Source organism: Macaca mulatta, chromosome 7 (assembly GCF_049350105.2).
Source record: "Macaca mulatta isolate MMU2019108-1 chromosome 7, T2T-MMU8v2.0, whole genome shotgun sequence".
Lineage (NCBI taxonomy): Eukaryota > Metazoa > Chordata > Mammalia > Primates > Cercopithecidae > Macaca > Macaca mulatta.
In genome coordinates, this window is record NC_133412.1 from 125,379,543 (window position 1) to 125,956,258 (window position 576,716).

Consider the following 576,716-nt stretch of genomic DNA (forward strand, 5'->3'; position numbering starts at 1 on the left):
GCCGAGGCATCACCTCACCTGGTAAGCTCAAGGGGTTGGGGAATTCCCTTTCCTAGCCAAGGGAAGCTGTGACAGACAGCACCTGAAAAATCAGGTCACACCCACCCTACTACTGCACTTTTCCAACAGTCTTAGCAAACGGCACACCAGGAGATTATATTCCATGCCTGGCTCGGAGGGACCCACGCCTACAGAGCCTCAGTCACTGCTAGCATGCAGTCTGAGATCAACTTGCAAGGTGGCAGCGAGGCTGGGAGAGGGGTGCCCACCATTGCTGAGGCTTGAGTAGGTAAACAAAGCTGCCAGGAAGCTCGAACTGGGTGGAGCCCACCACAGCTCAAGGAGACCTGCCTGCCTCTGTAGACTCCACCTCTAGGGGCAGGGCAGAGCTGAACAAAAGGCAGCAGAAACTTCTGCAGACTTAAACGTCCCTGTCTGACAGCTTTGAAGAGAGTAGTGGTTCTCCCAGCACAGAGTTTGAGATCTGAGAATGGACAGACTGCCTCCTCAAGTGGGTCCCTGACCCCCAAGTAGCCTAACTGGGAGGCACATCCCATAGGGGCCAACTGACACCTCATACAGCCAGGTGCCCCTCTGAGACAAAGCTTCCAGAGGAACCATCAGGCAGCAACATTTGCCGTTCTGCAATATTTGCGGTTCTGCAGCCTCCGCTGATGATACCCAGGCAAACAGGGTCTGGAGTGGACCTCCAGTAAACTCCAACAGACCTGCAGCTGAGGGTCCTGACTGTTAAAAGGAAAATTAACAAACAGAAAGGACATCCACACCAAAACCCCATCTGTACGTCACCATCAACAAAGACCAAAGGTAGATAAAACCACAAAGATGGGAAGAAACCAGAGCAGAAAAGCTAAAAATTCTAAAAATCAGAGTGCCTCTTCTCCTCCAAAGGAACCCAGCTCCTCACCAGCAATGGAACAAAGCTGGACGGAGAATGACTTTGACGAGTTGAGACAAGAAGGCTTCAGAAGATCAGTAATAATCAAACTTCTCCGAGCTAAAGGAGGATGTTTGAACCCATCACAAAGAAGCTAAACACCTTGACAAAGATTGGACGAATGGTTAACTAGAATAAACAGTGTAGAGAAGACCTTAAATGACATGATGGAGCTGAAAACCATGGCAGGAGAACTATGTGATGCATGTACAAGCTTCAGTAGCCAATTAAATCAACTGGAAGAAAGGGTATCAGTGATTAAAGATCAAATGAATGAAATGAAGTGAGAAGAGAAGTTTAGAGAAAAAGGAGTAAAAAGAAATGAACAAAGCCTCCAAGAAATATGGGACTATGTGAAAAGAACAAATCTCCATTTGATTGGTGTACCTGAAAGTGACAGGAAGAATGAAACCAAGTTGGAAAACACTCTTCAGCATATTATCCAGGAGAACTTTCCCAACCTAGTAAGGCAGGCCAACATTCAAATTCAGGAAATACAGAAAACTCCACATAGATACTCCTCGAGAAGAGCAACTCCAAGACACATAATTGTCAGATTCACCAAAGCTGAAATGAAGGAAAAAATGTTAAGGGCAGTCAGAGAGAAAGGTCATGTTACCCGCAAAGGGAAGCCCATCAGACTAACAGTGGATCTCTCGGCAGAAACTCTACAAGCCAGAAGAGAGTGGGAGCCAATATTCAACATTCTTAAAGAAACGAACTTTCAACCCAGAATTTCATATCCAGCCAAACTAAGCTTCATAAGTGAAAGAGAAATAAAATCCTTTAAAGACAAGCAAATGCTGAGAGATTTTGTCACCACCAGGCCTGCCTTACAAGAGCTCCTGAAGGAAGCACTAAATATGGAGAGGAACAACCGGTACGAGCCACTGCAAAATCATGCCAAATTGTAAAGACCGTTGATGTTAGGAAGGAACTGAATCAACTAAGGAGCAAAATAACCAGCTAACATCGTAATGACAGGATCAAATTCACACATAACAATATTAACCTTAAATGTAAATGGGCTAAATTGTCCAATTAAAAGACACAGACTGGCAAATTGGATAAAGAGTCAAGACCCATCAGTGTGCTGTATTCAGGAGACCCATCTCACCTGCAGAGACATGTATAGGCTAAAAATAAAGGGAGGGAGGAAGATCTACCAAGGAAATGGAAAACAAAACAAACAAACAAAAAAAGCAGGGGTTACAATCCTAGTCTCTGATAAAAGAGACTTTGAACCAACAAAGATCAAAAGAGACAAACAAGGCCATCACATAATGGTAAAGGGATCAATTCAACAAGAGGAGCTAACCATCCTAAATATATATGCACCCAACACAGGAGCACCCAGACTCATAAAGCAAGTCCTTAGAGACCTACAAAGACACTTAGACTCCCACACAATAATAATGGGAAACTTTAACACCCCACTGTCAACATTAGACAGATCCACGAAACAGAAAGTTCACAAGGATATCCAGGACTTGAACTCAGCTCTGCACCAAGCAGACCTAACAGACATTTACAGAACTCTCCACCCCAAATCAACAGAATATACATCCTCTTAGCACCACATCACACTTATTCCAAAATTGACCACATAGTTGGAAGTAAAGCACTCCTCAGCAAATGTAAAAGAACAGAAATTATAACAAACTGTCTCTCAGACCACAGTGCAATCAAACTAGAACTCAGGATTAAGAAAATCACTCAAAACCTCTCAACCACATGGAAACTGAACAACATGCTCCAAAATGACTACTGGGTACATAACAAAATGAAGGCGAAAATAAAGATGTTCTTTGAAACCAATGAGAACAAAGACCAGAATCTCTGGACACATTTAAAGCAGTGTGTAGAGGGAAATTTATAGCACTAAATGCCCACAAGGGAAAGCAGGAAAGATCTAAAATTGACACCCTAACATCACCATTAAAAGAACTAGAGAAGCAAGAGTAAACACATTAAAAAGCTAGCAGAAGGCAAGAAATAACTAAGATCAGAGCAAAACTGAAGGAGATAGAGACACAAAAATTCCTCCAAAAAATCAATGAATCCAGGAGCTGGTTTTTTGAAAAGATCACCAAACTGATAGACTGCTAGCAAGACTAATAAAGAAGAAAAGAGAGAAGAATCAAATAGATGCAATAAAAAAATGATAAAGGGGATATCACCACCGACCCCACAGAAATACAAACTACCATCAGAGAATACTATAAACACCTCTACGCAAATAAACTAGAAAACCTAGAAGGGCAATCAGGCAAGAGAAAGAAAGAAAGAAAGGGTATTCAATTAGGAAAAGAGGAAGTCAAACTGTCCCTGTTTGCAGATGACATGATTGTATATTTAGAAAACCCCATCGTCTCAGTCCAAAATCTCCTTAGGCTGATAAGCAACTTCAGCAAAGTCTCAGGATACAAAATCAATGTGCAAAAATCACAAGCATTCCTGTACACCAATAACAGACAGAGAGCCCAATCATGAGTGAACTCCCATTCACAATTGCTTCAAAGAGAATAAAATACCTAGGAATCCAACTTATAAGGGACGTTAAGGACCTCTCCAAGGAGAACTACAAACCACTGCTCAACAAAATAAGAGGACACAAACAAATGAAAGAACATACCATGCTCATGGATAGGAAGAATCAATATGGTGAAAATGGCCATACTGCCCAAGGTAATTTATAGATTCAATGCCATCCCCACCAAGCTACCAATGACTTTCTTCACAGAATTGGAAAGAACTACTTTAAAATTCATATGGAACCAAAAAAGATCCCACATTGCCACGACAATTCTAATCCAAAAGAACAAGCTGGAGGCATCACGCTACCTGACTTCAAACTATACTACAAGGCTACGGTAACCAAAACAGCATGGTACTGGTACCAAAACAGAGATATAGACCAATGGAACAGAACAGAGCCCTCAGAAATAATACCACACATCTACAGCCATCTGATCTTTGACAAACCTGACAAAAACAAGAAATGGGGAAAGGATTCCCTATTTATTAAATGGTGCTGGGAAAACTGGTTAGCCATACGTAGAAAGCTGAAACTGGATCCCTTCCTTACACCTTATACAAAAATTAATTCAAGGTGGATTAAAGACTTAAATGTCAGACCTAAAAGCATAAAAACCCTAGAAGAAAACCTAGGCAATACCATTCAGGACATAGGCCTGGGCAAGGACTTCATGTCTAAAACACCAAAAGCAATGGCAACAAAAACCAAATATGACAAATGGGATCTAATTAAACGAAAGAGTTTCTGCACAGCAAAAGAAACCACCATCAGAGTGAAAAAGCAACCTCCAGAATGGGAGAAAATTTTTGCAATCTACCCATCTGACAAAGGGCTAATATCCAGAATCTACAAAGAACTTAAACAAATTTACAAGAAAAAAATCAAACAATCCCATCAAAAAGTGGGTGAAGGATATGAACAGACACTTCTCAAAAGAATACATTTATGCAGCCAACAGACACACGAAAAAATGTTCATCATCACTGGTCATCAGAGAAATGCAAATCAAAACCACAATGAGATACCATCTCACACCAGTTAGACTAGCAATCAATAAAAAGTCAGGAAACAACAGATTCTGGAGAGGACATGGAGAAATAGGAACACTTTTACACTGTTGGTGGGACTGTAAACTAGTTCAACCATTGTGGAAGACAGTGTGGCAATTCCTCAAGGATCTAGAACTAGAAATACCATTTGTGCCAGCCATCCCATTACTGGGTATATACCCAAAGGATTATAAATCATGCTGCTATAAAGACACATGCACATGTATGTTTATTGTGGCACTATTCACAATAGCAAAGACTTGGAGCCAACCCAAATGTCCATCAATGATAGACTGGATTAAGAAAATGTGGCACATATACACCATGGAATACTATGCAGCCATAAAAAAGGATGAGTTCCTGTCCTTTGCAGGGACATGGATGAAGCTGGAAACCATCATTCTGAGCAAACTATTGCCAAGGACAGAAAACCAAACACCATGTGTTCTCACTCATAGGTGGGAACTGATCAATGAGAACAGGTGGACACAGGGTGGAGAACATCACACACCAGGGCCTGTCGTGGGGTGGGGGGAGGGGGGAAGGATAGCATTAGGAGATATACCTAATGTAAATGACGAGTTAATGGGTGCAGCACACCAACATGGCACATGCATACATATGTAACAAACCTGCACATTGTACACATGTACCCTAGAACTTAAAGCATAAAAAAAAAAAAAAAAAAGAAATGGAATGGAATTTGACAGCAGGGAATTGTAACTGGACAGCTTAGCTTCAAACCTTTTTAAAAAATCTTTTTTGCCTCTCTCTTGGGTTTCAAGACAGAACCTTGAAGCAAACTGCAGAAGCCTTTTACCCCAGCCTTAAAATAGACTGCACGTCCCTCCCCTTCCCACCCATAGACACTCTTTTCACATTTATTTAACTGTGTACTGGTATCTAATTGTGTGCCTTCTTAAAAGTTCCAGGGGCTAATCTTGAGACACACAGGCCAAGCCCGGAGACTCAGTGGCACAATTCCAAAGACTACGTCAAGCTGGCTAATCAGTAACTCAGCCGTTGCTGAGATGTCTCCAGATATCTCCAGCCCACAATCCAGGTGGACTGGGACCCAAGAGAGCCACCTGAACCAGACACACATTGTACTTAGCCCAATTCTTGCATGCCTTCCTCATCAAGTTTTCCCTTTTTAAACCCCTGCCTCCCCCCAACCCTAAAATCAAAACTTTGAACAGGAATCCAGTCACTTCCCCTTTCCTGGTTTCCGCTAATAGTCACTTTCTTTCTACCAGAGCTCCCTCTTGTTAATTGGACTCTGTAAGTGGTGAGCCTCTGCACCTGTGTTTGGTTACAAGCTGAAGCTGCAAACTTACAGTAAAAAACAGAGTAATTATATACTTAAGTTACATTTTATGGCAAGCCATATTGTAAATATTTACTCACCATCTGCCTTATGTATCTAAATAAAGGCTATTTGGTAATCCAGCAGTTTCAATGCTTTCAACTCTCAAAGACACTTATATCAACAACTTCCTGCAGTTTTCCTACAAGTTCCTGTTTAAAAGCAATTTGCACTCTGTGTGAAGTATAATTTTAATCAAGGCTGAATCAAAGATATTGGGGCATACAATAATTTATTTCCATATATACAGTCTTAAAACAGTTTACCCATACAATATTAATTTCACTAATTGTATCTCTAAATCAAAGAGTAGATTACACAAAATTGTGTATCTGCTGTCCTTTTTATTAAGCATATTTCATGTTATGGTTAAGAATACCTAAACATTGATATTGTAATTCTCTTTTTTCCTTGGGAGTCTGAAATTTGAATGTAAACCAAAGGAGATACAGAAGTATCAAAATGAGGAGAGAAAAAGCCCTAGAGTGCTGAATTTGAATCCAAAGTATCAATATAAATCCAGGAGATATTTTATCGTCACTTTATAAATATAGTGTCCCAAAAGTTTTAGGGCAATATTAAGTTTTAAAATGTCAGGAAAACAAATGTTAGGAATTTATAAAACATATCCTTTAAAACAGCAGTCCCCAACCTTTTTGGCACCAGGGACCGGTTTCATGGAAGACAATTTTCCCACAGACGAGGAGCCCAGAGGGATGGTTTCAGGATGAAACTGTTTCACCTCAGACTCAGATAATCAGGCATTAGATTCTCATAAGGAGCACCCAAACTAGATCCCTCGCATGCACAGTTCACAATAGGGGTCACGCTCCTATGAGAATCTAATGCTGCCCCTGATCTGATAGGAGATGGGTACACAATCTGGGGGTTGGGGACCTCTGCTTTAAAAGCTTAAGTATTTAAATTTGTTATACTTATTTAATTTTGTGAATTTTGAATAATAAATTTGCATTCTCAATTAGAAGGATTACTGATGAGAAAACAAAGTACCACCTGTGGCCTATCAAGGGGTTTGAATCTGTGTTGGATCAATCCTCTAAATCCAGCTGTCAGGGAAGGGAAGTACCAGAGGACAGAGGAACAGGCTAAGCTTCACTGTGAGTGTGCAATTGCAAAATCCAGACTGTGAGAAACTACATGTTAAAGCGCCTGGGTTCCTCAACAGATAAATTGTCAGGAAAAGAAAGGGACAGAGTGGAAATCTGTGGATTATGAGCTTAAAAGAAATAAACTTCAAAAATTAGCAAGTCTAAGTTACAGTAGCTAGGGATTCTGGTATGCGTTAAGCAATAGAGGCAATAGAAAGCAAGATATTACTCACAAGTAGACAGACCATTTCTGCTAACATTCTATTGATCAAAACTAGGTCACATGGCCACATCTGTCCAGCTCCAGCTGAGGCCTGTGAATGTCTCTAGCTAGGCAGCCATGTGCCTTGCTAAAATGTGGGGGTTTGATTATCAGAAGAAGAGAGAGTGGATATTGGTGAACAATTGTTAATCTCTGCCACTCCCTTAAAAATGGAATACACAAACTAGCACTGTGATTTCTAACTTACACTGTACAGCTTCTCTGAATTATTCTAGAACTTAAACTTGTGCTTGTCTTTACTTGTTATTTGGAAAGTATCTAGAGCCTCTCTTGATTTTCTTTATTTTCTCCCTGACAGCATCAAGAAAGTCAGAATCTCAATCAAGCCAGGGTCTAAATAGAAACTAAGACTCAAAGAAGTAATTTGCATTGAGAGGAGAAAGGAGATATGCAGAGATAGGAGACTACCAGAAAGGGAAGGAGAAGGAAGGAGAAGGTTGTGCCCTGAGGACTCTCCATTCCCATGAGGCCTGGGGTGCTTCCTGCTTTGCATTCTGTGCATATCCCTTAAACACCTTTTTTACTTAAGCATCCTCAGGTGCATTTCTGTGCCTTGCAAACAATCTTCAGGAAGTATATAGCAACCTGTTCTAACATACTTGATCCCAAGTAGAAACAGTTTTATTTCCAGCAGGATTACAGGAACATTGCCTTATTTTGTATAAAAGTCTCCCCCAGGGACCCCCGTTTATAGTGAAAGCTAATTGGCTTAGGTTTGGGTTATATCAAATAACATATTTTATGACTAAGTAAAAAATATTTTCATTGTGCTATTATAGTAATTATGGTTAAATTTCCTTTGTTGTACAGCACTTTACTTTTCTTGGAGTTAATTGCCTATTTTTTTTTCATTTTCTTTTTTTTCTATGTACCCATTAATTCATTGATCATTAAACCCTTCAGCAGGACTCAACTGTGAATCCTTTCTTTGCCTCTTGAGACGCTTTTCCCTGCAGCTTTTATCATCTTGCTGCGTTCAGGCGTAGTTGCCCTAGAGGATTTCTGGGTGTTCTTCCCCCATCATTCTGGGAATTCCATTACTGTTTTCTTGTGCCAGATCACCTCTTTCTTGTATCCTATGTCTTCTTTTTGCTTTTTAACCCCTTGTGTTTTTGAAACACATCCTCTACTATCTTCTTGTAAAGGGTGCATGGCAGGTAAAGTTTTTGAAATATTGGGTGTCTAAGATGTTTTATTCTGCATGCCTTCTTGATCAATAGTTTGGGCAGTATTTCCCTGAATGTTGAAGTCATTTCTTCATTTGCACCTAATTTTCAGTGTTGAAGTCAAGAAGTCAAAATCTGATATAATAAAGTTAACCCTTATACTTAGTGATCTAAAATTTCATAATGATATGCTCTGGTGTGGTCTTTTTTTAGCCATGTTGCTGAGTATTCAGTAGGCTCTTAAATTTGAAAACTTCTATCCTAAAGTTCTGCAGAATTGTCTTGTATTCTTTCTCTGACAGTTTTTTCCCCTCCATTTTTTCTGTTCTCTCTTACTTTCGTGCCTATAAGACTAATGTTAGACCTGCTGGATTGATCTTTAATTTGTTCTTTTCTCTCCTATTGTCCATCAAGTCTTCTTGCTCCACTTCCCATTTAAAGTTGATGTTATCCTCTTTCTTGCTATTTCTGAAAAGCCCCTCTTTACATAACATTTCAATTATTTTATTATAGATAGCATTGCTCTTCTAATCTAAAGTGTTCTTCTGTTGCATTGTCCCTGCTTTCTCTGGGAGGTTTCTTCTTGATTATTTTGTTCTCTATCTTCAATGTTGAAAGATTTTCTCAAATATCTGGATGTCCCATGGATGCTCGGTTATATTTAAGAGTGAAGCATTGAAAAAAAGAGAGATCGGAATCTCTACGTGCTTGGGCAGAGATTGTCTACAGGAGAGGGGCTGCTTCCCTAGAGGGTGACATGGGGGGACGCTGCTTTTATTTCAGGGGATCACTATGTGTCAGTGTTTACAGGTCTTTTCAACCTATGCAAGATGAGATTTTGTGTTGCATTTTAGACATGAATATTTTATAAACTCCGTCTCATATTTCACCTACACAACTACAAAGAGGAAATATCTAGGAAATTTACATGGTAAATACTTAAAACTTTGTAACAAGTATGGCAATAATTAGTGGCTTAATTATAACAAAAACAAGACAGAAAATTCAATTTCCCATGATTAATAAACTTTATAACACAAGTGAACAAAGAGCTATCTCTACCAAATAGAACTTTCTGCAGTATACAAAGTCTCAAGATTATAAATTACAATTGTTGTATTTAGATGTTGCTTGTCATGGAGATTCTCTGCCCTTAGTAAGCAAATATTTAAGAGTAAGTATAATTACATTTTCAAGGGTCAGAGCACATGTAAACAAAAAGCCAAACTACACAGAACTTCACCTGTCTGGCTTAGAATTTTTAACCATCGTGTCCTTGATATAATAAAATGTAAGAATCTTTAATTATCCATGTCTCATTAACACGAGGCATTTAACTCAACCCTGATTCTAAAGTACTTGTTTCAACCAAGTTCTTATTTCTCTGTGTGTTGTGTTTTGTTTGTTTGTTTGTTTGTTTGTTTGTTTTAGAGACGGAGTCTTGCTCTGTCGCCCAGGCTGGAGTGCAGTGGCGTGATCTCAGCTCACTGCAACCTCCACCTCCCGGGTTCAAGCAATACTCCTGCCTCAGCCTCCTGAGTAGCTGGGACTACTGGCGTACACCACCACGCCCAGCTAATTTTTTGTATTTTAGTAGAGACGGGGTTTCACCGTGTTGCCCAGGCTGGTCTTGAACTCCTGAGCTCAGGCAATCCACACGCCTCAGTCTTCCAAAGTGCTGGGCTTACAGGTGTGAGCCACTGCGCCCAGCCATCTATGTTTCTTTTTACATACATGTATGCCTTGTGATCTACTCATTTCCTTTCTTTTTAAGCTAGGCTAAAGTATTTTCAAGTTAATATACTTTTACAGGCCAGTCATCTTCTCCTGGCTGGTGGGATTATGGGAAAGTGGGGGCTAGAGGTGATAAATCTGGCAGTCAACTTTTTTTGTAGCCAAGAGGAGGAGACTGGGAAGGAATCTCACAATTCGATATACAGTCTTTCACTTCATCCGCCTGATCTCATATGGTACCTCACTCCCACTTGCTTGTTTAATTTATTCAGCATCATTATAGTGGAGTTTTGGGAGAGAGCAGATATAAATCTGTGTTCCATATAGTATGTTAAACTGGAAGTCTTGATGGATTTCTTTGGAAATAGCATCTTCACTAGATTATTTGTGGGAGTAAGAAAATGATTCTTGACCTTTCCATTTTTTGGAGATATCTCAAAAGTTCTATATATTGCTTCTGTTTACTTTTCATTGACAAGAATTTATTCAAATGGCTAGATATAGCTGTGAAGGAGGCTGAGAAATACCAGTCCGGTCTCAATTATACCATCTGTTGATTGGTAAATTAAACAGGATAAAGCCTGTAAAGTACTGAGAATATAACTATATAAGTAGATGTTAGGTAAATTGTAGTCATCATCTATACTTTTGTGCTTGATAATCAGCTAGATTTTCTTTTTTTAAGACGAAGTGTCCCTCTGTCACCCAGGCTGGAATGCAGTGGCATGATCTTGGCTCACTGCAACCTCCATGTCCTGGGTTCAAGCAATTCTCCTGCCTCAGCCTCCTGAGTAGCTGGGATTACAGGTACCACCACGCCTGGCTAATTTTTGTATTTTGAGTAGAGAGGGGATTTCACCATGTTGGCGAGGCTGGTCTCGATCTCCTGACCTCAAGTGATCTGCCCGCCTCGATAATCAGCTAGAATTTTATTTTGGCATATTAAAGGCCATGATTAGTAATAGTGTCACTAAAGTCCCACCTGGAGACAAACTGGTTTGATAAAACAAGTTCTACATATGCTGATCCTCTCTGGGAAGGTTAATATTCACCCAATATTGAAAAAGTCGATCTGTGAGAAAGGTCTGGGAAACCTTCATTCTATTCCAATTAGGGACCCATGCTATAAATTAATAATAGAAATTTTGCTTAATATGAATTCAAAGAAGGGAATTTTCCATAACGTTGAAGCAAAGCATCTCCCTCTAATTCTGATCCTTAGACAGACCAGGGTCAGCACCTGTTTACACCCTTTAACCAAACTCTCCCTAGACTAAGACAGAACAAGAGGGCCCTGAACTCAGTAAAACGCTGTGTCAGTGATGATTTAATGCTCTTCTAGAAATGCCTTTTGAGAGAGGTTCTCTCAATGTTTTATACCAACAGATTTTGACAGACTGAAATCAATCCTGTTTGTCCTTCCTTAGGCAAACATGGGCCTTGTCCTTGTAATTCCAGGGTGGATAAAAACTATTAAGGATAAACTATCATTCCATAATAAAACTTGGCAAATATGTCTGTAAAACAGCACCCAGAGAACATACTGCTCCATGCCATGCACAGAAGCCTAACTGGGTTCTCGTTTTGCAGAGCAGCAAAGAACACTTGGTCATCGTCTCATGAGCAGCGACCAAGAAAAGGCACATCAGCACATTTTAGAGCACTACTTCTGTCAGTCATGCCAAAATGCTAAGCAGCTTCCGTGGCTGTCTGTCCAGTGCCTAGAATACAGCTTGGCTCAGGATTGCACGTAATATTTTTTTGAATAATTTTAAGCGTAGAGAAACCAGGGTGCTATAATGCAGTTGTCACCCAGAAAAGGTGAACTCTAAGACCACAAGTTTTATTTTAAGGTAAATTGAATTTTACTATACTATTTCAAACTACTTTGTTTAAAAATTAGTTTACGCTATCCCATCTCCTGAAGAGAAAGACTTTTATTTAACTTTATTCATCTGTTTTATATGTTTTCATTTTCTGCAAATTAATTTTGTACAGCCACTGGAAAATGAACATCGTAGTTCATTTGTTAGTCATTTGCCTTACAAAACATAACAAACTCCTTTGACTTAATTTTTCTATTGAATTGGCCTGTTTGAGGTACCCAACAGAACTAACATGCAATCCACACTGTATTTGGTATTTTAAATCCAAAGCATTTAAAACCCTCCCATATCCTAGGAAAAGCATGGACCAAACAGAAAAGCTCTAGAAAGGGAGCCATTTAGCCAAGGCCAGAGAAGAGAGTCCTTTTCCACCCCTCTATGGGAGTGAAGGTCACAAAGGGACTGAGCAAGACGATGTTTCCGTCCTTCTAAGGCTGTTTTGACAATGGGACTTCATTGCATTTCAAGGGTCAGTTTCACAATATATAGGGATATTGTCCCACTTAATTGGGGCCCACTTTTGCAAGAAAAAAATACCCTGACACAGTGGCAGGAATCACCACTTCTCTGCCTGAGTTTCTGTTTCTCCTCCAGGATCCCTGAACAGGTGTAGAGGTGCAGTCAAAGCAGGGAACGATGAACTGGCCTATTGCCACATACAAGTCTGGGATGTGACGTTTTACTGACATCAACAGTGCCTACACAAACCCCATGGCTTTGCTGGTTGTGTTCTCATAACCAAGCCCAGCATTTGCAGTGTTAACTGCAGCAGAATGTGAAAAACTTAACCTTTCTTCCTTTGCTTTGTTAGAAATCTTTTGCTTCATCCTTGCGTGGATTTAAATATTTTTCTCAGCCCTCAGGGAAAGTAACTCTCTCAGGATTTTAGGGATTGTGAAGCATTTATGTGCTAAAAACTGGGACTCCTTTGGAGCTATCTTTTCTGAGGGGATGGTAGCATATGTGTTCCATTTGCTTCCCTTTACTTCCCTACCCCCTTGCAGTTCGGCATGGCCAAGTGACTTACTTTGGCTGATGAAATGTGAGTAGAATTGATGTGTCACTTCTGGAAGGAAGCATGTAATTGCCGGTACTCAAACTCCAGCCTGCTCTTCCTTTTCTTGGTCTTCAGGACAGCACGTACTGAGAAAAGTTTCCCCAAGCCTGTCATCCTAAGTCACTGTGATGAGCAGAACCCTCCTGCCAATCCATGTTAGACATGGAAAGGGCAAGACATAAACCTTTGTTACTTTAAATCACTGACACTAAAAAAAAAAAACCTCTATCATAACCTAATTCATTCTAATAGAGGGCTATTAAGGGTACATTAAGGGCTACTGTGTATTTGGAGAAGGAAGTGGAATGAGGGCTTTTGTGGATGAGGGAGTAAAGAGAGAAGTGGTTGCCCCAAGGGAGAGGCTGGGGAGCATGTTCAAGAGCGGGTCCAAGGGTCCTGGAATGGGCAGCTGGGCTCTGTCTCTGCAAGTGACTGCAAGTGACTTCCTCTGTCCCTACAGGTGACTCTCTTTGGTAGTCAGTGGCCAGAGAATGCTGAGGTCAAAAGCAGGATGCTTGCAAGGGAGAATCAGAGAATTGACCTAGTCCAAGAAGCCTGTGCCAAAGAAGCTTCCGGGTTCAGGGGAATGGTCACTGCTAACAATCCTAGGTGCTGGACACATTCACAGGAAGGTGAATTCATGGTCTGCATTAATCTGGGTCTCTAAGAAGCGATGCTATAAGGAGATTAAGATAAGCAAGAGATTTGTTAGCATAACACCAATGAGAAAAAATGGGGAGGGAGCCAGAGCCTGAGGAGGTGGGCAGAACAATCAGACCACAGTGAGTTCTGAGGCCTCTGAAGGAGAGAGGGAAGGAAGGGAGGGAGGGAGGCCTTCAACTGCTGTGCAGCTCTAGGAAAGTTTCAGCATGACTGATGAGTCCTCGAGCCAAAAATCACCCTTTAGAGGAATCCTGTGTTTCTCATGTCTTAGTATCCTTGCTACAGTTATGATTGGCTGGACTAAGACCCTAGAAAGCATGGCCTGGGGTTAATGCTGTGAGGAATTTCAGATGGCAGCACTGAGACCCTCAGTTAACAATGCTCCCGTGGTAGGAGATCTGAGAGGAGAATTTCCAAAGAAACCACACAGTTGCCTCACCATCCTTTATACCACTTACAAAAGTCTAATAGGAAGAAGATCGCTTATTACCCATAACATGTAGAACATTATCTTGGTGCTAACGATCCTACCATATATTTGTTTCAAGGTTTACAGCTTATCCTGGGCTTTCACATATCTCCTCTTATTTGAAATGGTCAGGGTGGCATTCCCTCCTTTATAAGGGTAGGAATTCTGAAGCTCCCTAGGGCACCTGACCATGCAGAGGGGAGTAGAGTCAAGCACTTGGCCCTTTCACCTTAGTCCAGGGCTCAGTCCACCTTATAATAGAAACACCTGCTGACAGCCAGTGCTCCCAACATGTTTGTCATGTCTTTAAATGAAAATTAACCTTGGCCAGGCACAGTGCCTCACACCTGTAATCCCAGCACTTTGGGAGGCCAAGGTGGGTGGATCACCTGAGGTCAGGAGTTTGAGACCAGCCTGGCCAACATGGTGAAACCCCGTCTCTACTAAATATACAAAAATTAGCCAGGTGTGGTGGCGCACACCTGTAATCCCAGCTACTTGGGAGGCTGAGGCAGGAAAATCGCTTGAACCCAGGAGGCAGAGGTTGTGGTGAGCCGAGCATGCACCATTGCACTCCAGCTTGGGCAACAAGAGCGAAACTCCATCTCAAAAAAAAAAAAAAAAAAAAGAAAAAGAAAATTAATATCAGGCCACTTCCTTAATAGACTGCTCCAGAAAGAAAATACACTTCAAGAACGCTCCCCCTCTGTTTGTTCTGTCAGTAGAGGTAGCATTTATAGGATGAGAACAAATCAAACATGAAACGGAGGGGTTAATTTGATAAGGTCTGCTTGCCCTACTTGCTTTTGGTTAATTGCTTTTTAGGTTGTTTCCTCCCCCACCTTTTCCACGAAGCTGAAGGCCACAGTAGCTGAAGTCCTCACTGCTAAATGCCAAACCTTTTTTTTTTTTTTTTTTTTTAACTCTGTCACCAGGGCTGGAGTGCAATGATGATCATAGTTCACTGCAGCCCTGAAATCCTGGGCTCAAGCAATCCTCCTGCCTCAGCCTCCTGACTAGCTGGGACCACAGGTGCACACCACCATGCCCAGCTAATTTTTAAAAATTATTTTTTGTAGAGATGAGGTCCCACTATGTTGCCCAGGCTGGTCTCAAGCGATCCTCCCACCATGGCCTCCCAAAATGCTGGGATTGCAGGTACGAGCTACCACCCCCTGCCTGAACACTGAAACTTAACCTTCACTGGCTACTTTACAGATAACACATTTATAGGTCACCATGGTAATGGTTGCTTCAGTTGTTGTTCAGGAACCTGAGCCAGCTCCTGTCCAGTTTAAACCAGTTGAGACCACCGACCCTTCAACTGGGTATGCCCAAGAGGTGGCCTTTGATGTCAGAGGTCCAAAAACTCCAACCTCAGATCATGCTAACACCATCATTGTCTGCACATATGTCTTATGAAATGCCATAAACCCCAACCACACTGTGCAGAACGAATCTGTTTCTTTGTTTTTTTCCCACTGCCAATCACATTTCCCCAAGGCTTAGATCATCCCACTTCCCTAACCCTAAGCCTTATCTTTGGGGAGGTGAATTTGAGAGCTGTTCTCCTGCCTCCTTGCTTGGTGCCCTTGTGAACAAATCCTTTCTCTTTTGCAAAACCTGTGTCACAGTGATTGATTTACTGCATGCAGGGAGAATGGACCTGGACGGTTGTAAGGTTTCTTATCTACCAGGAAACTCTTTTTTTTTTTCTTTTTGAGATGGAGTCTCACTCTGTCACCCAGGCTGGAGTGCAGTGGCACAATCTCGGCTCACTGCAACCTCTGCCGCCCGTGTTCAAGCGATTCTTCTGCCTCAGCCTCCCGAGTAGCTGGGACTACAGGCACCTGCCATTGTGCCCGGCTAATTTTTGTTTTTTTAATAGAGACGGGGTTTCACCCTGTTAGCCAGGATGGTCTTGATCTCCTGACCTCGTGATCTGCCTGCCTCGGCCTCCCAAAGTGCTGGGATTACAGGCATGAGCCACCACGCCCGGCCCCCAGGAAAGTCTTTATGAGAGGACTGTCCATGGACTAGAGTCTCTCATTGCCAGAGCAGCCCAGTGTGGCTGCAGGATGGGGGTGGAGAGGCTTCTGGGCTGAGACATCTTCCCTGTAAATGGAGAGAAGGTCTGGGTTAGAGATGCAGATTCTGCAGGAAACCCCTCCCAAAGCCATAATACCTTTCTCAGCCTTTCAACAGGCTTGTTTATGTGGGACTAGACCAGCATATACTTTTATTTAACATTAATGAAGGTTTTCTTCTTTCCATAAAGAAAGAACTAAAAACAGTGGAACAAGAACTACCCAGACCATGGGAAAAATCCAAATCATAGTTCCACTGCATGAATCGGCACAGCTCAGGAGGGAAGACGAAGATATAGACTTGGCGCAAAGTTTCAGTGTCAAAGAGACCAGGCAGCCAATAAATGAACCATGGCAAGTGAAATGAAAATAAATATGAACGCTTCAAGTACCAAGAAAAGAAGAATCAATATGTCAATTCAAGGATTGTTGATTATATAGAAACCATCTGAAAGCACTGATATTTTCATTGGTTATCAGAAAAACACCCAAGAACAAAGACCTTTTAAATTATGAAATTACCTCCCAGAGGAATAAAATGTGAGACATTTCCATTCCCATAGCACACTTCATCCAACTTCCTTTTAGAGTAGGATGGAAACAAATTGCACTTTAGATCTGTTCATGTTTGCGTCCAACAAGAGGAAAATGTTATGGGTCCATAAAACAGCACTGAACCTGACATTTATTTAATACTTAAGAATCACTTATTCAGGGGTAGGAAATTGCTTTCCTTTCATAGTGGAAGCAATTGCCCTGGGTAGTCAAATTGGAAACAACAGGATATTGGGCTGGAAAAGGGTCCCTAAGTTCTAGTACTGATGACCACAACTAGGTCACGTTGGGCAGGTCATGCAACCACCCTGTTTCCTTATTTATAAAATAAGAAAGATATTAATGGTTCAAAGTGTTTTTGCTCCTCCAATTGGCCTGGGAGCTTTGAATGAATACAGATGACTGGGACTTTCCCCAGAACTACTGAATCAGAATCTCTGGGAATCTAGATTTTTTAAAAAATATCTCCCTGGTGAAATCACCAGGTAGTCATTCTGTAGACCAGTGTTTTAGGAGCAACTAGACAAGAAGCTCAATTCCGCTCCCCCACCAACAGTTCTGAAATTCTGTGACGGGGAAGAGGTAGGAAGAGACGGTCAGGGAGAGGCCATTCTTCTGTACATAGAGCACCTATGCACACCTGTGTTAGAAATGCAGGGTGCAAAGTGTTGGGATGCAGGCATGAGCCTACTGCACCTTGGCCAAGTGCGGTAGCTCACACCTGTAACCCCAGCACTTTGGGAGGCTGAGGCAGGTGGATCACCTGAGGTCAGGAGTTAGAGACCAGCCTGGTCACCATGGTGAAACCCTGTCTCTACTAAAAATACAAAAATTAGCCGGGCATAGTGGCACGCACCTGTAATTCCAGCTACTTGGGAGGCTGAGGCAGGAGAATCGCTTGAACCTGGGAGGTGGAGGTTGCAATGAGCCACGATCGCACCACTGCACTCCAGCCTGGGCAACAGAGTGAGACTCCATCTCAAAAAAAGAAAAAAAAGAAGAAGAAGAAAAGAAAAAGAAAAGAATTGCAGAATCAGGAACCTACTGAGTTAGAAACTGTATTTTAACAAGATCCCCATGTGGTTCACAAGCACTTTAAAGTCAGACAGTCCTACTCTATTCCACATAATCAGGAGTGCGCCTATGTACCTGCGTGCCAACCAATCATTTTCCTACCCAATCTCTGTGGCTTGGCCAACCCAGGAACATATCACAAAGGAAACATTCCCAGGTTTCCTGGGAATTTCAGGTGATATCACTTACTGGCTGCCATTCTCCTGAAAGCATGAGAATTTGGGACATCACCAACTCACTGTAAGTCTCTTATTAAACTTGGCTTAAGTTCCCATGAAGGCAGAAGAACGAGGCCAAAGTGAGAGAGCTAGGCTGTGTGTGTGTGGGCGGGGTGTGTGTGTGTGTGCGTGTGTGTGTGTGTGTGTGATAGAGAGACAGAGATTATTATTAACGTTCGTGTATGTGTGTGTGTGTGTGTGTGTGTGTGTGTGTGAGAGAGAGAGAGAGAGAGAGAGATTAGTATCATTAACCAGGCAAAATTTTTCCAGAGGAATTCCAGAGGTGAGGATGACAGTCTCAGGGAGAAGGAAATTTTAAATTGTGTTTGACTATTGTTATTTGATTGGGGTAGAGAAAAATAAAATATATTGCAGCTCAAACTTCCTCAGGTGCTTGCTATCCTTACCCACATCCTGTCTTGAGAGTTCATTACCCAATAAAGAGAAAAAACATAACATCCCCACATGGAAAAATATTTATTTTTGCTTTTGGAGAAAAGAGAGCGGTCCAACTTACAAAAAGCCCCTATAGTTGGTCACTTTCTCACAGAAAGCCCTGCTGATCTACTTCCCAGTTTACGTAACTTCAGCGCTTTCACAAAGCAGGAGGTGGTCAAGGAATGTGTATCAAATAAGTTCATTTGATACCTGTCTTCATAGCACTTATAACAATGATGCCTACCTCCTCTGCCAGAGAGAAAGCTTCATCTAGTTTTTTGTCCAGTATACCCTCAGCATCTGTTGTGTGGCTCACAGTTGGCTCCCAATAAATACTTGATGGATGAATAACTAAATAAATACTTCTTCTGTATCTCACAAAACATCCAGGATACTGGCCGGGCGCGGTGGCTCAAGCCTGTAATCCCAGCACTTTGGGAGGCCGAGACGGGCGGATCACAAGGTCAGGAGATCGAGACCATCCTGGCTAACACGGCGAAACCCCGTCTCTACTAAAAACACAAAAAATTAGCCAGGCGAGGTGGCGGCGCCTGTGGTCCCAGCTACTCGGGAGGCTGAGGCAGGAGAATGGCGGGAACCCGGGAGGCGGAGCTTGCAGTGAGCTGAGATCTGGCCACTGCACTCCAGCCTGGGCGACAGAGCGAGACTCCGTCTCAAAAAAAAAAAAAAAAAAAACATCCAGGATACCACGAGAAAACATTTGATTGACCGGTATTTATTGAAAGCAATGTTTCTGGAAAGTAAAAGTTTTCTGGAAACTGCAGTGCTCCATTGTTTCCCTTTTCAGCTCACTGAGTGATATTTTGCCATTTTCTCAGGCATAAAGCAGCAATGTAATTCAATGTAATACACATCAGTAATGTGTATTACTATGGGAAGAACATTAATAAAATCAGTGAGAATGTGAATTTAAAAAAACAACAACCATGGAGCAAAAGAAACCACAGAGCACTAAATGACAATGGTCAGTGAAGGATCATTTCCTGCGGCTCCCCATCCCATGATATATGTGCCAAAATAAACAAGGGGAAAAGGCCATATTTTAAGATAGAATGTGAAAAAATAATGACTCAGTAGTATGATTCAAACATAATGCAAGAGGAACTGATTAAAACAAAGGAAACGAAGGTTTTCATTGGTGGACATTATTATACAAAACTGTGCTTAAGCAAGGCTGTCTGATGAGGATGGCAGTACATTGGTTCCGACATGTGGAAAGTCCCCAAAATGCAGGTTAGTCTGCATTAAAGGTTAACATTCATGCAATGATAAAAATCCCGCAAACAATCAGCTGGGTTTTGTTCTCTTGCCCTCATCAGGACAAGAGTCAAGCATGGGGTGAAGGTGGGGAAAACCAGATATTAAAAGGAATTGACTCTACAGAGGAAACCAGGAATTCAACAGACAGTGACAACACAGTATGAACATCTAGACCAGAGCTAATCTCAAAACAGGGTTTAATGTTTTTCTTTGGAAGCATTCTTCATTCTCTAGTCAGACTCAGATCGAATAAAACAAAACAAAAAACTTTTTGTCTGACTGGAACTCATTTTGCAATTTAAACAGATGTCCTAATTTGGTTCTCAGTAGCAACAGAAAATAAGTTAATTTCTTCTTCATGAGGAAATTCAAGCTAATCCAAATTACAACTAAACCATTCAACTTTTCTTTATTGAATCCATTTTCTGTAACTCTTTTGTAAATTCCTGAATTAAGGTTACATTCTGAATCCTATTTAAATCATAAATACCAAAACATATTTAAATGTTTGTATAACTAATGACTTAGGAAAGAAGAGTAAGGAAAAGCATTACAGCATACACAATTAAAAATCATTTACAAAATTTTAAAGTCCACAGAGGAGATTTTGTATTTGTAAGTATATTTTCCAACTAAAGATATTAACCCTTTGTTTTTCATATATATTGCAAGTATTTTTCTCTGTTTGTTTAACTTCCTTGTTTAACTTTCATTACATATTAAAATATTCTCTCAAACTATAAGAAGTTAAAGCACTATAGTCCTGACACAGATGTAGATGAATACATCAACAGAATAGAATAGAGTCCAAAAACATCCATTTATACTAAAACTACTAATAAATCATAATGGTACCCAACACCATGAAACTAGTCAATGCCCCTTGGTGCCAATGCCGTAAACTGTGTCCATGAACCTCACCAAGGCAGGCAGAGTTACTCAAACCCAGACCTCTCAGACCCCCCAATCTACACTCTTTATAAAAATATACTAGAGTCTTCGTTTTGTATCAGCACTATTTAAAACAATTACAGAAGGGGTATTGGAACAGTCTGCTAAAAATTTGAGGAAAAGTAAAGTTAGATTACTCTCTTGTATCACTAAACCTTTTTTAGGTGGACTAAAATCTGAAACATAAAAAAAATTAAGTACTATATTAAATATAGAACAGTTTTATAATCTTAAAGTAAATAAGGCCATTCTTAGAATGATATCAAGGTCAGACACCATAGAAGAAAACTGACCCGTTTGACAACTTAGATGAAGGAAGACACTATAAAGAAAGTTATACAAACCTAGAGAAACACTTGCAATGTATGTGAAAAGCAAAGGGTTAATATCCTCAGTTAGAAAATGCACTAACAAATAAATATGAAAAATATCAACATTTCAATCAAAACTGGAGAAAAGATATGAATAGACATTTCATAAAGAATGAAAATAAATTGCCAAGAAATACATAAAAATATGTCCACTTTCACTTATTAGTGTTATAAAACGCAGAAAATACCCAGAGCTAGTGAGAAACTGTGTGCAGGAACAGGCATTCTTGTACACTGCTGATAGATGCATAACTTGATACAAAGAAAGATACATTTCCTTATTCAGGAAATAAAGGAGGTAGATTAAGTCATCTCTAAGATTCTTTCAAGATCTAAACTTCCTAAGGCTCTATATTTCTCTGAGTTGTGTCAATGATGTATTAAAGGATGTAGGAATCAATAAAATATGTTTTTGTAGAAATAAGATATGTTTTCCTCTCCAGTGATTTAAATCTATTTTGAGAATTTATATGATTTATATCATAAACCTTATTGCACTCAACACAAATATGTATCAAGGCAAGCATATGGAAGCACCTGGTGTTTTAGTCTGTTCTCACCCTGCTATAAAGAACTTCCTGAGACTGGGTAATTTATAAAGGATAGAGGTTTAATTGACTCACAGTTCTGTATGGCTGGGGAGGCCACAGGAAACTTATGGATTGTGGTGGAAGGTGAAGGGGAAGCAGGTACCTTCTTCACAGGGTGTCTGCAGACAGAATGAATGCAGGAGGAACTACCAAACACTTAGAAAACCATCAAATTTTGGGTTGGGCTGGTGGCTCATGCCTGTAATCCCAGCACTTTAGGAGGCGGAGCCAGGCAGATCACCTGAGGTCAGGAGTTCAAGACCAGCCTGACCAACGTGGAGAAATCCGGACTCTACTAAAAATACAAAATTAGCCAGGCATGGTGGTGCATGCCTGTGATCCCAGCTACTTGGGGGCTGAGGCTGGGAATTGCTTGAGCCCAGGAGGCGGAGGTTGCGGTGAGCCAAGACCACACCATTGCACTCCAGCCTGGGCAACAAGAGCAAAACTCCGTCGCAAAAAAATAAAATTAAATTAAATTAAAATAAAAAATAAAACCATCAAATTTTGTGAGAACTCACTCACTATCACGAAAACAGCATGGGGGAAACTACCCTCATGAACCAGTTACCTCCACCTGGTCTCTCCCTTGACACATGGGGATTATGGGGGATTATAATTCAAGATGAGATTTGAGTGGGAACACAAAGCCTAACCATATCAAGAGTCAACCAGGAATTGACTCTGCAGAAGAAACCAGGAATTCAGCAGACAGTGACAATACAGTGTGAACATCTAGACTAGAGCTAAGCACGGGCTGTGGGGGCACATGAGACAGGCATTTAATCCAGGCTTGGTGATAAGGAGTGTCAGAAAGATTCTCCACATCAGCACCATGTGCAAAAGTGAGCCCCTGGAGGGGATGGGGAGTCCTAGGAGCTACTGGGTTCACCAAGGCTGGAGAGGTGAACAGCTAAGAGCCCAGACAGGAAAGAAAGGTTTTATATGTCATCTTAAGGAGCTTGGATGTTATTCTTACAGTAAATGTAAACCACCACAGAAATTGAAGTAGGAAAAAGACCAAATCAGATTTGCATTTGAGAAAAATCACTCTAGGAGATTCCCATTTCCAGTAAGACCATACACTGAGAGAGCCAGAAAAGGTTTCACATAAAAAATATGAAAAGGGTAAAAGTTTTAAAAATTAGTTCAAAACCATAATTGATACCACAGAAAAAGAAATTAAATCCTGAGATACCAAACATAGAGGGAACTGAAAATCAGAATGGTGAGTGCCTGAGCAGATGCGACACTCTCTGAATAACAGTAGGAAGTTTTGTCCTCCTTCAAGAGCTTAAACTTAACTGACACTCGATGAAGCTTGGGCCTCGGAGGAGCAGGGAGTTAGAGCAAAGACTCTGAAGAGTGACCCCTTCAGTATCTCTTTCCTTCTCAGCTCCTTCAGGACGTCACTCCAGAGGTGCTTCTGTCTCATGCTTACATCATCAATTTGTTTCTCCTACTGAATCATTCCTGACAGCATGCTAATAAGCTGTTATCTCCCCCATCTCAAGAATCCTTTCTTTGATCTCAGTTCCCCTGCCAGCTAACACCCCATTAGTCAGCTCTTCTTTGCAATGAAACTCCTCGAAAAGTTGCCTATACTTAGCACGTCCAATTTCCATCTATTGTCAAGTTTACCAGTGAGCTTCACAATACTATTGGCTAAACTGCAGACCTTATTCACATCTCACCCATTGTTCCATTCATTTTCTTTTTCTGTTCCAGAATTTTATCCAGTTCCCATATTGCATTTACTTGTTATTTTTTCTTACTCTTCTCCAGTGTGTGACAGTTCCTTAGTATTTACTTGTCTTTCATGACCTTGACACTGAGATCTGGTCAGCATATGTCAAGTGAAACTTGAAAGTTTCAGGTAGAAGGTTGAATGTGTGTGTGTCTGGAACACATAAGCATATTTGAGAGGTATCAGCATCTGGAGGAGGGTTGAAACCATGGGTCTGGATGGGTCATATTAGGAAAGATACCGAGAGCAAAATGAGAAAAGACGAGTTGCTAGAATGGACTACTGAAGGAATGAAGCTGAGAAAGGGTGGCTAGAGAAGTAGGAAAAAAGCTATGGTGGTGTCTTGACAGAATCCAGGAGATGAGAGAACATTAAGAAGAAAACTTGCAACAGTGACAAATACTAGCAAAGTGAAGTCCTCCCTGTTAAAGCCATACAGGCAAATAATCAAGATCAATCTATTCTCCTTGCATATAGTAACTTTAAGGCAGTAAGATTTTATCCTGACAAATCCATTTCTTGTTTGTACACTCATTGATATAGTACGGACATTTGTCTCCTCCAAATCTTGCGTTGAAATGTGATCCCCAACATTGCAGGTGGGGCCTAATGGGAGGTGTTTGGGTCATAGAGTCAGAGTCCTGATGAACGGTTTGATGCCATCCTCTCAGTAATTACTGAGTTCTCTATTAGTTTTCATGGGAGCTGACTGTTGAAAAGAACTTGGCATCTCCCTGCCCTCTCTCTTGCTCCCTCTCTCCCTTTGTGATACAGGGGCTCCCTTTTGTCTTCCATCATGAATAGAAGCGGTCTGAGACCCTCACAAGAAGCAGATGCTGGTGCCATGCGTCTTGTACAGCCTGCAGAACCGTGAGCCAAATAAACTTTTCTTTACAAATTACTCAGCCCCAGGTATTCCTTTATAGCAACACAAATGGACTAATACATTCATATTTAGTGAAGACTGACTGTGTGTAGGATCTGTCCCAGCGTCTCTCTTCCCTTCTTTTCTCCTATTGAGACAAATCCAAACTCTCTCTTGGTTGTTTCCTGAGCTTCCAGAAACAAGCATGGACTTGACATATAAACTTATCTTTTGTACTTGGTTAATTCCTAAATTCCCTGGGCTTCCCATTCCATTACGTGTATGTTAAAGTCAAATAGATTTTTGTGAGATTATAACCTTCGGTTTCCTATATATTATCCCCAGTGTTTTATAATCACTAAAAACATATTAAAAATCCATGTGCTCATTCTTTTGGTTTTCCCATATATAATCTTGTTTCACAATTCTCTAAGTCAACTTTATTCGGTACTCTCTTGGGATCATCTATATACTTTGTAAAGACATTTCCACTGAATCTCATCTAATGCTTTCCTCCCTGGATTAGCACACATGGTCCTAAAGCTCCTTCACTATATTCCTGCATTAATGGCCACCTACTATTAAACACCTACTAGTTGTTCTTTTTTCCATCAAGGAACTTAAATCTTGTAAGAAAGATAAATCATCAGATTAAACAATTGTAACACAATGCAAAATATGCCAAAAGAATGAGCAAAAGACTATGAGACTTTACTAGAGAAGAAATCACCTTTGGCTTGAGCGACCTGAGAGGGCTTGAGGGAAAAGGTGGCATTTAAGTGTGGTCTTAAGTGGAGAGGCCGAGTGCAGTGACTCATGCCAGCAATTCCAGCACGTTGGGAGGCCAAGGCAGGAGGACTGTTTGAGCCCAGGAGTTTGAGACCAGCCTAGGCAACATTAGTGAGATCCCGTCTCTACAAAAAGGAATTTTAAAAATTAGCTGGACATAGTGGCATGTGCCTGTGGTCCCAGCTACTTGGGAAACTGAGGTGCGAGGACTGCTTGAGTCCAGTATTTCAAGGCCACAGTGAGCTGTGATCACATCACTGTACTCCAGCCAGGGTAACAGAGCAAGACCCTGTCTCAAAAACAACAACAACAACAACAACAAAAAGATGTAGAGGGATTATGACAGGTGAGGTAGGTGAGGATGGAAGGATGGAAGAGTGATGGAGGGGCAATGGTGTGAGCAAGAGCAGCAAGGCAGGAAAGCACACACAAAGTCTAGGAAGTGATGTGTAGGTATACTTGGTGGAAGACAATGTATCAGAGCCAAGAAGAGGGAGAAAATACTGGTAGCTAACTCTGAGCTCTTATTACAAGCCTGGCAGCCTACAAAGTGCTTTGTATTCATTCATCATGCCATTGAATCGTCACAAAACCCAAAGGGCAGATATCATTCCATTTCCATTTAACAGGTGAGGAAACCAAGGTACAGCAGGATAAAGTGACTTGTCTAACATGGCCCAGATAGCAAGGGGCTGAACCAGGATTTGGACACAGTAAGTGATTTTAGAGCTGTACACTGTGCTGTGTGGCCAGAGAAGGCAGAGGGACTGAATGAACATGGGGCCCAGATCCAGGGAAGCACGGAGTAGTCACGGATATGAAGAGAGGAAAGAGTTTCAAGAAGGCAGAGGTTGTTTTTATTCATAAATCTCTCCAAGAATCCATGGCCCAGGACATAGAAAAACCTTTGAGGGATGAGTAGTTGGCTACTGGAGACCTTCTGGAGAGCACTTTCAGCAAAGCAGTGGTGAAGAAGCCCAACTCCAGAGGATTAAACAGGGAGAGGGTGGGAGAATGGGGTGTGGTGACCAGAAAACCACCTTATCAAAAAGAGAGAGGACAGTAGTGAGAAAAGAGGGATAAACTTATGATTCTTTTTCAGGTTAATGATACTTGGGCTCATTTATATGTACAGAATAAGTTAGTGGAAATTGTTAGAGAAGAAAGATAGCTGAAGTGACAAAGTACTTTTTGAGGTGGGAGGTAAAGTTATCAAAGATGTGAGAAAGGCTCAGAGCACCACAGAGAGGAAGGAAGACAAGGGGAAGGGAAGGGAGGGCCTGTGAAGATGTATTGTGAGGTCACGAGGCACAGGCTGAAGAAGTCTACTTTGGATGACCAAACGCTGTGGCTCAAGCCTGTAATCCCAGCACTTTGGGAGGCCGAGATGGGCGGATCACGAGGTCAGGAGATTGAGACCATCCTGGCTAACATGGTGAAACCCCGTCTGTACTAAAAGAAATACAAAAAACTAGCCAGGCGAGGTGGCGGGCGCCTGTAGTCCCAGCTACTCGGGAGGCTGAGGCAGGAGAATGGCATGAACCCGGGAGGCGGAGCTTGCAGTGAGCTGAGATCCGGCCGCTGCACTCCAGTCTGGGCGACAGAGCGAGACTCCGTCTCAAAAAAAAAAAAAAAGAAGGAAGCCATTGCCAGTGCTAAAAGTAGCAGGTTCAGCTGGAGGTGGAGATTTAAGGATTGTAGCACTCATTCACAACAACCTGTGGAAAGTCAACAAAAGTTGTGTTGGGTCTGGCCTGGTATAACGAATGGAGCAGGCTCACACCTCTCTTTATCTAGCTGTGATGCCAGTCCCTGGAGAGCACACCAAGCAACACACTCACCTTGCGTGTGCTGCTTTCCAGAACCAGCCACTTGCACCACAGACAAGGGGAATGAACATCCAGGTGAGATGGAGCAGGGCAGAGAACAAGAAATCTCAACAAGATATAGCACATCCATTAAGGAAGAACAAAACATTATGAGAGAGACAGTTTTCACAGTTAGATGCCCTTTCTCATTTATATGAAAATCTATATTTCATATTTCAGTATATCTAATTAAAAATGCATAATTAAGACCCAGGCATGGTGGCTCATGCCTGTAATCCCAGCACTTTGGGAGGCCAAGGCAGGTAGATCACTTGAGATCAGGAGTTTGAGACCCAGCCCAGACAATATGGTGAAACCCTGTCTCTACTAAAAATACAAAAAAATTAGCAGGGCATGGTGCTGCACACCTGTAGTCCCACCTACTCAGGAGGCTGAGGCACAAGAATCGCTTGAACCTGGGAAGTGGAGGTTGCAGAGAGCTGAGATCTCGCCACTGCACTCCAGCCTGAGTAAGAGTGAGACTCTGTCAAAAACAAAAGCATAATTAAGTGTTTGTATTGAATATTTAAAGTATATGTGATATTTAAGTATATCTAATTGAAAATTCCTAATTACGCTAAAAGGATATGAACTTTAACAAATGTGCAAGTATATGTGCTGTAAGCTACCTACAAATGTCTCCTGAAAATAAACAGTTGAAAAATGCAATGTAGGCATCAGCACTTTTCTCTTTTTCTTTCATATCATTTAACCTAATGTACTAATTCATGGTAAATATTATGTAATTGCAAAGTTGTTTGGGGTTAAATCAAGTTGTGCCCCTTTTAGCCAAAACCTACTGCAGGATTTATTTTTAATTTTTTTTGCTGTTATTTGGGGGCCTAAGTACCTATTTAAAAACATGATTTAAATAATTTAAAAAGTATTTTAAACAGGTTTATGTCTATTGTGGGTCCAGCTTAAAGGACCACATTAGATGACCAGTCTTAGTCTTATTTTTAGTTTTAGCAGGGGTTCTAATGATTTGCTAAATCTTCTACTCTCTTTGTTTTCATCATCTTGAAACCAAGAACCTTACTGAACATATATGTGGAACTTTGGAGAAAATTTGCCTGAATTACTCTTTGCCATTCAGTCCTGTTCCGAATTATTTAGATATCTAAACATCTTGGGACAGTGATTTTTTTTTACAAAATTATTAAACTAGACTTCATTCATCATGATGCCACTCCCATGTCTTTTTGATGGACTAATGCTGCTCTTTTCAATTACTTTGCCTTGTAGTTTCTCAGAGTTTCAAAACTGTAAGTTTTGGGAAGCCATAAGCAATGCTTGAGATTACCATAAGATGTCTACCCATTTCCATTTCCATTTTCCCTGAAAACAACAGTAAGGGGAAGACGTGAAAAACAGGCATCTGCTAGTCCATATATACAACTTTATGTGAGGTGAAAGCACACCCTTTTCTATGGGAAGATGCAGCTCACCGTGGGGATCATGGCTCAGGGAGCAGAGTTATTGGTGTGATTTCAGCCCCCACTAACTCCCTCAGACTATGATAGCTTCGTAGAGATTACAAGCCAGCCTCTAGTCAGCTCAGAGTCTGAATGGATTAACACAGATAACTGTTAAATAAAGGGTCCAAAACAAAATTCCTCAGGTTATAATGGGGTTCAGAAAGAAACTATGAACAAGTCCAACCATAACACCCAAAGGGAACTCATCCTTTGAAAAAACAACCAGACACAGGCAAAGAAAGCATGTCAGTCTCAAAGCAATCAGCTTCTCCTTCAATTCACTTACTAAGTTGTGTTTGAAACTCATGTTTTTAATTTCAGAAAATCTTTTTGAGTTACACTTGAATTGCCTTAAGTGCTTTTATTATTGACTTTTGTTAGTTCAAAGTACAACCAGTCCCATTCTGTGGCTCTGGTGTGTTAGAGCCTGTTTTAGTTGTTCTTCCTCTCCACTGATGCTTGGCTCTTTGGGTTTGTTATTTCTCTTGGTGCTGCTCATAGAGACTCAGTTTATCTATATTCCCTAGCAATCTGTGCTGTTTTATAGCAGGCAGCTTCCAGGAGGAACTCATTCTCTGTTCCCTGGTTTTCTCTTGCTCTCCCATGTTAGCAAGGTCTCATGCTTCTTCATTTCCTAAGAACCCAAAGAGCCTGGTGATGTTTCCCAGAGCTGATATTACTCATCCCTTAAGGGTCAAGGATTCCTTAAGCCAAGCAATCCCAGCCATAAACACTCATGGTTCCTTACTCAAGGCTCTCCTACTGTGGTCTTCAAGCTCTCATTTGGACCATAGAGAAGGGAGCCCAGCTACAACTTGGTTTTGAAAATGATGAACTATCATTGTCATTATTGCTTTTGTTGTTTCCATTTTACAATGAACTCATTTTAAACCACAGATCCATTATTTCAATGGCTCCATCTTTTTCACTGTGGACCCCAAAGTACACATTTAACAAAGAAGTCTTCACTGAGCTTTCATTATTACATTTACCACTGATAGACGTGGTGAAGTTGGTACACACAAGCATAAGATCTGGAAAATACATCTACTCAGAATATGAGTATGGAGTTAACTATTGCCTTGATGGTTTTATTGGATTCTGTGGGCCTACATCACTACAATATGCCATGCGGTAAAACAATTCTCCCACAGCTTTTCTTTGTTGGAACAAGGGTGAAACATTTCTTCTTACACTGTGCCATGACATAAGACCTTGGCACCAATGTGATTGTAAAGAGAAGCCCATGGGAACAGTAATAGGTCACACTGATTACATGAGCCAGAAGAGATTTATGTGCATGTTTAAAATTATTTAAATGAATAACATTAAAACTTCTTATGGAATTTGTTCATCTTTGGGGATATGGGGGTCAAGTTTGAGAAACTTGCAGTGAAGATTGCCCCTAAATGGTCTCTAGCCTAGAGACTCAGAGCCTACACTCAAAAGCCTTCCTAGTTGTAGAGTAGTTTGCATTCTTTAGAAGAAATATATATGTATTATACATTTTTTTTTTTTTTTTTTTGAGACAGAGTCTCGCTCTGTCACCTAGGCTGGAGTGCAGTGGCACAATCTCAGCTCACTGCAAGCTCCACCTCCCGGGTTCACGCCATTCTCCCATCTTAGCCTCCCCAGTAGCTGGGACTGCAGGAGCCCGCCAGCATGCCCGGCTAATTTTTTGTATTTTTAGTAGAGACAGGGTTTCACTGTGTTAGCCAGGATGGTCTCGATCTCCTGACCTCGTGATCTGCCCACTTCCGCCTCCCAAAGTGCTGGGATTACAGGCTTGAGCCACCGCGCCAGACCAAAAAAAATATTTTTTCATATACCCTTGTGACATGCTACCAGCTCCAGTTCTGTTTTTAGATGTTTGCAGTTCACTTTACGGGATTTTTTTCATCAGCATTTTTCCGGAGAAAAAAATTGAATTGATATGCTAACTTATAACTTTCTTTTCTCAGTATCTTGAAATATTAATTACCTATCTCCTATGCAAATGTTTAAGTACAAGCCTTCCCCAAAGGCTCTAGACTTCAATTTTTTAAAGAGTTGTAATTCTTTTCCTTTTCTTTGGTTTTGTTTCCTCCCATTCCCCCATCTCCTCACTGCTGATTGATGTTTCAAACCTTGGGAAACCTCATTTGGAAAGACAAAAGAGCAGGAGTGAGCTTGACTTACTTGTGGTTTGCAAAGAATACTTTGCTTTTAATCTCATTGTAAATGAACATAAATAGATTCCTAATGTTCTTAGTTTCACTGTACCTACTACGTGGTTGGTATGTGCTTCTATCCAGTGAGAAGCAGCTTAATTTTTTTTCAGATCAAAAATCTGTAATAACTTTAGTTCATTTACATTTAATGGTATTCATGATATGTTTGTATATATATCTACCATCTTCCTATTTTTATTGATCCCACTTGTTTTGTGTTTTTCCTTTTTTCCTTCTTTTGAATTTGCACATATGTTATTGCATTTTCTACTTTATTATTATGTATTCTTTTACTCTTACTTAGCAGTTACTCTACAGATGATGACACGCATTCTTTATTACTACATGGTGTATATTAATATTTTAATCACCTCCTAGACAATGCTAAAACCTCAAAACATCTTAACTCCGTTCGCTACCTATCCCCACCCAGTGCCTTTTGTGTTACTGTTGTTATACATTTTAGTTTAACATATTTTTAGGCTACACAAGACATGATTACTATCATTGTGTAGAGTGTACATTCATTTGGATTTATCCACATGTTTACTCTTTCTTTCCTGCATCTCTGTTTTTCTGTCTGGGATCATTTTCATTATGCCTGAGGAATTCCTGTTAGTATTCCTTTCAGTGTGAATCTTCTGGTAAAGAATTATTTTAGCTTTTATTTGCTGGAAAATGTCCTTGTGTTTTCTCTTACTGGAAGAATATTTTCACTAGGTATAGAATTCCAGGCTGGGCGCGGTGGCTCATGCCTGTAATACCACCACTTTGGGAGGCCGAGGCAGGCAGATCACATGAGGTCAGGAGCTCGAGGCCAGCCCAGCCAACATGGCGAAACCCCATCTCTACTAAAAATACAAAAATTAGCCTGGCATGGTGACACATGCTTATAATCCCAGCTGCTTGGGAGGCTGAGGCAGAATTGCTTGAACCCAGGAGGCGGAGGTTGCCGTGAGCCAAGATTGTGCCATTGCACTCCAACCTGGGCAGCAAGAGCAAAACTCTGCCTCAAAAAAAAAAAAAGAAGAAGAAGAAGAACTCCAGGTTGGCACCCTGGGGTATTTCTCAAACCCCTGTCCTCACTCCTAGGATTTAAAAAACTTGCATTCACTGGCAAATTTCTTTCCAGCAGACATCAGTACACTGCTGCTCAGGCAGCTCTGCTATTTCCCCGGTATGGTGTCAGAAATACAGGTGCAAGACCCAGGAAGACTTTGCTTCAGGTTCTCTTACTTTCCCCTGGCTGCATCCCAAAGGCTCTTCCCAGGCTCTCATATACTTCACCTCCCTTTTCTCTTCACTACTTTCCCATTAATCTTCAGTATTGGTGACTTGCAACCCACATATACATTATTCAACAGTTTCTAATTGTTGGAAAGGTATTGAGAAGTAAATGGGTATGTACTTAATTTTTGTGAAAAGAAATTCAAGGTTGAGAAGGGCTTGCTATATTTCAGACTAGATAACTGCATGAGTATTAAGTAATCTGACTTTCCGTCTGATTACTAACTTGATTAGTCAGGGGAAGAAATGCTAGCTAGCTGCTAAAACAAACAAACCATTTATCTCAGAAGCCTAGCGCAGTAGAATTTTACTTTGTACTCACAGAGTTCATGTGTTTCCAGTGGGCAGCCTTCCATGTGGAAACCAGGGATGCTGCCTTCTTTAATCTCTGTACCTCTGAGGCCTCCTCTGCATTCAGCCAGCAGGAGAAAGAAGAGAGTAACTGGAGGCTTATGCAAGGCTGCTTTTCACAGGCTGAGTATCTAAGCAGTGCACATCAGTTTCACCCACCTGCATGGGCCAGGACTCAGTCCATGGCCACACCCAACTTTAAGAGAGGCCAGGAAATGTCATCAAGCTATGTGCCCAGGAAAAGGAAGAAACTGGTCTGGCAAGGAGTTAGTCTCTACCATAGTAATTAATAAGAATTCAATTGAAAATAATTGACTTTTTCCAAACCCAGCTCAAGAAGAATTATTTAATGTACACTTAATTTGTCTTCAAATTAACTCAGATATAATAAAAATTAACATAAACTAAATACTACAGTGTTATTTATTCCTGTTAGTGTTTTTTTTTTCTCCTTAACATTCATAAAAATAATAAAACTAATGGCTTTTAAATAGTCCACCATAGACTAGAATTTTCACTACTGTGGATCATTATTCCAAAATCCACTACATATAGCATTAGGAGCAGCATAACCCCTGGTCTGTCCCAAGTTTTATTTTTCCATTCCTGCCCTGAGGTCATGAGAAATTAAAGGAACTGTGCTAAGGGACCCTCATACTCACTGCAGTTGTGCTGTCAGCTGTTCTTGGCCAACTGCCACCATCACAACCATCACCACTACTCTGTCACCTCCTAACAATGCCTAAGGGCCTTCCCCACATTGGCTGCTCCATTCTTCTCCTAATTCTTCATACCCCTGAGATTCCTTATTTTTAAGACAAACTCATCTCTTCCTATTTGCCATTTCTGTTCGATGACCATCTCTCCTCTTTTCACGAAGGTAGGGACCACATTTTCCATGTTCACAGCTCTATCTCCAGTGATATCTGGTAGATTAACAAATGAGGCTATTTGGGATCAGCCAAATAGGTACATCAGGTACTTCACTTTTGTATCTCACTTTTCACCTCAAAACATCTGTCTCTATATATAGCATTTTCACATTCATAACTCCTGTCATGGAGATATGGAGATGATCTTTCTATGGCTTAGCTTTTTTTTTTCCTTTCTTTTTCTTTTTTTTTTTCTTTTTGAGATGGAGTTTCGCTCTTGTCGCCCAGGCTAGAGTGCAATGGTACAATCTCGGCTCACTGTAACCTCCACCTCCCAGATTCAACCAATTCTTCTGTCTCAGCCTCCTGAGTAGCTGGGATTACAGGCACCCGCCACTATGCCCAGCTAGTTTTTGGTATTTTTAGTAGAGATGGGGTTTCAGCATGTTGGCCAGGCTGGTCTCGAACTTCTGACCTCGGGTGACCTGCCTGCCTCAGCCTCCCAAAGTGCTGGCATTACAGGCATGAGCCACTGTGCCCGGCCTTATCTCTTTAACATCATGTCCCATCCTAATATCTTTGAGCCTTCCTCCCTCAATCATTTCCTCTTTCTCTTTATGCTCTCCTTTTCCACTGGTTTTTCTTTTTTTTTCTCATCTAAAACAAGTCTATTTGAAAAGCAAAGTACTTTCACAATATACTGTCATTTCAGCATTTTTGCTTCTAGAACACGAAGGACATAAAGTGCACAAGTATCAAAAAAAGTGTCTGGCTCAGAAAGCATATCAGTAGGTCTTTCATTTCACAGATCAGAAAACTGAAGCTCAGAGATTACAACTATATCCCCATAATCAAAAAGCAGTAAATTATATATAGCCAAGTCTCTCTACCAAATCACAAGACTCGCCCAAGAAAAACTAAATGACACATTCATTGTTTAGTTTCTCAAACAAAAGTTGATGCACATGGTACAGCCACTTCTTTTAAAAACAGTGTGGCAGTTCTTTTGAGAGTTAAACATACACCTAACATGCGATCCAACCATTTCACTCCTAGCTTAGCCAAAAGAAATGAAAGCACATGTCTGTATATTTCTGTAAAGACTTGTACAAAAATGCTCACAGTAGCTTTCTTGTTAACAGCCAAAATTTATGAAGTTCAATATAGGTCAATAAAGTTGTCTTTTTAAAAGTTTGTGCACATACTTGATATTTGATAGAATTTCTTTCTCAACTGGTTTCAATCAAGTAAAAAGCTCTTCACTTTTACTCAGTAGAAGATGTTATAAAAACTTAACACATCTCCTTCAGTAAATGTCTTTAGGTCATTGAAGGTCATCCCAGGTGGCCCATTGGTGTTTCCTCGCAACATTCTGATAAAAACTTTGGCATGACTGGGAGACATCTGAAGAGTCTCCGCCTTGGTGATCATGGAGTCTGAGAAGTCCAATATGCGGACACACTGGAGGACAAGGAAAGCCACTGTTGTATTTCAATCCAAGTTCCAAGGCCTGAGAACCAGGGATAATGGGTGGGCGGGGGTGGGGGGGAATTGGAGAAAGGTCTGGAATTCAAAGGTCCAAGAACCAAGAGCTCCGATGTTGGATGTCCCATGGGAGCGATACTATTTTTTCCTTGTCAGCCCTCAAAATATGAAGTTTTTGACCTATTTTTAAAACATTCATTTTATCCCTCTGCTTCTCAAGCTTTTAATTTCTTTTACACTAAAGTTACATTGCTGCCTCCAGTGACACATAATCCATGCACTCCATCTTCTGTGATCTGATAATTACCCTACTCTGCGCTCGTAAAGGTCATCAGTGACTCCTTGTTGCCAAATTCAATGATCTTTTCTCAGTTCTCATTTTCCTTGATCACTCTGCAAAATCTGAACTATTGCATGCTGTAGCAGACTGCAGGTTGACCACCAAATATCCCATTCTCCCTTTCTTCCTTAACAACACAATTCCAATTTTATTCAAGATGGTAATCTGTCCAACTGAAGGACAACATTCCCCAGTCTCTCTTGCAGTAGAGATGGTCTTACGAAATGTAAGGTGACATGCTTATATTCATTAGGTTAATGCCCACTGCTACAATGAATTCTAAATTCTCATCAGTATAACACAATAGGATATTTTTGCTCGCCTATGTTCAAAATGCATATTCCTGGTCACCAGTAAACATTCCACATGGTCACTCTGGGGTCCAGGATCCTTTAATATATTTCTCCATCATTTTCTAAGACCTCAGAGTCCTCCACATCCAGCTGGCAGATGGGGAAAGAGGATGAACAGCAGCATGCGGGAGAAAAGAACTCAGCTATATGGTGATACATTACTGCAAGGGAGGCTGAAAAATGTAGCTTACGGGACTGCTCAAGAGCAGGAAATGGATTTTGTGAGAAACCAGCTGGTCTCTGCCAGATGGCTAAGGTCGTTCAACTAACGGATTCTAACCCGGCCAGATCTGCAGGCATGATTGGAACAGACCACAGTCACTGCTTCCTGACTGGGTGTATCCTAGGGCAGAAAACCTCACTTGATCAGTCCCTAAAGCCAAAGATCAGTGTTTCCTCTTCACTCTCCACCATAACAAGTGTATTATTCTTAACATCTTCTCTTCTTCTTACTGCTGTTAACCCACAAGTTAATTTTCACGTTTCCCTAACAAGAACTCTTCCCAATCACAATCAGACTCATGAGCTTTTACAGCTATGAAAAGTGAAGTTTGAGAAGTAAATACTGAGATAAAGGAATTAATAAGTTGTCCATAAATTTGTAATTTAAAATTCCCAAAGATAAGCAAAATTACAAAATTGGACTGATGTTGGTTATTGTCCACAATAATGTTTTTTACCAAGTACAAAAAAAGTACAGATGAAGTTGATAAACATGCAGAGATCACAGATCTGTCTCACTGCCCAGATCAACAACTCTCTTGTTAGTTTAAATCACTCTGTAGAATCTAAATCAAAGTCCTCCCCAGCATTTGCTTACCATGTTTACAGCCTTAGATGAAGTTTGCTGTCTATTCTTGATCCATTGGTTAAAAGTGTCACACCTATAAATTATCCTTCATCCAGTTCAGATTTCTGTCTAGTATGAAGACAATTTAATCTGTATTTAAATTCAAGCTTATCATAGAAACATTTGGACCAGGTAATTTGCTCCTCCTCTCTCTCCAGTTTTATTAACAGTAATGATAATCATTCTTAAAGTTGGACATGTCCAACTCTTCCAATTGTTTATTCTCAAAGCTTTTTTGCTTTTTTAAAAAAGTGTGTTTTTAAAATAATTTATCTTTCATAAAAATTTGTACCAGCTGATGTCATAGAGAAAAACAATCAATTTCAAAAGTCAATTTCAATTGTTTACTCTATGTCTTCCTCCAGAGCCACATCCAGGTATATAAAATAATTTTGAGTCCCAGACTTGTATTTGCATACAATTTGTGTTTATTTAACCTGGGCTCTCTGCTTGGTGGTTGAACAGAAGAATACTTTTGCTTCTTAGATAAGATACCAAATTGTTTAAGACTCAAAAATAGTCTTTCAGGACATGGACAAACAGTAGAAGGTATTATTGTTGTTCATTCATTCAGTAAACATTTATTGAGAATCTATTGTGTGTCTAGCAGTGTGTGCTGGGACAGAGGGGCACAAAGTTGAATAAGGAATCACCCCTGCCCTTGAGAGACTCACACCCAACATGCGAACAAACACACAACATTATACAGCAAATGTCTGGGGCATTTGAAGGAATCCAAGGGACTGGGTAATGTAGGTTTGGAATGAGGGTGAGGAATTTCTGGGAAGAATCTGAAGAAGATTGCTGAGTGATCAGAGAGATGAAATAAAAATTCAAGACTCTGCTGAGAAAAGGTAAATCAAAAACAGTGATACTGTTTGGATATCTGTGTGCACCAAACCTCATGTTGGAATGTAATCCCCGATGTTGGAGGTGGGGCCTGGTGGGAGGTGAATGGATCATGGGGGCGGATCCCTCATGAATGGTTTAGCACCATCTGCTTGGTGTTGTCCTCAAGATAGTGAATAATTTCTCATGAAGTCTGGTTGTTTAAACATGTGTGACACCCTCCCCCCCTCTCTTGCTCCCACTCTTACCATGTGACGTACCCGCTCCCCCTTCACCTTCCTCCATGAGTAAAAGCTCCTTGAGGCCTCCCCAGAAGCCAAGCAGATGTCGGCACCATACTTCCTGTATAGCCTGCAGAACTGTGAGCCAATTAAACCTCTGTTATTTATAAATTACTCAGACTCAGGCATTTTTTTTCTTTTTTTAAAATTGTTTAATGTTGTCTGTCACTGTGAAAGTTATTTCTTTATAGCAACATAAGAACAACCTAACACAAACAGTATGAGTAAAACACAAATTAGTATTGGAATGCTGTGGCCTAGGCAGTGGCTTCACTTCCCTGGCTCACCAAAAAGGTGTTCAGGGAGGGTCCTTTAAACCTGAGGTAGGTATAGTGGGCCTTAAGGGCCCACAGCCTCTGAGTCTCAGCTGAGATGCTCACCAGCACTGCCATCAGTACTGGACACTGTAATGTGCCACTCAGATCCCATTCAGGACTAAAAGGCTTATTCCCCACGCTGTGGCACAGTCCTCAGCCATCAGCCCCCTCCATGTATTGCCTTGGCTGAGAGAGCTGCAGCACCCAAGGCTCTATGCCCTTCCCCAGGGTAACATGTCCCCAGTCTCTGGCCCATTCAGGGATACAAAAGCCTAGTACCCTTACCTTCAACTCAGCACAACTTTGAGGGGCCTTGTCAGCTTCTGAGTTTCTAGTCAGGTTGGTTAAGGTCTTTCACTGGAACTATCACAACCCAATTTCTCAACTCCATCCTGTTTCTGTTCCTTCTTTTTCACAGGTGTTAATCTCAAAAGCACTTCCTAATAGGTATGCTACATATCCTATCCTCATCTCCATCTCAGAGTCTGCTTTTCTCAGGCAACCAAACCAGACACACCTGCCAACACCTTCTCTTGGAAGCTTATGCAAGCTGCTAGAAAAGCTCAGCAATGAATGAACCCTCACAACTTATGATCAGGTTACAAATGGATTATTCCACCACTTCTTTACTCTCAGGTCATCACCCAAAGACGTTTTCAAAAAATTCATGTTGATCTTTTGAAAGTATATTTTCTCAAATTCCTACACGTACAGAGATCCTGATCCTGATTTACACATGGACAGAAGTCCACACTGCTACGCTACCACTCCACGTCATGGACAGAAGTCCATGTGTAAATCTCAATTTAGCAGCCAAAGATCAAAATGGAAATTCTTGCTAGACAAAAGGTTGGGGAAGCCTGAAAAGCAGGAATAAGAATCAAACAAAAACGAAGATTTTATTAAACTACCTGCAAATAGCAAACAGATGTCAAAATATTTGGGCAGACCACCACAAGACATTGTATGACCACAGAAACACAGGGCACTGACATGTGGTCTGTCCCTGGTGGTAGTTCTACCTCTTGACTTCTGAGCAGATAGAGGAAGTTGCAGGGTCCCTCCTTTCTCTCTGACTCTCTGGTCTTCTCTGCAATTCTCTTTCTCCAAGGGAGAGGCTTGGGGAATCCAAAAGACCTGGATGCCATTTGAGACTCATCACATACCAGTTATGTGAACTTAAACAAGTTATTAACCTCTCTGAGTCTCACTTTCCTTATGCAAGAAAACTTCTGCAGTGCAGTCGGCAGGAATAAAAACATTAATGAACATCACTTACAGAGCCACGCAGAGCAGGCCACAGCACAGTGCTTAACATTCTCACCTTAGCTGCACACTGGGGAACTTCAAAAAAATACTGAAGCCTGGAGGGCACCCACAAAGAGTCTGATATCATCAGTTTGGGGTGCTGAAGCATCAGAAAGGTTTAAAGCTCTCCAGGGGATTCCAAAGTGCAGCCAAGATTGATAACTGTTGTTCTATGCAGATTATTTTATTTAAACCAGATACTACTCTAAGAGTTCAGTCCAATTATCCCCCTTCACCCTCCTTCCCTCATTTCTACAGACAAGGGGATTGAGGTTTAGAAAGGTTAGAAGATTATGCAAGGGTACAGAGCTAGCAAGGGGCAAAGCTGAGATTTAAGTTCACACAGCATGACTCCCAGGACCTAACACATTATGGCCACACTGCTACACTACCACTCCATGTCCTAAATGTGAAGAAATGTCTAGCATGGTCTCTAGCATGCAGAACATGCTCCAAATTTGAGAGCTAAGTTTGTTTGTTGTTTTTTAGCATCCTTCCTCTCCATTTCTTGCTCTTCACAATCCCCAGCCCAAAATATCACTTGGAGTTCAGTAGAAGTGAGCAATGGATAAGATTTAGAAGCATAGTTAGAATGGATCTAGAAAAAAAAAATGTTCTTTTTTCCTTTTTTCGCCTTCCTAAATCCCCACCGTAAGCACACACTTGTTTTATCAGTTTGTTCTCATGCTGCTAATAAAGACATACCTGAGACTGGGTAACTTATAAAGGAAAGAGGTCTAATTGACTCACAGTTCCACATGACTGGGGAGGCCTCACAATAATGGCAGAAGGTGGATGAGGAGCAGTCACATCTTACCTGGCGGCAGGCAAGAAAGAACTTGTGTAGGGGAACTTTATTAAAAACCGTTTATAAAACTATCAGTTGTTGTGAGACTTATTCACTATCACAGAACAGCACGGGAAAGACCTGCCCCAATGATTCAATAACATTTCACCAGTTCCCTCCCATGACCACGTGGGAATTATAGGAGCTACAATTCAAGATGAGATTTGGGTGGGGACAGAACCAAACCATATCACTTGTTTTACATTTAAAGTCTTTTAAAATAATTATTACAAATACAATATTGAAAATATCAGAATCTAAGGAGACATTTTTCTACCATCCCGTCTCAAGTGTAAGTGAATGCTTTCATTTGCCTATGTCAGCTTCTGAGCCTTGTCCATGAGCATCTATGATTTTTATGTTTACATTGCCATAATATAATTATATATTTAAAATAGTCATCCACATGATGTCATATATTTTCAGAAGATTTGTCCTATAACCCAATTAAGCAGCCTGGTACAGCTCTGTAGATAATGGAGGTAATTTTACCATTAACTTAGCCTAAGATATTTTCATTAAAGGTTTCCCTTTTAAGGAAAAAATGTACTTAACCTGGTTACTCTGAAAGCTAATATAAAAATGTATAAGCCTGTAGAGGTCACACAACATGATGTTTGTCTTTCCTTATCTGCTGTATGTCCCTCAGTGCCCACATGCTTCATCCCCCTCACCCCCATGCTTGGTACAGAGCAGGAGTTCAAAAAATATTTGACGCATGAACAAATGATACTTTTCTTGGTTGTACAGTGAAATTACAAAATAGGATTTCTCAGGAACTGGGGCAGAAGACTCCAAAGTTAGGCTTGAGAACAGGGTAGGATGGACAACAGCAAAGCAGGCAGGAAAGGCAACCGGAAACCCCATCATAAAGGCCAGCTACAGTGCCTGAGAGGAAATGCGTGGTTTCCTGAATTGCACTTGTTCAAAACCTTCAACCTTAAAGCATGACATATGTAAACCTTGTCAAGGACCCACAGCTGGCCCAATAGTCATACTTTGGGGTTGTTTTCTTTAAAAGTTATTTATAATCTTAGGGCTCCTAGGATAAATACAGAGTTGTAAGCCACTGTAACATGAAAATAAAGCTGCAAAGAATTGAAGTAGGTACGCTTCAGAAGAACAACCCATGCAATATTCCTAAAGGAAGGATTCTTAAGCTAGTGTCCATTGGGTCTCCTCTGGGTACCATAGAGGGACTTCAGGAAATGGTGAACAGCCTGAGATTGATGTAAAGTATATGTGTGTGTCTGTGTATGTGTGCCTGTGTGTGTGTGTGCATGTGTGTGTGTCTGTCTGCCTATGGAGGAGACCACAGCTTTCATCAAATTCTCATGTCTTTTGGTTATAGGGCCTGCTCTTCCTCTCACTTCATTAAGTCAAGTGGGGCTCTTCTAAACCCATTCTTATGTGCTAGGGGCTAGAGATGAGAATGAGAGACAGCAGGTAGAAGAGAGGGGAAGTAACTCTATAGAAGGCCTTCTATTGAGTCAGTATAAGTGAAAGGCTTAGAGAGTGTCCAACCTGCATCAGGACCAATAAAAATGAGCTCTTATTATTATTATTACACTTTGCCAAAGCACTTCATGTTTTCTCAACCTCACAACAACCCCACAAGTTCAGCATAAGTCCCGTATTCCATTAGGTTGAACAACTAACCCAGGGTCACATAGCGAGTGGTGGAGTTCAGAACTATCTAATTTCAAAGCTTAGATTCTTCTTCTCCACCCTGTGGCCTGAATTACTGGCCAGACTTTCAGTCTGGAGGCAGCCTCTCTTTCTACCCTTCAGGGTTTCACATCTAAAGCCCAAGGGTCTTGCTCTTTCCCTGAGTCTGTCCATCAGAACAGGCATGAGGCCTAAAACTGAGCCCCTTCAAGCCAAGGCATAATCTACTTGCTTACATAACAAAACCTTAGTCATCCCATTGAGATTCCACACTCAAAGCCAATTTCTCTCACAGGTCACTGAGTGCTAGTTACAGATATAAAATCACGCTTATCACAATTAACTCCCTTGCCTTTATGATGCAGCCAAGTCAAAGCCCAAACAGGAATAAATTTTTTCTAGTAGTCACAAATCAGAGGCATGAGAAAGCTCTATGCCAAATCCACCATTTTCTGATTTCAAAATCCATGCTAAAAACTGCAGTTAAACATTAGCTACCAAAACACCCTTCTATCAAATGAGAATCATGGTGATTGCATGTATTGAGCACTTTCTATGTGCTTGCTCTTTACGTGTTATTTCTATGCCTCAAAAGAGTCAGGCAGGTCAGATAGATGCTACTGATTGAGAGGATAAGCAAGTCCCATAGGGTCACACACACAGTGAGGAGCAGAACCTAAACTCGAATCCAGGCCTATCTGATGACAGTAACAGTGCTGCTAACCATGCCCTTCCCACCAACTCTCTACAGTCACTGTGATTCATGGTACCCAGGACCAACACTGGCTCTTGGCTTTCCCACAAACCACTTCCCTGAAATCTGGACAACTTCTTGGGAGGAGGAGCCATGGGAACAGGACAGATGAACTCCAAAATAGAAGACCTGGTGAGAGGTCCAGCTCTGCTGCTTCTCTAGCTCTGTCACCACGGGCAGATCACTTAACTTTCCAAGGCCTCAGTTTCCTCGCCTACGCAATGGAGATGAGCGTGAATGCCCCACATTGCACTGATTTAGAAGAGAGGAGGAGCTAAGGCTTAGGGGCTTTCCAGACACGAGTTACCTTTACCCTTCCTTAACTCGCTAATTCAAGACAACTAGGTGGAAGCCCTTTCTCAGCTTCCCCTCTTCGCTCATCTTCAGAGTTCTTGGCCACCCCATTTCCACCACCAGCACCCCTCGCACTGCCCTCCTCCCAGGTGGCTGCTGCTTAATTTCCCCTCCATTTCAGTAGTTCTTCTCTTGCCTCGCTAGAAGGGCTGGTGTTGGGTGCTTGGAATTCTGGCTATTTTCCTCCTGCCCTTCCGACTCGGCACCAGTCTGTCTCTACTGAGAACGCAGCGCATCCGGGCTGAGCTCTTCACTAGCCTGCTCCGCGCTCCTCAATGCCAGCACCAGGCGCTCACCCTGCAGAGCGTCCCGCCTCTCAAAGAGGGGTGTGACCCGCGAGTTCAGATAGGAGGTTCCAGCTGTGGGGAACACCCCGCCGCCCTCAGAGCTTTATCTGTGGCGCAGCCTCTCTGTCCGACCCACGCGCGGAGCTGCCGGGGGCTCCTTAGCACCCGGGCGCCGGGACCCTCGCCCTTCCGCAGCCTTCACTCCAGCCCTCTGCTCCCGCACGCCATGAGGTCGCCCTTCTACCGCTGCCAGAACACCACCTCGGTGGAAAAGGGCAATTCGGCGATGATGGGAGCGGTGCTCTTCAGCACCGGCCTCTTGGGCAACCTGCTGGCCCTGGGGCTGCTGGCGCGCTCAGGGCTGGGGTGGTGCTCCCCGCGTCCACTGCGCCCGCCGCCCTCGGTCTTCTACGTGCTGGTGTGTGGCCTGACGGTCACCGACTTGCTGGGCAAGTGCCTCCTAAGCCCCGTGGTGCTGGCTGCCTACGCTCAGAACCGGAGTCTACGGGTGCTTGCGCCCGCATTGGACAACTCGCTGTGCCAAGCATTCGCCTTCTTCATGTCCTTCTTTGGGCTCTCCTCGACACTGCAACTCCTGGCCATGGCACTGGAGTGCTGGCTCTCCCTAGGGCACCCCTTCTTCTACCGACGGCACATCACCCTGCGCCGGGGCGCACTGGTGGCCCCGGTGGTGAGCGCCTTCTGCCTGGCTTTCTGTGCGCTACCTTTCATGGGCTTCGGGAAGTTAGTGCAGTACTGCCCGGGCACCTGGTGCTTTATCCAGATGGTCCACGAGGAGGGCTCGCTGTCGGTGCTGGGGTACTCTGTGCTCTACTCCAGCCTCATGGCGCTGCTGGTCTTCGCCACCGTGCTGTGCAACCTCGGCGCCATGCGCAACCTCTACGCGATGCACCGGCGGCTGCAGCAGCAGCGGCGCTCCTGCACCAGGGACCGTGCCGAGCCGCGTGCGGACGGGAGGGAAGCGTCCCCGCAGCCCCTGGAGGAGCTGGATCACCTTCTGCTGCTGGCACTGATGACCGTGCTCTTCACTATGTGTTCTCTGCCCGTAATTGTGAGTTCCCGGGCCCCGAGGCAGCAGGGCACTGGGACTGTCCGGCCGCGGATGCGGGGCGGGAAGGGTGGAGCGGAGTGGGATGGGCGCGGCGCCAGGCGAGCTGCGCCCTGGGCAAGGAAGGTTTGTTGCTGAGTTCCCAAAATTGGATTCCCTCCACAGCCCCGAGATATAACTCAGTTTGCGGAGCGAAATGAGGGAAAGTTAGAGAAAGGAAGGGAAAGACTGAGCCTGGCTGTGTCTCCTTAGCCCAGCAAAACCTTCTCCATGTGGCAGAACTCCTTCCTCTCTGCTTCCTTCTGGGGAGATCTCGGGGTAATTTTTGCGCCTTAGGAGGAGCAGAACTTAGTTCCTCCTTGGCAATAGGAGTCCTCTACTTCCCGACGCCTGGGTGATGTTTTATTTTGTTAGACGTGCTCATGACTTCAGTGGTATCAGAAATGGGCGAATGGCATCTGGGAGGATCTCCCCGGTGTTGGCACAGATAGGGAAAAAGAAGTTTCATCCAGCCAGAGTGATTTGCAGATGCATAGTTTCAATTTTGAAAAACGTGTGCGTAAACTTTGAGGCGCCACGGCTGCTGTTTCTGGTGCTGCATCCGCCAGGGATTATGGCGATGGAGGCCGAGGCTCTTTGTATGTTTTAGCTGCTGGTGTCGTTTTCATAACCTGGCTTGACGGGTTTTGAGTGTATCTTGGCAAGTGAGGTGACACGAAAGCCATTATCTCTGGTTTCAATTTAGTAATGAGGATAGCGATGGAGATGAAATTACCTCCTCGTTTTGAAGGCATTTGTTCCTGGAGTCCCCGCCAAGACACCTGGGAGTAGGTGAGACTTGAGGAAACTTTTTCAGTGTTGCTTCTCTCCTTTCTCCCACCCCCAAGGTACCTGTTCAACAAAAACAACACTAAAAGAAATTCCATTGCCAATCCCATGTTCTCGAAATCCTGAGACTTCTGTGAATAGGAAAGTTGTTAAATTTCTTCTCAGAGTGTAGCAATTTTGGATATTACTTTCAATGGTGAATGAAAGGAAAATACAAAGCAATTTTCCTTTAACTGAAGCCTTATTGTGTGCGGGAAAAGAAGTCTGGGGCATGAGCATGCAGGGATGGGAACGGTATGCCTCCAGAATAAATAAACACATGAATCTATATCCGTCTAAATATAGACATAGGCACAGATGATATATAGCAGTGGTTTTCAAACTTTAACGTGCTCAAAATCACCAGCAGGGCTTCTAGAAAAAAGATGGCTGGACCCCATTCCCCGGAGTTTCTAATTCAGACATTTTTAAAGAACTTTCATTCTTAACAAGTTCCCAGGTGATATGCAAGCTCAGATTCAGGGTTCACATTTGTAGAATCACACTCTAAATCAGGAGTTGGCAAACCATAGCTCACAGGCCAAATCTATCCTGGCCACTGTTCTATATCTCCCTGGAGTTAAGAATAATTCTTACAAATGAATCTCTGCAATCAATTTGATAAGGCCCAAGAGCTTTGAGCTTCAATTGAGCCAAGTACTATTTCAAGAAAAGTACTGTTCCAAGAAAACATTTTATTCTTCTCCTTAGTAGAAGTATATTACAAAAAAATTGTATTCAGCCGGACATGGTGGCTCATGCCTGTAATCCCAGCACTTTGGGAGGCCAAAGCAGGCAGATCATGAGATCAAGAGATTGAGACCATCCTGGCCAACATGGTGAAACCCTGTCTCTAAAAATACAAAAATTTGCTGGGCATGGTGGCAGGCGCCTGTAATCCCAGCTACTCGGGAGGCTGAGGCAGGAGAATTGCTTGAACCTGGGAGGCAGAGGTTGCAGTGAGCTGAGATCGCACCAATGCACTCCAGCCTGGGTGACAGAGCAAGACTCCGTCTAAAAAAAAAAATTGTACTCAATTATTAATACATTTTGATTTCCATCAAAAAAAATGTGGAAATGTGTTTTCTCCCATGTTATATTAGTACCTATCAAATATTTATGATTTTGTCTCTTGGCTCATAAAACCTAAAATAGTTACTATCTGGCCCTTTAGAAAATCTTTTAGGAGCTCCTATTATAAAGTTAGGGCCTCACTTATCTATGCTGTGATAAAGCAGACAGTAGCCAAATGCATGGAAATTTTGACCTTAGTTTGAATGTTTTAGTTAGACCAATGCAGAAAGCAGCACCATACAGTGGAAAGAACACTGCATTTGGACATGTCTCTAAGGGGACTTGGATCACTCATAGGGTAATGTGAGAATTGAAGGAAATAATGGAGTTGAAAAAGATTTTCTAAAAAACTTGCAAAGTTCCAAATATATTTAATGTTGACAGCATTCTTCACAAGAACCACCATTTTCTAGAAAGGATAAGGGCTTTAGCATCAGACATGGGTTTGAATCAGGCTTCATCACTTACTAGCTATGGTAGCAGCTAATTTACCCTTTCTGACCTCAGTTTCCTCATCTGTAAAATGATTATAACCATACTTGTTCTGTAAGATAGTTCTGTAACATGTTCAAATCTATAAGATTTGAAATTATATACACAATATATACATTCATCACCTAGCCCAGTACCTTGCCTCAATAATTAGCATCATTATTATTACTATTTATAACTTCCATGTATTACTGTTGCCTGCTGGACAGAAAAAAAAAATCAAGAACTGCTATCTTCTCAAGAGATAGTGCTATATGCTAAGGTAGTGGCTCTGAAACTTTTTTTGGTCTAAGGGCCCCTTTATACTCTTAAAATTATTAATGACCCAGACAGCTTTTGCTTATGTGGATTAAATCATCAGTGTTTCTCATAATAGAAAATAAAACTAAGAAATTCTAAAAATATGGTTGCAAAACAAGATAAAATGTACCTCTTGTGTTTTCCATATGTACAAGTAAAATGTGGGGATTTCAAAATGATTGAATGATAGTAAAGTTACAGAGATTATAGCAAATAAAGTGGAAAAATCCTGTTAAGAGCACAAAAGTACTGAAAACATCTCTGAAAACTCACGTGTACCTTCAACCTACTACCTTAAAAAGTCTAGAAAACACAAGGATACACAACCACATATTCTATTATTTGTGAAAGTGACGTCATCATTTGTTATCTAGCCTTCATAAAATTCACCGTACACCTGTGAGAGAATGAAGGGGAAAAAGGCAAATCATGTTTTTAATGACAGTAGCTTTGACCTACTGGACACATTGAATAGGTATTGGAGATTTTACACTCTTCTAAGTAATGGACCTAGCAATTGTATCTTTATCTGAAGGGGGAGACATGGGTGACAATAAGCTATATGGTTGACTTAAAAAGAAAACACTTTACATAATTTGTTTTCCATTTGCCCCTTTCTCCTCAAAGTGGAGTGTGGCAAAATATAATTCCAACTATTTGAGAATGCTTGATTAGTTGGGATCTAGACAACTAAATGATACTAGCATAATTAAAACAAATTATTTTATTTTCTAGCCAGCATTTATCCACGTCAAATCCATTAGGTTATTTTGACTTTCAAGTCACTGGATTTGTATTCGAAATGTATTGTTCACTGGGGCGTGGTGGCTCACACTTGTAATCCCAGCACTTTGGGAGGCCAAATCAGGAGGATTGTTTGAGCCCAGCCTGGGCAACACAGTGAGACCCTGCCTCAAAAAATAAAAATAAAAATAGTTAGCCAGGTGTGGTGACACGTGTCTGTAGTCCCAGCTACTTGGCTGAGGTGGGAGGATTGCTTGGGCCCAGAAGGTCAAGGCTGCATTGAGCCTTGATCGTGCCACTGCACTCCAGCCTGGGTGACAAAGTGAGACTCTGTCTAAAAAAATAATAATAATAATACACAGGCATTTTTAAAAAGTGCTCAACATCCAGAAAGAATTGGTGTGAGAAGAACGCCCTCTGATGGACATGGGAGGCATTGAAATAATGTTGCTGCCAGCTCCTGGACATCCCTGCCCAGCAGCCCTCTCTGGCTTCTGATGCCCTCTTCTATCCAGTCCACGTACTGTAACACAACAGACCTTGCCCTTTGCTCTTTAAATCTACCTCAGACCCTTTCCCTGGGCCCATCCCTTGCCTGTTATCCCTTACAGGCCTCCAACAGCCTCCTTTGAAACTAGCATCGCACCCATTCTTTCTGCTTCCTAAAATAGCATACACCTAAGAGCTGTCTCAAGCACTCAGGGTGTCCTCTATCTCTTCTCTGACTTCATGGATTCTGACAAGTGATTAAATAGCTTGTACTTATCTTTACCTGGTTTATAGACCTCTCTCTTGTAACACCTAATATATACATGGACATCCTCTCTCATCCATCCCTGCTCCCCCACCAACCTCCAGAACATTGTGGTTTTCTAAGGTAAAAATAATTTGGGCAAAAACATGTTTTTTTGTTTTTTGAGAGAGTGTTTTGCTCTTGTCGCCCAGGCTGGAGTGCAATGGCACGATCTCGGCTCACTGCAACCTCGGCCTCCCGGGTTCAAGCAATTCTCCTGCCTCAGCCTCCCGAGTAGCTGGGATTACAGGCGCCCACCACCACGCCTGGCTGATTTTTGTATTTTTAGTAGGTGTTTCACCATGTTGGCCAGGCTGGTCTCAAACTCCTGACTTCAAATGATCCACCCGCCTCAGCCTCCCAGAGTGCTGGGATTACAGACATCAGCCACCGTGCCTGGCCTGAAAATATGTTACATGCCTTAGAGAATGCACTGCAAGCTGCCTTTAAAGCTCATGCCATATTATCTACACTTACACTTTCTTCCTATTATATCAAACTGGAAATTTGAAAATTCAATCGAGTTAAGTGTTCAGCATTAAAGTGAATTTTAAAAATCATATGCCTACAAACTTTGCATCAAGCTTAATGAAATACAATATTTATGTTATGGAGAAGTTGTTAAGATTCCCTCTGCCACCGCCCGACTTCAGATGGGCGAGGGCATCCAGATTAAACAGCTGAGTCCAATGTAGGGTGTCTTCCTAAGTGCAATAGATTGGAGTGGCTGAGCCCACTGAAATGCTCTATAGAGAAGAAAGTAGAACAGTAAGGAAATGATTATGGGAAAAATGCATCTTCTCCAGGAGATGCTCTCTGATTGCCTCGAATAGGTCCAGTCTCTTATCCATATCCCTTCTTACTAATGTTGAGTTTGCATGCTTCCTGTTCCATTAGAGTCCATTTATCCTAATATGTATTTAGAATCGTAGGCATAGATAATGCAATGGAAAAAAACAAAAACAAAAAGAAGTGGCCAGCCTTAGGCAGAGTGGAAAGCGATGGTTTTGCTAGGTCTAGAGATCAGTGGTGACTGAATAGGAGGAAAAGCTGTTGTTTGAGGCATTTTGCAAGGCTCCAAGGAGGCTACAGAGACCCCAGGGAAGATCAGACAATAGGAGTTAGTTGGACCTAGGAAGGGCAGTCTTATACTTTAGTGCATGCTTTTGCCTTCTAGATTGGAAAAAAAAAAAAAAAGGGATGTCACCCATGAAAAGGTTAACAATCTGTGCTAAGAAAAAGTAGAGCAATTTACATGAGTTGAACAGTATTTTTTTCCAAGTCATCTCAGGTCTTTTCATTGTCATATTTCCTGTTTCTTCACTTTGATTAAAAGCTTCCATTCTATTGGTGTCTGCATACATGTGACATTTCACAGGTGTGACTTATTTCTGAGAGAACTAATAGGAGACGACAGGAAGCAGGGAGAAGAAACGAGAATTGAAGAAAGTACGTGCAAGGACGCTAGCTAGAAGGAGACTCTATGAAAGCATGGTGACCCTGTTTGTAAAAGATTCAGCAAATCTTCTTGGCCTGGCAGGGACCTAGAAACTTGAGCCCAGCAGGTAGAATAGCCTTCAGGAACTTAATCAGACTGGGTCTCTGACAAGTTCTCAGCTTCTGCCCTACCTCCCAGGTCTGGCCACACCCCACCTTCCCAGCTCCCCGCTTGCACCCATCAGCTGCAGTGGCCTTAGCTACTTGTAAATGTACCAAAAACGAGTGTTCCAAGCTAAGCTGCCATGTTCTTACAGAAACTTAGGTGAAGTAAGTGAATCGATTGCTGCCATTAACCTTTCCACATCATAATGGAATGTTTTTCTTCAAAACAGTATCGCGCTTACTATGGAGCATTTAAGGATATCAAGGAGAAGATCAGGACCTCTGAAGAAGCAGAAGACCTCCGAGCCTTGAGATTTCTATCTGTGATTTCAATTGTGGACCCTTGGATTTTTATCATTTTCAGAACTCCGGTATTTCGGATGTTTTTTCACAAGATTTTCATAAGACCTCTTACGTACAGGAACTGGTGCAGCAGTTCCACTCACATGGAATCCAGTCTGTGATGGTGTTTTTCACTCTGTGGTGCCCTGAGGAATATGTCACATGTTCAGTCAAAGAACCATGATTTTAAAAAAAACTTACAATTTAAATCCTTAGAAGTTATCTTCCATAACAAAAGCATGTATATGTATTTTCAAAAGTATCTGATATCTTAACAATGTGTTACCATTCTATAGTCATGAACCCCTTCAGTGCATTTTCACTTTGTTGTTAACAGCAACTAAAATTTCATATATTGTCACCAATGTTAAAATTCTTAAAAAGCAATGGTATTGTCCCTACATTTGTACTTGGTGGCCCTGTTCTGTTTAGAGAGGCCTTGAGACATATGGGTCTTATAAAATATAGTGGAAACACCACCATTTATGATTATGTGATGGGCATTCTTAAAAAGCATAATTTCTTACCCTATTCATTTTTTGGTGAAACCTGATTCATTGATTTTATATCATCATTGCCCCTGTTTAGTTCATTTCTTTGCCAATTGATCTAAGCATAGCCTGAATTATGATATTCATAAAGAAGCGAGGTGGGAAATATGACCAGGTCAGGCGGTTGGAGGGGCTTCCCCAGCCACCATCGGGGAGTACTTGCTGCCTCATGTGGAGACCTGAAGCTATAACTAGACACAGAGCAAGATATAACTATAGCCCACAACCCAAAGAAGCAAAAATTCATTTTTATCTTTTGAAGTCCAGTTTCTTTTGTATTGAGTCAAGGGTGTCAGTAGGAATCAAAATTTGGGGGTGGGTTGCAAAATGTTCTTTCAGTTTTTAAAACCTCCGTTTTATAAAAGATTTATCCTATCAGTGGATTCTTTGGTGGAAGGATTTATGCTTCTTTGAAAACCAGTGTGTGACTTACTGTAGAGCCATGTTTACTGTTTGACTGTGTGGCACAGTGGGGCATCTGGCACAGCAAAAAGCCCACCCAGGACTTAGCCTCAGTTGACGATACTAACAATGGCCTTAACATCTACCTTAACGCTACCTATTACAGCCGTTTTCTGCTGTCTGTGGAGACAGTAAGATCTTAGGTTCACAAGATTTTACTTCAAATTACACCTTCAAAACTGGAGCAGAATATAGCTGAAAAGGAGCACAACTGAGCACTTTAACAGTCATTTAAACGTTTACAAGGGTCAGCAACATAATGACCGAAAGGGAAAAGTGGAGGAAACGCAGCTGCAACTGAAGCGGAGACTCTAAACCCAACTTGCAGGTTAGAGCTTTCACCTTTGGTAAAAGAACAGATCGGGGAGGTTAGAGGGGTTTCAGCATCTCTGGAGTTCCTTTGGATCGGACACTCTCAGGACTCCGAGATGCAAAGCCTGCTGCTACATTTGCGTAGACTCAAGACCTCCAGCCAGAAGTCCCTTCCAAAGACAAGAGTACTCATGTTTACTTATTTCCAACTTAGCAGCAACCTCATTTGTTTCACTTATGTTTTTTCCCGTATCTCAGAGATAATATAAAGCTGGGTAATTTTTTATGTAATTTTTTGGTATAGCAAAACTGTGAAAAAGCCAAATTAGGAATACAAGAATTATGATTTGACAGTATAACATGATGAAAAAAATGCAGTTGTTTTTGAAATTTAACTTCTGTTTGTATCTTCAATGTGTAAGTACATGTGTGTTTTATTGTCAGAGGAAGAATGTTTCTTGTATTCTTTTTTGGAGAGGTGTGTCATGATAATTGTCCAGTTAACTTGAAAAGGCCCCAGATGAATCAATAAATATAATTTTATAATATTTTGCAGAGGAAATTACTTTTCTTTAAATGAAAGAAAAAAGCTTGGTTTTCTTTTGAGCAAACTGTTGCCAGCAATATTTCATTGTCTAGCAGTTTCATAGTGTGAATTTTTATACACTGTCCAATTAACACTTACATTACTTTAAACAAGCTTTCATAGACTTACCTAAGGACTTAGTACTCCTTTTTGTTTTATACAAAATGTAGATATACCATCTGGATGAAGTCCATGTTGAGATAAAACCAACTCTTCCATAATCTTTGTAGATTTATTCATTAATTCGTTAAATAATTGACAGAGACCTTGTGCCAAGCAGCTGATTAGGTGCTGAAGAAAAGAATAAAAATAAGACTTAGTCATAGTTCTTGAGTTGCTCATTGTCCACTGCAGGAGAGAGGAGTGTAAACAGTTAGGATACAGCATAGAAATTCTCCAAGTATTGTGAGTACGCAATACTATTTATTACTATTAGAAGTAGTAATAAATTTACTATTAGAAGTAGTAATAAATTTACTATTAGAAGAGGAGGCCCAAACTAGGGACCACGTGTAGAGTTGTCAGGAGAACTTCACAGGAAGGAGATGCATTGAAAGTCAAGTATTGAAAACAAGTAGGAATTTTGACACTGATTGAAAACTGAAAAGAACACAAAGAGAAAGTTTACGTAAGATAAAATATATACGGTTAATAAATGTAGACAAATATTCAGCCTAATCAAAGAAATACAAAAATCAAATCAAATTGTATAACAACAACAAACAACAACAACAACAAAAAACCTATGACTCTCAATAACAGAGGTTATTCAGAGAAGAACATTCATGTTCCCCTGGCGAGTTCGTAAATGTGTATACCCTTTCTTGATAGCAACCCGACAGTGTATCAAGAACCTAAAGTGTTCTTTGCTGTTGTTCCAGTCATTCCACTGTAGCATTCTCTTGCAGAAAAAATACACATGAAAATTATGTATTTCTCAATATCTTTCCCTTTCCCCTTTAGATATTGAAACCCTCAAAATTGTCCTGGACAAGCAGCAGTGGCAACACCTGAAACTTACTACAAATGCAAATTCTCCAGCTCCACGTCAGACCTGTTGAATCAGAATCTCTTGGGTGGGGCCAGCAATCTGGGCTTTAACGTGCCCTCCAGGTGATTCTCATGCATGCTAATATTTGAGAACCACTGCTCTGCACAAAACAAAACAAAAAAAAAAGAAAAATACCAAAAAAAGATAAGAAAGTATGTGATAGACTGTATGTTTCTCTGACCTCTGATTCTCAGATCCTTTCAGTTGCAGATAATCTCTCAACACCTGAACTTCTACAGTGTTTTTATCTATAATGTTCTCAGCAAAGTTACAGCTTTTAAATATCTTTCAATATTGGAAGCCATTACTGATTATTTCCCAAGTTCAAAGTTCTTATAGCAGTGATGGGACCTGTCTTGCTCACTTGGAGGTAAAGATGCTACCTTCGGCAATGATATTTCTTTGGCCTCCTGCAGACACGTAATTGGGCACTAAGTCTGATGCTGTTCCCTTGTGAAAGAAGATAAACTAAAGAGCCTTTGTTTATGAAAATATTGTCAAAGATTATATCTAAAGTGAGCTTTCATTAGGGATTGAGTATTTTCTAGCTCTCTATAGGATAAAAATTTCCATTGAAATATGTAAAGCTATTTTCAAAATTTCATAATTTGACTTTCTTGTATATTTTCAGGAAAATATTATACATTTAATCTTTCTTTCCAGGCATTAAAATCCTTGAGGACTAGACAGTCACCTATTTTTTTCTCATTTCTCCTAGTAATTCACACATATACTGTAGAAGAGCTATAAATATACTATAAATATATTGAATAAAAGGTGTTCTCTCTCATGATAGTCCTAAAATGTACGTCTATTCAATAAGAGGCTGCTGTACGGCTTGGTTAAAGATTCCTCTGTATCTGATGAAGAATGTTCTCATATCACCATGTAAGGATTTTTCTCTTAGGCCAACCAAAGGTGAAAATAGTACACGTAGGAGAAAATATTTTTGCTCTATATTATTTCCCACTGTTATAGACATTATGTAAGTTAACATGTATGTTTCAATTTTTATCCAGGAAATAGCAACTCATACATGATGAAATTAACAACATAAAAAGTTTGTTAATTAGGCAATCTTAACGTTGTAAAAACAACTTTGTCTTATTAGAACAGTGTTGAGTGGCCTACTCTTTAATTATTTTCTTCAGTGAGGCTAGGATTGCTGGTCTGGGTGTTCCCAGACTCTAGGTGGAGGAAAGCTGAGCGCGTAGGATGGGTGGTACTATAATTAGGCTTCCTCTCCCTACCGTTTCACAATAGCCAAATTCAGTGGAATGAATTAGCAGATCTCACCTGATATCAGTGAGATGAACATTCTAGTCTTCCAGATATTTTTATACAAACTGCACGAACTCAGGAGTCAGTTCAATTTAAAAATATTTGCAACGAAGGTGTTTAGAACCTATCATGCTCTGGTTACAAATACAGGGAGAAGATACAAGCTTTTCTTTCCCCCAACTAAAATGCTTCAACCAGAGAAAACAATAAAAATACAGTCAAGTCAAAGCTCAAATGAAAGTACATTTTAGGTGAAGTATAGGGTCCTATGATGATCTTAAACCCAGTAAGCACTTGGAGTCTAATTGGAAACACAAGACAAACTAGAAGTTAAAAATCATGCAGTGTAGTGCGAATGTTACAAAGTACTAAAGTATGAGTTATAGATTTCAAAACAATAAAGCCCCAAATTGGCGATAATTGATGTTTAAGATTAGTCTAGCAATGCACTGTATAAACACCTGGGCAAACAAAGTTGGTAGCTTGCCAACATCAGTTTCTTATCACTACAAAATAGAATATGGAAACAATAACTGTCATGACACACAATTCATAATGAATTTAGAAAATACTGTTCATTCCCCCCAAATTAAAAAACACCCAGAGTTCCCAATTAGATGAAAAAGATAAAGTACAGTGATTTACTGATTATGATTGTGTGAAAGTAAAAAAAAATCTTGGGACCCCAAACTCACTAAGCCAAATGGAAACGTCAAGTTAGAAACTGGGTCATGCCAACCTGCATCTCATTTTGGTTCCTAAATAAGATGGCTAAAATACAAAAAGCTACATACCTCCATCACATTTTGCCCACAGGGAAATTCCTTGGAGGCCCCAAGACTTTTACCCTAAAGTGTTTCTGTTAAGATGCATCATGGCAATGTGAACCGATAGCTTTTCTCCACAGGTGTGGGGACATAGGCGCGAACTCAAAGTCATCCCTCTGCCCGCCTGAGACAAATGCATATCTGATTGTTTCCTCTGCTCTATCGTCTACATTATCTATATTATGTAAAAATGCAGATTCACTGAGTCAGACAAAGGCATGAATGACTGTTTTCCCCTACCCTCTTCTCACATGAAAATTATGTATTTCTCAATATCCTTCGCTTTCCCCTTTAGATATTGAAACCCTCAAAATCATCTTTGGGGAAAGGAATAGACCTATCTCCCAGGTGTGTATCCTTAACTTTGGCAAATAAACCTCAAAAAATGATTGAGATTTGCCTGGGTCATTTTCCTTGATTGACCACGGAGGGATCCTGAGTGAAGGTGGCCCCAGCCTGCAGCAGCTCTCCTATTGGTACCAGTTTGGGCTCTTTATAGCCCAAACCAATAGGACAATTTGTCGAGGTCTGGGACCTCCTCCCTGCAGGAAGTTGGGGCTCTGAGGTTTAATTTGATGTTTAAAAAAAAAAAACTTTTTTTTTTTGGTGGGAGTTTTTACTTGCTTCCGTCAAGGCAGGCAAGCTTGTCTGCTTCTTATCAGTGGAGAACAGTCTTCAGCTTGAGCCTCATCACTAGGTAAGGAGCTGAGTTGAGATTCTGTCTTGCAAATTCTCGTTAATAACTAAAGTTACTGTTAACAACCAGCTGGTCTTGATTTCTCCTTACATTTAGAGCACTCAGAAATTGTATAATTTGTGTGATTGCTGTTCGTTTTGCTTAGATGTCTTGTTTGTTTCTGTCTTGTTAGGTATTTTTGTATGTTTCAGTCCTTCTCTTATTGGATTTGGCCAACTCTAAACCCTCTAGCTTATGAGTATGGAATTTTCCTCCCCAAAGAAATAAGAGCACGCCCCTCTCAGATGTGCAATGGCTCTGAGTAGGATTTCCCATCAGAAGAACATACTTAGGGTCTAATCTCAGCTAGCAGGTGCAAACAAGGAGCTCATCTCCCACACCTTGAGCCCCTGACACACAGTGCCAGGTAGCCACCATACCAGTTCAGGGAGTAATGGCCCTGAAAAGCTAGGTCCCCAAGCAGCACACTTTGGATCCAACAAACCCTCCGACTTGGTCAAATCTGAAAGAAAACTCTAAATTATGTGGAAGGAGCCCTTTAAGTTGGCTAAAAGCCCCACAGCTGTGGAACACAAAGTTCCGCCCTTAGAAACTCCAGCCAGGTATGTGCAAAAACACTTAGAGTGAATTGTCATGCAAATATTTAATCAAGTGTACCACTATAACCAAGGCAGATTCTAACTTACAGTGGCCTTGATGGGGATCTTCTGAGATGCCCAACTTAGTGTACCTGTGAACTAGGATGCAAAACGCAGGCACAAAAACTAAACAACCAGAATGGGAGAGCTACTTTCAGTGGTACCTAGAGAGGAGCAAACAGGGGGAAGATCGCCTCATGTCCTTACAAGAAGCCAACAAACAACTTAGAGTCCTAACCAAGGACTCTCTAAAGTTCTGTCTCTCTTAAAGAAATCCTCAGAATCCCTTACTTCCCCGTGGCACCTCCCCATCTCTAATTACACCCCCACTTTACCCCTGACCTCTCTGAACTTCCCGGACCAGATCTGTTCCCTCCTTCTCCTGCATGTTTCAATCTAACATCTTCCCCTCCTTATATGCCACTCACTCAACAGAAGGCAGTAGGGAGTCTAACTTCCAAGATCCTACCTCCTGACAATTCCCTGACAGTGCCAGCAGCAGCCTCTCATTTGGAAGATGTGGAAAAGGGGGACCCCGCAGGGCCATCTCTCATGATCACCCTGTTTTGGGAACAACCGGCAACACGTAGGGGAACCCCAGTCATTGTCTACCAACCCTGGTCAAAGGCTGAGTTGCAGGGCATAAAGAATTTCTGGGTCTGCATAAGATCCAATTGGGTTTGCCCAAGAATTTGAATTCATTATCAGAACCTATGACCCAGGCCATTCAGACCTCTAACAGCTGGTACACATGTTGGTCTCGGAAGCTAAAGCTAAGGAATGACTGGAGAAAGTACAGTGGTCAGACCCTGTAGCAGACTTAACCCCTGAAGGCCCAATAGAGCTACAATAACCAGCCCCCAGAAATCGAGAGCACAGGCACAAAGATGTGTGGGAATGAGCAACTGCTCTGTTAAATATCATTTCTTCAATATTCCAAAGGGTTGTGGATTGGAATAAAATCCAGCAATGCCACCAGAACCCAAATGAATCAATTTTAGATTATTTTATACAGTTTGACTGAGATAATATGCTCCAAATAATTAACTTACACTCTCTTGCCTGGTTCTTCTGATGAAAACCCTCATGACTATGTTCTGATGACTGACCAACTTCTCGCTCCCAGGACAGCCCTACAAGAGATGCCACTGGATAATGCTGAGATAGAATGGTATACAGATGGGTCTTATTTAAGATGGGAGGATGGAAATTTTAGAGCAGGATATGCTGTGGTTTCTTTACTAGAGGTAATTGAAGTGGTCCTCTTCCTCAAGCCAAATCAGCTTAAGGGGCCAAATTGATTGCCCTGACTCAAGCTTGTCAATTAGCAAAAGACAAGACTGTGAACATACGCTGACAGCTGCTAAGCAGTTGGAGTTGCTCATGACTTTGGAATGTGAAAGGAGAGAGGATATTTAACCTCCTCAGGGCAACAACACATAAAAAATGGACAACCAAATATCAGAGCTGTTAGAAACTATTCTCAACCAAAACTTTTGACAATTGTGAAAATCCCAGGTCACTCTACATTGGACACCACTAAAAGTGGAGTTAATTAATTTGCTATTGCTACAGATAAAAAAGCAGCATTGAAGCCACCAGCCCCAATCCAAAAAATGATCATAAAGCCTGAAACACTTAAAAACATATCGAAGGAAACCTAGAATGTAGCCCCAACAAAAGAGAAATCCACTTGGAAACAGACAGGGAGACACCTGTCTCCTGAAACTAAAATATTGTATGGACTTAATAATAAACCATTATTCCAATGGGATGTCAGGTACCCCTTAAGGAATGTGTTAATAACTTGACACATTGGAATCCAGATAAAAGTATATCCTAGTGTAAACAATGTTACTGGAAACCATCCTCCACAGTGGCACAAAAAGATTTATTCCCAGTGTGTTATTTGTCCTAAGTATAATCCAGGGAAGCTCCTCCATGAGGCCCAAGGTCATTTTCCCCTTCCAGCTGGACCTTTTGAGATACGGTAGCTTGATTTTATCCAGCTGCCATCCTCTCAAGGTTACATGTCTTAGAATGGTCTGCATGTTCAAAATGAAAATGTAGATAATGAAGGATACCTGAAGTCACTGTAGGTCTATTCCTGCTGATTCTGACTGATGTTACCTTATTTTCTGGTGAGCTTGGGTATTATGAGAACACGTATTCTGGAGATTCTCTGATGCTTAAAATGATGGTGCCTTCCTCCAGAGGGGATTTGCACTCACCAGGCACCTAGGGTCGGTCCAGGACTTCTTTAACCCAGTTCGGGGCATAGGGTTTTTTGGACCATCCAGTTGAGGTGAATTGGAGTTACAAACTCACACAGACTTCCAGCACGTGCTTGTCACTTCACAGAGATTGCGTTTTTCTTTACTTTCCCTCCTCTGCACTGTTCAACACAAAAGAATTTTTTTTTCCCTTAAGATCTCCTGGGGGAGTGTTGGAGGGTTAGAGGGTAAAAGTGGGTTTAGGTTTACTTCTAGTTCATTCCTGACCTAAGGAAGGGTGAAGGAAGGTTTCCTATTAGACTCCCCACCTTTGCCGGAACATAAACTTTAATTTCTGAACTTGTGGACCCTGAAAGAATAAAAACAATAAAATCCAGCTTTCCTTCATTGACATATGTCCTCAGAGGCAAAAGCAACTTCTGTGTTCTGAGACAGGGTCTGGCTCTGTCTGCCAGACTGGAATGCAGTGGCACGATCTTGGCCTACAGTGACCTCCGCCTCCTGGGCTCAAGCTATCCTCCTCCATCAGCCTGCTGAGTAGCTGGGACCACAGGCTGTGCCACCACACCCAGGTAATTTTTTGTAGATATGGGGTTTCACCAGTTGCTCAAGCTGGTCTCGAACTCCTGAGCCCAAGTGATCTGCCTGCCTCAGCCTCCCAAAGTGCTGGGATTACAGGCATGAACCACCACCCAGCTGCAACTTCTGCATCCTGCTTTTCCCTCTAGATTCTCGTTGCCATTTGGATTTTGTCATGATAAATCCTATCTTATCACCTTTCTCATGCTTTTCAGACTTTTCAAATTTTTGCAGCATTTTTCCAACTGGTGGATTAGTCGGAATAGTTTACTGACTACATTACCCAAAACATAACTTCTTTAAGTTTGCAGACTGTCAAATAATTATGGAAATGGGCAGGGAATCTCTTAAATGAAATGACTAAAAGTATTTAGTAAAAAGTTGAAGCAAGATCAGTTCATATAAAACTGTACAAGATACAGTCAATCCTATAATTTAGAGGTAAATCATAGCAATAAGTACTTTTCTTGTTCTTGTTTTTGTTTGCTTCTTTGGAAACAGGGTCTCTCTCTGTCACCCAGGCTGGAGTGCAGTGGCACGATCATAGCTCACTACAGCCTCAAATTTCTGGCCTCTCATGATCCTCCTACCTCAGTCTCCTGAGTAGCTGGGACTACAGGCACATGCCACCATGCCCAGCTAAGTTTTTGTATTTCTTATAAAGACAGGGTTTCACCATGTTGCCCAGGCTGGTCTCAGACTCCTGGGCTCAAGCAGTTCACCAGCCTAGTGCTCCCAAAGTTGTGGGATTACAGGCACGAACCACTGTGCCTGGCTGGGACAAGCAATTTTCAAGGTCAGCTTCCCAGAGCCTCGCAAGAGTAGGGCACATGAAATGGGATGGCAGGGCATCACATCAGGAGGGGTCCAACCTTTCCCCATCTGGTCACCCACAGCAGCTCCATCTATACTGATACCTAGACTTGGCCAAAAATACCACACAGAACAGATAAGCATTACAAATTGCGTCAAGGATCCCCAAGACCACCCCTGGTTTCAAGGCTTCTCTAGACGGACTTGCAGGACTCAGCATACAGTTGCACTCATGGCTACGGTTGATTACAGGGAAAGGATACAAAGCAAAAAAACCAAAGGGAAGAATCACATGGAATGAAGTCAGGAGGAAGCCAGATGCAGACTTCCTAGAGGCTTCTCCCATCAGAGGCACAGGGATGTGCTTCCTTCTTCAGCAACAAGGTGACAATATGGGTGAAGTGTTACCTATCAGGGATGCTCACTAGAGACTCAGTGCCCGAGGTTTTTTGGGGAGTTGGTGGTATAGGCAGCCTATGCCTGGCACATACCACAATTTCAAATTCCTAGACAAATAGCAGCTGTTCAGCATACACTCTGTTATGTGCACAAAGCAATCCCAACACAGCAAACCACCCTTATCATGTAAGAAATGGTGGGAACCCTCCCAAAATCCAGGTTACCAGATGCCAACCATGGGCAACCTTGCAAGCAGGCCTTTCTAAAAATAGCAGTCTCAGGTCTGCTGTGGTGTCTCTTTACTATACACACAAGAAGAAATATATCATTTAAAACTGATCTTGTGTAACTATAAAACATAAAGGAATTATCTGATAAACTATTAAAATATATAAAAGCTTATAAATATGTCAATATAGAGTCAATAATATGTTTATATACTAGCAGTAACATATACAAACCAACAAACAGAAGGTCCTATATGCAATAGCAACTAAAACATATGTAATGCCTGGAAATAATCTTAACAAGACATGTAGTGACAACATGAAGTAAAAACACAATTATATGAAGAAATATAAAATAAAACTTGAAAAAGTAACCAGATGATTATTCCTGATTAGGAAGACTGGATATAAAAATGATGTTCAAAATTAATTTGTAGGTCTAATGGACACAATGAAAATCTCTGCTGCTTTGAGTTCTTTCTTTAAAAGAAAAACATAGGTTTTGGGGGGTTTTGCCTACTTTGACAAAATGATCTCAAAGTTCACTCAGAGAATAAAAAAGGAAGAAAATTCAGAAAAAAGAAAGTTGTTAGAAGGTGAGTCTCATTCTGTTTTAATCATCTTACAATGATATAATTAAAACAATGTGGTAATTGTACAAAGAATAGCCTAGATCAATGAAAAAGTTAAGTCCAAATATGGTCTTAGTATATGAATAACAAAGAATGCCTCACAAATCGATGAGGAAGACAAAAGTTAGTCAGTATGATTTAGGAATAACTGTTTAACAATTTGGAGCACATTCATCTAAACTCTAATTTTTTTTTAAAGAAAGCCAATCATGTCTGATCTTTTTATTACTGCAAATAGCCATTATGAAATATAATTAAAACCAAGTGTGTTTGGCTTTGGAAAGGTTATAGTTACATTAGTATTTGCTACTTCTATATGTCAAAAAAAGTAGGTAAAATAAAAGGGCAGACAGGCCTGGGAAAAATATTGCAGAGTTAATATATTTTATATTAATAAAATATACATTCACATATTGCTTAATGACGATATACATTCTGAGAAATGTGTAATTAAGCAGTTTGTAGTGAGAACATCATACCCTGTATTTACACAAACCTAGATGGTACAGCCTACTGCACACCTAGGCTACATGGTATGGCTTATTGCTCCCAGACTGCCAACCAGTACAGCATGTTACTATATTGAAAATTGTAGGCAATTGTAACACAGTGGTAAGCATTTGTGTATTTAACATATCTAAACATAGAAAAGGCACAGTAAAAATATAGTATTAAAGGAAAAAATGGTGTACCTGTGTGCGACACTTACCATGAATGGACCTTATTTAAAAATAGGGTTTTTTTCTTTGATAATAAATTAACTTTGGCTTACTGTATGGCCACCACCATATATGCAGTCCATTGTTGACAGAAATGGCTTTATGCAGGACATGGCTGTATTGTATCTTTATATGGAGCAGAGGTGATAGTAGAAAGTATTTTGTCCAGGCCATGTGGCCTTGGATAAGTCCTTTAGCTTCTCTAAACCTCAATTTCCTTCCTTCTTGCAGGTTGTGGCAAGGCATAAATATACATAAAGCTCTTGGCATATATTCTACTTATTATGGTTGACTGACAAATGATAGCTAATTAGTAGTGGTGGCAGTGGTAATATACTTGTAGTGATAGTAAGAGCTCACATAACTAAGAAAGCATTGTCCCCAAAGATAAATGCATTAAAAACATGAACAGAGAATTCTCAAAGGAGGAAATAAAACTCATAAACTCGGAAAAATGTTTGACCTCACCCACAAAGTTCAAATTAAAACCATGAAATGGCATTTTTTGGCCCACTAAATTATCAAAACATTTTTTAAAAAGCAGTACCCAGTGCTGGGAGGGTGTGTTGAAATCGGTATTTTCATACATTTCTGGCGATTTATAAATTAGCACAACTCTGTTAGGAAGTAATGTGGAAATATGTGCTGTCATTTCCCCAAAAGATCATATCCTCTGATTTAGTAGGCTGAGATTTACTCCTAGGAACAGACCCCAAACATAAAAGTGCTACATGCATACAAATGTTAAGTGTAGTTGTTCCTGAATAATTAAAAACAATCTAGCTGTCCAGCAGTAGGAGAAATTACTACAAATTACTCAGTAGATATGATAAATAGAATGTTACTCAGAAAATACAAGAAGTAAGGCCGGGTGCGGTGGTTCACACCTGTAATCCTAGCACTTTGGAAGGCTGAGGTGGGCAGATTGCTTGAGCTCAGGAGTTCAAGACCAGGCTGAGCAAAATGGTGAGACCCCATCTCTACTAAAATGCAAAAAAATTAGCAGTGCATGGCTAATTTTTTATGTCCGGGTGCCTGTAATCCCAGCTACTTGGGAGGCTGAGGTGGGAGAATCGCTTGAACCCAGGAGGCAGAGGTTGCAGTGAGCCGAGATCGTGTCACTGCACTCCAGCCTGGGCGACAGAGTGAGACTCTGTCTCAAAAACAAACAAACAAACAAGAAGTAGTCCAGGCGCGGTGGCTTATGCCTATAATCCCAGCACTTAGGGAGGCCGAGGTGGGCAGATTGTTTGAGGCCAGGAGTCAAGACCAGCCTGGGTAACATTAGCAAAACCCCGTCACTACCAAAAATACAAAAAATTAACTAGGCATGGTGGCAAGCACCTGTGGTCTCAGCTACTCAGGAGGCTGAGGTGGGAGGATCGGTTGAGCCCAGGAGGCAAAGGTTGCAGTGAGCCAAGATTGAACCACTGTACTCCAGCCTGGGTGACAGAATGAGACCCTGTCTCGAAAAACAGTTAAAAAATTAAAAAGAAAATGCAATGTGAGAAAATAAAACAGGAAGCAGGATTTTATGTGTATTGTGTAGCAGACAAAAGTGGAAAGACATATTTCAATTTAGAAACTAATATTAAAATGTATGCTTATAGAGAATTACTACTTTTATAATTTATAAATTATAGTTAATTAAAATTAGATTTTGATAATTATTTCCACATGATCTCTTTCTTCTTTAAATGACACCAAAATTTAACCTCAAAATCTTGGCACTGACAGCCCTGAGGTTTTTTATATTGCTCCTCTAGAGGGAGCACAAGTGCTTGAAATACTTCACAACCATAACGATCTGTTTCACAATAGTCAAGAATTTTAGAAGGGCAAGAAAACACAGTAATCTACTGCAGTTTATCAGTAGTGTAGTCTGGTGTAGATAATCTAGTCTTAGATACAGAAGACGACCTCTAGCTATAAATAATTTATTTTCTATTATTAGCGCTGCTTTTAAGTGACATCAATTTTCTTGCATTGAGTATATCATCTTTTTGAGTTGAAGTTCCCAGTAGAGATGAAAATGGTGAAAAGGAAAAGAAAATCAAGGATGCAAGCTATTCTCAAAGTCCTAATATTATTGACATGGAATTATGGTTTAATAACTTTTCCTTGAACTTCCAAAGAAAAGTGCTATCAGCCCATTTAATTTTTTGCTTGTTTGTTGTTTGTTTGTAGTTGGTATCCTATTAATGCTGAGTTCCACAGAGCACCAAGAAAAGGAAAGCGAAGAATTTGTATCTTTAATGCATTAGTTAATTTGACTAGGTGTCTACTCAGGCAGGGCAACTCTGATCAAGGATCCAATGTGTCTCTTGCTATGCCAATTGCAAAAGCAGATGGGGTTTCGCTTTGGACGGTCCTCAGGGTCAGCCACTTTCTAGCTCTGAGTCCACTCTAAATGTTCTCAAGTTTGTTCAATTTGAATTTCAAAAACCCTAATTAAGGTGCATAATTTCCTTCTCATAACCCAGTTTTGCCACAAAGCTACATGGAATCTAGAGCAACATGAACAACCATAGCTTCTTCACAAGTACTTATTCCTCCTTCCATCTTTATATACTCAGACAACAACAAAGGCAATAAAAGATGGGGATGATAGGAACCTGAGAACTCTTTTTTCTTCTGACCTGAACAATGACCATCTTTTCAAATAACATAACAAGTCCTAAGACAACAGCAGATGAACTATTTCTCATGGAAGCTAGAGGTAGAAATGCCCATAAAACTTTTCTATTTAGGGAAGGCTTGCTCAGGAATCTCATTTCCTCTATTGGGTGTAGTCTGACAGATGAGATAAAAGGCCAGGATCCTGCAGGACCATCCCCGCCGTGGAGCCCTTGCCCAAAATGAAGGTGCTGAGCTTCACTCCCTGCCTGTCGGGACATCTTCATCCATCTTCTTTGCACTTTCAAACTACTACTACTACTACTACTTAGTATTGTAATTATTTTTAATTATTTAAAAGGATGTGAGCATTGTAAAAAGTTACCCTCCAAAAGCCCAAAACCCCTGCTAATTTAACTTAAGGTTCTCCAGCTTTCCATGTCAATATATTTTCATCTTATCTAATATCTAGCCCATATTCAAATTTCCACAATTTGTTCCCAAAGTGTCCCTTATAGCTAATTTGTTCAACCCACAGCCCAATCCAGGAGCATGCATTGCTTCTGGGTGAAATGTCCTTTGAGTCTCTTAATCGAGCCCAGTTTCTCTTCTTCTTCCTCCTTTTTTTGTTTTGCGACAGAGTCTTGCTCTATCACGCAGGCTGGAGTGTTGTGGTACAATCACAGCTCACTGCAACCTCGATCTCCTGGACTCAATCGATCCTCCTGCTTCAGCTTCCCAAGTAGCTGGGACTATAGGTGGGCACCACCATGCCTGGCTATTTTTTTGTATTTTTAAATAGAGATAGGGTTTTTGCCATGTTGCCCAGGCTGGTCTCAAACTCCTGGGCTCAAGCAATCCACCCACCTGAGTCTCCCAAAGTACTGGGTTTACAGGCATGAGCCACTGCACCCAGTCCTGTCTTTCTTCTTTTTAATGACTCTGACTTGTTGAAGAGCCAACCAGGACAGTTTTCCTAATTCCTGACTTTGTCTGCTTGCCATTTACTATGGCATTCAACTTGTTTCTCAACTGCTGAAGTTTACATCTGAAGTTAAAACTAAATACGATGAATTCAAGTTAATTTTTAAATCTATCATAGATGGTGGTATACTTCACACTGCATCTTCATCATATTAGAGAAGATAAATATTAATTGCTTGCTAAGATTCATCCCTGGGTTAGGGTAATAGTCTAAGCCTTTTATTGAGTGACAGAATGTTGATTTTTTAATTCTGTCCTTCTACATTCTTGGCAAGCATTCTTCTGAAAATAGAACTTTCTCTTTCATTTGGAGCTATTTGGTTACTCTAAGATACATTCCTTACATAAAGGTTAGATAAATGCTTAATTCTTTCTTTAGTTACCAGTTGTCAAAGTAAGAAGTCAATTATCAAGCCATCTCAAATGATGGCTTATGAGTTCTCTCTTTGGCTTTCTCTTTTTTTAGTATCCCTATAGAAACATGGATTTTTAAAATTTAGTGTGATTCAATTGATTAAATCACTGTTCTTTTTGATGTTCAAATTGTTGCAAATTTGGGTAAGCATGGGCTCCCAATTTGGACATACTTTTTATTTTTATTTTCCATTAAAAATATTTTTAGCATTTCTTTTGTATTTATCTACTTATTTATTTTTGTGCATGAATGAGTTCTTTAGTGGTGATTTCTGAGATTTTGGTGCACCTATCACCCAAGCAGTGTACACTGTATCCAGTGTGTAGTCTTTTATCCCTCACCCCACTCCCACCCTTTCCCCCAGTCCCCAAAGTCCATTGTATCATTCTTAGGCCTTTGCATTGGACATATTTTTTAACTTAGATTTTACAGATAATTTTCCTTCCTCTGGCCATTATCTCAGTCCCCAATTTATGCTTAATATTTTTTGTTAATGTTCTTCTCTCATTGATTTAGAAATACTCTTAGACTATATATCTGTGTATGTTTTGTCTACTATAAAAAAGTTCCACTTTTTAATTTTCAGGTTTATAATTCACATGCATAAAAGTATCCTTATTTGCCAAGTCAGTGATTTGTTGTCCATTTTCTTATCAGTTTTCAAAACTTTATTGTTGTCTCTTCTCTGACAACAATATGGCCTCGTGGAGAGATAGGCAGGAGCCAGGGCATGAAGAGTCTTGTATGCCAAGTTGGAGAATTCGGACTTTCACCTGAAGGCGATCAAGAGACAATGAACAGGCATTGAAGGGGAGTATCATGATCAGATCTCCTTTTTGGAATGATCAGGTGATCAGGCTATAATATGGGGTATTTCACAGATGTGAACAGGACTAGAGGCTGGAAGTCCAGTGAGGGACCTAACCTGCAGTGATTCAAGTAACTAGATCTAAGAAAGTAGCAGTGGGTATACAGAGAAGTGAACAGCTCTCAATGTATTTGGAAGTAGTCAGAAGGGCCGGATGCCATGGCTCATGCCCATAATCCCAGCACTTTTGGAGGCCAAGGCAGGAGGACTGCTCAAGCCCAGGAGGTTGAGGCTGCAGTAAGCTGTGAACGTGCTACTGTACTCCAGCCTGAGTGACAGAGAGAGGCCCTGAATAAATAAACAAACAAACAAATAAATAATCACCAACAGGATTTGGTGATTATTTAGATGTAGAGGCCAAGGGAGAGGAAAGAGTCAAGGATGACTCCAGGTTTCTAGCTTGGGCAACTGCGTGGGCAATGATGCCATCCACTGAGATCTAGCACAATGGATGTGAAACCAGCTTCACAAGGAAGTGTAGCATGCTGCCTTTATAAATGCCAAGTTCCACTACGTTGTATCCTCATTGACATATTAATGAGCACATTTTCCCAGTGAATGCACTTTTCTATTCCAGGAAGTAATACACATCATTTCTACTGGAAATCGTCAACATTCCCTCTTTTTTCTTCCACAACCTCCTCATCCTGCGCTACCAGTTCCAGCAAACTCCCTGCACCTGTGCCCACATACACTGGCTTCCATCCTGCTTCAGTGGAAGAAAGGCACCTGCTGCTCTTCATGGCACTCCTCTACTTGTGCCCTACAGCCCTCTCATGTTCTCAAGGTGTCTGCACTGGCAAGTATACTTTTTCTCTTCTGTATCATCTTTTTCTCCCTCCCTTAAGGATGATTTCCATCTATATGCTATTATCCATTTTAAAAAGCAAACTTCTCTTGACCTCATGGCCCCTCCAGCTACCACTAAATTTTTCAACACTCTCAAAGCTCTTCAAACTCATTCATATTGTTGTTTTCATTCCTAGCTTTACTTTCTCACCTTTTATTTCTCCCCCGTTCTGTTCCTTAGCTTCTCTCTATTCAGGTTTTTATTCCCACCATTCTACAGAAAGAGCTCTCAGCAGGGTCCCCAATGTAGGTACATTCCACAAAAGTCAAGGCCAGATATCTGCACTCGTCTTATTAGACCTTCCAGCAGCTCTGGCCAAGTCTCCCATTCCCTCCTTCATTCATTCAACACATCTGTATTGAGCACTTACTCTATGCCAGGCACTGTTTTAATCCTTGTGGATACAACAATCAATTAAAAAGACAAAGATTCCTGCCCTCTGGAGACTTATATCCCAGCAGGGAGAAACAGTTCACAAGCAAAAAACAGTAAATAACTAAATTACATGGTATGTTAGAAGGCAATAAGGGCTATGGGAAGGAGAAAACATAGAACTCAGCAATAGGCTGGAAGAGTTTCCCTTTTAGCACATAATTATCCCTATAACGAAACATACCCTCTGTGACAATATTTGATATCAAGCCAAATTACAGAATATGTCTCTACAACCTCACATAATAAAAAGGAATCAGATTTTCATCTGCTATCTTTCTGAAGTGCTCTCCTCTCCCCTAATTCTCCTGGATTTGATGTGAGGACGCTGGAGAAAACACAGAAGAAACAGTTGAAACTCGAGAAGGGGGAATGGGGATTTAGTATTTCCCATTGTGATACTATGTATTGGATCCTGGGGGCAGGCAACAGAAATGGAAGTGGCAAACGTCCAGGGTATAAGCTGACTCCTTTTTTGCCCTTTTTCCAATTATGTCAAGTGATAGCTGTTTTCTCACAGTGGAGAGTGAGTCAGAAACTCAAAGTATGGTAAATGGTCCAGGAGGGAAATTCTCTGTGGGTTAATACTTTTTGTTTTCATGTGAAAGAAAATAAAGCTATTGTGTAAATATCATAATTATGGTAAGTATTGATTTTCTACTAGGAATGGCAGATTGTTTACAAAAACGACTGCAATCATTCCTTCGTCGCTGTACGCACACTGCTCCCATCAAGAGGTAGTCTGTTTCCCCCTCCTTTTATCCAATCAGGCCTTGGGACTTACGTTGATTAGCAGAATGTGGTGGAAGTGATGGTGTGAAACTTCCGCATCTGGGCCTTACAGCATTCACTTTCGCCCTTTTGGAACACTGTGCCACCATAGGAGCCGGCCCAAGCTAACATGCTAGGAAATGAGACAAGCCCTGCCGACTGAGGCCTCCCAGACAAACCAGTCCGCAGTCAAGCCACCAGAAGACTGCAGCCACAAGAATAAGTCCATACAAGACCAGCACAAGAACCTCCTAGCTGAGTCCAGCCCAGCATAATTGACCCACTGAACATAAAACCATAAAATGGACTGTTTCAAACCACTCAATTTTGAAGTGAGCCTGTTATACAGAAATGGGTAACTGATATACTAGGTATTAAATATTTATTATTTATTAAAATGATAATCGTTTTAACATTGAGCATTGATCTTTTAATAAGTAGAATTTGAATAAGTAATTTTAATGTTTATGAAAAGAGGTAACAGTGAAGAGTACATACTGGAACTTTTTTTTCAATAAAAAGTCCAGTAGTGGCCAGGCGTGGTGGCTCATGCCTATAATCCCAGCACTTTGGGAGGCCGAGGCGGGTGGATCACGAGGTCAGGAGATCCAGACCATCCTGGCTAACACAGTGAAACCCCATCTCTACTAAAAAATACAAAAAATTAGCCAGGCGTGGTGGCAGGCGCCTGTAGTCCCAGCTACTCGGGAGGCTAAGGCAGGAGAACGGCATGAACCCGGGAGGCAGAACTTGCAGTGAGCCGAGATCGCCCTGCAACACTCCAGCCTGGGCAACAGAGCAAGACTCCGTTTCAAAAAAAAAAAAAAAAGTGCACTAGCCCTATATCTTGAAATAAGTGTTTATTTTTATAAAAATTAACCACATTATCCATAGTGTTTCATGACTCACTTCATCCACTCAACATTGTAGATATCTACCCATGTCAATACATGCAGAGCTATATTTTTTAAAAGTTGCATAATATTCCATTGAACAGATACACATAATATATTTGTATAACTCCCTTTTGACTGACAGCTGGGCTAGTTCCCAATGTTAATGTATTATAGATAATACTGAAAGGAACTTCTTTATACTTACAACTTTGAATACTTACTCTTTCAGCCTTGGTTTTCTCATCTGTAAAATGGAGATATATCTGACCCCTCCTATAGAATTGTTATAAAGATTAATGACACTTTGGGACGCTGAAGCAGGAGGACTGCTTGAGGCCAGGAGTTTGAGACTAGCCTGGGCAACACAGTGAGACCCCATCTATACAGAACTAAAAAATTAGCGAGGCATGATAGTGCACATCTGTAGTCCCAGCTACTCAGGTGGTTGAGGTGGGAGGACGGCTTGAGCCCAGAAGTTCAAGGCTACAATGAGTTATGATTGTGCTACTTCACTCCAGCCTGGGTGACAAAATGAGACTCTATCTCTAAAAAAAGAAATAAATAAGATGAATGAAATAATGCATATGAAGCCCTTAGCAGTTTGGGGAATGTAACTAGCCCTTAATAAACTGTGGTTTTGTCATCATTATTATTATAAGCTTCTTTAGGGCCCAGACCATGTCAGCATGGTCCCTCAGGGCCTGGCACATAATAAGTGCTCAATATTAAAATAGCTAACACCTGCTAAATGCTTTCTATGGGCCAGGCCCTGGGTTCAACTGCAACCTATGAAGTATTACAGGTACTGCTATTATCCCCATATTACAGATAAGGAAATGGAGGCACATAGAAGTGAGGTAACTTGCTTAAGAACAGAGCTAAAATTTGATTTCATAGCAATCTGACTCCAAAGCCCATGCTCTTAAAACTATACCATGCTGCCTCAGTAAATATATCCCCAGTAAATATAGAAATCAATATGATAGATTTCTAGAAATGCAACTTTTGGGTCTCAGGACATACATATTTTTAAGACTTTTCAAACATATATGTAACGTAAGTTATTATAATGTTAAGTTTTTGAAAAGCAGTAAATAAAATTTTATATGCAATGTTATCATAACTATGAAAAACAATGCATAGAAGAAAAGTGAAAGGAAACCCATCAAAATGTTATAAGTTACCATTTCTGAAGGACAATTCATGGGTGACTTTTTTCCTTCTATTTTTTAAAATTTTTCTATAACGAGTTGTTACTTTATAAGAACAAACTAAATAACCATAGCCTTGCTTTTGGTGTTATATGTGTTGTTCTACCTCACAGTTCATTCTGTTCTTGAAAGCAAACCTCTCTAAGAAAAAGAATTTTCATGATTAAATGGCATTCTGTATCCTCTATCAATCTTAGAAAGGAAATTAGGGTCACAGGAAATCTGCCTTCCTAACATGAGCATGGTAACTTGTTTGATCTAACTCCTGGCACTAATAAGGAGTGTTGTAGATTTACCTGTCTGATATTTCCTGACTGAGGACAAGAGAACTGTTGTACTCTTGCATCCATTTGTAAAGCCCTTTTTATTGACTCAGGGTTTTGCAAAGACTTTATCAAATTGTTTCTCAAACAATCCTGTGAGGTTGTAGTGTGTTCCACTGAACCTTGGATACACATACACACCTACATGAAAGCAAATGTAGCCAGATAATAATTTGACATATTAACCTCTGTACTTTTTGCCCAGTACTTGCTGCTACTCCAGAGCTTTCCCCAGTTTTAGCAGCAGCTAGAGTGTTCTCTGCTTACTCCCTTGGAGAAAGAACAATATAACAGACCTTGAAGAACACAGGTATCAATTCTTGGCTTATGACTTTCAAAAGCCTAGGCTTAGAGGAGGCCCAGATGACAGAAAATGAAGAATAGCAAAGTTTCACCACGTCTCCCCCCATCTAATTCCTCAGCCAGTGAAGGAGAGAGGGTGAAGCTCAAGAGAACAAGGAGAGCTTAGATATTAATACAGAGATTTCTTGAAAAAGTGGCCCTGTACTCCCAAATCTCAGAGGAGTTTCAGGGATCTGACATCGTAGAAAACCTATGCCTCACTTGGGTATAAACAGGGAGAGCAGGAGGAAACAATAATTCTCTAAGCCTTACACGGTATGGAAATAGTGAGAATATTTCCCATGAGTGCAGAAGTAATGAGGACATGGAAAGAAATTACTAGTCGTCAAGTTCACTCTTCTGCCAACTCCAACCTGCTGTAAATTTTAATTCTGGGATTTCCTTTGCATTCTTTTTAGAGTTTCCATTTCTCTACTGAGATTCCCTACTTGTCCATTGACAATTTCTCTAATTCTTTGAACATATTTATTAAATTCAAAATCCAGGTTATCTGGAAGTCGGTTTCTATTGACTTTTTTTTTTTTTTTTTTTTTTTAATACATTTTGGTGGACTAGTTACCACCTTTAGGAAAGAGGAACTTCCTGGCAATGCTAGTGTCAAAACTGGATTAAGCAATGACATTCAGGGATGACAATAATCTAATGTCAAAGTAGTTGCTTGAGGTGAAGGAAGGTATTATTTTGATAGAAACGACGCATAATGTGTAATGATTTCCAATCTTCAAGTAAACATGACAGTTGTAAAACCCTTGTAAAAAGTATAAGGATAGCATCTCCAATCCTCTTGTTTGGCTTCAAACAACTGACATGACCTGCCCACTCTTTAAAGAGTAGAACTGGAAGAGAATTTAAATCATTAACATCTAAGTCCCTGCCTTCTACCAAGTATGAAGACCATGTCCTCCAATGATGACAATTTTTTTCTAAACAAAAATCAGCTTCCTTGCATTCTAATATATAGGTAATATATACTTACAGAAAAATCAACCAAAACAGACAGGTATAAGGAAGAAAGTACCATTTAATTACTATTAATATTTTGTTGAACATCCTTATAGATGCTGTTCTATGCAAATCCTTATGCATATAAATATTGCACTCACACTGTCACCAACAACGAACCCATTTCTCTATGTCTTTGATCATACTGGATGTGCGCAATCTTTCCAAACTTTACCATCAAACAAAAAGTAAGACTTAAATTTTGTTGAGTGATTTGGTTCTCGTGCTGAGGATAAGGATCTTGTCATGTACTTCTTTCTGGCTTTTAATGGGCAGTATGTGCAATATATAGTGGCCTGGAGCATAAATAAGATGGTTTGGCTACCATACTCCCAGATATATTGCACTAACTCTGTGTGTCCTTGAGTAAGCCACTTCATCTTTCAATGCCTCCATTTCTTCACATGCAAATGAGGGATTTGGAATAGGCATTCTTGAGCTTCTTCTCTGGCTATCAGTAGGGGAGTGATGGCGAATGCACCACGCAGATCTGCAGTAGGCCCCTTTGGATGACTAACTCGATAGCCATGCCCAGCTCCTCTCCCTTCCCTGCTTCTACTCTAGAAGAGGCTGGAAAAACTCAGCAGCCCTTCTGTAGGCCTTTTTTGGAGTTAAGGGATGACAATGTGACCAAATTCTGGCTAAAAAGACAGAGGGAAGTCTATCTGGATGCTTCTAGAAAGCCTTTTGCTTTCCTGATGGAAGAAACAGGCACGAGAGAGCAAGCTCACTGGCACTGTCTCTCCTTTGCCCCTGGCTTCCAGGTAGACTTGATGTCTAGACCTGTAGGACAGTGTGTTGGCTTTGCATTGTGTTGGTGTAAGCAGCATCTGTTATCCAGAATCCTCCCATAGTTCCAGCATTGGCCACAAGGGAAATATTGCATGAGATCTGAGAGGCAGCAGCCAAGCAGCAGCCATGGTTTTTATGCTGTAAAGGACAACACAAGGTGTAAGGAACATTGGCAGTTCTCACACATTGTCACTGACCTGCTGCCTCACCTTGCTGGCATGAGCAGGAGCAAGCCTCACAGTTCCTCCTGCTCCCGCCAGATCACCTCCTATGGCTTCTTAAAGTCCTAAGCCAAGTGCATCTGTAGCTCGGTAAAGGGTGCCAGCATGTTTTGCAGGACACCTGTATTATTGAGGCTGGAGGTAGTGAGAGACACCTGTAGATCCAGCCTGTCCTAAAGGACTTCAGTCGTTCATGAATTCCAGTTTGTTCTCACAGATTCCAGTCTGTTCCTGCTATCATCCACATCTAACTTTCTACTCTGACTGCAATCCTGGCTGACCTATAGTGACTTCAGACTCAACACTAGAACCAAAGATAACAAACAGCCATGCCAGGACTCCTCCACCAGGTCTCATCCTGCAACGTCTAGGGCAGCACTGTCCAGTAGAACTTTCTGTGATGATGGAAGTATTTTATACCTGAGCTGCCCAGTATGATAGCCACAAGTCACATGTGGCTATTGAGCATTTGAAATGTACCTAGTGCCACAGAGGAGCTAAGTTGTTACACTTATTTAATGTTAATTAATTTAAATTTAAGTAGCCAGATGTGGCTAGTAGCTACAATATTGGTCCAGGCAGGCCTAGTGCCTAATAATAAATTCCATGTTTTTTAAATCACTCGTAGTGGCTCTGTTTCTCTGGTTGAATCCTGACTGATACAGGCAGCAGCTGCTAGCTACATGGGAAAAGCATGGAGACACAAAGCCAGCATTACTAGGAATCACAGGGCTAGAGGAAGAAGCAGCCTGGCTCCTGGAAGTTCAACCAGCTTACAACCTTTGAACTTCTTAGTGAGAAAAAAAATAGACCCCCAGTGGGCAGTGAACTACAACTGTGTGCTTCCAATAAATCCTGCCTCTTTTCTTGGTGGCTTCTGCTTCCTGCCGTGAAGTGGTGTAGACCTTGTCTCGAATACTACAGGACACAGATGGTGTTCTTAGAACTCAATTTGAAAAAAAAAAAAGTATTCATGCATGCATAGGAATCATAAAATATAAATTTAAACTCATCTTTTGAACAAGGAAAGTAACATCAATAGAACTATGAACAAGAATTGTTAGCTTTCTGCCCAAGCAATTCTCCTTTCCTTCATGTTTATCTTTGCTTTCTCTTGAAGAATGACCTAGAGGAAGTAACTCACCTTCCACAGTCCTTTGAGTTCATGGATACACAAATGAACACTATGAACTTTAGACTTTAAGAAGTGTGTATTAGTCAGGGTTTTCCAGAGAAACAGAGCTAGTGGGATGGATATATAGAGAGATATTTATTATAAAGTATCGACTCATGCAATTATGGAGGCTGAGAAGTCCCACAATCTGTCATGTACAAGTTGGAGACCCAATAAAGCTGGTGACAAAGTTTGAAGGTCTGACAGTTGAAGAGCCAATAGTGTAGATTCCAGTCCTGGTCTGAAGGCCTGAAAATTATGAGTGCCAACAGCAGAAGATCAATGTCCCAACTCATGCAGTGAGGCAGAGAGTGAATTCCACCTTCCCCCACCTTTTTAGTTCTATTCAAGCCCTAATGGATTGGATGAAGCCCACCAACACTGAGGAGGGCATGTGCTTTACTCAGCCCATCAACTCAAACACTAATCTCCTCCAGAAACACTTTCACAGACATACCCTGCCATCAAGTTTAACCAGCTACCTGGGCAGCCCATGGCCTAGTCAAGTCCACACATAAAATTAACCATCACATAGTGTTCCCCACATACAATGGCCCCACAAACATGAACTAAACAATTAGCAAAGTTATATGGCTCAATTCTAGAACTGAGGGTGTTAATCTGTTTTCTGTTAAGAAACTCTAGGCTCTATGTAAACTGAAACTGTATCAAGATGTTGACATTAAAATTAGAAATGGGAAGAAGCAGCTTTTAAACCACAACATTAATTGAGGGTAACTGACAAGCAAGATTAGACTTGCACTTAAAGGAACAAATATGATGATCCAGTTGCTATGTAGCGACAGCAAACTTATCAACCCTCCTACTCAGCACTACTCAGCAATCTAGCAACATGGACCATACCAGAACTGCTAAACCAAACACACACACACACACACACACACACACACACACGTATGTATTCTGTCCAAACGCTGGAAGCAATTAAAAGGAGTAATTTGAACAAGTAATGCTGAGCAGCACAGCAATTAATAGGATACCGGCCCCCCAAGATTTATAGGGTCCACTCTAGTCTTCCTCTTGTTACATACCTTACCACAGGTGAGACACCCTCAGGGCACTACTCACCCAGACCCCATTCACCCTCCATTCTAGACCACCTTCCAGGTACCTGAGATCATGAAATTTCCTGCTCAAATATTGGTCCCATAACTTGCTTCCAGGGCTTGATCAGGCATCTTCCCTAGGTCCACCCAATCAAGGGTCAACTGCATGTTTGAGGTACGTATTCCCAAGACCGAGGTGGCTTTTGGGAGAGAGCTTGGTTATCAAGAAGTATACTGGCCACATATTTCTGTGCAAGACTCCTTGTGGTGCAACACTGAGTCAGGGGTTAGGAAGACAAGGGGGCAGGGGCCTGAGGGAGGATCTTCAATTGCACTCTTGCTCTGGTATTCATAAAAACCAGGGGCCGGCCTGCCACCAGGTACCCATCCAAAGAAAAGCTAGAGACAAATACATAGGAAAGGTTCAATAGTAGGTTTTTGTTGTGAGGGGCCTTATGAAAATTAAAAAGGTATAAAAATATTTGGAAATAAGCACTGTGCAAATTTAGTGAATCTAAAAATCCCTTATTTAATAGTAAAACTGCAGTGCAGAATGCTATAAACCAGACTCATAGTGTTTTCCTATTAAGAAATACTTCTAATTTAAGTTTGATGTTTCCCCATTGCTTGGGGTGAGATGGGGGGAAAGTTGGAGTAGGGGAATAGTCAGAGATGGAGGCAAAGATTAGTGGTAAGTTGTTACTGACCTGCAGAGTTTACAGCTTGAAAGAAAAACTGTAGGAGTTAAGATCCTCTTTCCTAGGAATCCATGCCATAAGAAGTTTAGGGATTGAGGCAGTGGCTGCTGATATGTGAAAACAGGCCTGTAAACTTTGCAAGCGATCCAGTAAATTATGCTTGTCCTAGTGGGACCCCCCACTCCACATTTCAATCCCCAGGCCAGAATCATCAAAGTTGGCAAAAAATATTCATGGAGAGTAAGCAGGCTATAGCAAGATAGGTTCTTCAGCAGGCAATTTGCTTCCTCCCACGTGATGACTGTCTTCTTGCCAGTTCCCTAGGCAGATCAGACCCTTCACTTCCCAGTTGGCCTCCCTTCCCCAAGTGAATGTGATTTCTTACAGAACACAATTACCCATGTTGTCTGCCAAACTGGATTTTGTTTTGTTTTAAGTATCAGCTCATTTTCACGACTATGCAATTATGACAATATGTGGTAGGAAACCATTACTGTCAGCTACAGTCTGAAACTGGCCACTTACCAATACACTTTGCCAGGAACGAGTCTTTCTGGAGGGATACTACGTGGTTAACAGAACACGTAAAGATAAACGGCTAAACAAAATATCAACATTTTCTTACAGAGCTGAGCTTAAGGACAGAACAGTGATGTGCAATGGTTTTCATGTATCCACAAACACAATTCTGTACAATTACAAGAAACATTCCTTTTTTTTTTTCTTTGATGGTTGCTTAACCAAGTGGTTGTTCTTTATGCTGTTGACATAGGAAAAGGTGAAATGCTAGTAACCGAATCAAAGGGGCAGTGCAACAGGCCGCTCGGTGGTGCTCATTGCGTGGTTTGGTTCCTTGGATGGACACACTTGCTTTACACTTCCTCCCAGTTTTTGTCCCAACCTCTTAGTGTATCTTCCTGGGAATGGTAAAAAACAAAGCAAAACATTTTGGTCTTACTTCAAGCTGCCTTTGGACTGTTATTCCCTTGTTTCGCTCTTTTCATGGGATTGGATTCTCCTAACTTCATTGTTTGGTGAGTCTCTTTGCTTTGCTCTTTGCCCCGATCTTCTGTGCATTCTGCGCCGACCCCGCAAGTGCTCCTGCACTCCCTCCCAGCTCGCTGCTGGGGCTTAACGCTTCCCAGCCGAGGTCAGACTGCCGTGCGAGAAATGCCTCTCCGGCCGGTTGAGGACAGTTCCAGTACGGCAACACGTGCGCTTCTGCCCAGTGCCGCGCCCCGCGGGTGTTCAGACGCCTTCTCTCCATCCCCGCCGGCGCGCCCCAGGGACTCGGAACGCCCCCGCCAGTGTGACGCGTCCTGCCTCCCCGGCAGCTCGCGGACACTCGCACTTACAAGGCCTGGCCAGCGCTCCTGGGCCCGCCCCCCGACGGTGTGGGGGCGGAGACGACGGCTCCCCTAGGCTCTGGCTCCCGGCCTTGGCCTGCGCGGGTAGGCGCGGGAGCCTCGAGCGCCGCTCGGATGCAGCAGCCGAGCCGCCACTCGGCGCGCGGCGGGAGACCCAGGGCAAGCCGCCGTCGGCGCGTTGGGTGCGGGAAGGAGGCTCTGGATTTCCGCCCCTCCCGTTTTTCCTCTGAGTCTCGGAACGCTCCGGCTCTCAGACTGTCTTCCTCCCAGGTAAAGACCGGGAGAGGAGGACACATCTCTTTTCCAGGCACCCCACCATGGGCAATGCCTCCAATGACTCCTGGCCTGAGGACTGCGAGACGCGACAGTGGCTTCCCCCGGGCGAAAGCCCAGCCATCAGCTCCGTGATGTTCTCGGCCGGGGTGCTGGGGAACCTCATAGCACTGGCGCTGCTGGCGCGCCGCTGGCGGGGGGACACGGGGTGCAGCGCCGGCCGCAGGAGCTCCCTCTCCTTGTTCCACGTGCTGGTGACCGAGCTGGTGTTCACCGACCTGCTCGGGACCTGCCTTATCAGCCCGGTGGTACTAGCTTCCTACGCGCGGAACCAGACCCTGGTGGCACTGGCGCCCGAGAGCCGCGCGTGCACCTACTTCGCTTTCGCCATGACCTTCTTCAGCCTGGCCACGATGCTCATGCTCTTCGCCATGGCCCTGGAGCGCTACCTCTCGATCGGGCACCCCTACTTCTACCAGCGCCGCGTCTCGCGCTCCGGGGGCCTGGCGGTGCTGCCCGCCATCTATGCCGTCTCCCTGCTCTTCTGCTCGCTGCCGCTGCTGGACTACGGGCAGTACGTCCAGTACTGCCCCGGGACCTGGTGCTTCATCCGGCACGGGCGGACCGCTTACCTGCAGCTGTACGCCACCCTGCTGCTGCTTCTCATCGTCGCGGTGCTCGCCTGCAACTTCAGTGTCATTCTCAACCTCATCCGCATGCACCGCCGAAGTCGGAGAAGCCGCTGCGGACCTTCCTTGGGCAGTGGCCGGGGCGGCCCCGGGGCCCGCAGGAGAGGGGAAAGGGTGTCCATGGCGGAGGAGACGGACCACCTCATTCTCCTGGCTATTATGACCATCACCTTCGCCGTCTGCTCTTTGCCTTTCACGGTAAGTCACTCCGTACGTTTCCACAGCCCAGCTCTGCTCAGCCTTCTCATGCTCTCCCCTGACGCCTCCACTCTTTCCACCACCCTACAAACTTTTTGCAACTTGTAAAAATATGTCCTAATTTGTAAAGATCTGTAGCCTTCCCCACTCACTTCCCCTCCTCTTTAACCCACTTCCTTCCTCCCTCAATCCTGGCTTATGGGCATTGCTAGGCTAGTTTCATATACAGTAATACAGACCGTCCGAAAGGGAGTCCTGGGCCTCAGCTAAGCCAGCCAATCTCCTCATCCTAGCCCTGTGCGGTGTCCCTTTCTCGCCGTTGCCTGTCTTGGCTTAGTAATTGAGAAAGAGGCAGCCCCTTCCACCTTAGGATGGCTGTCACTGTTCCAACCTGATGACCTGGAGCTGCAGTTTGCTGCCCTGTACCTCTCACCCACTGTTCTCCACTAGTTCTCCATGCTTGCCTTCTGTTCCTGCCAGGGCAAAATGTAGTACCCAACCCATAACATTTCAGCTGCCATTGAAAATGGTCCCAGATGAGAAAGGTCCCTGATGCAGAAATTTAGAGCATTTGTTATTTGTCCTAAAAGTCCAACAAACATCAGTTTATAGGTTTCCCAATTTATATATTTGAATGGAACTCTTTGTGGCCATGAAAGTTTATAAAACCATAATGATAACTAGAGGAAATACTTGGAGGAACACTTTGCTAAGCATTTGTAATATCTTGCAAAACACCCTCTTAATGTCACTGTCAGAAATACACACAGGTGTCCTTCAGCTTACAGTCATGCACTTGAGCACAAAGCTACATGCAGGAATGGCTGGTCCATCTCAGGAAGGGAAGAGTGGGGCTACCTGGGGGACTGAAGGACAAGAGATCAAGTCCTGGCATCATGCTGCCTTGATTTGGGGCAACTTTAGCAGTTAGTTTATGCTAACTAACTGCTAAATGATATGAGGCTGTGAGTTCAAGTCTCCTGAAGTGTAACCTTTTAGCTGAGCCTGGAATATGTCTGAGAATGTGCTGGCCTCTTACAGGGGCTAGGAATTGGGAGCTGTGGCAACTCCACTTCCTAATCTTCAGAAGAGCTAGACTGCTGCTGCAGCATCAAAGCAGTTAATAGTGACTTCCACCTGCCACAATCTTGGAGAAAATAAAAGAGATGGGCAGGGCCTACTATTAACAGGTCTGACCTGTAAAAGCTGGAGGAGAAGTAACTTTATCCTATCTCCTGCCTCCATTACTGCTTCTTATATCTTCATGTGCTCATCTTCAGGAATGGGAAGGGACACAGGGTCCCAAAAGCCTGAATATGATTCTCTCCTCCCCAGCCCAGTTAACTCCCTTTCTTAGCTACGTTCTCTTCTCCCTGGTCCCCACTGTCCTCACCCTTCTACCCCATCCTCTGTCAGGGCAGAAACTGTTCTGAATCGGTTGCTTTGAGGGAATGAGATGGAATATTCAAAGACGCCCTCTTATAAAATGAAGTCGGACTGTGGGAGGCTGCATCTCCCATACCACTCTGAGCACGGGAGTTTATGAAACAGAAACGCTGTGATGTAGAAACCCACATGGCTTACATGCTTTTGATTTATTTTACTATAGGAGCTTTTGATGATGTTAGGAGCTAAATCAGCTTTTGAAGGTCAGGACTAGGATGCAGAACATATATCTATGAAAGGAAGCATTTCAAGTTCCACTAAACAGCTTTGCATTCAGCTCGGGAATCAGAAACTATTCCTGAAAGACTGTCTTAGGGTGGTGGGAATTAAGATATCAGTTCTTAGGGTTTTATCTGTCATTTGTGAGTGTATTTATAAAAACATCCCCCACCATCAGCTACTTAAATAGCCTGGGAATGGGTTTGGGGTGATAACACACTTGTGAAAATGATTTTTAGTCTCTTTCCTACATGAGCAAGAGGAAAAAGGTCTCCTCTTTGACCATGACTGACCCATTGCCTAAACTGTATTTTTTTTTTAAATAAAGGCAGTGGTTTCCAACAGGTTGCCCTGTTTTCATGTAAATAGGCCTTTTACCATGAGAACTCCATCACTGCCATATGTTTCTGTAAATTCAAATACATGTGTGTGGATATAGATATAGATATAGATATAGAAATTGTTTTCCCTCCCTCCGTTAGTATTAGGCCAAGGGCTGCTCCAGAGTTGCCAGATAGAAGGGGCTTTGTGACAGAAGTCTGGCTAAAAGGTGTTGAGGGAGTAGGAGCTTTGCTTTGAAGCTGTGTTTTTATATCTATTTCCTGTTTATGGCTTAAGGGGGCCAGATGGAGACTATGAAGGGGCTTTTGCTCCCCCAAGCCACCCCTAAGCATTGACACTATCAGCAAATTCCTTTTGCTTCCGCATATATTCATGGCAAAGATTCCCAAAGAGCCGGAGAAAATCCTAGTGTGAAAGTAATCAGAAAGCCAGCCTCCCTGACTTCCGTTCTTGAAACTACCATGACACCATATCCAGATGAACTCGACACAAAATGGAAAGGTGAAGCATTGTCACCTCTTAATAAGAAAATTTATATTGACCACTGATGGCTTTTATTGTCAATAGATTATTGGGAATAATTGCTAGTATATTTCACTTACATAGCACTTTAAGCTTTACGAAATGCTGTACTATCTTGATTTTAAGTTATTTCTTGAAGGGCTTATCTGAAAATTCAAGCTTATGGCTACTGTTTGGTTCATACATTCCGCTGTTCAGAATCCTTGGCATGTGCCTCCAGGGGAAGTTGCTTTTTCCTCCAAGTCCTTTTCTTCTACTTGGCCTACACTAAAATTGTGGTCAGAAGTGGCCTATACCAATCTCACACCTGAAGCAGGAATCATTTCCACATGTCCTAACAGGGGGCTCTAGAAGCAAAGGTTTATGGTTGCCTTCAGAAGTGTTTCTGCTTCTCTAACGGAGTGCACGTGATCTGATAGAAATACAGTGTGAACCACAAATGCAAGCCACGAACGGAATTTTAAATTTTCTAGTAGTCATATAACAAAAAGTAAAAAGAAACAGAGAAAATTAATTGAATTATATACTTTATTTAACCCAATATATCTAAAATATTATCAATTCAAAATATTAGTTATGTAAAATAATTATTAATAAGCTGTTCCAAGTAAGTTTCTTCTTTGTATCCCAGAAAATAGTAGCAATCTACTTTATCTCTTCCCACTCCTTCCTCAGGATAACAAGCTGCTTTCTATGTCCCTCAAAAGTGGACCAAACCACTGGCAACAAGGAGGACAGCTATACCCAGTGGGACACCAGTCTATTCCACAGCACTCCAGTAGTGGACAGAGGAGGGGAATGGGGGAATTCAGAAACCTGGAACTACTAATGTCAAGCATTGTCCCAAAGTTTGGGCAGGTTGGAATTACTGCTTCCTCCGAAGATGCCAGTCTAGGGCTTCCAAAATTTTGGAAGTAAAACTGTAAATTTTTTTTAAAGGCCCAGTCCCTTCAAGTGAAGTCCAATTCAACCTCATATATCATTATTATCAACCACAAAATAAGACTTTTGAATGCTAACTTTTGCATTAACCCATTATCTTCACAACACCATAGGAAATAGTATGATGATTTCTATTGTACAGACGAGGCAAATGACTCACGCTGTGTCCCACAGCTAATGGGTGGTGGAATTGGGATTCAAAGCTAGTCAGTTTAAGCACTGAGCCAATTAACCTAACCACAACACTATCCAAGAGAAAGTACTCATTTCAGGGGTAACAGATGAGATTAACTAAGATTTCATAAAAGAGCTATGAGACTATTATAAATATCTGGACACTTTGCCTCTTAATTCCAACTAGTTAGCTTTAAAAATAAAATGGCAAGGACCTTTTTCTTCATGTCAGCTCAAGGGAGCTGAGCCGGGACCAACTATGTGGTTCCCTTTCTTTTCTCCACAGACCTATGAAACAAAAAGCTGAGACTCAGATTCTAGGAGATTGGCTAATGTAAATGCTGGTCTAAATTAAGAAATAATCAGATTATCCCTCACATAAAATCTTTCATCAGAACAAATAAAACCTCTCTTAAGTGATCAAAAACCATGTGGTGTTTGGGAAATGACATTGTTTTGGCTGCCCAATATGAAATTCTGCATGGAACCAACAACATATTCCAAACTGTTTATTCACTAAAGGGATATTGTATAAATTAATAAATTTCTCCTTATGTTAATCAGCTATTGCCATCATTTTACAGAGATAAATAGAAACTCTTTTCCTGAAATGGAACAGAACACAGGAAATATATGAGATCTCTATTCTTGCCTCAGATACTGGTTGTGTCTTCATATCCAACTCATATCACGCCCCTTTCTCACCACTTTTCTAATTGTGGATAGCTTCTGGCCATTTTAAACTGTTTTCCACATGCCATGAGGATAAAGTGCTTAGGCGTTTTTATTCAGTTCTAAAATTTCAAGAGTAAACCATTGACTCATACTAAAAGCTCTCCAATTTTAGAAGTTATTTAGGGTTATAACTTCTAGGTAAATCTGATTAGTGGAAATCTGATCTTGGCAATACAAAACAAACTCGAGTAAACGGTACTAGAGTTTCTTGTTCATTTGTGGTACTCATTATGTAAAATATAACGTGATTGGGGGTTGAAAAGCTGATATGACATTGGTAGATTACATACATGCAAAATATAACAATTCTGGTAGGAATGAAAAAGAACTCCAGACATCTCTACAGACATCTCTAAGTATAACCACAATGAACTTTGCCTGGTGATAGTTTAAGTTAATGTCCATAAACAACTGGAAGGCCCTTTATCATTTAAACATCATTAATGATGTGTTTGGGGATAGATGAGACAGTTTTAATACACATGATCTTTTAAGAGAAAGTTCCTCTATATGAGTGTTTTCACTTGACGTCTTTTCTCCTTTGCCATTTGATATTATGAATAGTGATTTGAATAAAGACACAATTACACTGGTTTTAAAAATGTAAACACAAGGAACCTTATTTCTTTCCCCAAAAGAGAATTTGTGCATCATGTCCACACCTTTGGTCAAGTGGGTCCTCACTGCTATCTCAGATGGTTTAGGCCAGGTTCTCAGCTTAAAGAGAAACAGCTTCTGGAGATGGTATATTTCTTCTTTGGCATATCAAAAACCAATCACAGTATTAAGTTTAAAAAAAGAATAGAAATGGTGAGACAGTGTTTCGAGAAGGCAATCAACAGGTCTCTTTCCAGCTAGAGGCTTAAGACCCAGTTAATCTGCAACTTGGTCTGCTCAGTTGGCTTCTCCTGACCTATTTTGAAGTTTCTGACCCTCTACTCCCTGTCCTTATCTTGAGCTCAAGTCCATTGTGCCTCAGTTTACATTATCAAGGTATACTAAGCTCCATTTTTCTGAGAATATTTTGCTACCTAAAACTGCCCCTAACAGAAAACTAAACCTATGAACCTTGCAGCTGGGACATATATGTGATGGGAAGGGCCAGGGATCTGGTAAGTACATTTAGAAAAGGCGGAAAGTTCCTCTAGAGCAGGGTCCATAACCTGTGCTGCATGGAAAGTGCATGGATTTTCTGCCTGAAATCATTTGCAAAAATGTTTATATGAGTTTATATGTTTGTATGAGTCGTGGGTAGATGGTTCATAGTGTCCATCAGTTTGTCAAAGAGTTAAGAGCCACCATCTTGGAATAAATAGGCCCAGAGGTCTAAACCTTAGCATTTGCTCTTTTTTTGTTTCCAGTTCTGAGAAGCACAGAGCAAAGGACACTCTAGTCCTGCAGCCACACGGATCTGGTTTTTCCTACTGAAAGAAAATAGGCTTCTGTTTCCCTCTACCACAAAGCACCTGTGATTCGGGCAAAGGAATTTCATTAAAGCATCATATACCTCAAAAATAATCTCCCCACAAAATGTTTTTTTTAAAGAATAAATTAGGCAAAGTCTATAGTCAGGACATCTTAGTGTCTTTCAGAAGGCAGATAACCATATAACAATCTATGCTTGCAATTTAACTGTGGAAAAGTGTGGAGGAAAAAGAAGTCCCAGTGAAAGCTAAGTAGCTACTTAGCAATAGCCATGGCTTTTCAGTCCATAAACAGGAACCATGATATCCATAAATCTTTGTGACATCTTTGAAGAGAAATCTCCTCCAAACCCATAATGTGGTCAGACATTTGTGAATTTCATGCGAAGCTTTACATTACAGGCTTTTTATATAGATGGCAGCAGAGTGTGTAGCGGCTAAAAGCAAAGTGTGGTGTCCCATGGATTCAGTTTGACTCCACATTTTCTCTACTTACCCAGACTGTAATTCTATGCAAAGTAATTGATCTTCTAAACCTTCATTTCCTTCTAACATGGGAATAATAATACTTTGTAGGTTTGTGTAAATATTAAACAAAATATGCCTTATAAATTGCTTGGCACCATGCCTAACACACAGTAGGTGTTTAATAAATGTTAGCTGCTATCTCTAGAGGATTCCATTTCCAAGGGAAAATCAGATTGTATATTAATGATCAGGAAATGAATTCTGAAAGCTCAAAGTCTTTTGTTTGATTGACCAGGCCTAAGTGGGCCTTTTGTTTTTAAGTGTGATAAATGAATAATTTTAAACTATTCCAGGTTTTAGATAAGGTTCTAAAGGGATGTCTCACACCCTGGCTGCACATTAAAATTACCTGGAGGAGTTTGCAAACCTTGATACCCATGGCTCAGCCTAGACTAATTAAGTCAGAGTCTCTGGGTTCTGGGGGAACCCACCCCTAGTATTTCAGCATAGGTTCTTTCTATTTTCCCTAAGTGTTGGCCGGCTGAGAAGTAAAGAGAAAGAGTACGAAGAGAGGAATTTTACAGCTGGGCCGCCGCGGGTGACATCACATATTGATAGGACCATGATGCCCACCTGAGCTGCAAAACCAGCAAATTTTTATTAAGGATTTCAAAAGGGGAGGGGGTGCAAGAACAGGGAGTAGGTCACAAAGATCACATGCTTCAAAGGGCAAAACGGAGAACAAAGATCACATGCTTCTGAGGAAACAGGACAAGGGCAAAATCAAAAACTCCTGATAAGGGTCCAAGAAAGATCACAAAGCAAAGGGCAAAAGCAGAATTACTGATAAGGGTCTATGTTCAGTGGTGCACATACTGTCTTGATAAACATCGTAAACAACAGAAAACAGAGTTTGAGAGCACAGAACCAGTCTGACCTCAAATTTACCAGGGTGGGGTTTTTTCCCCACCCTAATAAACCTGAGGGTACTGCAGGAGACCAGGGCGTATTGCAGTCTTTATCTCAACTGCATAAAACAGACACACCCAGCACGGCCGTTTATAGACCTCCCCCCTGGAATGCATTCCTTCCCCAGGGTATTAATTATTAATATTCCTTGCTAGGAAAAGAATTTAGCAATATCTTCCCTACTTGCATGTCCATTTATAGGCTCTCTGCAAGAAGAAAAAAATGGCTCTATTTTGCCTGACCCTGCAGGCAGTCAGACCTTATGGTTGTCTTCCCTTGTTCCCTGAAAATCACTGTTATTCTGTTCTTTTTCAGGATGCACTGATTTCATATTGTTCAAACACACATGTTTTACAATCAATTTGTACAGTTAACACAAATATCATAGTGGTCCTGAGGTGATGTACGTCCTCAACTTATGATGATAACAGGATTAAGAGATTAAAGTAAGACAGGTGTAAGAAATTATAAGAGTATTATTTGAGAACTGATGAATGTCCATGAAATATTCACAATTTATGTTCCTCTGCCGCGGCTCCAGCCAGTCCCTCTGTTCAGGGTCCCTGACTTCCCACAACATCTGGGGAAGGGAGAAAAGCCTCAGAATATTTTTATGTATGTATGTATGTAGGTATGTATGTATGTATGTATGTATTTATTTATTTATTTTGAGACAGAGTCTCACTCTGTCACCCAGGCTGAAGTGCAGTGGTGCGATCTCAGCTCACTGCAACCTCCGCCTCCTAGGTTCAAGCAATCCTTCCCCTCAGCCTCCCAAGTAGCTGCGATTATAGGTGCCCACCACCACGCCTGGGTAATTTTTGTATTTTTTAGTAGAGATGGAGTTTCACCATGTTGGCCAGGCTGGTCTCAAACTTCTGACCTCAGGTGACCTGCCTGCCTCAGCCTCCCAAAGTGCTGGGATTACAGGTGTGAGCCACTGTGCCCATCCTATTTTTAAAGCTCCTCAGGTGATTTAAATGATCAGCCAAATAAAAAGCCCTCATTTGCTCTAAAATTCTGAACCCATTTTGTAGTTGCATTAAAGATAGAAAAGTAGCTCAAAAGAATAGTACCTGGTCAGTGCCAAAATGAAGTTTTCTATGGGAGGCTGCTTCTATACATGACAATGCTAAAATAGCACTAATTCTCATCTGTGCCACTTTGTAAATGTCACAACAAGGCTCTACCTTCTTAACAAAGCCCTGTAGAGGGAGCCTGCCCTAAGGAATTAAAATTCACTGATTCATTGGGATTAGCACTTGGTACTTCTCTCATGTATTGGTAGTGCATACAAAAAGATGGATAACTTCTACCAACCTCTGAAACTGAATTGCTGAATATCACTGACATATTATTAATTATCTTATATCCTTTGTGACATCCTTTAATTCAAAACTCAAGACTGGCTGGAGGGAGAGGAGAATGGGCAGTTATTGTTTAATGGGTACAGAGTTTCAATTTGGGATGATTAAAATAATTCTGGAGATGGTAGTGATGGTTGCTGTTCCTTGTGCTTCTATGTGCATGCAGTCAAGTGCATCCACAAGAGGAGACACAGGAGACGTTCAGGAAAACACAGACATGGCAGATCGCTCAAAGCCACACGAAAAAACATCGGTTTCAGTTAGGAGGCAGAGGGGCAGGAGGGTGGGGAGGATCTGGGCCAAGACTTTATTGGGGTTTCCACAAGAAAGGCAGAGCAGGGTAAACAGTTTAGGGTTGGTTAGGTGGAATAATTTCAGCGGGCTCTAAGCTATAGGGTTGGTCCCTAGTTGCCTGATACCTGGCACTGGAATGATTAAAGCAGAAGAATAAATATTTCCTCTGGGTGTATGGGCTAGATAGAAGAGTTCTGGCCCTGGATAGGTTAGTCTGTGTATCACAGATATGCTCCCAGCCTAACTCTTTGCTGTCTCTACAAATTAGCTAGCCCCTAGAGGGGCAGTCTCTCCCGGCCAAGAGGAATTTAAGATATCAAAACATAATATGCAGAAAAGTGAAAATATAAAAAATATGATTGCACCACAATGTAAATGTATTTAATGTACAGCTGAAAATGGCAAAATGGTAAATTTTATGTTATATTTATTTTACCACAACTTTTTAAAATCCCAGTATCCATAAGATCAAAAATATAGTAATCTAGGCGAAAGACAAGAACCAAAAGAAAAAAATGGGGAGGTAGAAGACAAAACTTACATCAAGAATTTTGAGGGTCACTGAAATATGTCTCTTCTCCAAGTATAAAGAAGGAACTGGCTGGGTGCGGTGACTCACGCCTGTAATCCCAGCACTTCGGGAGGCCAAGGCAGGCAGATCTTGAGGTCAGGAGTTCGAGACCAGTCTGTCCAACAGGGTGAAACCCCGTCTCTACTGAAAATACAAAAATTAGCCAGGTGTGGTGGTGGGTGCCTGTAATCACAGCTACTCAGGAGGCTGAGGCAGGAGAATCACTTGAATCCAGGAGGCAAAGGTTGCAGTGAGCTGAGATCACACCACTGCACTCCAGCCTGGGTGACAGAGTGAGACTTCACCTCAAAAAAAAAAAGAAAAAAAAAAAAAGCTGTCTTCTACAAAATATTGGTCACCTCCCAAAATGCAAATTTTAAGCAATTCTCAAAATTACCCAGCATAGTAGATGAAAAGGAAAGGAAACAGTACAGAATTGCTTCATCCTCTACAACCGTTTTTCACTTCTCATTATTCTGTCACGCTCTAAAGACATTCAGGAACTCTGATGTGGGTTATTCTCCCCTGAAAACCTGACTTATCTTAATGTGTGAAGCTGCAACACCAGAGGCTATTCCTTTTCTGCACTTCTCTACTGGCCAATTCAGTGTGAGTATGTTCTCTGGCTAAACTAGATCATCAACTCAGCTGCAGGCCCTTTCTACAGGAGTGCTCAGTTATGCATCACGTGCACACATGTGTGTGCATATGTAATCACGAATGTGTTTTAATCTATAGACCTATGTGCATCATTATCCTGAATTTCTTACCTCCAAATCACTCCTTTCACACACCAGCCTGTATAGTTTTCATCCAAAATAGTTTAACTGACAGGAAAACTATTGCTCCATTGCATCTCCTCACCTAGTTTTCCCCTTCTCTCTGTAATCTGGGAAACCTATCATCAATTCTTTTTCCTCACTCATCTGCCAAATCTTTTCTCCACTCCCTATGCCAAGATTCTCCAGCATAAACACCTATGGCTGCCAAACCTTCCTGCCCTTGTCCTAACGTAAACAAACTGAAGATGACTACCCTTTGCCCTCTCTGCAATTTGCTTTGTATATCCAGTTGCCAGATGCCTGCGGAGTAAGTACGAGGAGAAAGGAAACAAACTGCTCCTTCTTCTGCAGAAAGGGAGCGAAGAAAAGAGGGGCTAGGTCTCTAAAGCCATTGGTAAGAAAGACCCTGGAGCCTTATAAAGCACTGGTTTTAAATGACTAGGTGTGATCTACCTTTGTTTTCCTCTTTTCTGTGAATTTTGTGGAAGTGTGATCTTTATCAAGATGTACTATTCCATTCCTTCCAACCTGCCCAAACATTTGTGTTGCTCCCTAAGTATCTAAGAAATTGTTTGAGAGCTGGTAGAGCAGTTTGGTCCACATGTAAAGACGTGTCAGCTTTCCAGTGTTCAGGACATTGTTCTGGGGCCTTTGCTAATACAGGCCTGCATGTAGCACACAGTGAGCACTGCACTGCCATCAGGAGAGTTGGAATTTGCATCCTGATTTGGCCACTAATCAGCTCTGGGTACTTAAGTAAATTATCTAATTTTCTATACCCCAGTGTCTGCATTTGTAAAATGGAGATAATAACAATGAACACTGTGGAGCACTTATGATGTGAGCACTGATGTAAGTAGCTTACACACATCACTTCCTATCATCCTTTCAGCAACTCTGTGAAGTGGGTGTGTTATTATTATCACCCATTTTAAAGATGTCAAAACTGAGGAAGAAAGGTGCATTATTAATATCTTGCCATTGGTCCCAAACTATATACAGAGCTAGGATTCAAACCCAGTCCAATGGCCAGAACTCATACTCCCCCTGAGGGTGTTCCATTGCAGACCCTGTCTCACTGAATTGCGATCATTCGATTTAGTATTTGGAAGTAAATGTAACATGTTATTAATTTTCCTGAAGTTCACTTCCCTATCTGTAAAAAAGAGACAATCTCTAAGTTTCAGAGTTTCTCTAAGGAGTAGAGATAAAGCAGGGTTAGTACCCAGAACAATTCATGACACATATATTAGGTTATTGATACATTGGAGCTACTAATATTATCATTATTATTTATATTATTAAAAGATTCTATTCTAGGTGACAAGAAAAGTTTATTTCTGTCCATTCCCAGTGACACCAGAACATTGTGCATAGTGTTAATGTTAATTGCATTCCACAGAAAACATGCTTTCATTGAGTTCAAAGGGAAAAAATACATTCATTATGTTACAGTTTACATGAGGAAGAAAGGTGAGATTCCCACAACCCACCTTTCGTTTCCCCCCACTACCACAGACAAAACATGGTTTTGCTTTTAAATCTCAAGACATAACATAGGATCTAAGCCTGTCTACTGCTACGATGTAAAACTAACATCATTTTTCCTCTTTGCGTCTTACAGATTTTTGCATATATGAATGAAACCTCTTCCAGAAAGGAAAAGTGGGACCTCCAAGCTCTTAGATTTTTATCAATTAATTCAATAATTGACCCTTGGGTCTTTGCCATCCTTAGGCCTCCTGTTCTGAGACTAATGCGTTCAGTCCTCTGTTGTCGGATTTCATTAAGAACACAAGATACGATACAAACTTCCTGTTCTACACAGTCAGATGCCAGTAAACAGGCTGACCCTTGAGGTCAGTAGTTTAAAAGTTCTTAGTTATATAGCATCTGGAAGATCATTTTGAAATTGTTCCTTGGAGAAATGAAAACTGTATGTAAACAAAATGAAGCTGCCCTAATAAAAAGGAGTAAACAGACATTTAAGCTGTGGTCAAGGCTACAGACCTGCTGACAAGGCACTTCATGTAAAGTGTCAGAAGGAGCTACAAAACCTACCCTCAATGAGCATGGTACTTGGCCTTTGGAGGAACAATCGGCTGCACTGAAGATCCAGTTGCCTTTTGATTTAAGCTTTCCTGTTGAATGACAAAGCATGTGGTTTTGTAATTTGTTTGAAACCCCAAATAGTGACTGTATTTTCCATTTTAATCTTGCTACTACCGTTATAAACGTATAGTGTACAGCCAGACCAGATTAAGCTTCATATGTATGTAGTCTCTAGGAAGTCGATATGTGGAAGCAATCAAGCCTGCTTTCTTGTGATCACTTAGTGAACACTTTATTTGAACAATGAAGTTGAAAATCATAGGCACCGTTTACAGTGATGTTTGTGTATGTGGGAGTCACTACAGTACTATTCTTACAAGAGTGGACTCAGTCAGTTAACATCAGTTTTGTTTACTCATCCTCCTGGAACTACAGGTCAAGTTGTCAGGTTATTTATTTTATAATGTCCATATGCTAATAGTGATCAAAAAGACTTTAGGAATGGTTCTCTCAACAAGAAATAATAGAAATGTCTCAAGACAGTTAATTCTCATTAATACTCTTTATTTATCCTATTTCTGGGGGAGGATATACATGGCCATGTAGGAAGCCAGATATTAGGATTAAAAACTGAAAATTTTGGTTCATTCTTCAGATATACTGGAACGCTTTTAATGTTGATATTGGGGCCATGAGTAAAATAGACTTTATAAGACGACTGTGTTGTACCAAAATTCATCTGTCTATATTTTATTTAGGGAACATGGTTTGACTCATCTTATATGGGAAACCATGTAGCAGTGAGTCATATCTTAATATATTTCTAAATGTTTGGCATGTAAATGTAAACTCAGCATCAAAATATTTCAGTGAATTTGCACTGTTTAATCATAGTTACTGTGTAAACTCATCTGAAATGTTACAAAAATAAACTATAAAACAAAAATTTGAAAATGGAATAGTATTTTATGAAGTCCCTCAAATAACATTTTGCAATTAATATAAACATAGTACCATTTAAATGAGATCAAAGTGGAAAAATTATATTTAATTTGGCAGATTCGTAAAGTGTGGTTGCCAGGTTTTAAAAGTGTGGTTGCAAATTAGAGTTTAAAATATTCATTATAATACTTGGTATTAGAAGATATTTTTTTCCTCCAGTTTTTACCCTTCCAGTATGATCCTTAAATTAGTAGAACCATCTTATTTTTTACATAGTGTTATTATTGGATAGCCACTCCTAAAAAAAAAAAAAAGAAGAAGAAGAAGAAGAAGAAGAGAGAGATGCTTGTTTTTTCCAAAGTCTCATTGAGTTGTTTACCAAAACTATTTCCTTTAAGCAGTTATAGAACTAGACGATCACTTAGAATGATTTCAAACCAATCTAGGCATCAGTGTATTTTGATACAAACAATCTACGTCAAATCAGCTCTTAAGAAGAATAAATAAGTGGTTTGCTTTTCTACAAATTTAAACAAGCCAGGCAAAATTTAACTAAAATCTCGACATATAAATAAATCTTCCCTGTCCACCAGGCATTCTAAAGTTAAGAAATTATTCTAAATGGGACTAATTAGGCCCATGGGTAATTCCTAAACATAAAATTCTGAAGTTGCTTTGAATCTAGAAGATTGATTCCTTTTATCAGATGACTTGTTTTTCTCCAGATGAAAATGTCAACTACAATTTTTCACCCCACCTTACCCCTCCCCCTAAAATCCCAGAATAATGCCTGAGAACTGAAAATAAAAGCACAAAATTGGACATAATATCACTAGCAGGAACAAAATGATTCACTCTGGAGGCCAAAGTATAAGAATTTAAGCCACTTATTTAAGCACTGGTATATCTCTAGAACTTTGTTTTCCTCATGTACTCCTGTTCCATGCACTGTGCTGGTATTTCATTTACACCAAAATATATGTAGAAGGAGTTGAAAGTAAAAATCCTCTGTAATGGTCATTACCTCCTATTAATGGCAATTTAAAGGTAACTTAGAAAAAAAATTACTAAAATTAGCTATGTAAATATTCCCTTTCTAAAAATCTTACCACATCAGACATACCTGTTTAAGTTACTGATTCATTATCAAGTTAAATAAAACAATAGAATTTACTTAGCCTGATATATTAAAGAACTGAACTGTGATAAAAGAAGATCTAGACTTTATTCTTTGCCCCCAGTAGTCAGAATGAAAAGGGAGAAAGAAACTATAGTTGGGATTCCCTGCAGCATGCCAGCCCTAAGTTTAGGTGTTTGGATATGGGATGGACCAAGCTGTCTGCTCTGAGCTGAGTTGTTCCTCAGTGGTTCAGTGTGGCCCTGGTCATCTTTTCCAAGAAAGAACTGAAAAATTCTGGTGCTAAATTGTGGCCTTGAATCTCCAAAAATCTGATTGGGATCTGAGTTTTCTTAGAAGGTATAAGATGACTCTGGAAGACCTGCATCACAAAGTGGGTTGGACCCGCGACAACCCAGAGCGAGACCAAAACTCTGGAAACCACTCCAACTCCAAATCATGATGCTTGCAGAGGCCTCGAACCCTGAGGAGGGAGGCAAAACTGATTCACATCACTACACGCCCATGTAATTCAGTTACACTTCGGCATCTCTGTCTCCTCAGCGTCAGTGCGCTTTGAGAGAGGGATTATCCTAATACTAATGGCAGGTCAGCTCTGATCTGAACCAAGAAATAACAACACATTCCAGTTTAGAATTTGGTGACTTTGAAAGGCAAGGGAAGACAATTAGCTCTCACTTAGGCAGAGTTTTGTTTATTTCACTTAGCTTAAGCCAAATCTAATGGTTTTTGGAACTTGGGAAGAGCCACTACTTGGAACTTGGGAAGAGCCACTACTTGAGCCATTTACAGAGAGAGATGCATTCCTCTCTATAAATGATTATTTCATTCATGTTGACTTGCAATGCCTACTCTTACTTGCTCTGTTACAACCTGAATATTTGAAGCCTCTCTTCTGCCTTCATCAAACACTCACTCCATTGGCTTTCCTCTCAATCACCTAACAGCACTATAATTGATTTTTAAATTTACAAGTCATTTTGATGACCTAAAATACATTCTATGGAAAGAAGTATTATTTTAGCAATTCACAAAAGCTACATTTTAATTTATACATGGGCCAAGGCCATGTATTGGGCATTACTTATTTCAGAAAATTACTTTTTTTCCCCCCTGGCAGCTTTTGTGTTACTATACAAAAAAATTAAGTGCATTTTCTCGAATATTTTTATTTCTTATGAAATGTATGTACTATGTAAGGTCAATTTTAGTGGTTTAATTCTGTGATCCATGTATTTCATGGCACATGATAAATCCTAATAAGGTTAGGTATTAGTATCATCTTAGATGCCCATTCAGTGGCCCCTCTGACCTCTTTACACACACCTGGCTCTTACTTCTGATTCTCAGTGGTGGTGGTGGGTGCTAGGGGTGATGCTATATATTTATTAACTCTGAGTAACTGTCAAGAAAAATGACAATACACAAATGGGATGAATTTGCATCTCATAGAATGCAGTGAAGATTGGTACACATGGGAGAATGTAGAGGACCGAGTAAGTATAAAAGAGAGAGGAGGCCAGGCGTGGTGGCTCACGCCTGTAATCCCAGCACTTTGGGAGGCCGAGGTGGATGGATCATAAGGTCAGGAGATCAAGACCATCCTGGCTAACACAGTGAAACCCCGTCTCTACTAAAAATACAAAAAATTAGCCGGGCGTGGTGGCGGATGCCTGTAGTCCCAGTTACTCAGGAGGCTGAGGTGGGAGAATGGCATGAACCCAGGAGGCAGAGCTTGCAGTGAACCAAGATCACACCACTGCACTCCAGCTTGGGCAACAGAGTGAGACTCCATCTCAAAAAAAAAAAAAAAAAAAAAAAAAAGGAACCAGACAGACAGAAAGACAACAGGGCATATGACACCTCACCATTTTGGTGCCCTCCTCCAGATCTTATCCAAGTTATCAATGCCCATCTAAAAACAGTGGGCCAGAACCAAACACCAGTAATTCTAAACCAGTCTTACCAATACTGAATGCTGATATTTCAGTTCCTGGCTTAATCTGGATATTATGTTTCTATTAATGCAACCTGGGATTACAAAGCTATCTAGAAACCAGGTCGTATCTTTGAAACCTCCGACAGATAGAAGAAGCAACAGCATTCCAGTTTACATAGAGGAAAACTGGGTGTGCAGGGGCCAAGTGAGTTGGTCACTAGAGACATCCTCATAAGATACCTTTATGATTATGGTGCTGATCTTGCCAACCTGAGACCACATAGCCATTTTGTTTCTCTCTTGTCTCTTATCTCTTGCTTTTGGATTGGCTGTGTACACTAGGGATGGGGAACTTTGGGCTTGTCCATTGAACCTGGTCTTTTGGGTTAATAATTTTGCCGCTGAGATTATGTGGAACTAGATGCCAGTGCCCTACCCCAGAGAACAGGAGTTCTCTTGAAGTGGAACTCACTGCTTTGAGTTACCAAACATTTTTACTAGAGTTAATTGGCAATACTCATCTCAGTCCTAACAGTGTGCCTGACAGATCATGATAAATAAAATGTTTAACAATTCAACAGTGGCACAAGCAAACCTTTGAAGACATAGTGGAGCCTTTTATAGCTCTTACAGAGCTCGTCAGTGCGGCCACATTGTGAAGTGTTCAGAGAACAAGCCAAAAAGCCCTAGGCTTTTGAAAATCCAATGTTAACTTTTTATGTTTTTAAAAATAAATGGCCTCATGTCCCCATGGATGAAAGGTATGATAACCAAAACACTGTGGGCTGCTTGTTGTGGTGTACTACTCTCTGACCTGTAAAAATAATTTTTTTCTGGTGTGAGTAGGCGTTCCGATAAAAGAAGAGCAAGCCTAATTGTAAACTAGAGACTTGACTCTCTTGACTACCTTTTATGGTGATGGGGGAGCTGGACACCCACTCTGAGAGGAAACACTTTCAGATGTTCACATCTTTCCATGACATGCCAGTCTGGAAAACTAAGGAGAGTGAAGAGTCAGATTCCTGTCTTCTACAAATTTCTTCTGTGTTTTCAATGAAGTTATAGTAAACTACAATGGCTGCAAAGAAATATTAAGTGGGGAAACAAAATTATCCTGTTATCAGTGTTAAAGGCTTTTTTGAATAATAAGGACTTTCTTTTGTTTCTCTATTTGAGCACATTAAAATGCTACTAACTGGAATCCTTCATAGCAGGAATTTTGGATTAAGAGACAAATCACATGGGGGGAAAAAGCCTGATAACTTTATTTTTAAACTAATACACTGAAAGGTTAAGTGAGAATCGTGACACTGGGATTAGAATGCAGACGTCTAATCAGGGAATCTTCCATCTAGATGAACTTTCCATTGCCCAGGCCACCCCTCTCTGCTCTCTCCCCCTGCTCATTGACTCCAACCACACCGGCCACCATGCTGGGCCAGGAGCACACCCAGCAAGCTCCCGTCTCAGGATCACTGCCCTGGCTGTTATCTCTGCCTGCAACAAATGCTCTTCCTCCAGGTAGCCCTGGCTCACTTTCCTCACCTTCTTGAACATTTTGCCCCAGAGATGCCTCCTCAGTAAGGCCATTACTGAACCCTCTTCCTAAAACTACACGCCCCTGCCCTACCCATTCGCTTTGCCCTCCTCTATCATTTCCCCATATGAGTGACCTTAGACATACCTCAAGATTGACTTTTTATATAATACTCATGGTCTGTCGCCCCCGAGTAGAATGTGAGTCCCAAACAGAGAATGCTGCCCATTTTGATGTCTAATGTTACGATATCTCACACTTGCCAAGTGTCCTATACATGTAGAATTTTATCTTATACATTTCAAGGCCTTTTTCTATTTTTTATTTACTCACTGTGTTAACAGCAGTGAGGGTGTGTGGGTCTGCAGCAACTCGACTTTTGCCTCCCAGGAGGAAAGAATTTGGCTGAGGGCAATAAAGCAGAGAGAGAGAATGAGGCAGTTTTAGAGCAGGAGTGAAAGTTTATTAAAAAGTTATAAAGCAGGAACGAAAGGAAGTCAAGCACACTTGGTTGAGGGCCAAGCAGGTGACTTGAGAGATCCAAGCATGCTGTTCGGCCCTTGACTTGGGGTTTTATACATTGACATAGTTTCAGGGTTTCTGTTTCTCCTCCCTTGATTTTTCCCTTGGGGTGGGCTGTGCGCTTGCACAGTGGCCTGCCAGCACTTGGGAGGGGCCCCATGCAAGGTGGGTACTGAAGTTGTGCGCATGATCATTTGAGGCACTTTTCCCTTATCAGTCATGTGTTCCAAAAGGAGGGTCATATGCCAGTTAAACTCCGCCATTTTGCCTCTTAGTGCACATGCTTGAGCCTGCTCACCCAACTCCCAAGATCTTATAGGGAAGGTGCTCATCACCACTTTCAGCTGTTTTCTATCTGTTGAGATGCAGCCTTTCCCTGGCACCAGCTGCAACCAATTACTATTTTAAAGAGGCAGTTTAACAACCAGCTATCACCTGATGGCTGCCTGACATTCCTGGGGTGGGGGACTCTCCTGTCCAGCTCATGTCTGCCTAGCTACCTACTCTAACAAGTATATTCTTCTAAAGATATTTTGAAAATGATCCCATACCATGTTTTGAATGTGGTAAATCTCATTTAGTCTTCAAAACAACACTGTAAGGCAGGCACTCTCCCTATTCTACAGATGACAAAACCTATTCAAAACTAAGCAAATAGCTCAAGATCACACAGCTTTTAAGGGAAAGTTAAAAAATTAAACTATTTTCTGGCCAGGCACAGTGGCTCACGCCTGTAATCCCAACATTTTGGGAGGCTGAGATGGGCGGATCACGAGGTCAGGAAATTGAGACCATCCTGGCTACCTTAGTGAAATCCTGTCTCAACTAAAAATACAAAAAATTAGCCAGGCATGGTGGCACACACCTGTGATCCCAGCTACTTGGTAGGCTGAGGCAGGAGAATCACTTGAACCCGGGAGGTGGAGGTTGCAGTGAGCTGAGATTGTGCCACTGCACTCCAGCCTGGGCAACAGAGCGACAGTCCATCTAAAAAAAAAAAAAAAAAAAAAAAAAAAAATTAAACTATTTTCTGATTTCAAGCCAGGGATCATTCTACTTACCCTACATAATGGAGATCTATAATGGCCCTCTATTTCCAACTCTATTCCCCTGGAAGGAAAATCCCATTGGCATGGCCCTGGCCTATCACCACCATATTTGCAGTATCTAGGATTATGTCCGGTATGTAGTAGGTGTTCATAAATATTTGTTGAATGAACGCATGGCTAATGTCGAGGATACAATCTCTGTCAACCTCTGAAAGACTTCATCTTCCTCCTGTTTTCTTTCCCTCCTGTCTGAACAACTCAATGTGAAGAGCTTTGAGTGGGGCAGACTAAGGCAGGCTTCTGCAGCTGGGGGTGTGAGAGCCCACACAGGGGCCTGGAGTGGAGTATCGAAGCTCAGACGGGGTGAGGATGGGGGTGCTGCTGTGCAGAGTGTGGACTGGGGAGAGTGTTCACACAGAAAGGCAGCCTACAGTGGGCATCTGAGTCCAAAGCGGATAAGGTTATTCACACAGGAGGTGTGATATGGTGTGGGGCACTGGAACCCAAAGAGGGAGGGAGTAGGTGCCCTGGTATTGGGTTGTGGGGCCTGAACAGATTGAGGCAGAGGAGGGTGTCCATTCAGAGGAGCAGCCTTGCTTGGACAAACAGAGCCCAGGGGCCTGGGGAGGCTGTCCACATGGGGTGAACTGCTGTAGGGAGGCAGAGCCTGACTGAGAGGATGGGGCACCCTTGCAAGGGGATGGCCTAGTGATGGGGTTTAGGAACCTGAGTGGGGTGAGACAGGCATGCACTTGTGGGATGGCCTGGCAGGAGCTGTCAGGACCCAGGCAGGGTGTGCATGGCCTCCACGTGGGGTGAGTCAGGGACTCAGATTGGGGACTAACAGCTTGAGCAGGAAGAGGGAGGTGTGGGGAGGGGAAGATGCTGGGGATGGGAGATTGGTTACATACAGAGGGATTTATCAAATAAACAAAGATATTAAAAATAACAAAAAACAGTTTAGTCAGTTAGAGAAAAATGAAAAGAGAGAAAACTGGAATGAATGCTGTGGTGTTGGATTGGAACTGGTATATTGTGTTAGCTCATATTTTTCAACATATAGAGAGAAATATGGAAATAAATTCATATGTAAATATGTGTGAGTGTGTGTGTGTGTGTGTCTGTGTGTATCCTCTAGCTCTGTCCACTGAGAATAGCTGGGATTAGCAACCTCTTCCCCATCCAATAGCAATGAGCACACCTAGCTCATAGGTCTTGATTTCTAAATACTATTTTCCTCTAAAAGGAACCAGGGCTCTTCTGAGAAATGGCTGACTTCAAAACTGGGGCACGGAAAGTATAAAGCAAGCCTGGAACATCTTAATTATAAGGAAGTGCTCAAGGAATGAGAGAGCCACTTCACAAGAACACAGAAGCCAGTTTGAAAGGGGATTCCCACTGACCAAACTGGGGACAATTTGAGCATCAACATATATAATGATAATAATAGATTATGACCCCTTGAAAAAAATAGGAAACAATGATTCTACACAGATAAAAACAAATTTAAAAATGAAAGTTTAATGAGAAACAGGCAACTTATAAAGTTTCAAAGTACCTGACCATAAAATAACCATTAATTAGGAAGGGAAAGAATAACTTTACAGTAAGAAATCCTGACAGACCCTAATGTAATCAGGAGACCAAAGTAAACTATCAGCAGTGACAGAACCAATTAAATTGTAAGCCAGAAGACAAACTGCAATAAGAATACAGTGTCACTTCTGGGATATTTCTTCTTGTCGAAGAAGTACCTGAAAGAAGTAGCCTAACCCTAATCATGGAGAAATACCAGACAAACCCATATTGAAGGATTTCTACAAAATGACTGGTTTGTAATCTTCAGAAGAGTCAAAGTCACGAAAGTTAAGACAAGAGTGATGAACTATTCCAGACTGAAAAAAACTAATGGGACAGGACAACCAACTGCAACAGGGGAATCAGAACTCTATTCTGTTGCCATAAAGAGCATTATTGGGACAACTGGCAACACTTACTAGGTCTTGAGGAATAGATGCAGTAATGCATCCAGGTTAACTCCCCGACTGTGGTTATTAAATTGTGATTATATAGGAAAATGTCCTTAGAAACACACCATGAGGTCCTGAGGAATGATGATGCACCATGTCCACAACCTAATCTCAAAGAATTCAGGGGAAAAAAGTTACGTGTACTGTGCTCCTAATGTTTCTGTGAGTTTATGATTGTTTTGATACTCAAAACAATTACAAAATAAAACAGTAGGCATAATCCCTTCAAAAGAAAGCAAACCAAAAAAGGGCCATACTGTTTGCACATAGACATACATTAACGATGTAAACTAAAATCAATCTAATTCCTATCACTCTAATCTTTCCTCATATATTTTGTTTTTGAGTTGTGAATGAAGATGCATATATGAAACGAATATCAAAACTAAATGCCAATGATAGCTATCTTGCTCGTTGGAGAATGAGGTGGTCCACAAAGCTGCCATCTATCTGTCTATCCATCTATCTATCTATCTACCTACCTACCTACCTACCTACCATCCATCTATTTATTTATTTATTTAGAGACAAAATGTCACTCTGTTGGCCAGGCTGGAGTGCAGTGGTGCAATCTTGGCTCACTGCAACCTCCGCCTCCTGGGTTCAAGAGATTTCTCCTGCCTCAGTTTCCCGAGTAGCTGGGACAACAGGTGCGCACCACCACACCCAGCTAATTTTTGTATTTTTAGTACAGACGGGGTTTCACCATGTTGGCCAAGATGGTCTCAATCTCTTGACCTCTTGATCAGCCCATCTCAGCCTCCAAAAGTGCTGGCATTATAAGCATGAGCCACTGGGCCCAGCCAAAGCTGCTCTTTATAAGACTGTTATCAACTTGCTCACCAACAAGTCAGGCTAAGCATTTATATGACACGAAAGGAATTTATATACTTATCACTCTGTTCCCATTAGCGAGAAATAAACCAAACACATTTACAACTGTGAACTGTTATTTAAATTTACATGACTTATTTTGGAAAAATAATGCAGTTATTTCAGCATTAAGTTAATGATAATTTTAGATATCATATGAAAAAATAATTCTGTGCAAAAGAAAACAGTAGTCTACCCACCAGAGGTCTAGCCCACACTGTGATTATTTGAATTTGTGGGCTTTTGCAGCTTCCTCAGAATAATGAGTTCATTCTTAACTACAGAATAGCTGCACTTCAACTTTCTTGTTCCTCACTTCAACCTACACAGATGCAACAAGGTTTTGAATCTCCCAAATGGAGATTTATTGTTCTTAAAGATGAATTTCCGTAAGTCCTTTCCCATAATGAAATTTCCATTGAACTTTCCATGCATTTCCATAAGAGCAATAAGGAAATCTGTTTGCTCACTTCTCCTGTCAATCATAAATCTGTACTCAAAAGCATGGAAGGATTGTGTTTACTCTGCAGACTGTGCACCAGGATACCCAGGGGAGGGAGCAGATTGTCAGGAAATTAGTCAGAAGTACTGCCTCATCTACTTAGTGCTAATCTCCTCCCCAGCCCATCCTCCACCCTGGTGTAGGGGCATTGCCCTTGGAAGCAGAATAGCACAGTAGTTGGTATAAAGTTTGAACTTTGATGTTGGACAGACCTCATTTCAAACCCTAACTCTGCCACTTGCTGTGTAACCTTGAATAAGTTACTTAGACTTTCTAAGCCCGTTTTTTCACCTTCATCATGAGGGTAGTAGCTGCCCACCTCATAGGATTTCTGCAAAAAGTCAAATGATAATAAAATCATACCAAAAAAGTCACAAGAGGTGTATGAAATACTTAATGTCTGGTACACGGTATGAGCTTTAAAAATGCCAGTTATTATTATCATTTATTGATATTTTAAAATGAGAATCTGATCATGTTTTCAGGATCCCATACTTCTAGTGTACTGATTTCCAATCCTCTGCTACTCAAACCTTTCTCATCATGAGGGACCTACACACACACACACCACCAACAACAACACTACCAAAACTAACAACAGCACCACCAACAACAACACAAGCAATATAACAACACTACCAATACTAACAACACTACCACTAACACCAACAACACTACCAATACTAACAACAGCACCAACGACAACACTAGACTTACTACCAATATAACAACACTACCAATACTAACAACAATACTAACACTAACACCACCAACAACACTACCAGTACAAACAAGAGCACCATCAACACTACCAATATAACAACACTACCAATACTAACAACAACAGCACCACCAACAACTACCAATACTAACCACAACAGCAACACCACCAATACTAACAACAACACTACCAATACTAACACTCACCAACACTACTAATACTAACAGTACCACCAACACACTACCAATACTAACAACAAAAAACTACCAATACCAACAACACTAACCCCAACACCAATACCAACACCAACACCACCAACAAAACTACTACCACCAGCACTACAAATAGCAACAACAACAACAATACCAACACCCTCACCCACCCACTACCCCTCCCAACATCACCATCACCATATTTGTGTTTGCCTGATGACTGTGACAGATGTTACCAACAAGTCTAAAGTTGACTGGAGAGCCTGAGGAGCCCACTGAAGCCAGAGGTGTTGCAGCTGCTTGAACCTATGTTGTGTTCACAGCAAGAAATCCCCAAAGAAGTAGTGACTGGAGTGACTGCCCCACCTGTCTCCATCCATCCAAAGACATTCGGAAGCATTCATGTATGTATTTTCCCCCAGGTAGTCTCACTGCTGGCTCTCTCATTTTGTTCAGGTCTCTGCTCAATGTCACCTCCACAGATAAGTCTTTCCTGGTCTATATAAATATAAAATCACTCAATAAAATATTTTTATTACTTTCCTTCCCCTTCCCCTCAGTCTTTATTTTTCTTTCTATCACCCTTCTCACTAGCTGGCAGTATATTATCCGTGTCATCATCTGTGAGTGTGTGTGTGTATATGTATTATCTTTCTTTAAACATAGAAAAAAAGTCTTTATCATGGCAAGGCCTTTGTCTGTTTTTTTTTTATTTTTTATGTTTTTGCTATTAGAACAATACCTCATCTAGTGGGTGCTTGATAAATATTTTTGAGTAAACAAATACATGAATCAACCAACCAATCAATCAAACTGTCAGCCAGCAGTTTAGGGACAAATAACAGTAACATTTAGTTGAGGTCAAAGGTCTTGCAAAAATGAAATATTCCCATGTTTGCTACAGGGAAATTTACAAAGAAAAGAAGATGACTTCAATACAGTTCATGCAAAAAAAAAAAAAAAAAATCCCCAAAGCAGCCTTCACTACAAAGCTCTTAACACACACTTATAAAAGCATATATTTCTGTGTTATTTCTTTCCTGTTTATTTTCATGACCGAGTTTTTTCTCATAAAATAGGTTTTCAGGAACAGAACCCCACTCTATAACACTGCACCTATAGGACTTTGCAGTCCAATGTGTGACTGTTGTCCAGGAACCAATTCATTCCTAAGTCATCAGTTTCCCCACATCATTGGATTTCCATCATCCCCAGAGTTAAGATCCAAGCTCCTTGGTGGTCAAACAACAGGGGGCTGGTTCCACTCACTTCCCCATCTCATTTCAGGCAACACCTGCTGCCTCCGCTCAGTGCTGAGATACTTCCAGTTTCCCCTCTCCATGCCTGGGTTCCTGCTGCCCCTCAGACTGCAGCACCTCCATTTCCCTGTCCTGCTATGCACTTAACCATTCTTAAGTCTCTGAGGAAGGTATTCCTGACCTGTACTTCCTACCATGACCATAATGAAAATCAAATGAATTCAACATTGTGATCAATAATATGTTTGCAACCCTTTGCTAAAACTGTTCAGAGCAAGTAAAACTAACATAATGGCCCTGCTTTTTCTCTGAAGCTGTGTATTCACTGAAGACATATCTTTAAAATGTTTTCTTCATAATATTCTCAAACAATTCACCCTATTCCATATCCACTGTAGATCCTGAGATTCTAATTGTGATAATATAATATGCATCTCTCCCAATACCTGTGGAAGTATACCATGATCCAAGCATGTAAAAGAAATTAAATACAGGTAGAAAAATAGCCTTAGACTAATTATTTTTCCCTCTGCAGATAATCTTACAAACAGTACCCAGCTTTTAAGAAATGGCAAAAAAAACAAAGCAAAACAAAACTTAACACTGATTTAGTCAGGCATATCTCTGTCAACTCATTCTATCAACTTTTAACTCAGCAAAAACTCGAAATAAGGAAGCCCAGTTTGGTCAGTCACAAAATTATATATTATTTCATGAAGATTTTCAGAGTATAAGTGATATCTCAGAAATAATGGTGTTATATTTAAATATATCATTTTACATGAAATTTTCTCAAGGCAAAACAAAATAAAATGGATATCTGATAAGCATTTGCATTTCTTATGCCAAAAAACAATACCCCAGGGGCCAAAACTAGAAGCTACAGTTTGAGTTTCCTAAGAAGTCAAGATAAAATCTCAAATAGTGACATAAATAATAAACTCAGCCAGATATGTTGGATTAATAAACTTTTTAGTAGGCTTCCACTTTAAATGTTGATCCCAAAGTCTTGTTTTACGTTCAGACATTTATTTCGAGTGAAGAATTTTGAACTAAGAATAATGACCAATGTTGGCATCTAGCTTTGGCTGAAAATTAAACACAAAAGAAAAATTAGCAAATACACACATAAGAGAACTTGTGCTTTGATTGTGAAGTGGTCATTATGACTATATATGGCATTTCCACTGAGAGGATTCTTCTCCGGAAATGAAAGTGTTGATTGAAAGGTTTCTTCTTCAGACCTATCTTTGGAAAGTCCTTTGAAAATCAAGTACACTTGCGGAAATATTTTGGTTTTTTTTTTTTTTTTCTTTTTTTCTGAGATGGAGTCTCGCCCTGTTGCCAAGGCTGGAGTGCAGTGGCATGACCTTGGCTCACTGCAACCTCCACCTCCCGGGTTCAAGTGATTCTTGCACCTCAGCCTCTGGAGTAGCTGGGATTACAGGCGCGCACCACCACACCCGGCCAATTTTTGTATTTTTAGTAGAGATGGGGTTTCTCCATGTTGGCCAGGCTGGTCTTGAACTCCTGGCCTCAAGTGATCCGCCCGCCTCGGCCTCTCAAAGTGCTGGGATTAGAGGCATGAGCCACTGCGCCTGGCCCAATTGTATTTTTTGTATCCTATGTACTTCCAGAAAGGATTTCAGGAAAGTTATAATGGTAAGTCACCTATGCAACACAATAATCATGTACAATTATGTATTTCTATTTATATATATGAACTAAATGAAAATAAACTACTGTTTCCTTAATACCGCATTGCCTATCTTTTGTGTTGATGATATGACAGACCTTTGTTATCTAATCTCAATAAGAAGAGAAAAAAGACTCAACTGCTAACTGTGAGGCATTCCAGAAAATGTAATGGACAATGTCCAATAGTGGAACAAAAGAAACAGTCTTCAAATGTAGCCTTAATCAATAGACCTTTATTAAAATTTTAAACTTGGCCCAGTTCAGGTATTCTGTATACACAGATGAGACAATATGATATATATAAGATACTTTCTGACTATCTAGCAAGACAACAATCATGGTGGCTTTTTATTGTGTCGATACCGTTAAGCTACAACTGTTTTCCAGTGCTTCCTTTTTTTCATGGTTTTGGGTTCAGGTTGGCCACAAGAAAAATTTTTGCCAGAATTAGAAGGCAGAAGTAAAGCCTCAGCCATGTTTAAGCTCTGAAGGGCGATGTTAGTTCAGGTAACACTGTGGCTCATACACATTGTTGTATTTGCTGGCTCATCTTGTTGGCATGGGAAGGCCATGGCTAGCCCCCAGATCCCAATCTCCTCCCAGATCTCCATGGGACAGCAGCCTGGCCCACTGTACTTCCAACAGGAGCTAGGCTGCTTTCTTCAGCTTTTTTGAATCCTGTGCCAGGTTCATGTGCTGTCCCAAGTGAGTGCACCAGGTCTTCTGAAGGTCACTCATATCATCAAGGGGGTGGTGGGAGCCCAAGAAAAGATATCCTAAATAACTATCCTAGATATCCTAGGCTGATAAAAGAGATCCTAGAAAAAGATCACCCTATCTTTGAGATTGATTTGGCTTCTGGCTTCCTTCAAAGATATTTTTAGTTTCATGCCATAAACAGGGCATGTAAGGGTGAGTCTACCCTCTTTCCCAAGAAGGCTGTCTTTTAGGCCAAGGAAAACAAATGGTAAAAAGGTTGGAGAACATTCTAGAAAGATCTTTATAGAACTGACAGAGTAAAAGAAGTGGTTAGGTTTCATGGTTTGGACAGGCTATCCCCAGAACAGTACACACTGTTTCTTTACTGACAATAGGAAAAAAAAAACAAAAAAAAAAAAACCCACACATATATACCTACAAAGCTAGTTGACCAGAACAAGAAGGAAATACCCTAGAAAATGCTTTATTCTATTGGCCTGGAAACCTAACTAATGAAGTGAGACAAGAAACAGAAACACATATGAGAGTTAGAAAGGAAGACACATTGTTTGTAAATAATGATTGTCTGCATGGAAAATCCACTGGGCACTTTAAGCAAACGATTGGAATAATTTTTTTTTAAGTTCAGCAAGTTTGCTGGAAAGATCAACTTGGAAAAACCTGTAGTGTTCCTACACACAATGACAAATGAGAAAATATAATTTTTTAAAAATTTTACCATAAACAGCAAAAATTACAAAGTAGCTTGGAATAAATATATCAAAATATGTGAAAGATCTTTATGGAGAAAATTACACTACTTTATTGAAAGGCATAGAAGACTGACCAAATGTACAGTTACATTACTTTCATGAATGGAAGACCCAATAATATACAAATATCAATTCCCACCAAATTTATCTACAACATCCATGCAATTCCAATCAAGATTTTTTGTGGATTTGTGTGTGTGCGTGTAACTTAAAGTTATTCTAAATCCACGCAGACAAGTAAAATGACCAAGTATATTAGTTTCCTATTGCTGCTGCAACAAATTTCCACAAACTTAGTGACTTAACATTTATCATCTCAGTGTTTCGAAGGGCAGGAGTTCACAATGAGACCTGCAGGGCTAACATCAAGGTGTTGGCCCAAGCTGTGCTCCTTCCAGAGGCTTAAGGTGAGAACTTCCCTTTGCCTTTTCCAGAACAGAATTAAAAACAAACATCATACGATTATCTCAATAGATGTAGAAAAAGCATTCAATAATATGCAGCATCCTTTTATGACAAAAATCCTCAAGAAACTAGGCATAGAAGGAGCATACCTGAAAACAATGAAAGCCATCTGTGACAGACCCACAGCCAATGTCATGCTGAATGGAGAAGAGTTAAAAGCATTACCCCTGAAAAGTGGAACAAGACAGAGATGCTCACTTATACCACTTCCATTCAACACAGTACTGGAAGTCCTAGCCAGAGCAATCAGGCAAGAGAAAGAAATAAAGGGCATGCAAATTGGAAAAGAGGAAATCAAACTATCACTGTTTCCCAATTATATGATAATATACATAGAAAATCCTAAAGACTCCTCCAAAAAAAACTCCTAGATTTGATAAATGAATTCAGTGAAGTCACAGGTTACAAAATCAATGTACGCAAATCAGTAGCAGTGCTATACACAACAATGACCAAGTTGAGAATCAAATCAAGAACTCAATCACTTTTACAAAAGCTTCAAAAAAGTAAAATACCTGGTAATATACTTAACCAAGGAGGTGAAGGAGAACTACAAAACACTATTGAAAGAAATCACAGATGACACAAATAAATGGAAATACATCCCATGCTCATAGACTGGAAGAATCAATATTGTGAAAATAACCATACTACCAATTCCTATCAAAATACCAATATCATTTCTTATAGAATTAGAAAAAAAAGCTCCAAACTTTCATATGGAACCAAAAAAGAGGCCAAATAGCCAAAGAAATCCTAAGCAAAAAGAGCAAAGCTGGAGTCTTTTCCAGCTTTTAGAGGCTGCTTGCATTCCTTGGCTCATGGCCACATCACTCTGACCTCTGATTCCATCATCTTATCTTCTTCTCTGATTCTGACACTTCTCCCTTTTTCTCATAAAGACCCTTCTGATTACATTGAGTCTGCCTGGATAAATCTAGGATTATCTCTGTATCTCAAGATCTTTAACTTAATTATATCTGAAAAGTCCTTTTTGCATGCAAAACAGAAAGGTTCTAGCAATTAGGATGGGACCTCTTTGAAAGAGGGTCATTACTCTGTCTGCCACACAAAGATAATTTTGAAGAAGAACCAGGAGAGGGTCCTTGCCATACTAGATACTAAGACTTATGATAAATTTCTAGTAATTAAAATCAGGTAGTATTGGAAGAGGCATAAGTAAACAGAACCCAGAAAAGGGCTATCATATATGGGAACTTGGTATATGACATAGGTAGTTTTACAAATTTGGAGGGAAAGCCAATAGACACTGTTAAGACAATTAGTTTTCCATGTAGGAAAAAAGAATGAGCTCCCTAACTCATCACATATATAAAAATCAATTCCAGATAAATTGTGTAGACATAAAGGTAAGGAAAATATTAAAATACTGACAAATAACTTTATGACCTTAAGTAGAGAAAAATTTCCTATATAGACCCCCAAAGCACAAATGATAAATTGTATACATAAAAATGTAATACTATTCCACAATAAAAGACACCATGCATAAAATAAAAAGACAAGCCACAAACTCTAAAACATGTTTGCCACCCATGTGACCAAAACCAAACCATTAATATTGAATACATAGAAACAATGTCTATAAATCTATAAGGCGGTCCAGTTATATAACAATTAAAATAGATCAGAGTCCTAAATCTAAGAGCTAAAACCATAAAAAATCTTAGGAATAAAATAGAGGTAAATCATCATGACCTTGGATTTGCCAGTGGTTTCTTAGATAAGACATCAAAAGTACAAGCAACGAAAGAAAAAAAAGATAAGTTGCACTTCATAGAAATTAGAAACTTTTAGGCATGAGAGAACACTATCAAGAAAATAAAATGGCAACCTATAGAATGGAAGAAATATTTGCAAATTATATATTTGATAAGGGTCTAAGATCTAGAATATATAAAGGGCACTTGTAACTCATCAATGGAAAAATGAATAACTCATTTAAAAATAGCAAGGACTTGAACAGACATTTCCCTAAAGAAGATATACAAATTGCTAACAGGTACATGAGAAGATGATCAATATCATAAGCCATTAGGGAAGTGCAAATCAAAACTGTGATGAGATACCACTTCACATTCAATTGCAATTGTGATAACACTTTTTTAAATGGAAAATTAGTGTTGGCAAAGTTATGGAGATATTGGAACTTTCATAAATTGCTGATAGAAATGCAAAATAGTGTAGCTGCTGTAGAAGACATTTTGGGTGTTTCTCTAAAAACTAAACATAGAATTACCACATGACTCAGCAATTCCATACCCCCCAAAATTGGACAGAGACTCAAACAGATACTTTTAAACCAATGTTTATCAGACTACTATGAAAGGTGGAAACAATCCAAATGTCATTAACTGATAAATGGATAAATAAAATGTGCTACATATATATTATATACACCCCAATATTATTCAGCCATAAAAAGGAATGAAGTACTGATACACACTACAATATGGATGAACCTTGAAAACATTATACTAAGTGAAAAAAGCCAGGCAAAAATAACCATATAGTGTATGGATCCATTTATATGAAATATAATGAGTCAGCAAATGTATAGAGCTAACAGCTTAGTGGTTTCCAGGATCAGAGGTGGGAAGAGAATGGGGAGTAACTGCTTAATGGATATAGGTTCCCTTTTTGAGTGATGAGAAGTTTGAGTGATGATGGTTGCACTGCCAAATATCACCAATGGTAAATTTTATGCTATCTATATTTTAACAATAAAAAAGCTCAGGTGATAAACTGGATACATCAAAATGTAATACTCCTACACATTAAAAGACATCATAAATGATGTAAAAAAGATAAACCACAAATTCTTAAAGACCACTGCCACCCATGTAGCCAAAAAAGCATACAAGATTATAAAGTGAGCGTCTATAGTTCTTTAAGAAAATACAAATCACACAATGAAAAAATGAGCCAAGGATAAGATCAGACAACTTATAGAAGAAAGAACCTAAATGTCCAAGAAAAACAAATATGAGAATATGTTCAACCTCATTAGTAATTGAGAAAATGCAAATGAAAACATCTTTTGCACCCTATTAGACAAGAATCACACATCAGATAAAAATGAATGGGTAAACTAGATCTAAATACTTTCTTATGGATAAGAAAGGTGAAAACAACCCAAATGTTCATTAACTGATGAATGCATAAATAAAATGTGCTACACATATATTACATATACACATAATATACACTCAAAAACAATGTCAAGCTTAAAAAGTTAAGTTTCAGCTCATTTGTAGAATAAACAGACATTTGTGTAAAGTTTAAAAACACATTAACAGAAGCAAATATTTTTTTGAATACAGACATCTATAGTAAAGGTACAAAAACTCAGGACAGATACCCAGTAACTTCCTGATGACAGCTGTCTCTGGGGATGGAGAGACAGGAACAGAGTAAGGGTGGCACAAAAGAGGAGTTGTCCCTTATTTTCATTTCTTAAAAACAAAGTAAAACAAACAAACAAACGTCTGCAATCCCAGCACTTTGTGAGGCCAAGGTGGGAGGATCACTTGAGCCCAGGGGATTGAGGCTGCAGTGAGCAATGATCACGTCACTGCACTCCAGCCTGGGCGACAGAGCAAGACTCCATACCATCAGAGTGAACAGGCAACCTACAGAATGGGAGAAAATTTTTGCAATCTACTCATCTGACAAAGGGCTAATATCCAGAACTTACAAAGAACTCAAACAAATTTACAAGAAAAAAACAACCCCATCAAAAAGTGGGCAAAGGATATGAACAGACATTTCTCAAAAGAAGACATGCATACAGCCAACAGACACATGAAAAAATGCTCATCATCACTGGCCATCAGAGAAATGCAAATCAAAACCACAATGAGATACCATCTCACACCTGTTAGAATGGCGATCATTAAAAAGTCAGGAAACAACAGGTGCTGGAGAGGATGTGGAGAAATAGAAACACTTTTACACTGTTGGTGAGATTGTAAACTAGTTCAACCATTATGGAAAACAGTATGGCGATTCCTCAAGGATCTAGAACTAGATGTACCATATGACCCAGCCATCCCATTACTGGGTATATACCCAAAGGATTATAAATTATGCTGCTATAAAGACACATGCACACGTATGTTTATTGCAGCACTATTCACAATAGCAAAGACTTGGAATCAACCCAAATGTCCATCAGTGACAGATTGGATTAAGAAAATGTGGCACATATACACCATGGAATACTATGCAGCCATCAAAAATGATGAGTTTGTGTCCTTTGTAGGGACATGGATGCAGCTGGAAACCATCATTCTTAGCAAACTATCACAAGAACAGAAAACCAAACACCGCATGTTCTCACTCATAGGTGGGAACTGAACAATGAGATCACTTGGACTCAGAAAGGGGAACATCACACACCGGGGCCTATCATGGGGAGGGGGGCGGGGGGAAGGATTGCATTGGGAGTTATACCTGATGTAAATGACGAGTTGATGGGTGCAGCACACCAACATGGCACAAGTATACATATGTAACAAACCTGCACGTTATGCACATGTACCCTACAACTTAAAGTATAATAATAATAAATAAATTAAAAAAAAAAAAAGAAAGAAAGAAAAAAAACCTGAAGCAAATAAAACACATTGTTGATATTTGTTAATTCTAAATAGTGGGCACCTATGCCTTTATTGTACACTTTCCATGCTTTCTGTGAGTCTGAATTTTCTTAGAGTTAAAAAACTAATAGTCTATTAATGTGGAAAAATAAAATAAGACACAAGTCTGCAAAGATGAAGTATATAAATGTGTAAATTTTGCTACGGTGAGAAAATTGACTAAACATGTGTATGTGTGAGAGAGAGAGAAGAAGAGAGAGAATGGAAGATATTTCATGCATCGAAAACTGCCAAGTTGGGTTTATTTGAAGAGACCTCTTAATGACAACTTTGGGGACACTCCCTAGTCAGGGATCTCTGGATAGGGCAGTGCTCAGAGACTTGGACATTTGCTCAGGACAGTGCATGCTGCAATCGACTCAGGGCACTTTCTGTTGCTTCTCTGTAGAAGCCAGCCAAGCAACAAAATTCAGAACAAAACTGCTACCCACTTCTGGCTCATCCAATATTTTTTACAGTCTATGGGTTCATGTTATGTGCTTATTGGCTTAAATCTGATATAAGCCATAATATTACAGGTTGGATCATCGTTTTTTAGACTATGTTTGCCATTCTAATCACAACTGGGAAAAAAGTGATCCCCGGCCCATTTGCTTTTGAGGCTCTTGCCTGACACCAGCTCATGTTTTCTGAAGAATACCAAAAGGAAAATGTTACCACCATTCACTCATTTAACAAATGATCTGCTGTTGATTTTCTGGGCTGCAGATTCTGTGTTAACATTTAAACAGCCACATGGAAATGACAACTTATTGACAAAGTTGGCTAAGAGGTTCCATGGTTCCACAGTTCAGATGTCTAAGTATGAGTCCACATTGCCTGCTTGCTCAGCACACAGGAATGCTTAATTTACGTGGTACTTTTTAAAGTAATAAACACTCCTTTCTAATGCAGGGCTAACTTGCAGAAGCCTGACTTAATATTCTTGGGTTTTTTAAACCATATCACAGGAGATAAAGCAGGGAATTCTTTTCCTAAGAATCACTGCAAATTTGTAAATATTGTATGTGAGTAAATATGGCATTAAGATGGAATTTCTGTTTGGTAAGATTCATGACTGTTATTTTCACAGCATTTTCTGACATAGGAAGAGCATACTTATTTTTTAAGCAGAGCACACAATAAAATGTATAATCCTTTCCAAATCTCATTATTCAAAATTTTCTAGAACACAGCCTACTTTGTTAGAATATAACCTTGTGGGCAGGGACTTTATCCTATTTATTTAGCATACAGGTTGTATCTAGTTAGCATCTGTTGTGAATAGTGCAAACACCAGATAATTACATGGATTATGGACTGCATTATCGAACCAAGAATCAAGATGTATGCCCTATCTTTTGCTCTTAAAAGATGGTATGAGAAAAACAAACAAAAAAAATGGAAGTAAAATATTAGGATTCTAATAACTCCCCAATCAAGAAAACTGTGTTTTTGCACATGAAGAAATAAGTGTGGTCATTGTAACTGTGGAAAAATATATAATCTCACACTAAGAACAGTAATGTAAACAGCACATGAACAATTACCTGTAAATCTCTAGAAAGCAAATCTTTATATTGAAGGACAAGAACCAAGATATTAACATTTAGGGGCACACACACACACAAAACAGGAAACATGATGTGGTATGGCCTTGCCCCTTGGGTTTGACTGGGCAGCCAAAGGGAAAACCCCTGACCCAAGCTGTCCTGGGCACATTCTCTTTCTGGTATTTGGAAATGAAGCCGAGAAAGCTGAGTCAGAATCTATGTGTGTGACAGTCCCTGCCGTGTGTAAGCTTGGGCATTCTGGGGAGGCCATGTTTTGCTCTGTTAACTAAAGGGCAGAAAAAGCCATTCAGTAAAGAGAAACAAAGGAGATGAATGTTGTATAATTTCCTGTTGCTGCTGTAACAAATTACCACAAACTTAATGGCTTAAAACATACAGATGTATGATCTTACAGTGCTGGAAGTCAGAAATCTAAAGTTGGCTGGCCGTTTGTATTCTTTCAGAGGTTATAGAGGAAATTCTACTTCCCTGCTTTTTCCATCTGAGGCTGCCTGAATTCCTTGGCTTATGGCTACATCACTCCACTCTGCTTCCATTGGTCACATCTCTGACTCTGACTTTCTTACCCACTTCTAAGGACTCTTGTAATTACACTGAGATCACCTGGATAATCCAAAATAAATTCTCCATCTCAAGATATTTAATTTAATTCCACCTGCAAGGTCCCTTTTGCTATGTAGAGTAGCATTTTACAAGTTCCAGGGATTAGGACACCTTATGTGTGGTGGGGGGTGGGGGGTCATTATTTGCCTACCATAAAAGTTCAAGGAGGAACGGTGATAACAGGTTCCAATAAAATAAAAAGTTCCAATAGCAAGCCATTCCTGCATTTCTGCTCTTGGATGCCATGACACACTCTTATACTCCTGTAAGAAGCCTTTTGGGCAACAGCTGCCTGAGTGCTCTATTGACATGAATTCTGAAGACTTATTGGAACGTCATGATGAGTGAATGAATGTCTGCCAGGGCACTAAACAAGGAGAGCTATCTCATATGTGTCACAAATTCACCATCCTTGCTCAGGATTAGAAGTTGTAGAATTAGTATGGCTGTGTAAAGAATCATTTTGTTCATTATAAAAAGGGGGCTTAAACTATGAACATTTAAATCCTTGTTAATAGTACCAGAACCTTAATTAAGGGCTATTTGCCTTAGGAGACTGTAATCTCAGGAGCTGAGAGTAGGTAGGCCACATTTTACCATGTACCAGATGCATAGCACTTAGAAAAAAAATCAACTTGATGATTTTGCTATGTAACACCTCTCCCATTGAACAGAACAGTTGCTGTTCGGGGTCCCTGATCACAAACCTTTGAACAAAACACTTGCTGTTCAGAATCACTGATCACGGACCTTAGGATCGCATCATATGGCTCCTCTTAAGTAGCATGGCCACAGCCAGGAGGCAATCTATCTCACTAGGCAAAACATTTTTCTTTGTCAGAGCATTTTCTCACAAGAGAAGGCCACTGGTTTCAGCAACCCAAAGTTTTCTTTCTGCCAGTTTTGTTTAGCGCCCTGTGCCAGGAGCTCACTTTTGCCTGTATCCTTGGCACAATTTAATAGGGAATTCTGCCCTGAGTGACACTTAATAACCTCAGTAACCGCTAGCTCCAGTGTTCTCAGTGACTTCAAAGTGCTGAAATTACATCACCACATTCACACCAGCCAGAAACAAAGATAAGCCCAAGATGGCACAGAATTCATGAGGATGAAGGGTGAGCTGGAGGGTACGGCTACATTTTTTAAGTGGCATCAAGAACTCAATCTGTCTCTCAGAATCAGTGACAGCACTTAAAAGGAGAGGAGCTAGACTAAATAACTCACCAGGCAGACCTCCTCCGTTTAACTGCCTTGAAGTTTTCCCTTCCTAAATAATTCTTTCCTCTCTGAAGATTTAAGGAGGCACATGTGATCTAATCCCCCGCACTGTAGCTTCTAAACCCTGTAGAATGAGTGTTTACAAAGTAGGATCTTTTACTAGATATTGTAAAAGAGATGTCTGTGTGTGTGTTTTGCCAAGAAATTAAAATCCAGTCTTTGCCAAGGAGCATAAATATACTTGGCAGAATCCAGAGGCTCAGTAGCAAAGATAAAAGTAATTGTTCCCTTCAGCCAATTGCTCATACTTATTACAAAACATTTATCTTCCCCCAGGGTGGATTTTCTCCCCTGATGCAGTCTGGCCCAGGAAGACATCATCCTCCGCCCTGGAGGGCCCATGAGATGCGCAGGGACACATCAGTACATTTCTATGCAATTCCAGATAGGTACAACCCACAGAGCACAATTATTGACCTAAAACATTTCATCTCTCAGGGATGTGATATTTTCCCCTCCAGTAATGATCAACTTTTAAGAAAGACATTTATATTTTAACTATGTCATTCTTTCCAGTGCTTTAAAATCTGATTTGATTTTCTTCAGCTCTCTGGGCTTTATATAAATGTCAGTAAACTGAATGGGCTGTCAACACTTAGATTAATGATTGGCTAACAGGAGATTTCTTAGTTTTACATTCAGTGAAGCAACTCAGGGACTGCAAGCACTGTGGTGCTTTTACGATTTTTCCCTTAACCCTTCTATGCCCCTAAAGATATATCACCCTGGGAGAAAAACAACCACAGTGGTCTGATTCTGAGTAAAACCCCTCTGTTCTTCCTTTTCCTGCGAGGTATGCCCCAAACCAACTAATTATCAGAAACCTAAAATGTTGAAACACTCAAATTTAAACTGGTTAAAACTTTTCAACACGATTTGAAGGTCAAAACAAGTCTAACATTTCAACAAAAACTTGTGCCATCATCAGTAACTAAAATTTAATAATACTTGGCAGTGAATTCACTTTACTCTGTGTACTTGACAGCACTATAGCTGTATTTCTTCTTAAAATAGCCTCTAAAACGTTTCAAATAACTCAATTACTCATTTGTTTAGAACTATAGTTGTTTGTGTACTTATCTTACTTTTCTCTTGAATTGTGTGTTCCTGGAAGGGAAACACTCCAAAGCATTGCACAAGGAAACCAAACACGCATCAGACATAATCCCTGTTGTTCAGGAGGTGAGGAAAACACAAGAGATGAGATCCTTACACAAACAGCCATCCCCATCTTCTAATGGTCCTCTTCTGTTTCTCCTTGCACCCCACTGCTACACTTGCAAAAAACATAAACATTGCTTATTATTTATTAAGTGGCTCTTTTCAAAAACTTCTACAAAAAAAGCTGTCCCTCCAGATCCTTTTGAAAAAGAGTAATTCACATTATAAATCATTCCTATAAATCATCATAATAACATATAATAAGGTTACTATTTGGGATTTTTTGAGCAGAGAGGTAGAGTAGAAAGAGGAAAGAAGGAAGTCTCTCTTCAGAGAATGACTAAAGTAAGCCATTTGGCAATGTTGTTAACATTGTAGCTCACATTTTATATAAAAGCTGGACACTACAGATTTTAGATTATAAATCATTTTTAAAAATCAAACATCCTGGGGAAATGTTTTTAATACATTAATAATATTATTGTCAAGGTATTTTCCCACAAAACCAGAAATAAAAAAGTATAAGAGTCGAGTGCGGTGGCTCATGCCTGTAATCCCAGCACTTTGGGAGGCTGAGATGGGTGGGATCACCTGAGGTCAGGAGTTCAAGACCAGCCTGACCAACATGGAGAAACCCTGTCTCTACTAAAAATATAAAAATTACCTGGGCGTGGTGGCACATGGCTGTAATCCCAGCTACTTGGGAGGCTGAAGCAGGAGAATCACTTGAACCCGGAAGGCAGAGATTGTGGTGAGACAAGATCACATCATTACACTACAACCTGGATAACAAGAGCGAAACTCTGTCTCAAAAAAAAAAAAAAAAAAAAAAAAAAGAGTATAAGATGCATGGTTTTGCACATTTCATGGCCTGACAAGTAGTTACACAAACCAGAATTTCTTTTAATAAACCAAGAAAGTCAAATTTATTCCAGGAAAAAAAGGAAGATGCAAACAAGTCAAAATCTATCACTAAGATTTTTAGATAATAAAGATACTTAACAGTAACCATCTTCCACCTTCTTTAGCAAACTTAGTAAAACAAAACTTGGATTTATACAAACAATAACCTATGAAGGGCCTTGATAGTATATGAAGTGAGTCTGGGTGCGGTGGCTTACACCTGTAATGCCAGCACTTTGGAAAGCCAAGGCAGAAGGATCGCTTCAGCCCAGGAGTTCGAGACCATACTGGGCAATGTGGTGAAACTCTGTCTCTATAAAAAAAATACAAAAATTAGCCAGGCATAGTGATGTGTGCCTATAGTCCTATAGTCCTAGCTACTTGGGAGGCTGAGGTGGGAGGATCGCTTAAGCTGGGAGGTTGAGGCTGCAGTGAGCCATGATTGTGCCACTGCACTCCAGCTTGGGTGACAAGGAGAGACCTCATCTCTCTTTCTTTCACTGTGTGTGTGTATATGTGTGTGTGTGTGTGTGTGTAGTGAAATTTAAGTATCTAACTTTTCTAGTTCTACTAAGCAGTTTATAAACGTAATTTTAGGATTACATGTGCTAAGTAAAGCAAAGTACATCATAACAGAAAAGAGCCTCCCTTATGAGTAAAACACAGATCTTCCAAGATTTTAGCAAAAAAGAAAAGTCCCCAGGAAGTCATTCCAGAATGGGAGTCTGCTAAGGTTTTCCTCATGTTGATTCCCACTGAAGCTCTGACTCAAGAATAAACACTCTTCCCTGTCCCCTCCCTGCCCCATCCCCTAGTTCCCTTTGACCCATTTAATATTTTCTTTTAGACTTATAAACGCATATACTTGTGTTGCTTTTCATTTGGTAGTGGTTTGTGCTTGATATTTTTTAAGACTTAACTAAATAAAAGAGAACATAAGAAATAATTATGGAAAATCAAAACTCTAAAAACAGGCACAATTCCAAAGTACATATTTCTGATCCTAAAATAATCTCCTCTAACCCTAAAGGACCAGTAATTCTTTGCAGTCACCTTACCCAGCTTCCATCTTTTCCAGTTCCCTGCATTTCTCAAGTTAGCTGAGAATTCTTGGAATCTATACTAATAAGAACCAATCTTAGCAAATAGTTCTTAGACACAAAATTTGACCCTTTCCTTTTGTTTCCTTTCTTTAAATTTCCTTCACCCGTAAGCCTCCACTGAAGCCCAGTTTCCCATTTGAGAAACACAACTGATTAATGGGGACATGGTGATTAGAATAATGAATTATCCACTTCTTTCTAACCCAAAAGTTACAAGTTCAGTCCACCTTCGGAAAAGGCTATGATTCAGTGGCAAGTCACTAAATATACAGCCAACTGTGTGATATCCCTAAACTGGACAACAGCCATTGCATACACACAATGTTTTGTCTTACTCCACACTACTGGCTTTGGAGGCCATGGAACTCAGGAGGACTCAGCCTGCTCAGGTCTTATCCACAAACCATCCCCAACAGCTGAATAAAAGGAAGACAAATCCCCTCAAGACTGCAGGAACAGAAGACATAAGCACTGGATGAGAAGAAAGTCATAGGGCTATTTGAACAGCAAAGGACTTATGGGAGGAAGTCATCGGGAAATGAAAGTCAGATTAACAGCCCAGAACAAACTGGAATTTGACTACTTGTTTATGACTCAACGTGGAATGCTACCAAGTTTTTTTCATGGACGTTTATTCATGTCTGAAACATAAACTAGTGAGAAAAAAATCCAACAACAAAAAAATAGCAACAGACTCCCAGTAATTAGAATAATTTCTAGATTTCTGCTTTTTGTAGAAAAACTACAGTTTGACAGTAATATTGTGAGGAAGACAGCAGAAGCCAAAGATTTGTGGGTGGTCTTTTTTTGTTTGTTTTTTTGTTTGTTTGTTTTTTTGAGACGGAGTCTCCCTCTGTCGCCCAGGCTGGAGTGCAGAGGCGCGATCTCGAGTCACTGCAAGCTCCGCCTCCCGGGTTCACGTCATTCTCCTGCCTCAGCCTCCCAAGTAGCTGGGGCTACAGGCACTGGGTGAGTGGTCATTTTTTCAGATGGGTTCTCTTTTCTCTTTTTTGTTAGTGTCCCATCCGTACTCCCTCAGCATTCACCTCATCGTAAACTCCCAGCACTTGTGGCTCTCCACTTTACAGCTTTCTTCCTCGTCGTGGAGTTAGCCACACTACAAGTCAAGCCACAAGTGTGAGAGTGCATCACCCTGAGTAATCCTCAGTCCAATGTGAGATGAGTAGTTGGTAGATAAATACTCTAACTTCTTCACTCCTCGATTGGTATAACTTTGAGGCCGGTTCTACACTGGATCCCAGGGTTCCCCAGGGAATTGAGCCCTGCCTGCCCTCAGTGGTAACCCGATAACACACCCTTCAGAGGCTGCCTTCCCCTTCCCATCTTACTTCTCCAGGTCCCCATTGGTATTTCCTGGGATCATTTCCCTCCCCAAATTACTCATATCCAAATCTTTAGAGTTTGTTTCTGGGGGGACCCAAATTAAGACAGGGTCTTAGCTGACCCTTGTCCCACTGAGCCAAACATGAATGTCATGGCAAATCCATGTAATACCATTAAACAAGTTCCTAGGTACAGCAGTCCAGATGTGCTTCTGTTCAATCATCTCACATCTGGCATCATGAAGGCTCAGTGGGATGGGTAAAGGTGGACTGGTGCCAATGTAACCAAAGAATCAAGTTATGAAGATTATGTAAACGTTGATTCTGAACAGCATTAGCGAGTGTGTGAGAAAACAGGCATTCTCACTCAACCTTCATTGAAGTGGGAAACGTTACAATTCTTTGAAGGCACTATCTATCAAAACTTTGAATGTGTGTATAGACTTTGGCCCCCAAACTCCTCTTTTAGGAATTTATTCTGTAGAAATACTTGTACATGTGTGTCTAGGAATTTTCATCATAGCATATTTAAAATAACAAAACAATGTCCACCAAAAGGAGACTGAATAAATTGTGGCGCATTCATATAATGGAATAATTCATAGCCTTTTAAAAAATGAGATAAACCTATATGTACTGAGGTAGAATATCTCTAAGATACATTATAGAAATGAAAAAGTAAACTATAAAACATAGTCTCTTTTTGTCTTAAAAAATTGTCTGTAAAGTAAATCGGAACATATAGAAAGACATACTGTGTTTTAGACAGGGAGACTCAACATGATAAAGATGTCAGTTTCAAGTTATTTCATAAATGCAATGCAATCTTAGTAATTAAAAAAATAACATCAGGTTTCTTTTCTGGAGCTAGACAAATTAATCCTAAACTTCATGCTAAAAATAAATAAATAAACATGCAAGAATAGCTAGGAGAGACCTGAAAAGAATGAGTAATTGTTGGGGGTGGGACAGGGATAAAGAGGAGAGGCTAGTCTCTATCTGTTATTTAAGTATGTAATAGAAGTCTCCGTAGTTCAGCTGTATGGTACTGGTTGAATAGACTATGGCATGAATGAGAGACAGACCAACAGAACAATAGAAATTACAAAAATAGAGCCAAATCGGGAAACTTAATAAAAGAGATAGGTGGCATTTTAAATCAGTGGGTAAAAGATGGGTTTTAACACATTCTTTTTAATTAACAAAATTTTTAATTAAAAACATTTGAAATGAATAGACATTTAAACAAAGATACAAGCAGATTCATACATTCCAAGTGAATCAGGTATCTGAATGTACAAAATGAGACCATTTTAGTATTAAAATAAATCATGGATTAATTTATTTAAAACCTGAGAGTGGAGAAACCCCCTACCTAGAACTCGATACCCAGGCTCCATAAAGTTAAAATGCTTTCACATGGCAAAAAGTCTCATAAGCAAAGACAAAAGACAAATTGGAAAAATATTTGCAGTGTTTATCATGGAGCTAAACTCTCTCACACATAAAGAGCTCCTAAAGATTGTGAAGAAAAAGACCAACAATCTGACAGAAAACTCAAAAAATGTCTAAATACTTTATAGAAAAGTAAAAGCAAATGGTCTTTAACATATAAAAAACTTCAACCTCATTCATACTAAGAAAAATGAAAATCAAAATTTAAGGAGCTATTATTTCTCTACCAACAGATGACAAAAAATCCAAAATCTACATCTGTTCCCAGGCTGTGGAGAAATAAGCACTCTTATGCACTGTTGGTGGGAATGTATAATTGTAAAACCCCAATGGAGGAGAATTTATCAATTCCACAAAAAATGTATGTTATATAAATATATACATAAATTACATATTTTTATATATAACTATATACATAAATTGTATATTGTGTATATATAAATATATACATAAATTATTTATTTATATATAAAAATATGGCCGGGCACAGTGGCTCATGCCTGTAATCCCAGCACTTTGGGAGGCTAAGGCGGGCGGATCATGAGGTCAGGAGATCGAGACCATCCTGGCTAACACGGTGAAACCCCGTCTCCACTAAAAACTACAAAAAAATTAGCCAGGCCTGGTGGTGGGCACCTGTAGTCCCAGCTACTGCAGAGGCTGAGGCAGGAGAATGGCATGAATCCAGGAGGCGGAGCTTGCAGTGAGCCGAGATTGCGCCTCTGCACTCCAGCCTGGGCAACAGAGGGAGACTCCGTCTCAGAAAAAAAAAGAATAAATAAATAAAATAAAAATATTAAAATATATACATAAATTATTTATATAAATATATACATAAATTATATATATAAATTATTTATATAAATATATACATAAATTATATATAAATATATAAATTATTTATATATAAATATATACATAAATTATATACTTTTTATATATACATAAATTATATACTTTATATATACATAAATTATATTTATATGTAAATAAATTATATTTATATGTAACTATATACATAAATTATTTCTTTATATGTAACTATATACATAAATTATTTCTTTATATGTAAATATATACATAAATTATTCCTTTATATATAAATATATACATAAATTTATATAGATACATAAATTTATATATATATTACCCCTTGACCTAGTCATCCCACTTTTAAAAATCTAGTCCAAACAAATATGTACATCTATATATATATACACACACACACCCCCACACACACACACAGAAGACTATTTATTGTGACAATATAACAGCAAAAGATTGGAATCAACCCATTTATAGTCTATCCATCAATAGCATACTGGTTAAAAAAAACTCTTATGCATCCACATAGTAGAATTTATGCAGCTATAAAAAATATTAAGGCAGTGCTCTATATATTGATATAGAATGATCTTCAGGATACATTATTAAATTACTTTTAAGGCAGTGTTGAATAATATGAATAGTATGCTTGTTTTTTAGGTAAGAAAGAGGAATACAAATATTTGTTCCTCATGACAACGTTGTGGTCAACAATGAACCCATATACAATAGTGGCCTCATACAGTTATAATGGAGCTGCCCTGAACAGCTATCATATTTTTGCTGTAACTTTTCCATTTAGATATGTTTAGATCGCAAATACTTGTCATTGTGTTAAAATTGCCTACAGTATTGAGTACAGTAACATGTAGTACAGGTTTATGGCCTTGGAGCAATAGGCTATACCATATTGCTGAAGTGTGTATCATCTAGGTTTGTGTGAATACACTCTATGATGTTCAAACTATGATGACATCTCCTAATAATACTTACATTTTCAAAATATAAACACTGGAAGGTTAAATAAAAAACTAATTAAAATGGTTATGTGGCCGGGTGCGGTGGCTCACGCCTGTAATCCCAGCACTTTGGGAGGTCAAGGCAGGCAGATCACGAGGTCAAGAGATCAAGACCATCCTGGCCAACATGGTGAAACCACATCTCTACTAAAAATACAAAAATTATCTGGGCGTAGGGCACACGCCTGTAGTCCCAGGTACTCAGGAGGCTGAGGCAAGAGAATCGCTTGAACCCAGGAGGTAAAGGTTACAGTGAGCCAAGATCATGCCACTGCACTCCAGCCGCCTGGCAACAGAGCGAGACTCCATCTCAAAAAAAATTTTGTTTTCATCTGACCACTGAATAGTTCAATAACAATGAGCACCTGCAACACACAGAACTTAGTCTCTAGATGCCATCCCCACCCTTGAAGGGAACAAAGACACTAAGGAGGATTCCTTGGAGGAATGACTAGTTCTAGGGTTGCAAAGAATAAAAGAAAATGTACGATATGAGCTTGAGAAATCTTTTTGTGCCAGAGAGTAATGAATGCTTTAAAGCACAGTTGTACATATAAAGGACAAAGAAGCTAGCTTGAATGAGCTCTCCACAATCAACTCAAGAATGGGAAGGAATTCAGACAGTAAGTGAAATCACATTACATATTTAAAAATCCAAGAGTTTATGATGATACTCAAAAAAGAGAAAGCCCTCCAAAAAATTCTGTGTCCACTGGAAATAGCTTGTTCAAAAGCTCTCTATTTCTATAATGGTAATTAAAGGGAAAGAATTAGGCATTTATTGTGCCTTTTCTATCTAAATTATAGTTCAAAGCATCCACACAGCTAGCCCTAATTGATGTCAGAGAGTGCCTCGTTACATAATCCTTTCAGATGATAAGTACTGAAGAAATTATAAAATTCAAAAACATCTATTTTACGATCTCTGATGAAATAATTGATTCAGGCCACAGTCATCAACAGATGCTAAAATCCTAGAAAAAAGGTTAATGGGGGAACTAGATATTTGCAGGATGCCAGGCACTGATTACTTGTTGTTTGTAAGGGGAAAAGGAAAACTCTGTATTGAAGAGACCGTGCTGTCACCCCTGAACACACTGATAATCCTGACCACACTAGCAGTGGGACAATGAGACACTGTGCCTCCTCAAGTGATACGATCTGAAGAACATGAGATCACCTATGAAGAATTCTTGCCAAAAAGTTAATCCTGAATCTAAGTGGCTATGAAACGGTACTTTCCACAGTTGTAAGAAAGCAACTAATCATGAAAAAGGAAACTGAAAATGGATTCTATATTAGGTGGGGAAATTATTGTCAATTTTGTTAGATGCAGTTAGAAAAATGAGCTTTTTTTCTTCTTGGAGCTGTGTACTGAAGTATTTGGGGGATGAAATGTCATGATATCCAGGAATTGCTTTAAATGTTTCAGAAAAAACAGATGAAATATGGCAAATATTAATCACTATTAAGTTCAGGGGATAGTTACTGTCTTAGAGAGCCCATTACAATAGTCCATCCTGTGAATATATGTTGAAAACTTTTAAAAAATAAAAATACCTTCTAAAAACTGTATTTTAATATATTCCATTTTTTATTCTTAAATAATGATATATGAGATATATGAGATTTGTCTGTGTATAGAGAAAGTTTTACTCATTCATTAATCAATACATATATGCTATGACTGGTGCTGCTTCTCATGACAGGAGCAGACACAGTCCAGGCTCTCATGAGCCCACATCAGAGCAGAGGAAGCAAACATTAAACTAGTTATGAAATTAATTGTTTAATTGCAGCTGTGATGAGACCTTACAGGAGAAGTCCAGGCTGTAAAGACAGCATCTAATAAGAGGAGATCTGGCCTGGCTGGGGAAGTGATGGACAAGCCAAATGCAAGGCATATATATTGTTCTCCCAAATGCAATGGAATCTTAGGATCTCACGAAGAGAAAGTGGCTGAATTATTGGTAGCAAGAGAGGACTTACAGGTTAGGGGCTGGAGCCAGCTTCCAGATGGTCCCAGAGGCCAGTCAGGTGAGAACAGGGCATGGTATCTGTAGGGACCTACACAGAGGACTTGCCATGTGTTAATCTAGCAGGAACACTGACTCCTTACCAAGCCCGACCAGATACAACAGGTGGGGCAGGGAGAGAAGCAGGTTAGGGACTTCCTGCCTGGAATCAGCTGAACTCCATTTGTAGAGGGAGAGAGCTGAAGTCCAGCTGGGGAAAGCTGCGGAAGAGCTGAGCCAGGGAAATCAGGCAGGGCTCATCCAAGCACGCAGAAACTTGGACGATAGGTCAGACTCCAGTTTATTTACAAACAACAGTACATTACTTGAATTCCCCAAAGTAATACTCTGGAGGAGTATTAACTCGAAGTCTCTCCAGATTGCAAACTTCTCTCAGAGGAATAACAACACATTTTGTCTCTTCCTTCCAAGGAGATACAGAATTGTCTCTAGAGTTTGGCTTGGTATCCTTCCTGAAATAGTCAAGGTAACATGACTTTCTATTTCCTTACCCTTTACAGATGGAACAAATGTGGTGAGTCTAAAGAGACTATACCGAGTGGTAATTTTTTTAAAAACATGAAATATTTTAAGTACATGGAGAAGTACAGAGAGTAATATGCAAAATACCTTGCCTACCACTCAGAATTGAAAATACATGTGTAGTATGGTTTTGTGCCTCTTTAAACAACTTTTACAATAAATTATCCAAGTCTTATCATACTATAAAGTATCAATTTACAAACTGTTTTGCCACTAAATACTGTTTTTTCAAGATTCATAAATGTAGATCTAGTTTATTTCACTTTAATTATTTGTTACACTCCATCATGAGAATATACTACAATCTGTTAATCCATTTTTCCTACTGGTAGGCATTTTAAAATTGTAAACTTTGAAATATTAGAGGTCACACATCCATGTGTGCTACTGTAGGTGAACATGTGCAAGCGTTTCTCTAACATTTATACCAGGAAGGGAATTCCTGTGTTCCTACATTTTTATCTAAATATGACTCTGGCCTCCTGAGGTGCAGAACATATCTTTAAACTGCTTTGAAGTTGGAGATGATGGAGAAATTCAGTGGGATTGGTGATGGACAATATCACCTTATGGAATAATTAATATACATTTATTTGTAGGGTATTTTGCTTTATATAATTACATTGCTTTATTTATTTATTATAATTTTGTTAATCAGTTAATGACCATATTGGATATTATAATTTACTAGCACAAATAACTTGCATTATAAGTTTCTTTTTTTTTTTTTTTAAGACAGAGTCTGGCTCTGTCGCACAGGCTGGAGTGCAGTGGCATGATCTCCGCTCACTGCAAGCTCCGCCTCCTGGGTTCATGCCATTCTCCTGCCTCAGCCTCCCAAGTAGCTGTGACTACAGGCGCCCGCCACCACGCCCAGCTAATTTTTTGTATTTTTAGTAGAGACGGGGTTTCACCATGTTAGCCAGGATGGTCTCAATCTCCTGACCTCGTGATCCGCCCGCCTTGGCCTCCCAAAGTGCTCAGATTACAGGCCTGAGCCACCGCGCCCAGCTATAAGTTTCTTTTTTGTTAGAATATACTCTCCTCATCCTAGACTATCTAGTAAAGCAAGTCTTAGATCTTCTGGAGAAATCCTAGAATCATACCTTCCTCTCATCTTTTATAACCCAAGGACTATTTTTCCATCAAACTGTATATACATTAATTAGTTTTCTCATCTTATTATAATAAGAACTGCTCAATCCAAGTTTTGGATCTTTAGAAAATAACCAGTGTTGCTACACTGTTTATCTAATTTTAGCTATAAACCAAAAATCTTAATATTTTAGCTATCCTATGATCTCTTCAAGGATATCTACTTAAATGGCACCACTAGTCTACCACCCAGCTCACCTGCAAAATCTAAACTTCTGAACCAATAAATATGACTTTATTAACATATTCAAATATTTTTAACTATTTCTACTTGTAAATCATACATCCTCAGAAAGACATGAGAGAAAAGAAAAGGAGCAAAGTAAATCCAAGATTTGTGCAAATTATGAATTGACGAAGTTCTCTAATGACTTTTCACGGCTAGATTTCCTTTTTTCCTCTCTGTCAGCATTTTATTTTCCATCCACAATGGAGATAATGCAATGACTTTCATTCACATTTGCTTAGGGGTGATGTGAAAGCTGGTATGTAGCTTTAGTCAACTTTAAAATGTCAAATTTATTGAGTTGATTTATTTCAGTTACTTACAACAAATCAGGTTATCTTGACTGAGACCACCATTAGATGGTATTATCTGGCAAAAAAAAAAAAAAAAAAGGGTAGAGCTAACCTTTAGCCAAACATAGCAGGAATCAATAGAGTCTGTTTTTCATCCCTGAACTCATAGGTATCCTGTAAACTTCAGCTGACCTGGTATCATTCCAGAATGGGCCAGAAATCCTGGGTTCTCCCCAAGTCTGAGTTGTACTGTTTAAGCTGCATCAGAAGGAAGCAACCCACAATTTGTACTTCAGGACCAATAACTATTAAATAGAAGGAATAAGTTCTGGAGGCTATAGTGATAAAAGAAGGGAAACTTGTTTAGCTTTATAGCAACTTTTCATTCCTGTGCAGATATGTGCATCTTGAACATTTCAAAAGTACAAAGGCACAGCTCCAAAAACAATAATATAAACCAGATGTTCATATTGTTAATCTCACCAGATGGAAACAAACATTTACTTTTTCTCAGAAGATAGTGTACATTTTGGAGCACTCCCTAAAGATGACACTTACATGTGGTCGGGTTTGAGGGGCAAGACTGTAGGTGGGAGAATATTGTATTGCTAATTTGCACTTCAATTGAATCCCACCAGGTAAGACCCACTGGCTTGGGCAAATGCTGTGGTACTCATCCACCATCTCCATTAACAGGGCAGCCTCAGAGATCTAAGTCCAGATCCAATAACAGCTAATGATTTTTAGCACTTACTGTGTGCCAGGCACTGTTCTACGTCCTTTCACTTGTATTTATTCATCTAATCCTCCATAACCTCATGAGGTAGATGCTATGTTTTTTTTTTCTTTTCTTTGAGACAGAGTCTCACTCTGTCACCCAGGCTGAAGTGCAGTGCCACAATCTCAGCTCACTGCAACCTCCCCTTCCTAGGTTCAAGCAATGCTCTTGCCTCAGCCTCCCCAGTAGCTGGGATTACAAGTATGTGCCACTGTGCCAGTCTTATTTTTGTATTTTTAGCAAAGACGGGGTTTCACCATGTTGGCCAGGCTGGTCTCAAACTCCTGACCTCTAGTGATCCATCCTCCTTGACCTCCCGAAGTGCTGGGATTACAGGCGTGAGCCACTGTGCCCAGTCGAGGTAGATGCTATTATATCCTCATTTTACAAATGAAGAAGTTGAGACACAGAGAGATTAAGTAACTTGTCCAAGTTACACAGCTCCAGAGCTTGTGCTCTGAAGCGGCTGGGTAGGAGTGTCCAATGGAGAGAATACAGTCATGGGTTCTTGGTTTCTGTTTCTGGTCAGGCCAATAAATCTCCTTCCTCATCCCATTTTACCACTATGACTAGAGACAGAAACTAAAAACCATCGCTTCAGGCTGCTAAAAGCCCCAAACAAAACAAAACAAAACAAAACAAAATAGCAACAAAATAAGGCAGGTTGGACAAGCTTGCTAGACCACAGCACATATTTTGCAAAGCTCCAAGACGGCCAGTCAGCTACAAGTTGACTGAGGTCTAAAACCCTCGGTGACTGGATCCCTTAGAGAATTATTCTAGGATTTGAGACCCCACTGCCAGACTCAAAATCCAGAGGGAAAGACAAAACCAAGAGTGGGACCTGCCATCCACTCTGAAGTGGCCATGAAAAAGTCCTGGCCTTTGGAGACTCTCAAAATCAAAGCTGTTTTGGAGCCAGATCAGGCTTCCTGGGTTTTTTTCCCGGCTATAATTTCATAAAATTCATTAATAGTTCTTCAAATGTTAATAGTTTCACTACAATTAAGGTTAGGGGAGATCTCCTGGTCAAGTCAATTTGAAAAAAAACAACATTCTGTTGAAGATACATAATGAATCATAATTAACGTGAATCTATTAAAGGTTTATAGATGTCCTACAGTAAAGAAACGTGTTTAATGTTGTTTAAGCTAGCATTTCCCAAACTTGCACCCCTTAACATATCATGGAATATCACTGGGACTAGCGCTCCAGAATGAAGTTGAACAGTGGCATCTCAAGACAGGGGTGGAAAGGTATAGATGCTCTCTGGTCTGCCATGTCTTAAAAACATTCCACAAAACCCGTTACAGCCCCTATATCCCCGCTTCCTGGGCCTGGCACCAGGAGGGCCTTCTCCTCTGAAAAATTTGGCAGGGTGAGGGCTCTGAGACTGGCATTGCATAATCCCAGGCCTAGGCTCAGCCTCCTAAGTCCCATTGGACTTTTCTATCCAACAGCTTGGTGTGTGGCCCTAAGCAACTTGAAAATGAGCCTTTCAGTTCTGATCCACAAACCAGGGGGCAAGACATTTTGTTTGGATTTTCAGATCTTTGGCAATCTTCCATATAAGTGGTTCCTCAATAAGCAATGAATCATGAACATCCATTATGGACAGGAGCAACTGGGTAATAATAGAACAGACACATGCTGTCCTTATGGCTTTTTCTTCAAAAGAGGGGGAGCTAAACTGAATTAAGTTCGTTCCCACAGTATGTTACTCAGTGTTTCTTAGGGTATGAGAAACCTGGAAATTACAAAGCAAGCCAAAAATGAATTGCTCTTTGGTTAAGTCACACAACTAATTGTTAAATTCCTCTGCTACCAAACACAGCATCTCATTCCCAGTCTATCAAAGATCACCAAACCAGGCAGTAGCCACCCTACAAATATATTATCTACTGTTCCATCCAACCAAGGATCTCAGAGCTTTTTAAAAGTGCAAACTGATTAGGACATTCGTCTTACTGGAAAAGAACTGTTCACAGGCTAGCGCTGTTGTCTTAGGACATCATTCTTTGCTAGGGAAGGTGGAAATTAGGACTGACTTTTATAGCTGCTATAGTGCTCATGAAGATCGTTAATGACACTTTGTGTTTGTTAAGGTGGAGTTATCAATACATGAAAACTTCTTATTAGATTGTGACAATAATGACCTAAACCTGTTATTATAACAAGTGAAAACCGTACAATGAAAGGGAGGATAGCTATGTGGCCTTGATGTGGTTTCTGTATTTCCATGGCTTTAGTTTCCTCATATAAAAAGAGGATTGAAGAAGAAACTCATTAAACTTCTTTTAAGCTCTGAATTTCTATGAATATATCATAGCCTGGTATAAAATTTGAAATATCCCATGATATAGAATTACATAATTTGTACTGAACTTTTCATGTGTGTTTGCCTTAACTCCTCAGAGGAATGGTAGGCTCCTCAAGGGCAGAGCTGGTACTGCCTTTTCCCATACCTCTTTGTTGAGTGGCTTGTACTAAGTCAGTTCTGTTCTCTACTAAGCCTCCAGGCATAGCACCATGGCTGGCCCATCACTGGTGCTCAATAAATACTTGTTGACCAGCTAACATAAGAAGAATCACAAATCTGCCTTCACTATGCCACTGAAACTTCTCACCCAGAATCCATTAACCTCCTAATATTCCAGCCAAACAGCCTCCTCTTGGTCCTCATTAATCTTGACCTGTCTGGAACTTGGGATACCATAGAATTCAATCTTCTGCTTTTTTCTTAGCCTTCTGTACATGTCTCAAGGGGCTTGACTACTGATAGCTCTTTTAAGGAAAACAGCCTTTTCTGAAGATGTGGGCTGGACTTCTTCCATCACATTTTATAGCCCCTGAACCCTCAACCACAGCATTGATCATCAGGTGGTTTCCTGATCCCAGGTGCCTGGCTTGGAGTTCAATTTCCTGAAGTCTTTGGTCGAGAGTTGCCTGCACTACAGGCATGAAAAAGTCTAGGCTTTTGGCTAGCAAGTGGAGAAATAGAGAGGAACTGGCCCAGGCATTCACCAACAATATCGACAGGTCAAACATGATATCAGGGTCAGCAGGAGGGCCACATTGGAGCAAAGTCAGGAAATCAGGAAACTCTTTGAACAACACCAGGTACCCTCCACATGCTTAGTCCTGCCAATCAAAAGTAGCAGGGAGACTAAAGGTAGTAGTGACAAGGTGGCTGCCAGGGCCTGCTATGTTGGCCTAGTCCATCTACTCAGTCTTCATGAACACAAGGCAGTGGGTGGGTAGACATGCAGTATTATCAGAACACTTTCTACTTCTACATCCCTGTGACTTGAAGATGAGATACAAACCAAGTATAATAAGAGAAGAGCAACTGTAATTCTTTCTTATCCTGTGGATTAGATGGGACATAAGGGAGAGGAAGGCAGCTGTTTATGCTTAGTGGGTACTTTAAATTTTACATTTTCATGTGATCAGGAAAGGGACAAAGTGGTCTGATGATTCATTTTACAATAATACTTATTAGGAGTTATTAGGTATTAAGTGCACGACAAGCATAATCACACTTAATTCTCACAGTAGTTATATGGGGTAAGCATCATTCTTCCAATTTTGCAGGAAACCAAGGCTTAGAGAAGTTTATTACTTTCTCAAGTTAGCTGGAATTTGGATCCAAGTCTTCCACGCCCCTAAACACTCTCTGACAGTGTGTCTCAACATTCGATAGACATGTGCTAGTCATCTACTCTGGAAAAAGCACCATTTTGGAGCTATGGAAATTAAAAATATGAACTAGACATAGTTCCTGTGCTCAAAGAGTAGTTCATGATTTGGTAAGATAATTAGAGTCCAGTCAAACTGGTGTAGTACAAAGGAGAATTGAGTGCCATAAGAAACTGAAACATCTATAGCAGTTGAAGACGGAGGTCAGAATGACTTGTGTAAGTACAGGTAATAGAGAAGAAAAGCACAAGATGGACATAAGAAACACTGAATGATCCAGAACTGCCAGAGATGAGAAAGTTTAAAATGAGGCAGGAGGAAGTGCCGTTAGAATGGTAGTTTGGGGCAGATGAAGGATTCTAAATTTCCAGCCTTGATTTAGTTATATTCGCTCTGGAGAACAGCTGATGTTTTCCAGCAGGAGGATGCTATAGAAGAAGTCTGAAAGTGGTCTGCTGTGAGGGTTGGAAGTGGATCAGCTTGAGTGAGGAAGGACATTAAAGAGGCTGGAATCCAGCCAAGGCTGAGAATCCAGCCAAGAGGTAGAGAGCTGATGAGGGAAGGAGCAGTGAGACCAGAGGAAAGAGGATGGGTGAGAGGTGAGAGCAACTAGGGTTGGCTAACAAACAACTGTGGGGCATAAGTGGGAAAAGAAGTAAATGGAATCCCACAGGTGATTCGAAAGATGATGGTATGATCGTCGGTAATGATCCTGAGAAAGGAACTGAGGAGGAAGAATGTTTAAAGGGAAGGTGATGAGTTCAAGATACTTTGAATATACCAACTGGGAAGTGTCCTCAACAAGCCCAAGGGCAAGCATCTGACAGGAATTGGAAGTGTAGGATAGGTGATAAGGAGATCGGTCATGACTGAATAGAGAAATGAATGTGTCACATGCATGAAGACTTGAAGCCATAGAGTACCAAAGGAGAGAAATCATTCATTGATCAATGAACCTGAATGAGCTCTTACTCTGTAGGCATGAAGGATGCAATGGTGATAGGAGCCCTGCTTTCATGAAATTTACCTTCAGGAATGTGGACCAAAAAGAACAAAGCCAAATGCAGAATTTTAGGGGACGTTTATTCTTAGAGGATGAATGGAGAGGAATAGCAAGACAGGTAACAGAGAGAATACCATGTCTTAAATGCCAAAGGGGATATGTTTCAATAAAAAAGGGTAAAATGTTGCAGAGGGAATTAGTTTGTTATAACTATTCCATATTTATGCCTTGAACCTTCTGAACGTGGAGATGCAGCAGAAGACCAGGAAGAGTTCATTATTGGGAAGCTTATGTTCCAATAGAAGGAAGCCAAGGTAAGCAAATTGAACACAAAAATTATACATTGTCATAACATAAAAAGTAAGTAAACAAAATGAAGCAATGAGAAGCTGAGGACTGGGGAAGGCCTCTTTCTCTAGGGCTGCCAGGTGAGACCTCTTAAGGAAGAGATATTGAACTGAGACCTGAGGATGGTCTAAGTTCTTGCAGAGCAGTGAAAGAGTGTTCCAGGAAAAAAGAACAAGTACAAAAGTACAGAAGTCACAAAAGGTTATTAGAGCAACAGAAGGAAGGCCAGTGTGGCTGTAGCCTACTGAGCAGGTAGAAGACTGGTATGAAATGAGACTGGAAAACGCTACTGCCAGTGGTTTAGCAGAGAGAGGCTATGTCTGGGCCTTGGTTTGTGACAGAAGACATAAGGAAAGGGCCAGATATGAAGTAGAAGTGATAGAATTTCTTGATAGATTAACTATGGGAGATGAAGGAAAAGGGGAACCAAAGTTAACTCTGAGATTCTTTGCTTGAGTCAGGTAGGAGGTGATGCCATTCATGTGGATGTGAAAGACTGAGGGAGAAAAACATTGGAGGGATAAAGAGGTCCATCTGATACATGTAAAATTTAAGATGCCTAAGTGAATATTATTTGGATTGCTAAATAAAAATAATGGTTTTTTGGCAATAAGGAGGCCACTGGTTTCCAGGCAGAGGTGTGGCTCATGGTAGTTCCGGAATCATATCCTTTTAGCCACTTCCCTGACAGCACCAACAGAAAGTCTCTCTGAAGGATTCCATTGGTTTGGCTTGGGCCCAGTACCCAGCCCTGGGGTATTCACCATGCCAGTGGACTTCCAAGACTGGATCTTACCTGTTACCTTCACATTCTAGTGGCTGGTGGGCAGTGGGGCCCAGGGAAGGCATGCAGGGTTCATTTTCAGAAAGAATGTAAAAGACATACCACAGAGATAATAAAAATAACCACAACAAGCAGGGAAGTTTGCCTGTGGGAATTGCCATGTGGCAACTTTTTTTCTGGTGTCCTCTCCACTAAAACCTTAGAACAATTTGTATTTTGTTTCATTAGAGACAAAAATTACAGTGAGAAATTGTAGTGGTATGTGGACATCTTTTGCCAAAATAGGCTCACTTTGATGATGCAGCCAATTGGCACTCCTAAGTTATTTCTGTTCAGAGTCCAGAAATGCTGAATAATAAATTGGCTGTTTGATCTAAGTGTTCATTCATTTCCTCGTTAAACAAGTATATCTTAGGTACTTAATATGTGCTAGGAGATGTGGGGTATATACAGATGTATAAGACAAATCCTTTAATCCTGTGGGAGAGATTAGACATCAATACAAACAGTAATATGAAAGAGAGTGAGTTAAGTGTCACTTAACTCAGTTGTAATATCTCCCATTTCATTTCTAATTGAGCTTAGTTGGATCTTCTCACTTCTTTTCTTGGTTAATCTCACTAATGGTCTATCAATTTTATTTATCTTTCCAAAGAGCCAGCTTTTTGTTTCATTTATCTTTTGTAGTTTTTGTTTGTTTGTTTGTTTCTATTTCATTTAGTTCTGCTCATAATTTAGTTCTGCTTCATAATTTATTTTCTTCTGCTGGGTTTGGGTTTGGATTGCTCTTGTTTCTTCAGTTCTATAAGGTATGACTTTAGATTGTCTATTTGTGCTCTTTCAGACTTTTCGATGTAGGCATTTAATGCTGTGAACCTTCCTCTTAGCACTGCTCTTGCTGTGTCCCAGAGGTTTTGATAGGTTGTATCACTGTTATCGTTCAGTTCAAAGAATTTTTAAATTTCCATCTTGATTTAATTGTTGACCCAACGATCATTCAGGAGCAGGTTATTTAATTTCAATGTCTTTGTACAGTTTTGATGGTTCCTTTTGGAATTGATTTCCAATTTTATTCCATTGTGATCTGAGAGAGTGCTTGATATAATTTTGATTTTCTTAAATGTACTGAGACTTGTTTTGTGGCCCATCATATGGTCTATCTTGGAGAATGTTCCATATGCTGATGAGAAGAATGTTCTGCAGTTGTTGGGTAGAATGTTCTGTAAATATCTGTTGAGTCCATTTGTTCTAGGGTATAGTTTAAGTTCATTGTTCCTTTGTTGATTTTCTGTCTTGATGACCTGTCTAGTGCTGTCAGTGGAGTATTAAAGTCCCCTACTATTACTGTGTTGTTGTCTATCTCATTTCTTAGGTCTAGTAGTAATTGTTTTACAAATTTCAGAGCTCTAATGTTAAGTGCATATATGTTTAGAATTGTGATATTTTTGTTTTGGACTAGTCCTTTTATCATTATATAATGTCTCTCTTTGTCTTTTTTAAACTGCTGTTGCTTTAAAGTTTGTTTTGTCTGATATGAGAATAGCTACTCATGCTTCCTTTTGGTGTCCATTTACATAGAATGTCTTTTTCCACCCCTTTATCTTAAGTGTATGTGAGTCCTTATGCATTAGGTGAGTTTCCTGAAGACAGCAGAAACTTGTTGGTGAATTCTTATCCGTTCTGCAATTCTGTATCTTTTAAGTGGGGCACTTACATTCAATGTTGGTATTGAGATATGAGGTACTGTTCTATTCATCATGCTATTTGTTGCCTGAATACCTTGGTTTTGTTTTTTGCTTTTTTTCATTTTGTTATTGTTATATAGGTCCTGTGAGATTTATGCTTTAAGGAGGTTCTATTTTGGTGTATTTCAAGGATTTGTTTCAAGATCTAGAGCTCCTTTTAGCAGTTCTTGTAGTGCTAACTTGGTAGTGGCAAATTCTTTCAGCATTTGTTTGCCTCGAAAAGACTGTATATTTCCTTCATTTATGAAGCTTAGTTTTGCTGGATACAAAATTCTTGGCCAATAATTGTTTTCTTTAGGGAGGCTAAAGAATAGGACCCCAGTCCCTTCTAGCTTGCAAGGTTTCTGCTGAGAAATCTGCTGTTAATCTGATAGGTTTTCCTTTATAGGTTACCTGATGCTTTTGCCTCATGGCTCTCAAGATTCTTTCCTTCGTCTTAACTTTAGATAACCTGATGACTATGTGCCTAGGTGATGATCTTTTTGTCATGAATTTCCCAGGTGTTCTTTGAGTTTCTCGTATTTGGATGTCTAGGTCTCTAGCAAGGCCAAGGAAGTTTTCCTCAATTATTCCCTCAAAAATGATTTCCCAACTTTTAAATTTTATTTCTCTTCTTCCTCAGGAATACCAGTTATTCTTAGGTTTGGATGTTTAACATAGTCCCAAACTTCTTGGAGGCTTTGTTCTTTTTTTATTATTCTTTTTTCTTTGTCTTTAATGGATTGGATTAACTCAAAAGCCTTGTCTTTGAGCTCTGAAGTTCTTTCTTCTGCTTGCTCAATGCTACTCCTGAGACTTTCCAGTGTATTTTGCACTTATCTAAGTGTCTCCTTGATTTCCAGAAGTTGTGATTGTTTTTTATTTATGCTATCTATTTCACTGGATAATTTTCCTTTCATGTACGATATCATCTTTTTAAAAAATTTCTTTAAGTTGGGCTTCACCTTTCTCTGGTGCCTCCTTGATTAGCTTAATATCAATCTTCTGAATTCTTTTTTCTGGTAATTCAGAGATTTCATCTTGCTTTGGATCCATTGCTGGTGAGCGGGTATGATCTTTTAGGGGTGTTAAAGAACCTTGTTTTGTCATACTACCAGAATTGTTTTCCTGGTTCCTTCTCATTTGGGTAGACTATGTTAGAGGGAAGATATGGGATTCAAGGGCTGCTGTTCAGATTCTTTTGTCCCACAGGGCACTCTCGTGATGTAGTGTTCTCCCCCTTCTCCTAGGAGTGGTATAAACCAAACTATAGTGATCGTTTTTGATCTTCTGGGTCTAGCCACCCAGCAGAGCTATGAGCTAGTACTGGGGAATGTCTGCAAAGAGTCCTGTGATGTGATCCGTCTTTAGGTCTTGCAGCTGTGGATACCAGCACTTGCTCTGGTGGAGGTAGCAGGGGGGTGAAGTGGACTCTGTGAGGGTCCTTGGTTCTGTTTTTGTTTAGTGCACTAGTTTAGTGTTGGTTGGCCTCCAGCCAGGAGGTGGCACTTTCAAGAGCACATCAGCTATGAGCCTATAAGGAGGATTCAAACTTGCCCTAGGGACACCTGGTTAAGTATTCAGGTTTCTTGGGCAATGGGTAAGGCAATAGAGCTCCCAAGAGATTATGACCTTTGTCTTCAGCTACCAGGGTGGGTAGAGAAAGACCACCAGATGGAGGCAGAGATAGGTATGTCTTAGCTCAGCCCTTCCTTGGGCAGGGCCTGCTGTGGCTGCTGTGGGGGATGGGGGTGTGGTTCCCAGTCCAAAGGGAGTTATATTCCCAGGGGGATTATGGCTGCCTCTGCTGAGTCATACAAGTCACCAGGGAAGTGGAGGAAAGCCAGCAGTCACAGGCTTCACCCCACTCACACACAGCCCACAGTCCGAAAGTCTGACCTCACTCCCACCATGCTCCCCCTCAACAGCACCGAGTCTATTTCTAGGTAGCTGGTAACCAGGGCTGAGAACTTGCCCCAGACCATGAAGGCTCTCCACTAAGAAAGCAAGCAAACTCAGTTTTTCAGCATTTCAGGGAACCTGCAGCAGTGACCCATTTCCTTCAGAGAGTCTTTGGATTCTCTTGGCTGTTCTGGTATGTTCCTGCAGTGGTTCTTGGAGCAAAAGTTCACAATGTGAGTCTTCACACACTGCTCTGTCCAAGCGGGAGTGCAAGGTAGATGCCTCCTATCTGCCATCTTGCCTTATCTCTGTATTTATATTTTATATGTAACATTTTAATCTGTGTGGATTTTACTTTTGTATTTTTGTATGTGAATAATTAACCAATTATCCTAACACAACATTTCACAAACTTTGTTTCAAGGTGTTTTTGTTCAGGGAGATGCAAATTGATGCTATGAAAAATGGATCCTAAGATCAAGTAATTTTGAATAGACTTGCATACTATGAGGCCTCTTTTAGGAATTAATGATAACCACTAATGGTCTAATAAGGAATAACAAACTCCAATTACCTTTGACTTAGGGCTTTACAAATGTATTTAAGCATGAAACACTCTTTGCAATGCAACTAGTAAATGCAAATATGTATTGCATGCCTGCTAAATAGGGATTTAAAGGTAAGATATAGTAGCCCTTATCCTCAAAGCTGACAACCAAAAGGGAATTATAGTCTAATAAGGACCATTTTAGAGGCAGAATATGATACTTCCCAAGAGAGTGAACAAAATCTTTAGGGCTTGTCAATTAAATATATCTAAGGGTGAGGAAAAGGGAAAAGTCAGACGAGTCTCGGTGATTTGTAGACAGAACCATGTTGTGTCTGAATGTGTTCAGCTTGCACTGAAAGCACAACACTTGAATGGAGGCAATGAAAAATCTAGAACAAAATTCAGGTGAGAAGAGCAGAGATATAGATTTGGAAGAAAACAGCATAGAGGAGATAGATAAAGGCCTCAAAGTAAATGAATACCATGAGACATGTCTTAGCACGGGCTGCTATTACAAGATACCATAGATTGGGTGGCTTAAATAACAAAATAACAAATTCATTTTTCAGTTTTGGAGGTTGGGAAGTCCAAGATCAAAGTACACCAGATTCTGTTCTTGGTAAGAGCCTCCTTCCTGTCCTACAATTTCACTGTGTGCTCATATGACCTCTTTTTTGTGTGTGCTCATGTGGAGCGAAAGGAAGCTTTAATGTCTCCTCCTCTTCTTATTAGAGGACTAATCCCATCATGGGGGATCCACCCTCATGACCTCACCTAAACCTAATTAACTCCCAAAGACCCCACCCCCATACACCATTACACTGGAGATTAGGACTTCAACATATGAATTTTAGGGGAGGAGAGGAGAGGGAGGAAACAAACATTCAGTCCATAATGAGAGAGATGAGCTGAGAGCCACAACTTGAGCCCTGGGATGTGGCCACATTGAGGAAGATGTAAGAAGAAGAGTTAGGGAAAGAAAAAAATATGGCAGCGTCAGAGAGGAAGGAGAAGAGTCTTAAATAGATTTAGAAGTCCTTGGGATATGTTTGTTTTACAGAATCATTCTCAGATATTTTATTAAAAATTAATTGGCAATTTCCTGGATAAAAAGCTTAGGACAGAGGGTCAAGTGACTTGGTCAGGGGACCATCATGAATCAGCAACTACATATCAGTTCACCACGTATTAAATGCAACTGAAAAGCAGAGCTGAGAAAGGAGAGAAAACTGAAATTCTACCAATTAAGCAACAAGGACGACATCATTTCAAAATGCAAAGAGTTCAAAATACATGGTTGTAATTTTGAAATCATCATGACTATACACAAAATTGGCCTTTCAGCTTTGGTGTGGCTCCAGGGCCCAGCTCCTAACCACTGTGCTAGAGACCTCCTTCTGCTTTGGGGAGGCAGAAGAAAACAGACTAGTTGCAGGAAGATGGGTAGTGCTTGTTATTGCATGAACTGGGGCTATCTGAAGTTAATGGCCAACTTTCTAGTTTTGAAGGGGATGAGTGGACAGCAGAGTTTGCTAATAATGAGTAAGACCACAAGAACCTTCTGAAAGAGTTGGCTGAGTCACAGACTCTTAGGGTTTGTTTGAAATGTTTAATAAACTATAGGTGGAAGATCCCAAGTTCTGATGTGGGGATCAAGTATTCAGTTGGATCACAAATCCCTTCTTCTGCTTACAATTTTTCTTATGGCTTACATAAGGGCACCTTCTCTGGTTTGTCTCCTTTCTCTTTGATTGCTTGTTCTTTGATTCTTCATTCTTCTCTCATTCCTTAAATTCCATGTTTATGGACACGGCTCCCTAATTCCAAGTCTTTTACGTATAAAATCAGTTTCTTAAACTATTTTGGAAGATGTTTTCATGTTATCACATCTCCATTCATATTTCTTATTTCACTATAAACAAAACCAACCTCCTTAGCCCTCCACTCCCAGGTATCACCACCTGTAGAAGTGTTCCAGAGTTAGTGGGGGCTCAGAGCAGTGCCAGTGTGGAGAGGTGTTGCTGTTACTGGCAGAGACTAGGTAGAGGTAGCATTCAGTTAAGCTACCATGTTCACTCTCAGCCTCTTCTATTCAGACCCTGGATTATTATTAGTGCCTCTAAAGATGGTTCACTGCTACAGTGTGCTTGTTTGTTCCCTCAAACCCCGTGTTTAAATTTGATTCCCAATATTGGAGGTAGGGCCTAATGGGAGGTGTTTGGGCCATGGGGGTGGATCTCTCATGGACAGATTAATCCCTACCCTGGCTATGGGGGGAGGGGAAATGAATGAGTTTCTACTTTATTAGTTTCTGTGAAAACTGATTGTTAAAAGGAGCCTGGCACTTCCTTCTCTTTCTCTTGCTTCTGCTCTCACCATGTGATCTCTGCATATGCCAGCTGCACTTCACCTTCTGCCATGAGTGGAAGCTGCCTGAAGCCCTCACCAGAAGCAGATTCTGGCGCCAGCTTCTTGTACAGCCTGTAGAACCGTGAGACACATAAACCTCTTTTCTTTATAAATTACCCAGCCTCAGATACTCCTTTATAGCGACATAAATGGACTAAGATAGTCCACCATATATCACTGGTTTAAATTTTGAGATGGGTCCTCAACACTGATAAAGGAATCACTAACATTATAGTTAACACACACTGATTGCTTACTATGTGCTAATCATTGTTCTAAGTACTTTATATTAATTCATTGATTTAATCATTATTAACTCTTTAAAGATGAGAAGGGTGGCTGGCAAGATGGCCGAATAGGAACAGCTCCAGTCTGCAGATCCCAAGATCAATGCAGAAGGTGGGTGATTTCTGCATTTCCAACTGGGGTACCTAGCTCATCTCATTGGGACTGCAGCCCACGGAAGGCGAACAGAAGCAGGGTGGGGCATCACCTCACCCGGGAAGTGCAAGGGGTTGGGGAACTCCCTTCCCTACCCAAAGGAAGCCATGAGGGACTGTGCCATGAGGAATGGTGCACTCCGGCCCAGATACTACACTTTTCCCCTGGTCTTTGCAACCCACAGACCAAGAGATTCCCTCGGGTGCCTACACCACCAGGGCCCTGGTTTTTAAGCACAAAACTGGGCAGCCATTTGGGCAGACACCGAGCTAGCTGGAGGAGTTTTGTTGTTTGTTTGTTTGTTTTCATACTCCAGTGACGCCTAGAATGCCAGTGAGACAGAACGATTCATTCTCCTGGAAAGGGGGCTGAAGCCAGGAAGTCTAGCTCAGTGGATCCCACCCCCACGGAACTGAGCAAGCTAAGATCCACTGACTTAAAATTCTCGCTCCCAGAACAGCAGTCTGAAGTCAACATGGGACACTCGAGCTTGGTGGGGTGAGGGGCATCTGCCATTACTGAGGCTTGAGTAGGTGGTTTTCCCCTCACAGTATAAACAAAGCCTCTGGGAAGTTCGAACTGGGCAGACCCCACCGCAGTGCCACAAAGGCACTGTAGCCAGACTGCCCTCTACATGCCTCCTCTCTGGGCAGGGCATCTCTGAAAGAAAGGCAGCAGCCCCAGTCAGGGGCTTATAGAGAAAACTCCCATCTCCCTGGGACAGAGCACCTGGGGGAAAGGGCGGCTGTGGGCACAACTGCAGCTGACTTAAATGTTCTGCCTGCCAGCTCTGAAGAGAGCAGTGGATCTTTCAGCACAGTGCTGAAGCTCTGCTAAGGGACAGACTGCCTCCTCAAGTGGGTCCCTGACCCCCATGACTCCTGACTGGGAGACACCTCCCAGAAGGGGTTGACAGACACCTCATACAGGAGAGCTCCAGCTGGCATCTGGTGGGTGCCCCTCTGGGATGAAGCTTCCAGAGGAAGGGACAGGCAGCAATCGTTGCTGTTCTACAGCCTCTGCTAGTGATACCCAGGCAAACAGCGTCTGGAGTGGACCTCCAGCAATCTCCAGCAGACCTGCAGCAGAGGGGCCTGTTAGAAGGAAAACTAACGAACAGAAAGGAATAGCATCAATACAACTAAAAGGATGTCCACACAGAAACTCCATCTGAAGGTCACCAACATCAAAGACCAAAGGTAGATAAAACCACAAAGATGAGGAAAAAACAGCACAAAAAACCTGAAAATTCCAAAAACCAGAATGCCTCTTCTCCTCCAAAGTATCACAACTCCTCGCCAGCAAGGGAACAAAATGGATGGAGAATGACTTTTATGAATTGACAGTAGGCTTCAGAAGGTGGGTAATAACAAACCCCTCTGAGCTAAAGGGGCATGTTCTAACCCAATGCAATGAAGCTAAGAACCTTGATAAAAGGTTAGAGGAATTGCTAACTAGAATAGCCAGTTAAAGGTGAACATAAATGACCTGATGGAGCTGAAAAACACAGCACAAAAACTTTGTGAAGCATACACAAGTATCAATAGCCAAATCGATCAAGCAGAAGAAAGGATATCAGAGATTGAAGATCAACTTAATGAAATAAAGCATGAAGAAAAGATTAGAGAAAACAAGAATAAAAAGGAATGAACAAAGCCTCCAAGAAACATGGGACTATGTGAAAAGACCAAACCTACGTTTGATTGGTGTACCTGAAAGTGACGGGAAGAATGGAACAAAGTTGGAAAACACTCTTCAGGATATTATCCAGGAGAACTTCCCTAACCTAGCAAGACAGGTCCATATTCAAATTCAGGAAATATAGAGAACACCACAAAGATATTCCTCAAGAAGAGCAACCCCAAGACACACAATTGTCAGATTCACCAAGGTGGACATGAAGGGAAAAAAAATGTTAAGGGCAGCCAGAGAGAAAAAGCAGGTTACCCACAAAGGGAAGCCCATCAGGCTAACAGTGGATCTCTCTGCAGAAACCCTACAAGCCAGAAGACAAAGACAGTGGCAGCCAATATTCAACATTCTTAACGAAAGGAATTTTTGACCTAGAATTTCATATCCAGCCAAACTAAGCTTCATAAGCAAAGGAGAAATAAAATCCTTTACAGACAAGCAAATGCTGAGAGATTTTGTCACCACCAGGCCTGACTTACGAGAGTTCCTGAAGGAAGCACTACATATGGAAAGGAAAAACCAGTACCAGCCACTGCAAAAACATACCAAATTGTAAAGACCATCAACACTATGAAGAAACTGCATCAACTAGTGGGCAAAATAACCAGCTAGCATCATAATGACAAGATCAAATTCACACATAACAATATTAACCTTAAATGTAAATAGGCTAAATGCCCCAGTTAAAAAAAAAACACAGACTGGCAAATTTGGCAAATTGGATAGTCAAGACCCATTGGTGTGCTGTATTCAGGAGACCCAGCTCACATGCAGAGACACACGTAGGCTCAAAATAAAGGGATGAAGTAATATTTAGCAAGCAAATGGAAAGCTAAAAAAAGCAGGGGTTGTAATCCTAGTCTTTGATGAAACAGACTTTAAACCAACAAAGATCAAAACAGGCAAAGAAGGGCAGTACATCATGGTAAAGGGGTCAATGCAACAAGAAGAGCTAACTCTCCTAAATATAGATGCAACCAATACAGGAGCACCCAGATTCATAAAGCAAGTTCTTAGAGACTCACAAACAGACTTACACTCCTACACAATAATAGTGGGAGACTTTAGCACATATTGGACAGATCAACAAGACAGAAAATTAACAAGGATATCCAGGACTTGAACTCAGTTGTGCACCAAGTAGACCTAATAGACATCTAGAGAACTCTCCACCCCAAGTCAACAGAACATACATTCTTCTCAGCACCACATTACACTTATTCTAAAATTGACCACATAATTAGAAGTAGAACACTCCTCAGCAAATGCAAAAGAACAGAAATCATAACAGTCTCTCAGACCACAGTGCCATCAAATTAGAACTCAGGATTAAGAAACTCACTCAAAACTGCACAACTACATCGAAACTGAACAATCTGCTCCTGAATGACTACTGAGTAAATAACAAAATTGAGGCAGAAATAAATAAGTTCTTTAAAACCAATAAGAACAAAGACACAAGGTACCAGAACCTCTGGGACAGCTAAAGCAGTGTTTAGAGGCAAATTTATAGCACTAAATGCCCATAGGAGAAAGCGGGAAAGATCTAAAATTGACACCCTAACATCACAATTAAAATAACTAGAGAAGCAAGAGCAAACAAATTCAAAAGCTAGCAAAAGAAAAGAAATAACTAAGATCAGAGCAGAACTGAAGGAGATAGAGACATGAAAAACCTTCAAAAAAATCAATGAATCCAGGAGCTGGGTTTTTGAAAAGATTAACAAAATAGATAGAATGCTAGCCAGACTAATAAAGAAGAAAAGAGAGAAGACTCAAATAGACACAATAAAAAATGATAAAGGGGATATCACGACTGATACCACAGAAATACAAACTACCATCAGAGAATACTATAAACACCTCTACACAAATAAACTAGAAAATCTAGAAGAAATGGATAAATTCCTGGACCCATACACCCTCCCAAGACTACACCAGGAAGAAGTTGAATCCCTGAATAGACCAATAACAAATTCTGAAACTGAGGCAGTAATTAATAGCCTACCAATCAGAAAAAGCCCAGGACCAGATGGATTCATAGTCAAATTCTATCAGAGGCACAAAGAGGAGCTGGTACCATTCCTTGAAACTATTCCAAACAATAGAAAAAGAGGGACTCGTCCCTAACTCATTTCATGATCCTGATACCAAAACCTGGCAGAGACACAACAAAAAAGGAAAATTTCAGGACAATATCCCTGGTGAACATCAATGCAAAAATACTCAATAAAATACTGGCAAACCGAATCCAGTAGCACATCAAAAAGCTTATCCACCACGATCAAGTCAGCTTCATCCCTGGGATGCAAGGCTGGTTCAACATATGCAAATCAATAAACCTAATCCATCACATAAACAGAACCAATGACAAAAACCACATGATTATCTCAATAGATGCAGAAAAGACCTTTGATAAAATTCAACACCCCTTCATGCTAAAAACTCCCAATAAACTAGGTATTGATGGAACGTATCTGAAAATAATAAGAGCTATTTATGGCAAATCCACAACCAATATCATACTGAATGGGCAAAACCTGGAAATATTCCCTTTGAAAACTGGTACAAGACAAGGATGTCCTCTCTCACCACTCCTATTCAACATAGTATCGGAAGTTCTGGCCAGGGCAGTCAGGCAAGAGAAAGAAATAAAGGGTATTCAAATGGGAAGAGAGGAAGTCAAATTGTCTCTGTTTGCAAATGATATAATTCTATATTTAGAAAACCCCATTATCTCAGCCCAAAATCGCCTTAAGCTGATAAGCAACTTCAGCAAAGTCTCAGGATACAAAATCAATGTGCAAAAATCAAAAGCATTCCTATACACCAATAATAGACAAACAGAGAGCCCAATCATGAATGAACTCCCATTAACAATTGCTACTAAGAGAATAAAATACCTAGGAATACAACTTACAGGGGATGTGAAGGACCTCTTCTAGGAGAACTACAAACCACTGCTCAATGAAACAAAAGAGGGCACAAACAAATGTAAGAACATTCCATGCTCATGGATAGGAAGAATAAATATTGTGAAAATGGTCATACTGCCCAAAGTAATGTATAGATTCAATGCTATCCCCATCAAGCTACCACTGACTTTCTTCCCAGAATTAGAAAAAACTACTTTAAATTTCATATGGAACCAAAGAAGAGCCTGCATAGCCAAGACAATCCTAAGCAAAAAGAACACAGCTGGAGGCATCACGCTACCTAACTTCAAACAATACTACAGGGTTACAGTAACCAAAACAGCATGGTACTGGTACCAAAACAGATATATAGACCAATAGAACAGGACAGAGGCCTCAGAAATAACACCACACATCCAAAACCATCTGATCTTTGACAAACCTGACAAAAACAAGCAATGGGGAAAGGATTCCCTATTTAATAAATAGTGTTGGGAAAACTGGCTCGCCATATGCAGAAAACTGAAACTGGACCCCTTCCTTACACCTTATACAAAAATTAACTCAAGATGGATTAGACTTAAACATAAGACCTAATACTGTAAAAACCCTGGAAGAAAACCTAGGCAATACCATTCAGAACATAGTCATGGGCAAAGACTTCATGACTAAAACACCAAAAGCAATGGCAAATTGACAAATGGGATCTAATTAAAGAGCTTCTGCACAGCAAAAGAAACTATCATCAGAGTGAACAGGCACCCTACAGAATGGGAGAAAAGTTTTGCAATCTACCCATCTGACAAAGGGCTAATATCCAGAATCTACAAAGAACTTAAACAAATTTACAAGAAAAAAATAATAATAACCCCATCAAAAAGCAGGCAAAGGATATGAACAGACATTTCTCAAAAGAAGACATTTATGTGGCCAACAAACATATGAAAAAAACCTCATCATCACTGGTCATTAGAAAAATGCAAATCAAAACCACAGTGAGATACCATCTCACACCAGTTAGAATGGCAATCATTAAAATGTCAGGAAACAACAGATGCTGGAGAGGACGTGGAGAAATAGGAATGCTTTTACACTGTTGGTGGGAGTGTAAATTAGTTCAACCATTGTGGAAGACAGTGTGGCTATTCCTCAAGGGTCTAGAACCAGAAATACCATTTGATCCAGCAATCCCATTACTGGCTATATACCCAAGGGATTATAAATCATGCTACTATAAAGACACATGCACCCATATGTTTATTGCAGCACTGTTCACAATAGCAAAGACTTGGAACCAACCCAAATCCCCATCAATGACAGACTGGATAAAGAAAATGTGGCACACATACACCATGGAATACTTACTCTGCAGCCATAAAAAGGAATGAGAGCATGTCTTTTGCAGGGACATGGGTGAAGCTGGAAACCACCATTTTCAGCAAACTAGCACAGGAACAGAAAACCAAACACCGCATGTTCTCACTCATAAGTGAGAGTTGAACAATGAGAACAATGTAATCCCAGCTACTCAGGAGGCTGAGGCAGAAGAATCACTTGAACCTGGGAGGCGGAGGTTGCAGTGAGCTGAGATCGCGCCATTGCACTCCAGCCTGGGCAACAGAGCAAGACTGGGGCCTGTAGGGGTAAAGGGGGACTAGCGGAGGGATAGCATTAGGCGAAATACTTAATATAGATAAGGGGTTGATGGGTGCAGCAAATCATCATGGCATGTGTATAACTATGTAACAAAACTGCATGTTCTGCACATGCATCCCAGAACTTAAAGTATAATAATTTAAAAACAATAATAAAAATAAAAAGTCTTTAAAACAAAAAAAATAAAATAAAGATGAGAAAACTAAGGCACAAAGAGGTTAAATAACTTACCCAACTGGTAAGTGTAGGAGCCAGGATTGTGCCCCAGCAGTGATAAATTTTTCCCCTCCTAGTTCAATTCTGTACATCCTGGGGATCATGCACAGCCTACCTAGGCAACTACAATAGAGATGGCAATAGCCTTGATTGCTCTGCAATGTTCTGAAGAAGAAGAAGAACAAGAAGAAGAAGAAAGAGAAGGAGAAGGAGAGGAGGGAGAAGGAGGAGGAGGGGGAGGGGGAGAGGGACATGGAGAGGGAAAAGGGCGGGGAGGGGGAGGGGGAGGAGGAGGGAAGAAGGGAAAGAAGAAGAGGAAAGAAGAGGGAGAAGAAGGAGGAGGAGGAGAAAAAGAAAGAAGAACGAAGAACCACAACAACAACCACAACCTAAAGGAATAGGGGTGATTCAAGAAGTAAGCTGGCTAAAGAAATTACACATAATTCACAGTGCAAGTGCTGTGGTGAAAGGTGGGTAAGGTATGCTTTTAAAGGCTAAAATTATCTCTGCCTTTTATTTTTCATTATAGAACCTACAGTTATATATAACAGTTAACTCCTTGAGAGGAAGAAAATATTCCAAATTGCTGAACAGATTTTTTTTTTTTTACACTGCCTATAACCCTCTCCAATGAAGTTGGAAACTCCCTTACTTAGGTCAAGGAGATGGTGTTTGGTTTTATTTTAAATTGTGGTAAAAGAGACATCACCATTACATGCATTTACCATTACATGCATTTTTCACTGTACGGTTTGGTGGCATGACATATGTTCACATCATTGTTGCACTCACTCTTGTAGTCTGATTTTTAAGACAAGCCTGGACCACAACCTAGAGTCACAATTTGTCAAATAACAGCCACTTTGTTCCTCACAAGGAGTTAGACCCAAGCTGTCTAACTCCTAATATAGTACAAAAACAAGTCTGGATGGAGAGAAGAGGAATACAGTGGTAAGAGGCAAATAGTTCAGGCAGTATTAAGAAATGGAGTTGAGTTCTGACCAGTCTGACCAACAATGGTGAAACCCCATCTCTACCAAAAATACAAAAAATAGCTGGGCCTGGTGGTGCATGCCTGTAATCACAGCTACTCAGGAGGCTGAGGCAGAAGAATCACTTGAACCTGGGAGGCAGAGGTTGCGGTGAGCTGAGATCACGCCATTGCACTCCAGCCTGGGCAACAGAGCAAGACTCCATCAAAAAAAAAAAAAAAGCAAAAGAAAGGAAAGAAGGAAGGAAGGGAGGGAGAGAGGGAAAGAAATGGAGTTGGGTGCAAAGCAAAGAGACAGATACGTAAAGTTAGTGTGAGGCACGGAAACAAACAAGACTTCCAAATGGCAGCAAATGACTCTGGTGCCATCCTACCTCCCTAAACTGCCGTCCTTCTTGCTTCCTGCTAAACCCTCCTGGAATGCCCTTTCTCTCTAATATCCTACTCCACACCTTCTCTAGCCCAGGAAAACTTGCTCCAATCCTCACTGCATTCATGACCACCCACCACATCTGCAGGTATTTCACTTCTTATTGAAATACATAATGTTAACATCGCACTGCTTTAGATTGTTGTTTAGCCCTTTCATGTGCTTCTGACTTGTTCCTCAAAATTAGCGAAGGCTCCCCCAAGTCAAGGACCATGTCTTAGGTATGATGCTTCATTAGTCCCACTTCCCATCCACCACCATCCCTCATAAAGCTGACCACATAATAGGCATTCAATGAATACTTGTTGACTCAAATCCCATTATTGTGGAAAACCCTCTAAGTGACCTTTGCATGAGTAAGTTCTCAATCTTTAACTTTCTATTTTTATGTGGCATGCTATGGAGATCCATTGTTTGAAACTGCTTCCAGAATTTCTGTTTACTAAGTATGGTTTGAGTTATTTCGTGCAGGCAAAAAAAAGAAAAAAAAATGACTGTTAGTTGCCGGAAAACATTTTTTATAACATTGTTATTGGCAACTCATGCTGACATGGAACTAGTTCTTTATTTTGACTGAACTTTGAACACAGATTCACATCCTCTAAGTTTCTTTTGGAGACAACTTTACTTTCATAATAATTTCCTAAGATTGCCAGCTAACTCTCTCGATATGAAGCAGAAATGGCCTGTATATAGAAGAATGATCAAGCTAAAAGTCCAAAGTCTGTGTTCATTTTGCTGCCTTTAGTTAAAACGTTCTGCTAGCAGCAAGGCTGTAATAACCAAATGTTCACCATATGCACAAGCCCAAGAAAATCAAACAATTTTCTGTTGTAATTGGGTAATAATATGGCCTACCTTCTGTCTTACCATTTGAGTTTGAATATGAGCAATAGCAAACAAATACCATTTCTCTCAAGGAAGAACAAAGATTTTCAGGTCAGTATTATTCAAGAATGCACAGCACACAACACCCAGAATTCTGTGATACCAATGACTGCCCCATCTTCCCAAGGTCTTTGAAACACCCATCATGGAGGTTTCTTTTCTTTTCTTTTTTCTTTTTTTTTTGAGAAACGGTCTGGTTTGTCATACAGGCTGGAGTGCAGCAATGTGATCTTGGCTCACTGCAACCTCCTCTGCCTCCTGGGCTCAAGTCATCCTCCCATCTCAGCGTCTCATGTAGCTGGGACTACAGGGGCACACCACCATGCCTGGCACGTATGTATGTATGTATGTATGTAGAGACAGGGTTCTGCCATGTTGCTCAGGCTGGTCTTGAACTCCTGAGTTCAAATGATCCTCCCACCTAGCCTCCAGGCGTGAGCCACCATGCCCAGCTGGTTTCTTAACGATGATAAATTAGCATATTATAATATTTTAAATGTATTAAACCTCCTTGTATTTAAATTCCATCTTCCAATTAGATTGCAAACTAGACGTGAATAAGACATTGTTTACATTTGTTTGTTTCACTTACGCTTTGAAACCAATAACTTAATAATTGAATTGACTCATGATTAAGTCAACAAAAGTTGAACTGGCTTTTTCCATCAGAGACTACTGATTTTTTTGGTATTCTGCATTCAGAGGATGTTACCATCTTTTATTTATAAATTTAACTTAAAATATTTATCCTTTTTTTAATCAGAGGGTTGCCTGGACTAAAAAGCATGGTTAATACAGAAACCTAGAAGGTGCCAACTTTCTACTGTCTGTTTGATTTTTCAAGTATTTTTTCAAATTTTTGGACTACTCTTTAGCTTTTTTCCCAGGCTAAATCCCATCTCAGATGGCTTTTCTTGAACCAACGCAAGACCAGCTGATAAACGGTACGGTTTACCAATAGGCTAGTACTTCTACTCCATGTTGAATAGCTAAGTCCCTAATGCTCAGCAACACAGGCAGTAGTCTGTAAGACTAATCACATAAAGGAGCTAGGACATCTCCTTATCCCTACCATCCAGATCTTTCATGGACCCTGGGTTCTTCCATCTCCCCAGGGTACTGGTAGCCAGTGGGATTCCATTCCATGCTGTGTACATCAGATAACTGGCTCAGTCCCACTCCCCACCTCTCTTTTCTTTTTTATTGTCTTCTCTTCTCTCCCCTTCGTCCCCTCACCAGCCTTTCCTTAAGAACCACAGTCCTATGAGACCCCGGGGAGACTATTCTGCTGTCTTCCCCTGCACTGACCTGGGCCTTTGCCTCACACTCCTGCTAGCTCTTCCTTCCCACCAACCCCACAGATGCTTCCTGAAGCCCCTGCGCCCTCCCTTCCCGCCCAGCCCACACCAGGAAGTCCCGTGCCCCATCCTTCCCAATCCGGGGAACATGTGAAAGTCAGGCCAGTGTAAGTGAGGGTTTGGGAGTGAGAGGCAGGGAGGGGGCACTTTTATTTCTGGGGTTGTGAGAAAATAAGTTCCTGTAATCCCAAGTTAGAATCTGGAACAAACATCAACAAAGTAATAAGGAACGATTTGTTTCTCTAGTGCTGAGAGTATTATTCTATGGCCATATTCAATGATGTTGTGAAGACTGGCCTGGAAAACTAAACCACCTCTTGATTTAAAAAAAAAAAAAAAAAAAAAAAGTATCTGGGGTGTGGGCTGCATTTTGAGCTCCACTAACCTGCAGTCTAACCCAAGATTCTCTCCATCCCCTTCCTCAATTCCACTACTACTTTCCCTGATTAAGCCCATTGATTCTCAGAGCTTCAATTCGTACCTCTAAAAAATGAATCAAAACCTAGAATTCAAGTGCAACTCACCCTCTGAGCATCAGACACAGACTTCATCTTGGAGATGTGCCCAGTCCAAGCTGTCCCCAAAGTTTCCCAACTCAATTAAGGTGCCCACTGAGCTCCACATCTTCCCCTCGTATCTGCCCATGGCCAGTGCAGAGAGACCTATGAAAATATTTAAAAGGCACTCCCCTGGGGGCAGTGGGGAGATATGAAAAATGAACTATGAAATGTGCCTGCCCCTTCCTTCGGGAAACTAGGAGCACAGCTTCCCAGGTCACAGGCTCCCGGTCAAGGCGCTGAGCTCCACTATGAGAGCACACGCTGAATTTCAACTCTGGGCTGTCATTCTTGTATAGAAGCTCCTCCTCCCGTCTTCCCTCTTTCTGTCACTATTTTCTCAGTCTCCGGGGTTGAACATCTACCAGTCAGCTTCGAAGGCAGTTCTTCCAGCAAGTCTTCCTGACCCTCGGAGTTAGAATGCGGTGCCCTCAGCGTCCCGTGCCCCACTCCCCCACCTGCTCCCGCCCCCTAGACTTAGCGCACTGCAGTGCAGCCCCCTGTGATTTCCCTGCAAATCACACTAGTGAGAGCTGGGAGTAATGAGAAACTCGGCTGTCTTAGTTATACGGCTTTTACGGCAATTCCCTTATTTCATTTTATATGTATGGTTTAGGCAGTTGGGCAAGTGTGTTAGTCCGTTTTCACGCTGCTGATAGAGCCTGAGACTGGGCAATTTACAAAGGAAAGAGGTTTAATTGGACTCACAGTTCCACATGGCTGAGAAGGCCTCACAATCATGGCAGAAGGCAAGGAGGAGCAAGTCATATCTTAAGCGAAGGGGGCAGGCAAAAAGACAGCTTGTGCAGGGAAATTCTCGTTTTTAAAACCATCAGATCTCGTGAGACTTATTCACTATCAAGAGAACAGTACAGGAAAGACCCGCCCCCATAATTAAATCACCTCACACCGGCTTCCTCCCGTGAGGTGTGCGAATTGTGGGAGTTTACAATTCAAGATGAGATTTGGGTGGAGACACAGCCAAACCATATCAGCAAGAAATACTGAATTTCCTGTTTTCTTCAAACCATTTTAGTTTTTATTTCTATTTTACTTATTTATTTATTTATTTTTTTATTTTTTATTTTATTTTTTTTTTTTGAGACAGAGTCTGGCTCTGTCGCCCAGGCTGGAGTGCAGTGGCGCGATCTCGGCTCACTGCAAGCTCCGCCTCCCGGGTTCACGCCATTTTCCTGCCTCAGCCTCCTGAGTAGCTGGGACTACAGGCGCCCGCCACCATGCCCGGCTAATTTTTGTGTGTGTGTATTTTTAGTAGAGAGGAGGTTTCACTGTGTTAGCCAGGATGGTCTCAATCTCCTGACCTTGTGATTCTCCTGCCTCAGCCTCCCAAAGTGCTAGGATTACAGGCATGAGCCACTGCACCCGGCCAAACCATTTTATTTTTATTCCAAATCCCTATCCCACCATAGTGGGATGTAATTCGTTCTCAGTCATCCTTAGCCTTCCCTGCAGGGCCAAGACCCCAGGGACCTGCCTCAGTCACCAGGACACCCCCATGGGATGTGGGTTTTAGCAGCTATGCTGATTCTAGGCTATGTGTGGGGACACTGAAATCTTGGAAAAGTCAAGATTTGAGGTCCCATCACTCCCCAGGGCACTTCCAGGGAGCAAGAGCTCCCACACCATTCCCAGTTTCACCCACCCACCCCCAAGGATGGGAACCGCCACCCCCACCCCACCTCCAGGCTTCCCTCTCCCCTCTCCCTCCAGGACACCCAGCCAACTTCCTCCATGCACTTTGGCTTTTAAAAACCAAAAATCAGAAAAGGAAGTGTCTTACCAGGAACTTCTGCCTTTTGCACGCTCTGAGGCAAGGTCAGAGCCTGTCTCCCTGCTTAAATGCGAGAAGATAAATAATAAAATACAGGAAGAAAAACATAAATTCATATCTCAGAAAATTTCCCCAGCCATGTATCTGTCATCCTTGTCCTCTCGCCTGGCACCCTTGCGGTGAATAATACTCCCTCCCTGCCCCACCAAAGGTGTCCACATGCTAATCCCCACGACCTGTGAATATGCCACCTTACATGGTAAAAGAGATTTTGCAGATGTAATTAAATTGAGAATCTTGATGTGGGGATATGATTCTGGATTAGCCAGGAAGGCTCAGTATAACCACAAAGGTTCTGTTTTTAAGTTTTAATTTGTTCTTTAGATTCACGGGGTACATGTGCAGGCTTATTACAAGGATATATTGTGTGATGCTGCAGTTTGGGCTTCTATTAATTCTGTCACACAGATAATGAACCATAGTACCCAATAGGAAGTTTTTCAGCCCTTTCATCCCTGCCTCCCTCCATCCTTTTGGAGTCGCCAGTATCTGTTGTTCCAGTCTTTATGTCTACGTGTATCCTGAGTTTAGCTCCCAATTCTAAATGAGAACATGCAATATTTGGTTGTCTGTGCATTAATTCACTTAGGATGATGGCCTTCAGCTGCATCCATGCTGCTACAAAGAACATGATTTTATTCTTTTTTATGACTGTACAGTATTCCATGGTGTATATGTCTATATTTTCTTTATCCAATCCACTGTTGATGGGCACCTAGGTTGACTCCATGTCTTTGCTATTGTGAATAGCATTGTGATAAACATGCAAGTGCAGATGTCTTTTGGGTAGAACCATTTGTTTTCCTTTGGGTATATACCCAGTAATGGGATTGCTGGATTGAATGGTAGTTCTATTTTTAGTTCTTTGAAAAGTCTCCAAACTGCTTTCCACAGGGACTGAACTAATTTACATTCCTACGAACAGTATATAAGTGTTCCCTTTTATCCACAGCCTTGCCAACATGTTATTTTTTGACTTTTGCATGTTAGCCATTCTGACTGGTGTGAGATGGTATCTTATCGTGGTTCTGATTTGCATTTCTCTGATCATTAGTGATGTTCAGCTTTTTTGCCATATGCTTGTGGACCACGTGTATGTCTTTGAGGAGTGTCTGTTCATGTCCTGTGCTCAGTTTTTAATAAAGTTGGGTTTTTTTTCTTATTAAGTTCCTTATAGATTCTGGATATTAGTCCTTTAACAGTGGTTTTTATAAGAGGGAGGCAGGTGGGCCAGAGAGAGGAGCTGTAAAGGTGGAAGCAGAGGCCAGAGAGGGGAGATGCTACACTGCTGACTTTGAACATGGAGGACGAGGCCATGAGCCAAGGAATGCATGCAGCTTCTAGAATCTGGAAAAGTCAAGAAAACAGATTCTTCCTCTAGAGCCTCCAGAAGAATCACAGGCTTGCCAACACTTTGATCTTAGCTCAGTGAGACTGATTTTGTACTTCTGATCTCTGGAACTGTTATGATAACACATCTGCATTGTTTTAAGACACTAAGTTTAGGGTAATTTATTACATCCTATTGAAAACTAATGTGCCACCTGTGGGCAGGGACCTTATGAAGTATCTTGCACAGAGTACTCAAATAAAGTTTATAGAATTGAATTCCCTGCCTCTCATATGTAGAAATTCAGCAACAGCATACTAGACCTAAAATATCGTTTAATTGGCAGGATTTGGGCAGGGTAGTTTTGGGTTTTTCAAATGTATTTTCCAGGTGTTTGCCCTTACTCTTCCCTCTACCATCCAAGTAGTATTGGGGGCTTTGTTTGTACCCAGGTCTTGGGGCATGGGTGATCCAGCCTGAAAGGAAGAAGCACCTTCAGCTCCTGGCTTTTGAGCCCTTGGGGAGACCTCATTCAGTTGTAAGATTTAGGCATTGGGAAGGAAAAAAAGTTTTTAAAATTTTCCAAATATGAATTTCTTTTAAATATCAGGAGCCACAACATGATACCAGATGATACCATGAATCGTAGAACAGAAGAAATGTGTGATTATGTAAGAACAATTCCTACCACAAGGACGGGCATTCCACCAACAGGAAGGCAAGAGAGATTCCTAAATGCTGAGACTGGAGGTCAGCTGCAGTGGGTCTCTGAGAAAGGCCTGTGCCTTGCACTCCCCTGGGCCAGGCATGAAGCCATGGAAAGAATGGAAGAACCCCCAAGTAAGTTTGGGAGATTCCGGAGCCAAAAAGACAGTTGAGACAAAGTGGATGCAGGTCACATGGACTTAAGAGCAGCAGGCTAAGCTGCAGACATGGGCAACAGACACCAGTTCTAGTGTAGTGTTAGGGACCAGACAAATGCCACTCAGCTAGTACATGGGACATTATGTGGCAGCTGTGCCTTGCCCCAGTGCAAAACACTACGGAAGCATCCTCACTATCCTCACCTTCACCCCTCAACAAGGAGGTGAACCCTAGTGTTTGCCTTAGCATTTAGTCCAAAAGAAATTGTTCATCAAGTGATCATAATTAGATAGTAGTAAGTCTTCCAGCACCACTGGCAGAATTTAGTGCTTGAGAGTAAAATAATTTCAGTTATGGAGAGATACAAACAATGACATCTTTTCACATCAAAAATTTGTACCCTGGTAAAAATTTCTACCAACAAATAACTCTAATACATATGAAATGGAAACTATCATTGGAATGAAACTCAATCTTTGTTATATAAAATTTGTTTTTATTCACTACAGTTCAAAGAAAATAATCCTATTGTATAGCTTCATATTTAAAGCACCATTTTTCTTTCTTAAAAATGTTTTCACGGCTGGGTGCAGTGGCTCATGCCCATAATCCCACCACTTTGGGAGGCCGAGGGGGGCGGATCATGAGGTCAGGAGATCAAGACCATCCTGGCCAACATGGTGAAACTCCGTCTCTATTAAAATACAAAAAATTAGCTGGGCATGGTGGTGGGCGCCTGTAGTCCCAACTACTCAGGAGGCTGAGGCAGGAGAATCGCTTGAACCCGGGAGGTTGCAGTGAGCCAAGATCATGCCATTGCACTCCTGCCTGGCAACAAAGCAAGACTCTGTCTCAAAAAAAAAAAAAAATGTTTTTACAGTAGTTCTATATTTTTCTCTTTTATGACAAGGTGAATTTAAATTTTATATATCAATTCTACTTTAAATGTGTACATTTTACAGTAGGAGTCTTTTCCCCTTTTATCAAACATGAGTTGATGATTTAAAGCTCCGTTTTTCATCCCATAGCCTGGAAAAATCTTGATGCGAAAGAGAGATAATCTTAATTCACTCAGGGAAAGACACTCACCATAATTTATTTTTATGACCTATCAGTGCAATGGAGTGGAAAGGTCCCAGGCCCTGGCATCAGCAGACATGGTCTCTAGGATCCCCGTGTTCTAGTGCAGTCTCGGTGGGAGTTCCATAATCTCGCTCATATCTTGTTTCTTCTTCTCCCATTTATAAAATGAGGGTGCTGAAAGAGATGATCTCCAAAGCAGTGCTTTGCACACTTGAATGTATAGATCTTCTTAAAATATAAACTCTGTTTCAGTAGACGGAGGGGGAGGGCCTGACATTCTGCATTGTCACCAGCTCCCAGCTGAAGCTGATAATGCAAATCTTTGGACCACACTTTGAAAAACAAGATTCCAAGGGACAGCCCATATCTAACCTGTCTTGTGTTTCAGCAGCTCATGTATGCATTCAGAGTCCTGCCATTCTGCACATGTTAAGAATATATTTCGGATAGTTAAAAAAAGACCTGTATTGTTCAGGTTTCAACTTAATTTGTGATTGGGATTACTATTAAGGATTGCAGATCACCATAAACAAATACATAAGCACAGCCCTTTCTTCTCTAGCCTAGTGGTTCTAACCCTAACTGCATATTAGTATCACCTAGGGTGCTTTCAAAAACTACCAGTGCCTGCCCACCCACCCCCGCTTACATACACACCAGAATACAATTTAACTGGTCTGGGGAGGGGCCCCGTCACGGGGTCTTACTCAAAAGCTCTACTTGTGATTTGTGCAGCCAACATAGAGAACCACTGCAGGCCAGTCTCTCCAACTATGAAGGCACTTCAGGTATGGCCAAGTTGGTTTTACTACTACCCACAGCTGTTATCCATTAACTCAGTGCATTCTCATGGAAAGCTTAAATTATACAACGCGCATAAACATTTCTCTTATTAACTCAGTAAGAGTTCTCGGCAAGAGAGATGATACAGAGCAACTCCCAGCTTTGTTTGGTCCTTTTTAGACAAAAACAGAAAATTATCAAATTACAATGCACACTGTGGCTGTAAGGAGCACAAAACCTCTAAGGGAGATTTTGTCCATTTTCTCTTTTGCAAGGCTCAAATTTAACCAGTAAAGTCTTGCAACGCTAGCAGAAGCCAGCAGAGGCAGTAAAAATTTCTGGAGGCTCAAATGTCAGCAGAACAATCCGTCTCCAGAGTACAGGTCTTTCCACAATGTCACAGTGCTCAAGAAGCCAGACTCTGTGTTGTAATACTGGCTACACCATTTTCTAACTGTATGACGTTGGGCAGTTTTCTCAACACCTGAATTTCTTTATAAGTAAAATTAGTAAAAGCGATTATGATTAGGTTAAAACAAGTTGATGTGTGTAAGATGTTTTTTTGCACAATGTTTGGTATATAGTAACTATTATTATCTACCCCATGAGATTAGAAGTGTATTATTGCCACCCCCCCCACACACACACACCTTAAAATTACATCTTAACATTGCCTTAGCAAGTCTACAGGATACGTATATTTGTTTAGAGAATGATGAAAAATGTAGTGTGGCTGCTGGCAAGGTCGGGGCAGTCATAAAGCCAGAATAGTAAATTGAGGCTGATTTGTGGCAGACCTTATTGACTAGGCTAAAAAGTCTAGCTTGATCCTACTGACAATGGACAGCCATTTGAAATTTTTGAGCCAGAGAATGATGTGATCATTTTCCTGCTTTAAAACAGATGAGTGCAGAGTTCAAACAGGGTTTGCAAGTATCTCACCTCTTAAGCCACCAGCATTTCTCTGCCCTACTTCTACAACTGATGTCACCACGAGATTGCAATTTGTGATTATCCTAAAGCAAAAAGGGACTCTCAAACTACTGACGTTTTCGTTTCTGTCCCAAGAGGACGACAGTTGAACAAAACCTTGAAGTCCCGATATACCTCTGACAACTCCCAGTCAGCCACATCCTTGGGATAATTTTATTTTTCCCTTAAATCTTATAACAGATATTTGTATCAACCTAAGTCACTTAGGTGATTTACATTCCAGTCCCCTAGCAAGACCCAAATCAAAGCAAGAGAGAAGGTAACTGAGAATAATGTCATGGATCATTCTGGAATAACTTAGGGCCTCCAGGTACTATGGAAATTTCTTCTTTATTTGAGAGAAATGGCTACCTTGCTAACAAGTAGCTCATAGGTTTAGGGTCAAGGAGTTTACAACTGAGAGTTGGGGCTTGGCAGATGTGATAAAGAATGTGAAAACTTATACAGGCAGTGAATTTTGCTCAAATTAACTCTCACATGTTAAAACCAGAGGATGTAAAATTAGGTAGCCTGACTCTGGGCTTCTACTTAAGGAATTAAGACCAAACACTCTTCCTTCCTTTCTCTCTCTCTTTCTCCCTCCCCTCCCCTCCCCTCCCCTCCCCTCTCCTCCCCTTTCCTCCTTTTTCTCTTGCTGTGTCACCCAGGCTGGAGTGCAGTGGTGCAATCTCAGCTCACTGCAACCTCCGCCTCCCAGGTTCAAGCAATTCTCCTGCCTCAGATTCCCGAGTAAGTGGGATTACAGGTGCCCACCACCATGCCCAGCTAATTTTTGTATTTTTAGTAGAAACGGGGTTTCACCATGTTGGCCAGGCTGGTCTTGAACTCCTGACCTCGTGATCCGCCTGCCTTTGCCTCTTAAAGTACTGGGATTGCCGGGCGCGGTGGCTCAAGCCTGTAATCCCAGCACTTTGGGAGGCCGAGACGGGCGGATCATGAGGTCAGGAGATCGAGACCATCCTGGCTAACCCAGTGAAACCCCGTCTCTACTAAAAAATACAAAAAATTAGCCGGGCGAGGTGGCGGGCGCCTGTAGTCCCAGCTACGCGGGAGGCTGAGGCAGGAGAATGGCGTGAACCCGGGAGGCGGAGCTTGCAGTGAGCTGAGATCCGGCCACTGTACTCCAGCCTGGGCGACAGAGCCAGACTCCGTCTCAAAAAAAAATAAATAAAGTACTGGGATTACAGGCATGAGCCACCACTCCTGGCCCAAACACGCTTAAATGAAACAAATAAATTTCTTCCAACACGTAAGTGAGAAGTATTTGGGAAGTGACGTGGAAGTGACGTTGAAATAACGTAACTTATAAACCTAGTTCTTTCTTGATTTGGGGAGAGTTATTTAACATTTAGATATCTGTTCTCCCCACAATAAACAGTAGTAGCAAATTGTCAGTCATCCAGATGTGCACATTTCAACAAATGCTCTTGCGTGCTTATTATGTGCTAGCCCTTGCGTTTTATTCACTAAATCCTCACCATAACCCCATTGATTAGGTAACACTATTAATCCCATTTTGCAGAAAAGAGGACTGAAACGTAGATCAAGTAGCTTGTCCACAGCCACAGAGCTTGAAAGTGGCAGAGCTAGGGGGCAAACACGGAAACTAGAGTCTGTGCAGCTGCAATAAAATGCAGTCACTGCCCTGAACAAACGTATAGCCTCGTGGAGGGAAACAGCATGTACAAACACCTTTACAACACAAAGTGCATCTGCAAGAAATCAAAAGGGAAATAAATGTTAAGGAAGAGAAGGAGGAAGAGGGAAAACATTGTTGCCAGGGTCAAAGGGCTTCTGGGAAAAGTTGTGTTGGAAATGGGGCCGAAAAGAATGAGTGCTTGGGATTTCACAGGGTGAGAGAGGGAAGACATTCTAGGTGGAGAAAACAACGTGAACAAAAGCATGAAAACAAATCCCAGGCACATTTGGAGTATATCATTACTGTGCTTTAGTAAAAGAGAGGCACAGTGGGTGGAAACAGACTGCACAAGAGCCTGGAGAAGTATTAAGGGTCTGAACCAGCTGGTGGAGGAAGAGAAAGTAGCAAAGAAATCTATGAGACATTAATTACTAAGGAAGAATGCTGAGAATTTGGCTACTCTTTAAGACTAATGCCTAATTCAACTTTGTATTTAGGGTGCGTAATCCTATATCTGGTACATAGTACACTCTAAGGTCATGTGTGTTGATTGAATGAAGGAGGAAAAGAACCAGAGATGGGTCAGGAAGTCAGCTGGGTATAAGTAATTCAATAAGTGTCATAAAAGAACTCTGAGGTTATACATATGAGTAAATGTTGGAGTCGTGAACTTAAATAGAGAAGTCAAGAAGGGAAACTGGTTTGGAGGACTGCCAGTCTACCTCACAAGGTTCTGGCAAAGATGAAATCAAATGAGGTTAATACAGTGCTTCTGTAACTCTATTTGAGGCATGTGTATTTACATTCATTTGTTCACTAAACATTCTTCCACATTCTCTGTGCCATGTATTCATTCAATGAATACTTCATGAATATCTGTAATCTGTGCTACAAAGATGAAGATAACACATTTGTCTGAGAAACTCGCTGCCTAGTGGTTGAGGTAGAAACAAAGCAGAGTAAAAATAGTAGCCAATGTTTATTGACTATTTGCTGCATGCCAAGCAAAATTACTTCGTGTATTGACTCATTTTATTCTCATAACAATCCTATGAGGTGTATATTATTGTGATCTGTGGTAGGCAGAATAATAGCCTCCAAAGAGGCCCATGTCCTAATCTCCAAAACCTGTGACCATGTTATATGACACCACAAAGGAGAATTAAGCTGCAGGTGGAATTAAGGTTGCAAATAAGCTAATATTGGGAAAGGGAGAGTATCCTGGGTTATCCAGGTGAGCTCCATGTAACCATAAGAGCCCTTAAAAGTAGAAGAGGAGTCAGAGTCCGAAGGAGATGTGACAATGGAAGCAACATGTTACAATGGAGTAGTATTATGTCTCAACCCTCCATTGCCAGCTTTGACGATGGGCTTGCTAACACATTGATGTTAGCCCAGTAAGAAAGGCCTAATTCCAACTTCTGAGCTATAGAAATGTAAGATCATACATTTTTTTTTTTTTTTTTGCTTAAAGCCACTAAGTTTGTGGTAATTTGTTACAGCAGCAATAAAAAACTAATAAACTGTTCTATTTCTAGAGATGAGGAAATGGAGGCACAGAAAGATTAAGTTACTTGTCCTAATTTTGAGTACTTAATGTTGTTTTTTCTTGGGAGCTTGTTGGTTTTTCTCACACCTCTCAGGTTCATTTTTTCTTTGGCTCCTTGCAAGATTGCTCATCCCAACCCAATCTCTAAATGTCAGTGTTTCTCAGAGATTTCTTCCAGAGATACACTTCTCTTTCTCTTTGAATTATTTTCTACATGATCTCATCTATGCCCAGAGTTTTAAATACTGCTCATGATGCTGTATTATACTAATGACTCCCAAAATGATATTTCTGACTGGGACCCTTTCCTCTGAGCTCTACACTAGTAAGCTTGGCATCTGACAACCTGATATCTTTATTTGAATAGATTACAAATATTTCAAACCTAACATGTTCAAAACAGAATTAATTTCTACCACAAACAACTTCCCAATCCCCATATGCAATTACACTTAAGTCAAAAAGTTTAGTCAAGCTTCATCCTCTCTTTCCTTCAAACTCCATGTTCATCCCACCAGCACTTATCCCAATCCATCCATTTTTGTCTGCCTTGACTACCAACCTGGCCTAAACGCCCATCATTTCTCACCTGCAAAATTGTAGTAACTTCCCAATGGCCTCTGCTTCTATCCTTGTTCCTTCATGGAAGTCTTTTCCTCACCAAGGTGACAGTATCCTTCTTTGACAGTAAATCAGATCTTGCCACTTCCCTGCTTAACAACCTTTAATGGGTTTTCATTGTCCTTAGAATAACATCCAAGCTTCTTTTCCATGACTCCTAAGGCCCTGTGCAATCCAGTCCCATCCACCTCATCAGCCTCACCTGATGCCATTGCCACTCACTCATTCACCTTTTTTCTTTTCTTTTTTTTTTTTTTTTCATTCACCTTTTTTCAATAACACTGGGCTTCTCTCATTGTCTCAACCCTCAAAGTTCTTTCCTGCCTCAAGGTTTCTATATCTGCTACTTCCCTTTTGTGGAGTGTACTTGCACACCTTTCACCTATCTATTCATTCTTTGATTTTCATGTGAAATGTCTCTCAGTAAAGCCAACACCAAACCATGTGAACTAAAGTATTTTCATTCTGTCATCTGACCTCTCCCAAACTTTATTGTTTATCTCAGGTCCATTACTGCCTTCATAGCACTGATTACACCCTGCAGTTTTTTTGTCATTTTGGTTGTTTTTTGTTTTGTTTTTGTCTTTCTAGAATGTTAGAAAATTTGCTCTCAATAAGAGCAAAAACTGTGTCTGTCTTAATACCACGGTAATCCAAGAGCTTATTACTATGCCTGACACAAAGTAGGTGCTCAATAAATGTGTTCAATGTTGAATAAATGTTAATGTACAAAGTGAGTTATGTTCAAAATGGCACAGGAGAGTGACGTCAGCCAGATGATGGAGTAGGAGATGCCAACCTCTATCTCCCCACGAAAACCAACAAGTAGGCAGATACCCATAAATGAAAATAGCTTTGAGAGGACTTAAGGGTCCAATTAAGAATCTGCAGAATGCAGTAGAGCAAAACGGAAAAGAATAACCCCACAGAAAGGACCACTGGGGAGATCAGCCTATCCAAGACATCTGGAGATGCCTAAGAACAAAGAAGAAGGGTGGGGGCTGCCAGTGTCAGTCACATAGTGGGTGTCACCACAGTCCTCTGTTCTCCAGAGGACACTGGCATATTTTTCACCACAAAGATAACCAACGCTACCCTGCTGCAGAAGCCTCCCAAGAGAAGGAGCTGCTGCTGTACTTCCTATTTCCTTCCAACCCTGCATGTTTCCCAGACCCTGGAGCTGCAGCTGCTTCATGTGTGAATGCACTCCAGACCTCAGCTCTGTGGGCACCCTGTGCGTGCCCTTGCCTCAAACACCAGAGCCACCACTACTATAGCTAGCTCTGCCACAGGCCTTGAGGACTTGATAGTATAATCCAGCAAGGGTCAAAACATGCATAAGATTGCTTTAAAATTTAGTGTTTCATCTTTAATGTGAATTTTACATTATTCTCCAAGATAGCTTTGTGTTTTATGTCAATAAAAAAGAATGCTATCTGTCTTCAGATAAAAGGTGATGCTTTATAAAGATGCTCTATTTTTCTGTCTGTGGCTGCATTTACCCCATTTTGAGATTTGCTCATGACCCTGAGAGAGCAGGAATTCATCACAGCAATTGAATGTAGAGGACTGAGATCAAGAGAATGTGCAGGTTAATGTGAAAAATGAACTTGGGGACAGAAGAGCTAGATATGAATCCTCGGTTATCCATTTGCTGGGTGACTTTAGCAAAGTCAATTCAATTCTTTGAATTTTAGTTTCCACACCTGAAAAATAGGCCTGCAGGTTATATCTCTCTAAGAGTTGTAGGCTGTAGTTTTTAATCTTTCCAAGCCCTTCTTCTTTTACCTACCTATTTTGAGGACCAGTCTAGTAGTGTGAGATAATGCCCATTCACCTTGAGAGGATTTAGAAATCAATGGGAACCAGCATGGACTAAGAACTCACCATAGTTCTGAAAAGTGAAAACTTGATTATTTAAAAAAATAGTCATTTGTAACCATATTTTAAAACAATTCATAAACTAATAGAATATCTTACATATACTGTGTCTTGATTTTTATAAAACATTTGACATAGTTTCTTGTGGTACTTTTATGGATAAAATGATGAAAGCTAACTTTTCTTACTGCTTAGCTGGCATTGCAACTGGTTGAATAATACATTGAAAGAGTATTGATTACTGATTCTGAGAAAAGTTCACTTAACAGTGTACCACCAGTCTCTGTAATAGGCCCTGTAAGATGCAGTATTTTCTATTAATAATATGAAAGAAATATTGTACCAACAAATTAGGTATAATTGATTAATACACCAGAGATTCAAAATGATCCTGACAAGCTAGAATATTATATATAAATTATAAAAATAATAATTTAAACAATATTAGCTGTAAAGTTGTACATTTAGCCTTAGGATAGAAAATTCTGGGTTGCAAAGCAATTCTGACTCAATAGATCTGAGTATATAGTTAGTTACAAGTGCAAAATTAGTTGGGGAAAAGTATGGTTGCTTTTTAGCTATCTTGGCTTTAGTTGATATTAATAGGAGTATTATACCCAGAACACAGGAAATAATAAGTCTAATATCATTCAGCAATGAGGAGATAAAATGTTAGATTCTGGAGAAGACTGTAGAAAAAACTAGACTATGTCCTGGAAGAAGTGACTAAATGGTGGGAGTGCTGTTTTATGATCATTTCAAATAAAAAAAGAAAAGTAAATAAAAACAAATGGTGGGAGATCTGGAAAACAGGAGGGTTGAAAGATGTTCTGGGGATGTGTAACCTGATGAGGAAAGTCTGGGGGATTGGGAGACATAATCTTCCCAGCCTTTCCAGCTACCTCCAAGCAGAGACAGTAGACGTACTCCCTCCCTGACATGGTTTGGCTGTGTCCCCGCCCAAATCTCACCTTGAATTGTAATAATCCCCCATGTCAAGGGCAGGGCCAGGTAAAGATAATTGAATCAGGCCGGGCACGGTGGCTCACGCCTGTAATCCCAGCACTTTGGGAGGCCGAGACGGGCAGATCACGAGGTCAGGAGATCGAGACTATCCTGGCTAACATGGTGAAACTCCGTCTCTACTAAAAATTACAAAAAACTAGCCAGGCAAGGTGGCGGGCCCCTGTAGTCCCAGTTACTTGGGAGGCTGAGGCAGGAGAATGGCGTGAACCCGGGAGGCGGAGCTTGAAGTGAGCTGAGATCTGGCCACTGCACTCCAGCCTGGGTGACAGAGCGAGACTCCGTCTCAAAAAAAATAATAATAATAATTGAATCATGGGGGTGGCCTTCCCCATACTGTTCTCATGGTGGTGAATAAGTCTCATGAGATCTGATGGTTTTATACATGGGAGTACCCCTTCATAAGCCCCCTTGCTAGCTGCCATGTAAGATGTGACTTTGCTCCTCATTCGTCTTCAGTCATGATTGTGAGGCCTCCCCAGCCATGTGGAACTGTGAGTCCATTAAACCTCTTTCCTTTATAAATTACCCAGTCTCTGGTATGTCTTTATTAGCAGCATGAGAACAGGCAAATACACTCCCCTTCAGGGGATAGGGTCAGGACCTAGGGAAAAGGGGCAGGTAAAGTGGGCTCTAATACCAGATGAAAAAGAACCAGAAACCACTGAGTAGACTGTCTCAAAAGGCAAATCCTCTATTCACTGGCTGTTCTCAAGAAGAAACTTCATCACTCTGCATCAGGGATTTTGAAGAGGGGAGGATTTGTTCATCTGGTAAAGCTGGATTAAATAAACAATCTGACTCCTTCCAAACCTAAGTTAACATAATTTATTTACAAATTACTAAGACAAGAAGCTAAATAACATAGCTACCAGTCCGTACAGTATACCTAGTTTTACAAATGTGAGGTAAGGCAGAAGTTGCCTACAGATGCCTTGTCTCACTATTTGCGTTTTGTAGCAACTGTTTTCCTCCAGTCACTATTGCAACCAGAGTGAATGTCTTCATGCTTTCACTCCATTAGTGTACTGGTTAAAAGAGCATGAGCTCTGGAGACAGACCGCCTCTGCTTTAATTTTGGTTTTACCAGTGTGGATTGAGGGCACATTACTTAGCCTTCAAGCCTGTTTCTAATCTGTAAGCTGGGAATAACAGACCCGTTCATAGAGTGGTTGTGAGGATCAAATGAGACAGTCCATGTAAAGCACCTAGTGTGGTTCCTGCAACATAGCAAATCCTCAACAAATGTTACCTGTGATTGTATTATTAGTAGTAATAGACTGTACGGTTCTTTGCAATGTGGATTTTACCCTTCAACTTTAACTCTCTCCTACTTTAGGGCATAAATTACTGAGTTTGTCTTATTAACTGTTCTGCTTCAGGAACAGTAGAATTGATGATACAAAGTGGGGCTTCTTAAACAGATGGTAAAAGGTAGCATGGTGCAGTGTTCAGGACAGGGCCCTGGAGTCTAATCCTCTGTTATAGACTAGCTCTGTGACCAGACAAATCATTTATCCTATGCATCAGGACTGAATTATCTTTATGCTCTTTCCTGGCTAAAATGTTTTATCCTAAAAGGAGCCATGCATGGAAAATAAAAAATGAGGACAGAAGGAATAAGAAAACCGAAAAGCCTAAACACTGATGATTTAAAGTAGTCTATGAATCAAAGTATCTCCTTTGCAAATTTTACTGTGCAATTAATTGTCCTTGTGGACTGCATATGCTAAGGCAATAATAACCATTTCATCCAATTATAAGTTACTAAAATTGCCCTAAATTTTAATGAGTGTATACCTTGTTCAACAGAGGGGAAGCTAAAGGTGAAACTTGGCAGAGATTGTGACAGTACTCATATGCAGCCCTCATTATAGGTCTGCATGCTAAAGAAATGATCATAGCTGAAAGAAATAGGAAGTTGACTGCTATATAACTCTAGTGTGTTGTTTATTTGATTTGCTCTGAGATTCTGTAGATTTCTTACAAAATCTTGGACAGATAGAATTAAAAGAATTCTTTTAATGACAGATGGCCACCTGAAGCTCTACTCTAAGCCAGAGCCACACATTTCCTGTGTATCAGAGATGGCCTCAGTAATCAGGGGCACAAGGTTCACTCTCCTCCTGTCTCCTGCTCCCCTCTACCCTTGTCTCCCAATTTTGCAAGCACCTCCAGAGTGAATGCATTGTACATGCAAAGAGTAAGATTTGCTCCTAGTGTCAAGGAATTCACAGTGTCATAGAAGGAATAGCCACATAAACAGATCACTCCAGTGCATCATCATAAGCGCAATGTAGAAATATGTTTGGAGCAGTATCTTGGTATTAGAGGAGGGCTAACTGACCCAGATGAGGAGCGGGGAATGAGACAATTAAACAAGAGAGTACTGGGCAACAATGCAAACCAAGTCTTTAAAGTTACATAGGAATTAGTAAAATAAATGGAATAGGCAGGGTGGCAAGAAACAGCATAGTGGCTGCAAGTGCACTATAAGCAGTTCCACATTGCTGAATCATAACATGCAAGACAGGAGGTAGGAAATATAGACTAAAGAGGTTGGCATGAAATGAACAGAAAATATCCATTTGTGTGATGGTAAAGTGCCTAGACCAGTAGTTCTAAAAGTGTGGCCCATGGACCAACAGTATCAACATCACTTGGGAACTTGGACATGCACATTCTCATGCCTTATCCTAGACCTGCTGATCAGAAACTCGGGAGGTAGGGTCCAGCAAATGATGTTTTCAAAGGTGATTTTTGTGCACACTATGGTCTGAAGAACACTGGCCTAGACTATCTTGTAGTGGGAAGGGAAATTTTGAAGAGTGACATGGTCAGATTTGCATCTTAAGCCTCTGCTCAGGTCCCTATTTGTCCACCAAATCCCCGTCCCCATCTGTAGCAAAGCCAACCTGGAGACCTTTAGCTCAGAGAAATATTCAAAACTTCATGGTCTCCTGAGCCAGGCAATATTGGATGGTAAGGGCCCAGTTTATCAGCCATTTGTGGAAGTCCATTTCCACTACAGCATGCAATCTCTCATATTAATCCTAACCAAACAGTGCCTCTAAATGGTGATGAAGATTCTGACAGAACCTGCTAGTTCTAGCTGCTAGATCAAATTCCTTTAGGCCCACCACTGAGTTCAGCTACCCCAATGCTGTCAATACTCCAGCCCACAACACCACAGGCTTTTACTCCACTTCGCACCTGTCACCAATACTTCAGAGTTTTATGAACCCGAGTCACATTTTTCTTCCTTCCTGCTACAGTTCCTGTTGTAGTTCCTGCTATAACAGCCAAAAGAGAGTCCATCTAGTCCCTGATCCTGTGTCCACATCTTGGTTTAGTCTTTTCATGAATCTTATAAAAACAAATCAGGAACATGACATCAAATACACATTTCCCTGCCTTTCATGATTTTAGAGATCACTGGCATAATTAAAGGCCACTTGAGAAGGTGGACTTGCATTTGGGAAACAAAGTAAATTATATTTTCCTACATATTTATAAAACTATAGAGCTGTGTAACATCAAGCTACTGGGATGAAATATGTCCTGAAAAAATCCTTATCACAGAAATATCTTATTGGCTACAAAAGATATAATTGGACCATTTTGAGATATGACCTCATCATCAATGAAAAATTATTTTGTCAAAAATTTCATGCAGATACCATACATATTTAAACTCTGAGATATTGGTCTATCTTAACCATAAATCTGTAAGTTTTATTTTTAGCACTGGAATTTCTCTACCGTTTATATACCACCCTCCAGTATATGAAATAAACAGAAGTGAAGCCACTCTGGTTGAAGCTCAGGAAGGGGGACAGAGTATCAGCTGTCAGCACTTTCCTTTTCCCCATTAGCAGTGCCTGATACACTTCCACAGGCTCATTGGTTTAGAATCATTGATCTAATTTGCTCCCAGCAGGCATGAATAATCCCATTCCACTAATAAGGCTGATTGAGGTTGTATCAGTCAGATTCTCCAGAGAAACAGAACCAATATGATTTGTGTGAGTGTATTCACTCTTTACATAAAAATATATAATATATCCCTTAAAATATCTTTATATATGAATATACTTACATATAATATTTATATATGTAAAATAAAGATTTTTTTTTTGTCTGGGTGTGGTGGCTCACACCTGTAATCCCAGCACTTTGGGAGGCTGAGGTGAGTGGATCATGAGGTCAGGAGATCAAGACCATCCTGGCCAACATGGTGAAAACCCATCTCTACTAAAATACGAAAAATTAGCCAGGCATGGTGGCATGTGCCTGTAGTCCCAGCTGCTTGGGAGGCTGAGGCAGAAGAATCGCTTGAACCCAGGAGGCAGAGGTTGCAGTGAGCCGAGATCATGCCATTGAACTCCAGCCTGGTGACAGAGCAAGACTCCATCTCAAAAAAAAAAAAAAAAAGAAAAGAAAAAGAAAATTAGCTGGGTGTGGTGGTGTGCACCTGTAATCCCAGTTACTCAGGAGGCTGAGGCAGCAGAATCACATGAACCCAGGAGGCAGAGCTTGCAGTGAGCCAACATCGTGCCACTGCACTCCAGCCCAGGTGACAGTGCGAGACTCCATCTCAAAAAAAAAAAAAAAAAAAGATATTTCATGTGATTGTGGGGCTGGCAAGTCTGAAATCTGTTAGAAATTCCGTCAGGAATTGATGCAGTCTTGAGTCCCAAGCTAGACTGGAGTCAGAACTTCCTTGAAGGACCTCAGTCTTTTTTCTTAAGGCCTTTAATTATATGAGACCCACTCACACTATAGTAGCTAATCTGCTTTACTTAGTATCTACTGATTTAAATGTTAGTTACATCTAAAAAGAATACCTTCACAGCAACATCTAGACTGGTGTTTGATCAAACAACTAGGCACAATAACCTAGAGAAGCTGGCGCATAGAATTAGCCAACTCAGCTTGGGCTGAGTTTTCTGGCTCATGTAGTAATAAAAAAGGCTCAAAAAATTTTTGACCAGAGGTGAAAAAAGCATCTTGTAGTGCCAATGTGATCAAAAGATTCTACTTTGAAATGATTAATGTCCAAAACTACAGGTCGAGCAAGGGCCACAAGCAGAGTAAAGAAGGCCTAATTTTGGTGAATTTGACTTATCTCAAAAGTAAATTCTAGAGGAGAAATTCATCATCAAAGTTCTGCCAAAAACGAAAAGCTTTTCATTAAAGATCTATTAATATTTGAGGTTGATAAATTGAGGTTGAAACTCCAGCAGATTGGAGTTTCATGCGTAACTGGGACCTGTTTCCTAGCAGCTGGTTCTTGTTACCAGGGGTGTAAATGATGAATATAAAACTTTTGCCCTTTGAAAGCTGAGCTCATGCTTCGTTTTCAAAAGACTATTAACTCTTTAACCTAAAAAAAAAAAAGTTCAGAAAGGAATGGCTGAATAACCAATACAGTATAGTTCACTCATGCATTATTTGATCACTCAAGAAGTTTTTGGAATGTAAGTTGTGTATGTTTACACTGCACAGCCCAAGTCTCAGAATGGTCCCCTCTAAACCCACCCCAAGGTGAACTACATATATTACTATGCTGGTACCACTCTTATTTTGGCCTCATCTGTTGGATCAGGACAGCCATTTAAAAAAATTGACAGATAACATTGTATGCTTTTATTGTATACATGATGTTTTGAATTATTTATACATTGTAGAATGGTTAACAACTCTAGCTAGTTTAAAAATACATTAACTCACATAGCTATCACTTTTCTAATGAGGGCACATAACGTCTACTCTGTTTACATTTTTCAATAATACAATATACCATCAACTACAGTCACCTTGCTGTACAACAGATCTCTTGAAATTTATTCCTCCTATCTAACTGTAATTACGTATCCTTTGACCAGCATCTTCCTATAACTTACCCCTCTAGCCACCCTAGTCTCTGGTAACTCCATTATACTCTCTACTTCTATGAAATCAGCTTGTTTAGCTCCCACATGTGAGTGAGACCAAGCAATATTTGTCTTTCTGGACCTGGCTTATTTTATCTATTTATTTATTTTTGAGACAGAGTCTCACTCTGTTACCCAGTCTGGAGTGCAGTGGCACGATCTCGGCTTACTGCAACCTCCACCGCCCAGGTTCAAGCGATTCTCGTGCCTCAGCCTCCCCGGTAGCTGGGATTATAGGTGCGCACCACCACGCCTGTCTAATTTTTGTATTTTTAGTAGAGGCAGGGTTTCGCCGTGTTGGCCAGGGTGGTCAAACTCCTGACCTCAAGTGATCCACCCACCTCAGCTTCCCAAAGTGCTGAGATTACAGGTGTGAGCCGCTGCACCCAGCCAGGCTTATTTCATTTAACATTATGTCCTCCAGGTTTATCCATGTCACAAATGTCGGGATTTCATCCTATTTTTATGGCTGAAGAGTATTCCATTGTGTATATTTACCGTATTTTCTTTCTCCACTTATTCATTGCTGGGCATTTAGATTGATTCTGTATCTTGCATATTGTGAATAGAGCTAAAATAAATATGGGAGTACAGATATCTCTTCACCATAGTGATTTCATCTCCTTTGGATATATACCCAGTAGTGTGTGTATGTGTGTGTTTAATTTTCATTTTGACTCAGTGTTCTGTGGAAAACTTTAATTCACTTGAAAAGGCTGAACTAAAAATATCAGTAAAGTTTCACTTTCAGCACAAAATTAGAAATGATGTAAATATAATTTTTTATCTTGAAGAATTATGATTTTAAGTTGGAGGATGGATGAGTGAATTAACAACTGTGTTTATGCTATTGGCATATGTCTTGGCCAGTTTTGCTAGTAAACATCTTTGTCAGTTCTATGGGAGCAATTAAACATGAAATATGCAAGTTTTGAATATTGCCAAGTCTTCAGGAACACGTCACTCTCATAAAATGAAACCGTATTGTACTTTCCCTGCTTTAGTCATATGCCTGTACCATTCATGTCAATAAAGTTTCTTTAATTTGTTGACTGGCATCTGGGTTTTAAGAGGCAGAGAAGAGAATCATGATAAATTTATGTTTCAGGCTATTAAGCGATATTTAGAAAAACTGAAATAAATAGTTCATTGTATACAGTCATCTTGTAAGCTTTAATAGTTTTTTTGCCTTTTTCACAGTCATGAAACTCTTTGACAACCTAAAGAAAGCTATGGGTCTAGGGCCTAGGCGCTTGGGAGGCCAAGGCGGGCAGATCACTTGAGGTCAGGAGTTCAAGACCAGCCTGGCCAACATGGTGAAACCCCATCTCTACTAAAAATACAAAAAATTAGTGGGGTGGGGTGTTGTGCGCCTGTAATACCAGCTGCTGGTGAGTCTGGGAAGGAGAATCACTTGAATCTGGGAGGCAGATGTTCCATTGAGCCAAGATTATGCCATTGCACTCCAGCCTGGGTGACAGAGCAAGACGCCACCCCCTCCAATCCCCCCCCCGCCCCCGTCGCCGAAAAAAGAAAAATGGGTCTAACCCCCAGAAGAATGCATACACGTTCATGTACACTCCACTTTACCTACGTGTATTACGGACCCCAAGTAAAAAAATCCTTTCTTAGATATAGGATATTTGTGGAGTGGAGCTCTGCATAAGCAAGCACAGGTCCTCTAACACAGTCACCTCTACCTGCAGTTTCAGCAGTCAGCCTCTATCTTACTAGGTGGATGTGTAGATAGAATGTAGTCCTGGGTTCCAATTACCCTTCCATCAATCTTCCTAAATGTTCTGGGACTTCTCTTTGTATTCAGGATCAAAGAATTTTAGACTATTAAACCAAAGGTGAAACAAGATTGATGTTACAAATATTTACAACTATTTTTTTGGTAACTATCAGAGAGTACTAATGACAACTAAAACAATTCGGAAACACGGAATAAAACAAACTATACCATGTGCTAAATTTCATATGATAAAATATGAGTTAGGTAATCAGGGATAGTTTTTTCTTCAAATAGTTTATTAAATCAATTTGTACCAGAAACATACGCACACACAGGCACACATATATACACATATACATATATGGGTATACATAGTGAAGCTCTGAAATTACATGAACATACATAGTATTTATGTTAATACTTTTTTGAATATTATTTATAAAGACTATGCCTTTCTTGAAAGGATATCAAGATTTGAAAATCCAAAAATATAAAACAAGAATCTGTGGATTTTCACTTAAAAAGTAATTCTTGGGCCAGGTGTAGTAGCTCACGCCTATAATCCCAGCACTTTGGGAGGCTGAGGCGGGTGGATCACAAGTTCAAGAGATCGAAACCATCCTGGCCAAAATGATGAAACCCCATCTCTACTAAAAATACAAAAAAAAAAAAAAAAATTAGCTGGGTGTGGTGGTGCGTGTCTGTAGTCCCAGCTCCTCAGGAGGCTGAGGCAGGAGAATCACTGAAACCTCAGAGGTCGAGGTTGCAGTGAGCTGAGATCGTGCCATTGCACTTCAGCCTGGGCGCAGAGCCAGACTCTGTCTCAAAAATAAATAAATAAATAAATAAATAAATAAATAAATAGTAATTCTTAATTTTAAAAAAGTATAGAATTATTTCTTCAACTAGAAGTTTTGTCTATTCAACTACTTGTCACACATATATAAAAGGGCATTTATCCACAGGATTATTTATTCAGAAAACATAAAAGGTGAGTTGAAAGATATCATCCAAAAAATCTCTATTTTAAAAAGACACTTTTGAGCCATAAAAATCATTATTTTTCTCTAGTAGACCAAAAACTAAAGATCATTTTCAGGGGAATGGACCAACAGCAATGGACAGAGCCTGAATTCTCAGATTTCCCATAGCATCAGCGGATAGAGAAAACTTCCACTTTATTAAGTTGGATTAGAGCAAGTGTTAACAAAATAAAGTCTTCTACACATTAAAAAAAAAATCCCATACTGGCTAATTAAGGGAGCAAGGGAATTACTAGAAATAACTCGGAAATTCTTTCCCACAAATACTGAACTCTCATTCTTTTTACAATGCGTGTCTGTCAACAATTATAAGAAGGAACAGTAAGACAAGGAAAACGAAGAAATTGCTGATTACAGGTTCTGTTAAATTTTATATTTTCAGTGGTAGACATGATTTCTTATATGTTTATAATAATTTCACTTGGGTTGATTCCTAGAAACTTGGGAAAGTATAATCACATAGTTTATAGGTTTTACATTTATTTTTAGAAAGGCAAACATCTCATGCATTCCTATAAGAAAAAATACCATTGTGAATTCTTGGGTTTATACTCCTAAAATACAAAAATGCTTTCTCAGGAAAAATGAATTATGATCAAAAATTTAATAATCAGAGATGCAGAACTCAATTGGAAATTCCCTTCATAGGCTAGGGGAAGTGACGAAGGATAAATGAGAACACTGAGGCTAAAAGTTTCAGGTACTGGTTGTGTCTTTAATGTTTTCCCTGAAGCCCAAATCAGATTTAAGTAAGATCTAAGAGGTATGAGAGGTCTGCCTTGAATCCTAGAGCTTGGAAAGTCTCTGGGAAAAGACATGGAAAAAAGAAACACCTTGACGAAAACCTAGACAACTATGGCCTAGTGACTGGGATATATTTGTAACAATGTAGAAAAAGCAAAAAACAACAAAATCTATGCACAGGAGATCGATGATTTAAAACATCGAAATAAACTTTATACCATTGAAAACATACACTTTACAAAAGCACTATACCATGTAATTCAGATTCTGAGAGCTGTACACACTTAAAAGCAGAAAGTGTTTGCAGTACTACTTACAACAGCATCACCTAAAACACAGATCTTCAACCAACAGGTGATAAATGGCAGCACAAAGAAATTATCTAAAATGTATTCTCCCCTAAATTTGTTTTATAAAAATCCTGCCTAGGGCTGAAATTCATCAACTTCTGAAAAATAAGAATTTGGAAAGTCTCAGTTTCAAATGTCCAAGAAGAAATCTTATAACCGTAGCTCAATGGCTTCCTTTGGTGAAAAAAACAGGGTAAATCAACATTACAGTTCATCAATATCACAAAATGGATTGTAGGTTGCATTTGCCAGGCCTTCTTTCACAGTGCCCTGAAGTTTATTTTCCTCTCTCTTATGGGCTCTTCTTTATTCTATCATTTATTATCATTTATTATAATCATGAGATTGATGGTTTCTCCCATATATTTTCAGAGCATCTTAGGCAAGCTCCTTTACTTCTCTGAGCCTTAGTTTCATCATTAGTAATATAAAAATGGAAACATCTACCACTCAGATCTTCCTTCTTGGGACTCGAGTGTAACTCGTCTTCTAAAACATGGAAGTGTCTCTTCCCCACGCACCTGGGAATTTACTACAGTTACATGGTAATTATTTTTTCATGATTTGTCTTCAAATTTACAGCTTATCATGGACTTTTGTTCGCCATGTCTCCTTGAAAGACACAAAGGATGAATCTACCATTTCCTCTGTCTTGTTCTCCTGCATTTCCTGCTTTTCATGCCTAGAAACCAAAAGATGACACTCACATCATGAATATCCATACTAACAACATTATCCCATAAAATGTTATCAATCTGAAAATTTCTGATCTTGACTATCACTCCATCTTCACTTTTAAAAAAGTTGTTTTTAAAGGAAAATTGCTATAAGATTTTAATTCACATCCATCAACATCCACCCCTCTACCCCTGCCCCTCGACTCCCATCAACTGCGCCTGCCTAACTTGTGGTCTATGGGAAACACCCTTGACTTGCAGTCTGCATACCTCATTCAAGTTCTGATTCTACTCCTTAAGAGCTTTAGAAATATCCCCCTAACTGGCTGGGCATGTTGGCTCACCCCTGTAATCCCAGCACTTTGAGGGGCCAAGGCAGGCACATCACAAGGTCAGGAGTTTGAGACCAGCCTGGCCAACATGGTGAAACCTTGACTCTACTAAAAATAAAAAAACTAGCCGGGAGTGGTGGTGGGCACCTGTAATCCCAGCTACTCAGGAGGCTGAGGCAGAAGAATTGCTTGAACCTGGGAGGGGAAGGTTGCAGTGAGCCAAGATCATGTCATTGCACTCCAGCCTAGGAGACAGAGTGAGACTCTGTCTCGAAAGAAAAGAAAGAAAGATCCTTTTAACCAGGGGTTCCCAAGCAGGTTCACTATCAGCATCATCTGGGCAGCTATTTAACTGTTAAAGCAGAATCTTGGAGCAGGTAGCGGAGGGCAGGAGAGTGAAGCACACAAAAAAATACAAGGGTCTGTTTTATGAAAAACTCTGTTAGATGATGCAAATGAAGACTCTCGTTTGGGACCTATGTGCTGTAACTTCTTTTTTATTCTTTATTTATTTATTTAGAGATAGAATCCTGCTCTGTCACCCAGGCTAGAGTACAGTGGCGTGATCTCGGCTCACTACAACCTCCACCTCCTAGGTTCAAGCAATTCTCCTGCCTCAGCCTCCTGAGTAGCTGGGATTACAGGCCCAAGCCATCATGTCTAGCTAATTTTGGTATTTTTAGTAGAGACAGGGTTTCGCCATGTTGGCCAGGCTGGTCTTGAACTCCTGACCTCAAGTAATCCTCTGCCTTGACCCCCAAAAGTGCTGGGATTATAGGTGTGAGCCACCGTGCCCAGCCCTATGTGCCATAACCTCTTGGTTTTGTTCCTAGCTTGTAAAATACTGAGTCTATTTTATAGTGATATTGTGAAAACTAAACAATGTATAGGAAAGAGCTTTATAAATGGGAAAACTGAATATAATACAAGGTAGTATGAATCAATATTTTTGTAAAGTTTAGAGTAAAATAAACTTATCAATCATTTCTGCAGCAACTATCACACACAGGATGTGATATAAACATATCAATACTGACTATCTTCTGAAATGCTCATAGTATAAACTCTCAGAGTGTACCAGAACACGATTTTAAAAACACATAAAGGAGTTTTGAAACTGAAAGACAAAATGTTTTCACAAGACTTTAGAATAACAAACATCGAAATAATTTCACTCTTTCTGACTTCTTGAATTACATTAAGACTTTACTGTGGGAATCTGCTTCTCAAAGTCCCAGTCTTCTAGGAAAGCAGAGAAACACTGGAAGACTTTGAAGCCAAACTAAAGAAAAGAAATGGATGTGCACATATTGGTATTGGTCTGCCTCCTTCCCATACCCAAGTTGTTTCCTGGAACCATAGTAATTGAGATGCTAAGGGAGGTTTACTAACTCGGTTCCCATTTTGTGCAATTTATATTGCAGGGGAATAAATTGTACTCTAATAGTCTGGAAAAATTATTTCAGGAAATGACTTTGGCCCTAGAGAGTATGTGATTCATTGTAATTTCCAGGGTAAAACATTCACCTACAATTTTTAATCCCTCAGAGGGCTTAACCTACTTACGTTAATGTAAGCAAAGGGGCTGGTAGAAAGGGATTCTTACTCTAAAATGATTGTAATTACCATTTTAGGGAGACCATGCGTTTAAGGTAATCTATCATAGATGTTTAATTTTCCTCTTTCATCAAAATAGAAACACTTGAAGTTTACTTTTTTACTCTTGGGAATGGGTGAGGAACAACTGAATAGGCTTGTAACCTGAATTCATAACCCACAGTCCAGAGTTCAAGCTCACTAGTTCAACAACACTTTGCTGTATCTGGCTCCTGTTCCTCTCTGGCCTCCTGGATGTCTTTTCTTCGAACACTCTTCACTCCGAATGGAACTAGTGCTCTTGTTTCCCCATGCGCCAGGCTGTTCGAGGTCTGCATGTCATCACCCAGGCTCTTTCCTCTCCCTGGAAATTCCTTCAGTAAATTCTACTCACACTCCAAAATTCAGCTTAAGCATCCTCTCCCCAGGAAGGTTTCCTGGCCCCAGACTAATTTAGCTGCTCCTCCTCCAGGATTCCCCACAATCCCGGGCCACCCTTTGCCTTAGCACTTATAACAACAGGCAAAAGTGATTTCCATGTCTCTCCCACACACTAGATGCTAAGGTCCTGCGGGTAATGGTCCATTCCTTATCTGACTTTATGTTCACAGCACTTAGCTCAGGGGCTGGCACTTAATAGGCATCACAGATGTTGGTTGGTTGAAGGAATGAATGTAAGTGAATGAATGATGTGATCTAAAGATGTGTGGCATGAAATCTCAGAGAATCAATTATGCCACTTGCCAATACTGCAATAACTGCACATTTTCTAATTTTTTGTGTAGCCAGATTTTTTTTCCTTTAAGTGGGAAAAGTTGAACTCAACTTCTCTGGTAACCAAGTAGGCAATAAAGGGAGTCACTTTGGGTGATTGTCCTTGTTCTTTGAAGAGTCATTTGAATTGTTTTTATATGTTAAGCAAATGTAAGCCAAGATTCTCTGCTTATAGCAAAGGTTATATACCCTTTTCTAATACCCTTGGGTATTCACAATTCTAAGAAGGGGTGAAGTGATTTGGACAAGGATCCCTGGGCTTTGGGACAACTTCTCAGTGGGCCAGAGTGTCCCCGAACAATGCTCAGGGGCAGGGAAGGACAAGGGGCTCCCTAAAATAAACCTTGAGGATAGAAAGGTACTAGAATTGTTAAATGGACCCAGCACTGAGCTATAGAGAAGAGCAACAGCAATCCCGAGTCAAGAGATGGCAGATGCTGGAACTGCTCAACCCAGATTCAGGGCACATTTGTACTCTGGGCAAGTGGCTATGGGTGAACCAAAGTTGCTGGTGACTAACAACTGTAACATTTGGGGACCCAGGCCTCCTTTTGGCATGGGGCTTCTCAATGCAGAACCTCTAGGTCATCCTTACTGCTATGCTATTCCTGGGGCATATCTTCAAACCAGCATCAAGAACACGGCAGCATAGTCATGACCCATCCCCTTATCTTTCATTTTCCCACTTGTGTCAGAGGCTGTGGATTTGTTACAGCATTTTCCATTGCTGTTTTCCAGTATAGAGGTTGGAAAACCAAATATAGGACTTACTTCCCAGCTCTTTTGCAGGTGGGAGTGGCTATATGGCCCAGCTCTGGCCCAAGTGTGATACACAAGCAGAATCTCCCAGGCGACTTTTGATTCAGCTTTTGTTCTTCTTATAAAATGGAGGTATCAGGCACTCACCTCTCTCTTTCTTCCTGCCTTAAATTCATGTTAGATGCTTGAGCTTCAACAAGCATCTTGCAGAAGAGAAGAAACAAGCCATTACATTATGGATAGCGAAGCAAAGAGACAGAACCTAGGACATTGTTACCACCATGAAGCTGCTATATCTGGTGACTTCTTATGTAAATAAAGTAAAATATTTCACTTAAGTAAAATAAAACCTGATAAGTTATTGTTAGATTATCTGTTACATGCAGTTAAAGGATTCTGAACTGACACAATTTTCACACCTGCAGTCATATGCATGCAGACACTAGTAGCCACAAGTGGTATTTAGACACATTGGACAGGGGTTATCCCTTAGCAGGAAATCTGGTGGATTGTTAGTACAGAATGGTATTCTCAAGTACTGCACTCCAGGACACCAAGGGGAGTTGTTCAGCCAAACAAAAAACAATCTAGGTACAATTATGTTAATTTTAAGTTCAGATTTGAAGAACAAAACTGCAGTCAAAAAAGCAACTATTGACTACATTAACGATCAAATGGGACAGATTTTTCTACAACCTCCCCCTTTTGATTTCAGCGTGAGCACTGAATATGGACGAAATATTTAATACCACAAAGTGAAAGAAAAAATGTTAATGCTAGATATGAAAATAAGTTTTAAAATGTATTCTAATGGTATCTTTACTTGATCCTAGTTGAAAAGACTGAGGGACAATTGACTAACCTAAGTATCTTTGAATCCTAAAAACAAGAAGTGAAATATTCAGGTCATATGGAAGCCAAATTGTTAATGGTAGTTACCACTTGTCTCCATAATTGGAGTTGGAGGGAAGTGGGACCAGGTATTTTGTTTTTGTTTGTTTATTTCTATATTGTCTAAATTTTATTATGAGAATGTATTACTTTATTTTATTAATAGGACAAAATTTCTAGTAAATGAACCAATCTTTAAGATGAGATATATCCAATGCTTACTATGCATACTCCCATTTAACCTTCAATACCATGTGGTAAGCAGCATTTTCACCACTGGGGAAACTAAGATGTAAGATTTTAAGTAACTTTACAATGTCACACAGCTAATAATTGGAAGAGTCAGGTCCAAAGATTCTTCAGCACAAATCTAAAGCCCATTCTCTCACCAATGTGCTATACTGGTTATGTCTCCCTGATGTTTCTGGATATGCAGGTTTCTCAATTCTGTCTACCGACATGAGAGGTTCTTTGAATGCTACTTTTGTTAGACTGTTTTTAAGAAAACTGTTCTCCAATAGCTTTTTCTCTCAGACTTTAAGTATCTTTAGAAACAGGAATAACCCTACCTTCTTATAATGTTTAAACAGCGACTTACTCAGTGTTCACATTTGTCAAGACCATCTGGGGCGGGTGTGACCTTAGAGTCCTCTCCTGGTAACTTTGGAGAAGTGATTTAGATGCAGCACTCTCAGCAAAATAAACCAGATATTCTGAAGGAGTTTCATGGCACAAAGAACTGGGTAGCTGGTTAGGTTGCATCTCTAACAAGAAAACAAGTTTAAACGTGAGGAAAATTAATTCTTCAAAAATAGCCTTCATAACTATATAAAATATCCACCTGAGAAACAGAAAATCCAGACTGCATTTAATGTCAGAGGAAATGAGTGCTTTATTTGATTAAAATACTGATGTGCAATTTTGCCCACTATAAGTCAAGAAGCCAGTCTGGAATATTTCACAAGACTCCAGATTCTGCATCTGTTTTTTTTATAGCTCTCAAGGCCTGTGTAAGGACTTGACCCTGGGTTATCCAAACTAAATCTTGGATAGGCTTCCACTAATAAATCTTAGTAAAAGAAAAAGGCTTATTTTAAGAGAATGTGAAATTACAGCCTACAACTATAAAGTGTTAAGAATATTAACTCTAAGGGGAGAGATTATTGAATTGTCTGATTATTCTATAATCTAGTCATGGGCCATTTTAATATTATTTAATGTATTTAAATATATTTTAAAATTTCAATGCCGAAGGATGTTATGGACAGGAAAGGCTTTACATGGTATTATCCCACTAAATGGATGTGAAGGAGACTCAGGTTCAATTCCAAATTTTTCCATTCATAAGCTATAGAATGCCTAGATTTTTATCTCAAGCTCAGGCTTGCAAACCCAACTCCTTAACTCTATATCTCTAGGCATCATTTTGTTATTGATTTCTAGATTAATTGCACTGTGTTCAGAGAACATGTTGTACATGATTTTAATCCTTTAACAATTATCAATACTTGCTTTATAGCCCAGTATATGTTCCTTTTTTTTTTTTTTTTTTTTTTTTTTTTGAGACGGAGTCTCGCTCTGTTGCCCGGGCTGGAGTGCAGTGGCCGGATCTCAGCTCACTGCAAGCTCCACCTCCCGGGTTCACGCCATTCTCCTGCCTCAGCCTCCCAAATGCCTTGTGTGTGTTTGGAAAGAATGTGTATTCTGCAATCACTGGGTGAAGTTAGGTCAAGTGTATTAATGACATTGTTTAACTCTTTAATAACTTCCCTTATTTTTTTTCTGCTGGCTCTATTAATTACTTCATATTTAAAAATCTAATATGATGGTGAATTTGTCTACTTCTATTAATTTTTGCTTCATGTAATTTGATACCATGTTATTAGGTGATCACAAATTTACAATGGTATAACTTACTGATGAATTGAACATTATCATTATAAAGAATCTATCTTTTTAATAATGCTTTTGACTTAATATCTATTTCTCTGACATTAAGGCTATCTGACCAGCTTTCTCTCACTTGCATGGTATGTATTTTTTTCCATTCTTTTTCTTTTAACCTTCCTGTATACTTTAGTTTGATATATATCTCTTATAAACTTCATATAGTTGATTTTTTAAATCCTGGCAGTCTTTTAATTGGAGCTTTTAGTCTGTTTGCATGTATTTACTGACATTTCAGATTAAATTGTTGTCCTATTTTGTGCTGTTTATCCCACCTGTTCTATGTTTCATTCATTTTCTTTTCCTGCCTTCTTTTGGCTGGTCATTTTTTTTTGTAGCGACACTTTTTTTTTTCTTCTCATAGTTTGAAAATTTTCAATTCTCTTAGTGTTTACCCTAGAAATTACAAAATTCATACTTATTGAAACACAAAATTAATCAGTAACTATCCTTTTCCCAAGGAATGTAGAATGCATTAACTCTATTGATTCCTTTTCCTGCTTATATATTGTCATTGTGTGTTATTTTCATTGATGACTTTTTAAAACTCCACAGGACATTGTTTTATGCACTCAATTCTCATTCAGATTTACCCATGTATTTGCCATTTTTTTCCTCATTCCTTTTTGCCTCTCTTCCCTTCCATCTGGGATCATTTTCCTTCCACATGAAGAATATATCCTGAATCTCCTATTTTGCAGATGGCAACTCTGTTTTTGCTACTCTGAAATGTCCTGATCTTACTTTCTTTTTTAAAGAAATATTTTCATGGATATAAAATTCTAGGTTAGCAATTATTTTTCTTTGTTTACTGAATATATCATTCTACTGGCTTCTGACTCAGTTGTTGTCTGACACTACTTTGAATGCAATATCTTTTTTTTCGTAGCACATTTTAAGGTTTCTCTGCTTTTGGTATTCTGTAGATTCACTGTGTATGTAGGATAAATTTGTTTTTATTTAATCTGTTTAAGAATTTATAAGCTTCTGAATTTGTGAATTGATGTCTTTCTTCATTCTGGAAAATTCTGTTAATTGTTCTTTCATTTGGCTTCTTTATCATCGTTTTCACCCTTCATCTCTCTGTGGTACATTCTGAGTGATTTTTTATGATCTTCCAACTACCTTTCTCTTTTCAGCTGTGTCTAGTTTAAATTTTTTAGTTATGGGTTTTTGTTTTGTTTTGTTTTTGAGATGGAGTCTCACTCTGTCGCCCAGGCTGGAGTACAGTGGTGCGATTTCGACTCACTGCAACCTCAGCTTCCCAGGTTCAAGCAATTCTCCTGCCTCAGCCTCCCGAGTAGCTGGGATTACAGGCATGTGCCACCACGCCTGGTAATTTTTTTGTATTTTTAGTAGAGATGGGGTTTCACCATATTGGCCAGGCTGTTCTCTAACTCCTGACCTTGTGATTCTCCCCACTCGGCCTTCCAAAGTGCTGGGATTACAGGCATGAGCCACTGCACCTGGCCAAGTTATGGTATTTTTTTTTATTTCTAGAAATTTTCTTTCTTTCTCAAATTGGTTCTGTTGTCTTTTGATTGCCTATTTCCTGAAGATATGTTTAAGCTTGCCTTTTATTTCTTGAAACATAGTAAGCACAATTAATATGTCGAATCATGTTCATATCTGAAGTCTTTGTTTGGCTTTTAATTCTTGCTAGTTTTCAGTATGCTTGGTTTTTCCTTGTGTGCTTACTTAATTTTGACTATATGTAAACCACTGCCCTTGAAAAAGTTATCTTGGTCAATACTTGGGGGCCTGCTATGAAGTGGGTAGCTTTCCCCAGAGAGAATGTGTTTGCTTTTGCCAAGTTTCTAGTTCAAGGACCTGTTTGGGACCATTTTAAACTAATAATCACTTGAGAGTTTTTGGACCACATAGGTTACGGCAATTTGGTTTGCAAATCTCAAGGGCTCCAAGTCTGATTATTCTATAATCTAGTCATGGGCCATTTTAATATTATTTAATGTATTTAAATATATTTTAAAATTTCAATGCCGAAGGATGTTATGGACAGGAAAGGCTTTACATGGTATTATCCCACTAAATGGATGTGAAGGAGACTCGGGTTTAATTCCAAATTTTTCCATTCATAAGCTATAGAATGCCTAGAGTTTTATCTCAAGCTCAGGCTTGCATACCCAACTCCTTAACTCTATATCTCTAGGCATCATTTGATATGATGTAGGCATCATATCAAAACTTGGATATAGTTCCAAGTTTTCAGAGAGGGTTTGGCTTTTTGCTTCTCAGTATCAAAACATCTTCTTTTGTAGTATTTGACTATGTGGAGATGGAGAAGATTTTTTTCTTTTAAGTTTACCTTTTCCTCACAGGCTCTATGGAGTTCCAGCCTTCCATGCTGGTTGGACTTTTAACTTTGGTTCCCACTGCAAAGCTGAAGTTTGGGGCTAGGGACATTTGCCAGGGTATGGGACAGGCAGTCACCCACGCCCACACTCCATGCACCTCCTGGGCCAGGCTGGACCAGTTCCGGCCCCGGGGTGAACTTGGAAATCTCACCACAGGCACCTTACAGAGGTGGGCGTGGGGAGACTACTCTTGCTCACTTGAGGCAGAAGCGGTTCATGGGCTCCTGGGAGGATTTAGAACTTTCTACACAACAAAATCCTTCCTTCGTCATCTTCAGGCCAACAGAGACACTTGGCAGTTAAAGAAACTTGACTGTGTTTTTATTTTTATATTTATTTTTTGTTTTTCATTTTAAACAAGAAGTTTATTTAAACAACCCCATGCTTGGCGTCCAGGGAGAACTCTCCAGGATGTTTTTAGAGTCTTTCATCCCTACTTAAAGACAGATTGCCCTACATGTTGACAGCTAGTATAAAGAAGTTATAAAATGTACTTGGATTTAAATGATAACTGAAAAAGGCCAGGCGCGGTAGCTCATGCCTGTAATCCCAGCACTTTGGGAGGCCGAGGCGGGTGGATCACGAGGTCAGGAGATCGAGACCATCCTGGCTAACACGGTGAAACCCCATCTTTACTAAAATTACAAAAAAATTAGCCAGGTGTGGTGGCAGGCGCCTGTAGTCCCAGCTACTCGGGAGGCTGAGGCAGGAGAATGGTGTGAACCCGAGAGGTTGAGGTTGCAGTGAGCCAAGATTGCACCACTGCACTCCAGCCTGGGTGACAGAGCGAGACTCCATCTCAAAAATAAAATAAAATTAGAATTAAAAAAAAAAAGTGAAAAAGATTAAAATTCTCCATCCTATCAATGTATTTAATAATGTTTCTGTTCTTTTTTTGTGTTTTTGGTAAAACAGAACAAAATGCCAGGCGCAGTGGCTCATGCCTGTAATCCCAGCACTTTGAGAGGCTGAGGTGGGCGGATCATGAGGTTAGGAATTCAAGACCAGCCTGGCCAACATGGTGAAACCCCATCTCCACTAAAAATACAAAAATTAGCCAGGCATGGTGGCAGGTGCCTGTAATCCCAGCTACTCAGGAGGCTGAGGCAGGAGAATTGCTTGAAACCAGAAGGTGGGGGTTGCAGTGAGCCAAGATTGCGCCATTGCGCTCCGGCCTGGGTGAAAGAGTGAAACTCCATCTCAAAAAAAAAACCAAAAAACAAAAAACTCCAGAGCAAAATAACTTACTAAAATATAAATATGAGAGCTGAGTAAGTTAGCTTACATGGACAAGTGCTTTAGGAAAAAATACTTAAAAGCGCGTCCTTTAATTCTCTGGTTTCCTGCTTTTACTTACATTTTGGCCCAGTAATTTTTTGGTCTCTTGTCAGTCAGCCCCTCAATCGTTTGAATAAAGATTTTAAAAAATTATCTAGCATTCTAAATTGTTTTAAGTAACAGGGTTGATCACAAATAACCTGAAAGCTTGCTCTCTCATTTCCTTTTTAGGTTTTATTTAAGTTTACCTTATTAGTGAGGCCTTCCTTATCCACACTTCATTTTTAGAATCTCCTATACCTCTCCTTACCCTCCTTTGTCTTATTTTTTTCACAGCCATTATCATCTGTGTATCAACTGTATGTTTACTTATTTTCCATCTCATCTGCACTAGAATATAAGTTCCATGAAGAAAGGGGCTGTTTCATTCACATTTCCAAAAGCAGTGCCTGGCAGACAATAAACAGTATTCGTTGAATCAATGAAGAACAGCTCTCCACTAAGCTCCAGCCCAAAGTATCCAACTGTCAACTTGAAATCAAACAGGTTTTTCACTCTTAATGTAGACAAAATAAAACTTTTGATTTTCTGTTCACCCTACCACCACACCAGCTTCCCTTTTCCTCATTTCAGTAAATAGCACCACATTCTTTCAGTTATTAATACCAGAAACTTGAGTCATTTGTAGTTTTTCCCTTTCCCTCAAAACCTAGATCCAATCCATCAGCAAGGGCTACAGGTCAAACCTCTAAAATACAGCTCAAATCCATCCTCATCTCTCCATCTCCATGGCCACTCCTTATGGCAACTGGAATCTTCTTCTGAAGTTTTGCATCCCATCATATTGCTCCCCTGCTTCTTGGTGCACTTAAATGCCTTACCATCCATGTCTTCCAAAACCCTGTGTAATGCTGCCTCTTCCTAGCTCTCCAGCCTTATCTCTTTACTGCCCCCCTTGCCCATTAGACTCCAGCCATATTGGTTCTATTCCATTCTTTAAATAAGCCAAAATCTTTCCTGAGTCTTCCAGATGCTATTCCTCTATCCTTAATGCTCTTTATTCTGATCTAGGGTGGCTATCTCATCCTTTAAGTCTTAGCTCAAATATCACTCCATTAGGGAGGACTCACCTCACCACTGTACTTAAGTAGGTGGTCCTCTGATCATAATCATTCTGTATCACTTCCCTTTATATATCCTTCATTGCATCATTGCAATTTGAATTATATACTCATCGGTTTGGGGAATTCTTGAACAGGAGAGATTTTCTGTACTTCTAGTGAGAGTGAATTTCTGCTTGGTTACTGGCACAGGATCCTGGGCCCACAAGATTTTCTGCCTTTCTCAAGGGCAAAAGATTTTTGCTTTTACATCTCCTTCAAGAGCAGTGGATCTCTGCCTGGGCCATAAGGGCAGGAAGGTTTGCCATCTCTCCCCCAGTGGCTTTGCTTTGTACAAGACAAAGGTCTGAGGAAGCGGGCAGTGTTTCACGCCTGTCAGCCCAGCATTTCATGCATGCCTGTGTCACTGAGGGGTCTCTTCTCACCAGTCTCTTGCCCCAGTCTTTCTCATCAGCATGCAGTGGAGGCTTGTGGAAAGTGATTGTGAACCTCTGTCATGTCAGGGGACCTATTTTAAACTGATATCGATTACACAGTTGGCCTTTAAAGAATTCCTTAACATTTAATGATTTCTGTCAGTAGACAATTCTCCACGGGTCTCTCACATTTCTGCATGATTGCATGGAAAGGTACTGCCTGCCTTTTTTCTGGACTACCTTTTCAAGGATATTTATATAAAGAACAGCCTGGAAAGACCGACAGAGATACCATCTCTCCAGACAGTATCTCCCTCTAGAAGAAGAACAAGTTTGATTACTGTCCAGTATAATAAAGACCTATTCCTCCAGAGCAAAGGGCAAGCATGCTAAATATCCATTATAACATGTTTGGTTCCCTAAACTCAGGGTTCCTTCTGTTATGCAATCCACTGTGGGTGCAGGTATCACCTGGGCCTCTTCTGATAACACTGTGGGGATGCTGACACTGACCAATGCTACTGGTGTAATAAAGTCATTTGTTTCCAATTCAGGAATCTGAGGCAAACTAACTTGCAAGGAGTGTAAGCACACAGACTCTTCTAAATTCTTTATAATTTATTCTCACTTGCTTTAATGGCAGCCTCCTATTCTCTGATGAAGGCAAAACAGTTCATATATCCTGTTTCTCTCTGAAGGGGGCTTGTCACTCTTTGAAAACCAGTTCCTTTGGCTACTTTCTCTGATGGATATAAGAAAATTTATCACTTTTTGTTGTTAGGATAGGAGTAACATTCTCTTGCAGCTTTCTACATCTTAGGTGGAAGTGAAAATCCCAAAGTGTATCTATTTGATTACTTTTTATTACTGAAATGGACACTGATTTGCAAACTCTTGTTGTTCACCTTACACATATTTAGTTTTTAAAAAAGCATAGGCATAAGTGAGGAACTCTAGGAATTTTGAAAAACAGCTCATGAAATATTTCATCACAAGGGCTGGAAACAATGGACCAGGATATTTACCTTCTAGCACAGGTGAGGCAGGAGAGGGTGAAATAATATGACTCATGAGAGATGAAATGTTATACAAAATGTATATATGCACTGGCAACCAACCCTACTAGAGGACCAGGAGAACATACAGAAAAGCTGTAACCACTCAGAGTAAAGAGAGGGCTTTTGGAGCTCTCAAAAATGGGTAAGAGGTAGCAGAAAGATCTGAAAAGGATACAGAGGATGGTAGAACAGCAAGCAGTGTCTTGAGGATTCATGGGTTTTCTATTTCTTCATTGTTTTTCCTCCTCTGCATTCATTCTCTTTTTCTGGTAAACAGAATTTGGATTTCTTTTGTGAGATTTACCCCTTCTGCATTTGAAAGTACTGTTAGGACCATCAATTAAAGTGACTAGTGGTCCCCAACCCAACTTTCCCAGGACTCCCTGAGTCATAAAAGATAGTATCTCTGTTGAAACTGATTCTTCACTGACTTGTTAGTTCCTATTACATAGAACAGACTTAGTTCCTATCCTTTGAAAGCCTAGTTTAATTTTTCTTCTCTGAATTATCCAATATTCTCATTTTGCTTAAGTGAGCCAAAGTTGAATTTCTGTTGCTTGTAACCAAAGAAACCCAACTGATAGAGGGAGAGTAGTCCAAGAGAGGGCACAGTAGAGACTCAAGAAGGCTTGTGAAGGTAGTCTGAAACCCAGATACTTTATTTAAAATTATTACAAACATTAATGACTGTCAAAATTGCTGACAAAGGTACAATGACTAAGCAATTTCATGCTTCTATGTGCTGGTACTTAATTAGCATTTTCTAATAATTAGGCTAATGATGTTTTATTACTACAAACCATATTTAGAGTTCACTCTCATAGATCCCATATTAGAAATAAAAGCAAATGAAAATGAGTTGAATTAATAAGGCATCACATGCTACTGGAAAAAAATTGAGGAGAGGGTGCTGAGAGTAGCAAAGGGTCTATGTTATAAGGAAATACATGCACTTACTGAATTTTAGCTGTTTGATTCCTTAAATTTCAGTTATAAAACTCAGTTGTATCAGGCAAACCATACATGAAGATAATTTAAAGAACAAGATACCAAGTAGATACTAAAATGAAAAATACAGTAGAGCACCAAATAGAATATTCTCAACAAATGTCTCAAAAAATGCACAGAGCAAAAATGAGACAAACAACTGCTACAAACAGATCAGTCTAACAGCTAAGTGATTTGGAATGAAAATTTACTCTTTGGCTAATCTTTCCCTCCCTCACAGATGAGGCCCTGTGGCTCAGGGAGACAAAATGGTTTGTCTGAAGCTTGCAAGGGTATATTTCAGAGACGCTTCAGATGAAGGAGCCTCTCTTTCCATGAGGAGATGGCAGAATGCTGAATTCCTGTTCAATCTGAAATTTAGCCATATAAGTTGTAGAAATAAGAGCAGGTTTTAAGCCTCCCTTAAAATATAAATATCATTCTGAGTCCTCTTCTAGGGTTATCCCATCACTTTCTGAAAATATTAGAAAAGATCAAGTTGTATCCAGGTAATCATCAGGATAAGACCATCTAATACATATCTTTAATAGCCAAAATTTTTTCAAACATGATACTTGAGCAGAACCAGGAAATTCTGGAAACCTAGTCTGCCACAGGTTACCTCACCCAAGGTTACTCAGCCTTGGCACTACTAATATTTTGGGAAGGGTAATTCTTTGTTGTGGGGCGGGGGGCTGTCCAATGTAGGTTATTTAGCAGCATCCCTGGCCTCTACTCACTAAATGCCAATAACTGCCCTAGTCATGACATCACAAATGTCTCCCAACATTGCTAAATATCCCCTGAGGAGCCAAACTGCCCCTGGGTTGACAAACACTGATTTCAATATCATGACTACAACAAAACAAATATAACTGCCAGCTGCATGAATGCACTGTGGAGTTAACTGTGATCAGAGTTACATTTTAATTTTAATCCAAGTATAAATCACGGCTAGAACTAAGTTAGTGATGCTAGTTTTTGTCTAACAGGCCACATATGGCTAATGAACACCTGAAATATGGCTACTCGGAAGTAAGAAATGCAGTAAGTATAAAATATGTACTGTATTTTGAAGACTTGGTATAAAAAAGGATGTAAAATACCTCATTAATAATTTTTATATTAATTTAGCTATTTTGGGCATACTACTGGGTGAAAAATAATATCAAAATTATTTTGCCCTGTTCACTTTTACTTTGCTTAGTTACTAGAAAATTTTAAATAAAACATGTGACTTGTATTATAATTCTATTGGACGGCACTAGTCTACAAACTTGAAATGATTTAGTATTATTCTTTAAGGAAATAAAAGTCTAGTATGCCAAAAAAATTTTGGAAACCACAGCCCTATAAAATTAGTTCACCTTTGAGCATCATAACTCTTTATCATGCCTAAATGATTTTTCTGCTTCTTTAAACCAATTACTTCTATTCCAATGCTTTATTCTCAGAGTTTCAATCGGTTCTTTTCTGACTGCCGATTTATCTTCATGTTGTTCCTTATCATTCTCCTGTACATCTGTTTCTTTCATACACTTGGGAATTTTCCTAGTGCTATGTTGAGATGTTGCAGCATCCATCATACTTAGAAAATCGTAAGCTGGAAGAGGAGGTTTCCATTCCTGAGCAGGTAAAATTGCTGGAAGGAAGAAACAATCAAAGGTTAAAGATTAACAGCTATAAAATTGTCACATCAACATACTAGAAAATGTTTTATTTTGAAAAACACATATGTAGAAGTGAAAGCTTTATTAGTTTTACTTATCTAAGCAAAGTTAGGAATTTTTTAATTGTCATCGTCAACAAGAAACTTGATACATTTGTCATTACTAGCCATTTTCATTTTTAGATTACATTTACAGACTATTATTTTCTTTCAAAAAGATAAGCATGAATACGGGGAAAAAGGTCCAGAATCTCAATGCCAATTAACCTCTGTTGAAGTTTTGAAAAATAGCAATATGTCTAACAAGATCACAAACACATATGTAAAACGTTGTATGTAAAATGTTAAATAAAAGAGTCACTTGCTTCCCTCTTTACTGCCAAAGAAATGTAACTATTTCTTATAAATCATTCAAGAAAAAAAATCTGGAACATATGTAATTATTTATTATATAGTTATTTATACAAGTGTTTCCTTACATTTTAAAGCATTTTCTGTTGTTGAAGCTTTTGATTAACATCTTTTCCACACACTTTATGAAAACAAGTTCATTTTATAAAAATAATTATAGACAAGAAATAATTAAAAATTGCTGTGGAATCAACTGTACTCTATACATAGTGATTAAATAATTTTTCTTAGATAAGCTTCATTACAATGAATCTTAACATTATTTTAAAATATTGGTTAGTAAAAGAGGAAAACTGATTAAAGCTGATAACATGAGATAAATTAGCTAACCGTCTTCCATTTACTAGACAGTTTACAAAACAGTTTCAAAATTTAGTTGTCCCATTTAGGATACTATTTTAAAAAATAAACTATATAAGGAAATGTACAAAGTAAACCTTTTAAATATAAATTCCAATGAAAAATCTATGCACTGTTACACGCTAAAAAATAAATGCTCATAAGATATAAACTTGAGCATCTCTCATAAATTGAGTATCTTTAAGAACTTAGAAAAATCATATAAATTGCAATTTCCTAAAGCTCAAACAAAAATCTGTATATTATACATGCAGTACAGCTGTACTTTGCTTATTGATATATAATTTCTTCACTCATACTCAACTATATGAAATCTTGGTGTTGCCAGGTTAGCAGGTTCAAAAGTGACAAACAGATGATATATTTTCTTGAATATAATGAATATAATGAACAGGTGAGAAGAAGTAGTTTGCAATATGCAGATAAATGTATATTAAAGTATCTGTAAGAGCCCAGTTTAGGCTGGGCATGGTGGCTCACATGTGTAATCCCACCACTTTGGGAAGCGAAGATGGGAGGATACCTTGACCCCAGGACTTCAAGACTAGCCTGGGCAACATAGTGGGAACCCTTCTTTACAAAAAATAAAAAAAATTATCTGGGCACGGTGGCACGCGCCTGTAGTTCCGGCTACTCGAGAGGTTGAGGTGGAAGATTCACTTGAGCCCAGATGGTTGAGGCTGCAATGAGCCGTGTTTACACCATTGCACTCAAACCTGGATGAGAGAGTGTGACACTGTCTCAACAACAACAAAGAGTCCAGTTTAAAGTGTAGCATGTAGCAAATATTATATTTAAGAATATTTATTTTTAAGGTCAACACTGCAGCCTAATGGTCTGAGACTATGATAAAATGCCTGAAACATCCCAATTCTGCTAATTACTTGCTGAAGGTACTCTACAAAGATCTTAAGGTTTTCAACTGCAAATAAAACAGTAACAACATAGGGTAACAAATACATTATTCATGAAATCAGTATTGACGATAAATAATACTAATTAACATTTATTGAGCCTTTACTATACACATGCATTATTCATTTAATCTTTACAATTTTATAGATGAGAAGACCAAAGCATACAAAGATCAGGGAACTGGGCCAAAGTTAAATGTAAATCTCAAATAAGAATTGCCAGAAAGAGCAAGATGGCTGAATAGGAACAGCTCAAGCCTCCAGCTCCCAGTGTGAGCAACACAGAAGACGGGTGATTTCTGCATTTTCAACTGAGGTACCGGGTTCATCTCACTGGGGAGAGCAGGACAATTGGTGCTGGTCAGCTGCCGCAGCCTGACCAGCAAGAGCTGAAGCAGAGCGAGGCATCGCCTCACCTGGGAAGCGCAAGGGGGAAGGGAATCCCTTTTCCTGGCCAAGGGAAACTGAGACACACAACACATGGAAAATTGGGTAACTCCCACCCTACTACGGCGCTTTACCAAGGGTCTTAGCAAATGGCATACCAGGTGATTATATCCCACACCTGGCCTGGAGGGTCCCACGCCCACAGAGCCTCCGTCATTGCTGGCAGAGCAGTCTGAGATCTAACTGCAAGGCGGCAGCGAGGCTCGGGGAGGGGCGCCCGCCATTGCTGAGGCTTAAGTAGGTAAACAAAGCCTCTGGGAAGCTCGAACTGGATGGAGTCCACCTCAGCTCAAGGAGGCCTGCCTGTCTCTGTAGACTCCACCTCTGGGTGGAGTCTGACAGCTGTCTGACAGCTTTGAAGAGAGCAATGGATCTCCCAGCACAAAGGTTGAGATCTGAGAACAGACAGACTGCCTGCTCAAGTGGGTTCCTGACCCCTGAGTAGCCTAACTGGGAGACATCCCCCACTAGGTGCAGACCGACACCTCACACCTCACACGGCGGGGTACACCCCTGAGACGAAATTTCCAGAGCAAGAATCAGAGAGCAGCACTCGCTGTTCAGCAATATTCTATCTTCTGCAGCCTCTGCTGCTGATACCCAGGCAAACAGGGTCTGGAGTGGACCTCAAGCAATCTCCGACAGACCTACAGCTGAGGGTCCTGACTGTTAGAAGGAAAACTAACAAACAGAAAGGACACCCACACCAAAACCCCATTAGTACGTCACCAGCATCAAAGACCAAAGGCAGATAAAACCACAAAGATGGGGAAAAAGCAGGCCAGAAAAGCGGGAAATTAAAAAAATCAGAGCGCATCTCCCCCTCCAAAGGAACACAGCTCATCACCAGCAACGGATCGAAGCTGGACGGAGAATGACTTTGACGAGTTGAGAGAAGGCTTTAGTTGATCAAACTTCTCAGAGCTAAAGGAGGAACTACGTACCCAGCGCAAAGAAACTAAAAATCTTGAAAAAAAGAATGGAAGAATGGATAACTAGAATAATCAATGCAGAGAAGGGCATAAACGAATTGACAGAGATAAAAACCATGACACAAGAAATACGTGACAAATGCACAAGCTTCAGTAACCGACTCAATCAACTGGAAGAAAGAGTATCAATGATTGAAGATCAAATGAATAAAATGAAGCGAGAAGAGAAATCTAGAGGAAAAAAAGGAAAAAGAAATGAACAAAGCCTCCAATAAGTATGGGATTATGTGAAAAGACCAAATCTACATCTGATTGATGTGCCTGAAAGTGAGGGGGAAAATGGAACCAAGTTGGAAAACACTCTTCAGGATATCATCCAGGAGAACTTCCCCAACCTAGTAACGCAGGCCAACATTCAAATTCAGGAAATATAAAGAATGCCACAAAGATACTCCTCAAGAAGAGCAATTGCAAGACACACAATTGTCAGATTCGCCAAAGTTGAAATGAAGGAAAAAATGTTAAGGGCAGCCAGAGAGAAAGGTCAGGTTACCCACAAAGGGAAGCTCATCAGACTAACAGCAGATCTCTCGGCAGACACTCTACAAGCCAGAAGAGAGTGGGGGCCAATATTCAATATTATTAAAGAAAAGAATTTTCAACCCAGAATTTCGTATCCAGCCAAACTAAGTTTCATCAGTGAAGAAGAAATAAAATCCTTTACAGACAAGCAAATGCTTAGAGATTTTGTCACCACCAGGCCTGCCCTACAAGAGATCCTGAAGGAAGCACTAAACATGGAAAGGAACAACTGGTACCAGCCATTGATAAAACATGCCAAAATGTAAAGACCATCGATGCTAGGAAGAAACTGCATAAACTAACGAGCAAAATAACCAGCTAATATCACAATGACAGGATCAAGTTCACACATAACAATATTAACCTTAAATGTAAATGGACTAAATGGTCCAATTAAAAGACACAGACTGGCAAATTGGATAAAGAGTCAAGACCCATCAGTTTGCTGTATTCAGAAGACCCATCTCACATGCAGAGACACCCATAGGCTCAAAATAAAGGGATGGAGGAAGATCTACCAAGCAAATGGAAAACAAAACAAAACAAAAAAGCAGGGGTTGAAATCCTAGTCACTGATAAAACAGACTTTAAACCATCAAAGATCAAAAGAGACAAACAAGGCCATTACATAATGGTAAAGGGATCAATTCAACAGGAAGAACTGACTATCCTAAATATATATGCGCCCAATACAGGAGCACCCAGATTCATAAAGCATGTCCTTAGAGACTTACAAAGACACTTAGACTCCCATACAATAATAATGGGAGACTTTAACACCCCATTGTCAACATTAGACAGATCAACAAGACAGAAAGTTAACAAGGATATCCAGGAATTGAACTCAACTCTGCATCAAGCGGACCTAATAGACATCTACAGAACTCTCCACCCCAAATCAACAGAATATACATTCTTCTCAGCACCACATCACACTTATTCCAAAATTGACCACATAGTTGGAAGTAAAGCACTCCTCAGCAAATGCAAAAGAACAGAAATTATAACAAACTGTCTCTCAGACCACAGTGCAATCAAACTAGAACTCAGGACTAAGAAAATAAATCAAAACCACTCACCTACATGGAAACTGAACAACCTGCTGCTGAATGACTACTGGGTACATAACGAAATGAAGGCAAAAATAAAGATGTTCTTTGAAACCAATGAGAACAAAGATACAACATACCAGAATCTCTGGGACACATTTAAAGCAGTGTGTAGAGGGAAATTTATAGCACTAAATGCCCAAAGAGAAAGCAGGAAAGATCTAAAATTGACACCCTAACATCACAATTAAAAGAACTACAGAAGCAAGAGCAAACACATTCAAAAGCTAGCAGAAGGCAAGAAATAACTAAGATCAGAGCAGAACTGAAGGAGATAGAGACACAAAAAACTCTCCAAAAAATCAATGAATCCAGGAGCTGGTTTTTTGAAAAGATCAACAAAATTGATAGACTGCTAGCAAGATTAATAAAGAAGAAAAGAGAGAAGAATCAAATAGACACAATAAAAAATGATAAAAGGGATATCACCACCGACCCCACAGAAATACAAACTACGATCAGAGAATACTGTAAACACCTCTATGCAATTAAACTAGAAAACCTAGAAGAAATGGATAATTTCCTGGACACTTACACCCTCCCAAGACTAAACCAGGAAGAAGTTGAATCCCTAAATAGACTCTGAATAGCAGGCTCTGAAACTGAGGCAATAATTAATAGCCTACCAATCAAAAAAAGTCCAGGACCAGACGGATTCACAGCCGAATTCCACTGAAGGTACAAGGAGGAGCTGGTACCATTCCTTCTGAAACTATTCCAATCAATAGAAAAAGAGGGAATTCTCCCTAACTCATTTTATGAGGCCAACATCATCCTGATACCAAAGCCTGGCAGAGACACAACAAAAAAAGAGAATTTTAGACCAATATCCCTGATGAACATGGATGCAAAAATCCTCAATAAAATACTGGCAAACTGAATCCAGCAGCACATCAAAAAGCTTATCCACCATGATCAAGTGGGCTTCATCCCTGGGATGCAAGGTTGGTTCAACATTCAGAAATCTATAAACATAATCCAGCATATAAACCGAACCAAAGACAAAAACCACATGATTATCTCAATAGATGCAGAAAAGGCCTTTGACAAAATTCAACAGCCCTTCATGCTAAAAACTCTCAATAAATTCAGTATTGATGGAACGTATCTCAAAATAATAAGAGCTATTTATGACAAACCCACAGCCAATATCATACTGAATGGGCAAAAACTGGAAGCATTCCCTTTGAAAACTGGCACAAGACAGGGATGCCCTCTCTCACCACTCCTGTTCAACACAGTGTTGGAAGTTCTGGCTAGGGCAATTAGGCAAGAGAAAGAAATAAAGGGTATTCAGTTAGGAAAAGAAGAAGTCAAATTGTCCCTGTTTGCAGATGACATGATTGTATATTTAGAAAACCCCATCATCTCAGCCCAAAATCTCCTTAAGCCTATAAGCAGCTTCAGCAAAGTCTCAGGATACAAAATTAATGCGCAAAAATCACAAGCATTCTTATACACCAGTAACAGACAAACAGAGAGCCAAATCATGAATGAACTTCTATTCACAACTGCTTCAAAGAGAATAAAATACCTAGGAATCCAACTTACAAGGGATGTGAAGGACCTCTTCAAGGAGAACTACAAACCACTGCTCAGTGAAATAAAAGAGGACACAAACAAATGGAAGAACATACCATGCTCATGGATAGGAAGAATCAATATCGTGAAAATGGCCATACTGCCCAAGGTAATTTATAGATTCAATGCCATTCCCATCTAGCTACCAATTAGTTTCTTCATAGAATTGGAAGATACTGCTTTAAAGTTCATATGGAACCAAAAAAGAGCTCGCATTGCCAAGACAATCCTAAGTCAAAAGAACAAAGCTGGAGGCATCACGCTACCTGACTTCAAACTATACTACAAGGCTACAGTAACCAAAACAGCATGGTACTGGTACCAAAACAGAGATACAGACCAATGGAACAGAACAGAGCCCTCAGAAATAATACCACACATCTACAGCCATCTGATCTTTGACAAACCTGACAAAAACAAGAAATGGGGAAAGGATTCCCTATTTAATAAATGGTGCTGGGAAAATTGGCTAGCCATAAGTAGAAAGCTGAAACTGGATCCTTTCCTTACTCCTTATACGAAAATTAATTCAAGATGGATTAGAGACTTAAATGTTAGACCTAAAACCATAAAAACCCTAGAAGAAAACCTAGGGAATACTATTCAGGACATAGGTATGGGCAAGGACTTCATATCTAAAACCCCAAAAGCAACGGCAACAAAAGCCAAAATTGACAAATGGGATCTAGTTAAACTAAAGAGCTTCTGCACAGCAAAAGAAACTACCATCAGAGTGAACAGGCAACCTACAGAATGGGAGAAAATTTTTGCAATCTACTCATCTGACAAAGGGCTAATATCCAGAACCTACAAAGAACTCAAATTTACGAGAAAAAAATAACCCCATCAAAAAGTGGGCAAAGGATATGAACAGACATTTCTCAAAAGAAGACATGCATACAGCCAACAGACACATGAAAAAATGCTCATCATCACTGGCCATCAGAGAAATGCAAATCAAAACCACAATGAGATACCATCTCACACCAGTTAGAATGGCAATCATTTAAAAGTCAGGAAACAACAGGTGCTGGAGAGGATGTGGAGAAATAGGAACACTTTTACACTGTTGGTGGGATTGTAAACTAGTTCAACCATTATGGAAAAGAGTATGGCGATTCGTCAAGGATCTAGAACTAGAAGTACCATATGACCCAGCCATCCCATTACTGGGGATATACCCAAAGGATTATAAATCATGCTGCTATAAAGACACATGCACACGTATGTTTATTGCAGCACTATTCACAATAGCAAAGACTTGGAATCAACCCAAATGTCCATCAGTGACAGACTGGATTAAGAAAATGTGGCACATATACACCATGGAATACTATGAAGCCATAAAAAAGGATGAGTTCGTGTCCTTTGTAGGGACATGGATGCAGCTGGAAACCATCATTCTCAGCAAACTATCACAAGAACAGAAAACCAAACACCGCATGTTCTCACTCATAGGTGGGAATTGAACAATCAGATTACTTGGACTCTGGAAGGGGAACATCACACACTGGGGCCTATTATGGGAAGGGGGGAGGCAGGAGGGATGGCATTGGGAGTTATACCTGATGTAAATGGCGAGTTGATGGGTGCTGACGAGTTGATGGGTGCAGCACACCAACATGGCACAAGTATACATATGTAACAAACCTGCACATTGTGCACATGTACCCTAGAACTTGAATAAAAAAGAAAAAAAATAAAAATTAAAAAACAAAAATTAAAAAAAAAAAAAGAATTGCCAGTGGCCACAGTTTCACAGAAATTAAGATATGGAACAAGTAAGGTGAGGTGGAAACCAGTGACACCATGTTACTGATTTAGACTATTTCCAGAATGTCCCTACAAGCCACCCCACCCCAACCCCATCTCAGAACACCACTGATGGCAAAGATCTATCTACAAGAGATGCCGACAGCAGACCCTGCTAACACAGAAAGCAGAATCCAATACACAGAGACTGTTTAGTTTTCTTCTTCCTGCTGCAGAGGCTACAGGATTAATTTAAGAATAGGAGCAGTGATGCACAGAAATGACGGAAACCCACAAAGAATGAGCTGGCAAAGACATTAACAGAATTGCAATCAAAGACGTGCCAGTCTCTCAGAAAACTCAGAATTATTACACTGATTCTTTCCTCTGGGTAATGGTTTGAGCTGAGGAATCAAAGCCCTCAGGTATGTTCCTTGCAGGAAAAGATCTTTACATAGGTGATGATAATACATTAGAGTTTACACTTTACAAAGTGCCTCCGCATACATCTTTTAAATAACTATGTGATGTATTCAGAGTGGAAACTATTAAACTCATTCTATAGTTGTACAGGAGGAAACCAAGAATGACTTGCCTAGAGCCACATAGTAATCAAGGAAGCTAGGTCAGGAGCTCAGGTTTCTATGTTTTGAACATGTCCGTTTTTTTTTGTTTTGTTTTTTTTAAGTAATTCTGTTTGAGAAGCATTCTAGCACTAGCTACACATACTCATGACTTAGAGTCCATGGTAACTCTGTCACTGCACCTGCAAAATTACAATACTCATTTGATTCTATAAAATAGCAATGCAGACAGTAAAGTGAACACAGACTTTCTGAGGAGTTTAACAGCTACAGCTGAAAAGATCCCTATACCATGTGGTGAGAATGAAGCAGTCAAAGATAAGTGATAACTACAGAAAGGTCTCCTTCCAGATCCACTTAAACAAAATATTGAATTGAATTTAATTAATTCTGTCCCATTTCCTAGGAAAATATTAAAACCAATAAATTACCTCAGAAAATTAAGACAAAAATACCATCTAAAGGAACCCAGAATAGCCAAAATCGTCTTGAAAATGAAGAACAGGGCCAGGTGCAGTGGCTCATGCCTGTAATCCCAACACTTTGCGGGGCTGAGGAGGGAGGGTTGCTTGAGGCCAGCAGTTCCAGACCAGCCTGGACAACACAGTGAGACCCTATCTCTACAAAAACAGAAACAAAGACAAAAACAAAAAAAACAAAGCCAGGCTTGGTGGTGCATGCATGTAGTGCTAGCTACTTGGAAGGCCGAGGTAGGAGAATCCCTTGAGCCCAGGAGTTCAGGGCTGTAGTGAGTAATGATTGCACCCCTGCACTCCAGCCTTGGGGACAGAGTGAGACCCTGCCTCAAAAAAAAAAAATAACAAAACACAAATAAAAGAAAATGAAAAACAAAGTTGGAGTAATCAAATTTCCCAATTTTAAAACCTACTACAAAGCTACAATAATCAAGACAGTGCAGTACTAGCATAAAGACAGGCACAAAACCATATACATGTATGCTCACAGCAGCATTATTCATAATCGCCATAAGTAAAGGCAACCCAATTGTCCATTAACTAAGGAATAAACAAAATGAAACATATCCATGTAGTGGAATATTCATCCATAAAAAGGAATGAACTACTGGTTCATGCTATAACGTGGTTGATCCTTGAAAACCTTATAAGTGAAAGAAGCCAGACCATAAGAAGCCACATATTATATGATACCATTTATATGAAATGTCTAGATTAGGCAAATCCATAGACCCATAAAATAGATGAGTGGGTGCCAAAGGGTGCACAGAGGAGAAAATTGAGAGTGACTGCTAATGGGTATGGGGTTTCTTTTTGGGGTGATGAAAATGTTCTGGAATTCAACAATGGTAGTAGTTGCATGGTCTTGGGAATGCATGAAAAAGTACTGAATCGTACACTCTAAAAGGGTGAATTTTATGGTATATGAATTATATTTCAATAATATGATTTTAATATAATCCATATTTTATTTAAGCATAATATGTTTGTTAAAACTGTTTAACTTGACAGAAATGAAGCAGATCACTTAGGAAGGATGGGTTTGGTGTAATGATTGACCCTAAAATAAATATCTGATGAAATACATACAAATATATAAACTATAATGGTAGATTCATACTATACCTGATGGTTGACATAATACTGAGAATTTGTATACCAGAATGTATATGTATATACATACAAAGAAACATACATACATATTTACACATATACACACACATACAAACCTTATTTCAGGACTCTGTCATGGAACAGTGTCAAAATATCATTTTAGGATAGATCATCTAGTGTCTAATAAAATCCTTATATAGTATCTAGGAGACTTTTCGTTACATCAAATTTCATACTATTTGTTCAATATACTATAATAATCTAGGTTACTACATGTTTACTTATTTAAACTATAGCTACCGGCCTATTGTTGCCACAACTATGTATAAATGGTTAAGATTCGAATATAAATTAATATATACACATCCAGACTACAAATATAAATTTTTCTATGTTTTCAGAAAAGTAGATATTATGGTATGTTACAAGCCAGGATCATAGATTCTGGGCCAAGATCTACTTTCTTGTGGTTCAAAATTCTGGCTCTGTCCAAATCAGAAAGGAAGTTAAATTGTTTCTGTTTGCAGATAGCATGATCTTATGTATAGAAAACACCTAAAGACTCCACAAAAAGACCTGTTAGAACTAATCAACAAATTTAGTAAAGTTGCAAGATACAAAACAAACAAACTGGACCCTTATCTCACTCTTAACTCAAAAGATATTAAAGACTTAAATGTAAGAACTTAAATTACTAAAATAAATTATTAGACAAAAACATTACAGAAACTCTCCAGGATACTGGACTGGGCAAAGATTTTTTTTTTTTTTTGAGATGGAGTCTCCCTCTGTCACCCAGGCTGGAGTGCAGTGGCATGATCTCCGCTCACTGCAAGCTCCGCCTCCCAGGTTCACGCCTTTCTCCTGCCTCAGCCTCCAGAGTAGCTGGGACTACAGGTGCCTGCCACCACACCTGGCTAATTTTTTTGTATTTTTAATAGAGATGGGATTTCACCGTGTTAGCCAGCAAAGATTTCTTAATACCCTACAAGCACAAGCAACCAAAGCAAAAATGGACAAATGGGATCACATCAAGTTAAAAAAAAGCTTTGTTCACAGCAAAGGAAACAATAAACAATCAGCAATGTAAAGAGATAACCCACAGAATGGAAGAAAGTATTAGCAAACTACCTGTCTGACAAGGGATTAATAGCCAGAGAATATAAGGAGCTCAAACTACTCTGGGGGGGGGGGGGGACACTAATAATCTGATTTAAAAATTGGCAAAAGATCTGAATAGACACTTCTGAAAAGAAGACATTCAAATGGAAAATAGGTCTATGAAAACAAGTATTTCTCTGATCATCAGAGAAAAGCAAATCAAACCTACAATGAGATATCACCTCACCCCAGTTAAAATGACTTTTATCTCAAACAAAGGAAATAACAAATGCTGACAAGAATGCAGAGGAAAAGGAAGCCTTGTACACTTTGTGGGGCTCGAGATTTCAGTGGAGAAAGTAGCTGCAGATGGGGTATAAACAGCAAGAGAACTAGAATTAGAAGTGGTGCCTGAAGGTGAAACTAAATTGCTGCAATATTACGATGAATCCTGAATGGATGCTTCTCATGAATATGCAAGGGAAGTGGTTTCTTGAGTTGGAAACTACTGAAAATGCTATGAACATTGTTGAAATGACAGCAATGGATTTAGAATATTCCATAAACTTAGTTGATAAAGCAGCAGCAGGGTTTCAAAGGATTGACTCCAATTTTGAAAGAGGTTCTACTGTGAATAAAATGCTATCAAACAGCATCATATACTACAGAGAGATCTTTTGTGAAAAGAAAGCTCAATCAATGCTGCAAACTTCATTGTTGTCTTATTGTAAGAAATTGCCACAGCCCAAACTTCAGCACTTCAGCAACTACCACCTGTCAGTTAGCAGCCATCAACACACAGACAAGACCCTCCAACAGCCAAAAGGTTACAATTCCCTGAAAGCTCAGATAACTGTTGGCATTTTCTAGCAATATTTTAAAATTAAGGTAAAAACATTTTTTTGGACATAATGCTATTACACATTTAATAGACTATAGTGTAAACATAACTTTTATAATATACTTAGAAACCAAAAAACTTGTATGATTTGCTTTATTTCAATATTTGCTTTATTGTGGTGGTCTCAAACTGAACCCACAATATCTCTGAGGTATGCCTGTACTTAGAACCAGAATTTTATATAACAATAATGTACTATTTGTAAAATATTCTCATTTTCTATAAAACCACATATTTGCTTACAGTTATAAAAAGAAAACAAGCTGGTATGCACATGGAAAAAGCTACACAAGAAATGTCCTCTGAAATTTACAATTTTAAATTTTATAAAAATAGATGAAAGACTTATGCTTTGGTAGGCCAAAGCTCCCACTGTAACAATTTTTTTAATGGCATAAATTACGAAAATCATGTTTGAATACACAGGTGATCTATACAAACAACATGGACTCAATGAATTAAAATCCAAGAAATAGGCCTTCATAGGGGAGCCGATCACTGACTGAAGTCTAGAACCTTTGGCCTCCCAGTCAGAGACTGTACACATGGATGATGCTACCAGCATTTTAGTAACTCATCCTACCATTCTTTTGCTATATTTAGAGTTTAACATTTATGGAACAAAATACAGAACTACATGTATTAAACAAAACAGAAAACTTACTGATATGATTTTCTAGTCCTGCTTCTAATTTCTTCAGCCACAATACAAGGTTTTCTTCAATTATAGCCTGGTCTGAAGGAAATGCAAATACTTGGCCACCTGAATGCAGATTCACCAAAACAAGAACAGGGAGGGGAGGCAGAGGATCAAAATATGCCCGCAAGATTCGTCTCCCCACTGGAGTATTCTTTCTGCAAAAAGGAACAATTGAACATATTAATGTTTCTTTCTACAACAAAATAATGAAAATAGTAATTTGTAGAACATTAAACTTTTAAGTAGTATCATGCCAGTAAGTTCACTTTATGAAAAGATGTACTAAAAACCAAGAGATCTATGACTATGTTATTAGTAATTGGATTCTTTAAAAGTTTCTTTTTAACATGGGGCACTTTGTTTGACTTAGGAGAAAAGCGGCAGCCAATGACAATTTTAATGAAAAGCAGGCATAGCCTAAAGGCTTGTCAATTTAGGCTTGACACAACCAATAGTTTCCTTCCAACATTTGGCCAAGTATCCGATCATATATCAGCTCAAAAATCAAATTATTACATAACTAGAAGATAACAAGATACTTATTTTTATAAATACTTCTTTTCCATAAAATTGTGCCTTTTCTCAGGAAAAAAAGAAGACATTAATTTCAAATTAAAGAAGTAGAAATAATTATGTTCATACAAGGAAACTCTAAGTTAAAGATACTTAGTTTTCCTAATGTAACACATTCCACATTTTATAACATAATATTTTACTCTGAGATACCCATAATGATAATTGCCTGGGAATGGGAAAATGTTGCCTCAAGCAGTAGAATGCACTGTGAAACTCTTCACAGCAAAAATGTACACTGCCCCATTTCTGTTATTTTTCAAATGAGTCTAAAGAATAAAATATGTCTTTCATCTGATGAATCTGAACAAGAAACAGTATATTATTTGTGAATTTTGTTCAGACATTAAATGTAACACAATCCATACATCAAGAAAACATACTAGGAAATATTGCTGATGAATGCACTGAAATCTGTCTAAACTTTAAAAATATAGAAGTACAGAAAAAGGAACTGAAGGAAAAGGTCAAAAATCACAATGTTTACATTCTGTATTTGCCAAATTTTCTCAATGGGCATCAATTCCTTTTAAAAATCAGAAGAATTATTGCTTTTAAAAATTTACTGTAGAATAAAATTCAATCTAAAATAAGGTAATCTTTGGACCCTGTTTGGGGGAGTTTAGTTACTAAAATATCATGATAACATATTTAATTCCATAAAATTAACTCCAAAGAGTTAGAGTTTCGTTTCCTAACGAAAATGTAATAATTATTAAACTTTCTTTACCTCTTACATATTAAAAAATAAAAACATACTTACAGATTTAACCAGCAAGGGGTAAGTGAATCCAAGTATTTCTGCTTTACCAGTGTCAATATTGCTTTTTTATACTGAGGATTTATGCTGCCATCACTGAACAAAATCAATAATGGTTTCTGAAGTCTGAAATAACTGGGAAGATTTTCCACAGTGATTTCTGGCTGTCAAAGAAAAGGAATAACAACAACAAAAAATTCATGGGGGATGATAACGAATACAATAGAAAACATTCAAATCGCTCAGTCAATTTTAGTTTGTAAAATGTAATTCAAATACATTTTCACTTAAGTAGAGATTTTACTATATTAATAACTATGAATCTCAATCTTCTCATTCAATCCCACCTCATCTGAGTTATTTTCAAAATAAAACTATTTAGAGAATTTGAGAATAAATTAATTTAAGGGAGTCCCCTGTTTTACAAGATGTAACACTTCTAATAATTTATTATGCTAAAGTTTGGACCAGACTAACCAATACACACATCACAATTGTTATATTTTTCCTCTAACATAAAAATTTTGAAGAAAACTGTAAGCTGAAAAAATATTTTAACATCTATCATTACTTAATAAATAAAAATAGATAAAATTTTACTTTTTCCAATATTATGGTTAAAATCGTAAAATAACCAAAAATATGCTAAAACAAATCCAAACACCAATCTCGTTTCTTTTGAGTTTAAAATAACTGAAAGAATTTAATACGAAATTAGAAATCTAATCCTTTTATCATTTTTATTATTAATTAAAAGATAGGCAGCTGGGAGCGATGGCTCATGCCTGTAATCCCAGCACTTTGGGAGGCCGAGGCAGGCAGATCGCCTGAGGTCAGGAGTTCGAGACCAGCCTCGCCAACATGGCAAAACCCCATCTCTATTAAAAATACAAATATTAGCTGGGAACGGTGGGGCATGCCTGTAATCCCAGCTACTCCAGAGGCTGAGGCAGGAGAATCACTTGAACCCAGAAGATGGAGGTGGCAGTGAGCTGAGATTGTTCCACAGCACTTCAGCCTGGGTAACAGGTGAGACTCTGTCTCAAAAACAAAAACAACAACAATAACAAGAAAAAAAACAAGATGGGGGGTAATCATTCTCCTGCAATTCGCCTATGCTATGCACATTAAAATAAAATTCTGTATGTCTTTTCTCGTATTAATCTGCCTTTTTAAAGTTATTTTCATGGAACCTTCGGAGGACAAAGAGGAAGCTTTCTTTTGGCCACTGCACTCTTTTTATTTTAGAAATACTTCCTTTCTTCACTCACCTCCCACTCAAGGAAGGGCCCGAAATTCTATTATATTAATATTAGCAGTAACGACTGTCTATCCTCTCTCTCTTTCTATTCTCTCTTTCACACCTTTCTGTAATGGGGTAGACTTAAACAGTCACTTGATTACAAGTCAGAATCCCAGGTTCTAGATTCAGGGAATTGTCACAGTAATAAAACTTTGAGCAAATCACTCTGCACCCCAGTTTTTAAATCTGTGAAATGAGGGAATTGAAGGAAAAAAAATAAAAGATAATAACCATTTTTAAATGTATTTGTAGAAGACAATTTGTCTAAGCTGTTAGTAACAACAATTGGAAAGTGCAACAACAATGCTAATACATTTAGGATTAAAAATAGCAATGACATAGAAAAATAAAGCCTTCTACCATTATCCATTTTTAGTTCCATGTTCATTATTTCATCCTCTGGATACACCTGTGATCTAGATACATCATCCTGTATCAGACAGATAACCCCCAGCTGACATATGGGGAAGCTGACACAGAGACTAACTTGCTTAAGTCACCACAGCTACACAGTGGGAAGGAGTGATGCTAGAATCCTGCCATTCTGCTCACCAGTTTCCCCTTTCTTTAGATTGCACTACAAATTCAGATGAGCTTGTTTTCAATGGTGTCAACCACCTCTACATACAGTCCTAGTTCATCCTGAAGTACCAAATTCTGGCATATAACTTTCCTTATTCAGTTACCATTGCTCAATTCAAACATTTATTGAGTACAAAGTTCAAGATGTTAAGCTGGGTGCTGAATCTATAAAGAAATAAGATCCTTTCCTTGCCTTCAAAGAATTCATACTTTACAAGAGGGGAGAGGTAAGTATACAGACTGCTATAATAAAAAATTTAATGTATGACAATAAAAAAAATATTGGTTCGAAATTAAGCTAAAATCACAAGGTAGGTGTGGTGGTTAATACTGAGTGTCAACTTGATTGGATTGAAGGATGCAAAGTATTGATCCTGGGTATATCTATGAGGGTGTTGTCAAAGATTAACATTTTTGAGTCAGTGGGCTTGAAAAGGCAGACCCACCCTAATCGGGGTGGGCACCATCTAATCAGCTGCCAGCACAAATAGAAAAAACACAAAACAAAAAGTAAAAAGACTAGACTGGCCTAGTCTCCCAGCCTACATCTTCTCCTGTGCTGTATGCTTCCTGCCCTCGAACATTGAACTCTAAGTTCTTCAGTTTTGGGACTCGGACTGCCTCTCCTTTCTCCTCAGCTTGCAGATGGCCTGTTGTGGGACCTTGTGATTTTATGAGTTAAAACTTAATAAACTCCCTTTTATATATAGCTATCCTATTAGTTCTGTCCCTCTAGAGAAACCTGACTAATACAGTAGGGGAGATCATGGATGATTTTAGGAATTGATATTTGAGCTGGACCCTGGATAAAGAAGGTCTCGTGTGTGCTTGAGCAGGGATTCCAGACATAGGGAACATCATGAGGATAGGCAGAGAACTATTAAAGTGTACATAATATTTGGGAATAGTGATAATGAAGGATGCCAGAGTTAGGCATGCAAGAGGCAAATATGACTGTGAGACCAGATGAGTAATGCCTTGATACGTATTCTAGCTCCTGGGAATACTGAGAAGATTTCTGTATCAGATTGGTGAAACAGTTAGGCCTGTTTTTCAAAAGATGACTAACTAGAATATAAATTTGTGAAAAGAAGGACCAGTGGAAGGACCCTACTCTTTCCTATGTCTGGTCAAAAGAGAAAGACCAAGAGATGTGTGAGTTTAGAAGGAAATTGAGTTCTAAAATTAAAAACTTGGATTTAGGAATCATCAGCTGGTAGTGATGGTAGAAGCTATGGGTATGGATAACATTTTCCAAAGAAAAAACACAGCAAAAGAAAAAAAAGAGTTGAAGATGTAATTCTAGTGAATAAATGAGACAGAGGATGGTCAGAGGGATCAAAGAGGACTGAATTACAAAAGCCAGAAGAAAAGAGAATTTTAAGGAGGAATGGTGTAGACAACAGTTTTGACTGCTACTGAGAGGCTAAGGGGAAACACAATTAAGAGGTCATCAAATATGGTACTTGGAAGGTGACCTTTGGCTCACTGAGTATATAACAGGCTATAACTGTGTGGGTCCTGGTGTTCTAAACTTGTCAATAATAAAAGCATAAAAAAGGAACTCAGTTTATCTGAGAAAAATACTAAACCTATTTCCTAACAGGAAATAGTCTTAAATATATCAATGCTTATGTAGTTAGTTATTGTGTATTTCGGATTTAAGCATTATTTATCTGGCCCAATTTGTCATCAGGTTCATTAAAATAAAAACTTCACACCATAATAAAAAAATTTTCACCCTCTGGTCATCAACTCTCTTTCCTCATCCAGATGAGGGCACTAAAGTCTCTCTAAAGCCTGTTTAATCTTTATTATAGCTGTTCAGTATTAAGTTGAACACCACAAATAAAAACATTGGAAACAAACACTGTCACAATGCATATTACATTTGCTGTAACTGTAAACAGATTTTGATACTAAGTTTCTCCTACGTTTCTAAGGTTTAACGAATATAACCTTTAAAAAATTAGAGATGAATTTTTATCCACTAGAGATGCCAAGATAAAAAGAGTAAAATGGTACAAATCTTCTGTAGGGCAATACAAAAATTATCAGAAGCCTCAAAAGTGGACCTACTCTTTGGACAACCAATTCAAATTCTAGAAATTTAACCTAAATCCATAATCATAGATACACCCAAAGATTACCTAAAAGGATGTTCCCTAAATTATAAATAAAACAAAAACTAAAGACAGCTTAAATAACCAACAAGAGGAAATGAGCCAAATAAATTTTGGTACATTAGTAAACAATATTATGCAGACGTTAAAATGTGTATCTATAGTACTTGATGGAAATACCATTAATATAAAAAGGCACATAGATACATACAGAATTTTAGGTTTGGGGAAATGTATTTCCTAACATAAACTTGGGTAGAAAAGTTATGGTTGATTATAATTTTCTTCTTTATACTTTTCTGTATTACCTGAAAAAGCCAAATAAAGGCTTACAGTAATTCCAAAAATACTACACTATGTATATTCTAAAGGAATTAATAACATGTCACTAATGACATAAATGTTACTTTAATAAGTGATTAAGAAAGATACATCATGAACATATCAACTCAATGATTTGATTACTTGTAACCTATAATTTTAACAGGAGGAGAGAAAGGACAAAACCAAGACCACAAAAAGACTTAATAAAGACTGCAGTCATTTAGTTGAGCCCAAAATGCAATGTCCTTTAGATCATCAAGACAAAAAACATAACAGGATATTCATTTAGCATCTATAGCTGATAAAAGTGCCCCTTGAGTCACTTTGGAAATGTAGAAAATATAAGTTCTAGCTATGTCTAAATATGAAAGCAAACAACTAAAATCAGGTAATACAGGTTACATTTGTAGTGCCCTTGAATCCATTATTATACAGTCATGTATCACATGATGTTTCAGTCAACAATGGAGTACATGTAAGATAGTGGTCCCATAAGATTATACCATGTTTTTACTGTACCTTTTCTATGTTTAGATACACAAATATTTACCATTGTTACAACTGCCTATAGTATTCAGTCCAGTAACATGCTGTACAGGTTTGTAGCCTAGGAGCAATATGCTATACCTTACAGCATAGGTACGTAGTAGGCTATACCATATAAGTACACTCTATAAAGTTCATATGACAAAATCGCCTATCGATGCAATTCTCAGAAGATATTCCTGTTAAGTGACACATGACTGTACAGGTAAAACATATGAAAAAGCCTTTCATAAGAGAGTATTTTGTTCTAAAACTGTACAAATAGGAGGGTGAAGCAAGATAGCAGACTACTCTACCAGTCATCCCCTCTTCCCCTGCAATGACAGCAATTTAACAACTATCTACACAAAAAAGCACCTTCATAAGAACCAAAAATCAGGTGAGTACTCACAGTACCTGGTTTTAACTTTATATTGCTCAAAGAGGCACTGAAGAGGTAGAAAAAAACAGTCTTGAATCATCAATGATACCCTTCCCCCATCCCCTGGCAGTGGCCACTCTCCATGAAGAGAGAATCTGTGTGTTTGGGAGAGGGAGAGTGCAGCAATTATGAGACTCTGCATTGAACTCAGTGCTGCCCTGTTATAACAGAAGGCAAAACCAGACTGAATTCAGTGGATGCTCGCCCACAGTGGGTGTATTTAAACCAACTCTAGCCAGAACAGAATTGCCCATCCTAGAAGTCAGAACTTGAATTACAGCAAGACTTGTCACCTCAGGCTGGAGTGTGCTAGGGCCCAAATAAACTTGAAATGCAGTCTAGGCAACAAAGGCTGCAACTCCTAGGTGAGTCCTAGGGCTGAAATGGGCTCAGAGCCAATAGGACTATAAGCACATATGACCTACTGAGATATCAGCCAGGACAGCTAGGGGGGTGCTGACGCCACCTCTCCCCTCATCCCAGGCTACACAGCTTGTAGCTCTAAAAGAGACCCCTTCCTTCTGCTTAAGGAGAGGAAAGGAAAGACTGGGGAAGACTTTGTCTTGCATCTTGGATACCAGCTCAGCCACAGGAGGACAGGACCCTGGTCAGAGTTGTGAAACCCCCTTTCCAGGTCCTAGCTCTCGGATGACATTTCTAGATATACCCTGGGCCAGAAGGGAAACTGATGCCTCTATGGGAAAGACCTAGTCCTGGCAGCATTTATCACCTGACAAGTGAAGAGCCCTTGGGTCCAGGTAGTACACTGTAGGACTTGAGTAAGACTCTGAGACTTGCTGACTTCTGAGACTGTGCAGACTCAGCACATTCTTAGCTGTGGTGGCGATGGGGTGAGACTCCTTCTGCTTGAGAAAAGTAGAGGCAAAAGTAAAGGGGCCTTTGTCTTGATCTTACACCATAGGTACCAGCTCTGCCACAGAAGGGTATAACACCAAGTGGGTTTTGGGGGGCTACAATTCTAGGCCTTGGCTCTTGTATGGCATTCCTGGACTTTCCCTGGGCCAGAGGCAAGCCCACTACCCTGAAGCATGAGTCCCAGGCCAGACAGCATTCACCACAAGCTGATGGAAGAGCCCTTGGGCCTTAAGGGAACATCAGCAGTAGCCTGCCAGTACTCCCTGTGGGCCTGTGGTAGCAGTGGCCATGGGGTGAGGCTCCTCTATCTTTCAAAATGGGATGGATGAGTGGGAAGGACTACATCTCATGGTTCTAGTGCTAGTTCAGCCACAGTACAATGAACACCAGGTAGATTTCTAAAGTTTTTTATTTTAGTCCCTGGTACCCAGACAGCAACTCTGGACCCACCCTGGTCCTGGAGGAACTCACCATCCTAAAGGGAAGGACACAGGCCCAGCTGGCTTAGCCACCTCTGATTTTAGAGCCCCAGGACCTTGAATGAACATAGGCAGTAGCCAGGGAGTGGTTACAGCAAGTCTTGGGAGAGACCCAGTACTGTGCTGGCTTCATGTCTGACACAGCACAGTGCCAGTGGTGGTGACCCACAAGGGTGCTTACATCACTCCACCCCCCAGCCCCAGGTGGCTCAGAACAGAGAGAGGGACTCCATTTGTTTGGGAGAAAGTAAGAGAAGAGAACAAGAGTCTCTGCCTGATAATTCTGGGAATTCTTCCAGATCCTGTCTAAGACCATCAAAAAGCAGTACCTCTATAAACCTGCAAGAACCACACTACTGCTGGGCTTGGGATGCCGACTAATGCAGATACAGTTTAGATCACAACACTGAAGTCCTTTCATACTAGAAAGCCTTCCCAAGAAGGACAGGTACAAACAAGCCCAGACTTGGAAGACTCCAATAAATACATAACTCTTTAATGCTCAGACACAGAAAAACATCCAACAGTACGAATAGTGTCCTGGAAAAGATGACCTCACCAAATGAACCAAATAAGACACCAGAGACCAATCCTAGAGAAACAGAGCTATGTGTCCCTTCAGACAGAGAAATCAAAATAGCTGTTTAGAGAAAACTCAAAGAAATTCACGATAACACAGGGAAGGAATTCAGAATTCTATCAGATAATTTTAAGAAACAAATAATTAAAAAGAATCCAGCAGAAATTCTGGAGCTCAAAAATGCAACTAACATATTGAAGAATACATCAGAGTCCTTTAAGAGCAGAAATGATCAAGCAGAAGCTAGAATTAGTGAGACTGAAGACAGGCTATTCATAAACAGTCAGAGGAAACAAAAGAAAAAAGAAAAAAAATACAATGAAGCAGGCCTACAGGATCTAGAAAATAGCCTCAAAAGGACAAATCTAAGAGTTATTGGCCTTAAAGAGGAGATAGAGAAAGAGATAGGGGTAGAGTGTATTCAAAAGATAGTCAACAGAGAATTTCCCAAACTTAGAGAAAGGTATCAATATCCAAGCACAAGAAGGTTATAAAACACTATGCAGATTTAACCCAAAGAAGATTACCTCAAGGCATAATCAAACTCCCAAAGGTCAAGGATTTAAAAAAAGGATCCTGAAAACAAGAGAAAAGAAATATAACACACAATGTAGCTCCAATACACCCAGCAGCAGACTTTTCAGTGGAAACCTTACAGGACAGTAACATGACATATTTAAAGTGCTAAAGGAAAAAAAAATTTTTACCCTAGAATGGTATATCTGATGAAAATATCCTTCAAACATGAAGGAGAAATAAAAACTTTCCCAGACAAACAAAATCTGAGGAATCTCATCAACACCAGACCTGTCCTACAAGAAATGCTAAAGAGAATGCTTCAATCAGGAATAGGACATTAACGAGCAATAAAAACTCATCTGAAAGCACAAAACTCATCGCTAATGGTAAGTACGCAGTAAAACACAGAATATAATGCTTAACGGTGCTGTGTAAACTACTCTTAAATAGAAAGACTAAACAATGAACCAATCAAAAATAATAACCACAACGACTTTTCAAGACACAGATGGTACAATAAGATATAAATAGAAACAATAAAAAGTTAAAAAGCAGGAGATGAAGTTAAACTAAAGGTTAACTTGATAGAGTGTAGAGTTTTTATTAGTTTTCCTTTGCTTGTTTGTTTATGCAAACAGTGTTGTTATCGGTTTAAAATAACAACTTATAAGGTAGTATTTACAAGCATCATGGTAACTTCAAATCAAAAAAAAAATAAATACACACACAAAAATTTCTTTAAATTAAATCATATCACCAAAGAAAATCACCTTCACTAAAAAGACGAAAGGAAGGAAGACTACAAAACAACCAAAGAACAAATAACAAAATGGCAGGAGTAAGTCCTTATTTATCAATAATAGCATTAAATATAAACAGACTAAACTCTCCAATCAAAAGGCACAGAATGGCTTAAGAGATTTAAAAAAATAGTAAGATCCCATGATCAGCTGCCTAAAAGAAACACACTTTACCTATAATGATACACAAAGACTGAAAATAAAAGGATGGAAAAAGATAATCCATGCCAATGGAAACCAAAAAGAGCAGGAGTCATTATACTAATATCAGACAAAATAGATTTCAAGACAAAAACTGTAAGAAGAGACAAATAAGGTTACTAATGATAAAGGGGTCGATATAGCAAGAAGATATAACAATTGTAAATATATATGCACCCAACACTGGAGTACCCAGGTATATAAAGCAAATATTAGTAGGGCCAAAAATAGAGATAAACTCCAACACAGTAACAGCTGAAGATTTCAACAACCCACTTTCAGCAATGGACAAATCTTCCTGACAGGAAATCAGCAAAGAAACATCAGACTTAATCTGCACTACAGACAAAATGGGCCTAATTTATAAAACATCTCATTCAATGGCTACAGATACACATTCTTCTCCCGAGCACATGAATCATTGTCAAGGATAGACTTTAGGTTAAGTCACAAAACAAGTCTTAAATCATTTAAAAAAAAAAAAAAAAAAAAAACCTGAAATAATATCAAGCATCTTTTCTGGCCACAATGGAATAAAACTAGAAATCAATAACAAGAGGAATTCTGGAAACTATACAAACACGTGGAAATTAAACAATATGCTCCTGAATGACCAGTGGGGTCAATGAAGAAATTAAAAAAGAAATTTTAAAATTTCTTGGAAAAAACCATACCCAAACCCATGGGATACACTGAAAGCAGTACTAAAAGGAAAGTTTATAGCAATAAGCATCTACATCAAAAAGTAGAAAAACTTCAAAGAAACAATCCAATGATACACTTAAAGAACTAGAAAAGCAAGAGCAAACCAAACCCAAAATTAGCAGAAGAAAAGAAATAATAAAGATCAGGGCAGATATAAATGAAATTGAAATGAAGAGAACAATACAAAACAACTAGGAAACAAGTTGGTTTTCTGAAAAGTTAAACAAAACTGACAAACCCTTAGTCAGACTAGCTAGGAAAAAAGAGAGAAGACCCAAATAAAATCAAAGATGAAAAAGGAGACATTACAATTGATACAGCAGAAATTCAAAAGGTCATTAGTAGCTACTATGAGCAACTCTATGCCAATAAATTGGAAAATTTAGAAGAAATGGACAAATTCTTAGACACATACAACCAACCAAGATTGAACCATGAAGAAATTCAAAATCTAAATGGACTAATAACAAACAAAGAGATTGGAGCTATAATACAAAGGCTTCCAGCAAAACAAAACAACAAAACAAAACAAAACAAAAAGCAAAAGCTCAGGACCCAGTGGCTTCACTGCTGAATTCTACCAAACATTTAAAGAACTAATACCAATTATCAGGGAAATGCAAATCAAAACCACAATGCAATTCCACCTTACTCCTGCAAGAATGGCCATAATTTAAAAAAATAATAGATGTTGGCGTGGATGTGGTGAAAGGGAACACTTTTACACTGCTGGTGGGAATGTAAACTAGTACAACCACTATGGAAAACAGCTGGAGATTCCTTAAAGAACTAAAAGTGTATCTACCATTTGATCGAGCAATCCCACTACTGGCACACACACGTTTATAGCAGCACAATTTGCGATTGCAAAAATAAAGAACAGTCCAAATGCCCATGAATCAACAAGTGGATAAGAAAATGTGTGTGTGTATATATATATATATGTATACATACACACACACTGTGGAATACTACTTAGCCATAAAAAGGAATGAAATAATGGCATTCGAACCAACCTGGATAGAACTGGAGACCATTATTCTATGCAAAGCAACTCAAGAATTGAAAACCAAACATCATATGTTTATAAGTGTAAGCTAAGCTATGAGGACGCAAAGGCATAAGAATGATACAATGGACATTGGGGACTTGTGGGGAAGGGTAAAAGGAGGGTGATAAAAGATATCTTTTGGATAAAAGCCTTTTTAACTGGAAATGGTGGGTAGGGTGGAAGTGGTGATGGTTACTGGGTACAAAAACTAATTTGAAAGAATAAAGAAGACCTAGTATTTGCCAGTACAACAGGGTGATATAGTAAAAAAAAATTTAATTGTTCATTTAAAAATAACTAAATGAGTAAATTGGATTGTTTGAAACACAAAGGGTAAACACTTGAGGTAATGGATACCCTATTTACCCTGATGCGACTACAATGCATTGCATGCTTGTATCAAAATACGTCATGTGGCCAGGTGTAGTGGCTCATGTCTATAATCTCAGCAGTTTGGGAGGCCAAGGCAGGAGGATCACTTGAGCTCACGAGTTCCAGACCAGCCTGGGCAACATGGTGAAACCCTGTCTCTACAAAAAAACTCCAAAATTATCCTGTGTGGTGGCATATGCCTGTAGTCCTGGCTACTTGGGAAGCTGAGGCAGGAGAATCACTTGACACCGGAAGGCAGAGGTTACAGTGAGCCGAGATCACGCCATTGCACTCCAGCCTGGGTGATGGAAGTGAAACTCCGTCTTTAAAAAAAAAAAAAGCTCATGTAACCCATAAATATATTCATCTACTATGTACCCAGAAAAATTAGAAATTAAATTTTTTTTAAAAACCAGGCTGGGCATGGTGGCTTATGCCTGTAATCCCAGTACTTTGGGAGGCTGAGGCAGGCAGATCACTTGAGGTCAGGCGTTCGAGACCAGCCTGACCAACATGGGGAAACCTTGTGTCTACTAAAAACACACACACAAAAAATAGCCAGGTGTGGTAGTGAGCACCTGTAATCCCAGCTACTCAGGAGGCTGAGGCAGGAGAATTACTCGAACCCAGGAGGCGGAGGTTGCCGAGAGCTGAGATCACAGCAACAGAGTGAGACCCATCTCAAAAACAAAACAAAAAAACCCATGTAAATAATAAGAATAGTAACTAACATTTGTTGAATGCTTACCAAGGGCTAAACATTGTACACAAAGCACTGTCAAATCATGTCTCATTCAGTCCTCACAGTAACTGTCTGCAGCAGATGCTACTATGAGCTACATTTTACGCATGCGGAAACTGAAGAACAGAGAAGTTAACCTACACTCAGTAAGAAATCAACCAACGATTTGAAGCTGGGCAGGCTGACCTTCCAGAATACACATGCTTTATAACACGTGTCACCCTGGATTAAGCATGTGAACTGAACTTCGGCCACACTAGTCACGGCAAGACGTAGACTTTTAGCAATGGACTCAAAATGCTGTATGCATAATGACTGAACAATAAAACAGAACAATCCAGTGAATCCTCAGCTCACAAATCACCAAGCCCTGTACCAGCAAAAAATGGAAAAATGTGTATTAACATATAGTATCTTTGATATAGATTTTATTTCAAGTATCATCCTTATTATAAAACATACTCACAAACATTTCCAGTAGTGCATCTGTTACTATTTGAACTATGTCTTCTGCACGGGTGTTAGCTAGTGGGATGCTCTCTATTTTGCCTTCTGTGTGTCTGGCAAGCAGAAGGGCTGGAAGACTTGCAGCATATTTGTTTGACCTATGGAGAAAGGTAGTATTAAAATTCATGATCAAAATCTAGCATGTCAAAAACATGAAAATCTAGGCTAGGAGATCACAGTGCAAGGCAGCAAATGGGAAGTCCTACTGCTAAGGAACAAAATGAACTCAATTTCCAAACAAACTTATCTTCTATGACAACCTACATTAAAAGAAAGCAACAGGTAATAATCTATAACAAACTAGATTTTTAAAAAGCAACAAGGCAGTAATCCAGCCAGATTTTTTTCTATACAACTTACTCATCAAGAAAATAAATCAGATTTGGAACACAGTGAATGGTTCTCGACCTTTCTGGACTTGCTCACCACACTGCTGAGTAAGAAAATGGGCATTTATGAGAAACTTACTATCTGCCAGGCACTATACTAGGTATTTCAATTATGTTTTTATTTAACTTTCAGAACTAAAATGGTCATTATGATCTCACTTTGCAGATGAGGAACTAGGACTTAGAGAGTGATAAACGGCAGACACAGACTTCAAATGAGGTGTCCCTGACACACAGTCTGTTCCTGACATAGTCTGTACTCTCTCCACTGAAGCAAGAGCCCAAATCCACCCTCCCACAATCCCTTTCACTAACTAAACCTAAAAGAAAATTATCTAAATAGGAAGAAAGCTTTGTGTAAAATTACTAGTGAAGTAGTCATGTATAATAACTTAATTCACGCCAGAACAAAGTATAGACATTATAATAACATAAGCATTAGTTGAGAGGCCAGTTTTCAGATCACTTAAAGGAACCTCTTAGTCGACCAGCTGGTTATAAACAAAACACTGAAAACTACTGGTCTAAGTTTTTGGACCACAGCTAAATGCACAATGACAGCAGAGTAGAAGATTGTGGGTGATTACCCATTGTCAGATGGACAGTCCTCGTATTTCCTTCTTCAATATATACTTTATGAAAATCAGTGATTTCACATATAGAACAAAAGCCTGATCACCAAGAGCATATGTCACTAGTGTTCAAGATGGAAGATTTAAGCTTAGATATCACAATTAGGAATTTGTAGTCAGAAGCTAAGACAGACCAACTACTGGGGCTTAGTATGTACACCTATACCTGAAAATGGGCCATAGAGAATGTGATGTGTATTAATAATAATCTCCAAATTTGCAGTTCAGTCCTTCATTCTATAGCAACTAAAATATTTTGGTAGTCTATAGAAGTCCCATCTTCTAAAGATAACGTAATTTAAGAGGCTAAAAAAGCACTGATTTTTATACATACACACACACACACACAGACACACACCCCCACTCACCCACCCAGGGGGTAAATAAAAACTCAGATGCTCAAAAAGTAAAATTTATCCCAAACTATGATAACTCCAAAGAACCACATTGTAGGTAACAGAACCCAAAGAGTAAAATTTTTAGAGGAGGATGGTGAAGTACGAATCCAAGATTGTCCCATGGGGGCTTTGGTCTAAGGTAAAATATCTAAAGAATCTATGGTACTTCCCAGGTACTTTATTTCCTAGAAGGAAATAAAAAAAAATTTCTTTAGATTGCTATCTTATTTTCCTCCATCAGCTGTGTAAATATAAGCAATTATTAGATAACATTATTTTGCATAATTTCTTCTTCCCTAAAATTAAAAGAACAATAAACTTACAGTAGCAAAACATCTTCTTCAGAATAAATTCCAGTGATAACATATCCTTTTAGGTAGTTTCCTGCTTCACTAAAATCTTCTTTTGCTATAAATACATAGAGAAGACAGAAATCTGAAACCTTTATAATTGTGTATGCTATTAAACTGATGAAGAGATTTATAGATGGTAGTATTCCATTATTAATTAATCACAAATATAAATATTTAAGTGCATAAGACTTATATAATTTAGTGGTTCCAAAATAAATCTGTATTCTCTTTATGGCATGGGATTACTAAAGAAATGTCAATTGATAGAATGCAACATGGTTTCCAAAACAAATGTACTTTAAATGCAATTCATAAGATTTATAGCACTCTAATCATAGTTACTGAATAAATACTTCTTGCCTTTTAATTTACTCCTATGGCAGAGTAAATGGAGACAGCTGTCTTATGTGTAGCCTGAAAAGAGAAGTAGGTATGTAAAATGATATGCAGATTATAACCATAAAATCTAAAAGTATCTATATGCATAAAAAAACAGAAGACTGAAAATTCTAGCCCTCTAACAGTGTCTGTGTTAGGGTTGTGCAATTATAAGGGATTCTGTGTCTTTTAAAAAAACAATTCCTACATTTTCTCTAATGTGTTTTCATTAGTTTTGAACTTTAATTTGTATTGTCTTTTCTCATTTGTTAGAATGTACATATTCAAAATACAAACTATTTCTATAAATTTCTGAATACATTTTCATAAATAATAGCATACTCTGGATCTTGTTAATAATGACTATCCTATAACCAAGAAGCAAGTCTGAATTAAATCATTGTAGACTAATGAGAAAAGCACAGAGGTGGACTTATAGGTCAAATTCTTGCCAAGTGAAGGCCAAATGATAGTTCAATTCATACATGAAAGATTCATAGCAGTCAAATAGAAAAATACCGATGGAAGAATGAGTCACACAGCACCTACTAGGCTAGGCATGCTGAACCCAAAGATCTGTACCTCAGCAGTCAGCACTACATTCATGATGTAAGCATTCAACATTGTCAACATCGGGTAACCACAAGATTATTTTCTTTAAAAAGGGTACATACTTTCCATAAGATTGAGCAATACTGTCTGTAGGAAAGCAAACTTACTAGAGTAGCTCAGTAGGCAGCACGGGGAACTCATTTACAATCACAGCTTTAATGAGAAAACAGGCCAGGTGCGGTAGCTCACACCTGTAATCCCAGCACTCGGGGAGGCAAGGTGGGTGGATCACTTGAGGACAGGAGTTTGAGATCAGCCCGGCCAACATGGTGAAACCCTGTCTCTACTAAAATACAAAAATTAGCTAGGCATGGTGGCATGTGCCTGTAGTCCCAGCTACTCAGGAGGCTGAGGCATGAGAATCGCTTGAATTTGGGAGAAGGAGAATGCAGTGAGCCGAGATCGTGCCACTCTACTCCAGCCTGGGCGACAGAGAGAGACTCCGTCTCAAAAAAATATATACATATATATTTTAGCCCATGCTACATCAAAGTAGAAAAGACTCATAAGATTATAAACTAGAAATGACTGGGTGTCTGTACTTTCATTTCTAAGAGAAAACAGAGTGAAATTCCAGTCAATAGATAAACTATATCTAAAGCAATGACATAACAGAATCTGTTTCAGCTTCATTTTAGGTAAGTAGCAGTAGAAAAGTACACCATTATTTCCATATAATTTCCTCATACAAAAGACTCTCTATTTATGAATATGTCTCTTGAAAAGTCTCTTCATAAATCCATGTGTTTGTAAATCCTAAGTGACTCACAGGATGGAAAAATCTATGACTGTAGATCTCAGATGCATATTCATTTCCACTAAACTAGAATACATATTTTCCTCTGAACATTAAAAACCAGGCATATTCTCCTCCTTGCTAAAAACTGCATATATGTCAAAATATATGGCAACCTCAAATACAAGAAAGTACTCAATTATCTAAATAAAAAGATGCATAAAAAGCTTTTCAGCTACTATAAATATATTTTAATTGCATAAAATAAACACATTTATTTAGCAATATTGATTTTTTTCTATCACATCTTATTGAATAATTATTTTTATAGACACACATATATACATACATCTGTTTTTTACCTCTGTCAGCAGGGAGAGTTGAGAACCAAGAAAACCTCAGTAACTAAAAGCACTCCTAACCCCTATATTATACAAACTAGATAAAAGAGATGGATAAACTCCTGGATACATACACCCTACCAAGACTGAACCAGGAAGAAATTGATTCCCTGAACAGACCAATAACAAGTTCCGAAATTGAATCAGTAATAAATAGCCTACCAACCAAAAAAAGCCCAGGACCTGATGGATTCACAGCCAAATTCTACCAGACCTACAAAGAAGAACTGATACCATTCCTACTGAAACTATTCCCAAAAATTAAGGAGGAGGGACTCCTCCCCAGCTCATTCTATGAGGCCAGCATCATCCTGATACCATAACCTGGCAGAGACACAACAAAAGAAGAAAACTTCAGGCCAGTATTCCTGATCAACATTGAAAGTCCTCAACAAAGTACATGCAAACTAAATCCAGTGGCACATCAAAAAGCTAATCTACCACAATCAAGTAGGCTTCATCCCTGGGATGCAAGGTTAGTTCAACATATGCAAATCAATAAATGTGATTTATCACATAAACAGAACTAAAGACAAAAATCACATGATTATCTCAATAGATGCAGAGAAGGCCTTCAATGAAATACCCCTTCATGTTAAAAACTCAATAATACTAGGCACTGAAGAAACACACCTCAATAAGAGCCATCAATGACAAACCCACAGTCAACATCATACTGAATGGGCAAACGTTGGAAGCAATCCCCTTCAAAACTGGCACAAGACAAGGACGCCCTCTTTCACCACTCTCATCCAACACAGTATTGGAAGTCCTAGCTGGAGAAATCAGGCAAGAGAAAGAAAAAAAGAGCATCCAGGCTGGGCGCAGTGGCTCACGCCTGTAACCTCAGCACTTTGGGAGGCCGAGATGGGAGGATAATGTGAGCTCAGGAGTTTGAGACCAGCCTGGGTAACATGGCGAAACCCTAGCTCTATTAACAATACAAAAATTAGATCTCTGAAAGGAGAATTATAAAACGCTGTTCAAAGAAATCAGAGAAAACACAAATAAACAGAAAAACATCCCAAGCTCATGAATGGGAAGAAACAGTATCATTAAAATGGCCATACTGCCCAAAGCAATCTACAGATTCAATGCTATTCCTATCAAACTACCAATGATATTTTTCACAGAACTAGAAAAAAATATTTTAAAAATCGTATGAAACTCAAAGAAGGTTAAACATTATTTTTTGACAGTGTTTTTCACGTAATTTTACATAATAAATAAACCTGTTCATTCTCTCTCTTTTGGATGCTGCAGGCGCCCTCTGTAACGTTTCGAAGTCAGTTTGAGTTCAAAAAGACTTAATTTTAAACTTGATTTTGGGAAGCCTATTAAATATGTCAAAAGTCTAAACCACTTATCAAAATAGATCACAGGTCGCTGTAAAATAAATCATTTGTTTAGCCAAAGTGATAATTAAAAGGTTTTAAAAAGCAAACAACTTTATTTGTTGATTAAAAAAGGACTCAGTTTTCAAAAACAATTAAAGGACCTAATAAAGATAGAATATGTCTCCTCTTTCTTTTTTGAGAGTTTATTCAAAAGGTGAATAAAAGTGTTTTATTCTCTTATTACATGAAATTTATGTGCAAAAGAGAAAACTAAATTTTTGTTCTTGTATTAGTGTATGATCAATTCTAAAGCTGATTTTAATAAAAACTTATAAACAAATCTCATTTCAGTCAGCTTTTAATAACACAAGATTTTAAAATAAACTTTTTGTAATCTCATAAAAATTTTGAAGTTTTCTTTAACTTTCTACAATTTATTTAATCTGTATCTTTTTTATTCTTTTAATTTGAAAAAATCTTTAAGTAACTTCTAAATTTTTTTCTCACATTTTTATGCCTTTATAACTTTCCTCACCAAAAATATATCTTGCTTTTTAAATAGACTCTTTATTTACAATTCTCTTACATTTAATAGTTTTAATTATATTAACTATAATTTTGACTCTTAGTAACCCAAAATCTAGCAAAAACCTAGAAATTAATTTTGAACTGTTTTATATCAATATTTATAGATGAAAACCATTTTATAATTTTTAGAAAGATATTTTAATTTTATTAACAAATCTATTTAGCTTTTTTATATCATGTAAAAATAAGATGTCAAAGTACATAAACAAACATATTTAATAATTAATGTTTTAGTATTTTAACTTATTTAGGAATGACTCAGACATTTCATTATTATTTAACATGACTTTAAGATTTTTGATTATTGGAAAATAAATAATGACACAGGTACCCTCCTAAATGTCTTTCTCAGCTGTACTGAGTACCCATGTGGCACCCAATGCTTACAAAAGGCAGGGCTCTTTTGGGTCCTAAATTTACACACCAGATGTCAGGACAGAAGACAGGGCTGTGAAAAGGATGTCTGGAGAATCTGACCACTCCCAGCATGGCCATGAGGCAAATCCGGGCCAAGCAAGCAGGAACAAGGGGCCCCGCAGCGGGTTACCTAAGCATTGACAACATGCCTCCAGGCCTCACCGTGGCCACCTGTCCAGACCCCAGAATCTCGAAGCTCAAAACCAAAGACCAGCTTATAATAAGATGTGTGCAAATCTCTGGGGAAGCCCAACAGCCAGCTTTAGCCCACAGACAAATCAAGTAAGTGCCAAAAATATCACAGAAAACATGTAAAGACAGCAGAAACCTGTCTGACCAGTAGACCCAGGCAAAAATGTCTGAATTATATTTAAGTTACACTCTTAAAGCCATTTTTATTTTACTTTGTTAACAACTTTAAAACTAGCTTTACCAAATATCATACAAACATAACACATATAGACATAGAGACATACAGACAGAAGCAGATTTTATGGCTCTTATAAAAAAAAATGTCATTTGCTGGCTTTTAAATGGTTTCTCTTTTTTTAAACGTGTAGTCACCAAGTTCTTTATATTTTTGTTTATATACATATATTTTTTAGAGACACGGTCTTCCTATGTAGCCTAGGCTGGTCTTGAACTCTTAGCCTCAAACATTCCTCCCACCTCAGCTTCCTGAGTAGCTGGGATTACAGGCAGCTTTTTTTTTTTTTTTTTTTTTTTTTTTTAGACAGACTCTCACCATCATCCAGGCTGGAGTGCAGTGGTGCAATCTTGGCTCACCACAATCTCTGCCTCCCAGGTTGAAGCAATTCTTGTGCCTCAGCCTCCCAAGTAGCCGGAATTACAGGCACACGCCACCATGCCTGGCTAATTTTTGTATTTTTAGTAGAGATAGGGTTTCACCATGTTGCCCAGCTTGGTCTTAAAAACTCCTAACCTCAAGTGATCTGCCTGCCTCAGCCTCCCAAAGTGCTGGGATTATAGGCATGAGCCACTTCGCCTGGACCTGGCTACCTGTTACAAAGAGTCTTTTAAAAGAGGCAATAAAAATACTGAAATATTTTCTGAAGCTTCTGCACACCAATAGGCATCCCTGAATAAGCCTAATGAGAGAGTCCTCATTTTTAAATGTACTTCTAAAGTGTAGCATTTTTCATTTGAAATGTTCTACTGTAACTTTAAATTACCTTTAGTAACATTTTGCCATTTTTATAAGTGTTTGTAGGTAGTTGTAGCCAGAAAGTGGAGTACTCAGTTCTTCAGAAATGAAGGATCTCATTTTTATGTTGAATCTTGGCTTTGGCTCTTAGATTTCCTTGATCAACTTAGTCACTGACTGTTTTCCTACCTATGAGTGCAAGAAAAAGAAACAAAGGGGATACAACACAAAAGTCCCTGCAAATTTCTGAAAGCTAAATTTCATACTACCTACAATATTGCCATTTACTGTCAGTTTCTGTCTGATTCGGAAATCTGAGGCCTTTAACTAGATCTAAGTCAATTAATTATCAGATCTAATTTGATCCTGGACCCAGTCCAATTTCTGTAGCAACTTCCAAACCCAGTTCAGATAAAAAACAAATCTGCTCAAACAAACTCAGATAGCTCAGAACACAAAGTCATGGAGCTTCAAAGTCTGAAAGAGAACTTACCCACGATCCCCAGTGGCTGCGAGAGCAATGGACACAATGGGCCCAGCGGGTACACCACTTGGTCACTCGATGCTGCTGGGGGTCGCTGGAAGCTCTACTACAGGTCCTATTTCTGACTCTATCTGTTAAAAGAAAAACTTCAGACTAAATTTAATAGAGTTTAACTGATCAAAGAAACATTTGCCGGTTGGGCAGCCCCCCGAAACCAGAATAGGTTCACGGCAACCCCGGTGCCAACATGGAGTCAGAAAGGATTTACAGACCGTAAGAGGAAGTGAGGTGCAGAAATAGCTGGATTGGTTACAGTTTGGCTTTTGTCTCATTTGAACAGGATTTGAACAGTTGGCCACCTTTGATTGACCAAAACTTGGTGAGTGGTATAAGAGTAGGTTATAGTCTGTTTATACATCTAGTTAGGTTACAGTTCACTACTTATGGAGAAACCTTTAGTCTGAACTTAAAATATATACAGAGGCAGCGTTAGGCTAAATTTAACAAAAGTTAGCTTTTATTAGCAAACTACAAATTTATATAGAAATGTTAATAAATTCATATGACTTTTATCATTATTTATTCTCTCTTCAACAGATGTTGATGGTCCAGCTACTAACACATCAATGTGGCCGGGTGCGATGGCTCACACCTATAATCCCAGCACTTTGGGAGGCCGAGGTGGGCGGATCACAAGGTCAGGAGATCGAGACCATCCCGGCTAACACAGCAAAACCCCATATCTACTAAAAATACAAAAAATCAGCTGGGCGTGGTGGCGGGCGCCTGTAGTCCCAGCTACTAGGGAGGCTGAGGCAGGAGAATGGCATGAACCTGGAGGCAGAGCTTGTCCAGCCTGGGCGACAGAGCAAGACCCCGTCTCAAACAAAACAAAACACAACAAAAAAACATATCAATGTTTGCAAAAAAACAAAAACAAAAACAAACTAAAAGAAATAAAAAGGAATGAATATCTAACTGACAATATTGGGAACAATCACTCCAGTCAAATAATGAAATATCATATCCAGACTACATCATTTTGGTACACCAGAACTACCTTTAAATAACATTATGTTTTTGACTTGTGAGATGATATGTACATTTCATCATTTGTGTAAAAATATGATGAAGCACACCATTTCTTATGTCGATTCCCAATGTAAAAAACAATATGAAAAATTCTTTTCAGTATTTGAATTAGGAAAAAGTTTTCTCTGTGGATTAATCAGCACCCTAACTTGTCTGCTGCAATTTATTACCTATGATGATAGATGGAAAAACTTCCACCTTTTTGTTTCTAGTTGCTACCAGATTGCTTAGGGCTAAGTTTTATGACAAACAACAGTGTTTTCTAGACTTTCTACATAATTACCCCCCACTGTTTTATTGCTGAGTTTTTACATTGTTTTCAATGATTTTATCATATTTGTGCTTTTTATTATCTGAAGACTTAAATTCTTCTTGGAAGGAGGCCTAGTGTGAATAATAAATGAGAAGGTTAGGGAAACAGGCACCTGAGGTACAGAGAGGACAATGTCAATCGTGGGAGCAAAAACATTCAAAAGGGAAGGAAGGTGGAAGGGTAAAACACAGACTTACTTCCCAATTTTTCATAAAAATATTTTTTTATTAGGTTATGATCTCTATAAAGCCAGGTGCGGTGGCTCATGCCTATAATCTCAGCACTTTGGGAGGCTAAGGTGGGCAGATCACTACAGATCAGGAGTTTGAGACCAGCCTGGCTAGCATAGTGAAACCCTGTCTCTACTAAAAAGACAAAAAATTAGCTGGGCATGCTGCTGCATGGCACACGTCTGTGGTCTCAGTACTTGGGGAGGCTGAGGCATGAGAACTATGTGAACCTGGGAGGTGGAGGTTGCAGTGAGCCAACATCATGCCACTGAACCCCAGTCTGGGTGACAGAGCAAGACTCTGTCTCAAAAAAAAAAAAAAAAAAAAAAATAGAAAGATATGCTCTCTAGGATTTTGCCTTCAAAGATGATAAGCCGCAGGGTACACATTAATACTTATTATTTATTTTTTGTAAGTTCCTTTGGCTTTTACTTTTTACAATTCTGAAAACAAAGTAGAAAAAAATTGCTAGATGTAAATTTGTAGAAAGCAAAATTTAATATGTAATCAATAGTATCTACTATGTGCAAATATAATGCTAGACCAGTGGGGTCCTCTTCTCAGACAAATATTCTTAAAATCTTTCATTCAGAATTTGAAATCCATCTCAAGAAAAGAAAAACAAGGAGGAGGGAAGTTTCCTAGATCATTGGTAAGAGTTAGCATAGTGAAGAAAACATTGGCCAGGCGTGGTGGCTCATGCCTGCAATCCCAGCACTTTGGGAGGCCAAGAAGGGTGGATCACGAGGTCAGGAGATCGAAACCCATCTCTACTAAAAATACAAAAAATCAGTCAGGTGTGGTTGCGGGCACCTGTAGTCCCAGCTACTCGGGAGGCTGAAGCAGGAGAATGGCATGATCCCAGGAGGCAGAGCTTGCAGTGAGCCAAGATTGTGCCCTGCACTCCAGCCTGGGTGACAGAGCAAGACTCCGTCTCAAAAAAACAAAAAAAGAAAAAGAAAAGAAAAACAAAACATTGAGGGTTTTGTTACCGACTCAAGAGTCCATCTAGATGCAAAAGCAACAAATAACATTCCCAGAAATACCATCGGTCAGAAAAAACACCCTATGTGTACCCTTCCTTAAAAACTTATTAAAAGACACATTCCTGTGAAGCAAGAGATAAAGAGTAAGGGTATAAGAAAAGAGAAGTTGTGATATTTAAAAAATACTATAGTTTATGCTGCCACGTAAAACTATCAAAGTAAAAATAATTGTTATAAGCATATCAAAGTTGAATGCAAAAACATTAATTTGAATTGCATCAAAAATAAGATGAATTAATAAATGGAAAGATATACAGGTAGGTACTAAAGCAAATATTAAATGTTAATGGTGGAATCTAGGTGGTGAGTATATGGGTGTTTACTGTACAATTCTTCCAACTTTGCTGTATGCTTGAAAAAGTTCATAATAAAATGTTGGAAAAGTGAATGCAAGGATTTTCTTTAAAAGATTTCCAACATTTTATTATGTATGATGCAATAAATAAATAAATTGTTCAGCAATAAAGCTAATGTGAGTCCATTACATGAAACCATGGCATACAAACAAAAAAAATCATAGAACCCAATCTCTACTAAAAATACAAAAATTAGCCAGGCATGGTGGCACATGCCTGTAGTCCCAGCAACTTGGGAGGCTGAGACAGGAGAATCGCATGAACCTGGGAGGCAGAGGTTGCAGTGAGCTGAGATCACGCCATTGCACTCCAACCTGGATGACAGAACAAGACTCTGTCTTTTAAAAAAAAAAAAAAAAAAAAGGCAAGACTTAAAAAAAAAAAAGAAATTAAAAGAATCTTCCACAAGAGGGAGTCAAAATCATTGAAATGATCTTTAACTTTATAGGTTCAAATATGTTTTTGGGGAACATTTTCTCTAGTCCTGGAGAAAATACAAGCAAAAGAAGTAGACACCATATTTTAAAAAATAAAGAAAAACTAAAGAAACAGCAATGAAGCATAAAACAAGCAGCAGATATCCAAATCAGTTAAGAGAATAAGTATAAATTACTAATGCTCACCTAGAAGAGTCAACAGAAAAAAAACAAGAAAATATTTAAAAATACATATCAGAGACTTGATTATATATTCAACGTGCATTATAAAACTAATAGATTATAGTATCAATAGGTAAAGTGAATAAAATAGAAAACAATTAGACATATATATTACACACACACACACATATAGATAAGGACTTAATACGGTGATGGTGAAATCACATATAGAGGAGGAAAAAAATGATAAATGTTACTATTAGAAAAAAAATCAAGTTGGCACCTATGCTCATCCCATGCACTAAAATATCTAAAGGGTTAAAAACTTTTAAAAAAGGGAAAAAAATCACAATCAACAGAGTAAAAAGGCAACCTATGAAATGAGAGAAAATATTTATGAGTCAAAACTTTGATAAACGATAATATCCAAAATATATAATTTCTGCAACAACAAAAAAAATAAATAACCCAATTAAAAAATAGGCAAAGGAGTTACAGACATTTCTCCAAAGAATATATACAAATGACCAACAAGCATAATGAAAAGATGCTCAACATCACTAATCGTTTGGGAAATGCAAATCAAAGCCACAACAAGATATCACTTCATGCCCATTAGGATGGCTATCATAAAAAATAAAGTAAAATAACGAATATTGGCAAGGATGTTAAAGTCATTGGAACCCTTGTACACCGTTGGTAGGAATGTAAAATGATGCAGCCAGGGTGGAAAATAGTACTGCGGTTCCTCAAAAATTAAAAACAGAATTACCATATGACCCAGCAATTCCACTTCTTGGTATATACCCAAAATAATTGAAAGCAGAGTCCCAGAGAGATATTTCCATACCAATGTTCACAACAGCATTATTCACAACAGCCAAGAGGTAGAAGTAACCCAAAAATTCATTAATGGATAAACGCATAAACAAAATAAGATATATACATACAATGGAATAGTATTCAGCCTAAAATTGGAAGGAAACTCTGACACATACTACAATATAGATGAACCCTGAAGACATTATGCTAAGTGAAATAAGCCAGTCAGAAAAAGACAAATACTGTATGATTCCATCTGTATGAGGTACATAGAGTAGCCAGACTCATATAAACAGAAAGTAGAGCGGTGGTTACCAGGGCCTGGGAGGAGGATGAAATGAAAAGCTGTTGTTTAATGGGTATAGAGTTTCAGTTTTGCAAGATGAAAATATTCTGGAGATTAGTTGTACAACAATGTGAATATACTTAATACTTGTAAAATAGACACTTAAAAACAGGTAAGATGGTAAATTTTATGTTATGTGTATTTTATTAAAAATTTTTTTTAAAAAATAGACAAAGCAAGACAAATTAAAATAAGAAAATACTGTAAATTAAAGCAAGAAAAAATACAAGTGAATATTAGGTGACAAAAATGATAGGCTTTTTTTATAGGTAAAAGCAATGGAAAAAATCTTAAAGTCAATAGATTAAAAAAATTTTAAATGTGATACATAAAATTATCATTAAACAAAGCTAAAGAACAAATAACAAACTGAGGGAAAATAACTGGAACAAAATGACAAAAGCTTAATATCCTTAATGTACAAAGGTCTCACACCAATTCATTAGACAAACAGTAAAATCCCATTTAAAAAAATGAGTGGGCAAGCACAGTGGCTCATGCCTTACTACCAGCACTTCGGAAGGCCAAGGCAGGAAGACTGCTTGAGCCCAGGAGTTTGAGAGCAGCCTGGGCAACACAGGGAGACCTCGTCTTTACAAAAAATTAAAAAATTAGTGAGCATGGTGGCACATGTCTATAATCCTAGCTACTCAGGAGGCTGAGGTGGGAGGATCGCTTAAGCCCAGGAGGTTGAGGCTGCAGTGAGCTGTGATTGTGCCACTGCACCCCAACTTGGGCAATAGGGAGAGACCCTGTCTCAAAAAAAAAACCAATGAGTAATATATACAACTTACAATTTACAGAAGGCATAGTTATTCCACTGGGAATCTAAACTCATTATATAGTCTAAAATCCACACAAAGACTCAAAAATATTCTTCACATACGGAAGGAAAAAAAAAAAGAAAACAGTACAAATACAGTTTGTAAACAGTTAAGAAAGGCCAGGTATGGTGGCTCACATCTGTAATCCCAACACTTTGGCAGGCCAAGGTGCATGGATAGTTTGAGCTCAGAAGTTAAAGACCAGCCTGGGCAACATGGTGAAATCCCGTCTCTACAAAAACACAAAAAATTAGCCAGGCATGGTGGCACATGTCTGCGGTCCCAGTTACTCAGGAGGTTGAGGTAGGAGGATTGCTTGAGCCCCGGAAGTGGAGGGTGCAGTGAGCTGAGATCACGCCATTGCACTCCAGCCTAGGTGACAGAGCAAGACCTTGTCTCAAAAAAAAAAAAAAAAAAAAAAAATTTAAATACGTTTTGATATATATATATATTCACCAAATATTATGCAGCCGTAACGTTCATGAAGAATATCAATACATCACTGTAATGTTAAATAAAAACAAGATTCTGGCTGGGCACGGTGGCTCATGCCTGTACTTCCACCACTTTGGGAGGCCAAGGCAGGCGGATGACGAGGTCAAGAAATCGAGACCATCCTGGCCAACATGGTGAAACCTCGTCTCTACTAAAAACACAAAAATTAGCTGGGCATAGTGGTGCACAACTGTAGTCCCAGCTACTCGGGAGGCTGAGGCAGGAAAATCACTTGAACCCAGAAGGCAGAGGTCGCAGTGAGCCAAGATCACGCCACTGCACACCAGCTTGGTGACAGAGCAAGACTCCGTTTCAAAAAAAAAAAACAAGATTCTAACCTAGATACACAGCTTTAGCCCAATTATGTTAAAACATACATAAATATGCAATATGTAGGTACACAGAAAAAAGATGGAAGAAATTACATCAAAATTTAACATTGTGTCTGAATAATTAGCTTACAGTATTTTATTTTTCTTCAAACTTCTCCATAATTTTGAAATTCTCTATAATTTAAAAAGATATTCTTAAAAAATAAAACTAGCAAGCAATGATATACTGTACTATATAATTTAAAAGCTCAGCTCTACTTACCTGTTGTCATGGTTGGACTAAATAGTCCCAGTACTGACACACTAGAATAGGAGATCAGGTCTTTATATAATTCCCCACTTAAATATTCTTCTGCTTCTTGAATCGATGTTATATTCACTGGATATGAAATCCTATTGCTGGATAAATATATAGCTATATTAAAAATTAATTTTTAAAGATATTTACAGTTTGTTTAAAAAAAGCATACTAAACATAGCAAACAATATATTACATAGGATAAATATCTTACAAAATATAGAAAATTAAATATTATTCTTAAAGAAAATCAGACTCATTAAACAAAATTACTGTCTCCCCAAAAGTGACGAAATGTACATAGACTCTCATGAATATTTATTTTGTGATCTCAATTCTAGTATCCTCCTTAACCTATTTAAAGTGTTAGCAAAGTCTGAGAATTAGAACTTCGAAAGACCTAAACATTTAAAGATCTTATAATGAAGCTGAATACTTACAGCTGGATAAATTTTAGGAGATCTTTGGTACCTAACATTCCAGCGTAAGATACTGGGTTCTCCCCTTTCTTGTACATCTTTACAACAGGAAATTCAGTAACATTTTGCTTAGTACATACATCAGACCAATCTGCACAGTTTATTCTAGTAAGAAGCATAGTAGATGTGCCTAAATAAAAGGAAAATGCACATTTGTAATTACTAATTGTAGAAAATGCATTTGCTTAGGATTTTCAATATTTTTCTATCCCATTCTTATTTTAACCTCTCAGCATGAAACACTCCTGCTTAAACACTCTCTTGCCTTGATCTTTGCAACACCATCCCCTATTGGCCTTTTCCCTTCCTTTCTAGTTTCTCCTCTTTGTTCCCTTTTGTTGGCTCTTCAGCCAGTAGAGTTGGGAGTCCTTCAAGGCTCAGCTTAAGCTGCCTTCTCTTGTTTTTCTTCACTCTCTTCCTACACAACCTCAATAACCACAGATAATCTAATGAATACTGTATTTATGTCTTTGGCCCAAACTCCTTGTAGTTCCAAAAGACCCATGTATCCTTACTATATTCTGTTTTCCTTTGAATGGAAACCTCCTCAAACTCAACAAGTCTAAAACCATATATGGTTTCTTTTCTGTGTTTGTTGGTAAATGTTGCTGCTCTTGTGCAACTCAAAAAAACAAAGCTTCATCTTTCATACCTCCCCATTCCCAAGCCCTTCATGCCTATTAATTAATCAGCATGTTCTTTCAATTTTACCACCTAAATTTTTAGTATCTCTAATTACTGTCCATTTCTCTTCACTGCCACTACTCAAGTTGTTATTTCTCCTGGATAACTACAATAGGCTTCTAATTCATCTCCTTGAATTCAGTGTCTCTACACTAATACTAGAGATATCTTTTCAAAACTCAAATCTGTTTTGGTACCAGCTTACCCCCACCAACCTTTGCAGAGTTTAAATCTTTCTCACCATGTACAACTTCAAGGAAGCCTTCTCTGACACACTGATCTACATCAGGTTCCCTTGACATATGCTATTATAGAACCATGCTCCTTTCCTTATCTCCTTATGTAATTATATACTATTCATTATCTGATTAATGTGTCTCTACCAAGACAACTCTGTGAGAGCAGGGACTGTGTCTGTTTATTTATCACTGATTTTCCAGCACCTGCAGCACCTTAAATATGCATGTGAATAAATGACATATGTGAAACTCACATAGGACTTCAGACACCTAACCTGTCTAAATATTATAATTTCTTTTCAGCCTAAGAAAACACATAGTAGAATCTCAAACAGAAATTCCTACTTGCTCTATAATAAAACGTGTAAAGTTATCTAAAATATTATAAATCGCTATGTGGAAAGAGATCAAATGCTAAATAAAATAAGCACCATACAACTCAAAAGAATAAATTCTAATAAAAAATAAAATTTAGTATCATACTAGATCAAAGAAGGAATCTTTGTGTGTCAATTTAGAATATAGTCTAAATGTAACTTAATCATATGATTAAAATTGTGAATGTGATATTTTAATATTTTATCACCAAATTTTTTAAATTTTAATTTTAATTTTTTTTTTTTGAGACGGAGTCTCACTCTGTAGCCCAGGCTGGAGCAATCTCGGCTCACTGCAAGCTCTGCCTCCCGGGTTCACGCCATTCTCCTGCCTCAGCCTCCCGAGTAGCTGACACTACAGGTGCCCAGCACCATGCCCGGCTAATTTTTTCTATTTTTTAGTAGAGATGGGATTTCACCTAGGATGGTCCTGGCCTCGTGATCTGCCTGCCTCAGCCTTCCAAAGTGCTGGGATTACAGGCACGAGCCATGGCGCCCGGCCTTTGTCTTATTCACCACTATATACCCACTGCCTAGCACAGTGTCTGTTACACAGTATGTACCCAGTAAAAATGTGTAAAATGTACATTGGTATTTCTTCATAAATTTTAAATTCTTACATTAAAGGATATTAATACTTGAATTTTGTATGAGCATATAAACAAATATAAATCCTTATATCTTCCCAAATCAGACCTGCTAAGTTACTTCCTATCAAAGTTCTCTTATCCTTGTTTTAATCATTTTGATACAGGAGTTAAGAAGAAATCACTTAGGCAGATAGCAAGGGTATGGGAGTCCTCGGTAAGGTTTTTCTTTTTAATGAAAAGCAGCCCCAGATCTTTTTCTAACAAAGAGCAGCCTGCAAGCTGGAAGTCTGCACGTACTGGCAGGAACTAAGGATTAGACTTTTTCAACATGGCCGCTCGGTCTTCCCTTCACTGCCAGGCATGTGTTCCATAAGGAGCAGACAAGATGGCCCCAGACAACTGGAAAGCCCATTTGTATAAGATTAAGGTGGGTCGACCAGACTTTCCTGTGCCACTGTGTAAACATCATACCTGACTGAATCAATCTATGAGCCCTGTGTAAATCAGACACCACCTTCTAAAACTGGACTATAAAACTCGACACATTCGCTGCCAGCCAGTCCTTTCCGCTTGGAGACCCATTCCTCTATAGAGGAAGCTGTTTCTCTTTCTCTTCTCTCTATTAAACTGCTCCTAAACTCCTTGTGTGTGTCCGTTTCCTAAATTTTCCTTGTGCATGACAACAAACCCCAGGGTATATACCCCAGACAACGCAGCTGCTTCAATTTCATCAATAAACATCTGGTGATGCTTGTTTATACAAAGTGCCATGTTATATATTTTGCCACCCAAGTACGGAATATAGTGCTCTTCCAGCTGCAGTGCTTTCCTTTCAATAAGCATCCTCAGTATGTCTACTACTGCTAAAAATGTGATTATTTCTTTGTCCCTACAGTTGAAATGGAAAATTTTGATGTTATTTTTAAAACCAGAAAAGTAATACTGATACATATCATTAAAAGTTATACTGAAGTTATCAATTTAAAAGTTTTATTTTTATTCCTGTAAAATGGTTCCAATATTTATTCATGTTTCAATTAAAATAGTCTAATATTCTAAGATGCCTATAGTATTACATCCCATATACTTTATCAATGCAGTAATTTCAAATAGGTTCCTAATTTAAAGGAAAAAACAGATTATTTTAGATACAGGTATTATGTAAGTATAAAATTTTGACATTTGCTGCCACCTTGTGACAGAGTAAAAAACATTCTTCATTGTCTTGGACTAAGAGATACAAATGGCTTTTTCCCACAAAGTCAGATCTGTCAGAAAGACAGATGATAGAACTAAATGCCCAAGGTATTATTATAGTTTCCTAATTTATAAAGTTATAGTGTAGGCTTCAACATAAACACAAAACATTGTAATTACCTATGCAATGCATTTCTACATTAAGTTCCCTGAACTTCCAAAATAATCCATTCTGATATCTGATTACCAAAAAAAGTTGTTATTCATAAAGAACATAGTGAATGAAAAGGAAAACAAGTCCCGGATTGCTTATCTACTTTTTTATTCTACAAACACATACAACTCTGAGCCCTTGCATTAAGGAGACAGGTAGTCTCTTTATTTGGTCATTAATAGAAAAGAATGCAAGAAAATCTTTTTCCATTTTCATCTTGTGTCTAATTAAATGGGGTGGAGAGAGGGATAATTAATCGTATTCTTGAGGAATATTATCCAATCACTACTTCATTATGATTTATATTTTCTCCTTCATTGCTTTTCTTCTAAGTATTTGCCAGTAAGGCTAGAGAATCTAAAAGAAGAAAACTTAAATTTGTCTGTAGATTGCAACTTGCCTTGCATAAAGGAAAATATGAAAGCAAGTAAGAGGATTTGCTTCTTTAAAAAATGATTAGAGGCTGGGCGCAGTGGCTCATGCCTATAATCCCAGCACTCTGGGAGGCCAAGGCAGGTAGGTTACTTGAGGTCAGCAGTTTGAGACCAGCCTGGACCCTGTTGCTACTAAAAATATAAAAATTAGCCAAGCATGGTGGTGCACACCTGTAATCCCAGCTACTTGGGAGGCTGAGGCAGAAGAATCACTTGAACCCAGGAGGTGGAGGTTGCAGTGAGCTGAGATCACACCATTGTACTCCAGCTTGGGCAACAAGAGCAAAACTCCATCTCAAAAAAAAGGTTACAGATCGTTGTGTCTACAGACTTAATTATCCCTTCACTCAGTAATAATCAAAAGTTGGATCAAATGTGGTTGGGTAATAAAAGGAATGGGGACAGACAGAACAGCGTGTGGAGGCTCGCATCATGAACTTTTGCTCCAAAACTGCAGCAATACATAAGGAGAGCCAAGAGAACTGACAGACCCTCTGAAGGAAGCGATTGCACCTGCAGGACTTGGGAGACACCCCAAATACTGTGAGTACTCAAACTGTGGAAGTGGGAAAGGCAGATCGTCCACCCCGAACACACACCCCCATGGGGGAACCTAAAGGTCTAGATTACGGGAGAAGATTCTGACCTTACCTGGAGCTGAGTCAATTTAGAGAGTAGAACAAAAGCGAAATACACGGATAGAGGAAGCAGCAGGAAAATCCCTGTGGGCTCGCTGGGTACCCTACCAAGCCATCTGTGCCTCACCTCACAAGGGGTCCTTGAGGGCTACTGGAGGCACTCAGAAAGGCCACAGGCAAAAAGAACCTCCAGCTGAACTTTGTAACAATTTGAACCAATCGAAAAGTCTACTGGCCAGAACTCAGGGGAGGGTATGAATCCAGTGTGCAGACGCCACAGGTTGGGGAAGAAAGAAAGCCGTACTTATTTTCGCAGCTGGAAGGCAGGTAGCCTAGGGCAGGTTCTCAGCCCTGTTCACCCACTACCTGCAAACAGACTTGGTGCTTTTGAGTGGGGGCACAGTGGAAGTGAGACTGGCCCTTTGCGTTGTATGGGAGCTGGGTGAGGCCTGTGACTGCTTTCCTCCACTTCCCTGACAACCTGCATGACACAGCAAAGACAGCCATAATCCTCCGAAGAACATAACTCCATTGACCTGGGAACTTCACCCTCATCCCCCACAGCAGACGCAGCAAGACCTGCCCAAGTAGAGTCTGAGCTCAGGCACGCCTAGCCCTGCCCCCACCTAATGGTCCCCTACCCACCCTGGTAACTGAAGACAAAGGGCATATACTCTTGGGAGTTATAGGGCCCTGCTCACTGCCTGTTCCTCCCGACACCAATGCACTTTCGAGCCAATGCTCTCTTGAAAGTGCCACCTCCCAGCAGGAGGTAAATCGGCACAAAAATAGTGCATTAATCAACCAAAGCTAAGAACCCTTGCAGAGTCCATTTTGCCCTTCTGACACCTCCACTGGAACAGGTGCCAGTATCCATGGCTGAGAGACCCACAGATGGTTCACATCACAGGACTCGGTGTAGACAACCCCAAGTACCAGCCTGGAGTCTGGCAGACTTGCTGGGTGGCTAGATCCAGAAGACAGATAACAATGACTATAGCTTGGCTCTCAGGAAGCCATATCCCTAGGAAAAGGGAAAGAGTACTGCATCAAGGGAACACCCTATGGGACAAAAGGAACTGAACAACAGCTTTGAGCCCTAGACCTTCCCTCTGACAGAGCCTACCCAAATGAGAAGGAACCAGAAAACCAACTCTGGTAATATGACAAAACAAGATTCTTCACCTCATCCCCAAAAAAATCACACTAGCTCTCCATCAAGGGATCCAAACCAAGAAGAAATCCCTGATCTACCTGAAAGAGAATTCAGAAGCTTAGTTACTCAGCTAATCAGGGAGGTGCCAGAGAAAGGCAAAGCCCAATGTAAGGACATTGAAAAAAATTATACAAGAAGGAAGAAATATTCAATGAAATAGATAGCATAAATAAAAATCAATCAAACCTTCAGGGAACAATAGACGCACTTACAGTAATGCAAAATGCTCTGGAAAGTCTCAGCAATAGAATCAAACAAGCAGAAGAAAGAACTTCAGAGCTCGAAGACAAGGTTTTCGAATTAACCCAATGCAACAAAGACAAAAAAATAAGAAAATATGAAAAAGCCTCCAAGAAGTTTGGGATTATGTTAAACAACCAAACCTGAATAATCAGCGTTTTTGAGAAAGAAGAGAAATCTATTTGGAAAATATATTTGGGGGAATAATCAAGGAAAACTTCCCCAGCCTTGCTAGAGAACTAGGTATCCAAGTACAAGAAGCCCAAAAAACACCTGGGAAATTCATCACAAAAAGATCAATGCCTGGGCACACTGTCATCAGGTTATCTAAAGTTAAGACAAATGAAAGAATCTTAAGAGCTGTGACGCAAAACACCAGGTAACATATAAAGGAAAACCTATCAGATTAAGAGCAGATTTCTCAGCAGAAACTCTACAAGCTAGAAGGGATTGGGATCCTATCTTCAGCCTCTTCAAACAAAACAATTATCAGCCAAGAATTTTGTACCCACCAAAACTAAGCTTCCTAAGTGAAGGAAAGATACAGTATTTTTCAGACAAACACGAGAGAATTCGTCACTACCAAGCCAGCACTACAAGAACTGCTAAAAGGAGCTCTAGATCTTGAAACAAACCCTGGAAACACATCAAAAAAGAACCTCTTCAAAGCATAAATCTCACATGACCTACAAAACAAACACAATTTTAAAAAAAGGTATATAGGCAACAAATAGCATGATGAATGGAATGGTATCTCACATCTCAATACTAACATTGAATGTAAATGGCCTAAAGTAGCTCCACTTAAAACACACAGAATTGCAGAATGGATAAGAATTCACCAACCAACAATCTGCTACCTTCAAGAGACACACCTAACACATAAAGACTCACATAAACTTAAGGTAAAGGGATGGAAAAAGACCTTCCATGCAAATGGACACCAAAAGCGAGCAGGGGTAGCTATTCTTATATCAGACAAAACAAACTTTAAAGCAACAGCAGTTATAAAAAAGACAAAGAGGGTCATTATGTAATGATAAAAGGCCTTGTCCAACAGGAAAATATCACAATCCTAAATATATATGCACTTAACATTGGAGCACCTAAATTTATAAAACAATTACTAATAAACCTATGAAATGAGATAGGTAGCAACATAATAATAGTGGGAGACTACAATAGTCCACTGACAGCACTAGACAGGTCATCAAGACAGAAGGTCAACAAAGAAACAATGGCTTTAAAGTATACCCTGGTACAAATGGACTTAACAGGTATTTACAGAACATTCTACCCAACAACCACAGAATACACTTTCTATTCAACAGTGCATGGAACTTTCTCCAAGATAGACTATATGATAGAGGCCACAAAATGAGCCTCAATAAATTCAAGAAAATTGAAATCATATCAAGTACTCTTTCAGACCACAGTGGAATAAAACTGGAAATCAACTCCAGAAGGAACCTTCAAAAACATGCAAATACATGGAAATTAAATAACTTGTTCCTGAATGATCACTGGGTCAAAAATGAAATCATGATGGAAATTTTAAAATTCTTCAAACTGAATGACAATAGTGACACAACCTATCAAAACTTCTGGGATATAGTAAAGGCAGTGCTAAGAGGAAAGTTCATAGCCCTAACTGCTTACATCAAAGTCTGAAAGAGCACAGACAGACAATCTAAGGTCACACCTCAAGGAATTAGAGAAACAAGAACAAACCAAGTCTGAACCCAGCAGAAGAAAGGAAATAACCAAGATCAGGGCAGAACTAAATGAAATTGAAATAACAACAACAAAAATACAAAAGATAAATGAAACAAAAAGCTGGTTCTTTGCAAAGAAAAATAAAACTGATAGACCATTAGCAGGATTAACCAAGAAAAGAAAAGAGGAAATCCGAATAAGCTCTATTAGAAACGAAATGGGAGATATCACACTGACACCACAGAAATACAAAAGATAATTCAGAACACCTTTATGGGCATAAACTGGAAAACCTAGAGGAGATGGATAAATTCCTGGAAAGATACAACCTTCCTAGCTTAAATCAGGAAGAATTAGCTACTCTGAACAGTCCAATAACAACCAGTGAAATTGAAATGGTAACAAAATTACCAACAAAAAAAGTCCAGGACAAGACAGATTCACAGCAGAATCCTACCAGACATTCAAAGAAGAATTGGTACCAATCCTACTGACACTATTCCACAAGATAGAGGAAAAGGGAACCCTCGCGAAATCATTCTATGACACCAGTATCACCCTAATACCGAAACCAGGAAAAGACATAACCAAAAAAGAAAACTACAGACCAATATCCCTGATGAACATAGATGCTATAATCCTCAACAACGCACTAGATAACTGAATCCAACAACATATCAAAAAGATAATCCACCATGATCAAGTGGGTTTCATACCAGGGATGCAGGGATAACTAAAATACACAAGTCAATAAATGCAATACACCACATAAACAGAATCAAAAACAAAAATCACATGATCATCTCAATAGATGCAGAAAAAGCATTTGATAAAATCCAGCATTCCTCTATGATTAAAACTCTCAGCAAAACTGGCATACGAGACACATGCCTCAATGTAATAAAAGCCATCTATAACAAACCCACAGCCAACATATACTGAATAGGGAAAAATTGAAAGCATTCCCTCTGAGAACTGGAACAAGACAAGGATGCCCACTCTCACCACTCCTCTTCACCACAGTACTGGAAGTCCTAGCCATAGCACTCAAACAAGAGAAAGAAAGAAAGGCATCCAGACTGGTGAAGAAGTAGTCAAACTGCCGATGTTCGGTGATGATATGACTGTTTATCTAGAAAACCCTAAAGACTCATCCAGAAAGTTCCTAGAAGTGATAAAATAATTCAGCAAAGTTTCCAGATACGGAATCAATGTACACAAATCAATAGCTCTTCTATACACCAACAGCAACCAAGCTGAGCATCAAGTCTAGAATTCAACCTCTTTTACAATAGCTGCAAAAAAAAGAAAAAATACTTAGGAATATACCTAACCAAGGAGATGAAAGACTTCTACAGAGAAAACTACAAAACACTGCTGAAAGAAATCACAGATGACACAAACAAATGGAAACACATCTCATGTTCATGGATGGGTAGAATCAGTATTGTGAAAATGACCATACTGTCAAAAGCAATCTACAAATTCAACACAATTCCCATCAAAATACCACCATCATTCTTCACAGAACTAGAAAAAACAATCCTGAAATTCATATGGAACCAAAAAAGAGCCCACATACCCAAAGTAAGACTAAGCAAAAAGAACAGATCTGGAGGCATCACATTACCTGTTTCAAACTATAAGGCCAGAGTCACCAAAACAGCATGGTACTGGCGTAAAAATTGGCATATAGACCAATGGAACAAAACAGAGAACTAAGAAATAAACCCTAATACTTACAGCCAACTGATCTTCAACAAAGCAAACAAAAATATAAAGTGGGGAAAGACACCCTCTTCAACAAATGGTGCGGAGACAACTGGCAAGCCACATGTAGGAGAAACAGGATCCTCACCTCTCACCTTATACAAAATCAACTCAAGATAGATCAAAGACTTAAATCTAAGACCTGAAACTATAAAAATTCTATTAAAAAAAGAAGACAACATTGGAAAAACCCTTCCAGACGTTGGCTTAGACAAGAATTTCATGACCAAGGACCCAAAAACAAACGCAATAAAAACAAAGATAAATAGCTGAGACTTAATTAAATGAAAGAGCTTTTGCACAGCAAAAGGAACGGTCAGCAGAGTAACAGACAACTCACAGAATGGGAGAAGATCTTCACAATCTATACGTCTGACAAAAAACTAATATCCAGAATCTACAATGAACTCAAACAAATTAGCAAGAAGAAAAAAAAAAATCCCATCAAAAAGTGGGCTAAGGACATGAACAGAAACAGTTACAAAAGAAGATATGCAAATGGCCAATAAACATGAAAAAATGCTCAACATCACCAAGGATCAGGGAAATGCAATTCAAAACCACAACTCAATACCACCTTATTCCTGCAAGAATGGCCATAATCAAAAAAATTTTTAAAAAATAGATGTTGGCATGGATGTGATGAACAGGGAACTCTTCAACACTGCTGGTGGGAATGTAAACTAATACAACCACTATGGAAAATAGTGTAGAGATTCCTTAAAGAACTAAAAGGAACTTGATCCAGCAATCCCACTACTGGTTACCCAGAGGAAAATAAGTCACTATGTGAAAAAGATACTGGCACACATATTTATAGCAGCACAATTTGCAACTGTACAAACATGGAACCAACCCAAATGCTCATCAATCAACGAGTGGACAAAGAAACTGTGGTGTATATGTATACAATGGAATACTACTCAGCCATAAAAAGGAATGAATTAACGGCATTTGCAGCAACTGGGATGAGACTGGAGACGATTATTCTAACTCAGGAATGGAAAACCAAACATCACATGTTCTCACTCATATTTGGGAGCTAAGCTATGAGGATGCAAAGGCCTAAGAAAGACAAAATGGACTGTGGGGACTCAAGGGGAAAGGGTGGGAAGGGGGTAAGGAATAAAAGGTCACAAACTGGGTGCAGCACAGTGTATACTGCTCAGGTGATGAGTGCACCAATCTCTCACAAATCACCACCAAAGAACTTACTCATGTAACCAAACACCACCTGTTCCCCAATAACCTATGCAAATAAAAAAATAATAATTTTTAAAAAGGAATGATACACTTAGGTTTGAGTATCTGGAATCAATTTCTTGAGTTTTCAAAAGTGTCAATGTATAAATAAGTTGTACATCAGTACACAGTTTCCATTAAATGAAACAAATTTATGAAACTCTATTATTCATTTATTCAACTGTTAAAAACCAGATGTTCTGCAATGTAAGGCAATATGCCAAGCCCAGTAGGCTGATATAAGGCACACTACCTAACCATAAGGAACTTACATTAAGCACACCTAATCCATTATTACCTCTCTAACAGGCCTCCCTCTTTTTCCCTATGTCTTTGCTGAGATGGTAGCACGGATATTTTCAGTTAAAGTCCATTCCTTGGATCTTTATTTGCCCACTATTAAATCAGGTTTCATAGGATAGTTAACATAAAGAGATCCTGGATATTAAAAAGCATTCCATCCATGAGGAGTAAACTATACAGTTTCAAGAACACAGGGATCTTTGATCTCTCATTAGACCATGAGACTGGGTCTTGAATCTGCCAAATTTGTATCTCCAGTATTTAACTGCAGTAACTGGCACAGAATAGGCACTCATAAATGCTTGCTGAATGACTGACTTAAACCAAAAAGATTGTTGGATTAACTGTGTAGCCACAAGTACTTAATACATAGGCTCTCTACGTTCTACTAAAGACAGTCCTATGAAGACAAATCAAAGTGAATGCTCCTAAGTACTCTTGAAACTCCTGGTTCATTAACTTAACCCTGGAGACACAAACATAGTAACCTGAAATTTTATGTGGTTTTCTACATTTTTTGCATGACATAGTTTTACAAATAGCTACAGTTCAGAATCAGAAAAATAAGCATGCATAGCACAGTACAATACCTTTCAGTTTAACTGCCACATCAACATAGGATTGCAAAAATGCCATGGATACTGCTTGCCCTACATGAAAATGAAAAATTCAACAGATATTACTGTGTATCTCCAAAGCATCCACACTGATACGTAACAAATACACAGATTTATGAGGTTTCCCAAAATTATTGTTAAGCAGAAATATTCTACTATACATTTCTTAACACAGTCCAACCACTTAAGAGTTTCAAAAGCAACTGATTTTCCACACTTGTACTGCAAGGAATATAGCTAAATAGCTATGATTTGAAGATAAAAGCAATATACTCACTATAAATCTATAATAACAATATGTTAAAATCATTAGCGTGAGTCACAATTTTTCAAAATTAATGAACATCTAGTTTAATCATTAACCTTTAATTTGTAAATCAGATATAAATAAATTGCACAATCCCAGAATCAGAAGTAAATGCTTCCATGCACACAGTCTACTTGAGACATACGAAAGCAATTTCATTTTACAACGTGCAATACATGAAATGCCAAAAATTAAATCTGTGTGTTTAAATGTCCTAATATGTAATAGTCCCCTCTAAAGAGTCATACTCACAACCAGCATAGAAGAGTACTATGCTGTCAGAAGCCGTCACTGTTGCATTAAATGTTTCTTCTGTTAGTTCCACTGTGAGTTCCAAAGGTAATTTTCTCTTCCTATCTCTGAAAACAGTTTCTGCCACTTCATCATCCTGAACATCTGAAATGTTGGAAAAGAAATTAATTTAAATATTGATGTATAATGAAAACTATTTAAGCTCTTCTCATAGGAAGCATGTAAGAATTCAGTACTTTATACAAACTTTTGAATTCATCCTATCTTAATAGTTAGGATGCATGATATTTAAAAAACTTTCCAGTTGCTTAACTGACGCTGAGATGCTTCCTGACCTAGAAGTTGTAAAGTTTTAGTCAATTTCAAAATTAAAACTTGTTCTACAAAGAATATTAATAGTGCTGTTTTGTTTATGTTGCCTCTACTATATGCCAAGCATTGTGACAGGCACTAGGAAAACTGGTAAACAAAACAGACATAGTCCTGACCACATGGAACTTCTATCTATGGAAAAGTCAGATAAACTGATCACCGAATAAACATATAATTACAAATTATGACCAATTTGTGAAGAAAGGTAAAGGATACACTGAGAGATTATATAACAGGGCTATTTAGATTGGGAAGCCCAAAATCTGCCAGGTAGAGAATCAAGAAAAGAATGTTTTAGACAAAGAGAATTACATACGCAAAAGCTCTGAGACATACAAGAGTTTAGCACATACAAGGCTGAGAGAAGGCAAATTTGACTAAGACAAGATGGGGCTGCAGGAATAAACAGCATGAGAAAACTCTAGGCTAGGCAGTGGCTAGGTCATAAGAGGTCACACGAGACAAGAAGTCTGGATTTTATCCCAAAAGCATCAAGTTATGAGTGGATTCTGAATATGTGAAAACTCTTCCTTAATTTAGACAGACCAATCAATAGACTGATAGATCCATCCATCCATCCATCCATCCATCCATCCATGTATCTTCAAAAATACATTTGGATTCATAAATATTCTGTTGGAAGTTTGTAGAGATTGTATGGTAACACAGATGGAGCATATAACTTGACTAAAGGATAAAGCTTCTTAGAAGAGTTGATACTAGCTGAATATGAAAAGAAAAAGAAAATTCAGGTAGGCAGAGAAGAAAGGCAGTGGTGGCATAAAGAGCAAAGAGAACGGCATGAGCAAAGGCACAGTGGCATGTAAGAGCATGGTGCAATCGGAAGTTCAAACACTGACTGGCTATATGATGATAGTAAGAATTGTTAATTTTTTAGATGTAATAATAGTATTAATTATGTTAGTGTTAAAAATGAAAATCTTGTATTTCTGAAACCCAGGGAAATACTTATAGATGAAATCTTATGTTTGGGATTTGCTACAAAACAATAAGAGGTAGGGGGTGACTGGAGCAGGATTAGCCATGGTTTGATAATGTGAGGCCAAGTAATGGATAACAAGAATTTGTTCTATTATTCTATCTCCTTTACGGTATGTTCATAATTCTCTGTAACAACACATTAAAAAGAAAGAAGGGAGAAAGAAGACAATACATTCATAGAACTAAAGTATTGTTTTATACATAATTTCTAATACAGTCACACACCACATAATGATATTTCAGTCAACAATGGACCACATATACAACTGTAGTCCCTTAAGATCATAATGGAGCTGAGAAATTCCTATCATCTGGTGATGTAGTGGCCACTGTAGTGTCGTAGCACAACACATTACTCACATGTTTGTGGTGACACGGGTGTAAACAAACCTACAGTGAGTCATATAGCACATAAGGCCAGGCATGGTGGCTCACACCTGTAATCCCAGCACTTTGGGAGGCCGAGGTGGGTGGATCACTTGAGGTCAGGAGTTCAAGGCCAGCCTGGCCAACATGGTGAAACCCTGTCTCTACTAAAAATATAAAACATCAGCCGGGCATGTTGGCGCATGCTTGTAATCCCAGCTACTTGGGAGGCTGAGGCGGAAGAATCACTTGAACCCAGGAGGTGGAGGTTACAGTGAGCCGAGATTGCACCACTGTACTCCAGCCTGAGCGACAAGAGCAAAGCTCTGTCTCAAAAAAAAAAAAAAAAGTATAGCACATACAATTACGTACAGTAAATAATACTTGATAATGATAATAAAGGACTAGATTATTGGTTTATATATTTACTATACTCTTATCATTAGAGTGTACTCCTTTCACTTATAAAATAAAAAGTTCACTGTAAAACAGCCTCAGGTAGGTCCTTCAGGAGGCATTCTAAAAGAAGGCATTATTATCATAGGAAATGACAGCTCCATGCTTGTTACTGTCCCCGAAGACCTTCCAAAGGGACACAATGTGGAAGTGGAAGCGGGTAATATGGATGATCTTGACCCTGTATAAGCCTAGGCTGATGTGTGTTTGTGTTTTTGTTTTTAGAGAAAAGTTTAAAACGTAAAACATAAAAGTTTTAAATGGAAAAAAAATCTTACAGAATAAGGATATAAAAAAAGAAAATATTTTTGTACAGCTGTATGATGTGTTTGTGCTTTAAGTTAAATGTTATTACAAAACAGTCAAAATGTTTTTAAACATTGTAAAAATGTATAAAGTAAAAAAGTTACAGTAAGCTAAGACAAATTTATTATTGAAAAAAATTCATAAATTTAGTACAGCCTAAGTGTACAGTATTTATGAAGTCTACAATCATGTAATGTTCTAGGCCTTTACATTCACTCACTGACTTACCCAGAGCAACTTCCAGTCCTGTAAGCTCCATACATGGTATGTACCCTATACAAATGTACCATTTTTTATCTTTTATACCGTGTTTTTATTGTACCTCTTCTATGTTTACACAGGTTTAGATACATAAATATCTACCACTGTGTTACAGGTACCTACAGTATTCAGTACAGTAACATGCCTAGGTTTGTGGCCTAGGAGCAATAGGCTAGACCATACACCCTAGGTGTGTAATAGGCTACACCATGTACGTTTGTGTAAGTGAACTTTATGATGTATGCTCAATGAAATCACCTAATAATGCATTTCTCAGAAAGTATCCTCATTGTTAAGAGACACATGACCATACTATAAATTAAAATTCTAGATCTGGATTTCAACACAACCTCAGCCATTTTCTAACTGTACGACTCTAGTCAATCACATAACTCTCTGGGCCTCAATGTTCAACTCTTGTGAAGCATGAGAGTTGCACTATATAACTTTAAGGTACTTATAAGCACCAAATTCCATGACACTAAAAAATTACATTCTCAATACCAAAATTAGCAAAGACCTATTTTCTTATTTACCATATTTTTTCTTGTTATTCATATATTTTCATTTTCCTGTCAGTCTTCTCTGTTTCTTTTTCCTCCTTTCCCTCTTTTCTTATATTCTAATAAGCTACCATCACTTGTAAATTTAGTCACTCCTCAGCTCTACCTTCCACCTATTCATTAATAATATACACACTATTTTCAGTCTTTTTTTTTTTTTTTTTTTTTTTTGAGACAGGATCTCACTCTGTTGTCCAGGTTGGAGTGCACTGGCATGATCTCAGCTCACTGCAATCTCCATCTCCTGGGCTCAAGCGATCCTCCCACCTCAGCCTCCCAAGGAGCTGGGATTACAGGCACATACCACCATGCTTGGCTAATTTTTGTATTTTTTGTAGAGATAGGGTTTTGTCATGTTGCCCAGGCTGGAACACAGGCTTCTTTTCTTTTGCCCTTTTGTGGAACCAGTGTTTTTCATTCTGATTCCATTTTGCCGATTTCTCTGGGGTACACCTGTCTCTGATTTACATTCAAAGACGGTAATAAATTCTTTCCTAACCCTCATCTAGTTTTCCTTTGTAAACGGGAGTGATACAAAGGGAGGGGGAAGAATTATATATGGGCACAACACCATACAACATTCTGGGCCAATATGGATTACTGATAATAGGAAGTTAAGATGAAAAATAAACAAAAAAGGCAAAGCTGCAAAAGAAATACTAGAAACAGGCTGGAGGTTATTGAACGTTTCCAACACAAAGAAATGAAAAATGCTTGAAATGATGGATACGCTAATTATCCTGACCTGATCACTATACATTATATGTATTGAAACATCACTATGTACCTCACAAATATATACAATTATTATTGGTCAAATGAAAAAATAAAAATAAAAACCAGAAAGATAAGGCAGCATCAGAGGGTAAATAAGGCCATAGAGTCAGGAAACAATATAAAGGCTGTGGCCACAAAGAAATCTTCAAACAGGCGACTCCCACTGAAGACAGGAATCAAATAAACTGAGATTGCGGACAAGTCCTCTAACTCTGAAGGTTCAAATACACGAACCATTACAGGAATAAGCGAGGAAACAGACCAGAACACAGGTCTGCTTATGTAATGACAAGCCCACTGAGAACTCCAGAGAGGAACACAAGCAATTCTAACCCCTGCATATCGGAAAAGAAACCAGAGCTCCACTCAAACCAAGAAACTGGTCATTGTAACAGTGAAAGCTCTTATTAAATTTATAATATAGATTTTTATCACAATGTATGGAGCTCATGAAAATGATATGTAAATTGCTTCCTTCTTAGAGCTTATAATGGTACTATATAAAACACTCAAGTATTTACTATATGGTATACAAAAATGAACAAGACATAATCCTTGATTTAGAAATATTTATAGACTAGTGGAGAAGAGAAAAAATAAATGAATAATTACAGAAGAGGATTAACGTTATGAAAGATGTATCAGGAATAGTTATTTCACTATTGCCCAATTGTTGCTTTAAAAATATGAAATTTTAGGCCACTAGATTATTTTAGTGAAGTATTCTTGACTGTCATTAATAAATAAGATTTTATTTCAGGATGCTTGAGTTCTAGCCCAGGCCCCACCATCTGCCACTTGTGGGACTTTGGGCGGATCACTGAACTCAAGAAATGCAGACTCATTGCGTACAAAATGAAGGTGGTATCAGCTAACTCAGAGCATAACAATCGAAGTAAATAATATGTGGGAAAAAGCCTTAAAAACCATACAATACTTCATAAATGTAAGCAATAAATTTTTTTAAAAGCTGAAATAACTGTTTAAAAAAAGTGCTAAAATGTTACTGAAATTTACTCCTTATACCATTAACAACTGGATTTATTTACAAGTACAAATATAACAATATTTATTAGAACTCCATTTCCTAATAAAAATAGTAACAGTGAATTATCATGTTGTAGTTTCTAAGTAGAGTTTTTTAACACGGACTAGTCCAGAATGGCTGAAAGAACTGATATGAAAGATGAAGGCACAGATGTGGGAAGTTTGAAGCCTGATATGTAACAATAAATGCTAATACACTAAACAAAATATGGCATCCTTACATCTTTCAACAAATCAACTTGACAAAATGTGATTCAAAATAAATTCCGCCAGGTTTCTTTACAGAGTCTTAATCTGAATACATTCTTCGAGAAAGTTAATTCATTAGAAATTTCACTGACTTTATGGGTGCTAGGCAGGATAGGGAAGGGATGAGAATCATAACACATTACCTATATCTGGACCTTCCATGTCATCGTCTTCATCTTCTTGTATTTCCTCAATGTGCGTATTATGTTCCACATGAGATATTATTGAATCAACATCATGTAATACCAAAAATTCCACTGGAACTCCCTAGAAATACATTAATTTTTAAAAAATGAATATAGCGAAGTATTTTGGCATAAAAATGTTTTACTTGGACCAGGTGTGGTGGCTCACACCTGTAATCCCAGCACTTTGGGAGGTCAAGGTGGGTGGATCACCTGAGGTCAGGAGTTCGAGACCAGCCTGGCCAACATGGTGAAACCTCATCTCTACTAAAAATACAAAAATTAGCCAGGCGTGGTGGCACATGCCTGTAATCCCAGCTACTTGGGAGGCTGAAACAGGAAAATCGTCTGAACCCAGGAGGAGGTTCAGTGAGGCGAGATTGTGCCACTGCACTCCAGCCTGGGTGACAGGGTAAGACTCTGAAAAAAAACAAGTTTTACTTGTTTGACACTAAAATAAAACTAAGCCTTTGAACTTCAATTCTAAAACTTAGCAAAACGTAAAAGGAAAGGTAACTCCAAAATTACTATGAAAAGAAAAGCATCCAAAGCACACCTTCTATAAAGACAATGGCTACACTGAAAAAGGTGGCAAAAAAGGTGCTGAAAGCTTCACTTGCTTCTTGTCACAACCACATTATATTGAAGTCTGTAAAACATTTCACATATAACAGCAAGTTCTACCTCTTTATAAAATGGAAATATATATAATTTTACTGCAAATAGAGCAAATCAAAATTGATTATTCCAACATTCCACGGAAATATTCAAAACAATATTCATCTAAATTAATTCCACTAATAAGTTCAATTTCCTGTTTAGCTATAAACAACATTAAATTACTATGTGCTCCCAGTTATTTTAAGAATACCAAATTCTACTGAGATCAATATTACTTAATATTAAAAATATTACTTAAGATTTATTTTACTATTGCCCAAGTGTTACGCTTTTTAAAATATGAAATTTTAAGCCAAGAGATTATTTTAGCAAAGTATTCTTGACTGTAACTCTATATTGGAATAAAGCTATGAGCTCTAAGTATGTTTGTTCTTTGCTATCACATATCTTCATTTTTTAACATTATATTCAAAACAAGCAATTTTGATTTCTACAGAAATATAATAAACTTAAAAAGTAGAGGAATCAAAATTAAACTTAATTTGTTCCAAAGATTCACAGAAATTTTTGTAGTAAGAGTAAGCCTTTTAATTAAAGTATAACATTAACACAGAAAAGAACAAAAATTTTAAGTATAGAGTTTGAGGGATTTTTACAAAGTGGACATATTTGTATCACCACCACACAGATTAAGATACAGAACATCATCAGCACACCCAGTGGCCATCTTCTTGCTCTTCCTGTCATTAACATCCCCCAAAAGCAATCACTATTCTGTCTTTCATCACTGCTATGGTTTGAATTCTGTTTTATCTTGTTTATTTTTTTGAGACAGGGTCTCTCTCTCTCTGTCACCCAGGGTGGATGTGCAGTGGCACAATCACGGCTCACTGCAGTTTCAACCTCTGGGGCTCAAGTGATTCTCCCACCTCAGCCTCCTGAGTAACTGGGACTATAGGCATGCACGACCATACCCAGCCAATTTTTTGTAGAGATGGGGTCTCCCGATGTTGCCTAGGCTGGTCTTGCACTCCTGGGCTCAAGTGATCCACCTGCCTCAGCCTCCCAAAGTGCTAGATTATAGGCATGAGCCACCATGCCCAGCCCAATATTATTTTAAACAAAACGCAGGATATCTAGCATAATCCTGATTTTGTTTTATTTAAAAAATACATATAAATATGTGAACATAGGATAAAAACCAGACTGACACATGATAAAAGCATCAAAATGTTAATAGCAATCTTCTTTGAATAGGAGCAATTTATAATTTACAGATTTTTCTATAATAAAATATATTACTTTAAGACCACATATATTAGCTTTCTTTAAATAAACAGATATTGTAGAACAATACATAAAACAACTAACCTTTTCTGCTCTTTTGAAGACCACATTAGCATGCTGAGGAATGTTCACTTCCAAAGAGTCCCTTTTTCAAAATGGAAATAAATGTTTTATGTTGCTAATGTGAAGACTAATAGTCACCCAGGACGTCAGTAGAAAACATAACTATATTCTTATACTAAAAATTATGAAAAAATATTACAATTTAGTGACTGAAAAATTTTACACATAAATATAGACCAGATTTTCTAGTCTCCATCTTAATCTCCATCTTCATTTATAACAAGGTTTTAAGTTCTAAGTTTTCATCAACCATAAATGAATGTACAGATTTTAGCACAGCAACTAGTTCTAACTATATTGGAATCCATTAAAGATTTGAGTTTACTTATAAGTGATTAAATTATCAAATTTTAAAACATGGAAACTATTAGTGTTTTGCTAAACATAATAAATATTTGATGTTTAAGATACCTTAACAAGAGCAGAACTCCTGCTTTTCCCAGAAGACGCCAAGCAACCCATTCTGCAGTTCTTCTATCAGCTTCATAAGTAGCCTGTTGGCTAACAATAAAAACCAGTGGCAAGCCTAGCTGGAGATGAACAGTTGAAACTTGTTGAGGATCTTCAGCAACTTCAGTCTTCATTTAAAAAAAAAAGAAAAAGAAAAAAAGTGATAATAATATTCCAACATTTGGATTCAAATTCTCCTAATTCTTATTAATAAAGTCACAACTAAAAAAAGTCTGTAAAATAATCCAACACTAACAGAAATGATCTCCTAATTTCCTGAATTTAATGCTCCCAATATACCTATATAGTTTTGTTTGTTTGTTTTTTGAGACAGAATCTTGCTCTCTCATCAGGCTGGAGTGCAATGGCACAATCACAGCGCATTGTAGCCTTAGCCTTCTGGGCTCAAACAATCCTCCCACTTCAGCCTCCCGAGTAGCTGGGACCACAGATGTACACCACCGTGCCTAGTTTTTTTTTTTTTTTTTTTTTTTTTTTAATTTTTTGTAGAGACAAGGTCTCCCTATGTTGCCCAGGCTGGTCTTGAACTCCTGGGCTCAAGTGATCCTCCCGCCTTGGCCTTCCAAAGTGATGGGATTACAGGCATGAGCCATCATGTCTAGACCTCTATAAGTTTAGGCATTATAAAACTAATAGATTTCATAAGAAGTTAAACCAAAAATTATAATCATAAAGAATAAACATATTACAAACAAAAACAATCAATAAAACTGTGGGACTAATTGATAAATATTTCAAGGGAAACAGAACAGATAACTAAGGAATAAACTTTTTCATATAAGAATTTAACATATAATGACATATTACAAAACAATGAGGAATATCTGAGTTAAAGCAGCAAATTAAATACACACATCTAATTTCACTCCCTTCAGAACTCCCAGGAAAACTACAGCAGTGGGATTTTTAAAAGAGATAAACACACATATGTCAAGAATGGAAGAGAAGAAATGGTAGCACAATTTTAGACGTCAGAATAATAACTGACTTAGGAGATCCTACAAGGCAAAACCCTAAGTCATCAGAGGGAAAACTGCATTTTAACTACAGGATCCTAAAATTGCTCAGGAACTGTCGGTGTCAGGCATATCTGGACCTGGGAAGGAAATATTGGAAGGGAAGTGGCAGGAAGGCTCTAAAATAAGGAGGAATGTGTCAAAGCTTTTGAGAGGTAGTTAGATCCCTAGATTCCCCTCCCCAACTCTATGAGCTTAAACAACTGTCACTTCCCCACACCAGCAGAAATCTAGGAACAGCTGACAGTGTGGACACCATGCTGAAATCAGGGAGATTAAGTAACCAAATGTTGAGACGTTCACCTCACCCCAGCTCTCTTTCCACTCAGTTCCCAGAATGCCAGCAGCCAGGCCTTTGTCCTCAATTGGAATTTGTATCCTTTTTGGGGGACTGAGTAACCCCCAAAAGCCTAAAGATACTGACATTGGGATTCGCCAAAAAGCAGGCCAGGCCCAATTACTCTATGGAGCTCTAGGCTCGGCCTTGCTCACCATTTCAGTCTGCTTACTGCCTAAGAGACGTGGACTTCTGCCACTGCTACCTGCACCTTCTCCACCTTCCACCATAGATGTCTCCCAGACGAGACTCAACCACACTCCTTGAATTCTCACACAGAGAATGTGTGAGAATCTGGAACAGTGTTGCCTGCCTCTGCCCCTCCTCCACTCTCCTCTCTTGCTGCCACCCAGCACAGCTGGCTTCAGGGTCCATCTTAGCACTGCTTGGCATTCCCAGGACATTTGAACTAGGCAGGGAGATGGGGTGTCATGTGGCCAGGTGGCCAGAAGGCACTGGGAAATCCCATGGGATGGTCTGTGAAGATCAGACATGTATCAGTCATGGGGCAGAAATGTCGAATACAGCTTACAATGGTGCCACCTTCTCACCATTCCACCTTCCCAACCCTCCTCGGCCCAGTCAGCCAAAGAGGGTCAGTACTATTTTGGCCACATCTCTCAAGTCTCCCCCAACCCCAACTGCCTTGAAGTCTCTGCTCTTTGTCAGAGACTTGCAAAGACTGATGTTTTTGTTCTATTTTCTCATCATTCCATTGTGATAGTAAGAAACTAAGAAGATTAATGAAAAGGTCAGGCACAATGGCCCATGCCTGTAATCCCAGCACGCTGGGAGGCCAAGACGGAAGACCACTTGAGCTCAGGAGTTCAAGACCAGCCTGGGCTACAAAGCGTGACGCTGTCTCTATTTTTTTTAAAGAAAAAATTAAATAAAAATTTAAAAAGAAGATTAATGAAGAAATAAGATGTGAACACATCACTGTTACATATGTATACATACATATTTAAAAGTCACCAAATCCCACCAATGTTAGAATTTCCAATCAGCTTTTAGTTTCAAATTCTAAATTGTGAATAGACATCCAAGGATTAACAAACACCTGAGGAAAGCCTCCAACATGAAAGACAGAAACTAGAACACATAGAAAAATAAATAACATAGAGAAAATACAGACTATATGGGAAGAAGAAAGGTTCAGAAACCACCATAGACAACCTCAAGGAGATGGGAAGAAACTGGATCCATAAAGAAATGAAAAATAAAGTTAAATAAATCTCCCAGAAAGCACAACAGAAATAGATGGAAGACAGAGAAAAAAAGGTAATAAAATTGAAGGACTAGTTCAAGAGGTCTAATATTTAAATAATGCAAGTCACAGAAGAAGAGAAGGGAGAAAATAGAAGAAATCATCACTAAAATAAACACAAAATTTTCCCACAACTGAAGGACACGAGTTGTCAGATTGAAAGAGCCCACTGAATAACCAATAGAGTGGATAAAAGCAGATACAAAGGAAGTTCTCCCAAACTTTCTAATAATTGAACCTTTTTTTTTTTTAGATAGAGTCTCGTTCTCTCACCCAGGCTGGAGTGCAGTGACAGGGTCTCAGCTCACTGTAACCTCTGTCTCCCAGGCTCAAGCAATCCTCCCATCTCAGCCTCCACCAAGTAGCTGGGACTACAGGCATGTATCACCACGCCCAGCTAATTTTTATATATTTTGTAGAGATGGGGTTTTGCCCGGGCTGGTCTCGAACTCCTGGACTCAGTCAATCCACCCACCTTGGCCTCTCAAAGTGATTCCTATCACCAGGGCATAGGAATCTTGGGAGCTATCTTAGAAGTCTGTCTACCATAGGTAAGTATAGATATGTAGATAGATAGATATATCTATAGAGATATATATATAGAGAGAGAGAGAGAGTACTCAATAACTTGAGTTATTAAGTACTCTTAAGTTATTTTGTCTACCATAAGTAGTCCTGTTCCCTGAACTTTGTGTAGCATAGGTAGACAAAATGCTAAGATGGCCCCCAAGATTCCTACCCCCTAGTGAACAAATCTTGTATAATCCCCTCCCCTGAGTGTCAGTAGGACCAGTGGGTAGCCATTCCTTTGGTTAGGTGACATTACATAGGAGTCTGTTGTAGCACACTCAAGTAAGATTCTCCCACTGGCTTTGAAGGAGCAAGCTGCAATGTTGTGAGAGGGCCATGTGGCAAGGGCTTGAGATTAGCCTGTAGGAAATGAGAACAACCCCTGTCCAACAGCCAGCAAGAAAACAGGAACCTGGGTCTTACAACCACAAGCAACCAATTTCTGCCAAAAACCTAGATGAGGGGAATACCCTGAAGGAGTAAAAATGACTGTTTGTTTTTCCTTGTGTATTCGGAGAACTATTAGTAATTCAGTGTTATAAAGCAAAAAGGAGGAAGAGTCAGCAAGGCTAGAAATCTGGCAAGGGGCCAGATCATTGAAAGCCACAAATATCCTGCCAAGAAAATGGGGTTTTATTGTGTAAGTAAAGTGAAGCCATTTACGAATTGCATGAAGTTATGATCACATTTTAAAATATCACTCTGTCAGCTTTCAAATGAGATTTCAGATGTAAAATTACATGCAGGAAGATGTAGGAATTAAGAATGTTTTCCCAGATGTCTGCCATCAATGAATGGAAAGTAAGATAACCAAAATAATAGAGAAAGAACCAGTGGTGGTAAAGGACAATACCTTAATGTCACATGTGTTAGTGCTTAAGGAGGGATACATCCAATTAACAGTTAGATATATGGGTGGGAGCTCCAAATAAATATGTGACCTGAAAATTCAGATTTGAGAATCCATGTAGTTAATACCACAGAAACAAATGAGATCACTTGAGGGGTGTGCTTTGAGCAACTATCACTGTGTAGCAAAGTACCCTAAAACCTGGTACCTTAAAATGTCAAGAATCATTTCTTTTGCTCAAATATGTGTAAGCTAATCTCTGCTTCATGTGGCATCAGTAGGCTATTTCAACTGGAGGGAAGATTCTACTTTACAGATGGCTCATACACATGGCTAACAAGCTGTTGCTGACTATCAGGAGCTCAGCCAGGGCTGTGGTCTAAGGGCCTTGATTCTCCTCTTCGTGGGCTTCTCCTCAGGCTGCTTAGTCTAACAATAAGATGGGGGTTTTCAAGAATGAGCAAATAAAGAGAGCAAGGCAGAAGCACATGACATTTTGTGAAATATAGCCATTAATGATATATGAAGTCATATATCATCACCTTAGCCTCATTCTGTTGGTCAAGGCAGTTACAAAAGCCCAACCAGGTTCAGGTAGAGGAGTCACAGACTCCACCATTCCACAGGCACAGGGATAGGGTGACATGATAAGGGGAGCTTATGGGATGGGAGGTACTGTTGGACTTCATGAGTCTTGGAGAAAGGAGGGAACCTATTCTGCATGTGGGAGGGATTACTGCAGCTGTAGTCTGCCCCCTGGCTACAACAACTCATATCCCTTCCATGTATAAAATACACACCTCTCTCCAAGCCTCCTAAAGCCTCATCCCATCAAGCTTTGATTGAGATCTGTGCAAAATGTAATACATCATCTACATTTAGTTCCAGGTACAGGTAAGTCCTTTGCATACAGCTCCTGGAAAACTATTCCTCTCAATCTGAAGACCTGTGAACTAAAGAGACAGATCAGCTGGGCACGGTGGCTCAAGCCTGTAATCCCAGCATTTTGGGAGGCCAAGGTGGGCAGATTACGAGGTCAGGAGATCAAGACCATCCTGGCTAACATGGTGAAACCCAGTCTCTACTGAAAATACAAAAAAATTAGCTGGGCGTGGTAGCAGGCACCTGTAGTCCCAGCTACTCAGGAGGCTGAGGCAGGAGAATGGCGTGAATGAAGCCAGGAGGCAGAGCCTGCAGTGAGCCAAGATTGCGCTGCTGCACTCCAGCCTAGGTGACAGAGAGAAACTCTGTCTCCAAAAAAAAAAAGAGACAGATCATTTTCCTCAATACATACACAACAGACAATGATGGGACAGGCATAGTATAACCACTATATACACTCCTAGTTGAAGCAGGGAAAAATGGAGGCACACGATAGTCACTGGTCTATAACAACTCTGAGGTTTGTTCAGGCATATGTTGCCAGTTCCTTGACTAGGGCTCAGTCCTGTTCCCTGAACTTGAGACTCTTGGTTACAAAGTCTGGGCCTTGGTCTGCCCTCCAACTCGTCATTTTTTTAAAACAAAACAAAACAAAAAACAAAAAAAGGAGCCTGTGATTGCAGCTGAGTAGATTTCTTAGCCTTTTCCTGCCCCTAAAAATTTGGAGGTATAAAGTACATATATCATTTTGTGCTATTTCTGTGTCTTACCATACAAGTTGGTATAATTCTTTTAAAATCTTGTGAGTTTCCTAATTATGAATTTTTTTTTTTGAGACAGAGTCTCACTCTGTTGCCCGGCTGCAGTACAGTGGCACGATTATAGCTCACTACAGCCTTGACTTCCCCAGGTTCAGGGGATCCTTCCACCACCTCAGCCTCCCAAGTAGCTGGGAATACAGGTGCACATCATCATACCCAGCTAATTTTTTATGTTTTTGTAGAGATGGGGTCTTCCTATTTTGCTCAGGCTGGTCTCAAACTCCTGGCCTCAAGTGATCCACTCACCTCAGCCTCCCAAAGTGCTGGGATTATACGCGGGAGCCACTGCACCCGGCCTAACTATGAAGTTATAATCCATTCCATTTGACAAAAAACAAAATCACAAACATCCTTGATAGGCAGAGAAAGTCACAGGGTAGAAGTATAAAAATTATAACTAAATAAAATATGTAATATAAATAGAAATTAGTGTTAGATATAAAAGTGACAGAAACACTCCTGCATTGGGGTGCAACTACCAATATTTTTCTACAATTCATGTATTACTATCAAATAACTAAAATTACTTAAAAATTAACTTTCAAAAATGATATAATCAGGATTATAGAAGACTATGATGAACAATTATATGCCAATAAATTTGATAACTTACAAGAAATAAATTCTTAGAAACATATAACCTACCAAGACTGAATCATTAAGAAACAGAAAATCTGAACAGATCTAGAACTAGTAAGAAAATTAAATCAGTAATCAAAAACCTCCCAAAAAAGAAAAGTCCAGGACCAGATGCCTTCACTGGAAAATCCAACTAAACATTTAAAGAATTAATGCCAATCCTTCTTAACTTCTTCCAAAAATTTGAAGAGGTGAGAATATTTCCAAACTCATTTTATGAGGCCAGCATTACCCTAATACTAAAGTCAAAGATACTTCTAGAAAAGGAAACTACAGAGCAGTATGAGCAATATCCCTAATGAACATTAAGGCAAAAATCCTCATCAAAAACTACCAAACTGGGCCAGGAGCGGTGGCTCATGCCTGTAATCCCAGCACTTTGGGAGGCTGAGGCTGGTGGATTGCCTGAGCTCAGGAGTTCAAGACCAGCTGGGCAACACGGTGAAACCCCATCTCTACTAAAATACAAATAGTTAGCCAGGGCATGGCAGCGTGTGCCTGTAATCCCAGCTACTCAGGAGGCTAAGACAGGAGAATAACTTGAACCCGGGAGGCAGAGGTTGCAGTGAGCCGAGATTGCACCACTGCACTCCAGCCTACGTGACAGAGCAAGACTCTGTCTCAAAATAAGAAAAAAAAAAGAAAACCTACCAAACTGAAGTCAGCAGCACATTAAAAGGATCACTCATCATGAGCAAGTGGGATTTATGCTTGCGATGCCAGGATGGTTTGACATAGAGAAACTAATTAATGTAATACTGTATACCAAATTGACAGAACAAAGGACAAAAATCACATGGTCATTTCAATTGATGCAGGAAAAGCATTTGAAAATATTCAACACCATTTCATGATAAAAACTCTCAAAAAACTAGGAATAGAAAGAAATTACTTCAAGATATTAAAGATCATAAATGAAAAGCCCAGCCAATATCATATTCAATGGTAAAAAAAACTGAGAACTTTCCCTCTAAGACCATGAACAAGTCAAGGATACCCACTCTTGACACTTTTATTCAATGTAGAACTAAAAGTCCTAGCCACAGCAACTAGGTAAGGAAAACAAATAAATGCGTCAAAATTGGAAAAGAAGAAGTAAAATTATCTCTGTTCACAGGTAACAGGATCTTATATGTGGGAAACCCTAAAGATCACACACACACACACACACACACACACACACACACACACTCTCACGCACACGCCAGAAAACCATGAGAACCATTTTGCAGGATAGAAAATCAGCACACAAAAATCAGTTGCATTTCTATACACTAATAATGAACAATCCAAAAAGAAAATTAAGAAAATAATCCCATTTACAATAGCATTGAAAAAGAATAAAATACTTTGGAATAAATTTTCAAAAGGAGGCAAAATATCTTTATACTGAAAACTACAAAACATTGCTGAAAGAAAATTTAAAAGACATAAATAAATGGAAAGACATTGTGTGTTCATAGATTAGAAGACTTAATAATATTATTAAAATGTCTATACTACCCAAAGCAATCTACAGATTCAATGCAATCCCTATTAAACTCCCAACAGTACTTTTTGCAGAAATAGAAAAAAAAATCCTAACAGTCATATGGAATCTCAAGGGATTTCAAATAGCCCAGACAATATTGAGACGGAAGTACAATGCTAGAGGCCTCACACTTTCTGATTTCAAAATATATTACAAAGCTACAGTAATCAAAATAGCCTAGTACTGGCATAAAAACAGACACATAGACCAATGGAACAAAACAGAGAGCCCAGAAATAAACCTCGTATATATGGTCAAATGATCTTTGACAAGGATGTCAAAATCACTCAGTAAAGAAAGGACAGTCTCTCTTCAATAGACGGTGTTGGGAAAACTGGGTATCCACATGCAAAAGAATGAAAATGGACCTTTATCTTACACCATATACAAAAATTAACTCATAATGGATTAAATACTTAAATAAGACCTGAAAGTAAAACTCCTAAAAGAAAACATAGGGGGAAAAGTTTTATGACATTGAAATAGGCAACGATTTCTTGGATATGACAACAAAAGCACAAACCACAAAAGCAAAAATAGACAAACTGAAACTTCTAACAGAGTAAAAAGACAACTGAAAGAATGAGAGAAAAGGTCTGCAAACCATATATGAGATAAAGAGTTAATATACAGAACACTTAGAGAACTCCCGCAATTCAACAACAAAACAAATAACTCAATTTTTTAAATGGGCAAAAGACTTGAATAAGCATTTTTCCAAAGAAGATATACAAATGGCCAAGCATATGAAATAATGCTCAACATCACTAATCATCAGGAGAATAAAACTTGAAACTACAATGAGGTATCATCTCATACCCTTTAGAATGGCCACTATCAAAAAAAAAAAAAAAGAAAAGAAAGAAGAAAAGAATGACAAATGTTGGTGAAGATATGAAGAACTGAACCCTTGTGCACTGTTGGTGAGACTGTAAAACGGTACAGACACTATGAAAACAGTACAGTCATCCCTGGGTATCCATAAGGAATCAGTTTCTGTATGCCCCTTAAATACCAAAACCTACAAATGTTCAAGTCCTTTATATAAACTGTCATAGTATTTGCATGTAACCTACACACTCTATCCTGTATATCTTAAAATCATCTCTAGATTATTTATAACATCAAATACAATGTAAATGCTATGTAAATAGTTGTTATACCATAATTTAATTTTGAATTATTTTATTGTTTTATTTTTATTTTGTATTGGGTTTTAATTATTTTTTTATCTGCAGTTAGTTTAATCCAAGGATGCAGAATCCACAGATACAGAGGGCTGAGTATATGGAGGTTCTTCAAAAATTAAAAATGAAACTACCATTTGATGTAGCAATCCCACTTATGGGTATATTTCCAAAAGAATGAGAAACAAGATCTCAGAGAACACCCATGTCCACTGCAGCATTACTCACCGTAGCCAAGAGGTGGAAGCAACCTAAATGTCTATCAATGGATGAATGGATAAATAAAATGTGATATATACATCCAATGGAATATTATTCAGCCTTAAAAAAGAATAAAATCCTAACATACACTACAACATGGATGAACCGTGAGGACATTATTCTAAGTCAAATAAGCCAACTGCAAAAACAAATATGGCATAACTCAGTGTATATGTGGTATCTAAAGTAATCAAACTCATACAAATGGAAAGTAGACTGGTGGTGTCAAGGACTGGGGTCAGGTAGAGGGGAGATGTGAAGTTGTGTGTTCAATGAGTATAGTTTCAGTCATGCAATATTAAAAAGTTCCAGAGATCTGCTGTACAACAACGTACATCAGCTAATACTGTATTACACACTTTAACACTGTTATGAGGGTAATCTTATATGGTTTTTACAACAATGAAAAAAAGGCTCTAAAACAACCATGTTAGGAAACACTATGCTGTACAATATTGCACACTGCCACACAAGTTTTCTAGAAATACGAGCTAAATGAATAAATCATAACAGCATCTTTCTAATTTCCTACATAAAAGAGTAGGTTTAATTTAATCCAAGTGTCTTGAATCTGTCTGAGACAGACAGCTAGATGAACAAACAAAAATAACGTAAAAATTTCAGAAATTATTATTAAAAATGTATACACTTACCGATCTTTTAACATTTTATCAGATATTTACACTTGAGAATTCTTCTTGGAATTCAGATAAAAGCTTTCTTCTATCTACAAATATAAGCTGAATCTATCATGGAGAAAATCATCAGCATTCTAAAATGTCCTTGGTATTTGCCAACAGGACAATAATTGAACCATTTTCCCATCTGTGCTCACTGTTGGGAACCTTAATAATACATCTAAAACAACTCCGTATCTGGCAGAATCTTACTTAACCTATTTAAGATTGAAATTCACTTAAAAATTCTACGCTCAAGATTTATTTTCAGTTTGACATGATCAAAATGACATACCTCCCATCATGAATATAAGACATAGTTGTGTTATATATCTACAATTAGGTGTCCAAGTACCCTGGTTTACCTAAAAGAAAAAAAAGCAATAAACACACACACAAAAGCAATCTGCATCTATTTTCATATGCTTAGAAGTGAACTAATAATACATATAATTGCAATGATCAGATACAATGCAGTTTACAAAAAAGCCTGAATCCTACTTTCCATTTTTATTAGTTTATAAAAAGACTTTGTAAACATACCAAATTATTTCAGATCCTGAACCCAGAAACCCAGGCTAATTTGCAAAGCATCTTACTAAACACACAAACCCCAACCATGATTAAACCCTAAGGGCTTGTATATAGAATAATGTCTAAGATAAGGGGCGGGGGGAGGTAGGGAAATGAGCTTCAGTGGTACTATGAGAGAATAAGAATAAAGCAAGAAACATGAATTCAAAGTCAACTATGAAGTCAGCTACTATACTAACAAGAACCTGTAAGAAGTCAACAAATTTAGGTATGAACTTTCGGGACCTCTCTATCTCATTCCAGTTAACTATACCATCAAAGGATATAACCCAGTTAGAACAAATTTTGGTCTAAGAGGTGTTTCCTATAAAAGGGTTTGGCGTTACTCAGTTTTTTTAACCTCAAATGTATTATTTAAGAACAAAAAACAACCTCAAACACTGATATGGTCAAATGTTTAAAGTACTAAAACATAAAAGTGACCAAACCAGCTGAGGATTCTAACATCTTCCTAATTCCGCTGGGGTAAGACCTTAGCCACCCTCCAATAGTCTCAAGGAATCTTTCGAGGCTTTGTCTCCTTCTCTGTACTCTGCATTCATTTTCTCTGTTCTGGTCTATGAAAGTCCACGAATCTGTGCTTCTAGGCCTCACTCTGCCAGGTATTTCTAGGCTGACATCAAGGTTTGAGTTCTCAGCTTAGCTTTCCAATTAGGCACTGATCTTCAGTTCAGCCTTTCACATCTTTCTTGGCTTCATGCTACTGGTCATTCCTACCTATTTCAGTGTCTACCAGGGCTTCTGGAGCCTCTGCCTGAATCTTATATCCCAGTTCCCTAGTTGTCTAGGAAAAAAAAGTTCAAACAAATAAAACGCTTATGTTATTCTGTGAAAGTGTTGAAGCAAACCCTACTTCAGACTTTGACAATTTAATATTCCTTTTAGGTGAACAGCAGTTAGAACAGGGTCACCTGCATGGCACAATTCTAGGTAGTACCATTCACATTGTATTTTATAAAATGTGTATTTCAAGGGACTGTTGTTCCTACAGAATGCAATATAAATGATGCCCTAAATTTTTTGCCATGTTATGCTTTCAGGTAAAACCACACTTAATTTAAGTCAATAAAAAGTTTCCAAAGTTTTGGTTTTTTAATTTCAAAAGTAATGCTACATAATTCCTAGTAAGCATCATAAAGTGAAATAAGATCAGAGAATCTTCCTCCTTATTATCTATCTACAAAAACAAAAAAGTTTTGAAATACAGCCAAAAAAAAAAAAAAAAATTCATGAGCAGAAACTTTAGGAAAGGGCACAACTTCAAGCCAGAACGTTGTAGCAAAATAAAAACAGATTTTTAGTAAAGCTAGGTATGAGTCCTAATCTTACCCCCAATGCTGAAAGACAAAATCCTGAGAATTCATAATAATACTCCACTAGTCCAAGAGAAGGAAGTGAACCTGGAGGGAAATAGTGAAGAACCATACAGTGAACTGTCCTTTCTCTTTATGTCTGCTCTATGCTAGGATGGAAGCTTAAAAGACAGACAGACCTTTAAATCGCTTTCTTAAAAAAAAAAAAAAAAGCTTGTAGTCAAAATCCAACCACAGAAAAAAGTCACTTAAAGAACTAAGGAATGGCCAGGCATGGTGGCTCATGCATGTAATCCCAGCACTTTGGGAAGTTGAGGCGGGCAGATCACAAGGTCAGGAGATCGAGACCATCCTGGCTAACATGGTAAAACCCCGTCTCTACTAAAAAATACAAAAAAAATTAGCCAGGTGTGGTGGCGAGTGCCTGTAGTCCCAGCTACTCCGGAGGCTGAGGCAGGAGAATGGTGTGAACCCAGGAGGTGGAGCTTGAAGTGAGCCAAGATCGCGCCACTGTACTCTAGCCTGGGCAACAGAGTGAGACTCCGTCTCAAAAAAATAAGAACTAAGGAATAAAGCCCATAAAACTGTGGTGGCGAGCTCTGAATCTATTTAAGTGCAGAAGCAATGCTTTTTAGGAAGAGGGTATTATGGTTACAAAACAGAATATACTGAATATAAATATCATAGACCTTGATAATGTTCAAAGAACAAAACAAACACAAATCAGAAGGGCAAGGGAGCTGAGATGGAAATAAACATATGAGGCTAATTTTCTCATCTTTCACAGGTAGGAAAAAGTCAATACTATCTAAAATGGAAACAAAGTTTTAAAATATAATGATTTCAATTTCTTAATGTCTTTCATAACCATTTTAAACACTTGAGACAATATTCCTTAAAGAGCCCTCTACTGATGAAAAACACTTATCAAAAGTTCCATAATCCCTCTAGTTTCACATCAATTTCATTTTCTTCTATTGAACTCAAGATTAGACATCTTACTATAAAGTAGTACACACGATATGACATGTCCATTAATCCATTAATTCCCCTATCTCTATGCATCCATATGGGTGCAAAGATGACAGGTGTGGGGGTCATCTAAAGTTAACTTCTGAGTGAAGGGATTAAGTGACTTCTTAAAACTTTTCCTTCATACTTGGCTGTAATGTTTGGATTACCTATAATACACATGCATCATTTTTATATTTTAAAAAAGACATACTGAATGAGATCTACTGAAGATTTTACATATGCTCAGCACAACCCTTCAACTTTTCAGAGAGAACAGTTTGCTGATCACCATCACCTAGTGTCTCTACAACATTCTTTCAGGCTAATGGTAAGGAAACTGGAGCACCAGAAATCCTAGGTTCTAATATCTACCAATTTTTAAAATAGTGATCAAAGCATTCATAAAAGAGGTCTTGGCCAGGCGCGGTGGTTCACACCTGTAATCCCAGCACTTTGGGAGGCTGAGGCGGGTAGATCACAAGGTCAGGAGATCAAGACCATCGTGGCTAACAAGGTTAAACCCCATCTCTACTAAAAACACAAAAAATTAGCCGGGTGTGGCAACATGTGGCTGTAGTCCCAGCTACTCAGGAGGCTGAGGCAGGAGGATGGCGTGAACCTGGGAGGCCGAGCTTGCAGTGAACCAAGATTGTGCCACTGCACTCCAGCCTGGGCAACAGAGTGAGACTCTGTCTCAAAAAAAAAAAAAAAAAAGAGGTCTTTTCTTAACCATGATGTGTGGTCTTTGTGATCTGCGAGTGCTCACCAACACCCAGAGTTCATTATTACTACCACAGAATATTTTCACTTACACAATGCTCTATTTGGGTTTCAATGCAATAATATATGAAGGTATTAAAATGTCATTTAATGGATAGTCTATTTTCTATTCTGCCTTTAATAAGGAATTATTCCTAAATCCCTCAAAATGAGAAAAAGAAAGGAAAAGATATAACTGTCATTCATCTAGTAAAACATGCATCTGTAAATCAAAACTTAATAAATTTTATGTATGTTAAAATAAGATACATACCTTTTGCAATTATACAGGCAGTAGAAAGCAAATAAAAATATAAAATAAGACACATACCAACAGAGGTGCTTTCATTGTCTTAATAAACAGGTGAATGTTCAGTGTAGTCAACGGCTGTTCCATTAGTGTTCTTCTACATTGCTGGGTCAAGTCTAAGACTAGTTTACAATGAAAAAAGTAGAGATGTGCATATTCCACATCCTCAGAGCTATAAATTAAAAATTAATTAACTTAATGAGGTTCAATATGTGATCCTTCTATCATCCAAAAAGATGTAACAATAAATTTTGTCTTAAGTCTCATGCTTTTGAATTATTATTTTAGTAAAAGTCTGAAAGAGTATAAAATTAAATGAACTTGGCAAAAAAGAAGATATAGGATATTAAAGAAAATTAACCTTAATATCTGAACAAACCATGTGAGTTGTATAAAGTTTTTTTTCTGAACTCTTTAATATGGTAGTTTCTAAATTATAATAGGTTACAGGCAAGACTATAATCTTTCTTCCATAAAAGGCTGTCACCTTGCGGACAATGAGATTATCTTCAAATATAGTTGCTTTTCTAGAGCTATGCTAAATGGAGCTTTGTAACGCAAATTTTCTAAATTTAATTTAAACCCGAAGCTGTTTTGAATAAACTTCAGCCAAAACAGTTTAAAATAGAAACCATGTGACAGTTTGTGGGAGTTTGTGAGTTTGTATCTGAAATATTACAAAACTCAGCAAATATGGCTTATAATTTGAGCTTTGGCATTCCCTTCAGTATGAGAATTCAAAGATAAACTTATAGTGGAGATAAGGTTTGCCAAAATTAAAATAGCATTTTAGAAATATCCATATGGCATTAGTAGGGTTTGGCAAAATACTACAAAAATTTATTTTTAAAATGCTATTTTAATTCTTGAGACATATTTAAACTGAGCTGACAAGGTTCACTGATGTCAAATTTAATTGCCAAGTAATTTCTAATCAATTCAATGATTAAAGAAATAGTCACTCAAAGATTTACTTAATCCCTACTATGGGTGAGGCCCTGTGCTAAATACAACAGATAAAGGTAAATAAGACAATTACATCCTTGAAGGAGAGACAGTTAGTCAAACAATTAAAATGTAGTTTGTAAGTGCTATAATATGCAAAAATACTACAAGGAACAAGGAAATATTTCTTTCTGCTTCAAACCAGGAAGGAGAAGGAAGGGGAAGAAAAGGGAGATTATTGCAGAGCTTAAAAAACAAAAAGGGAGAGAATGACCCCTCCAATAAGATAGGACAAATGAGCATTTCAAACAAAACCTAAGATGCAATGAAAGCATATAACTTGTTGAGGAGATTCCTGAATAGTCACATACTGCTGAAAGGAAAGTGTTGAGTGCAGGAGGTCCTAGTTAAGGCTGGACTCTGTATCACAGCCTCTGAAACAACAGAATAATGTTGGAAAATTATTTTATCAGGGATCATTTGCTTGCAGATAATGGAAAACAAAAACAGTGAAACTTATTTGAAGTTTATAAGAGAATCTCACAGAATGTAAGGAAAATTCAAATAATTGGATGAGAGAAAAGTTAGAGAATAAATGTAGAGACCTGAACAGGAAGAGTTCAGGGACCTTCGTTTGCCATTAACATTTTTCAGCTCTCAATTCAATCTGGGAAGACATCTTTCTGTTTTACTTACAAGAGGGCAAAACATTCCTGTGAGCAGAACAGCTACCCTGCTGTACAATCCAGCTTTTCCATGTCCAATTCGAAGTTCCTGGGAGAGAGGATCTCTCATCTCTCTCATTTGCTCAAGTAAGCCAATGGATTCGCTGGCCCTAGGTCAGGTGCCCACCTCTGATTTAATGGATTGTAACATTTATGGGGCATGGGTAATATCCTTCTTGGCCCACAGATTTTTTAGGAAGGGAATACAGGGAAGTAGCAGAAAGTACTGGAGCCTATGGCATGCTCTCTCTTTTACTATCTATCATAAATGCTTTTAACAAATAATTTCAAACACACTCAGATCCAATATGATACAGCAAGTAATATACTAGTCTTAACTGATGTTATAACGCCAGAAGCTAGAATAGTGTCTACACCACATAGAAAGCATTCAATAAATATTTGGTGAATGAAAGAATTAACAAGTGAAAGAAAGAATGTATTCACCTCACTCCTGGTGAGGAGATAATCCAAATAGCCAACTACTTTATCCAGAAGTCATATCACAGCACCACTATATTCAGAATCTATAGTCTCTCCCTGTCACCTCAGGTCCAGGGATGACTCATCACCATCTTGTTACCCATGAAGAAATGATAATCCAAACTTCCCCAATATATCATATACTCAAAGCAAATGAAAAACAGGATAAGAAGATAACTGTGCATTTTTAAATTCCCATTTAAAAAACAGGAAAAGCAAAAAAACTTACACAACAATACCATGCCTTAGTCTTAGATCAGAATATATATACATATTCTGTGTGTATATATATACACTATATATATATACGTGTATATATATGTACATATATACACACACATATACTATATATATATGTATAGTATAACTTAACAGGATGTGTAAGGTAAATAATAGGACCTATATCTTGCCAATAAATAACCACCTCTTTATGTTTTAATAACACTATTATTTGCAATTATTCATTAACTAAAAAATATAGAGGCTGGTAACATGAGAGAATACAAACAACTAACCCCCAGAGAAATGGTGGGGCTAGCATGCAATCACTGTGGTATGGAGAATAACAAGGCTTCCCCTATTCCAGGATGGGAAATCAGCAGTACAGACAAACAGTGAGCATGCATCCATTTTATTTAACTCATTAAAGAGAGAACCAGCAGAATGAGACAGGTCAATAAGGAGAGACTAATGGAAAAAGGAATGCTGGTCAATGTCATACAGAGCAATAAAAATATAACTTCTCTTTGTAGAAACTTTCTTCTCTCCCTACTCCCCTTCCCTCAAAAGTCATTTCACCTTATCAGTTTGCTATGCACTAGCCTCTAAATGTAGAGCTATAAAACATCTGGGCTTTAAACATTTGTGTGTGGCATATCATATAGCTGCTGTTTCCTGAGAGGTCAGCAGGAGGGCTCATTAAAAACTCTTGGATGGCATTAAAAGGTCATACAATCACCATTTTGCCCTGTTTTGGATTAATTTTCCTGAAGAGCATTTTGAAGTCAAACAAAAAAGAAAGAAAACTTTAACCCTAGGTTGCCCAGCCAAAAAGTGTGGAAAATAGGCTTCTACCTAAAATTGTAAACTAGACAAGAAAAATAAACATTCAAACGTTCTGTTCAAAAACTGTACCTAAATACATTTAAGATTATTATGACAAAGTAACTTACAAAAGTCTCACAAAGAATTTCTGAAGCTTCATTTTGAAAGCTGTTATTTTACCCCCCCATCTGATCACCACAGGAGATCCATTCCTAAGATATCCCACTTGGCCACTCACATCTCGTAGCTTATCCACACTGCCTTCGTTACCTTAGTCTAACATCATTTCTGTATATTTTAAGACTGTATTACAGCAGATGATAGTAATAAAGAGGATTTCAGGTTTCATTTATATTTTCACATCTGCTATGATTCCTTTATCTAAGCCCATGCTGTGGGAGTATAATGGAAATGCTAAGTAATGTGAAATAAGTGAACAAGAAAAAAAAAAACCTTTAAATTTTGACATATGCTTTTTATACATACCCAAGACTTTCCAAAAGGGAAATTTCTGTGGTTAAGACAAATTGGTATGTAGTCCCATACACAAAAGCAGCTTCCATGACTGCTCTGTGCTCTGAAGAAGAGATAAAGGGAGTTGGAAGACACGAAAAATTAGTTTGTGTGACTCTATGTAAACTTCTATTCTGAATATTATCCTACCCTCCTTTATGTTCTACTATATTTAAAGAAAAATCCTTCACAGGGATACTAGTTGGGAAAATGCAGGCAGTTAAAAGAAGTTATAAAAAGTCTATTCTATTCAAGGTAAGAGAAGAATTCAGAGGGAGTAGAAAATGAGTTTTACTTGAGAATATAATATACAACAAACTTGTGGTGGTTTCTTTCTAGTAGTAGGGAAGAGAATATGAACGCACCATACAATTTTCATGTTCGGTTTTATTTGTGTATGTGTCTGTGTATATTATTTCTGGGTTAGTTTTTTTAATCAAACTTACACTGAAAGAAAACAATAATTTTACAAGGCATATTAAGAAAAATGACCACTTCCCCACCCTCTACTGCATTTCCAATTGCCAAGGGACAAGCCCTTTCAACTCTTATTTCTTCTTCTCTTATTTCTTTTATCTCAACTCTTTATTTCATACATATATGTGTATGTGTATCATATATAACTTAATGTATATAATAAGAGTTTTAGTATTATCTGTTGACTTCCTACTGTGGAAGATGACAAATCATCTCTCTTTCCTGAAACTTAGCTCCACAAATGTAAATACGTCCCATCCCAACTCTCCCAATATAGTTCTAACTTTTATTAGATCAATATCTAGTATTTACTTTGTTGACACAGTAAATACTATTTACAGACGAGCCATATGGTACAGAATGGCCACTTTCCCTTTTTGAGCAACTTCTTCACTATAGTTATAACTATCTTTTTAAAAATTTTGTTTAAGTTTTTTCCTAATTTCTTCCTAAACTCTTCCACAATTTTCTAACTCTCTCAATACTTCAAATATATCAAGTATACTACCAAATCCATCTTCTTGTAAACATTTCTACGGAGCCTTCTGATTTGCTCCAAGATGGACTCTTGCTACCTGGCCTGCTGCACAACTGCCATCCTTAGGATTCTCTTACTCCCTCTCTTGTGTTGGGTCCTTTTGCCTGTTTTCCAATATCGTCTTCTTTATTGCTCCCTTGTGCCATTATCTAACACCTTCCTACAAGAGGACATATGGAATAGATAACTTTTGCAGTCCTGCACATCTGAAAGTGTCTTAATTTTATTTTCACAATTAGCTATAGTCGGCTGGGTACAGAATTCTAGGGTCTAGTCATTTCCCCTGAGAATTCTGAAAACACTGCTCCATTTCCTTCCATTTCTAGTGCAGCAATTTAAGAAGTTCAATGCCATTCTGATTCTCAATCCTTGAACTGCAAACTCTTCTTTCCCCTCTGGAAGATTTTAGAATAGTCTTTTAATCTAATATTCTAAAATTTCAAAATAGGATGTTTTAGTGTGGCTCTGTGGTAATCCACTATGCTGGGACTCAATAGGTCCATTCCATCTGGAAGCTCAAACCTTCAGTTCCGGAAATTTTCTTGAATTATTTCTTTGATGATTCCTCCTTTTCATGTTTTATTTTCCTTTTTCTCCTCATTGTCATTTCCAGACAATTATCTTCCCATCCCTCACACATTCTCCTAGCACTTGAATTGCGTATCATCAGATTATTCCACTCACCACCCCACCTTGGAGTCACCCAAAACACCTCAGCCAGGATCACTCCCCATCATTCCATGAAGAATTTAGCTTCTATCACAATGTCACTCTCTCTAGTACTACCCCTGTCTTAATCCTTGGGAATTTTATTATTATCCACGTAGATGATCCTTTCAAAATCCCACTCTCTCAGGCCTTGGCCTTCTTTATCACAGTCATCTTTCTTCAATCATATCTTAACCACTAACTCTACACCTTGCAATTACCAATTACTGCAATCCCCTCTTTAATTTCCATATCTAGCCTCCTCCCCCACACAAACACACATCTCCAGCTCACTCTGTATAGCACACAACTCTAACCTATCAAGACCTACAATCCATAGGTCCTCCCTCTCTGGTCTTCTCTTTCCCCCTAATTAAGCTTAAATTCCCTGGTCAATCTTTATAATAATTTCCCTGCCGTGTTTTTTAGGCTAAAAAATATAATCCAAGTTAACTCATTGTTTGGCCTGTTCAATACTTATGGCTGCAAAAGGAAACATAGCTGGGGAGAGGAGGAGGGAAGCCAAAACAAGCTAGCATCACCATGCTAATGGTGTCACTTTAAATTGCTGATATTAACTATTATTGCTGCCTAACAACCATTCTTTATTTCCAGGCCTCCGAAATAGCTCTCTCAACTCTTCCCTCAAACTAGCTGACGATTTTGTGTCTATTTCACTGAGAACAAAGAACTAATTAAAAAACAAACCAAAACACTTTTATAAACTCTTAGCATCATATCTATCTACCCACTTGGCTGAATGGATGTCCATATTTTCTCATCCCTCTGGTTACCAGAGATGAACCTTCTGTGCTCCCACCCAAGAACAACCCCTGCCCTTGTTCACTAGATTCCATTCTCTCTTGCTTACTCGAAAATTTTGCTCCAGCAACTCTCCCCTCTTTTTCCTGTGTGAGGCATTTCCCCTTTCCTACCAGATCTTTCTCGTTAACATACAAATATGCTTTTTAAAAAATTCTTCTCCTAACCCCATATATTCTTCCAGTCAGTGCCCTGTATTTCTCCTTCCCAATAGCAAAACTTTTCTAACAAGTCTCCATATTCAGTCTTCAATTGCTTTCTACCTATTCTGTCTTATATCCCTCCTACTAGGCATTATACCCCTACCACTCTACAGAAACTGTGCCTGTCAAGGTCACCAGTAACTTCTACACTGCTAGGCATAATGGCCACTTGGCACTTCTGATCTTAAATCAACCTTTCAGCATCATTTGACACAATTGTTCCTGCTCTCCACCTTAAAATTCTGTCTTTACCTTGCTTACTGGGCACTTCTACCATATTCATTCTGTCTCCCTTATCGGTTCCTCCTTACCTTACTGATACATAAATATTGAAGTATCTAATAGGTTCAGTCCTCTCTTTTCCTTCTAGACTCACTCAGTGATCTCTTCTGGTCTCACAGCTTTATTTCTCAAATTTACATCCCTAGTCGGTACTCCCAACATAAAATGCAGTCTAGTAATATCCAACTACCATATTGATATCTCTACTTGAATGTCTATTGGGTATTTCACAAGTATGATGTCAAAAAGTGAATTCCAAGAGCTTCCTCTCCAAACTATCTATTCACAGTCTTCTGAACCTCAGTTGCTAGCAAATTCACCTTTCAAGTAGCTCAGGCCCAAACCCCAGAACCACCCTTGTCTCCACTATTTCTCAATCTATATCCAATAGATCAGCAAACTCAAGTTAGTTTTACTTTCCAAACACTGCTAAAATTCAAACTTACTGCCACCTCCATTGCCCTCACCCTGGTCCAAGCCACCCAGCATCATCTCTTGCTTGACTTATTGCAATAACTTCCTATTTTTCTCCCTTACTCTGTCTTTGCTCCTTCCAATCTAAGCTAGTCAACATTATTTACTGAATACTGGGCACTACTACACCAGGTACAGGAGGGCTATAAGGAAATCAGAAAGAAATAGCTAACACTTTGAGAGCACCTACTACACTCCAGGAACCATTTAATTATTCATTTAATTAATTAATTAAAATAATTTTAATTATTCATTAAAGCTCATTTGATTCTCACAATTACACTAAGAGGTAGGCATGATTTATTTTCCCCATCACTAGGAAACTGAAATTAAGTAACTTGTCCAGGGACTCACTACAAGTAATCAGTATGGCAAGAAGTCTAACCTAGAGAGTTCTTGTTCAACCACTGTATTATGCTGCCCATTTAAAGAAAAATAGTGTAATAGTAAAGATGCTTTAGATTTATTTTAAATATTAAGACTGTAGTAAGAAAATACACTATCTTAAGTACTTCAGCATACATAAGTACAGAGGCACAGCAAAGATTAAAGCAAAAGTCAAAGAATACCTGGTATTCCAGTGGCTCTTACATATGAGAATATAATATTTGCTTTTCCTTTCAGAGCATTTTCTATGTTCTGAAGGTCTTCCAGGTTGGTAATATATTTCACTTCATTAAAAAGAAGAGCACTGAAATAAATACAGACATAATTAGTAGAAAAATCTGGTATGTATTTAGTGACACCACACTTCAGTTAAAGAACCTAACCAAAAGAGAAATATATCTCCGTTGAACAAATTATCAGTAGTGATAATGTAAGCATTTTAATGATACTAAATTAGAATCACTCTCCAGATCATTAATCTGTCTCTGAGAACATCAACCAGGGACAGTTGTGAGACGGTGTTCATTCTCTATTACAATGGTCTCAACAGATTAAAACTGTATTCACTAACACCCTAGTCTGGCCAAATAATCCCACATAGATCTCTCAGCCTTGAACACATTTAAGCCCTTCACAAACCTAAACAGCAGGCTTCTTTGCATGGCCTATAAGGTCTAACAAGACCTAGACCTTGTCTATCTCTCCAACCTCATTTTGTTCTACCATTCCTCATGTTTACAACATTCTAGGCAAACCTCAGAGCCTCTGCACACAGTTTTCTTTGCTGGAAGCTATTCCTTTTGTTCCATTTTATAAGTATGATCTCAGATTAAACATCATTGCCTCAGAGAAGTCTTCCCTGTTGGTCTTGTGTAAGTAAAGCCTGTAGCATTTTCCTCTCATTTCACTAGTTGATTCCTTTATAGTACTTATTACAATTTATAATTATTTATATATTTATTTACTTGTTTATCCCCACCTTTCTCATTAAACCCTCACGCCCTTGAGGCAAGGATTTTGTGTATTTTATCACTATATCTGTAAAAACTTATAATACAGCCTAGTACATTGTAGATATTCAATAAATATTTATTGAATGAATGAAAGAAAAAGTAGGGCAGGAATTACTTACTCATTCTTTATTTGAAAAAATGGAAGTTCAAAACACTGAAGAGCTTACTCAAAAACGCATTTATTGCATCAAGAAGCCAGGGACAGAATACAGAACAGGTGTTCTCAGTACTAGTCCAGTGATCTTTCCACCTGACTGTAATTCTTCCAAATCATCCCTTCGGTGCATAAGTCAGATTGACTGATCATATTTATTCATCCCAAATTATCCCTTTTTTAAAGTTGTCTACTTCTGTATAAATTATCTATCCCTAACAACTCATTCCACTTAATCCCCATGTGCATAAGTTGTGTATTTTTGATAGGCTAAACTTCAAAAACTTTTGAAAACTTCAAAATTTTCATGTTGCAGGTCCAATACTTAAACGAACAAAAGTTCACTCAAATACTTCAAATAAATTAGTCAAACACAGTTCCTCCTATAAAGTTTTTCCTAATACAGCAGTTCTCAAACTTTTGGTCTCAGGAAACTTTTATATCCTTTAAAATTACTGAGGTCCTCAAGGAGCTTTTGTTTATGTAAGTTATGTTTATCAATAGTTGCCAAAATAGGAATTAAAACAGGAATTTAAAAATATTTATTAATTCTTAAAAATAAATGCCATTACATGTTAACATAAATACTTTTTATTTAAAAAATAACTAAAATTTACAAAACCAAAGGAAAACTTAGTGAAGAATGGTATTGTTTTACCTTTTTTTTTTTTTTTTTGAGATGGAGTCTTGCTCTATTGCCCAGGCTGGAGTGCAGTGGCACGATCTCAGCTCACTGCAACCTCCGCATCCTGGGTTCAAGCGATTCTTCTGCCTCAGCCTCCTGAGTAGCTGGGACTAGAGGTGCGCACCTCTATACCTATTTTTTTTTGGATTTTTAGTACAGATGCAGTTTCACCATATTGGCCAGGCTGGTCTCGAACTCCTGACCTCGTGATCTGCCCGCCTCGGCCTCCCAAAGTGCTGGGATAACAGGCGTGAGCCACCGCACCTGGCCTTGTTTTACATTTTTTGCAAATATCTTTAATATCGGACTAAATAGAAGACAGCTGGATGTTCATTTCTGCTCCTGTATCCAATCTGTTGTGACATCACACATCATGTAGCCTCTAGAACCCCCAAACCCCATTCATGAGGGAATGAAAGTGAAAAAGCCAAATAATGCCTTAGTATTACTATAAAAATATTTCCACTTAGCAGGCACCCTGAAAGCGCTGCCCTAACTTACGCTGGCTGAAATATTTCCCCATTCATTACAGATTTGTTCCACTTTTTAAAAGAAATGTAAAACTTGATCTTCTATCATTCCTAGGGCTCTCGTTTTGCTTTTATAAGAAATATTTGCTGGGCAGTATTCACTATGTGCTAGATATTTTCAGGTTTTCATTTAACCCTTCAACAATACTTCTGGAACAGTATTACACACATACTCACACACAGACAGCAATCTGAGAGACTAAGTAACCTGCTCCAAATCATACTTCTAGTTGCTGGTAGAGCTTCTGACACCAAGGCCAGAATTTTCTAAATTGTATTACTGACCACTCATAAAAATGGGAAACCAGGTGGAAAGGTGGCAACTAAAGAATGGCAATGGAGTCTCAGTGGCAAGCTGAACTATTGACTGCCTATACATTTTGACTAACAAGTCCAGAATCACCCTTCAGTTACTTCAAAACAGTTGGGTGGTACAATCTAGTTAACTTAATTGGACTACCATGTAAATTCTAGGCTTGGAAATTACATTCACCTAGTCATTACTTTTATTGTTTTATTATCTCCAATCTATTTGCTTCAAAAATTAAATCTGAGTGTACAACCCTCCCCAACCATTGTTTGCAATAAAGACTGGCAAATATTTATTAGGTACTTACCACATGCTAGGCATAGTACTAAGCACTTTATGAATAGTGGCAATTTGTCAATTTGGGGGCTGCCCACTCCCTTTTGCTTTGTCCAGTTTTCAAAGTCTTCAAGGTAGGCAGAGCCCAAGTGAAAGATCACACTGTCAACCTTGCTTTCCCAGATTCCTTGTTACAAGGCATGACTATCTGACAAACAATCACTTGCCTGAGATTCTGAAGCAGGAGCAAGTGATACCAAGAACAAGGAACAGTAAAGAATTATTTCAAGAGGCAGTGGCAATAACAGTTGGCTTCAAAGGTAGCAATGACAAGTGTTAGTCACAGCCCCAATGCAGGTAATGCAAGCCATAGTATCTAATGCTCAGCAATAATGCAGCTGTCTTCCTCAGACTCATTCTGTATCATAACTTTCACTGTATCCAGAGCTGTCTAACCTTTGAGTCCAGTTCTCCAGCTCTTCTAGCAAGGCTGAGATTTCCTATATCCCCTCCAAATCCTTTTCTGCTTAAGCCAGTCAGACCCAGATTCTAGGGCTTATAACTAAAAATCCTCAGCAATGCACTCTGTCTTGTTTAATTTTCATGGCAACCATCTGAAAGTAGAACTATCATTAACCCCATTTTAAAGATAAGGTCATGGGGCTTAAAGAGGTTACCCTGCCTAATGTCCCAAAGCTCATTAAGTAGTCATTATCCATGACATAATAATAACCAAAACTAATGACATTCATAATGTAATGATCTCTATTATTTCTCCCAATGGCTTCCTCACTTTAATATATTCTTTAATATATTAATTTTCAGAATATGAGGATCCATTCCACAGTCTGTGCTTCCTTACTCCAGTTCCAAAGAGGAGAAATACTGACAAAATGGGTTAAAGGAAAAGTCTCTCTTGGGATTTTCTTGCTCTGTTGATGGGGTAAAACAGCCTGGGGCTGCTCTAACTAGGTTCTTCCTGTCCCAGAAAGGCCTTCATTTTCTTTGGCATGCTTTTCCTGAGATTTTCCTGCAATAACTATTAGGTAGATAAGATATTTGGCCAAGAATTGAGTGGGTGTCAGAAAGAAAAACAACGAAGGGTCTACCTGACCCTACTTTTAGAGCAGCAGGCAACTCAATCTTTTTCGAGATACAGACAGTTTCTGTATTACATTTCTGTCATCATTCAAATTCTCAGAACCCAACAAAAAGGAAAATGTAAATGTTTTACCATACCAAAACCCCCAGGAAAAAAAAAAGAGAGGAAGAAATGACTTTTATCTAAATTAATTACTGTGTATTATGACGGGGCAGATTCACACATAAAAAGAAATATCCCAAACTCTTTTAATAAGTATATCTAAATTAACACAGATTAAAAACAAATCAAACAGGTAGAAGCCACCTCTTGAGAGTACAATAATAAAGTTCGCAAATATCAGTCTCAGTCTTTTGTCATAAATTATATATTCTCCTATTAGCTTGTTTCTTATAAAATTCTTACTACTAGAAACAATTTTATGACCTTAAAATTTAAGAGTATTTCTGGTCTTCCCATTCTTAACAACGAAAAAGTAAAACTTCCAAATTCATCATCCACAAATCCAAAATTTAAGCACCTAATATATGTCATGTACCACGTATGCACTGGTAGAAGCACTTTGTATAAAACTTTGCAGTTTGGAGATATAACCATTAATACCAATTAACAGAGCTGTAAGGAATTCAAATCCAAGAAAAGCAATTTTTTCTCATAATTTCCCAGTAAAAAGTACGTCATTATCGAACAGGAACCCACCTGACAGTATCTTATAGGAACAAATCTGATACAGATAAAAGAATGAGCAATAGCTCAATATCTATTCAGAAGAGACCAGCATGGGCACAGTTCAGGAGTTTTAGAGGAGGACAGTTGTAAAAGTAACTTTCCCCTGAGGTTATACAGTAACAGTGCCTAAACACTCAATCCTTACGGTCTGCAGTAATGTGTTAAAGAATAAAATATTAGTAGAAACTATGACAGTTAAAAATCATTCTTCTAATATTTGAAGTTCATGTTATGAGTAGTATGGGTAACATAAAAGGAAAGGAACTTCTGTTTTCTAATAAAATACAGTATTGTCACAAGAAGTACCATATCTTAATAAAGAGTCAATGAGGTTTCACTGTTTCTTACTGGATTATCTTTTCCTTTTGCATCATTTGGTGATTTTTTTTCTTTTGCATCATTTTATTTATTTATTTATTTTGAGGGTCTTGCTCCGTCACACAGGCTGAGTGGCAAAATCATAGCTTACTGCAGCCTCAAGCTTCTGGGCTCAAGCCATTCTCCTGTCTCAGCTTCATCCAAGGAACTAGGATGACAGGCACACATCACCATGCCTGGCTAATTCCTAAAATTTTTTTGTAGAGACTGGGGTCTCATTATATTGCCCAGGCTGATCTTGAACTCCTGGCCTCAAGTGATCCTCTTCCCTTAGCCTCCCAAAGTGCTGGGATTACAGTGTGAGCCACCTCACCTGGCCTGAGGATTCTTAGGAGTCAACAATGAGTACAGGTAAAAAAGAACGGGCTGGGCATGGTAGCTCACTTCCTGTAATCCCAGCACTTTGGGAGGCTGAGGCGGTGGATCACCTGAGGTCCAGAGTTTGAGACCAGCTTGGCCAACATGGTGAAACCCTGTCTCTACTAAAAATACAAAAAATTAGCTGGCCATGGTGGCAAGTGCCTGTAATCCCAGCTACTCGTGAGGCTGAGGCAGGAGAATCGCATAAACCCAGGAGGTGGGGATTGCACAAGGCCGAAATCACGCCATTGCACTCCAGCCTGGGCAACAAGAGTGAAACTAAAAAACAAAAAAGAAAAAGAAAAGAAAAAGAAGAATGGCCTTTCATTGCAACTGCTGCCTCACGGCAAATATCCCCAGCAACTGCCACACCATGAACTCACATTTGTTTTTTCTTCTTAACTGATAAATAAAACTTCCTGCATTTATATATATATAAAACAAATAACATTTTAGATCACTGGGAAAAATCCATAACACATTATTTTCACGTGTTATTTTGATCATCACAATAATCTCATGAGGCTGCAAGTATAACACATAAGAACAAGGAAAATAAATATAAATTGCTCATATTCTCAATCAATAAAAATTAGTTGGGCCGGGCGCAGTGGCTCACACCTGTAATCCCAACACTTCAGGAGGCTGAGGCGGGCGGATCACAAGATCAGGAGTTCGAGACCAGCCTGACCAACATGGTAACACCCTGTCTCTACTAAAAATACAAAAAAAAAAAAAAAAAAAAAAATTAGCCAGGCGTGGTGGCGCAAGCCTGTAATCCCAGCTACTCAGGAGGCTGAGGCAGGAGAATTGCTTGAACCCAGGAGGCGGAGGTTGCAGTGAGCTGATACTGCACCATTGCACTCCAGCCTGAGTGACAGAGTGAGACTCCATCTCAAAATAATAATAATAATTAATTAATTAATATAAAAATCAGTTGTTACTTTCCTTTTCTAAATACAATCCTCTCTCAGTATCCTCAGGGGATTGATATCCAGGATTGATTCTTGGATACCAAAACCCATGGATGCTCAAGTCCCATATAAAACGGCAGAGAATTTGCTATAACCTACACACATCTCCCTGTATACTTTAAATCATCTCTAAATTGGCCGGGCACGGTGGCTCAAGCCTATAATCCCAGCACTTTGGAAGGCCGAGACGGGCGGATCACAAGGTCAGGAGATCGAGACCATCCCGGCTAACAAGGTGAAACCCTGTCTCTACTAAAAAAATACAAAAAAAACTAGCCGGGCGTGGTGGTGGGCGCCTGTAGTCCCAGCTACTCGTGAGGTTGAGGCAGGAGAATGGCATAATTCTGGGAGGCAGAACTTGCAGTGAGACGAGATCCGGCCACTGCACTCCAGCCTGGGCGACAGAGCGAGACTCCGTCCCAAAAAAAAAAAAAAAAAAATCTCTAAATTACTTATCATACCTAATACAATGTAAATGCTATGTTATACTATATTTTATATAGCATATATGTTATAGTATATATAGTATAGTGTATATGTAGTATATATGGTATATACAGTATCTATATAGTGTATATATAGTATAAATAGTATATATAGTGTATATAATATAGTATATATGTTATACCATATTTTAAATTTTATTTTTTTTACTGTTGTATTGTTATATTTGATTGCTTTTTTCAAATATTTTTGATGCACTTGGAGTTGAATCCACAGATGCAGAACCTGTGAATATAGAGGGCCAACTGTATTACCATTCTTAACCCCATCTAGAAGCTGGAAGTAAAATTTTCCTCACATAGTGAATGAACCACTCAATTCTACCACTTTTCACTTTGTATATTTAGAAAGCAGAGTTAAGAATTTTTAGACTATAAATCCAAATCTCATTTTTAATTTAAATTTCATTTATTTCACAAAGTGGTAATACTTTTATAGGATTCGAAACACAAAAGGTACCAAAAAAGTTAAAGACTAAAGAGTCTACCTAAAAGTCCTTCATCCCCCACCCCCAGCTTCCCCATATCATTCCTATCAACCAATGTGTTCAGTTTTTGTGAAACCTTGTAATATTTATGCCACATACATGTATACTATATGCATTTATATGTGCCCCTGTAGAAAGAAATCCTGTGTTGCTCTCCCAGTGCTCCCACACAGATCAAGTCTCCTGAAGATCAAATCTAGCAAGATAGAAAAATGGAGAATTCTCATTCCAGGCATGTTTCCTTTTCTCCAGGAGCCATCTGCTTCCATTCAAAGAGAAATAAAACATATCTGTCATATTGCAAAATATATATTTGGTCCTCAACCCCACTTCCTGGCATACAACTCTTAATATCCTTACAATCTCCACCAAACTGATGTCTTGTGTAAGCTAATGTGCTGACTGATGACTGGCGGATAGCTTTGGGATGAGGCCTGGTCACTAAAAGACCAAGGCATGATTAGAGGGTTAGGACTTTCAGCTCCAACCCTCAATCTCTGAGGAGGAGAGAGGTGCTAAAGGTTACTTGGTCACCAATGGCCAATGGTTTAATCAATCATATCTACATAACAAAGTCTCCATAAAACCCCAAAGGGACAGAGCTTGAAGAGTTTCCAGATAGCAAAATGCACAGAAGTTCCTGGAGGGTGGCACACCAGGGGAGGGCATGGAAGCTCCACGCCCCTTCCCATGTGCCCTGCCCCATGCATCTTTTCATCTGTATCCTTTGCAATACCCTTTGTAATAAACCAATAAATGCAAATAATTGTTCCCCTGAGTTCTGTGAGCCACTCTAGAGAAACAGCCAAGCCCGATGAGGGGCTTGTTGGAGCCATGAGAACCCAAATTTATAGCTGTTCAGACAGAAGCATGGGAGCTTCTGTCCTATGTGACTGGCATCTCAGGTAGGGGGCAGTCTTGGGGACTTGGCCTTCAACATGCAGGATCTGATACTATCTTCAGGTAGGTACCCTCAGAATTGAATGACAGGACACCCCACTGATGTCAGCTACAGAGGTGGTGTGTGGAGAAGACTCCTCAAACATCTGGTCGCAGAAGTATTCTATGCTTTGAGGGAACAAAGGAAAAATAATTTTTGTTTTTTCTACACACTATCTTCTCTTCCCCAGAGTCAAATGCTTATATTTAGGGATAGAGGCCTTCCTCTTCTGCTCTTACATTCCACAGTAAAAGATAAGCACTTTCTTTTCAGAGGGGAAGAGTAAGTGTGTCAGCTCCTATATAAACTCGGATATTAATAATGTTGAAGTTCTCCTTCAAACCTTGCTATGTATAGGAATAAGCATCTGACTCTTGCCTTGTCATTCTGCAGAGAACTAGCTATGAAGATTGCACTACCATGCTACTCTGGCTGCTGTTATTGCTGTAAGGTCAGTTCTCAAATTCAGAGGTCTTCTATGTGTGTATAACACATATATATATAAAAAACACAGACACACAAGTAGGGTAACAACTCAGACTCTTCAGAGTTTTGGACTTAACACCCCCTCTCCTATGTAAAAAGTATTATGCTATGCCCTAACCATTTGATGTATTTCACTTACTATATCCTGCAAAATCAATGCGAGAAAATTTTAATAGACTGGCAAGTCACTATTTTAAATCAATGATGTTTCAGCAATATTGTAAATATCCTACCAAAAAAGGTACATAATTGACAATAATGGTCCAAAAATATATGTTTCAAATATTAACAATTAGTATAAACATAATCCTAAGTTTATACTTGTTATTCTATCTCAGATTTCACTAACTTAATTTTTTCTTCAATTCCATATTCTGAAAATAACAAATTATCTAAAACGTTGATCTTTTCTGTTGACGAAGTAGCAAAGTTCAAGTATAACTGTAGGTCACTGGTCCAGAGTAAAACATTCTAAATAAGGAACAATTCAAATGCTTTGGGATAAAAGTAATAGCATGGGTTACACATTTTTAAAAAGCAAGGCAAATAAAGTAACACATATTCTGTAATGCAAGCTTTTAGTTCATAAACAAGTATTTTGAGAAAAATCCAAACATCTGTAAATATTTCTTCTTATTATTAGGCTAAGTAGTGGATTTAGATCAAAAATAATGGAATAGTTAAAATTAATATATTTTCATATGTATGTCAATGAATTTTTGTAAATGGAGGCAATCCCAGGAAATTTTGACTTGCCTGTTTACTGACTAATAAAATGTAAATGTAGAATTATATATGATATATATATACAGCTCTTATGTACATATCTAATAGATAAGAGTATCTTAGAAAAAAGGCAAGAATATAAACAGAAAAAACTGCTTAGTAATAAGTTACAGTAATAATATCCTTAATATAAGAGAAATACTATTTTGCTTATTATTAATAAGTATAATAGTTGTAACTAGTTCATTTTTCAATTTATAATAAAAATCCATAAGATTGAAAGACACAAAATTAGTATGCAGAAATCAATCTTTCATATACTGGTATATATATTATACCAAGGTATATATATATGTGTGTATTTATATATAATATCTATTATTATAATAACTATTATATAATTACATAATACATATTACATAAATTATGTATAATACCTATATTATAATATATAATATGTATTATAATTATATAGAATAGATATTAATAATTACTATAATTATATAAATACCTATTCTATATAATTATATATAACACCTATTCTACATATATATAATACCTATTCTACATATTTATATATAATACCTATTATATGTATTTATATATAATACCTATTACATATATTTATATATATCTATTATATATTATATATAAAATACCTATATATGTATTTGTGTGTATATACATATATATAATACCTAGGTATATATATGTGTATATATATTATACCTCTTATATAATAGATAAAGGTTTGACAGGTATAGCCTTGGAATATTGCATACGATCAGGCCTGAAAGATCACATAAGGATGTTGGCCTAGAGCTGGACTCCTCACTTTTCAGTGGCTACCCAAAAGCCTAAGCTTATACAAAGGGAAAACAAAAATTCCCTTCCTCTGACCCCATGTCTACTCTTCTACTCTTATCTCCTGCTTCACATTTTATACTCTGGTAAAACCACCACCTTCTCCCAACTACTTCTAACCTCTATGACAAGCTTGTCCAACCTGTGGTGGCTCATGGGCCACATGCAGCCCAGTACAGCTTTGAATATGGGCCAACACAAATTTGTAAACTTTCTTTAAACATTATGAGATGTTTTTGCAAATATTTTTAAGCTTGTCGGCTATCATTAGTGTATTTTATGTGCGGACCAAGACAATTCTTCTTCCAATGCAGCCCAGGGAAGCCAAAAAAAAGATTGAACATGGCTGCTCTATGCCTTTGTCACAAAGTTCCTCTTGCTTTTCCCATCTTCCCCTTTTTCACCAAGTACTTATCCTTTAACACTCATCCCAACTGCCACTTTCTTCAGGAAGCCCACCTAATAAATATCCACCCTCATTCTAGACATGAGTAACTATTCCCTTCTCTGTGGATCCATTAGCCCTTATGCATACATACTTCTACTATGTTCCTTACTTATCACATATTAATAATAGATCCTGTTTCTGTATCTGTCTGTGCAACACTAAATTCCTAGAGAACAGAAGCCATATCCTATTCTGTTTTTTATAGCCAATGTCTAACAAGTGTCTGGCACACAGCAGGAACATGGGGAATAATCTATTTGTGGATTTCAAGTTCTATAAATCAGCATTAGTACAGCACTTAGAACAGGACACTACTAAAGGAGGATTGAATGAGCTGAGCCTCATGGGGTAACCAGTTTAGATAACACAGTCCTCAGTGCTGACAGCCTCTCCATATCTAGCGCCAGCTGTTTCAAAACCACCTTGTCATCAAGTTGTTCAATGTGGATATGCCACTCCAGGATTTGGTGTCAAATGTGGATTCATACTTTATGAAAAGACTTTTTTTTCTGTTTCTTCACCCTCATTTCTGGGTCATCAGGTATCCACTGGAAAAACAGCTGCTAACTAGTAAGCTTCCTGAGAACAAATGTCATATCTATTACTTGAACTTCTTGCTAAGCTTCATAGAACCCCCACCATCAAGATGGCTACCCCTCTGTCCCAGGAAAGGGATTCCAAGGAATTCCTTCCTCAAAAGACCATCTTCACTCATTACAATTGGTTCCTTAGTCTACAAATATCAGGGCCCATGGTTGTCAGGAATTTCTAAAGGCCTTTTGTTAACATATTATTGGGACTGGAACATTTGTAAAGTGATAAGCACAACTTTTCACCTGTAAGTTTTGAATTTCCAGGAGTTAAACTACCAATTTTTGTAGGTAAGAGAGGAAGAGGAGACCCAAGGAGAAAAAGACCGTCAATGTCAGCAAAGGTCTTAGTGGACAACAGGCTTATAACATTAAATTGGAAAAGTCCATGTAAACCTGTGTCCTTAACAAGTTATATTTTCTAGCTCTGTTACGGAAGAGAATATCAGACTTAATTCAGGGAAAGATTCCAAGAATGGTCCCCAGATAGACCTAAATACCAGGCATGGAGATTCCAGGCCAGAAAACTTAAACTTTCTCTCTCAGTAAACACTGAGGTATGTGCTGGGACAAACTCTTTCCATACTAACTGGGCAGGCACAGAGCTAGAGAATCCAGAAAGAAATCCAGCTGGGATAAGAAGAAAGCCAGGTACTTAAAAAATCCCCATGAGAATAACGAAGATGAGTGGCACATGCCTATGGTCCCAGCTACTCGGGAGGCTGAGGTGGGAGGATCGCTTGAGCCTGGGAGGTGGAGGTTGCAGTAAGCCAAGATCATGCCACTGCACTCCAGCCTGGGTGACAGAGTAAGACTCCATCTCAAAATTTAAAAAAATTAAAAAAAATAAAAAACAAAGATGAGGTTCCTACCTGGTACTATGGTCTAAATGTTTGTGTCTCCCCAAAATTCACATGTTGAAATTCTAAATGCCAATATGATGATATTAGGAGGTCATAAGGGCAGAGCCTAATGACCTCATTCAAGGGCAGAGCCTAATGAATGAGATTAGTGCCCTAATAAAAGAGACCCCGAGAGAGCTCCTTTATCCTTTCATCATGTGAGGACACAGGGAAAAGATGACCAGCTACAAACTAGGGGCCCTGACCCAACACCAAATCTGCCAGTACTTTGATCTTGGACCTGCCAGTTTCCAGAACTGTGAAAAACAAGTTTCTGTTGTTTATAAGCCACCCAGTCTATGGTATTCTGTTATAGCAGCCTGAACAGACTAAGATATCTGGCAAAATCCTCACTCCACCAGTTGGACCTCACTTGATATGGTTTTGTTGAGTCATCTCCTACTCTTACAAAAGTATCTCCATGTTTCTGTATACCTTGCCATTAAAAAAAATTTTAGATCCTTGATGTGGGAAGATAGATTAGTAATTTGTGTTAAATTGTTGCCTACAAATATAATGTTAAAACCCTGAAATATTTTAATGAATTGTGGTTATTTAAAATGAAATCAATAAATAAGTAACAAGTAAACAAATGAATAGGTAGCCCCTGTACTTACAAGAGAACATGGGCGACAATAGCATTCACATCAAACAAGGTGTCAGTAGGGAATTCTCTAAGCAGTATGTTGCCCCTATAAAAAGTTTTAAAACACAGTAATATTTAAAAACACAACAATATTTCCTTAGAATTCAATTTACTTGTCTATCAAATACATTAGCTTATAAGGTCTTTGATGTTACAGCCTGTGTCTTATCCACATACCTACCAGAGTCCTGGCACATAATACAACGTTCTCAAAAAATACATTAACTTTGAAAAGCCTAGGCTCTGGACCTGGCAAAAAGGCTAGAAAAAAATATGAGTCCAAACAAGGATTCCTACCAATCTCCCCAACTCACAATCAACACACACACACACATAAATTCCCCAAATTAGGCTGGGATGAAAGCAAGAAGGAAAAAAGTGTCCTCAGGGGGTCCCTGAGAAAACAGGACCTCTCCCCCCTTCTTCAGCCAAATCCCAAGGATTTGAGAAACCTCAGGTAGATCAAACCTAAATGCAGAGAGATTGGCAGATCTCTCAAAAATAAAGTACATTTATTTCACACACCCAAATGTGGACCTGACATATCTATCCAGAACACTAAATTTGGTAAGCACTTGCTTACCAGGCATTTGTTGTAGGAGTTTACACAAGAGCCTCACAAAACTACCTTGTGAGGTAGGTATTACTCTCTGTTTTATAAATAAGGAAGTTAAAGTACAGAGAGGTTAGGTAACAAATCTATCACTTGGACTTTTGGTTAAGCTTTACATGATCCCCCCTACATATAACTTTATTCTAGCTCAGTGATATTTTACATATTTAAATATTCTAGAAGTATAGCTTTATATTTGTCCAGCACACTCAGGAAAATAGCTTACTTGAATAAATATGCTTTCATCAGTTCCTTTTCTTTTCCACAGTATCTTGATATTTCTTCCTTGACACAATTAACCTTTAAAAGAATATACTTAAGTTTTAGCATATATATCAAAAGGTCAAGTTTCTTGGTTGGAAAAACAAGAAGGAGAATTAAACACTACAGCTTGTTTCAGGTCAAATTTTGTACTTTACTTTTTTTTTCTCATTTGTATACTATAATTGTTCACATATTCAAGTGCATGAGATAACCCAGAGAAAGGCACTATTTCTGAATTCAGTCTCATGGAACAAGTAGGTGGCAACCAGGTAGAAAAGGAAGGACACATTTAAGGCAAGACAAAAAGTATGAGCAAAAGCCAGGAAGCACAAAAGTGAGTGCTAACTTGGGATGATGAAAGCATCTCAGCAGGTGGAACACAGAGGTAGCACATACTGCTGGGTTCCCACCCAAAATCCAACCTTCCCTTTTGTTTACTAACAGAACTTTGCTAAAAGCAAGTGTTTCATTAACAGGCTTTCCCAGCCTCCCCAACAGCCTGCAATGGCTAAATGGTATTAGGAGGAGTCACTGGGTTGGAACTCCTAAAAGGCTCTTAAAAGCGGGCTGATACTTTTGCTCTTTTCCCTCCTTCTTGACCAAAAATAGATAAGATAGCTGGAGTACCAACAGCAATCATGGACCATAAGGCATCTTTAAAGAAGCTACTTGCTAAGGATGGCGCAACAGAAAGAATGAACTAAGTCAATGATGATGTCAGAGCAGCCATACCAGCCCTGGATAGCTTATAATCTGAACTCTAAGTGAAAAAAATATATAACAACAATCTTGGCAACGACGTGAAGATAAACAGAAGGCAAAAGAACACAAATATAAGGAGAGTTTAAAATAGTATCACATTAGTATAGGTCAAGGATGACTTGGACCAGAAGTAAAGCCAAAAAGGACAGAAGACATTGAAAAGGATTTTACAAATACAATACATAAAACTAGGGAGAAGACTGAGCGTGTACATGCAGATTGGGATAGAGGAGGAGAGGAAAGAGGAAGAAAAGAGCAAAGGGGTTTCTAGATGGGGCAAATGGGTAGCCACCAAGGTTAACTAACCAAAACTAAGACCAGAAGAATAGTTATTTTGTTTCGCATTTGGTAAGGTTTTTGTTTCTTTTAAGAGGGGGTTTTCCTGTTGTTCAATTTAATTTTAATAGGATTTAAGGAAGAAGAATAACAACTGGAGAAGTAACATTTGTTTAAAAAGGTACAAAACAGGAACCGACACTAAAAAATTAGAAATAGAGAATCAGAATTAAAGTCAGAGTATAGCCATAACCAAAAAGTAAATTTTAATATATGTAATTTAAAATTTTTTTAAGTTACAGCATAAGGATGGTTGGTATTATGACAATAGATGTGTCCATTCATTCATCAATTCAAAATATATTTGAATGTCTACCATGTCAGTCACTGTTCTAGTCATTTAGGGTACAGGTAAGTTCCAAATAAAAATATTTAGCTTTAGAACAATATAAAACAGAGATAACTTAAAAACTAATATGTAGTGTTAAGTGCTATAAATAAAAAAAATTACAAGGGGATAGTATGTGATAGGGCATTTTAGAGAGGAAATCAAGGAAGGCTTCTCTGAAAAGGTGACATTTGCACAAAGAACTGAAGAAATGGAGTAATGCATACAAATACACAAGTAAGTAAAAGAGATGAGTTCTAAGCAGAGGGGAAAATATCTGCAAAGGCCCTCTGGTAACAGTACCTCCAGCAGGTTCAACTAACAGAAAGATGACCACTATGTAATAAGAACGAACTGAACAAAGTGGTGGGTCAGAAAATGAGATCGGCGACAAAGCCAGTGTCCACCATACTCAAAAGTTTATATTTGATCATAATTGCAATGAAAGGACTTTCGCAGCATGGTAGTGATGTATCCTGACACATCTGGCTACATATGGAGAAAAGTCTGTCACGGGACAAAGTGAAGGAAGAAAGCCCAATTATTAGGAGGCTGTTGTGGTTTCCCCAATGAGAAGAGATGGCAGGAAGAAGTAAAAATGAAGGTACAGGAAGTGGTCAGATTTGAAAAGTTCTCATAGTGGAACCAAGTAGTAGATGGATTACTTATCAGAGAAAGAAAAGTCAAGGATGAGAGAGCTTTTTGTTTAAAATCTACTTTGATACACTAAATTTCTTCTGGTTATCACTTGTATAATATATCTTTTTTTTTCCCTTCATTTACTTTGAAGATTTCTGAAGCCTTTATTTTGGATGCATTTCTAAATAGCATTTGTTAGGGTTGGTTAGGGAAACAAGAAGGAGAATTAAACATTACAGCTTGTTTCAGGTCAAATTTTGTACTTTACATTTTATTCTGATTTGTATGCTATAATTGCTCACATATTCAAGTGCATGAGATAACCCAGAGAAAGGCACTATTTCTGAATTCAATCTTATGGAACAAGTAGGTGGTAACCAGGTAGAAAAGGAAGGACACGTTTAAGGCAAGACACACAGCTCTAAATAGCATACAGCTTTCTTGGGTTATTGTATCCACCTTGACATTCATTGTCTTGACTAGAATATGTAGTCCATTTATATTTTAGCATATTCTTCATCCTACCTCTTGCAATCTTAACTTCTGAAAACAATCTTACATACTGCTTTTTGTGAAATCTTTCCCCATACCATCTGTGACTTTCCACCTCAAAAATCAAATATGGGCTTTCTTCCCTTTAAACTTCAATAGGCTAGGCATGGTGGCTCACGCCTGTAATCCCAGCACTTTGGGAGGCTGAGGCAGGAAGATCACCTGAAGTCAGGAGTTCGAGACCAGCCTGACCAATATGGTGAAACCCCATTTCTACTAAAACTACAAAAATTAGCCAGGCATGGTGGCATGTGCCTGTAATCCCAACTACTCGGGAAGCTGAGACAGGTGAATTGCTTGAACCCAGGAGGAGGAGTTTGTAGTGAGCCAAGATCACGCCAGTGTACTCCAGCCTGGGTGACAGAGCGAGACTCCATCTCAAAAAAAAGAAAAAAAAAACTTCTATGGCACTTTATTTGTATCTCTCCTATTACAATGATCATAGTTATTCTATTTAATAACTAGCATTCTATTCCAGTTACTATATGTATAGTTATTTAGTGACAGTCTACCAGTTACTAAACAGTATGATTATCCCTTTTGAGTTTCCTACCAACCTACTGCTTCATTTCTAAGTTTCAATTTAAAATTTTATTCAGAGATCCTTGGAGATGATTGCCATTATCACTCTACAGTGAAATCAGTTGTTCAAAGTTAATTGAGATCTCTACACATACAGAATTCTCACATTTAAAAAATAGGTATTTTTTAAGGTATACAGCCAATGTTGGTTAACGTTTCTGTGCTGTCTGCCCTGGGAACTCTAGCTGCAGAGACCAAGAGTGACAATAGCCATCTCTTAGAAGAGGAAGGCTAATGAACTAAGAAAAAATGTACTCAGAAAGTCAGGTAGACATTAACCTGAAAGAATTTAGTATCACTGGGTTACCTCTCATTCAGGTGTCTGATGTATAAATTCTAAGTTTAAATTAAATAAAAGGCTTACATATCTATGTAATCCATGATGCATGTGGAAATTTTCTATAATACTCTATAGCAAGTTTGAACATTTTTTGAGAAAACAATTAAATATGTAATGTTGAGTTGTTATAACTTTGTTCTAAAAATAAATGCGAAAAAGTGAAACATAAACCATTATAAAGAGTTATAAGAATAGAAAAAAACCTATTCAATTACCTCCATTTTAAATGTTACTGCAGTTTGTGTAATAAAAATGTAAAAACAGTTGAATTTTGGCTACCTATTATGAAATATTCATTAGGCAAAACAAAACAGAACAAAAACCTAACTACAGGCTTGAGAAATGATACCACAGGCCCAATAGAATGGTTTACAACATAAAGTTAAATTCTAAGCTAAAAATTTTTAAACAGCTTTTTGTCCCCTCTATATGTAGTATATTATACAATAATCTGAAACCATCATTCTGTGCTTCTGTTTATTCTTACGGAAAAAATATATTTCCACTTTGGAAAAAGATATGAAGCAGAAGTATTTTAAGATATTCAATCTTAAGCCATAAAGTTGCAAGATGTTTATCACTAATATTTTAGTAACATAAATATCTTTCTACCTTGGCAACTGAAATTCCATAGTCCTGCAAAGGTCTAACAGCCTCATTCAGTTCTTCAAGAAACACAGATGTTCTTGGGGAATCTAAAATAATAAATGTTTCATGAATGTTTATGAATTGCCCCTTAAAAATGAATTTTAAAATCTGCAAACACAGAATAATTTGTCCAACTAGCATACAACAACAATTAATTAAACATATCTCATTACATATTTTCACACCCTTGTTTTACTATTGTCTCATTATTCTTCTAATGTTTTTATCATGATGTATTTTAACTTTGTAAATGGACCTTAAACACTTACTAAAACAAGAATATGATGTTTCATTTAAACCTAACATTTGGCATTTTTCCTCCAAATTTAATACCATAAACACAACACACATGTACACATACAAAAACTTTCCAAATGATTTTAAAATACCATTTTCGAATCACAATTATAAGGGAGCCAACAGAAATGTGTACTCACTTCACTTATTAATTCCAAGAATAGTATTTTTAAGACATGAAGACTTGAATTGGACTATCAAAAAATTATTAGTTATGTTCAATAGTTATATTAGTTAATTCAGTATAATTAACAATACAGCTAAAGCAGGGTATTAAAGTATTACATTTAAAGTTTTAAAAAACTTAAAATACATGCTAAAAACATGAGAAAGTATTCTTTCAGATGTTATGTTAGTAGCTAATTCTTACCTTGTATTTACTATGAACTAAGCATATAAGTAAAATCATTTAATCCTCACAACAAACTTACAAAGTACTGTTTCTTGTGAACAGATGATGAAAGAAAAACACAGAGAAACTAAGTGACTTAACCAAGGTCACACCACAGGCCAAGTGGCAGGAGCCGGATTCAAACCCAGTCAGGATTATAGTAACAGCTGTATAGCACATATTATTAATCTTAACAGTAATCTCCCACTGTGCTTATTGATTAAATAGCAATAAAAACATCACAAGAATCATATTAGAATTTTAAAAATACTTACCAGCTTGACAAAAATAAGCTAAAGAGGCTTTTCCTGGTTGCAATGTACTAAAATACTTCTGAGGACTCAGTTCTAGTAAAGAGTCTACTGTTGGCATGTAAAAACTGCACATTATGACAAAAGAGATCCCAACTCTAAAGACACCGAAGCCAGAAGACATCATGAGCTGTAGCTGCATATGAGTGGAAGATTCTGACTGCTTTTTCACTGCTGTGTTCTGTTTCCTAAGACAACACCTGGCGCAGAGAAGGTATTCAACGAGGGTTTGTTGAACAAATTTGTTAAATGAATGAATGGAGTAAAATCTGCAAAAAGAAAGTTGTCAGTCACATCATTTGATTTTGCTAGTACTTTATCGTAAAAATTTGAGGGGGGACAATATGTAACAACACTGACTTGATAATACTATTGATTTTTGATACTTACAAAAGATATCAAAGCTATCTAGAAAATGCTTAATTTAGTAGAGTAGTTAAGCTAATTGTCATTTTCAAGGGTTCTAAAATTAATTCTCAAACATTAATCAATCCATTTTTAATTGGGCATTTTGTTTTTATCTATAGTTGATTATGAGAAATAATCAAGTAATTATTTAATACCATTTAGATGGGAGTCAGACATCCAAAATATGCCTAATATGTTTACTTTTACTTTAAATCCCGTAGAAGAAACCTATTAAAACAATGGAAGAACATTCCTTCCAAATATACATAATTTGTAATGCCTAACCCTTAGATTTCTTTATACTGCTTAAAAATTTAAATATCTTTTTCAACTCATACTTTAATTCAACTCTGTGTTCTGAAATAAAATTTGTTCTAGACATCCTCCTCTTATCTTCTTTCTTGGTGTACTTACTTCCATGCTGTCCTCTGTATCTGCTGTTAATTCTCTTTGTTTTCTATTTTGTTACTTTCAAATTTTTCTTGAACAACTTCAGGAAGTTTTCTACTGATGATCTATGTTATCTACATTTAAAAGAAGAAAGTTTAGAAAGAATAGTATAATATAAAAACAGCCACAGCTATAGGTGAAAATTTTGTGTTAGAATTTTTAAAATTTCAAACAGGACCCATCTCTTTCAAATGTAAGCTCACTATCTCAAAATAGGCAATAGGAAAAAACAGCAAAAGATTATTTCTATATACTCCTAAAGGTAGAATTTTTCAGCAAAGAAAAAAATGATAAAGAATTTGAAATGTATGAAAAATCATATTCAATTGAGTATTTCCTCTGCTCATTCAATATTATCAATAAGCATATAATATCTCTCCCTAATAAGCCAGTGTTCCTCAAAAAAAAAATGAAGCAATTACTCTGGTTATTTCCTAATAATTCTGTTCATCAGAGATAGTATATATCAGTGAAAAAATTTGCCATCAATTTTTAATGAGTCAAGAGTTCAAAAACTCAAAGGAAAATGACAAGCAAGAACTATAAGAGGTATATAAAAATGTAACTTTAATGACATAATTAAGGAATACCATTGCCATTAAAATTGATTATACATTATAACCATTTTAAACCAGCCTATTTTAAAGATACTTTATATTAATAAGGATGTTTTAAAATAGGTCATCCACTATTTTCTTCATATTCTGGAGAAAATGAATGCATTTCTGAGGCTAAGGGAATAACTATATAACGTTCATTACTGTATATGAAATAACTATAACCTAATTAAACTGTACAACACGAAAAGCACAGGTGAAAGATTTGAGTACAGAATATCATCTTACCTGGCCTCTAGGTTATAATTTAACTATTTTAACACTAAATTGGACACTAGTGTTAACATATTACTCTTTTCCCCTAGAATGTATTTTGTAGCACAAAAGGTCTAACCAGACAGCCAATGCTTAAATATTTTCCCGTATCTTCTATCTTGTTGGACAAACCAGATTATATATGTGAAAGTACTGTGCTTTTAATCAGTTAGAGACATTGGTGATTGTTCTAACATATGTTTAGAGTTAGGAACTCAGTAGTAATCTCTGTAGTTTGCTCCATCTATGGTAAGATTTGATTATTTTAAAAATTACTTAAAGCAAAGAATACCACATGGGTCAGCTAGAAGTAGAATTTATGTCTTCATAATGAAATAAATACTGAATAATGATTTAAGCAAAACCATAACAACTGTTGAGAGAAAGGGAAGATAGAAAATAAGGAAACATGCAGCTAGGGTGGGAAAAGAAATGAAAAGAGAACTAAATTTTCAACTTTCACAAAACCAAAACCAAGTTTATTGAAAATAGGAAGGTCAATGCCAAAACAAACAGTGAGCAGTTAAAAGTAATTGGTTCTAAGGAAGAAGAAATGGAGGCAAGGGAGTTGGGGAAGGATATCTACCTTGTAGGGCCATGGAAGAGTGGACATTTCACATGCATGCAAAATAAAACGCAGTTGCTCAGAGACATGCAGTCCTCATATAAAGATCTTAACTAAAGGCAAGAGGATGTGGATGGAGAAAGAGAGTATCAGCAAGAGCACAGTGAAAACAAAGGTACAAAAGGTACTCAGTGACTTTTTTTTTTTTTTTCAACCTCCAGTAATTAGAAAAGGTAATTAAAAACAATACTTGGCCAGCCACAGTGGCTCACGCTTATAATCCCAGCGCTTTGGGAGGCCGAGGCAGGAAGATCACTTGAGCCCAGGAATTCAAGAGTAGCCTAGACAACAGAAGAGACCCTGTCTCTATTAAAAGTAAGAAAAAAAAATTTGTCATGCATGGTGGCACACACCTGTAGTCCCAGCTACTCGGGAAGCTAAGATGGGAGGATCGTGATTGAGGCTGCAGTGAGCCATGATCACGCCACTGCACCCCAGCCTGGGTGAAAGAGGAAGATCCTGTCTAAAAAAACAAAACAACAACAACAACAACAAAAATTAATACCACAAAAATCTAGGTATCAAAACCAAGTGATGAGTACCTTTGGAGAAATGTGGCTGTATTATCTTGGTGTGACAGTCCATTAGTATAGTTCTAGTTCTCCTTGCAGTTACTGATTACACTGAAGCTCCCTCCATCCCCCACCTCTGGGGAAGTTAGTTAAGACCACCAGATGACTTACTGTGGCCAAGAAAATGTGAGCAAAAGTGACATCTGTCTCTTTTGGGCAACAGTTTCGGCAGCTAGTGTTAATAAGGCCAGGCTTTACTGTCTTCTGTTGCAGTCAAGAGAAATGCCCGAATGGTGCCTATTCTATGAGCATAAGCATAACAGAGAACTCCTAGCTAATGTGTAATAAGCATGTGACAGAGGAAGAAATAAACCTTGTTGTTTTGTCACTGAGATGGCAGGGGCTATTATAGCAGCATAAACTATTTTCTCTTAACCTGTATATAAACTAGAAGTGAGATGCCACCTTGACAAAGACTCCAAAACACTGGGTTAGGGGCCAAGCAGCATAGAAACTGTTCTAGGCCTACTCAAGGAAACATTTATCAGAGACTGGAGCTCAGCAAGTGACCCATATTAACAAGTTTGATAAAACTGTCACTACAATAGTTTGGAGGTGACATGTACCTGATTAACTTACAATGAATACGTACCTAGGTTCCTGTGGCTAATGGACTTATTTATAGCCCTAAAAGAAGAGGTTGGAAGATAGATTAGTACTGTGTGATGGTAGCTGTTGGTGGTGTTTAACCAGGTATTAAAAGAAAAATACTCAGAGAAGAACTGCCATCCAAAAGACTAGATGTTCAAAACTTAAAACAATCCTTAGGCACCCACCGGAACATGGTCACAAAGCAAACTGACAAAACTGCTCAGACACAGAAAGAGGCCAAATGCTCCAAAGCCAATTTCAGATGTGGCCAAGAATAATAAAAAAAGAAGAACCTCACACAGGGCAAAGCCAAGGACCACGGAGAACTATGCTGTAGGGCATGTGAAGAGTAAGAACGATTTGTTACTGGTCTAAAATAATGACATAAATACAGAAATGGAGTGTAAATGTTTAGAACATTTTATAGCAATTTCACACAGTAATTTTATGTTTATTGAATCTAGTAATTTTAAAATTGGGCTTGAAATTTGATATTCTTTATTTCATTTTTCCTGTAATTCATTTCTATTGTGTTAGATAGGAGTGCTGTTGTTGTTTCAACTGGCACAGAGAACTCAGGGAACAGAACTAGAGCCCTAGCAACATTTGCCCAGAGAGATTTCAACTGTAGATTGCTACAATCTAGAATCTGGTGTGTGTTTTCCATTCTTCTTCTCTCCAAACAGGAACACTTATAGTTCTCTCTCCCAACACTGTCTTATGTATTCAACAGGGGCTGGCAGACAGATAACTTCTATCTAGACCAGTAAAGAGGTGACCACTGCTGGGCATTACTCAGGGATCCTGAACTTCAGGCTTCACGTAGTGAAGATGGTAATTCTGAATTACCTCCACCAGGAAAAGCCAAGGAAGAACTACATGTACAAAGGAAAGCATTTGTTGACAAGAGAGAATGTTCAAATGTTTCTAGTTCTCTGCACGTTAAAATTATACCTCTCACTTCCTTGAGTTAGGTATGGCCATGACTTGGCCAATGAAATGTGCAAGGTGACATGTACTTCTGGAAGCTTTTAAGAGTCAGTATACGTGTGCAATGAATCACAACACACTTTCCCTCTGCCATGATCACTGATAACACTCAAATTAGGCCTTCTCTGTCAGCCCAAGTCCCAGAAAGAGAATACCATGGGGAAAAGCTCCCAGCTGATCCAATATAAAATAAACTATTATGTGACAGTTACTACAGGACTGAATGAAGGGGGAACAAAGGCAGAAATGAAAATAAAGACAAAATAATCTGTTTTAAAGAAGGGGTCAGGAGGCTCCTTGCTTCTAGTGAATAAGGGCCTTGAGCTTCCACAACCCTTCATATTTACTGGGTAGCAAGAACAGGGAGCAGCAGGTAAAGGTTGGTCAGCTGCTTGATTTATCACAGGTTCACATGATTGCTAACAGGCTTCAGATGTTCCTGCAGATAATCACAAGAAGCACTGAGCCTGGGGCATGACTGGCCTCAGCCTTCTTCTGGGCGGCAGACGCAGTGTGTCAGTTTGCCAACAACCTGCTTCATGAGAACAGTTTGCTGTTCGCCTCCAGTGGTATACTGAGTTGGTTACGACCCCCATTCTTTCTACCTCCAACACTATTAGGCTGGACGTGGTGGCTCACACCTGTAATCCCAGCATTTTGGGAGGCTGAGACAGGTGGATTACCTGAGGTCAGGAGTTCAAGACTAGTCTGACCAACATGGTGAAACCCTACTAAAAAGTACAAAAGAATTAGCCAGGCTTGGTGTCAGGTGCCTGTAATCCCAGCTACTCAGGAGGCTGAGGCAGGAGAATCGCTTAAACCCAGGAGGGGGAGGTTGCCATAAGCCGAGATTGTACCATTGCACTCCAGCCTGGGCAACAAGAGTGAAACTCCATCCCAGGAAAAAAAACAAAATAAACTATGATTTTAAACTCCTAATGTTTCGGGGTTGTTTCCACAGTATAACCCAGTCTAGCACTATTAGTAGACCTGGTCTTAGTAATGGGTAAAAGGATTATGACTTGAACATAAGACGACTCTTTAAAATGCAATTTGACTATTATCACAACAGATGCCAATACTAAGAGACAGGAAAAGTCACAGGTAAATGTTTTCCATAACATGTTTGCCAATACTACCGATACACCTCCCAACTACATGTAGACTTTGAGCCTTTGGGCTGGAAGAGGCCCTCAATTCTTCAGTATAATGGTCCTGCTAGCATGGATCAGAGATGGCATGTAAGATGTAACTTTTGTCTCATCCCTAAAGAAGTATGTTTGCACAGCTCATTTAAATAATAGAAAGAATGAGTGACATGTAACTAAAGACTAATACAAGAGGGTAACCACACTGTAAGAATGGCTCCGTGAGACAATAGTAGAAAAAGGGCTAAAGCATGCACATAAAATGTTAAAGGCGATAAAAGTGTGCTTTGTTCAGCAACCGAATGTTAAGCTCCAAAGGACATCAAGAAGGAAGCACTTCAAGAGAAAATGCTAGACTTCTTGTTAGTAAGGAGACAGTATAAGGATTTGCCTTTGTGTTCCTGAGGCAGGTAGAACAGGTGGTAGCCCTCGTTAGCCCCACCAATCCCATTTTGGTATAGGGTACCATATGCAATAGTAATTGACAAACAGTTCTGCTTTTTTTTTTTTTTTTTTTTTTTTTGAGACAGTCTTGCTCTGTCACCCAGGCTGAAGTGTAGTGGTGCAATCTCCACTCACTGCAAGCTCCGCCTGCCCAGTTCACGCCATTCTCCGGTCTCAGCCTCCTGAGTAGCTTGGAGTATAGGCGCCCACCACCACGCCCTGTTAATTTTTTGTATTTTTAGTAGAGACAAGGTTTCACCGTGTTAGCCAGGGTGGTCTTGATCTCCTGACCTCATGATCTGCCCGCCTCGGCCTCCCAAAGTGCTGGGATTACAGGCGTGAGCCACCGTGCCCGACCCAAACAGTTCTGCTTTTAAATGGTTGAAAGACTACTATGTTAGGGTCATCTGTCCTCTCAGAACAACAATATTAAATCTTTATGCATTTGGACACATTTAAATTTTAGAATAACTGACACCAAGCTTTTCTAGGAAACCCTTGGTTAGTTCCCCCTTTATAGGCCTAATATTCCCTTATGATTAACCATAAAATTAATGGCTTTCCCTCTCAGAAAAGAAGGAAATTAACAACTATAACTATTAAATAAATTGTATCAACATCTGTGGCCATCATACTCAGGAAAAAGACACACTTCCTATTTTGCAACAAATGGAGCATATAATGCTTACAAAGTTCACGCCTAAGAACATTCTGTCTGAAGTCAGCTTGCTTAGTTTAATGCTGCTACTGGAGAACAGAACCTGCTCACTGAACCAGCCTCAAATAAAATGTTGATTAGATCTCAACACAGTTTATCATTTCAGATCCAAGGAGGCAATAAAAGGGGTCAACATCTCTCCCCTTTAGAGCCTTTTCAAAGCAGTTGGGAGAAAAATCCTCTACCTGCACCCTCACCCCGCAACTCTATACACACACTCCCATCCCCCAAAAAAGAAGAAAGGAGGAGGCTATCCAGATTTGCTTTTACTGACACATGGCAGGTGGCAGGTAAGTCTCACAGACAAAGACCTAAAATTAGTATAGGTACCATCCAGATGTTTACTATCACTTTGAGCAGAGAATACAGGAGAAAAACACTTTTATAGTAAAAGTCTATTGATGACTTGAAATGTGCACATCAATGATTATGGAAGATGCAAATAGGCCATGGCAGAGAATATGCGGTGCCCTTGATTTTGACAAGTGCCTAAAACCACACAACTCTGATTTTATGCTTAAATGATTAAGCACATTACTGCAATCAATTACATCACTGCTGTCATGAGCATCCTGTCTCCTATTTGAAGAGACTTGTGTCCTGCCCTAACCACATTCTCTAAAAACACATGAGATGAAGTTCTTACGTTCCAATAAACAAAATCCTGCTCCAAAGCACAGATGTTGGATTAGGCCTATTAACTTCTTAGAGCAAGCCGTACCCTCTCATACACTGCACTCTCTACCTGCTCAACTGAACGTTTCATCTGAGGGATGTCTAGGTAACAGTGCGGGGCCTGTACATCTACTACTACAGTTTGTCAGCAAACCTCTAAGGAACTCGAACCACACTAGTATCTGGTACCTGGACAAACGACTATCCCAGACTCTAAAAAATAGACTTTAAAGTTCCCTGTGGAATATTTAGCTAGGAAAAAAAGAGAGCACCACTCTTCTTGGGCAAAGCATACGACAAAGGCCAGCCTGGACAATACAGTGAAACCTCGTCTCTCCCAAAAAAAAAAAAAAAAAAAAAAAATCAGCCGGGCATGGTGGCGCCAGTACCTGTAGTCCCAGTTACTTGGGAGGCTGAGGTGGGAGGATTGCTTGTGCCCAGGAGGTGGAGGTTTGCAGTGAACTGTCACTACAGCCTGGGTGACAGAGCGAGACCCTGCACGAAAAAAGAAAAACAAAAAAGCATAGGACAAAGGATGGTGAGGTAAGGAAAGCTGGGTCTTGGTTGCTCCAATAGACGTGGCAATGTCTTTCACAAGGATATTGAATTCGTAATGTGCTGTATATTCTAAAGAAAACAAATTATTTCCTCTTAATTTTGCACTACTTGCTAATTTTATTCCCAAATAGGAAAAAAAAAATCAACAACTATGTGCCGGCCTAATATACATTAGTCTATGTGATTATTCCTCGCTTCTTTACAGCAGTAACATAGCATGTATTTTCTCTCAGCCCCAGGAATAGCGCCACCATCTACCATACACAGGTCCAAGGGCTTCAATACATGTGGAATTTAAACAGTACAGAATATTCTACTTCCTCTCCAGGCAATCATCAGACTAACAAGTCTGTTTCTGCCTTTTTCCCAAAACTGAAGCCCAGAGCATCTTCCCAAATTCTACGTTTGAAAGAACGAGCTTCCCCCTGCTCACAGATCGCTTCAACATCCATCTGACACTACTATTACTCCTTCTTAAGAGACATATCCCTTGGGAGGGAAGTGTCTTTCACTTAAGAGCTCCGGTTCTCCCCGTTGCCCCTTTCCATCCCCTTGACCCACAAAGGGCTCCGGTGTTTCCCGCCGTTCATACAGCGAAAACAGAAGGTAAAACGCCCTCAGGAGGCTCCAGGTGAGGCCCTTCAGTGCCCCAGAGGCGGGTGTCCTAAGTCAGACTCCGGAGCTCTGCAGTGCAGCCCTGGCTACAGAAAGCCGCTTCGTCTGAATCCCCGGGTCTGCAGGCAGAGCCCACAGCCTGAAGGACCGGCGCTGCCACCTACCTGCCCGGGACCTGCGGACGGGGACCTAGGCCGTTCCTGAGGCCGCGCGGCCAACAGTTCCCGCCGCCACGCGACGGAGTAGGAGGCAGAAGGCCGGGCCGTGCCAGACTAGCCGGGTAGCCTGGAACCACTTCGCCAACCTGCTAAGGCGTAGCACCGCTCCTTCCCAGCCTGCGGCCGCCACCGACTCGACAGAGTCGGCCTCCCGGACAAAAAACAACCTGCGAAGCTCCTCCTTCTCCTCGTGCTCCCTACGTGAGGCATTCTCTAACCAATGGGAAGCGCGGTGGGCGGAGCGAGAGTGACAGACGATTACAGAGTCCTCCCGCCGGCGCGAACGGGCGGTGCAGTAGCAGGTCCAATCAGCAGCGTGGGTGGGAAGTACAGGGGAGGGAGAAAGTAGGAAAATTAAGCCCCCAATCAGATTTCGGGGCCCTCGAGCGACGGGTACGGCGGCCCGTGGCCTTCCGAGCACGGCGCTCAGGGGGCGTGCCTAGCCGGGCCAATCGGCGCGAGCCCACAGTGCGGAGCGAGCGCCTCAAATGCTCGGGTTTCTCAGCTGATTGTCTCCAGCCGAGAGTTGTTTTTTGCAGCTACGGAGCCGAGCCGCAGCAGGAGGAGCCGAGACCCCCGAGGGGTGGGGGGAAAGAGGAGGCGGGGTCGGGGGGAGCAGCGGCTGCTCTGCGCGGGACTCCGGGTCCCGTCACGGCGCTTCCTGGGGTTAGAGGCTGGGGTGGGTGGGGGGTAAGGGGGCAGTCCTTCTCCCCTTCGACGGCGGCTCCGAATCCAGCCCCTTCCTTCCCGCGCTCGCTCGCCCGGCCCCCAGCCCCCTCATGAGGGTGTCCGTGCCGGGTCCGGCGGCCGCTGCGGCCCCCGCGGCCGGCCGCGAGCCCTCCACGCCCGGCGGGGGCGGCGGAGGCGGAGGCGCCGTCGCTGCCGCCTCAGGCGCCGCGGTGCCGGGCTCCGTGCAATTGGCGCTGAGCGTCCTGCACGCCCTGCTCTACGCCGCGCTGTTCGCCTTTGCCTACCTGCAGCTGTGGCGGCTGCTCCTGTACCGCGAGCGGCGGCTGAGTTACCAGAGCCTCTGCCTCTTCCTCTGTCTCCTGTGGGCAGCGCTCAGGACCACCCTCTTCTCTGCCGCCTTCTCGCTCAGCGGCTCCCTGCCCTTGCTCCGGCCGCCCGCTCACCTGCACTTCTTCCCCCACTGGCTGCTCTACTGCTTCCCCTCCTGTCTCCAGTTCTCCACGCTCTGTCTCCTCAACCTCTACCTGGCGGAGGTAAGGCAGGAGGGCCGGCATGCGGGGCCCGGGCGGGTACGCGGGGCCGCTGGGATCAACTCCCGCTGAGGACCAGCGGGGGCGGGGGGGTGGGCAGCTAGAGGCGGACTGGAAACCAGCCTGGGGAAACTGAGGCACACCTGGAGTGTGAGCCAGTGTTTTCGTCCTAAACTTAAGTGGCTGATTGGCTCGATTACTGAGGGGTCCGGGGCTAGGGGGTGAGTGAGTGAGAGTGTGTGTGTCTGACAACTTAAAACAGCAACGGAACGAACCCTTTGTTTGGTGTTCTGGCCCTCTGAGGTAAGGCGTTGGTGGCACCAACAAAGTGGCATCTCAAGAAGTAGCAGCCCCGGTGGCTCTGCCGAAGCCGGACTGTGTTGAGGGAGGTTGGATGCTGAGGTAGCAGCAGCTCTGCTGAAGCTGGACTGCTGCCAGCCATTACGTCACCAGGCAGAGCTGTTCCTCTGCTATTGTTGCTGCGTTTCTTTTATTAGAAGCTTATATTCCCTCCTGCATCTCCTTTCCTGTGGCTCGATAAGCCTCACGCAAATTTCGTTCGATAGTTCCCCAGCAGGGTTGATGATCAATAACCAATGCTGAGGATCAGGATAAGGACCTCCATAAAGCCCTTAATGTTTGTCCCAGTTGCTTCATGCTTTAGTGGTTTATCCTACCTCCTATAGCATAGTCTTTTTTGGACCTTATTAAGAGAAAAAAATACTAGCTCAACCTGTCCCTATTGCAGAAACAAAACCACCAAACTGTTTTTGCAATAACTTGCTTAATATCTGGAACCTAATCACACCCCCTTTCTCTTTTATGGGGAATTGCTGGTTGGATTGCATTGTTCTGCAGCGCTTAGGTATTTGACCCATTTCAAACAGGTTTGGGAGTGTAAGATTGTCAATCATGTGTGTCAGCTTGTGGTATTTAAGCCATAATATTTTGAGAATTTCCCCCAAGAAAGTCCTCCTTCCCACCAAAAGAAAAGCTTGAGGAGGGGAGGAAGCAAGGTGACATCATATGCTTAATACAGACTAATATAGAATAATATTGGCCTATGCAGCTAATCCTCTCAAAGGCTTTTTTGGAGGTGATGGAATTAATATAGTTCCAAGCAAAAATTTTTTTTAAAATGACATAGATTAAGTGTTTATATTTCCTACATAAACCAACTCTTTTCTCGTTTAATAAATAGGAAGTAGAATGCATAATTTTAAAGTCAGTCATAACGTCAACTATTTAGCACACTAAAAACAATAGTTGAAAACAACAAAACTAATTTAACTTTTATTATTTTCCTTCTCCATCCTTTGAAAGTCCAAACAATACAATGACAAAACCCCAAAGCAGTAAGCGGAAATAAGCAGCATAGGTTATCACAAATGAGATAATGATGCCATAGTCGTGTCACTTATTTGAGGATGTTCTAATCTAGTTGTCGTTTAAGCTGTTATAACACTTCTACCCTTTATACTTAAACTGATACATTGTAATCTTCCTGCCACCATTTCAGATAGTGTGTTAGTGACTTCTCAACACTGAAGCTTTTACTCCAGCTTGAGATGTTTACCTGAAAGTGACTAGCGATTTTTATGCCAGGAGCATCAGATGACTTGTTTTTTCCCTATACATTTTGATTTACAAAATCGTATGAATGATTCACTGTAAAATAGTTGGTAGGCATTTCATAAAGTGGATTAAACACTCTTTTTTACTTCTTGAGGTATAACATATACCATAAAGTCCACAATCTTAAATGCACACCTAGATGAAATTTTACATCTGTATACACCCATGTTACCACCACCCAGATTAAGATATAAAGCATTTTCCGTGTCCCAGAAGGTTCCCTTTTTACCATCTCCCAGTCAGTAGCTCGCTCAGATAAGCACAAAGTGGGTAAACACCATCACAAAAAAGGATATATATTTAAGCTCAAAATCCTGAAGGTAAGCTTATATAGCATAGAATCCACAGAGTGTCTAGATTGGGTCTTCAGACTTTGAGCTAATACTCAAGCTAGTGAGGAAGAATTTAAAGTCTAAAAGTCTTCCTGTTAAATGTTTGTGTGATGTACTTTTTTTAAAACGATGAAACTCTATTAACCTGAAAAACATAATTTGGAAAGAAGCTGGGATAAAGCTTTTTTCCTTTGTAATGCCTGCTAAAAAGGGTGTGAGTTGTTTGTCTGTCCTTTTTATAATCAAATTAGCGATTTTAGGACACAATTGTACTTAAGAGAACAAATTGTCAGTTTTTTTGAAAGCCTATTTGAAAGGAGATATCTTAACCAGAAATCATTTCTCTTTTCATTACAGAAAATCGCCAGGAACCTGTATTTAAGAGAGTATTTGAGTTCAAATTTTTATATCAATTCCAGATAACTGGAAGTATACTTCCCATTGATCATTCTGAATTAATGAAGTTTTTCCTAGTGAGTTCTTCATATTATAGCAAAGTGGAAGGGAAAGCCTATGTGGTAATAAATATAAGACTTAACTGATGTTTAATTTTTTTAACCAAAGGCCCCTGTATCTTTTTTTAATAGTTGTGTGTGTCTTGATAACCAACTCACTCTGTCTTTACTGTATGCCGTATTAAATACCAATTCCATATTACTTTTAACTTATTTAAAGCATTTGTTTTTTCTGATTCTCACTAAGAGTAGCTTTCAGGACTTAGTTATAAAGAACCGTGGATCAGTATAAAAAGTAAAACAAACCCTACTACTTTGAATACATTTTGGCAGATATTCTAAAACTCATGTTTTTGAAAAGAAGGACTTTGTGTGTGTGTGTGTGTGTGTGTGTGTGTGTGTGTCTATACTTGAAATAAGATGAAGGAAAGTAGCCCTTTCTTAAACAGTTGAGCTTCTCAGTGTTTCGTACTTAACCTCCTGGAAACCGATAGTTGAGAGAGAGGGGGGAAAAACCACCTTGTACACTAATCTAAAAACACATATTGAACTTCTGGCAGGATAGGTAGGACATGAGCTTTACCAGAGAAAGGTTCACACTCCTGGACTTTTACCGGAGAAGACTTCAATATTTAAAACAGACTATCTGATAAAATTGATTCTGTCTACCATTAGAACATGTTGAACGACTTAAAAGGAGAAATGACAGCATCACACAGTATATCCATGTAAGAAACCTGCATGTGAACCTCCTGAATCTAAATTTTTTTTTTTTTAATGAGAGTTGATGGTATACCATCTTGAAGTGTTGTGATGCATGCCAAAATCAATGAGTTCATCTTCAACATATTGAAGTTCTTACTTCCAATTTGATCTTAGGAGTGCCAGTTGCTTAATCAGGATAAAGTACAGTGACTTAATCACAATGCCAAAACAGCTAGGAAAATTAAATTCAAAATCTTAACTCTTAGATTTATGGATGCTATTATTGTCCCTACCAGTAGATGTATTCTTATATTGGTATACTTCAAATAACTTGCAAGTCAACTTGCAGGTTCATTGATTTTGTTCTGTTCTTTGATTTCCCACAGAAGTGGAAATCATACTTCTACCACCTAAAATAGAAATTCCTTGAGGATAAGAAGGAATATTTTACATATTTTTATCTCTAGCAACTAGAACAATGGTGATTATATTATTGAAAGACACTTTATAAAAAGGTCAAAATTTAGAAAATATTTAGTCATCTAAAATGTAGGGGTTAACTTTATTTTGATGAACATTTGAGGTAAATTATATACTGTCTGGAATCTATTTTCTGCCTAAAAGATTTCATACAATATAGAGTTTTGTTTAATGAAACTATTTTTATCTCATGGCAAATGGCCCATACTAATTAGGGCTTTGCTAATTTAGTTTCAATAAATTCTACAAAATAGAAAAGTCTGTAAGACAAGTCTCATATCCTGAGTCAGTTAGTGTTTACCAGAAATAGTGGTTTAGCTCAGTGTTTGACTTTTATCCATAACTGACTATAAACTGTTTTTGTCTGAATCTACTAAATTTTTTCACTATCTTGATCTTATTTCTCCTGAAATCATCTGTGAAGCTGAAGTTTCAGATACATACCTGTAACAGAAGACATGATTATAATGCCTTATATGTTATGCAACTGGTATTTTCAAAGCACTTTGTAACATTTATTTTCACAACCCCCATGAAATAGGTAGACATGGATGTGATTTGTCCAAAATTACATGGCTAATATGTATCAGATGTGAGACTATTATATAGCTCAGGTGCTATGAAGTCTTACCAAGTAATTTCTTCCTATACCATGAACTTTCCTGGATGTATCATTGCTTTATTACTTGGTGCTTCTCTAACTTGCTTTCCCATTTTCACACTGTTTGAAACCTTTTCCACTGTCTAGCAAAGTCCTTCGCCTTTCATCCACTGCATATGACTCCTGGTTTAAAGAAGTAGAAGCCAGGGTCATCTGGCTGACCATAGATTCAGAAAAATGCCTAACAGTGCTGCAGAGAGTAGTCAGTCTTTTTCAATGCATGATTGGGCTGGCAAGAAAAGGCCAGAAACTACCAAAAAAAAAAAAAAAAAAAACCAAAAAACAGCAAATGCAGAATGATAAACTCTCACACAAATGTGTGTCTTGGGGGTAGGGCAGGAGTGGTTTTCAGCTGCCTCCTGTTATGCTACTGCCCAGATTTTAATTTTGTGCGTTGAGGGTGTCGGGAGGTGGTATTGCAGGCTGTGCCTTGCAGTGAGGTCTTATTAAAGACTTCATCCCCTCCAGCATAATGCCACAATCCTTTAAGTGTACATCTTCAGTGGATCAACTAGGAAAATAAGCAGGTCCTCAGAGCTAGATAGGGGGTACACATTGGGAAATAAAAGTCTTCCCTGGGAATGCAAAACAAGCTCATTCTTGTACAAGTTTGAAGCCTAAATTCACATAAGTTCTGTGAGTGGACTGGGGGGTTTCAGGAGATCTAACTTGAAAACATAGTTATCCTTGCTTGATATTAACCTCAAGGAGCTATAAGAAGCAGATGCAAAGCATCTGTGGAGGAATGTACTTTAAACCCAGACTTCTGACAGATAAAATTCCAAAAAACATGGGTTCAGAATCAAAACTCACACTGGGGAATTGCAGATACCAGAATTATCAAATATATAGTACACAATAATTACTCATTTATGAATTAAACACTGTTGAAATGTAAAACTTAAAATTGGCACATTTGGAAATCATTTTTAATGAAAAAATTAAGAACTGAAATGGATAGTTAAAACAGATTAAACACAGTTAAAAAGAAAAAGTGAACTAGAAGATCTCAGGGAAAAAAGTCACTCAGAATATAGCCCAGAGAAATAAAAGATGGAAGATACAACCAATGGGTGAAGAGAGAATGAGGAAATAATGAGCAGGTCCAACATATGTGTAATTGGAATTATAGAGAAATTATTCAAAGGGAAAATAAGAGTTTACCCAAATTTATGAAAGACATCAAAGTTTCAAATCCAGAAAGCCCAACATATCCAAGGTGGGCTTTGTGAAAACATATTTTAAGTAAACTTCAAAACAGTGGCCTGACGTGGTGGCTCACGCCTGTAATCCCAGCACTTTGGGAGGCCAAAGTGGGCAGATCATGAGGTCAAAAGATCAAGACCCTCCTGGCTAACACGGTGAAACCCCAGCTCTCCTAAAAATACAAAAAATTAGCTGGGCATGGTGGCACGCGCCTGTGGTCCCAGCTACCCGGGAGGCTGAGGCAGGAGAATTATTTGAACCTGGGAGGTAGAAGTTGCAGTGAGCCAAGATCACACCACTGCACTCCAGCCTGGTGACAGAGCAAGACTCCATCTCGAAAACAAAACAAAAAAAAAAACTTCAATAATCAATGTGATAAAAACCATATGTATAGTGTAAAGGAGAAAATCATACGATCATCTCAATAGATCCAGAAAGAAGAATTTGACGAAATTCAACCATAGATGATTTTTTTAAATTAACTTTTAGTAAATGAGGGAAAGGGGGGATTTTTTTTTCAGTCTAATAAAAAGCATCTTCAAAAAGCCTATAGCTGACATTATACTTAAGAAATATTCACCGCATATTACCTAGGACAAGGACAAAGTACTTCACAACATTGTGCTGGAGGTCTTAGCCATTGCAATAGGCAAGGGAAAGAAAAACGTTTGAAAAGTAGAAAAATAAGTAAAATTGTTGCTATTTGTAGGTGACACAGTTTCTTAGGTCAAAAATTCTAATCTATGGATAACTACAGGAAGTAATATCTAGGCTTATAGGATATAACTTTATATACTAGCAGAAAACAGAAAAATGAAATATAAAAATTCCACTTGGCAGGGCATGGTAGCTCACGCCTTTAATCTCAGCACTTTGGGAGTCCGAGTTGGGAGGATCACTTGAGCTCAGAAGTTCAAGACCAGCCTGGGCAGCATAGACCTCATCTCTACAAAAAAATTTTTAAAATTAGCCAGGTGCCGTGGCATATGCCTCTAATTCCAGCTACTTGGGAGACTGAGGTGGAAGGATCACTTGAGTCCAGGAGATCAAGGCTGCAGTGAGCCAAGGTTGTACCACTGCACTCCAGCCTGGGCGACAGAACAAGACCCTGTTTCGAAAACAAAAGACAATTCTACATGCAATAGTGTCAAAAAATTAAAATACTTAGGAATAAATAAAAGATGTGCAAGACCTCTACAAGAAAAACTACAAAACATTGAGAGAAATTAAAGAGGCCTCAGTGAATGGAAAAATATACCCTGAAAAGGTCATTGTTTTTAAGGTATTATTTCTCCCTCAATTTGACCTATAAATTCAGTGCAATTCCTATTACAATTTTTGCAGGATATTTTGGTAGCTGTTGCCAAGATGGTTTTAAAATATGCGTGGACATACGAGGGACTTAGTAAGGATCACACAACTTCAAGAGTAACTGTAAAGCTACAGTAATCAAGAGAGTGTAATACTGGGGTAAAGATAGACATATAGATCAATGGAGCAGGATAGAGAATCCAAAATTTGACCTATATGTATATAATCAACTGATTTTTTTTTCCCCAAAAGTGCCAAGGTAATTTAGTGGGGGAAAAGTTTTGTAAACTAATAGTTCCAAAATAATTGAAAATTCCTATGGGAAAAATGAACATTGATTCTTACCTCACACTATAAAATGTACTTGACATAGATCATAGACCTAACAGTGAAAGCTAAAATGTGTAGAAGACAGGAGAAGATGTTTTCTTGGAGGAGGCAAAGGTTTCATAGTAAACAAAAAGGTGTGAACCAAAATTGACAAATGAGACTATCAAAATTTAAAACTTTTGTTTTTTGCAAGACAGATAATGAAGAAGCAAGCCACAGACTGGGAGGAAATATGTGCAGCACATGTATCTGGCAAAGTACATTTATCCAAAATATATAAAGAACTCATAATAAGAAAATCCAGTAAAAATGAACAAAGGATTTGAACAGATACTTCACAAAAGAAGATATATGCATAGCCAAGAGACACATGAAGAGATGCTCAAGATTTAGTTATTAGGAAAACAAAAATTACCCTCACATTGAGCTACCACTAAGCATTGATTAGCAGGACTAAAATTTAAAAGAGTGACAATACCAACTATTGACCAAACTGTGGATTAATTGGAACTCCTACACTGATTATATGAATGTAAAGTTTTACAACCACTTTGGAAAACAGTGTAGCAGTTGTTAAAAAACATAAGCCTGTCATAAAATCTAGCCGTTACAGAAGCCAGGTGTGGTGGCACAGGCCTATAGTCCCAGGTACTCAGGAGACTGAGGCAGGAGGATCACTTGAGCCCAGCAGCTCAAGACCAGCCGGGGCAGCATAGCAAGACCCTGTCTCAATACTTATGGAGAAAAATCTGGCCATTATAGATATTTACCCAAGAGAAATGAAAGCATATGTTCCTGTAAAAACTTGAACATGGATGCACATAATAGCTTTATTCACAATAGCTCAAAACTGAAATTAACCCAGATGTTCATCAGAAATGAATGAACAAAATATACCAATACAAAGGAATACTACTAAGTAGTAGAAGCAAAGAAACAAACTACTGACACAACAACATGGATTAATCTCAAAATCAGTATGTGAATGAAGGAAGCCAGGGAAAAATGAGCTCACACTGTATCATTTCATTTATATTAAATTTTAGAAAGTGCAAACCTATGGTCACAAAAAACAGATCACTAGTTTCCTGGGGTCTGGAGCAGAAGGGAGGACTTACAAAAAGGGGGCAGGGTGAAATTTAGTGGCTGGGGAAATATTCTGTATTTGATTATGATAGTTTCAAAGGTTGTACAGCTTTCTTAAAACTCAGAATTGTACACCTTAAATGCATGCAGTGTATTGTACATAAATTATATTTCAATGAAGTTGATTTTAAAACATTTCAGGCCTTTGCAATTTACTCCAAGAATAAAAGCTGAAGCAGAGAAGAAATGTACAGCATGCAGCTCCATCATTTATCAGCTCTGTGTAACTTGGTTAAGTTACTTGCTTAACCAAGATTTGGTTAAGCACTTACCTTTTCTGTGCCTATTTTCCTTATAAAAATCAGAATAATATCTGCCTCATAGAATTACTATGAAAATTATAGCCTTCATAAAAAATGTTTGGGACATGGTATGTACTATTGATTGTTAGCTATTGTTAAATTTTAAATAATTGGGATTTCATAGTCTACATTCTCACACCCCTAAAACAACAAGCCAGAATTCAGTAACAAAAATAACTTGTAAAGCTGAGCATGGTGGCACGTGTCTGTAATCTCAGCTACTCTGGAGGCTGAGGCGGGAGGATCACTTGAGCCCAGGAGATTGAGTCCAGGCCTAGGCAATGTATCAAGACCCTGTCTCTTAAAAAACTACAAACAAAAAGCAACTTACAAAGGTTCATTTAGAAATTTTTAAAACAGTTATGAACAACATGGGTAAAGGAAGAAATTCCAATGGCATTTAAGAATACTATATGATAATAAAAATACTGTATATCAGAACTTGAATTATGCAGCTAGGTGGCATGCAGAACTAAATTTAGAACCCTGAATATTTACATTAGAAAAAAACAAATTTAATAAGCTAATCATCTAATTCATGTTAGAAAAAGAACAGGATAGATCCAAAGGAGATGAGTCTTGAGTAATAAAATAGAAAAAACAAAGAGGCTTGATAAAGCCAAAAGCTGCCTGAGACCTTTGTTCATAATCAAACTTCTTTCAGAGGTGACCATGCATATATTACCATTTTCTCACTTCTCCAGCCGCTCTAATCTGCCTTTCCCCCATCACTCTACAAAATAGTTGTTGCCTATGGCTTACGGTGACCTTCATGTAAACAAGTTTATTAGACATTTTTCAGTCCTCATTCAAATTAATTTCTCAGCAGCAGCTGACCCCCCGTATCTTTCCCCTTAACACTGGCTAGCACATTGAATAGCATTCTCCTGATTTTTTTGTTACCTTGATAGCTTCTTTTTAAGCCATATGCCTGTCTTGCCATCAGAGAGGTTGAGATTTCTAAACACTTAAGCCTAGATCCTCTCTTCTTTCCAAGTGATCACATTCACTTTTGTGACATCATGCCACTTAAAAACAGATGACTCACACACTTATCTCCGATCCTTACTCACCCGTACTACTCTGAGCTGGCTCTGTAGATTCTGCACTGATTTGACATCTTCATAATATCTGATGCACTCAGATTCAACATGATCTTTCTTCCTCCTTTCCCACCCCACACCTATATTCATCAAAACCTGGTTCTTGAACCAGGCACAGTTGCTCTGCCTGTAATCCCAGCAATTTGGGAGGCTGAGGTGGCAGCATCACTTGAGCCCAGGAGTTCGAGGCTGCAGTAAGCAATGTTTGTGCCACTGTACTCCAGCCTGGGTGACAGAGCAAGATCCCAACTCAACACACACACACACACACACACACACACAAAACTTGGTTCTCCTCTTTTGTTCCCCATTTCTGTGACTAGTATTGCTATCCAATTATTTATATAATTCAGAAACATATGAGTCCTTCTCAATATTGCTTTCTCCCTCATTCCGCACATTCACTGCATCACCAAATCCTGTTACCTCCTAATATCTCTTAAGTCCATTCACTTCTCCCCTTCAAAAAGTCTGCTCCAGGCTACTAGCATCTATTGACTAGTCCATGGCAGTTAGCCTTCTAATTGGTGTGTCAGTGTACTCTGGCCCCCAGAGGCCCAAACTCTGGTTTTTTGAAACAAAAATCTATTATAAAAACCTCACCCGACTAGGCACGGTGGCTCACACCCATAATCCCAGCACTTTGGGAGGCCTAGGCAGGCAGATCACGAGGTCAGGAGTTCGAGACCAGCCTGGCCAATATGGTGAAACCCCATCTCTACTAAAAAATACAAAAATTAGCTGAGTGTGGTGATGCGCACCTGTAGTCCCAGGTACTTGGGAGGCTGAGGCAGGAGAATTGCTTGAACCTGGGAAGCAGAGGTTGCAGTGAGCCAAGATCGCATCACTGAACTCCAGCCTGGACAACAGAGTGAGACTTCGTCTCAAAAAAAAAAAAAAAAAAAAAAAGGGCCCCACCCCTAAATTCCTCCATTGGATCTAGTTACTCATTAGAATGGAGAGAGTTTTATACATACTACAAGGCACTTCATGGTTCCAGCCTAATCTCAAACTATGTTCCTCATTCCTCACCATTCCAGCCACATTAAACATTCTTTTAGTCCTTTGTACTTGCCATATTCCTTCTGCCACAAAGCCATTCCATTTTATTTTCCTGCAACTTAGAATGTTCTTTCCTCCTCCTTTGCTTAGTTAACTCTCAACTCCAGGGCGCAGTGCTTCTTCAGGGAAGCCTTCACCCAACTACTCAAGTTAGATTCCAAAATTATAGACTAGTAAAGCATTATGCTCCTCTTCATATCATTTGCAGTTGGAATTTTATATTTGTGTGACTTCTTTGTGTGAGCTTACTAGATTGATAAGCACTATAGGAATAAGGACCAAGTCTGTTCTTGCTGTATTCCTGGTACCTAATTTAACATCTGATGTGTATTAGGTACCTGTTCAGTAAATAATGAATGAAATTCTTGTTCACCATATCCCAAATAGCATAGTGGGGAGGAATCCCTGAATATATAATTTCACAGCAGAATTTGCTCTACCCTTTTCTTTCTTCTCTTTTCCCACTTATCTGCCTCCTCCCTTCAAAAAGAAAAAAATGCTTGCTTTAAAACAAGAGTCCCAAAATCAGATGCCTAGAAAAACCTGAATGCTACAACCTCTGAGAGTATAGGGAGTGTTGGTGTTTGTGGTGAATCGGAAAGCAGATGTTTAAAGAGGACAATCACATTAATTCGGTTCCAGCTGTGAGATTACATTGTCAAATCATCTGATTTTCAAAAGAAATCACAAATTTGGATTTCTTAAAATGAGAAATCTACTTTTTAAATAATGACAGGATTTTCAAGTATGTTAAAAATACTGTAGGCTAATACTGAATAAGCTAAGCAAAACTTTTGTGGATCAAACCCAAACCATGGGCTATTTTCTCCTCCTCCTCTTCCTCCTCCTCCTCATAGGAATAAAACAACTAAATATAATTCTGTCTTTATAATTTCCACCAAGCTTTAATTATATTTAATACCCATCAAAGTTAGTTAAAATGAACTCTGAGTAATTTATACCTTATGGAAAAATTATGGTGTTCTAAGTCTGACCAAATGTATAGAAAGTACCATATATTTTTGGATATGCCATCTATGTCTGCCTTGCCCCACTATACTACATATTGCTTTAGATCAGCCACTATTTTACATTTATTTTGAAAGAAATTTTGCATACCCTTCAGCACTTAGGACTATTATAAATGTGGTCAGTGCTTAATGACTTAGAGTAAATTAGTGGTAAAGTAAGTGAATTTAAAAGAAGCGTTTTCTTCTTTCCACCTCCACAAACAGAATCAGAATCTAACTTCATGGACTGTTTCATCTAATTTATTTTAAATAAAGACAAACTTTTAAAAATTAAATGTCCTTGTAATCTTATTATTTTAACTTGGTAAAGGGGTACGTTTAAGACAGTACATCATAAATATCCCTGAACAAGGAATCTGGGCACCAGAATTCTAGTCCAAATTCTCCTTTATTTGAATAACTGATATTTGCAAATCATTATTTTTCTGGGCCAGTTGTATGATTTGTAAAGTGGTTAGTCTCAGTGATATCTAAGATACCTTGAATTCTAGTATGCTGATACTAATAAAGCATTGCAGAATTTGAGAATTTTTGCTTAAATTCCTTAGTACCTAGTTCTGTGATCTAATACAGTATCTGAATTATATTTCTGAGATATAGATGCCAATTAAACAGAGTTATACATAGCACGTTAAAACTGATCAAAATTTATTTAGGGCCCAGGGATCATCATCTTTCTAGAATAATATTTCAAATTTGTACCTTCTCTCTTCTTACAAAAACTCAATTATAGCTACCATTTTCATTAGCATATTAATCACACTCTACAATTTGTTTTTCCAGCCTCAGAGTCTCAGAGTATAAAAAAGCTTAAGAAATATTTTCTTAAAAATTTGTACTCTCCTCAGCTATGTAGGATCCAGTCATTTGAACTGCTTTGAGGCGGTGTAGTATATAAACTAAGGAGAATATGAACTTTTATTCCTTTATAGCCCTATTTTAAGTTGTTTCATTGGTGAGGAGCTCCTTGTATTTTTTCTGTCTCCAAGGGCTTTTGTGGAAGAGAAAGTTCAATGTGAGGGCTAAGGCTGTTAAGTACCTAATTGACATTTTTTTTAATCTATTCTGAAAAGAATAGGACATTAAACAGCAGGACTAACATCTGTAACTTAAGTCAGAATAGACAGAGCATATATACTTGGCAGTAGCAGGAAATCCTTTTGCCCAAAGTAGAAAAAGTGATATGATTACCTGCTAGGAGCATTATACGTAAGTAGGTTTGTAGAGATGAATTAACAGGCTAGAATCAGTCATGGTTAAAGGTACCTACATGTTTTAATGGATGGTAGATTTTCCAGGTTTTGTAAATTGGATGTTTACAGGGATACTATTAGAACACCAAATACAGGCCAGGCGCGCAGTGGCTCACGCCTATAATCCCAGCACATTGGGAGGCTGAGGTGGGTAGATAATCTGAGCTCAGGAGTTCGAGACCAGCCTGGCCAATGTGGTGAAACCCTGACTCTACTAAAAATACAAAAAATTAGCTGAGCATGGTGGCATGCACCTGTAATCTCAACTACTTGGCAGGCTACAGCAGGAGAATCGCTTGAACCCGAGAGGCGGAGGTTGCAGTGAGCCAAGATCACACCACTGCACTCCAGCCTGGGTGACAAAGTGAGACACCATCTAAAAAAAAAAAAACTCTTTATATGGAGGTATTAGGTAGTTAAGAACTTGGGCACTGGAGTCCCATTCCATGGACCCTTGCTAAGTGACCTTAAGCGGGTAACTTCTCTGTATCATAGTTTCTCCATCTGTACCTACCTCATGGGGTTGGGAAGTTAAATAGAATAATACTTTAAATATACCAAGAGTAGTAAGTAGTAGAACATAATAAGACTCAAATAGTAGCTATTGTTATTTTAGAAAAAAAAGAGCATCTCTAAAATTAAGATTTTCCTCTGCTTTCTTACATATAAACTTTAGACAATATGATAAACACTTTTTCTAATTTATGGTAATATTTGTGATACCATTATTTCTTTAGTGTATGATTAAGATAGGTTTGTAGGTATTCTCACCTTTTAGATGATAAACCGAAGTCATGGATTTGTCCTAAACCACATTAGAAATTAGAAGGATTGGAAGGCAGGTCTTCTGACTACACTGCTTTTTCTGTCGTACTCTAGAATGAGCAGTTTTAAGCTATTGTCAGCGTTCATTACTGCTTACATTCAGATTCTTTTTTTTTTCTTTTGAAACAGAGTCTCACCCTGTCACCCAGGCTGTTGTGCAGTGGTGTGATCTCTGCTCACTGCAACCTCCACTTCCTGGGTTCAAGCAATTCACCTGCCCCAGCCTCCCGAGTAGCTGGGATTACAGGCATGCGCCTCCACACCCAGCTAATTTTTGCATTTTTAGTAAAGACGGGATTTCGCCATGTTGGCAGGCTGATCTTGAACCTCTGACCTTGTGATCTGCCCACCTGGGCCTCCCAAAGTGCTGGTATTACAGGCGTGAGCTACCGTGCCCGGCTGAGATTTTTCTTTTTTTTTTTTTTTTTGAGACGGAGTCTCACTCTGTCGCCCAGGCGGGAGTGCAGTGGCCGGATCTCAGCTCACTGCAAGCTCCGCCTCCCGGGTTTAGGCCATTCTCCTGCCTCAGCCTCCCGAGTAGCTGAGACTACAGGCGCCCGCCGCCTCGCCCGGCTAGTTTTTTGTATTTTTTAGTAGAGACGGGGTTTCACCAGGTTAGCCAGGATGGTCTCGATCTCCTGACCTCGTGATCCGCCCGTCTCGGCCTCCCAAAGTGCTGGGATTACAGGCTTGAGCCACCGCGCCCGGCCCCGGCTGAGATTTTTCTTAAGAAATCCAGATTAATTACCGGGTGGCTGGCAAGATGGCCAAATAGGAACAGCTCCAGTCTGCAGCTCCCAGGGAGATTAGCACAGAAAGTGGGTGACTTCTGCATTTCCAACTGAGGTACCCGACTCATCTCATTGGGACTGGTTAGATGGTGGGTGTAGCCCATGGAGGGCAAGCAGAAGCAGGGTGGGACGTCACCTCACCCAGGAAACACCAGGGGTTGGGAAACTTCCTCCCCAGCCAAGGAAAGCCATGAGGGACTGTGCCTTGAAGAATGGTACATTCCAGCCCAGATAATACGCCAGGAGATTCCCTTGAGTGACACCACCACGAGGGCCCTGGGTTTCAAGCACAAAACTGGTCGGCTGTTTGGGCAGACACCGAGCTAACTGCAGGAGTTTTTTTTCATACCTCAGTGGCACCTGGAACACCAGCGAGACAGAACCGTTCACTCCCCTGGAAAGGGGGCTAAAGCCAGGGAGCGAAATGGTCTAGCTCAGTGGATCCCACCCCCGTGGAGCCCAGCAAGCCAAGATCCACTAACTTCAAATTCTTGCTACCAGCACAGCAAGACCTGAGACGCTCGAGCTTCGTTGGGGGCGAGGTGTCCACCATTACTGAGTAGAGCAGGCGATTTTCCACTCATGGTGTAAACAAAGCCACCTGGAAGTCAGAACTGTGCAGAGCCAACTGCAGCTCAGCAAAGCCACTGTAGCCAGACTGCCGCTCCAGATTCCTCCTCTCTGGGCAGGGCATCTCTGAAAGAAAGGCAGCAGCCCCAGTCAGGGGTTTATAGCAAAAATGCCCATATCCCTGGGACAGGGCACCTGGGGGAAGGGGGGTGACTGTGGATTCAGCTTCAGCAGACTTAAATGTTCCTGCCTGCTGGCTCTGAAGAGAGCAGCAGATCTCCCAGCACAGCGCTTGAACCTCTGCTAAGGGAGAGACTGCCTCCTCAATTGGGTCCCTGACCCCTTTGCCTCCTGACTGGGAGATACCTCCCAGCAAGGGTCGACAGACACCTCATACAGGAGAGCTCCAGCTGGCATCTGACGGGTGCCCCTCTGGGACGAAGCTTCCAGAGGAAGGTACAGACAGCAATCTTTGCTGTTCGGCAGTATCTGGTGATACCCAGGCAAACAGGGTCTGGAGAGGACCTCCAGCAGACCTGCAGCAGAGGGGCCTGACTGTTAGAAGGAAAACTAACAGAAAGGAATAGCATCAACATGAACAAAAAAGGATATCCATGCAAAAACCCCATCCGAAGATCACCAGCGTCAAAGACCAAAGATGGGTAAATCCATGAAGATGAGGAAAAAACCAGTGCAGAAAGGCTGAAAATTCCAAAAAACAGAATGCCTCTTCTTCTCTGAAGGATCACAACTCCTTGCCAGCAAGGGAACAAAACTGGATGGAGAATGAGTTTGACAAATTGACAGAAATAGGCTTCAGAAGGTGGGTAATAATGAACTCCTCCAAGCTAAAGGAGCATGTTCTCACCCAATGCAAGGAAGCTAAGAACCTTCAAAAAAAGGTTAGACGAATTGCTAACCAGAGTAACCAGTTTAGAGAAGAACATAAATGAGCTGATGGAGCTGAAAAACACAGCACGAGAACTTCGTGAAGCATAGACAAGTATCAATAGCCAAATCTGTCAAACGGAAGAAAGGATGTCAGAGATTGAAGATCAACTTAATGAAATAAAGCATGAAGACAAGATTAGAGAAAAAAGAATGAAAAGGAATGAACAAAGCCTCCAAGAAATATGGGACTATGTGAAAAGACCAAACCTATATTTGATTGGTGTACCTGAAAGTGATGGGGAGAATGAAAACACTCTTCAGGATATTATCCAGGAGAACTTCCCTAACCTAGCAAGACAGGTCAACATTCAAATTCAGGAAATACAGAACACCACAAAGATACTCCTCAAGAAGAGCAACCCAAGACACGTAATTGTCAGATTCACCAAGGCTGAAATGAAGGAAAAAGTGTTAAGGGCAGCTAGGGAGAAAAGTCAGGTTACCCACAAAAGGAAGCCCATCAGACTAACAGCAAATCTCTCTTCAGAAATCCTATAAGCCAGAAGAGAGTGGGGGCCAATATTCAGCATTCTTGAAGAAAAGAATTTTCAACCCAGAATTTCATATCCAGCCAAACTAAGCTTTGTAAGCAAAGGAGAAATAAAATCCTTTACAGACAAGCAAATGCTGAGAGATTTTGTCACCACCAGGCCTGCCTTACAAGAGCTTCTGAAGGAAGCACTAAATATGGAAAGAAACAACCAGTACCAACTCCTGCAAAAACATACCAGATTGTAAAGACCATCGACCCTATGAAGAAACTGCATCAACTAACGGGCAAAATAACCAGCTAGCATCATAATGACAGGATCAAATTCACACATAACAATATTAACCATAAATGTACACGGGCTAAATTACCCAATTAAAAGACACAGACTGGCAAATTGGATAAAGAGTCAAGACCCATTGGCATCCTGTATTTAGGAGACCCATCTCACCTGCAGAGAGACATGTAGGCTAAAAATAAAGGGATGGAGGAATATTTACCAAGCAAATGGAAAGCAAAAAAAAGCAGGGGTTGCAATCCTAGTCTCTGATAAAACAGACTTTAAACTAACAAAGTTCAAAAAAGACAAGAGCATTACATAATGCTAAAGGGATCAATTCAACAAGAAGAGCTAACCTAAGTGTATATGCATCCAATACAGGAACACCCAGATTCATAAAGCAAGTTCTTAGAGGCCTACAAAGAGACTTAGACTCCCACACAATAATAGTGGGAGACTTTAGCACCCCGCTGTCCATATTAGATTAATGAGACAGAAAATTAACAAGGGTATTCAGGACTTGAACTCAGCTCTGAACCAAGCAGACCTAATAGACATCTACAGAACTCTCCACCCCAAATCAGCAGAATATACATTATTCTCAGCACCACATCACACTTATTCTAAAATTGACCACATAATTGGAAGTAAAACACTCCTCAGCAAATGCAAAAGAACGGAAATCATAAACAGTCTCTCAGACCACAGTGCAATCAAATTAGAACTCAGGATTAAGAAATTCACTCAAAAGCGCACAACTACATGAAAACTGAGCAACCTGCTCCTGAATGACAACTGGGTAAATAAAAAAATGAAGACAAATGACTAAGTTATTTGAAACCAATGAGAACAAAGACACAACATACCAGAATCTCTGGGACACAGCTAACACAGTGCTTAGAGGGAAATTTATAGCACTAAATGGCCACAAGAGAAAGCAGCAAAGATCTAAAATCGACACCCTAATGTCACAATTAAAAGAACTAGAGAGAGGCCAAGGCAGGTGGATCATGAGGTCAGGAGTTTGAGACCAGCCTGGCCAACATAGCGAAACCCTGTCTCTACTAAAAATATAAAAAATTAGCTGAGTGCAGTGGTGGGCACCTGTAATCCCGGCTACTTGGGAGGCTGTGGCAGGAGAATCGCTTGAACCTGGGAGGCGGAGGTTGCTGTGAGTTGAGATTGCACCATTGCACTCCAGTCCGAGGGGCCATGTGAGACTCTGTCTCAAAAATATTAATAATAAAAGATCTGGAGAAGCAAGAGCAAACAAATTCAAAAGCTAGCAGAAGACAAGAAATAACTAAGGTCAGAACAGAACTGAAGAAAAACCCTTAAAAAAAAATCAGTGAATCCAGGAGCTGGTTTTTTGAAAAGATTAACAAAATAGATAAACTGCTAGCCAGACTAATAAAGAAGAAAGAGGAATCAAGTAGACACAATAAGAAATGTTAAAGGGGATATTACCACCAATCCCGTAGAACTGCTGACTGCCATCAGAGCATACTATAAACACCTCTATGCAAATAAACTAGAAAATCCAGAAGAAATGGATAAATTCCTGGACACATACACCCTCCCAAGACTAAACCAGGAAGAAGTCAAATCCACAAGTAGACCAATAACAACTTCTGAAATTGAGGCGGTAGTTAATAGCCTACCAACCAAAAAAAAACCCAGGACCAGACGGATTCACAGCCGAAATCTACCAGAGGTATAAAGAGGAGCTGGTACCATTCATTCTAAAACTATTCCAATCAACAGAAAAAGAGGGAATTCTCCCTAACTCATTTTATGAGGCCAGCATCATCCTGATAACAAAACCTGGCAGAGACACAACAAAAAAGGAAAATTTCAGACCAGTATCCCTGATGAACATCGATGTGAACATCCTCAATAAAATACTGGCAAACCGAATCCAGCAGCACATCAAAAAGCTTATCCACCATGATCAAGCCGGCTTCATCCCTGGAATGCAAGGCTGGTTCAACATATGCAAATCAATAAACATAATCCATCACATAAACAGAACCAATGACCAAAACCACATAATTATCTCAATAGATGCAGAAGAGGCCTTGACTAAATTCAGCAGTCCTTCATGCTAAAAACTCTCAATAAACTAGGTATTGATGCAGCGTATCTCAAAATAATAAGAGCTATTTATGACAAACCCACAGCGAATATTGTACTGATGGGGCAAAAGCTGGAAGCACTCCCTTTGAAAACTGGCACAAGACAAGGATGCTCTCTCTCTCCCCTCCTATTCAACATAGTATTGGAAGTTCTGGCCAGGACAATCAGCCAAGAGAAAAAAATAAAAGGCTTTCAAATAGGAAGAGAGCAAGCCAAATTATATATGTTTGTAGATGACATGATTGTATATTTGGAAAAGCCCATCGTCTCAGCCCAAAATCTCCTTAAGCTGATAAGCAACTTCAGCAAAGTCTCAGGATACAAAATCAATGTGCAAAAATCACAAGAAAACCTATACACCAGTAATAGAGAATTCCCATGTGTAATTGCTACAAAGAGAATAAAATACCTAGGAATACAACCTACAAGGGATGTGAAGGACTTCAAGGAGAAGTACAAACCACTGCTCAGGGAAATAAAAAAGGACACAAACAAATGGAAAAACATTCCATGCTCATGGATAGAAGAATCAATATTGTGAAAAGTAATATATAGATTCAGTGCTACCCCCATCAAGCTACCATTGACTTTCTTCACAGAATTAGAACAAACTACTTTAAATTTCATATGGAACCAAAAAAGAGCCCATATAGCCAAGACAGTCCTAACCAAAAAGAACACAGCTGGAGGCATCATGCTACCTGACTTCAAACTATACTACAAGGCTACAGTAACCAAAACAGCATGGTACTGGTACCAAAACAGATATATAGAGCAATGGAATGGAACAGAGACCTCAGAAATAACGACACACATCTACAACCATCTGATCTTTGACAAACCTGATAAAAGCAAGCAACGGGGAAAGGATTCCCTATTTAATAAATGGTGTTGGGAAAACTGGCTACCCATATGCAGAAAACTGAAACTGGACCCCTTCCTTACACCTTATACAAAAATTAACTCACAATGAACTGAAGACTTAAATGTAAGACCTAAAACCATAAAAACCCAAGAAGAAAACCTAGGCAGTACCATTCAGGACATAAACATGGGCAAAGACTTCATGACTAAAACACCAAAAGCAATGGCAACAAAAGCCAAAATAGACAAATGGGATCTAATTAAACTAAAGAGCTTCTGCATAGCAAAAGAAACTATCATCAGAGCGAACAGGCAACCTACAGAATGGGAGAAAATTGTTGCAATCTATCCATCTGACAAAGGGCTAATATCCAGAATCTACAAGGAACTTAAACAAATTTATAAGAAAAAAAATCCCATCAAAAATCGGGTGAAGGATGTGAACAGACACTTCTCAAAAGAAGACATGTATGTGGCCACAAACATATGAAAAACAGGTCATCATCACTGGTCATTAGAAAAATGCAAATCAAAACCACAATGAAATACCATCTCATGCCAGTTAGAATGGCAGTCATTAAAAAGGAAACGACAGATGCTGGAGAGCATGTGGAGAAATAGGAATGCTTTTACACTGTTGGTGGGAGTGTAAATTAGTTCAACCATTGTGGAAGACAATGTGGCGATTCCTCGAGGATCTAGAACCAGGAATACCATTTGACCCAGCAATCCCATTACTGGGTATATACTCAAAGAATTATAAGTCATTCTACTATAAAGACACATGCACCCATATGTTTATTGCAGCACTGTTCACAATAGCAAAGACTTGGAACCAACCCAAATGCCCATCAATGATAGACTGTATAAAGAAAATGTGGCACATATACACCATGGAATACTGTGCAGCCATAAAAAAGGATGAGTTCATGTCCTTTGCAGGGATGTGGATGAAGCTGGAAACCATCATTCTCAGCAAACTAACACAGGAATAAAAACCATACACCGCATGTTCTCCTACGTGGCAGTTGAACGATGAGAACACGTGGATACGGGGTGGGGAACATCACACACCGGGGCCTGTCGGTGGATGGGGAGCTAGGGGAGGAATAGCATTAGGAGAAATACCTAATGTAGATGACGGGTTGATGGGTGCGGCAAACCACCATGTCACATGTGTACCTATGTAACAAACTTGCACGTTCTGGACATGTATCCCAGAACTGAAAGTATAATTTAAAAAAAGAAAAATCCAGATTAAACTAAACATTTCTTCTACTTCTTTCTTCCCTGAGATATTCTGTTGCTCCTTCTGATACATTCTGTTCCTTTCCCGGCCCCCCACCATTATTAGACCTATTTCCTCTGGTGAATCTGGTGCTGCCTTTGTCTTTCCAAAAAGCAATTCTGCTGTCTTCCTAGCTCAAAAAGCATGAAGGGTGTTATGAAAAATCAGTAATATACAATGGGGGAAGTAGTGTTGGAAAACTTTTTAAAGGACAGCATTGTTTCAGCACAAATTCAGTTTAAATCAGTTTTCCAAACACCGCATGTTCTCACTCATAGGTGGGAATTGAACAATGAGATCACTTGGACACAGGACGGGGAACATCACACACCGGGACCTATTGTGAGTGTGGGGGGATAGTATTAGGAGATAAACCAGTTTTCTAGGGAGTCTGAATCTATATTGTATGAGACTCTTGGTTCAGGAATAAATTCAGTATATTCCATAAACATAAGAAGCATTAAGTTATCTTCAATGAAATGTTTATAGTAAACTAATGAACAGTTCATAGTAATCAGTTATATTTTACAGATATTTTTAGTAACAAAAGCTCACAAATTTTTCTTCTCACCTATAAGTTTAATATTTCACTCCTGAAAATTTTAGTTATTTATACTTTTCAAAAATACTTCTACATGGTGGCATGCACCTGTAGTCCCAGCTCCTCAGGGGACTGAGGTTGGAGGATCACTCGAGCCCAGGAGGCCAAGGCTTCAGTGAGCTGTGATCATGCCACTACATTCCAGCTTGGGTGACAGAACAAGACCCTGTCTCAGTAAAAATGAAAATGAAATTTAAAAAATACTTTTAGTTAAGTCAGGGGCATGTAAAGTTATCTAACAATCTGAAAAACAACACCAAATAGAGATGTTAGACAGCTCAGTTATTACATTTTACTAAACAGATCATTTGATTTCTTAATACATTTTCTTGGGCATGTTAATTCTGCAGATCTTGAACATCTAATAACTAGCTGCTGTGACATATAGGTGGCACATTAATAAAACAATATTTGTCACCTTATAAGATTTATGAATTGCGAGAATTAAACTATACCATCTAAAGATCCAAATGTACAAATACATCAAAGAAAACCAGGATCCCTATGAGCCTTGAATTGGGAGTCAGGACATCTGGGTTTTGATCCTATTCAATTTCCCGTGTGTGTTCCAGGACAGCCTACTTTAATCTCTAAAGCTCAACTTTGTTATCCATAAAATTAAGTTACTGAACTAAATCTCTAAGGTTTCTGTTAGTCCAGGAGACTTCAGGGACAACCTTCCAGTTATCTTCTAGTGGAGTCTTATAGATAGAGCTTAGTCTCTCACCAAGAAGTTCCTGTGAGCCATGTTGTTTGAGGTTTGTCATATAGGCATGGAGCATCCATATGGCTGACTTTACCCAATCCCCAGCCTCTCCAGAAGTTAAACTGATACTATATGGCCCAAGGCTGCACCATAACTCACATTTTTAGCAAAAACTATTTGGAATGGCCTAAGGCCCCAGATAAAGAAAAACTCTCTTATCAGGCAGACTACTCTACGTGTGTACACTTTGTTTAACTCCCACTTATAAGTGAGAACATCAGTATTTGACTTTCTGTTTCTGAGTTATTTTACTTAGGATAATAGCCTCAAATTCCATCAGTGTTGCTGCAAATAATAGAATTTCATACTTGTTATAGCTGAGTAGCATTCCATGGTCCATGTATACCACATTTTAATCATACATTGATAGACACATAAGTTGATTCTGTATCTTTGCTACTATGAACAGTGCTGTGATAAATATAGGAGTGAAGGTGTCTTTTTGATATAAGGATTTCTTTCCCTTTGGGTATATACCCAGTAGTGGGATTGCTGAATGGAATTATAGTTCCATTTTTAGTTATTTGAGAAATCTTATTGTTTTTCCATAAAGTTGTACTGAAAGAGATAGAGAGCAATGTAGTAATGCAGAAAGACTTCACCCCACTTACATCACTATACACGTCATCGAGGCAGAAAGTCAACAAAGAAACTCTGGACTTAAATTGGACTTCAAACCAAATTAACCTAATAGACATTTATACAACATTCTACCCTACAACCACAGAGTACACATTCTTCTTACCTGCCATGGAACATTCTCAAAAATTGACCATATGCTGGGCCACAAGGCGAGTCTCAATAAGTTTTTTAAAATGGAAACCATATTAAGCATCTTCTCAGACCACAGTGAAATAAAAATAGAAATCAATACCAACAGGAACTCTTGGCTGGGTGCAGTGGCTCACACCTGTAATCCCAGCACTTTGAGAGGCCGAGGCGGGTGGATCACTTGAGGTCAGGAGTTCAAGACCAGCCTGGCCAGTATGGGGAAACCCTATCTCTGCTAAAAATACAAAAATTAGCAGGGCGTGGTGGTGCATACCTGTAGTCCCAGCTACTCTGCTCGGCAGGTTGAAGCAGAAGAATCACTTGAACCCAGGAGGCGGAGGTTGCAATGAGCCAAGTTCACACCACTGCACTCCAGCCTGGGTGACAGAGCGAGACTCCTCAAAAAAAAAAAAAAAAAAAAAAAAAAAGATACCTGGAAATTAAATATTTGCTCCTGAATCATCTTTGGGTAAACAGTGAAACCAAGGCAGAAATCAAAATATTTGTTTAAATGAGTGAAAATAGATACCAGAACCTCTGGGATACAGCAGAAGCAGTGCTAAAAGGCAAGTTTATAGTGTTAAATGTCTATATAAAAAAGACATTTCAAATTAACAGCCTAATGTCACACCCCAAGGAACTAGAAAAACAAGAACAAACAAAACCCAAAGCTAGCAGAAAAGAGATCAGAACAGAACTAAATGAAATTGAGACCAAACAAACACACACACACAGGATCAATGAAATGAAAAGTTGATTCTTGGCAAATATAAACAAATTAGTAGGCAAACAAAAGAAGATATAGGATTCAAATAAGAACAATTAGAAACTATAAAGATCTGATTTTATCTTTAAAATCAGATAAATTTAAATTTAAGGGTGCAGTGGCTCAAGCACATAATCCCAGCACTTTGGGAGGCTGAGGCAGGCAGATCACTTGAACCCAGGAGTTTGAGACCAGCCTGGGCAACATAGCAAAACACCATTTCTACCAAAAAAAAAAAAAAACCAATTAGCTGGACATGGTGGCATGTGCCTGTAAGTCCCAGCTACTGAGGCTGAGGTGGGAGGCTTGCTTGAGCCTGGGAGGCAGAGGTTGCAGTGAACTGAGATCGTGCCACTGCACTCCAGCGTGGGTGACAGAGTGAGACCCTGTCTCAAAAAAAAGCAATAAAGGTAACATTACAACTGGTACCACAGAAATACAAAGAGTATCAGAGACTACTGTGAGCATCTCTATACAATTCTGATTTTTTATTATTTATATGTGACTTGTTTTTTCCTTTCTGAAAATGATAGGTTATTCTTTGATTCCAGTGTTCTGAAATGTCATAGTAATGTATCTTCAAATGTGTCTGTTTTCTCTCCATTTTGTTGGATATTGAACAAGCCCCTTTAACTTACTAACATGTATTTTTTAGTTTAGGGAAACATTCTCATATTTTTAACTTGATTTTCTCCCCTTCTTTATTTGTTTCTCTTTCTGGAGCTCTTAACGTTTGGATGTTAGACCTTTTAAATGGATCCATTTCTCTCCTATTTTGCGTCTGTCTTTTTTCTCTGCTTTTTGGTGGAGTTTCCCAATTTCCAGCCCGACTCTAGACTTTTTAAAATTTCTACTAGCATATGCAATTCCCTTCCATAAGCTCCTTTTTATTCTCTGAATTTTTTAACCAGCATCATGTTTTTGTTTCAGAGCTCAATATCTTACCTACTGTCTCTAAGTTTATTAAGGATAGTTTTCCTGTTTCAGTTTTTAAATCTGTATTTTTTTATTTGTTTGCTTTGCTCTCTTTTATTTTATTTTATTTATTTATTTATTTATTTATTTATTTAGAGACAGAGTCTCGCTCAGTCACCCAGGCTGGAGTGCAGTGGCGCGATCTCAGCTCACTGCAAGTTTTGCCTCCCGGGTCCACGCCATTCTCCTGCCTCAGCCTCCTGAATAGCTGGGACTACAGGCACCCGCCACTATGCCTGGCTAATTTTCTTGTATTTTCAGTAGAGACAGGTTTTCACCGTGTTAGCCAGGATGGTCTCGATATCCTGACCTTGTGTTCTGCCCATCTCGGCCTCCCAAAGTGCTGGGATTACAGGCGTGAGCCACCGCGCCCGGCCTGCTGTCTTTTATTAAAGACTTTGAGCTATGTGGTTATCCTTGGCTCTCTGCTCATGATTAAGAGTGGAGGCCAGGCACAGTGGCTCAGGCCTGTAATCACAGCACTTTGGGAGGCTGAGGTGGGCGGATCACCTGAGCACCTGAGATCAGGAGTTTGAGACCAGCCTGGCCAGCGTGGCAAAACCCTGTCTCTATTAAAAATACAAAAATTAGCCAGGCGTGGTGGCGCATGCCTTTAGTCCCAGGTACTTAGGAGGCTGAGGCTGGAGAATCGCTTGAACCCAGGAGGCCGAGGTTGCGGTGAGCTGAGATCGTGCCACTGCGCTCCAGCCTGGGCAATAAGAGCAAGACTCCGTCTCAAAAAAAAAAAGGAAACTCTCAGCTTATGGGTGAGATATGTACACTTTGAGCTTTGCTGTAGGGTGATCTGGCTGAACTATTTGTTACAGAACCTCTGTTGCTAGTATGTTTAGATCATTCTTCTTGGGCTGCTAAGATTTCTCATAAAAAAAAAAAATCCTAATCTTCCAAAGAGTAAAGGTCTATACCAGCATTTTGAGAACCTAGTCAGGGAAGAGGGTTAGGGTGGGGGAGAATCCCTATGCTTGGTGTATACCAGTCATCTCCATTTTCAGTATGGTGCTAAACTATCAACTATGCCTGGCATTTAACTTTCATACTTTAGACCAAAGGCTTTTCGGTGGCCTCTCCAGAGAATAAATACCCAGATATCTGCCAGTAAAAAAGAGACATTTGCCCAGGGTATGGACTAGGGAAAGAGAGATTTAACTGCTCTTAAACAGCTTTTATCTACCCCTGTTTTAGCCACCGCCACTTCCCAGTTCTCTCTGATTGGTACCTGATTCTCCAGGTACCTTTTGAAGATTCTGAAATCACGTTATTCTCAACCCTTCTCACTACTAGCTTGGGATTCATCTTTCTTGTGTAATCATACATTGTGTTTGGTGTCCCTAAGGTCACCTTCAGCCTTGATGATTTGCTAGGACTCACAATTGTTAAACTCATGGTTACAGTTTATTATAGTGAAAGGACATGGAGTCAAATCAGAGGGAAAAGATACATAGAGTAAAGCCTGGAATAAATCAGACACACACTTCCAAGAGTCCTCTCCCAGTGGAGTTACACAGGATGTGCTTAATTCATTCAGCAATGAGGTGTAACAACACATGTGAAATGGTGTCTACCATGGAAGATCATTAGAAACTCAGTGCCTAAGTTTTTTTTTATTGGGAGCTTGCCATGTAGGTACCCTCTACCTAACAAATACCAAATGTCAAGACTCCAAGAAAGAAAACAGGTATTCAGTATAGACTATATTATTTGCACAAATGCTTTAGGTAAAGTGAAGCACAACTTATCATTTAAGGAATGGTGGGAATCCTCCTGAAAGCCAAATTTCCAAATGCCAGCCACAGGCCAACTTTATAAGCAGTCTTTCTAAGGATAGCAGTCTCGAGCCTGCCATGTTAACCTTTTTCTGCACATACACCCATCTGCTTTCTAGCTTCCAACATTCGTTATTGCAGTCTTTCCTGTTCTACTCAGACTTATGCCTTTCATGAAAATCCCTTTACTATTGTTTTAGTAGAATTTCAAGTTGGGACAAAATTAGATATGGATATTCAATATTTATTTGAATTATCAAAATTCATTTGATCATAACTTAAACCATACCAATTTGTATAATGTCATTTTTAAGCAGCTTAGAAGAAATCAGACTAAGCAGAGAGAAGAGACTGAAAGAAAACAAAATTTTTTTTTTTTTTTGAGACGGAGTCTCACACTGTAGCCCAAGCTGGAGTTCAGTGGCACAATCTCGGCTCACTGCAACCTTTGCCTCTGGGGCCTAAGCAATAATTCTCCTGCCTCAGCCTCCCAAGAAGCTGGGACTAGAGGTGTGCACCACCACACCCAGTTAATTTTTTTGTATTTTTAGTAGAGATGGGGTTTCACCATGTTCCCCTGGGTGGTCTCGAACTCCTGAGCTCAGGCGATACCCACCTCGGCCTCCCAAAGTGCTGGGATTACGGGCGTGAGCCACTGCTCCTGGCCAATGAAAAAATTTTTTAAGCATTAGGGTATTAAGACCCTAAGAGAGATGCAAGAAGATATTGAATCCTAGAAACAAGAATAGGCTGCTGTAAATATATATATATATATATATATATATATATATATTTTAGTAGATATATCTACTAAATATTTATATATATTATTTATATTTATATAATAAATACTTATATTTATATATTAAATATAGAAATATATATTTCTTAGTAGACAAAATATATACATATGTTTTTTAGTAGATAAAAGTTATTAGGCAGGCGTGGTGGCTCACACCTGTAATCCCAGCACTTTGGGAGGCTGAGACAGGTAGATCACCTGAGGTCAGGAGTTTGAGACCAGCCTGGCCAACATGGTGAAACCCCACTAAAAAGTACAAAATAATTAGCCAGGCGTGGTGGCAGGTGCCTGTAATCTCAGCTACTCAGGAGGCTGAGGCAGGAGAATTGCTTGAACCCAGGAGGCGGAGGTTGCAGTGAGCTGAGATTGTGCCACTGCACTCCAGCCTGGGCAACAGAGTGAGACTCCTTCTCAAAAAAAAAAAAAAAAAAAAAAAGTTCTTAACCATATGATAGGCATTGAAAGTGAACATCTGGCCAGGTGCAGTGGCTTATGCTTGTAATCCCAACACTTTGGGAGGCCGAGGCAGGCAGATCACCTGAGGTCAGCAGTTCAACACCAGGCTGGCCAACATGGTGAGACCCCTTCTCTACTAAAAATTTAAAAAATTAGCTGAGCGTGGTGGTGCATGCCTGTAATCCCAGCTACTTGGGAGACTGAGTCAGGAGAATTGCTTGAATCTAGGAGGTGGAGGTTGATCGCGTCACTGCACTCCAGCCTGGGCAACAGAGAGACTACGTCTCAATGAAAGAAAGAAAGAGAGAAAGAGGGAAAGGGGGAAAGGGGGAAAGGGGGAAAGGGGAGGAAAGGAAAGGAAAGGAAAGGAAAGGAAAGGAAAGGGAAAGAAGAAAAGAAAAGAAAAGAAAGAGAACATTGAGGAAAAGTGCATGTATTCAATTTATGGCTAAAGTAGCTAAATGCTTCATATTTTATACACAGGCAATATTAATGGTAAGCTTGGGAATGGTACACTACTCTCTATAAGAACTTAAGCAATTGATATGGAAATTGGATTACTGCTTCTGTGAAAGTCATCTACTTAATTGGATATGTATGCCTAACTCTTCACCATGGAAAAGAGATTATGTTTACCACAATTCATTTTTGTGTCAATTTCAAATTTTATATTAGATATGCTCTCCAGTAAAGTTTCTATTTTAGATCAACAAAAGGGGGAAAATTAAATTGACAAAAATAAATTCCATAGAAAAGCATCTGTTCTATAAGTGTTTCAGTACCTACTATCTTCAAAGCAACATGGTCTACATGTCATGGGTGAAAATAAACCATACAAGCTCCAGTGTAACCCTCTTGGCTTAGTCTGCTTAGTGTTCAGGCTCATGTAATAAAATACCATAAACTGGGTAGTTTATAAAAAACAGAAATTTATTTCTCAACATTCTGGAGGCTGGGAAGTTTCAGACCAAGGTGCCAGTAGATTTAGTGTCTGATAAGGACCCACTTTCTGGTTCATAGACAGTGCCTTCCCACTATGTCCTCACATGTTGTAAGAGGTGAGGAATCTATGGGATCTGTCTTATAAAGATACTAATCTCATTAATGAGGGCTGCATCCTCATGACCCAGCAGATCCCAAAGGCCCCCCTCCTGATACTAATCACATTGGGGGTTAGTATTTGAACATGAATTTGCAGGGAACATAAACATTTCATATCATTGTGTATTCCTCAAGTCTTGGGATACTTGTATTAATATTACATTAGGTGACAGTCACAAACAAAATATAATTGCAATACTCTCATCTTTCCTTTATTTGAAGAACTAAAGGAGATGTGTAAGTCTGCATTTTAAAATGGAAATATCTGGCCGGGCATGGTGGCTTATGCCTGTAATCCCAGCACTTTGGGAGGCCAAGGCGGGCAGATCACCTGAGGTAAGGAGTTCAAGATCAGCCTGGCCAACATGGCGAAACCCAGTCTCTAATAAAAATACAAAAATTAGCCGGGTGTGGTGGCACGCACCTGTCATCCCAGCTACTTGGGAGGCTGAGGCAGGAGAATGGCTTGAACCTGGGAAGTGGATGTTGTGGTGAGCTGAGATCTTGGCAGTGTACTCCAGCCTGGGCAACAGACTGAGACTCTGTCTCCAAAAATAAATAATTAAAAATAATAAAATGAGAAAATCATTTCAAATCACTTGTATACGGTTTGAATATTACAAAATAAAATTGAGTATGCTAGTAATATTATTTTAAATCTTCAATAATTCAAAAATCCTAAATATTTTCTAAATGAGGATCTGCTAGACTGTATATGGGATAAAAGTAGATTATATGATATAAAATATTTGATAGCCATTAACCCTTAAAATTCTTTATACTTTCATAGAATAATATTCTTTTATAAGTGGCCCATTTATCCATTTTTTTTCTGGTATTAAGAAAGATCTGGAAAGATATGGCGCATCTGACATAAATTGACATCAGTAAGTCATTTAGATACATTATTTATCATTCTGAACTTCAAAAAATCTACATAAAGCCTCTGTTTATTGTTTCATAAATTATTTCAGTATCTTAACAAATGGTATATAATTGCTTGATATTTTTTCATATTACTAATTTTTTAACTCACGATCATGTCCTGTTAGCTATATTCTATAATATACTTGGCATCTATTAATAGCAGATAATTGTGTTTAAGCCTACTATAATCCAAATGTGATTTAAGCACCTGGTTATGCTTATATAACGCATTGGAACATGTTCTGCAAATCTGGGATGGTAGCTGACCTTTATTTTTTTTTCTCATCCAGCTCAACTCTCTCTTTCACACCCATTGTCCCATGACCTGTAATTTTTATGGATTATCCCTCTCACCCTGTCCTGATTCTCTTCTTCACATGATCCTTTTAAATGCCTTCACTGAAATCTAGCTCTTCTCAGATGACATTTCATGTCCTTTGTGGGAAAAATGATCAGCCTATTTTATACTTCCCAATACTACTTACTAATGTTATACCATCGTCATCTCTGAAATCTGTGCCATCCGATTAGATCATCATTGGCTGTAATAATAACTTCTACCTTCCTGGGTGAATCAGCACTTTCTTCTTTCTTGCTTGGTCTCCTGTGATATATGATCTTCCTCAAAGCCCTTATTGATAACCCATCTAATGTCTCAATTCAGTGGTTTCTCTGAGCTCTAAAACCCTCCATTTCTATTTAAGCCACCCAGTAGCATGACCACACCTTGGACCAGCTCTTAAAAACTGAGCTATATTTCCTGACCGATGTCTTCTCTTTTCCCTTATATATATTGAGTTTATTCTTTTATCTGTTTTTTACCCTCATCCTGACTTGTAGTCACTTTATCTCTTCTGTTCTCCCCACTCCATTCTAGTATTCCTCATCCCTTGACTTTTTGCGGTGCCAAACCTGTTCATTCACCAGAGTGAGTTCTTCCTCTACAATAGTTCCCACATTTTCTAGTTCTAAATTACTACATGAAAAAATGCATCCTAGTTATTTGAACTTTTTGTAATGTGTCAACCTAAAATAACAGAGATTCTCCAAAGACAGTAAGTTTAGTCAGGAATGAGGAGAATGATTATGATCCAGGTTGTATGTGCTAAGCTGGATCATGGGCATATTTAGGGAGACCAAGGCAAGGGGAAACTTTTAAAGGCAGAATTCAAAAGGTTACATAGTTGTTTTGAAATGGTTACCCCTCCCCGCGAGGATTAATAAAAGAGTGATGTCATTCCAAGGCTGAACAGGCAGTTGCTGGATAGATGTCCTCACAGAAGTATTCTTTGTGCAAGGTTACGGTGACTTTTATGCAAGGTCGTGTTCTTCAGAGAATCCTTGTAATCATTTTTATTACAGAAATGTGCAAAAGACTCCTCCTTTTTGACCTCCCGACTCCCTTTTGTTAAGATTTGGCATAAGTGATTCCACTTTGATTCTGACAACTTTGACAGGATCTCCCTTTGTTGCCCGGGCTGGAGTGCAGTAGCATGATCATAAGTCACTGCAGCCTCAAACTCCTGGGCTGAAACAATCCTCTGCCTCAGCCTCCCAAGTAGCTAGGACTATAGGTGTGGTTGTAGTCCTGATTGATTGATTGCAGAGACAGAGCCTTGCTATGCTGACCAGGTTGGTGTCAAACTACTGGCCCCAAGCAGTCCTTTTACCTCAGCCTTCCAGAGTGCTGGGATTTCAGGCATGAGCCACTGGACCTGGCCCATTATTTTTTCCTATTAGATTGTTTTCATTTTAAAATCAGAAAACCTTGCTAACTATATCCACTATCAACTGCTTAACTTTAACTGGACCTTGCTGTTTCTCAATATATTCTTTTATAACCTTTCTATTCATATGTTCCAAATGTTTTTCATATTCCTGTGCTTAAATCTAACATCTTTCACAAGAAGTGACCTTGCCTCCTACTTTCCTAGAAAAAAATAGAATCCATCTGCCAATTCTCTCATCCTTCTTCTCTATATCAAAATATCAGAATCCATACTATATCCACATTTTTTTATTTTAACAAAGAGCTGGTTTGTAAATTATTTTAAATTTTCTATGTAGACCTCCAGGTTTTTCTTTAATTTTCTTTTCTTCTCTCTTGACTCAATAGTGTCTTCCTTTTCAGGACTAACATGCCTCTTCTGTCTAGAGCCTTCCTGACAATTAAACTAACTCACTCTCTGTTGCTTCTCTCACTCTCTCTCTCTCTGTCTCTCCACTCTTCATCTTCTTCTTCTCCCTCTATTTAGTCAATTTCTGACCAACAGATTGCTAAATCTTCAACCATGAAGAATCTTTTACCCTACTTTAAATTTAACAGATTAGACTGCTATTGTTTTATGTACATATACTGACAGAAAACACAAGACCGAGACCAGGTGCGGTGGCTCACGCCTGTAATCCCAGCACTTTGGGAGGCCAAGGTGTATAGATCAGTTGAGGTCAGGAGTTAGAGACCAACCTGGCCAACATGTTGAAACCCTGTCTCTACTAAAAAACACAAAAATTAGCCGGGCATGGTGGCAAGCACCTGCAGTCCCAGCTACTTGGGAGGCTACGGCACGAGAATCACTTGAACCCAGGAGGTGGAGGTTGCAGTGAGCTGAGATCACACCCCTGCACTCCAACCTGGGCGATAGAGGGAGACTCAGTCTCAAAAAAAAAAAAAGAAAACACAAGACCCACAAGTTAGAGTAAAAGACCGTTTATCACTCATGGCTAAAGCAGCAACAAAAGCAATGTCTTTTTGCTGTGAGTCTCAAAGCCCCCAAATTCATAGGGCAGCACTATGAGAGGATGTTACCTGCACATTCAGTGGGGAATGCTACAGGAGAGAAAACCCTGAAATAAAAAAAGAGAGACAGAGATAGACATTTATTCTGGAGTGTAAGCAAATCTTCACCAGGGAGAGAGAGGGAGACTTTACTATCCTGGAATGTCCTCAGGGAGTGCAATGTTCTCTACCTTTATTATACCAGTCAGGAATATTCCTTCTGACCTTAAAGTAAACACTATGTCTTGCATTCAAGGATGTTTGTCATGCAGTCCCCTTTGCTCAGAAGATACAGACCATGCAAAAACATGAGACATTCATAGAGAATTCTCTTCCAACACAGATTTTTCCAGGTTTCTCTTAGCTTCAGATATCTCTCAGTCTATACTCACTGCTTCTGTTGTCTTGCTTCCTATCAACTCCTTGCACTTCTGCTCTGTCCATCTGAAAATTATTCTTTGCAAGGTACCAGTGACATACCAGTCACTCAATTAAATGGTATTTTCTTAATCATTTCTGACATTTTTCAGAATTTAGCAATGGCTCTACTTTCTTCCTTTTAACTCTAAACTACTCTGCTGTTTTCTATGACTAGTCTGATTCTTACGTTTCTCTCCTCTGCCCATCTCCCTTTTCTTTACTCTGCGCTTTCTAATTCTGACTATTAAATGTGAACATATCACAGGTTGACTCTCATTCTACACTTGTTCACACCTCAAGTGTATTCTACTGAGTTTCAGCTGTCACCTCTATAGGTGACTGTAATTTCCCTCTTACATTCCAAAACTCACCTATTATCTTTTATTTCGCCTAGATGTAATAAATTTTAAATGTAACAATACATTTCATGACCTGGCTTTTAAGTTTTTTTTCAGTGGGGCCCTCATTCTATCAATTGTTTAGATTCAAAACCTGAAAATGTAGTTTAGTCAGCTCAGTCAAGTTCAACAGTCTTTTAACTGGAATTCTTTGCCCCACTGTAATGCATTTTATACACTGTCACTTAAGAAGTCATTCAAACATAGAATCATATTACAGAGTTTATAGCCAGCCTAATTCTTCAGCATTTTATACAAAGCCTCCATAATTTGATGACTGCTTGCCTCCAGCTTCAACTTCTGCTGTTTCCCACACTATCCCACACACCACCACCATATGAAAGTACTTTCTTTAACCTTAATTCACTGCTCATTTATTCAAATACTTTCTGAAAACCTATTGTGAACCAGGCATTACGGTAGGCACTAGGGCTATGTATCTGAGTAAATTATGGTCTTTCTTAAGAGAGAAATAAATATGTAAATAAATGCTGTAGAGTATGATTAATAATGCAAGAATAAAAAGAGTTTTCTCTCTCGCTGAGACACTTCACCTAACAATATAAAGAATGACATTCTCGTAATGTCTGGAAGGATGAGTTGGAATTTGTTATCTGGCCATAAAGCATAGTCTAAGCAAAGTAAAAAATATGTACAAAGGCACAGAGATATAAAATTGAACCACTTATTTGAAGAGTTGTAAATAATTCAGAATGACCAGGCCAGGTGCTGTGGCTCATGCCCATAATCCCAGCACTTTGGGAGGCTGAGGCAGGTGGATCGTTTGAGGTCAGGAGCTCGAGACCAGCCTGGCCAACATGGTGAAACCCTGTTTCTACTAAAAATACAAAAATTCACTGGGCATGGTGGCACATGCCTGTAATCCCAGCTACTCGAGAGGCTGAGGCAGGAGAATCGCTTGAACCATGGAGGTGGATGTTGCAGTGAGCTGAGATCATGCCAGTGCAGTCCAGCCTGGGTGACAGAGTGAGACTCCTTCAATAAAATGTAAAACATAATAATTCAGAATGACAAAACTGTACGTTTGAAATTGGGGCTAAAAGGATACAAGGATGGGAAGGTGGAGCTAGACAATAAAAGACCTTTTATGTATTAAAGGAGTGTGGACTTTTTTCTGGAATAGTGTGATCAGATGTAATTTTTTAAAAGAAGTTCCTCCATCATAATTTATTCAGGTAGGAATCATTGGTAGATATTACGAACTAGTCAAGGAAATTTGAAGAATAAAAGATATTTACATAGTCTCTAAATATTGCTCTATGTGATACTCTTTAAATACAATGGGAAAACAGTAACTAAATGGTGGGAAAACACTATAAATACCACTTTAACCAATTTATTAAAGTTTTTTGTTGTGTTTTGTTTCTGAGACAGAATTTTGTTCTTGTTGCCCAGACTGGAGAGCAATGGTGCAGTCTCGGCTCACTGCACCCTCTGCTTCCCGAGTTCAAGCAATTCTCCGGCCTAAGCCTCCCGAGTAGCTGGGACTAAAGGTGCGCACCACAACTCCCGGCTACTTTTTAAAATTTAATAGAGAGGGTTTCGCCATGTTGGCCAGGCTGGTCTCGAACTTCTGACCTCAGGTAATCCACCTGCCTCAGCCTCCCAGAGTGCTGGGATTACAGGCATGAGCCACCACTCCTGGCCCAACTGATTTTTCACAGTAATGGGACAAATCAGCATCATGAACCTCCTGATATAATGCATTGAAGAGAATGCAACATCATCACTTATGTGGTAATCCTACCAAAATGCATATCCAAAAATCTAATAATAAAGAAACACTATAAGACCACTGGTCTCTATATTCTTCAAAATTGTGAATATCATTAAAGACAAAGGAAAAAAGTGAAGATTAAAAGAGACTAAATACACATAAAATCTGTACATAATGCATAATCCTGGATTTTTTTTCATAAAGGACTTCATTGGAATGATTGGAAAAATATGAATAAGGTATGAAAATTACATGATGGTATACACATACAGCTTTATGATTTTTGTAATTATACTGTCGTTACATAGGAGAATTTTCATCTTTAAAGAAGTATACACTGAAGTACTTAGGGCAAAGGAGTGTTGTACAACTTGCTCTCAAATGATTTTTGGAAAATCATACAGAACATTGATGTTCATAGCAGCAGCTTTCACAATAGCCAAAAGGTAGAGGCTACCTAAGTGTCCATTGATGGATGAATGGATAAACAAACTATGGTATATACATGCAATGGAATATTATTCAGCCTTAGAAAGAAGGACATTCTGACACATGCTGCAGTTTAAATAAACCTTGAAGACATTATGTTAAATGAAAGTCACAAAAGGACAAATATTGTATGAATCTACTTATATGAGGTACATATAGTAGTCAAATTCATAAGGACAGAAAGTAGAGAGATGGTTGTCGGATCCTGGAGGAGGAGGGAATGGGCCGTTATTGCTTAATGAATGGGTATAGAGTTTCAGTTTGGGAAAATGAAAAGGCTTGGGAGATGGATAAAGGTGATGGTTGCACAACAATGTGAATGTACTTAATGCCAGTGAACCATACACTAAAAAATAGTTAAATTTTATGTTCTATCTATATTACCACAATTTTTAAAATTTAAATAAATCATGTATGGAGGGAGAGTTTTAAAAAGTGGTCAAATGAACAGTTATCATCTGAAGAGGTGGATGGAATTAAGAATGAAAGTAGAGGAATCAATTAAAAGGCTGTTGTAATAATCCGCTGTGATAGTGGAGATGGCAAAAGTGGATGCATCTGAGACTTAATATAAGTGGTACAGTTTAGAGATGAATCATACTATTTTCGACTCCTTCATTACATTCAGCATCTGGTAGATGGTAGTACTGTTACCAAAACACAGTCAGGCACTACATAACAACATTTCAGTAAATAACTCACCCCACATAGAACAGTGGTCCCTTAAGATTATAATGAAGTTGAAATATTCCTATAACCTAGTGACGTAGCCATTTTAACATCATAGCCATTGTAACGTCATAGCACAGTGCATTACTCACATGTTTATGGTGATGCTAGTATAAACAAAGCTGTGCTGCCAGTGGTATAAAAGTGTACCACATACAATTATGTACAGTATATAATACTGGATAATAAATGATTGTGTTACTGGTTGATGTATTTACTATTATTTTAGAATTCCTTTCTACTTATTAAAAAAAAAGTTTACTGTAGAAAAGTCTCACATAGGTCCTTCAGGAAGTATTCCAGAAGAAGGCATTGTTTTCATAGGAGATGTCAGCTCCATGCATGTTATTGCATCTAAACACCTTCCAGTGACACAAGATGTGGAGTTAGAAGACAGTGATATGGATGATCCTGACCCTAAGGCCTAAGCTAATGGCGGTGTTTATGTCTTAGCCTTTAAGAAAAAAAAGTTCAAAAAGTAAAAAATGAAAACATTTTACAATAGGAAAAAAAAGCTTATTGAATAAGGATATGAAGAAAGAAAATATTTTTGTACAACTGTATGATGTAGTTCTGTTTTAAGCCAAGGGTTAGTACAAGAGTCAAAAAGTTAAAAAGTATATAAATTTAAAAAGTTATAGTAAGCTGAGGTTAATTTATTGTTCATTTTAGAAATAAAATTAGTGTAGCCTAAATGTACAATGTTTATAAAGTCTACAGTAGTGTACAGCAATGTCCTAGGCCTACACATTCACTCACCACTCACTCACTGACACCCAGAGCAACATCCAGCCCTGTAAGCTGCATTCATATTAAGTGCCCTATACAAGTGCACCATTTTTTGTATTTTATAACATGTTTTTACTGTATGTTTTCTATGTTTAGATACACAAATACCATCGTGTTATACTTGTACATAGCATTTGGTACAGCAGTAACATGTTATACAGGTTTGTAACCTAGGAGCATAGGCTGTATACCATATGACCTAGGTATGTAGTAAGCTATATCATCTAGATTTGTGTAAGTGTACTCTGTAATGTTCACACACTGACAGATTGTGCTTTTTTGTTGTTGTTTTTAATTATACTTAAAGTTCTAGGATACATGTGCACAATGTGCATGTTTGTTACGTAGGTATACATGTGTCATGTTGGTTTGCTCTACCCATCAACTCAACATTTACATTAGATATGCTATCCTCCCCAGCCCCCACCCTCCTATAGACCCCGGTGTGTGATGTTCCCTGCCCTGTGTCCATGTATTCTCATTGTTCAACTCCCACCTATAAATGAGAACATGTGGTATTTGGTTTTTGGTCCTTGTGATAGTCTGCTGAGAATGATGTTTTCCAGCTTCACCCATGTCTCGGCAAAGGACATGAACTCATTCTTTTTTATCACTTTTTTATCACATATACACATGGTGTATATGTGCCACATTTTCTTAATCCAGTCTATCATCGATGGACATTTGGGTTGGTTCCAAGTCTTTACTATTGTGAATAGTGCCGCAATAAACATACGTGTGCATGTGTCTTTATAGTAGCATGGTTTGTAATCCTTTGGGTATATACCCAGTAATGGGATCGCTGGGTCAAGTAGTATTTCTAGTTCTAGATCCTTGAGGAATTGCCACACTGTCTTCCACAATGGTTGAACTAATGTACACTCCCACCAACAGGGTAAAAGCGTTCCTATTTCTCCTCATCCTCTCCAGCATCTGTTATTTCCTGACTTTTTAATGATTGCCATTCTAACTGGCATGAGATGGTATCTCATTGTGGTTTTGATTTGCATTTCTCTAATGAGCAGCGATGATGAGCATTTTTTCATGTGTATGTTGGCTGCACACATGTCTTCTTTTGAGAAGTGTCTGTTCATATCCTTTGCCCACTTTTTGATGAGGTTGTTTGTTTTTTTCTTGTAAACTTAAGTTCTTTGTAGATTCTGGATATTCGCCCTTTGTCAGATGGGTAGATTACAAAAATTTTCTCTTATTCCTTATGTTGCCTGTTCACCCTGGTGGTAGCTTCTTTTGCTATGCAGAAGCTCTTTACTTTAATTGGATTCCATTTGTCTATTTTGGCTTTTGTTGCCATTGCTTTTGGTGTTTTAGTCATGAAGTCTTTGCCCACACTTATGTCCTGAATGGTATTGCCTAGGTTTTCTTCTTGGGTTTTTATGGCTTTAGGTCTTACATTTAAGTCTTTAATTCATCCTGAATTAATTTTTGTATAAGGTGTAAGGAAAGGATCCAGTTTCGGCTTTCTACATATAGCTAGCCAGTTTTCCCAGCACCATTTATTAAATAGGGAGTCTTTTTCCCATTGCTTGTTTTTGTCAGGTTTGTCAAAGGTCAGATGGTTGTAGATGTGGGGTGTTATTTCTGAGGCCTCTGTTCTGTTCTATTGGTCTATATATCTGTTTTGGTACCAGTACCATGCTGTTTTGGTTACTGTAGCCTTATAGTATAGTTTGAAGTCGGGTAGCATGCTGCCTCTAGCTTTGTTCTTTTTGCTGTTTGTCTTGGCTATGCAGGCTCTTTTTTGGTTCCATATGAACTTTAAAGTATTTTTTCCAATTCTGTGAAGAAAGTCATTGGTAGCTTGGTGGGGATGGCACTGAATCTATAAATTATCTTGGGCAGTATGGCCATTTTGACAATATTGATTCTTCCTATCCATGAGCATGGAATGTTCTTCCATTTGTTTGTGTCCTCTTTTATTTGTGGAGCAGTGGTTTGTAGTTCTCCTTGAAAAGGTCCTTCACATCCCTTGTAACTTGGATTCCTAGGTATTTTATTCTCTTTATAGCAATTGTGAATGGGAGTTCACTCATGATTCACCTCTCTGTTTGTTATTGGTGTATAGGAATGCTTGTGATTTTTGCACATTGAGTTTTGTATCCTGAGACTTTGCTGAAGTTGCTTATCAGCTTAAGCAGATTTTGGGCTGAGACGATGGGGTTTTCTAAATATACAATCATGTCATCTGCAAACAGGGACAATTTGACCTCCTCTTTTCATAATTGCATACCCTTTGTTTCTTTCTCTTGCCTGATTGCCCTGGCCAGAATTTCCAACACTATGTTGAATAGGAGTGGTGAGAGAGAGCATCCTTGTCTTGTGCCGGTTTTCAAAGGGAGTGCTTCCAGTTTTTGCCCATTCAGTATGATACTGGCTGTGGGTTTGTCATAAATAGCTCTTACTATTTTGAGATACGTTGCATCAATACCTAGTATATTCAGAGTTTTTAGCATGAAGGGCTGTTGAGTTTTGTTGAAGGCCTTTTCTGCATCTATTGAGATAATCATGTGGTTTTTGTCATTGGTTCTGTTTATGTGATGGATTATGTTTATTGATTTGATATGTTGAACCAGCCATGCATCCCAGGGATGAAGCCAAGTTGATTGTGGTGGATAAGCTTTTTGATGTGCTGCTGGATTCAGTTTGCCCGTATTTTATTGAGGATTTTCACATAGGCATATTCGTCTAAAATTTTCCTTTTTTGTTGTGTCTCTGCCAGGCTTTTGTGTCAGGATGATGCTGGCCTCATAAAATGAGTTAGGGAGGAGTCCCTCTTTTTCTGTTGATTGGAATAGTTTTAGAATGAATGGTACCAGCTCCTGTTTGTACCGCTGGTAGAACTGGGCTGTGAATCCATCTGGTCCTGGATGTTTTTTGGTTAATAGGCTATTAATTATTGCCTCAATTTCAGAACCTGTTATTGATCTATTCAGAGATTCAACTTCTTCCTGGTTTAGTCTTGGGAGGGTGTATGTGTCCAGGAATTTATCCATTTCTTCTGGATTTTCTAGTTTATTTGTGTAGAGGTGTTTATAGTATTCTCTGGTGGTAGTTCGAAATTCTGTGGGATTGGTGATGATATCCCCTTTATCATTTTTTATTGTGTCTATTTGATTCTTCTCTCTTTTCTTCTTTATTAGTCTTGCTAGTGGTCTATTTTGTTGATCTTTCAAAAAACCAGCTCCTGGATTCATTGATTTTTTGAAGAATTTTTTATATCTCTCCCTCTTTCAGTTCTGCTCTGATCTTAGTTATCTCTTGCCTTTTGCTAGCTTTTGAATTTGTTTGCTCTTGCTTCTCTAGTTCTTTTAATTGTGATGTTAGGGTATCAATTTTAGATCTTTCCTGCTTCCTCTTATGGCATTTAGTGCTATAAATTTCCCTCTACACACTGCTTTAAATGTGTCCCAGAGGTTCTGGTATGATGTGTCTTTGTTCTCATTGGTTTCAAAGAACATCTTTATTTCTGCCTTCATTTCGTTATGTACCCAGTAGTCATTCAGGAACAGATTGTTCAGTTTCCATGTAGTTGTGCGGTTTTTAGTGAGTTTCTTAATCCTGAGTTCTAATTTGATTGCACTGTGGTCTGAGAGACAGTTTGTTGTGATTTCTGTTATTTTACATTTGTTCAGGAGTGTTTCACTTCCAATTATGTGGTCAATTTTAGAATAAGGGCAATGTGGTGCTGAGAAAAAGGTATATTCTGTTGATTTGGGGTGGAGAGTTCTGTAGCTGTCTATTAGGTCTACTTGGTGCAGAGCTGAGTTCAAGTCCTGGATATCCTTGTTAACCTTCTGTCTCATTGATCTAGCTAATATTGAAATTGACAGTGGGGTGTTAAAGTCTCCCATTATTGGGAGTCTAAGTCTCTTTGTAGGTCTGTAAGGACTTTCTTTATGAATCTGGGTGCTCCTGTATTGTGTGTATTTAGGATAGTTAGCTCTTCTTGTTGAATTGATCCCTTTACCATTCAGTAATGACCTTCTTTGTCTCTTTTGTTCTTTGTTGGTTTAAAGTCTGTTTTATCAGAAAACAACTGCTGCTTTTTTTTGCTTTCCATTTGTTTGGTAGATCTTCCTCCATCCCTTTATTTTGAGCCTATGTGTGTCTCTGCACATGAGATGGGTCTCCTGAATGCAGCACACCAATGGCTCTTGACTCTTTATCCAATTTGCCAGTCTGTGTCTTTTAACTGGGGGCATTTAACCCATTTACATTTAAGGTTAATATTGTTATGTGTGAATTTGGTCCTGTCATTATGATGTTAGCTGGTTATTTTGCCCATTAATTGGTGCAGTTTCTTCATAGCATCATTGGTCTTTATAATTTGGCATGTTTTTGCAGTGGCTGGTACCGGTTGTTTCTTTCCATGTTTAGTGCTTCCTTCAGGAGCTCTTGTAAGGTAGGCCTGGTGGTGACAAAATCTCTCAGCATTTGCTTGTCTGTAAAGGATTTTATTTCTCCTTCACTTATGAAGCTTAGTTTGGCTGGATATGAAATTCTAGGTTGAAAATTCTTTTATTTAAGAATATTGAATATTGGCCCCCACTCTCTTCTTGTTTGTAGGGTTTCTGCCAAGAGATCTGCTGTTAGTCTGATGGGCTTCCCTTTGTGGGTAACCCGACCTTTCTCTCTGGCTGCCCTTAACATTTTTTCCTTCATTTCAACCTTGGTAAATCTGACAGTTACGTGTCTTGGGGTTGCTCTTCTCGAGGAGTATCTTTGTGGTGTTCTCTGTATTTCCTGAATTTGAATGTTGGCCTGCCTTGCTAGGTTGGGGGAAGTTCTCCTGGATAATATCCTGAAGAGTGTTTTCTAACTTGGTTCCATTCTCCCTGTCACTTTCAGGTACACCAGTCAAACGTAGATTTGGTGTTTTCACATTGTCCCATATTTCTTGGAGGCTTTGTTCATTTCTTTTTACTCTTTTTTCTTAATCTTGTCTTCTTGCTCTATTTTATTAATTTATCTTAAATCACTGATATCCTTTGTTCCACTTGATTGAATCGGCTACTGAAGCTTGTGCATGCATCATGAAGTGCTTGTGCTGTGGTTTTCAGCTATATCAGGTCATTTAAGGTCTTCTCTACACTGTTTATTCTAGTTAGCCATTCGCCTAACCTTTTTTCAAGGTTTTTTGCTTCCTTGCATTGGGTTAGAACATGCTTCTTTAGCTCGGAGAAGTTTATTATTACCGATCTTCTGAAGCCTACTTCTGTCAACTCGTCAAACTCATTCTCTGTCCGGTGTTGTTCCATTGCTGGCGAGGATCTGCTATCCTTTGGAAGAGAAGAGGCACTCTGGTTTTTGGAATTTTCTGCTTTTGTGTTCTGGTTTCTCCCCATTTTTGTGGTTTCATTTACCTTTGGTCTTTGATATTGGTGACCTACAGATGTGGTTTTGGTGTGGATATCCTTTTTGTTGATGTTGATGCTATTCCTTTCTGTTTGTTAGTTTTCCTTCTAACAGTCAGGCCTCTCAGCTGCAGGTCTGTTGGAGTTTGCTGGAGGTCCACCTCACAACCTGTTTGCCTGAGTATCACCAGCAGAGGCTGCAGAACAGCAAATGTTGCAGAACAGCAAATATTTCTGCCAGATCCTTCCTCTGGAAGCTTCATCCCAGAGGGGCACCTGCCTGTATGAGGTGTCTGTCGGCCCCTACTGGGAGGTGTCTCCCAGTCAGGCTACCCAGGGTCAGGGACCCACTTGAGGAGACAGTCTGTTTGTTCTCAGAGCTTGAACTCTGTGCTGGGAGAACCACTGCTCTCTTCCAAGCTGTCAGAGAGGGACGTTTAAGTCTGCAGAAGTTGTCTGCTGCCTTTTGTTCAGCTGTGCCCTGCCCACAGAGGTGACCTTTAGAGAGGCGGTAGGCCTTGCTGAGCTACGGTGGGCTCCACCCAGTTCAAGCTTCCCAGCTGCTTTGTTTACCTATTTAAGCCTCAGTAATGGTGGATGCCCCTCCCCCACCAGGCTGCAGCATTGCAGGTTGATCTCAGACTGCTGTGCTAGCATTGAGCAAGGCTCTGTGGGTGTGGGACAGAGGTACAGGAGGGAATCTCCTGGTCTGCCAGTTGCTAAGACCTTGGGAAAAGTACAGTTTTTGGACGAGAGTGTACCATTCCTCCAGGTACAGTCTGTCACGGCTTCCCTTGCCTAGGAAAGGGAAATCCCCCAACCCCTTGCACTTCCCGGATGAGGCAACACCAGCCCTGCTTCAGTTCGCCCTCCATGGGCTGCACCCACTGTACAACCAGTCCCAATGAGAGGAACCAGGTACCTCAGTTGGAAATGCAAAAATCACCTATCTTCTGCGTCGATCTTGCTAGAAGCTGCACACTGGAGCTGTTCCTATTGGCCATCTTGAAAGGGACCCCTCATATCTCCAAATGGTGCATTTGTAACAATGCATTTCTCAGAGCATATCTCTGTCATTAAGCGACACATGGCTGTACAGTAGGTAGGAGTAGATGCACAGGCGTCTGTCTTTGCCTGATGATTCACCTGCCTCACACCAATTTACTCTTCGTAAGTTGGCTCAGATATGAGAAGTCCTCCCTGATGCTCCAGACAGTTTTTCCCCTTACCTCATACACTTTCTTGGAGCAAATTAGTATTTTTCTCTTTATAGATTTAGTGATAGCATATTTTGCATTTATATCACAATGTATCAGAATAGATGGTTTATCTGTTCTTCCATACTCTGAGCTCCTAGAGAGCAGAAACCGTGGTCATGTTTATGAATCCATAGCATCTTTCATAGAATGTGATATATAATAGGCACTTGGTAAATGTTTGAATGAAATCAGTACATTACCATGTACCTCCACTATTTTTCTTCATAATATACTTTCTTCTTTCTTTCCAGGTCCCCAAAGTTCATACTCTACTTCAATAGTCCTGTAACTGGTCTTTCTACTTTTATTTTGTAGTTCCTCTGTAGTAGCCTGTACATTAATGTCAGATTAGTGAAATTCCGTATTTTGGAATAACTATATAAAAACCTTCAATATCTTCCCATTATCTAAAGAATAATTTAAAGTTTACCAGTAAGGACTTGAGACCCTTAGTACCATGTTCTCAAAATATACCATGTTTATTTCAAATTTTGTTTACCTACCCGCCTAACTTTATTCAACAAGTATCTGAGTACCTGCTTTTTGTAAGGCTTTGTAAAAGAAGAAAGTTTACTAAATATGATATATGCTCATTATCTCTGTGTTCACTTTTGGTACCTCATCTCACTTTACTAATTCATTTCATTACTGAAGAAAATAGTCTTTGGAGAACACTCAGCCATATTCATATTTAAGCAAGAAGTTCCATTTTAGAATAAAACATGACTAATGAAGTTTAGGATAGGTGGCAAGCCATTCAGCACAATGTCTGCCTCATAATAAAACTTCAGTAAATGTTTAAACTGAATTAATTCTGTTTAAATCTTTAAAGATAGAAATGTAAGTTTATGTTGATAACAAAGAAAGTTATTGATTTATTGTTTTAAGCCTTTGGAAAACTGTCTTTTGATTTATGGTAGTTCAGCTGTTAACATTTGAACTTTGCTTGCTGTATGTTGTTTATAGTTGTAGCACTTTAAAACACAAAATCAGAACATATTTAAGAATTCAATATTACATGTTTTCAAAATTTTCTTTTTATATTCTCTTTATAGGTTATATGTAAAGTCAGATGTGCCACTGAACTTGACAGACACAAGTAAGTTTTATGAGTATCTAAATTTCTATCTAAAAGATCTAAAGCATTAATTCATTAATAATAAGGCTTAGTACCTAAAAGATCTAATTTTTTTTTATAGCAGACTTCTCGTGGTAGAAGGGGAGTGGTTGTTGAAGGCACCTTCACGGTTTTATAGAAAACCAAGTTGTTAGATTGGTTCAAAGGAAGTAAATTGGGTAGCTCAAATTTCTCTCCCTTCAGCCATACAGCTGACTCAGTTTTTGTTTGTTTGCTGCTCTGTCCCTGCCCTGCTTCAAATATTAGATCTAACTGCATAACTTTTGCCAAAGTTAGATTATGCTGTTTGAAGTGAGAATGTTCCATGAAATAAGTAATATTTCAGTACTGATCAATCTCAAAAGCGAGAGTGCTAAGCTGTGGAGTCAGGAGATTGGGGTTTCCAACCCAATTTTCCCACTAACATGCTTACTATGCAACTCACGTACCCTCTCTGTGCTTTGGTTTTCTAAACTACTCTAATTATCTGGATATATAGGTAATTCCAAGATCCTTTTTGGGTTTCAAACTATGTAATTACTGTTTTCGTTATTTAATCTGGAAGAACTTTAAAATACAACCTTTTAAAACGAAAATCTTTTTGCTTTACATGTACGCTAAGCAGTTTAGTTTGCTTGTTACAGATTGCACATTACCTTCAATTTACCTCATTTAAACCATTTCCAAAGGCAGCTACTTTATGATTTCCACTATTGAAATGACCCAATATATCAGGAAGCCAGATAAATTTCAGCATCATATGTATTTAATTTGGGAGTATAAATGTGTTTGAACTGGGATTACATTTGTACAGATAGTTGTTACTGCTACTTGATACAGATAGCAGCCTTAACTGAAGAGTTCTTATGAGGTAGCCTAAATTTTCTTAGGGGGAGGAGATTAAGGATTTTATGTGCAGAGTTGCTCTTTATGCACAGTAAATATGCAACTTTATAAGAACATGAGGTATTAATGAGTGCTTGAAACTCTACATATACTGTCCCTATGTTCTTCTTTAGTCAAGTTTGAAAGCATTGTTTGCTATAATCAGACCATTCATAAGGAATGTTGTTTAAAACATGCTTTAACTCTTAAAAATTTTTTTTCCTTTTTTTTTTTTTTTTTTTAATTGATACAGTCTCGCACTCTCACCCAGGCCGGAGTGCAATAGCACTATCTTGGCTCACTGCAACCTCCACCTCCTGGGTTCAAGTGATTCTCGTGCCTCAGCCTCCTGAATAGCTGGGACTACAGTTGTGCGCCACCACGCCGGCTAATTTTTGTATTTTTAGTAGAGATGCGGTTTCACCATGTTAGCCAGGCTGGTCTCAAACTCCTGGCCTCAAGTGATCTGCCTGCCTCGGCCTCCCAAAGTTCTGAGATTACAGGCGTGAGCCGCCATGCCTGGCCTAACTCTTAAAATTAATATTAGGTAATCAATATAAATTTAGGTACAGTATATTAATTTTCAGGCACATTATAAAAGCCTGATAACTCTTGGATTGGAAAAGTTAATGAAAATATGCTTAATAGTTATAAAAATGAAAAATTTGGGATTACTTGAAATAGTGTTAAAATTGTCCTGTCTTATTCCTGGTAGAGACAACTGAGTTCAGCTCAACCTGAGATTATTTCTGAATAAATGCTTAAAAATCTATGCCATTCATAAACGTTTCAAACTGAAGGAATTCTTACACCTAACATAACAAACTAATTCAGAATTAAATTTAATTTCTTGTTAGTTATATGACCATCTAATACACTTTTTTTCTTTCAGAGTTCTACTGCATTTCGGCTTTATAATGGCGAGCCTGCTCTTTTTAGTGGTGAACTTGACTTGTGCAATGCTAGTTCATGGAGATGTCCCAGAAAATCAGTTGAAATGGACTGTGTTTGTTCGAGCATTAATTAATGATAGCCTGTTTATTCTTTGTGCCATCTCTTTAGTTAGTTACATATGCAAAATTACAAAAATGTCATCAGCAAATGTCTACCTCGAATCAAAGGTAAGTATATTTCTTAAATTGGCACTTGAAAATCTAATTTCAAATTCTGAGCCTACTAATCATATATTAATGGAAAGTTTATATTGCTATTTTATTTTATTTTATTTGAGACAGAGTCTTGCTATATTAATCAGGCTAGAGTGCAGTGGCTCTTCACAGATGTAGTCATTGTGCAGTGCAGCCTTGAGCTTTGGGGCTCAAGTGATCCTCTGCCTCAACCTCCCAAGTAGCTGGGACTACAGACATTGTTTTTTTTTTTTTTTTTTTTTAAATATCCTGAATAACAGTTACACTTTGAGCATGAAAGAATAATCACTAGAAATTAAAAGTTATTCAATATTTGGTCCTTACTAAACAATGGTTTAAAGAAAAGAAGAAAGAATATACTAAGCATATTGTATTTTCTGTGATTCTGCCTTGGAGGCTAATCACATGAAAGAAATCAGAATATATATGAACGGATCAAAAATAGTCTATAATATAAAGCCACACTCGCATCTTAAGATTTTGCACAGTAAGGGTGGCAGGGTTAGCAATGTTAAGATGTCATATAGGTAAAAGTGGTCTTTATTTGTATAAAGGTTAGAAAACGTTACTTCACCCAATAATATGAAGTCTGTATGATACTTGAAATAACTAATTGTGTAGCAAAATTTATAAATGCCTTGCTTCTCCCTTGCCTTATACTTTGGATCAACAAACAGAAGCCAGATATTAGCTTATTAACAAATAAACATGGAAGTTTCTACCATTGTTGATTGACTGTGTGATTGAGTAGAAAATCAGTCATCCCAGTTTATGTGTGGCATTGGGTGTGAGGGGGTAGATATGTGGATATTGGGGTGGGGTATGTACATAAATACATTTTTACAGCCACTTCCACGGAGAGCTTGCTTTCTTGCTTTAATTTGACATCATTGCCTATTCACTAATAATAAGCTGAGATAGTATCTTAGACAGTTAAAACAGTCCTCTGAAATATTTTTAGGCTTCTTTCTATATTGTCATTATCCTTAATATAGTCCTAGTAAAGTAAGGTACTATAATTAAATATATGGTAATCAACTTGTCCTTTAAATGTAGGCAGAGATTTTAATTTTACTTTTTAAATATATTTCAGTGGAATGCTGGGGGAGATACTATGTGTGTGTGTGTGTGTATATGTATATATATATGTAGAGAGAGAGAGAAGAGACAAAATCAGACTTTCAAACCTATTAATCTTACCTGGAAAATTATTTTATTAAATTTCTAGTCTAGTTTGCTCCTAAAATTTAAATATTTTAGGTAATTCAGGCTTTGGTTTGACTGTTAAAAATAATACTGTCACTGTTACCATCCATAATCTTCTGGTAGGAACAATGGCATTTTTACTTAGTATGATAACATTACTATAGAATTCATACCTCTTGCTTGTCTAGGGATAAAGCATAAATAGATGTTGAATCTCAAGTGCTTCTTCTCTAGATACCTAGTGTATTTCTAAGTTTGGTTTTTTACTTGCTTTGAAATAGATAATACTCTGAATAAAGTCACCAATCTGAGAAGAAAATTTCATTTAATAAATCCTCCAGAATTATTTGAACACCGTTCCCTTCCTATCATATGAAAGGTATTCACTTATTTATTATTAAAGTTTTAAATTTAAAAACTGCATGGATTCAGAATTATCTAGGAATACTACAGATATACATGTTCAGACATATTCACCTATAAAGGTAGATGACATACTAGATGATTTGTGTAATATTGTAATGTTAAGTAGTTCCCAATCTTCCTGACTAGATTATAAACTTCTGTATTCAAAGAGCATGTCATCTTGCTTTCATGTTCTTGTAAAATCACTAGACTCATTTTTGACTTTTGACTTCTATAACAGTGTACAATAATAGTCATTCCTTTTATTCAGTCAACAAGTGTTTATTGAGCCTCTTTCACTTACTGGGTTTTTTGGTGGTGGTGGTTGTTGTTTTTCTCTCTCTCTCTCTTTCTCTCTGTCTCTCAATACCTTTGGTACTCTTTCACTATCAGACTGACCCTGTTTCTTGCTGTCTTTAAGAGCATTTCCTTAAAGTTTAGACTTTGGTCTTCTGTCTTACTCTTTTCATTCTTCCTTCCTTTACATGTTCTGTGATAGTAAGATCCTCTGTAATTTGTCTCAACCAATCTTACCTTCCTTATTTCCAAATGACACACAGTATGCCCTGTCTCTATATTCTTAGGCTGTTTTATTATCCAGGAATGGCTTTCCTCCTCCCACACATCTCTACCTGATTGCTCATATCTTATCTAACTTTAAAGACCTCACTTAATCTTTCCCCTTGTTATGAACTCAATTTGATCCCTTCCCCCCAACTCTAAAATAAAATTTAGAAATAACTCACTATGTGAATTATCTTAAATTTTTATTTATTTCTCTTGAGGCACTTACCAGTTTATACAAGGTGGCATTTGTATATGAAATCTACTTTTTTTGTATTTTTAATTAACATTCTATATTTAGTTGTACATATTTTTGGGGTACATGTGATATTTTGCTGCATGTATATGATGTGTAATAATCAAATCAGGGTAATTGGGATATCATCACCTCAAACATTTATATTTTTATGTTGGAAATATTACAGTTCTTTCTAGTTATTTTGAAACATGTAATAAATTGTTATTAACTATAATTTCCATAATGTACTATCGAATACTTATTCCTTCTATCTGACTGTATTTTTGTACTCATCAACCAACTTCTCTTCATCCTCCCCTACCACTCTTCCTTTTCCAGCCGTTAGTAACCATTATTCTACTCTACCTCCATGAGATCCACTTTTGTAGCTCCCACATGTGAGTGAGAACATGCAGTATATTTGTCTTACTGTGCCTGGCTTATTTCACTTAATGTAATGAACTCCAGGTCCATCCATGTTACTTCAAATGACAGGATTTCATTCTTTTTATGCCCATGTAATAGTCCATTGTATACATATACCACTTCTTTTATTCATTCATCTGTTGATGGACACTTAGGTTGATTCCGTATCTTGGCTATTACATTTTGCTACAACAAATATGGGAGTGCACCTGTCTCTTTGACACAGTGATTTCCTTTCTCTTGGATATCTACCCAGCAGTGAGATTTCTAGATCATATGGTAGTTCTATTTTTAGTTTTTCAAGGAACCTCCATACTGCTTTTTGGGGTTGTTTTTGAGATGGAGTCTTGCTCTTTCGCCAAGGCTGGAATACAGTGGCGCACTCTTGGCTCACTGCACACTCTGCCTCCCAAGTTCAAGTAATTCTCCTGCCTCAGCCTCCAGAGTAGCTGGGGTTACAGGAGCCTGCCACCACGCCTGGCTGATTTTTTTTTTTTTTTTTTGTATTACTAGTAGAGATGGGGTTTCACAATGTTGGCCAGGTTGGTCTCAAACTCCTGACCTTAGGTAATCCACCCTCCTTGGCCTCCCAAAGTGCTGGGATTACAGGTGTGAGCCACTGCTCCCAGCCTCATACTGTTTTTCATAACGGTTATCCTACTTTACATTCCCATCAACAGTGTACAAGCATTCTCCTTTCTCTACATATCTGCCAGCACTTGATTTTTTGTCTTTTTGATAATAACCATTCTAACTATGGTGAGATGATAACCCATTGTGGTTTTGATTTGCATTTCCCTGATGATTGATGTTGAATTTTTTCATTTAACTGTTGGCCATTTGTATGTCTGCTTTTGTAGAGATGTCTATTCAGGTATTTTGCCCATTTTTAATTTGATTATCTATCTTTTTGCTATTGATTATTTGAGTTCCTTATATATTCTGGTTATTAATCCCTTGTTGGATGGATAACTTGTAAATATTTACTCCCATTCTGTAGGTTGTCACTTCACTTGTTAATTGTTTCCTTTGCTGTGCAGGAGCTTTTTAGCCTGATGTAATCCCATTTGTCTATTATGACTTTGGTTGCCTATGCTTTTGAGGTCTTGCCCAAAAAATATTTGCCCAGATGAAGGTCCTGGAGCATTTCCCCAATGTTTTCTTCTAGTACTTTCATAGTTTCAGGTCTTAAATTTATGTTTTAAATCCATTTGGAATTGATTTTTGTACATGGTGAGAGATGGGGCTCTTTTTTTTTTTTTTTTTTTTTTGAGATGGAATCTAGCTATGTCACCCAGGCTGTAGTGCAGTGTTGTGATCTTGGCTTACTACCACATCTGCCTCCCAGGTTCAAGTGATTCTCCAGCCTCAGCCTCCCAGGTAGCTGGAATTACAGGCGCTCACCACCACACCTGGCTAATTTTTTTGTATTTTTAGTAGAGATGGGGTTTCGCCATGTTGGCCAGGCTGCTTTTAAACTCCTGACCTCAGGTGATCTGCCTGCCTTGGTGTCCCAAAGTGCTGGGATTACAGGCATGAGCCACCACACGCAGCCAAAATGGGGCTGTTTAATTACTCTGCATATAGATAACCAGTTTTCCCAACACTGTTTATTGAGATTGTGACTTTCCCCAATGTATGTTCACTTTGTTAATTGCAAAATTGCAGAATTGGCATCTTTGTGAAAAATAAGTTGGCTGTAAGTGTGTGGATTTATTTCTGAGTTCTCTGTTCTATTCCACTGGTCTGTGTGTCTGTTTTTATGCCAGTACCATACTGTTTTGGATACGATAGCTTTGCAGTATAATTTAAAATCAAATACTGTGATGCTTCCAACTTCATTCTTTTTACTTAGGATTGCTTTAGCTATTCAAGGTCTTTTGTGGTTCCATATAATTTTAGGACTTTTTTTCTGTTTCTTTGAAGAATGTAACTGCTATTTTGACAGATATTTCATTGAATCTGTAGATCACTTCGGGTAGTATAGAAATTTTCACAATATTGATTCTTTCAATTAATGAGCATGGGATGTCTTTCCATTTTTTGTGTCCTCTTCAATTTCTTTCTTCACTATTTCATGGTTTTCATTATAGAGATCTTTTACTTCTTAGGTTTAATTTATTCCTAGGTATTTTTTGGTAGCTGTTGTAAATGAGATTGATTTCTTTATTTCTTTTTCAGATTGATCACTGTTAGCATATAGAAACACTACTGATTTTTGTACAGTGATTTTGTGTCCTTCAATTGTACTGATCACTTATCAGTTCTAATGGTTTTTTGTGGAATCTTTAAGTTTTAATATGAGATCATGTCATCTGTAACAAGGATTAATTTGACTTCTTCCTTTCTAGTTTGGATGCCCTTTATTTCTTTCTCTTGCCTAATTGCTCTTAGACTTCCAGTACTATGTTGCATAAAAGTGGTGAAAGTGGGCATCCTTGTGTTGTTCCAGATTTTAGTGGAAAGGCTTTCAGTTTTTCCCCATTCAATATAATATTAGTTGTGTGTTTATCATATTTAGACTTTATCTTGTTGGGGTATATTGTGTACCCTGTTTTTTTAGGGCTTTTATCATGAAAGGATGTTGAATTTTATTGAATGCTTTTTAAGCATTTATTGAAATGAACATACGGTTTTTGTTCTTGATTCTGTTACTGCAATATATCACATTTGTTGATTGTATACATTGAGCCTTCCTTGCATCCGTGGGATGAATCAACTTGATCATGGCAAATGGTCTTTTCAATGTTTTGTTGAATTCTGTTTGCCAGTATTTTGTCAAGGATGCTTGCATCTATCTTCATCAGAGATGTTGGCCTGTAGAGTTTTTTGTTGTTTGTCTCTTTTTCTGGTGTTGGTATCAGGGTAATGCTAGCCTTATAGAATGAATTTGGAAATAGTCCCTCTTCTTCAATTTTTTGAAATGGTTTGAGCAGAACTGGTATTCTTTAAACTTTCAGTAGAATTTAGCAGTGAAGTCACAAGGTCTTGTACTTTTCTTTGATGGAGGACTTTATTACTGTTTTAATATTGTTACTCATTATTGGTCTATTCAGGTTTTCTTCATTATTCAATCATGGTAGGTTATATGTGTTCAGGAACTTACCCATTTCTTCCAGATTTTCTAATTTGTTGGCATGTAGTTTGTAGTAGTCTCTAATGATTTCTTGTATTTCTGTGATATCTGTTATAATGTTTCCTTTTTCTTTTTCTTTTTTATTTTACATGAATACTGCTTTTATTTATGAATTAAATTTGTTTATTTACTTTGAGACAGGGTCTCACTGTGTCACCCAGGCTGGAGTGGGCAATGGTGTGATCTCAGCTCACTACAGCCTCGACCTCTCGGGCTCAAGGGATCCTCCCACCTCAGACTCCCAAGGCTGGGACTACAGGCATGTGCCACCACACCCAGCCAATTTTTAAAATTTTTTTGTAGACAGGATCTATGTTGTCCAGGCTGCTAATGTTTCTCTTTTCATCCCTAGTTTTAATTATTTGAGTCTTCTCTTTTTCTTAGTCTAGCTAAGTTTGTTGATTTATCTTTTCAAAAAACAAACTTTTTGTTTTGTTCCTCTTTTGTACTGTTTTAAGTCTCAATTTCACTTATTTCTGCTTTAATCTTCATTATTTCTTTCCTTCTACTAATTTTGGCTTTGATTTGCTCTTGCTTTTCTGTTTCCTTAAGGTACATTATTAGATTGTTTATTTGAAATCTATTTTTTTGATGGAGGCATTTACTGCTATAAACTTTCCTCTTGCTACTGCGTTTGCTGTATCCTACAGTTTCTGGTACGTTGTGTTTCCATTTTTGTTTTTCTCAAGAACTTTTTAAATTTCCTTGTTAACTTATTCATTGAGCCATTGATCATTCAGGAACATGTTGTTTAATTTCCACGTATTTTTACAGTTTCAGAAGTTCCTCCTGTTACTGATTTCTAGTCTTACTCTGTTGCAGCCAGAAAAGATAGTGATATTATTCGACTTTGTTTGATTAATTTGTTGAGACTTGTTTTCTGGCCTAACATGTGGTCTATTCTGGAGAATGTTTTAGGTACTGACGAGAAAAATGTGCATCCTGCACAAGTTGGATGAAATGGTTTATGGATGTCTGTTAGGGCTAGTTGATTTAGAGTATAATTTAACTCCAGTGTTTCTTTGTTGATTTTCCACCTGGATGATCTGTCCATTGCTAAAAGTGAGATGTTGAAGTCCCCTACTGCTACTGTATTGCAGCTTATCTCTCCCTTTAGCTTTACTAATATTAATATTTGCTTCATATATTTGGGTGTTCTTGGTGTTGAACGTGCATATGTTTACTGTTGTCATGTCTTATTGCTCAGTTGACTGAACCCTTTGTATAATGACCTTTGTGTCTTTTTACAATTTTTGACTTAAAGTCTATTTTGTCTGGCCAAGTGCAGTGGTTCATGTCTGTAATCCCAGCACTATGGGAAGCCAAGGTGGGCAGATGGCTTGGCTCAGGAGTTCAAGACCAGCCTGGCCAACATGGCAAAACCCCGTCTCTACTAAAAATACAAAAATTAACTGGGCATGGTGGCACACGCCTGTAATCCCAGCTGCTTGGGAGGCTGACGCACAAGAATCACTTGAGCACAGGAGGTGGAGGTTGCAGTGAGCCGAGATCACACCACTGCACTCCAGCCTGGGCAGCAGAGCCAGACTCTGTCTCAAAAAAAAAAAAAAAGAAAAAGTCTATTTTATCTGATATGAATATAGCTCTTCCTACTCCTTTTTGGTTTCCATTTGCATGGAATATCTTTTTCCATCCCCTCATTTTCAGTTATGTGTGTCTTTATAGGTGAAGTGATTTTCCTGTAGGCAACATATAGTTGAATCTTGTTTTTTAATCCATTCAGCAACTGTGTCTTTTAATTAGACAGTTTAATCCATTTACACTCAATGTTATTATTGATACATCAGGAATTACTGCCATTTTTGCTTCTTTTCTAATTCCTCTCTTCCTTTCTTCCTTTTTTACTGTTTTCCTTTGTGGTTAAGTGATTTCTCTGGCAGTATGTTTTAATCTATTGCTTTTTATTTTTAGTGTATCTGTTACAGATTTTTGCTTTGTAGTTACCATGAGGCTTACAAAAAAATATTCTGTAGTTATAACAAGTTATTTAAGATTGATAACAACTTTACTTTGATCACAAAAAGAAGAGAAAAAAAGCAAAGAACCCTATACACATTACCTCCATTTTCTTCCCCACATTTTGAATGTTTGATGTCATAATTTGCATTTTTATATTGCCTATCTCTTGGTAAATTGTAGTTATTATTTTTAATTCTTCTGTCTTTTAGTCTTCTTAGTAAATATATAAGTGGTTTATGCATCATGATTATAATATTAGTGTAACAATCATGTTAACAGTCTTTTTCTTGTGGTTTAAAAAAATCCCTTTAGCGTTTATTGTAGGACAGCTCTGGTGATAAATCCCCAGTTTTTGTTTGTGAAAGTCTATCTCCCTTTCACTTCTAAATAATGGCTTTGCTAGATAGAGTATTCTTAGAAGGCATTTTTTTTTTCCATCCGCACTCTGAACATATCATCCCATTCACTCCTGGCCCATAATGTTTCTGCTGAGAAGTCTGCTGCCAGGTGTATTGAATCTTTCCTAAATGTTATTTGCATCTTTACTCTTGCTGCTTTCAGGATCCTCTCTTTGTCTTTCACCTTTGGGAGTTTGATTATAATATGTCTTGGAGTATCCTTACTTGGACTGACTCTGATTGGTGACCTTTGACTTTCCTGTACCTGGATATTTATATCTTTCTCCAGGTTTGGGAAGTTTTCTGTTATTATTTCTTCAAATAAACTTTCTACCCCTGTCTTTCTCAGTTCCCCAGCTAACTCCAATACCCCAATATCTGCTTTTTTATGTTGGCCCACAGATCCATAAGCTTTCTTCATTTCTTTTTTTTTTTTCTTTTTTCTCCTCTGTGTATTTTCAAATAGTCTGTTTTCAAGCTCACTGATTGTTCTGTTTAACCAGTTCTGCTGCTGTTGCTCTCTATTGCATCTTTCATTTCATTCATCATATTTTCAGCTCCCGAGTTTCTGTTTGATCGTTTTTATTATTTCAATCTCTGCATTAAATTTCTTTGATATATTCCTCAATTGAGTCTCTGTGATTTCCTGAAGTTCATTTACCTTCCTTAAAACAGCTATTTAACATTTTTTCAGAGATCTCACATCTCCATCACTTTGGGGTAAGTGGCACCTTATTTCATCCATTTGATGAGGTGATATTTCTCTGAATGTTCTTGATGCTTGTAGAAGTGTGACAGTGTCTACATATCAAGGGGTTACATTTTTATTTTAGTTTTCACCGTCTGGCTTTGTTTATGTCTGGCGTTCTTCAGAGGGTCTTGCAGGGATTCTAAACAGACTGACTGTGGTGTTTCCTGAGCCTGTGTCCACTGCAGTTGTCTCAGCACTGGAGGATGCTCTAAGCCTAGGCTTGCTCCATGTCTTGTGAGGGCTCAGAAGTTGATGCCAATTTCTAGCCCAGATGGATCTGGGGAAGACACAAGAAAGGTACTGGGGCTGTGTGGGAATGCTGGCCAGGGACCTGAGTCCAGAAAACTGTCCCAGTGGCCTAGATGGGTGTGCCTCCCAGCAGGTATTTACACAGGAGTAGGTGGAGCTTAAGAGGCAAAGGCAGTATGACTTCAATGACATGTAAGACCTGGCCTCTGCCTATTTTTGTGATTCCCCTATCACTATCACTCTCCTCTTCCTTTTCTAGCCACATTGACTTTTTGTGCCCCAACTTCTCACCACAAAAGATATACTAAGTTTATTCCAGCCATATAGCCTTTGTATTGTATATATTGTTCCCTCTGTCTAAATTACATTTTATACAGGTACCTATGTGACAGCTTCTTTGCATTCAGGCCTCAGTTGCTTTTTCAGAGTTGCTCTTCTTCACTACCCAAATAAGACTGTCCCCCATTCTGATTACTACATCTGTCACCCTCTTTTGTTATCTTCACAGCATTTATCGGTAGCCAAAATTATTTCTTCATTTATTTTCATACTGATTTTCTGCTTCTCCCTGCTAAAGTATAAACCAGGAAAGGAGCTCTCTTATGTGTCTTATTCATTTTTCAGTCCTTTTCTAAAATAATGCCTGGCATATTTTAGTGAAGTGAAGATAAGGGTAGTCTCCCCTTATCTGCGGTTTCCTTTCCACAGTTTCAGTTACTGCAGTCAACCTCAGTCTGAAAATAGGTGAGTTCAGTACAATAAACTATTTTGAGAGAGACGAGCACATTCACATATCTTTTATTACAGCATTTGTTATAATTATTCCATTTTATTATTATTTTGTTAATTTCTTACTATGCCTGATTTATAAATTAAATTTTATTGTAGGTGTGTACGGATAAGAAAAAAAAAATAGTACATATAGGGTCTGGTACTATCCATAGTTTCAGGCATCCCCCTAGGGTTTTGGAACAGATACCCTGTGAATAAGGAGGGGACGACTGTAGTAGATGTTCAGTAAATATTTGTTGAATAAATACATCTATGCTTGCATGTAGTCTTTGCCAGAGCAGCTTTACCCTAGTAACCAAATAAGCCTTCACAACTGGGTCATATCAAGAGCAAATTGAACCAATAAACATGCCCAAGTTCACATAGTTGAACCAGGATTCAAACTCAAGTCTGACCACAGGTCTCTGCTGGTAACCACCATGGATTGACTCCATTTACATCACCCTGTGTTTACATATAATCTTTTAGGTATGTATTTTTATATAGGTTTTAATTTACATGGATATGTTTGTTTGCTTATTAATAACATTATTTCACATAAATTCTTATTGGAGTTTGCCATAATACTCTCCAAAAGAATAAATCATTTTATAATGCTACCATTAATATAAAAGTATACCTGCTTCCTCTGCTCCATCAATATTTGGGTCTAAATTTTATTTATTTTGGTTTTTTCATTGATATACCTTAAAAGTTTTAATTTAGATTTATCTAATTGATATGCATTTATAATTCATGTAGATAATTATTCACATTTCTATATGTATAAACTATTTCTCAATGATTTATGGAGTGGAATCTGGGAATTTATTCTTTATATCTTTGGCATGTGTGATTTCTGTTTATATTAAAATGTTATCTTTTTTAAGAATGATAGCCTTCATAAGTTTTATGTGTACCTAGTTATGAATAGATATTTAACCTTATTAAATTCTTGTTAATTACTTTATATTGCTACAGTTTTCCTTTTCTATTTATTATACAAATATAGTAAATTGACTAGATTTTTGTTACATTCCTTGAATTTTGAGGGTACAGCCCCCTTTTCTTATTTTTTTAATTTTTGTATTTTTATTATATTATTTAAAATGTTATTAAACTTACACTTGAAGTAAAATTAACCAACTTTTTTTGACTTTTTAGTATCCTTGTCAGGTTTCAGGATATAAATATATTTATTTCAAATAAATTGTACACTACATAGTACAAAGTAGTAATAACTCAAGGTCTAGAGTTATATTGCTGGATTTAAATCAGAGATCTGCCATTTATCAGCTCGATGACTTTAACCTCTCTGTCCACCTTTAAACTGAAGATAAAGTATAGTAATCATGTCCATAGTAGTGTTGCAAGGATGAAATGATAATGTATGGAAAGTCATAGTATATTACTTGGCACTAAAAATATAAATGTTGGCTTGCTATCATCCTCATCATCGTATTTTGACATAGTTTATAGAATAGGATTGTTCTTACAAAACTTGAAAAAAATCCTTTCATTACCCATTTAGCAGAATGTTGTTATTTGGTAAGCTTTTATGGTTTTCTTTTGTTTTTCACTGTTACTTGTCTGTTAACTAGTTTTATTTCACCAGACTTGCTGTTTTATGGTTTTATGGGCAGTTAGCCATATTATCCTTACTAAAAATGTATTTTTTCTGATTATTAAAACTTGGCAATGTGAAAGAATATGATTTTTTAAATATTCTAAACAGCAGTAGTGTCACCACTGACACTTAACTATATTTGGAACTCAGTGTAAATGTAAATATAACTTTATACCCTCCTTTTCCCCTTATACTAGTGAAGAATTTTCTCATGCTATTAACAATTCTTTTTAAGGCTGCATAACATTTCATCATATACCAAAATTAATTCTTATCCTACTGATAGGCCTTTAAGTGGTTTTCAAAAAGAATGTCAGCCTCCATAATGTTAATTTTCTTCAAAATCAGCTTTGTTTTGCTTTTTATTTTTAGTAAGACTTAGAGGTTTTAGTAATTACATCTAGAACTGTCTATCCCAGCCTCAGTTTACAGAGCACTCATGTATCTTTTATGTTATGATTTCCATTACTTTTTTTTTCTTTATAGGGGCATGTTCTCACTGTGTCACCCAGGCTGGAGTGTAGTGGTGCAATTATAGCTTACTGTAACCTCAAACTCCTGGACTTATATAATTCTCCTACCTCAGCCTCCCAAGTAGCTAGGACTGCAAGCATTCACTACTACATTCAGCTTTTTTTTTTTTTTTTTTGGAGAGAACAGGTCTTGCTGTGTTGCTCAGGCTGGCCTTGGATGATCCTCTCATCTTGGCCTTCCAAAGTACTGGGATTACAGGCATGAGCCATGGTACTCAGCCCATTATTTTTTTTTTAATTCTTGGAAAAGTTTTTATTTTTAATGTTTGTGGGTGCTTATTAGGTATATATGTATGGGGTATATAAGATATTTTTGGGCTGGGAGCCGTGGCTCACGCCTGTAATCCCAGCACTTCGGGAGGCTGAGGCAGGTGGATCACGAGGTCAGGAGATCGAGACCATCCTGGCTAACACGGTGAAACCCGGTCTCTACTAAAACTACTAAAAATTAGCCAGGTGTGGTGGCGGGCGCCTGTAGTCCCAGCTACTCAGGAGGCTGAGGCAGGAGTGTGAACCCAGGAGGCGGAGCTTGCAGTGAGCCAAGATCATGCCACTGCACCTCCAGCCTGGGGAACAGAGTGAGACTCCGCCTCAAAAAAAAAAAAAAAAAAAAAGATATTTTTGATGCAGGCGTGGGAAGCATAATAATTACATTATGGAAAATGGAATATCCATCCCCTCAAGCATTTATCCTTTGTGTTACAAACAATTAGATTATACCCTTTTAGTTATTTTAGAATACACAATTAAATTATTATCCATAGTCACCCTGTTGTGCTATCAAATACTAGGTCTTATTCATTCTTTCTAACTACTTTTTGTACCCATTAACCATTCCCACTTCTCCCCAGCCCCTTCCACCACCCTTCCCAGCCTCTGGTAACCATCCTTCTACTCTTTTATCTCCATGAGTTCAATTGTTCTCATTTTTAGCTCCCACAAATAAGTGAGAACATGCGATGTTTGTCTTTCTGTGCCTGGCATATTTTATTTAATGTGATGATCTCCAGTTCCATGTTGTTGCAAATTACAGGATCTAATTCTTTCTTATGGCTGAATAGTACTTCAGTGTGTATAAGTACCACATTTCTTTATCCATTCATGGGTTGATGGACACTTAGGTTGCTTGCAAATCTTGGCTGTTTGGACAGTGCTGGCTGCAACAGACACGGGAGTGCAGATATCTCTTTTATATACTGATTTCCTGGGTATATACACAGCAGTGGGGATTGCTGGATTGTATGGTAGCTCAGTTTTTAGCTTTTTGAGGAGCCTCCAAACTGTTCTCCATAGTGGTTGTACTAATTTACATTTCCACCAACAGTGTCCAAGGGTTCCCTTTTCCTCACAACCTTGCCAGTATTTGTTATTGCCTGTTTTTTGAATGAAAGCCCATTTCACTAGGATGAGATACTTCATTGTAGTTTTGATTTGTATTTCTCTGATAATAAATGATGTTGAGCACTTTTTCTTTTTTTTTTTTCTTTTTTTGAGACAGAGTCTCACTCCATCACCACAGGCTGGAGTGCAGTGGCATGATCTCAGCTCCCTGCAACCTCAACCTCCTGGGCTCAATCAGTCCTCCCACTTCAGCCTCCCAAGTAGCTAGGACCACAGGCATGCACCACCTCACCTGGCTAATTTTTGTACTTTTTGTAGAGATAGAGTTTCACCATGTCACTCAGGCTGGTCTCAAACTCCTGAGCTCAAGCAATCTGCCCACCTCGGCCTTCCAAAATGCTGGGATTACAAGTGTGAGCCATGAGTACTTTTTTGTATTCTTGTTTGCCATTCTTTTGAGAAATTCTTTTGTCTTCTTTTGAGAAACATCTTTTCAAAGCTTTTGACCATTTTTATTTTATTTTCCTTTTTTTGAGACAGGGACTCACTCTGTTGACTAGGCTGGATTGCAGTGGTGCAATCACAGCTCACTGCAGCCTCAACCTCCTGGGCCCAGGTGATCCTCCTGCTTCCTGAGTAGCTGGCACACACACCACCATGCCCAACTAATTTTTTATATTTTGTAGAGATGGAGTCTCGCTATGTTACCCAGGCTAGCCTTGAACTCTCGGTCTTAAGCTATCCTTCTGACTCAACCTCCCAAAGCATTGGGATTACAGGCATGAGCCACCATGCTCAGCTGCCCATTTTTAAATTAGATTATTAAATTTTTTTTTCCTATAGAGTTGTTTGAGTTCCTCATATATTCTGGTTATTAGTCCCTTGTCAGATGAGTAGTTTGCAAATATTTTCTTCCATTCTGTGAGTTGTCTGTTCACTTTCTTAACTGTTTCCTTTGCTGCACAGAAGCTTTTTAACTTGATATGATCCGATCCATCCATTTTTGCTTTGGTTGCTTGTGCTTGTGGAGTACTACTCAAGAAACTTTTGCCCAGACCAATGTCTTGGAGAGTTTCCCCAATGCTTTCTTGTAGTAATTTCATAATTTGAGATCTTAGATTTCAGTCTTTAATTCATTTTGATTTAATTTTTGCATGTGGCAAGAGATAAGGGTCTAGTTTCATTCTTCTGCATATGTATATCCAGTTTTCCGAGCACCATTTATTGAAGAAACTACCTTTTCCTCAGTGTATGTTCTTGGCACCTTCATCAAAAATGAGTTCACTATAGGTGTGTGGATTCGTTTCTGGGTTTTCTATTCTGTTCTACTGGTTTATGTGGCTTGTTTTATGTCAGTAGTATGCTGTTTAGGTTACTAACACTCTGTAGTATAATTTGAAGTCAAGTAATGTGATTGCTCAAGTTTTGTTCTTTTTGCTCAGGATGTCTGGCTATTCTGGGTCTTTTGTGGTTCCATATAAATTTTAGCTTTTTTTTTTTTTTCTGTGAAGAATGTCATTGGCATTTTAATAGGGATTGCATTGAATCTGTAGATTGCTTTGGGTAGTGTGGACATTTTAACAATATTGATTCTTCCAATCCATGAACATGAAATATCTTTCCATTTATTTGGTGTCCTTTTCAGTTTCTTTAATCAGTTTTTTATAGTTTTCATTGTAGAGAGCTTTCACTTCTTTGAGTTAATGTCTAGATATTTACTTTTATTTGTGGCTATTATAAATGAGATTACTGGTTTGATTTCTTTTTCACACTGTTCACTGTTGGCATGTAGAAATGCTACTGATTTGTGAATGTTGATTTTTGTATCCTGCTATTTTTTAATTTGTATTCGTTAAGCAACTGAAACAGTGCTGTGATTTGATTCTTTTTCAATATAGCACTCTCATTTGCTTTTTAAATACTAGTTATTGTAAATTTGAATAGTTTATTTCTACTCTTTCATTTTTTTATTTTATCACATATTTAAGGTTGCTACTTTCTTCCATGTCAATGTCCTTGTAGAGACATTTAATTCATTTTTTTTAAACTAATACAGGCATTTAGAGCAGTATGTTTTCTCAAGCACTGCCTTGGCAACTCTCCATAATCTTGTAATGTTGTAGCAACAGTCATTATTTAACAAAAATAAAGAAAATTTCTGTTTAGATTTCAACCCTGTCTCAAACATTGCATATTTACACATCAGTGTAAGTTGGAGATTATCTCTAGTTATAGGTCTTCCTTCAACCCATCTTGGAAAAAAAAGCCTAAAATTCACACATATGTTCTCCTTTTTGTGTTTGTTTCTTTGTTTGTTTGTTTTGAGATAGGGTCTTGCCCTGTCACCTAGGCTGGAGTGCAGTGGCCCAGTCTCAGCTCACTGCAACCTCCACCTCCTGGGTTCAAGGGATTCTCATGCCTTATCCCCCTGAGTAGCTGGGATTACAGGCATGAGCCACCACGCCCAGGCTAATTTTTTGTATTTTTAGTGCAGATGGGGTTTCATCATGTTGGCCAGGCTTGTCTCAAATTCCTGGCTTCATGTGATCTGCCTGCCTCAGCCTCCCAAAGTGCTGCGATTACAGGCGTGAGGCACTGCACCCAGCCATGTTCTCTTTAGGTTCCTTATCTTCCACATGAAATTATAAATTTTACCCTTTGCTTGATTGTCCATGCATGGAATCTGACCTACTAAATAATATAGAATTTCTGTATTCCAGGTTCTTGTTAGAGAAAATAAACTCTCAACTGTTAAATTCAGAAGTTTAGTTACCAGAAAGATTACCTGAAGGATGTGCAGTCCATTTACCCACCTATTCCATTTTACACTCAGCCCAGTCCAGGTCACTGAAGTTTTGTACCAAGACTGCATTGTATCCTGGGTAGAGTCGTCTTTTCTGACCTCCACTCTGATACCATACTTTGGCCTACATCAACATATTTGTAAAATTTGTTGTAAGGAAAATTTATTTTAAAGCCATAATTGTGTAATGTTGTTGAGGATATTGTCTATATAGTGTCTCCAGAGAAGATATTTTGCTCAGATTCAGTACCTAAAAACTAGTATTGGTTAAATCCTTCTTTCCTCTGGCTGCTCTGTTCAGAGGCAAATATGTGGCTCACCTCTGTCAACCATAGATGATCTTATGATATCTATTTTTGGTACTGGCTCTACCTCTAGTTTCATCTCACTTTCTTACCCACCATTCCCTCACACATATACACATACATTTCCATATTTATTTTTATTTTCTGTATATCTCTGTAATTGCTTCAAATTCTCTTGTGCAGTGAGAGTGGTATAAATAAAAAATAGAACCAGATATACTTTATATTTCTTTTGTCAGGTATATCAATTTGAAATTAATATGGAAAGGCCTTAGAGAGTGTGTATTAAGTGATTAAAAGATGGAAATTGGCCGAGCGTGGTGGCTTACGCCTGTAATCCCAGCACCTTAGGCAGCCGAGGCGGGTGGATCACTTGAGGTCAGGAGTTCAAGACCAGCCTAGCAACATGGTGAAACCCCATCTCTACTAAAAATACAAAAAGTTAGCCGGGCATGGTGGCGGGCGCCTGTAGTCCCAGCTGCCCGGGAGGCTGAGGCAGGACAATGGCGTGAACCCGGGAGGTGGAGCCTGCAGTGAGCCAAGATTGCGCCACTGCACTCCAGCCTGGGCAACAGAGCGAGACTCTGTCTCAAACAAACAAACAAACAAACAAACAAAAAGATGGAAATTTAGGATCAGAGAGATAAGGATGTAAATCCCAGCTCTACTGTTTATTGGCTGTGTGACCTTAGTCAAATTGCAGCATCTTTAAGCTTCACTTTCTTGATCTGCAAAATGGAGATAATGATAGTGCTCTCATGGGTTGCTATGAGGATAAGAGCTGTCCATACCTTATATAGTTGTTGTAAGGATTAAATTAAAAAATACAGCCGGGCGCAGTGGCTCACACTTGTAATCCCAGCACTTTTGGAGGCCGAGGTGGGCAGATCACGAGGTCAGGAGTTCAAGACCAACCTGACCAACGTGGTGAAACCCAGTCTCTACTAAAAATACAAAAAATTAGCCAGGTGTGGTGGTGCACGCCTGTAATCCCAGCTACTCGGGAGGCTGAGGCAGGAGAATCGCCTGAATCTGGGAGACGGAGGTTGCAGTGGGCCGAGATTACACCACTGCACTCCAGCCTGGGCGACAGAGGGAAACTCCATCTCAAAAAAAAAAAAAAAAAAGTGCTTGGTATAATGCCTACCACTAAAATATTGCTTACAAATGTTACTTATTATGGTATTAATGTAATTAGGGGATGGTAACATAACTTCAGAGAGTTCCTGAACACTTGAAAATGTTGGCAAAATTTGACTAGAGAGGGGTCCTGTATAATGATCAAATCTCAAAAGGAACAGTTACTGAAAAAAAAAATAAGAATTACTGAAGAACAGGATTCCCCTTTTGAATATTTTAACTTTGCTTAACTCTATATGATTTATATTCTAATCTACTTTTTGGTAAGAGTTGACATGTCTGATAGATTACATTTTATCTACTATTTAAGTAGTTTTTCTTAGAAACTTTTGGAACAAATATGAAATGACCTTTTTGGTGGGCATTTTTGTTCTGAAATCTTATCTTATACTACAATCTCAGTTTTCTTTTGTTTGCATTGACATGGTAGACTGAATACTGTCTTTTAATTTTTTGTCTATTGCTAACATTTTAAGTGTGCATTACTAACTTAGGCAAAGTTTTATGGAGTTTAATTATTAATGAGCACCCCTTTCTATAGGGTAACTCAAATAGTTTCCATTTATTACCATGATTATCAGTATTTGTCTTTTTCTCTCTCATTAAGTTTTTTTTATTGCTGTTTGCTTTGCCTTCATTTGTAGAATTTCTGGGGCACTTTTACTTTTTATCAGAATTATAACTTTTTATCAGAATTATAAATCAATTAAGTAAATAAATATACTTTTTATCAGAATTATAACTTTTTATCAGAATTATAAATCAATGAAGTAAATAAAAATACTTTTTATCAGAATTATAACTTTTAACATTAAAATACATGCTAATAGAATTAATTTATTATAACATTATTTTTCATTTCAGAAAAAATAAGAACAGTTATAAGAATATAGAAGACATGTTACTTTTAAAGGACAAAATAACTCATCAGCATAAAAAGGTTCAAATCGGCTAGATGCTTGGTCCCTGAGATAGCAAGTTGGGATTCTTTGTATGAAAAACCAATCAAAGAATGGGTAGGAATGAAAGTTAAGCTTTTAGGCTTATGTATCTGGCCAGGGACATGTACAATTTTATATCTGGATAAGGGTGTAAAAGGAATCATTGGTACTCAAGATCGGCTTGTCTGCCAGCCCAATCAGCCATTTGCAAATAATACATTTTCTCACTCCCTCCTGTATTTCTAACAGTTTTAATTATTATATAAACTTTTCTATTCTATATTCACTCAATGCTTGATCCTTACTATTTAACATATTGGGATGGGAGACAGCATCAAGCTTTTTCAGAGACACAGTAACATTCAATCAAATAATATTTCTTATCTTTCATACAAGGCAACTAATTCTGTACAGCTAACGCAATGGTTTATGGTAACTTAGACCATAAAGAAACAGGCTAAAATATTATTAATTATTAATCTCTCTTCCAGCACCTTGAAATAGCACTTAACTAGAATTTGGAGAGGGTGATGGTAGAAAAATACAGACTGCATTATCCCCTGTAATAGATGTGATTGCTACCTTCCTAATATTTTAATTTTAATATCCTAATATTATAATTTCTCCCTTGAGTTACTGGGATTTACTTTATCCCTCTTAAGCTGTGAAGCTTCTTTAATTTGCTGCCCTAGCTACTGCAGTTGTTGTACTCCCAGTCTTACTTCCTATTCTGTTGCTGAGCTGACCCACCACACCTTGTCCCATTTGAAAAATCCCTGCTTACACTTAGGTTTATGTCTTCTGTCTTCTCCTAAGCCTAAGTAGTTTTTTCCCTGTGCTTGTAGACCCTTTTACTCTATGAGCTAGCATTTTCAGAAATTTTTTATTTTTCCATGGCTAGATAGCCCATCCAGTAAAAGCCATCCATTCCATAATGTCAGGGTCATAGGAGCCAGAGATTGAGTTTCATTGTGACTTAGCAGCATGAAACTGTTTGTGAAACTGTGTAGGCCTTATAATTATCAAGATATGTTTTTAAATTTATTAATTAATTCTACTTTATTTTATTGTTTTTAATGCTGAGGTTGGCATTTTAATTTCAAAATGGAAATAGTATTTGTAAGATGATTTGAAAAGAAAAATACATGCACGGTTCTATGTCTGGTAATGGCTAAGATTGCTCCTAATGGAACTTTCCACAGATAGGAATCATAAATTCTGGACAAAGTGTAAAAAAGCACTGAAGGCAATGGAGAACAACCACTTAGAAGAAGAAAATGACACTGAGTGAGTTTCCTGTTTTTTACAGCTTCTAGCCTGAGAGAAGGTCCCATCGATGGGGCAGCCAAAACTGAAAAAGAGAAATCCACTGTTTTACTGGCTTGAAAAATCAGAAGATAAAATTATAGTCACTACTGCAGATGTAAAGTGAGTAGGAAATCTTAGGAAGAAGATACCAGATAGAAGAAACCCCATACTTTTATTATAAAGTCTGTCAAAATTTTATCTGATACCTGAACTACACATGTGAAAGACAGGCTCCAAACAGCATAATTAAGGATAAAGGAATTTAACTGAGATTTCAGCTGACCTATGTATGGGAGACAAAGTTTGGGATTTCAGTTCAGCCAAGTTAGTTGTTTGCTAAAATAATCAAAAATCAACATCTTTCAGAAGAACATAGCAGAATCCAGACTCTTAAAATATGTCACTCACAATGTCCAGGTCAAAGTTACCAAATATATGAAGAAACAGGAAACATATACTCAAGAGCAAAAACCAAAACTCAAAAGGCAATGAAGACAACCCCACTACCACCAAGATAACCCAGATTTTGGATTTATCAGACAAAGCATTTATAATATGCTCAAGAGTTTGAAGGAAAATACCCTTGGATAAATAAATAGGAAATCTCAAGAGAAATAAAAACTATTAAAAAGGAACTAAATGGAAATTCTAGAATTTAAAAATACAGTATTTAAAATAAATGTCACTCTCGCTTAACAGCAGCATACTGGAGATGAAGGAAGAGTCAGTTCACTTAAAGATAAATCAATAGAATGCATCCAATCTAAAGAACAGAGGAAAGTGGGGAAAGAATATAATAAAACAGACAGAAGCTCAGGAGTCTAATTATGTGTAACTATAATCCCCAAAGGGAAAGAGGAAGAAAATGAAGTTTTCTTCCTTTTTCTCTATATTTGAAAATGTTTGAAAAAATAATAACCTAAACTTTCCAATTTTGGTGAAAGACATAAATTACAAATTTATGTCTTTCAACCTCAGCAAACCCAATCAGGATAAATATGAAGAAAATTTTGTCTAGGTTCATTACAGTTAAAGTGCTCCAAACTGAAAAGAATAAGAAAATCTTGAAAACAGAGAAAAATAAGTTACAGAATTACATAAAGGGACATCAATTTAGATGATCACTCACTTCTCATCAGAAATAATGAAGGCCAGAAGACACGGAAACAGTATTTTTTAAATGCCAAAAGAAAAAAGCTGTCAACTCTGAAATACAAATCCAGTGAAGATATTAAAGAACAGTGGAGAAATAAAAACACTTTCAGATAAAAGAAAACTAAGGGGATTAGTTACCAGCATACCTAACACTGTAAGAAATGCCAAGAAAATTCTACAGATTGAAAAGAAATAAAACCAGCTTGAATTTCAGCTCTTCAAGAAGGAATGAAGAACATGAGCAATAGTAAATATGTGGGTAAATATGATTTTTAAGTTCTTTAAAATATGATTATGCAAAGCAAAAATCACATAATATTGTGAGGTTTACATATGTAGATGTAATATATAATTCTCTATCTATTATATATAACAACCATACCATAAAAGAGAGGGTGTAAATGGGTCTATACAGTTGCAAAGTTCTGACATTTTATATCAAGTGATGTGATATTAACTACTATGTAGACTGTGAGAAGTTAAGGATATATATTATAATCCCTAGAGCAATGGTTCTCAATTTTTTTAGCCTCAAGACCCCATCACACTCCTAAAAGTTATTGAGGATGCCAGAGAGCTTTTGTTTGTGTATATCTATTAATACAAACCATACTGTAAATAAAAAATTAAGAGATTATAAAAATATCCATTTATTAATTTATTTAAAATAAGCCATTACATTCTAGCATAAATGTTTTATTAAAAAATTTTAAACAACAAAATAATAGAAGATAAGCATTGTTTTACATTTTGCAAATCTCTTTAATATCTGACTTAATAGAAGACAGCTAGATTTTTATGTCTGCGTCTGCATTCAATCTATTGTGATATGTTGTTTAGGTTGAAGCATATGAAGAAAATCCATCCTCATACATATATGTAGTTGGAAATGGAGGAGAATTTTAATAGACTTTTCAGATAATTGTGGATATCTTCTTTAATACTACACCAAAACTCAGAAGTGGAGGTTTCTTAAAGGTTAGTTGCCATGTGGAATATAAAAACCATATTGGTGAACTTTTTGTACTCTCCATTGGTCGATCTTGCATTTGAATCATTTTGTAACATCATGCATTAATCATTTGGAAAAGAATGGTCCTAGATCTTCAAAATGTTGATACATTTCATTAGACAGTATTCAAAAGCATGTGTTAATCATCAGACCATCTCATTAGAAAAGTCTTTTAGTTTTAAGAAGCTGTTAATCTTACAGTACAAGTATGTACAAGTTTCTAAAAATTACAATTTTCACTTAAAAGTTTACATTTTATCATTGGAAATAAATGCTGCCAGATGTTTTCATTGAAGTGATACACTCATTTTATTTATTTTTGAAAAAATACATGCCCAGTAGCCAAATCCAAATAAACCATTGTTTGTCTGCCAGAGTTGCCTGTCAGGTAAAAAATGGTGTTCTGTGAAAAAAAGTGGTTAGATCCACTCACAAGTCAATCACTTAAGTGCTTTTCCTCAAAATAGCTGCTGTACTTGAGTATAGAGGAGAATTACTTTAAGGGCACATCTCATCTTATCACACGAATGTTAAATACACATGTACTCTAAGGTTTATATTTAATATAAATTATATTTTCACTGCGTCACCAAAGATATTCTTCAAAGAAACTGACTTTCTTTTTTTAAGTACGAGTGCATAGTAGTAAAGAATACAGTCACTGCTGGTACCGTTCATTGCCACCATCTTGATTTATGCTAAGGCCCAATAATTTTACACACAATTGGTTTAGCACAGATAGTGAATATATCAACACAGTTGACCCAGGATAAACAATCAGAAAGATTATTCAACGCTTTGATTATTTTGGTACCACTTGTGTTTCCTATCAGGCGTTGACATAAAAGAACATTTTCTTGGATGATTAGTTGGTGCTGACAGCATATAAATACAACAAAAATAAGCCCTGCCACATCTGTACATTCATTCATTTGTAAGACAAAAATGTATTTGTAGACAAAACATTAAATTAATCTTTACATTTTCAGTTAAATACTTAAATCAGTGAATTTATGTATAATTGGAAATGGCAATGACATGGTTCTTTTATAAACTTTCCATCCAGCAGGCATTCAGCAATGTCGATTATGTAAGGCTATACTGGTTTCTCATCTATAGAGTACTTTACTGGCCAATGCAATATAATAACTTAGCCTTTATAATGCTTCAGTGAGTGGCCATTTCCATTCTAGTCTGGAAAGTTATAAAAACAATATTTGGTGTTTAAAGCATTAATGATACCTACATTTAAAATTTCAATTCCTTTTGCTTTAAACTCTGAATGATTGGTCTCAAAGTGATGCTGCAGCTTCACTTGGACCATAAAACTATTCAAAAATGTTCTGTTACAGAAGACACAATAAAGTAAATTATTAACATTTATAAAACTTACTGAAAGAGGCTTCATATTTTTTCATATTTTCGTAATATTTTTTCCTTATTTATAGTTTCATCCAGTTCATTTGATGTAGATTCCTCTCTTCATTGAGTCAGAGAACTGTCTATCACTTTCATCTTTCTCAGCATCTTAGAGGTAAACAGGGAAGTTGGATGTTGGGAAAGATTATTGTGCTAAAATATATAACACAAAATTTACCATTTTAACCACTATTAAGTGTAGTCAGTGTCAAGTATAGTTCAGTATCATTAAGTACATTCATATTGTTGTGCAGCTGTCACCACTGTTCATTTTCAGAATGTTTTTCTCATCCCATACTGAAACTCTGTATCCACTAAGCAATAATTCCCCCATTTCTAGGCTAATGATCCATTCTTAAATATGAAAATATATGTAATTTTTTTATTTTAAAGTAAAATATTATATTCTAAAATCAGTTTTATTTCTAATTAATTTTTTTTAAGTTTTTGAAGAAAATTCTTAAATATTGTAAAATAAATCTTCATGGTATACATATTCTTGTGTTTCCATGTAGGTGTGAGCACAATTCTAAATAACCCGTGGATAAAAAAAAAAAAGAAATAACAAGGGAAATTCTAAAATATTGCAAACTGAAAGATAATGAAATAAAATATATCAAAATTTGTGGAATGCAGTAAAAATTGTACTTGAAGGGAAAAGCACAGTTTTAAATAATATATTAGAAAGTAAGGATATAAAATGAGTGACACAAGATTCTGCCTTAGAAATGGTAGTGGGAGTGTGTGGAGTAGGAAAACGTAAGCCCAAAGTAAGTAATAGAACTGAAATAGGCCAGGCATGGTGGCTTTGGGAGGCTGAGGCAGACAGACAGTTTGAACTCAGGAGTTTGAGACCAGCCTGGGCAATATGATGAAATCTCATCTCTACAAAAAATACAAAAATTAGCTGGGTGTGGTGGTGTGCACTTGTAGTCCCAGCTGCTCAGGAGGCTAAAGTGGGAGGATAGCTGGAGCCTGGGAGGCAGAGGTTGCAGTGAGTCAAGATCATGCCACTGCACTCCATCCAATGCAATAGAGCCATACACTGTCTCAAAAAAACAAAAAACTGAAATAAAATAAAAATAGAAATCAATGAAATAAGAAACAAAACTTGGAGAAATTAAAGCCAAAAGTTGATTCTTGAATACATCAATCAATTTTATCTACAGGAAAAGAAAACAGTGAAAATACAAATTGCCAATGTTATGAATGAAAGAGGGAATATCACTAAACATCTTATAGACATTAAAAGACAAGAGGATATATGAACAACACTTTGCTGATAAATTTGAGAACTGAGATGAAATGGACAAATTCTTTTAAATATACAACTGTAAATTGATAGAAGATGAAATTTATCTTATGTTAGATTTTGTCATCTAAGTAGACCCACATTTATTAAAGAAATTAAAGTTATTATCAAAAATTTCTCAAAACTGCAGACCCGAATGATTTCACTGGTTGATTCATCAAATATTTAAAGAAGAAACAACACCAATAGTATACAAACTCTTAGAAAACAGAGGAGGGGGCTGGACACGGTGGCTCACTCCTGTAATCCCAGCGCTTTGGGAAGCTGAGGCGGGCGGATCACAAGGTCAGGAATTCAAGACCAGTCTGACCAATATAGTGAAACCCCATCTCTACTAAAATGCAAAAATTAGCCAGGTGTGGTGGCATGCACCTGTAGTCCCATCTACTCGGGAGGCTGAGGCGGGAGAATCGCTTGAACCCAGGAGGTGGAGGTTGCAGTGAGCCAAGATTGCATCACTGCACTCCAGCACTCCAGCCTGGGCGACAGAGTGAGACTCCGTTCCCCCCACCAAAAAAAGAAAGAAAATAGGCCGGGCACGGTGGCTCACACCTGTAATCCCAGCACTTTGGGAGGATGAGGCGGGTGGTTCACGAGGTCAGGAGATGGAGACCATCCTGGCTAACACGGCGAAACCCCGTCTCTACTAAAAAAATACAAAAAATTAGCCGGGCGTGGTGGCGTGCGCCTGTAGTCCCAGCTACTTGGGAGGCTGAGGCAGGAGAATGGCGTGAACCCAGGAGGCAGAGCGTGCAGTGAGCCAAGATTGCGCCACTGCACTCCAGCCTGGGCGACAGAGCAAGACTCTGTCTCACAAAAAAAAAAAAGAAAGAAAGAAAAGAAAATAGAAGAACACTTTTCCTTTTTTTTTTTTTTTTTTTTTTTTTTTTTGAGACACCCAGGCTGGAGTGCAGTGGTGTGATCTCGGCTCACTGCAAGCTCCGCCTCCCGGGTTCACGCCATTCTCCTGCCTCAGCCTCCGGGGCAGCTGGGACTACATGCACCCACCACCACGCCGGGCTAATTTTTTGTATTTTTAGTAGAGACAGGGTTTCACCGTGTTAGCCAGGATGGTCTCGATCTCCTGACCTCGTGATCTGCCTGCCTCGGCCTCCCAAATTGCTGGGATTACAGGCGTGAGCCACCGCGCCCGGCCGGGAGAACATTTCTTAGACCCGGTTTTATGAGGCCAGCGTTAGTTGATGCTAAAACTTGACGAAGATATAGTGGCAGCCGTCTGTATTCGCAGGTCCTACATCCATGGATTCAACCAACCTTGAACTGAAAATATTAAATAAATACAAAGTAACGATACAACAATAAAAATAATATAACTTTTTAAAAACAATACAGAATAACAACTATTTACATATTTTTCACAGTATTCGGTATTATAAATAATCTAGACATGATTTAAAGTATACAGTAGGATGTGCACACTATGTGTAAATACTATACCGTTTTATATAAGGGACTTGAATATCTGTGGACTTTGGTGTATCCACAGGGGGTCTTGGGACCAATCCATGGATACTGAGAGATGGCTGTACATTAACACTTACAGACTAGTGTTCCTAATACTTAGAGACAAAATCTAATCAACATATAAAAAGGATAATTTATTGTGTCCAAAAGATGTCTATCCTAGGAGTGCAGCATTGGTTTAACATTTAGAATCAGTGTAATTCACTACATTAAAACAAAAGAGAAAAACCACATAATCATTTCAATAAACAATGAAAAGGCATTTGACTAAATTTAGTAACCTTCGTGATTAAAAAAAGAAAAAACTCTCAGCTAATAGAGAATAGAAGAAAAGGAAAGTACTTCAATATCATAAAAGACATCTACTAAAAATCCTAAAACTAATGTCATACTTAAATATTGAATGTTCTGCCCCTAAGATTGGCAACAAAGTAAGGATGTCAGCTCTCACCATTTTTATTCAATATTCCAATAAGACAAGAAGAAGATACAAAAGGTAAAAAGTGGAAATTAAGAAGTAAAACTGTCTCTAATTGCAGATAACAGTTATTTAAGGAGAACATCTTAAGGCATATACTAAACCACTAGAATAAATGAGTTTAGCAAGTTCTCAGAATAGATCAAAATACTACAAACACATTGTATTTTTATATATAACAGGAATAATCAATTGGAAAATAAAATTTAAATGAACAACACCATTTACAATAGTAGGTCAAAAAAAAGATATTTAGGAAAAAATTTTCCAAAAAGCAAGCAATATCTGTATACTGAAAACTACAAAATACTGCTAAGAAAAACCAAAGAAGACCTAAAATTAGTGAAGAGATATGCCATGTTTGTGGATTGGAAGGTGCAGTATTGTTAAGATGGCAATTCTCCCCTAATGAATCTGTAAATTGAATGCAAACCAAATCATAATTTTACCATGCTTTTTTTAAAAAAAGGAAATTGGGCTGGATGTGGTGGCTCACACCTGTAATCCCAACACTTTGGGAGGCCTCGGTGGGAAGATTACTTTGGCCTAGGATTTCAAGACCAGCCTTGGCAATGTAGTGAGACGCTATTTCTACAAAAAATTTAAAATTAGCAAGACATGGTGGTGTGCACCTGTAGTCCCAGCTACCTGGGGAGCTGAGGTAGGGATACCCTTGAGCCCAGGAAGTCAAGGCTGCAGTGAGCTGTGATCACACCAAAGCACTTCGGTCTGGGTGACAGAGTAAAATTCTGTCTCAAAGATAAATAAGTAAAAATGTAAAAATTGAAATTGACAAGTTGGGAAACTCACCAAGTGGTATACAGCTTTTCACATGTCAATCATACTTCAATAAAGTGGTTTAAAAAGAAGAAATTGACAAGCTGATTCCAAAATTTGTATGACAAGGTAGATGATCTAAATATTTAAAGTAGTGCTGGCTGGGCGGCGCGGTGGCTCATGCCTGTAATCCCAGCACCATGGGAGGCCGAGGTGGGTGGATCACAAGGTCAGGAGATCAAGGCCATCCTGGCCAACATGGTGAAACCCTGTCTCTACTAAAAATACAAAAATTAGCTGGTCATGGTGGCACGTGCCTGTAATCCCAGCTACTCGGGAGCCTGAGGCAGGAGAATTGCTTGAACCTGGGAGGTGGAGGTTGCGATGAGCCAAGATCACACTGCTGCACTCCAGCCTGGCGATAGAGCAAGACTGTGTCTCAAAAATATATATATATAAAAAAATAAAAAATAAAGTAGTGCTTTCCTATAGAATTTTCTGTGTTGATGAAAATATTCTGTAGCTGTACCGTTCAGTATGATAGCTAGCCAAATATGACTTAAAAAGTGGCTAGAGCAACAGGAACTGTTCAGGAATTTTTAGTTTAATTTAAATGTAAAAACTCTCATGTGGCTAGTGGCTATTGTGTTGAACAGTACAGAAAGTAACCCTGAAAATGAAAGGGGTTCATACTACATTATGTTGAAACTTAGTATAAAGCTACAATAATTAAGACAGTGTGCTACTGACATGAGAAAGACAGATTAGTAGAACAGAATGAGAGCTTAGAAATCAATCTACACTTAATGTGATTTATTGATTTTTGACAAAGATGGTAAAGCAGTCCAATACCGCAAGAAATTTTTTAAACTAGTGCTGAAGCAACTCGGTATCCATATGGAATAAAATGAACCTCCAACTCTATTTCATACTATACACAAAAATTAATTCAAAATGGAACATAGACCTAAATGTAAATGAAACAAGTGAAAAGCTTCCAAAAGAAAACGGGGTAGTTGCAGCAGATTTCTTAGAGGGGCAATAAAAGGTAATAACCATGAAAAAATAAGTTGATAAATTAGAATTAATTAAAATTTAATCTCATCAGGCTGGGCATGGTGGCTCACGCCTGTAATCCCAGCACTTTGGGAGGCCAAGGTGGTCAGATCGCTTGAGGTCAGGAGTTCAAGACCAGCCTGGCCAACATGGTGAAACCCCATCTCTATTAAAAATACAAAAATTTGCCAGGCGTGGTGGCAGGCGCCTATAATCCCAGCTACTCAGGAGGCTGAGGCAGGAGAATTACTTGAACCCGGTAGGCAGAGGCTGCAGTGGACCAAGATTGCACCACTGCACTCCAGCCTGGGTGACAGAGGGAGACTCTGTCTCAAAAATAAAAAATAAAAATAAAAGAAGTAAAAATTCTTATCAAAGGCAAGACTGAGAAAATGCAAAGGCAGGCCACAGACTTCAAGAAAATCATATATCTGATGAGAGTTGATTGTTAGCATATAAAAAGATCTCCTACAACTTATTGATTTAAAAAGACAACCCAGTTTGGAAGTGGTCAAAAGATTTGAATAGATTCTTCACAAAGAAGATATACCAATGCCCAGTAACACAATATTAGTCATCTGGGAAATGCAAATTAAAACCGAAATGAGATATCACTACACATCTTCCAGCGTGGCTGAAAAGATTGACAGTCCTGAATGAGGTCTATAATTGGACAGTTGGGTGGAAAAACTGAAACTGTCACACTTTGTTGGAAGTATAAAATTGTACATCCATTTTAGGAAAAGATTTGTCAGTTTCTTACACAGCTGAACTTATGACCACCATATGACCCAGCAATTCCACTCTTAGGTAGTTACCCAAAAGAGGTGAAAACATATCCACAAAACTATTTGTACAAGAATATTCATAGATTCTATCTAACTGTCATGTAAACAAACTCATATAATCAGAAAGTGGAATTAATGTGATTTACTGGCTCAATTTTCCTGGGTCTGAGTTTTCCAGGATGTGGGACTTCAGGTGCTAAAACCAGAAAACCCCTAAGCAAATCAGGAAGACTTGGTCACTGTCATTATCCTCTCAGCAATAAAAACAACTAACTCCTGATAGATACATCCAAAAACAAGGATGAACCTCAAAAACATTCTGCAGAATGAATGAAACATACAAGAGTTCATATTCTATGATGCCACTTACATGAACTTCTATAGCAGGTAGAACTAAATTGTAAAAAACAAAGCAGGGGAGCATTTGTGTTTTGGGTTTGGTTGATGGGGAAGGGGTGTGAGGGAACTTTCTGGAATGATGATGTTCTATATTTTGGTGGAGATTTGGGTTACACAGGTGTATACATTTGTCAAAACTCAATGACTAGTAAGTTAAGGTTTCTGCATATCTGCATTCTCAAAGTATCTGTAAACACTATTGAACTGCAATGTTTTGGATACTGAGGTGTTTAGGAGTTAGGTATAACTCTTTTTCACTTATCAAGTGTGGAATTTCTTTAAAAGTGGTATGTAAGTGTCAGAGACAGGGAAAGGAAAATCATTCCTTGAGAATTTCTCCTGAGTTGAATTGTTTGTTCTGACTCTATTTTAGGAAGGTTTTCTTCAGCTTTTGATAACACTTTCCATGTCACTGGATCCTTATTTTTCATTTTGTAATCCTGTATTTTGCGGGGGTGAATCTTTTGTTTTCCAAATGAGTGGGTGTCTTTCGTTGTTTTATGTTTGTAATTTGACTAGAGGTTGTTTGGTTTGTTGTATTAATTACTTCCACATTGATTCTTTGCTCTTTTCTCACAATCTTTTTTTAAAAGCTTCCATAGTATTTATAGATTTAAACAGAGTTTCTCTGTATTATAGCCTGTTTCTGACATTTGTCTTATTTCCCAAAGCAGTGCATATAAACTTTTGCAGTTATTTTTGAGGATGGTAATTCTTACAGCATTCTGTTTTCTGGTTCTTGTTTCCTTACTTTTCTTTAATAATACATTACTTCTAAAATTGGATCTGGAGTGGTTTTAGATTAACTTTTTTATTAACAATTTTTTTTTGGATTCACAAAAATAAAATAGCATATTGTAGAAAATTTTAGCCTAATTTTTAAGTTTTGCCAGTTTTATTTTCACACATACTTTTTGTGATGGTAGTGTGTTAGCTCAGAGAAGGTACTCTGTTACTATCCCAACATCTTTCAGGGTATCTTTTATGGTTTTGTTCTTTCTTTTCATATACCTCTAAAATGAGTTGTTCTGAGGAAGTCAGTTATAATAATAGTTCTCAACCCCACAAGAGCCCTGCAAGACCCAGTGCAGTTCTAATGAAAATATTTTTAATTACCTGTTTCTGTCCTGAAATTAATGGCTTTTTAACCTACCTACACACATAAAATTCAGTGTAATTGCCTTAATTGTAACATAACGAGGAAATAAAAGAGTAATTAATAAATATTTTGATACATTACTTTTGGAGCATGATGTAATAGATGTTTGTATTTAGACACAGAAACCATGAATGGGGCAGCTATAAATGCAAACTGTTACGGTGTGTTGCATTGGTCACTTGTATACCACAAGCAGTATTGCTGTCAGTGTCATGATTTTCTGAAATATTTGAACAACTGATAAAATTCTGAAGAAAACAAAGTACAAATTTCCTTCAGTTTACACATTCTATGTGTTTCTGGAAATTTGGGCATCTATTTAAACTATGCAAACATGTACTTCGTTTATATTCAAAACAGAATTAGGTTCTGACTCAGATCATTATAAAGAGGTGTTTCATCTTCATGAATGTCCGGGAGGACATTAGAAAGTTATCAAGGCCAGAGCACAGTTATCTTAGGTGGAGGATTCTCCTGTGACTTGCAAGTCATCTAGCATCCCTGGACCTTGTGCACTAAGTGCCATAATTGCCCCTTCTTAATCATTGTGACAACCAAACACAAACTTCCAAAACACAATATTGGGTGTTTGTGTGCAATGGAACTCTTTGGCAAGGATGTCACAGTAATTTTTTTAATGCATAAAATAAAATACACAGGATTGCAAAGAAAATGGATTTATGGAAATACAGACCCCAGGTTAAGAATCTCTGCAAGAGGTGACTACCACACCCTTCTCCAATATACACACTCCAGTTGAGAATCACTAAGTTGGAAGAGCTTTTTATGTTGAGGGAAATGCTGAAAGCCATAGTCTTAAAATTTTAAGGATTTGAAAGTACATATGGGTGCCCAGAACATTTGCCATCAACACTGTCATCAATAGGGGACTAACAACCACTCTCTAATAGAATCTAAAAGAATGAAAGCAAATAGCATAGGAACTCTATTTCTATTCTAATTTTGTATCAGAAATTAAGTGTATCAAATGGACTAATGCTTCTGTTTTCCATTCTTTTCTCATTACGACTAAACTACCTCTTTGATTAACATCAATTAAAGTTCAGATCTTTTGCCAACTTGTTTATTCATATATTAAAAGACAACCTTGGCAGAACAAAAATCTTTCTCCAGCTGCTATTTGGCAAGTTGGCAAAAAACGTCCACATATTAAACACAAGCAGTTCTAGGAATAGAAATTGAAAAGCAAAATAATCAAGAGTTTATTTCAACAGGTGCTCACTTAATGCTTTCTAGGAGTACATTGCAAGAGGTGACCATATTGTATGTACATGAATAGCTTGTCATGACAAATGTGTAGAATACTAAAGATGATTTTTATTTGTTTTAGGGTATGTCTCTGTGCCAGACTGTCGTCGTGGGCTCTGTAGTCATTCTTCTGTACTCTTCCAGAGCTTGTTATAATTTGGTGGTGGTCACCATATCTCAGGATACATTAGAAAGTCCATTTAATTATGGCTGGGATAATCTTTCAGATAAGGTAAATACCTACCACATATTCCCAGTCTAACAATGTGATAATTAACTTACCCTCATCTAGGAGAATACTGTAGTGTTTGACTTACAAACACATTTATGGAATCTCTGTTTACTGTCAGTAATCATACTTAAAGCTTTGTGTTTAAAAATCTTTATATATGTGTGACATTTGAAATCGTTCTTCACAGAGAACTTCTACCAAAGGAGTATTTTCTCTCTCCTTTTTGGTAAATAATAATAGTGCCACAGGCCTCTTGGTCGTATGCTAATTTTACTTATTTTTGTTAATGATGGTGTTTAAATATTTCTAGATAAATGAATTGGCTATTATTAGCCAATTTTCCTCCTCTTTATTAGGAGGAAAGTAACTCTCCCCTACCCAAGAATTACATATACTCTTACTTTTGGTTCAGGTTTAGATGTTTAAATAATGGCTTTCATAAAAATCTGGCTTTGTCAGCCTTGATAATGGGAGAGCATTCGTAGTTCCTTGGGTGTCCAGGTATTTGCTATCATAATTCCCAGTACTCTATGCATATTTAACTTTCTAGCATTCCCATATGCTTCCTAAATGTACATTTTGACATAGCTATGTGTCATATTTTAATAGTAATTTAGCTTTGTACTGAATTTTAGGGACCTTGGAATACTGTTTTTCATTTACCTTTCTAAAGTGAAGGAATTTTCACATGTGGTTCCTTGTGGCAGATTCTCTTCACTCTTTTTTCCATTTCCCTCTCCCAACATCTGATAGAACAGAAACAAATTTAATATGTAGATTAGGTCCAAAAGCATATTTTAAGTAGAGCTGAGCTGAGTGACTTAACATGTTACATTTTTCTACAGGTGTAATTCAGGGTAAGTGCTGTTATTTTGCCTATGGAGCAGCTGGAACAGTAATGTCTTTAAAAATCACTCTCTTCAGATTGTGGGGCCTAAATATGAGATCACTCCTTATTATCCATATATTAAAATGGTCATAAACTGATACATTTTAAAAATTAACTGCTTTTTATTCTAACTTCAAAGCATTTTATGTCCTTTAAAGGATAAGTGTCATTACGTGAGAAACCACAAAATATAGAAAGTTTTAAAGTTTATGTGCCTGTAGTTAATATATTTTATCTTACCTGATTTGAAACAAGTTAACTGTGGAGGTGATTGCTTATACATTAAACAGATGTAAAAATTCTCGGCCATATTCTGTTTACAGGCTCATGTAGAAGACATAAGTGGAGAAGAGTATATAGTATTTGGAATGGTCCTCTTTCTGTGGGAACACGTGCCAGCATGGTCGGTGGTACTGTTTTTCCGGGCACAGAGATTAAACCAGAATTTGGTATGATATCATAATATTCCCCAATGCTTGTTCTCTTATTTTTAAAAATTATGGAACATTTGTATTGATTTTCTATTTTTGGCAAAGGTTAAAACTAAAAATTATTATAGTTTCTAGCCTCCTTTCTTAGTGGAAAAGTAAAACCTTCATATGCTATCTAATACTTTGTTCACAGGCACCTGCTGGCATGATAAATAGTCACAGTTACAGTTCCAGAGCTTACTTTTTCGACAATCCAAGACGATATGATAGTGATGATGACCTGCCAAGACTGGGAAGTTCAAGAGAAGGAAGGTAGATGTAACAAAGCCACTTAGCCTGAATTACTATTGAAATTGATTGAAAAAAAAATCTAAGCTTTAACCAAAATATGAAAAAAGGTGATTTGGTAGTAATATGTCAATAAATAAGATCGGCAATACTGGAGTTTAAAGCAGATGTTAAACCCAGGGTGGGACCTGCATTATCAGGAACTACCATCTGACTAAAGCGTATATGCCTTTGGGCTTAAATGGTACCATTTCATTTCAGGATCACTTGCTGGTTCAGAGCTGTTTGTGGGAGGGGGATGCACAAGGAAGAAATACCATTATAGTGATTATGAATCTGTTTCCATATCTCTAGTGCTGGTCAAAATTCAGAGAAACCCTAGATAAAACTCTGGGGAAGCTTAACTGCCATAGGAAATCTTCCCATGCCCTCCTTGTTTCAAAACCATTTCAAGTCCTTAACTAGTACACTATTAGCTGTGATTTGGGCAAGGAGAAAAGCTTAATGGCTGAAGCCATCAAGCATAATGGCTTCAGCTTGATATGACATTTTCTGTAATCCTAACTTCATCAGGACAAGTTACATAATCTGTTTTTTGAGCCTGTTTTTCATCTGTAAGATAGGGATAATAGAACCTATCTCAGAGGTTTGTTGTGAGAGTTAAATGTATATGTGCGTCTGCATACATACATACATACACAGATGTCTTAGAATAGAACCTAGTACAAAAGGACTACATTGTTATCAGCTGATGATCAAGTTCTACCAGTTCCGAGTGGCATTTATTCATTCTTTTGTAACATAATGCGATATAGAATCCAGGATATTAGATAAAAGTCAATAAATTTGTAGAAAGGCATTATGTTATTTGACAAAGAACATATTTCAATATATTTGATTGCTTTTATTACAAAATTCATTGAAAATGCTAAAAATTCAAATGTGACTTCTTATATCCTGATCATAGTCCTATGGCTTCTTTGCCTTTTTTTGTTGCAGTTTACCAAATTCGCAAAGTTTGGGCTGGTATGGCACCATGACTGGGTGTGGCAGCAGCAGTTACACAGTCACTCCCCACCTGAACGGACCTATGACAGATACTGCTCCTTTGCTCTTTACTTGTAGTAATTTAGATTTGAACAATCATCATAGCTTATATGTGACACCACAAAACTGACAGCATCACCAAGTCATGATTCTTGAGTTGTTTTTCATAAATGTGTATATTCGATGTGTTTAAATTCCATCTACATAAACATTCCATTATCTGTTGCAACTGAAAACAAAATCTAGAAGTGTGGCTGTGTTTGGTAAAGAACACAGCTATTATTTTTGACCTTTTCATAGTAAAATGAAGTAAAACGGAAAGTTTGGAGTAGGAGAAAAGAGAGATTAGATCTTAAGGCACTTGATGGCCTCCAAAAATCCTGACTTTGGAACATCAAATGCATGTGTGCACTTTTATCTTTGTTCTGAAAGAGTCACTGCAGTCCCCAAAGTCATATGCCAATGTTCACACTGGAATACTATATTGTACACCGAACTGGAAGGCAGTTTTCCTATGAAAATCAAAGCCTGTATATTCATTGGTATGCTCTATATGGAAATCTTAATAAAAATTTTATAGTGTGAACAGTGCAGAGTTAAGGCATAAAAATGTTTCACTCTCTATAAAAATCTACTGAAAATGTGTAATCATTGAAGACAGTTCTTTTAAGCATGATTTTAAAATAGCGACTGAAATTCAATCATTTTAAACAAATGATAGTAGTAATCCATTAGTTATGGCCAGCAGTGTTCTTTGGAGGCCACAATAATTTCAAGAGGAAAATATACCAGTGAAAATGGTGTGGCTATTTTGAGTAGAATTGGTCAGTTGATTATTTTGTATAATTGAGATATATGTGGTAGTTTAAGCATGATTCTTCAAGAAAGCAATAGTGACTTTTGCATAGGGAGATTTTGGTAGAAACTTCTTGGGACTAAACAAGTTTAGAGATGCATTTAAGAATTATTCACAAAATGTATTAAATTAAAACAAATATATTTTCAAAAGCATTTGATTTCTCTGAAGCATGATATAGCAGTGAATCAGGATTGTCCTCAGGTAAATGAAATCATGATACATTATTGCAGTGAACTCAAGTGCAATACTTTGTGAGACATATAATTCCTCCTATGATTTTCACATTTGTATATCTTGTATATGGGAAAAGCCAAATTAAATTGAATTCAAATTAATTCCAGCATTAGACTAAATGAGCAAATTTAAGTAAATGTACAAACTAGGTAAGTATAAAACCACAGGTTAACAATATTGGAGTACTTTTAGAATTACATTAAAACTGTCTTAAATGTCCTATCCCAAATCTTAAAAAGAAGAAAATGGTAGGCTAAGATAATACAGAATTTTAAAATGCACTTTGTACCAGTGTCTATATGGAAAGAAGTAGATGCTGAATACCTCAAGATGCCAAGGGAACAAGCAACATTGGGAAGTTGTCACAACATGCTCAAAGACTAACTACAATTGTCTGCTATCTATTTCTTCAGAACTGAAACTAATACGAGTATCCTTTTCTGTTTTATACTTTGATTAGAATGTTATTTCCTCCCAAGTAGCTGAGACGGAGGCTGAGGCGGGAGAATGGCGTGAACCCGGGAGGCGGAGCTTGCAGTGAGCCGAGATCACGCCACTGCACTCCAGCCTGGGAGACACAGCGAGACTCCGTCTCAAAAAAAAAAAAAAAAAAAAAAAAAATGTTATTTCCTCTCTTACTTAAAATGTATTTCAACTTTTTAACAACTGATACTATAACTTCACAAAAGTAAAACACTAGGTTGAAACCCTAAGGAAAAACTGAAATTGTTAATGCTTTCCATCTTTTGGGAGGCAAGTACAGAGACAAATAAATTTCTTCTTTTTATGATACAAAATGACTTTGTATTCAATCAGAAGCATATACTTACTTACATTATTTTGGGTTTGTTTGTAAGTTCTCTTATTGTAACCAAGTTATTTAAAATTGTATAATATAAAAAGTTAACCGTGGTATTAAGTGACAAAAGCGTATTTTTATTACAACTTCAGTTGTTAGATTTCTTCTCAGAATGCCAACTGTTTATTTTGCTAATAATGTTAGGTATCTAACATTAGATAGAGCTGTCTGAAAAGATACATTGTCTTCGTTAATCCTTGGGGTTCAAGGTGATGACGTTTTTCTGGTAAGGTTCCCCTTGATAATGTTCCTATTTAACCAAACTAAAAAAGATTACTTTTTAAAAATTTCTCAGAAAAAATAACTTGGTTCTTTCTGCTGCATTAGTTGATTGTTCCAAATTTGAGATTTGTAAGTTTATTCTTATCACTGACTAGGGTACCCAAATTCTTGCATTTGTCTCCTTATACACATCTAACACATCACCAAAGACAAATAAAGATACACTCTGGCCCAATCTTTGCTTAAAAATTCCAAAGCACTAGGAGCACTTTAAGTTTGGTCTCGAAAGTTGTTTATAAAATCAAAGGGCTACCGATTCCCTGTTCATCCTGCACTGAAGCACATGATGACAATATCAAACCTTCATTTTTGTTCATTAAAAAGTGAATTTCGTTACTTACGTGTGTAATTCTATAGTGATTAGCAGTATTTGTTTTCATCATTTCACTTGGGTGGCCATTAATTTTGAAACTTTTACCACTCATTGTAGTTGGTTGTAGTTTTATGGAAAATGTAATTTATAGCTAAAGTGGCTTTTTTATGCATAGCTGCCTTTTTTATTGTTTAACAGTGTTTCTCAGCTATATAATCAGTTTCAAACTGGTTGTAAAAGTATAGCTGTGGCCAATGAATGTATTTATTTGTTGTTTCACTAAATTGTAACAAAACACTACTATTGAAAATAAAAGTGTTTGTGCTTTTATTTAGAGGTCTGGTTTTCTTCATCTCTTATAATGGACTAAGTTTCTATCATATAAGGATAAGAACATAGTGCTACCACAAAAAAAAAAAAAGAGAAAAAAATCAGGAGTTACAAATGATAGTTTGCCTTTAGTGATCGCATAATTTGTCGTATCACTTAATATACACCAGTTTGACATGAAGTGCCATGCAGTTTAAAATGCCAATACATGGCCGGGCATGGTGGCTCACGCCTGTAATCCCAGCACTTTGGGAGGCCGAGGTGGGCGGATCACAAGGTCAGGAAATCGAGACCATGGTGAAACCCCGTCTCTACTAAAAATAGAAAAAATTAGCCGGGCGCAGGGGCGGGCGCCTGTAGTCCCAGCTACTCGGGAGGCTGAGGTAGGAGAATGGCGTGAACCCGGGAGGCGGAGCTTGCAGTGAGCCGAGATTGCGCCACTGCACTCCAGCCTGGGCGACAGAGCGAGACTCCGTCTCAAAAAAAAAAAAAAAAAAAAAAAAAAAAAAAAAAAAAAAGCCAATACATTATTAGATAGTACATTTTTATTCAAACATTAAGCTAAGAAAAATGGTTGTATGAAATAATTTGTAACACCTCTCCCCGTCCCTTTAGAATCTTAAAACAGGAATCCATTTATCTACCTTATAATCCTAGGAAGGTATTCTTTGATTATTCAAGAAATTCTTCAATGATGCTTAACACAATTTTCCCATGAAAGAAGTTCCTTTTCTTCCCAGAATAGACCCTTTTCATGACCCACCAAAAACCATACCAAATCTTGAATACAATTTCAGCTTTATTGACCCCTTGAAGTCTACAAATCCTTGGGACTCTACTGACCCTTGCTGTAAAGTGAAGGGAGTGAAAGTATTTGGAATCAAGGTAGGACCTCTAATATAATAAAGATGTCACTTTAAAATCAATTTATTCAACAAACATTTATTAAACGTTCATATGCCAAAAACTATGCTATGGAGATGCAAAAAATAAAAAGGTTCCTTTTCCTGCCCTTAAGGAGCTCACATTCTAGTGAAGAAGACTTTTGAAAAATAAAACAATACAGTACAATTTAAGTGACATACAATAGAGGTAGGTTGTAATTACAGTGGTGACACAGAAGTAGAAGTTAGATGACTCTCCTTGAGTGGAGCAAGGGAGATTTTACAGAGGAAATGCTTATGTCAGGCCTGCAAGATGCATAGGAATTTTCCAAGTTGGGGAAGGATGACCAGCGCACTTGATGCAAAGAGTACAGCATTTACCAAGGCGGGAAACCTGGCCATACAGGGCTTTTGAAGAACTGTTAAGTCTGTTTCACCAGAACATTCGGTGGAGGAAACACATTACACATCAGAAGACCTTGTACACCAACCAGAGGGGTTTGGCTTTCTCCTGAAAGTTCCTGAAGTCATGGAAGGGTATTAGGGAGTAATGCTGTCAGAGTGCTTCTAGAAAGCCTACTCTGGTAACATTGAGCAACAAATAGGAAACCAGCTAGGTATAGGAGGCAGGTTAGTACTGTAGGTATTAATAATATCAATGAAGATGAAAGAGTGATGTATCAGAGAGGTGGAGATAAAATCAGTAAAATTTAAACACTAAATGATAGGGGAAGGTGGAGAAGAGGAATGAGCCTAGAAAACATAGAATATAATGGTTCTAAAATTAACCAAAGTAAGGAACACAGGCATTAGAGTAGGTTTTACAGACAATGAATGTTTTAAGACACAGGTGTCTGTGGGACAACCAAGTAAAGTGCAGCAGGCAGATGGATTGAGGAGTTTGGCTAAAGATAAGGATTTAGGAATTGCTGAACTGAAATGACCCAAGCGTGAGAAGTGGTGTTATGATTAAGAGGAAAAAAAAATGGAGGCCTGAGGAATAACATTAAAGGAATAAATGAAGAAGCTAAAAAGGGGGGGTTCAGGAGTGAGCAAAATGTAAAAAATCAAGGGAATAAATCTTTCAAGTACAGGCTGTCAAAAATGTCAAATAAGTAATGGCTTGTGAATTAAACTGTGGATTTAGAATTGATTTCAGACTTCACAGGAAGGGACTGTTAACTATACAGCCAAACGGCAGATTTCAGTTGCGGAGCCAGTGGAAGGTGACAAAGTAGAGGTAAGAATATTCCTTCAAAAGGATTGGCTGTTAAAAAAAAAAAAAAAAAAAAAAAAAGGAAAGGAAGCATAAGATGAGAGAGGGGGATACACAAAAAATGGCCATTTGAACCCCACACTGTATTTTATGTAGAGTGATCACTTCATAGTCTTTTGAGTCTCCAAGAGGATTGACTTATTTAGTGGGTTAATGTCTTTCTTTTCCTGCCTTAGAGAAAATGAAGTGGCAGAGGAAAATAGGTCACATTATTAAACTTAGTTCTGCGATTATTCATTTAAAATATACTGAATACATATGCATACATTCATCCAACAAATATTTATTGGATACCAAGTATGTGCTTGGCACTGTAGCAGGCCTTAGGGACACAGAAGAAAAAGTGTACAGCAGTGTCAACTGACATTTCTTAACCACTATATAAATAAACCCCACTCTACTAATAATGGGACATTTCAACATGTTATACCTGATAAGACATATGTAAAGAGGGCACATGATTTTGAGGTATATAGCTTTTTCTCTACAATTACCATGTGATATAAATTCCTAAACCCCTTCAAATAGCTTTATAAATGAAGAGCTTCCATTAATGAAAACCTCCCAAAATTACAGTTCAGTTTTAGGGAGACAAAGGAACTTCGTGTATAAAAAAACAAAACTTAAACTGGGTATGGTGCAGACACCTGTATTCCCAGCTACTCGGGAGGCTGAGATGGGAAGATCACTTCTGCCTAGGAGGTCAAGTTCCAGCCTGGGCAACACAGCAAAACCTTGTCTCTCAAAAAAAATTTTAATAAAATAAATAGCCTACCCTATTACTATACACATCAAGCGTAAAACAGGCAACAAAACTCAAAAAGAACTTTAGACTGGAACTTGAAATTATTATTTATTCTAAGGCTTATAGTAGTATAGTTCCAGAATTGTGGGAGCTTTTTTTTTTTTTTTTCTGAGAAAATCATTTTTAGAAATTATTCAGTATTACACTGAAGTATTTAGGGTTAAAGGGGCATGATGCCTGTAACTGACTTTCAAATGATTGAGGAAAAATTGTGTGTGTGCGCATGTGTATGTGCATGTGAGTGTGTGTGCGTGCGTGTGTGTACAAAGAAAGCATGAAAGATAAAGTACATATGAACAATTAGTGAATCTGGGTAAGAGAGCTCTTTGTACTATTTTTGAAACTTTTCTGTAAATTGGAAATTATATAAAAATAAAAAGTGTTCCCCAAATTTTATTTAGTATTAGGGAAAGTATTATGAGAATAAATATATAATCTATTCAACTTTTCACAATGTTTAGAAATCTCCTGTGCCTTTGAGTTGTTATTGTACATTTCTATACACAAAAATAACCCAATCAAAATAGCAATATCATTCTAAAAGTGATTTGTTTCATACCAATGTATTTTAGGATTGCCAGATAAAATACAAGACTCCCAGTTAAATTTGAATTTCAAACAAATAATTTTTTAGTATAAGTATTTTCCAAATATTCCATGTAACATATTAAAAAACTAATTGTTGTTTATCTGAAATTCAAATCTAACTAGACAATCTTTATTTTTATTTGCTAAATCCAGCAACCCTAAATGTATTGAAAAATTCTACATTGCTAATTACGGGTCATTCATGAGGCCTCCTTAGCATTTTCCTATTAAATGCTTGCCATATTTACCATAGTTTTATTTATATTACATCTTATTACACAAAATGCTAGTTTCAGACACTTAGAATATTCACTTTTATCATATATGAATTTTATAATCCTCCTTTTATTCAATATTAAACTTTAAAATTTGTACCACATTATTAAAGTATTACTTTTCCTCACAGTAGTATTATACATAGACTTAACATAATTTTTTAAAATGTGTTTACTTAAAACAATATAATTCTCCTTTACAAAAGCAACTTTATATAAAATGTTTGGCTTAAGACTGTCATTGCTATTATGCCTTTGAATGAAATTCCACTCTTTGGCCTCCACTGTCCAGAAACAGGCACATATCAGCTTGTTTTCTTTAATGAATACTTTGTAACAAGTTCCTGAAGTTTTCTAATTCTTTCACACTTGTAGAAATTCTGTAACCAAAAAATATTTCACTCAGAAATCATCTTAGATAAATTTTATCTGTAAAAGTTACTCACTTTGCATTTTAAAACAACATTTTTAAAGTAACTTATTTCAATAAATTTCAGGTGCATAAAACATTTAATATATTTTAATATATTTTAGTTCTTAATTTGACATGGTAAAACTAAGGTATTAATGTCCAGAAATTAGTTATTTTAAAAGTATTTAAATATGCATGCCAGATTCAGTGATTCACTCCTGTAAACCCAGTATTTTTTGAGGCCAAGATGGGAGAACTGCTTGAGGCCAGGAATTTGAGACCAGCCTGGGCAACACAGGGAGACCCGGTCTCTACGAAAAAAATTTAAAAATCAGCCAGTCATGGCTGTGTGTACCTGTAGTCGTAGCTACTTGGAAACCCGAAGTAGAACTGCTTGAGCCCAGGAGTTCAAGGACAGTGAGCTATGATCATTCCACTGCACTCCAGCCTGGGCAACATAACCAGATCCTATCTCTAAAAAACCAAATTATTTTAAATAAATAAAATAGCCAGGTGCAGTAGCTCATGCCTGTAATCCCAGTGCTTTGGAAGGCCAAGGCGAGCAGACCACTTGAGTCCAGGAGTTTGAGACCAGCCAGGGCAATATACAAAACCCTATCTCTACAAAAATTTAGCCCAGCATGGTGGTGTGTGCCTGTATCCCAGCTACTCAGGTGACTAAGGTGGGAGAATCTATTGAGCCTGGGAGGCGGAGGTTTCAGTGAGCTGAGATCACATCAGTCAATCAAATACCTAAGTATGAGATACATAAGTATTTAAATACTTCTGTATTTTAAGCATTCATAAGTATACTCCCTTTATATTAAAGCATATAGTATTTGGTATAAAATATGTATGTATACAAATATAATATTTAGGTATAAGTATTCATAAAAGTATTCATCTGCTTAATATTAAAGAATATAAGTATAAAGTATATAAACACAGAACTATAACTATTTTTAAATGCATAAGTATATGAATACTTAAAATACACCATATTTAGTAAATGTAGAAAGAATCAATGCTATTGGCCTATAAAGAGTAAGAATATTAAATGTATGACTACATTGTTTTCAGTAATTTTTGTAAAGTAAATTTTGTTCATTTTGAGTGCACTTAGTTCTGCTCTCTATCATGAAAAAAATAGTAGATTAATGAAATATTAACTATCAAACCCCTGGGTGCGAGAGACACAATTTTGAAGGTCAATTATTTCAAGCCCAAAATTATAATATTTTTTAAATGAGGAAATGTAGTCCTTTAAAAAATATTAATTTTTATAAATCTCAGCATTTCTTGCATGATAGGCCAGAAAGAATGCATCTGTAAATATTTTAATGTAAGTTCCTTATTTCATGCTTTTCTTTAATCATTTTGATGGGAAATAATTGTTTTAAAAAGAATCATTAACCTTTTTATATAATGGTGAATTCACAAAGAGATTTACATGTACACCTCTGTTAAACATGATTTTTCTAGCACCACAAAAATAATTGGATAGCAAAAAAATGTGCTTTTAAACAATTTTTAATATACAAATTCGATAAGATGAATATTAAAATTCAATCAGTAATTATAATTATGATTTTATATTTACATGTATGCACATTTTTTTTTCTTTTTTTTTTTTTTTGAGATAGTGTCTTGCTCTTCTGTTGCCCTGGCTGGAGTGCAGTGGTATGATCTTGGCTCACTGCAACCTGTGCCTCCCAGGTTCTAGTGATTCTTCTGCCTCAGCCTCCCGAGTAGCTGGGACCACAGGCATGCTCCACCACGCCTGGCTAATTTTTTGTATTTTTAGTAGAGTTGGCCAGGCTGGTCTCGAACTCCTGGCCTGAAGTGATCCACCCACCTCAGCTTCCCAAAGGGCTAGGATTACAGGCATGAGCCACCGTGCCGCGCCCTAATTATGATTACAAAAGTCAACAGATGAAAATAAAGACCATCATGTACCAATTGTATATGTCTACATACTTGAGGTATTTCATAATATCCCATAATTCTGTAATGAAATAATTTCTTCAAAAAAAAAAAATTCCTGGCTGGGCACAGTGGCTCACGCCTGTAATCCAGCACTTTCAGAGGTGGAGCCAGGCAGATCACCAGAGGTCAGGAGTTCAAGACCAGCCTGGCCAACATGGTGAAACCCTGTTTCTACTAAAACTACACACACACACACACACACAAATTAGTCAGGTGTGGTGTCATGCACCTGTAGTCCCAGCTACTTGGGAGGCTGAGTTGGGAGAATCACTTGAACCCAGAGGGCAGAGGTTGCAGTGAGCCGAGATCACACTACTGCACTCCAGCCTGGGCTACAGACCAAGACTCCATCTCAAAACTAAATAAATAAATAAAATAAAAAGGATATTCCTTACCCAGTTTTTTCTGAGAGCATATATGTTGCTTTAGACTTACTTGGCTACCAGAAGCAATTTCAGTACATTCAAACTAACCTTCCAAATGCGTTGAATAATGATACTATTTCTTGTCTGGTTAGATGGAATTCATAACTAGGTCCACTTTCTGGCATATTTGCTATCAATTTCTCAGAAAACAAGATCTTCAGAGCAGTGCCCAAACCCTGAGTCTATAACAGAAATAAGAAAAAAATAAAAATTAGAAAATTATTCATGCAAAGGGTAAATGAGAAATAGGAATGACTAGATTTGCTTACCTGAAGCTTTCCCCACAGACGACATTTAAAACAACCAACACAATCCATGATTCTTGAAATATTTCTAAAATGCAGTCGAAAGTCCTCCTGAAAACAATTTAACAAAATTTTATTAAGATGTACTATACAGTCAATTACTGAGTATTTTCAGAGCACGTTCTATGTGCCTAACACTGTGCAAGGTACTATGGGGTACCAAAAATGAGAAGAGCACTAATATTCATTGATTTTACATACCAGATCCTTACATATACAATCTCATTTAATCTTCACCATGAATCCAAAGGTAGATATTATTATAATCTACACCTAATGTAAAAAACAAGATTCAGAGTGTTTAGGTAACTTGCCTAAATTCCCACACTAGTAAACAAAAAAACTTAGAACCCAGGCCTGCCTGACTCCAAAGCTAAACTATCTGCAAAAATATACAAAATAACTTTGTCAAGGTGTCCATGGTAGATGATTAACTACATGTCAATAGGTGGAGAAAGGAGGGTGAGGCAGGGTTAGAGACCATCATTTACCAGAAGGAATGAGGGAGGGAATGAGTGAAGAAGGTTTCTTTTTTTTTTTTTTTTTTTTTTGAGAGGGAGCAGCGCCCTGTCACCCAGGCTGGAGTGCAGTGGCAGGATCTTGGCTCACTGCAAGCTCCACCTCCCGGGTTCACACCATTCTCCTGCCTCAACCTCCTGAGTAGCTGGGACTACAGGCGCCCGCCATCACGCCCGGCTACTTTTTTGTATTTTCGGTAGAGACGGGGTTTCACCACGTTAGCCAGGATGGTCTCGATCTCCTGACCTTGTGATCCGCCCGCCTCAGCCTCCCAAAGTGCTGGGATTACAGGCGTGAGCCACCATGCCTGGCCCATTGTTACCATATCTTAATAATATTTTCTATCTTGGTTTCAGTACCTGTCCAGTAAGAGGTACTAATTTTTTTATTTTTATGACCACATGACATCCAAGCAAGAGGTACTAATTTTAAACCTACTTTAAAAAAACTAACCAGTAATATTACTCTACAAAGATTCTGTGATCTTTTAGGTTTCCTTTAAACTACAGCTTTGACCAAAACTTATAGAAAAATCATACTTTTAACAATAACAACAGAGTAATAAGGTTACTCTAAAGAACATGTTCCCATCCTATGAGCTGTTGACTTCTAGAAGACTTAATAGTTATTATGAGGATCTACAAAATCCACATGGAGACAAGACTGTATACCACAAAATAAATAGCTCACATGTATGCACTATAAATTTCCAAATGGATAGAAATGTTATGATCAATAAAACACAACTTTTACTTTAAAAGTGTTACTAAATGCACGGTAGCTTTTTGGCAATCATATTTTCAAAATCAACAGATACTAAAAATACTCTGTCATGAGAAGAGGCCTTGAAAGTTCCTGAGTATAAGAGACTCTCATACTTGTGAGAGTTGGAAGCCTCTGTTCTAAAAGATTGTGCTTGCTTTTGTAGATGCTAATTTCAATGTCCGATTCTACGTTAATTCAAATACTTGAAAGTGACAGCTCTTGAGTAAGTATTTGTATGACATGTACAGAGAGCAGGCATGGTTGTACAATAGCCAAATAAACACTGTAAAATTAAAACCAAGCACATCAAATAGCATGCGTCTTCTGCTTAAGTGAACTTAATATGCTAGGACCAAATTAATAGGCTAGAAATTTACTAGATCAAATTAGTAAAAATTAGTAAGGATTTCACAGGAGAAAATCCTTGTGACTTAACAAATAACAATCATGTACAATAACTTGAGTATATCCCCTAATTATCTCAGGTTAGAAAAAGTATGGTCCTTAAAATAACCAGTACCTAAATCACTTACAGATTTTACTTGTTTAGACATACAGTTTTAGGTCATCACTTTAAATTACAGCCAGTCAACAGAATGATCAAGCATTCTGTGATTCATATTCAGTGAAACCAACTGACCAGTTCTTGCGCAAATTCTCAAATATTTTACAAGTCTTCAAATGAGATCAAATTCTATTTGAATTGAATGCTAAATAATTCTCCTTCATACAAGTCCTCTATTTCTAACCATACATTGATAGGGTACTAAGGAAACAAGATGAGATTTTTAAAATTAATTTATAAATATGACTGTTCAAATCGATGTTTACCAGAAACCACTTTTTAAAAAAGTAAATCTTTGATAGTAGCATGTTTTGTTTTTTACATCTTTCCTGTAAAAGATTCAGAAAAATTCTCTGTTACATAAAGAATCTCTACCTAAACTTCATAGGACATTAAAGGTGAGTGTTTCCGAGTTTTGATCAAATTAAAACACCGTGAGAAATCCTTCTAATCTGCACGATTTAAAAAGAGCTGATGCCAGAACACTTTCCAATAAAGCAGCAAGTAAACTAAAAAAAAAGGAACATATTGAAAATAGTAGGAAAAAAAGAAGTCTTATTACAGCATCTTCCCCCTCACTTTCTAGTTCCTGGAAGCTGTTTAGGCAGATTATATAAGCACTGAGGTATGTATTTGTAGCAAGAATGCTTCAAGTAGGAGGTAGATGGGAAGTCAAGAATAAGTATTATCTAACAGCAAAAAAACTGAGTGCATAAAATCAGCTTCTTTCATTACAGAAAGAATAAGAAGCAGAGGAAGATATTTGTAAATATTTTGATGAAATCAGGCTGGCTATGGTGGTGGCTCACACCTGTACTCCCAGCACTTTCGGAGGCCAAGACAGGCGGATTGCTTGAGGCCAAGAGTTCAAGACCAGCCTGGGCAAAAACAGTGAGACCCCCAACTCAACAAAAAAATTTTAAAAGTTAGCAGGGCATAGTGGTGCCAGCCTGTAGTCCTAGCTACTCAGGGGGCTGAGGTGGGAAGACGGCTTGAACCCAGGAGTTCCAGGCTGCAGTGAGCTATGATTGTGCCTCTGCACTTCAACTTTGGTGACAAAATAAGACCTTATCTCTTAAAAAAACAAAAATATATATACAATATGTATGAAACCAGACATATTTATACAGAAATCTATCTATACATATCTACCATATCTAGTATCTATATCCCGTATCTTTATTAAGACAAAGCCCAAATCATTGTTAATTGTTACCATATCTTAACAATATTCTCTATCTTGTGTTTCAGTACCTGTTCAGTAAGAGGTACTAACTTTATTTTTACTATTTTTCTATAACCAGATGACATCCAAGCAAGAGGTACTAATTTTAAACCTACCTTAAAAAAAACTACTCAATAATATTACTCTACAAAGATTCTGTGATATATATATATGAGATTTCATATGTACATATATATAATTGCGTGTGTGTGTGTATATATATATATAAAAAATCAGATCAAGCCCAGTAGTACGGAGGGCCACCTGCCTCTACTTACCAGTAGAACTTTGTAAAAGAGAAGAGAAATATAATTTTACTTGACCCCCTCTGGAAATCCCTTGAGGGTGGAAGCTCTCTTTCCTTTTAATGACAAAAAATTGTGCTGTGCACATAATGAGTGTGTAATAAATCTTCCTGGTGATGTTTGATATTTATAGTATTATGTGGCAAATACATACTCAGAGATTGTCTTGTCTGAGGTTAGACCCTATTAAAAGGCAAGGCAATGACAAGACCCCATTCTGTGGGGTATTGAATCTATTCTTTCCCAACTGCACACTGGTATTCGTAACTGTCTTTAATTCCCAGTGAATAAGATGAATGGAAGGGGGTGCAATGGCTCATGCCTATAATCCCAGCACTTTGGAAGACTGAGGTGGGAGGACCACTTGAGCCCAGGAGTTTGAGACCAGCCTGGGCAACAGAGCAAAACCCTGTCTCTACTGAAAAAAAAAAAAAAAAAAAAAAATAGGTAAGCATGGTAGTACATGCCTGTGGTCCCAGCTACTCAAGCTACTCAGAAAGCTGAGGTGGGAGGATCGCTTGAGCACAGAATTTCAAGGTAGCAATGAGCCGTGATCATATCACTGCACTCCAGCCTGGGTGACAGAGTGAGATCCTTTCTCAATAACAATAAAAAAGATGAATGACAAAACATCACACTGTGCCTTCTCCCACTAATGAAGATCTGTTAATTAATATCATCTTCAGAATTCTCTTCAGCAAAAGATAGACTAATATGCTACTCATGCATTGGATCCATTTCCTTTAATTTATTACATCTATTACATGAGATCATCAATGTGAAAGGCATCTATAAGGTGTACAGCAATATACAGATATCAGTGTTACTTTGAATATAATGCAAAATAGACTTTAAGTGGCACCTGCCTTTGGACTTGATTTTTTTGAGGAAAAGAAAGATAATGATTCTGATTTTTTTCTTATTAATTTCAAGATGTATATATCAAGATTTACTGTTAAGTATACATACATGTATTTATTTTTTAATTGACAAAAATTTTATAGGTTTATGGATACAATGTGATGTTTTAATGTGTATTTACAATGTGAAGTGATTAAACCAGGCTAATTAACAAATCCATCACCTCACCTAATCATTTTTTGTATAGTGGAAACTTTAAAATCTACACTTTCGGCAATTTTGCAATATACAATGCATTATTACCACAGTTACCATTCTGTGCAGCAGATCACTAAATCTTATTCTCCCTAACTGAAACTTTGTACCCATGGATCAACATCTCCTTTTTCCCCACCCACCCCCAACTCCCAGCCTGTGGTAACCACCATTCTACTCTTTTTTTTTTTTTTTTAATTAAAGACAGGGTTTCACACGATGTTGCCCAAGCTGGTCTTGAACTCCAGGGCTCAAGCAATCCTCCCACCTCAGCCTCCCAAAGTGCTGGGATTACAGGCCTGAGCCACCGCACGTGGCCTACTCTCTACTTCTGTGAGTACTATCTATGGGTTTATATTCGTATCTGCATAAGTGTTAATCAGTTTGTATCTAATGATTAAGATAAAGTATAAAATAATTACCTTTAGTTTGTGTGCTTCTTTTTTATCCCCAGCAAAAAATGAATTCTCATCAAAATGCAAAGGAAATGACCTGCATTTTAAAACAGAGAATATTCATTTTCATGTGTTGTAAATATTAAAAGTACTGCTAATACAACATTTTACTGGTCATGATAAATAAAGAGGAGAAAACATAGTAAAACCAATACTCCAATGCCCAAAACAAATTCTTATCCTCAAGCCTCAAATCTCGATTCTAACTGCATGAGATAATTATAAGTACCGAAATTTGACCCCAAATCCAATTTGTTCAAATAAACATGAAAATAATACATTATCAAATATTAAAAGAATGGCTCTTAAAACTAAAAATGTGTGCCTCTCAGTACCCAAGTCAAAATAAAAACAAAAGCAAAATTCAATTTGAAAAGACCTACAAACAAAATTAACTTTTAATTATGTTCTAAATAGTTTTCCTTTCTCTAAATGAATACTTAAAAATTTCAGGCAGAGCACAGTGGCCTGCACCTGTAATCCCAGCACTCTGGGAGGTCAAGGTGGGTGGATCACTTGAGCCCAGGAGTTCGAGACCAGCCTGGACAACATGACAAAACCCCATCTCTACAAAACATACAAAAATTAGCCCGGTGTGGTGGTTTGCACATATAGTCCCAGCTACTTGGGCTGAGATGGGAGGACTGCTTGAGCCCAGGAGATGGAGGCTGCAGTGAGCCATGATCGTGCCACTGCACTCCAGCCTGGGCAACAGAGGGAGACCCTGTCTCAAAAAAAAAAAAAAAAAAAAATTGATTTTTTACATTACTTGTCACTCTTCTATTAATGTATAAATTTTAATATATAATTTACTTGATTTCATGAAGTATTTCCAGAAGTAACATTTTGTTTTCCTCATCCTGAATTTTATTTCCAGTAAAGAGTTGAAAATCTGGGCGCTCGAAGAATGGTAACACTTTGGATAAAGCCCTTAGTTCTATTAAGTAGAGAAAATACAAGTTCTTAAGCCTTCTTGGACCTTCTCCTTCAGTCAAAATTCCATCAAATCGCTGTTGAAATTCTGTAATGTTGTGTCCCCATTTCTTTTCTAACCAGGTCTCTAAGGAAGAAGAATTAAATATTAAAAACTGAATTTGACAATTTTTACTTTAATTATATTAGGTTATTCATGCCTGCAGAATTTCATTTAGCATTTTAAATTATATAATAACAACCAGAAAATGATTTTTCACAATTTAGCCATTAATAGTTTTATATTAATATTTTATTTTCTAAAACCCATCCTTACAATGAATTCAAAGTTTTACTGAAAAAGCAAGTCTTATTAATAATAAAAATCATTCTTGGCCGGGCGCGGTGGCTCAAGCCTGTAATCCCAGCACTTTGGGAGGCCGAGACGGGCGGATCACGAGGTCAGGAGTTCAAGACCATCCGGGCTAACACGGTGAAACCCCGTCTCTACTAAAAATACAAAAAATTAGCCGGGCGTGGTGGCGGGCGCCTGTAGTCCCAGCTACTCGGGAGGCTGAGGCAGGAGAACGGCGTAAACCCGGGAGGCGGAGCTTGCAGTGAGCTGAGATCCGGCCACTGTACTCCAGCCTGGGTGACAGAGCGAGACTCTGTCTCAAAAAAAAAAAAAAAAAAAAAAAGAGTATGTTGAACTGTTCAATTATGTCTATAGTTACCACCTTTCTGATTACTACCATTTAAGAGTGAATTTTTACTTCCTAATATTCAATCAGGTCAACCTTTTCCCATTCAGGTAAATGCCAGGAAAATTTTAAGAATATCTAAAAATAAGAGTGGTAAACTGAATAAAAGTAAATGTCACATACCTTGTAAAAGATATCTTGCACTCAAATGCACATTAATGCTTGCATGTAGGCCAGATATAAGTCTGTAGAATGCTCTTTTTTCTACACAGAGACCTAAGAAAAAGCAGTGACTTAGAAATAAAATTTCATATGTGAATCTTGTAGACATAAAATTAATCTCATGAGAAAAAGAAATCATTGAAATTTATTTTAAAGTTTCTAATTACCTTCTAGCCAACTGTAAAAAGTGTTCTCTGAAATCAAAAGAAAAATAAGTCATAAGATTGGAAAATGCCAAAATACAAGGTTTTCAAAAGTTTTAAAGCATTATAGCAAATTTGTGCCAAACAGCAATTTAAAGATTGTTTAACCTAACAGTCCAAGTCTTAATTGCAATTTCTCGAAAGGAAGAAGAAAAGTTTGTGGTATGGATTCAGTTAAGTACCAATCTGCTGCTTGGTCTTTAAAAGGCTTTAGCATTGCCTTAGGTAGACCCAGTCTCATAACTTTCTGGTTAAAGTGTTTTACATGAGGTCAAAATGCAGAATTTAAATAGTAAATCAATCAAGAACGGGAAAATACCTATCCTTGATAACAATTCATGCCATGAAGACTAAGGATTCATTACATGCCTTTTAAATTATAAAAAAATTAAAATGATGACAGTATTGGAGGGGTACTATTTGTATTTAGCTGATAATATTACATGCCATTCACTATTTCAAAAGAGCAATTCAGGAAAATGTTACAAACACCAAATATCACTTATATTCTTATGACCTAGTAAGATCATTCTCAATATATTTAATGCCTAGTAATTCTACAAATACAATAATGCCTAAATTAACATGATAGAATACTACCTAGTCAACATGGTCAAATAACATACAACTATGAAAATAATGGCAGGGCACAGTGGCTCACGCCTGTAATCCCAGCACTTTGGGAGGCCAAGGCGGGCAGATCACGAGGTCAGGAGTCCAAGACCAGCCTGGCCAACATGGCAAAACCCTGTCTCTACTGAAAATACAGAAATTAGCTGGGCGTGGTGGTGGGTGCCTGTAATCCCAGCTACTCAGGAGACTGAGGCAGGAGAATCGTTTGAACCCAGGAAGCAGGAGTTGCAATGAGCCAAGATCATGCCATTACACTCCAACCTGGATGCCAAGAGCAAAACTCCATCTCAAAAAAAAAACAAAAGAAAACAACAAGAATGTAAAGAATGTAGAACATGGCAATACATAAAAATGTTTACTTTAAATATACAAAAGGCATCAGAAATAATCATTACAACTCTATAAACATTCATGTATGCATTTGCTACAGAGATGATAAACACTGTACAGTGTTTTCTACTAAAGTTGCTTACAGTAATGTTAAAAATGAACCAAACAAGCATAAAAATAATGGAAGGAATGGCAAAGGGAATAAGCAATAAATTGGAATATATAAAAACTCAAAACATCTATTTGTCAGAACACTTCATAAACAAAAGCAAAATGCAAACAACAAACTCGGTAAAATGTATGTTGCAAATATGACAAAGGGAAAAGATCCTAAATATATAAAAAGCTCAGAAACTAAATAAAAATGCTGAAATGCCCACTTAAAAAGAGTGTATAAATAATACGAATTTAAAAATTCACAAAGGAAAAAATAATATGGTAATAAGAGGCAAAAAATGTTTGATCTTACAGGCAATAAAAAATGCAAATGAAAACAAAAGATATATGACTTTACCTATCAAATAAGATAAAAATATGATCATCTTTAATGCTGACAAGTGTTGGATAAAACTACTTATATATGTAAAACATAAATATCAAAATGTTAGCAGAGAAGTGTATCTGGTAGTAACTAAGGGTGTGGTTCCTGGAGTCAAACTGCCTGATTTAAATCTTAACTCTGCTACTTACAAATCATATTATTTTAGGCAAGTTGCTGAACTTCTCTTCATCTATAAAATGGAGACAGGAATAATACCCCTAGGATTGTTGAAAGAATTAAATAAAATCATATATGTAAATTGCTTAGAAAAGTGCCTGGCACAGAGTTATTAATTATTTGGGAATGGTGGGATTATAAGGAATTTATTTCCTTATAAAAATGTTCAAGGTTCTTTTTTTCAAGTTTTTGATCATGAATTAGGGAGTTAGGGGATAATACTGCTTAGGACCTAGGCTTCCAGTAAAATTTTCAGTTCATTGTGTGTCTGTGTGTGTGTGTGTGTGTGTGTGTGTGTCTTTTTTTTTTTTTAAAGACAGAGTCTTGCTCTGTTACCCAGGTTGGAGGGCAGTGACTCCATCTCAGCTCACTGCAACCTCCGCCTCCCAAGCTCAAGTGATCCTCCTGCCTCAGCCTCCCGCATAGCTGGGATCACAGGCATGCACCACCACACCCAGCTAATTCTTCTATTTTTAGTAGAGACAGGGTTTCACCATGTTGGCCAGGCTGGTCTCAAATTCCCGGCCTCAAGTGATCAGCCAGCCCTGACCTTCCAAAGTGCTGGGATTACAGGCATGAGCCACCATACCTAGCCAAGAAATCAGTTCAATATTATAATCCTGAAGTACCTATTCTCAAGTTGACCTGACTGTGGTCTAAACAATCAATATGATAGCTCTCAGGAATAACCCTTTGATATTTGGCCAAAATCAATACTTGTAATAAGACAGTTTCTCTAAGGATGGCTCCCACAGGTTAACGATCTTTTTTCTGATACTAAGAGGTCTTCAAATAGAATTTTAAAATCATAGTAGCCTCCTTTAATGTGGCTACAGTATAGCATAGAACTAGGTTGACACTCAAGGCAAAATAAGGTTACTCAAAACTGAAAATTGTAGAATCACATGTACCAGTAGCAAATATGAGGCATCTTTGGAAAAATAATCTCACTGCTAAACAATTTCTCTTCCAAACAGGTCTGAGTCAGCATTTTATTTAGCTGCTACAGTTACTATAATATAAAGTACAATAATAAAATAGCAATGTTATCAGACTTTAGTATTCTGTTATCTAGACATAAGGCAAAAGCAATTCATAAGAATTATGTTCGGAAAATAGATGATTTTGAGGGAAAGAAAAGTGATACTTCACATTTTAGCATTTTCACCTAGATAGACTAAAGCTAAATGCCATTAAGTCTTTTCATATTGTTAAGCATATGGTCTTAATACCAAATGTTGGCCGGGCACGGTGGCTCAAGCCTGTAATCCCAGCACTTTGGGAGGCCGAGACGGGTGGATCACGAGGTCAGGAGATGAGACCATCCTAGCTAACACGGTGAAACCCCGACTCTACTAAAAAATATAAAAAAAAATTAGCTGGGCGAGGTGGCGGGCGCCTGTAGTCCCAGCTACTCGGGAGGCTGAGGCAGGAGAATGGCGGGAACCCGGGAGGTGGAGGTTGCAGTGAGCCGAGATCGCGCCACTGCACTCCAGCCTCGGCGACAGAGCGAGACTCCGTCTCAAAAAAAAAAAAAAAAAAATACCAAATGTCATTTCAATTTCATCCTTGAAGCAAAAAGACAAAGTAAACCTCATGTGTGTTGAAACTGTTAGCATTAGTTAGACTTGGCAATGACACCTACATCCAACGAGTCAGCATCAACCTTAGAAGCCAGCTCTGAAATCAACACTCATCATTCCCAGAACCTTCCCACATGAAACCCAGCAGATCCTAGAGTTCAACAGTAAAAGAGACAGGACATTTCCCTGGCCTGAGGCAATGGGGGAGATGGGGAGTGGACATGCTTCTATATTCAGGGTGGTAAAATGTGCAAATGAATGATCAGAGGCTGAGGCACGCTGTTTCTAACGTCTGAACCGAGACACAAAGTCACTTTCCCTTAATCTGTGCTAGTACCTCCAGACTTTCAGATAAATAAGTAAAACTTGAGTTCTTCTGATTTTTAGAGGTGGGAAGAAAAAATAAACTTTGCCATAATAAACATTTGAATGTATAAACAAATTCATATATGTAATATATAATAAAGAAATTATACTTACCTTCACTTTTCCCTGAAAAGCAAAACAAAATGTTTATTAAAATAAATTCCTTCCAGTGCCCCTTTTATAATGGTACACTTTCATAAAAATAAGACTAGCCATTATGGCTAGTTTTAGTCCAACAGTTCATTCACACAAGTAAAATCTGAAAGTGAGACATTCGTGACTGCAACTCTATCTGGTAGTGATATGAATTATGCCTGATTTGACTAAATGGTGTTATCTCCATGAGTGTGCATAAAGAGGTTCAGCTCATGTGAGATTTAATATACCCTGACAGGAGAGAAAAATCTAATCCATCACCTGAGAGTAGTTTTCAGTATCTTAAGGACCTATGTTTATTTGGCTGGCAGAGACTTTTTCCACCTTTATTTATCCTAAAGCTGTAATATAGTTTCTGTTACAGATTTTTATTATTGCTTTGAAACCTCCAGCCTCGCCTTATAATAATTAACCTTAGTCAGGAATATTTTCAGACTATTTATAAGATTCAAATTATACATAATACAGTAATTTGTGTGCCACTGCTTATTTACTACTGAAAATGTCTTCAAAAATTTTGCCCACTTTTTTTAATGCCATCAGTTTATTAAAGAAATTAATCACTGCAAATATATGTTTTATAAAAAACAGGCAGAATAAAAAATTATTCATAATTCCCCAGCTCAAAGATAAATACTATTTACATTTTAGTGAATGTCTTTTTTGTTTATAGATATATTAATTATAAATATATTATACATATTGTTTTGATACCTGCTTTTCCTCACTGTGTTACTGGTCACTTTTTGATTTAAATGAATAAAAATTTACAGCAACATTTATAATGGCTATTTTCTACTATGTGACTACACCATAAGTCATCATTTAACCAGTTCCCTAATGATAAACATTTAAATTGCTCCTATGTATCTTTATGGTAAGTGACGTGGTTAATTACTTTATCAAATCATGTGAGATCATAATGATCACCTCCATTAATTTGCATTTCATCTGATATTAAATCAATGGCTTCCACTGAGTCACCACATGTGACTCTGTATAAACCCAAAAGCCTTAAAGATTTTTCATTCCTAATCTAAGAAAGAGAAATCTGCCAGAATTTAGGGAATGATGCAATCTCAACCCCTTCTAGGAGGAAATTTATATTTGTTAACTATTTGAGATCAGCATCTTTTCAAATAAAGTTTAAAAATGAAAACCTTACACTTTTGCTGAAAGCACATTAAAGATTTTATCAGTAAGCACATATTTGAAGAGAATAAGGATACATAATTTCTAAAGAAAAAGTCTGAACTCATACACTGAAATGGCTTATTCAACAAACCATTCTTCATATTATAGACAGGGCAGGGTTTCTGTAAGTTTTAATTTTACAGCCCGTCTGGCATCTACACAGTGTCTAGCACATATTAAATGGTGGATAATCATTTGCTGAAAGAACAACTGACTTTCACTATTGTAGACAAGACCACTAAATGAGGAGAGCAATTTTCACTGATCATGTATCTAACAAACTACTCCATCTATTATGTGTCGGCTCTATACAGAGAGATAAAACAGATAAATGCTACCCATATCTTCAGAGTACTAGGGTAGATTGATAGATATATAAATAATAATAAAATAATGCTACACAGTGGAAAAGGCCGTATGAGAAAAACAAAAGAATTAAAAACAAACGCATGCATCAGATTACTTCATGAGGAGGGAGCGATACTTCTGGTTATAAGGACCAGGGAAAGTTCTATGGAAAAAACAGCATTTGAGCCAGACCTTGAGTGAAAATAGAATATTAAAAATGTTATTAAGATATAAAGACATGTAAAGTTGAAAGCAAATGCCCAATATATGCAGTAATTTCAAGCTTTAGAAAAAATTTGAGAGTTCTGGATATTTATTTATCTGTGGGATGAGTAAAGCTTTTAAAACACTGACACTTTACTATGTCTGCAAAAATATATATAATAAATATATACCCTAATCTTTATTTTTTGATAATCTAATACCAGGAACTTCATTATAAAAATATTTTTTCCTGAAGTACAAATAATTTAAGCACCAATCTCTGCAAGGGTGAGGCATAACTCTACGGAAACGGGACTGTGGATTTTATGACCTCAACTGTTACTGCCATTTATCTTGCATTCCCCTTCCTTTGAATTAAAGTCCCCTACCTGAGAAATAACATAACAATGCAGTAAGTAACTTACCTTGACCAGAAGCCAAAGGATTTAAAGGTCTTTTAATTGTCTGTGGCCTAGAAGTAAAAAGAATTAAAAATATAAACACAAATATGTTACCAATCATGTTATATTTAAGTGATATTATCTCAGAAAGTTGCTTAATATCCAAAATCAAATTGTTTTATTGAGATTATAAAATACTTAGTTTCCTCTAAACGCTTTAAGGGAGGGTGACTAATTGTTGTAGTAATAATAGTTCCTGATCTTTTCCCACTGTAGCGGCCAGCAGGCCATTTCCTAATCGCTTCTTCAAATGAAAGAAGAGAAAATAGCAGCCAAGCTCTTCTCTTAGAGTCACTACTATGTTTTTACATATACGATATATATATATCTTTATATATGTGTGTGTACGTATAGCACAAAGTGTACCCCAATTGAAAGACAAATAAGCAAAAAATATTCAATATAAGCATTAAAATTAAAAAATGGAAAAAAAATAGTGTAGATTATTTCCCACTTAGGTAATCTTTAGACACATCAATTTGCCCTGTAGCTAAGTTTGTTACAATTTAAATAAAAGTTGTTTGTTCAGTAGGAAAAAATAGAAATTTTCTGGAGAGTTACTATGTCACTAAAGTGCTTTTAAATCCCAAAATAAATATGCATTAGTATTAAGAGTAAACTATAGGGATTGTTTTAACATCTATTTTAAAAATTTGCACAACTGGAGACATTTTGAGAACAGAATATGTAACCTATATTTTAAAATACACAATATAATTAACTTAGCCCCTTATACATTGTTTATATTGTTAAAAATTATGGGAATCAGGATACAAATTAGTAAGAAAATGACTACAAAACTAATACAAATCTAACAAATGCTTCATGGATTCTTAATTCACATTAAAAATAACAACAACAGTGCCAGGCATGGTGGCTCACGCCTGTAATCCTAGCACTTTGGGAGGCTGAGGTGGGTGCATCACCTGAGGTCAGGGGTTCAAGAACACCCAGGCCAACATGGTGAAACCCTGTCTCCACGAAAAATACAAAAATGAGCCTGGTGTGGTGGTGCGTGCCTTTAGTCCCAGCTACTCAGGAGGCTGAGGCAGGAGAATTGCTTGAACCTGGGAGGCGGAGGTTGCGGTGAGCAGAGATGACATCACTGCACTCCAGCCTGGGCGACGGAGTGAGACTCCATCTCAAAACAACAACAACAACAACAACAACAACAACAAACCTTTAAAGTAAATCTTTAAGTCAGTAACCAAATATTTCTAATAATAGTCAAGATAATTTAAATAAAACACACGGCAGAAATAAGTAATAAAAACTCTCTCCTTTCCAAACTGGAGAAATTCTTCAAGTTTAAAAAAAAAAAACAAAAAAAAAACACCAGTCTGACATTTTATTGGTGTAAACATAATTACTGATCTCATACTTATATTTGACTTATAAAAAGTGAAATATACAATATTATCCCCATATTTGGGAACTCCAAAGACTTTCCCAGAACTCTCTCCATCTCTAAGACAGCATGACGTGCTCGCGCATACATTGTTCCCAAAAACCAGTAAGTACAAAGTTTAGAGCCTCGAGGCTTACATGTGAGTAACCTGAAGCATTTCTCAGACACCTGGTGATCAGCAACTGCCTCCAGCCTAATGGTTACCAGGACAAAGTGGGCTCTTTCACTTACTAGATCTTTGACACAACACAAATCATACAACCTCTCTAAGTCTCAGTTTCTGTCTATAAAACAGTGATGACTGCGACACAGGGTTACTGCAGGGACTAAAGGAGAAAACGTATATAACGTGCTTACCACAATGCGTAGAATACAGTGAGTGCTCAAAAATGAAACCTATTATAATTGTTCTGTGAAATCAACTTAACTGTAAAATAACTAAAGTCACAGAAAGGGGTGTGGAGAGCACCAAAAAGAGAATTAAGAGTTGTATATTCCTTTCTCGACACCACCACCATGTGATCTTGGGAAATGAAGTAAACCTCTCCAGCTCTAGGTTACCTCATCTATAAAATGAGATCCTATAATCTACTCAAGGAACATTTGCGAAGGGCCTACAATACTCCCATAAAAGTCTAATACGCCTCTAACTCTTAAAAAAAAAAAAAAAAAGGAAAAATTTGTGGAAACTCATTTCCCCAGAAGGAAACTGGACTAATAGTCATGTTTCTTTGTACAAATACATCTTTTAACAAAGTGAATTTTATTTTTAATTTTAAATCGTTATGATTGTTTATAAAGAGAAATCACCACATCTTACATGAATTTTTCTAAATGAAAATGACACATACTTAAAACAGTTTTCTTCATAGATGACATTCCATATTTTCCAAGCATCTGGTCCCTTGTAACCAGTGTAGCGCTCAGGATTAAGAAGCAAATCTACATATTCAGCATCAGGGGACTGAATGTCTGTAAAATAAAATGTCTTATTAAATCTTTCTTATCCTCAGTTACCTTAAAAAGCTAGTACACAAGACTGTATTCCATTGATTCTAGCGCACCACAAATTTAACAATGTGTCAGGAATTTTAAAACAACTTTTCAGGAGAAAGAAAGGAAAGAGGCTGGGTGTGGTGCCTCACGCCTGTAATCCCAGCACTTTGGGAGGCCAAGGTGGGCGGATCACTTGAGGTCAGGAGTTCAAGGCCTGCCTGACCAACATGGTGAAACCCTGTCTCTACTAAAAATACAAAAAGTAGCCGGGCGTGGTGGTGCACGCCTGTAGTCCCAGCTACTTGGGAGGCTGCAACAGGAGAATCGCTTGAACCCGGGAGGCAGAGGTTGGAGTGAGCCGAGATTGAACCACTGCACTACAGCTTGGGTGACAGAGCGAGACTCCATCTCAAAAAAAAAAAAAAAAAGAAATGACAGAAAAGAGAGAGAAACACACACTGCCACATTAATTGTACATACTGGCTATAAAAACATTATGATTTAGGAACTGTAAAAATAGGAATATGTGAATTTTAGAATCAAAGAAACATGGTAATTCAATTCTTATAAGCGATCCAGACAAAGAATATAACATACATTTCCCTCCACATTAACCACAGCAGTTCATCAATAACTACAGTAAATGAAGGAGTGTTAGTATCATACACTGCTTGTTACCAAATACTTTCTTCTTAGACGACCACCAGCAGGATCTGCTACCAATCTGGCCAAAAGCAAAAGTTACAATGCAGCATCATTCTGTGTCAACATTTATAAAAGGGAAAACTGGAAGCAACCTAAACATCCAACATCACAGAACAGTTAGAGCACGGGCTCTGGAGCCAGAACACCCAGGCTAGAATCCAGACCCTGTTACTTATTTATCATTTATAATGTGTTATCACCTCAAAACAAAAAAGATGGTCCCAGGGTGGGCGTGATGGTTCATGCCTGTAATCCCAGCATTTTGGGAGGCCTGAGGGCAGACCGCTTGAGCCTAGGAGTGATTCTAAAATTCACAGGCAACCTGGTGAAACACCAGGCATCAATAAAAAAATTAGCCAGGCACCATGGCACGTGCCTGTGGTCCCAGCTACTCGGGAGGCTGAGGTGGGAGAGTCACTTGAGCCCAGGAGGTCCAGGCTGCAGTGAGCTGTAATTGCACCATGGCACGCCAGCCTGGGCAACAGAGTGAGACCGTGTCTCAAAAAAAGATGGGCCATAGTCCTCCAGTGGCTTTGGGAAATTATTTGGTACTATAATAATACTTTATTCATATATAAAGCTTAACAGTATGAGCCAACGAAGAATGAAACAAAAAATGAAAAAGTGGACAAAAATGGTCTCAATGCAACCAAAGTCAATGACAAAAATATGAGCACAAAAGTGCTTAGAGGAGAGTCCATCAAGCTCTCAACTATACCTATTTTTATTATTAAAAAACAAATATAAAAACAAAAAAAAACCCTAAGCGTGGTTATTTTTTACTCCAATCCACAGTATATTAGAAGAATAAATTAGGAGGAAAGTTGCTTCTAGAAGCAGTACGATGATGGCATCTTAAAATAGCAGAGTTCAATGCAGAAATGGCAATGAAAATAACTAGAAAAACAAAACATAAGGACTTAAAAAATTAGCATGGAATCATCTAGTTCAGGAATGGATAACTGTTCCTTTCAATTAATACTAAAGGTAACTGCCACATATTAATTATAATAAATTCATTTTATAAACCCTGATGTTTAAAATATATAAACAGCCGGCCGGATGCAGTGGCTCACGCCTGTAATCCCAGAACTTTGGGAAGCTGAGGCGGGCGATCACATGAAGTTGGGAGTTCGAGACCAGCCTGACCAACATGGAGAAACCCCATCTCTATTAAAAATACAAAATTAGCCAGGCAAGGTGGTGCATGCCTGTAATCCCAGTTACTTGGGAGGCTGAGGCAGGGGAATTGCTTGAACTCGGGAGACAGAGGTTACAGTGAGCTGAGATCACGCCACTGTACTCCAGCCTGGGCAACAAGAGTGGAACTCTGACTCAAAAAATAAATAAATAAAAATGAAATAAAATAAAATAAAATATATAAACAATGGTCAGTATCCAGTACTTTAAGAAAACTAACCACCAAGAAATGATTAAATATTTAAATATTCTACCTAGAGATAAACATTTGTTGCCTCATAATTTTAATTATACTTTATTCTTCAAGCTTATAAAAAATATTACTATATTAATGTAATATTATAATTATATTATAAATCTTATAATTATACTATAAATATTATTATAATTATAATTATATAATTATATTTAAATTACTATAATTATATTAAATATTACTATAATTATATTTGTGCCAAGAATTTTTATGATGTGTTGGTTCCTATCACTGAATAGAACATGAATTTTTTCACAGAAAACTAGTCAAACATGTTTTGTGAAATCTAAGAAAAGACATTTAAGAGCCCATTTGGCCCTTATAGGAAGATGCCAATATCCAGCCCTAGAAGCAGAAAACGTAAGTTGTGCAAAAACCTATATGATGTGCTGTTTTCTATCACTGAATAGAACCTGTTTTTGACAAAAGCTCAAATTTCCAATTAGGATTTTAAAAATACCTTCTATATTTCACATACCATTTACATCCATTATTTAGTCCTGCTAAAGCTGTCTTTCTTTAAAATATTCAGCTTTTTTAAACAGAAGAAACTAATACAAATGGGTAAGTGATCCACCAAACTCCACCATATAAGAAATGAATCATTGGAATACTATGCAGCCATAAAAAAGGATGAGTTTGAGTCCTTTGTAGGGACTTGGATGCAGCTGGAATCCATCATTCTTAGCAAACTATCACAAGAACAGAAAACCAAACACCGCATGTTCTCACTCATAGGTGGGAACTGAACAATGAGATCACTCGGACTCAGGAAGGGGAACATCACACACCGGGGCCTATCATGGGGAGGGGGGAGGGGGGAGGGATTGCATTGGGAGTTATACCTGATGTAAATGACGAGTTGATGGGTGCAGCACAGCAACATGGCACAAGTATACATATGTAACAAACCTGCACGTTATGCACATGTACCCTACAACTTAAAGTATAATAATAATAAATAAATTAAAAAAAAAAAAAAAAAAAAAAAGAAATGAATCATTGATTCTCACTCGGTGCTGCACATTGTGGTCACAAAAGGATACTTTGTTAACAAAGGTTAAAATATTACCATCCTTTTTCTAACATTGGAGGACTAAAAAAAATTATAGTTGCACACTATAAATTTAGTTTTATCTCACAACAATATTTAAGGTAAAAATAAAAAATCCTTGTAGAAAAGATGGCAAAATAAGGGAGTTGGAAGAACATCTTATCCCCTTCCTTTACTAGACCAAATCTTGATATAGGTCTATACCCCTTATACAACATGCCTAGGACCATGTGTGTCTCGGCTGGAATGGAGAACTTTCCAGATTTTACAAAGGTAGTACAGTACACACAACATCTATTGCATATTACTCCAGCTAGACCTGGGGCAGCAATCTATTCAAATACATAAATATTTCTACAGTGAAACATACGAATACTCACACTAAATGAGCCTGTGCTAAACGCAGGGGCAGAAATGTTCAATTTTCAGAGTTTTCAGATTTTAGAATTGGAAATAAGGAATTATAACTAAGTATATACCAAAACATGGCTACGGTTTCCATTAAGGAAAGCAATTTTCCCCAAAAAGAAGCCACAAAATTAAAAATACTTTCTCTTTTATGGAGATTGTAGGCTTCATCTTTTGCTTATAATTAAAAGAATTTATATCACTGTTTTCACTAATTTGTTGTGGTTGTTTTGGGAAAGGGTCTCACTGTCTTAGGCTTGGAGTGATGCAATCAGGGCTCACTCCAGCCTCAACCTCCCTGGCTCAAGCAAAACTCCCACCCCCCTCGAGTAGCTGGGACTACTGGCACACGCCACCAGGCCTGGCTAATTTTTGTATTATATGTAGAGACAGAGTTTTACCATGGTGCCCAGGCTAGGCTCAGCAATCTTCCCTCCTCGGCCTCACAAAGTGCTGGGATTATAGGCATGAGCCACCAAGCCAGGCCTGTTTTCACTAATTTTGGAAAGATCATTAGTCCACTAGAAAAGAGCCACAGAAGAATACCAAAACTCAATTTGATTTTTTTAAGCAAATTAAGAGGCTAACAATTCAACTTAGAAAAAGGAAATAGCACAAGAAGGAAGAATTGGAAAATCTATACATCTTAATCAGAGGTTTTTATTCTTTGTTGGTTTGTTTCTTGAGACGGAGTCTTGCTCTGTCGCCAGGCTGGAGTGCAATGGTGCAATCTCGGCTCACTGCAACCTCTGCCTTCTGGGTTCCAGTGATTCTCCTGCCTCACCCTCCTGAGTAGGTGGGATTACATGCATGAACCACCATGCCATGATCAGAGTTTTAACTCCTAGATTTTAATAGCACCAGAACTCTGGCTTAACTTTAGACATTACAAACTCGACCAATGGTTCAATATTCTCTTCTCCAAAAGCAACATGGACCATCATTAAGGAAAATACGTAACAAACCAACAGCAATATAACTGAAGGAGGTTTTTGTAATCCCTACATTTTAGCTATTTATGCAAAATGTATATACAAAATTTTATAAACTACTAGCTACACAGAACGGCAACACTTAAGAGGTAAATTTTTTCTAGAAACTGAGCTTTTTTAAACTGTGGTAAAATAGATATAATAAAATTTACATTAACCACATTTAAGTATACAATTCAGTGGGGTTCATTATCACCACTATCTGTCGCCAAAACTTTTCCAGCACTTCAAACAGAAACTCTGTAACCATTTAGCAATAACACCTACCCATCCCAAACTCTGACAATCTTTAATCTACTTTCTGTCTCTATGAATTTGCCTATTGTTGACATTTCATATAAGTGAAATCATTTAATACTTGCCCTCTGGTACCTGACCTATTTCACTCAGCATGTTGTCAAGGTCCATCCATGTTGTACTATATATCAGAGCTTCATTCCTTTTTCTGGTTGAATGGTATTCCACTGTGTGTTTTATATACCACATTTTGTTTATCCACTCAAACACTGCTGGACAATGGGGTTGTTAAGACCTTTTGGCTACAATGAACATTATTGCTTTGCTATCTGTTTGAGTCCTTGTCTTTAATTTTTTTGAGTACATACCTAGGAAAGGAACTGTTATGTCATATGGTAATTCTATGTTTAGGTTTTTGAAGAACCACCAAACTGTTAGAAACTGAGCTTTTTTCTTTAATAACATTTTTCTGAGATGGGGTCTTACTATGTTGCCCAGTCTGGATTCAAACACCTGGGCTCCAGTGATTCTCCTGCCTCAGCCTCCAGAAAAGCTGGGACTACAGGCACACACCACCATGCCCAGATTAAAATAATTTTTTAAAAAAAATTTCTTAGGTATAATTTTAAACATAATGCATACTATCAAAAATATTATACCATCAGCTTCACAGAAGTTATCTGAAGAATCATCATGCTTGGTCCACTGAAGAACAGCCTTCTGTGTTTCCTCACTTCAAACAAAGAAAAAAAAATAACATTACTATTTTATAAGTTAATATGTAACATAAAAAAACATGAAATACTACTGAAAAATAAAATCAAACCTCAGAGATTCATCCACTGCTCCAAGTCGTTCAGCTTGTTCACATTCTTCAATGAGATTATTGGCTTCTTCAGAATACTAAAGTGAAAAAGGGAATAAATAGACTATAACTTATTGCATCTTTAAAACTTTTTTAAAACTTAGAAGTTATCTGAAGCTCTTTTTTGATTTTATTTATTTATTTATTTTTGAGCTGGAGGGTTGGAGTGCAATAGTGTGATTCTGGCTCACTGCCACCTCCACCCCCTGGGTTCAAGCGATTCTCCTGCCTCAGCCTCCGGAATAGCTGGGACTACAGGCATGCACCACCACACCCAGCTAATTTTTGTATTTTCAGTAGAAACGGGGTTTCACCATGTTGGCCAGGCTGATCTCGAACTCCTGACCTCCGGCAATCCACCCACCTCGGCCTCGCAAAGTGCTGGGATTACAGGTGTGAGCCACCGCGCACAGCCTCTGAGGCTCTTTTTATAGCTGGCACCTTCATCTTGGCTTCAAGACTTTAAAAAAAAAAAAATAAGTTTTCATGTTCCTCCTGAAACTAAAAAATAAAATGCTTTGGCTGGGCGCAGTGGCTCATGCCTGTAATCCCAGCACTTTGGGAGGCCAAGGCGGGTGAATCACAAGGTCAGGAGATCGAGACCATCCTGGCTAGCACAATGAAACCCTGTCTCTACTAAAACTACAAAATATTAGCCAGGCATGGTGGCGGGCACCTGTAGTCCCAGCTACTCAGGAGGCTGAGGCAGGAGAATGGCGTGAACTCAGGAGGTGGAGCTTGCAGTGAGCCAAGATCACGCCACTGTACTCCAGCCTGGGCAACAGAGCGAGACTCCGTCTCAAAAAATAAAAATAAAACACTTTGCCTCTTGTTTTTTGGGGGGAACACAATTTACTATTATGTTCACAAAATAAAGAATACAGTTCTGATAACTCATTACTAAACTGCACACGAATAAAATCTTCAAGGTTTTAAGAAAGTCATGCGGTAAATGGTCAACAGGCACTGTCTTACTTTTCTAATGACGTAAGTGTGGGCATCAGTTTTCTCTTCCATAAAATAAGCAGTTGGACCAAATCACGTGTGTCTAAAGTCCATCCCATGCCATGATGCTAAGAATGCCTGGGAACCTACCATGTCACAGAAAAAATATTCTGTAATCTCAGCACTTTGGGAAACCGAAGTGGGGATCACGAGGTCGGGAGTTTGAGACCAGCCTGACCAACATGGTGAAACCTCGTCTCTACTAAAAATACAAAAAAAATTAGCCAAGCATGGTAGCACGCGCCTGTAATCCCAGCTACTCAGGAGGCTGAGGTAGGAGAATCGCTTGAACCTGGGAGGCGGAGGTTGCCGTGAGCCCAGACCATGCCACTGCACTCTAGCCTGGGTTACAGAGCGAGACTCCAGCTCAAAAAAAAAAAAAAAAAAATCCAACATTTTTAGGTTTCCAAAATATATTCTTTAACAATCATATTTCCTCTCAATGTCCAACTCACTTTACATATATATTCTACTAGGCCTGTACATGGCATAAGGTAAGCAAGTTGGTTTATGGGATTTCATAACACACCAGTTCATCATACAGGTGAAGGACAACACTGGGAGGCCACGAATTCAATCACTCAACAAACATTTATTGAGTGTCTATTTTGGCCTTATTGTTAGGACAACTATACAAACCACTTTCCAGACAAGGACACTAAAATAAATGAACCCTAAAATAACTAAAATGATATAGTTTTTTGAAATATTTACTTATTGAGTGACAACTTAGTTTCATTATATTGGTATAAACATGTAAGACAACATAAGACAGCTTGCTTCAAAAACTATCTTTAAAAATAAAATTATTTCATATATAATTAAGTATTAAAGGACAAAAGGATATATGTTCAACCTATAATCAAATGGCTCAGAAAATTATATATAATGTATAAAAATATATGACATATTATATAGTACACATAAAATATATATCACATATATAGTGTTAGATATTATATAGTATGTATATATACTTTTTTGTGTGTATATATACACACAAAAATGTGTACATATGCAAAAATACATGCATATATATACACAAAAATGTGTATTTTATATATATAATACACATATACAAATGTCCATTTATTTTATCATGCTTTTTGTGTGTCCATATATGCACACAATAAGTATGGTAAAACAAATGTGGCCAGGCATGGTGGCTCACACTTGTAATCCCAATACTTTCGGAGGCTGAAGTGGCAGGATTGCTTGAGTCCAAGAGTTCAAGAACGACCTAGGCAACACAGCAAGACTTTATCTCAAATAAATATATATGTGTGTGTGTGTGTGTGTGTGTATAGATATATATACACATATAAACATAAAACAAAAAATAAATGTGGTAAAATATAAAATTGTAGTGAATCTGCAGAGTGTACAAAATGTCTTTATATTAATGTTGCAACTTTTCTGTGAGTTGGCAACTATATCGAAATAAAAAGTTAAAAATACTGGCTGGGCGCGATGACTCACACCTGTAATCTCAGCACTTTGGGAGGCCGAGGCGGGCGGATCACAAGGTCAGGAGATCAAGACCATCCTGGCTAACACGGTGAAACCCCGTCTCTACTAAAAATACAAAAAATTAGCCGGGTGAGGCGGCGGGCGCCTGTAGACCCAGCTACTCGGGAGGCTGAGGCAGGAGAATGGCGTAAACCCGGGAGGCGGAGCTTGCAGTGAGCTGAGATCCGGCCACTGCACTCCAGCCTGGGCGACAGAGCGAGACTCCGTCTCAAAAAAATAAATAAATAAATAAATAATTAGCCAGGTGTGGTGGCGGGTGCCTGTAGTCCCAGCTACTCGGGAGGCTGAGGCAGGAGAATGGCGTGAACCTGGGAGGTAGAGCCTGCAGTGAGCTGAGATCACGCCACTGCACTCCATCCTGGGTAACAGCGCGAGACTGTGTCTAAAATAAATAAATAAATAAAATAAATAAAATAAATAAATAAAATAAAATAAAATAAAACGTTAACAAAAACAAACAAAAAGAATGAGAGCTATTCAGTATAAATACTTCTCAAAGGGTTTCACCGCCGGAAGCAGATAAATGGGATAGTATGTACAAGGCAGGTTTTTTAAGTTTTTCATTAAGATACTAGACACATCAATAGGTATACGTACATACCTTGTAGCTCGCAGATTTAATTCCATCAGGAACCTCATCCTGAAAAAGACAAAATATGTTTTTAGATGGCATTTATTCTATCTTTTTAAAACATATCTTAAATTTCTATGATTTATGAGAAAAATCCATAAAACAAATTATCGAAGATGGATTTTTTAACAGAATAGTTAGGTAGTATTTATATGATTTCTTAAAAGTAAATAAAAATTCAAGAACAAATTATTCTATGGATTGCTGAGCATACACTATGTATATTACAGCAAGGAAATGTAAAAATAGTCATTTAGCTATTATTCCTTTTGATGTTCAAATTGTTCCATATTTGGCCACTAGGAGATCCACTGAGTGCTAACTTGATATTCATACCTGTGTTCTTTTGATATTACTCCAGTGGTCCTTAGTAGAATTTTGTTTTGTTTTGTTTTCTGTGATGGCCAGATATTCTGGGTTCTTGGAACCCAGGGGTTTGGGTCACAGAGACAGATCCCTCATGAACAGCATGGTGCCATCTATGAGGTAATGAATTAATCTATTAGCTGTATTATCTAGAAGTAGTAAGTTCTATTATCTAGAACTAATCTATTAGTTCACTTGATACCTGGCACCTCCCTGCTCTCTCTTGCTCTCTCTTGCCATGTGATATGACAGCTCCCTTTTTGCCTTCTGCCATGATTGTAAGCTTTAGGCCTCACCAGAAGCCAAGCAGATGCTGGCACCATGCTTCTTCCCACTGCAGAACTGGGAGCCAAATCTTTGGAAGATATTATCCATCTAAAAATATTCTTAGTTTGTAAATACAGATAATGTTAGCTTAGCAGAGAAGTGCCACGATTAGATCAGAGTTAGAATGCTAACTGGCAGTATTGTGGGGAGTGTGGAATAGAAGATGAGATGGGGAAGAGTCTGATAAAGTAACATAAATGTGTTAGTCCATTTTGCATTGCTATGAGGGAACACCTGAGACTGGGTAACTTATAAAGAAAAGAGTGTAACTTATAAATAAAAAAAATAGTGAAACCTTGTCTCTACCAAAAGTACAAAAAATTAGTTGGGCATGGTGATGTGTGCCTGTAGTCCACCTGTAGTCCCAGGTATTTGGGAGGCTGAGGTGAAAGGATTGCTTAGGCCCAGGAGGCAGAGGGTACCGTGAGCCGAGATCACACCACTGCACTCCAGCCTGGGCAACAGAGCGAGACCCTGTCTCAAAAACAAGCAAAAAACACAAACAAACAAACAAAAAAGTATTGGCATGAAAGGCATTCTGCCTTTCAGTTCTTCCCAGCTCTGCAGAAGCTTAAAATAACCAGATCCTGACTCAATTTTTCAGTGCAAATTGGTAACTTTCACCTGATTCTTTTATAGCACTTCTATACATTCAAATCAAATAATAAATATATATTTAACATTTCTCAAATGCTAAAATTGGTTGTTTTCTCTAGGATTTACAATGAAATACATCTCATTCATCAATCTGTCAACTGATGGAATCAATAAGCTATTATTTTATGCTACAGTATTTTCAGCGTTTCTGCTCCCTCCAATCTTCTTTTCCAAATGGCATCTCCTAGTTCTACACCTCATCAATAATAATCTGAAATAATTGCTATCTCAAGATGAGATTTGACTTTGCAATAACTGTAAAATATTTATATTTTCTAATATTAATAAAAAGTTCATTTAATGAAGAAGTATAATTAAATGTCTTTATTAAGCATCTACCATATTTCAGGATTTTTACTAATTCATATAACTAGGATACTGGTAAATGTCCCCAACTAATTTTTTCTATTACTAAATTATAAACGTAAAACTTAGAATACAAAATGTTTACATTGTTAATATCACTTTAATGATATGCTTATGCTTTGATAGTAACAAAGTATTTCATAAATTAATCCTTTAATTTTCAGTAAGTTGTATCTATATGAGGATTAATGTAACAAAAAACATGCTTCTCATTCTCATGGTAAAATGCCCATAAATAGTATTTGACATTGGCCTTAATTCCACATGCTAGATAAGTCTGGATAACAATATTTACATATGTAAAATTAAACCACCCAAAACCACAATACCACTTCACACCCACTAGGATAACTATTATCCAAAAGAACGGAAAGTAAAAGTATTGTCAATAATGTGAAGAAACTGGAACTCTTGTGCACTGCTGGTAGGAATGTAAAACGGTACAGCCACTGCTGAAGACAGCATGGCAGATCCTCAGAAAAAACAAATGGAACTAACACATGATCCAGCAATTCCACTTCTAAGTATATACCCCAAAAAACTAAAGTAGGGACTCAAATAAATATTTGTGCATAGCAGCATTATTCACAATAGCAAAAAGGTAGAAATAACCCAAAAGTCCATCAACAGATGAATGTATAAACAAAACATAGTATAGGCATACAGTGGAATATTATTCAGCCTGAAAAAGGAATCAAAGCTGGGCATGGTGGCTCATACCTGTAATCCCAGCATTTTGGGAGGCCAAGGCGGGCAGATCACCTGAGGTCACCAGTTCAAAACCAGCCTGACCAACGTGGACCAACATGGAGAAACCCCGTCTCTACTAAAAATACAAAATTAGCTGGGCATGGTGGCGCATGCCTATAATCCCAGCTACTCGGGAGGCTAAGGCAGGAGAATCACTTGAACCTGGGAGGCTGAGGTTGCGGTGAGCTGAGATCACACCACTGCACTCCAGCCTGGGCAACAAGAGCAAAAAAAAAAAAGGAATCAAATTCTGATACATGCTACAAACATGTATCAGGCTAGAAACACTGTGCTAAGTGAAATAAACCATGCAAAAAAGGACAAATATTGTATGATTCCCCTAATGCGAAGTACTAGAATAGTCAAATTTGGAAAGAAAACCCAAATGGTGGTTGCCAGGGACTAGGAGGAGGGAGAAATTAAGACTTATTATTAGGAACAGTTTACAGTCTCAGTTTGGGAAGATGAAAAGTTCTAGACATAGATGGTGGCAATGGTTGCATAACAATGTGAACATACTTAATGCCACGGAACTGTACACATAAAAACTGTTAAAATGGACAACTTTCGAGACCAACATGGCCAACATGGTGAAACTCTGTCTCTACTAAAAATACAAAAAATTAGCTGGAGGTGGTGGTGCACACCTGTAATCCCAGCTACTTGGGAGGCTAGGGCAGGAGAATTGCTTGAACCCAGGAGACGGAGGTTGCAGTGACCTGAGATCGTGCCATTGCACTCCAGCCTGGGCGACAGGGTGAGACACCATCTCAAAAAAGAAAAGGTCTACTTTATTTTAAAAGTAAAATAAAAAGATGTACTTTTAAAGGGAATAAATTGTCATTCAAAAATATTTTTAAAACTCTATTTTCACAGTAGGATACTTCAAATGTTAAAGCTCTGAAAATTCCTAAGTAAAACCAGGTGTTTTGTCCACTCACACCCCAGGAAATCCAAGGCAAAAATACACCCAAAAAAAGGGGGGACAGAATTTTGTTTATACTTCAATTAATTTCATTTTATTATGCTACATACATAACTTGGTTCAGTAAAAGATGTAAGAGGAAAAACAAACATCAAGCCAAAAGAACTACTATCAATCTCCCTAATAAGTCAAAGGACTATATTAACCACAAAATGTTAATTCTATTATTATGAAGGCAGTGTAATTCAAAATTGGTTTTATAAGTTTGGGTTTTTAATGTATAAATATTGAATGTTATATTTAAACTAAGGACTGCACGATTATTTTAGTTATATTGGCCCCCTTTAAAAAGTTGTAATGGGCCGGGTACAGTGGCTCACACCTGTAATCCCAGCACTCTGGGAGGCTAAGGCAGATGGATTGTTTGAGCCCAGAAGTTCAAGACCAACCTGGGCAACCTCATCTCTATTTTTTCAAAAAAAATTATTAAAATAAATAAATAAAACAAAAAGTTGTAATGGATGAAAAAACATGTAACAGTTTTTAAATGTATACATGGTTCTTACAGATTGACATGGTTTGACAGCACAGTCCCTTCTTCCACACTGGCTGATGTCATTCCAGAAAGGACATGGTCTCTTCAGGTTTACCTGTAAAATAGTAATAGGAAAAAAAATGATAAAAATCAGAATCCCAAAATTATAATTGCCAGTTACAAATTATGGTGCTATAACTTGGTCACGTTATCAATTGCAAACGTATTATTTCTTCCACCTTCTGTTGCCAGTTTCCAACAACTGCATAAATGTGAAGCTGGTATAAATTGGTAAACTTGGTTAGAAAGACACAGACTGGGCCAGGAGCGGTGGCTCATGGCTGTAATCCCAGCACTTTGGGAGGCCAAGGCGGGCAGATCACCTGAGGTCAGGAGGTCGAGACTAGCCTGGCCAATGAGGAAAAACCCCATCTCTACTAAAAATACAAAAATTAGTCGGGCATGGTGGCAGGTGCCCGTAATCCCAGCTACCTGGGAGGCTGAGGCAGGAGAATCGCTTTGAACCAGGAGGCGAAGGGTGCGGTGAGCCGAGGTTGCACCACCACACTCCAGCCTAGACAACAAGAGTGAGACTTCGTCTCAAAAAAAAAAGGACACAGATTGGGTTGGGCATGGTGGTTGACGCCTGTAATCCCAGCACGTTGGGAGGCCAAGGCAGATGGATCACCTGAGGTCAGGAGTTCAAGACCAGCCTGGCCAACATGGCAAAACCCCATCTCCACTAAAAATATAAAAATTAGCCGGGTGTGGTGGCAGGTGCCTGTAATCCCAGTTACTCAGGAGGCTGAGGTAGGAGAATTGCCTGAACCCGAGAGGTAGAAGTTGGCATGAGCAGAGATCACGCCACCGCACTCGAGCCTGGGCGACAAAGCAAGACTCGGTCTCAAAAAAAAAAAAAAAAAAGGACACTGACCGCCATTAAATAGACCCTGAACAGAGGGCAACTAGGAACCAAAGTAGCTCGACTCACATTCTTTTCAAACAAGAAACAGTTAACAGATAGAGAATAGACAATTGTAAACTCTGACTACAACTAAATACTCCATTGGTCAGGTTTTCTAAACTCTTCTAGTAGATATCTCAAGATAAAACAGCACAAGTCATTTGTTAAAATAATATAGGTCAGGATAAAGTCATGATTCTACAAAAAATATTTAATTATTTTAATTAATTGAAACCAATCTGATGTTTTAGAAAATTATGATCTCACCATTTTGATAACAATATATAATAATTTCTGTCCTAACTTAAATTTAACCAACTAGGTTCTAACTCAATTGTGTAAAATTCAGTTACTAAAATTATCCAATGGATGGTTTCAGAATCACATGGTTCACTCTTATGAACTGAATTTTCTTTTTTTTTTTTTTTTTTTTTTTGAGACGGAGTCTCGCTCTGTCGCCCAGGCTGGAGTGCAGTGGCCGGATCTCAGCTCACTGCAAGCTCCGCCTCCCGGGTTCCCGCCATTCTCCTGCCTCAGCCTCCCGAGTAGCTGGGACTACAGGCGCCCGCCACCTCGCCCGGCTAGTGTTTTGTATTTTTAGTAGAGACGGGGTTTCACCGTGTTAACCAGGATGGTCTCGATCTCCTGACCTCGTGATCCGCCCGTCTCGGCCTCCCAAAGTGCTGGGATTACAGGCTTGCGCCACCGCGCCCGGCCATGAACTGAATTTTCTTAACAAAGCCTATATCAATTTTAATTAACAACTACAATGTTGAAGCTCAGTAATTCTTAAGAAAATGTAATTATCCATTTAAAGCATTCATATATAAAAAAATTAAAATTAAAAATACCTTGTAATATCTAAAGTAGTCACTTTCGAGAAGTTTTTGTAGTCTTGGGAAAAGCCTGTAGTTATTAAATCTATCAATAGTTTCAACGTCACAGGTACAATCATCCAAGTAACCACTAACCTGTTACAAAGAAAATGAAATATTAAATTGAAATGTCCTAAATGCAACAGGGTTCTTTTTCCTCACGTGGTTATTAGGAAACAGCCCCCTATACAACCAATCCTTATCCTCCCTCCTCCCACATAGTTTCTTGAGATGGGGTATGACAATAATCTAGTAATACTGCTGCTCTTGCTATATACTGAGGAATGGATTGGATACTTCTGTAAGGTGTGCAGAGCTCATCTCACACACACACACACACACACACACACACACACACACACACACACACAGAGTTGGTCCCCTGGCAACCATTTATTTTGTAACTCTGCCCTCCAGGCCATAGTTGACCTGACCAAGGGTAGGCATCTAACTCAAACCAGGTCATAGTCCCCCTCCAGGATCCTAGAATTGAGAATAACAGGGAAAGATGTCTCCCTGTGGCAAGACCAGTAAACAAATACTCCATCATGTGAACTGAGGAGCACATGAGCCAGATGGCAGAGAGCAGAAAAGTTTTAAAAGATACACAAAGCTTGATTGTGCTTGGAATTCTTGGGGGGAAAAAAAGATACACAAAGAAGCAGAAGTAGGAGATAGAGAGAAAGTACATGCTACTTGGATATCTGAGGGATTTCCAGCTCCCACTTCCACTTCTTTTCTGAGGCACAGCTGCATTCCCATCCTTAGCTTTCAGTAAAGATCTAACAACCCTCAAATAATAGGCTGTAACAATTTCTTAAAGGTTTGGAATGGTGCTTAGAAACTACTTATCATTAGTAACAATGAAACAGCAAACTGACCTCAAAGTCAGTCTGCTCTTCAAATTTTTAAAGCTAATATCTCAACGATATGTACTAAATCAAGCTATTAAATGCGCATATCCTAGGATACAATGGTAATGATAATAAATATTATCAGTTATGAAACTAGAATTCTTTTTTTCTTTTTTTCACCAGTGTTACTTGCCAAATTAAACTAAAATTCTTAGGTGTTTATTTGAGCTAGAAAAACATCTAACAGAATTAAAGATTGCTTTAAGAAACAAATACGATTCCAAAAATAAAAACAAACCTAGAAAAAAAATGTTACATATAGCATGCTCCAGAAAAGAGATATTTATCATACTCTGGTCTAGATATTTGCATTTTAATCTACTTTGGATTATATTTTAGGAGGATCTATTGCCTAGAAATAAATAATTTAAAAATCTACTGACAAGGAAGCAAATCAATAATACTCTATTGAAATACTGAATTAAGATTCAGTATTTTAGAATACTGTAAAATCCTAAACTTTAATTTGAGAATATCACAAAAGAGTAATGGAAATTTTTCACCTAAAAGAAATAAGAATACTTTGGATGACAACAGCAATATTCAAGAGGAACTTTTTACTGCTTTTCCTATTCTTACTTGTTTTGGACTAATTCAGTTTCTAGAAATCTGATCTACATATTTTGTCATGTAATAACTATTTTCATTCCATATGCAAATTTGTCCTTGTTTCCTACTAAAAATTCTCTGAATACACAAGAATCTCAGAGTCCTAATTTTGGATACCAACAACACAAAGTACTTTTAACCTAAATGATTTGATTTTTCAAACTTTCTTTTGAACTTTAAGAGCAGAACTTCTAGGGACAAAAAAATAGCTGTTTCTCCTCTTTGATACGAATTATTATACAAAGAATGACAGACACAGAGACTGCAAAGGCCAAAGGGACATATGCAAAGTAGAGACATTAAGTTACAAAAAGAAATACATGAAAAACTTGAGAGCAAGTTTCAAGACATCCATTCTTCCCCCAGAGGAATTCATTTTTAAGGTAAAAAAAATCTTCAAGACTCAACTCAGTATCACCTTTTTCAGCAAGCTGTCCTTCCAGTACTCCTTACCACCCGCTGGGTTACATGCCTCTTCCAGCTGCTCCCAGGTCACTCCATACACTATTATCTAAGTATTACTGTACCTCAGCAGTGAATTTATCTATTTGGCTCCTGCCCACTAGAGTATAAAATCCTTGAGTGAAAAATCATATACTTCCAGAAAGCACACAGTAGATGCTCAATAATTATTTGTGGCCTGTAATCCCAGCACTCTGGGAGGCTGAGGCGGGAGGATCACTTGAGGTCAGGAGTTGGAGACCAGCCTGACCAACATGGTGAAGCGCCATCTCTACCAGAAATATAAAAATTTGCCAGGCATGGTGGCCCATGCCTGTAGTCCCAGCTACTTGGGCGCCTGAGGCAGGAGAATCACTTGAACCCAAAACGCAGAGGTTGCAGTGAGCCAAGATTGCACCACTGCACTCCACTGCACTCCACTGCACTCCAGCCTTGGCAACAAAGTGAGATCCTGTCACAAATAAATTATTATTATTAATTATTATTATTATTTGTGGAAGACGTGGGTGAATACATGAATGTTGTCCATTGGCACTCATCACTGGGGACCAGCACCATACCGTCTCATTAAACATATCTAGAACCATGTCACCTATGGTATGCTCAGTGCCCCAGAGTACACAAGCACAGGGGCAGAAACACACATAGCAAGTAAAGCAAGCAGCAAAGGTAAACACCTTTTGTGTCCATCATTCTTCCTATCTCTATCCTCATTACAAAGGAAGCTCTAAGAAGCCCCAAACCAGAAAGAAATGCAAAAATCCTCCAGAGCAGAGGTGGCATATAGCCAAGAGACCTCAAAGGGAAAGGAGGCAGGATAAATGGTAGATTTTAAAATGTTCTTGGCCGGGCGCAGTGGCTCACGCCCGTAATCCCTGCTTTGGGAGGCCGAGGTGGGCGGATCACGAGGTCAAGAAATCGAGACCATCCTGGCCAACACGGTAAAACCCCGTCTCTACTAAAAAAAATACAAAAAATTAGCCTGGCGTGGTGGTGGGCGCCTGTAGTTCCAGCTACTCGGGAGGCTGAGGCAGGAGAATGGCGTGAACCCGGGAGGCAAAGCTTGCAGTGAGCCGAGATGGCGCCACTGCACTCCAGCCTGGGCGACAGAGCGAGACTCTGTCTCAAAAAAAAAAAAAAAAAGTAGCTGGGCATGGTGGCGCATGCCTGTAGTCCCAGCTACTCAGGAGGCTGAGGCCAGAGAACCGCTTGAACCTGGGAGGCAGAGGTTGCAGAGAACCAAGATCACACCACTGCACTCCCGCCTGGGCGACAGAGCTAGACTCGGTCTCAAAAAAAGAAAAAATGTTCTGCCCCTTCTGAAATACGGAGTACAACCACAGGTGGCAGGGCAGCTAAGGGAGTATAATAAGGGTGGCAGGAGTTTCAATGGATGAAGACAGTTCAGTAAAGAAAAGACAGGAAGATTCTCGGAAATCCATGCCATCTGACAGCTCAGATAAGCCTGCCAACCTGATCCCTGGGAGAGAGTCTGGCAAAGATGGTGGCAGGATCAGTTCTAGAAACCAGAGAACAAAGCATAGTTACTAGAATAGAATCTCAGTCAGGCAGTGGCTCACGCCTGTAATCAGCACTTTGGGAGGCTGAGGTTGGTAGGTCTCTTGAGCCCGGGAATTCCAGACCAGCCTGGGCAACACGGTAAAACCCTGTCTCGGCCAGGCGCAGTGGCTCACGCTTGTAATCCCAGCACTTTGGGAAGCCGAGGAGGGCGGATCACAAGGTCAGGAGATTGAGACCATCATAGCTAACACAGTAAAACCCCGTCTCTACTAAAAATACAAAAAATTAGCCGGGCGTGGGGGCGGGCACCTGTGGTCCCAGCTACTGGGGAGGCTGAGGCAGGAGAACGGCGTGAACCCGGGAGGCGGAGCTTACAGTGAGCCGAGATCACGCCACCAGCGGGGCGACAGAGCGAGACTCTGTCTCAAAAAACAAAACAAAACAAAACAAAAAAACCCTGTCTCAACCAAAACTACAAAAAAAAAAACAAAAACAAAAAAAACTTAGCCAGGCATGGTGGCATACGCCTGCAGTCCCAGCTGCTTAGGAGGCTGAGGTGGGAGGATGGCTTGAGCCTGGGAAGTCGAAGCTGTGATGAACTGAGATTGCGCCACTGCACTCCAACCTGGGCAATGGGAGTAAGACCCTGTCTCAAAAAAACAAAAACAAAAAAACAAAAAAAGAGTAGAGCTTCAGGAAAGGGCTAAGGTAAAATACAGTTAATAGACACAGAACAGGATCCTGGAAACAAAGCAAAATCCTATTACCTCAACTAAGACCAAAGACAGGTGCCAACTTGGAACACGGAGGACTGGATGTTGTTTGAGGAAGTGCTAAGGCTGCCTAAATAACTACTAAATGGAACAAAGGTAAGGTGGAAAATAACTACTACACTATATCCCAAGGTGAAACAGAACTCTAACCTACCATAGGAATCTAAATTTTTTTTAAAAGCTAATGTGTTTCAAAGGTTAGTATCCTAACGTTTGAGGTTCACTGCTCTAAGCTTCAAGTAATGACAGCTTTTGGTAGAGGGCCAATCTAATAAGCAGAGATAAGAAGGCCCCAGTTGAGGGACGATAAATAGGAGGACCAAGGTAGGCCTGACACCTTAACATGGACCACTTCAAAATTCTAGCCTTTGGTCAGGCATGGTGGATCACACCTGTAATTCCAGCACTTTGCGAGGCGAAGGCCAGAGGGTTGCTTGAGTCCTGGAGTTTGAGACCAGCCTGGGCAACACAGTGAGGCCTTATCTCTACAAAAAAATAAAATAACTAGCCAGGCATTGTGGTGCACGTCTGTAGTCTCAGCCACTTAGGAGGCTAAGGTGGGAGAATCGCTTGAGCCAGGGAGGTCGAGGCTGCAGTGAGCCATAATCATGCCAATGTACTCCAGCCTGAATGACAGGGCAAGACCTTGCCTTAAAAAAAAAAAGTCCTAGTCTTTTTAAGAGTTAGAGAGCCTTGGAAGGCTTTCTATTACAACCGCCCAAGCAAAACGGAAAATGCCTCTATTAATATCCCTCAAGGAACAGGCAGTGTGTAATAATAGTGTGTACATTCTAACATCAGACCTCCTTAGGTTTGAATCCCATCTCTTCCAGTCATTAGTTTTTCACTTATTTAACCTCTCTAGGCCTTGGTTTCTCGTATTAATAGAAAATAGTGGCCGGGCGCAGTGGCTCATGCCTGTAATCCCAGCACTTTAGGAGGCTGAGGCAGGCGGATTACCTGAGGTCGGGAGTTCCAGGCCAGCCTGACTAACATGGAGAAACCCCATCTCTACTAAAAATACAAAAATTAACAGGGTGTGGCGGCATGTGCCTGTAATCCCAGCTACTCGGGAGGCTGAGGCAGGAGAATCACTTGAACCCAGGAGGCAGAGGTTGTGGTAAGCCGAGATTGCGCCATTACACTCCAGCCTGGGCAACAAGAGCGAAACTCCATCTCAAAAAAAAAAAAAAGAAAAGAAAAGAAAACAGTAATAGTTTTCATCTCAAAGATGTGATACCAAGGTAAATAGTACAAAGTAAACTGTTATTACCCTACTTCTGCTTAAATGCTTCCAATGAAAGGGAAGCATGTATTACTTCCCAAAGTAGCACATGGCATTTTCATCATGAATAAGAAAAATACAGCCAAATTTGCAGCTAAAATTTCCCAAAAATTTGACATCTGTAGCCCCAATGGAACAAAGAACTAGATAACCAACAGTTAGCTATGGAAGGAGCCTCAATTACTTTGTCTGTTGACTCTGTCTGATTTGACCAAATGCAAAAGGCAGGATAAAGGAAAATTACCACATACTGCTTGTTCACTATTCTCATGTTACAGGTATCCTTTAATTTGCAATGAAAGACAAAACAACACTTTCTAAAGATTTCCTGTTTATCAATATATTCTAGTCTTATCATACATTATTTTATTTTTTCACTCAAAGCGCTGTAAGAATCTATTCCTCATATACTTTTTTTTTTGAGACGGAGTTTTGTTCTTGTCACCCAGGCTGCAGTGCAATGGTGCGATCTCAGCTCACTGCAACCTCTGCCTCCCAGGTTCAACAGACTCTCCTGCCTCAGGCGCCCACCACCACGCCCGGCTAATTTTGTATTTTAGCAGACACAGGGTTTCACCATGTTGGTCAGGCTGGTCTCAAACTCCTGACCTCAGGTAATCCACCCGCATAGGCCTCCCAAAGTGCTGGAATTATAGGCGTGAGCCACGGCGCCCAGCCCTCATATACATTTTTTGTGAAATATCCTTTAAACGTGCTCAAAGTGTGAATTAGGAAAGAGAAAAAAATAAAAGGTATCCAAATAAAAAATAAGTAAAATTGTCTCTTTTTGCAGATGACATGATCTTACGTATAGAAAATCCTAAAGACGGCCGGGCGCGGTGGCTCAAGCCTGTAATCCCAGCACTTTGGGAGGCCGAGACGGGCGGATCACGAGGTCAGGAGATCGAGACCATCCTGGCTAACACGGTGAAACCCCGTCTCTACTAAAAAATACAAAAAAGTAGCCGGGTGAGGTGGCGGGCGCCTGTAGTCCCAGCTACTCGGGAGGCTGAGGCAGGAGAATGGCGTAAACCTGGGAGGCGGAGCTTGCAGTGAGCTGAGATGCGGCCACTGCACCCCAGCCTGGGCGGCAGAGCAAGACTCCGTCTCAAAAAAAAAAAAAAAAAAAAAAAAGAAAATCCTAAAGACTCCATCAGAAAACCATTAGAACTAATAAATTCAGTAAAATTGCAAGAAACAAAATCAACATACGAAAATCATTTGTGTTTCTATACACTAACAATGAACTATCCAAAAAAAATTAAGAAAACAATTCTATTTACAATAGAATGAAAAAGAATAAAATACTTAGGAATAAATTTAACAAGGAGAGGAACGATCACTATGCTGAAAACTATAAAGCAGTGATAAAAAAAAAAAACTGAAGATTACACAAATAAATGGAAAGATATCCCATGTTCATAAATTGAGAGAATTAATACTGTTAAAATATCCATACCACCCAAAGTGTTCTACAGATTCAATGCAATTTCTATCAAAACTCCAATGGCATTTTTCACAAAAATAGAAAAAAAAATTGCAAAATTTGGATGGAACTGCAAAAAATCTCAAGTAGCTACAGCAATTTTGCAAGAAGAACAAACCTGGAAGCAGCATACTTCGTAATTTCAAATTATATTACAAAGCTACAGTCATCACAACAGTGTTGTATCAGCATAGAAACACATACATAGACCAATGGAAAACAATAGAAAGCCCAGAAATAAACCCACACATATGTGGCCAACTAATCTTTGACCAAGACCATACAATGGGAAAGGACAGTCTCATCAATAAATGGTGGTGGGAAAACTGGATATCCATGTGCAAAAAAATGAAATTGGATCTTTATCTTATAATATACGCAAAAATCAACTCAAAGCTGATTAAAGACTTCAATGTTAGACCTGAAACACCAAGACCCCTAGAAAAAAACATAGGAGGAAAGCTCCATGACATTAGTCTTGGCAATGATTTTTTATGTGACACCAAAAAGACCAGCAACAAAAGCAAAAACAAGTAAGTGGGACTACATGCAACTAAAATGTTTCTATGCAACAAAGAAACAAGCAACAAAATGAAAAGGCAACCTACAGAATGGGAGAAAATATTTGCAGACCATCTGTCTGACAAGATGTTAATAACCAAAATATAAAAGGAACTCACACAACTCAACAACAAAAAAACAAATAACCCAATTAAAAAATGGGCATGGGCCAGGCACGGTGGCTCATGCCTATAATCCCAGCACTTTGGGAGGCCAAGGAGGGCAGATCACCTGGGGTCAGGAGTTCAAAACCAGCCTGGCCAACAGGGCAAGGTGGCGGGTGCCTGTACTCCCAGCTACTTGGGAGGCTGAGGCAGGAAAATCACTTGAACCCAGGAGGCAGAGGTTGCAGTGAGCCAAGATCATTCCACTGCACCCCAGCCTGGGTGACAAAGTGAGACTCTGCCTCAAAAAAAAAAAAAAAAGGATAAGGACCTTATATATCAAACATTATGTGCTACACCTTAAATATATGCAATTTTTTTTTTCCTGACACGCAGTTTTGCTCTTGTCATCCAGGCTGGAGAGTTAACGGCACGATCTCACCTCACCGCAACCTCTGCCTCCCAGATTCAAGCAATTCTCCTGCCTCAGCCTCCTGAGTAGCTGGGATTACAGGCATGTGCCACCACTCCTGGCTAATTTTGTATTTTTAGTAGAGACAGGGTTCCTTCATGTTGGTCAGGCTGGTCTTGAACCCCCCACCTCAGGTGATCTGTCTGCCTCAGCCTCCTAAAGTGCTGGAATTACAAGTGTGAGCCACCACACCCAGCCAACATATGCAATTTTTATGTGTCAATTATACCTCAATAAACGTGGAGAGAAATACATAAATAAATTGATGTGCTCAAAGTGTGCTTTATTTGGCAAAGAACTTCAGGTGTATTTATTGTGTTTTATGACCATAAAAAAATAACATGAAAAGTACTCATCTGTTGACACAAGTACACTGGGACAAGTCTGTCAATGGAAACAGGGAAATACCAAAGATTCCACACCAGGTAGTAGGCACCATTCTAAGGACCTAGAACGCTACAGGTCATTTTGGTTTTAAAGACTTAGTCTTGCTGAAACTTTAAATTGTCATCAAATGACTGGCAACCATCAGGAAAATATTTCTTCCACACAGTTTATTCAGAAAAGCCTGGAATGCAGCACACAATGAGGGTCAGTGGACACCTCTCCAGTGTAACCTGTTTCAAAGATCCCTCTGACTAAGTTTTAATCCTGGGCTTATTTCCACCCACCACTCAACATATTAGCAAATGTCTCTCCCATGGCTCAGCCACTGGGGCTAACAACCAAAACCATTGTTTCAATTGACCTAACAAGACAATTGACAGGTTAAATCTGCTAAATGCACGCCAAGCTAAAAAATATCCATTTTTGGAGTATTTATTTTGAACTCTGAGCTACTCTCCCCTTTCATTAGCCTGACAGAGATTTATCGTGCTCCAATAAGCTATCTTGAGTGCTACTAGCACTAGCCATATTAAGATTGATAAAACATCGTGAGCAGGCCGGGTGCGGTGGCTCACGCCTGTAATCCCAGCACTTTGGGAGGCTGAGGCAGGTGGATCATGAGGTCAGGAGATCGAGACCATCCTGGCTGACACGGTGAAATCCCGTCTCTACCAAAAGTACAAAAAAATTAGCCAGGCCTGGTGGCTGGCGCCTGTAGTCCCAGCTACTTGAGAGGCTGAGGCAGGAGAATGGCGTGAACCCGGGAGGCGGAGCTTGCAGTGAGCCGAGATTGCACCACTGCACTCCAGCCTGGGCGACAGAGCGAGACTCCGTCTCAAAAAAAAAAAAAAAAAAAAAAACATCGTGAGCAAATCAGAGTTTACAAACATCGTGAGCCACCGTGCCTGGCCTAGGTTGTATACACAATTCTTACATGAGGTTACATATACAGATTCACAAGTCTAAGGCAATGAATCACTCATTTTGAGCAATTAACACTTAAGCACTATTATCAAAGGAACTTACAACATACAGTGAAAATAATTTTAGCAGGATTTGATGTCAACTAACAGGTGTATGTAGCAACTGACCAAATTCAAAGACTTCGTTGGAGCTATCAACCAATCTGAAAGATCAGTTCCAGAAAACATGCAAATGGCTTGCTACGCAGAATAATTTTTAAAATATACTCCTGCTGGCATAGTGCTTGCATCTTATAATTTCCCTAGGACTTGTTGAGCATCAATTATTTACCAGGCTCACTTCTTGGAAGTGTCACACCATTTTTTTTGAATTCATTTTTTGATCGCCCAAAAATTGTTCACAGTAGGTTTCAACATATGCTTGATGAATTTAATCTGATTACTTGTAGAGCTCTACACATTTTAATTCAATGACTTTCTAAGGCCACAGCTCTGGCTCAAATCAGAGGTGACATTCTGTGAACTGAACGCTACAATAAGCCAGGCACCATGCAACAGTGTGATGATGGATGGGGATGTGGTAACCCAAGGCAGATGTGGTAAGAGGGACAGGCAACAGGAAGAAAAGATAAAACTATTACCACAACAATCAACGGGACTGTGCAGCTCACTGGATATTGTAAACAGAACCAGAGAAGATTTTAACTTGTATTTCCAAATATTAGGTGAAAATTTAGTTTTTAATTTAGTTTCTAGCAATATTTCCTAACTTGTTTTTTTAAGTGCTTAGGATCTGTGCCTCCCACGAATCCCCAATGAACATTATTCACTAAACTATAGCTCTTCAGGGCAGGGATAATGCCATAATTATTTCTGTGTCCCAAACACTCTGGTCAATGTGCAGAGTGGTTACGTTTGTTGAATGAATGATTAGTACCATTTATCTCCCCTTTTCTTTCTTCATTGTTTTTTCTTTTCCCTCTCATGCTGTTCCTCTGTGTATGTCTGTCTATATGCTTACCTCTACTTTTCTCTGCATGTCTATTCATCAGTGCCACCTTTCCTTCCTTCTCCCCTCATCCTCATCCCTTCCATTACCAGCCCTATTGTTTCATTTATAGAATTGGAATCGATAGTCTCTGTTCTTAGTTAAGTAGATCATTTTTTTTTTAATTTTTTTCACTTAGGCTCCCTCAAATCATGAGATAAGTAGACCATTCTAAATTTCTAAATTTCTGTTAAAACTTTTTTTAAACTATATGATCCTCGGTTTACATTATTATTATTATTATTACTATTATTATTATTATTTTGAGGCAGGCTCTCACTCTGTCACACAGGCTAGAGCACAGTGGTGCAATCACGGCTCACCGCAGCCTCAAACACCATAGTCAGTGGGCTGGGAAAGGCAGACCCACCCTTAATCCAGGTAGGCACAATCTAATCAGCTGCCAGCACAGCTAGAATATAAGCAGGCAGAAAAATGTGAAAGAGAGACTGGCCTAGCCTCCCAGCCTACATCTTTCTCCTATGCTGGATGCTTCCTGCCCTCAAATATCAAACTCCAAGTTCTTCAGTTTTTGAACTCAGACTGGCTCTCCTTGCTCCCCGGCCTGTAGACAGCCTATTGTGGGACCTTGTGATTGTGTGAATTAATACTTAATAAACTCCCCTTTATCCCTTTATATATATATATGTGTGTGTGTGTGTATATATATGTGTGTATATATATGTGTGAATATATATGTGTGTGTGTATATGTGTGTGTGTGTGTATATATATATATTTCACTAGTTCTATCTCTTTAGAGAACCCAGACTAATACAGACCAGGTCTCCAGGCTGGTCTCGAACTCCTGGGCTCAAGCCATCCTCCTACCTCAGCATCCCAAGTATCTGAGACCACAGGCGCACACCATCACACCCAGCTTTTTTCTTTTTTAAATTTTTTTGTAGAGACATGGGTTTTACTATGTTGCCCATGCTGGTCTTGAACTCCTGGACTCAAGAGATCCTTCCACCTCGGCCTCCCAAAGTGCTGGAATTACAGACTGGAGTGACCACACCCAGCCCAATTTACTATTTTTCAGGGTTGAGTCTGAAAAGAAACACATTTAGCCACCCTCGTTCTAAAAGAAAAAGGGGCTTAACAGAAGTTTATGTTAGGGAAGTATTTGAATCTGAGGGTATTGTGAAAGAGGAAAAGTTTAATCACTAGTTAGAAGAAAAAGAAAATAAATGTAAAGAATTTAAAGTTCTCCAATTTTAAGCAGAACTCCAAAAAGGTTACTAAGGGAAAACAAAAGTAAAAGTTGAAGAGTTCAACATGTACTTTTATTCCACTATCCAAATCTCCAGAATGTAGTTGAAAATGTTACATTGAACATCTTCTTTCCCTAACGAATATTTTAAAGTCACTTATTTCTATCTTTTTTTAAAATGTTTAATCTCGGTGTTGCATTGTATTTCTAATCAGAAGAAAAATGACCCTTTTTCCTTTTAAGTACTTGATTGTGTGTCGTTGGCAATCATTGAAGGTAAAGGACTTTTCAATGTCTTAGTTGTAAAGTAGCAATTTTCTTTCAACTTCCCGTAGTTTCCTAGATAACACTAACCAACTCCCAAATCACTCAGCAAAACAACAAAATCCAAGAATGTAAAGCAGTGGAAGAGAAACCTTTCATAATATTTAAACGTATCTTTCCTTCTACATGGTATCATGCCCCTAAACACATGTTATTTCCGGTAATAAATTACTAGCAAAATCCGTTTAGAAATAATATGGATGCCTACCCCTTAGTTTTGTATAAAACGTAATTTTTATCAACAGAGTCAACCAAAAGGTGGCTTTGACAAGAGTAATCACATTGAAATACCAGATATGGAGGATAATGGAAACCTGTAAGTTTTTCTGAATTTTTTGCTCAAGGAACCACATCTCTTACAGAAGGAAATGATCATAATCCGCTTGTAATCAAACTTGTGCACTGAAGAATAAGGACCATCCTCCCAATTCATACCAGCTTAATGGGTGTCACGATAAGAGAATCTCATTACATTCGAGAAAAAGAGCACACAGGACCAGAAAACAGAGGGCAACTGCGGTCCCAAAGACATTAGTTAGTCGGGCTTAGACACAGAAAAACCACACGCAGCCATTCTTCCGCCTAACATCGAGATCTGAGAGGAGCCCACAAACGTCTTAGCCAGAAAGGCTGGCGAAATGCACGCAGCACTGGCACTGGGTACACAAGTTCCCGGTCAAGAGAGAAGTGAGAAAGATCTAGGCTCTGTGAAAATAGCAAATACTGGCAGTGCGTTGTACACTGTGCACACTCTCCCTGGGCAGAGAAGACCAACAAAGATGCATAAACCCACTCAACCGCGTGCACCTAACCCCTCTCCTGGGCCGAAGCACCGGAGGGCGCGCCGACGTCCAGGCTGCCGTGGAGGCCCGGTTCACGCCAAGCCAGATTCAGTCCCGGCCACCGGGCAGCAGCACAGGAGTCTCATTCCCGGCGGGACGAGATGCAAGGACGCATCCCCAGCCGCTCACCTGCCAGGGCGTGCGGGACAGAGCGCGCCGCGGAGGGCGCCGGGACCCACAGCACCAACCGGCACATCGCTCACCTGGCAGAAGCACCTCTGTGCCGCTGTCTCCGGGGGCTGCTGCTCTCCGTGGCCCGAGCTGAGCAGCCACACGGCTCCCAGGAGGCCAATCAGGAATCCCCAACCGCGGTCCATTGCCGCTCCGGCAGCTCGTCGCTCCACGCCCGGGAGTCCAGTCCGCACGCTCGGTCGCGGCCCGTGCGCCCTCAGATGAAGCCCGCGCGGGCCGGCCCCGGCGGCGCCCCACCTCGGGGCCGCCTCCCAGGCCCGCCTCGGCCCTCCCGCCTCTCAGCGGTTGCCACCTAGCGACCCAGCCTGCGGACGTGCCGCGGCGCCCGCGCCAGCAGCCCGGGGCCTCGGACCGGTTCCTTCCCGGCGCGTGAGGCTGACGCACCGACCAGCTTCCCGGCTCGGCCCCGCCCGGCCCGGCCCGCGCCCGCACCCGCGCCCGCCCCCGGCTCTGTGACGCCCCCGGCCTGGAGATGCGACCCGGCACGCACAACCCCAGGCCCTGCGCGGTTGTTGGGGGTCCTTCCCGTTCCCAGAGCCAGAGCGAAAGCCGGAGCGGCCTGTGTTTTCCTGCGGGGCCCCGCCCCATCCCGCTCACTCCGGGCCAATCCTTCCGTATCTCAATGCGAGGCAATCAAATCGTACGAATTACGTGTCCACCGTGTTCCCGGCGGAGTCTTAAAGCTGAAAGGGATATTAGAGAGCATCTAGACCAGGGCGGCATATGTCATTTATATTTTTAGTAGCCACAGCAAAAGAGTAAAAATAACAGGTACATTTTATTTTTAAAATATTTTTATTTAACCCCGAATGTGCAAATTATTATTTCAAAATATAATCAATATTCAATTTATTCATATTTGACTTTTTTGTCTTTGAAATCCAGTGTGTATTTGATGCGAACTAGACCCATTTCATAGTCAAATGTGACTGGCTAGTGCCCACTGTATTGGACAGCGAGGGTGAAAGCCACCCTCTCATATCATAGGAGGAAACAGGCCCTTCAGGGAAGTGAGGTAACGTGAGCAAGGATTGGAGCTGGGTAGTGATAGAGCCAGGTCTTGTGATCCCGAGTCCTGATCTTTTAACATTCAGCGTTGGGACTAGTCTATACGCTTCCCCACCCCCCACCCCCGCCCAGATAGGGCCTTCCTGGGTCACCCAGGCTCTCCTGCAATGATGCGAACGCGGCTCACTGCAGCCTCGAACTCCTGGGCTCAAGCGATCCTCCCACCTAAGCCTCCTGCGTAGCATAGACTGCAGGCGTGCGCCACCACGCCCGGCTAATTTTATTTTTAGTAGAAACAAGGTTTCACCGTATTGCCCAGGCTGTTCTCAAACTCCTCAAGAGCGATTCTCCGGTCTCAGCCTCCCAAAGTGCTGGGATTACCTTTTTTTTTTTTTTTTTTGAGGCGGAGTCTCGCTCTGTCGCCCAGGCTGGAGTGCAGTGGCGTGATCTCGGCTCACTGTAATCTCTGCCTCCCGGGTTCAAGCGATTCTCCTGCCTGAGCTTCCCGAGTAGCTGGGATTACAGGTATAAGCCACCACGCACTCCGTTAATTTTTGTGTTTTTAGGAGAGAAGGGGTTTTGCCATGTTGGCCAAACTGGTCTCTTAACTCCTGAGCTCAGGTGACCCACCCATCTCAGCCTCCCAAAGTGCTGGGATTACAGGCCTGAGCCACCGCACCTGGCCTTACTTTAAAAAAAAAAAAAATTTTTTTTTTTATTTGAGACAGAGTCTCACTTCCTACCCCAGGCTGAAGTGCAGTGGTGCAGTCTCGGCTCACTGCAACCTCCACTTCCGAGTTCAAGTGATTCTTATGCCTCAGCCACCCGAGTAGCTGGGATTACAGGCCTGCACCACCACACCCAGCTAACTTTTGTATTTTTAGTAGACATGTGGTTTCACCATGTTGGCCAGGCTGGTCTCGAACTCCTGACCTCAAGTGATCTGCCTGCCTCAGCCTCCCAAAGTGCTAGGATTACAAGTGTGAGCCACTTCACCAAGCCTAAGAAGATAGTTTCAAGGTGAAACTGGCAGCTTTCTGACATCTTGCATGCACATTAGAAGTTGAAATAGTTCAAATGACTCAAACTCATGTATTTTACTGCAAACCCTAGAGCTCTGCCTATCACTGCCAAGTAGACATGTAGTAAAAAGTCAACAACCCATGTGAGATCCTGATGGACCTGAGAAGCTCTAATTCTAGTATCTACAACATGTCTCACATACATATTAATACAATCTCCCTCCTAACCTGAAAGCTTTTTTTTTTTTTTTTTTTTTTTTTTTTTGAGACAGTCTTGCTCTGTCACCAGGCTGGAGTGCAGTGGCGCGATCTTGGCTCACTGCAACCTCCAGCTCTCTGGTTCAAGTGATTCTCCTGCCTCAGCCTCCTGAGTAGCTGGGACTACAGGCATACGCCACCACCCCCAGCTAATTTGTTTGTATTTTTAGTAAAGACAGGGTTTCACCATGTTAGCCAGGATGGTCTCAACCTCCTGACCTCGTGATTCACCTGCCTTGGCCTCCCAAAGTGCTGAGATTACAGGCGTGAGCCACCGCGCCTGGCCAAAAGCTTTTTCATATTCCTATATAAAGGCCCCAGTTATCCTTTTTAGGGCCAGACCCAGGAATTAAAATTGGCATGTCAGGCCGGGTATGGTGGCTCACGCCTGACCCAGCACTTTGGGAAGCTGAGGCCGGCAGATCGCTTGAAGTCAGGAGTTCAAGACCAGCCTGACCAACATGGTAAAACCTCATCTATACTAAAAATACAAAAAATCAGCTGGACATGGTGGTGTGTCCCTGTAGTCTCAGCTACTCAGGAGGCTGAGGTGAGAGAATTGCTTGAACCCAGGAGGCGGAGGTTGCAGTGAGCCAAGATCCTACCATTGCACTCCAGCCTGGGTGACAGAGTGAGACTCTGTCTTTAAAAAATAAATCAATAAATAAAAGTAAAATTGGTATGTCAAAGAAATATCTGCACTCCCATGTTCATTTCAGCATTAGTATATAATCTTTAATGATATTTTCTACTTCATCTTTCTTCACTGAATTGTAACATCTTTAAACTTCTTGAGCAGGGATTGTGTTTCAAATGTTCCTGAGACTCCCAGAGATCCTTAACAAGGATCTTGTCTTTGTATATGTTCGTGGAATAAATGAAAACCTTTCATTGGCCACAGTACTAATAAATGAAGATTAGGCCATCAAAAATGAGAAACACAATAAGAAAAGGGGAAACGAATAAAGCCTATGATTTTAGAAGGAAGCAATTTGAATATGAATCAGCTTAAATTTTACCCTAGTACAATGACCTGTAACCTAGGGGAGCTTAAAAATGGCAGTGTTCCCATGATAGAAATTATTTCCCATAAAACTCAAACTCTTTCCCAGAATAAATTTCTAGCAAACTTAGAAAAAGTATCCACATTTTTTTACTTTATTGTCTAGATAATTATAATGTTTTCTTTCAGATTTGCAAGAGATTTTAGAATAAGTAAATACAGTTTTATGTGTGTTATGTGAGTATCACTGAAGTGTCCCTGAGAATCTTTCAGGCCAGAAGGAAACTCCCTTTGTATGAATTTGCTTCTTCAAATACACCTGCTCAGGCAATCATCTCACCTGTGTTAGGGACCATGCAATCACTGATTAGTCATTCAATAACTATTTAAAGAGCACCCACAGAGTACATAGATCAACCTTTGATTTCTGAAAGCCCAGCTTCCCATTCATTACAACTCTGCTAAATAACATTAAATTTTTTAGAGATGAACAAGGTCACAAACTTGTTTTTCTGATACTAGTGATTATAACAATAACATGACTTAGATTTAATGCACACAGCATTTCCTGATGGAATTCTGATTACTGTGTAAATAACAGCTACTATTTTTTTTTTTTTAATGACCAAAGCAGGAAATGGCTTGAGCCCAATGTCTCAAAATGGTATGTGGGGATTTCTGTGGGAAGCTTCTCAGTACCTAAACAATTTCTGTCATTGGATAGACTGGAAGAAAATAATTTAAAGGAAATAATTTGGGAAAAGAAGAAAGGCTAAGTAAAAACCTAATGGGTTTGATGCTGATATTTTTATTAGAATCATTCCTGTCAATATTTACTGAATTAAGGTTGCACATATGGTACATTACTAAATATTTGTCTCAAGGTGCTTAGAATCATCTGAAGTGGGAAGACATGCCACATAATATCTTCACCTTCTTTACCTCACATTCCTGAAAGCAAGCTGTATATAGTCACTAACTTCACTTCTCATTAACTCCTCAACTTCCTACTCACATTTTAACCCATGGTGCACTCTGGTTTCCAGCTCTACTCCCCTGAAACTCCTCTTTACATGGCCTTCCTATTGCCAAACCCAATGACCAATTTTCATGAAATCTCTGCTGCATTCTGAAAATGCCGATTCCTCTCTCCTTCAATTCGATTTCCTGCACTCCAGCCTGGACAACAAGAGCAAGAATCAGTCTCAAAAAAAAAATTTTTTTTTATAAATCAAATAGTATACTGCTTGACATACATAGCCCCACCATGATACAAATATTGGATAGCAATTTAACCAAAACTTACATATATTGCATGCATGGAGGATGCAAGTAGGAAAAGTGGGAGTCTGGAGTGAGGGTGTTAAATCTTTATCTTCCTAATTTGGTCAGAAGATAAATCCTAAAATTTATATATCAAGAAATAGCAGCATAAGGATATTATTTAGAAATACAAAGGTAAGTATAGTAGAAACACATTTAAAAATGAAGGGAGTGGAACTCGGGATTAAAGAAAAGTGAGACAATAGACACCTCTTTTTCAATTTAATCTTTAGTACTTTTTTAAAAAGCTCTCTTTATGTTATTGCTTTATTAAAAGCACATCCCAGAAGCCTAGAAACTCTAACTTCTTTATTTTATTTTATTATTTTATTTTATTATTATTATTTGAGATGGAGTCTCGCTCCGTCTCCCAGGTTGGAGTGCAGTGGCAAGATCTTGGCTCCAGAGACTGCAACCTCTGTCTCCCAAGTTCAAGCAATTCTCCTGCCTCAGTCTCCCGAGTACCTGGGACTACAGGCATGTGCCACCACTTCTGGCTAATTTTTTTGTATTTTTGGTAGAGATGGGGTTTCACCATGTTGGTCAGGCTGGTCTTGAACTCCTGACCTCAAATGATCCACCTGCCTCAGCCTCCTAAAGTGCTGGGATTACAAGTATGAGCCACCATGCCCGGCCGGAACTCTAACGTCTATTCCTACCTCAACATCTCACTGCTTAAACATAGACACATTAATTTAAGTGCACTTTCTTTGTTTTTTGTTTTGTTTTGTTTTGTTTTGAGGTGGAGTTTCACTCTGTCGCCCAGGCTGGAGTGCAGTGGCGCGAACTCAGCTCACTGCAACTTCCGCCTCCCAGGTTCACGCCATTCTCCTGCCTCAGCTTCCCGAGTAGCTGGGACTACAGGCGCCAGCCATCATGCCCGGCTAATTTTTTTGTATTTTTTAATACAGACAGGGTTTCACCGTGTTAGCCATGATGGTCTCAATCTCCTGACCTCGTGATCCACCTGCCTCGAACTCCAAAAGTTCTGGGATTACAGGCATGAGCCACTGCGCCTCGCCTAATTTAAGTGCATTTTCATAGGTATTTGGGAGTAGACAGTTGGGATGAAACATTTCTAAACACTTGAGTGTTGTGGCCAGTGTGGGAGCAAAAGTAGTTGCTACTTGCCTATTTGATACCGTTTCCCAATTTTTCTCTTAAAAATAAATCTGTTCCTCTTGCATTTGTTATCTATCACTGTGTAACAAATTACCCCAAAACTAAATGGCTTCAAACAACAAACATTTATCATCTCATGGTTTTTAAGGACCAGCAATTCAGTAGCAGCTGAACTGAGTTGTGTGACTCAGTCTCTCATGGTGTTGCAATCAGTACTAGGGCTGCAGTAATCTAAAGGCTTGCCTAGAGCTGGAGGATCTCTGCCAAGAACTGCTCGCTCATGGCTGTTGGCAGGAGGCCTTAAGTTCCTGGATGGCCGTTCCTTGCCATGTAGGTCTCTCCATAGATCTGTTGATGTGTCCTCATGCCATGACAGCTGGCTCCTTCCACAGGGAGTTATCCAAGGGAGACTCAAAAGGAAGGCTAACACTTTTTGTGATCTAGTCTCCATTGTTGCACACTGTCACTTCCATTTTATTTATCAAGAGTATCACTAGGTCCAAGGAAGAGGAATTATGCTCCACTTCTTGAAGTGGAAAGTGTCAAATAATTTGTGTACGTATTTTAAAATGACCACACTCATCTGTGCCAAGTTATAGGAAAACAGATTGAGAAACTATCCTTACATGATTTTTGAAGGTCTACATCAATTTCATCACCGTTTGTTATGACATCACTTTTATTTTTTTATTTTTATTTATTTATTTATTTATTTATTTATTTTGAGACGGAGTCTCGCTCTGTCACCCAGGCTGGAGTGCAGTGGCCGGATCTCAGCTCACTGCAAGCTCCGCCTCCCGGGTTCACGCCATTCTCCTGCCTCAGCCTCCCAAGTAGCTGGGACTACAGGCGCCCACCACCTCGCCCAGCTAGTTTTTTGTATTTCTTAATAGAGACGGGGGTTCACCGTGTTAGCCAGGATGGTCTCGATCTCCTGACCTCGTGATCCGCCCGTCTCGGCCTCCCAAAGTGCTGGGATTACAGGCTTGAGCCACTGCGCCCGGCCGACATCACTTTTAATGACTCCAAAATAAACTAAGATATGCCCGACCTTCTTATATCTCTTCCACCCTATATGTTCTAATTTTCATTTTTTGGTCACATTTGTATTTTTCTGTTTTCACTTTATGATATTTTAAGTTCCTTGAGTACTGGTCACTTTTCTTAGTCTTTTTATAACTCTGCTTACCTATCTTGGTGCCTGATATATTCATTCATTCAATATACATGTATCTCTTTTACTTCAGACACTGTGCTAGATACTGGGGATCCAATCAGGAGAAATAAATAGTCATAGTCCTTGTTTTCCAAGGGGTTACAGTCCACTGCAGGGAAAAGACTCTAAACATTTAGTCATGTTTAAGAATATATAATTCAAGTTGAGCTATGTTTTCAGATGGAGAGGAATACAGTCTTATACGCATGTATAAAAAAGTAACGGCCAGGTGCAGTGACCTGTAATCCCAGTACTTTGGGACGCTTAGGCAGGTGGATCACCTGAGCTCAGGAATTTAAGACCAGCCTGACCACCATGGTGAAACCTCATCTCTACCAAAAATACAAAAATTAGTCGGGTGTGGTGGCGCATACCTGTAGTCCCAGCTACTCGGGAGGCTGAAGCAGGAGAATCCCTTGATCCCGGGAGGCAGAGGCTGCAGCGAGCTGAGATCGCGCCACTGCACTCCAGCCTGGGCAACAGAGTGAGACTCCTGCTCAAAATAAAAAAAAAAAAAAAAAAAAAAAAAAAAGTAACAGGGCTAGTGTAGGCATGGGGAAAATAGAAGATTCATCTGAAGTTGAAATGCTGCCAGATGGGTGACAGAAAAAGAACAAGGGTTAAGGGAATTTAAAATATTGATGTGATTAATGTTAAAATAACCTATCAGTATGTGCTCATAAATATTTGTTAAATTGAGCTAAACTGAACTATCTTTCTTTCTCTGCCTTGTCCTCTCTTCTTTACTTCTTGATGTCAGACGTTACAAATTTGGTATGGATGGACTAGTTTGACCAGAGTAGTTGCAACTGAGTGGGAGAAGGGACTATCTCTGCCCAATACAGCTTCTTGGTTCATTGTATGCTGCAAGAACCCAGTCATATTTAGAAAAATTGGCAGAATACGGTGGCTCACGCCTGTAATCCCAGCACTTTGGGAGGCTGAGGTGGGTGGATCATGAGATCAGGAGATCAAGACCAGCCTGACCAACATGGTGAAATCCCGTCTCTACTAAAAATACAAAAATTAGCCAGGCATGGTGGTGCATGCCTGTAATCCCAGCTACTCAGGAGGCTGAGGCAGGAGAATCACTTGAACCCGGGAGATGGAGGTTGCAGTGAGCCGAGATCACGCCACTGTACTCCAGCCTGGCGACAGAGCAAGACTCATCTTAAAAAAAAAAAAAAAAAAAAAAAGAAAAGAAAAATAGAATGGAATATTCACACAATACCCATGAGAATTGTTCCTAATAAATTTGAAGGCATCCTTTACGTGACTTTGGGTCATTAATTTACATAAATTTGTACTTTATTTGTATATTTAGGATATACATATTTAAACTCAAACATTCATGGCCATTGGATATACCAAACAGAATCCATTTGGAGAATTTTACTCATTTTTTTTGGACAACAATTAATTGTCCCCAGGAACAATGATGGCAAGAGGTATAGCAACGAGGAACTGTACTGCAAAAATGGGAGTCATTAATACCCTTAAAATAAATATGTATTCAAAAGAACACTATTGAGTACTTACTATGCAGCAGACGTTGTGTTTAGGCATATTATCCTATTTAATACCATGACCCTATTAGAAAAGTGCAACTATTATGATCATTTTACAGAGATATTGAGGCAGTCTGTAATTTTCCCCAAATCACAAAATCTGAAAGTTGACCAGGCATGGTGGCTCACGCCTGTAATCCCAGCACTTTGGAAGGCCGAGGCGGGTGGATCACTTGAGGTCAGGAGTTCGAGACCAGCCTGGCCAATATGGTGAAACCCCATCCCTACTGAAAATACAAAAATGAGCCCAGAATGCTGGTGGGCGCCTGTAATCCCAGCTTCTCAAGAGGGTGAGGCATGACAATTGCTTGAACTGGGGAGGCAGAGGTTGCAGTGAGCCGAGATTGTGCCACTGCACTCCAGCTTGGGTGACAGAGCAAGGCATAGTTAAAAAAAAAAACAAAAAAAAAACAATAAAAAACTGGCCGGGCACAGTGGCTCACACCTGTAATCCTAGCACTAAGGGAGGATGAGGAGGGTGGATCACCTGAAGTCAGGATTTCGAGACCAGCCTGGCCAACATGACGAAAACCCCTCTCTACTAAAAATACAAAAATTAGCTGGGCGTGGTGGCGCAGGCCTGTAATCCCAGCTACTCCAGAGGCTGAGGAAGGAGAATTGCTTGAACCTGGGAGGTGGAGGTTGCAGTGCGCCGAGATCGCGCCACCGCACTCCAGCCTGTGCGGCTGGAGCGAGACTTCATCTCAAAAATAAACAAATAAATCTGAAAGTTCTCTCAGACTTCAAAGTTCCTGCCTCAGCCTACTTCAGCATCTTTATCTTGTACCCTACATCTCTACAACCCACCCCCTACTGGTCTCATTGGCCTCCTTTCTGTTCCTGGAAGTGAGCCAAGCTTTCTACCCACCCCGCCCCACCCCACTCCAGGACTTGCACTGTTTAGGTTTTCTTCAGTTGTTGCGAGGCTGGCTCCTTCTCATCTGAGACATCTGTTCTAGATTAATTCTTCCCACCATACTTCTTACCGTGTTTTAATTCCTTCATAGTATTTGTTAAACTCTGATTTTTTTAAAATTTCCCACCAAATGATAAGTAGATCTACCTTTAAGACCTCATTCACTGACTGAATGGATGGATAAAACTGCCTACTTCTCCAGCACGTGGAGGTCTTTGGTATTATACCAAAGGCCATCTGTGTTGTGTCAACAGGCCATCATCGGAACTCTTTTGAGGTATTACACATTCCCTACTTAACTTCCATCTCAGTTTATTACAGAGCCTTTTATACTTCCGGGACAGCAGTGACTTAATACTGAGGCCTCTAAGGGGAAGACCGAGATAACTGAGTCCTGCTTTACCCATCTCGGCCTGCCGGAAACGGTGTGGGCGTAGTCCTCTTTCAGTGTATGTCGGCGCTCTAGGTGAACCGAGACATAGAGGTGGAAGTGGAGTAGAAAGGCGGGGCCAACCGGAAGGGGCGGGTTCATGGGCGAACCCACCCCTCCAGGCCGGGTTTCGTCCCTCGCCCCGCCCCTTCCCCCGCCCGGACGGCCATGGCCATTCCCGGCATCCCCTATGAGAGACGGCTTCTCATCATGGCGGACCCTAGAGATAAGGCGCTTCAGGACTACCGCAAGAAGCTGCTTGAGCACAAGGAGATCGACGGCCGTCTTAAGGAGTGTGAGTGCACCTTTCTTTCCATGTAATCAAGTGCCTCGATTCGCTTCTGCCTCTGACAAAGTAGAAGCCTTTGGCCGAGCCCAGCAACCGAGCCTTAGAGATGACCAGGCCTCGGTGAGGGACAAGGCGCTTTGTCATCCGGCCCTGAGCTTGTGGAGCAGCACTCCTTCGCGTGTAGAAAAGGACCAGTTCAGCCCAGGTGACAGAACGGCCTTGAGGTGGAAATGAAAAAGAAGTAGAGGAGGAGCGGGGAAGTGGGCCGAGGATGTTTCCCAGGTTAGGGTGCAAGGAGGGTAGTGCTGGTGGAGTCCCGGGACTTGAAGAGGGAAAGGCGCTTGAGTCAAGCAAGCTCAAACAAGAGATGAGACTCAGGGAGTCGGCTTGTTCTTGGAGTCGAAAGACGGCCGCGGAGCTTTGGAGAGAAGTGTTCCAGTTGTCATAATAACCCATATCGTCTTTTGTCGTGTTTCGTGTTGTACTGTATCAGGCATACAAATTTCCCTTACCTCCTGAGTGCTTAACTTTTTTTTCATTTTCATTGAAATGCATGAGTGGTTTAATTAAATGAAGGAGGACCATAATTAAATGATTCTGTGGAGAACTGCATTTGTTGACTTTATTTAGGGTAGAATATCAGAGAATAATCCAAGTGGGTAGGTGAAGAGGTGAGGAAGGGTCTGATTATCATTCGGATTTGTAGTCGCAAATGCTAAGTGTGTCAGGGTGTCAATATCTGTTAAGAATATAACTTAAGATGTGCTTAAACAAGTATTGCCAATCAAGAAAATAAAAATATGGTGCTTTCTCTGTAACATTTTGTTGTTATACATGCCACCTACTCATTACAAACAGCATTATGTCTTGTATGGTTTGAAATAGTGGATGGGAAACTTAGGTAAAGTGAAATAGACTTACGTAAACAGTAAAGTGAGAAGTAGCCACTTAAACACACTAAGATTACTGTTCAATTATAAATGTTCAAATTGTATTATTTCAGTAAGGGAACAATTAAAAGAACTTACCAAGCAGTACGAAAAGTCTGAGAATGATCTGAAGGCCCTACAAAGTGTCGGGCAGGTAGGTAATGGAGTTTGGGGAATAGGGGTCATGGTAATTTGCTTTTTTATTTAGCTGTTGCCAAAAAGTAATGCTTTTTATTTTCTTCCTTAGATTGTGGGTGAAGTGCTTAAACAGTTAACTGAAGAAAAATGTGAGTGAATTAACTCATTAATTAGTAAAGAAATAGCCCACCTCTCTCTAACTTTTGAAATGCTTACTATTTTAATGACAATAATGCAGAGAGATAGTATTTTTGCATAGACTTAAGTTTTCCTTCAACTAATGTCTTCTTGGAGGACAGAAATACAACTAAACCCTCTATCAACGTGGATATGTATTTTTTTACTTTCTATTTTTCAATTAGTTCTTTTATGTTTTTTCTTCTAGTCATTGTTAAAGCTACCAATGGACCAAGATATGTTGTGGGTTGTCGTCGACAGGTAAGACTTTATATTTGTATAGGGCCTGATGATTGACAAAAGTAGTTTCATGTAAGTTATTGTCTCTAATTCTTGAGGCAAGCAGGTCGGGCATTTATTCCCATAACTCACAAGGATGATTTGTTCAGACATAGCTAGTTATTAACAAAGCCTGAATTCAAACCATGGGCTTTGACTCCTAGCATTCTGTACTTGCTACTGTATTACATTGTCTCAGTGAGATCTATTAATAGCCACTTAGAAATAAAAGTATTTTAGAACTGGAAAATAGACATTTTAATGTCGTTTTTAAAGAGGACTTACAAGTGTTAGATACCATCCGCTACCTGTGTTTATATTTAGACATTCAGAACTGTTACTTATGGACTGTACCATGGCCTAGGTTAATTTTGTATAAGGTCATTTGGATTAGGGTAGGGCAAGTTGAAATAATTCTCAATTTTATTTTATAGTTATCAACGATGCCAACAAATGACCTCAAGTCATTCAGTAGTGTCTGAAATCAATTTATGTACTATTCTTTAGAAAGTGCCCTTAGATAGAGAATTCTTTTAAATTCATTGGAAGAGCTTTCTCTGTTTTATTGTCATTTCAGGTTCAGGTTTTAAAACGTTCACAGAACATGGCTGTAAAATATAATTTAATCCAGAAACTAAATCTCATATTAGGATTTTGCCTAGTATATAAGTGGTTGACATTTTCTTTTTTTTTTTTTTTTTTTTTTTTTTTTGAGACGGAGTCTCGCTGTGTCTCCCAGGCTGGAGTGCAGTGGCGTGATCTCGGCTCACTGCAAGCTCCGCCTCCCGGGTTCACGCCATTCTCCCGCCTCAGCCTCCCAAGTAGCTGAGACTACAGGCGCCCGCCACCACGCCCGGCTAGTTTTTTGTACTTTTTAGTAGAGACGGGGTTTCACCATGTTAGCCAGGATAGTCTCGATCTCCTGACCTCGTGATCCACCCGCCTCGGCCTCCCAAAGTGCTGGGATTACAGGCTTGAGCCACCGCGCCCGGCCGTGGTTGACATTTTCTAAGTCAAAATATTAGATACCTAAACTGACAAGGGGTTTTTATGTCCCTTTCAGGGCTCTGTGGATGCCAAAAGTTGGCATTTCTAAGATATTTCAGGTTGCATGAGGGCAAGACTGTATTTGAAAACTAGAAACATTAGAAAAGCCAAAGTATATATAAGTTGAGTATCCCTTATCCAAAATACTTGAGCCAGAAATATGCTTTTGATTTTGGCTTTTTTTTTTTCTTCAGATTTTAGAATATTTACATTATACTCATAGAGCATCCCTAATTAAAAACATCAAAAATTCGACATGCTCCAATGAGCATTTTGTTTGAGCATCATGTCAGCATTCAAAAAATTTCACATGTGGAGCATTTTGGATTTTCAGATTAAGAATACTCAGTCTGTATTCCCTATAGATGTAAACATTGAAATAGCTTCATATTGATCTGTCCTCTTCTTTTTTCAAGTAACCTCACTTAGCCGTTTTTCTTTCTTTAATTGTTATATTAATCCTAGTGTTTTGCCTGTCTTCCTAAATTTGAGCTCTTTGTAAAATCCTGTGACAAGTGGTAATTTATGTGATTCTGAAATTGTATTGGCAGGCAATTTTTTAAACTATTAAAAGGTAACTTGGCCAGGCGCGATGGCTCACGCCTGTAATCCCAGCACTTTGGGACGCTGAGGTGGGTGAATCACGATGAAACCCCGTCTCTACTAAAAACCACACAAAAAAATTAGCCAGGCGTGGTGGTGGGCGCCCGTGGTCCCAGCTACTTGGGAGGCTGAGGCAGGAGAATAACTTGAACCTGGGAGGCAGAGCTGGCAGTGAGCCTAGATCACGCACGCCACTGCACTCCAGCCTGGGAGACAGTGAGACTCCGTCTCAAAAAAAGAAAAAAAAAGTAACTTGGGCCAGATGGGGTGACTCATGCCTGTAATCCCAGCACTTTGAGAGGCCAAAGTGGGCAGATCATGAGGTCAGGAGTTCAAGACCAGCCTGACCAACATGGTTCAACCCTGTCTTTACTAAAAATACAAAAAAAAATTAACCAGGCGTGGTGGCGTACACCTGTAATCCCAGCTACTCAGGAGGCTGAGGCAGGAAAATTGTCTAAACCCAGGAGGCAGAAGTTGCAGTGAACCAAGATGGCACCACTGCACTCCAGCCTGGGTGACAGAGACTCCGTCTCAAAAAAAAAAAACAACAAGAGGAACTTCATCTTGGAAAAGTAACAGTATCCTGAGTGTGAGATGGATCTATTAAATTCTATCAATTTTAGCCAGATATGCCAAGAAGTTATTTAGTATGGTTGAACCTAATGTGTAATGTGCTCAGCATGTGCCTGTCATGTAGCAAAGGCATGAATGATGGTTGCTGGGTTTTGGGACTTTCATTTTAAAGCATTTTAATAAAAATCTCTAAGGGGAAACTGCATTTTTCCCTATTCTCATGAGCATTTAACACACATTCTTCCCAGAAGCTGTACATTTCAAAATAAATCTGATGAGCACACCTTTAAAATGCTTCCCTTTCCTCTCCCTAGAATGTTCACTAAGGGATTTTTCTATAAATGCTTTGGTAGCAATTCCCAAAGTCACTGTACCATTGCCACCTCAAGCTTTGCATATTAGTCATTTCACATTTTACACTGAGATTACACAAAGGGGCATTCTTTTAAGGGGCAGGCAGAAATCACTTTAAATTACTTATTTTATACGCCATTTTGTTAGCATGGAGTTTATAATCTGATATTTGTGTTCTCTCTGAAGGGTAAAAATGAGTATTTGACTTCTAAATATTAAACTCTCGGTAGAGTGTTATTCCTTTCTTAAGTGTTTATGTAATATCTTTTGTTTTACAAAACTAGCTTGACAAAAGTAAGCTGAAGCCAGGAACAAGAGTTGCTTTGGATATGACTACACTAACTATCATGAGGTGGGTTTCTTATTCTATTGAGTTTACCTTTTATTTTTCACAAAGGGTGGTTTTTATCTGAGATACATGCTTCTTGAGATCACTGAATATTTTGGCACTTTTTACCTTTTACTAGTTTCTAATTAAGCACATCTTTTTGAGATCAGCTGCAGGTGTTTGCATGAGCAAGTTATCTGTATGCTATCTGTAGGCTGAGAGAAAATATATCTTCCAAAATAAAAATACTTACCTTTTCATTCTAGATATTTGCCAAGAGAAGTGGATCCATTGGTTTATAACATGTCTCATGAGGACCCTGGGAATGTTTCTTATTCTGAGATTGGAGGGCTATCAGAACAGATCCGGGAATTAAGAGAGGTTGGTACTGTGTGCTTTGTTCTCTGAGCTTAGGTAATAAATACTAGTAGTTTTAGGATTCTTCACAGGAGAAACAGGATGAAAAAGTACTTTTTGTCTAAATTATCTAAATGGTAGTTAAGAATATTATGCATTTACTGTTCTTGCTAAGAAGAATAACACTGAATTTCTAGCTGTGAAAATTACTGTTTTTTTTGTTTGGAGATAAATTGGTTTTAGAAAAATCCTGCTCTCTTTGTGGCAAAGGAACGGAGAAAAAGCTAAGAATAATTGATGTAATCTGATGTCCTGTGGTTTTGATTATCATAATAAGTTACTTGGGATAATGTGTGCAATGAGTTTTTTCCATAACCTCATTAATACTAGCTTCCCACGCTTACTGAAGGGTAGGGTACCCATTCCTTAAATATTTTATTTTGTTAAAGCTGTTTGCTGCCATTCAAGAAAACCACTGGCTTTAGAATTGTCTTAAATCTTTTAAACTTTTAGGTGAAGAATCAAATCAGGATTGCCTTACTTCATAGCACAGACAGCTTCTTAACTGTTATCTGTAAAGCAAATTACATTGTCCTATGGATTTCATCCTAAATTAGGCTGTGAATATTTAGGAGTTAATGGGAGTAATTGGAATGTCTTACACAATCTGATTTAAACCTTAAGCCAGTTTTCATACTTCAGTACATTAATTTTTTTTGGAACACTTATTAAAAATACAGATTACTAGGCCCTCTGAGTGGTTTTGATGGACTAGATTGGGAGCAGGCACAGAAATTAGCATTCCAGGTGATTATGAAACCAACTTTTTCTTTGACAATACTTGAAGAAGCACTGGTCTAAGTGTAAAAAAAAAAAAAAAAGGCAGTTCTCACCTGTATTTAATGAAAGGACAACAAAGGAAGAACAAGTGCTTCATAGAACGGTGAAAGCTTACTTTCAACAGCGATTTGCTGCATTAGCCATAGGAGCAGAAAGAATCCCATGTGTACATGCGGTATCCTTTACTGTCTGCAGATACTTTGCACTTTAGAGTATTGATTTCTCTCACTTCTAGCTTTTCCCAGTCACACTTTATGCACATATGGACACAACTTTTTTTTTTCTTTTGAGACAGGGTCTGTTTCTTTTGCCCATGCTAGAATGCAATGGTGCAATCTCAGCTCACTACAACCTCTACTTCCCAGGCTGAAGTCATCTTCTCACCTCACCCTCCCAAGTAGCTCAAGGCATGCATCACCACACTTGACTAATTTTTTTATTTTTGTAGAGATGGGTTTTCACTATGTTGTCCAGGCTGTTCTCGAACTCCTGAACTCAAGTCATCCTCCAGCCTTGGCCTCCCAAAGTGTTGGGATTTACAGGCGTGAGCCCCCACACCTAGCCCAACACAACTATTCGATAGAAATTTCTCTCTCGGTTGGTTGTGGTGGCTCAGGCCTATAATCCCAGCACTTTGGGAGGCCAAGGTGGGTGGATCATCTGAGGTCAGGAGTTCAAGACAAGCCTGCCAATAAGGTGAAACCCCATCTCTTCTAAAAATATAAAAATTAGCCAGGTGTGGTGGTAGGTACCTGTAGTCCCAGCTACTCAGGAGGCTGAGACAGGAGAATCTCTTGTACCTGGGAGGCAGAGGTTGCAATGAGCAAAGATCGCACCATTGCACTCCAGCCTGGGCAATAGAGTCCGTCTCAAAAAAAAAAAAAAAAAAAAAAAGGAATTTCTGTCTCAAGTTACTGGTACTATAAGTAATTTAAATTGGACTTTCAAATCCTCAATATCTCTAGTCTCCACTTTTCTTCCTTGAATCAATCTTGAGAGCAGAACATACTGTTCTTTTAAAGCTGCTGTGGCAAAACGCCAACAGATAAAAATTTCATATACCTTTTCTCTTGGTATGTTATCAAATCCATCCCCCATTTTAGAATTATTTTGTGTTGTATTTTCAAATGCAAACTAGTATAGATCTTTTGAGTTGTGTTTTTTGTTTATATGTTCTTTTGACTTAACTGATTTTTTTGTAGTCTAATTTTTAATTGAGGTATAATTTACATTTAAAAAATGTAGATTCTTAAGTGTACATTTCAAATATGTTTGGACAAGTAATATATCTGCATAACCATCACCCCAATCAAGTGTGTGGTTTATTTAAAAAACACTATTTAAATTTTTTTAGATTTAAGAGATCTTAAATCTACCTAAAGCAAAACCTCTTAATATAAATGGTTTTACCTAGCATGGAAGTCTAGGTCTATTATGAATTATGATGTGTACACCTAATTAAGGTAATATTTGACTTAAAGTATTTGAAAGTACATTAAAAATCTTGACTAACTTTTTAAGAAACATTTAACTTCCTTTCTAGGTGATAGAATTACCTCTTACAAACCCAGAGTTATTTCAGCGTGTAGGAATAATACCTCCAAAAGGCTGTTTGTTATATGGACCACCAGGTTGGTATTGAATTATTTCTACTCCACCAATAAGATAAATGAATTAAGGAATAAAAAAAATGAAAATTTTTTTAATTTTTATTTTCTTTTTGAGACAGGGTCTCTCTATTGCCCAGGCTTTAGTGCAGTGGCACAATCTTGGCTAACTGCAACCTCTGCCTTCCGGGCTCAAGTGATTCTCCCACCTCAGTCTCCCGAGTAGCTGAGACTGCAGGCATGCATCACCATGCCTGGTTAATTTTTGTATGTTTTGCAGAGAAGCGATTTTGCCATGTTGCTCGGGCTGTCTCAAACTCCTGGACTCAAGCGATCTGCCCACCTTGGCCTCCCAAAATATTGGGATTACAGGCATGAACCACTGTGTGTGGCCATAAGATGGAAATTTGATGTGGGTAGTTCCAACTTCTACTCTGTTCAGAGTGAGAATGAGAGAAATTTTTTTTTTTTTTTTTTTTTTTTTTTTTTTTTGAGACGGAGTCTCGCTCTGTCGCCCAGGCTGGAGTGCAGTGGCCAGATCTCAGCTCACTGCAAGCTCCGCCTCCCGGGTTCCCGCCATTCTCCTGCCTCAGCCTCCCGAGTAGCTGGGACCACAGGCGCCGCCACCTCGCCCGGCTAATTTTTTGTGTTTTTAGTAGAGATGGGGTTTCGCCGTGTTAGCCAGGATGGTCTCGATCTCCTGACCTTGTGATCCGCCCGTCTCGGCCTCCCAAAGTGCTGGGATTACAGGCTTGAGCCACCGCGCCCGGCCAAGAATGAGAGAATATTTATGTCTACTGTTCTTTCAGGCATGCTTAGTGCATTTGTGCCTCACAGTATATTTATCTTAACAGGCCATGTGATTCTAGTTTAATAGTCTTCAAATTGTGGTTCACAGATCTAGAGGTGCTTTCATGGAATCTGTAAGGTCAAAACTACTCTACAATACTAAAATGTTAAGCCAGGCGCAGTGGCTCATATCTATAATCCCTGCACTTTGGGAGGCCGAGGTGGGCGTATCACCGGAAGTCAGGAGTTTGAGACCAGCCTGGCCAACCAACATGATGAAACCCTGTCTCTACTAAAAATACAAAAATTAGCCAGGTGTGGTGGCGCACACCTGTAATCCCAGTTACTCAGGAAGCTGAGGCAGGAGAATTGCTTGAACCTGGGAGGCAGAGGTTGCAGTGAGCCAAGATCGCGCTCCAGCCTGGCTGGACTTCTCAAAAAAAAAAAAAATTTTTTTTATATAAGGGAAATGTACCAATAGCCTACTGCTTGACATACATAGCCCCACAATGACACAAAACAAAAAACTAAAATGTTGTTTGGCTCTTCCACTGTGCTGACATTTGTGCTGATGGTGTTAAGAGCAACATGGTTAAAATTAAATTACTTGCACTGTAGCGTGAATCAGCGTTAGTGGCATGAAACAGTACTAGTTAGTAACCATTGTGTTCTTTACTGCCACATACTTGCTGTGTAAAAAAAAAAGTCAGTTTCACTTTAAAGTCCTTGGTGAAACAGTAAAAATTATTAATTTTATTAAATCTTCATCTTTGGGTAATATTTTGTGTTCTTTGTGATGAAATGGAAAATACATATAAAGTATTTCTGCTGCATATTGAATAAGATAGTTGTCTTTAAGAAAAGCACTTGTTGGCCGGGCGCGGTGGCTCAAGCCTGTAATCCCAGCACTTTGGGAGGCCGAGACGGGCGGATCACGAGGTCAGGAGATCGAGACCATCCTGGCTAACACGGTGAAACCCCGTCTCTACTAAAAAGTACAAAAAACTAGCCGGGCGAGGTGGCGGGCGCCTGTAGTCCCAGCTACTCGGGAGGCTGAGGCAGGAGAATGGCGTAAACCCGGGAGGCGGAGCTTGCAGTGAGCTGAGATCCGGCCACTGCACTCCAGCCTGGTTACAGAGCGAGACTCCGTCTCAAAAAAAAAAAAAAAAAAAGAAAAGCACTTGTGCAGTTATTTAAGTTGCCAGCTGAATTCGTTGCTTTTTATGCAATAGTGTTTTTGCTTGAATGGACCATTTACAAACATACTGTGGTTATCAGACTGGTTACTGGTTATTAGTTATTGATTACTCAAGACTGGTTTTTGGTTATTTGGCTCACATTTTTTCCAAAGCGAACAAATTGAGCCTGTCATGTTAAACAACTGACACCATCTGTTGCCAGTGATAAAATTTGAATTGTCAGGTGAAAATTAGAATTTTTAAAAACATATATCTGGCACTATGTGGTTGACAGCTTTTTCTTTTTTTTCTTTTCTTTTTCCTTTTTTTATTTTTTTAGATAAGGTCTTACTCTGTTGCACAGGCTGGAGTGCAGTGGCGTGATCATCTTGGCTCACTGCAACTTCTACCTCTTGGGCTCAGGTGATTCTCCCACCTCAGCCTCCGGAGTAGCTGGGACTACAGGTGTGTGCCACTATGCCAGGCTAATTTTTGTGTTTTTAGTAGAGGCAGGGTTTTGCCATGTTGCCCAGGCTAGTCTTGAATTCCTGGGCTCAAGCAACCCAACCACCTCAGCCTCCCAAAGTGCTGGGATTATAGACATGAGCCACATTGCTCAGCCATGGCAGCCTTGTAATATATTAATACTTAAAGACTTTTCTGATCGGATAAGTCATGAGAATAACAAAAATTTTTTATATTGTGTAATGAAAAATGTCAACATTTGGAAGATTTCCATAACTCAACCAGTACTTTCCAAATAATCAATACTTGATGTTAAAATATTCATAAGTAAAAGATCCAGTGTGCAGGATAGACCAATGTATTTTAATGTAACAGCAGTTTCTGTCATAGTCCATGTTGTAAGTAGATAGCTATTATAAAAAAGACAAAAGATAACAAGTGTTTGCAGCATGTGGAGAAAAAAGAAAGAACCCTTGTACACTCTTGGTGGGAATGTAAATTAGCACAGCCATTTTTGAAAACATGGAGGTTCCTCAAAAAACTAAAAATAGAATTACCGTATGATTCAGCAATCCCACTTCTGGGTTTATATCTAAAGGAATTGAAATCAGTGTGTCAGAGATAGCTGCCCTCCCATGATTATTTCACAATAGCCAAGATACAGAAATGGCCTAAAAATTGCCCATCAATGGATGAATGGATAAAGAAAATGTGGTGGCCAGGTGTGGTGGCTCATGCCTGTAATCCCAGCACTTTGGGAGGCTGAGGCAGGTGGATCACCTGAGGTCAGGAGTTCGAGACCAGCCTGACCAACATGGAGAAACCCCGTCTCTGCTGAAAATACAAAATTAGCTGGGTGTGGTAGTTCATGCCTGTAATCCCAGCTACTCGGGAGGCAGAGGCAGGAGAATCACTTGAACCTGCAAGGTGGAGGTTGCGGTGAGCCAAGGTCGCACCATTGCACTCCAGCCTGGGCAACAAGAGTGAAACTCTGTCTCAAAAAAAAAAAGAAAAAGAAATGTAAATATACACACTGGCATACTATGCAGCCTTTAAAAAGGAAACCCTGTCATTTGTGACAATATGGATGAATCTAGAGGATGTTATACTAAGTGAAATAAGCCAGACATAGAAAGACAGTTACCACATAATCTCATTTTCATGTGTTAAAAATTGAACTCATAGAAACCAAGAGTAGAATGGTCATTACTACAAGTTGTGGTGGTGTATGGGGATGGGGAGATGTTCAACAAAGGATATAAAGTTCACTTAGACAGGAGGAATAAGTTCTAGGTGATTTATTGCATAGCATGGTGACTATAATAATGTATTAGCTATTTCAAAATTGCTAAAAGTAGATTTTAAATGTTCTAACCACAAAGTAATGATAAGCATGTGAGGTGATGGATATGTAGATTCGCCTGATTTAATCATTCTTCAATATATACATATATCATAATTTAACCCATAAATATACAATTTATTTGTCAATTTAAAATTGATTTTAAAAAATTATATTTTGATTAAAATTTTAATGTTGAGAGCAAAAGTACTTTGGAATTTTTTTTTATTTGAGACCGGGTCTTACTCTGTCACCCAGGCTGGCGTGCAGTGGCAAGATTATTGGCTCACTGCAACCTCCACCTCCCGGATTCAAGCGATTCTCCTGCCTCAGCCTTCCCAGTAGGTGGGACTACAGGCACGTGCCACCACACCCGGCTAATTTTTTGCATTTTTAGTAGAGATGGGGTTTCACTGTGTTTCAATCTCCTGACCTCGTGGTCCACCCACCTCAGCTTCCCAAAGTGCTGGGATTATAGGCGTGAGCCACCACACCGGGCCAAGTACTTTGGAATTTTAAATGAAAATTCTATTTAGGATTTAGCTTTCATTTTGGAAAATTTACTTGCCAAACGATTATATTCTTAAAAGGATTTTAAACGTTTGTTTCACATAGGCCGGGTGCGGTGGCCTCTGTCTGTAAGCCCAGCACTTTGGGAGGCCGAGGTGGCAGTATCACTTGAGCCCAGGAGTTCAAGACCAGCCTGGGCAACACAGAGAGACCCCGTCTCTGAAAAACAAACAGACAAACAAAAAACTTAGCTGTGCGTGATGGCACGTGCCTGTGATCCCAGCTACTTGGGAGGCTGAGGTGGGAAAATCGCTTGGGCCTGGCAGGTCACGGTTGCAGTGAGCTGTGATCTCGCCACACTCCAGCCTAGGTGACAGAGTGATTGCCTGTCTCAAAACAAATTTTTTCTACCTTACCATCTAATTAAGACTTCTTTTTGTCATTCTTAGGTACGGGAAAAACACTCTTGGCACGAGCCGTTGCTAGCCAGCTGGACTGCAATTTCTTAAAGGTAAAGGGAAGATTATTTTGTACTTATTGAAATTTAATTTTACTTGAATTGTCTTATATTTACCTTCCTGTTTTTCCTTTAATCAGGTTGTATCTAGTTCTATTGTAGACAAGTACATTGGTGAAAGTGCTCGTTTGATCAGAGAAATGTTTAATTATGCCAGAGACCATCAACCATGCATTATTTTTATGGATGAAATAGATGCTATTGGTAAGAATAACACCCTTGTTGAAAGTTTTAGGACTTTTTTTTAAATGTAAAAGAACAGCCACGCACGGTGGCTCACGCCTGTAATCCCAACACTTTGGGAGGCCGAGGTGGGCGGATCACGAGGTCAGGAGATTGAGACCATCCTGGCTAACACGGTGAAACCCCGTCTCTACTAAAAATACAAAAAATTAGCTGGGCATGGTGGTGTGCACCTGTGGTCCCAGATACTCGGAGGCTGAGGCAGGAGAATGGCGTGAACCCGGGAGGCGGAGCTTGCAGTGAGCCAAGATCGTACCACTGCACTCCAGCCTGGGTGACAAAGCGAGACTCCGTCTCAAAAAATAAATAAATAAATAAATAAATAAATAAATAAATAAATAAATAAATAAAAAATAAATAAATAAATGTAAAAGAACCTTTTTCCCCCCCTCTTAATCTGTAATTGTGACTTGTATGAAGTAGATAGCACAATGAATTAGATGTTACTTTAACCAGTTTTAATAACCTTTCATGGCCGGGTGTGGTGGCTCGTGCCTGTAATCCCAGCACTTTGGGAGGCCTAGGTGGGCAGATCACGAGGTCAGGAGATTGAGACCATCCTGGCCAACATGGTGAAACCCTGTCTCTACTAAAAATACAAAAATTAGCTGGATGTGGTGGCATGTACCTGTAATCCCAGCTACCGAGGAGGCTGAGGCACGAGAATCACTTGAATCCAGGAGATGTAGGTTGCAGTGAGCTGAGATCACACCACTGCACTGCAGCCTGGCGACAGAGCGAGACTCCATCTCAATAAATAAATAAATAAACCTTTCACTTTAACAAAATGAGAAATGTTACACCAAAATCAAGTCTAACTTTGTCAGCATAATTCTTACTCTTTAGTTTTCATCTTAATGTTTTAAGCACAGACTGTTATGTTCTGTTTTCTCAAATGATGGTTATAGAGGAAAAGAGTAATGCATATAAATTTCCAACTCTACTATTTTAGGTGGTCGTCGGTTTTCTGAGGGTACTTCAGCTGACAGAGAGATTCAGAGAACGTTAATGGAGGTAATATTTAGTAAAGGGGGTTTATAAAGAAACCAGTGTTTATTAAATGAAGAACTGAACATTGCATATTTGATAGTCAAAATATATAGAACATTTTAAATGAAATATAAAATTTGAAAATATTGTCAGGAACGAACATGTTTCTCTATCACAAACTCTAAGAAAATGACTACTAGAAAATAAGGCTATCTGCCAAATTCCATTTGGTATATACCTGTACTATTCTGTGTGTTTTGAGCAGATCAGTCATTCATATATTTAAATTGATTCTTATGAATGTGATCTTGTGGTAGTTTTATGAAGACATTTTATGTAATGGTCATATTAAGACCGTTGGCAATAAATGAGCTATAATTATGTATGCAGCTGCTCTAAAAATTATTTTTTCTCTCACTTTATTGCTGAGACTGAGGCAATTAAAATAGTTGTGATAATTGAAGAGGATAGTTGACACAATGAAAGAATGCACATAAAGCTTTCCCCCAGTTTTACCTTTCCCCACTCCAAATTCTGTGAAAGTGATAACAAGAGTCCAAATACATTTGCCACTTCAAATAGAAACTAGGTAGCATGGGAAATGCAGTGTCCATTCTTTCTTCTTAGGAGTATTTGAAAAATCTCTTTTCATAAATTATACAGATCTGCTCAGAAGATACATAGTATTTGGAAATTATAAAATATCTTAGAAACCTTAAATTGAGATATTTTTAAATGACACAAATACTAATTTTATTCAAGTAACTAAATATATCATCAACTAACACATTGTCAGACTAGCTATATTTTAGTTTGTTAAATGCAGTAAGGTTTTTCATTTATTCAAGAAAACTTTAGAAATTGAGATAATATTTTTTATGTCTTTCAATATTTCTGTGTACAGAATTATTTGAAAAAATAGACCAGACATGGTAACTTCTGCCTGTAATCCCAGCACTTTGGGAGGCCCAGATGGGCAGATCATGAGGTCTGGGCATCAGGACCAGCCTGGCCAATGTAGTGTCTCTACTAAAGATACAAAAATTAGCTGGGCGTGGTGGCACGTGCCTGTAATCCCAGTTATTCAGGAGGCTGAGGCAGGAGAATTGCTTGAACAAAGAGGCAGAGGTTGCAGTGAGCTGAGATCGCCCCATTGCATTCCAGCCTGGGCAACAGAGCAAGAATCTGTCTCAAAACAAAAAACAAAAAACAAAAAAAAACAGTCCCTCAGCTACTCAGGAGGTTGAGGTGGGAGGACTGGTTGAGCCCAGGAGGCGGAGGTTGCAGTGAGCAATGATCAGGCCACTATACTCCAGCCTGGGTGACAGAGTGAAACTCTGTCTCAAAAAAAAAAAATTATGGGTTTACTATCAAATTTGTAGAAAAATCTTTGTATCCAGTTATCCTAATATAAATGTTGTATCTGACATATCATAAGCACTTTATATATTGGATTTTATTATTAGCTTTTATTTTTAAAAAAATTGATAAAATTTTGGACATTGGAAATTAGATCCACATAGTTTAATTTCATAATTCTTGACATGATGGAAGCCTTCAGATTTATTAAAACTACCTGGTAGCTATAGAAAGATACATAGCTATTAAAAGGCACATAATCTAGCTTAGAACTTTGAGGCTAGAAAGTATATCCCTTTATATAATAGAGAGAAAATTAGAATTCTATCAAATGACCATTCTGAAGATAGAACATATCTATCAGTAGACAATACATTTCATGGCATTAGATATATAAAAGGTGCATGCTATTTTTTTAATGGTTAGAATGTTTGTACAATCTGATTCTTAATATTCTTAGTTACTGAATCAAATGGATGGATTTGATACTCTGCATAGAGTTAAAATGATCATGGCTACAAACAGACCAGATACACTGGATCCTGCTTTGCTGCGTCCAGGAAGATTAGATAGAAAAATACGTGAGTTAAGGTTCTTCACCTACTACCTATTTCCCTTTGTGCCCATTTGTTTTTCCGTGCTTCACTTCACCTTCCACTGTATTTTATAAAAGATAAAACTGGACTATAAAATAATTTTTTATTTTCAGATATTGATTTGCCAAATGAACAAGCAAGGTTAGACATACTGAAAATCCACGCAGGTCCCATTACAAAGCATGGTGAAATAGGTAAGGAAGTCATCTATTTTATATGTATTTATATTTGGTAAATGAAGAAAAATACTGTTAGAAATTACTGATAGTTTCCTAAATCTGGTTTTAAATTCAGCAAATAGTTATTGAGCATCTACTCTATGCTAGGAACCATTGTAAGTGTTTTGTAAGGGCTGACGATATATCAAGGAACAAAACAGACAAATTTCTGCCATTAGATAACTTACATTCTTGTTAGGAAAAAACAGATAAAGTTAGTAAAACAAAGTATAATAGATGATGGTAAGTGCTATGGAGAAAAATAAAGCAAGAAAGTGGGGGGTGGGCATGGTGGCTCACTCCTGTAATCCTAATGCTTTGGGAGGCCAAGGCAGAAGGATCACTTGAGGCCAGGAGTTTGAAGCTGCAGGGAGCTATGATCATGTGACTGCACTCCAGTTTGGCAAGACCCTGTTTCAGGGGAAAAAAAAAAGAAAAGGGGGATAGGAAATTAGGGAAGTGCCAGGAGCAGGCATGAGGATATACATTTTTAAACGACAGGGAGGATTAGCATAGGGAAGGACTGACCAAGAAGGTAATTTTTTAGAGATAGGGTCTCACTCTTGCCCAGGCTGGAGTGCAGTGGTGTGATCCCAGCTCACTGCAACTTCTGCCTCCCAAGCTCAAATGATCCTCACACCTCACCCTCCTGATTAGCTGGGACTGCAGGCACACACCACCAACCCTGGCTTGTTTTTTTGTAGGGAAGGGGTTTCACCATGTTGCCCAGGCTGATCTTGAACTACTGGGCTCAAGCAATCTGCCCACCTCGGCCACCCAAAGTTCTGGGATAACAGGCATGTGCGTCTGTACCCGGCCTGGTTTTTTTGGTTTGGTTTTTTGTTGTTGTTGTTTTGTTTTAAATTTATTCCTGTTAAATGCTGACAATAGGTCAGATAAAGAGTTCTCAGAGTAGACCTTTGGATTTAACTATGTGGAGGTAATTGATAATCTTGTCAAAAGTAGCTTCTTGGGAGTGGTGGAGGTGAAAGCCTATTTCAGATGGGTTTCAGAGAGATTGAGAAGAGAGGCATTGAGTTTAGACATTTCTTTTTTAAGAGTTCCACAGAGGAGGCCGGGCGCGGTGGCTCACGCCTGTAATCCCAGCACTTTGGGAGGCCGAGGCGGGCGGATCACAAGGTCAGGAGATCGAGACCACGGTGAAACCCCGTCTCTACTAAAAATACAAAAAATTAGCCGGGCACAGTTGTGGGCGCCTGTAGTCCCAGCTAGCTACTCGGGAGGCTGAGGCAGGAGAATGGCGTGAACCCGGGAGGCGGAGCTTGCAGTGAGCCGAGATCGCGCCACTGCACTCCAGCCTGGGCGACAGAGCAAGACTCTGTCTCAAAAAAAAAAAAAAAAAAGAGTTCCACAGAGGGGACAGAAGAAGTAGAAGGGGAATGCTGATGAGGATTTGGCAGAGTTTTCTTTAAGATGGAAGAGTTTACAACCCCCTCTTTTTTTTTTTTTTTTAATAATGCTGCTGGGAATGACCTAGGAGAAAGAGAAATTGGCAATGTTCTTTCCTTGAAGACGGATTGGCCCTATGTATATGTGTACTTTTATGAGACTGGAGGAAAGGCAGAGTACATAGATGCTTATGAGGACAGGTTCTTAGTGCAGGAACTTGTAGAAGTGTTTTTTTCTGAATGCTTCTGTTTTCTCAGTGAAGTAGAATCACATTCAGAATGAAGATAGGGAAGTATTAGAGATTTGAGGACAGAGGAGAAGGTATAAAGTCATTACCTATGGAAGTGAGGGATTGGACTAGGGTACAGGCCAGTAAAACATGGCTTGTGAGCCAAATTCTGCCTGCCCTGTGTTTTTGGAAACAAAGTTTTGTTGTAACCCAAGCATGCTCATTTATCTGTTGTCTATGGCTGCTTTCCTACTAGAATAGCTGAGTTGAATAGTTAACAACAGAAACCATATGGGCTGCAAAGCATACAGTATTTACTCTCTGGCCCTTTACATAAAAAGTTTGCTGACCTCCAGACTAGGGAAATCTAGTATAATTTCCAGGCAGCCTTAAAAACTCTTTAGAAGTTAATGGTCTGAAATAATGACAAATAGCTGATTGTTGCCTTTCACTATCTTCATTGCTCCTGTTAGAGAGTTTTGAACTGGAAAGACTGAACTGAACAAAGGATGTCAATGGATAGGTTTCTTCCACAAATACTGAACTCTTGCTAGATGCCAGATATTGTGCTAGCCTTGGGAATTCTTGCTCTCAGGAAGCTTACAATGAACTTAAACCTGATTAAAGACAATTCATGAATATCTGTATGATTTCAAATAGAGAACGACATGCCCTATATTGCCTGACCAAAGAGTGCATCATCAAAGTTATTCAAACTGTAGTAGCCTGTGCTGTCTTATTTCTCTTACTATTCTGTATCAGATCCATTGCTGCTACCCTAATCCTATAGCTCTTCGATTCATGTCTGTTATGTGGGTGGGTGGAGAACTCGCTTTGTTACTGCTACCATAGATCTGATACTTCACCACTTGAATCTTGCACAGAAACCAGAGAAGCTAGCTAATGCCTGCAGTAGCATTCAAAAATTCCATGTGATACAATTATGTCTGATTACTTTTCAGTTTTGCTATACTTTATATTTGGCTTGTATGATTAAACAAAATAAATTCCATTGTTATAATTGGTTTTGAGTGTTATAGGTTTATTCAAATTAAAGATTTGGTTACAGTTTTGACAAGAGTCATAGCTTAACAGGTATCTGGAGTTCACATGTGCATAGCTATTTCACTGTATAAAAATAGGTTAAGGTATTTTGAGATTTTGGTGATATTTCCTGTTTTTAAAGTTTCGGGGGTGTGTCTAATTCTGCTTGGTACTGGTTTATTTAACAGAAGTCTTAGTTTTTGGATATTAATATTGTGGAATGTTAACAGAGGTGATGTCTAGCTGTTCAAACTCAAAGTAAGCTCTTCAGTTTAAATTTTCGATGTGGGCATAAATCAAGTAAAGGTCTAATTTTTAAAACTAATTTCCAATATTTTTTCTAAACAGATTATGAAGCAATTGTGAAGCTTTCAGATGGCTTTAATGGAGCAGACCTGAGAAATGTTTGTACTGAAGCAGGTAAGGGTTTAAAGTACAGTTTTACTATTGATTTTTATTTTTAAAATTTGCTGAAATTGTTTTGAGTTTGTCCAAAAGCAGAGCCTACACTTTGCAAGGATTTCGGTTCATGCTGTTCTTTTAGGAATTGATTCCAGGAAATAGGAGAAACAGGGTAAGCGAGATGGAAAGAGGGAAAGCTAATATGAGGGTGCACCATTGAGGTAGGTGCTGTAGGAAAGGGAGGTTAGATCTCAGAGAAACGTACAGAATGCCTACTAGGATCACCCAGCTGAAAGTTGGGAGACTAGAACATTGATTTACCAGTACTCATCCCCCATTGGATGAGATTTGCCCTTGGTAGTATTAACTCCTTTGCACTTCCACATGCCTTAGGGCAGAATGTGAAAGGAGAGGCATGTAATAGAACACTGGCCCCCTGAAGTAAGTCTGAGGCTCTACAGAATTGCCTACTACACCTGTGGCTGAAATTAGAATGGGCAAGCACCAGAGGTATCTGCTGCAAAATGGATCATGTATGTTGTCTGGTACTAGTCTATGAGCAGTGTTTTGAAAGATTGATTTATGAATTATGTGATCATGCCATTTGTATAAAATGTAGTATTTAAATATAATTCTCTATGGGTTGTGTGATACTTTTTTTTTTTCACTTCTACATTGTATGTAAAAATTGTGTGATGCTATTTTTATTTCCAGTACCAAGTAGCTTTCATCCCTACCTAGAATCACTTAGTTTTTGTCTTCCATACAGAACCTTTAAATAGAAAAAATAAACTTCTACAGTATAGTTACTGACTTTATAGGTTATAGATTTTCTTAAGTATTAGAATATGTGATTTCCTCTTGCTTTTCATATCATGTTTACCCTTAGTAAATTCAACACAGTGTTTAAAGTGGCTACTCAGGGAGGGCTTCTCAGTACAAGTATCTTCATGGGTATTGGGTATGCTGTGAGTCAGTATCTGCATCAATATGCAGCTCGGATACTTCCGTTCACGTCTAGAAATGCTGTCAATACAAATCAGGGTAAATCATGCTCACAGAGCCTTATCAATAAACTAAACTGTTCAGAGGTAAACCATCATATAGCTTGAACAAGTTAGAGTAATTTATGACATTCTCTTTCCAAAATATAAACCAGACCAAATTATTATCAGAAGATTGTTTTGGTTAGATTGTAATCCAAATGCAAGCTGTGCAGTGAACTTAAAGGCTGTTGCTATCAAATTATATGCTTTTTTCCCCTTACATATTCTTACAAATTTACCTTTAGTTATTGCAAATGAGCTATAACTTCTGTGTGGATTAAAATTTTAGTTTTTTAAACTAGGTGGGATATTCACATCTGGAAGCATACTGAAATTCTTTCTTTTTGGACTTCAAGCCTTTTTTGTTAACATTTTTCTGTAAGTTAAAATACGCTTGATTCAACTATAGTTGCCCTTCCTGTTCAGGTCCTGACATTTTCTTTTTTTGGATTAGAATATATCTCTTTTATTTTTTCTTTTGAGACGGAGTCTCACTCTGGCCCAGGCTAGAGTGCAGTGGCATGATCACTGCTCCCTGTAGCCCAGACCTGATCATTTCTCCTTTATCTCCCAGTGGCTGGGACTACAGGCGTGCACCACCATACCCAGCTAATTTCTGTATTTTTTTGTAGAGACAGGTTTCACCATGTTGCCCAGGCTGGTCTCAAATTCCTGGGCTCAAGTAATCCACCCACCTGGGCCTCCCAAAGTGCTGGGATTACAGGTGCAAGCTACCAAGCCTGGCCAGGCATCTCTTGTGCAGATTTACTCATTCACTAAAGATATTTGGAAAACAGCCATGTGTGCAGGGTTTACAAAAATAACTTACCTAGTTTCACTGTAGCTTTCTAAACAAGTTTTGAAACTTTATTTTTTTAAAAATCAGTCATTTCCGTTCACCTGGTTTCTAGGACAACATAGATTGTTTCCTTATGTAGACATCTAGAAAGGAAAGAAGATAGGAAATAATCCTTGAAATTTTCTATTTTAACTCCCTTATTTTATGTAAGTGAAAATTCGATGCAGGCAGATCCTCAGTGGAAATATAGAATTCATTTAATTAGTAAACAGCAATAACCTTATCTGCTTTAGTTTATCATGAGTTAGGATTATCTCAAAATCTGGGACCCATATCCATGACACAACTAATGTTTAATAAACTACATACAAGGAAACTTTCACCTCTTTGTCAAATAGTATTTGAGAAGGTACTTGTCAAAAAGTTGAAGGAAAAAATTGAGTTGTGATACTCAAATATGAATCAAATAAAAATACCAATTTGTACATAAATTAGGTAAATTTTAACACATGAATAATGACTCTGAATTTTGCTAAAACCCGCTGTTGGCTTTCTGTGTGATTCCCTATTCTCAAAGTTTTTGAATATTAACAAAGAATGGCTATCAAACTTACTCAAGATTTTTTTTTCCCCATAAATGTGTGCCTTCTAGCAAATTGCCTCCTGTCAAGTTAAATTATGCTTAAAATGTGTACATGGTGTTGGTAGTTTTGATTTGTTTCGATTATTTATGCTTGTTTTTAGTAAGACCTACAGTCAGATACAGGGACCATTTGAGCCTGATTTTATTTTATTTTTTTGAGATGGAGCCTCACTGTGTCACCCAGACTGGATTGCAGTGGCATGATCTTGGCTCACTGCAACCTCCACCCCTGGGTTCAAGCAATTCTCCTGCCTCAGCCTCCCGAGTAGCTAGGGTTACAGACGCCCACCACTACGCCTGGCTAATTTTTGTGTTTGAGATGGGGTTTTACCATGTTGGCTAGGCTGGTCTCAAACTCCTGACCCCAAGTGATCTGTCCACCTTGGCTTCCCAAAGTGTTGGGATTACAGTTGTGAGCCACCGTGCCCAGCCTTGAACTGGATGTTAAATATTCATATAATTGTCTCACCTGTTTTTGTTTTAGAAAATAATCACACCACCACTATGGATTTTTTTGTTTTTTTTTTTGTTTTTGAGATGGAGTCTTGTTCTGTTGCCAGGCTGGAGTGCAGTGCCGCGATCTCGGCTCACGGCAACCTCCGCCTCCTGGGTTCAAGCCATTCTTCTGCCTCAGCCTCTCGAGTAGCTGGGACTACAGGCGTGCGCCACAATGCCCAGCTAATTTTTTTTTTTCTTTTTTTTCTTTTTTTAGTAGAGATGGGGTTTCACTATGTTGACCAGGATGGTCTTAATCTCTTGACCTTGCGCTCTGCCCACCTTGGCCTCCCAAAGTGTTGGGATTACAGGTGTGAGCCACTGCACCCAGCCTGTGGATTTTAATTGAGAAAAGATGGTGGTTTTTAGCAAATTGGAACTACTGGCTTAGAAGTAATAAATCTAAACTTCACATTTATTCCATAGAATTACATTGTTTTTCTTGCAATGAGCATATAATTCATATGTGATATATAGCAGTCATGTGGTTTTATTCTCCACAGGTATGTTCGCAATTCGTGCTGATCATGATTTTGTAGTACAAGAAGACTTCATGAAAGCAGTCAGAAAAGTGGCTGATTCTAAGAAGCTAGAGTCTAAATTGGACTACAAACCTGTGTAATTTACTGTAAGATTTTTGATGGCTGCATGACAGATATGGCTTAATATAAAAATAAAGTTAAAGAAAATAATGTATGTATTGGCAATGATGTCATTAAAAGTATATGAATAAAAATATGAGTAACATCATAAAAATTAGTAATTCAACTTTTAAGATACAGAAGAAATTTGTATGTTTGTTAAAGCTGCATTTATTGCAGCAAGTTACAAAAGGAAGAGTGTTGAAGCTTTTCATATTTGCTGTGTGAGCATTTTGTAAAACATTGAAAGTTGTTTGAGATAGTGGTATAAGAAAGCATTTCTTATGACTTATTTTGTATCATTTGTTTTCCTCATCTAAAAAGTTGAATAAAATCTGTTTGATTTAGTTCTCCTACATATATATTCTTGTCTTTTCTAAGAGTACATTTACTATGGTCCTTTAGGTTCTTTAGCAAGTAAACTATTTGATAACCCAGATGGATTGTGGATTTTTGAATATTATTTAAAAATAGTACCCATACTTGGTGTTCATAAGATCATCTTCTTAAATAAAACATGGATGTGTGGGTATGTCTATACTCCTCCTTCCAGATTGTATTTACCTATTCTTCATTTACTGTGATTAAGCTCATTGTTGATTAATTGAAAATATACATACACATCCATAACTTTTTAAAGAGTATGATTCAATGGAATATTTGCTAATATGTGACTTAGTTTTCTTGGTTTATGTAAGATGATCGGTCCCTGTTGAGGATGTGAAGGTCTGGACTCTCTTCCAGGAAATATTATAACATACACACAATTTTGCATATACTGTACTTTCAGGAAATGTATTGTTTCCCAGGCTCATCCAAGGACTCTTTAGGTATCTATGGATACCTGGCTAAGAGTGTATGATGTAGGGGATGTAGGAGTGTCAGAAATGTTCAAAACAAGATTTCTGTTACCTATACATGATTCTTTCTCGTATCATCTGGCAATAAAACTATAACAGTACACAAAGGAATCATTAGGCATAAATAGTTATTAAAGATGCTGGTGAAAAGAAAAGACAACTTCAGTTTCATAAACACTAAAGAACCAAAAATACATGACCTAGCTAATTACACAATAATTCTTCAAATTAAAAACTTCCTAGCAGGATATTATGTGCCTTTTTTTAATTTTAAAAGATGAAGAACAGTTAAAATAGTGATAGAGAAAATGGAGTGCTCAAGTTAGCCATCTAATACTCAAATTATACAGTTCTGTTTCTATGTGTTGGCAGTGCATTTTATGTGACAATATAAAAAGAATGTCAGGGGAGGTTTAAGTCAAATATCTACGTGATCTTTTCACTTATAATTTGCATTTAGTTAATGAGTAACTTGCCTTTTACCTTTGTGGCAGTGGTTGTTTTTTAAAGAATCAATTTGGTGTACAAATCCTTTCTTTTCTGTTTTTGAGACAGAGTTTTGCTCTTGTTGTCCAGACTGGAGGGCAATGGCACTATCTCGGCTCACTGCAACCTCTGCATCCCGGGTTTAAGTGGTTCTCCTGCCTCAGCCTTCCAAATAGCTGGGATTACAGGCATAGGCCACCACACCCAGCTAATTTTTGTATTTTTAGTAGAGACGGGGTTTCTCCATGTTGGTCAGGCTGGTCTCAAACTCCCGACCTCAGGTGATCCGCCCACTTCAGCCTCCCAAAGTGCTGGGATTACAGGCATGAGCCGCCGTGCCTGGTCCAAATCTTTTCATTGTGGGTTTACAGGCAAACGCCATCACGCCCAGGGAATTAAAAAAAGAAAGTTTTTTGGGGGGGGTGTCTTACTATTTTGCCCAGGCTGGCAAATTCCTTTTAAAAGATATTAAAAGCCATGTGGTTTATTAATTTTATTTCAAAATATAATAATTAGTGGAATAAGCTTTACAGTATTATACACAATTTACTGAGTCAGCTATCAGTTCCTTTTTCTGATTTTTTTCAGTTGTCATTCTTGATATTTTCTAGGTAATCTAAACGGAGTCGTATTTTCAAGTACTCTTAAAATACTTTTAAGATTGTTAAAGCATTGAGCCGTTTAATTCTTTGCTTAAAGGTGATGGGTGTTTCATTTTCTGTATGGCACTACGTGATTTTAAATCGAACTCTTCATTTGGTTATAAACTCAGCATAGATTGTGCAGAATTTTGAGAGGGGAGAAACTATAGCTTTCCTTTCGGATGCCACTATCTGGTGGGTAGCAGGTTTTGCCTGTCTGTTCTTACGTTAAAGAAGGGCTCTACGTCCTGTCTGGAAAGGGCGGAGCTGGCTCGGACCGCCCCACTGCCTTTCCCAGGACCTTCACTCGTCCTGTCCCACCGCAGCCCCGCCTCCTCCACGCCGGGTGAGCTGTGGCCTAGCAGCAACCGAGGCTCCGCTCCCCCACCCCCCGGCGTCTGCGCTCTAGCGAAGGGGCGGAGCAGGGGTGGTGGCGCGCTGACACCTGGCGGCGGCGGAGGGCGGGCAGAAGGCGAACGTGGGCTGGGATTGGCTGAGGCGGCGCGGGTGGAGGGGGCGGGAGGGAGGCAGCGAGACGGTTGTCGGGCTGGTACCCGTGCTGGATCCTGGGCGGCCTGAGGGTTGCGGAGACTTTAGGGGAGGGAGACGGCAGCGGCATGGCGGCCGGGTGTAAAACGCCCGACCCTCCTCTTATCCGTCTTCGCCGCCGCCGCCGCTGGAGTCACTGGGACCCTCTAGTCTGCGTGTGTTAGTTTAAGCCCGCCGCCCGCCTGTGAGCCCTCCGCTCCGCCGGCCCTCCTTCCTTCCGCCGCCGCAGCCAGCCCAAGGGTCGGCCGGCTGTGTAACACTCTCCCACCCCACCCACCAGCCCGCGGGCCAGCACCATGGAGGACATGAAGCTGGAGTTCCCTTCCCTTCCACAGTGCAAGGAAGACGCAGAGGTGAGTCGGCCCCGTGGCTGCCATGCACAGGCCTCTCCCTGTGGCTCCGGCCGAGGGGCGATCCCAGTCCCCAACCGTCTTAGCCCCCACCTGCGCGGGCGCCCTGCCTCCTGAGGGCGTCCCGGGACCTCTGAGGCCGAGCAGTCGGTTCCAATCCCGACTGAGTTTCTCGTCCTTTCCAGACCCCGCGGAGGGACAGCGTTTGGTGTACTTACATTTGAGAAGAGGAAAAGCAATCCCTGAGTCCCTAGGCTTGGTTGGCATCCAGGACTGACCTGGAGTAAGGTTCCTCTTTTATTGTCAAAGTAACTTGAAAGCGAAGTTGGTTTTAATCTCCTTTTGAGGAATGTCTGTGGTGTAAACGATTCACTTGTGGGACACATGGCCCCACATGCGGAGTAGACTCGGCGCCTGAAGTTTGGAAGCGCGCCTTCGAAAAGTTTCCCAAAGTTTTTTATTTTTAGACAAAGCTATGACCCGCACAATAAAGTGTCTCAAAGCTAGCTCATCTGAATCTGATAACTCTTAATCAGAAATCTCGACCTTTGGAGGAAAATTAATATTGAAAGTAAAATTCTATATACCTTTTCTCCTGGTTTCTAATTCGTGGCTATTTTTACTCCACCTTACATCCCTGCCTGCTGTTTCTATTCGGATTTTATTTTTCATCTGTTGCTAGTTTAACGTTTAACGGCATTGCAGACTACTAAATTAGAATTTTCTGGAGGCTAAATTAACAAGACGAAGATACTCAGCTATGCTTTAGTAGGATTAAGAAAGAAAATGTAACATCGCTAGTTAAAAATACCTTTAAAGTAGTTGGGAAAAATGAAGCCCTATTTTTAGGAGACCATTCAGTTTATTCCGAATATTTATTCTATTGAGTATCTTCATTTGAGGTTCTTTTTTTTCTTGAGACGGAGTCTTGCTCTGTCACCAGGCTGGAGTGCTATGTGGTGCGATGTCGGTTCACTGCAACCTCTGCCTTCCGGGTTCAAGCGATTCTCTTGCCTCAGCCTCCCGAGTAGCTGGAACTACAGGCGCGCTCCACCACGCCCAGCTAATTTTTGTATTTTTAGGGGAGACGGGTTTCACCATTTTGGCCAGGGCGGTCTCGATCTCTGTACCTTGTGATCCGCCCGCCTCGGTTTCCCAAAGTGCTGGGATTGCAGGTGTGAGCCACCGCGCCCGGCCTAGGTTCACATTTTTGTTTGGAGGGCGCTCTTGTGGTATTGATGCTTGACAATTACATTTGTTTTAAGAGTAGAGACTTTGTGACTGGGTATCACCATTGCAAAATGGAGTGCAGTGGTGCGATCTCAGTTCACTGCAGTCTCGAACTCCCATGCCCAAGCCATCCTTTGACCTCAGCCTCTCGAGTAGCTGGAACCACACCTGGCTTATTTTTATTTTATTTTTTTGTAGCGATAGGGTTGTTCCTTAGGCTGGTCTTGAACTCTTGGCCTCAAGATCCTCCCGCCTTGTCCTCCCAAAGTGTTAGGATTACAGGTGTGAGCCACCGCACCTGGCCCAAAACTATACTCTTTATTTTTTTTTATTTTTTTTATTTTTTTCTTTTTTTGAGACAGAGTTTTCACTCTTGTTGCCCCAGGCTGGAGTGCAATGGCGCTATCTCAGCCCACTGCAGCCTCCCCCTCGGGTCCTGGTTCAAGCAAGCAATTCTCCTGCCTCAGCCTCCCGAGTAGCTGGGACTACAGGCACCCGCTACCACGCCTGGCTAATTTTTTTTGTATTTTTAGTAGAGACGGGGTTTCGCCGTGTTGGCCAGGATGGTCTCAAACTCCTGACCTTGTGATCCGCCCGCCTTGGCCTCCCAAAGTGCTGGGATTACAGGCGTGAGCCACCGTGCCCGGCCAATTATACTCTTAAATAAGAAAAAAAGAGGTCATATTTAGGCTAGTTATAAAAATGAATTTATACTTAACATGCAATAATGTGAATGAAGAGTATGCTTTTATTTATTTGTTTGTTTATTTATTTATTTATTGAGACGGAGTTTCGCTCTTGTTGCCTAGGCTGGAATGCAGTGGCGCGATTTCCGCTCACTGCAACCTCCGCCTCCCGGGTTCAAAAGATTCTCCTGCCTCAGCTCCCTGAGTAGCTGGGATTACAGGTGCCCGCCACCACGCCCGTTTAATTTTTGTATTTTTAGTAGAGACGAGGTTTCACCATGTTGGCCATACTAGTCTCAGACACCTGACCTCAAGTGATCCGCCTACCTCAGCCTCCCAAAGGGCTGGGATTACAGGCTTCAGCTACCGTGAAGGAGTATACTTTTATATCCTCAAAATGATACAGTAATTTCAGCACTTAACTGCAAGCAACCTTACAAATAATGTAGAGGAGTCCCACATTCCAGGTGAAGAAATTGTACCTTACTGAAAATAAGTGATGTGCCAAATTAACAACACAGTAGCACAAAACACCAGGAGGACCTTGGCCTCCTAATTTATTGTTCTTTTTAATACACTTCAATTCTTCCCTGCCCTAATCTTAAAAATTCTAGTTTAAAAATTTCCCAGACTTTGCATTTAATCTGGTACTGTATATATCATTATGTATGCCTTATTCCTGCAAAACTGATAAATTCTTGGTGGGAATATACCTGTCTTTTCTGTGTGGGACTGTTGAAAACATACTCTTTTTCTGTGCTGCCAGATGTGTGGGGATTTTTCCATACCAAGCAGTTTTCCAGCAGGCATGAACTGAATGTCCCATAATTCAGTTCTGTCACGTATGTACCTGAAGTTAGTCAGATCCCACAGGTTAATGGCTCAGTCCCACAAGGGTGCCCCCAACCTCAGATGGTAACCACAAGTAGTAGGTTGTCACCTATACACTCCTGACTGACTGGAAATCAGGGTTCCCGTTACTCCCTCCTTGGTTCAGTTAACTTGCTAGAGTGGTTTACAGGACTCAAGGAAGTACATTTACGGGTTTATTATAAAGGATATTACAAAAGATCCAGTGAACAGACAGAAGGAAGAGATGAATAGGGCAAGGTATGGGGGAAGGGGCACAACACCATCCCCAGTATCACCAGTGAAGAGCCGTGATTGCAAGTTGTCCAGGTGCTTGGCGTTTTGAACAAAGAATTGGACAAAACTCCCAGCAAAGCAAAGACAGAATGAAGCAACAAAAGAACAAAAGCAGGGATTTATTGAAAACAAAAGTACACGCCACAGTGTGGCAGCCGCCCTAGCAGCCCCACGCTTTACAGAATGTTCTTGGGTCCAAATACCCCCTAGAAGTTTCCCATTGGCCACTCCAAGCTCACCTCATGTAAATGAAGAGATGGCTTGCAGTTGGCCTGATTGGTTGCCAAACCCCCCACCTCCCGTCAGTCGGCTTCGTTGTGGACAGCAACCATTCAGTGGCTAGAGTGAAGTTACAAAGTTGCAAACGAAGATTCCACCGGCAATCAGTCTTGATTTGTAGAGGACAGCCGATTTTCCATCTACTGTGCAGAAAAGGTGGGGGGTGGTTGCAACAGGAGTAGCCTCTGGTCCTTTTGTTACTTAGGCGTGGAAAGTTAGGGTTTTCCTTTCAATTTAGTTCTGGGAAGTCAGAGTGAAACAGCCTTAGATTCCCTGCCTCCTACTTGCCTCACTAGCACCTCCAGTGTTTCCATCCAGAAGCTCAACAAATCTTATCAACGGTTTTTATAGAACTTCATCTCCAGCCCCTCCCATAGAGGTGTGTGTGTGTGAGGCTGAGAGTGCAACCCTCTAGTCACATGGTCTTTCTGGTGACTGGCCCCACCCTAAATCACTTCATTAGCATAATCAGGTTTGATCATAAATAGTGGCTCATAAGTAACCAAAGACACTCCTATTAGAAAATTCCGAGAGTTTTAGGAGGACTATGACAGGAACTGGAGAGAAAGATCATGTATTTCATATTGCATCACAGGGACAGAGGTAATGCTTAAAGCTAGTGGATAATGATGCAAGTATTGTCTGCTGAAAGCCAATTCATTCCATATTTCATAATATTGCATGTTTGGTATCTTTTGGTTGCAAGCAACAAAAACGAACTTAAGCAAGAAAAAGAAGTAATTAAATGCGGCCAGGCTCACGCCTGTAATCCCAGCACTTTGGGAGGCAGAGGCGGGCAGATCACGAGGTCAGAAGATCAAGACCATCCTGGCTAACATGGTGAAACCCCGTCTCTACTAAAAAAAAATAAATAAATAAATAAATAAATAAAAATTGGCCGGGCGTGGTGGCAGGTGCCTGTAGTCCCAGCTACTCCAGAGGCTGAGGCAGGAGAATGGTGTGAACCCGGGAGGCGGAGTTTGCAGTTAGTCAGGATCTCGCAACTGCACTCCAGTGTGGAAGACATCTCAAAAAAAAAAAACAAAAAAACAAAAGGTAGTTAAATCCAGAAAGGTAGTGGTGCAGCTAGTTTCAAGGATTTGACTAGACCCAGGTATTATAAAGCATCAGAACTGCCTTTGCCTCTCATGAGTTCTTACCTCTACTTTCTCTCAGAGTCTCTGCTTTCTTTCCGGCTTCTCCAAGATGTGAAACTTGGCCATCAGCTGCTCTGGGGTCACACCTTATGAGTTTGGTTATTGAGGAATAAAACTGAGCACTTCCAGCTTCTGTATTTGAAATCTAGAGGAATGGCCTCATTTAGGTCATGTTCCCACACTTTGGATCAGTCACTGTAGCCAGGAAAGGGCAGATACGAGGGGCCCAATCTAGGTCATATCCCTAATTCCTTGACTAGAGGAGTGAAGTTTGTTGTTCGTAGCCCTCCCACCAAAACCATAGGAACATTTCCACAGGTAGAGGGTACTTTCGGGGCTGATAAAAGTATACATAGAGGCCACATAAATAAACTATTAAATAGGAGCGTATAGTTTTTCATAATAAACTGACTAATAAATGCTGTTAATTTTCTAATCTCCAGTGAGATAATGCAAAGTGTCAAATGGTCTTAAGTAGTTAGAGTGATCAGCCAGCATTATTTCTTTGACATAGGGAGCACTACCTGGAAAGCCAAATTATAAACCAAATTTAATAACAATGGAATTCAAGCAGAGAGTTCAGTGAATGCTTTTAATGTTAATGTGATCAAGCTGTGATAGCTTGATGATTCTGTCACCTCTACAAGAATATTATTTTCATGTTTCTTGAAATACTGGTATTCTTTGTATAGGACAGTGCTAACAAAAATTTAGTTTGCAGAAAGATTGTTACTTTTTTTGTTTAAAACTTTTTCATGATTTTCCATTGTTTTGAAGATGAAGTTTAAACCCTTGACATTATTTCCAAGGTCCTGTATGGTTTGGCATCTGCATACCTCTCTAACCTCATTATGAGCTACTACTCTTGCTCCCTTCTGTGTAAGCCCTAGCCATATTTATCTTTTCTCAGTTCCTGGAATGCTTTAATTCCCTTCCCCCCCCCCACCTTTATGTTCGCTGTTTTCCCCTGCCTTGGCTCCAGTACCTTCCTTACCCTCACCTAATTAACTGCTTACCCTTGGGTTAAATCCCACTTTAGGCAACATTTCTTCAGAAAAGCTTTTCCTGTTTGCTAGTTGCTCCAACTCCTTTCTTCATCCCCTAGACTGGTTCACTTCCCCAGGTACTATAGCACTTGGTACTTTAGTAATACTTACCTTTGTAACACTTACAATTTTTGGTCATTGTCTATTTTCCATTTAGACTGAACCTTTCATAAGAGAACTTAGATATTAGGAAGAAGGAGCAGCTGATAGTACCATTTTTTAAGCAAATTGATTGTAGCTGGGGCAGTAGGTTTTATAATTTAAAAGTTAATGTTTTATCTTCTCTTCTGATAGAAAATGAAATATTTATTTACATTGCAGTTTGGCAACTTTCCATGTTTCTCTTTCCATTTTTCTTGTGGATCCCATAGTACAGGATCAAAGATAGGAATTACTTAACATACCTGGCTGAGGATTCCTTTTCTAGCTCCTTTATTTAGAATGGTGCTTTTTAACCCTTCCTTACTGTAGAGTAAGGAATTTTTTAAAAATACTGATGCCTGGACCTTACCAGCACCTATTACAGTTTAATTTGTCTGAATGAAGCTAGATGGTTCTAATGTGCAGTCAGGTTTAAAAATTGCTGGTTTAGAAAATATCTTACTCGAGTGCTCTTCTGCCCCTGCAGTCCCTGCCCACCCTCTCTTTTTATTTGAGTGAAACATTTTGTTTTCTCCTTTGGTTTAAGCAAAGATCAAGCTTGGTGTGGGAATTAAAGGAAAAGGACTTTGGAGGGGTTTACCTATTTTTTGTAGCAGAGAAACTGCAATACTAACTTTTCTGTTTTGTGGAATGTCCCGGTGTAAGTCTAGTATTCTGATGATTTTTTTCACCTCCAGCCTATGTAAAATTTGTATTCTATTTTAGTATTGTGTATATAGGATTCGGCACTATCCTCAAACATGTGAACATATCACCTGTGGATAAAGGGGGACTACTGTATTTGTAAAAGTTCATATTTCATATTTCAATCCATATAAGAATTTTTTATTTTATCTAATGGTTACAGTCTATATCCTTCACTGATGTGTTTATTTGAGGGTCTTTGGACATTTTTGTAACTTTTTTTCCTATCCAAATGCAGTTTCATAGATCATTTTTATGGGAAGGAAGAAGATAACTCAGAAGGATGTTTTAACATGTGGTACCTTTTAGCGCATGTTGATTGAAAGATTTTCACTTGTGAATTAATTTCTCTCAGAATCATGGTGTGTTTCACAATAGAGGGTTATTTTGGTTTATCTGGCTTGCCTTGGTTTGGTAAATGTGGTTGAAGTGCTTGGCTACTCATAAGGTTTGGGGAATTGATTGTACTAATTAATTACAATAGTAGCTTAAAATAGATCATTGGTGGTGATACGAAGATGCTTCCATTAATACCACGGTTTCTAAAATGATAGATTTCAGGAGTAGTGTGGGTAGGCTGAGATTAAGAATTAAGTGTGATAGTGGTAAGACTTGGTTATTAGACACGTGTTCAGACAGATGGATATGTGGTAGAAGAAGACTATGAGCATTCAGACTTAAAATCTTGATTAGTAGGATCCATAGACAGGCAGGGTTTTTTTGTTTGTTTGTTTTTGTGTTTTTTTTTTTTCTTGAGACAGAGAGTCTCAAGAAAGAGAGACTCTTTTTTTTTCTGTCGCCCAGGCTGGAGTGCAGTGGCAAGATTTCGGCTAACTGCAAGCTCTGCCTCCCGGGTTCACGCCATTCTCCTGCCTCAGCCTCCCTAGTAGCTGGGACTACAGGCGCCCACCACCATGCCCAGCTAATTTTTTGTATTTTTAGTAGAGACGGGGTGTCACCGAGTTAGCCAGGATGGTCTCGATCTCCTGATCCCGTGATCTGCCCGCCTCGGCCTCCCAAAGTGCTGGGATTACAGACGTGAGCCACAGTGCCTGGCCGACAGGCAGGTTTAAGGTTTGTTCTGTAGGTAGTAATCTGGGTTAGGGCAGCGAAGAAGGTGGATTCTGAGATCAGCATCTGATAATAACACCAGGAATAGTTCCAAATGAACTTTTCTGTGAGAGAAAGCTTTCTAGGTTTCAATGGATCCATACCTATTGCAGTAATTACTTATGTTCTCTGAAGAAGGCTTATCTGTCCTGTGACTAGGAATATTTTCATTCCCTCCTAGTATACAGCTTGCTTTTCCCTCTTATAATATCTTCCTTGTATATATATCAAGAGAATCTTTCATGTTGTATTACATATAACCTTATGGAAAGCTCAAAATTTATTTGAAGCCTCTTGTTTTGCTAAAAGGTTCAGGTAAATTTTGCATTCTACCCCATATGTACCTGTTTGTTTTAATATAAAAATTGTTTAAATTAGTAACCAGTGAAAGTACTGTTTCTCCCTAAAGAAATTTTTTGATAAAATTGATACTTCAGTAGTTTTGAGTGTCTTTTGGCGTGTTGCCAAATGAAAGTGTTGAGGAAATGCCACTGCAAAATATGACACCTTGGTAGATTGATTACTTTAAGTTGGAAACACTTGCAAAGTAGCAAATGGGGAGAAAGCCTTTCTCTGAACTCCTATTATCTACCTAAGGACAGATCATCCAAAAGAAGCTCAGTTTGCTCCTAGGGAGTTTCATCAACCAGGGAAGATTAACTCTTATCACTGGAGAGGAGAGTAAAAGTCAGCACCACACCCAAACTGTCACAAAGTATCATCTGTTATTATTCTGAGGGCCCATTTGCCTTTCTCCAGAATTATAGTAGCTTAAAATAGATCATTGGTGGTGATACGAAATTGCCTATATACCCCTACCCCCATCCTATAGAAAGGATATATAGGCTCCTAAATATCACTGTTTTTTTTTTTTTTTTTTTTTTGGTATACACTTTTCTTTCCTGTGATACCCCATGTACATAATAAATTTCTATACCTTTTCCTTTTCTCCTTTTAGTTTATTTCATAGACTGGTTTTAAATATCACTGGCTTTTTTTTTTTGGTATACACTTTTTAAAAATACCACTTTTTTTTTGTACACTTTTTTTCCTGTGATACTCCCATACGCATAATAAATTTATATACCTTTTCTCCATTTAGTTTATTTAATACACTGTTACTGAATCCTGTCGGTAGAGGGAAAGTCTTCCCTCCCTTACACAAGTATTTCCCAGAATATATGTACACTATTCCTTGATATGTGTTACCCTGTTTTTTTTTCTTTAATTATACAAAATTTAGTGATTTCACTTCAGATAAATCAAAAGTATACCTTTCTTTAATTGATTTTCTTCTTTTTCACAGCTCTGACAAGTTGCTTCAGGAAGATAAGGCTGGCTGTTAGACTACTTAGGAATCTTTTAAAAAGAAAAACAAAGTCAATAGCATTTAGTGCAGTAGATCTCTGAAATGCATCTAGTTTGTGCTTATTCTGTGTCAGGCACTGTGCTTATCATTAGGAGTACCATCACTAAAAAGAGTCTTTGGCCTAAAGTCTTTAAAAACTCTTTTCTTTTTCCTTGTTTCATTTCCTTTTTTTTTTTTTTTCCCCCTTGAGATAGGGTCTGTCTCTGTTGCCCAGGCTGGAGTGCAGTGGCACCATCGTGACTTACTGCAGCCTCAACCTCCCAAGCCCAAGTGATCTTCCTGCCTCAGCCTCCCAAGTAGCTAGGACCTCAGTCATGCACCACCACTGCACCTGGCTAATTTTTAAATTTTTGTAGAGATGAGATCTCCCTATGTTGCCCAGGCTGGTTTTGAACTCCTGGGATCAAGCCATCCTCCTGCCCCAGCCTTCCAAAGGGCTGGGATTACAGGTGTAAGATACCATACCTGGCAAAAAGACTTATGTATAAAAAGATTACCATAACACATTAGTAAGTTAAAGAATCTGAGCTGGGCGCGGTGGCTCACGCCTGTAATCCCAGCACTTTGGGAGGCCGAGGCAGGTGGACCATGAGGTCAGGAGTTCAAGACCAGCATGGCCAAGATGATGAAACCCCATCTCTACTAAAAACACAAAAATTACCCGGGCGCTTGTAATCCCAGCTACTCAGGAGGGTGAGGCGGGGAATTGCTTGAACCCCAGAGGCAGAGGTTGCAGTGAGCCAAGATCGTGCCACTGCACTGCACTCCAGCCTGGGTGACAGAGCAAGACTCTGTCTCAAAAAAAAAAAAAAAAATCTAGTAAACAATTATGTTTCCCTTATTGCTGGCTTAGAAATTACATGCTTTATTTCTATTATGTTAATATCCATAACTTAATCATTATTTTATACAGCCAATATTTGTTTAATTGTAACTATATGTTTGCCGTAAAGTTCATTCTTACATTGAAAGACTGTGTAGTGTATTGATTAAGAGAATGAATTCTGGATTCAGACTATCTGGACCCAAAATCAAGTTACTTAGGTTCTCTATGACTAACATAGACAATGATAGTATCCTTTCTTCAAAGAACATCTTAACTTTTTTTCTTGAAAGATATTTTTCTGAGCATATATTCTTAATTAACAGTTATTTTTGTCCTGCCACTTTGAATGAATTATTCTTGTCCTCTGGCTTCTTTCATGCAATTGAGAAGTCAATATCCATCTGATTGTCCTTCCTTTGTATGTAATCTGTCTTTTGTCTAGATGATTTTTTTTAATAAAAGTGAAATTTATGTAGTATAATGTACAAATAATAAGTGTACAATTCATTGAGTTTTGATAAACATACACTAGTGTAATCTACCCCATCAAAATACAGGAATATTCTATTAGCATAGAAGGTTACATCTACTTCCAGGCATTTCCTCTCCCATTCCACAACAGGCAACCAGTAATCTGATTTCTATCAACATAGATTAGTTTTCCTTGCTCTTGAACTTGATACAAATGGAATCATGCAAATGGACTCTTTTGTGTGTGGCTTTCTTCACTGAACATAATGTCAATGAAATTCATCCATGTTGTTGTGTTTATGAGTACTCCGTAGACTTTTATCCCTGAGTACTATTCCATTGTATGAAGAGACCATAGACATTTGAGTTCTTAGAGACTACAATAAATAAAGCTGCTATAAATATTCATGTAGAAGTCTTTGTGTGGGTATATGTTTTTATATATATGTGTGTGTGTGTGTATATATATACATATGTATGTAAAGCCTAGGAGTGGAATGGCTGGATATTATAATAGGGTAGGTGTATGTTTAACATTTCATTTTACATTCCCACCAGCAATGTATGAGAGTCCCAGTTGCTCCACATCATCACCAGCATTTGGGGTTGTCAGTCTTTTTAACTTTAACCATTCTAATGGTATGTAATGATATCTTTTGATTTTATTTTTGAGTTTCGTGTATGTATGTGTGTGTGTGTGTGTGTGTGTGTGTGTGTGTGTGTGTGTGACGGAGTCTCACTCTGTCACCCAGGCTGGAGTACAGTGGTGCAATCTCGGCTCACTGCAACTTCCACCTCCCAGATTCAAGCAGCTCTCCTGCCTCAGCCTCCCAAGTAGCTGGGACTACAGGCGTGCTACCTCCATGCCTGGCTAATTTTTATATTTTTAATAGAGACAGAGTTTCATTATGTTGCCCAAGCTGGGCTCAAGTGATCCGCCTACCTCAGTCTCCCAAAGTGCTGGGTAATTTACAGGCATAGGCCACGGAACCTGGCCTACTCACTGATTTTTAGTTTCAATTATACTTCTTATTTCTACATATTCTGTGTTTTTAAAAATCATTTTCTTAGTCTTTGGTCATATTTTGATACCTAATTTCTTTAAATTTTTTATACTTTTCATTATTGCTTATAATATATGCAGTTTTGTAAGTGTAACTCAGTTGTTTCCGCTTCCTATGGTGGCTCACTTCCTGTTTTTAAATTAGTTTCTGATTGTGAGCTTGTTGGGACTTTATCTGTGTGAATTATTTCTGATCTAGGTTTAAGGTGTGTTTTTCTAGAGAGTATGTATTTGCTTCTTCCAGGAATCCAGGATGCAATCTACCCAGAACCACTTACATTAAATTCTCACTTGGCCTCACAAAAGTAATTGAATTCTAACCCCAAACTTGAGTGGATGCCAGATTGTGATTAGGAAGACCCCACTCCACCACTACCAATACCTACCCAGAGCCAAAGCTAGGAAAGACAAGAGTACTCACTTCTATGGGATGAGTTGAATTTTTGGGTTTTTTTCCTTCCCTAGTTTATCTTTCACTGAGGATGTTGCCTTTGGGAGTTCCAGCTTTTTGGTCTTGATATGAGTTCAACTTTGAGCAGATCACAGACTTTGTCTTGTGTTTACAAGTACATTTCCATTTAAAATAAGGCCATAGTGAAGATGTAGAACAACTAGAACTCCCATACATTGCTGGTGGGAGTGTACAATGGTTTTGGAAAAGTTTTGGCAGTATGTAGTAAAGCCAAACATAGTTCTACCCTGTGTCAAAAGACAAAATTACAACAAATTTAGCTTAAAAATCTAACTGGCTTTTATTAGTGGTTCATCTATCAGGCAGTGTGTCATCAAAAGATTTAGAAAAGGCATTTCAGAGGAGGCTGGATTTATAGGCAAAATCTAGCTAAATAAAGCAGAAATGAAACAAAAAGTAGATTGGTCATTTCCAAGTTAGTTTCTTTGTAGTGTTGAAACAGAGGGGACTTCCTTATGCTGGCTCAGGATAACAGGCCTCCTCTGATTGATTGCTATGAATCTTTTGGATTTGTTTTTTTTTTTTTTTTTTTGAGATGGAGTTTCACTGTTGTTGCCCAGGCTGGAGTGCAATGTCATGATCTCAGCTCACTGCAACCTCCGCTTCCAGGTTCAAGCGATTCTGCTGCTTCAGCCTCCCAAGTAGCTGGGATTACAGGCTTCTGCCACCAGGCCCAGCTAATTTTTGTATTTTTAGTAGAGACGGGGTTTCACTATGTTGGCCCAGCCGGTCTTGAACTCCTGACTTCAGGTGATCCACCCACCTCAGCCTCCCAAAGTGCTGGGATTACGGGTGTGAGCTACCACGCCTGGCTTTTTGTTTTTTTTAAAACTGTCATTACTCAGGGTTTATAGTCTACTACTATATTGCTGAGAACAGTTTTCAAGATTAAAAACGAAAATGCTTTCTGTTTCTCTTAATTTAAAAAAACCTGAGACAAAGCTTCCAGAGCGAGAATCAGACAGCAACACTCGCTGTTCAGCAATATTCTATCTTCTGCAGCCTCCGCTGCTGATACCCAGGCAAACAGGGTCTGGAGTGGACCTCAAGCAAACTCCAATAGACCTACAGCTGAGGGTCCTGACTGTTAGGAGGAAAACTAACAAGCAGAAAGGACACCCACACCACAACCCCATCAGTACATCACCATCATTAAAGACCAAAGGCAGATAAAACCACAAAGATGGGGAAAAAGCAGTGCAGAAAAGCTGGAAATTCGAAAAATCAGAGTGCATCTCCCCCTCCAAAGGAAGGCAGCTCATCGCCAGCAACGGAACAAAGCTGGACGGAGAATGACTTTGACGAGTTGAGAGAAGAAGGCTTCAGTCGATCAAACTTCTCAGAGCTAAAGGAGGAACTACGTAACCAGCGCAAAGAAACTAAAAACCTTGAAAAAAGAATGGATGAATGGATAACTAGAATAATCAGTGCAGAAAAAGACCTTAAAAGAACTGATAGAGATGAAAACCATAACACGAGAAATATGTGACAAATGCACAAGCTTCAGTAACCAACTCGATCAACTGGAAGAAAGAGTATCAGCAATCGAAGAACAAATGAATGAATTGAAGCAGGAAGAGAAGTGTAGAGAAAAAAGAGTAAAAAGAAATGAACAAAGCCTCCAAGAAGTATGGGATTATGTGAAAAGACCAAATCTACGTCTGATTGGTATGCCTAAAAGTGATGGGGAAAATGGAACCAAGTTGGAAAACACTCTGCAGGATATCATCCAGGAGAATTTCCCCAACCTAGCAAGGCAGGCCAACATTCAAATTCAGGAAATACAGAGAATGCCACAAAGATACTCCTCGAGAAGAGCAACTCCAAGACACATAATTGTCAGATTCACCAAAGTTGAAATGAAGGAAAAAATGTTAAGGGCAGCCAGAGAGAAAGGTCAGGTTACACACAAAGGGAAGCCCATCAGACTAACAACGGATCTCTTGGCAGAAACTCTACAAGCCAGAAGAGAGTGGGAGCCAATATTCAACATTCTTAAAGAAAAGAATTTTCAACCCAGAATTTCATATCCAGCCAAACTAAGTTTCATAAGTGAAGGAGAAATAAAATCCTTTACAGACAAGCAAATGCTTAGAGATTTTGTCACCACCAGGCCTGCCCTACAAGAGATCCTGAAGGAAGCACTAAACATGGAAAGGAACAACAGGTACCAGCCATTGCAAAAACATGTCAAAATGTAAAGTCCATTGATGCTAGGAAGAAACTGCATCAACTAGCTAGCAAAATAACCAGCTAGTATCATAATGACAGGATCAAGTTCACACATAACACTATTAACCTTAAATGTAAATGAACTAAATGGTCCAGTTAAAAGACACAGACTGGCAAATTGGATAAAGAGTCAAAATCCATCAGTTTGCTGTATTCAGGAGACCCATCTCACATGCAGAGACACACATAGGCTCAAAATAAAGGGATGGAGGAAGATCTACCAAGCAAATGGAAAACAAAAAAAAAAAGGGGTTGCAATCCTAGTCTCTGATAAAACAGACTTTAAACCATCAAAGATCAAAAGAGACAAAGAAGGCCATTACATAGTGGTAAAGGGATCAAGTCATCAGGAAGAGCTAACTATCCTGAATATGTATGCACCCAATACAGGAGCACCCAGATTCATAAAGCAAGTCCTTAGAGACTTACAAAGAGTCTCAGACCCCCATACAATAATAATGGGAGATTTTAACACCCTACTGTCAACATTAGACAGATCAACGAGACAGAAAGTTAACAAGGATATCCAGGAATTGAACTCAGCTCTACACCAAGCAGACCTATTAGACATCTACAGAACTCTGCACCCCAAATCCACAGAATATACATTCTTCTCAGCACCACATCGCACTTATTCCAAAATTGACCACATAGTTGGAAGTAAAGCACTCCTCAGCAAATGTAAAAGAACAGAAATTATAACAAACTGTCTCTCAGACCACAGTGCAATTAAACTAGAACTCAGGACTAAGAAACTCAATCAAAATCGCTCAACTACATGGAAACTGAACAACCTGCTCCTGAATGACTACTGGGTACATAACAAAATGAAGGCAGAAATGAAGATGTTCTTTGAAACCAATGAGAACAAAGACACAACATACCAGAATCTCTGGGACACATTTAAAGCAGTGTGTAGAGGGAAATTTATAGCACTAAATGCCCACAAGAGAAAGCAGGAAAGATCTAAAATTGACACCCTAACATCACGATTAAAAGAACTAGAGAAGCAAGAGCAAACACATTCAAAAACTAGCAGAAGGCAAGAAATAACTAAGATCAGAGCAGAACTGAAGGAGATAGAGACACAAAAAACCCTCCAAAACATCAATGAATCCAGGAGCTGGTTTTTTGAAAAGATCAACAAAATTGATAGACTGCTAGCAAGACTAATAAGGAAGAAAAGAGAGAAGAATCAAATAGACGCAATAAAAACTGATAAAGGGTATATCACCACCGACCCCACAGAAATACAAACTACCATCAGAGAATACTATAAACACCTCTACGCAAATAAACTAGAAAACCTAGAAGAAATGGATAATTTCCTGGACACTTACACTCTCCCAAGACTAAACCAGGAAGAAGTTGAATCTCTGAATAGACCAATAGCAGGCTCTGAAATTGAGGCAGTAATTAATAGCCTATCAACCAATAAAAGTCCAGGACCACACGAATTCACAGCTGAATTCTACCAGAGGTACAAGGAGGAGTTGGTACCATTCCTTCTGAAACTATTCCAATCAATAGAAAAAGAGGGAATCCTCCCTCACTCATTTTACAAGGCCAACATCATCCTGATACCAAAGCCTGACAGAGATACAACCAAAAAAGAGAATTTTAGACCAATATCCCTGATGAACGTCATTGCAAAAATCATCAACAAAATACTGGCAAACCAAATCCAGCAGCACATCAAAAAGCTTATCCACCACGATCAAGTGGGCTTCATCCCGGGGATGCAAGGCTGGTTCAACATATGCAAATCAATACACGTAATCCAGCATATTAACAGAACCAAAGACAAAATCCACATGATTATCTCAATAGATGCAGAAAAGGCCTTCGACAAAATTCAGCAGCCCTTCATGTTAAAAACTCTCAATAAATTTGGTATTGATGGAACATGTCTCAAAATAATAAGAGCTATTTATGACAAACCCACAGCCAATATCATACTGAATGGGCAAAAACTGAAAGCATTCCCTTTGAAAACTGGCACAAGACAGGGATGCCCTCTCTCACCACTCCTATTCAACATAGTGTTGGAAGTTCTGGCTAGGGCAATCAGGCAAGAGAAAGAAATCAAGGGTATTCAGTTAGGAAAAGAAGAAGTCAAATTGTCCCTAGTTGCAAATGACATTGTATATTTAGAAAACCCCATTGTCTCAGTCCAAAATCTCCTTAAGCTGATAAGCAACTTCAGCAAAGTCTCAGGATACAAAATCAATGTGCAAAAATCACAAGCATTCTTATACACCAGTAACAGACAAACAGAGTCAAATCATGAATGAACTCCCGTTCACAATAGCTTCAAAGAGAATAAAATAGCTAGGAATCCAACTTACAAGGGATGTAAAGGACCTCTTCAAGGAGAACTACAAAGCACTGCTCAGTGAAATAAAAGAGGACACAAACAAATGGAAGAACATACCATGCTCATGGATAGGAAGAATCAATATTGTGAAAATGTCCATACTGCCCAAGGTAATTTTTAGATTCAATGCCATCCCCATCAAGCTACCAATGACTTTCTTCATAGAATTGGAAAAAACTGCTTTAAAGTTCATATGGAACCAAAAAAGACCCCGCATTGCCAAGACAGTCCTAAGCAAAAAGAACAAAGCTGGAGGCATCACGCTCCCTGACTTCAAACTATACTACAAGGCTACAGTAACCAAAACAGCATGGTACTGGTACCAAAACAATAATCCTCTCATTGTAGGATTATTATTCTCTCTTTTCATTACAGATGGATACCATTTCTACCTTCTGTGTTAAAAATGCTTTCTGGGCCAGGTGCAATGGCTGACTCCTGAAATCCCAGCTCTTTGGGAGGCCGAGGTGGGTGGATCATGAGGTCAGGAGATCGATACCGTACTGGCTAACATGGTGAAACCCCGTTTCTACTAAAAGCATACAAAAAAATTAGTCTGGAGTGGTGGTGGGCACCTGTAGTCCCAGCTGCTCGGGAGGCTGAGGCAGAGATGCAGACCAATGGAACAGAACAGAGCCCTCAGGAATAATACCACACATCTACAACCATCTGATCTTTGACAAACTTGAGAGAAACAAGAAATGGGGAAAGGATTCCCTATTTAATAAATGGTGCTGGGAAAATTGGCTAGCCATAAGTAGAAAGCTGAAACTGGATCCTCTCCTTACTCCTTATACGAAAATTAATTCAAGATGGATTAGAGACTTAAATGTTAGACCTAAAACTATAAAAACCCTAGAAGAAAACCTAGGGAATACCATTCAGGACATAGGCATGGGCAAGGACTTCATGTCTAAAACACCAAAAGCAATGGCAACAAAAGTGAAAATTGACAAATGGGATCTAATTAAACTAAAGAGCTTCTGCACAGCAAAAAAAACTACCATCAGAGTGAACAGGCAACCTACAGAATGGGAGAAAATTTTTGCAATCTACTCATCATCTGACAAAGGGCTAGTATCCAGAATCTATGAAGAACTCAAATTTACAAGAAAAAAACAACTCCATCAAAAAGTGAGCAAAGGATATGAACAGACATTTCTCAAAAGAAGACATGCATACAGCCAACAGGCACATGAAAAAATGCTCATCACCACTCGCCATCAGAGAAATGCAAATCAAAAGCACAATGAGATACCATCTCATACCAGTTAGAATGACAATCATTAAAAAAATCAGAAAACAACAGGTGCTGGAGAGGATGTGGAGAAATAGGAACACTTTTACACTATTGGTGGGACTGTAAACTAGTTCAACCATTGTGGAAAACAGTATGGCAATTCCTCAAGGATCTAGAACTAGAAATACCATTTGACCCAGCCATCCCATTACTGGGGATATACCCAAAGGATTGTAAGTCATGCTGCTATAAAGACACATGCACATGTATGTTTATTGTGGCACTATTCACAATAGCAAAGACTTGGAATCAACCCAAATGTCCATCAGTGACAGACTGGATTAAGAAAATGTGGCCCATATACACCATGGAATACTATACAGCCATAAAAAAGGATGAGTTTGTATCCTTTGTAGGGACATGGATGCAGCTGGAAACCATCATGCTCAGCAAACTATCGCAAGAACAGAAAACTAAACTCCGCATGTTCTCACTCATAGGTGGGAATTGAACAATGAGATCACTTGGACACAGAAAGGGGATGATCACACACCAGGTCCTATTGTGGGGAGGGGGTAGGAGGGAAGAATAGCATTAGGAGATATACCTAATGTAACTGATGTGTTGATGGGTGCAGCACACCAACATGGCGCATGTATATATATGTAACAAACCTGCACGTTGTGCACATGTACCCTAGAACTTTAAAGTATAATAAAATAAATAAAAATAAATCGCGTGGTAAAAAAAAAAAAAAAAACCTGTCTCTCATTGTAGGATTATTATTCTCTCTTTTCATTACAGATGGATACCATTTCTACCTTCTGTGTTAAAAATGCTTTCTGGGCCAGGTGCAATGGCTGACTCCTGAAATCCCAGCTCTTTGGGAGGCCAAGGTGGGTGGATCATGAGGTCAGGAGATCGATACCGTCCTGGCTAACATGGTGAAACCCCGTTTCTACTAAAAGCATACAAAAAAATTAGTCTGGAGTGGTGGTGGGCACCTGTAGTCCCAGCTGCTCGGGAGGCTGAGGCAGGAGAATGGCATGAACCCGGGAGACGGAGCTTGCAGTGAGCCGAGATCGTGCCACTGCTCTCCAGCCTGGGCGATAATGCAAGACTCAGTCTCAAAAAACAAACAAACAAAAAATTACTTTTCTGACTTGGAGAATCTGGGTGAAGGGTAAATGGAATTCCTTTTACTATTTTTGCAACTTTTCTATAATCCTAAAATTATTTCAAAATAAAAGGTTAAAAAAGTATTTTCCAGACTACTTTGGAAACCTAATTACTAGTAATAATTCTGAGTTTTAAGCAACCAACTTAGAAACTTTTGGAATGCAATCAATCCATTAACAAATGAGGACTACCTGTACTGTAATTTTTTTTTTTTAAGACGAGGTCTTTTGTCTGTCACCCAAGCTGGAGTGGTGGGGTTATCTCGGCTTATTGCAACCTCTGCCTCCCAGGCTCAAGCGATCTTGCCACCTGAGCCTTCTGTGTAGGTGGGATAACAAGCAGGCTCCACCATGCCCAACTAATTTTTTTCTATTTTTAGTAGAGAAGGGGTTTCACTCTGTTTCCCAGGCTGGTCTCAAACTCCTGAGCTCAAGCAATCTGCCTGCCTCAGCATTCCAAAGTGTTGGGATTACAGGCATGAGCCACAGAGCCTGGCCTTCTAGTCTTATTTCGATTCTTCATTTCAATTTACTATAGTTGCTTTTCTCTTTTTCTAACTTTTTAAAATATTTTTTATCTTTCACCATTGACATTTTGTGTTATTTTACAGCTTATTTACATTGGTCTGCATTCCAAAGACAAAACAAAGTCTCTTATCTTTTGTGATATGTGTTAAAATAATTGAACTAAACAAGAATGTTAGGACCAAGTGAGGTGTAGGAAAGGCTCTTTGATAAGCTTTTGGCATTTTAGATCAGAGATGGCAAGTACCTATGACACAGCATTTTTCTTTTATCCATTTCAGGTATTATTTGTTGTTGGTTTTTTTTTTTTTTTTTTTTTTTGAGACGGAGTCATGCTCTGTCGCCCAGGCTGGAGTGCAGTGGCCGGATCTCAGCTCACTGCAATCTCCGCCTCCCGGGTTCACACCATTCTCCTGCCTCAGCCTCCCAAGTAGCTGGGACTACAGGCGCCCGCCACTTCGCCCGGCTAGTTTTTTTGTATTTTTTAGTAGACACGGGGTTTCACCGTGTTAGCCAGGATGGTCTCGATCTCCTGACCTCATGATCCGCCCGTCTCGGCCTCCCAAAGTGCTGGGATTATAGGCTTGAGCCACCGCGCCCGGCCTCAGGTATTATTTGTTGATCAGACATTCTTCTTGCTGTCTTGGACTACACAGTGTTTTAGGTATCTATTGTCAGTTGATTAGAGTTGGCATGAGAAACAAAAAAATCTAGTGACATCTCTGACTTAGAAGATCAGTTTTGGGGAGAATCTTCTGGAATATCTATTCTATTCTTAAGTTTAATGAGCAATTTCATCCATTATATGAAGTAATATAATAATTCTGGAAGCCTAGTTATTTAAAGAATGCCTTAAGCTTTGTTTCTTGTCACTTCAATTTTCAGATGTTTGTGAAACCAAGTCTGCTATTTTAATAAAATATTCTTAAAGTATAATGTAACTTTAAAAAATCTGCATACTTGTATGTCACATCTTTAGCCTTTAATTGGGTGACTTTTTAAATGTTATCTACTTTTATTCTTATGTTTTCCTCCCCTTTTAAAGGAGTGGACCTACCCTATGAGACGAGAGATGCAGGTATGGCAACCTTTTGTTTGTTCAAACCAACCCATGTTATTGTAGTAACAACCTCAGTTTATAGGATTTGAGACCTGCTGATTCATGATCTGTAGGTTCATCATTATGTATTTTAAATAATTATTTTAAATATTTAAGGTTAATCTTGGATCTTAAAAAGATGGGAAATTAGAGGAATGTAATAATAGGTGTTTGTACTTAATGAGTCACTTTCTCTTATTATTATTATTGTTATTATTATTATTATTATTATTATTATTTTGAAACTGAGTTTTGCTCTTGTTGCCCAGGCTGGAGTGCAGTGGCACGATCTCGGCTCACTGCAATCCCCGCCTCCCAGGTTCAAGCGATTCTCCTGCCTCAGCCTCTTGAATAGCTGGGATTACAGGCATGCGCCACCACGCCTGGCTAATTTTGTATTTTTAGTAGAGGCAGGGTTTCTCCATGTTGGTCAGGCTGGTCTTGAACTCCTGACCTCAGGTGATCACCTACCTCGGCCTCCCAAAGTGCTGGGCTTACAGGCATGAGCCACTGCACCTGGCCAATGAGTCACTTTCTTTTTCTTCATGTGAAAAATTGGATACTATCTTTGTATTCCTTTTGAAAGCAGTTTGCTTTCTCTGTTTGTGTAGATAGGGAGAGTTCACTGTACAACAAATAAGCATTGTTCATTTTGTGTCCGATTTTCAATCAACTTCCATAATTAAGTCTTTTAGAAGATCAAATTGAATACTTTCAGTTTGGAATGAATTAAATGATAGCTAACTCTCATAGCAACTCATTTTCTTTTGCATTTCATACTTTTTACAGTGAGGTCTGTTTGCCCCAGGATTAAGCAGTATCTTGTTCCTGGGAATCCCATGACTTCTAAAAATCTGTTACTTTTCTCTCTTAATGAAAATTCACTTTGAAAAAATATGTGAGTAACTATGAGGCATTTTGTTTGGTGCTATGAGGAATGCAAAGATGACTAAATGTAATTTCTGCCCACAAAAGCCTGGTGGGAGAAATCAGTTTTATATACAAATAATTATGACTTATAGAACTGAACTATAAAGTTACTGTTAGTATCTGGGATGTGATATATCCAGACTGAAAGCTTTCTATATTGAATTTACATAGAATAAATTTGAATTCAGCTTCTGGAAGGTACATATTTAAATTGTTGAAATTTTGTCAACTGGCAAATATTTGAATTTGGACTTTTTATGTTACAGTAATAATTTGCTTCTATCAACTATAGATAATAGTTTTAGGTCGGGCACAGGAGTTCATGTCTGTAATTCCAGCAGTTTGGGAGGCTGAGGCAGAAGGATCACTTGAGCCCAGGAGTTCCTTATCAGCCTGGGCAACATACTGAGACTTCATCTCTGTTTTTTAAAGAAAAAAAAAAAAAGATTAAAAAAATAGATAATAGTTCCAATCTTGTTGTATCTTGTGTTGCTTTTGATTTGGCCAAATAAGGTTTTGTGTAGGTTTAAAAGGATGATTTCCTTTATGCCTATTTTATTTCCAGATTTTAGCAGATAATAGAAGTAAAATTTAAAAGATTTTATTAATGTAAAACGCAACATTACAATGTACTAATTCCATCCAAACTGCTTATAAAAAGCTCTGTAAGTTCACATATCCAACTTTTCAGAGCTGTTGATATAAAATAAAGCTGTTTAAATAAAACTTGAGTGTCTTATTCGATATTATAAAGCATGCCTGCATTTCTCTACCCAATCATTTGCTCATCGTGGATAGGAAATGCTCCCTAATTAACAAACTTTTAAGCAAATTGTTTTAACAACTATGAAAACACCCTACAAATTCAGTTATATGGTACATAGTCTTATAGATTTAAATTGCTGATGGTAAATACCTCAATTTTTTTTTTTTTTCTAGGAAATTTTACCTGGATTGTTCTTAGGCCCATACTCATCTGCTATGAAAAGCAAGGTATGAACTTTGTTAGATTCACCAAGAGAGACTTTTATTAACCAACTTTTCTTGGGTAAGTTTTTTGGCAATAAAGAGTTTTATTTTAGGGAGCATCCACAAGTACTGTCTGTTAACAGTTGATTGTCACTTTGGAGTACATTCCTCTTTCCTTATTTTACTAGACCAGTAGTTCTCAAGTGTTTCACCACAAATCACATAGTTTTTGTTTTTTCCTCATGAAATTTGTATGTTTGAAAGATTTACCAGATAACTGACCTTTAATAACTTCTTTACTCTCTAAAATACTAGACATCTGTAATTGCTAATCATAGCTTCAGAACAATATGAGGTATACTTAAAGCCCAAAATAAGGAATTTCTATGTTTAGTTAAACCTTCCTTATCAAGGGTAAGACTGTGTGTGTTAACTGAAAGTGATTCACCTTAGTTGTTTTGCCAGCCAGACTTTAGAGGGCTGGTTGGTATCCCTGATCTGAAATTTGAAACTTTTTGAGCACCAGTATGTCACTCGAAGGAAATCCTCATTGCAGTATTTCAGATTTTGGATTTTTGGATTAGGAATGCTCAATTATAAGTATAATGCAAATATGCAAAACAAACAGAAAAATACAAACTCTGAAATACTTCTGGTCCCCGGCATTTTAGATAAGGGATATTCAATCTTTATAGATATTCTACATAGTCAAACTTTAATGGACTTACTCAGCTGCAGTTAAAATAGGTAGATCTCATTTTAATATGTTCTTACCACTTCTAAAAGATTCAGTGCTACTAATTCTCTTTGAGTTACAACATGAAACGTACCACAAATGTCTTTCCCCAATACTTTGCCTGTTCAGAAGTCAGTATACTTAAATTGTGTTTGATATCTCTGTAATTTAAAATGATGTTCTTAGGAATTTAACCGGTTTTAAAAGGTCATTGATTTTGAAACTTGAAGGTTTTTTTGACTGCTGAAACATGGCTAAGAGTAAACCTGGACATCCTGATGACTTTCTGCTTAGTTGGAAAGATAGGGAGTTAGTAAAAGTAAGTACTAGGGAAAGGACAGGGCAGGTAACTATAGACATAGCTATAATTTATTTTGTAAAAGACTGATGTAAACAAGGTTATTGTCCATATAATTTGCTATTCACCAAGTACTAGTCTTCCAGATCGTTTTAGATAATTTTCATTTTTAAAATTTCCATTGTACTTTATAAATATACATACAGTATTTATCACATTAAAGTATTTGTTTAAAGATCTGTCTCCTCAATGGGAGGCTGAGGCAGGCAGATTACATGAGGCCAGGAGTTTGAGACCAGCCTGGCCAACATGGCAAAACCCTGTCTCTACTAAAAATACATAAATTAGCTGGTTATGGTGGTACGTGTCTGTAATCTCAGCTACTTGCGAGGCTGAGGCACGAGAATTGCTTGAACCTGGGAGGTAGAGGTTGCAGTGAGCCAACATGGCACCACTGTACTCCAGCCTGGTTGACGGAGTGAGACTTTGTCTCAAAACGAAACAAAAACACACACCAAAAAAGGTCTAGTTCTTCAAAACTTCTTCTCTTGAAATGTCACCATGGTCTTATTAGAAAGAGAAAAAGCCTCTATGGCAGTATTTTATATTTCCCACCCTAGGTAACCATAATATAGCCCATATTTGTTTTCATAGCATTATCTGAAAACAACAACAAAAAATAATAATGGAGATAAACCTAAATGGATAAACTCCTTTTTAAACACTCATTTATTGTTATTATTATTTTGTGAGAGAGGAGTGGGGTCTCGCTCCGTTACCCAGGCTGGAGTACAGTGGTGTACTCTCATAGCTCACTGTAACCTCAAACTCCTGGGCTCAAGCTGTCTTCCTGCCCCAGCCTCCCAAGTAGCTAGGACTACAGGCACACACCCCCATGCCTGGCTTAATTCTCAAATTTTTTCTAGAGGTGGGGTCTGGCTGTGTTACCCAGGCTAGTCTCAAATTCCTGGCTTGAAGTGATCCTCCCACCTTAGCCTCCCAAAGCACTGGGATTACAGGCATGACCCACCATGCCTGGCCACATTTACTTAAGTATATCTTTTATTAAATTCAAATACAGTTTAAATAAAAGAGTCAAATTTAGGGCCTTTGTAACTAGTAAACTATTTTTTTTTTTTTTTTTTTTTTTTTTTTTTTTTTTTGAGACGGAGTCTTGCTCTGCAGCCCGGGCTGGAGTGCAGTGGCCGGATCTCAGCTCACTGCAAGCTCCGCCTCCCGGGTTTACGCCATTCTCCTGCCTCAGCCTCCGGAGTAGCTGGGACTACAGGCGCCCGCCACCTCGCCCGGCTATTTTTTTGTATTTTTAGTAGAGACGGGGTTTCACGGTGTTAGCCAGGATGGTCTCGATCTCCTGACCTCGTGATCCGCCCGTCTCGGCCTCCCAAAGTGCTGGGATTACAGGCTTGAGCCACCGCGCCCGGCCGTAAACTATTTCTTTTTGTAAAGTTTTTCTGTTGTTTTTAAATGTGAGGTAAGGTCATAATTTGCTTTATATTAGGTTGGTGCAAAAGCAACTGCCTTTGAAAAGTACAAAATAATTCTATTCGCTGTTACGTTAGGGCTCTATTTTGATAGTTTATTTTTACTTAGTAGTAGTCTAATGGGCCTTCAAAGCTTGTTTAAGCATATTTATACATAATTATGTGCATCATCTTGTACTTTCTCACATTCATAAAGTAGATAAGAAAACTCCATAGGTCATCAAGTATACACGAAGGACTTAATTTTGAATTTGTTGTGGAACTGGCACAAGTCTCAATATAGAACATTGGTTAATTATTAAGCTTACCAAATGCTTATCTCACTTTCCCTAACTCAGGTTATACTCAAATACAAAGATAATTGAATTCTAATCTATGCTGACATAAAACTTGCTGCAGAAATTAAAACTTAAAACTTGAAAATTATATTGTCTTAGCTCAGGCTGCTCAAACAAAATACCATAGACAGGGTGGCTTAAACAACAGACGATTATTTCTCTGAGTTCTGGAGGCTGGGAAGTCCACAGTCATGGTCCGGCTCTGGTGAGGACCCTCTTGCAGGTTTGCAGATCCCTCCCTTCTTGCTGTATCCTCACACAGCCAAGAGAACGAGTTCTTGCCTCTTACAAGGGTACAGATCCTGTCATGGAGGTTTCTACCCTCTTGACCTCAATTTAAAACTGATTACCTCCCAGAGACTCCACCATCATATCTTGGGGGTAAGGATTTCAACATACGAATTTGAGGTGATGCAAACATTTAGTTCATAACACATAAATTATTATTTTTTTACTTTGCTCATGAATTATTAGTGCTACTGTTTTGTACTATTTAAAATGCAGGAAATGGGAATTAAATATATAGGATTTTAAACTGAATGTGTCAGGAAATTCAAGGTTATCTGATTCTCTTGCCATTGTGATTTGTTAGTTCATTTATTGAACAGATAGTTATTGAACACTTAACTAGTTATACATACTTGATACTTAAGTGATTGTATTATACACTTTACACATACTGTGTATCAGTGAGCAAATACAAATCTTTTCTGTCAAGGAACTTAATGCTCTAGGTAATAAAATAACATCTATAAACTAACTTAAACTTATAATCACTTGCAAATGAAAATTTATTTTTTGGTAATTTCTAGAATTGTCATGTTAAATTGCTTTTAAGTATGGAGCCAAAAGCACTACAGGTTGAGTATCCCTAATCTGAAAAATCTGAAATGCTCCAAAGTGAAACTTTTTGAGTTTCAGCATGAAAGCACAAGTGAACTCCAGTCAAAATTTTGTTTCATGCACCAAATGACTGTATGAAATTACCTTCAGAGTATGTGTATGTGGTGTGTGTGAAGCATAAATGAATTTTGTGTTTAAACTTGGATCCTATCCCCAAGACATCTCAGTATGTATAGGCAAATATTTCTTTTTTTTTTTTTTTTTTTGAGACAAAGTCTCGCTCTGTTGCCCAGGCTGGAGTGCAGTGGCGCAATCTTGGCTCACTGCAAGCTCCGCCTCCTGGGTTCATGCCATTCTCCTGCCTCAGCCTCTCGAGTAGCTGGGACTACAGGCGCCCACCACCTCGCCTGGCTAATTTTTTGTATATTTAGTAGAGACGGGGTTTCACTGTGTTAGCCAGGATGGTCTTGATCTCCTGACCTTGTGATCCGCCTGCCTCAGCCTCCCAAAGTGCTGGGATTATAGGCATGAGCCACTGCACCCAGCCAAGGCAAATATTTCAAAATCTGAAATCTGAAACACTTATGGTCCTATCTTGGGACCAGCATTTTGGATAAGGGATACTCAACCTGTATGGAATATAATAACACGCCATTGAAGTTGCCATTTTTAACTTCAGGAAAATTTTTAAATGGTGAAAGGTTAACTAGATTATGTGAAGTATGTAAATTAATTCTGACTCTTAAAGTATACTGGGAGAGGCAAGGAGTTGTCTAGAGATTTGGGCTCAGGTACTGCTGTTAACTAGGTCAGTGATGTCCAAGTATTTGGTAATGTAACTGTTTTATGTCTTAGTAGTCCCCTCTAAAGAATAAAGATTGCAGTCAATATATATAACTACCATTTATTAAACACTTGCTGTGTGTCCCAGGTGCTATGCCAAACATCTTGCATAAAGGCTCCATTAAGCTCTAAAATTATAGGTATGAAATATCCCTGTTAACCTTTTGAGGACATTAGTGTGTTAGTCTTGAATCACTGAAATATCTTGCTACCCACTTCAGGTCTATTATAAAATTAGCTTTAATCCCCTGGACTTAAGCAGAGACTTGGGTTCTGTGTATTTTCAAACATCTGTGTTATATAGTAAGAGGATGTTTGATATTTTAAAATATTCATCTTCCCTGTCCTCCCCCTGCTTTTTTTTACAGCTACCTATACTACAGAAACATGGAATAACCCATATAATATGCATACGACAAAATATTGAAGCAAACTTTATTAAACCAAACTTTCAGCAGTTATTTAGGTAAGAATTATTGCTATGATTTGTAAAACACGTATTGAAGATTCATTTCAGGTTTTGTACCATCAGTTTTTTCTGTATATAAAAAATGGGTCATACAGTACATAGTTTTTTACAATAAATTTTACTTAAAATACTTAAATAATTTATGCCCATAATGCAAAATTCTAAAGGTTCAAAATAGTGTATATTGTCAAGAAGTTTCTTGGAAAGTAAAAATTAAAAAGAATTTAAAAATAACATATACTGAAAAGTAGATTTTAGTATACATTATTTTATCTCTTGAGGGATAAAGGAATTGAGTATCTAGAGATAGGTATAGGGAAACAACATCTACTATTACCTCTTTATTGGGTAGCTTTCCAGTGTTAGGTTAAATTTATGAGCATATTCTTATAGATAAACTTTTGTTTTTTACATTGCCTTTGTTTTTTTTTTTGTATTTTTTGGAGATTGGTTTATATCAGTATGTATATCAAACTGCTTATTCTTTTTAAGTTGCATTATAATCCACTGTATGGCTATACTAAAATTTATTCAGTCTGTTGGACATTTAGATTGTTTCTGGCCTTATACTAATATGTATAGCATATAGTGACTATCATTGTACATATTACTTAATTTATACATGAGCATATTGATAGGGCAAATTTGTAGAATTGCTGGATATGAGTATGAACATTTTAAATTTTGATAGATGTTGCAGATTGTTTTCCAGTGCATTGTATCAGTTTACATTCCCACTGTCAAGTATATGAGAGTGACTCTTCCCTTGGTATCTCTCCAAGATGGAATTATGAAACATTTTGGAGAGTCTCAAAGTCTAATGGAGTAAAAGTGGCATCTCATTTGATGTTCTTATTTATCTTACAAGTTCAGTTGAGCATGTAATGGTTTTTAATGTTCTTTATTTTTTAACTTCATTTTTAAAATAGAGTATGTTACACCTGGTACAAAAACTCTACTTTTTCTCCTCTAAACCCAGACCACCATGCTCCTCTCTGAGGAGGCAGCTTCTTCCTTCAATATCTATGTAAAAGTATATATGTTAAAAATATTTTAGGCCAGCGCAGTGGCTCATGCCTGTAATCCCAGCATTTTGGGAGGCCGAGGTGGGCAGATCACCTGAGGTTAGGAGTTCAAGACCAGCCTGGCCAATGTGGTGAAACCCCATCTCTACTAAAGCGAAAATTACCTGAGCGTGGTGGCACATTCCTGTAGTCCCAGCAACTCAGGAGACTGAGGCAGGAGAATTGCTTGAACCCAGGAGGCAGAGGTTACAGTGACCCGAGATCATGCCACTGCACTCCAGCCTCGGCGACAGAGCAAGACTCCATCTCAAAAAAAAAAAAAAAAAAAGCTGGGTGCAGTGTCTTACGCCTATAATCCCAGTATTTTGGGAGGCTGAGGGGGGTGGATCATGAGGTCAAGAGATCAAGAATATCCTGGCCAACATAGACCCTGTCTCTACTAAAAATACAAAAATTTTCTGGGCATAGTGGCGTGCGCCTGTAGTCCCATTTACTCAGGAGGCTGAGGCAGGAGAATCACTTGAACCCGGGAGGCAGAGATTTCAGTGAGCCAAGATTGTCCCACTGCACTCCAGCCTGGCGACAGAGTGAGACTCTGTCTCAAAAAAAAAAAAAAATTTAATGCTTTGCTTTATTTTTAAAATGAAACCAATCTATAAATATCTGTATACATACTCTAAAATACATTGTTTGAACATAGAATACTATGTAACCATGAAAAAGAATGTGATATATCTATGTGTTTGGATTTGGGATGATCTCCAAAATAATGCATTGCATGAACAAAGCAGAGTGTGGAACAAGGTGTATATATTCGCAATGTGTTGAGTAAATATATATATACTACATTAAGTATATTTATTCTTGTATATGCATAGAAAATTTCTGGACCAACAGGCTAGAGACTTCATAGTGATTGCTTCTAAGAAGGGAAATTCAGGGCCTGTGATGGTAGAGGGACATATTTTTCTTTCATGTTTTTTTTTTTTTTTGAAATGGAGTCTCACTCTGTCACCCAGGCCGGAGTGCAGCGACATGATCTTGGCTTACTGCAACTTCCGCCTCCTGGGTTCAAGCAATTCTTCTGCCTCAGCCTCCTGAGTAGCTGGGATTACAGGCGCACACCACCACTCCCGGCTAATTTTTTTTGGTTGTGTTTTGGATGGAGTTTTGCTCTTTTGCGCAGGCTGGAATGCAATGGCGTGATCTCGGCTCACTGCATCCTCTGCCTCCCAGGTTTAAGCAATTCTCGGCCTCAGCCGCCCAAGTAGCTGAGATTACAGGCGCCCACCACCACTCCGGGCTAATTTTTTTTGTGTTTTTAGTAGAGACGGGGTTTCACCATCTTGGCCAGGCTGCTCTTGAGCTCCTGACCTCTTGATCCACCCACCTCAGCCTCCCAAAGTGCTGGGATTACAGGCGTGAGCCACCACACCCGGCCTAATTTTTGTATTTTTAGTACAGATGGTATTTCACCATGTTGGCCAGGCTTGTCTTGAACTCCTGACCTGGTGATCTGCCTGCCTCGGCCTCCCAAAGTCTTTTTCTGTTGTGTATGTGTATTTATGTGTATACGCATAGAATTATTAAAGAAAATGAGAATGTTGTTTTAAAATATCGAACTATATAAGGTGAAACTAATCTTAAGAAAAAACCAACCAAAAAATCATACTGTTCGTTTCTAATGTGTACTGAATTTTTGTTCAAATTATAATGTTGTTGGTGCAGGTTCTTTGTCCTAATGGAAGAACCATTTCTCCTTAAACTTTTACAGTACTAGTTTTTAGAGATTGGTAGTTCTACTAGTAGTTCTTGACACAGAATATGTTATGCATTAAAATATTTAATTTCATTCTGAGTTAACATTTTTCCTCTGAAGCATTGTTTTATATAACTGGAATTCCCAATCACTTCAGGCTACAGTCATTGTTGAAATCCTTGTGGGTTAAATCTTGGATTTTCCTCAGATCCTGGGGTTTAGCTTCTGCTTTGTTTTGTTTTGTTTTGTTTGAGACAGAGTCTTGTTCTTTCACCCAGGCTGGAGTGCAGTGGCACGATTTCAGCCCACTGCAGCCTCCGCCTCCCAGTTTAAGTGATTCTCTGCCTCAGCCTCCTGAGTAGCTGGGATTACAGGTGTGCACCACCACACCTGGCTAATTTTTATATTTTTAGTAGAGACGGGGTTTCACCTTATTAGCCAGGCTGGTCTTGAACTCCTGACCTCAGGCAATCCACCTGCCTCGGCCTCCCAAAGTGCTGGGATTACAAGCGTGAGCCACCATGCTTGGCCTCAGCTTCTCTGTATTAAAGTCCTGAATTCTTTGAAGTTGTTACCGGGTAACTGATCATTGAAGAACTGTAATTTTTAATGCAAAATTGTCCTTAAAACTAGTTTAATAACTTAGCTAATTGCCTATAGTTGTGTTAATAAACAGTGGTAATCTTAGGAATGCTTAGAAATGGAAGTTTTTTACAAAATAAAACAAGCTAACATATTAAAAATGCCTTATTTTTAAGTATTTTGTAAAGTGTAATTCAAGACAGGTGCTCTCTCAGCTGGTTTTTTGGTTTTTTTTTTGTTTTGTTTTTTGGTTTTGCTTTACTAAAAATTAGTTCAAACGGTGGATGTTTGAGTCATGGTTCCATAGACCATGCCTTCTGTTTTTATTTGTTCCTTCTCTTTTAGACTTTGGACTTCCTCTGAAATGTCCTCTGTAGTTTTATGAGCAGGGGTCACAGGACCACTTAGAGAACAATCTTCTGGTCTTAGAGAAATTGATAGAAATAAAAGAATAACATAACGATTACAGGTACCTTTGTCTTTATTTCTAGGTCCACTCTGATCTAGAGGAATGTATCTTCCTGCTTGTGATTTTTCTGTTTTAGCCAGATGGTTCATTATATGCCAATAAAATATGTATTTATTTTTGAGATAAGAATCTTGCTTTGTTGCCCAGGCTGGAGTGCAGTGGCCCAATCATAGCTTACTATATCCTTGACTTCCAGGCTCACACAATTCTACCTCAGCCCCCTGAGTAGCTGGGACTATAGGTGCACACCACCACACCCAGCCGATTTTTTAATATTTTTTAGAGATGGAGTCTCCCTCTGTTGCTCAGGCTAGGCTCAAGTGATCCTCCCATCTTGGCCTCCCAAAATGCTGGGATTACAGGCATGAGCCATTGTGCCCAGGCTGATGGATTTTTTTAAATACTAAAATATCAGAGATGTTAACATGGTGTTTCAAGTTTTAATGCCTTCAAGCAATGTAAAATCTACCACACAGTTCTTGGGAATATGATACTTTGAAAGTTGTTTTGCATTCTTGTCATGGTTACCAAGAAATAATGAGTTATTTTTTTAAAATACATTAAGCGTTTTACTTAAAGTGTGCTTATCACAAAATACTCTATTTTCAGATATTTAGTCCTGGATATCGCAGATAATCCAGTTGAAAATATAATACGTTTTTTCCCTATGGTAGGTACCAGTATTTTAAAAAATAACATTTAAATTTATTTATGATTTGACTTCTTAGTTGTGCTGCTTCTTTTTTCTTTTCTTTTCTTTTCTTGTTTTTTTTGAGACAGAGTTTCACTCTTGTTGCCCAGGCTGGAGTGCAATGGCACAATCTTGGCTCATCACAACCTCCGCCTCCTGGGTTCAAGTGATTTTTCTGCCTCAGCCTCCCAAGTGGCTGGGATTACAGGCATGAGCCACCATGCCCTACTAATTTTGTATTTTTGGTAGAGACGGGGTTTCTCTGTGTTGATCAGGCTGGTCTCGAATTCCTGACCTCAGGTGATCCGCCCGCCCCAGCCTCCCAAAGTACTGGGATTTCAGGTGTGAGCCATCACACCCAGCCCCTTTAATTGTGCTTGTAAAGCTTACTACTTTTACTTTGCTGTGACTGAAAATTATGTGATTGTGTTTTTTAAAAAAATGAATTATTTGTAGAAAAATTTTTTATGATCTCCAGAAATTTGAGGAATCATATTGTGAATATATTAGATTCAAATTAAATTTTGGCTTCTTTTTTTTTTTTTTTTGGACTTGTCTACTACAAGACAATTATTTGTAGCATTTTGGAAATTTGTGAATTAAGATAATTTTTATACCTATAAATTAGGAAATTGTTTTCAATAGGTTTCATTTTATTTCATTATATGCATTTATTTTATGCTTACATTAATCCACATGTCTTTTGCCTCCAGACTAAGGAATTTATTGATGGGAGCTTACAAACAGGAGGTAAATAATATTTCTTTTCCTTAACTAATGTTTATATTTTGATTATTTGTTAATTTTTTAGTTGGTATTTGTCTTAAATGCAGGATATGGAAGTTACAATTACATGTAGTAGCTTACTCCCAAATTTTTATTTTCCCAATTACTTGTTTCATTTCGATAGGCTTTCTGGAGTATCCCTGTAGACTGTTTTCAAATTCTCTGTGAGCTTTCAATTTCTTTAATAAGAGTCTGGTATATTCTCTACACAGCTAATAATAACAAATTGTAAAGATTTGAAAATAAACATCCAAGCGATTATAGTATATAAGGAAGGAGTTACTTTGGTTTCAATATATTTCAGCTGCTGACTCAGGTGTTTTTCTATTAGAATAACGAATTCATGTTTTTCAGGAAAAGTTCTTGTGCATGGAAATGCAGGGATCTCCAGAAGGTATGAAGTTAGAAATAATCTTTCTTTCTGTAACATTTAATTAATGAGTTGTATTTTCTGGTTGTTTTCTAAAATTGTTTCCCCCTCTTCAGTGCAGCCTTTGTTATTGCGTACATTATGGAAACATTTGGAATGAAGTACAGGTAAGAAAATACCCTAAAACCTAGCCACAGTTTAAATTCTCATTAAAATGAAGCTTAATGGGAATGGTTTGGAAGTTTGAAGTTCTTATTCCCCTGATTATTTTTCATGTAGTCATGTTTGATTAGGCAGGCCCTTATTCTATGGTTAGTCTCAACCTAATTTATCTAGTTGTATAGATATGCATAGGCTAATATGGAAATCCTATGAAAAACTACTTACGACAAGAGAATTGGTTGGTCTGAGTATAAAAACTCCTGAACACAAATGTTAGTGCTTGCCTTATTTAAAAGGCTAATTTGTCATGTTCTACTTTAACAATAGTTGGATGAAAAATTACCTAGGAATTGTTTGCAGCATCTGTTTGTAATTCAGAGTAGTCTTTCTTATCAAAAATTATCTTTTCCAAGCATTCTATATAGATTTTTTAAAAGATGGGGGTGGTCATGAGCTTCTTACCCCAAGACAAAGCAAAAGCCTGGCCAGTGTACAGTATTTCCTTTCTCAGTTTTTCTTGTTCTACAAATTAGAAATCTTGTAGTAATCATTGACACCTTTTTCTATTTCAGTCCCCTTTTATATTTAAATTAGAACGGGAAACTTTGCTTTAAAATATCTATTCTTAAAAGAATATTATTTGAATACAAATATTTATTTATTTATTTATTTATTTATTTATTTATTTATTTATTTATTTTGAGACAGAGTCTTGCTCTATTGGCGGGCTGGAGTGCAGTGGCATGACCTCGACTCACTGCAACCTCCGCCTCCCAGATTCAAGCAATTCTCCTTCCTCAGCCTCCCTAGTAGCTGGGACTACAGGTGCACGCCACCATGCCCAGCTAATTTTTGTATTTTTATTAGAGACAGAGTTTCACCATGTTGGCCAGGATGGTCTCGATCTCTTGACCTTGTGATCCGCCAACCTCAGCCTCCCAAAGTGCTGGTATTACAGGGGTGAGCCACTGCGCCCGGCCTGAATACAAATATTTAATTGCAAAAAGATTGAACATGTATTGATGGACTTTATGTTGTATATATTCTTTTTATTTGGAATTTTGTCAGAACATTAATGTTGGAAATAATTTGTATTTATTGGGTCTTTGCTGTGAGCTCAGTACTATTATAGGCACTTTTATCTAATTTAAGCCTCATAACAACAAAAGTAAACCTCTTTAACTAGTGATAATATTTTGAGCTTGAACTTGTACAAAATGCTTACATTTTATAAGCATTTAACATGCACAAAATGCTTACATTTTATATATTTATTTTAGAGAGAGGGTCTTCCTCTCTTTCTCAGGCTGGAGTATAGTGGCACAATCATAGCTCACTGTAGCCTTAGACTCCAGGGCTCAAGCAGTCCTCCCACCTCAGCCTCTCAAGAAGCTGGGACTATACCACATCACTGTGCCTGGCTAATTTTTAAGTTTTTTGTAGAGATGGGGTCTGACTACATTGCCCAGGCTGGTCTCAAAGTCCTGGCTTCAAGCAGTCCTCCTGTGTTGGCCTCCCAAAGGATTGGGGTTACAGGCATGAGCCACTGCACCTGGCCACTTTACACTTATCTCCTATTCATAGTAGTTTCCCAAGGTAGGTGTTATTAGACTCTTCATTAAGTAATGCTGTCACATTAATATTCTTTTCTGTTTTCAGAGATGCTTTTGCTTATGTTCAAGAAAGAAGATTTTGTATTAATCCTAATGCTGGATTTGTCCATCAACTTCAGGTAACTTCTCTTTTCTTCCTCTTTAAGGCAGTTGGAAAGTAAGATATAAAATCCTTTGTACATGTAATTTAGGTGTACAGTTTACTTTGTAAATACTTAAAATTGCCATAATCTGACTATTTTGATCCTTTATTCAAGTTTATATCTCTATTTAGAAGAATTTTCTTGAATGGGTGTGGTGGCTCATACCTGTCTGTAATCTCAGCACTGTGGGAAAACAAGGCGTTTGGATCACTTGAAGCCAGAAGTATGAGATCAGCCTGGGCCACAAAGTGATACCCAATCTCTAAAAAATAAAAAATAAACAAAAATTAGCCAGTCATGGTGGTGCATGGCTGTGGTCTCAGCTACTCAAGAGGCTAAGATGGGAGGATTGCTTGAGCCCAGGAGTTTGAGGCTACAGTGAACAGTGATTGTGCCATTGCACTCCAGCCTGGCCTACAGAGTGAGACCCCATCCCTAAAAAATTTAAAAAAAAATTTTTTTCTTAAAAGCTGGCATTACCAAGAAAAAAGGGTTAAAGATACATTATCAAATCTAAGGTAAAATAATGGCTGTTAGAAATGTCTTTGATTTTTTTTCTTCATTTTGATCACACAGAGCATAAGACAGTTTTGATTCTAAGTATACTAACTGTAACAGCTTTTTCCATTATATGTTTATCTTTTCCATGTTGTTTCATATTTTGTTGATGCCTGGCAGATGCACTGAAGAAGACAATAAATCTGAATTAATCCGATTAGACCAGGTTATTCAGTTTATTCCAAGAGGCCAAATCATAGGCTGCAGAATGTACTCTAGCTGATTACATCCAGTTATGTAGGAATAAAGCTCATATTTCAACATCAAGAATATTTATTACAAAATATATTGTTGTAGTTACCAAGCTTTAAATTTTATTTTAATTTTTACTTTTAATTTTTACTACATTCAAAAGAGAAACAGTGTCATCTGTGTTCAGCCTGTTCATGTAAAATGTTTGTTTTCTGACTTTATAAGTTTCTTTGCCTTTTACCATGTTGTAGAGAACATTCTTGTTTTTTTCATTTAAAAAAAAATTTTTTTTTTTTTGAGACGGAGTCTCGCTCTGTCGCCCAGGCTGGAGTGCAGTGGCCGGATCTCAGCTCACTGCAAGCTCCGCCTCCCGGGTTTACGCCATTCTCCTGCCTCCGCCTCCTGAGTAGCTGGGACTACAGGCGCCCGCCACCTCGCCCGGCTAGTTTTTTGTAGTTTTAGTTTTTTGTAGTTTTAGTAGAGACGGGGTTTCACTGTGTTCGCCAGGATGGTCTCGATCTCCTGACTTCGTGATCCGCCCATCTCGGCCTCCCAAAGTGCTGGGATTACAGGCTTGAGCCACCGCGCCCGGCCTTAAAATTATTTTTTAAGCTTTTCTTTTTTTGTGGATACATAGTAGGTATATACATGGGTGCATTAGATATTTTGACACAGGCATGCAATGTGTAATAATCACATCATGGAAAAACAGAGTATCCATCCCCTCAATCATTTATCCTTTGTGTTACAAACAATCCAATTATACTCTTACTTGTTTTTAAATGTGTAAAAACATTCTTTTTTAAAATTAACTTTTGTATTTGAAAGAGCAGTATATGCATATGTTTAAGAAAATTGTTCTGGCACAGTGGCTCACGCCTGTAATCCCAGCACTTTGGGAGGCCGAGGTGAGTGGATCACCTGAGGTCAGGAGTTTCAAGACCAGCCTGGCCAACATGGGGAAACCCCATCTCTACTAAAACTGCAAAATTAGCTGGGCGTGGTAATGCATGCCTGTAATCCCAGCTACTCAGGAGGCTGAGGCAGGAGAATTGCTTGAACCTGGGAGGCGGAGGTTGTGGTGAGCCGAGATCACGCCATTGCATTCCAGCCTGGGCAACAAGAACGAAACTCTGTGTCAAAAAATATATATATATATTGGAAAGATCCTGATAGGTATATCTGTGTGAATACACCTGTAAGGTAACTGAAGTGGAATTGGTGGGTTCCAGTGCATCTGAAATTTGATAGATGTTTCCAGATTGCCTCCAAAAAAGATGAAATAATATAAACTTATACCACCAGGAAACAAGCCTATTTCCTCCTACCCTAAATAACATCAGTAGCCAAAAATGATTTTTTTTTTTTTTTTTTGAGATGGAGTCTTACTCTGTCACCCAGGCTGGAGTGCAATGGTGCCATCTCGGTTCTTTATAACAAATTCTGGTGTGTCCTTTAGAGATCTGAAGTTTTCTTTTTTAAAGTGCTAGTTCTAGTTTTTGAACTGTTAATATGGTGACTTGAGTTACTGGATCACATTAGATTAGATTTCCTAATATTGAATCATCCTTTTGGTCCAGCAATGGATCCCACTTGGTTATGATACACTGTTTTCTTAATGTATTGCTGGATTGTATTTGCTAATCTTTTTTTTTTTTTTCAGGATTTTGGAATCAGTTAAATAGTAAATTGGTTTGTCTTTTTTTTTTTTTTTTCTATCCTTTTCTGGTTTTACTGTCTCTATTTCTTAATGGAAACTTTCCGTTTCTCTTTGTGCCATAGATCAATTTAGATTAGATTGGAGTTACTTGTCTCTTAATGCATTAGTATATGGCACCTGTGAATTATCTGACCATAATGTTTTATCTAATTCAGTTATTCATTATTTCATTCATTCATATATTTTGACAGTAGACCAATTCTCAGACAACATTCTTCGTTTGGTGTATCGGTTTGGTTTTCTTTTCTTTCTTTTTTTTTCTTTTTTCTTTTTTTTTTTTTTGAGGTAGAGTCATGTGCTCTGTTGCCCTGGCTGGACTGCAGTGGTGCAATCTTAGCTCGCTGCAACCTCCGCCTCCTGGGTTCAAGTGATTCTGCTGCCTCAGCCTCCAGAATAGCTGGGATTACAGGCGCCTGCCACCACGCCTGGCTAATTTTTGTGTTTTCAGTAGAGACGAGGTTTCACCATATTGGCCAGGCTGGTCTCAAACTCCGGACCTCAGGTGATCCGCCCACCTTGGCCTCCCAAAGTGCTGAGGTTACAGGTGTGAACCACTGTTCCTGGCCTGGTTTGATTTTCCGATACTCCTTAGGTCACTTTGGAAGTATTTATGATCTTCTGTGTAATCATCGATTTCATAAGAGTTCTACATAGAGTTAAGGAAAATAGTATCTTGTACTTTAATATCTTTTGGTTCTATTATTTTTTTTCTTCATCTGGTTAGTCCATGCCATTTTTCTGAATTCTAATTTCTGCTTGCTTGGTAGTTTGCTTTAGTGTTGTTTGCTGCTGCGGTTGTGAATTTCCTGAATTGAAAACTTGGTTTCTTTTTATTCTTTCAAAAATTCAAGGCCACTAATTATCCTCTTTGCATTGTGTTACTCGCATGCTGCAGATTCTCATCGGCATTATTTTTATTGTTATAGCTTGATATTCTGTGATTTCAGTTTTGGTTTTTTTTTTTTAAATCTAATATATGTTGAGTTTTTTTTTAATTGTATAGGTGACTGGGTTTCAAAATTTTTAATTTTCATATTTAGTTTTATTGTAATCAGAGAATGTTTTTTAGTACATTGTTTTTGATGTTTTCTTTGTGGTTTAATATGTAGTTGTTGTCATGAATTTTATGGGCATTTGAAAAGAAGATGTATTCTGTTTTCAGGGGATAAAGTTAAATGTGTTTGTCCACTTGATCTGTCTTGGGCTGAAATCAGTGAACTGGAATCTATTACTATATTTTTATTTTTTCCTTATTTTTATGTTTACTTTTTCTTTCCACTTTTTTGGTTTTGCAAGTTTGTTTTCTGTACTTACTATTTGGTACATAGAAATTCAAGTTAGGTTTTTATTTTAGTTGTACCCTATTTAAATTTCACGGTTTTTTGGGGGTTTTTTTGTTTGTTTTTTTTTTAGACAGAGTCTTTCTCTGTTGCCCAGGCTGAAGTGCAGTGGTGCAATCTCGGCTCACTGCAACCTCTGCCTCCTGGGTTCAAGTGATTCTTCTGCCTCAGCCTCCCAAGTAGCTGGGATTACAGGCATGCGTCACCAAGCCCGGCTAATTTTTGTATTTTTAGTAGAGACGGGGTTTCACGAAACATGTTGGCCAGGCTGGTCTTGAACTCCTGACACAATCCGCCCACCTCAGCCTCCCAAAGTGCTGGGATTACAGGTGTGAGCCACTGCGCCCGGACAGATTTCGGTTATTTTACCTTGCAATTAACCTGGTTTAATATTGTAAATCCTACTCTTTGTTTGCTTGCATTTGCCTTTTGAGTTTTCCCATTCCTTTGCCTTCAAGCTTGCTTTTTTTTTCATTATTATTATTATACTTTAAGTTCTAGGGTACATGTGCATAACGTGCAGGTTTGTTACATATGTATACTTGTGCCATGTTGGTGTGCTGCACCCATCAACTCATCATTTACATCAGGTATAACTCCCAATGCAATCCCTCCCCCCTCCCCCTTCCCCATAATAGGCCCTGGTGTGTGATGTTCCCCTTCCTGAGTGCAAGTGATCTCATTGTTCAATTCCCACCTATGAGTGAGAACATGCGGTGTTTTCTGTTCTTGCGATAGTTTGCTGAGAATGATGGTTTCCAGCTGCATCCATGTCCCTACAAAGGACACAAACTCATCCTTTTTTATGGCTGTATAGTATTCCATGGTGTATATGTGCCACATTTTCTTAATCCAGTCTGTCACTGATGGTCATTTGGGTTGATTCCAAGTCTTTGCTATTGTGAATAGTGCCGCAGTGAACATACATGTGCATGTGTCTTTATAGCAGCATGATTTATAATCCTTTGGGTATATCCCCAGTAATGGGATGGCTGGGTCATATGGTACTTCTAGTTCTAGATCCTTGAGGAATCGCCATACTGTTTTCCATAATGGTTGAACTAGTTTACAGTCCCACCAATAGTGTAAAAGTGTTCCTATTTCTCCACATCCTCTCCAGCACCTGTTGTTTCCTGACTTTTTAATGATTGCCATTCTAACTGATATGAGATGGTATCTCATTGTGGTTTTGATTTGCATTTCTCTCATGGCCAGTGATGACGAGCATTTTTTCATGTGTCTGTTGGCTGTATGCATGTCTTCTTTTGAGAAATGTCTGTTCATATCCTTTGCCCACTTTTTGATGGAGTTGTTTTTTTCTTGTAAATTTGTTTGAGTTCTTTGTAGGTTCTGGATATTAGCCCTTTGTCAGATGAGTAGATTGCAAAAATTTTCTCCCATTCTGTAGGTTGCCTGTTCACTCTGATGGTAGTTTCTTTTGCTGTGCAGAAGCTCTTTAGTTTAATTAGATCCCATTTGTCAATTTTCACTTTTGTTGCCATTGCTTTTGGTGTTTTAGACATGAAGTCCTTGCCCATGCCTATGTCCTGAATGGTATTCCCTAGGTTTTCTTCTAGGGTTTTTATGGTATTAGGTCTAACATTTAAGTCTCTAATCCATCTTGAATTAATTTTCGTATAAGGAGTAAGGAGAGGATCCAGTTTCAGCTTTCTACTTATGGCTAGCCAATTTTCCCAGCACCATTTATTAAATAGGGAATCCTTTCCCCATTTCTTGTTTTTGTCAGGTTTGTCAAAGATCAGATGGCTGTAGATGTGTGGTATTATTTCTGAGGACTCTGTTCTGTTCCATTGGTCTATATCTCTGTTTTGGTACCAGTACCATGCTGTTTTGGTTACTGTAGCCTTGTAGTATAGTTTGAAGTCACGTAGCGTGATGCCTCCAGCTTTGTTCTTTTGACTTAGGGTTGTCTTGGCAATGTGGGGTCTTTTTGGGTTTCATATGAGCTTTAAAGCAGTTTTTTCCAATTCTGTGAAGAAACTCTTTGGTAGCTTGATTGGGATGGCATTGAATCTATAAATTACCTTGGGCAGTATGGCCATTTTCATGATATTGATTCTTCCTATCCATGAGCATGGTATGTTCTTCCATTTGTTTGTGTCCTCTTTTATTTCACTGAGCAGTGGTTTGTAGTTCTCCTTGAAGAGGTCCTTTACATCCCTTGTAAGTTGGATTCCTAGGTATTTTATTCTCTTTGAAGCAATTGTGAATGGAATTTCATTCATGATTTGGTGCTCTGTTTCTAAATTACTTGATTTTAGATGCTTTTCCTCAATATTGTCTAGGATTGAGTTTTGCTATTAAATCTGGTATCATCTGTTTTCTAATAGGTGAATACACTTTCATTTACTGAAAATGACAGGTACAATCTTACATTATTTCATATTATGCTTTCTGTTTTAAAAGGATCCTTTTTTTTAAACTTCTTTTTATAGTTTAAAAGTTTTTGATGTGTTTATGTTTGTTACATAATTTTTAAGGTTTTATTTGACTTTTCCTTTTTTTTTTTTTTTTTTTTTTTTTTTTTGAGATAAGTCTCACTCTACTGCCCAGGCTGGAGTACAGTGGTGTGATCTCGGCTCACTGCAGCCTTTGCCTCCTGGGTTTGAATGATTCGCACACCTCAGCCTCCCGAGTAGCTGGGATTACAGACATATGTCACCACATCCAGCTAATTTTTGTATTTTTGGTAGAGACGGGGTTTCACCATGTTGGTCAGGATGGTCTCGAATTGCTGAGATCATGTGATCCACCCGCTTCGGCCTCCGAAGTGCTGGGATTACAGGCGTGAGCCACAGTGCCCAGCCCTTAATCCTATATTTCAGTAAGATTCAGCCAATCCTATTACCTGTCCCAGTGTCTTTATTAAACTCTTGGACTTTGAGTATTATTGTTAAGGATAGTTCATGGAAACTATATTCCCGTGGAAACTATCCCTTTGCATATTGGAAAATATTTTTCTCTTGCCCTTATATTTGAATGACAGTGGCTAGATGTAAAATTTTTATTTAGTACTTTTTCCCTAGTGATTTTGTACACAGATCTGATATTAAGTATTTTTTGTTTTTTTGTTTTTTTGGAGATGGAGTCTCACTCTGTCACCCAGGCTGGAGTGCAGTGGCGCAATCTCGGCTCAATTGCAACCTCCACCTCCCGAGTTCAAGTGATTCTCCTGCCTCAGCCTCCTGCGTAGCTGGGATTACAGGCACATGCCACCACACCCAGCTAATTTTATGTTTTTAGTAGAGATGGGGTTTCACCATGTTAGCCAGGCTGGTCTCAAACTCCTGACCTCAGGTGATATGCCCGCTTTGGCCTCCCAAAGTGTTGGTATTATAGGCGTGAGCCACCACGTCTGGCCTAAAATTGTTTTAGAAAAGTTTGAAGGCAGACCAATTTTAAGATTCCCCCGTTAGGTGAATTGATTTGTGTCAGGAGAAGGTTGTCTAGATCAGCAGTCTGCAACCTTTTTCGCACCAAGGACCAGTTTCATGGAAGACAGTTTTTCTGCAGATGGGGTGGTGGGGGAGATGGTTTCAGGACAAAACTGTTCTACCTCAGATCATCAGGCATTATAAGGAGTGTGCAACCTAGATCCCTCGCATACCATAGGGAGGGATAGGTTTACCACAGCGTTTGCACTCCTGTAAGACTAATGCTGCTCTTGATCTAACAGGAGGCAGTGCTCAGGTGGTAATGCTCCGTGGAGTGCCACTCGCTTCCTGCTGTATGGCCCAGTTCCTGACAGGCGATGGACTGATTTTGGGGTCTGCAGTCCAGGGGTGGGGACCTCTCGTCTAGATGACCATAAGATGCTTTATCAAGGTGTATCCTGGTTTTTTGTTTTTGTTTTTTGAGAGGGGTTTTGCACTGTCACCCAGGCTACAGTGCAGTGGTGTGATCATGGTTCACTGTAGCCTTGACCTCCTGGGCTCAAGCGATCTTCCCACCCTAGCTTCCTGAGTAGCTGGGACCATGGGTACACACTACCACACCTGGCTAAGTTGTTTGTTTGTTGTTGTTGTTTGAGACGAAGTCTCACTCTGTTGCCCAAGCTGGAGTGCAATGGCGCGATCTTGGCTCACCGCAACCTCTGCCTCCTGGGTTCAGGCGATTCTTCTGCCTCAGTCTCCCGAGTTGCTGGGATTACAGGCATGTGCCACCAAACTGAGCTAATTTTTGTATTTTTTGTAGAGAGACGGGGTTTCACCATGTTGGTCAGGCTGGTCTGGAACTCCTGACCTCAGGTTATCTGCCTGCCTTGGCCTCCCAAAGTGCTGGGATTACAGGTGTGAGGCCACACACCTGACTTAGTTTTTTAAATTATTTTTGGTAGAGATAGGGTTTTGCCATATTGTCCAGGCTGGTCTCAAACTCCTGTACTCAAGTGATCCTCCCACCTTGGCATCACAAAGTGCTGGGATTACAGGCTGTATCTTGTTGATTGCTCTACATCAGTTTTTTTCTGAGTCATAGTGTGCTCTTACCACTTGGAAATTCAAGCCTTCCCTTATATCAGGAAAGTTGTCTTCTATTGTGTATTTGCCCTTTTGGTTGTTCTATTTCTGTTTCTTTTTAGTGTACGCCTTACCCCGGTATAGTTTATGTTCCCTTTTTTCTTTATTTGCTCGTTTCTCTGTAAGTATTTTCAGCTTTGTTCTTTTTTTTTCCACTTGATTTTTCTCACATTGTTTTCCATGTCCCATGCTGCATTGTTTCATTAAGTATTTATTTGGCATTGTTTTAATTAGGCACTGACAGTAAAGCAGAGAACAAAACAGACAATAATCCTTGACCTCATGAAACTTATTTAGTGGGAGAATCAGACAGCAAACAAAATGTAGTAGGTCAGAAGTAATGGATCCAAGAAAAGTAAGGCCATGTAAGGAGGGTGGGACAAGAATTGCGTTTTTAGAAGAGTGGTCAGAAATGGGCTTACTGAAAAGTGGTATTTTGAGCAAAGACCTGAAGAAATGCACATATTTGGGGGAAAGCATTTGAGGTAGAGGAATAAGTATTAGTGGTTTGAGGTGGGAGCATAGTTCTTAGAACGATACTCATTTCATCCTAGGGCCAGTCCTCATGACCTCATCCCAACTTAATCACCTGCCGAAGTCCCCACATTAAGTGTTTGGACTTCAACGTATGAATTTTCAGAGGAATGCAAACATTCAATCCTGTAACTGCCATATTTTCTTTGATTAATTTGTTCATAATTTTCATCTGCTTCATGGTATAAGTTTTATGGCATTTTCTTTATGACGTTTGGTTATACTCTTGCTTTTCTGTTTTTTTGGTTTTTTCCTTGTAAAATCTTTGAGTAAGACCTAACACTGGTTCCTTTTTGATTATTAGTCATCTTTGAACTGGAGGTATTCGTCTTAGATCAGCTATTTACCCAAGAATAAAATTGTGGGAAAGGGGCCAGAGGAGTGGTTGGGGAAGGCAGACAGCTTGAATTTTCCCAGGTTCCTTTGGTGGCATGAATCAGTGAGTAAGAAGCAGAGCAGCTTATATCACAGGTTTATTTTGTTTAAATTGATAAACACTGATATATGTTAGAATCACCTGGGGAATTCTTAACCAAGCCAATGAAATGAAAATCTATGAGGGTGGGGCCTAGGTATGTAGGTTTTAAAGTGCCTCAGGTGATTCTCATGTATATCCAGGCTAGAATTGCTGATTTAGCCTTTACTTTTAGCTATCCACGATCAACTGATGCTTGGCTACGTAAAACCAAATTTCTCTTCCTCCTTACCATACTTACAGCCTGCTGCTTGCAAAAAACGGCAGGTATACATGTTCACATTTTCCTTAATATGTCCCACCTTCTCCCATAGGCCACTCATATTTCCTGACTTTTTCATACCATGCAAGGGCTTGTTGGTTTTATTTTAGGTCACCTTTTTTAGCGAGCTATGAACTGTACCTACTCTGGCCCACAGAGGAGTTATCTGCTATGCCTAGCTTAGTATGGTTCTATTTTTTGAAAATTTTATTGTGAAATTATAATACATATATAGAAAATGCATAAAATGTAAATAAACATCCATGTAACTATTGCCCAAGTACAGAAACAGAATGTTTACCAGAACGCCAAAAGCCTTTTTCATGCCCCTTCTCAAGCACAGATCTGTTTCTCCCTCCATAAAGGTAACCGCTCTCCTGACCTAGCTGGTAATCAATTCCTTTTCCCCTCATTCTTCTCATTTTCAGAGTAATGGATATTTCCTAGTTTCATCAAATGTTTTCCTTGTTTTCAGAAAAGAGAAAAACAAAAATGCCTTTATTCTTATAACTGGAAGCAGAGGACTATTGAGATTGCCAATTTAGGTTTTTGGTGTTTTTTGGGTTTTTTTTAAACAGATGAAGTCAGAGATCATTATAGCTAATGCCATACTGACTGGCAGTTCAACATGTAGTACCCTAGCGCAAGCTATTAGCCAGACTTGATTTATAGTTATCAGTATTATCAGTAGTTCCGAATTTATGAGACAGGAATTTTAAACTTCCATTTATCTTCAAACAGTATGGCACTAGAGTTTTCAGTACAGATGAAGAATACCAAAAGTGTATTGTATATTAATCACTATTTTGGGTACCCAAGAATGTAAATATATATTCAAGGTAATTAACTTTTTTTTTTTTAAGGAATATGAAGCCATCTACCTAGCAAAATTAACAATACAGATGATGTCACCACTCCAGATAGAAAGGTCATTATCTGTTCATTCTGGTACCACAGGTAAGGATTTTTTTCTTTTTGGAGAAATTTGGGAAGAGAGATAATGAAAGGTGGAGAACTTGCTACAGGTTACACTGAACAATTTAAATTGTTTAGAAAACTTGTTAAACTATTGAGCTCAGATAATTCCAAAAGGATTCATTTTATAATGAATAAATGTGTACTATAATAAGCTTAAGTCTTTTAAGTAGTAGTACATCCATGTTGTAAAGATTAAAATAAGAAGAAGAATCTGGAGAAGGGGCCCTAAACATGCTTAGGTGATCTTATTAAAAGTAAAGGGTGGTTAATACAGCATGTAGGGTGGCTAATGTGAGCTGTTTTTCTCTTGCCATCAATATTTCCATCCTTTCCTCCGTCTGTTGCTATTTCAGAAGTACCCTAAGCCCCTTATTTTCAAAGTTAATCCAGGCATGCTCTCAAAATCTTCCTTTCCCAAGACTGTGCTACCCGTGTTTATCACCTTTGTTTCTCTCCTAACAAAGCACACAAGGTATTTTTAATTTATTTCCAGTTTTTCCTACCCTGCAGTTCACTTCAACCTTTGAACCAACAGTTACATAAGGCAGTAAGAACAGCTTATATACCTAGTTAGCACTGACCTGGAAATTGAGGACAGGTGATCTGATCCACAAGTATAGAATTCATTGCACTCTACTGCACTGCCTATAGTGAGTGATATGACTGTATATTCATCCCCAAGGCTCAACTTCCTAATTGACTTTTTTCTTTCCTTTGCCACATCTATCTAATAATTGCTTTCCGCATCCTATAGGGTCTGTTTTGTCAGTATTGTTAACATTCCTTTTTTTAATAGTGACCTTAATCTAGTTCAGGTCCAGATTTGCCTCCTCTCCAAACTTTTGTTATTTGGTCTGTTCTGTACATAGTGGCCAGACTTATTCCCATGAAAGATATTTCTAATAATGATATTTTTCCTTTGCCAAAGCCTCCTTTGGCTTCATTCCTACAAAAGTTTATAGAATGCCATAAGCCCTTCTGATTTTTCGGTTTCTTTCTCTCCTTGTTCCTCTTTATGTCTGCGTTTCAGAAAACAACTACTGATGGTTTCCTGTGTGTGTCTTTTCCCCACCTAAAGTGCATCACATTTAGTCTCCCTATTCTTGGTTCATATGTCATCTCCTCAGGAAGACATGATGATTAATGCACTCTTCCTCCAACCCCTAGTCATTTAGAGTTCCCATAGAAGCACAGCACTTCATCTGAAACTTAATCACAGCATCTAGGTTTAGCCTAAGGGCTAGGATATTTTTTCTCATTCAATTGTGTTGATACTATATTTTTATCTTTATTAATTTTATAGTGAAACATTCTTCATATTAGAATGTGCCCTCTGAATTAACATTATTATTACCATGATGTAAGAGTCCTATAGGGCATAAGTTTAAGGTCATGCCATTGTTAGGCAAAAAACATAGTGGACCCTCTGCTGGTTTAACTGTTCCCTAAAGTTTTCCTCCATTGAGATTCTAATTTCTTGATTATGATTTTTGGGGATATAGAGAGAGCTTTGATTCTAAGTGGGAGGTTTCTGTACTAGCAGATGCTGATGTGAAGAATAGATAAAAGAAAATCTCTTTATATGCTTCATACCTTCCTTTCTCCCAACCTAAACTTCCATAGCTTCAGTGGAAAAATATTTTCAGCTGCTCTTCATAACAGCCTCTATGAAAGCAAAAAGATTATCTACAAAAAATTATACAAGATTAATTTCCTAAATTTTATGCCCTAAGTCACATGTTTATGGTGCCTAAAAAACAACTTGATAACAAAACATTTGTGTATTATCTCTTTAAAAGGTCTGTTTCCACACTAGTTCAAAAATTATTATTTATTTTATATGTAATACCTAAGACATACTTAATAATTGAGAAGGAAAATATATCCTGTCATGAAGATTAAAAAGTTACAATATTTAGGTAATGTAGGTAACAAAGGAATTTACTAAATTTTGCTATAAGTTCAGTGGTGGAATTTTCATAGTGTATACATGATCACTTAATGAATAACAAATTTTACTTGCTGTAACGTTTTAACATGAATTTATTTTAGTGCCCTTTTAATCTTCATGCAATAACTTTTAGGCAGTTTGAAGAGAACACATGAAGAAGAGGATGATTTTGGAAACATGCAAGTGGCAACTGCACAGAATGGCTGACTGAAGAGCAACATTATAGAGTGTGAATTTCTATTTGGGAAGGAGAAAATACAAGAGACAATTATAATGTAAAATGGTAAAAACATAAGTAGTTTTTTTTTTTCAATTACATGTTGCTTCCAGACATACTTCTCTGCAACTTGTTGAGCAACATTTTAAGATGTTGGACTTCTGCAATAGATGGCACTGATGGTTTTACTCCTTTAAAAAAAAAAAAAACATACACACACACACTTTACAAGTTTTATTATAAACCAAGAATTTTGGACTTGCAAAGAGGTATTATTGCAATAATGCACTTTTCATACTTGAAATTTATTTGTATGATATAAAGTTATTACTTTAAACAAAATGCAAGTATGGGGGGATTGTTTATAAAGTTTGGGTAATTTATAACAAAAGAATTTGCTAAGGTTTGCTAAAAATTCATTTTTCTGTTCTATATATTACATTTTTAACATAATTTTACAGTTCAGTTTTATGATGGAGCCTCTTACAGAAACATTAACAAAATGCAGGAACCTGCCACATTTCTTTTTTAGTATAACTTAATAGCTTAATTACCATTTTATTTTTTATACTTCTTGTTCCATTATTAATCTTTAAATCATGACCCTAATCAGCTGTCCTTACTTTAACGTGATCTAATTATTGCTTCCTTTCTTATTACTTTCCTAATTTGTTTATTCTATATTAAAGAAAACTACAGTTTCAATGATAAAAGGAAAATGTTTTGATTTATAGTACCAAGTGCTTAAAAACAAGGATAGTGTCAGATTTTCAAGTGACTTTCCTTTTTGCATTTTTTGGCGGTAAAAGCCAAATGTTGTATTTGTTCTTTTCAGAGTTGTCCAGCCCTTCTTTCCTTTGTCCAAAATGATTCTAAATAGAATCTAATAAACCAATGTAGCACCATTTTTTTCTAAATGAAGCCCCAAAAAAGAAAAGTGCCTTGCATCGTTTTTAAAAAACTTAAATCCTCATGACCTCTAAATTAGTACGTAGAACACTGAAAAGTTCTTAACATTTTTGTGTAATTTCCTTTCTTTTTAAACCATAAATTAGTTTAAACTGAAAGTATGAGACTGGAAGAAACATTAGTAAATCATTTGGAATATAGAATGTTTACTCTTCCCTTTTATGTTGTCTTAATGATTCTGTGAGATTGTTCCGGCTCAGACAGAAGCTTTTCTTTGGGGAAGGTGATTTGTGGGAGACTCTATTGTATTTTAAATTAGCATTTTAATACATTCTTGACATTCAGTTAGTCCATATCTGCCCCATAATTTGCTTTAGTAAAGTCACTTTATGGATTTTTGGCTATGTTTTAGTTTGTGTGTATAAAAGTTCTAAGAAAACACTTTTGCTATTTTAAGTATGTAAGGGAAGAGAGGAGTGTTTTTAACTTTTTATAGTGGATGACTTTAGGGTAGTACAAACAAAACTCCTTTGTATCTAACTTTTCTCAATCCTCTCTTGAGGTGCTTTACTAATGGGAATGATTTCTCTATGTTCCCTTGGTACCAAGAGGTACTATGCAAAGTAACCTATTACACCAAGTTACTTGCTTTGCTTTCCTCTCTATGATGTGATAATACAGTAAAAGCTTTCTTATCCAGCATAGTGGGAGAGTAGAGATTAATTAAAATTGTTAATTAAGAGTTAATTCCTATTGACCCAGGTGATATTCCTCTTCTGATTTCCCTCCCCTTCCCTTCTCTTATCTTACAACTGTGAAAACAGCATATTGTTAATCTCGTTGTCATCCAGTATTCTGCTTTGTGATTAGGTCCTTTGGTGTGCAGTGGTCTAGTGGAGTCAAGATTTGCATTGGGTTTTCTAAAATTCCAGTTGATAAAAGTTCCAGATAACATAGCTTTCCTGTATATAGATCACTACTGGGCAGGTCAGCAAAGATCTCTTACAATGTAATAACAATCTGTGATATTTCATTTAGCAGAAACTCTGCTTAAAAGAATCTTCATAATAAGTTTAGGTTTTAAAAACTTGTTTCATAAATATACATATATCCAATCTAGTAACCTGGCCAAAAGAACAGATTTTGTTATTGATAATTTGTAGCTGGTAATTTTCCACTTTTTCTATCCACTGTAATTTTTATGTTGTCACTAAAGTGCCTGCCCAGTACTGTATATTAGTCTCTCACAAACACTGGGAAAAGGGACTCTTATCATCTTGAGTACTCTAGATATATATATATATATATATATATATATAATTTTTTTTTTTTCTTGAGACGGAATCTGTCATGTCACCCAGGCTGGATTGCAGTGGCGCAATCTTGGCTCACTGCAACCTCCACCTCCCAGGTTCAAGTGATTCTCCTGCCTCAGCCTCCCGAGTAGCTGGGATTACAGTCGCATGCCACCATGCCTGGCTAATTTTTGTAGTTTTAGTAGAGATGGGGTTTCACCATTTTGGCCAGGCTGGTCTCAAATTCCTGACCTCAAGTGATCCACCCACCTTGGGCTCCCAAAGTGCTGGGATCATAAGCTTGAGCCACTGCGCCCGGCTAAGTACAATATTAATGTAGACAAACCATGAAGTTTATTTTTTCATATAAGAACATTACAAGTTTGTTTTTTCTTACATCTGTCCACCTAATGTTCAAGTAGTTCTGGTAGCTCTTCCTATTCTTTATTCTATTTGATTCCATTTCTGTGATTCCTTTATTACCATTGATGTTTTGTGATAGTTAACTATGATAAATTTAATCATGATTTATTTTCTAGAGTATTTAAAGTGGGAGTGATCACCCAATTCCAACATTAAAAGTGTAATCTGGGCCCATAATTTAGAGTGAAATTGTTATCAAAACATAGGGAAACTGTATTACTGTTCATTTTGAAAATATGAAACTTGAGTATTGAAAGTATTCAAACCTGGAATGGCAGTATTCTAATTTCAGTTAATTGGTTCATGTTAATTTCTTACCTATTAGATGTTTAAACAGCAGTGTCCTTTGTTTACTTTTATCTACTCTATGGTGGAAATGTTAAACCATGATAGCTTTTGCTACCAGCTCAACCACTTTTAGAACAGTTGTGGGGAGATTTTATGCTTCATCTGAGTTTAGAAGTAATGTCAGAAAATGTTAAGCATGTCCGTATTAAGAAAATATAAGGTTTCTAATTGTCTTATTAATATGGTAATTCAAGTGAATTAGAAATATTTAACTGCAATCTTGAATTATAAAGTTGAGATATATGTATCTCTCTCAAGATCTCAACTTGATGTAAAGTAAATGAGCAGTTACCTGGCGGATTTTTTTTTTTTAATAACTGATTTAATCCATAATCTCATAACAAACATAGCTTCACCTCAGTATTTTCTTTCTTTCTTCGTTCAACAGTGCTCCAATAAGGGAATGCTAGAAAATAGGTGAGAAGTACTGAAAGACCTTTTTTTTTTTTTAAATTATTGATTAGAAAAGGTCTCTAGGGTCTTCGAATGCTGGATTTTTTTTTTTTTTTTGTCTTTCCCATCTGTGGCAGCTAAAACAAAAATCACTCAAAATATTCAGGTTTACATGTTAGCTCTCTCTCATAGGGAGTTGCCATACCTCACAGTTCAAAGTGTATTCTATAGATCAGTAACATTATACTGACATGTAATTGCAGTTTACTATGCAGCAAAAATGATTCAAGAAGAAAAATAACCTACAGTGTCTATATACCTTTGTATACACAATTGCTTAAGTTACTCTGCTTTTAACATTTGTACTTGGATAAAATGCTTATGTCTGTATAGGAATGTCACAGTACAAGATGCTGCTAGCCCAGGCACAAAGTATTAAAATTATTTTGTGAAGATTGGTGGTTGTATTAAAACTGCTGTGCCATTATACCTCCAAAATATTGAAAAGTTCATTCATACTGCTGCTTATGCCTCAAAACTTCTTTACTTAGATCGTTATCTACTGGGTAAAAGTAACCCAAATTTACTCCGAGTTAAGAGTGGATGAACATTGAATGTTGAGAAGCACTTAAGAGTATGCTCTAAAACACTGTGGTTACACACACACAAAAAATTATGGTCTGTACTCCAGGCAAGCCTCAAATTCCACCTCAAGTTTATTTTTAAGGATTAGTTGAGCAAGTTTGGAGATGGAAGTGAGAGAATCATGTTTAAAGGAAAGGGTAGGTCATCCATAGAACAGCTTTAAGTCATTACGAAAAGAAAAATACTTCTTGCTTTTATAGTACCATCTTCCTCCATTAGGCCTACCTGCATACTGTGCTTCATCAAATCTAAGATCACCTCACAACTACACCATTATTTTAGGCACCACTAAAAGGCAATGTATGGCTAACAAAACTATGACAAACCATTGATAATATATCCAGATTTCAGATATGTTACAGTACATCTTAGTTGATGAAACAAAAATATACAAAACATGAGACACAGTAAAAATGACAACTACCACTTCATTATACCTTTTCACAAGCAAATAGTGCTCAAAAATGTGAACAGCCAGACACGGTAGCCCACACATGTAATCCCAGATACTCTGGAGACTGAGGCAGAGGATCACTTGAGCCCAGGAGTTTGAGATCAGCTTGGGAAATATAGTGAGACCCCACAGAAAAAATTAAAGCCAGGTGTTAACGGCACACACCTGTAGTTCCAGCTACTGGGGAAGTTGATGCAGGAGGGATGGCTTGAACCCAGGAACTGGAGGATGCAGTGAGTTGTGATCACACCTCTGGACTCCAGCCTGGGTGATGGAGTGGGACACTGGCTCTTTAAAAAATGTGGGCCAGGTGCAGTGGCTCAGACCTGTCATCCTAGCACTTTGGGAGGCTGAGGCGGGAGGATCATTTGAGCCTAGGAGTTAGAGACCAGCCTGGGTAACAGAGAGAGACTCCATCTCTAAAAAAAAATTTTTTTTAATTAGCTGGGTGTGGTGGCATGCACCTGTAGTCCCAGCTACATGGGAGGCTGAGGTGGAAGGATCACTTGAGCCCAGGAGATTGAGGCGGCAGTGTATGGTGATTGTGCCCCTGCACTCCAGCCTGGGCAACAGAGCAAGACCTTGTCTCAAAAAAAAGAAAAAAAAAGAGGCTGTGGTGGGTATACTGCCTGTGGGGTAGTCCTGCTCCACAAGGAGCAGTTTAAAAAAAAAAAAAAAAAGTTTAAGAATGTTTTATGTAGCATTTTTTCATATTTACATTTACTCACCATATGGCTTCAAAAATCATAAACATACTCAACTAAAACTACAGATCACCATTGTCCTCAATGACACAATTTTTGTATGGTGTACCTTACCTGTAATTATATTTCCTATGGGAAGATTTAAGAGGTATCTTAGGAACACTATTTAAAGGGATTTACTGAAGTGCCAACCTTGTGAATGATTTTACCTCAAATTGTTCAGTGGTAAGAAAGGTAGTAAAGCATTTAGTTTTACCTTTAACTAGGCTAATTTTTTGTTTTGTTTTGAGACAGAGTCTCGCTCTGTCGCCAGGCTGGAGTGCAGTGGCGTGATCTCGGCTCACAGCAACCTTCGCCTCCTGGGTTCAAGCGATTCTCTCACCTCAGCCTCCTGGGTAGCTGGGATTACAGGCGCGTGCCACCACGCCCGGCTAATTTTTCTTTTTTTAGTAGAGACAGGGTTTCACCATGTTGGTCAGGCTGGTCTCAAACTCCTGACCTTGTGATCCGCCCGCCTCAGCCTCCCAAAGTGCTGGAATTACAGGCGTGAGCCACTGTGCCGGCCTAGGCTAATTTTTAACATGGGTTTTAATTACCAGAATTTACCTGATAAAACAAACTACCCTTTGCTAAGGTTGTAGGACTTCTGAAAAGACAAATAACTTTGTTGCGTTTCACAAAGGACAGATCAGTTCGTCTGTATAGGCCATAAGCAGGTAAGTAGTGCACTCTTGGTGAAGGATTTCTGTTGTTTTGGAAAGCCAACTATAGCTGGCTGCATGGAGGGAAATCCAAAATCCAGATGATGTGGCGTGAGTCAGTGGGGTGAGAAACACTGGTATTTTCTTTGCAAGTTCGTTTTACAAAGAGCACATAAAACTAAACTTTTATGAATTATGATGTAATCTAATAGTTCAATAGCAGACTCAAGAAAAGCACAGATGTGATTCTAACAGAAGACTACTCATATGAACAGGTTTAATGTAACATGGAATGCAAAAGATTAGAACCATTAAAGTATTTAATTCTTCAGCTTTAAAAAATTTAAATAAATAAAACAGGATAATGACCAGAATAGTGCCATTATAATCACATTAAAAAGTAAAGCTTCCATCAACATTTTATGAATTTGGCAAATCTAGTACAATACATTTTTAAGTATTTCACTCAATTTTGTGATACTCCATTTTTGAAAAAACTTAGGAGAGGCTTCAGATACCCACGAAAAAAAAAAAATCAGGGTAGAAACACATATGCTGAGGTTTACTAATTCACTGTTTAAAAAGGACCTTAGATGTCCCACTATAATTGCTCTTAGGCGTTTTTAACAAATGAGTAGTTATAATTCACAGAAAAGACAAGTGGTACTTTTCAATCTACATAGACTGTACTATATAAACTTTTAGTAAAATATATAAATTGTTTTAATCTTGTCAAATAATTTTCATCTACTTCTTTAAAAGGCTGACCAGGTTGTTTGCCTGTATTGAGATCAATGAATGTTGGACTATATACTATGTTATAATAACTAACTTATCCACCCTGACTTAATATGTGGGAAACAATACACCCCTAAGTGTATTGAGATGTTTCTTTGAAACAAAAATATTTAATTTTATGCATGTGATAAGAAACAGCCTTATTCAATGAATACTTTAACTGAGCAACACAGATAGCAGACATATAACTCCTTATTACCCATACTCAAGAAATGAGGCCAAACTTTTAGAAAAATACAATGCAAGAAAAGATTCAAGTTAAAAATATATTCCTTTGGTTAAAAATCATCCCCTTTATAATATTCATCTGTAATCTAAATTCACAGCATGTCCCACCAGCCCAAAGTAATCTTCTAAATGTCATTATACTTGTAGTATTACAATGTTTTTTCAGTCCAGTATTTATGGAGGTCACTCGGCTGCAGCAACAAAATGTTTCAACTCTAGAAAGAGTGTACCATTGTAGCATTAGCCCCTTTGACAATTTTCTTAAAAGATTTTTACTTTAGAAACCTCCGACACATGTAGTTTTCTTCAGATACAGTATATCCAAACTTTTTATAGAAACCAACATTTTGTGGTAGACATTCAAGGGTAATCTTGTAACAGTTCAGTTTCTTGCTTAGCAAAGTAAGGGTTGATAATAACCTGAAATTTAAAAAGGGGGGATGGTGAGGAGATAGCATTTATTAATAAAAATTGATTCTAGTAACAATATGAATTAATGTTATAAAACTTAAGTTTCCTTAGAAACAGGTTTAGATTATGGCTTTTCCCATTGCATTCATGTAAGTAGATAAGCATTTAAATCACCAAAACATTTTTACTTAGAGTCAAATATACTTTTATCTAGTAATCTCCAGCTCACTAATAAATAGGACAAATACTAAACTCACCCTAAGCCCTCTTTAAAAATGAAATTTAAGGCCAGGTGCAGTGACTCATACCTGTAATCCTAGCACTCTGGGAAGCCGAGGCAGGCGGTCACTAGAGCCCAGAGGTTTGACACCAGCCTGGGCAACATGGCAAAACCCCATCTCTACAAAAAATATAAAAATTAGTAGGCATGATGGCACATGCCTAAAGTCCCAGCTACTCCAGAGGCTGAGGGGGGAAGACCACCTGAGCCCAGAGATGTCAAGGCTGTGGTAAGTAGTGATTGCGCCACTGCACTCCAGCCTGGGCAACACAGTGAGTCTTTGTCTCAAAAAAGAAAAAGAAAAAGAAAAAAAAAAAAAACGAATTGTAAGATGTATGTTAACACTAAAAGCCTTTTTAAAAAAATGACCAAACAACTTGGGAGCAGTCAACATTCCCACATAAAATGAGTACATAATAGCTTTGCTCTTTAATCATTTTTAAAGCTGCTTTAATATTTGTGAAGGTATCAGATTAACTCAAGATTGGTCTAATTAATATGAAGTGGAAACAAAGCAAGTCTACATCTATACAAAGTTTCTTAATGAATCCAAACCCATTATTAAAGTGTGGATCTAAGTGCTTTAGAGGATAAAAACTATAAAAGATATATAAACTTGAAAGGTTTGCCCATGTTTGAACAGACTAAAAAATCTTATTTTTAAAAAAAAACAAAAGATCTTGATTGAAGTATGACTGGCTGGTTGCAGTGGCTCATGCTTGTAATCCCAGCACTTTAGGAGGCCAAGGATCACTTGAATCCAGAAGTTGGAGACTAGCCTAGGCAACATAGCAAAACCCTGTCTCTACAAAAAATTAGCTGGATGCAGTGGTGTGCACCTGTAGTCCCAGCTACTTGGGAGGCTGAGATGAGAGGCTCACTTGAGCCCCAAGAATTCAAGGCTGCAGTGAGCTGTGATCATACCACTGCACTCCAGCCTGGGCAACAGAAAGAGACCCCATCTATTAAAAAAAAAAAAAAAAAGTATAAAATTAAATGGACTAGAACACAAGAAATTGGTCTGTTTTGTTCACTGAAGTATTCTAAATACCTAGAATAGCATCTGATACATAAACAGGTATTTAATATTTGTTAATTCCTTAAAACTCAGAAGAGTTAATGTTAAAAAGCAAGTTCTTGGGCCAGGCACAGTGGCTCCCACCTGTAATCCCAGCACTTTGGGAGGCCAAGGCAGGAGGACTGTTTGAGACCAGCCTGAGCAATATGATGAGGCCCCACCTCTACAAATTTTTAAAAATTAGCCAGGTGTGGCATATACCTGTAGTCCCAGCTAATTGGGGGACTGACGAGGATTGCTTGAACCCAGGAGGCTGAGGATGCAGTGAGCTGAGATTGAGCCACTGCACCTCAGCCTGGGTGACAGGGCCGTCAAAAACAGACCCTGTCTCAAAAACTAAAAATTATAAGATGCAAGTTCGTATAAAAGGGCAATAAATCAATACCACTTATTTATATTTATTTTAAATGATTTAGATAAACATATAGGGGATTATACAGTGAAGGCTGTTTCAGTATTTCTACAACTTATGAGAAGGAGAGATCATAGAATATTCTGTAATAGTTGAACACTTCCTTTGTTTTTAAATATGACAGAGAAGCTGAGGCAAATCCGATTAGCCCAAAAGTGTATCTCCTACTAGTATGAGAGTATTACTTTGAAAAGTTAATAATTTAAAGATGTTACTGTCTATAAAGAAGTATGCTTCCAATTTTCAAACTTTAAGGCAAAATATGTATAATAATACTTTATTTCTTCATGAAATTCAGTCTAAACTATTGGAGTGAGTTCAAAATAAATGAAGCCAAAAAGAACTTCAAGCAAGTATCTTGGTAAGAAACTAAATTGGAACAAAATTTATCCAGGGTTACCTTGTTTCTGCCTACTTACAATTTGCCAAGCTGCTTTCCTCTGCATTCATCACTAACAACAACATCTTCTACTCTTCCTCTCTGAAAATATTTACAATGTTTAAAGGAGTAAGCATTTACTTTTGTTTTTAGCTAAAACGAGTAAGAATTTACTGATAATAAGAAGTATATTTTGTAAACTTGAACTTCACAGAAACCAAATGCAAAAAATATTATACAGTGAAGGCTGTTTCAGTATGTATTTCTATAACTTATGAGAAAGAGATCATAGAATATTCTGTAATAGTTGAACATTTCCTTTGTTTTTAAATATGACAGAGAAGCTGGGGCAAATCTGATTAGCCCAAAAGTTTGTTTCCTACTAGTATGAGAGTACTACTATTAAAAGTTAATAATTTAAAGATGTTTTTACTTATTAGAGGAAATAGTATGAGTCAACTTGTGACCTAAACTTGTTTTGGCTGTGTCCCCAACCTTCCCACCCCGTTGTCTTTACACAAATATTAGGATGTTGATCAACACCACCAAAATGTAACCTTTTCATGAATATATCCATCATTCTACTCCTTGCTTGCTAGAAAGTTTAGATATCCAAATAAAATTAATGTCTAGTACAGAAACCCCACCGAAATTCTTAAGTGTCACAGAACACATCCCAAGTGTTCCCTACTTTATTCTCACTGAATTACTTAAGGTTTTCTCTCTTTTTTTTATTTACTGTTTTACGTGAGTTATTCAGGGATGAAAGGGCACTACATGCATTAGATGTATCATAATTCGAACAATAATATTCTGAACCCTTTATCATGTGGAAACAAATCTGTGCTCATGTAGTATATTCTAAGTATTGTTTTTTTAAGAGTAACATTAGGGATTTTGTGCATTACTGCTAAATTGTTTGGTTTCTCTATGGCTATACCAAATTGATCCACCTTACAGAACAATTTTAGCGTACAATTCATACTGTTAATACATTTTCTTTCTTAAAGCTCTCAGAACACACTGGGAAAAGGGATTTCTAAGAAGCACTAAAAACCAGTGAGAAAATAGATTTGTCTAATGGAAACTCAAAGTCAGTTGTGCTAGAAAATACCTGTCCATTTTACTTATAAGCAGCACATACCTTAGCACAGGAATGGATGAATTTATGTTCTATAATCAGAGTTGCTGTAGCAACAATCTGTCCTAGAGTCACATCTTCTACAACTGTAACATAATAATCCCCAGATTTCTTCATATGCTCAAAAGATTCTGTGGAAATTGGACAACAAAGTGTTACACAGTAGACATTCAATTTTATGGGGAGCCAGAAAAATACTAGGATTAGCTGACTTAATTACTAAATGTTTAAAGCTGTTTTACCATAGTAATTTACCTTCCATTTCTAAAGAAAATATTACCAAGTAGTTGAAATATCACCAATTAGTATCAATTGGAATATAACCTACACATTCAAAATATCTGCTAGCAAAATAAAGACTAATATAGCTATTTTAGATGAACAAAACTTAAAATACAAGTAAATGGCTGATATTGCCACTTCCATGACTAATGAAAACTTCAGTTTCTTCATTTACTTTAAATAGATCTCTTTAACTTTTATACTCAATAGATATTCAAATATAACAAACCTGTGCACATTTTAACAAGAGCATGTTTACATGGCTCAATTCTAGAATTTTTAGTCTTTTGGTTTCAAAATATTTTTACAAAATAGATTTTAATTTTCCCATTGTGATGGAAAGTCTTTTGTGATAACATGACTTGCTCGTTTGCTTTGAGAGCACCTTGCAAGGAGGTAAAACATATGTTTCCAAGTAACGTTTCCAAGGCACATAGCAAATAGGTGCAAAGATATTTCCCCTCAAATGGACTGTCAGTACTATTGCTGAAATAACACGGTTTCTCATCTAATTGATGTGCACACAAAGAAAAATTCAGGAATAAAAACTGAGGCTAATAGTCTCTCATATTGTTAATTTCTATGGTCTCATTCCAGACAGAGATCTAAAATGGGAAAAAGAAATAAATTCAATGAATGAAAATAAAAATGAGAATCAGAATGATGGTCCTCATTCTCAGGAGGGTCAAACAGAGTTCAATACAAAATTACCTATTATAAGGAAACGAAGAATTGTAATTCCTCAGCTATTAAATATTACTAAATATTTAGTAATGATAATAATACTTCATTTCCTTTATAACAGGAAAAGCACTGGTAGAGCACTGGACAGAATTAAGGTTTTATTCCTCACTGTAGCAATAACTACCTGTGATCTTGGGCAAGTCTTTGGATCTCTCTAAATTCCCATTTTCTCATATGTCTAAAAGAAGGGGGACAGGGGGTGGGTGGACTAACTCTTTAAGATACCTGCTAACCTTAAACTTCAATACAAATAAACCCCAAAATAAATTTAAAGCGTATGGTCTTAACTTTGATTTGGTAATGAAATTTATGTAAATATAACCACAGTAAGGGAAATACTACAATAAATGAAAAACCTCTAGAGTTAACACCTAGGTCCTATGGTACAGTAATTATCTAATAAAGTAGTCAGATAGTTTGCAAAACAAAGTTACTGGTACATTTGGATTCTAGAACTCAGCCACATTAATTTAATTAAGAAAACAGCTAATTTGTTCTTTGAATAATTTCCAGCTATTTGAACAAACACAGAAGTGGACATTAAACAGCTCTAAACAAAAATGAAATGATGTTTCCCTTTATTTCAGGAAAAAGAGATTATAGTACTTACTCATAAATTGTTCAGGGCTGACAACTCCAGTCTCTGTTAGCTGACCCAATACCTTAAAAAAACCTAGTTTTGAAAAACAGATTTCAAATTACGAGACGAGCAAAAGGAGACAGTATGAAAGTAAGCAATATATTAAGCAGGTGGGCTTATGGGCAATTATTTTTTCAGAACTTTCTATAATCTTTTAATTATTAGAATATAAAGTGAACCCTATTCTTCTGTAATTACTACATATAACAAAAATAATAACAGGTTTTACCAGTGCTTCTGCCTGCATAAGATATTTTAAATAGTGCTGACCTTAATATCCAGTGTTTATAGACCCAGAACATACATTCTTCAATGTATTATATTTTACATTAAGTTCAATGTAAAGGGTGCCAAATTTTCCCAAATATGTGATTTGGTTTTACTTAAAGGTACAATATGGCCAAGTACAATATGGCCAAATATAATATTTGCAAATTAAAGTGTAAGTAACACTGTTGAGATTACCTACTCTTTAAAATTGTAATTTCTAGTGAATTTCATTAGTGTTACCTGAAATTAATGTGAAACTGCACCTGGAATTCTGAAAATCTTAACTTTTCTACACTCAATAATTAATTAGGCCAAAATTAGGCCCTTCAGGCTGTCTAGCAAAGAGATAATTGTGAAAAGTACAAAGTTGACTTTTAATCACCAAAGTTTAAGGAAGTTAACTTGGAGAATTTACATGTTAAAAAAAGAAAGAAACGTACAAAAACCCTTTCAACTTATCCAAGAAAAATTATTTCCACCTTCATTCCCCAACAAGCTTAAGATTCCTCCTTATGTGTCATTATACATGATAATTTAATTTTTGTTCATGAGAAATCTTTTTGGCTTAATTAGGAAGGAGTGATGTCATATTTAACTCATTTCAAATATTCCACAGTAATATTTGGTCTTAGCTATGACATACACTCATTGGTATTGTCCATCACTTTAAAAACTAAGTATTATACAAAAAAAGTCCAAAAGTCAAATATTTTTTTAAAATTATCTGCATCATAATGTCTATAGAGAAAAATGGAAAGCTAACTCTAATTTTATACAGGCTTGTGTACATTACCTCTATTTAAGTCAGCGGTACAAAGAGGCCTCAAAACCAAGCCTTCTCCAGGATGTGTTGGGGAAATGGCTGGAGAAAATGTAGCTGTATTCTGACTCCAGTCCACTTCTTTGAGTAGACTTGGGTCAAACATAGGAGTTTCATCAGGTTTCATCTTTCTAGTAAGGTCTAAAATAAAAATGTAAATATTAAGTCATTTTATTTAATAAAAGGAAAATTATGATTGTTGAGAAAGTTAATATAAATTAATGCAATTAGAAGCATTCTTTAGCAGATACGCGAGATATTTTACTGCAGCCTATCCTGAATCTAACATTAAATTCCACAACTACAGATAAATAGAAAAATCATGCTTACTATCAGATAAAAAATGGCTAAGTGACTAAATTAGTAAGTTTTAAACTACAAAATCCCATTTATTATCAGGCCTTCTTTTTTTTCTTTTTTGACAGAGTCTTACTCTGTTGCCCAGGCTGGAGTGCAGTGGCGCGATCCCGGCTTACCGCAACCTCCGCCTTCTCCGTTCAAGTGATTCTCCTCCTTCAGCCTCCAGAGTATCTGGGATTATAGGCATGTGACACCACACCTGGCTAATTTTTTGTATTTTTAGTAGAGACGGGATTTTGCCATGTTAGCCAGGCTGGTCTGGAACTTCGGACCTCAGGTGATCTGCCCGCCTCGGCCTCCCAAAGTGTTGGGATTACAGGCATGAGCCACCGCCCCCCGCTATTATCAGGTCTTTTAAAACATGTTTTTCCTCTGGGTTTGTGCTACTAATGAATAGCTGACTTTTCATGGGCTCTTAAATTTTTTACATTATGTTCTTGGATTTTATTATTGAGCCAAGAAGTCATCTGCTTCAACAGGAAATTGCAAGGGGAAAAAATTTTTTTAAAAAAAGAAGTAATCTCTCAGTCTTACTTGCCAAAAAAGAAAACTTTCAGCAATGCACGGTGGCTCATGCCTATAATCCCAGCACTTTGGGAGGCCGAGGTGGACGGATCACCTGAGGTCGGGAGTTCGAGACCAGTCTGACCAACATGGGGAAACCCTGCCTCTACTAAAAATACAAAAATCAGATGGGTGTGGTGGCGCATACCTGTAAACCTAGCTACTCAGGAGGCTGAGGCAGGAGAATCGCTTGAACCTGGGAGGCAGAGGTTGTGGTGAGCTGAGATATTGCCTTTGCACTCCAACCTGGGCAATAAGTGAAATTCCCTCTCAAAGAAAAAGAAAACTTATTGGGCATGTAGTTTGTTTTTTTTTTAAGACAGAGTTTCACTCTCCCAAAGTGCTGGAATTACAAGCATGAGCCACCGTGCATGGCTGAAAGTTTTTTATTGGCAAGTAAGACTCTAAGAGATTACTTTTTTTTTTTTTTTAATTTTTTTTCTCCTTGCAATTTCCTGTTGAAACAGATGACTTCTTGGCTCAATAATAAAATCCAAGAACATAATATAAAAAATTTAAGAGCTACCATGTGAGCCACCATGCCTGGCCACATGTAGCTTTTCGTTTTGTTTTGTTTTAAATGAACTATGAATAGAAGATAATTGATGAACAGGCTCAAATTAATTTTTTTTGGCCTTCTCAGAAATACTTTACCTTGGCTATGATAGATATACACTGAAGGATTTTGTTTTCACAGCCGATTTTCTAAAAATCTGTAGTGTGGGCCAGGCATGGTGGCTCACACCTGTAACCGCAGCACTTTGGGAGGTGGGACAGGAAGATCACCAGAGGTCGAGACCAGCCTGACCAACATGGCAAAACCCTATCTCTACTAAAAATAAAAAATTAGCCAAGTGTGGTGGCAGCCACCTGTAATCCCAGCTACTTGGGAGGCTGAGGCAGGAGAATCGCTTGAACCCAGGAGGTGGAGGTTGCAGTGAGCCCAGATCACATCATTGCATTCCAGCCTGCGCAACAAGAGTGAAACTCCATCTCAAAAAAATTAAATTAAAATTAAAATGTATAGTGTAAGTTTCTCAGTTGCATCTAAGCACCTTAAAAATAGCCGGTGTGAGGCCGGGCGCAGTGGCTTAAGCCTGTAATCCCAGCACTTTGGGAGGCCAAGACGGGCGGATCACGAGGTCAGGAGATCGAGACCATCCTGGCTAACACGGTGAAACCCCATCTCTACCAAAAAAAATACAAAAAATTAGCCGGGCGTGGTGGCGGGCGCCTGTAGTCCCAGCTACTTGGGAGGCTGAGGCAGGAGAATGGCATAAACCCGGGAGGCGGAGCTTGCAGTGAGCTGAGATCCAGCCACTGCACTCCAGCCTGGGCAACAGAGCGAGACTCCGTCTCAAAAAAAAAAAAAAAAAAAAAAAGCCGGTGTTTTTCATGCTATTGAAAAGTGATAATGATATTTCCCCCTCTTTTTTGAACATTTAGAAATGAGCAGGTTCTCACTCATTGTAGTGTTTTAAAAATGAGACTAAATAGCAGAGAAGTAATGATAGGAAGGAGGAAAAACAAATCATATAAAGCATAAAACTGGGGCCAGGGGGCTTCTTCTGTGCAGCACAGAATTGCTGAAAGAAACATGCTTCCCAACAATTAAAAGTTGAGTATTCCTTATCCAAAATGCTTGGAACCAGAAATGTTTCAGATTTTGGATTTTTTTTTTTCAGATTTGGGGATATTTGCATATTATATGAGATATCTTGGGGATGGGACCCAAGTCAAAACAGAATTCATCTGTGTTTCATATACATCTTATACGGATAGCACAAATATTTTGCACAATATTTTAAATAATTTTGTGCATGGAAAACTTTTTGTACATGAAATCAGATGTGGAATTTTCCACTTGTGGCATCATGTTGGCCCTCAATAAAGTTTCAAATTTTGGAGTGTTGGATTTTTGGATTAGAGATCCAAAAAAAGCAGTCCCCAACTTATTTCTATATCCAGTTAAAGAAACCATATTTTAATGAGAAAACAATTTGCCCAATAACCTAACTCCCAATTGTTCCTTATGCATAAGTCACAGTATGCTTTAGGGCTAATATTCTTCACTTTTCCTTAAACTAATAAGTTTCTGCCTGTGTAATCCTATGTAACTATATAAGCAGTGCTACAATATAGTAGTTAAGGGAAGGTAGTGCGATGTGATGTAACAACAGAAGTTAACACTTGCTCAGCACTTCCTATGTGCCAGACTATTGAAAGAGCTTTACTAATTCATTTATTTCAACCATCCTACAGGTTAGGTGGGGTTATTATCTACAGTTTAACAGATGAGAAAATGTTAAGTAACTTGCCCAAGGTCACAAAATTAGTGAAGCCAGGATTTAAACCTAGGCATAGAAAGAGCATGAGCTTTGGATTCAGACCTGGTGTTCAAATGTCAACTGTGTGATACGTACTAAGGTAATTAAGCTCTTAGAATGTAGTTTCCTCATTTGTAAAATGGAGATGAAATTACTGGGAGAATTAAATGCATGACTGTATGCAATCAAGCACTTAGCAATACCTGGAATACAGCAAGTAATAAGATACATGCTAGTTAGCAATAAATTTAAAATTCAAGTTTATACATTTTTTTCACCTTTATTTTAATTCATGAATCAGGCACTGTGCTGGTTACAGGGACTGCAAAAAGAATGACAGGCTGTTATGTTTATGTTATACTGAAAGTTAGCATTCTTGGATAGAAAAGAATAATGCAGTTTATAATGTAGACTGCTGAGAGGTCCCCCCGGCCACACACACACACACACACGCACAAGGATTCAAATTATGCTGTACACACTATACCTGGTTCTAACAATATTAAGGAAAATACAGAAATTGTGATGATCAAGCAGTCATTTCAAATTTAACAAGTTTAATATCCATTCAAAATAGGTTTTTTGTTTTGCTTTATTCTGTTTTGAGACAAGGTTTCACTCTGTTCCCCAGGATGGAGTGCAGTGGTGCAATCATAGCTCACTGCAGCCTCAAACTCCTGGGCTCAAGTGATCCTCCTACCTCAGCTTCCCACAGTAGCTGGGACTACAGGCTTATACCACGCCTGGCTAATTTTTGTATTTTTAGTAGAGCTGGGGCTTTGCCATGTTGGAAAGGCTGGTCTTGAACTCCTGACCTCAAGTGATCCTCCAGCCTCAGCCTCCCAAAGTTCTGGAATTACAAGCATGAACCAGCATGCTCAGCCAAAACAAGTTTTTAATAGATGAATTTGAATCCATGTGTTTTAGTGTTTTGTCTAAATTGGATCCTCGAGGTTTGTATGTGTACTCTCATCTGAAAGGTAGGTAGCAACATTGTTTTTCAGGTATGTAGATAACAGGCTATTTATTAATAAAGTGAAATGTGTACAGTATTAAAAATGTAAATTCCTCAAGGCAGCACACTATTTAAACATTTTGGTCACGCTATTAAACATAGTTGTAAATACAAAGTTCAAAGAAAACTCAAAAGAGAATTTAAATCAACCTTAACCACATTTAACTAGATTCCTTTTTCCTATAAAGTCTGTGTTTACAATAAAAATGTGGTCTAGAAAACATGAAAAATAGGGTTAATAAGTTTCATGAGAGGGAAGAAGTGTACAGGAAAACAACTAGGATTAGGAAGCCCTTAACTAATGAGTTTTAACCAGGAAATACTAATATGTTCTTGTACTTCAGAGACAGTCTTATTCCAAGAATGATCATAAAAATAAATAATATTGGCTAACACTTAATGAAAACTTTCTATATGTTAACTCTTAAAAATACAATGAACAATGTGTCATTATCCCAATTTTACAAATAAGGAAGCAGGCACAGTAACTTGCTCAAGGTTACAGTGCCAACAAGGAACAGAGTGAGGATTCAAAATGAGGCAACAGGGCCAGCTTCAGAAGCCCCTGACCTGTGCCGTTACAGAGGGCACACTGCACTTAGTTTAATACCCTGCTGCCACTGTTTTGAAATTCTTAATTTTTTAACAAAGAACTCTGCATTTTAATTTGGATTACTACAGATTACGTAGCCAGTCCTGCTAGGTAGTATGACTTCAGACTCTGCTCTTAACCATTACACTGAAGATGCACTACAGTAGATATATTCCCTACCTTATTATTGTACAAGGGTTAAAAATTAAGTCATAAGCAGCACTTAGAACTTACATTTGGAAAATGGGAATCAGACTAGTCAAAATACATTAAACAAAGCATTCCAGATTGAAATAAGAATCTATGAACCAGGCAATCAGAAATTAAGATCAAAAATGTTTTTATGGGCTCTTCTACAAAACAGAGCCATACTGAAGGCCCACTTTAGCTCACTCTCTCCTCAAACGGTAAAATTCTGCTGGTGCCCAACTAATGTACTGGGCAAGATGAAGCAAGATACGACTTGAAACCCAGTTCCAAAGGGTTTTAGAACATAATTAAATAAGTACCTTTATATAAATAATCTTGTAGCATCTTCAAGTGCCCAGATACTGCAAAACTAGGAAATTTCTGCAAATAAAATTGCACAGTTGCATGAAGCGAAATCTCGTATCATTAGGATCTTTAAAGTTTTTAGATTAACTTTAAAAAGTATAGTAAACACTAACCCTCCTTAAGGATTCCTCAGAACCTTTTCTGATTAACTGCTAAATTAGCGGGCGTTTAGAAGACCCGTTTAAGCCTAACCCTAGCCCAATAATGCCTAGTGAATGAATAACGAATAAAACTTACTTGTAGGTCACATTTCAGAAAATCCAGAAGGACAAAAAAAAAAAAAAAATTCCCAAACTGCCACAATACCGCGGAAAACATACACCAAATTCATTTTTACTAGTCATCAAGTCAATTGAATATTTTTTCACTCAATTGAATATTTTTAAACAAAATTTCAACTATTTGGCTTCTGAGCCTCGGTATCAGATTGGAATACGAATTGGGGAGAGAGGCTGCTGCTAGAAGCAACCAACTGAGAGCAACAAGTAATAGACACCGGAGATAAAGATTTTAAAAGTCAATCTACAAATTTTAAAAACATAATCTAAGGCCAAATCTAAACCACCCTATGTATTTCTCAAGAGCTCCTGGGGCACCTTCTAAGTACAGGTGAATGGGGGAGGGGCGGACTTCGGATTCCTCTATATTCATTTTATAACAATTTCGATAACAAGAATCCATTCTGAATCTCTTTCGTTAATGATTTTTAACACACCTGGCCATGTTTATTAAATTGTGTAACTGCATGAATTTTCAAAAGTATTTTCTGATAGTTTATTTGACCTTTACAATCTAGGTGTTATTCCCAGTCTACAGATGAGGAAGCTGAAGCACCTGGAACTCCCAAGACTTGCCCCTTAGGTAACACAGCATATAAGTGACCTGGGGCTAGAATCCTCTTGTTTTCGCATCTTGACCTCGATTACCATCCTCAGCAGACCCCAATCTTCACATCATCCTACCATACAGCTAGCGCTCTCTCCCCTATTTGGCAAATCCTGCCTAAATTAATTTCTTAAGATCCATTCTAGGATTCGTTCATGAGGGATTATCCTAACAAAACGAATCGTATAATCGTCCGTTCAATTTTGTATGAAAATTTTAAATTAGTTTGGCTTACATAAACATCAGTTCCTACAACAGAAATCACAGTACACCACTCGGTGTTTCTAGAAGTAGGAGCCTAGGAAAAAGAGACAAAGGATGTCCCTCTGTACCGTGGGGAAAGCGCCGACCTAGTCGGTGCGGAGGTGGTCTTCGGAGCAGCTGCCTCAGGGGCTCCCGACCACCGTGGGATGCGCCCGGGAATAGGAGAAAAAAAGGGGCCTGGGAAGTTCGTGCCCATTCAAAACCCATGGCTGCAGAGAACGCGACCAACTGTCTCATTTCCCACGCCAAAGTCTGGGAAGCGAAGTTCCGACCCCAGTCCCAGTGCCAGTCCTGCCAGGCCAAGACCCTCGTATGGCCGGACCGCTGGCCATCATCCTTAACCTTTGCTCCAGGCGCGCGTGCGTTCAACTTCCTGGGACCCGCGCTCCACACCATGTGCACCCAGCTGGCGAGGATTAACGCCCGGCTCCTCCACAACACCCCCGGGGGCCTCGCCGGGGCACCAGTCACACCTGTTAGATAAACCTGAAGGCAGGCCCGCCCCAGCCCCCAGGACACACGGTCCAGCTCTCGAGCCCCGGCCCCGGTCTCTCCTCACCCGTAGAGGCCCCGCGATCGGCGCTCCTTGCCAGGCGCGTCGGACTCTCCCGCACCAGGGTGCACAGCACCGGATCCGGATCCGGCTTCAGCGCCAGCCCCACCTCCTCCTCCACCGCCCGCGCCACAGTCGGGAACCGCGGCCCAGACGTGGCAGCGCCAACGCCTCCACCCCGCCTCTACCCCCTCACGCAGGGCCGCGCGCAGGCGGGCGGAGGCGGAGACGGAGGCGCGGGCCGAGGCGCCACCGGCCCAGGCCCAGCGAGCGAGGGGCGGGGCCCGGAGAGCGGGGGCGGACCAGGAGGACGAGGGGCGGGGCCTGAGGTTCGCGTCGGCGCCCGGGGCGGTGGCCGCCGGACCAAAACTGGGCTCTCCGGGCTCCTCCTCCTCCCTCCACAAGGCCTTTCCCACCGCGTCATTGTCTCGGTTTATCTGCGTACGCCTGCCTAGCAGTCAGCCCAGCAGCGTAAGTGGTGACCAGTGTGGGCCTCTTTGATCCTGAGACTCGACCACTGGCCCTCTCCATTTGTCCCTTGTTGCCCTCCCTTCATGATTCAATCCATTAATTAGGACTTTTCCTACCAACTGGCAGCTCAGAGCCCCGCATCCCCAGGCCTCTGAGTCACAGTTCCTGCCTTCGTGAAACTAGGAGTCGGGGCCACTGCATTCTACTCCTTTGGGACTTGTTTCATTTCTCAGTCCCTCAAACGCTTTATTGGATGAACATGGAGTTCATGTTCATCCAATAAAAACTGCAACAGTTTTGCCGCCCAGGAGACATTTGGCAATGTATGAATCATTTTCAGCCTCTCATGTGGGAGAGAGGTGCCATTGGAATCTCCAGATGGTGGAGGGCACAGGTGAGTAGAGGCCGGGAATACTGCCAAACGCCTTACAATGCGCAGGACAGCGCCGCACAACAAAGAATTACCTGGCCTGAAATGTCTGGAGTGCTGAGGTTTAGAAACCTTTCGTTAGAAGAAAAGTGACTTCCTTCAGAGCCCCATTTCTGAAGTGTCTTACCTAAGTAGCACTTTGTCCCTATTTTAACAGATAAGGAAACAGAGGTTCAGAGATGTTACATAATTTACTAGTCTCGTAGCTAGTAGCTCCCCTTCCTTGCCTTGTACCATAATTTTCGATTTATTGAAATCGCAAAGTATTTTATTCTTAAGCAATAGTATTCAAGAACCCCATAGATCGTATACCAGACATTATATTTTTTGCTCATTTATGAGATTTAAATTTCAGTTAACTCCTTTACTGATTTATGCTTTCTCAGAACTTCAAACATCAGTGAGCTGATGGCATCCACGTCTCTGTTTTTATCTCTGTTTTTACACCCATACATACAAAAGAATATATAGGGCATGAACAGGATGTGGTGGTGTGCATCCATAGTCTCAGCTACTCCAAAGGCTGAGGCAGGAGGATCACTTGAGCCCACGAGGTTGAATGCAGCCTGGACAATAGAGCAAGACCCTGTCTCTAAAAAAAAAAGAAAAGAAAAAGAATACACAAGGCATAAATAAAAATAAATACTCATGGCTGGGCGTGGTGGCTTACACCTGTAATTCCAACATTTTGGGAGGCCTAGGCAAGTGGATCTTGAGCTTGAGTCCAGGAGTTTCAGACCAGCCTGTGCAACATGGCAAAAACCTGTCTCTACAAAAAAATACTGAAAATTAGGCAGGCATGGTGGCAAGTGCCTGTAGTCCCATCTACTCAGGAGGCTGAGGTAGGAGGATAACCTGAGCTTGGGAGGTAGAGGCTGCTGTGAGCCATGACTGCATGACTGCACTCCAGTCTGGGCCACAGAGCAAGACCCTGTCTCAAAACAAACAAAAATTTTAAAAAAATACTTATGTACACACCACTAATCTTAAGCACCTGGCCCTCCCCGTTTTTCTTAGCAGATTTCTGGTCAGATGTTTTCAGTGATTTTCTCCTGTACAACAAACTGCTGTACATTTTATAAATTAGCAAAAAGTGAAATGTAAGCAATTATATAAAATCACAGAACACAAGACTTGTAAGAGGTACCCCCAGAGATCTCATACATTCCAGATATCCTCCTCCTTACCCACATTGGGCCATAAGAACCCAATTTCTCATTAATAGACAAAGTCGATCACTCTGGCCAGTAAAGTTAACCCCTTTCTTTGCCTGTAGGTAGGTTCACTCGGCAATGAGGAGCCCAAGATAACCAGGAGACAGTTTCAACTTCTGGTTTAATGGAACCATTGGAATGTCCTTTGGTGATTTTTATTTATTTTTCTAGATTCTTAGAAGAAATGCTGCATTCACCAATATTCCTTTTTTTTTTTTTTTTTTTTTTTTTTTGAGAGGGAGTCTTACTTTGTAGCCCAGGCTGGAGTGCAGTGGCATGATCTCAGCTCACTGCAACCTCCACCTCCTGGGCTCCGATTAAGCAATTCTCCTGCCTCAGCCTCTTGAGTAGCTGGGATTACAGGTACACGCCACCACACCCAACTAATTTTTGTATTTTCAGTAGAGATGGGGTTTCACCATGTTGGCCAGGCTGGTCTTGAACTCCTGACCTTGTGATCCGCCCACCTCGGCCTCCCAAAGTGTTGAGATTACAGGTGTGAGCCACCACGTCCAACCAACAACAATATCCTCATCGGCACAGATAAGGCTATTATATGGAAAAACATGGATGTCAGTGATTCAGTTGAGAAATGATTCAGGAATGTTGGCCTGAACGAGAAGTTTAAGAATACCTTGGCCAGGCACAGTGGCTGACGCCTGTAATCCCAGCACTTTGGGAGGCTGAGGCAGGCAGATCACAAGGTCAGGAGTTCAAGACCAGCCTGGCCAACATAGTGAAACCCTGTCTCAGAAAAATACAAAAATTAACCAGTGTGGTGGCACACACCTGTAGTCCCAGCTACTCAGGAGGCTGAGACAGGAGAATCACTTGAACCCGGGAGACAGAGATTGCAGTGAGCCGAGCTTGTGCCCATTGATCTCCAGCCTGGGTGACAGAGCGAGACTCCATCCCCCTCAAAAAAAGAATACCTTAACCAATTTATTTCATTTATATTTTCCTCTTAATGTTTGCACAGGAATTAGATATAACAATCCATGTCTAATTAAATATAAAAGAGTTGTTTCACTAGGTATTACAAGTTCCAAGTGATAAGATATTATAGTTTTAAATTAGCCACATTGTTTCTTTCTTAGTGGTATATAAATTAATGGTGTGTCATACAATGGATGTGTCTAAGACTGGATGAAATATGGTACAGGCCGGGCACGGTGGCTCATGCCTGTAATTCCAGCATTTTGGGAGGCTGAGGTGGGCAGATCACGAGGTCAAGAGATCGAGACCATCCTGGCCAACATGGTGAAACCCCATCTCTACTAAAAATACAAAAATTAGCTGGGCGTAGTGGTGCACGCCTGTAGTCCCAGCTACTCAGGAGGCTGAGGCAGGAGAATCACTGGAATTCAGGAGGTGGAGGTTTCAGTGAGCCAAGATCGCGCCACTGCACTCCAGCCTGGCAACAGAGCGAGACTCCATCTCAAAAAAAAAAAAAAAAAAGGTAATATGGTACATACTTAATATGGTCTTAAAGTTATAATTCTCTGTTATTGTTTCAATGTCCCCTCCAAAACTCACATTTAGATTTAATTGCCATGGTACAGTATTAAGAGGGGGAGGCCCTTAAGGGGTGATTAGGTCATGAGTGCTCTTCCCTCACATAATATGGATTAATGCTGTTACCATGGGAGTAGGTTCCTGATAAAAAAGGATGAGTTCAGCTCCTCCCTCTCTTGCTTTCTCTTACACCACTCCTTCCATGTGATGCCTTCAGCCATGGGATGACCCTCAACAGACACTGGTACCATGCTCTTGCTCTTCCCAGCCTCCAGAACTGTGAGCCAAATACACTTCTTTTTATTATGAATTACCCAGTCTTGGGTATTCTAATACAGTAGCAGAAAACAGGCTAAGACATTCTCTAAACATGTTTATAAATTATTTCATTTGATCCTCATATGAATCCTGTGACATAAAGTGGGCACTACTATTTCCATAATGCAAGTGAAACTCAAGCAATTTTCCTTTTCTTTTTGAAACAAGGTCTCACTCTGTTGCCCAGGCTGGAGTATGGCTGCACAATCTCAGCTCACTGCAACCTCTGCCTTCTGGGCTCAAGCAATCCTCCCACTTCAGCCTCCTGAGTAACTGGGACTACAGGCGTGCACCACCACACCCAGCTAATTTTTTTGTATCTTTATTAAAGATGAGGTTTCACCACATTGTTCAGGCTAGTCTCGAACTCATGACTAGTCATGAGTTCAAGCCATCATGTGCCCACCTCAGCCTCCCAAATTGCTGGTATGACAGGCATGAGCCACTGTACCCAGCTGTACTTTTTCTTTTTTTTATGAGCGAAGCTGTGTGTCTGTTCTCATGCTGCTAATAAAGACACACCTGAGACTGGGTAATTTATAAAGAAAAAGAGGTGCTCATGCCTGTAATCCCCGCACTCTGGGAGCCAAGGCAGGTGGATTACTTGATGTCAGGAGTTCAGGACCAGCCTAGCCAACACGGTGAAACCCCATCTCTACTAAAAAAAATACAAAAATTTGCCAGGACTGGTGGTGGCGGGAGGCTGAGACAGGAGAATTGCTTGAACATGGGAGACCGAAGTTTCAGTGAGCCGGGATCATGCCATTGCACTCCAGCCTGGGTGACAAGAGTGAAATTCCGTCAAAAAAAAAAAAAAAAGCTGGGATCATGCCATTGCACTCCAGCCTGGGCAACAAGAGTGAAATTCCGTCAAAAAAAAAAAGAGAGAGAGAGAGAGAGAGAAAGAAAGAAAGAAAGGAAGAGAGAAAGAAAGAGGTTTAATGGACTCCTAGTTCCACATGACTAGACAGGCCTCACAATCATGGCGGAAGGCAAAGAAGGAGCAAAGTCATGTCTTACATGGCAGCAGGCAAGAGGGCATGTGCAGGGGAACGCCCCTGTATAAAACCATCAGATTGACTAGGCATGGTGGCTCATGCCTGTAATCCCAGCACTTTGGGAGGCTGAGGTGGGGGAATCACTTGAGTTCAGGAGTTCGAGACCAGCCTGGCCGACATGGAGAAACCCTGTCTCTACTAAAAATACAAAAATTAGCCAGGTGTGGTGGTGGGCGCCTGTAATCCCAGCGACTCAGGAGGCTGAGGCAGGAGAATCACTCGAACCCAGGAGGTGGAGGTTGTAGTGAGCCGAGATCACGCCACTATTCCCCGGCATTGACACAGTGAGACACCATCTCAGAAACAAAAAACCTATCAGATCTCATGAGACTTACTCACTATCACAAGAACACCACAGGAAAACCCACCCCCATAATTCAGTTACCTCCCACTGGGTCCCTCCCATGACATGTGGGGATTATTACAATTCAAGGTAAGATTTGGGTGGGGACACAGAGCCAAACCATATCATTCTTTTTTTTTTTTAATAGACATTTGAACTTAAGAACTTAATAAGGCTGGGTGCAGCTCACGCCTGTAATCCCAGCACTTTGAGAGGCCAAGATGGGCAGATCACTTGAGGCCAGGAGTTTGAGACCAGCCTGGCCAACATAGTGAAACCCTGTCTCTACTAAAAAATACAAAAATTAGCCGAGTGTGGTTGTACGCATCTGTAGTCCCAGCTACTCAGGAGGCTGAGGCAGGAGAATCACTTGAACCTGGGAGGTGGAAGTTGTAAAAAAAAAAAAAAACCTTGAAATATTACAGCAATACAGAACAAAGAGTGATCAGTCTCCATATTTCTGCCTTCAAAGATAACCACCATGTTAGTCCATTTTCACACTGCCATAAAGATACTACCTAAGACTGGGTAATTTATAAACAAAAGAGGTTTCATTGATTCAGTTCCACGTGGCTGGGGAGGCCTCAGGAAACTTACAGTCATGGCGGAAGGTGAGAGGAAGCAAGACACACCTTCACAAGACAGCAGGAAGGAGACAGAACAAATGGGAAACTGTCAAACACTTTCAAAACCATCAGCTCTCGTGAGAACTCCTTCGCTATCAGAAGAACAGCATGGGGGAAACCGCCCTCATGATCCAATCACCTCCCACGAGGTCCCTCCCTCAAGACATGGGGGTTGCAATTTGAGATGAGATTTGGGTGGGAACACAGAGCCAAACCATATCAACCACTGTTAACAGCTTGGTAGATGTTCCTTCAGACTGCCTGGTTTCATTTTCAGCCCTTCCATGTAGCTGACAGCCTCGGACAAATGGTTTGTCCTCACCTTGTCCCAGTTTTCTTAGTATAATAGTACAGGTTTTCAGAGTTTGATGAAGGTTTAATAAAATAACATATGTAAAGTGTTCAGTATTGTGCCTGACATATAGTACGTGCTTAATAAATGCTCTTTGTGTACATATATTTGCATATAGTCAGAATAAGTTTGCAATAACAACCTCCCAAATCTCTGTGACTTAACAAGTTTTTTTCTTGTCTTACACCAATTGTTAGGGCACTTTCTCCATGTAATCACTCAGAGATGGAGGCTAATGGCAGTTCCACCCTATTCTGGTCAAAATCTGAACTACATGACATCTTTAGTGACCAGAGTAGTGAAAAGGGACTGGAAAATCATACATGGAACTTTTACTGCCTCATCCCATAATTGACATACTTCCCTTCCGCTCACAATTTATTTGCCATATTAGTAATTGTAAGGCTGCCTAGGTACCAAGGTAGCAGGGATATTCAGAGTAGAGAATATTTGGTGACTGCTTTACCTCTGTCACTATCCACATGTTTTTTCCCTAGTGTCATATAATACCGTCCAAACTGTGTTGTAATTTTTCTTTTTTTTGGCGTGTGACGTTGCTTTCTTTTAATTGAAGTGAAGACAAAACCTGGTCATGTTCAGAGATTAACAGCCTCATCCAGGTGGTCAAGTACAATTTTGTCTTTCTTGGTTAACCGGGCCCTAATTTCAAAGAATTTCCACATGTTCTTTAAAATCACCTGAAACTGTCCTGCGCAGGCTCACACCACGGCTCTGTATCAAGGGCTTGGCCCTGCCTGCAGCCAAACGGCATCTCACTGGATCTTCTCATCTAGAAGAGATCTTCAAAACCATTTAAAAATTTAAAAATTCTGCATGAACAGCCTTTTCATTAGTTGCCCAGTCCACAAGAACCTGGTGCTGCCTACCCCCTCGTCCAGGTCCACGTAGGGCCCGGCGCCCTGGGAAAACATCTTGTCCACGGCTGGCTTCATCTCGGGCCTGTGGCGCTCTAGGCCCACTTCCGGCCACGGGGCCGCTTCCTATTTTTCTTTTTTTTTTAAACAACTCTCCATATTAATATTCATTCACTCAGACTGTTAAGCCCTTCTATGTATCAGGAATTGTTCTAGGTACTATGACATATCAGTGAAGAAAACATTTGATAATCCTTGCCTTCATGTAGTTCATTAGACTGTCAACAGATCAGAAAAAAAAACATTTAAAAAATTATAAAATGTTAGAAGGTGATCAAAGTTATGGTGAAAAATAGGAAAGGGAAAAGGCAGAAGAAGTGTTGAGGTGCAGTGTTAAATAGAATAGTCAGAGAAGACCTCTCTGAAATGTCATTTGAGTTAAATTCTGAAAGGTGTGAGGAAGTGAGCCTTGTGACTATGTCTAGAGGAAGAGCATTCCAAGAAAATAAAACTGTCAGAGTGGCTTGGTGATGCCTGAACATGCATTTTACTATTTTTGTACATGTCTGAAATTTTCCATGAAAAAAGTTAAAAACAAAAAGTAGCCCTGGTAAAAGGGAGGTTGAGGAGGGTGGATCACTTGAGGTCAGGAGTTTGAGACCAGCCTGGCCAACACAGTGAAACCCCATCTCTACTAAAAATAAAAATTAAGAAAAACATTAGCCGGGCATAGTGCCTGTAATCCCAGCTACTTGGGAGACTGAGGGAGGAGACCTGCTTGAACCCAGGAGGCGGAGGTTGCAATGAGCTGAGATTGTGCAACTGAACTCCAGCCTGGGTGACAGAATGAGACTCATCTCAAAAAAAAAAAAGAAAACAGAAAAAAAAAATCTTACCAATGTACCACCTCAGAAACAATGTTTTAACTTGTTTGTTTCCCCACACCCTCCTTAACTCTGGCTCCAGACATTGCTGGTTTTTACTGCATCATTGTTTCTCATATGCTAATTTCATCTTTCCAATTATTTGCTAAATTCTTAATTATATCTTACCTTTTTTTATTCCCCCCTTTGTATGATTTCCTTCAAAGTGATTGGACATATAATAAATTCTCTATTAAAAATAGTAAATTGAGAAGTAAAACTTAGTGATGGCTTTACTAAATATGTCAGTGCCTAGTAATTCTTATAGCATTTTACTATGTTGAGGATGTAAAAAAGCAGGTTGCAGAAAATATTATATCTACAAGCAATTTTAAAGTTTTTAGCATTAGGGCCGGGAGCAGTGGCTGACGCCTATGACCCGAGCACTTTGGGAGGCCGAGGCGGGCGGATCGTGAGGTCAGGAGATGGAGACCATCCTGGCCAACATGGTGAAACCCATCTGTACTATAAAAAAAAAAAAAATACAAAAATTAGCCAGGCGTGGTGGCGTGTGCCTGTGGTCCCAGCTACTCGGGAGACTGAGGCAGGGGAATCACTTGAACCCGGGAGGCGGAGGTTACAGTGAACTGAGATTGCACCACTCTACTCCAGCCTGAGCAACAGAGCGAGACTCCGTCTAAAAAAAAAAAAAAAAAAAAGTTTTTAGCATTAAAGTGCTGATACTGCCAGACACCATGGTTCACACCTGTAATACCAGCACTTTGAGAGGCTGAGGTGGGAGGATCACTTGAGCCCAAGAGTTTGAGACCAGCCTGAGCAATACAGTGAGGCTCCATCTCTATAAAAAATAAAAAAACAAAATTAGCCAAGCATGGTGCTACAAGCCTGTAGTCCCAGCTACTCAGGAGGCTGAGGCGGGATTGATCATACTACTGCACTCCAGCCCGAGCAACAGAGCAAACCCTATCTTCTCAAAAAAAAAAAAAAAAAAAAAAAAAAGTTGGTTCAAAAATACTTTGGATATTTTTTCAAGTAATTAGACAGATGCAAGGTACAACTGGAAAAGAAACCTTTCTTAGTCACATACTTATCATTCTTTCACTTAAATTTATTCTTTTTTTTTTTTGAGACAGAGTCTCGCTCTGTCACCCAGGCTGGAGTGCAATGGCACGATCTCAGCTCACTGCAATCTCCGCCTCCTGGGTTCAAGTGATTCTCCTGCCTCAGCTTCCTGAGTAGCTAGGATTACAGGTGCACGCCATCAAGCCCGGGTAAGTTTTGTACTTTTAGTAGAGACAGGGTTTCACCATGTTGGTCAGGCTGGTCTCGAACTCCTGACCTTGTGATCCGCCTGCTTCAGCCTCCCAAAGTGCTGGGATTACAGGAGTGAGCCACCACGCCCAGCTTAAATTTATTCTTTTGGGCCAGGCACGGTGGCTCACACCTGTAATCCCAGCACTTTGAGAGGTCAAGGCAGGCAGATCACATGAGGTCAGGAGTTTGAGACCAGCCTGGCCAACATGGAGAAACTTCATCTCTACTAAAAATACAAAAATGAGCTGGGTGTGGTTGCGTGCGCCTATAATTCCAGCTGCTTGGGAGGCTGAGGCATGAGAATTGCTTAAACCCAGGAGGCAGATTGCAGTGAGCCGGGATTGTGCCGCTGCACTCCAGCCTAGGTGACAGAATGAGACGCTGTCTTAAAAAAATAAATAAATTATTTTTTCAGTTTACTTACTGTTGCCATAGAAACAGGCTACACTGCATAAACATTTTGAGTAAATTCTACATTTTTTGCTTAAGATGCCCAAGAGTCTCAACAATTAGATGATTGTGATTGAAGCAAAAAATGAAATCAGCCTCATTCAGTTCAAAGAGTTTGGTCAACTCCCTAAACCTTATTTAACTTGATTGTGAGGTCACTCCCAGACACCACTGGGAGTTTCTCTAAAAGAGCACTCACTTAGAACCACCCTGCATTGAAGGGAAGTGGTGACAAGCTGCTCAAGTAGTAAGGAAGAACTCTTGTCACAGACAAATTTGTCAGTGTTAGTCACACAACTAGAACATAATGTTTAAAGGAAAATGTATGACATTGCTGGAAAGCTATGTTGGAAGAACTGCGGCCAAAGCAAAGAGAATTACAAACATAGGGAGAATTGCACTTTCATGACATGAATAACTTAGAAGACTGATATACAAAAAAAAGCTCTGTGTTTTGTTTTCAGTTTGGTTTTCATAATTTAGTTCACCCTAATTGTAATCTATTTGATATGAGGCAAAATCTCTATTTTGAGAACAATGTTGTTACCTTAGAAAGGAAGGGTTAGAGCATTATGCTGACATGCAGCTGGAAACATTTTTAGGATTTGGAATGATTCATTTTTTAGTATAAGACTCTCTAAGCATAGCCTTTATCTAATCATAAAAACAGTTTTACAATAGTGGCCATAACTCAATGTCAAACACAGACAACACGTGGCATAATCATAATTTAACGATCACCCAAGTTGCTTTGAGATCATAAATAGTAGTTTTCATCTCTGAACCTCAATTTTCTCATCTGAAAAATGGAAACACAAAATACCTTTTTTTCGTTTTGTGTTTTGTTTTCTTTTGTTTGTGTCGTGTTGTGTTGTTGTTGGGTTTTTTGTTTGTCTTTGTTTTGAGACAGGGTCTGACTCTGTCACCAATCCTGGAGTACAGCTCACTGCAGCCTCGACCTCCCAGGCTCAGGCTATCCTCTCACTTCAGCCTGAGATATGAACATGAAAAATACAAAACATGAAAAATGAAGAAGAGTTGCCTAAGAAACTTCTTAGTTGGCTAAGAGGGGAAAGTAGTTTAGGGAGAGGATCCAGCATTGAATTGATTTTGAAGTAGTGTCGAAAGGAAAGCCAACATGGCTACATTGTAGAGAGACAGGATCCAGATCTTGGCAGCTTTGTAAAGGATTTGACCTTTGTACTGAAGGTAGTGGAAAGGCATCTAAGTTTTTTGTTTGTTTCTTTGCTTTTTGGTTTATATATTTAAGCGGGGAAGTGACATGATCACTTGCATTTTAAAAAGATCATTCTGGGTACTATGTACAGAGTGGAGGAGATGATGGCGCACAAGCACTGTAATATATATGTGGGTAAACAAATCAGGAGGCAGCTGGAGGAAATGGATTGGGGATTGACAGAGAAGGGGGAAAATATGGACTGATTCATGAGATATTTAAGAAATAGGATCAGTAGATTGTGAGGTAAGGATGAATGAATCAAGAATGACTTTCAGATTTTTGGCTTAAGCTAATGGGTGGAGGCCATTTTCTTAAATAGGGAATACTCAAGGAGGGGAAGGCTTGGGAAGGAGAATAGTGAATCATAGTTGATCGGCACATAGCATACACAATAAGCCAGTGAGAGTACTAAAGTCTCAAATCACATGTATATGTGTGCAAACACAGGTTCTTATAAAAATCATACTTATGGCTTACTCTCTACATCTTGCTTTGTAAGTTCTGGATGATTCTTTCCTTTCAGTAGTCTCTTCCAATCCTATTCACGGGCATTTCTGATCTTTTCAGACCAGGTCTTGGGTGTTGTAGTGGCTGGAGCTTCAAACTGCACACTTTGGAGGCTTTTCTTTTCTATAGACTTCAAAACTTCTTGTTTTTTTCTCTTATCCTTTGGCCTTGCACTTAGGATCTGATTTCATCTAAAGATTGCTTCCACAGCTTGATCTTGTTAAAGTTCTTATACTTTTTATTTTCTTTATTGGATACTAGAACAATATACTCAATTATTTTCTATTGTCTTCCCTATGTTGTACCAACCTTCAAAAATAAATATAAAACAAGAAAACTATTTTGAAGGAAAAAGCATATTTTATCACAAGCTATTATTGCTAATGGTTATGAGGGACACCTGTTTTACAGTAACAAAACAGGGTTTAACTGAATTCTTTCAGTCTTCTTAAAAGATACAGCTCAAAACAATAATGTAGAAAAGTTGAAAACAGAGTAAGGAAGAGAATAGCAGGCAAATAACAACAGAAAGCCAGTATCGATCTATTAATATCAGAAAAAAGCAATATTTTAAGGCAAAAGCATTACTAAAGATAAAAAGGGTCACTAGATATGATAAAAGAATCCAAATCCAAGCATGACAGGATTTAGAGAAAATCCCACAATCATAATGAGAGACGTTAACATCTATTTCTTAGTGATAGGTCAAGCAGACAAAAAGATAAAATCAGCCGGGCAGATGGCTCATGCCTGTAATCCTAGTGTTTTGGGAGGCTGAGGTGGAAGGATCCTTTGAGTCCAGGAGTTCGAGACCAGCCCGGCAGCACAGCCAGATCCTCCCTCTACAAAAAATAAAGAGTAAACATCAGCCGGGGTGATGGCATGTGCCTGCAGTCCCAGTTACTTGGAGGTTGAGGTGAGAGGATCACTTGAGCCCAGAAGTTCAAAGTTACAGTGAACTATGATCCTTCTACTGTACTCCAGTCTGGGTAACAGAGTGATACCCTGTCTCAAGAAAAAAAAAAAAAAATTCCTTCAAACAATCAAGTTGGTCAGCAACTAACCTAACTATAATACTAACCTGTGGGCCAATATAAACTTCAAAACTCTGAAAAAAGACAACAAAATTTAAATACTTAACAATATAACATTTAATGTCTGATATCCAACAAGAAATTATCAGACATAGAAAAAAAGCAGCAGGGCCTGGGCTTGGTGGCTTATGCCAGTAATCCCAGCACTTTGGGAGCGAGGCTGGCAGATCACAAGGTCAGGAGTTTGAGGCCAGCTTGGCCAACATAGTGAAACCCCGTCTCTACTAAAAATACAAAAAAATTAGCTGAGTGTGGTGGTGGGCGCCTGTAATCCCAGCTACTTGGGAGGCTGAGGCAGGAAAATCACTTGAAGCTGGGAGGTGGAAGTTGCAGTGAGCTGAGATTGAACCACTGCACTCCAGCCCAGGTGATAGTGCAAGACTCTGTCTCAAAAACAAAAAACAAAAAACAAAAAAACAGCAGCAGGCCAGGCGCGGTGGCTCATGCCTGTAATCCCAGCACTTTGGGAGGCCGAGGTGGGCAGATCATGAAGTCAGGAGTTCGAGACCAGCCTGGCCAATATGGTGAAATCTCGTCTCTACTAAAAATACAAAAATCAGCTGGGCGTGATGGCACATGCCTGTACTCCCAGCTACTTGGGAGGCTGAGGCAGAAGAATCGCTTGAACCCCAGAGGTTGAGGTTACAGTGAGCCAAGATCAAGCCATTGCACTCTAGCCTGGCAACAGAGGGAGACTCCATCTCAAAAAAAAAAAAAAAAGGAGAAAGAAAATGAAAAGAAAAAAAGCAGCAAATTGTGAACCAGAAAACTATATCTATGTAGACACAGTTTAATATTAACATTAACATTATAATACACAGTGTTCAAATATATAAACATTGTATATATATATATAGTATATATCATATGTACATACACCCATTTATATTTTTGTTCCAGTGCTTCTCACCTTGGCTAACTTCAATGCTAATGCCCCGAGAGAGATGATATTGGTTCAGAGTGTTACAGAAATAAAGATACAGCAAGGCAGGTGGCTCCAAAATATATTTCATGCTAGATTGGGGAAAAGGGACATCTTCATGGGCTGTAAATTTCTCTCCACTTTTTTTTTTTTTAAATGAGAAATCTCATACAGGGAAGACAAATTTTAGTTTAAAAGTCTCACTAGTACTACACAGCAGTCTCATCCAAATGCTGGTGAAACTTCGGAACATGATCATGCTAAAAGAGCCTTTATTCTCCCCACACAAGTATTACAGAGTCTTCTGCTATTAACATCTATTGGGATTGGCATTCCCAATCACCCTTCCTAGTTTCTGGGATATTCCCTCCCATCTACAGTGGGAAGTATGAAATTACTAATAAGCAGAACAGTGGTTCTCAAATGTGGTCCTGAGACCGGCAGCATCCGCATCATCTGGGAATTTATTAGAAATATAAATTATTGGATTCCATCCCACACTTAAAATTTTTCGTATTTTTGGTTGAGACAGCGTTTCACCATGTTAGCTAGGATGGTCTCGATCTCCTGACCTCGTGATCCACCCACCTTGGCCTCCCAAACTGCTGGGATTACAGGTGTGAGCCACTGTGCCCGGCCATCCCACTCTTACTGAATCAGAAACTGTGGGAGTAGATTCTAGGAGTTTGTGTTTTAATAAGCACTTCAGGTTATTCAAAAGCTTGTTCAAATTTAAGAACTACCAAATCAGAAAATATTAGTGTACTAGTGGACATTAATGTCATGGACCCAGGATCTTCCTGAGGGAATTTTTCAGGAAGATACGAAAAAGAATATAGAACAACTGCAACCATACAGGTAGAACACCTGGATATGCAAAAATAGGCCATCTGAGCCTCTTTGAGGATAGTCATGGACAGCTTTCAGTATTACAATGTGCCCTTTCTTTCTTTCCTTCTGTCTTTCTTTACCATCTGAGTCATGGAGATATACACATATCCTTCTCTGTATTATTGCTACTACTATGGCAAAAAGCACAAAGGAAGGTAGAAAAGAAAAAGGAAGACCTATCTTCTTCCTTTTTAGAAAGTGTTTAATAATTTCCAGCTGAAGTGGATATTTGATATTTGCTCTTGTCTTTGCACCTCTCCATTCTCCTAACCGTAATTATAAATCAGGAGTGTGAGGATGGTGGAATATGACAATCACCTACAGGGAGCTTTATCCGAATATATATCTCACGCCCCCTCACTAACTGAGATGTTGACAGAGCAGTGTGGGTGGATTAGTACATATATGCTGGCAAAACTTCCTGTGATTCCAACCTACTTTTATCCTCACCTCTCCCTATACCCCACCAGTTATCTTGGCCTTTTGTCAGTGCAGGAGGAACTGTCAGGATCACCGAATTTATCTTCTATCCCCTAGTACTTACTAATATGCACCTACTACAACTTAGTGCCATGCTGTGAGATGTGGGCTCTGTCCTCGATAATTTTTTTTTAAGACTGAGCCTGGCCCTGTCGCCCAGGCTGGAGTGCAATGGCGTGATCTCCGCTCACTGCAACCTCCGCCTCCCGGGTTCAAGCGATTCTCCTGCCTCAGCCTCCCAAGTAGCTGGGATTACAGTCGCCACCATGTCCGGCTAATTTTTTGTATCTTTAGTAGAGATGGGGATTCACCATATGGGCCAAGCTGGTCTCCAACTCCTGACCTTGTGATCCACCCGCCTCGGCCTCCCAAAGTGCTGGGATTACAGGCCTGAGCCACTGCTCCTGGCCGAGAATTTTATATTGTAATTTACTACACAAAAGAAACAAACAGGCCGGGCGCTATAGCTCACGCCTGTAATCCCAGCACTTTGGGAAGCAGAGGCGGGCGAATCACAAGGTCAGGAGACAGAGACCATCCTGGCTAACACGGTAAAACCCTACCTCTACTAAAATTACAAAAAATTAGCCGGGCGAGGTGGCGGGCGCCTGTAGTCCCAGCTACTCGGGAGGCTGAGGCAGGAGAATGGCATAAACCCGGGAGGCGGAGCTTGCAGTGAGCAGAGATCGCGCCACTGCACTCCGGCCTGGGCGACAGAGCGAGACTTTGTCTCAAAAAAAAAAAAAAAAGAAACAACCAGTGAAAAGTATTGGACTAAATGCAATCAAGTGCTATATGGTGTGATACAGACTTCAGGACTATGACATCTGGAGAAGAACAAGATCTACGTTTCCCACTCACTTTTACAACACTGTCTTCTCATCTTGGAATTTTTGGGGTCAGATGGCCCATCAAGCTGCCAAAAGGACAAATAGACACTCACATTCCACTCATGTATGTGAACAGAAAATGTAGAAGGGAAGAGTAGCAGCAATTGCTTTGTGAAACACGTCTGAAAATCACGGGTGAAGTGGGGCCAAAATAGGCCAAGAACAAAAACAAGAAGTCTTTTGATGTAGGGCGGCTGATCGGCCTGCGGTTATTTCGTGCTTCTCCATCCCTTTCCTGTTGCTGGATCCTCGGCCATTTTGCTTTTGGTTTATTTTTTCAGCAGTGAACAAGTGGGACAAGAATAAACTTTAGTGCAATTTATCTTGTACTCCTTAACAGTAAAAGGTTTAGTGATGAGAACATTTCAAAATATTGACTAAGCTTTATCCACAGTAGGATATACTGTGGAATGAAAAAATAACAAGGTGAGAATAGTACACATACACACACACACACACACACACACACACACATATATATTTCTGTTAAAGGGGGAAAATAATATATTTAACATAAACATTTTTGGGAAGATACCCAAGAAACTGGCAGTATTAGTGGCAGTCACTGGGTGACTGACCAAATGGGCAGGGCAAAAAGGGAGTTTTCTGTGAAAACTCTTATATTTCTTGAATTTTGAACCACTGGTTTGTATGACCTATTTTTAAAAAATAAATCAAAAATTTTCAAGTATTGGCTAAGAGGAGATCTAGGAATCTCAGTCCTTTCACCTAAGAGGCATCATGATGTAATAGAAAGAGCATTGTTTTGGGGCTAAAAAAAGAACCTGGTTTTGAAACCTGGTCTGCTATTTACTAGTTCCATGACCTTGGCCACGTTCCTTAAGTTACCTGAATCTCATTTTGGGCATTAATAAAATGGCATAACAAAAGCTACTTTGTGAGGATTTGACATTATATAAAGCTACCTTGTGCTTACTAAATGGTAGCTATTATTCTGTGGATTTCCATTATCCCTGCTATCCATTACTACCAATTAGGAGCTGGATGGTGATTAAAGGGAACTCGAGTTATGAATGAGGTCTCAGAGAGTCTTAATTTACAAATATCAACTAAAAACTGCAGCAGAAAAACAACATTACAAAAAAAAATTTATTCAGGCATTTTTTGAGTCTTTAGGTAAGTGCCAGGGCTTTTTGAGGCTTCTAGCAATCAGTGACATTTAATGATGACCAGCTCCATAATGCAATCTAATATTGGTTCTCCTTTCTTCCTTGCTTCATTACCCTTTCCCTATCCCTGTTTCTGGGAACTGCTCTCCCTAATAAAGTAATAGCACATAAGCCTTTTGCCTCAGACCGTGCTTTCTGGAGAAACACAAGCTAAAACTAGGATCTGCCTAATCCCACTGAAGACAGTCAGGGACTGCATAGCAGATGCTACTGGTGTCCTTCCCATGTGCTTTTAGGCCTTAATATTAATAGGGCTTGCTGACCAGGAGTGGTGGCTCATGCCTGTAATCCCTTCAAGCACTTTGGGAGGCTGAGGTGGGAGAATCACTTGAGCCCAGGAGGTCAAGACCAGCCTGAGCAACATGGTGAAACCCCGTCTCTACTGAAAAAAAATACGAAAATTAGCCAGGCATGGTGACACGTGCCTATAGCTACTTAGAAGGCTGAGGTGGGAGGATTGCTTGAGCCCGGAAGTTGGAAGTTGCAGTGAGCTGAGATGGCGCCCAGCATGGGAGACTCTGTCTCAAAAAAAAAAAAAAAAAAAGTTGGGGGGGTTTGCTTTCCCCAAAATTGGCATATTTTGCTTTATGAAAGGGCTTTCTTTGCCATCCTCAAATAATACTTTATCCCATTCTGTGGACTGTCTTTTCATTTTCTTAATGGTGTGGTTTGTGGCACAAAAGATTTTAATTTTAATGAAGTCCAGTTTAGCAATTCTATTTTCATCACATGTGCTTTTGGTGAGATTTACTCCTATGTTTCCCTTCTAGTAGTTTTAGGGTTTTTTGTTCTTTGTTTTTTTTTTTACATTTAGGTATATGATGTACTCCTAGTAATTATTTATGTATGGTTGAGGTAGGTATTCAATTTCAATCTTTTGCATGTGGATATCCAGTTGTCCCAGCAATAGTTGTAAAGACAATTTTTTCCTCATTCAATTATTTTGGCAATCTTCTGGAAAATCAGTTGACTGTAAATACAAGGGTTTACTTCTGGACTCTCGATTTTATTCCATTGATTTGTATGTTTATCTATGTGCCAGTACCACTGTCTGTATTACCATAGTTTTGTAAAAGGAAAAAGAGACCATTTTTCCTCTCTACTCAACACACTTGCAACATACTTCTGTGACCAGACGTGTGTGGGTTCTTCCCCACACCAAGGAATTCTTCAGCAGACACCAACTGAGTGTCCTAGAATTCAATTTAATTCTGATACTATCTACTTGGAGACAGTGTCAGATCCCACGGGTTAAGGGCTCAGTGCCACAGGACTGCCCCCCACCTCCCCACTTCAGACACTACTCGAAAGTCCCAGGCTGTGACCTGTACTTCTGACCTACCATCTACAAATCAGGGTTCCCACAATGCCCCTCAATGTGCTCAATAATGTGCTTGGATGGCTCACAGAACTTAGGGAAACACTTTACTTGCGTTTTTTGGTTTATTATGAAGAATATTACAGGCTGGGAGCTGTGGCTCACACCTGTAATGCCAGCACTTTGGGAGGCCAAGATGGGTGGATCACTTGAGGCCAGGGGTTGGAGACCAGCCTGGCCAACATGGTGACACCCCGTCTCTACTAAAAATACAAAAGTTAGCCGGGAGTGGTGGCTCACGCCTGTGGCCCCAGTTGCTCGGGAGAGTGAGGCAGAATTGCTTGAATCTGGGAAGCGGAGGTTGTAGTGAGCCAAGATCGCACCAGACTTGGTCTCAAAAATAAAATGAAATAAAATAATAAAATAAAAGAATATTACAAAGGACACAGATGAATAGCCAGATTAAGAGTTACATAGGGCAAGATCTGGAAGTGTCTCCAGCACAACGGTTTCTTTTTTTTTCTTTTTTTTTTTTTTTATTTGAGACAGAGTCTCGCTCCTGTCACCCAGGCTGGAGTGCAATGGCGTGATCTTGGCTCACTGCAGCTTCTGCCTCCCGGGTTCAAGCGATTCTCTTGCCTCTGCCTCCCGAGAAGCTGGGATTACAGGCGCCCGCCACCACACGCAGCTAATTTTTGTATTTTTAGAAGAGATAGGGTTTCGTCATGTTGGTCAGGCTGGTCTCGAACTCCTGACCCCAGGTGATCCGCCCGCCTCGGCCTCCCAAAGTGCTGGGATCACAGGCGTGAGCCACCACACCCAGCCGAGCACAGGGGTTTCTATTCCAGTGGAGATGAGGTGGGCCACCCTATCAGCACTGTGGATGCCTTCACCAACCCAAAAATCAAATCTCTTTATCCAAGGGTTTTTATAAGGCCTGATCTCCAGTACCCCCTCTAATACTCCCCCATTTCCTTGAGGTTGGTGTTTAGAGCTGAATTTCATCCTTCTAATAATATAATCATATGGTCTTTCTGGTGGCTAGCCCCATCCTGAGGTTATCTAGGGGTTCCACTCTAAGTCATCTCATTAGCATAAACTGGAGACAAAGGCCAAAAAATATACATTTCTTTTTATACACATTTGAAATTGGAATGTGTGGGTCCTCCAACTTTGGTCTTCTTTTTCAAGACTGTTTGGGCTATCATTTTTTTTAAATGTACATATTTTGGATCTTTTTAAATAAATCTTTTCTTACTCCGAATCCATCAAATATTTTTCAATATGTTTTCTAAAAGTTTTTTTTTTTTTTGAGACGGATTCTTGCTCTGTCGCCCAGGTTGGAGTGCAGTGGCCAGATCTCAGCTCACTGCAAGCTCCGCCTCCCGGGTTTACGCCATTCTCCTGCCTCAGCCTCCCGAGTAGCTGGACTACAGGTGTGCACCACCACGCCAATCTAAGTTTTGTATTTTTAGTAGAGACAGGGTTTCCCCATATTGGCCAGGCTGGTCTCAAACTCCTGACCACGTGATCTGCCCTCCTCAGCCATTATAGCCTTTTAGTAAGGTAATCTAGTAAGGTAAATCTCCCTATCTTGTTCATCTTTAGAAGTGTGTTTCTGGATCTTATATATAAATGTTAGAGTTTGACAACTTTCACAAAAACAAAACAAAAACTTTGGATTTTGATTGAAATTACATTGAATCTATAGATCAATTTGAGAAGAATTGGCTTTAAAAAATATATTGGCTGGGCATGGTGGCTCACGCCTGTAATCCCAGCACTTGGGAGGCCCAGGCAGATGGATCACCTGAGGTCAAGAGTTCGAGATGAGCCTGGCCAACATGGCGAAACCCTGTCTGTACTAAAAATACAAAAATTAGCCAGGCGTGGTGGCGGGTGCCTATAATCCCAACTATGAATTGCTTGAGCTCAGGAGTTCAAGATCAGCTGGGGCCACATGGCAAACCTGTCTCTACAAAAAAAAAAAAAATTAACCAGGTGTGGTGGCCTGCTCCTGTAGTCCCCCCTACTCAGGAGATTGAGGTGGGAGGATTCCTTGAGCCTGGCAGACAGGCTGCAGTGAGCCAAGAGCGTGCCCCTGTATTCCAACCTGGGTGACAGAGAAAGACCCTGTCTCAAAAGAAAAAAAAATTGTATTTCTTTTTAAGCTAAGATTTTTTGAAGTCACAGATATTGAATTTTATCAAATGCTCTTATCTGTATTTATTAATTGTATGATTTTTCACTTCAATCTGTTAATGTAGTGAATTACATTGTTTTTATAAAAATGTGAAACCAATCTGTGCTTCGTAAAATAAACCCAACTTGGTTACCTCGTTTTCCTTTTTTTATACATTGCTTGATTTGATGTGCAATTATTTTGCTTAGGATTTTAACATCTATGTTTGCGAATGAGATTGGTAGATAATTATCTTTTCTCTTTTTCTTGGAAGTTTTGCACTCACATGTTATGCTATCCCTTGAAACATTAGGAATTATTTATTTCTTGAATATTTGATAAAATTTGCTTAGCCATCCATGATTTTTATTTGTTCAATTTCTTTTTCCCTTCTTTATTGAATTATTTTGAATTGATTGAGGTTTCTGGAATAATCATTACATGTTTTCCCCTTTGGAGTTTATAAGCACACTGTTTCTATTCTTTAGTGGTTACTAGAAATTTCAACATGCATATTAACTTATCCAAGTCTGTAGCTAAGCAATACTTTTCACCTTTGGTCTAAGAACCTTAGAACACTTTAACTCCTTTTACCTTCCTCCTGATCTATATTATTGTTGCAATGTATTTTATTTCTGTCTTTTCCAATTTTACACCATAAATCATTGTTTTTATTTTATATAGTCAACATTCATTTATATATTACTAACATATTTGCTACTTCCTTTTTGCATCTCGGACTCTCTAGACTGTTCCTTCTGTTAATAATCTCTGTGAGTCCTTTTCTGCTGTTTTGTTTCTGCTGATTCTTCCTCATGTGCTTTGTTTCTTGTGTGGTTGGTTTTTGTTGTGTTTTAACTGTAAGCTGTTGTTATCCCTAGAAAATCATTTGTGGGGGATTTTGTGAGGCCTCAGGTGAAGGTGGGTCCCTTCAAAGTGTATTTATACTTACTTCTACCAGATGCTTAGAGTTCTACTAACCCAGGACAGGACCACTTTAACGCTGTAGCCGTGGGCTTCGGGAATCATCAGCTGATGTGAATTTGGGCAGAATACCCAGGTGAGGCTCGGGTTTTAGTTACAATTTCTTAGGAGCAGGTTCTCATTCTCCCTAAGCCTCTAAGCACCAAAACATCTTCTCTTGCAATCTGCTCTGAGTTCCCACTTCTACTTAGATATTGGCCTGTGATTTTACCCTCCGGTGAGTGATTTTATGTTTTAAAGAATATTTTTAATGCCTATTAAGTATTTTTAGTTATCAGTGGGAGATGCTGTCTATATAACAATGTACCATTACTGAGTGTAACATTGTCTTCTAAGAGTTTTTTTAAAAAACTGTGGTAAAATATACAAAACAGATTTTATCATTTTAACCATGTTAAATCGTGCACTTCAGTAGCCTTAAGTACACTCACTGTGTTGTGCAACCATCACCACCATTCACCTGTAGAGTTTTCATCATCCCCCAACTGCAACTCTATACCCAGGAAGCAGTAGCTCCCCATTTTCTCCAAAACCCAGGCCCCTGGCACCATTCTACTTGCTGTCTCTATGAGTTTGACTATGGGTACCATGTATGAGTGGAATCATACAGTATTTCTCCTTTTGTGACTGGCTTCTTTTAGCAGAATGTCTTCAAGTTTCACTGTGGCATGTGTCTTTCTAAGAGTTTGAAAGTTTTTTTTTTTTCATAGTTATAGCCTTAGTTTCCCTGGGATTAATTTGTATTTAAGTGTGAGGTGTAGATCTAAATGTATCCCAATACGGATATGCCATTGTCCCAATAGAATTATTGATTAATCCATCTTTTCCACACTGATCAATAATGCCATCTGTCATATATCGGATAGCTATGTAAATATAAGCCTGTTTCTCTGTTTGGCTCTGTTGGTCTATTATCTATCCTTATACCAGAAAGTAGTCATAGTTTGTTTTTTTTTTGTTTTTTTTTTTTTGAGACAGAGTCTTGCTCTGTTGCCCAGGCTGGAGCGCAGTGGCCGGATCTCGGCTCACTGCAAGCTCCGCCTCCCGGGTTCACGCCATTCTCCTGCCTCAGCCTCCCGAGTAGCTGGGACTACAGGCGCCCGCCACCTCGCCCGGCTAGTTTTTTTTTTTTTTTTTGTATTTTTTAGTAGAGACGGGGTTTCACTGTGTTAGCCAGGATGGTCTCGATCTCCTGACCTCGTGATCCGCCCGTCTCGGCCTCCCAAAGTGCTGGGATTACAGGCTTGAGCCACCGCGCCCGGCCGTCATAGTTATTAAGACTTGAAAGTAATTCAATATTATTTCAACATGTAAACAATACTTTTAAAACATTATTATATTTTTCTAACTTTTAGGTTCAGAGGTACATGTGCAGTTTGTTATGTAGGTAAACTCGTGTCACAGGGATTTGTTATACAGATTATTTCATCATCCAGGTACTAAACCTAGCACCCAATTAGTTATTTTTTCTGACCCTTTCCCTCCTCCCATCCGCCACTCTCAAGGAAGCCCTGGTGTGTGTTGTTCCCCTCTCTGTGTCCATCTGTTCTCGTCATTTAGTTCCCACTTAGAAGTGAGAACATGCAGTATTCTTAATATCTGATAAGACAGATCCCTCCTCCTAGTAGGTATGGATTTTTTCTAGCCTCAGCCCATGTCATCTGGAGCTCCCCCATAGGCCTGTGGGTGAAGGCTGAAAGGGGAGAGGTAGTGTGGCAGAGTATGCAGGCTGAGGGTGGAAGCCCCCTGCTTTTTTGGTCTGTGCCTTCACGCGCCCTTGGGTTCAGTTTCACATGTGCTGCTTCTGCCTGATTGCTGGGGGTGCTTCAGGTGATCACTCTGTGGATCAGAAAGCACCCACTTTGTGGCACTGCTAGATCAAGTGGTCTGCTCGTGGTCATTGCCTTCTCAGCGCCTAATAGCTGTCTCAAGAGTTGAAACATTTAACATATCCATTCAGTGAATTTTTTTAATTGAATTTTATTGAATTTACTTTAATTTATTGAATGCCTACTACATGCTAGCACTGTGGATTTAGCAGTGATCCAAATAGACAAAAACCCTTGTTCTTATGAGATTTAAATTCTGGTCTATTAAAAGCAAAATACTGTAGTTTTTTTGTGTGTTGGGTACAATGTATGATTATTAATGAAATTTGTTCTTTCTGAGATGGAGTCTCTCTCTGTTGCCCAGGCTGGAATGCAGTGGTGTGAGGTTGCTCACTGCAACCTCCGCCTCCTGGATTCAAGCAATTCTGCCTTAGCCTCCTGAGTAGCTGGGATTACAGGCACCCGTCAGCACACTGGGCTAATTTTTGTATTTTTAGTAGAGATGGGGTTTCACCATATTGGCCAGGCTGGTCTTGAACTCCTGACCTCAGGTGATCTGCCTGCCTCAGCCTCCCAAAGTGCTGGGATTATAGGCGTGAGCCAACACACCTGGCCTGAAACTCATTATTTTATTGGCCTTTGTTCTCTACATTTAAAATATTTCTGAAGACATGTTAATTTGAAAATACTTTATTGCCGGTGATAAAATCTTAAGGTTGTTTTAGTGAGCACAGCATTGACTGGCAAAAAGATATGTATATCTGCATAATTAGGTCAAATTTCTTTTTTCTTTTTTTCTTTTTTGAGACAGTCTCGCTGTGTCACCCAGGCTGGAGTGCAGTGGCACGATCTTGGCTCACTGTAAGCTCTGCCTCCCAGGTTCACGCCATTCTCCTGCCTCAGCCTCCCGAGTAGCTGAGACTACAGGTGCCCACCGCCACGCCCGGCTAATTTTTTGTATTTTTAGTAGAGACGGGGTTTCGCCATGTTAGCCAGGATGGTCTCGATCTCCTGACCTCATGATCTGCCCTCCTCGTCCTCCCAAAGTGCTGGGATTACAGACATGAGCCACCACGCCCCGGCCAAGGTCAAATTTCTGATAGGCAAAACTGCAGTAATGGCGAGGCTTCAGCACACTCTGAATGCACTTGTCAACCTGCATCCTTCCTGAAAATACTTCACCCCAAAGAGTTTGCCTTTTTATTTTCTCAGTATGTAAAGTGGATGATTTAAAAGATAAAGGTAAAAACTTTCAGTCTGATCAATACTAACCATTTAATACAAACTAGTGACACACAAAAAAATGACTGAAAATTGCTCGTTTGGATAGATGTATGCTGGCTTAGCAGAAGAAAATGACGGTTTCTTTGAATTCAGGTTTAGATTATTTTCCCTCATAAAGAATGGAAAATGTATCACACAAAAAAATAAAAATCTGAATAAGGCAAATGACTTCACTGCTTATGTTAAATGCAGGTGGTGACTTACAAAGCTGGCTTATTTAGCAAATCCAGCTAACACATGAAAGGCAGTACTATACATTTCTGTACAAGATTGCTATAATTAATATTTATCATAGAAACTAGAAGTTATTTGAGACTCTTCATTTACATGTCATCGAAATTAGAGTAGTCATGGTAAAAATCATTATTAGACATCTTTCTTTCCTAACAGTTCTTTGACAAATATGTCTCCTAGATTCTAAAAGGGACTGACAAAAAAATCAGAGAAACTTTAGACCAGCAAATGACATAAATGACTTACCTTCCCACCAGATAATACTTGTCAAGAAATATACCAAAATTAGGCTGAAATTGCTTTATCACCTTTATTGCAATAAATCTGTGTATATCTTGTTAGGGATTAGCCTATCATAACTCACAAGATTAAAATATTATTGCTGTTTATATTTCTTTCTTTCTTTCTTTCTTTCTTTCTTTCTTTCTTTCTTTCTTTCTTTCTTTCTTTCTTTCTTTCTTTTTTTTTTTTTTTTTTCTTTTTTGAGATGGCGTCTCACTCTGTCGCCCAGGCTGGAGTGCAGTGGCACGATCTTGGCTCACTGTAAGCTCTGCCTCCCAGGTTCACACCATTCTCCTGCCTCAGCCTTCCAAGTAGCTGGGACTACAGGTGCCCGCCATCATGCCCGGCTAATTTTTTTTTTTTTTTGTATTTTTAGTAGAGATGGGATTTCACCATGTTGGCCAGGATGGTCTCGATCTCCCAACCTCGTGATCTGCCCACCACGGCCTCCCAAAGTGCTGGGATTACAGGCGTGAGCCACCACACCCGGCCATATCTATTTCTTTATTTGAATCTGGGTTCTCAAAAGCTTGTGACCTGAAAAAGAAAAAAGAAATTGCCTGGATGCTAAATCTGATATTTGGTATTGGCTCCATGTATTTAAGTGTCCGAATCTGATACACCCTGTGACCAAACAAGACAAATGGGAAACTCTTCCTCCTTGACGTTAAATTGAAAATCATTTTAAATATTAAAGCAAGACATATTGAACAGATGCAAAATTGGCATGAGTTTTAATTGTTATCCTGCAACAGGTTGCTTTAGGCAGCTAAGGTCTAATTATCATAGAAGTGATCCCAGCTGCTTAGGAGGCTGAGGCAGGAGGATCAATCGAGCCCAGGAGGTCAAGACTGCAGTGAGTTGTGATCATGCCACTGCACTCAAAACTGGGTAACAGAACGACACTCTCATAAATAAAATAATACATAAATAGAGCTGTAAAGAACATCACTGGGACAATTACAGACATTTCGATTTAAGCTGGATAAGAGGTAGGACATTACTGTTGATTTTCTTAGGTTTGATAATGACACTGGGGTTATGAGGGAGAATATCCTTGTTCTTAAATGATGCTTGAGGGAATATTTAGGGGAAAAGTGTCATGATATCTGTGACTTTCAATGGGTTCAGAAATCAAAATAGATGAAGAAGACTGTTACTAATAGCCAGATGAAGGTGGTGGGTTTATGAGTGCTCATTATTCTATTCTCCCAACTTTTAAGGGTGTTTGAAATTTTTCAAAATAAAAACTTAGACTAAAAAATTATAGTTCTTTTTACTTTTCCCTGTTTAAAAAGAAGTTATTATGCAATTTCCCAGAGAGAATCTATCCCCAAAATATGAATTAGAAATTGGAGATCATGCAAATTGGAGGAAGATTCAGAAAGGATTTTGGTGTTTTTCTTTTAAATCTAAGTTATACCACTCAAGGGTAAACTTAGATCTGAGGCAGCACTGTTCATGAACTTTGTCACAACAAATATTGATTGTTTATTTGCCTGAACTCCGTTTAACCTTGTACATTCACCTTCGTGTTGGCGAAGAGTTGTATTTCATAATTCCTAGCAAGGCAATGCCACCTAGTCCACATATGTGTTCACATTATGGCACACCTGGGGGCGTGGTGGGCAGCGGAGCCAGGACAGTTAGAAGATGCAGTTTCACTTGGTGAGTTTACAATTTAATTGGAAGCCAAAACATGGTGAAGCTGAAGAACACCCTCAGAACAATTTGGAAACTACAAGTTAAAATAGCACAGTTCCCTGGGAGGCGGAGGTTGCAATGAGCTGAGATCGGCCATTGCACTCTAGCTGGGGTGACAAAGTGTGACTCCGTTTCTAAATAAATAAATATAAAATAAAATAGCACAGTTCCAAAAGTGGTGATAAGGAGGAAGCTGTCACTAACACTGGTGTAGAAAAAAAGCTGTGGTGATAATCCAGATGTGAACAATGACCAGACGTTTGCTATAGAGGTCACACTTCTGCAGAGATTACGTTTTTCTTCAAGTCCCAGTAGATTCAGGGTGCCACCATTGGAATTTTCTGTTGCTAGCCACATTTCCATTTAGGGATTCCTTCCCTGAAGTTGAAGACTGGAATGGCATTGTGTATCTAACCATGGAGGAACTGTTTTTGTGACCATAGTTTCAGCAAGTCCACAAAGCCCCCAGGGTAAAGAATGCATCCAGTTTACTCAGTATATATCGTGTATACAACATATCACAGTATTAGGTAGACATTTTTGATCCTTAGTATCAGACTTAAAAGAGAGTGTTACTGATTTTCTTAAGGAATGCCAAAAAGAGTAGTTGATCCCCTAAAACGTCATGATAGGCTGGGCACAGTGGCTCATACCTGTAATCCCAGCACTTTGGGAGGACAAGACGGGTGGATCACCTGAGGTCAGGAGTTCGAGACCAGCTTGGCCAACATGGTGAAATCCTGTCTCTACTAAAAATACAAAAATTAGTTGGGCATGGTGACAGGCACCTGTAGGAGAATCACTTGTACCCGGGAGGCAGAGGTTGCAGTGAGCCGAGACCACACCATTGCACTCCAGCCTGGGCAACAAGAGTGAAACTCTGTCTCAAGGCCAGGTGTGGTGGCTCACGCCTGTAATCCTAACACTTTGGGAGGCCAAGGTGGGCGGATCATGAGGTCAGGAGATCAAGACCATCCTGGCTAACATGGTGAAACCCTGTCTCTACTAAAAATACAAAAACTTAGCCGGGCGTGGTGGCGGGTGCCTGTGGTCTCAGCTACTTGAGAGGCTGACACAGGAGAATGGCATGAACCCAGGAGGCAGAGCTTGCAGTGAGCCAAGATTGTGCCACTGCACTCCAGCCTGGACGACACAGCGAGACTCCATCTCAAAAAAAAAAAAAAAAAAGTGAAACTCTGTCACAAAAAAAAAAAAAAGAAAAAAGAAAAAGTCATGATAGGGGAAAGAACATGACCTAGATTCATATAGGAGCTAAGAATTCTTACAACTACTATTGTCACGTGCGTCCGTGTGAAGAGACCACCAAACCGGCTTTGTGTGAGAAACAAGGCTGTTTATTTCACCTGGCAGCCTGGCCAAGTCTGAAAAGAGAGCAAAGGGTGGTGGGATTATCATTAGTTCTTATAGGTTTTGGGATAGGCGGTGGAGTTAGGAGCAATGTTTTGCAGGCAGAGGGTGGATCTCACAAAGTACATTCTCAAAGGTGGGGAGAATTACAAAGAACCTACTTAAAGGTGGGGGAGATTACAAAGAACCTTCTTAAGGGTGGGGGAGATTACAAAGTATATTGATCAGTTAGGGTGGGGCAGAAACAAATCACAATGGTGGAATGTTATCAGTTAAGGCTATTTTCACTTCTTTTGTGGATCTTCAGTTACTTCAGGATATCTGGATGTATAAGTGCAGGTCACAGGGAATATGATGGCTTAGCTTGGGCTCAGAGGCCTGACATTCCTGTCTTCTTATATTAATAAGAAAAGCTAGGCCGGGCGCGGTGGCTCAAGCCTGTAATCCCAGCACTTTGGGAGGCCGAGACGGGCGGATCACGAGGTCAGGAGTTCGAGACCATCCTGGCTAACACGGTGAAACCCCGTCTCTACTAAAAAATACAAAAAACTAGCCGGGCGAGGTGGCGGGCGCCTGTAGTCCCGGCTACTCGGGAGGCTGAGGCAGGAGAATGGCGTAAAAACCCGGGAGGCAGAGCTTGCAGTGAGCTGAGATCCGGCCACTCCAGCCTGGGCGACACAGCGAGACTCCGTCTCAAAAAAAAAAAAAAAAAAAAGCAAAACAAAATGGTGGTGAAGTGTTGGAGTGGCGAAAAATTTTGGGGTGGTATGGTGAGATCATGGGCGATGTTTTTCAGGGCTGCTTCGAGCGGGATTGGGGTGGCGTCGGAACCTACAGTGGGAGAGGTTCAACTGAAGAAAGATTTTCAGGTAAGGGGTGATATTGTGGGGTTGTTAGAAGGAGCATTTGTCATATAGAATTATTGGTGATGGCCTGGATGCGGTTTTGTATGAATTGAGAAACTAAACGAAAGACACAAGGTCCAAATAAAAGAAAGAGAAAAATAGGTATTCAAGGACTAAGAATTGGGAGTACCCAGGACGTCCAATTAGAGAGTGTCCAAGGGGGTTCAACGTTATTGTTTGCTTGGTTGGTGAGTTTTTGGGCTCTATCCTTGAGTTTTTTTTATGTTGTCATTTACCAGACCAGATTGATTTAGGTAAAAACAACACTCTTCATTTAAAAATATACGGAGTCCTCCTTTTTCAGCAGTGAGTAAATCGAGGCCTCAGCGGTTCTGGAGGACAACTGCAGCTAAAGAGTCAACCTGGGCTTGGAGGACAGTTAAAGTTTGTGATGTATCTGTAACGCTAGCACAGAAGTCATTAGAGAGGCTGTGGAATGTTGTGACAGAGGTTGAGATGCCTGCTATTCCACTTCCAAGTGCAACAGTGGAGGCAGAAAGTCCTAGACCCACAAGTAAAGGGATTAGTGGGATGACTCTTTTTGTCGTGTTGGTGTCTTGAGGGGGACAGGCAGTTGTTTGTTCCCATCTGCAAACTGGATTCTGGGGGTAAGGAAGACTAGAGTACATGTGCCCATCCAGTTGGCAGGTAGGCACATGTAGGTGGAAGAGACACATAAAAAGAAGAGACCTTGTGTCAGGCAGAACTGGAAATGTAAAGTGCGAAGGTGTATTGAAAGAGGAGTCCTATACCCAAAATCCTAGAGATCCAGCAGGGGCAGCAGCCATTAGAGGTTGTAATGGGGATGGATGGTGCAACTGCGCAGAGGGAGAGGTTCAGTTCTCATGGTGTATGAGAAAGCGCATAGTGTCTACAAATAACCTTGCACTGCTATTCATGGGGCTGGGTATAAGCAAGCAAGAGGAGGGGCCAGGAGGAGATTCAGACGAGCAGGGGGAGGGTTGCCAAGGATGGAGTGAGATGCAGGGTAGGTGTCCTCCTAACCAGTAGTGAATGCCAATGTTTTTTAGTTTGTTAGTAATGATAGAGGGCATATCAGTAATGTGAAGTTGGAATACTCCCATCTGTTTGGTAATATATGTGACTGGGTTCTGGAGATAAAGAGCAAAGGAACATTTGGACAGTAGAAGGTTGCCTAAAGGAATTCCAGTAGGCTGTTGTCAGGAGATGCATAAAGGAACGGCAACAGGGATAGTTGTTTGTGTGGTTAGGGGTCCAAATATTGGGGGGGTGGAATTGACATAAGGAGAAAGGTGCCGTAGGTAGATGCGAAGTGTGGCAGCTTGTTGGTGTGAAATGCCTGGGGTGTTCTCACAAAATCTGTCTAGAAAGTAAAGAAGTTCCTCAGGTGGGTAAAGATGAGGGCTATTAGAGGTTCTGAGGTGCAGGGAGATGGGAGAGTAGCCCAGTTGGCCTGTAGAGCAGGGATGGCTGTGTAAGAGCAGGAAGAAAGGGAAACATATAGCCAACAATTCTATGCTAGAGAAGGATTGGAGGCAGTGAGGAGAGAGTGGGTGAGATTGATAGTATGCTGGAAGTAACTAGGGAGAGGTAGAGTGGCATAAGAATGGGAATGAGAATAAGAGTGAGTATAAAAGTAAAGAATAGGACTTCATCAGGGTGGAAGTATTAGAGGGTGCCCTGTCAGCAAAGATCATCTATCCACTCCAAGAGGGAGTCAAGAGTGGTGGTTTGGGAATACCACCAGGAGATATCAGCGGTGATGTCTTGGAGAAACAGTGTAAACCGGCAGCATAAACAAGAGCAGGTCATTTATGAGTAGTTGAGAATGGTGAATAGGAGCATGACTAGACAGAATATAGTAGGGATAACAAATTTTGGGGACACAGTCCAAGTAGTGGGGTGACTGTGTAAAGCCCTGTTGCAAAGAGTAGGGTAAGGACGAATAGACCTAATAGAATGAAGGTATGTATTAGGCTCATAAGGTTTATTATTGTTCTTCAGAAATGCGAGTGAGTTTAAGGGAAGTAGGGGAGAGTACTTGTGACTTCCAGGAGGAAGAGGAGATATTGGGCTGTCTGTCTGATGGACACAGCTTTATTCTGGAACGGTGAACCCAATGGGGAGGGTCCTGTAGGCGGACAGCAGTTGGGGTACTAGAGATGACTAAGTAGGGTCCGGTCCATTGAGGTTGTAGAGTTTGAGGGATCAGATTCTTAACAAGAACTGATCGTCCAGCTAGGGTGTCTTCATATGGCTAGGAATCTGGAGTAGGCAAGAGAAGATTAGCAGCCTGGCGAATTTCCTGGCTAGCCTGCTGGAAGACTGGAAGATAGTTGCCTAGAGGGCTGGTGTCTGGGACGAGGTTGGGGCCAAGCAAGAAAGTACGTCCATATAAAAGTTCACATGGACTGTACCCTGTAGCATCTCGAGAACAGGCTCTAATTCTGAGAAGGGCAAGAGGTAAAAGTACTGTCCAATTCTTTTTAAGTTGGAGGCTGAGCTTGGTGAGGTGTGTCTTTAAAAGACCATTAGTCTGTTCTACCTTTCCTGAAGATTGAAGACGGTAAGGGGTATGAAGGTTCCACTGAATACCAAGAGCCTGAGAAACTGCTTAGGTGATTTGACTAGTAAAGGCCAGTCCATTATCAGACTGTATAGAGGTGGGAAGGCCAAACTGAGGAATTATATCTGACAAAAGGGAAGAAATGACCACAGTGGCCTTCTCAGACCCTATGGGACAGGCCTCTACCCATCTAGTGAAAGTGTTTACCCAGACCAAGAGGTATTTTAGTTTCCTGACTCAAGGCATGTGAGTAAAGTCAATTTGCCAGCCCTGGGAAGGGGCAAATCCCCGAGCTTGGTGTGTAGGGAAGGGAGGGGGCCAGAACGATCCCTGAGGGTAGTAGAATAGCAGATGGAACACTGAGAAGTGACTTCCTTGAGGACAGATTTCCATGATGGAAAGGAAATGAGAGGTTCTAAGAGGCGGGCTAGTGGCTTGTAACCTACATGGAAGAGGTTATGAAATGATGATAGAATAGAATGGGTCTGTAAGTCCGGAAGGAGATATTTTCCTTGCTCCAATAATCGTTTTCCTTCTGTGGGAAGAGACTGATAGGTGGAAGTTTCAGTGGGAGAGTAGGTGGGAGTGACCGATGAGAAGGAGAAAAACTGGCCGTGAGGGGCAGAAGTTGGAATGCTAGCTGCTGCTTTGGCTACTTTATCAGCATAAGCGTTGCCCTGAGCGATGGGATCTGATGCCTTTTGGTGGCCCTTGTAGTGTATGACTCCCGCTTCCTTTGGAAGTAAAGTGGCCTTGAGAAGAGTTTTTATTAAAGAGGCATTAATGATGGAGGACCCTTGCGTAGTGAGGAAACCTCTTTCAGCCCATATAACAGCATGGTGGTGCAGGATATGGAAGGCATATTTAGAGTCAGTGTAAATATTGATGCTTAATTTCTTCGCAAGAGTGAGGGCTCGAGTTAAGGCAATGAGTTCAGCTTGCTGAGAGGTAGTGGAGGGGAGCAGAGTGGTAGCCTCAATGATAGACATGGAAGATACTATAGCATAGCCTGCCTTTGCTGGTATGTGGCTATTAGACCTGGTGGAACTGCCATCAATAAACCAGGTGTAATCAGGGTGAGGAACAGGAAAGAAGGAAATATGGGGAAATGGAGTGAATGCCAGGTGTATCAGAGAGATACAGTCATGGGGGTCAGGTGTGGTATCAGGAATAATGTGGGAGGCTGGATTGAAGTCCGGGCCAGGAAAAATGGTAACTGTGGGAGACTCAATGAAGAGTGAGTACAGCTGAAGAAGCCAGGGAACAGAAAGTATATGTGTCAGGTGTGAGGAAGAAAATAGATTTTGGAAGTTATGAGAACTGTAGAGAGTGAGTTGAGCATAGTTTGCAATTTTGAGGGCCTCTAAAAGTATTAGGGTGGCGGTGGCCACTGCACAGAGACATGATGGCCAGCCTAAAACAGTAAGGTCAAGTTGTTCGGACAAAAAGGCTACAGGGCGCAGTCCCAGTCCTTGTGTAAGAATTCCAACTGCACAGCCCTGCACTTTGGCTGTGTGTAATGAAAAGGGCTGGGATGAGTCAGGGAGAGCTAGCGTGGGCGCAGTCTCTAAAGCTGTCTTCAA

General features: G+C 39.0%; 8 protein-coding genes across 15 annotated transcripts; 5 read left to right on the forward strand and 3 right to left on the reverse strand.

The window, feature by feature from the left end:
- Positions 1-42,968: 42,968 nt before the first annotated feature.
- PTGDR (prostaglandin D2 receptor) lies at positions 42,969-52,158 on the forward strand. Its single transcript, XM_001103541.5, has 2 exons — positions 42,969-44,076; positions 50,176-52,158. Exons 1-2 carry the CDS (start codon positions 43,231-43,233, stop codon positions 50,407-50,409), a joined length of 1,080 nt encoding a protein of 359 aa, XP_001103541.1. The 5' UTR covers positions 42,969-43,230; the 3' UTR covers positions 50,410-52,158.
- Positions 52,159-77,696: 25,538 nt separating this feature from the next.
- PTGER2 (prostaglandin E receptor 2) lies at positions 77,697-92,766 on the forward strand. 2 transcript variants are annotated; one of them, XR_013395167.1, is made up of 3 exons: positions 77,697-79,505; positions 89,471-89,587; positions 91,385-92,766. XR_013395167.1 is itself a non-coding variant. In NM_001194243.2 (2 exon segments), coding segments are annotated over 2 exon segments (1,077 nt in total). In that variant the 5' UTR covers positions 78,412-78,662; the 3' UTR covers positions 91,619-92,766.
- Positions 92,767-189,951: 97,185 nt separating this feature from the next.
- On the reverse strand, positions 189,952-303,462 carry TXNDC16 (thioredoxin domain containing 16). Of its 2 annotated transcripts, none has more exons than XM_015143696.3 (21): positions 303,273-303,462; positions 295,265-295,374; positions 294,407-294,642; positions 293,408-293,490; positions 289,219-289,292; positions 288,351-288,425; positions 275,458-275,579; positions 271,358-271,448; positions 267,696-267,846; positions 253,587-253,753; positions 253,137-253,197; positions 251,103-251,226; positions 245,561-245,704; positions 244,975-245,034; positions 233,486-233,654; positions 233,010-233,146; positions 220,145-220,229; positions 218,362-218,500; positions 206,275-206,435; positions 204,903-205,093; positions 189,952-191,948 (listed from the first exon to the last, which is right to left on the reverse strand). In XM_015143696.3, the coding sequence occupies exons 3-21, from the start codon at positions 294,582-294,584 to the stop codon at positions 191,683-191,685; spliced, it is 2,478 nt and encodes an 825-aa protein (XP_014999182.3). In that variant the 5' UTR covers positions 294,585-294,642; positions 295,265-295,374; positions 303,273-303,462; the 3' UTR covers positions 189,952-191,682. The 2 variants fall into 2 exon arrangements, with proteins under 2 accessions (XP_014999182.3, XP_014999181.3); XM_015143695.3 differs by having other exon boundaries at positions 294,407-294,711.
- Positions 303,463-303,793: 331 nt separating this feature from the next.
- On the forward strand, positions 303,794-390,020 carry GPR137C (G protein-coupled receptor 137C). Of its 2 annotated transcripts, none has more exons than XM_015143697.3 (7): positions 303,794-304,549; positions 349,731-349,774; positions 351,570-351,798; positions 384,339-384,488; positions 385,701-385,826; positions 386,002-386,120; positions 387,096-390,020. In XM_015143697.3, exons 1-7 carry the CDS (start codon positions 304,106-304,108, stop codon positions 387,271-387,273), a joined length of 1,290 nt encoding a protein of 429 aa, XP_014999183.1. In that variant the 5' UTR covers positions 303,794-304,105; the 3' UTR covers positions 387,274-390,020. The 2 variants fall into 2 exon arrangements, with proteins under 2 accessions (XP_014999183.1, XP_077797157.1); XM_077941031.1 differs by having other exon boundaries at positions 388,697-390,020.
- Positions 390,021-390,946: 926 nt separating this feature from the next.
- Positions 390,947-440,695, reverse strand: ERO1A (endoplasmic reticulum oxidoreductase 1 alpha). 3 transcript variants are annotated; one of them, XM_077938124.1, is made up of 16 exons: positions 440,136-440,695; positions 426,986-427,105; positions 425,202-425,285; positions 421,215-421,253; positions 418,040-418,116; positions 417,873-417,946; positions 412,217-412,337; positions 409,922-409,968; positions 407,709-407,720; positions 403,929-403,955; positions 403,723-403,815; positions 402,740-402,986; positions 401,894-401,963; positions 396,941-397,027; positions 396,720-396,853; positions 390,947-392,171 (listed from the first exon to the last, which is right to left on the reverse strand). In XM_077938124.1, the coding sequence occupies exons 1-16, from the start codon at positions 440,247-440,249 to the stop codon at positions 392,159-392,161; spliced, it is 1,359 nt and encodes a 452-aa protein (XP_077794250.1). In that variant the 5' UTR covers positions 440,250-440,695; the 3' UTR covers positions 390,947-392,158.
- Positions 440,696-450,075: 9,380 nt separating this feature from the next.
- Positions 450,076-472,788, forward strand: PSMC6 (proteasome 26S subunit, ATPase 6). 2 transcript variants are annotated; one of them, XM_028851551.2, is made up of 14 exons: positions 450,076-450,484; positions 451,283-451,362; positions 451,456-451,495; positions 451,732-451,784; positions 454,667-454,734; positions 454,977-455,091; positions 457,451-457,538; positions 462,248-462,309; positions 462,396-462,519; positions 463,511-463,572; positions 465,368-465,488; positions 465,617-465,697; positions 468,753-468,824; positions 472,293-472,788. In XM_028851551.2, exons 1-14 carry the CDS (start codon positions 450,091-450,093, stop codon positions 472,409-472,411), a joined length of 1,479 nt encoding a protein of 492 aa, XP_028707384.2. In that variant the 5' UTR covers positions 450,076-450,090; the 3' UTR covers positions 472,412-472,788. The 2 variants fall into 2 exon arrangements, with proteins under 2 accessions (XP_028707384.2, XP_014999184.2); XM_015143698.3 differs by having other exon boundaries at positions 450,183-450,285.
- A 2,166-nt stretch (positions 472,789-474,954) lies between these two features.
- On the forward strand, positions 474,955-526,827 carry STYX (serine/threonine/tyrosine interacting protein). The gene is made up of 11 exons (XM_015143699.3): positions 474,955-475,319; positions 495,615-495,647; positions 497,538-497,591; positions 502,496-502,593; positions 507,041-507,101; positions 507,836-507,872; positions 508,263-508,302; positions 508,395-508,445; positions 510,100-510,172; positions 520,679-520,772; positions 522,878-526,827. Exons 1-11 carry the CDS (start codon positions 475,263-475,265, stop codon positions 522,949-522,951), a joined length of 672 nt encoding a protein of 223 aa, XP_014999185.3. The 5' UTR covers positions 474,955-475,262; the 3' UTR covers positions 522,952-526,827.
- Positions 526,828-529,093: 2,266 nt separating this feature from the next.
- GNPNAT1 (glucosamine-phosphate N-acetyltransferase 1) lies at positions 529,094-543,710 on the reverse strand. 2 transcript variants are annotated; one of them, XM_015143632.3, is made up of 7 exons: positions 543,438-543,710; positions 539,846-539,889; positions 536,290-536,457; positions 535,197-535,259; positions 533,564-533,691; positions 532,460-532,521; positions 529,094-530,279 (listed from the first exon to the last, which is right to left on the reverse strand). In XM_015143632.3, the coding sequence occupies exons 3-7, from the start codon at positions 536,441-536,443 to the stop codon at positions 530,132-530,134; spliced, it is 555 nt and encodes a 184-aa protein (XP_014999118.1). In that variant the 5' UTR covers positions 536,444-536,457; positions 539,846-539,889; positions 543,438-543,710; the 3' UTR covers positions 529,094-530,131.
- Between the last annotated feature and the right edge of the window lie 33,006 nt (positions 543,711-576,716).

Bases quoted from the DNA above. Each gene is read 5' to 3' on its own strand.
- PTGDR (XM_001103541.5), top strand. From the start codon at position 43,231: ATGAGGTCGCCCTTCTACCGCTGCCAGAACACCACCTCGGTGGAAAAG. The intron at 44,077-50,175 runs GTGAGTTCCCGG...TCTTCAAAACAG, and splicing joins TGTGTTCTCTGCCCGTAATT to TATCGCGCTTACTATGGAGC.
- TXNDC16 (XM_015143696.3), bottom strand. From the start codon at position 294,584: ATGCAGCTACAGCTCATGATGTCTTCTGGCTTCGGTGTCTTTAGAGTT. The intron at 233,655-244,974 runs GTATTGTACTGT...CCTTTTATTTAG, and splicing joins TGTGGCAGTTAAACTGAAAG to GCACATCTACTATGCTTCTT. The intron at 206,436-218,361 runs GTGAGTATGTTT...TTTCTTTGACAG, and splicing joins ATGCACTACTGGAAATGTTT to CCAGAAATCACTGTGGAAAA.
- GPR137C (XM_015143697.3), top strand. From the start codon at position 304,106: ATGAGGGTGTCCGTGCCGGGTCCGGCGGCCGCTGCGGCCCCCGCGGCC. The intron at 351,799-384,338 runs GTAAGTATATTT...TATTTGTTTTAG, and splicing joins ATGTCTACCTCGAATCAAAG to GGTATGTCTCTGTGCCAGAC. The intron at 384,489-385,700 runs GTAAATACCTAC...TTCTGTTTACAG, and splicing joins GGGATAATCTTTCAGATAAG to GCTCATGTAGAAGACATAAG.
- ERO1A (XM_077938124.1), bottom strand. From the start codon at position 440,249: ATGGACCGCGGTTGGGGATTCCTGATTGGCCTCCTGGGAGCCGTGTGG. The intron at 427,106-440,135 runs GTGAGCGATGTG...TCTTTGTAACAG, and splicing joins CACAGAGGTGCTTCTGCCAG to GTTAGTGGTTACTTGGATGA. The intron at 403,816-403,928 runs GTAATTAGAAAC...GCTTTTTCTTAG, and splicing joins TTTTTACAGTTGGCTAGAAG to GTCTCTGTGTAGAAAAAAGA.
- PSMC6 (XM_028851551.2), top strand. From the start codon at position 450,091: ATGGGCGAACCCACCCCTCCAGGCCGGGTTTCGTCCCTCGCCCCGCCC. The intron at 451,363-451,455 runs GTAGGTAATGGA...TTTCTTCCTTAG, and splicing joins CCCTACAAAGTGTCGGGCAG to ATTGTGGGTGAAGTGCTTAA. The intron at 462,520-463,510 runs GTAAGAATAACA...CTACTATTTTAG, and splicing joins GGATGAAATAGATGCTATTG to GTGGTCGTCGGTTTTCTGAG.
- STYX (XM_015143699.3), top strand. From the start codon at position 475,263: ATGGAGGACATGAAGCTGGAGTTCCCTTCCCTTCCACAGTGCAAGGAA. The intron at 507,102-507,835 runs GTAGGTACCAGT...TTTTGCCTCCAG, and splicing joins TAATACGTTTTTTCCCTATG to ACTAAGGAATTTATTGATGG. The intron at 520,773-522,877 runs GTAAGGATTTTT...AATAACTTTTAG, and splicing joins TGTTCATTCTGGTACCACAG to GCAGTTTGAAGAGAACACAT.
- GNPNAT1 (XM_015143632.3), bottom strand. From the start codon at position 536,443: ATGAAACCTGATGAAACTCCTATGTTTGACCCAAGTCTACTCAAAGAA. The intron at 535,260-536,289 runs GTAATGTACACA...TTTCAAAACTAG, and splicing joins TACCGCTGACTTAAATAGAG to GTTTTTTTAAGGTATTGGGT. The intron at 533,692-535,196 runs GTAAGTACTATA...CAATTTCCACAG, and splicing joins CAGCCCTGAACAATTTATGA to AATCTTTTGAGCATATGAAG.